This window comes from Leucopleurus acutus, assembly GCF_964270905.1.
Source record: "Leucopleurus acutus genome assembly, chromosome: 7".
NCBI classification, from domain to species: domain Eukaryota; kingdom Metazoa; phylum Chordata; class Mammalia; order Artiodactyla; family Delphinidae; genus Leucopleurus; species Leucopleurus acutus.
The window spans coordinates 69,420,087-69,969,570 of record NC_139150.1 but is presented as its reverse complement, the minus strand read 5'-3'; the positions used below and the strand labels follow the sequence as shown (position 1 = coordinate 69,969,570).

At 38.6% G+C, this 549,484-nt stretch overlaps 12 protein-coding genes and 1 long non-coding RNA gene across 18 annotated transcripts; 10 read left to right on the top strand and 3 right to left on the bottom strand.

The window, feature by feature from the left end:
* Positions 1-3,110: 3,110 nt before the first annotated feature.
* On the top strand, positions 3,111-3,656 carry LOC309963936 (interferon alpha-4-like; the record flags this gene model as incomplete). Its single annotated transcript, XM_082842478.1, has 1 exon — positions 3,111-3,656. The coding sequence occupies one exon, from the start codon at positions 3,111-3,113 to the stop codon at positions 3,654-3,656; it is 546 nt and encodes a 181-aa protein (XP_082698604.1).
* A 15,149-nt stretch (positions 3,657-18,805) lies between these two features.
* On the top strand, positions 18,806-19,318 carry LOC309964549 (interferon alpha-13-like; the record flags this gene model as incomplete). The annotated part of the gene is made up of 1 exon (XM_082843680.1): positions 18,806-19,318. One exon carries the CDS (start codon positions 18,806-18,808, stop codon positions 19,316-19,318), a length of 513 nt encoding a protein of 170 aa, XP_082699806.1.
* A 4,903-nt stretch (positions 19,319-24,221) lies between these two features.
* Positions 24,222-24,821, top strand: LOC309963935 (interferon alpha-1-like; the record flags this gene model as incomplete). The annotated part of the gene is made up of 1 exon (XM_082842477.1): positions 24,222-24,821. The coding sequence occupies one exon, from the start codon at positions 24,222-24,224 to the stop codon at positions 24,765-24,767; it is 546 nt and encodes a 181-aa protein (XP_082698603.1). The 3' UTR covers positions 24,768-24,821.
* Positions 24,822-34,756: 9,935 nt separating this feature from the next.
* LOC309964548 (interferon omega-1-like) lies at positions 34,757-35,547 on the top strand (the record flags this gene model as incomplete). The annotated part of the gene is made up of 1 exon (XM_082843679.1): positions 34,757-35,547. The coding sequence occupies one exon, from the start codon at positions 34,757-34,759 to the stop codon at positions 35,342-35,344; it is 588 nt and encodes a 195-aa protein (XP_082699805.1). The 3' UTR covers positions 35,345-35,547.
* Positions 35,548-42,205: 6,658 nt separating this feature from the next.
* Positions 42,206-43,871, bottom strand: LOC309963878. The gene is made up of 3 exons (XR_014326314.1): positions 43,611-43,871; positions 42,701-42,768; positions 42,206-42,257 (listed from the first exon to the last, which is right to left on the bottom strand). It is a non-coding gene; the product is annotated as an uncharacterized lncRNA (long non-coding RNA).
* A 325-nt stretch (positions 43,872-44,196) lies between these two features.
* LOC309963755 (interferon alpha-13-like) lies at positions 44,197-44,709 on the top strand (the record flags this gene model as incomplete). The annotated part of the gene is made up of 1 exon (XM_082842296.1): positions 44,197-44,709. One exon carries the CDS (start codon positions 44,197-44,199, stop codon positions 44,707-44,709), a length of 513 nt encoding a protein of 170 aa, XP_082698422.1.
* Positions 44,710-48,398: 3,689 nt separating this feature from the next.
* On the top strand, positions 48,399-48,944 carry LOC309963682 (interferon alpha-1-like; the record flags this gene model as incomplete). The annotated part of the gene is made up of 1 exon (XM_082842198.1): positions 48,399-48,944. The coding sequence occupies one exon, from the start codon at positions 48,399-48,401 to the stop codon at positions 48,942-48,944; it is 546 nt and encodes a 181-aa protein (XP_082698324.1).
* Positions 48,945-64,103: 15,159 nt separating this feature from the next.
* On the top strand, positions 64,104-64,616 carry LOC309963917 (interferon alpha-13-like; the record flags this gene model as incomplete). The annotated part of the gene is made up of 1 exon (XM_082842456.1): positions 64,104-64,616. One exon carries the CDS (start codon positions 64,104-64,106, stop codon positions 64,614-64,616), a length of 513 nt encoding a protein of 170 aa, XP_082698582.1.
* A 4,900-nt stretch (positions 64,617-69,516) lies between these two features.
* Positions 69,517-70,086, top strand: LOC309963623 (interferon alpha-1-like; the record flags this gene model as incomplete). Its single annotated transcript, XM_082842090.1, has 1 exon — positions 69,517-70,086. The coding sequence occupies one exon, from the start codon at positions 69,517-69,519 to the stop codon at positions 70,084-70,086; it is 570 nt and encodes a 189-aa protein (XP_082698216.1).
* A 14,053-nt stretch (positions 70,087-84,139) lies between these two features.
* Positions 84,140-84,697, top strand: IFNB1 (interferon beta 1; the record flags this gene model as incomplete). Its single annotated transcript, XM_082842709.1, has 1 exon — positions 84,140-84,697. The coding sequence occupies one exon, from the start codon at positions 84,140-84,142 to the stop codon at positions 84,695-84,697; it is 558 nt and encodes a 185-aa protein (XP_082698835.1).
* A 28,852-nt stretch (positions 84,698-113,549) lies between these two features.
* Positions 113,550-115,196, bottom strand: LOC309963811 (heterogeneous nuclear ribonucleoprotein U-like protein 2; the record flags this gene model as incomplete). Its single annotated transcript, XM_082842347.1, is given in 3 exon segments — positions 113,550-113,677; positions 113,951-114,047; positions 114,051-115,196. Coding segments are annotated over 3 exon segments (1,371 nt in total).
* A 12,573-nt stretch (positions 115,197-127,769) lies between these two features.
* HACD4 (3-hydroxyacyl-CoA dehydratase 4) lies at positions 127,770-150,497 on the top strand. 3 transcript variants are annotated; one of them, XM_082843140.1, is made up of 7 exons: positions 127,770-128,115; positions 129,494-129,597; positions 131,874-132,001; positions 141,071-141,183; positions 145,387-145,493; positions 148,244-148,369; positions 149,309-150,497. In XM_082843140.1, the coding sequence occupies exons 1-7, from the start codon at positions 128,078-128,080 to the stop codon at positions 149,356-149,358; spliced, it is 666 nt and encodes a 221-aa protein (XP_082699266.1). In that variant the 5' UTR covers positions 127,770-128,077; the 3' UTR covers positions 149,359-150,497. The 3 variants fall into 3 exon arrangements, with proteins under 3 accessions (XP_082699266.1, XP_082699265.1, XP_082699267.1); XM_082843139.1 differs by having other exon boundaries at positions 149,276-150,497; XM_082843141.1 differs by lacking the exon at positions 129,494-129,597 and having other exon boundaries at positions 149,276-150,497.
* Positions 150,498-187,646: 37,149 nt separating this feature from the next.
* FOCAD (focadhesin) lies at positions 187,647-497,878 on the bottom strand. 4 transcript variants are annotated; one of them, XM_082843138.1, is made up of 43 exons: positions 470,267-470,355; positions 467,509-467,583; positions 464,630-464,784; positions 440,031-440,135; positions 420,770-420,871; positions 414,589-414,793; positions 411,197-411,403; positions 403,243-403,330; positions 399,730-399,932; positions 389,244-389,501; positions 352,379-352,483; positions 351,880-351,981; positions 351,224-351,354; positions 349,228-349,354; positions 305,914-306,048; positions 302,369-302,419; positions 301,274-301,357; positions 293,467-293,599; positions 290,066-290,251; positions 285,884-286,005; positions 271,860-271,952; positions 265,626-265,714; positions 262,421-262,465; positions 257,516-257,624; positions 254,487-254,603; positions 251,747-251,985; positions 248,352-248,441; positions 242,200-242,347; positions 240,203-240,322; positions 238,553-238,675; positions 232,270-232,347; positions 231,519-231,590; positions 230,115-230,217; positions 228,163-228,243; positions 205,982-206,110; positions 203,692-203,807; positions 200,890-201,150; positions 199,605-199,694; positions 196,115-196,292; positions 194,470-194,567; positions 192,730-192,981; positions 190,618-190,693; positions 187,647-188,195 (listed from the first exon to the last, which is right to left on the bottom strand). In XM_082843138.1, the coding sequence occupies exons 1-43, from the start codon at positions 470,321-470,323 to the stop codon at positions 188,122-188,124; spliced, it is 5,412 nt and encodes a 1,803-aa protein (XP_082699264.1). In that variant the 5' UTR covers positions 470,324-470,355; the 3' UTR covers positions 187,647-188,121. The 4 variants fall into 4 exon arrangements, with proteins under 4 accessions (XP_082699264.1, XP_082699261.1, XP_082699262.1 ...); XM_082843135.1 differs by lacking the exons at positions 187,647-188,195; positions 190,618-190,693; positions 192,730-192,981; ... (8 more) ...; positions 231,519-231,590; positions 232,270-232,347 and adding an exon at positions 497,851-497,878 and having other exon boundaries at positions 238,203-238,675; XM_082843136.1 differs by lacking the exons at positions 187,647-188,195; positions 190,618-190,693; positions 192,730-192,981; ... (18 more) ...; positions 265,626-265,714; positions 271,860-271,952 and adding exons at positions 284,254-284,344; positions 497,851-497,878.
* Positions 497,879-549,484: the final 51,606 nt, after the last annotated feature.

Sequence of the window (549,484 nt, the reverse complement as noted above, 5' to 3'; positions counted from 1 at the left end):
TTTCAAGGGCCAGGACTATACAGGGCAAGAGCACTTCTGCTCACATTACATGGCCTGGATTTATCCTTGTGGAAATCTCACTGCAAAGAAGTTGGGAAATTATTGGATGATTAATAGACGAGGAGACAAGTTCAGTGCATAAGACCACTTTTCATCTTTACACTATTTGTCCTAATGAAGTTCTGGGTGGGGTGGAGGGGAAAAACTAATGTTCTTGCTTGCACACACTTCATTAAAAAACAATCTGACCCACAGAGAAAGAGAAATATCATTTATATGTGGAATCTAAAAAAAATGATACAAATGAACTTATTTACAATACAGAAACGGTCCACTTCTGGTGAAAGCCTGCTTCAGGTCTCACACTGCAGAGTTCTCCTTGTATCATCATACAGCAGGTGAGGGAGGCATTTATCTCTGACCTCGTTGATAAGGGCACTGATTCCATCGTGAGGCCTCCATCTTCACACCCTAATCAAGTCCCAAAGGGCCCGCCACCTGATACCATCACTTTGGGGGTTAGGACTTCCAAATATGAATTTTGCGGGGACGGAAACATTCAGACCAGAAAGGGCATTGAAGGCTACATGTCTTGGCATCCAGAAGAGAGAATATATTCATGTAAATAAAGAAGAATGAGCCATTTACCAGGCCAAAAGAGCAGACCAAGGACTCAGAATCCAAACTCTTGATTTCCAACCTGCAGTAATGCTTTAATTATTATGTGTCAAAATTTGGAAATCAAACTGAAATGGACCCCATCGTCCCTTGAAAGGGAAAGAAGACACAGGAGGAAAAGGATCATTCATGAGTCTTTGTGAGGAGTCTCCAAGGAATCTCAGGATATAGGTAGTCATTGCCACATCCGTAAAGATCCACCGAAGAGTAACATGGTTAATTGTCTGGTTGCTGTGACCTGTGTGAATCAGGGAGACTTTGAGTTCAGATACATGGCTCTGTATGTGACATCAAGCTGGTTATTTTCTGTCATGACCTAGTAGAGGACAAATTAGCGACGAGGCCATCTTCCTGAGTTTAATAGAGTGCCGGGCAACGGCTGAAAATTGTGCTGCTCTTACAACTTGAATCCCCAGAGCCATAGGCTCCTTAAAGGAAAGAGAATCCTAGTGGTTTTAGCAACAAACTCAGTAGGCATGACTGATACCAGTAGGAGTAGAGTGGGAATACCAGCCACTGTCTATTATAATCCCAGCAAATACGACGGTGACAAAGGAAAATAGCTTGGTCATTCGTAACTGCCTTCCAGTGGGAGGAGACCATCTGAGAAACTGCTTTCGTTAAAAGTACCTGTTCGGGCTTCCCTGGTGGCGCAGTGGTTGAGAGTCCGCCTGCCGATGCAGGGGACACGGGTTCGTGCCCCGGTCTGGGAAGATCCCTCATGCCGCAGAGCGGCTGGGCCCGTGAGCCATGGCCGCTGAGCCTGCGTGTCCGGAGCCTGTGCTCCGCAATATGAGAGGCCAAAACAGTGAGAAGCCCACGTGCCGCAAAAAAAAAAAAAAAAAAAAAAAAATTACCTGTTGCGTGATTACACTGGGCCTGGTGCCGAGGATACCACAGAGAATACGACAGAGTCCAGTTGCTACAGAGCTGATTTGCCACAGATAGTCACATACCTATTATTTATTGAAAGATCGGTATTAGAGGGGGCAGAGGCCACAGAACATCCACTGCAAAATAAAAGAATTCATGATCAGAGTTGAAAGTGAATTCTTTCCATGATACCAATCAACATTTATCCAGTTCTCAATTAATTACAAAGATGGTTTTCTTTTGTTTGAAAAGAATAGGCTTGGATTGGAACCTCTGACAGTCCTTTGGGGAATCTGAAATTCAATGCAAAAATACAGAGAAAGATTCAAATCGATGATGATTCCTAAATCATCTGGGAGCAGATCGCTCCCACGGGTGCAAACAGTAGTTGTTAGGGGTGCGAACAAATCTTAGCTACTACAATGGTGGGTGGCACTCCAAAGCTCAACCCTATCCAGCAAAATCTCATTCCTTTGTATTCATTTTTCTCTTTGGGTTTTCTTGTGTATGAGACGAGAGGCATTGACATTGAGTGCATGGAAGATACACAATATGCAGGATCAGTGCTACAAGCTATGGTGGCTTGATGTTTCATTACATTCATTCTCTCCATCATATGACTGGATTCAAAGTCATGATGTGAGAGGTGCCCTCTGCTTACTTATGAGCTGTCCTTGTCTGTCTTGCGGATTTTGCTTATGTTTGAGCCTCAGTGTGATGTGGGCATCGGGAATTAAGCACAAATAGGTTGTATTTTATTATTTAATTCTAAAAAAGTTATCTAGGAGATCAATAATTATGTCTAGTCCTAAAGAGAAAAAGTTGTTGACAATATCTAGAGGAATATCTAGCAGCTAGTGAAGTTAGAAATCATTTTATGATATGAATCAAAACTAAGATTAGTTAAAAATAAAAGTTAAGAAAATCATTTAAATTTTCAATGGTTTTAGCAGTTTTGATAGATTTTTAAATATATCTATACATTGGTATTCTTATGAAGTATTTGTATAAATTTTTATTGAATATGTATTTTGATACATTCCTATTTATTAAGTAAATGTATTACATTAAAAGTCATTCTGCACACCTAACCAAAATGTTAAATTAATTGCAGTAGCTTTTACAGCTAATTTTTAGACTAAATATTTTTGTCATACTCACCACTGCTTTGAATAAAAAGAAAAAACTTTTCACTTTCTTTTTCTATTTATAAAGTAGAGATATGCATGGAGTACATACCGATGTACACAGTATATCTGTGTATCAAAATTTCATAGGGGGGCCATATGGAAAAAAAATATCTAGAAAGGTTCTGTGGGCAGGAGAAGGGGAGGCAAGGATGAAAAACAGTGGTTGAGAAACGCTGCCCTAACCTATCTGGAGAGTGCAAAATGAAAAGCAAAAACAGAAGTAGAAAGTAAGAGGGAACATTCAGAAAATGGAAACCAATTCACTCCCATTTAAGACCCAGGCCTGAAGGAAGGTCTTCAGAGAACCTAGAGAGCAGGGTTCACAGAGTCCCCACCTCAGCCAGGCCGGCAGCATCTACAGGGTCCCCGATGGCCCCAACCTTGTCCTTACTCCTGGCCCTGGTGCTGCTCAGCTGCCACTCCAACTGCTCTCTGGGCTGCAACCTGCCTCAGACCCACAGCCTGGCTAACACGAGGGCCCTCATGCTCCTGCGACAGATGAGGAGAATCTCCCCCTTCTCCTGCCTGAAGGACAGAAATGACTTTGGATTCCCCCAGGAGGCGTTTGGAGGCAACCAGTTCCAGAAGGCTCAAGCCATCGCTGTCGTCCATGAGATGATCCAGCAGACCTTCCAGCTCTTCAGCACAGAGGGCTCGGCTGCCGCTTGGGATGAGACCCTCCTGGACAAGTTCTGCACTGCACTTTATCAGCAGCTCACTGACCTGCAAGCCTGTCTGATGCAGGAGGCGGGGCTGGAAGGGACTCCCCTGCTGAAGGAGGACTCCATCCTGGCTGTGAGGAAATACTTCCACAGAATCACTGTCTATCTGCAAGACAAGAAGTACAGCCCTTGTGCCTGGGAGATTGTCAGAGCAGAAGTCATGAGATCCTTCTCTTCATCAACGAACTTGTAAGAAAGACTCAGGAGGAAGGAATGACACACACCTGGTTCAACACCGAAATGATTCTCAGTGACTAACAAGACCATACTTCCACCTGTGCTGCCATGTCAAAGACTCTCATTTCTGCTCTCATCATGCCCTGAATTGAATTAATTTGTCAAGTGTTTTCAGGAATATTAAGCAACATGATGTTCTACTCTACAGGCACTCGTCCCTCATAGATGCCCATGCTGATCTATCTACTTACTTATCTACTTAAATATTTATTTATCTATTTTAATATTTATTTCACTATTTATAAAGATTTAAATTACTTTTATTTACATAATATTATGTGCATGTATACAATGTGGTTAAGAGAATAAATACATACTTTGTATTAACTAAGTTTATGAGTTTTCCTTGTGCATTAAATTCTTACTAGAGAAAACTTCCTGTTTTGCTTTTTTTCTTTAAAAAAGAAACACCAAGGGGCATCCCTGGTGGCGCAGTGGTTGAGAGTCCGCCTGCCAATGCAGGGGACACAGGTTCGTGCCCCGGTCCGGGAAGATCCCACATGCTACGGAGCGGCTGGGCCCGTGAGCCATGGCCGCTGAGCCTGCGCGTCCGGAGCCTGCGCTCCGCAATGGGAGAGGCCAAAACAGTGAGAGGCCCGCGTACCACTAAAATAAAAAAAAGAGAAAGAAACACCAAGCCTGAATGGGCAACCTGATGAAAGAATGTATGTTACAATTCCTTGACCCATCATTACGATTTTCACGTTAGAAATAAAAATAGACTTCTTCTAGCCAGGTCGTGGGTTGCCCTCAGGACCTAGAGGTGAACATAGCTAATCCAATTCTGCTTTGGGTAACTCTGATTTTTTTTTTTAAAGGAAAGTAACCTAAAAACAATAATCAGTTAATACAGGGACTTCCTTGGTGGTACAGTGTTTAAGACTCTGCTCTCCCAGTACAGGTGGCCCGGATTCCATCCCTGGTCAGGGAACTAGATCCTGCATGCCACAAGTAAGAGCCCACATGCCGCAAACAACTAAAAGATCCCGAATGCTGCAACCAAAGATCCCGAATGCCGCGATGAAGATCATGCACGCAGCAATGAAGATGCCGTGTGCCACAACTAACACCTGGCACAGCCAAATAAATAGATAAATAATTTTAAAAAATCAGTTAACTCACAATTAAATTTAATTATTTTTAAAATAGTACTAATTTGTAGTAGAAATTAATATCGGTTAAATTTAGTGCTACAGTGAGAAGGTGGGAAAATGGAATTCCCCCAGCAGAAGGTGGATCATGTCATGCGAGGATATAGAAATTAAAGCAGTAGATATTACCTATAGTTAACTAGTAGACATTTCAGTGCAAATGTCCATTCGATAGTGGAGATAGCAATTTATAAGCAATTCCATGAAGTGTAAAGCATGGAACAGAAGAAGTGATCAAACAGGAGGAGAGTATCACATGAGAAAAGGACTGAAAATTGAATCCTATGACGTTAACGTTAAAAGCGAGGGAACGCTACAAAGGAAAGCAAGGGGAATGGCCATATGTTAACAGGACAAGAGAGAAAAATGAGAAGACCATGTCTGAATGACTGAAACTGCTTAGAAGATTCAATGCATTCGTGCAAACGTAGATGGAAAGTGCTCCTACATTGGGAAAAGAGATGGCATTGGCCACTTAGTGACAGCTTGTTTGGTAGAATTAATCAGCAGAAACCATAGTGGAGAAGGTGGAAGGATGAATAAGAGAAGGGAATGACAATATATACAGAAAATAGGTTTGAGATATTTGCCATCTGAATTGGAGGAGAGACATAGGGTGGAACCTAGAATGGATGTGGATTATTTTTTTCTCTGCATTGTTTTCCTTTTTTGAACTATTTTTTGCTTCTGAAGAGATTTCATGGATTTGATGTACTGAAAACTCATATCAATGTTCAAGATTTGATTTACTTTAAATCCTGACATTTAATCACTTACAGTGATAATGTATCATTATTTTGATGAATATGATGTTGAATGTCAGTAAGCTGCTCTGTGCTTGAAACCATCCACTACAAGGGAAACAGATAGAACTGACCTTAGTGAGAGCTGATTTGCTGAAATTAATCAGCAGAACCCATTCTGGAGCAAGTGGAAGGGTAACAAGAGAAGAACTCCCATTGTCATTATTTCACCTGGGGAGTCACTTTACTTCTTTCACTCTCATCATAGTCAGATTTGCATTTGTTTTCCTTTTACCTCAGTACATCAAATGCGAGGACAGCTTTCCAAGAAAGTTGAATGGAGAAGCAAATCAATGATGTATTGCACATTATGGAAAATCATGGTATGGGCCCTTTATGTTTCCATTTTTGCTTCCCTCTTAAGATACTCAACTCAAGATGATAAAGGAAGTAATTCAGTAGTAGCAAGACAACCCCTGCCCAGAAAAATACTAAATGAAAAAGAACGTATAACATTACAAAGACTCTGACACCAGGAAAGCAGAGAAGGCTAATTTTATCTAGCATCCTATGCCCTACATTTTCACCACCCTACGTCTTCACTGTGAGATGGAGAATGATGAACCAAGAGCTCAGGAGAAATGTACTGAATCATCTAATGATGCTTAATAATTACTTCAATATAAGGCTCTGACGCGAGGTCAGTAGAAGCTTCTGATGGGAGGTCTAATGGAAAATCTAAGAATACTCTTTGTTAATAATTATTTGGAATAATTATTATGAACTCTGTATTAATGATAAAATGGTGAACAAGATATAGACCTGTCACCTATGGTGGTTACTTGTCAAACAGGTCTAATAAATCTACTTTCAAGAAGACCAATCCCAAAGGATAAGCCAGCTTGGCTGATATGGAAAATAAAGAGGGCAGAAACACAGCCCAGGACTAGAAGTAAACACAGCCAACCTCGTAGCAAGAGAAATGTAACTCCTCACCCTAAAGGCCAATTTACCTCAGTTCCTTTTACCCCATACATCATGTTCAACTTTCAACAGAAACTTACCATACTAAAAGGTGAAAAACACAGTTTGAAGAGACAGAGCAAGTATCAGAACTAGACTCATATACAGTAGAGATTTAGAAATGATCAGACCAGGAGTCAAAATGATAGTGATTAAAGTGCAAAGGGCTCTAATGTAGTCATCTATTTATTCTTCTACTTTATCTCAGTCATACTATGTATGGTATTTAAAATAGTTTTGTTCATATAATATGTTCACCTTTATAGTGTATTCAGTATAATAAAATATGCTTACCTCTATATTGTTTCAAATTATTTTCTTGTTTAATTTATGAAACTCTCCCCCTGATGACATTTGGATTTTCTTTTCCTTACAAGAAGAAGTAGCTTTAATTTGCAAGGCATACTGAAACATGGATGATAAATTCTACTCATCATTCTCATCATTCATTTATTTCAGTGGTTTATATTTTATTTTATTTTTTAAATTTTATTTATTGTTCACCGTGCTGGGTCTTTGTTGCTGTGCGCAGGCTTTCTCTAGTTGTGGCGAGCAGGGGCTACTCTTCGTTGTGATGCGCGGGCTTCTCATTGCGATGGCTTCTCTTGTGGAGCACGGGCTCTACGCGTGCGGGTTTCAGTAGTTGCTGCACGTGGGCTCAGTAGTTGTGGCTCACGGGCTGTAGAGCACAGGCTCAGTAGTTGTGGCCCACAAGCTTAGTGGCTCCACGGCATGTGCCATCTTCCCGGACCAGGGATCGAACCCGTTTCCCCTGCAATGGCAGGCGGATTCTTAACCACTGCACCAGCAGGGAAGTTCCAGGTTATATTTTAAAACTTCATATTTCTATATTGGATATATGATAGTTCTGAGAATACAGAGGTGAAAAAAGAGAATGCCAAACCTATTCTTCTGGAGAGTTCAGTTTGGAAGAGATAAAAGATATAAAAACAGTAATCATGCTAAATTATTTCAATTAAGTTTCCTATTACAATCAGAGACAGGGAAAAGGGGATTCTCTCACCAGAATCTGGAATGAGGCATCTCAAGAAGGGGAGAAAGCACATGGACTCCATAAAGTGGCCAAGAAACATCTAAAGACAGACTTCCCATTGGAAGCAGCATATGTGGATATCGTTCCTTAGGAGTGGAGTGTAGAACGAGATGACGACCGAAAGCTCATGAGGACCTTCAACTTTTAAGAGTGAGAAAGAGAAGGAGAGTCTGAAGAGGGCACAAAGGTGGAGTAGCTAGTGCACTTAGGAGTCAACCAGGGAAAAATGATCTTCAGAAAGCACCAAAGAAGAAAACAAAGAGCTTGAGAATTACAGAGGATGGAAGTTAAATAATTATTTATATGTGATATGGGTTTCTGCATTGAGTCTAGATTCTGCCAGGACACACGTGTGATGCTGGGGAATCACTTAACTTCCCTGAGCCTCAGTTTCCTCAAATATAAAGTCGGGAAAATATTCCTAGAGTTGTATTGAATATTAGACCAACCAGAATATTTAAGAACACTTAGCAGAGTATCATCCACAGAGTGAGGGCTAAACAGGTAGTGTGTTGTTTCCTATATTTTTCATATAGCTCTAAATGGGAATAATGAATTCTCCTCCCCCTCTCTCTGTCACTGACTCCAGAACAATGACAGCCTAAAAAACAGAACTGGGAGAAAGTGTGTCATCAATTGGTCCAGACTGTCCAGACTCCCAGAGAAACACAGTAGATGGCACCTTGCCCAACACTGAACAGTGGTGGAGAATCCACGAGCTCACCTGTGCCTCTATTTGCACACTTCCACATGCTGACTGCACTAGGAGGAACTCACCTGGTTCAGGACTCTTATTTGCTCAAAAAGCCCAAAGCGCAGGAAACATGGAGTTGAAAGGCAGCAGCAGCTTGAGAACTTGGAAGGAGAACAGAGATGTTTAAAGCGTTCACTGGAACAGCGGCAGGTCCTCAGGACATGGAAGAACACAGATGAGATGCACTGAGGCAAGTGCTTCTCCAGAACATTCCTTTTCAGAGAAGAAAAGATTGAGGTGCATGCGATAGCACAGAGTTCTCCCATAAGGATGTGGCCACTAGCAGTGTCCCCAGCACTGATACCACAGCAGCCTGCGGAGTCTTGGAAGGGATGAGGGTTACCTCAGTGCCAGCTGCAAACTTGTTTTGTCCTTAGGACCCAGCAAGTAATCACAGAGCAGGGAAGGACATTCCTGGGGACAATGCAATCCAAGGAATTTCTTACATTCCATGATGATGTCTTTGTCCCTTTGAAAGACAAACAAAATAAAACATGCTTGAATAGAAGGGACACAGGCAGGGATTTTAATATATTTAGCAACAACTGGGGTAGAGCCTTTCCAGCAGGGCAGGTATCAGTAACATGCACACTGGAAGGTCACAATTTCTAAAAGCAACAAAGAGCTAAGTGGAAATTCATTTATTTAATTTAGGCACTTTGGAAAGAGGACACTGATGGATCAATCATCTTTCTATTCTTTCCAGTTGGTGCATATAGCACTGAGTAGGTACTTTTAAAGTCAGAAGGACATTTAAAGTACATTTAGAGGTTTGGAAACCTTCCTAAGGATTAGGGTCCTAAAACAAGCAGAAACCATTCCTATATTGCTGCTAAAAATATCATTTTATTAACAGATGATTTTTTAAATAATATTTTGATTTCAATTCTTCAGTATTATGATGTTTTAATGGGCTGAGGCTAGAAATTTAAATAAAGACAACTATACAAGGCCATGAGGGTGACTCTGGAGTTCAAGCCAGACTCTCCCTGCTAAGGAGCCCATTAAAAACCTTCACTGCTTCTGTCTAAGAAGCGCGTATGCTCTTCCGTCTTGGTCATACATAAGGCCTCTTCGGTACCCACATCTTAACCAACAGTTGGAACAATAAAGAGTAAAGATTCTTATTTGGACTCTATCAGTAAACAAATGGATGTCCAGCCTGGACTGTAGGTGAGAAATGGAGGTGTCTTCATTGAGATTGAGAACAGCAGGCTGACCTGAGGAGGTCTCCTGGGAAATCAGTGAGGTCCTTGTTGACTGGAAACAAACGACAACACAGGAGCTGGGAGTTCAGTTTTATGGGAGGACTTACTGAGGACTATAGCCTGGAGGACAGCCTCTCAGTCAGCTCTGACGAACTGCTCCAAGGACATAATGGGGACGTCAGTATATATGTGATTGTGGTGAAGAGGATACGTGCAATCTAGGACACATCTTGGGAGAAGGTTGCTGCTAGTCATGAGGAGCATTTGTCACTAGTAATGCTTTTAGTGCTTTTCTAAGTATGAGAAGTTGCAAAAAATTGAATTGATAGAATTTTCTCAGGAAATTATCTAACTACCTGCAGGCCTATTCTGTCAGTTTTCCCAGAGCAGAGAGTGCCCCATTCCTGATCTTGTTGCGGCAAGTGGGGGCTACTCTTCCTTGCGGTGCGCAGGCTTCTCATTGTGGTGGCTTCTCTTGTCACGAAGCATGGACTCTAGGCACGCGGGCTTCAGTAGTTGTGGCACACAGGCTTAGTTGCTCCGCGGGATGTGGGATCTTCCCGGACCACGGCTTGAACTCGTGTTCCCTGCATGGCAGGCGGATTCTTAACCACTCTGCCACCAGGGAAGTCCTTGTGTATTATACTTCTGAAAGATATTCTGGGAATTAGTAAAAATTCTTTGAGAAAGAAGGATCAGTAGAAAATACTTGGATCTACTTTAAAAATGAATAATATGGAAATAACAGAGACCTCAAATAATGCAAAAAGTCACAAACATTTTTCATTGATAACGTTTGTTGCTTCTTTAGTATGAGAAAGGCACAAAATAGCTTGTGAACTCTTTCATTTTTGCGGCTTTCAGCAGCAACGCAGAAGCAGGAAGAAAAAAGCAGGAGCTATGAAAGGTAAGGTTCTGCTCTCTAATCCTTGGCTCTCCCGGGTTTGATCTTAGTTCTCTTCTCCATACAGTCCCAGGTCTATAATTGCTGGCAATGTCACCTCCTAGAGCCTGTACTCTCAGAAATGGCCCCCCAGAGGAGACACTCAGAGCTAGAAAGCAAAGAAGTCAGGACCTGGGACACTTCTAACCCAGGCTCTGCTCGTCCATGTGAAAGCTGGGCCATGGCGCTTACCCATCAAGTGACAGTGTGAGACGTGGTGGAACAATGACTGTTTTGGGGGCAAAATTTTGGATAATGACTCGGACAACTTAACCTCCCTAAGTTTCATAGTCTGTGTCTGGGAGAGTCCCAGGATTGTTGTGATGATTGCCTGGGGCAATGTGTGTGAAAGAGCTTTGAAATGACACCGCTCTACACATATGGACCTTACTATTAGTGTCATTGAACCTCTGACCTCGAATTCTAGTTCCTGGGCATTAATCTTGAAAGAATCTCTTCCCAGTAGAACAGTCTGCTCAGCATGTTCCACTCTCTCTTTGCTTCCACTCTCCCTAGACACACCCAGGCTCCTATTTTGGGTTTGCAGAGCTCACCTGAAAGGCACTCATGTGACATCAGCCCCACCCTCTCTTCAGAAAGGTGATTCATATCTTCTGTCATCTCAGGCATCCCTCTTGCTAGCTGGCCCTGTGGAATTCCAGGGTCCTAGTCCAGCAAGAGGTTGACACGAGGGAGTCCCACTGGGAACAGATTATGGAAGGAAGCCTTGGGGTAAGGCATCTTCTGAAAGCAAAATGGTCTCTCTCAAAAACAGCAAAGTTCATTCTTCACAAGTAAATCGTTTCTTCTAAAAGAGAATGTTTTCTTTTGTCTCTGCTGCATTTGGGGGAAGGATGCAGTAGTCCAGGAACTGGGTTTAGGGAAAGGAAGAGGTTCTCCAGTTCTGACTGAGAGCTGACTTTGAGTGTTTGAGGCAGAGGAAGGTTAGGGAGACAGTCTGACAGTGGCCTTGCACACCCTCTACCATCTCAGCCACCTTCATTTGTGTCATGATGAATACAGCCCTTCACAAAGCAAATACAAAAGCATAGGAATTTGACAAATGCTGAGGGGCTTTACAAATTGAGAAAATCCATTAAAGAACGAGTCTCAGGAACTGGACTTCCCAGTCCTTCCCCTTCTCCATCATGATACTGATCTGTAAACAGCCGTGGGTTGGAATGTTTCGGGTTACACAGGCACATAGATTCCCAATGTCCCAATCAGCCTCTAGGAACAGAGACAAGAAACTTCACATATTCCCCAAAACAGCACTGGAATTTGGCATTCCTGAGGTCTCAAGTTCAGAAGGAAATGGAACAAACCAGAGGACCCCAAATATTTTGATGGAGAATAACTTTCATCTAACTCCAAGGCCTTCTTGCGTCCTGATGAAGGCTGGGCAAAGCAGCTCAGCTCCCCAGTTCTCAATTTAGCCTTAATGAAAGTGTACAGCTGAGGACTTTTCGCCTTTCCTTTCTCATGGGACAGGCTCTGCAGCAGCAGGGATGCAGAACTCCTGGCCATGTTTGTGGCTGAGCAACCAGGGACAAGAGGAGGTCAAAGGGGAGGCAGAGCAGTATAGGGTCGTAGCAAACTTGGGAGTGGAACTGCATAGTCTTATCAGGCTTAGGAAAGAGATCTCCATCTACATCAGGTACCGTAGCACTCAGCTCACTCTCCAGCTACACTTCTTATTCCCAACCAGTAACCTGCACACTGTTAGGGACATCATTGGTCCTCAGAGTTGTTAATAAAAGCAATAAGTGTAATAAGCTTAACATAGTTGTGTCAGTAAAAGTGTTTGAAAATGACAGTCTTGCTGCATCTTCTCTTGTGGGTACTCTTGTCTTCTCAGGTGACCAGTAAATTCGTTAGCTCGGCATCTCCTTAGTCTTCCTTCGGCTTCATGCATGATTTAGGGCAATTGTTTTCTTTTTCCTACAGTACAGTTTTCTCAGCTTTAGAATAGGGATAATGAGACTACTATATTCCATTCAACATACCATCGCATGTTATATGCTCTATATCATGAGAATATAACAAGTCATAAACTTATCTTAAGTGAGCAGATTATTTTAAGCACCAGGGACATATTAAACATAGCAATGATAGTTGTTATAGTGACAGGTATGCACAAAGGAGTAAAAGCCATTATTTCATGTCCACTCAAAAGATACATAGTTTTTTAAGATTTTTTTTGATGTGGACCATTTTTAAAGTCTTTCTTGAATTTGCTACAATATTGCTTGTTTTTTTTTTATGTTTGGGTTTTGTGGCCCTGAGGCATGTGGGATCTTAGCTCCCCAACGAGGGATCGAACTCACGCCCCCTGCATTGGAAGGAGAAGTCTTAACCACTGGACCGCCAGGGAGGTCCCCAGAAGATATTGATATAATGCCATATTTGTGCCTTACTGAGCTCATAATTTTGTTATGCAAAAATTCTACCTCTGTGAATTAAAATAGGATCATCTTTTTAAGTACTGTGCAAAGCATACAAACACATTTTTAAATTCTACGAGCAAATGCAATATTCTCACAGATGTACCAAACACTAGATTGCAAATACCCATGGATCTCTAGTGGGCATCAAAACAAAATGCAGTCAGTGCATTGGCACTGAAGATATTTATCAATATTAAGTAGAAAGTAATATATTAAATTTACATCATGCTGAAATTAAAAGCATTTTGATGCAGATTACAAATTTTTATGCAATTTATCCATAAAAAATGACATTTTGAAGTAGTGAATAAAACTCTCCAATGAAAAATCCTGATTATATATATAAAGCTGAATGCTTTATCAATGAAGCCTTAAGGGTCTTCTAAGATCCTTGCTTAAAACAAATGAGAGGAAAAAAATATCTTGAAAATTGAGATTAATTTCTTAAGATACTTATTAGGTAATAAGATATTGCCAATAAGCTACATCTTACTGAGGTTAGAGATCAACGTGAAGCAGCCTTGGCTGACATGTGCGAAGCATCAGATACTTGTTATTATACCCGCCATTTTAAAGTCTGACGCTCATCTGGTCTCCCTGTCACCACCATCCTCTGCTTTTCTGCCCCTCCTTCTCTCCTTCCTTTGTTGACTCCACACTCTCATCTTAGGGAATTGGTGTTCCTCAAAGATCTATGCTAGTCCCACACTTCATCCTCTCTGCACATATAGTCTCAACCTCCCAAATAGTTCCAAACGTCCTCTCTATGACTGTTGACTTCCATATGCATGTCTTTACCCAGGGTCACATCTCCAAACAAATGTCATTAGCTCCAAACCCTCATATTTACCTGCTACCCTAGATGATCTCCACACATGGCCAAACTTGAGCAGCATGTAATTCCCTGGCAAACTCCTGCAGACCCCTGGGATGCCAGCTTACCAACTGCTCTTGCAGAAGCTTTCCCTGATCCATGCAAGCCCACATACTCCCAAGAACCTGTACTTGCCCTGTCACAGCATTAGCATTCCTTTCATTGAACACCTAGTTACCCATATACCCACCAGACTGCAAGCTCTGTGACAGCGGGCAATGTGTCTACTATTTTCATTGCACCTGGCACCCACCACAGTGCCAACAATACACGGGATAGTCACACTTCTTTGTTGAAGTTTAAATTCCATGATTCTATAATGTATTTCACAGTTTATTGATCATGCAACTGCTGAAACTGAATCAGCAACCATTAGACATGCTTTCTCCAAGAAAGAACAAGTAAAAGAGAATAGCTCCAGCTGCTATAACCTGTCATAATGCCTTGTGCTTCTCCCTCATAACCTAGAAAGGGTTTCAAGCAAATTTTTTGCTCTTTAATGCCTGTCTTCTCTGACAGAGCGCTCCACTAAGAAAGTAATATCTTTGTTTTATCTACCAATATATTAAAAAACACAAGTAAAATCCTGAAAGCAGAGATACTTCAAAATATTTTAAGAACCAATGAAATGAATAAAACTATTTATGTTCCTGTTGGATTTTAAGGCAGATTAAAGGTTTAAGGACACTCTGATTTTCTTTAAGAGTATGAGTTAAACCTAACACTTAAAATATACCTTTTGCACCCCCAAAGCAAAGGAAAACAAGACACAAAGCTGACCATATCATAATATGAAGAATAAATTTGGCAAATATAACAATCATCATAGAGAAATAAATTCTAATTATTACAAATTAAAAATAAATTTTCTCCCCATTCAAAAGTATTGTTCCACTTACTGTTGAAAAACAATGTGCTGAGGTGACTCGATATATTTACAACTGAATCAGAAGAAAAGTCATTGAAGGGAGTGAATATGGACGCGCTAGAGGCCACCTCTAAGCAGAGAAGACTCCATTGTACAAGATTGGGTCCAGGTCTCCTTTTCCCACTCCTGCGTTCTCTGAGGTTGAACATACAGGGAAAGCACACTCTGATTTTCACGCCTTAACTTCCACTCTCATATTGTCCTGGGCACAGCAGCTGTGGACTTTCTTTTCAGATCGAGCCTGGTCCTTTGGAAGTTCTTCAAAGTCAGGCTGGAGTCCTCACTGCCCAGCAGGGTCTTCTCCTCTCCATCTCCTGCACCAAACTAGTCTCCAGATCTGCCCACTGTTGATCAAGCCCACTGAGGAATTTCAGCTGTTTGTGCTGAAGACGATGGAGAAGTGCTGTATCATTTCATGGAGAATGAGGCGGCCTGAGCGTTTTGGAACTGGCTGTCAGCCAACTGGTGCTGATGGAACCTGAAAACCTTCTTGTCCTTCAGGCAGGAAAACAAAGAAGATTCTCCCTGTTAGGGGCAGGACTGTGAGGGTCTCCTGCTTTGGCAGCCTGTGGTTCTGGGCCAGGTGACAGCTAAGGGTGCAGACAGGGCTGGAGAACATCATCCTGGGTGTCCTCAGTGAGGAGGGTGGCAGGCCCCGGTGAGCCTGGTGATGCAGGTGTCTGGCTGTGGGAGCCTGTATCCAGCTGCTCTGAGTACCTGCCTGCAAATGAGATTCTTAAATAGGCCATTTATGGGCAACATAGAATGTCACAACATCAAGTCTTTTATTACACTGGAAATTAAACACACTCCTGGAACATGAAAGAGTATCAGTCCAATAGGATGTATTCATCTAAATGAGACCCAAGGTTGAAATAAAAACCTGAGTCTCAATATATCTCTTTTTCAGTTCTAATACGAATACTTAGAGGTTTGACCCTGTACTCTGTTTAGCCACTTCTTAAATTGCACCAAAATACAACTAGCCTCACCTCTCTGCATTCTCCTCTAAAGGGACTCATACATCAGATTTAAATTCTTCCACATTTCTTTACAGGACCATAGCTCACATTTTCTGAAAGTTTACAGATAATGGTGACATAAAAATGAACAGCAAGGGTGAATTCATGCAGTTCTCTTCATTCCGTCACCAGAAATGTTCTGACTGCGTATATATGTGACAATGCGCTTGGCAATGTGGATTCCAGGAAAGTGAGGCAGGGATGGTGACTGCCCTCCAGGGAGCAGGGAGGACAGACTTTAGAGGCAGGATTAGGATGAAGGAAGCACCACGTGCTCAGTGCAGCTGAGGGCCAGTGCTCAGAGCTGATGAAGACGAGGGCCTGGGAGCAGCAGAAGGCTCCACTCTGACAAAAATCTGGGGCTCCTGAATTTAAATGACATCAGATTTTCATTTCCTCTTTTAAAAAATGGAGACAACTTTAGTTGTGGTCACACAAGACATTGCCTAGATCAAATAAAATAAAGTTTGCAAAGTACAGGCTGAGAATTTGAACAGAGTGAATGATAGCAGCCTTTTGTATTAATATAACAAATGGTAACCTGTATAGTCCACCCTCAGCCCAGCCAAGAGAAGCTCTGACTACAGGTTCCTTAACACTCAGGGGTCTGCATGTTGAGGCCCCCAAATGCAAACTCTAGGAGAAGGATTGCCTGTAGGCCTGCGAAGGAGTAGAGACCTAGTCTCCACCCTTAGAGCAGTGCCCCGTACATTAAGGAGAGAAATCCTACGGCACCTGAGGCTCTTTGCAGCATCTAAGAAAGTGTTTTGACCTCCTCCCCACAAGAAAAAAAAAAAAAAAGCCTGCTCTGTGACTAGTATAAACGAGATAAATAGTCCTTTTCCTCACCTTATTTTGTTTCAGACCACCTCTGGTGTTAATTTTTAAGACACAGATTAAATTATACCTTAAAAACAAACATAACCTCAGAGAAAATGATCAGATTTGTGGTTACCATAGCCAAGGGGGTGTGAGTTGAGAAAATCAGAAGGCAGTCAAAAGGGTTTTTCCTTCCTTTAAAAAAAGACATTAAAATAATGTTGTAGAGACCAGGAAAATGGTAAGAAATATATATATGGGGGAGAGATGATGAGAATTAAAGCATTCCTAGATTTTCAGCCATGGAACAGCACAATACTCTAATTCAAAAGCTATTTCCTGGGTTAGCATTAGGGCAACGTTAAGCTAGTACTTCTCTTAAGCACGAATGGTAAGAAGGCACCAAATCTAAGTCATCAAGATAAAGGATGTTTTAATGCAACATTTTAAAATGAAAATTAATCCCAAAATATGCACGAGGAACAAAATATAAAAATTTTAAGTAAAGAAATGAAGCTAACCTCCATTTGCATGGCCCTGACAGTCTTACAAAGTAAGCCTTCATGATGTAAATGAAATCTGGGCAAATTCCACTTAGTGTATAAAATTCTTACTAAAGAAAAATGAAAAAGTCTGACCTGCTAAATGTCCTCAATTGCTCGTACACACCAACTCTTCTTTCTAACCTTATAGTCAAGGTGAGGTCCTGGGAAAGACATTTCAGGAACGTGAGTTAAAAATCAGTTAAGACTATCACGGGGTCATTAGAAATTGTCAAACATGGTAATTCCCTCAATTAAAAACAAGCATAAAAGTAATCTTGACAATATTAATGAGTTGGCTTCCATTAAAGATAGAAAAGTAAAACTATATTAAATACTTGGGGCTTCCCTGGTGGTGCAGTGGTTAAGAATCCGCCTGCCAACTCAGGGGACACGGGTTCGAGCCCTGGTCTAGGAAGATCCCACATGCCGTGGAGCAACTAAGTCCATGTGCTGCTACTACTGAGCCTGTGCTCTGGAACCCGCGAGCCACGACTACTGAAGCCTGCGCACCTAGAGCCTGTGCTCCTCAACAAGACAAGCCACCACAATGAGAAGCCTGCACACCGCAATGAAGACTGAACCCAGCCTAAAATAAATAAACCCAGCCTAAAATAAATAAACAAATAATTAATTATATGAAATACTTACTTTAGTATAAAGACAATATAGTTTAAATAATGTTTAATAAAATGCTATATTTTAATATGAAAATATATTTTAATATTCTATGCTTAATATTGAAAATATTTTAACATAAATTTATAAAAATATCAAACATTTAAAATATTTAATTTAAATATATGAATTAAGTTAAATATAAAATTAATTTTAAAATGTAAAAAAAGGCTGTGAATTTTTTTAATATTCCTACTTGTCAGATATTCAATACTTTCTCCCTCACTTTAACGCTGTATCCTTGAAAGACTCCATGAAGTCCCAGAGAATCTACAGGGGCGCTCAGCTCCCGCGTCCTCGGCCCCGGTGGTGGCCGCGCCCCGACTCACCCCTCAGGGCGTCCCCAACACCGTCCTGTCGTCCCATCGCCGCCGCCGCCTTCCCCTTTCTCTGGGCCTTCGCTGTCTCGCGCCAGAAACGAGCCCGAATCGGAAAAATCGGCTCCCCTGTCTCTGCGGCTGGGGATCGCTCAGATTCCCCACCTCAGACCGCTCAGAAAAAGGCTTCTTTCCCAAAAATTGCCTCGCTCAAGTTTCTGTGAGAAAATAAAGCGCAAAACTCAGGGGAAGCCTGAAGATGCAAAGTTCTTGTTCCCAGCCAGACAAAAATTCTCTGGCGAGGCCGCCACAAGGCTTCCTCTTCAACACTCAGCACCGAGAAAACCAAGGTGTTTCGCGCACTATGCTGATTATTAAAGCAGCCGCAGGGACTACTTTTCGCCCTGTCTCTCGAGCTGCAGGAGACAGCTGCAGAAGGCAAACTTAATCGTCGGCGTTTCCCAAACAAACCTTGCGCCCTCTACCGGCCGCCTAGGGAAGGACGCTGTCCACAGTTCCAGGGAAGGAAGCTTCCCTCCAATTAATTGTTTGGCGGTGCCCACGCCTCTCCTGGCGGCCGTCTAGTGAATCACCCTTTCTTAATGGCCCAGATCTATTTGCTAGTGGCAGGAGTGCTGCTCTGCTCTATCCCTGCTTACTCTCTTGGCTGGAACTTGCCTAGAAGCCATAGCCAGGAAAACAAGGACGTCTTCCAACATTTGGAACAGATGCAAAGGATCCCCTCTCAGTGGTGCCTAAAGGACAGAACCGACTTCAAATTTCCTTGGAAAAGAGAGAATATCACCCCAATCCAGGTGACTCAAGGCACCTGTCACCACCATCTGATGCTCCAGCAGATCTTCAACCTCTTCACCACGGAGGACAGCCGTGCTGCCTGGAACAACACCCTCCTCGATAAACTTCTCTCTAGCCTTCATCTGAGGCTGCACCGACTGGAGCAGATGAAAAAAGACAATCTGGATTGTCGAGATTTGGGACGTGCTGCCCGGGAGTATTTCCATGGAATCCATGTCTATCTGAAGGCAAAGGAATACAGCCCCTGTGCCTGGGAGGTTGTCAGAGTGGAAATTAAAAGGTGCCTTTCCCTTATGTAAGAATCCTCAAAGAAATGTCAACAAATACAGAATATTTTTTATACTCGTGACACTTCTCATTCAATTACATTAGTGTTCAAGTCCAAAGCAATCTCGACTTGTGTTTCCTCACAGGCTGAAAAATGTCTGAAAAGAAAATCATGATTTTAAAAAAGGTTTTGACAGAACACAATCTCTTTTCTTGTATAAATAATTTTATAACGTAATTTAAAAGATCACTTTAAGTTTTGGGAGAGGTATTTCCTATTTTCAACACATGAAGTATAGAAAGGTTTTTTGGATAGTGTGGTGTTAAAGATATTTGTCAGTTAACTTAATGCTGACTGCTGTAACGGGTAAAGAGAATGCTGTCAGGAATTTGATCATAATAGAATCTTATCTTTCCCTGGTATAAGAACACAAGGCAGGCATTCCTGATCAGATGGATGTTCTAAGTTGCTCTCCAAAGAGTGATTCGGGGACATGGGTACCCCCTGTTTTGTGGATTTTTCCATCATCAACAGGTGACTGCAAATTTTTCTGCAGTATTTGAGTCTATTCCACTCAGTGGTAAAGGGAAGAAGTCTGGTGCATCACATGGGACGTTTTCAAGGGCCAGGACTATACAGGGCAAGAGCACTTCTGCTCACAATACGTGGCCTGGATTTATCCTCGTGGAAATCTCACTGCAAGGATGTTGGGAAATTATTGGATGATTAATAGACGAGGAGACAAGTTCAGTGCATAAGACCACTTTTCATCTTTACACTATTTGTCCTAATGAAGTTCTGGGTGGGGTGGAGGGGAACAACTAATGTTCTTGCTTGCACACACTTCATTAAAAAACAATCTGACCCACAGAGAAAGAGAAATATCATTTATATGTGGAATCTAAAAAAAATGATACAAATGAACTTAGTTACAATACAGAAACGGACCCACAGACTAACAGAAGAAACTTATGGTTACCAGGGGGGAAGGGTGGGGGAGGGATAGTTGGGGAGTTTGGGATTGACATGTACACACTGCTATATTTGGGATGGATGGCCAACAGGGACCTACTGTGTAGCACAGGGAACTCTGCTCAATATTATGTGGCAACCTAGATGGGAGGGGAGTTTGAGAAAGAATGGTTGCATGAATGTGTGTGGCTGAATCACTTTGCTGTACACTTGAGGCTAGCACAGCATTGTTAATCAAATATACTCCCGTATAAAATAAAAAGTTAAAAAATATCTCATCCTCTAGTTCTGCCTTAAAAGAAAGAAAAGAGTCAAGTTTGAATATTTATTCTCAGACTCAGTGGTATTATGATTTCAGGTATATTTATTGTTCATTTGCTGAAATAAAGAAAATTTTAAAAAAGAAACAAACCCACAATCAGACCCAAATTCTTATTTCACAAGTTCAGCTTGGGGAAGATCACACGGATGTCACTCAGAGTTCACAGCATCATAGACTGTTGGAAAGAAGCATTCAAATTGATGCCCAAAGGCATAGCCTACGAGGAAAATATCCACAAATGTAGACACAAGTTGTTTCCTTATTGCCTGAGGGAGACGAGAAAAGTATGATCAGGCAGCTCCTTGTAAGTACTTGAGGATGACTGAGGAAAAAATGGAGAGCGACTCTTCCATTTGCGTCCAGGCCCATGATTCTCATCCTGATCTTCTAAATATTGAAAATATAAACTTGAAGAAGAAAATATTCCTGCTAATGATCTTTACAAAAGTATCTCACACAATATTCCATTATCATTTCCCTTGTAGAACCATGAAGAATTTCCAAAGTCTCTGTAGATTATCGTCCTCTCATATCATATCTATCTAATATATGTTGGTATTGTTCCTTCTCCTATTACTATCATCACTGGTCCCTTCATGAGTATGGATTGAGCTCCTGAAATGACAGGGACTGGACTAGCTGTCTAGGAAATGGGGTTGGGTAAGATGGTGCCTCTTGCTTTAGGTATTTTACAGACTTCTGGGAGGTATTCTGAGGACACAATAGGTCAGGTCATGTCTTACTATTTGGGCTTCTTCAACAAAAGAGCATAGACTGGGTAGTTTGTAAAGAGCAGAAATGTATTGCTCACAGTTCTAGAGTCTGGAAGTCCAAGATCTGGGTGTCCGCGTGGTCCAGTTCTGGTGAGAGCCTGCTTCAGGTCTCACACTGCAGAGTTCTCCTTGTATCATCATACAGCAGGAGAGGGAGGCATTTATCTCTGACCTCGTTGATAAGGGCACTGATTCCATCGTGAGGCCTCCATCTTCACACCCTAATCAAGTCCCAAAGGGCCCGCCACCTGATACCATCACTTTGGGGGTTAGGACTTCCAAATATGAATTTTGTGGGGACGGAAACATTCAGACCAGAAAGGGCATTGAAGGCTACATGTCTTGGCATCCAGAAGAGAGAATATATTCATGTAAATAAAGAAGAATGAGCCATTTACCAGGCCAAAAGAGCAGACCGAGGACTCAGAATCCAAACTCTTGATTTCAAACCGGCAGTAATGCTTTAATTATTATGTGTCAAAATTTGGAAATCAAACTGAAATGGACCCCATCGTCCCTTGAAAGGGAATGAAGACACAGGAGGAAAAGGATCATTCATCAGTCTTTGTGAGGAGTCTCCAAAGAATCTCAGGATATAGGTAGTCATTGCCACATCCGTAAAGACCCACCGAAGAGTAACGTGGTTAATTGTCTGGTTGCTGTGACCTGTGTGAATCAGGGAGACTTTGAGTTCAGATACATTGCTCTGTATGTGACATCAAGCTGGTTATTTTCTGTCATGACCTAGTAGAGGACAAATTAGCGACGAGGCCATCCTCCTGAGTTTAATAGAGTGCCGGGCAACGGCTGAAAATTGTGCTGCTCTTACAACTTGAATCCCCAGAGCCATAGGCACCTTAAAGGAAAGAGAATCCTAGTGGTTTTAGCAACAAACTCAGTAGGCATGACTGATACCAGTAGGAGTAGAGTGGGAATACCAACCACTGTCTATTATAATCCCAGCAAATACGACCGTGATAAAGGAAAATAGCTTGGTCATTCGTAACTGCCTTCCAGGGGGAGGAGACCATCTGAGAAACTGCTTTCGTTAAAAGTACCTGTTCGGGCTTCCCTGGTGGCGCAGTGGTTGAGAGTCCGCCTGCCGATGCAGGGGACACGGGTTCGTGCCCCGGTCTGGGAAGATCCCTCATGCCGCAGAGCGGCTGGGCCCGTGAGCCATGGCCGCTGAGCCTGCGTGTCCGGAGCCTGTGCTCCGCAATGGGAGAGGCCACAACAGTGAGAGGCCCACGTACCGCAAAAAAAAAAAAAAAAAAAAAAAAAAAAAATTACCTGTTGCGTGATTACACTGGGCCTGGTGCCGAGGATACCACAGAGAATACGACAGAGTCCAGTTGCTACAGAGCTGATTTGCCACAGATAGTCACATACCTATTATTTATTGAAAGATCGGTATTAGAGGGGGCAGAGGCCACAGAACATCCACTGCAAAATAAAAGAATTCATGATCAGAGTTGAAAGTGAATTCTTTCCATGATACCAATCAACATTTATCCAGTTCTCAATTAATTACAAAGATGGTTTTCTTTTGTTTGAAAAGAATAGGCTTGGATTGGAACCTCTGACAGTCCTTTGGGGAATCTGAAATTCAATGCAAAAATACAGAGAAAGATTCAAATCGATGATGATTCCTAAATCATCTGGGAGCAGATCGCTCCCACGGGTGCAAACAGTAGTTGTTAGGGGTGCGAACAAATCTTAGCTACTACAATGGTGGGTGGCACTCCAAAGCTCAACCCTATCCAGCAAAATCTCATTCCTTTGTATTCATTTTTCTCTTTGGGTTTTCTTGTGTATGAGACGAGAGGCATTGACATTGAGTGCATGGAAGATACACAATATGCAGGATCAGTGCTACAAGCTATGGTGGCTTGATGTTTCATTAGAGGACTTTCTCTCCATCATATGATTGGACTCAAAGTCATGATGTGAGAGGTGGCCTCTGCTTACTTATGAGCTGTCCTTGTCTGTCTTGCGGATTTTGCTTATGTTTGAGCCTCAGTGTGATGTGGGCATCGGGAATTAAGCACAAATAGGTTGTATTTTATTATTTAATTCTAAAAAAGTTATCTAGGAGATCAATAATTACATCTAGTCCTAAAGAGAAAAAGTTGTTGACAATATCTAGAGGAATATCTAGCAGCTAGTGAAGTTAGAAATCATTTTATGGTATGAATCAAAACTAAGAATTACTTAAAAATAAATGCTAAGAAAATCATTTAAATTTTCAATGGTTTTAGCAGTTTTGATAGATTTTTAAATATATCTATACATTGGTATTCTTATGAAGTATTTGTATAAATTTTTATTGAATATGTATTTTGATACATTCCTATTTATTAAGTAAATGTATTACATTAAAAGTCATTCTGCACACCTAACCAAAATGTTAAATTAATTGCAGTAGCTTTTACAGCTAATTTTTAGCCTAAATATTTTTGTCATACTCACCACTGCTTTGAATAAAAAGAAAAAACTTTTCACTTTCTTTTTCTATTTATAAAGTAGAGATATGCATGGAGTACATACCGATGTACACAGTATATCTGTGTATCAAAATTTCATAGGGGGGCCGTATGGAAAAAAAATATCTAGAAAGCTTCTGTGGGCAGGAGAAGGGGAGGCAAGGATGAAAAACAGTGGTTGAGAAACGCTGCCCTAACCTATCTGGAGAGTGCAAAATGAAAAGCAAAAACAGAAGTAGAAAGTAAGAGGGAACATTCAGAAAATGGAAACCAATTCACTCCCATTTAAGACCCAGGCCTGAAGGGAGGTCTTCAGAGAACCTAGAGAGCAGGGTTCACAGAGTCCCCACCTCAGCCAGGCCAGCAGCATCTGCAGGGTCCCCAATGTCCCCAACCTTGTCCTTACTCCTGGCCCTGGTGCTGCTCAGCTGCAACTCTAACTGCTCTCTGGGCTGCGACCTGCCTCAGACCCACAGCCTGGCTAACACGAGGGCCCTCATGCTCCTGCGACAGATGAGGAGAATCTCCCCCTTCTCTTGCCTGAAGGACAGAAATGACTTTGGATTCCCCCAGGAGGCGTTTGGAGGCAACCAGTTCCAGAAGGCTCAAGCCATCGCTGTCGTCCATGAGATGATCCAGCAGACCTTCCAGCTCTTCAGCACAGAGGGCTCGGCTGCCGCTTGGGATGAGAGCCTCCTGGACAAGTTCTGCACTGCACTTTATCAGCAGCTCACTGACCTGCAAGCCTGTCTGATGCAGGAGGCGGGGCTGGAAGGGACTCCCCTGCTGAAGGAGGACTCCATCCTGGCTGTGAGGAAATACTTCCACAGAATCACTGTCTATCTGCAAGAGAAGAAGTACAGCCCTTGTGCCTGGGAGATTGTCAGAGCAGAAGTCATGAGATCCTTCTCTTCATCAACGAACTTGTAAGAAAGACTCAGGAGGAAGGAATGACACACACCTGGTTCAACACCGAAATGATTCTCAGTGACTAACAAGACCATACTTCCACCTGTGCTGCCATGTCAAAGACTCTCATTTCTGCTCTCATCATGCCCTGAATTGAATTAATTTGTCAAGTGTTTTCAGGAATATTAAGCAACATGATGTTCTACTCTACAGGCACTCGTCCCTCATAGATGCCCATGCTGATCTATCTACTTACTTATCTACTTAAATATTTATTTATCTATTTTAATATTTATTTCACTATTTATAAAGATTTAAATTATTTTTATTTACATAATATTATGTGCATGTATACAATGTGGTTAATAGAATAAATATATACTTTGTATTAACTCAGTTTATGAGTTTTCCTTGTGCATTAAATTCTTACTAGAGAAAACTTCCTGTTTTGCTTTTTTTTCTTTAAAAAAGAAACAGCAAGGGGCATCCCTGGTGGCGCAGTGGTTGAGAGTCCGCCTGCCAATGCAGGGGACACAGGTTCGTGCCCCGGTCCGGGAAGATCCCACATGCCGCGGAGCGGCTGGGCCCGTGAGCCATGGCCGCTGAGCCTGCGCGTCCGGAGCCTGTGCTCTGCAATGGGAGAGGCCAAAACAGTGAGAGGCCCGCGTACCACTAAAAAAAAAAAAAGAGGAAGAAACACCAAGCCTGAATGTGCAACCTGATTAAAGAATGTATGTTACAATTCCTTGACCCATCATTACGATTTTCACGTTAGAAATAAAAATAGACTTCTTCTAGCCAGGTCGTGTGTTGCCCTCAGGACCTAGAGGTGAACATAACTAATCCAATTCTGCTTTGGGTAACTTTGATTTTTTTTTTAAAGGAAAGTAACCTAAAAACAATAATCAGGTAATACAGGGACTTCCTTGGTGGTACAGTGTTTAAGACTCTGCTCTCCCAATACAGGGGGCCCGGATTCCATCCCTGGTCAGGGAACTAGATCCTGCATGCCACAAGTAAGAGCCCACATGCCGCAAACAACTAAAAGATCCTGAATGCTGCAACCAAAGATCCCGAGTGCCGCGATGAAGATCCTGCACACAGCAATGAAGATGCCGTGTGCCACAACTAACACCTGGCACAGCCAAATAAATAGATAAATAATTTTAAAAAATCAGTTAACTCACAATTAAATTTAATTATTTTTAAAATAGTACTAATTTGTAGTAGAAATTAATATTGGTTAAATTTAGTGCTACAGTGAGAAGGTGGGAAAATGGAATTCCCCCAGCAGAAGGTGGATCATGTCATGTGAGGATATAGAAATTAAAGCAGTAGATATTACCTATAGTTAACTAGTAGACATTTCAGTGCAAATGTCCATTGGATAGTGGAGATAGCAATTTATAAGCAATTCCATGAAGTGTAAAGCATGGAACAGAAGAAGTGATCAAACAGGAGGAGAGTATCACATGAGAAAAGGACTGAAAATTGAATCCTATGACCTTAACGTTAAAAGCGAGGGAACGCTACAAAGGAAAGCAAGGGGAATGGCCATATGTTAACAGGACAAGAGAGAAAGGTGAGAAGACCATGTTTGAAAGACTGAAACTGCTTAGAAGGTTCAATGCATTCATGAAAACGTAGATGGAAAGTGCTCCTACATTGGGAAAAGAGATGGCATTGGCCACTTAGTGACAGCTTGTTTGGTAGAATTAATCAGCAGAAACCATAGTGGAGAAGGTGGAAGGATGAATAAGAGAAGGGAATGACAATATACACAGAAAATAGGTTTGAGATATTTGCCGTCTGAATTGGAGGAGAGACATAGGGTGGAACCTAGAATGGATGTGGATTATTTTTTTCTCTGCATTGTTTTCCTTTTTTGAACTATTTTTTGCTTCTGAAGAGATTTCATGGATTTGATGTACTGAAAACTCGTATCAATGTTCAAGATTTGATTTACTTTAAATCCTGACCTTTAATCACTTACAGTGATAATGTATCATTATTTTGATGAATATGATGTTGAATGTCAGTAAGCTGCTCTGCGCTTGAAACCATCCACTACAAGGGAAACAGATAGAACTGACCTTAGTGAGAGCTGATTTGCTGAAATTAATCAGCAGAACCCATTCTGGAGCAAGTGGAAGGGTAACAAGAGAAGAACTCCCATTGTCATTATTTCACCTGGGGAGTCACTTTACTTCTTTCACTCTCATCATAGTCAGATTTGCATTTGTTTTCCTTTTACCTAAGTACATCAAATGTGAGGACAGCTTTCCAAGAAAGTTGAATGGAGAAGCAAATCAATGATGTATTGCACATTATGGAAAATCATGGTATGGGCCCTTTATGTTTCCATTTTTGCTTCCCTCTTAAGATACTCAACTCAAGATGAAAAAGGAAGTAAATCAGTAGGAGCAAGACAAACCTTGTCCAGAAAAATACTAAATGAAAAAGAACGTATAACATTACAAAGACTCTGACACCAGGAAAGCAGAGAAGGCTAATTTTATCTAGCATCCCATGCCCTACATTTTCACCACCCTACGTCTTCACTGTGAGATGGAGAATGATGAACCAAGAGGCTCAGTAGAAATGTACTGAATCATCTAATGATGCTTAATAATTACTTCAATATAAGGCTCTGATGCGAGGTCAGTAGAAGCTTCTGATGGGAGGTCTAATGGAAAATCTAAGAATACTCTTTGTTAATAATTATTTGGAGTAATTATTATGAACTCTGTACTAATGATAAAATGGTGAACAAGATATAGACCTGTCACCTATGGTGGTTACTTGTCAAACAGGTCTAATAAATCTATTTTCAAGAAGACCAATCCCAAAGGATAAGCCAGCTTGGCTGATATGGAAAATAAAGAGGGCAGAAACAGAGCCCAGGACTTGAAGTAAACACAGCCAACCTCTAAGCAAGAGAATTGTAAATCCTCACCCTAAAGGCCAATTTACCTCAGTTCCTTTTACCCCATACATCATGTTCAACTTTCAACAGAAACTTACCATACTAAAAGGTGAAAACACAGTTTGAAGAGACAGAGCAAGTATCAGAACTACACTCATATACAGTAGAGATTTAGAAATGATCAGACCAGGAGTCAAAATGATAGTGATTAAAGTGCAAAGGGCTCTAATGTAGTCATCTATTTATTCTTCTACTTTATCTCAGTCATACTACGTATGGTATTTAAAATAGTTTTGTTCATATAATATCATGTTCACCTTTATAGTGTTTTCAATATAATAAAATATGCTTACCTCTATATTGTTTCAAATTATTTTCTTGTTTAATTTATGAAACTCTCCCCCAGATGACATCTTGGGTTTTTTTATTCTTACAAAAAGATGTAGCTTTAATTTGCAAGGCATACTGAAACATGGATGATAAATTCTACTCATCATTCATTTATTTCAGAGGTTTTTATTTTATTTTTTAAAATTTTATTTATTTTTCGCCGTGCTGGGTCTTTGTTGCTGTGCGCAGGCTTTCTCTAGTTGTGGCGAGCAGGGGCTACTCTTCGTTGTGATGCGCGGGCTTCTCATTGCGATGGCTTCTCTTGTTGTGGAGCACGGGCTCTAGGCATGCGGGTTTCAGTAGTTGCGGCACGTGGGCTCAGTAGTTGTGGTGCACAGGCTCAGTAGTTGTGGCTCGTAGGCTCTAGAGCGCAGGCTCAGTAGTTGTGGCCCACGGGCTTAGTTGCTCCGCGGCATGTGGGATCTTCCCGAACCAGGGATCGAACCCGTGTTCCCTGCAATGGCAGGCGGATTCTTAACCACTGCACCAGCAGGGAAGTCCCAGGTTATATTTTAAAACTTCACATTTCTATATCAGATATATGATAGTTCTGAGAATACAGAGGTGAAAAGAGAAAATGTCAAACCTACTCTTCTGGAGAGTTCAGTTTGGAAGAGATAAAAGATATAAACACAGTAATCATGCTAAATTATTTCAATTAAGTTTCCTATTACAATGAGAGATAGGGAAAAGGGGATTCTCTCACCAGAATCTGGAATGAGGCATCTCAAGAAGGGGAGAAAGCACATGGACTCCATAAAGTGGCCAAGAAACATCTAAAGACAGACTTCCCATTGGAAGCAGCATATGTGGATGTCGTTCCTTAGGAGTGGAGTGTAGAACGAGATGATGACCGAAAGCTCATGAGGTCCTTCAACTTTTAAGAGTGAGAAAAAGAAGGAGAGTCTGAAGAGGGCACAAAGCTGGAGTAGCCAGTGCACTTAGGAGTCAAGCAGGGAAAAATGATCTTCAGAAAGCACCAAAGAAGAAAACAAAGAGCTTGAGAATTACAGAAGATGGAAGTTAAATAATTATTTATATGTGATATGGGTTTCTGCATTGAGTCTAGATTCTGCCAGGACACACGTGTGATGCTGGGGAATCACTTAACTTCCCTGAGCCTCAGTTTCCTCAAATATAAAGTCGGGAAAATATTCCTAGAGTTGTATTGAATATTAGACCAACCAGAATATTTAAGAACACTTAGCAGAGTATCATCCACAGAGTGAGGGCTAAACAGGTAGTGTGTTGTTTCCTATATTTTTCATATAGCTCTAAATGGGAATAATGAATTCTCCTCCCCCTCTCTCTGTCACTGACTGCAGAACAATGACAGCCTAAAAAACAGAACTGGGAGAAAGCGTGTCATCAATTGTATGTAATTTTACATACAATAATATACATATATGGTACATATATATGAATACATAGTATAAAATATACCATATATCTATCTGCTGATTCTGATACATGGCACAATTACCCTTCCCCTCTGTTTTCCTGGATCCCATTCTTTCACTAAAATATCACAATCATTCAGTTCCACCCAGTGTAGAAATCCATAGTGTACTTTCCCCATTCACTCTGCATTAAGCTGTACTGCCCATTCATACCGCTGTTTCCTTCTCCATTAGGGTTTCTGGCTGTCAATTTCCCCCTAAGACTACAAAGCCACCAATGGAAAGCAGAAGCTGAGTGAAAGTTCTAGGATTGTCAGAAACTCTCATATGACTCCACGCTCTCCGCCTGCCAAGCACTGCAGGTCCAGACTGTCCAGACTCCCAGAGAAACACAGTAAATAGATGGCACCCTGCCCAACACTGAACAGTGGTGGAGAATCCAGGAGCTCACCTGTGCCTCTATTTGCACACTTCCACGTGCTGACTGCACTAGGAGGAACTCACCTGGTTCAGGACTCTTATTTGCTCAAAAAGCCCAAAGCGCAGGAAACATGGAGTTGAAAGGCAGCAGCAGCTTGAGAACTTGGAAGGAGAACAGAGATGTTTAAAGCATTCACTGGAACAGCGGCAGGTCCTCAGGACATGGAAGAACACAGATCAGCTTCACAGAGGCAAGTGTTTCTCCAGAACATTCCTTTTCAGAGAAGAAAAGAATGAGGTGCATGCGATAGCACAGAGTTCTCCCATAAGGATGTGGCCACTAGCAGTGTCCCCAGCTTTGATACCACAGCAGCCTGCGGAGTCTTGGAAGGGATGAGGGTTACCTCAGTGCCAGCTGCAAACTTGTTTTGTCCTTAGGACCCAGCAAGTAATCACAGAGCAGGGAAGGATATTCCTGGGGACAATACAATCAAGGAATTTCTTACATTCCATTATGATGTCTTTGCCCCTTCGAAAGACAAACAAAATAAAACATGCTTGAATAGAAGGGACACAGGCAGGGATTTTAATATATTTAGCAACAACTGGGGTAGAGCCTTTCCAGCAGGGCAGGTATCAGTAACAGGCACACTGGAAGGTCACAATTTCTAAAAGCAACAAAGAGCTAAGTGGAAATTCATTTATTTAATTTAGGCACTTTGGAAAGAGGACACTGATGGATCAATCATCTTTCTATCCTTTCAAATTGGTGCATACAGCACTGAGTAGGTACTTTTAAAGTCAGAAGGACATTTAAAGTACATTTAGAGGTTTGGGAAACTTCCTAAGGATTAGGGTCCTAAAACAAGCAGAAACCATTTCTATATTACTGCTAAAAATATCATTTTATTAACAAATGATTTTTTAAATAATATTTTTATTTCAATTCTTCAGTATTATGATGTTTTAATGGGCTGAGGCTAGAAATTTAAATAAAGACAACTATACAAGGCCATGAGGGTGACTCTGGAGTTCAAGCCAAACTCTCCCTGCTAAGGAGCCCATTAAAAACCTTCACTGCTTCTGTCTAAGAAGCGCGTATGCTCTTCCGTCTTGGTCATACCCATATCTTAACCAATAGTTGGAACAATAGAGTAGAGATCCTTCCCTGGACTCTATCAGTAGACAAACGATGTCCAGCCTAGACTGTAGGTGAGAAATGGAGGTGTCTTCATTGAGAATGAGAACAGGCTGACCTGAGGAGGTGTCCTGGGAAATCAGTGAGGTCCTTGTTGACTGGAAACAAACGACAACATAAGAGCTGGGAGTTCAGTTTTTTGGGGGGAATTACTGAGGTAGCCTGGAGGACAGCCTCTCAGTCAGCTCTGACGAACTGCTCCAAGGACATAATGGGGACGTCAGTATACACGTGATTGTGGCGAATGGGATACGTGCAATCAAGGACACATCTTGGGAGAAGGTTGCTGCTAGTCATGAGGAGCATTTGTCACTAGTAATGCTTTTAGTGCTTTTCTAAGTATGAGAAGTTGTGAAAAATTGAATTCATAGAATTTTCTCAGGAAATTATCTAACTACCTGCAGGCCTATTCTGTCAGTTTTCCCAGAGCAGAGAGTGCCCCATTCCTGATCTCCACCCTGAACTCCTGTCAGGGCGTGTTGGGGTAAGGGACTGCTGTGGCTAATGACTTTATTCTTGTAGAACCAGATGGTGAGTGACTTTTTAGTTGTCATCCTGAAGGAGAAACATCAGAGCTCACATGGCTAGAAATTGTTAGGTGCTTTTTTTTTTCTTAAACTCACAAGAAAACTCAAGCGTTAAAAATACGTAGATTCCAGGGGTCAGCTCTTCTAGGGTTAATAAAGTTATTTTACTATATTTCATTGAAGAAATCACTCACGAAATCTTACACTTGGCATTGCGTGGCTTGTGTGATCTCAGTTCCCTCACCGGGGATTGAATCGGGGCCATGGCAGTGAGAGTGCCGGATCGTAACCCCTAGGCCACTAGGAAACTTCCTTTTTTTTCAATAGGCAGAAAAATCTATTCCCTTCTAACTACTTAATAGTGATTTTGTCTATTTTGATTAGAGCTTAAAGTCAGTTCAGTTGACGCAGACCACACCCTATGTAGCCCTACAAAACCACAGACAGTAACCCTTTGGCATCTTAAGTGGAATAAGGGTCCTTTGTCATCTCACTCTCCTCTGTCTGCTTATTTCGTTGGTTCGTAAATATCATGTTCATGTGCAGTCTTCACTTTCTTTAATGGATGATTTCAGACAAATCATTGTAAGTACCCTAAGGTTTGCCCTTGTATCTTTGGTACATTTGGAACAGTTCATTCGTCCAGATTTATATTTCTCTCCAGTTGTATAAGTGAGTTGGATCCAATAGGGTTATTGAGAGTGTTGAGTTAATTTTTTTTTCTATCTTTTGGCTGCGCCACGGGGCATGCGAGATCTTAGTTCCCCGACCAGGGATCGAACCTGTGCCCCCAGAAGTGGAAGCTCGGTGTCTTAACTACTGGACTGCCAGGGAAGTCGCTAAATTTTAAAGAACTTAGAAAGTGGCTAGTCCATTAGTAGCAAGCAATAAAATTCAGTTCTTACTTTTTAATATCACGATTCCTATTAACCAGATAAGATCAGGATCTTTTGGAATCATCTAATTCCCTTCCTTTAATTCTAGTTTTCTTAAAGTACCCTTCTCATTGCCTGAATGCATTTATCACCTAGACGGATGCTCAGCAAGACGGATCTTGCTGATCCTCCCAGACAGGGTTAGTGTTCTAGCAACTGGGGTTCTGGTTGCCAGTCACTTGTGAGCTGGTGGGTGTGACTTCTTCCTTCTCTCCTCAAAACTGATCATTCATGGATTAAATGAAAGAAAAACGAGGGAGCTGGTCTTGCGAAGCTGAAGGCCGTCAACTGACCCAGGACTTGGTCTTTTCTGAGCTTCTGGCAGAAGCAACCATGTTCCTGTCTTTCTGTTTTTCACATTGGCCTCATCCTTCTCCTCTGACGTAGCCTCCTCTCCAACTGTGCTGCACTCAAGTTAGCTAAATTAGAATCCGGCATTGTGTCGGGGGAAATCACTTCCCTTCTTTCACATTCATGACATTCAGACTCACATTTGTTTTCTTTATGCCCACAAGACAGCTGTCGACTTTTACTTTCTAGGACAGTTGCAGTGATAAACAAAAAATCTAAAGTTTGAAAATGATAGAGACTGGAGCCCCTTTGCCTTTCTTTACCTCCCTTTATTGTTCTTACCTCATCATGAATTAGAACTAATGCAGGAGCAGCGAGACAAATCTTGTCCAATAAGTCACTAAGTGAATATAAGTGACAAAAACTTTAAATGAAAAATTACACACAAGTAAAGGAAAGAAGGCGATTTCTCTCTGACCTAATCCTGGGCCTCGCTGCCCTGCATTCTCAGAGGGAGACAGAGACAGAGGAAGGGAGAAGCCCACTGGCATCAACTGACTGAATGAACAACTGAACCTCACTGGTTTCTGTGACATAAGCTTTAACGAGAGACAACACCGTCCCTGAATTCTCTGCCCCCAGCTCAGAAACTTTGAGCATAACAAGTGTTGACTAGTTTTAGTAAAAGAGTTGAATAATAAAATTTGTATTTGGCAAAATAAAAATTATGTGTCTACTCAGGGTAAAATGATTAGAATTGGGTAACTCCTCCACCACCTTAGAGAAAACACACTTTTGCTCTCAGCGTCTGAGGGCTGCTGACACTTCTGATACCTGAGGACATGGGTCAGGAGGGGAGGAGGTCACCACTGAGGACTAGGGTCCTTCACACAAACACTCCGGGGGCAAGGGTGAGGGTCCTGGAAGATGAATTATTTTCCCAACAAATAAACAAGCCCCTCCCCAGATAGGAGATTGTAAAGTCCTCGGGATGTGGTGAGCCTGCCCTCAGGGTGGGAGTCCAGGTTAGGAAGGGGACTCTGTCACTCTAGAGGAGAGGGTGTAACTAGATGTGATCTCTCCCTTGTGACTGAGGTGCTGCTGGGGAAATACAATTGTCTTGGAATTAGGATCTCCACACCCATATTCTCCTGAAAAGAACCAGGATTCCTGGTGGGGGTACTGGCCCAGCCTGTGGAGGACTATAGGTCTCCAGTAAGAAAATGGTGGAAAGAAAGGACAATATCTATAATAGTCCTCACCTCGTGGTCCCCTGAAGCATGACCACATGGACATGAAGGAACATGTTCTAGAAGGAAAGGAAACATGGGAGAAGCTCATGGACTCATAATAATCAGCCTCTTCTCTAAATCAAACACTAAACAAAACCCATCTTTTGTTTCAAACAGCTTATGCCAGAGTGATCTGGTAAATCCCTAAGCAAATACAGAAGGCATATGGCTGAGAGAGCCTGCCTTCCTAGGTAAACTAAGAGGTAAAAATGGAACCTAAGATCAGGGCTAAAAATTTGTTCCTGGAACAGAGAAGACCAACATTTATGCATGAAAGAGATATAGAATGTGCGTATTTACAAACCTACATCACTTCTGACTTTAAGACGAAAACTTTTCTCATTTCATTAATAAATATCCATTTGGATGGGCACATCTGAAATTACTGGGAAAATTAAACTTCTTGCAAAATTAATAGTTTAGAATGATGACATCTTCATAGACCATACTGAGAAGATATAAGTGAAAATCAAAAAACGGAAGTAAAAGTGTATAGAAATGTTTAGAAAATGAAAATTACTGTGTTCCCTATTTAATGGCCTAGCTTAGAAAGAATGTCATCACACAACCTACCCCCAAGGTTCCCCCGGACGCCCGTCTCAGCCAGGCCAGCAGCAGCCTCATTTGCCCCATGGCCTTCGTGCTCTCTCTACTGACCGCCCTGGTGGTGGTCAGCTACGGCCCTGGTGGATCTCTGGGCTGCGACCTGTCTCAGAACCACGTGCGGATTAGCAGGAAGAACTTCATGCTTCTGGGCCAGATGCGGAGAATCTCCCCTCATTTCTGTCTGAAGGACAGAAAAGACTTCGGTTTCCCCCAGGACCTGGTGGATGGCAGCCAGCTCCCGAAGGCCCAGGCCACCTCTGTCCTCCACAAGATGCTCCAGCAGGTCTTCCGCCTCTTCCACACAGAGCGCTCCCCTGCCGCCTGGGACACCTCCCTCCTGGACAAACTCCGCACTGGACTCCATCAGCAGCTGGAGGACCTGGACGCCTGCTTGGTGCAGGCGATGGGAGATGAAGAAACTGCCCTGGGAGTGACGGGCCCTACACTGGCCGTGAAGAGGTACTTCCAGGGAATCCACCTCTACCTGAAAGAGAAGAAATACAGTGACTGTGCCTGGGAAATTGTCAGAGTGGAAATCATGAGATCCTTGTCTTCATCAACCAACTTGCAAGAAAGGATAAGAATTATGCATGGAGACCTGGGGTCACCTTGAAATGATTCTCATTGACTAAGATGCCCTATCACCCTTGCACACATGTCTTTAGTCATTTCAGAAGGCTCTTATTTCAACTTTAATCACAGAATTTATTGTATTAATTCAGCGAATACTTTGTCAGTAGAGATAAGCAAGTATATGTTAAAATTATTCAGCTTCAGGGGATCAGTCCCTAAGCAATGACTACCCTGTTATTTATTTATTCTGTTTATTTGTTTATTTATATATTTATGTATCTTATTTTTATATTTTCATATCAATATATTTATACTTACATTGTATTAAAATTTAGAAAATATTCACCTTTCCATTTCATTAAATTTGCATTTTGTTTTATTTATTAAATTCTTATGAGAGAAAACTTCTTGAGTTTTTTAAGTTCTGAAACCTACATTCTTATCTTTTTCTGTGTAAATTTATTTCAGACTAGTATTGGTCCATTTTGTCCTTTGGAACAGTCCTACCACTTTCATTTCAGGAAATGCTTGTCAAAAGGTGGAATTCCATGGAATTGAGGGTAGTCCTGAAAATTATGGAGAATGGTTAGTCCTGATGTCATAGGTGTAACTGATTTATACCAAAAGGAAAGAGTGGTCGGTGCAAATACCTGTGGGAAGGAGTCATCTCCTCGAGGGAAGCTGGTGACATATGGTGTTGACTGGCCAATCCTGGCACCTTCCTCTCACCTTCTCCCCGGTCCTGCTTTACTGAACCATTCATCCCTTACACATAACTTCAGACCCTCCACCTCACTGACCAGCTACACAGCTGCTCTGGTTCTGTGCAGGTTTCCAGCTTCAAGGTTTCTGTTAGAGTGAAAGCCACAGGAAGAGAGCACAAGTGAAAGGAGAGTTCTAGGATTTTCAAAACCTCTATGAGAAGGAGCCAGGGTTCATGGCACTGGATCCCAGCTCTGCTATTAATAGCAGTGTGACCTTGACAAATAACACAATCACTAAGCTCCCTAGTTTCCTCACCTTTAATATGGGGACAGTAGTAGTATTTTTTCATAGGATTATTCTCAGGATACAGTGAGTAAATATACACAAGAGGCATAAAAGTGTGTCTGTCAGAAATAATCAGGACTGTTAGAGTCACAGAGTGGCTACCATCGGGGAGGAGAAGGAGAGCTGCTCTGAGGTAGCAACTGGAAAGCAACATAAGAAACATGCTAGGTCCTGGGCAAAATCTATTACGTTTAACTTGGGTGCTAGTTTCACAATGTATTCAGTGTGTGAAATTTCCCTGTGCTGTATGTTGAAGATACTTGCAATTTCTGTGTATTATACTTCTTTTTTTTCAAAACAATAAATTTATTTATTTATTTACATTTTATTTTTGGCTGCATTGGGTCTTCGTTGCAGCGAGTGGGGGCTATTCTTACTTGCGGTGCGCAGGCTTCTCATTGCGGTGGCTTCTCTTGTCACGAAGCATGGACTCTAGGCACGCGGGCTTCAGTAGTTGTGGCACACAAGTTTAGTTGCTCCGCGGCTTGTGGGATCTTCCCGGACCACGGCTTGAACTCGTGTCCCCTGCATTGGCAGGCGGATTCTTAACCACTCTGCCACCAGGGAAGTCCTTGTGTATTCTACTTCTGAAAGATATTCTGGGAATTAGTAAAAATTCTTTGAGAAAGAAGGATCAGTAGAAAATACTTGGATCCACTTTAAAAATGAATAATATGGAAATAACAGAGACCTCAAATAATGTAAAAAGTCACATTTTTCATTAATAATGTTTGTTGCTTCTTTAGTATGAGAAAGGCACAAAATAGCTTGTGAACTCTTTCATTTTGGGGGCTTTCAGCAGCAACGCAGAGCAGGAAGAAAAAAGCAGGAGCTATGAAAGGTAAGGTTCTGCTCTCTAATCCTGGGCTCTCCCGGGTTTGATCTTAGTTCTCTTCTCCATACAGTCCCAGGTCTATAATTGCTGGCAATGTCACCTCCTAGAGCCTGTACTCTCAGAAAATAATGGCCCCCCAGAGGAGACACTCAGAGCTAGAAAGCAAAGAAGTCAGGACCTGGGACACTTCTAACCCAGGCTCTGCTCGTCCATGTGAAAGCTGGGCCATGGCACTTACCCATCAAGTGACAGTGTGAGACGTGGTGGAACAATGACTGTTTTGGGGGCAAAATTTTGGATAATGACTCAGACAACTTAACCTCCCTAAGTTTCATAGTCTGTGTCTGGGAGAGTCCCAGGATTGTTGTGATGATTGCCTGGGGCAATGTGTGTGAAAGAGCTTTGAAATGACACCGCTCTACACATATGGACCTTACTATTAGTGTCATTGAACCTCTGACCTCGAATTCTAGTTCCTGGGCATTAATCTTGAAAGAATCTCTTCCCAGTAGAACAGTCTGCTCAGCATGTTCCACTCTCTCTTTGCTTCCACTCTCCCTAGACACACCCAGGCTCCTATTTTGGGTTTGCAGAGCTCACCTGAAAGGCACTCATGTGACACCAGCCCCACCCTCTCTTCAGAAAGGTGATTCATATCTTCTGTCATCTCAGGCATCCCTCTTGCTAGCTGGCCCTGTGGAATTCCAGGGTCCTAGTCCAGCAAGAGGTTGACACGAGGGAGTCCCACTGGGAACAGATTATGGAAGGAAGCCTTGGGGTAAGGCATCTTCTGAAAACAAAATGGTCTCTCTCAAAAACAGCAAAGTTCATTCTTCACAAGTAAATCGTTTCTTCTAAAAGAGTGTTTTCTTTTGTCTCTGCTGCATTTGGGGGAAGGATGCAGTAGTCCAGAAACTGGGTTTAAGGAAAGGAAGAGGTTCTCCAGTTCTGATTGAGAGCTGACTTTGAGTGTTTGAGGCAGAGGAAGGTTAGGGAGAGAGTCTGACAGTGGCCTTGCACGCCCTCTACCATCTCAGCCACCTTCATTTGTGTCATGATGAATACAGCCCTTCACAAAGCAAATACAAAAGCATAGGAATTTGACAAATGCTGAGGGGCTTTACAAATTGAGAAAATCCATTAAAGAACGAGTCTCAGGAACTGGACTTCCCAGTCCTTCCCCTTCTCCATCATGATACTGATCTGTAAACAGCCGTGGGTTGGAATGTTTCGGGTTACACAGGCACATAGATTCCCAAATGTCCCAATCAGCCTCTAGGAACAGAGACAAGAAACTTCACATATTCCCCAAAACAGCACTGGAATTTGGCATTCCTGAGGTCTCAAGTTCAGAAGGAAATGGAACAAACCAGAGGACCCCAAATATTTTGATGGAGAATAACTTTCATCTAACTCCAAGGCCTTCTTGCGTCCTGATGAAGGCTGGGCAAAGCAGCTCAGCTCCCCAGTTCTCAATTTAGCCTTAATGAAAGTGTACAGCTGAGGACTTTTCGCCTTTCCTTTCTCATGGGACAGGCTCTGCAGCAGCAGGGATGCAGAACTCCTGGCCATGTTTGTGGTTGAGCAACCAGGGACAAGAGGAGGCCAAAGGGGAGGCAGAGCAGTATAGGGTCGTAGCAAACCTGGGAGTGGAACTGCATAGTCTTATCAGGCTTAGGAAAGAGATCTCCATCTACATCAGGTACCGTAGCACTCAGCTCACTCTCCAGCTACACTTCTTATTCCCACCCAGTAACCTGCACACTGTTAGGGACATCATTGGTCCTCAGAGTTGTTAATAAAAGTGATAAGTGTAATAAGCTTAACATAGTTGTGTCAGTAAAAGTGTTTGAAAATGACAGTCTTGCTGCATCTTCTCTTGTGGGTTACTCTCGTCTTCTCAGGTGACCAGTAAATTTGTTAGCTCGGCATCTCCTTAGTCTTCCTTCGGCTTCATGCATGATTTAGGGCAATTGTTTTCTTTTTCCTACAGTACAGTTTTCTCAGCATTAGAATAGGGATAATGAGACTACTATATTCCATTCAACATACCATCGCATGTTATATGCTCTATATCATGAGAATATAACAAGTCATAAACTTATCTTAAGTGAGCAGATTATTTTAAGCACCAGGGACATATTAAACATAGCAATGATAGTTGTTATTGTGACAGGTATGCACAAAGGAGTAAAAGCAATTATTTCATGTCCACTCAAAAGATACATAGTTTTTTAAGATTTTTTTTGATGTGGACAATTTTTAAAGTCTTTGTTGAATTTGTTACAATATTGCTTGTTTTTTTTTTATGTTTGGGTTTTGTGGTCCTGAGGCATGTGGGATCTTACCTTCCCAACGAGGGATCGAACTCACGCCCCCTGCATTGGAAGGAGAAGTCTTAACCACTGGACCGCCAGGGAGGTCCCCAGAAGATATTGATATAATGCCATATTTGTGCCTTACTGAGCTCATAATTTTGTTATGCAAAAATTCTACCTCTGTGAATTAAAATAGGATCATCTTTTTAAGTATTGTGCAAAGCATACAAACACATTTTTAAATTCTACGAGCAAATGCAATATTCTCACAGATGTACCAAACACTAGATTGCAAATACCCATGGATCTCTAGTGGGCATCAAAACAAAATGCAGCCAGTGCATTGGCACAGAAGATATTTATCAATATTAAGTAGAAAGTAATATATTAAATTTAAATTTACATCATGCTGAAATTAAAAGCATTTTGATGCAGATTACAAATTTTTATGCAATTTATCCATATAAGATGACATTTTGAAGTAGTGAATAAAACTCTCCAATGAAAAACCCTGATTATATATATAAAGCTGAATGCTTTATCTATGAAGCCTTAAGGGTCTTCTAAGACCCTTGCTTAAAACAAATGAGAGGAAAAAAATATCTTGAAAATTGAGATTAATTTCTTAACATACTTACTAGGTCATAAGATATTGCCAATAAGCTACATCTTACTGAGGTTAGAGATCAACGTGAAGCAGCCTTGGCTGACATGTCCGAAGCATCAGATACTTGTTATTATACCCGCCATTTTAAAGTCTGACGCTCATCTGGTCTCCCTGTCACCACCGTCCTCTGCTTTTCTGCCCCTCCTTCTCTCCTTCCTTTGTTGACTCCACACTCTCATCTTAGGGAATTGGTGTTCCTCAAAGATCTATGCTAGTCCCACACTTCATCCTCTCTGCACATATAGTCTCAACCTCCCAAATAGTTCCAAACGTCCTCTCTATGACTGTTGACTTCCATATGCATGTCTTTACCCAGGGTCACATCTCCAAACAAATGTCATTAGCTCCAAACCCTCATATTTACCTGCTACCCTAGATGATCTCCACACATGGCCAAACTTGACCAGCATGTAATTACTTGGCAAACTCCTGCAGACCCCTGGGATGCCAGCTTACCAACTGCTCTTGCAGATGCTTTCCCTGATCCAGTTGGCTGTCAGCAAACTGGTGCTGATGGGACCTGAAAACCTCCTTGTCCTTCAGGCAGGAAAACAAAGAAGATTCTCCCTGTTAGGGGCAGGACTGTGAGGGTCTCCTGCTTTGGCAGCCTGTGGTTCTGGGCCAGGTGACAGCTAAGGGTGCAGACAGGGCTGGAGAACATCATCCTGGGTGTCCTCAGTGAGGAGGGTGGCAGGCCCCGATGAGCCTGGTGATGCAGGTGTCTGGCTGTGGGAGCCTGTATCCAGCTGCTCTGAGTACCTGCCTGCAAATGAGATTCTTAAATAAGCCATTTATGGGCAACATAGAATGTCACAACTTCAATTCTTTTATTACACTGGAAATTAAACACACTCCTGGACCATGAAAGAGTATCAATCCAATAGGATGTATTCATCTAAATGAGACCCAAGGTTGAAATAAAAACCTGAGTCTCAATATATCTCTTTTTCAGTTCTAATACGAATACTTAGAGGTTTGACCCTGTACTCTATTTTGCCACTTCTTAAATTGCACCAAAATACAACTAGCCTCACCTCTCTGCATTCTCCTCTAAAGGGACTCATACATCAGATTTAAATTCTTCCACATTTCTTTACAGGACCATAGCTCACATTTTCTGAAAGTTTACAGATAATGGTGACATAAAAATGAACAGCAAGGGTGAATTCATGCAGTTCTCTTCATTCTATCACCAGAAATGTTCTGACTGCGTATATATGTGACAATGCGCTTGGCAATGTGGATTCCAGGAAAGTGAGGCAGGGATGGTGACTGCCCTCCAGGGAGCAGGGAGGACAGACTTTAGAGGCAGGATTAGGATGAAGGAAGCACCACGTGCTCAGTGCAGCTGAGGGCCAGTGCTCAGAGCTGATGAAGACGAGGGCCTGGGAGCAGCAGAAGGCTCCACTCTGACAAAAATCTGGGGCTCCTGAATTTAAATGACATCAGATTTTCATTTCCTCTTTTAAAAAATGGAGACAACTTTAGTTGTGGTCACACAAGACATTGCCTAGATCAAATAAAATAAAGTTTGCAAAGTACAGGCTGAGAATTTGAACAGAGTGAATGATAGCAGCCTTTTGTATTAATATAACAAATGGTAACCTGTATAGTCCACCCTCAGCCCAGCCAAGAGAAGCTCTGACTACAGGTTCCTTAATACTCAGGGGTCTGCATGTTGAGGCCCCCAAATGCAAACTCTAGGAGAAGGATTGCCTGTAGGCCTCCGAAGGAGTAGAGACCTAGTCTCCACCCTTAGAGCAGTGCCCCGTACATTAAGGAGAGAAATCCTACGGCACCTGAAGCTCTTTGCAGCATCTAAGAAAGTGTTTTGACCTCCTCCCACAAAAAAAAAAGAAAAAAAAAAAAAGGCTGCTCTGTGACTAGTATAAACGAGATAAATAGTCCTTTTCCTCACCTTATTTTGTTTCAGACCACCTCTGGTGTTAATTTTTAAGACACAGATTAAATTATACCTTAAAAACAAACATAACCTCAGAGAAAATGATCAGATTTGTGGTTACCATAGCCAAGGGGGTGTGAGTTGAGAAAATCAGAAGGCAGTCAAAAGGGTTTTTCCTTCCTTTAAAAAAAGACATTAAAATAATGTTGTAGAGACCAGGAAAATGGTAAGAAATATATATATGGGGGAGAGATGATGAGAATTAAAGCATTCCTAGATTTTCAGCCATGGAACAGCACAATACTCTAATTCAAAAGCTATTTCCTGGGTTAGCATTAGGGCAACGTTAAGCTAGTACTTCTCTTAAGCACGAATGGTAAGAAGGCACCAAATCTAAGTCATCAAGATAAAGGATGTTTTAATGCAATAGTTTAAAATGAAACTTAATCCCAAAATATGCACGAGGAACAAAATATAAAACTTTTAAGTAAAGAAATGAAGCTGACCTCCATTTGCATGGCCCTGACAGTCTTACAAAGTAAGCCTTCATGATGTAAATGAAATCTGGGCAAATTCCACTTAGTGTATAAAATTCTTACTAAAGAAAAATGAAAAAGTCTGACCTGCTAAACGTCCTCAATTGCTTGTACACACCAACTCTTCTTTCTAACCTTATAGTCAAGGTGAGGTCCTGGAAAGACATTTCAGGAACATGAGTTAAAAATCAGTTAAGACTATCACGGGGTCATTAGAAATTGTCAAACATGGTAATTCCCTCAATTAAAAACAAGCAAAAAAGTAATCTTGACAATATTAATGAGTTGGCTTCCATTAAAGATAGAAAAGTAAAACTATATTAAATACTCGGGGCTTTGCCGGTGGCGCAGTGGTTAAGAATCCGCCTGCCAACTCAGGGGACACGAGTTCGAGCCCTGGTCTAGGAAGATCCCACATGCCAAGGAGCAACTAAGTCCATGTGCTGCTACTACTGAGCCTGTGCTCTGGAACCCGCGAGCCACGACTACTGAAGCCTGCGCACCTAGAGCCTGTGCTCCTCAGCAAGAGAAGCCACCACAATGAGAAGCCTGCACACCGCAATGAAGACTGAACCCAGCCTAAAATAAATAAACCCAGCCTAAAATAAATAAACAAATAATTAATTATATGAAATACTTACTTTAGTATAAAGACAATATAGTTTAAATAAAGTTTAATAAAATGCTATATTTTAATATGAAAATATATTTTAATATTCTATGCTTAATATTGAAAATATTTTAACATAAATTTATAAAAATATCAAACATTTAAAATATTTAATTTAAATATATGAATTAGGTTAAATATAAAATTAATTTTAAAATGTAAAAAAAGGCTGTGAATTTTTTTAATATTCCTACTTGTCAGATATTCAATACTTTCTCCCTCACTTTAACGCTGTATCCTTGAAAGACTCCATGAAGTCCCAGAGAATCTACAGGGGCGCTCAGCTCCCGCGTCCTCGGCCCCGGTGGTGGCCGCGCCCCGACTCACCCCTCAGGGCGTCCCCAACACCGTCCTGTCGTCCCATCGCCGCCGCCGCCTTCCCCTTTCTCTGGGCCTTCGCTGTCTCGCGCCAGAAACGAGCCCGAATCGGAAAAATCGGCTCCCCTTTCTCTGCGGCTGGGGATCGCTCTGATTCCCCACCTCAGACCGCTCAGAAAAAGGCTTCTTTCCCAAAAATTGCCTCGCTCAAGTTTCTGTGAGAAAATAAAGCGCAAAACTCAGGGGAAGCCTGAAAATGCAAAGTTCTTGTTGCCAGCCAGACAAAAATTCTCTGGCGAGGCCGCCACAAGGCTTCCTCTTCAACACACAGCACCGAGAAAACCAAGGTGTTTCGCGCACTATGCTGATTATTAAAGCAGCCGCAGGGACTACTTTTCGCCCTGTCTCTCGAGCTGCAGGAGACAGCTGCAGAAGGCAAACTTAATCGTCGGCGTTTCCCAAACAAACCCTGCGCCCTCTACCGGCCGCCTAGGGAAGGACGCTGTCCACAGTTCCAGGGAAGGAAGCTTCCCTCCAATTGTTTGGCGGTGCCCACGCCTCTCCTGGCGGCCATCTAGTGAATCACTCATTCTTAATGGCCCAGATCTATTTGCTAGTGGCAGGAGTGCTGCTCTGCTCTATCCCTGCTTACTCTCTTGGCTGGAACTTGCCTAGAAGCCATAGCCAGGAAAACAAGGACGTCTTCCAACATTTGGAACAGATGCAAAGGATCCCCTCTCAGTGGTGCCTAAAGGACAGAACCGACTTCAAATTTCCTTGGAAAAGAGAGAATATCACCCCAATCCAGGTGACTCAAGGCACCTGTCACCACCATCTGATGCTCCAGCAGATCTTCAACCTCTTCACCACGGAGGACAGCCGTGCTGCCTGGAACAACACCCTCCTCGATAAACTTCTCTCTAGCCTTCATCTGAGGCTGCACCGACTGGAGCAGATGAAAAAAGACAATCTGGATTGTCGAGATTTGGGACGTGCTGCCCGGGAGTATTTCCATGGAATCCATGTCTATCTGAAGGCAAAGGAATACAGCCCCTGTGCCTGGGAGGTTGTCAGAGTGGAAATTAAAAGGTGCCTTTCCCTTATGTAAGAATCCTCAAAGAAATGTCAACAAATACAGAATATTTTTTATACTCGTGACACTTCTCATTCAATTACATTAGTGTTCAAGTCCAAAGCAATCTCGACTTGTGTTTCCTCACAGGCTGAAAAATGTCTGAAAAGAAAATCATGATTTTAAAAAAGGTTTTGACAGAACACAATCTCTTTTCTTGTATAAATAATTTTATAACGTAATTTAAAAGATTACTTAAGTTTTGGGAGAGGTATTTCCTATTTTCAACACATGAAGTATAGAAAGGTTTTTTGGATAGTGTGGTGTTAAAGATATTTGTCAGTTAACTTAATGCTGACTGCTGTAACGGGTAAAGAGAATGCTGTCAGGAATTTGATCATAATAGAATCTTATCTTTCCCTGGTATAAGAACACAAGGCAGGCATTCCTGATCAGATGGATGTTCTAAGTTGCTCTCCAAAGAGTGATTCGGGGACATGGGTACCCCCTGTTTTGTGGATTTTTCCATCATCAACAGGTGACTGCAAATTTTTCTGCAGTATTTGAGTCTATTCCATTCAGTGGTAAAGGGAAAAAGTCTGGTGCATCACATGGGACGTTTTCAAGGGCCAGGACTATACAGGGCAAGAGCACTTCTGCTCACATTACATGGCCTGGATTTATCCTTGTGGAAATCTCACTGCAAAGAAGTTGGGAAATTATTGGATGATTAATAGACGAGGAGACAAGTTCAGTGCATAAGACCACTTTTCATCTTTACACTATTTGTCCTAATGAAGTTCTGGGTGGGGTGGAGGGGAAAAACTAATGTTCTTGCTTGCACACACTTCATTAAAAAACAATCTGACCCACAGAGAAAGAGAAATATCATTTATATGTGGAATCTAAAAAAAATGATACAAATGAACTTATTTACAATACAGAAACGCTCCACTTCTGGTGAAAGCCTGCTTCAGGTCTCACACTGCAGAGTTCTCCTTGTATCATCATACAGCAGGTGAGGGAGGCATTTATCTCTGACCTCGTTGATAAGGGCACTGATTCCATCGTGAGGCCTCCATCTTCACACCCTAATCAAGTCCCAAAGGGCCCGCCACCTGATACCATCACTTTGGGGGTTAGGACTTCCAAATATGAATTTTGTGGGGACGGAAACATTCAGACCAGAAAGGGCATTGAAGGCTACATGTCTTGGCATCCAGAAGAGAGAATATATTCATGTAAATAAAGAAGAATGAGCCATTTACCAGGCCAAAAGAGCAGACCGAGGACTCAGAATCCAAACTCTTGATTTCCAACCTGCAGTAATGCTTTAATTATTATGTGTCAAAATTTGGAAATCAAACTGAAATGGACCCCATCGTCCCTTGAAAGGGATAGAAGACACAGGAGGAAAAGGATCATTCATGAGTCTTTGTGAGGAGTCTCCAAGGAATCTCAGGATATAGGTAGTCATTGCCACATCCGTAAAGATCCACCGAAGAGTAACATGGTTAATTGTCTGGTTGCTGTGACCTGTGTGAATCAGGGAGACTTTGAGTTCAGATACATGGCTCTGTATGTGACATCAAGCTGGTTATTTTCTGTCATGACCTAGTAGAGGACAAATTAGCGACGAGGCCATCTTCCTGAGTTTAATAGAGTGCCGGGCAACGGCTGAAAATTGTGCTGCTCTTACAACTTGAATCCCCAGAGCCATAGGCTCCTTAAAGGAAAGAGAATCCTAGTGGTTTTAGCAACAAACTCAGTAGGCATGACTGATACCAGTAGGAGTAGAGTGGGAATACCAGCCACTGTCTATTATAATCCCAGCAAATACGACGGTGACAAAGGAAAATAGCTTGGTCATTCGTAACTGCCTTCCAGTGGGAGGAGACCATCTGAGAAACTGCTTTCGTTAAAAGTACCTGTTCGGGCTTCCCTGGTGGCGCAGTGGTTGAGAGTCCGCCTGCCGATGCAGGGGACACGGGTTCGTGCCCCAGTCTGGGAAGATCCCTCATGCCGCAGAGCGGCTGGGCCCGTGAGCCATGGCCGCTGAGCCTGCGTGTCCGGAGCCTGTGCTCCGCAATGTGAGAGGCCAAAACAGTGAGAGGCCCACGTACCGCAAAAAAAAAAACAAAAAAATTACCTGTTGCGTGATTACACTGGGCCTGGTTCCGAGGATACCACAGAGAATACGACAGAGTCCAGTTGCTACAGAGCTGATTTGCCACAGATAGTCACATACCTATTATTTATTGAAAGATCGGTATTAGAGGGGGCAGAGGCCACAGAACATCCACTGCAAAATAAAAGAATTCATGATCAGAGTTGAAAGTGAATTCTTTCCATGATACCAATCAACATTTATCCAGTTCTCAATTAATTACAAAGATGGTTTTCTTTTGTTTGAAAAGAATAGGCTTGGATTGGAACCTCTGACAGTCCTTTGGGGAATCTGAAATTCAATGCAAAAATACAGAGAAAGATTCAAATCGATGATGATTCCTAAATCATCTGGGAGCAGATCGCTCCCACGGGTGCAAACAGTAGTTGTTAGGGGTGCGAACAAATCTTAGCTACTACAATGGTGGGTGGCACTCCAAAGCTCAACCCTATCCAGCAAAATCTCATTCCTTTGTATTCATTTTTCTCTTTGGGTTTTCTTGTGTATGAGACGAGAGGCATTGACATTGAGTGCATGGAAGATACACAATATGCAGGATCAGTGCTACAAGCTATGGTGGCTTGATGTTTCATTACAGGACTTTCTCTCCATCATATGACTGGACTCAAAGTCATGATGTGAGAGGTGCCCTCTGCTTACTTATGAGCTGTCCTTGTCTGTCTTGCGGATTTTGCTTATGTTTGAGCCTCAGTGTGATGTGGGCATCGGGAATTAAGCACAAATAGGTTGTATTTTATTATTTAATTCTAAAAAAGTTATCTAGGAGATCAATAATTATGTCTAGTCCTAAAGAGAAAAAGTTGTTGACAATATCTAGAGGAATATCTAGCAGCTAGTGAAGTTAGAAATCATTTTATGATATGAATCAAAACTAAGATTAGTTAAAAATAAAAGTTAAGAAAATCATTTAAATTTTCAATGGTTTTAGCAGTTTTGATAGATTTTTAAATATATCTATACATTGGTATTCTTATGAAGTATTTGTATAAATTTTTATTGAATATGTATTTTGATACATTCCTATTTATTAAGTAAATGTATTACATTAAAAGTCATTCTGCACACCTAACCAAAATGTTAAATTAATTGCAGTAGCTTTTACAGCTAATTTTTAGCCTAAATATTTTTGTCATACTCACCACTGCTTTGAATAAAAAGAAAAAACTTTTCACTTTCTTTTTCTATTTATAAAGTAGAGATATGCATGGAGTACATACCGATGTACACAGTATATCTGTGTATCAAAATTTCATAGGGGGGCCATATGGAAAAAAAATATCTAGAAAGCTTCTGTGGGCAGGAGAAGGGGAGGCAAGGATGAAAAACAGTGGTTGAGAAACGCTGCCCTAACCTATCTGGAGAGTGCAAAATGAAAAGCAAAAACAGAAGTAGAAAGTAAGAGGGAACATTCAGAAAATGGAAACCAATTCACTCCCATTTAAGACCCAGGCCTGAAGGAAGGTCTTCAGAGAACCTAGAGAGCAGGGTTCACAGAGTCCCCACCTCAGCCAGGCCGGCAGCATCTGCAGGGTCCCCAATGTCCCCAACCTTGTCCTTACTCCTGGCCCTGGTGCTGCTCAGCTGCAACTCTAACTGCTCTCTGGGCTGCGACCTGCCTCAGACCCACAGCCTGGCTAACCCGAGGGCCCTCATGCTCCTGCGACAGATGAGGAGAATCTCCCCCTTCTCCTGCCTGAAGGACAGAAATGACTTTGGATTCCCCCAGGAGGCGTTTGGAGGCAACCAGTTCCAGAAGGCTCAAGCCATCGCCGTCGTCCATGAGATGATCCAGCAGACCTTCCAGCTCTTCAGCACAGAGGGCTCGGCTGCCGCTTGGGATGAGACCCTCCTGGACAAGTTCTGCACTGCACTTTATCAGCAGCTCACTGACCTGCAAGCCTGTCTGATGCAGGAGGCGGGGCTGGAAGGGACTCCCCTGCTGAAGGAGGACTCCATCCTGGCTGTGAGGAAATACTTCCACAGAATCACTGTCTATCTGCAAGACAAGAAGTACAGCCCTTGTGCCTGGGAGATTGTCAGAGCAGAAGTCATGAGATCCTTCTCTTCATCAACGAACTTGTAAGAAAGACTCAGGAGGAAGGAATGACACACACCTGGTTCAACACCGAAATGATTCTCAGTGACTAACAAGACCATACTTCCACCTGTGCTGCCATGTCAAAGACTCTCATTTCTGCTCTCATCATGCCCTGAATTGAATTAATTTGTCAAGTGTTTTCAGGAATATTAAGCAACATGATGTTCTACTCTACAGGCACTCGTCCCTCATAGATGCCCATGCTGATCTATCTACTTACTTATCTACTTAAATATTTATTTATCTATTTTAATATTTATTTCACTATTTATAAAGATTTAAATTATTTTTATTTACATAATATTATGTGCATGTATACAATGTGGTTAATAGAATAAATATATACTTTGTATTAACTCAGTTTATGAGTTTTCCTTGTGCATTAAATTCTTACTAGAGAAAACTTCCTGTTTTGCTTTTTTTCTTTAAAAAAGAAACAGCAAGGGGCATCCCTGGTGGCGCAGTGGTTGAGAGTCCGCCTGCCAATGCAGGGGACACAGGTTCGTGCCCCGGTCCGGGAAGATCCCACATGCTACGGAGCGGCTGGGCCCGTGAGCCATGGCCGCTGAGCCTGCGCGTCCGGAGCCTGTGCTCCGCAATGGGAGAGGCCAAAACAGTGAGAGGCCCGCGTACCACTAAAAAAAAAAAAAGAGGAAGAAACACCAAGCCTGAATGTGCAACCTGATTAAAGAATGTATGTTACAATTCCTTGACCCATCATTACGATTTTCACGTTAGAAATAAAAATAGACTTCTTCTAGCCAGGTCGTGTGTTGCCCTCAGGACCTAGAGGTGAACATAACTAATCCAATTCTGCTTTGGGTAACTTTGATTTTTTTTTTAAAGGAAAGTAACCTAAAAACAATAATCAGGTAATACAGGGACTTCCTTGGTGGTACAGTGTTTAAGACTCTGCTCTCCCAATACAGGCGGCCCGGATTCCATCCCTGGTCAGGGAACTAGATCCTGCATGCCACAAGTAAGAGCCCACATGCCGCAAACGACTAAAAGATCCCGAATGCTGCAACCAAAGATCCCGAATGCCGCGATGAAGATCCTGCACGCAGCAATGAAGATGCCGTGTGCCACAACTAACACCTGGCACAGCCAAATAAATAGATAAATAATTTTAAAAAATCAGTTAACTCACAATTAAATTTAATTATTTTTAAAATAGTACTAATTTGTAGTAGAAATTAATATCGGTTAAATTTAGTGCTACAGTGAGAAGGTGGGAAAATGGAATTTCCCCAGCAGAAGGTGGATCATGTCATGTGAGGATATAGAAATTAAAGCAGTAGATATTACCTATAGTTAACTAGTAGACATTTCAGTGCAAATGTCCATTGGATAGTGGAGATAGCAATTTATAAGCAATTCCATGAAGTGTAAAGCATGGAACAGAAGAAGTGATCAAACAGGAGGAGAGTATCACATGAGAAAAGGACTGAAAATTGAATCCTATGACCTTAACGTTAAAAGCGAGGGAACGCTACAAAGGAAAGCAAGGGGAATGGCCATATGTTAACAGGACAAGAGAGAAAAATGAGAAGACCATGTCTGAAAGACTGAAACTGCTTAGAAGATTCAATGCATTCGTGCAAACGTAGATGGAAAGTGCTCCTACATTGGGAAAAGAGATGGCATTGGCCACTTAGTGACAGCTTGTTTGGTAGAATTAATCAGCAGAAACCATAGTGGAGAAGGTGGAAGGATGAATAAGAGAAGGGAATGACAATATATACAGAAAATAGGTTTGAGATATTTGCCGTCTGAATTGGAGGAGAGACATAGGGTGGAACCTAGAATGGATGTGGATTATTTTTTTCTCTGCATTGTTTTCCTTTTTTGAACTATTTTTTGCTTCTGAAGAGATTTCATGGATTTGATGTACTGAAAACTCATATCAATGTTCAAGATTTGATTTACTTTAAATCCTGACATTTAATCACTTACAGTGATAATGTATCATTATTTTGATGAATATGATGTTGAATGTCAGTAAGCTGCTCTGTGCTTGAAACCAAACCATCCACTACAAGGGAAACAGATAGAACTGACCTTAGTGAGAGCTGATTTGCTGAAATTAATCAGCAGAACCCATTCTGGAGCAAGTGGAAGGGTAACAAGAGTAGAACTCCCATTGTCATTATTTCACCTGGGGAGTCACTTTACTTCTTTCACTCTCATCATAGTCAGATTTGCATTTGTTTTCCTTTTACCTCAGTACATCAAATGCGAGGACAGCTTTCCAAGAAAGTTGAATGGAGAAGCAAATCAATGATGTATTGCACATTATGGAAAATCATGGTATGGGCCCTTTATGTTTCCATTTTTGCTTCCCTCTTAAGATACTCAACTCAAGATGATAAAGGAAGTAATTCAGTAGTAGCAAGACAACCCCTGCCCAGAAAAATACTAAATGAAAAAGAACGTATAACATTACAAAGACTCTGACACCAGGAAAGCAGAGAAGGCTAATTTTATCTAGCATCCTATGCCCTACATTTTCACCACCCTACGTCTTCACTGTGAGATGGAGAATGATGAACCAAGAGCTCAGGAGAAATGTACTGAATCATCTAATGATGCTTAATAATTACTTCAATGTAAGGCTCTGACGCGAGGTCAGTAGAAGCTTCTGATGGGAGGTCTAATGGAAAATCTAAGAATACTCTTTGTTAATAATTATCTGGAATAATTATTATGAACTCTGTACTAATGATAAAATGGTGAACAAGATATAGACCTGTCACCTATGGTGGTTACTTGTCAAACAGGTCTAATAAATCTATTTTCAAGAAGACCAATCCCAAAGGCTAAGCCAGCTTCGCTGATATGGAAAATAAAGAGGGCAGAAACACAGCCCAGGACTAGAAGTAAACACAGCCAACCTCGTAGCAAGAGAAATGTAACTCCTCACCCTAAAGGCCAATTTACCTCAGTTCCTTTTACCCCATACATCATGTTCAACTTTCAACAGAAACTTACCATACTAAAAGGTGAAAACACAGTTTGAAGAGACAGAGCAAGTATCAGAACTAGACTCATATACAGTAGAGATTTAGAAATGATCAGACCAGGAGTCAAAATGATAGTGATTAAAGTGCAAAGGGCTCTAATGTAGTCATCTATTTATTCTTCTACTTTATCTCAGTCATACTATGTATGGTATTTAAAATAGTTTTGTTCATATAATATCATGTTCACCTTTATAGTGTATTCAGTATAATAAAATATGCTTACCTCTATATTGTTTCAAATTATTTTCTTGTTTAATTTATGAAACTCTCCCCCTGATGACATTTGGATTTTTTTTTCCTTACAAGAAGAAGTAGCTTTAATTTGCAAGGCATACTGAAACATGGATGATAAATTCTACTCATCATTCTCATCATTCATTTATTTCAGTGGTTTATATTTTATTTTATTTTTTAAATTTTATTTATTGTTCACCGTGCTGGGTCTTTGTTGCTGTGCGCAGGCTTTCTCTAGTTGTGGCGAGCAGGGGCTACTCTTCGTTGTGATGCGCGGGCTTCTCATTGCGATGGCTTCTCTTGTGGAGCACGGGCTCTAGGCGTGCGGGTTTCAGTAGTTGCTGCACGTGGGCTCAGTAGTTGTGGCTCACGGGCTGTAGAGCACAGGCTCAGTAGTTGTGGCCCACAAGCTTAGTGGCTCCACGGCATGTGCCATCTTCCCGGACCAGGGATCGAACCCGTTTCCCCTGCAATGGCAGGCGGATTCTTAACCACTGCACCAGCAGGGAAGTTCCAGGTTATATTTTAAAACTTCACATTTCTATATCAGATATATGATAGTTCTGAGAATACAGAGGTGAAAAGAGAAAATGTCAAACCTATTCTTCTGGAGAGTTCAGTTTGGAAGAGATAAAAGATATAAAAACAGTAATCATGCTAAATTATTTCAATTAAGTTTCCTATTACAATGAGAGATAGGGAAAAGGGGATTCTCTCACCAGAATCTGGAATGAGGCATCTCAAGAAGGGGAGAAAGCACATGGACTCCATAAAGTGGCCAAGAAACATCTAAAGACAGACTTCCCATTGGAAGCAGCATATGTGGATGTCGTTCCTTAGGAGTGGAGTGTAGAACGAGATGACGACCGAAAGCTCATGAGGACCTTCAACTTTTAAGAGTGAGAAAGAGAAGGAGAGTCTGAAGAGGGCACAAAGGTGGAGTAGCTAGTGCACTTAGGAGTCAACCAGGGAAAAATGATCTTCAGAAAGCACCAAAGAAGAAAACAAAGAGCTTGAGAATTACAGAGGATGGAAGTTAAATAATTATTTATATGTGATATGGGTTTCTGCATTGAGTCTAGATTCTGCCAGGACACACGTGTGATGCTGGGGAATCACTTAACTTCCCTGAGCCTCAGTTTCCTCAAATATAAAGTCGGGAAAATATTCCTAGAGTTGTATTGAATATTAGACCAACCAGAATATTTAAGAACACTTAGCAGAGTATCATCCACAGAGTGAGGGCTAAACAGGTAGTGTGTTGTTTCCTATATTTTTCATATAGCTCTAAATGGGAATAATGAATTCTCCTCCCCCTCTCTCTGTCACTGACTCCAGAACAATGACAGCCTAAAAAACAGAACTGGGAGAAAGTGTGTCATCAATTGGTCCAGACTGTCCAGACTCCCAGAGAAACACAGTAAATAGATGGCACCTTGCCCAACACTGAACAGTGGTGGAGAATCCACGAGCTCACCTGTGCCTCTATTTGCACACTTCCACATGCTGACTGCACTAGGAGGAACTCACCTGGTTCAGGACTCTTATTTGCTCAAAAAGCCCAAAGCGCAGGAAACATGGAGTTGAAAGGCAGCAGCAGCTTGAGAACTTGGAAGGAGAACAGAGATGTTTAAAGCGTTCACTGGAACAGCGGCAGGTCCTCAGGACATGGAAGAACACAGATGAGATGCACTGAGGCAAGTGCTTCTCCAGAACATTCCTTTTCAGAGAAGAAAAGATTGAGGTGCATGCGATAGCACAGAGTTCTCCCATAAGGATGTGGCCACTAGCAGTGTCCCCAGCACTGATACCACAGCAGCCTGCGGAGTCTTGGAAGGGATGAGGGTTACCTCAGTGCCAGCTGCAAACTTGTTTTGTCCTTAGGACCCAGCAAGTAATCACAGAGCAGGGAAGGACATTCCTGGGGACAATGCAATCCAAGGAATTTCTTACATTCCATGATGATGTCTTTGTCCCTTTGAAAGACAAACAAAATAAAACATGCTTGAATAGAAGGGACACAGGCAGGGATTTTAATATATTTAGCAACAACTGGGGTAGAGCCTTTCCAGCAGGGCAGGTATCAGTAACATGCACACTGGAAGGTCACAATTTCTAAAAGCAACAAAGAGCTAAGTGGAAATTCATTTATTTAATTTAGGCACTTTGGAAAGAGGACACTGATGGATCAATCATCTTTCTATTCTTTCCAGTTGGTGCATATAGCACTGAGTAGGTACTTTTAAAGTCAGAAGGACATTTAAAGTACATTTAGAGGTTTGGAAACCTTCCTAAGGATTAGGGTCCTAAAACAAGCAGAAACCATTCCTATATTGCTGCTAAAAATATCATTTTATTAACAGATGATTTTTTAAATAATATTTTGATTTCAATTCTTCAGTATTATGATGTTTTAATGGGCTGAGGCTAGAAATTTAAATAAAGACAACTATACAAGGCCATGAGGGTGACTCTGGAGTTCAAGCCAGACTCTCCCTGCTAAGGAGCCCATTAAAAACCTTCACTGCTTCTGTCTAAGAAGCGCGTATGCTCTTCCGTCTTGGTCATACATAAGGCCTCTTCGGTACCCACATCTTAACCAACAGTTGGAACGATAAAGAGTAAAGATTCTTATTTGGACTCTATCAGTAAACAAATGGATGTCCAGCCTGGACTGTAGGTGAGAAATGGAGGTGTCTTCATTGAGATTGAGAACAGCAGGCTGACCTGAGGAGGTCTCCTGGGAAATCGGTGAGGTCCTTGTTGACTGGAAACAAACGACAACACAGGAGCTGGGAGTTCAGTTTTATGGGAGGACTTACTGAGGACTATAGCCTGGAGGACAGCCTCTCAGTCAGCTCTGACGAACTGCTCCAAGGACATAATGGGGACGTCAGTATATATGTGATTGTGGTGAAGAGGATACGTGCAATCTAGGACACATCTTGGGAGAAGGTTGCTGCTAGTCATGAGGAGCATTTGTCACTAGTAATGCTTTTAGTGCTTTTCTAAGTATGAGAAGTTGCAAAAAATTGAATTGATAGAATTTTCTCAGGAAATTATCTAACTACCTGCAGGCCTATTCTGTCAGTTTTCCCAGAGCAGAGAGTGCCCCATTCCTGATCTTGTTGCGGCAAGTGGGGGCTACTCTTCCTTGCGGTGCGCAGGCTTCTCATTGTGGTGGCTTCTCTTGTCACGAAGCATGGACTCTAGGCACGCGGGCTTCAGTAGTTGTGGCACACAGGCTTAGTTGCTCCGCGGGATGTGGGATCTTCCCGGACCACGGCTTGAACTCGTGTTCCCTGCATGGCAGGCGGATTCTTAACCACTCTGCCACCAGGGAAGTCCTTGTGTATTATACTTCTGAAAGATATTCTGGGAATTAGTAAAAATTCTTTGAGAAAGAAGGATCAGTAGAAAATACTTGGATCTACTTTAAAAATGAATAATATGGAAATAACAGAGACCTCAAATAATGCAAAAAGTCACAAACATTTTTCATTGATAACGTTTGTTGCTTCTTTAGTATGAGAAAGGCACAAAATAGCTTGTGAACTCTTTCATTTTTGCGGCTTTCAGCAGCAACGCAGAAGCAGGAAGAAAAAAGCAGGAGCTATGAAAGGTAAGGTTCTGCTCTCTAATCCTTGGCTCTCCCGGGTTTGATCTTAGTTCTCTTCTCCATACAGTCCCAGGTCTATAATTGCTGGCAATGTCACCTCCTAGAGCCTGTACTCTCAGAAATGGCCCCCCAGAGGAGACACTCAGAGCTAGAAAGCAAAGAAGTCAGGACCTGGGACACTTCTAACCCAGGCTCTGCTCGTCCATGTGAAAGCTGGGCCATGGCGCTTACCCATCAAGTGACAGTGTGAGACGTGGTGGAACAATGACTGTTTTGGGGGCAAAATTTTGGATAATGACTCGGACAACTTAACCTCCCTAAGTTTCATAGTCTGTGTCTGGGAGAGTCCCAGGATTGTTGTGATGATTGCCTGGGGCAATGTGTGTGAAAGAGCTTTGAAATGACACCGCTCTACACATATGGACCTTACTATTAGTGTCATTGAACCTCTGACCTCGAATTCTAGTTCCTGGGCATTAATCTTGAAAGAATCTCTTCCCAGTAGAACAGTCTGCTCAGCATGTTCCACTCTCTCTTTGCTTCCACTCTCCCTAGACACACCCAGGCTCCTATTTTGGGTTTGCAGAGCTCACCTGAAAGGCACTCATGTGACATCAGCCCCACCCTCTCTTCAGAAAGGTGATTCATATCTTCTGTCATCTCAGGCATCCCTCTTGCTAGCTGGCCCTGTGGAATTCCAGGGTCCTAGTCCAGCAAGAGGTTGACACGAGGGAGTCCCACTGGGAACAGATTATGGAAGGAAGCCTTGGGGTAAGGCATCTTCTGAAAGCAAAATGGTCTCTCTCAAAAACAGCAAAGTTCATTCTTCACAAGTAAATCGTTTCTTCTAAAAGAGAATGTTTTCTTTTGTCTCTGCTGCATTTGGGGGAAGGATGCAGTAGTCCAGGAACTGGGTTTAGGGAAAGGAAGAGGTTCTCCAGTTCTGACTGAGAGCTGACTTTGAGTGTTTGAGGCAGAGGAAGGTTAGGGAGAGAGTCTGACAGTGGCCTTGCACACCCTCTACCATCTCAGCCACCTTCATTTGTGTCATGATGAATACAGCCCTTCACAAAGCAAATACAAAAGCATAGGAATTTGACAAATGCTGAGGGGCTTTACAAATTGAGAAAATCCATTAAAGAACGAGTCTCAGGAACTGGACTTCCCAGTCCTTCCCCTTCTCCATCATGATACTGATCTGTAAACAGCCGTGGGTTGGAATGTTTCGGGTTACACAGGCACATAGATTCCCAATGTCCCAATCAGCCTCTAGGAACAGAGACAAGAAACTTCACATATTCCCCAAAACAGCACTGGAATTTGGCATTCCTGAGGTCTCAAGTTCAGAAGGAAATGGAACAAACCAGAGGACCCCAAATATTTTGATGGAGAATAACTTTCATCTAACTCCAAGGCCTTCTTGCGTCCTGATGAAGGCTGGGCAAAGCAGCTCAGCTCCCCAGTTCTCAATTTAGCCTTAATGAAAGTGTACAGCTGAGGACTTTTCGCCTTTCCTTTCTCATGGGACAGGCTCTGCAGCAGCAGGGATGCAGAACTCCTGGCCATGTTTGTGGCTGAGCAACCAGGGACAAGAGGAGGTCAAAGGGGAGGCAGAGCAGTATAGGGTCGTAGCAAACTTGGGAGTGGAACAGCATAGTCTTATCAGGCTTAGGAAAGAGATCTCCATCTACATCAGGTACCGTAGCACTCAGCTCACTCTCCAGCTACACTTCTTATTCCCAACCAGTAACCTGCACACTGTTAGGGACATCATTGGTCCTCAGAGTTGTTAATAAAAGCGATAAGTGTAATAAGCTTAACATAGTTGTGACAGTAAAAGTGTTTGAAAATGACAGTCTTGCTGCATCTTCTCTTGTGGGTACTCTTGTCTTCTCAGGTGACCAGTAAATTCGTTAGCTCGGCATCTCCTTAGTCTTCCTTCGGCTTCATGCATGATTTAGGGCAATTGTTTTCTTTTTCCTACAGTACAGTTTTCTCAGCTTTAGAATAGGGATAATGAGACTACTATATTCCATTCAACATACCATCGCATGTTATATGCTCTATATCATGAGAATATAACAAGTCATAAACTTATCTTAAGTGAGCAGATTATTTTAAGCACCAGGGACATATTAAACATAGCAATGATAGTTGTTATAGTGACAGGTATGCACAAAGAAGTAAAAGCCATTATTTCATGTCCACTCAAAAGATACATAGTTTTTTAAGATTTTTTTTGATGTGGACCATTTTTAAAGTCTTTCTTGAATTTGCTACAATATTGCTTGTTTTTTTTTTATGTTTGGGTTTTGTGGCCCTGAGGCATGTGGGATCTTAGCTCCCCAACGAGGGATCGAACTCACGCCCCCTGCATTGGAAGGAGAAGTCTTAACCACTGGACCGCCAGGGAGGTCCCCAGAAGATATTGATATAATGCCATATTTGTGCCTTACTGAGCTCATAATTTTGTTATGCAAAAATTCTACCTCTGTGAATTAAAATAGGATCATCTTTTTAAGTACTGTGCAAAGCATACAAACACATTTTTAAATTCTACGAGCAAATGCAATATTCTCACAGATGTACCAAACACTAGATTGCAAATACCCATGGATCTCTAGTGGGCATCAAAACAAAATGCAGTCAGTGCATTGGCACTGAAGATATTTATCAATATTAAGTAGAAAGTAATATATTAAATTTACATCATGCTGAAATTAAAAGCATTTTGATGCAGATTACAAATTTTTATGCAATTTATCCATAAAAAATGACATTTTGAAGTAGTGAATAAAACTCTCCAATGAAAAATCCTGATTATATATATAAAGCTGAATGCTTTATCAATGAAGCCTTAAGGGTCTTCTAAGATCCTTGCTTAAAACAAATGAGAGGAAAAAAATATCTTGAAAATTGAGATTAATTTCTTAAGATACTTATTAGGTAATAAGATATTGCCAATAAGCTACATCTTACTGAGGTTAGAGATCAACGTGAAGCAGCCTTGGCTGACATGTGCGAAGCATCAGATACTTGTTATTATACCCGCCATTTTAAAGTCTGACGCTCATCTGGTCTCCCTGTCACCACCATCCTCTGCTTTTCTGCCCCTCCTTCTCTCCTTCCTTTGTTGACTCCACACTCTCATCTTAGGGAATTGGTGTTCCTCAAAGATCTATGCTAGTCCCACACTTCATCCTCTCTGCACATATAGTCTCAACCTCCCAAATAGTTCCAAACGTCCTCTCTATGACTGTTGACTTCCATATGCATGTCTTTACCCAGGGTCACATCTCCAAACAAATGTCATTAGCTCCAAACCCTCATATTTACCTGCTACCCTAGATGATCTCCACACATGGCCAAACTTGAGCAGCATGTAATTCCCTGGCAAACTCCTGCAGACCCCTGGGATGCCAGCTTACCAACTGCTCTTGCAGAAGCTTTCCCTGATCCATGCAAGCCCACATACTCCCAAGAACCTGTACTTGCCCTGTCACAGCATTAGCATTCCTTTCATTGAACACCTAGTTACCCATATACCCACCAGACTGCAAGCTCTGTGACAGCGGGCAATGTGTCTACTATTTTCATTGCACCTGGCACCCACCACAGTGCCAACAATACACGGGATAGTCACACTTCTTTGTTGAAGTTTAAATTCCATGATTCTATAATGTATTTCACAGTTTATTGATCATGCAACTGCTGAAACTGAATCAGCAACCATTAGACATGCTTTCTCCAAGAAAGAACAAGTAAAAGAGAATAGCTCCAGCTGCTATAACCTGTCATAATGCCTTGTGCTTCTCCCTCATAACCTAGAAAGGGTTTCAAGCAAATTTTTTGCTCTTTAATGCCTGTCTTCTCTGACAGAGCGCTCCACTAAGAAAGTAATATCTTTGTTTTATCTACCAATATATTAAAAAACACAAGTAAAATCCTGAAAGCAGAGATACTTCAAAATATTTTAAGAACCAATGAAATGAATAAAACTATTTATGTTCCTGTTGGATTTTAAGGCAGATTAAAGGTTTAAGGACACTCTGATTTTCTTTAAGAGTATGAGTTAAACCTAACACTTAAAATATACCTTTTGCACCCCCAAAGCAAAGGAAAACAAGACACAAAGCTGACCATATCATAATATGAAGAATAAATTTGGCAAATATAACAATCATCATAGAGAAATAAATTCTAATTATTACAAATTAAAAATAAATTTTCTCCCCATTCAAAAGTATTGTTCCACTTACTGTTGAAAAACAATGTGCTGAGGTGACTCGATATATTTACAACTGAATCAGAAGAAAAGTCATTGAAGGGAGTGAATATGGACGCGCTAGAGGCCACCTCTAAGCAGAGAAGACTCCATTGTACAAGATTGGGTCCAGGTCTCCTTTTCCCACTCCTGCGTTCTCTGAGGTTGAACATACAGGGAAAGCACACTCTGATTTTCACGCCTTAACTTCCACTCTCATATTGTCCTGGGCACAGCAGCTGTGGACTTTCTTTTCAGATCGAGCCTGGTCCTTTGGAAGTTCTTCAAAGTCAGGCTGGAGTCCTCACTGCCCAGCAGGGTCTTCTCCTCTCCATCTCCTGCACCAAACTAGTCTCCAGATCTGCCCACTGTTGATCAAGCCCACTGAGGAATTTCAGCTGTTTGTGCTGAAGACGATGGAGAAGTGCTGTATCATTTCATGGAGAATGAGGCGGCCTGAGCGTTTTGGAACTGGCTGTCAGCCAACTGGTGCTGATGGAACCTGAAAACCTTCTTGTCCTTCAGGCAGGAAAACAAAGAAGATTCTCCCTGTTAGGGGCAGGACTGTGAGGGTCTCCTGCTTTGGCAGCCTGTGGTTCTGGGCCAGGTGACAGCTAAGGGTGCAGACAGGGCTGGAGAACATCATCCTGGGTGTCCTCAGTGAGGAGGGTGGCAGGCCCCGGTGAGCCTGGTGATGCAGGTGTCTGGCTGTGGGAGCCTGTATCCAGCTGCTCTGAGTACCTGCCTGCAAATGAGATTCTTAAATAGGCCATTTATGGGCAACATAGAATGTCACAACATCAAGTCTTTTATTACACTGGAAATTAAACACACTCCTGGAACATGAAAGAGTATCAGTCCAATAGGATGTATTCATCTAAATGAGACCCAAGGTTGAAATAAAAACCTGAGTCTCAATATATCTCTTTTTCAGTTCTAATACGAATACTTAGAGGTTTGACCCTGTACTCTGTTTTGCCACTTCTTAAATTGCACCAAAATACAACTAGCCTCACCTCTCTGCATTCTCCTCTAAAGGGACTCATACATCAGATTTAAATTCTTCCACATTTCTTTACAGGACCATAGCTCACATTTTCTGAAAGTTTACAGATAATGGTGACATAAAAATGAACAGCAAGGGTGAATTCATGCAGTTCTCTTCATTCCGTCACCAGAAATGTTCTGACTGCGTATATATGTGACAATGCGCTTGGCAATGTGGATTCCAGGAAAGTGAGGCAGGGATGGTGACTGCCCTCCAGGGAGCAGGGAGGACAGACTTTAGAGGCAGGATTAGGATGAAGGAAGCACCACGTGCTCAGTGCAGCTGAGGGCCAGTGCTCAGAGCTGATGAAGACGAGGGCCTGGGAGCAGCAGAAGGCTCCACTCTGACAAAAATCTGGGGCTCCTGAATTTAAATGACATCAGATTTTCATTTCCTCTTTTAAAAAATGGAGACAACTTTAGTTGTGGTCACACAAGACATTGCCTAGATCAAATAAAATAAAGTTTGCAAAGTACAGGCTGAGAATTTGAACAGAGTGAATGATAGCAGCCTTTTGTATTAATATAACAAATGGTAACCTGTATAGTCCACCCTCAGCCCAGCCAAGAGAAGCTCTGACTACAGGTTCCTTAACACTCAGGGGTCTGCATGTTGAGGCCCCCAAATGCAAACTCTAGGAGAAGGATTGCCTGTAGGCCTGCGAAGGAGTAGAGACCTAGTCTCCACCCTTAGAGCAGTGCCCCGTACATTAAGGAGAGAAATCCTACGGCACCTGAGGCTCTTTGCAGCATCTAAGAAAGTGTTTTGACCTCCTCCCCACAAGAAAAAAAAAAAAAAAGCCTGCTCTGTGACTAGTATAAACGAGATAAATAGTCCTTTTCCTCACCTTATTTTGTTTCAGACCACCTCTGGTGTTAATTTTTAAGACACAGATTAAATTATACCTTAAAAACAAACATAACCTCAGAGAAAATGATCAGATTTGTGGTTACCATAGCCAAGGGGGTGTGAGTTGAGAAAATCAGAAGGCAGTCAAAAGGGTTTTTCCTTCCTTTAAAAAAAGACATTAAAATAATGTTGTAGAGACCAGGAAAATGGTAAGAAATATATATATGGGGGAGAGATGATGAGAATTAAAGCATTCCTAGATTTTCAGCCATGGAACAGCACAATACTCTAATTCAAAAGCTATTTCCTGGGTTAGCATTAGGGCAACGTTAAGCTAGTACTTCTCTTAAGCACGAATGGTAAGAAGGCACCAAATCTAAGTCATCAAGATAAAGGATGTTTTAATGCAACATTTTAAAATGAAAATTAATCCCAAAATATGCACGAGGAACAAAATATAAAAATTTTAAGTAAAGAAATGAAGCTAACCTCCATTTGCATGGCCCTGACAGTCTTACAAAGTAAGCCTTCATGATGTAAATGAAATCTGGGCAAATTCCACTTAGTGTATAAAATTCTTACTAAAGAAAAATGAAAAAGTCTGACCTGCTAAATGTCCTCAATTGCTCGTACACACCAACTCTTCTTTCTAACCTTATAGTCAAGGTGAGGTCCTGGGAAAGACATTTCAGGAACGTGAGTTAAAAATCAGTTAAGACTATCACGGGGTCATTAGAAATTGTCAAACATGGTAATTCCCTCAATTAAAAACAAGCATAAAAGTAATCTTGACAATATTAATGAGTTGGCTTCCATTAAAGATAGAAAAGTAAAACTATATTAAATACTTGGGGCTTCCCTGGTGGTGCAGTGGTTAAGAATCCGCCTGCCAACTCAGGGGACACGGGTTCGAGCCCTGGTCTAGGAAGATCCCACATGCCGTGGAGCAACTAAGTCCATGTGCTGCTACTACTGAGCCTGTGCTCTGGAACCCGCGAGCCACGACTACTGAAGCCTGCGCACCTAGAGCCTGTGCTCCTCAACAAGACAAGCCACCACAATGAGAAGCCTGCACACCGCAATGAAGACTGAACCCAGCCTAAAATAAATAAACCCAGCCTAAAATAAATAAACAAATAATTAATTATATGAAATACTTACTTTAGTATAAAGACAATATAGTTTAAATAATGTTTAATAAAATGCTATATTTTAATATGAAAATATATTTTAATATTCTATGCTTAATATTGAAAATATTTTAACATAAATTTATAAAAATATCAAACATTTAAAATATTTAATTTAAATATATGAATTAAGTTAAATATAAAATTAATTTTAAAATGTAAAAAAAGGCTGTGAATTTTTTTAATATTCCTACTTGTCAGATATTCAATACTTTCTCCCTCACTTTAACGCTGTATCCTTGAAAGACTCCATGAAGTCCCAGAGAATCTACAGGGGCGCTCAGCTCCCGCGTCCTCGGCCCCGGTGGTGGCCGCGCCCCGACTCACCCCTCAGGGCGTCCCCAACACCGTCCTGTCGTCCCATCGCCGCCGCCGCCTTCCCCTTTCTCTGGGCCTTCGCTGTCTCGCGCCAGAAACGAGCCCGAATCGGAAAAATCGGCTCCCCTGTCTCTGCGGCTGGGGATCGCTCAGATTCCCCACCTCAGACCGCTCAGAAAAAGGCTTCTTTCCCAAAAATTGCCTCGCTCAAGTTTCTGTGAGAAAATAAAGCGCAAAACTCAGGGGAAGCCTGAAGATGCAAAGTTCTTGTTCCCAGCCAGACAAAAATTCTCTGGCGAGGCCGCCACAAGGCTTCCTCTTCAACACTCAGCACCGAGAAAACCAAGGTGTTTCGCGCACTATGCTGATTATTAAAGCAGCCGCAGGGACTACTTTTCGCCCTGTCTCTCGAGCTGCAGGAGACAGCTGCAGAAGGCAAACTTAATCGTCGGCGTTTCCCAAACAAACCTTGCGCCCTCTACCGGCCGCCTAGGGAAGGACGCTGTCCACAGTTCCAGGGAAGGAAGCTTCCCTCCAATTAATTGTTTGGCGGTGCCCACGCCTCTCCTGGCAGCCGTCTAGTGAATCACCCTTTCTTAATGGCCCAGATCTATTTGCTAGTGGCAGGAGTGCTGCTCTGCTCTATCCCTGCTTACTCTCTTGGCTGGAACTTGCCTAGAAGCCATAGCCAGGAAAACAAGGACGTCTTCCAACATTTGGAACAGATGCAAAGGATCCCCTCTCAGTGGTGCCTAAAGGACAGAACCGACTTCAAATTTCCTTGGAAAAGAGAGAATATCACCCCAATCCAGGTGACTCAAGGCACCTGTCACCACCATCTGATGCTCCAGCAGATCTTCAACCTCTTCACCACGGAGGACAGCCGTGCTGCCTGGAACAACACCCTCCTCGATAAACTTCTCTCTAGCCTTCATCTGAGGCTGCACCGACTGGAGCAGATGAAAAAAGACAATCTGGATTGTCGAGATTTGGGACGTGCTGCCCGGGAGTATTTCCATGGAATCCATGTCTATCTGAAGGCAAAGGAATACAGCCCCTGTGCCTGGGAGGTTGTCAGAGTGGAAATTAAAAGGTGCCTTTCCCTTATGTAAGAATCCTCAAAGAAATGTCAACAAATACAGAATATTTTTTATACTCGTGACACTTCTCATTCAATTACATTAGTGTTCAAGTCCAAAGCAATCTCGACTTGTGTTTCCTCACAGGCTGAAAAATGTCTGAAAAGAAAATCATGATTTTAAAAAAGGTTTTGACAGAACACAATCTCTTTTCTTGTATAAATAATTTTATAACGTAATTTAAAAGATCACTTTAAGTTTTGGGAGAGGTATTTCCTATTTTCAACACATGAAGTATAGAAAGGTTTTTTGGATAGTGTGGTGTTAAAGATATTTGTCAGTTAACTTAATGCTGACTGCTGTAACGGGTAAAGAGAATGCTGTCAGGAATTTGATCATAATAGAATCTTATCTTTCCCTGGTATAAGAACACAAGGCAGGCATTCCTGATCAGATGGATGTTCTAAGTTGCTCTCCAAAGAGTGATTCGGGGACATGGGTACCCCCTGTTTTGTGGATTTTTCCATCATCAACAGGTGACTGCAAATTTTTCTGCAGTATTTGAGTCTATTCCACTCAGTGGTAAAGGGAAGAAGTCTGGTGCATCACATGGGACGTTTTCAAGGGCCAGGACTATACAGGGCAAGAGCACTTCTGCTCACAATACGTGGCCTGGATTTATCCTCGTGGAAATCTCACTGCAAGGATGTTGGGAAATTATTGGATGATTAATAGACGAGGAGACAAGTTCAGTGCATAAGACCACTTTTCATCTTTACACTATTTGTCCTAATGAAGTTCTGGGTGGGGTGGAGGGGAACAACTAATGTTCTTGCTTGCACACACTTCATTAAAAAACAATCTGACCCACAGAGAAAGAGAAATATCATTTATATGTGGAATCTAAAAAAAATGATACAAATGAACTTAGTTACAATACAGAAACGGACCCACAGACTAACAGAAGAAACTTATGGTTACCAGGGGGGAAGGGTGGGGGAGGGATAGTTGGGGAGTTTGGGATTGACATGTACACACTGCTATATTTGGGATGGATGGCCAACAGGGACCTACTGTGTAGCACAGGGAACTCTGCTCAATATTATGTGGCAACCTAGATGGGAGGGGAGTTTGAGAAAGAATGGTTGCATGAATGTGTGTGGCTGAATCACTTTGCTGTACACTTGAGGCTAGCACAGCATTGTTAATCAAATATACTCCCGTATAAAATAAAAAGTTAAAAAATATCTCATCCTCTAGTTCTGCCTTAAAAGAAAGAAAAGAGTCAAGTTTGAATATTTATTCTCAGACTCAGTGGTATTATGATTTCAGGTATATTTATTGTTCATTTGCTGAAATAAAGAAAATTTTAAAAAAGAAACAAACCCACAATCAGACCCAAATTCTTATTTCACAAGTTCAGCTTGGGGAAGATCACACGGATGTCACTCAGAGTTCACAGCATCATAGACTGTTGGAAAGAAGCATTCAAATTGATGCCCAAAGGCATAGCCTACGAGGAAAATATCCACAAATGTAGACACAAGTTGTTTCCTTATTGCCTGAGGGAGACGAGAAAAGTATGATCAGGCAGCTCCTTGTAAGTACTTGAGGATGACTGAGGAAAAAATGGAGAGCGACTCTTCCATTTGCGTCCAGGCCCATGATTCTCATCCTGATCTTCTAAATATTGAAAATATAAACTTGAAGAAGAAAATATTCCTGCTAATGATCTTTACAAAAGTATCTCACACAATATTCCATTATCATTTCCCTTGTAGAACCATGAAGAATTTCCAAAGTCTCTGTAGATTATCGTCCTCTCATATCATATCTATCTAATATATGTTGGTATTGTTCCTTCTCCTATTACTATCATCACTGGTCCCTTCATGAGTATGGATTGAGCTCCTGAAATGACAGGGACTGGACTAGCTGTCTAGGAAATGGGGTTGGGTAAGATGGTGCCTCTTGCTTTAGGTATTTTACAGACTTCTGGGAGGTATTCTGAGGACACAATAGGTCAGGTCATGTCTTACTATTTGGGCTTCTTCAACAAAAGAGCATAGACTGGGTAGTTTGTAAAGAGCAGAAATGTATTGCTCACAGTTCTAGAGTCTGGAAGTCCAAGATCTGGGTGTCCGCGTGGTCCAGTTCTGGTGAGAGCCTGCTTCAGGTCTCACACTGCAGAGTTCTCCTTGTATCATCATACAGCAGGAGAGGGAGGCATTTATCTCTGACCTCGTTGATAAGGGCACTGATTCCATCGTGAGGCCTCCATCTTCACACCCTAATCAAGTCCCAAAGGGCCCGCCACCTGATACCATCACTTTGGGGGTTAGGACTTCCAAATATGAATTTTGTGGGGACGGAAACATTCAGACCAGAAAGGGCATTGAAGGCTACATGTCTTGGCATCCAGAAGAGAGAATATATTCATGTAAATAAAGAAGAATGAGCCATTTACCAGGCCAAAAGAGCAGACCGAGGACTCAGAATCCAAACTCTTGATTTCAAACCGGCAGTAATGCTTTAATTATTATGTGTCAAAATTTGGAAATCAAACTGAAATGGACCCCATCGTCCCTTGAAAGGGAATGAAGACACAGGAGGAAAAGGATCATTCATCAGTCTTTGTGAGGAGTCTCCAAAGAATCTCAGGATATAGGTAGTCATTGCCACATCCGTAAAGACCCACCGAAGAGTAACGTGGTTAATTGTCTGGTTGCTGTGACCTGTGTGAATCAGGGAGACTTTGAGTTCAGATACATTGCTCTGTATGTGACATCAAGCTGGTTATTTTCTGTCATGACCTAGTAGAGGACAAATTAGCGACGAGGCCATCCTCCTGAGTTTAATAGAGTGCCGGGCAATGGCTGAAAATTGTGCTGCTCTTACAACTTGAATCCCCAGAGCCATAGGCACCTTAAAGGAAAGAGAATCCTAGTGGTTTTAGCAACAAACTCAGTAGGCATGACTGATACCAGTAGGAGTAGAGTGGGAATACCAACCACTGTCTATTATAATCCCAGCAAATACGACCGTGATAAAGGAAAATAGCTTGGTCATTCGTAACTGCCTTCCAGGGGGAGGAGACCATCTGAGAAACTGCTTTCGTTAAAAGTACCTGTTCGGGCTTCCCTGGTGGCGCAGTGGTTGAGAGTCCGCCTGCCGATGCAGGGGACACGGGTTCGTGCCCCGGTCTGGGAAGATCCCTCATGCCGCAGAGCGGCTGGGCCCGTGAGCCATGGCCGCTGAGCCTGCGTGTCCGGAGCCTGTGCTCCGCAATGGGAGAGGCCACAACAGTGAGAGGCCCACGTACCGCAAAAAAAAAAAAAAAAAAAAAAAAAAAAATTACCTGTTGCGTGATTACACTGGGCCTGGTGCCGAGGATACCACAGAGAATACGACAGAGTCCAGTTGCTACAGAGCTGATTTGCCACAGATAGTCACATACCTATTATTTATTGAAAGATCGGTATTAGAGGGGGCAGAGGCCACAGAACATCCACTGCAAAATAAAAGAATTCATGATCAGAGTTGAAAGTGAATTCTTTCCATGATACCAATCAACATTTATCCAGTTCTCAATTAATTACAAAGATGGTTTTCTTTTGTTTGAAAAGAATAGGCTTGGATTGGAACCTCTGACAGTCCTTTGGGGAATCTGAAATTCAATGCAAAAATACAGAGAAAGATTCAAATCGATGATGATTCCTAAATCATCTGGGAGCAGATCGCTCCCACGGGTGCAAACAGTAGTTGTTAGGGGTGCGAACAAATCTTAGCTACTACAATGGTGGGTGGCACTCCAAAGCTCAACCCTATCCAGCAAAATCTCATTCCTTTGTATTCATTTTTCTCTTTGGGTTTTCTTGTGTATGAGACGAGAGGCATTGACATTGAGTGCATGGAAGATACACAATATGCAGGATCAGTGCTACAAGCTATGGTGGCTTGATGTTTCATTACATTCATTCTCTCCATCATATGACTGGATTCAAAGTCATGATGTGAGAGGTGCCCTCTGCTTACTTATGAGCTGTCCTTGTCTGTCTTGCGGATTTTGCTTATGTTTGAGCCTCAGTGTGATGTGGGCATCGGGAATTAAGCACAAATAGGTTGTATTTTATTATTTAATTCTAAAAAAGTTATCTAGGAGATCAATAATTATGTCTAGTCCTAAAGAGAAAAAGTTGTTGACAATATCTAGAGGAATATCTAGCAGCTAGTGAAGTTAGAAATCATTTTATGATATGAATCAAAACTAAGATTAGTTAAAAATAAAAGTTAAGAAAATCATTTAAATTTTCAATGGTTTTAGCAGTTTTGATAGATTTTTAAATATATCTATACATTGGTATTCTTATGAAGTATTTGTATAAATTTTTATTGAATATGTAATTTGATACATTCCTATTTATTAAGTAAATGTATTACATTAAAAGTCATTCTGCACACCTAACCAAAATGTTAAATTAATTGCAGTAGCTTTTACAGCTAATTTTTAGCCTAAATATTTTTGTCATACTCACCACTGCTTTGAATAAAAAGAAAAAACTTTTCACTTTCTTTTTCTATTTATAAAGTAGAGATATGCATGGAGTACATACCGATGTACCCAGTATATCTGTGTATCAAAATTTCATAGGGGGGCCGTATGGAAAAAGAATATCTAGAAAGGTTCTGTGGGCAGGAGAAGGGGAGGCAAGGATGAAAAACAGTGGTTGAGAAACGCTGCCCTAACCTATCTGGAGAGTGCAAAATGAAAAGCAAAAACAGAAGTAGAAAGTAAGAGGGAACATTCAGAAAATGGAAACCAATTCACTCCCATTTAAGACCCAGGCCTGAAGGAAGGTCTTCAGAGAACCTAGAGAGCAGGGTTCACAGAGTCCCCACCTCAGCCAGGCCGGCAGCATCTGCAGGGTCCCCTATGGCCCCAACCGTGTCCTTACTCCTGGCCCTGGTGCTGCTCAGCTGCAACTCCAACTGCTCTCTGGGCTGCGACCTGCCTCAGACCCACAGCCTGGCTAACACGAGGGCCCTCATGCTCCTGCGACAGATGAGGAGAATCTCCCCCTTCTCCTGCCTGAAGGACAGAAATGACTTTGGATTCCCCCAGGAGGCGTTTGGAGGCAACCAGTTCCAGAAGGCTCAAGCCATCGCTGTCGTCCATGAGATGATCCAGCAGACCTTCCAGCTCTTCAGCACAGAGGGCTCGGCTGCCGCTTGGGATGAGACCCTCCTGGACAAGTTCTGCACTGCACTTTATCAGCAGCTCACTGACCTGCAAGCCTGTCTGATGCAGGAGGTGGGGCTGGAAGGGACTCCCCTGCTGAAGGAGGACTCCATCCTGGCTGTGAGGAAATACTTCCACAGAATCACTGTCTATCTGCAAGACAAGAAGTACAGCCCTTGTGCCTGGGAGATTGTCAGAGCAGAAGTCATGAGATCCTTCTCTTCATCAACAAGCTTGCAAGAAAGACTCAGGAGGAAGGAATGACACACACCTGGTTCAACACCGAAATGATTCTCAGTGACTAACAGGACCACACTTCCACCTGTGCTGCCATGTCAAAGACTCTCATTTCTGCTCTCATCATGCCCTGAATTGAATCAATCTGTCACATGTTTTCAGGAATATTAAGCAACATCATGTTCAAATCTGCAGGCACTAGTTCCTTACAGATGATTTATTTATCTATTTAAAAATTTATTTATTTAACTATTTATAAAGTTTTAACTTATTTTTTGTTTGTATAATATTATGTGCCCCTTTTAATTGTCGTTAAGAGAAAAAACACGTTCTTTGTATTTAGTCTATTTATTTTTTGCTTTGTGCATTAAGTAAATTTTCACCATAGAAAAATTTTTATATTTGTTTATTCTTAAAAAAGAAACACCAAAGCTGAATGTGCAATCTGATTAAAGAATGCTGCAATTCATTTACATCATTATGTAAATGATATGATACACTAGTTAGAGTCATTATGATACTCTAGTTAGAAGTAAATATAAACATCGTCTAAGCCAGGTTGTATGTTGCCCTCAGGATATAGTGGTGACCATAATGAATGTCCTATGATTTTCTCCTCTGATTTTGTTAACCAGGTTATAATAGCCTTGTAAAGTGAATTGATTAAATTTCCATCTTTTCCATGTCCTATTAAAATAGGAACTAAACATGTTTTACTGAATAGTTTTATGACATAATTTCCCATTTTGCTCTCTCTTCAAGACACTTCAGTGAGGACCTATATTGTTCTTTAAAGACTTTTGATAATGAATTTCTATTTCTTTTGGACAGCACACCATGCTGAAAAGAGTCTAAGAAGATCCTCATGCACTGGAGCTAAACTTGTCTAAAACAGTATCTAAGTTTTATCAAAATAAATTGTATTCTATTTCTTTTTTGAATTTTATTTTATTTATTTTTTATACAGCAGGTTCTTATTAGTTATCTATTTTATACGTATTAGTGTATATATGTCAATCCCAATCTGTATTCTATTTTGATTTTTATTTTTCTCCCTTTGTTTACATTGCCTAGGAATGTGCTCAGGAATATATCAGGTGCTTGAATTCTTGTCAGGAGAACTTATGAAATGAACCCTCAGCAAACAGTGCCGAGACAACCCCTTGCAATTTGATAGTCAGAAGCTCATCAAACCACATATTCCTAGCATAGCATTTATTCAGTCAACAATACTTAAATTCCTACCATGGGCTGGACGCTGTGCTAATGACTGGGCATACGAAATTCAGACTTAAAAGTTTAATCTGCTGGAGGAGACAAAAATTAGCTATCAGTTACACAACAGAATGATAAGTGTTCTAATGGAAGCACTGTATTTGCAAGGCAAACGCATAGGCCTGGAGCCACATTGTAAAATGGAGAGACATTATCAAAGAATGGGTACTCTAGGACTGATAGATGGATATAGAAAGACACTTAAAGAACTGGACAATGAGAAAAGGGCCAGAGACACTGTGCAGGCCATTTGGAAGCAAGAGCTAAATCAAAGGGTTGACAAAATTGGACATTTTTAGAAAATAAGAAATAAAAAAGAAATAAGGGCTAGGAGCAAGACCAGGTTTTCCTCCCTACCAGGGATCTTGAAATGAGAGATGGGAAAGTTACACCAGGCCTTGAATGCTCCTGCTGAAACTTGGAGACCAGGATGCTATTGTTAAATTTCGTACCAGAGGGAGGGAGAACTGGATCCAGTTTCCTTAACTGTTAAACTGAGATCATCATAAAACCACTTCATAAAACTGTGGTGAGGATTAATTGCTTTAATTTATGTAAGGTGCTCAGAATGGTACCAGGCAGTTACTAAGTGCTCCTTACTTATTAGCTCTTCTATTTGAACCTGGTTAGAAGATTAGTTCCTGATGTTCTGGGTCTGTGGTCAGGAAGATGAGGCAGTTCCAAGAGAGCTGTTCAGGAGGCATTTTAGTGCCAGGTCAACCACTGGACAAGGGAGAGGAGAAATAGCCATTCACTGGGATGACTGGGCCAAGTGCGTTGCAACAAATATCCCAGAGTTCCAGACAGAAGCATTCATACTTGGCTCACACGCCAGCTGTCTACAAGGACGCCCCTTCCTCCACTGGTTTCTTGCTTATCCCTTGAGTTTAGGAGCTAAAAGTTTCCACCAGAATGACGCAGGCATCTTGCAGGCAGTCGGAGGAATCCTCTGCTCTGTGCACTCAAGTCAGCCAAGAAACTAGGTCAGAGGGGAATCCCAACCTCAATTCTCCAAATCCAGTTTGGCAACTTGCATTCAGTTTCCTTCACTTGTTGCGTCAAGTTCGTTGCTATTTTTGCATTCCCCGGTTCATTACGCAATCTCTGAAGATGAAAGAAAGCTAAAGTTACTTGTAAGTTTGGACTATGTAGACGGTTTTGCTTTCGCTCTTTCACTTTAAAGAAGATTCAGAAACTGCTTCAGAGACAGGAAACTCACACACAACACATACAGTAAGACGTGCCCACGTGTTAGCAGAGGGAAGGCAGCTGATGCTTGTTCAGCAGCTGCTGGAAATGTGTTGCCCATTTAATTCTCTTCTCAACCTTAGGCTGGCCTGGCTCAATCCACCCCTGAGAGTGATTGTAAGAATTAAGTAAGTCCAGCTCAGAGAATGGCCTGGTATTTGAAGGGAAAAGTAAATCCAGGCTTGATGCAGATGGGGGCATGTTCAGAGAGGGCCAATCTGGAGTGTCCAGCAGCAGCGGGGTCCTGGCAGCAAACAGTGAGAGACACGGGATGGGCAGCTCCTGCGTGTTCCTGGGCCATGAACCTTTTGATGGGAGCATTCTGAGGGTGACGGGGGGTGCAGAGTGTAGGATCCTCTGGTTGTGCACGTGCTGGGGGAGTTCGCTAGAACTAGGCAGGGCCCCGAGCCAAGTGGCCTAGTCCCAGCTGCATGCTGAAGTGACCAGGACAAAAACTGTGGAATGAGTCTAGTCAAAGGCCTGTGACAAGACATCCAGGGTGTGAGAAAGGGGAAGAGAGAAGAGGCTGAAACCAGTGGCACTTAGATCTTATCTGCATATTCAACTTCTTCACACCAGGTTGGAGGCCTGAAGGTGGAGGTCTGTGTGTCACCAGCTGTTGGCTGTGGATACAGGGAAGCCCCAGCCTGGGCAGAATCAGCCTTGGGTGCTGAGTGAGGGTGAGAGTGAGGCCGCAGGTGGAAGACTGGGAAGACAGACTCTTCCCTCAGGCTGGATACGGACTTCTCCATCGTGGTCCCTAAGTTTCACGGGAACTCTCTAGGCCGCGGAGCAAAATTTCTCCGGTGAAATTAGGACTCTTGGTGAGATTACCACTGATGAGTGTGGAGAGTATTGTTTTGGAACCAAGCTCTTCCTCCTCTCCTGTGTCCTCGTTACCTCCCAGCCTCAGCCTTTTTTAATGGACTTTACTACTCCAAATGTAATTTCACACCACGGTTGCTACCCAAGGTCAGGAAAAAGTGTCACATTTGTTATCCTGTGATTTGAATACAACAACCAATAAAGAAAAAGATGAATGTTATTGTAAACCCATAATACTCATCTTTAGTTAACCACCCAAATAGGTACTTGTAAACATTATCAACGTCAGCAGTTTGCAAATGTTTTGGTCTCAAGACCCACTGATACTCTGAAAATTATTGAGACCTCAAAGAGATTGTATTTATGCAGGTTATATTCATTGGTATTTACCATGTTAGAAATTAAAACTGAGAATGCTTTAAATATTTATTCTTTTAAAAATAACAAAAACCCATTATATCTTAACATAAAAACATACTTTTATGAAAAATAACTACAGTTTCCAAAATAAAAAAAAATTAACAAAAAAGTCTTAAAGTTTTGCAAATCTCTTGAATGCCTGGCTTAATAGAAGGCAGCTGGGTTCTCATATCTGCACTGCATTCAATCTGTGGTGATGCATCGTTCTGATTCAAGTCTTTGAAGGAAATCCAGACTCACACAGACATGCAGTTGGAAAGTGGATGATCTTGAAGACCCCAGAAAGAGTATCTGGGAACCCCTGGGGTCCTCAGACCACACTTTGAGAGCCACTCATATACATTTATCATACCAGATTGAAAGGATACTTACTGCCCAGAGTGAGTTTGAATTTCTGTTCATCTTCTTATTGTCCATTTCTGCTTTTCATTATAATTTAGACAAGTAAGAAGTATGGGAAAACATTATACTCTTGTGGTTGCTATTGTTCAGGATTATCAGCTAAATGATTTAGATAAGAGTAAGTATACGTGCACAGTTTTGATTGTTGTTTACTAACCTCTCTTATTATTAAGTATAACAATCATGCACAAAAGTGCACAGAAAAGTAGCACAAATTTTAGAATAATTAAAGCAAATACTCATGTAACTACCAACCAATAAAAACAGTCAGATTTTGCAACATTCTGGAAGCCTCACCACCGATCACAGTCCTGTGCACCCCTTCATGAACGTAACTCCTACCCTGCTCATTGCAGGTGACCACTATCCTGAATTTTATGGTAATCACTTCTTCACTTTTCTTTATAATTTTACCCTAAAATACAGTCTACTTTTGCCTATTTTAAAATTTTATATAAATGGAATATGTATGCTTTGGAGTTGAGTTTCTTTCACTCACCACTGTGTTTGTGAGATTTATCCCTGTTTGTGCATACAGTTGTGGTTCTTACTTTTCATTGTTATTAACACCCCTATTATAAGCACAGATAACAACATATTTATCCATACAATTTTAAGGGATATTTGGGCTGTTTCTAGTTTGGGACTATTATGAATAATGCTGCTATGAATATTCTTTACTTATATCCTGATGCATATTTACATGATTTTTTTCCAGGGTAAGTGCTAAGAGTCGACTTACTGGGTCATAGACCATGCATATTTTCAGCTTTGCTGATAATGTTTTTTAAGTAGTTGTACAAATTTACACACCAAACAGCAGCTGCTCCATATGGTCATCACACTTGAGATTTTCAGTCCTTTAATTTTTTTACTTGCAGGCAATGTATTTGTTTATCTAAAAATTTGAAAAAGCAACCAAAAACATTTAGACATAGTGTTTGCAAAGTTGGCTGGATAGAAAACCAAAATTAGTTATTTTCGTGTGTGTGTGTGTGTGTGTGTGTATGAAAATGTAACGAAACATTAGTCCATTAAAAATTAGAAAATGTAATGCAAAAATCATTTCATTCATACTTGCAACAATAATAAAGCATAAATATGTTGAAATAAACCTCAGAAATATTGTGCAAGATATATAATCAAGCCAGAAGCAAAACTTTACTGAGAGACATTTTTAAAATAGTCCAATGAAATGGTAATATTTGCTTTTTTATTCTTTATGAAGTGGTTAAGAAATGTTTGCTAAATAAATATTTGTTCACTAAATGAATGTGTGTCTTTCAGGAGGAGGCTGGCCTTGGCAGTCTCCTATTGCAGACTCTGATTTCCCGTCTCACTGATGCTCACCGCCTCATCACGTGCTTACATGTCCGTTGCTCACTTACAAAAAGAATAAGTTGGAGAAGTTGGTTAATCCTCATTTATGGTCAAGGTGAAAAAAAAAAAACACAACCTCAGTGTAAGAGAAAAAAAAGTTATATTTTTCATTGGTTTCTGGCCATCTCATTTGAATCAAAAATTCATCTATAAACTTGTACTTAGAGGCCCAAGGTGAAGATAACTTGCCCTGTCAATGCTAGTTTTTTAAATAATTAAAGGCCACACTTTATTCAGATCTCCTTAGTGTTTACCTAATGTTCTTTTTCTGTTCTGGGATGTCATTTAGAATATACCACATTACCTTTAATTACTATGTCTCCTTAGGCTCCTCCTGACTATGACAGTTTCTCAGTAGTAGACGTTTTATGTTATTGTCAATGGTATCATTTTTATTTTATTTTTTAATATTTATTTATGGCTGCATTGGGTCTTCCTTGCTGTATGCGGGCTTTCTCTAGTTGTGGCGAGCAGGGCTACTCTTCGTTGCAGTGCGTGGACTTCTCATTGCGGTGGCTTCTATTGCTGTGGAGCATGGGTTCTAGGTGCACAGGCTTCAGTAGTTGTGGCAGGTGGGCTCAGTAGTTGTGGCTTGTGGGCTCTAGAAAAAAATCTCAGTAGTTGTGGTGCATGGGCTTAGTTGCTCCATGGCATGTGGGATCTTCCCAGACCAGGGCTCGAACCCGTGTCCCCTGCATTGGCAGGCGGATTCTTAACCACTGTGCCACCAGTAAAGCCCCATCAACGGTATCGGTATCATTTTTAAATGTCATTTTCCAATTTTTTATTGCTAGTATAAAAAGAGGTGATTGATTTTTAATATTGATCTTATTTTCAATGACATTGCTAAATCCTTTTTTAATTCTAATAGTTTATGTATTCTTTTGTAGTTTGTATGTACACAATTACATCATCTGTAGATAATGAAAAAAATATCTGAGACAGTCAGCAAGAGATTTGACTAGGCCCCTCATGAAGAAAATAGCCAAATGATCAATAAGCATACGAAAATGTGCTGAACCTTGTTAATAATCAGGGAATATGAATTAAAACTGTAATGCGATATCACTATGCATAACTAGAAAGGCCAAAATTAAGCAGACTGGCAATACCAAGTGTTGGCAAGAGTGTAATGCAACTGACATCCCATACATTGATAGTGAGAATATACATTGGTACAAACATTTGGAAAATATGTTTGTTATTAACTGCTAAATCTGAACATATGCATATTCTATGACCCATTTACTTCATCCTAGGCATATAGCCAACAGAAGGCTGTATAAATGTGCACCGAAAGATACAAACAAGGTTTTTCATAGCAAAATCAATTGTAATGACAAAATCAGGAGGAAAAGATTCCAAATGTTTATCAGTAGTGGAAAAGATAAAACACTGTGGCATTTCTACATGGATATGACACATTCCTGCAAATTAATGGACTATAACTGCACACAAAAACATAGATGAATCTCGCAGACATACTATTGAGTGAAAGAAGTCATTCATACAAAGTTCAAAAACAGGCAGAATCTAGGCTGTTAAAAGGCAGTAGTGATGCTGGGGGAGGAACTTAGTGATGGGGGAGGAGAGAGGGGCACTGGAATGTGATGGGGGAGGGGAAAAGGGCCAGGTAGGGTTTATGTCTGTTGGTAGTGTTTATGTCTTCACTTAGTTTGTGGTTTCAAAGGTGTGCAGAAGTTTATATTTTATGATTTGTTGATTGTATACTTGACATTTGTGCATTACTTTCTATGTATATTATGTAAACTTTTTTTTTTCAGAAGGAGGAATGGAGAATTCTCCCCTTATGTATTAAAACACTCTCTTAATATACACGTTGTTGCCCCTTCCAAGATATCCCTGAAAGATTGTTTTTTGCCTTAATATCTGTTTTGCCACTGCTCACAAACTTCTTGCTAACTCTTCATCTTGTCTAATTTATCATCTTTTATAGGGCTGTTTTTGTTGAAAAAGTATTTGAAGAGATGAGGAAGAGAGAAGACAACTGTAATTTTGATTTCTAGAGACATAGTTTTCCTCCATAGATAATCGTATCAAAAAAGAGAAGGAAACTCTGTCTCTGAGGTTTTTCTGTCTCTGAGGTTTATAGCAAAGCAGTTCCAAATTCAAAAGATTTCAAATGGCTAGAAACATCATTCAAGTTTTACTTTCTAAATGTCACTCTGCCTCTCTGAAAAACCTCATTAACCGGAAGAAACTGATACAGGGACTGGAAGTAGTTCTCTGGACCGCAGAAAGCTGGTAGGAGAGAATGCACAAAGAAAAGTCTCCACAGAGGGAGGAAGTGAAAAATGGCTTCTAACAACAGAGGACAAGATGAAAGAAAAGGGCCAGCGCATTCATTCTTGCAATGCAGGTATACAAAAATAGATCTCCCTGACAGAGATAAGGCTATATGAATTTTCCTGATTATTTTGATAAAACTCAAATAAATTAGGGGAAATGAAACAAACACAAACAGAAAGATGGTGTCTTCCAAAGGAACAGATTTTAACCCATTCATAAGTGGACTTCTGCAGTGAGTATCACCCGATCCTCAGGAGAAGCTTCATAAAGGCAATTGGAAGAGAAATATTAGGAAGCACCTCATGAACACAACAGCAGAAATTGGAAAGACGACAAAGGGAAGAAACCAGAAAAAAGAATTCTTTTTTTATAATTCTGTATCCACCCCCTTCTTCCAGTTCCTTAGCTATCATTTTTATTTTCAGCCTCTACAGCCATGAGAGCCCCTGGGTGGGACTTTTCCCTGCTTCAGTTCACCTCCAACATTTCTGCCTATTCTTCTGCCCAGAGCAAAACATAGTGCCCTCTACGCCCGAAGACCTCTTGAATTAAGTACAAACGCCGCATTCTGGTATTCAAGAGCCTCCACAATACATCTCGAGCTGACTTTTCCACCCTCAATCCCCTTGACTCTTAGCACAGAGCTTGTCCACAATTTGTAGCTCCTTCTATGTGCTCCCTGCAAACTCGTCCATTCTCCTGGCTCTGTTCGTGCTGCTCCCTCTGTCTTCAGCTGTGTTGTCCACCATGGTAGCCATCAACCACATGTGGCCAACTGAGCACTTGACTAGTCCCAACTGAGCTGTACTATGACTGTAAAAGTATTTTGAAGGCAGTGTGAAAAAGAAGAATGTAACTATCTCATTAATAATTTTATATTGGTACATGTTGAAATGAAAATATTTGGATATATGGTGATAAATAAAATATACAGTTAAAATTAACTTCACTTGTTTCTTTTTACTCTTTTGATGTGGATACTAGAAAATTTTAAATTGCATGTATGGGGGCTTCCCTGGTGGCACAGTGGTGAAGAATCGCCTGCCAATGTAGGAGACATGGGTTTGAGCCCTGGTCCAGGAAGATCCCACATGCCGCGGAGCAACTAAGCCCATGCACCACAACTACGGAGCCTGAGCTCTAGAGCCCATGTGCCACAACTACTGAACCCACATGCCACAACTACTGAAGCCCGTGTGCCTAGAGCCCATGCTCTGCAACAAGAGAAGCCACCGCAATGAGAAGCCCGCGCACCACAATGAAGAGTAGCCCCTGCTCGCCACAACTAGAGAAAACCCGCACGCAGCAAAGAAGACCCAACGCAGCCAAAAATAAATAAATAAATAAATTGCATATATGGCTCGCATTATATTTCTTCTGGGCAGCGCTGATCTAGAGTGACCTCCACCATATTGCCTGCACCATGGCCACCATTTCTTAAGTTGCACTGCTTGCCTCCTTATCCTCTCCATCAGCTATAATTCCTTTTTCCTTTGAGAGTTAGCGTTGCCACCACGGTTTGTACCATGTATCTATATGAAGGCACTGGCCGTGGTCTGCTTCATATTCTAACTGTGGCATAAGGAAAGAGCACAGCTTTGACTGCAATCCGCCCATCTTATTAGCTGTGTGTATCTTGGGCACGTTACTTAGCCTCTCTGAGCCTCAGTCTTGCCCTTTTAAAATGGGGATGACAATAACCCATCTCAAAGGTTTACTATGAGGATTATTCAGAGAATGGCACATAGTAAGTGTTCAGTATATGGTAACTAATACTACTGCTACTAATGCCACTGCTATTATTTTTATTCCATTAGGGTATGAACTCTCTTAGCAGGGAGGATCAGAAGCTGTTGGATGTGGGCAGGATGAGCAGGCCCTTTGTCACACCTGGGGAGGTCAGCTCTACATGAATTTGCAAGTCAACCTGGAGGGGCAGGCCCCAGTGACCAGACTCCTCGGACAACCTCCCTTCCCTGAGTGCAGTGGACCACTTCTAGGTTGACTGACCTCTGTGACTCCTTGCATTGGCCTTTGTGTGTGAGCCATGGATGATTCCAGGCTAATCCAAGTATCCTTTTAAAAAAGAAGAAACCTTGAGGAATTATTCAATGACTGACACAACTGGGCATTTTAAAGTGGAACAGCTGAGGGGCTTCCCTGGTGGTACAATGGTTAAGAATCCGCCTGCCAATGCAGGGGACACGGGTTTGAGCCCTGGCCTGGGAATATCCCACATGCCACGGAGCAACTAAGCCGGTGCGCCACAACTACTGAGCTTGAGCTCTACAGCCCGCAAGCCACAACTACTGAGCCCACATACCACAACTACTGAAGCCTGCACACCTAGAGCCCGTGCTCCGCAACAAGAGAAGCCACGACAATGAGAAGCCTGTGCACCACAATGAAGAGTAGCCCCCGTTCACTGCAACTAGAGAAAGCCCGCTCACAGCAACGAAGACCCAACACAGCCAAAAATAAATAAATAAATTAAAAAAAAAAAGTGGAACAGCTGAGAGATGATTTTGCTTTCTCCAAAATCCATTGTGCAGAACTCATGAGATGGCTGACGTTCTGTTCAGAGATGGCATGCAAAGATTAAAAGGCCAGAGAGAATGAAACCCACATAAGATGCAGAGTAACCAGAAATTCTGGGTTTATTGTTTCTTTACTGTAGATTAATCAATAATGAAAGAATACATTCACTGTGGAAAATTGAAAAACCATGCAAAAAAAAATCATCCTTTAGTTTCATAAATCAAACATAATCACTATTAAAATGTTGGTATATTTCCTTTTATTTTTTTTCTCTACATACTTCTACATAGTTACATAGTATGTACAGTTTTGTGTCCTGCTTTTCAATATAACTAGGTGCTTTTTGTTATCTAATGGCACAAGTAACATATGGTCATTATAGAAAAAAATTTAGACGTGAATAAAACAAAAGAAAGGCTAAAAATTAAGTAACCTTAATTAAATTCTTTCAAACAAAGTGCACAAAATTTTGAAAATGCTTAATAATCCTGTCTCCCAGCTATCTTTTGTTTTTTAAACATCTTTATTGGAGTATAATTGCTTTACAATGTGTGTTAGTTTCTGCTTTATAACAAAGTGAATCAGCTCTACGTACACATATATCCCCATATCTCCTCCCTCTTGCGTCTCCCTCCCACCCTCCCTCTCCCACCTAACTAGGTGGTCACAAAGCACTGAGCTGATCTCCCTGTGCTATGCGGCTGCTTCCCACTAGCAATCTATTTAACATTTAGTAGTATATATAAGTCCGTGTCACCCTCTCACTTCGTCCCAGCTTACCCTTCCCCCTCTCAGTGTCCTCAAGTCCATTCTCTACATCTGCGTCTTTATTCCTGTCCTGCCCCTAGATTCTTCAGAACCATTTTTTTTTTTTAGATTCCATATATATGTATATATGTGTTAGTATACGGTATTTGTTTTTCTCTTTCTGACTTACTTCACTCTGTATGACAGACTCTAGGTTCATCCACCTCACTACAAATAACTCAATTTTGTTTATTTTTATGGCTAATATTCCATTGTATATATGTGCCACATCTTCTTTATCCATCCATCTGTCGATGGACACTAAGGTTGCTTCCATGTCCTGGCTATTGTAAACAGTGCTGCAGTGAACATTGTGGTACATGACTCTTTTTGAATTATGGTGTTCTCAGGGTATATGCCCAGTAGTGGGATTGCTGGGTGGTATGATAGTTCTATTTTTAGTGTTTTAAGGAACCTCCATACTATTCTCCATAGTGGCTGTATCAATTTACATTCCCACCAACAGTGCAAGAGGGTTCCCTTTTCTCCACACCCTCTCCAGCATTTATTGTTTGTAGATTTTTTGATGATGGCCATTCTGACTGGTGTGAGGTGATACCTCATTGTGTTGGTTTTTTTTTTTTTTTTTTTTTTTTTTTTTTTTTTGCAGCACGCGGGCTTCTCACTGTTGTGGCCTCTCCCATTGTGGAGCACAGGCTCCGGACGCGCAGGCTCAGCGGCCATGGCTCACGGGCCCAGCCGCTCCGCGGCATGTGGGATCTTCCCGGACCGGGGCACGAACCCGTGTCCCCTGCATCGGCAGGCGGACTCTCAACCACTGCGCCACCAGGGAAGCCCCTCATTGTGGTTTTGATTTGCATTTCTCTAATGATTAGTGATGTTGAATATTCTTTCATGTGTTTGTTGACAATCTGTATATCTTCTTTGGAGAAATGTTTATTTAGGTCTTCTGCCCATTTTTGGATTGGGTTGTTTGGGTTTTTTTGATATTGAGCTGCATGAGCTGCTTGTAAATTTTGGAGATTAATCCTTTGTCCGTCGCTTCATTTGCAAATATTTTCTCCCATTCTGAGGGTTGTCTTTTGGTCTTGTTTATGGTTTCCTTGGCTGTGCAAAAGCTTTGAAGTTTCATTAGGTCCCATTTGTTTATTTTTGTTTTTATTTCCATTTCTCTAGGAGGTGGGTCAAAAAGGATCTTGCTGTGATTTATGTCATAGAGTGTTCTGCCTATGTTTTCCTCTAAGAGTTTTATAGTGTCTGGCCTTACATTTAGGTCTTTAATCCATTTTGAGTTTATTTTTTTGTTCTAATAGCTATCTTATTATCATGGGGAAAGATCCAGGTACAAACATTCTCTGACCATCTCTGACTTGAAAATCACAGTGGTCTTCAGTCTAGTCCTTTACCTTACCATGCATCCTCCCACCACAGGGCCTTTGCATATGCAGTCCCATCTGATCTTCCTTCTGATTTTAGCTCCAGTGTCATTACCTCAGGGCAGTCTTCTCTGATTTCTTCTACTACATTATGTCCTTATATCATTGGTCCCCTTATATCATAGGTACACACAATATCACTTACCCCTCCTCTGTAACATTTGTTACCATTGCATTTTTAGTTTTGTGTATTTCTTTGATAAATGTTCTTGTCCCCTGCTTAACTGTATGATCCATGAGAGTGAGGATTACAATCTGCAGCAGCTCATGCTACAGCTGCCCACAGTGTGGATTTAGTAAATTCAGGCTGAAAGATAATGCAAGGTTTCCTGAAAACTGAAAGTTATTACTTTAAATATCATAATTATTAGAACTTATTTTTGTCTTGAAATCTTTAAAAATGTACTCTACATCTACCTGTCTATATAAGCAGGACAAAAAAATCATAATTTGATTCTTTTTTCTGAGTCCTCTCTTATCAAAATCAGTTACTAAACTCGAATTCAAAAACGGTCTCAGAAATATTGAGCTAGAACCACTTGTCTCAATAGTAAAATCCCCTGATTACTTGATTGTTTTCCTCCATTTTCCTTCTGGACCTCCTTTTAATATGAGGTAAAGATTTGCATGCAAATGGAAAATCAGACACTGAGATTGTTAGAAGTATGTACAAAAAATACATTGGCCCTCAATAATGGTCACAAAGGCCCCCTAAAGAGGAACCATGGACTTTTATGCATGACCCATGTAACATTCATTTTGACTGCTTAGAGATATTACTTAATTTCTAGTTTTCAGTTATATTCTGGATAGCTGAGCTTACCAGATAAAGCAATAATTAAGGATGAAAAAGTTATGTGTTGTCTCGTTGCTTATGGTTAAGGCCCTACAAAAAAAATTCAGATCAGCTTAATTTGACATCATTCTATTTTAGTTAGAAGAAAAATAGGTGTCTTTTTAAAAATAATAAACTGCATGTATTTATTGATTTGTAATAGTGTATTGGGAATTAAATCTAGTTGTTAGGAAAAAGAAAACTCTCTTACAAACAAAGACTACCTCCCAAATCTCAAAATATGCAAAAAGAATAAGAAAACTATCCTTTCCAAATTAAAGAACCTTGTAATAGTCAAGTTCAAAATGATTTGGCTTATTTTTTTCTTTAGCATTTCACTGAAACTTTACAAAACATTAGAAATCCTCACTGTTTGTATATCTTTTCCCCCCTAATATAGATAAAAGAAAATAACAAGGAGCTTAAAGAAAAAGAATTTTAGAGACAACTAATAAGTTAAATGACATAGGAAAACTGAAAGGGAGAACTGAAAGTGGGAAATTCCTCTCCAACAGAAAGAGTGGAGGGCCATCCTGTATAAGTAGACCACACTCATGGAGAAAGGACATTCACACTGCAAACTCCTGAAGACTTGGCTTCAGCATCTAGTAGTAGACCAGATAACGCTGTTCCTGTTTTCATCATGACCCACAGGTGCATCCTCCAAACTGCTCTCCTGTTGTGCTTCTCCACCACAGCTCTTTCCATGAGCTACAGATTGCTTCAATTCCAACAAAGGAGCAGCAATTTGGCATGTCAGAAACTCCTGCGGCGGTTACCTGGAATGCCTCAACATTGCCTCGAGGACAGGATGGACTTCAAGGTCCCTGAGGAGATTAAGCAACCACAGCAGTTCCGGAAGGAAGACGCCGTATTGGTCACCTATGAGATGCTCCAGCAGATCTTTGGTATTCTCAGAAGAAATTTCTCTAGCACCGGCTGGACTGAGACCATCACTGAGAACCTCCTTGTGGAAGTCTATGGGCAGATGGATCGTCTGGAGACAATCCTGGAGGAAATAATGGAGAAGGAAAACTTCACCAGTGTAGTGACCATTCTTCACCTGAAGAAATACTACTTGCAGATCATGCAGTACCTGAAGTCCAAGGAGTACAGCAACTGTGCCTGGACAGTAGTGCGAGTGGAAATCCTCAGGAACTTTTCCTTCCTTAACCGCCTTACAGATTACCTCCATAATTGAAGAACTCCCCCCTGTGGCTATGGGAACGGACAATGCTGCCAATGATGTCAGGCTCTTCAGCCAGCGGAGGTTCTTTAAGGAACTGACAGGCAATGCACTGGATTTGAAAGGACAGTTAAAGACTTTAAGCTTTTTTAAAATTAATTTATATATTATTTATTTATTTAAATTTTACCATGGGAAATAAACTTTTTATGAAACAAAAGTCAACATGGCAGTTTTCATTTCAATTTGATTTATGTAACCATCATATTAAAAATTGCAGATCACCTAGGAGACGTTCTTTTTAAAATAAGCCTGCAGAATAGTAGAATTTCCGGGCCCTACCTTCAAGGAATTTGAAATACAAGGAAGCTGTGTGGAATATACAAGGTAAAAGATGATAAGGGGATGGGATTTTAGGAGAAGAAATGTGGCCTGAGCCTCTACAGAATTAAAATGGGAGAGCCAGGTAAGTGACTGTGGAACTAGAAGCAGGGGTGCCTACTGCTTCTACACTGTGCCCCAGGCTCTTTGGCCCTAAAGTTAGAATTTGACTGGCTGTCAGGGTAACCAGGGGAATATTTCAGCTCTTGTGTTTGTCCTAAACTCATCCCTATTATCTGTGGGGTGCTCTGCTTCCCTCCCCATGCCCCACAGGATTTTAAAATATTTATGTACCCATCCCCCTCCTCTGGCCAAGCCTAAGAGTGAGAAGTCTCAGGCACTTCTGTGACACTGTTAAGTAGCAGTCCCTTTATTTTACTCTTCATGGTACAGCCAAGATGTATGGGTATCTTAGGAGAGCTGGGGTCTCTGTCGACTTCCAGGGTACAGACACCAGAGGGAGAAAGAACTCTGCCTGATACCCCTGCTGTCTGGCTAGGTTTTCTCCCCATTTTTTTTTTCAGAAAAGCGAGTCTGCTCCTGGTTCCCCCTTCCCTGTTCATACAGAATTTCAGGACTATCCTATCTGTTTTTTCTGCTGCTCTGCATCTCTGAAGCTACATACTCTCTAAAGTCAAATCCAAGACAGGTGCAGCAGATTAAGTTGTTTTAGGCCAAGTGAAAAACCAGTGAGCATGGGAGAAAGGGAAATTCGGGTGGGAGACAGGGGGCACTCACTTATTCCAGGGCTTACCCTGAGGAAATAAAGTTTCCCTAGGAGCTCTTTGGAACCTGGCCAGCATGGCTGGGTTTCTGTCTTTGTAGTGAACCCTTTGGGAATCTGAATTTTTGATTGTTCCTGTCATTAGCAGCTACCATCCAGGCACTGAGCTGAGCTCCTACCTATGTAACTGGATTTAGTCCTCCTCGAAAGTACCCCCCCTGGTGGCGCAGTGGTTGGGAGTCTACCTGTCAATACAGGGGACATGGGTTCGTGCCCCGGAGCGGCTGGGTAAGCGTCCGGAGTCTGCGCTCTGCAGCGGGAGAGGCCTCAATGGTTAATAGGCCCGCGAACCGAAAAGAAAAAAAAACATCCCTCAGATAGGCATAATACTGTTATTGCTTTTTACAGAAAACCAAGTCTCCAAGGGGTTTAGTAACTGCCCCCGCTCATATAGCTAGTGAGTGGAGGTTAAAAAAGAATTACAGGGCTTCCCTGGTGGCGCAGTGGTTGAGAGTCCGCCTGCCGATGCAGGGGACGTGGGTTTGTGCCCCGGTCCGGGAAGATCCCACATGCCGCGGAGCGGCTGGGCCCGTGAGCCATGGCCGCTGAGCCTGCGCGTCCGGAGCCTGTGCTCCACAACGGGAAAGGCCACAACAGTGAGAGGCCCGTGTACCTCAAAAAAAAAAAGAATTACAAAGGTAAGAATCATATACAACATTATTTGTATCTACGAGCTTTCTCCTAGAGCAGCACAGAAGTCTGTGTTCCCTTTAAGGGATTCAGCTTTGAGAAGAAATGTTAGTCAAAAGTTTCAGAGCAGACACTGTCGTGCAGACAATGAGCTCGGGGCTCCCCCTTGTGACTCAAGTTGGGTAAAACACCAGCTGTGGGACAGAGAAGTGCCATCCTGGTGGGTCTGCGGCTGTTGCTGTCCTCCCAAGCCAGGCAAGGTCCCGTAAAATGATAACTTTCCCTCTCCCCACAACTCCCCACAGTCTGAGACTCCACACCCCAGTTCTGCCAAAAGCCCTTCCACAGCCGTGCTTCCTTTTGCCTAGGAGTCGAAAACAAGATCCGTACATCAAAATGCACAGTGAAAGGCATGCCTAGAGCAGCCAAGAGGATGCTGAAGAAGTTTGCCCGGTCTCCATTGTGAAAATGACTATACTACTCAAAGCAATTTACAGATTCAGTGCAATCCCTATCAAACTACCAATGGCGTTTTTCACAGAACTAGAACAAAAAATTTCACAATTTGTATGGAAACACAAAAGACCCCAAATAACCAAAGCAATCTTGAGAAAGAAAAATGGAGCTGGAGGAATCAGGCTCCCTGACTTCAGACTATACTACAAAGTTACAGTAATCAAGACAGTACAGTACTACACAAAAACAGAAATATAGATCAATGGATATATTTGGGTTTTCTATCTTATCAATAGGATAGAAAACTCATAGATAAACCCACCTTATCTTTGATAAAGGAGGCAAGAATATACAATGGAGAAAAGATACCCTCTTCAATAAGTGGTGCTGGGAAAACTAGACAGCTACATGTAAAAGAATGAAATTAGAACACCTCCTAACACCATACACAAAAATAAACTCAAAGTGAAGTAAAGACCTAAGTGTGAGGCCAGACACTACAAAACTCTTAGAGGAAAAAACATAGGCAGAACACTCTATGACATAAATCACAGCAAGATCCTTTTGACCCACCTCCTAGAGAAAGGGAAATAAAAACAAAAATAAACAAATGGGACCTAATGAAACTTCAAAGCTTTTGCATAGCAAAGGAAACCATAAACAAGACCAAAAGACAACCCTCAGAATGGGAGAAAATATTTGCAAATGAAGCAATTGACAAAGGATTAACCTCCAAAATATACAAGCAGCTCATGCAGCTCAATATCAAAAAAACAAACAACCCAATCCAAAAATGGGAGAAGACCTAAATAGACATTTCTCCAAAGATATACAGATTGCCAACAAACACATGAAAGGATGCTCAACACCACTAATCATTAGAGAAATGCAAATCAAAACCACAATGAGGTATTACTTCACACCAGTCAGAATGGCCATCATCAAAAAATCTACAAACAATAAATGCTGGAGAGGGTGTGGAGAAAAGGGAACCCTCTTGCACTGTTGGTGGGAATGTAAATTGATACAGCCACTATGGAAAACAGTATGGAGGTTACTTTAAAAAGCTAAAAATAGAACTACCATACGACCCAGCAATCCCCCTACTGGGCATATACCCTGAGAACACCATAATTCAAAAAGAGTCATGTACCACAATGTTCTTGGCAGCTCTATTTACAATAGCCAGGACATGGAAGCAACCTAAGTGTCCATCAACAGATGAATGGATAAAGAAGATGTGGCACATATATACAATGGAATATTACTCAGCCATAAAAAGAAATGAAATTGAGTTAATTGTAGTGAGGTGAATGGACCTAGAGTCTGTCATACTGAGTGAAGTAAGTCAGAAGGAGACAAACAAATACTGTAAGCTAACACATATATATGGAATCTAAAAAAAAAATATTCTAATGAACCTAGGGGCAGGACAGGAATAAAGACACAGACATAGAGAATGGACTTGAGGACACTGGGAGGGGGAAGGGTAAGCTGGGACGAAGTGAGAGAGTAGCATTGACATATATACACTACCAAATGTAAAATAGCTAGTGGGAAGCAGCTGCATTGCACAGGGAGATCAGCTCAGTGCTTTGTGACCACGTAGAGGGGTGGGATAGGGAGGGTGGGAGGGAGACGCAAGAGGGAAGGGATATGGGGATATATGTATATGTATAGCTGATTCACTTTGTTATACAGCAGACACTAACACACCATTGTAAAGCAATTATACTCCAATAAAGATTTTTTAAAAAGTAAAAAAATTTAAAAATTAAAAAAGAAGTTCACCCGGACCGAAGAGCTAAATTGGCCGAGAAAGTGAGAGGCTGGGGCAGCCCTAGAAAGGCCTTCTCTGTGTGTGTCCAGGGGACTAGAGGACAGAGGAGAGGCTTCTTCTGCAGAATTGTGAATAACTGTGCCACTGCTGAGCATTCTGGTCCATCCAGAATATCAAAAGTATGTTCATCATAGTAGAGGATAAATGACAATTAATATTAACTCTAATAAGAATGACGGAGGTTAACCTAAAACCTCATGTTTGAGTATTTGCATATGTTAAACAACTATGCCACATGTAAGGCAGCATATCTTCATAGACAGCTACATATGAGGCGTGAAGTGATTATTTTAGCTGGCACCAGAATACCTCCCTAGGAAAGCACTTGTTTAGGAAAATATCGAATGGGCCCCTTGAGATACAAGGTGAGATCTTGAGGTTGTGGACATGGCAACACAAAAGACAGCACAACATCAATAGCATGTTTTTGTGTGTCTGTTTTTAAGGAGGAAAGAGAGAGAAACACAGCCGATGGTCTTGGAGCTCTGATGCTCCCTGGAATAAGACAGCAGTGAAAAATTTCTGATGAGGGCAGACAAAGGACTTTTAAGAACAAGGATGTCTCACAGGCAACTTGAAATTATGTGCACTGATGTGATGAAATCCTGTCCTCCATCTTCTTCAAACCTTCAGTAGAGGTGGCTACCCACACAAAGTCCCCGTGTTTGTAGAAATCATAGAGTGTCCAGGGTTGAAATGGTATGGGGAAACAAGCAGACGGTGGCTAGATGTCCATACGTGAACCAAATCAGTGGGGACAGCAGGCAGAGCCATGACAACAGAGCCACTTCCCACCTCCACCCATCTACCTCCCAAGAAATTGTGGAAAGGACATGGATTAGGGGGTGGAGTTTTATCTACTCTTAAGCCGTTCGAAGGGCCTGGTGAACATCTTGGTTAACATAAATATTACGTAAATATTGCCTAACCATATGGACATGTAGATACAGGGTAATATCAGTGTACATTTGTATGGTATTTTTCGCACTTAACAAAGCTGGTATTTAGGAATTTTGGGTGTCATTAGGCACTTTTAGGCCCTGAGATATATCTGATGCAGGACCTTGTTTATAAAATGCTCTGAAGAAAATGAAAAGAACATGCCACAGTCTGGGAGAAACTATTTACAAATCACATATCTGATAAAGGACTTGTGTCTAGAATATATTAAAAAATACTCTCAAAACTCAACAATAAGAAAATAACCCAATAAAAGTGGGTGATATATTTGAATGAATACTGTACCAAAGAGATAGATGAATAGTAAATCAGTACATGGAAACATGCAAGCCTTCTTCATAGGTTTTTTTGTGTGTGCTTGTGTGTATGTGTGTGGTTTAGATCAGATAATGAATGTGAAATGGTTTTTAATTACACAGGAGCCCATTTGATTACGTGAGGACCTACCATAGCCACTACCCTTCCTGAGGAATGTCCAGCAGCCATCCTGGTCCATTTCTGTATGTGACACACTTGAGGTCTGTCCGGCAGAGAAGGCAAGGCCCTCACTGATACGGACTTCTGTGTCGACTAGTCTAGTTATGAGACAGAGAGTCAACAGCTGGTAGTAGAGTCGGAAGGTGAAGGGCACCCAGAACCAGGTCTTGCTAATTGCAAACATTTTCTCTAAATCTGTCGTACCGGTGCTTACTGAGCCTGAAAAAGAAATTGTTTTATGAATGTATCCTTTTTTTTTCTCAATGTTAATTGTTGCTTTATAAATATCAGTTTAATTGTCTAAAATCTCTTAGAATAGTTAGTTTAAAACAATCAAACTCTGAGATAGGACTAGAATTGCCAGCACAGAAGTGTACTCTTAATTTAGCAGGACCACGTTAATCACTTAATTTGTTAATTGACTTGATGGATAGTACTCCAAACACTTGTTCCCATCAAACAATTATCACCAAATCAGTAAATTTGGCCTCAGTTGGCATTCTGTTTCAAAATTTTTGCTTTACTTTATAATTCTCTGTGTAGGGTGTTCTTAGGAAACTCAAAATGCATTATTTAAATTATATCCCCCAACAATTAGCCTAGGAATAAGAAAAAAAATGGAGTTCCCTTCAAAAGACCTTCTTAAGAAAATTAAAGACCTGTTACAGACTGGGAGAATATATTTGTAGTTCACATATATGATAAAGGACTTAACATCTGTGCATAAAGAACTCTCAAAACTCAAAAATGGTAAAACAACCCAGTAAAAGACTTGACTACATTTCACCAAAGAAGATACACAGATGACTAATAGGACAGGAAAAGATGATCAACATCATTAGGAATTAAGGAAATGCAAATTAAAGCCACAATGAGACACCACTGCATACTTACCAGAATGGCTAAAGACTGACCCTATCAATAATTGGTAAAGATGTAGAGCAACTGGAACTCTCATACACTGCTGGTGGAAATAAAACACTGTACAGTCTCTTTGGAAAATCATTCTGCAGTTTCTAAAAAAGGTAAACATACACCTACCATACGACCCAGCCATTCCACTTGGTTATTTACCAAAGAGAAAGGAAAGCATGTTTCTATGCATAGACTTGTATATGAATGTTTGTAGGAGCTTTACTTGTAATATCCCCAAATTAGAAGCAACTCAAATGCCCATCACAAATGAATGATTATAAAATGATTGTAGTATATCCAGATAATGAATACTATTTAGCAATTAAAAAGGATGAATCCTTGATAAACACAATGGCATGGATAAATCTCGAAATTATGCTGAGTATAATAAGACAGACCAAAAAAAGGAGTACATTCTGTATTGTCCCATTCATACAAAATTCTAGAAGGGAAAACTAGTTTATAATGACAGAAAGCAGATCAATGGTTACCTGAGGATGGGGGTGGTGGGAGTGAGGAACGAGATGGAGGGAGAAACTACAAAGGGACATGAGGAAACTTTTGGGGGGACATGGATACGTTCTCTGTGTTGTTGTCGATGGTTTCAGGAGTGTACATATATGTCAAAACCAATCAAAGTGTTCACTTTAAATATGCAGTTTATTGGATGTCAGTTACGCTTCATTAAAGTTCTTAAAAATATATAAGAAAACAAATACAAAGTAGAATGGAGCCAACGCATCGTGTGTCCCTTTGTCAGAATCAGCATACTTTGTTTGATGGCTTAAGATCTCTTAATAAGAGTCCAAGATAAGATTAAATTAATAGGCCCTCAGAAAGGAAAAATTATCTTATAGTCTAAGTTCAACGTTGTCAGCAGTTAGATTGTAAGAGGCTTTTATGTCACACTGCAATAGTCTTTCATATTTTAAAAGGTTGCCCAAGAAGTTGGTCAATATCCTCTCATGCTAAAACTCTGAAAAAAAGCCTAGAGCACTTTATAAATAGTATAAAATTTACCATTTTAACCATTTCTAACTGTACATTTTTGTAGCAGTAAGTACATTCACATAGTTGTGCGACCATCACCACCATTCAACTCCAGAGCTTTGTTATATTCTCCAACTGAAACTCTGTACCCATTAAACACTAGTTCCCCATTTCCCCCTACCCCTACCCCTGGTAATCACCATTCTACTTTCTTTTTTTTTCACCATTCTATTTTCTGTCTCTATGAATTTGACTACTCTAGGTACCTCATATAAGTGGACTCATACAGTATTTATTCATTTGTGACTGACTTATTTCACTTAGTATACTGTCTTCAAGTTTCAGCCATGTTGTAGCATGTGTCAAAATTTCCTTCCTTTTTATGGATGAACAATATTCCATTGTATGTATATACCACATTTTGTTTATCTATTCCTCCATTGATGGACATCTGAGTTGCTTCCACCTTTTGGTTATTTTGATTAGTACTGCTTTGAACTTGGGTGTACAAATACCCGTTTGACTCCCAGGTATTTGTATTTTTTTCTAAATCTCTAATTGAGCATGGTAACCTGAATTTGTTGCATTAGTTACCTTTTAGACCTCAAGAGCAAAGTGGCATGGGGGTAATTTACATAAAGACATGAGTTTAACCAGAAGTGGAATTGCTGTGTCAATGGTAATTCCATATTTAATTTTTGAGGAATCATCAAGGTAACTATATTTAAGTTGTCTCTTTAAGATGCAAACATCTGCTATAATAGCATAATGCAAACACAACAATAATAGCTACATTTCTTAAGGATATACATTCTGCAAGGGACTCTGCTAAATGTGTTATAAATATATACCATCTTATTTAATCCTTCTGAGAGGATTCCTCCCTAGGAGGAAAGTATTACTGTATTCTTTCTACACATAAGAAAACCAAGGCTCAGTAAGCTTAAGTAACTTGCCCAAGTCCACAGTTGGTAAGTACAGAGACATATTTGGAACCCGACACCATACTCTCAACTACCTGTAATCATCTACTACCTGCCAAACTGTTATTTTTATCCAAAAACATAGCACTGATCTTGTGGTTTAAAGAGAGCACGAGGAGCTCTATGGCCAAGTGGCTCTAGCTCCTGGCTTTGCTCCAAATGCCTATGAGGACCTTCTGCAGAAGGGGCTGCTCTCTTCCCTCAAGAAGTTTGTCTCCCTTCCATCCCCACCCTTTCATAAAAGGACTTTCTCTCCTTTGCTCTCTGGAGATTAGTAGGAAATTCCCATCTGCTCCCTCGCCAGACTCTACAGAGACTATTTTCTCTTCAAGTTTTAGGAGGCAATTGTCTGAACCATGAGTCATAGTTTTCCCTGGAAGGCTGCATTTCCTTCTCTCGACCACTATGTTTTTATCCTTGTACCAGCAAGAAAGCTCTGTATGCAGTTTCCGTTTCAAGTCTTACACCAGCTGCTTTCGTTATCTCACAGGAATGTTTAAGAACAAAAAATGGCCTGTGTTTTTTTTGTTTGTTTGTTTGTTTTAACATCTTTATTGGAGTATAATTGCTTTACAATGGTGTGTTAGTTTCTGCTTTATAACAAAGTGAATCAGTTATACATATACATATGTTCCCATATCCCTTCCCTCTTTGGCCTGTGTTGTTTAATGGAAATACCCAACAAATTTCTCTTTCCTTTCACTTTTTAATTTCTTGGCTCCTTTTATTTTTTATGAAAACCCAGAGGTAAAACAAATAGTTTTCAAAGCAGAAAATGACTTACTAATCCAGAAATGCAAGAAATGGAAATCTGTGAATTTGAAAGTCCAAATATTAAAAAAAAAAAAAAAAAAAAGTTTTCTGTAGTGGAAAAAGCACAGGACATGGAGTTTTATAAACCTGAGAGCTAATGAGGGTTCTGACACGTTCTAGCTGTATGATCTTGGGCAAGTTATGCAAACTGGAGATAATCATACCTCAAACTCTTGAGAAATTAATGTCCAGAATGTATGACTTGGTTTAGCACAGGGCCTTGCCTGTGGAAGATGCCCAATGTTTAACTTAATTAAACGTGAGTAAAAATTGTAGAAATTCCTTACATAAAATTAAGCGAGCTTAAGGAGCGCCCTTCCCAAAATCTCATACAAAAAGCAAGTCCTTTGGGATAAAAATGAATGTCATTTTTACCAATGTCATATTGACAGATATTGGAAAAGGATATTCAGCATCTCTGATTACAAAGTGTAAATAAGACACTTCTAAAATTCCAACTTCAACATTCTATAAGTGGCCTCTGCAAGGCTATTTAAGAAACAAGACCAATTGTTTTGCAAATCTTTGAAATGTCAAGAAAAAAGATGGGTAAAACAGATTGTAGGAAAAGGTGAATAGGAAGAAGAGTCAGCTTTGTTCATCTCCTGTGATGGGCCTGAACTGTGCTCAGCTGTTTATATGTTACACTGGACATCTGTTGTGGTCTGCTTAGCATCTAGGACCACCACTGACAGCTGTGGGATTGGGGCCATGCCCAACTCTGCGAATGGGCCTCTGACCCAAGCTGAGGCACTGAGAGCACTGGTATCTCCATGGCCACAGTGACTGGTCAGGAGGAGCTGAGTGACACAAGCAGAGGCCATGAGAGTGACAAGAAGAACTCTGGCTGGAACGCTGAGGAAAAAGGAGTCTCTGTCTGTGGTAGCAGGTGCCTGGTTCAGTGTAAGCTTGGAACCAGGACTGCCACGTCCGGCTGCACAGCTTAGATGGTGCTCTTCTCTGGGGAGCCTGACATGTCCCACACTGGAAGAAATGCTGAGGAATAAAGCCAGAAAGGACAGCAGAAGGGAAAGATAGATGAAGACACATTCCTGAATATATTGCTTCAGCCATGCCTGAAGCCAGGTAAACTTCTAAAGTGTTTGTTATATGAGCCTTGAAATAGGGTCATAGGGAACTGGAAAATAAACTAGAAACCCACCCACTCCCTCACTGACCTCTCCTGCCTTTGAAAGTAACCCATGTACACATTCCTTCACGCTAACTTTCGTGAAGGTCTGCAGGTAGATCTGCCCATTCTTAGACGTGAGGAGAGGTACTTATCTGACTGGTTTTTTCCTTGTTCTTCCTGTGTGAGCTGCTGTTTACACACTAACCAAGGTCAGTGATTTATGAACTCTCCTACAACCTCACCACACCAGACACTGCTAAGCACTGGGCTTACATAGACAAACATGGTACAAATGTTATCCTCAAGAAGCTCATTTTCAAGGGAAGAAACAGATAAGTCTATGATTAAAAATGATAGCATGATGATAAATGTCATTTTAACATAATGAACAGTTTCCTATAGAAGCCCAGATTTGTCTGTCTGATGGTTTGAGCAGCCTTCACATAGAAAGTATTTGAACTTGGATTTGAAGAGATTGTAGCATTTAAAAATGAAAAGAATGGGAGAGAGAACATTTCAGAAAAGAGCCATCTGAACAAAAGAAGAGTCATGAAAACACGTGGCCTGTTCAGGGGATGTCATGAAGGACAGTGTAACAGGTATTGGGTAAGAGTGAGAAGGAAATGAAGCTGGAATTTAAGTTGGGATAGATGCTGAGGGCCTGGGGAGTCGGGTGTTTAAGGAGAGGAGTGGCCTGGTCAGATCTCTTTAAGACAGGAGACTCTGTCACAGCTGGAAGGGGTGGATTAGAGCAGGTTGGGGATGGAGGTCAAGAGGCTACTGAGGGTCTGAGCACGAGGGGATGTTGGCCTGAACTAAGACTGAGAAGGGGTCAGTTTATAGACACATATGATGGGAATTCAGTTCTGCATAATCCTCTCAGCCTTAATATGCTCTTTTCTCTTCATATTCACAACTTCAACATCCCAGGGATTAATTTTTGAAATGAATGAAATTATAATTCTTAATCAGACTGAGAAACAACAGTTGGTGTTATTAATAAAACACCCCTATAACCCTAGAACCTCTTTTCAGCTCACCATAAAACTAATGAGGGGTCTCTAAAGCAGGGAATATGGATGACAGATTGGGCACAAGATGTCATCTGAAGAGATTAACATCCTCTATATACATGCAAGGTATAAATCTATTTCTATACAAGACAGAGTATTGTTCCCGTCTGATTACATTTCAACTGCTTTTTCTAGGAGCACCGAGAAGCCTTTCCCATTCAGTGGCAGGTATTGTCAAGCTTTCAACTAATGGGGTAGAGCATGTACCCTGCTCTCTGGCTCATCCAGCGAGGCTGTGACAGTTCTATTCAATGTCCCCTCTCTCACCTGCAGATGACTATCTCTTAACCCTGGAGAAATTCAGACTTTGGTGGCAGGTTGTATTCGTTTGCTAAAGCTGCTGTACAAAGCCACAAATCGGGTGGCTTAGAACAACAGAAATTTACTTTCTCAGTCTGGAGGCTAGAGGTTGGAAATCAAGGTGTTGGCAGGGTCTGTTCCTTCTGAGGGCTGTGAAAGAGAATCTGCCCTGTGACTCTCTCCTAACTTCTCGTGGTTTGTAGGAATCTTTGGCATTCCTGGGCTTCTGCTGCATCACCCTGATCTCGGTCTTCATCTCTACATGCTGAGAGATCTGTGTGCATGTCTGTATCCAAATTTTCACTTTTTATAAGGACAATTAATCTTGTTGGATTAGGGGCCCCACCCTATTCCAGTAAATGACTTCATTCCAACTTAGTTAATTATATCTGCAACAACCCTATTTCCAAATAAGTTCACATTCTCAGGTATTAGGGGTTCAGACTTCAGCTGGGGAGGGACATATTTTATAACATCATACAGGGGAAGATGAAATATCTCCTTGTCTTCTCCCCTAGGTACTTCTTTGTGTGGGGTGGAAGTTTATCAACTTTTCTGTCAGGTTCAGCCATGAAAGAGGGTCCCCTCTCCCACCTCAGCTTCCCCCAGCTGCAGTAGACAGGGGCACAGACAGCTTCAACTTTCCTTGAAATACTGCTATGAAGCCAAGATGAAAACCAGTCAACTAAAAATGCCATAAAGATCTTCATAGTCTGTTAAAATCATCCCTTCCATCATATTTGCTGTAAACTTTATAGTTTAAAAGACAAGAATATATTTGGGGAATGGGCCTCACACCAATTGGCCTCTGTGTGGATCTCAGCATCTGTTGAGGAAGGGGGGCCACGCTCGGGGAGGGAGATAATATTCAATATTAGCTTCTTCCCCTGGGCTGCAACTTGAGCTCTCCTAAAATCCAACATAGTTGAATCCCATGGATGAATTTTCTACTGTACACCCTACCCCTGAAATGATAAATGTGGTCTGCATGAGAGATTCATGTTCTTTCTATTTTCTTAACTTTGTTCTTACTTCTTAGGGCCTAATAACATTGGACTTATTAAGCCAAGCGTGCTCAGCCTCTCTGGGCTTCATTATAATGCTTTCTATGATGATCAACAAAGAAGGTTCCATTTTTAAATTGCTTCACCCTAAACCCTTGGTTTCACCCCAGGGTCAGTTGTCTTGGGGAGGCATGTGTGAAGGGGTGGTTGTGGACAATTTCATTCTGCGTTGCTATCTGTGTAGGACTTTTTGGGCACAAGTAAGAGCTTAAGTATGGAAGGTGTTTTTTTTCTCTTTACAGACAATTACCATCTGTCTTCCCTTGCTAAAATATGGGAGTCTTTATTACAAAGCACTGCAATCTTTATGCCAAAGTAGAATTTCATAAAATTTGCACAAAATCCCGGATAGCTCAGTTACTCTCTTCTATGTCAGTAAAAACAAGAGCATGGCTGGTTGGCCAAAAAGACAGAACTTAGCATGAAGCCATGGCTATCTCAAATGTATTTTTAGAAAGAAAAAAATGGACTGAACATGTCATATTCTGACTCCATGTGCAATAAAGTTTCTGTCTTTCATGATACAGTTTCACAGACATTGCTGCCTGAACCCAGCCTCCCACCGGAAATCACTTTAGGTTTGGTGCCCCACACTGGACATTTAGGCTGACTCTCACTTCCCATTCCCTGGTAGCTCAAGCAAATAAACACTACAATGAAAAAGATGACAGGGACAGCATTCTATTTTTAGATGTCTTGTCAAAGAGCTGTTACCAGTTCCTAACGAACCTGTCTTCCCTCTTCTATCTTCCTTCCCTCTCTGATCATCACTTGAGAATAGAAAAACACAGTCAGCCCACAGGTGAGTGATTGAGAGACACTGAGACAGTACCAAAAAGACTTTTGAAGGTTCTGAGCAAGTGTGATGGACTATTAAGCTGTGATAACTTCCAAGGAGACATCATCTCACTCATCGGTAACACATTTTTCATCAACAAGTCTAAAAACTCTCCTGATTTTTTCTTCTTCCTTTTTTTTCCTTTTGATTTGCTGAAAGTGATAAATGGTAATAACTCAGAGAAAATAGTAGTGGAGGGAAGCAGTGGGAGAACAATTTGCAACTCTGATTTGTTGATCTTAATAAACTGCTGTCATTGATCAACTTGGAGAACATTGTCCCAGTGGAACCCATTGTCCAAAGGCACCTGGCTGTGATACTAAGTGGTAAACTACCTGGTTGTGTGTGAAACACATTTTGCCTCCAATAGAGGATGGCCTATCAGTGACCTTGCCCACAATTAACTGACCAAAATAGGAGAAAATATATTTTCGTAGATTTTTCCCCAGGTCTGATCATGCAGTAACAAGGTTTGCAGGTGCTCCAAAACAATGATCCTTAACTAGTTGTAATATTATTTCCCTCCTGGCCAAAATAACTAACTGTCTAGTTTTAATACCCTCTGCATATATCACATCTTTCTCAATACAGCATTTTAATTCCAAAAAATAGGCTTGCCATAGAGCAGATTAGAGATCTGAGTACTAAAAACTTAAATAGTTTACTCTAAGTCAAGTGGTTAATAAGTAGCAGAGGCAAGGTTCAAAGATACGCAAAACTTTAATAGGCTCAGACAATGGTATTATTTAGTAATTCTTCATTTCTTAACAGGGAGATGGGGACTGTATTTAGTACACATTCCTATGAGGGACAATGAGCATCCTCAACTCCCTGCACATTTCTTTATTCACTATTCATTCTATACATGTGAATTGGACAGCTTGTCATATGCAAGACATTCAAGACACTGTGCCTGCCCTTGGGGAGCTCAGTCTCATTGGAGAAGACAGTTAGAAGGCAAGATAATAACCGTAGTCACAGAGCTACGAGAGAGTGGCTGAAGTGCAGAGAATGGAGATGAGTCCTTCTTGACAGCCATGACTAGGTTCCCTATCTGGTGAAGCAAACAGAAGCGGCTTGAGCCTATGAATTTTAGTTCTATCACTCAAAGATTTCCCATTTTATCTGGTTTCCACCTCTCTTTAAAATTATAATTGAATGTAAAGGACTTTTCGTGCTGTTTTTTAATAGGTTTAAAGCAAAAGGTCTGGATTAAAATAAATATAAGGATATCTATATAAGAATCCTTATATTTATGTCAGCACATAAATTATGTGACTTTGGACAAATTTCTTAATCTCTCTGAGGTTCAGCTTCATCAATTTAAAAATGGGCTAATGATATATCACTTATATGTGGAGTCTAAAATATGAGACAAATGAACTTCTTTATGAAACAGAAACAGACTCACAGACATAGAAAACAAACTTGTGGTTACCAAAGGGGAAAGCAGAGAGAGGGATAAATTAGGAGTTTGGGATTAGCAGATACAAGCTACTATATATAAGACAGATAAACAACAAGGTCCTACTGAACAGCACAGGGAACTATATTCAATATCCTGTAATAAACCATAATGGAAAAGAATATGAAAAGGAATATGTATATAAATGCGTATAGCTGCATCACTTTGCTGTACACCAGAAATTAATACATTGTCAATCAACTATGCTTCAATTAAAAAAATAAACTAAAAATGGGCTAATGAAATGATTTATCTCTAAGATTTAAGGTATTAGATATTATATGTAAATCACTAGCACAATTCCTCATACATAGGGAGTGCCAGACAAATGTTAGCTATTGTTGCCATTGGCTACATTGGCTACTCACCTCTACTCAAACACAGATTAAGTCTTAGTAAAAAGAAAATACATAAGACTGAAAAGAGGAAAGCTAAAGTTTTCATTAGCACACATGTCTCCATTATGTTAAATACAAGCCGACTTTCATGTTGGTGATAAGCAGGAATGAAGGAATTGATGGAAAAAAGAAGTTATTCTAAGATTAGAATTTCCTGGTACCATCAAAGGAATTCTTAACACGTAAGAACTTGAGAGTCATCTTTCCTTATCATTAGTAAAAAGAATTTGTTTTAAAATGTGTACTAGCAACCACAACTTAGAATGCTCTAAAGAAATCAGCTCATTTCATAATAGTAGTTTAATGATGATTTAATTACAGTGTTTATTTCAGTACAATCTTTAATGGAGAAAGAAATGGTTCCACTCAAAAGTCTTCCTCAATAAATTACATTTAATCAGTCTTAATACTCACACTCATACAAAGATTGCCTGTGATTTTACATAGACAGTTTTTTTAAAAAGCAGTACTTGAAAGTGCTCTTGTAATTTAACCCCCAAACTCTGATTTTCAAATGGAGAGCAGGGGATTTACCAAATATGTGATGAAGACTCATGTTTTCATGTTCTTTCGTTTTGGCAGGAACTCTTGTTTCAATTGAAAACATTCCCTTACCATCACGGAAACCCAGAAGGCAATCATGAGTTAAGACCTGAAAAATAAAACTGAGAGAAAAGACTGGAACAACATGTGGTCGTCATTTTCAAGGCCACAGAGAGGGGAAGTGGTTTTCCACTGCTAGCTAAGCAAAGGCAGGCACACGTATCACATTAATGTGGAGGGTAGACAGTAAAAATACAAAGAGATGGAAGTTCCCCTTTCATTCATGGTGAAGCAGGTGCTGACTTGCCCTGCAGTTAGGACTGCTTAGTTTAGGATCCTGATGTCATTTTATATTTGAGGTAAAGGTTTTCTGTTTACATTTGTGGTCTCTCACAACCACTTGAAAGATATGGCCATCTCACTCACTTGGGCTCCTCTTCCCTAAAGATGAACTTTCGTATGTCCCCAAGACCACAATTAGAAGTTTGATTGCAAATCACTACCCCTGAATTTTCAGCCTTACAAATTATTTTATCTGTCCATGTCTAGAAAGGAAGGAAGGAAGGAAGGAAGGAAGGAAGGAAGGAAGGAAGGAAGGAAGGAAGGAAGGAAGGAAGGAAGGAAGGAAGAAAGGAAGAAAGGAAGGAAGAAAGAAAGAAAGAAAGAAAGAAAGAAAGAAAGAAAGAAAGAAAGAAAGAAAGAAAGGAGAGAGAGAGGAAGGAAGGAAGGAAGGAAGGAAGGAAGAAGAAAAAAGTGGTGTTTTTGTTTCAAATATATATTTACAATGTCAGGTTATAAAAATAGTATTAACTTAGAGAAATCACTATATCATTTTTCCAGCCTCCTTTATAGCTTGTGGTCACCTTTCTTGTTTAATCTCCCTTCAACCACCCCAGACTTAAATCCTGCTTCACTCATGCTCAAGCAAATAAGACACATACCTAAGGTATCATAAAATTTACAAGGGATGGCAACTCACCTTCCCCCCATCTCATGGCAGCCATTGCTAGCTGATTACAGTACCCTCACCATTCAGCCCAAACGAAGCCTCAGGATCCTTCTAACTCCAGAAGACTAAGACCAGTCGATTTGGCATGAAATTTTTTTGTCATCTCCAGTTTAGAGCACAGTCCCCCTAATCTTGCATCTCCGTCACCCAATAACATTGCCTCCACTAGTTAGTGATCCTTGGTACATTTAATCTTTCTGAGATTTGCTTTTCTTACCCATAAAATGACGATCATATAATTACCCCACATTGAGTCTGTAATAAGATTATGTATATGAAAATACTAAGCAAACATATACAATAGTTTGTTTTACTCTACTCCCTTTTTTTTTTTTTTTCCCGCTACGCGGGCCTCTCATTGTCGTGGCCTCTCCCGTTGTGGAGCACAGGCTCCGGACGCGCAGGCTCAGCGGCCATGGCTCACGGGCCCAGCCGCTCCGCGGCATGTGGGATCTTCCCGGACCGGGGCACGAACCTGTGTCCCCTGCATTGGCAGGCGGACTCTCAACCACTGTGCCACCAGGGAAGCCCTATTCTATTCCCTTTAATTGTTCCCATCATAATTGGCTTTCTCCTTCAAAACATTCTGCTCTGCCTTACACACAGTAGTGCACCATTTAGCACAGGACCTGCACATAATTGGTTCTCCATAAACATTAGCCCTGCCCCACCCCACTGTCCCTTTATGACTCACTCCTAGTAATGTTACTCATTCATCAATTGTTGGTGTTCACAGTGTTTTCACACTATAATCTGTCCCAGTTAAATAAATTCAAAGCATAATGTCTCAAAGAAGAATTTCAAAACTGTATCTTGACTGGTTTCACTAGTCATTCACCAGAAGGGTTTTCCACCTTTAAGTAATTATTTCTGCTCTTATATCCAGTCACTGAGCACAGTTCACCCTCACTTTAACCTGTGGACTTCTTCATGCCTTTCCAATGTGGACCATTCCATGTCTTTGACAAGAATGTTCTCTCCACCTGGACAGCGTTCTCCAACTCACCTCCTGCAAGACCAACTACTCTCTGAGGATGTCCCTGGCTCTTCACTACCTTCCCCATTCCCAGAGGGATGACTCAGTCCTTCTAGATAACTCTTCACACTATATTATATTTAATGGCTCTTATCAGGTTACTAGAGGTCCTTGCCCACTTCTTGGTCAAGATGTGAGCATCTTGAAGGCAGGGGTCCTAGCTCCTTTTCTTTGTTGTGTCTGTATCCCTAGTATTTAACACAGAGCCCTACATACGGTTAATCTTCAATAAAATTAAAAGGAAGAGTGGGGACTGTTAGCATCTTGAGTCTTCATTAGTTCACAGCACAGAAGGAATCATGGCAGCCAGTGGAGAGCAGGCCGGTATGATAGAGCTTAATAATCACAAGCAGCTAAGTTTTACTGAATACCGACAGTTGCTGGCCGTTGTCCTAAGCCCTGTGTGTGAGTAAGCAAAGACCTGAGGCCCAGGCAGTTAATTAGCTGCTTAAGTTGTAGGGGGCACATCTGATCCAAACCAAGGCAGCCTGGCTTCAGCACTGGCACTCTCCATCATTCTGCTTTACTGCTGAGGGAGGAAAAGAGGAATACTGTGAGTAGAAATGACGTGAGCACAGCTAAACGGGGAGATAGGAGAACAAAGACAAATTTCACACATTCCACAATTCTGATTTTGCTGGGAAAAAACTAAACAAAATCTCAATGTACATAATTACCTTAGAAGAACTTCAAAGTGCAAGTTTGTGATAAAGCACAATTAGCTAAAACGAAGTCTTGAAAACCATACCAGATACTGTATCTAAACAAGCATTTCACCCAGAGACAGTCATCTTGATTGGAACGAGCACAAGCAGCGTTAACTCGAGGAAGGAAAGCCACAATAGGCTATGCACAGAATAATTAAACTAAGGCAAAGACATTGTTTTGTTTTCACTTAACTGATTGTTGGTCTTTCATAGCAGATAGTTTATATTTATCATGATTCTAAAATAGAGCATGTGTATCACTGTCCAACGATGCTACAGAGTTTTGTATATTATTGAAAAATAGTAAACAAAAATCGGAAAAGACCACGAGAAAGTACGGGGACCCTGAAATGTCACGCAAAACAAAAGTTCCCACAGATATACAAATTCAGAGATGTTGAATCTATGCAATCAAAAGTGGTCCACAGCCAAGCTCTCTCCGAGGAAGGAGTACATAGTAAAGGGGCCCACGATGACCAGGTGGAGCTTGCCCTATTTGTCCTTGGTGCTACTTCTACCCCCTACTGACTGCTCTCTGGACTGTCACTTTTGAAGGAGGAGCAACTGGAAGATTTTACAACATTTAGAAAACCTAGGAGGAAAATTTCCTCTGAGATGTCTATAGGACAGGAGCAACTTTGGATTCTTCCAGGTTTCAAAAATTGACCATTTTCCAAAGGAAAGTGCTTTCACTACCATCAAAGAAATGCTGTAGCAGATCTTCAACACTTTCAACTTGAATGTCTTCCAATCTTGAAATGAAAGCAGTTTAGAGAGACTCCGAAGTGGACTTTATCAGCAAATGGAGAAGGCAGGAGTGTGTCTGGAGCAGAAAATCAGGCAGGAGGGCCAATCATTCTCACAAAGGGAGGATATCAGACTTGGAATAAAGAATTACTTCTGATGAATCCACAACTACTTGCAAGCCCAAAAGTATAACAACAGTGCCTGGCAGGTTATTCATGTAGAAATCCAAAGGCATTCTCTGTTCATTGAGCAGCTTACAAGAAAATTTCAGGACCAAGAAATACGTCACTTACATTACTAATTTGGAGTTGATTACCAGTATCATTTTAGATGTCTCCTCAAATCAGTGTAATATTTCTGAGCAACTTTTATTTATTTTTTTATGAATTAGGGTAATATTTTCAGTCAGTTTTCTGGATGAAGATTATTTTGATCATTTGCAAATATTAGTTTATTAATGAATTTTTACTAAAATAAATTATTTACTTATCCTTGAAATATAAATATTATACTTGATTTATGTATAAAATTTTACTTTAAAATTAAATGCCTACTATCTTTTAGTTCACTTTTATAATCAATATCTCCCAAATTTAGTATTCTTTTATTTTTAACATCTTTATTGGAGTATAATTGCTTTACAATGGTGTGTTGGTTTCTGCTTTATAACAAAGTGAATCAGTTATACATATACATATGTTCCCATATCTCTTCCCTCTTGCGTCTCCCTCCCTCCCACCCTCCCTATCCCACCCCTCTAGGTGGTCACAAAGCACCGAGCTGATCTCCCTGTGCTATGTGGCTGCTTCCCACTAGCTATCTACCTTACGTTTGGTAGTGTATATATGTCCATGCCTCTCTCTCGCTTTGTCACAGCTCACCCTTCCCCCTCCCCATATCCTCAAGTCCGTTCTCTAGTAGGTCTGTGTCTTTATTCCTGTCTTACCCCTAGGTTCTTCATGACATTTTTTTTCTTAAATTCCATATATATGTGTTAGTACACGGTATCTGCTTTTCTCTTTCTGACTTCACTCTGTATGACAGACTCTAGGTCCATTCACCTCACTACAAATAACTCAATTTCGTTTCTTTTTATGGCTGAGTAATATTCCATTGTATAAATGTGTCACATTTTCTTAATCCGTTCATCTGTTGATGGACACCTAGGTTGCTTCCATCTCCTGCCTATTGTAAATAGAGCTGCAATGAACATTGTGGTACATGACTCTTTTTGAATTGTGGTTTTCTCAGGGAATATGCCCAGTAGGGGGATTGCTGGGATGTATGGTAGTTCTATTTTTAGTTTTTTAAGGAACCTCTATACTGTTCTCCATAGTGGCTGTATCAATTTACATTCCCACCAACAGTGCAAGAGGGTTCCCTTTTCTCCACACCCTCTCCAGCATTTACTGTTTCTAGATTTTTTGATGATGGCCATTCTGACTGGTGAGAGGTGATACCTCATTGTGGTTTTGATTTGCATTTCTCTAATGATTAGTGATGCTGAACATGCTTTCATGTGTTTGTTGACAATCTGTATATCTCCTCTGGAGAAATGTCTATTTAGGTCTTCTGCCCATTTTTTTGATTGGGTTGTTTGTTTTTTTGATATTGAGCTGCATGAGCTCTTGTAAATTTTGGAGATTAATCCTTTGTCAGTTGCTTCATTTGCAAATATTTTCTCCCATTCTAAGGGTTGTCTTTTCATCTTGTTTATGGTTTCCTTTGCTGTGCAAAAGCTTTTAAGTTTCATTAGGTCCCGTTTGTTTATTTCTGTTTTTATTTCCATTTCTCTAGGAGGTGGGTCAAAAAGGATCTTGCTGTGATTTATGTCATAGAGTGTTCTGCCTATGTTTTCCTCTAAGAGTTTGACAGTGTCTGGCCTTACATTTATGTCTTTAATCCATTTTGAGTTTATCTTTGTGTACGGTGTTAGGGAGGTTCTAATTTCATTCTTTTACATGTACCTGTCCAGTTTTCCCAGCAGCACTTACTGAAGAGGCTGTCTTTTCTCCATTGTATATTCTTGCCTCCTTTATCAAAAATAAGGTGACCATATGTGCATGGGTTTATATCTGGACTTTCTATACTGTTCCATTGATCTATATTTCTGTTTTTGTGCCAGTACCATAGTGCCTTGATTACTGTAGCTTTGTAGTATAGTCTGAAGTCAAGGAGCCTGATTCATCCAGCTCCGTTTTTCTTTCTCATGATTGCTTTGGCTATTCAGGGTCTTTTGTGTATCCATACATATTGTGAAGTTTTTTGTTCTAGTTCTGTGAAAAATGCCATTGGTAGTTTGATAGGGATTGCACTGAATCTGTAGATTGCTTTGGGTAGTATAGTCATTTTCACAATGTTGATTCTTCCAATCCAACAATATGGTATATCTCTCCAACTGTTTGTATCATCCTTAATTTCTTTCATCAGTTTCTTATAGTTTTCTGCATACAGGTCTTTTGTTGCCTTAGGTAGGCTTATTCCTAGGTATTTTCTTTTTGTTGCAGTGGTAAATGGGAGTGTTTCCTTAATTTCTCTTTCAGATTTTTCATCATTAGTGTATAGGAATGCAAGAGATTTCTGTGCATTAATTTTGTATCCTGCTACTTTACCAAATTCATTGATTAGCTCTAGTAGTTTTCTGGTGGCATCTTTAGGATTCTCTATGTATAGTATCATGTCATCTGCAAACAGTAACTGTTTTACCTCTTCTTTTCCTATTTCGATTCCTTTTATTTCTTTTTCTTCTCTGTTTCGCACGGTTAGGGTTCCAAAACTGTGCTGAATAATAGTGGTGAGAGTGGACATGCTTGTCTTGTTCCTGATCTTAGAGGAAATGGTTTTGGGTTTTCACCATTGAGAATGATGTTGGCTGTGGGTTTGTCATCTATGGCCTTTATTATGTTGAGGTAAGTTCCCTCTATGCCTACTTTCTGGAGGGTTTTTATCATAAATGGGTGTTGAATTTTGTTGAAAGCTTTTTCTGCTTCTACTGAGATGATCATATGCTTTTTATTCTTCAATTTGTTAATATGGTGTATCACATTGATTGATTTGCATATATTGAAGAATCCTTGCATTTCTGGGATAAACCCCACTTGATCATGGTGTATGCTCCTTTTAATTTGCTGCTGGATTCTGTTTGCTAGTATTTTGTGGAGGATTTTTGCATCTATGTTCCTCAGTGATATTGGCCTGTAGTTTTCTTTCTTTGTGACATCTTTGTTTGGTATCAGGGTGAAGGTGACCTCATAGAATGAGTTTGGGAGTGTTCCTCCCTCTGCTATATTTTGGAAGAGTTTGAGAAGGATAGGTGTTAACTCTTCTCTGAATCTTTGATAGAATTCGCCTGTGAAGCCATCTGGTCTTGAGCTTTTGCTTGTTGGAAGATTTTTAATCACAGTTTCAATTTCAGTGCTTGTGATTGGTCTGTTCATATTTTCTATTTCTTCCTGGTTCAGTCTCAGAAGTTTGTGCTTTTCTAAGAATTTGTCCATTTCTTCCCGGTTGTCCATTTTATTGACGTAGAGTTGCTTGTAGTAATCTCTCATGATCCTTTCTATTTCTGCAGTGTCAGTTGTTACTTCTCCTTTTTCATTTCTAATTCTATTGATTTGAATCTTCTCCCTTTTTTTCTTGATGAGTCTGGCTAATGTTTTATCAATTTTTTTTACCTTCTCAAAGAACCAGCTTTTAGTTTTATTGATCTTTGCTATTGTTTCCTTCATTTCTTTTTCATTTATTTCTGATCTGATCTTTATGATTTCTTTCCTTCTACTAACTTTGGGTTTTGTTTGTTCTTCTTTCTCTAATTGTTTTAGGTGTAAGGTTAGGTTGTTTATTTGAGCTGTTTCTTGTTTCCTGAGGTGGGCTTGTATTGCTATAAACTTCCCTTTAGAACTGCTTTTGCTGCATCCCATATGTTTTGGGTCGTCGTGTTTTCATTGTCATCTGTTTCTATGTATTTTTTGATTTCCCCTTTGATTTCTTCAGTGATCTCTTGGTTGTTTAGTAGTGTATTGTTTAGTCTCCATGTGTTTGTAGTTTCTACAGATTTTTTTCCTGTAATTGATATCTAGTCTCATAGTGTTGTGGTCGGAAATGATACTTAATACAATTTCAATTTTCTTCAATTTACCAAGGCTTGATTTGTGACCCAAGATATGATCTATTCTGGAGAATGTTCCATGAGCACTTGAGAAAAATGTGTATTCTGTTGTTTTGGGATGGAATGTCCTATAAATATCAATTAAGTCATCTTGTTTAATGTATCATTTAAAGCTTGTGTTTCCCTATTTATTTTCATTTTGGATGATCTGTCCATTGGTGAAAGTGAGGTGTAAAAGTCCCCTACTATGATTGTGTTACTGTCGATTTCCCCTTTTCTGGCTGTTAGCATTTGCCTTATGTATTGAGGTGCTCCTATGTTGGGTGCATAAATATTTCCAATTGTTATATCTTCTTCTTGAATTGATTCCTTGATCTTATGTAGTGCCCTTCTTTGTCTCTTGTAATAATCTTTATTTTAAAGTCTATTTTGTCTGATATGAGAATTGCTACTCCAGCTTTCTTTTGATTTCCATTTGCATGGTATATCTTTTTCCATCCCCTCACTTTCAGTCTGTATGTATCCTTAGGTCTGAAGTGGGTCTCTTGTAGACAGCATATATATGGGTCTTGTTTTTGTATCCATTCAGCCACTCTATGTATTTTGGTTGGAGCATTTAATCCATTTACATTTAGGTAGTTATCAATATGTGTGTTACTATTACCATTTTCTTAATCATTTTGGGTTTGTTATTGTAGGTCTTTTCCTTCTCTTGTGTTTCCGGCTTAGAGAAGTTCCTTTAGCATTTGTTGTAAAGCTGGTTTGGTGGTGCTAAATTCTCTTAGCTTTTGCTTGTCTGTAAAGGTTTTAATTTCTCCATCAAATCTGAATGAGATCCCTGATGGATAGAGTAATCTTTGTTGTAGGTTTTTCCCTTTCACCACTTTAAATATGTCCTGCCACTCCCTTCTGGCTTGCCAATTTTCTGCTGAAAGATAGGCTGTTAACCATATGGGGATTCCCTTGTATGTTATTTGTTGTTTTTCCCTTGCTGTTTTTAATATATTTTCTTTGTTTTTAATTTTTGATGGTTTGATTAATATGTGTCGTGGTGTGTTTCTCCTTGCATTTATCCTGTATGGGACTCTGTGGTTCCTGGACTTGACTGAGTGTTTTCTTTCCCATATTAGGGAAGTTTTCAACTATAATCTCTTCAAATATTTTCTCAGTCCCTTTCTGTTTCTCTTCTTCTTCTGGGACCCATGTAATTCGAATGTTGGTGTGCTTAATGTTGTCCCAGAGGTCTCTGAGACTGTCCTCAATTCTTTTCATTCTTTTTTCTTTATTCAGCTCTATGTTAGTTATTTCCACTATTTTATCTTCCAGGTCACTTATCTGTTCTTCTGCCTCAGTTATTCTGCTATTTATTCTTTCTAGAGAATTTTAAATTTCATTTATTGTGTTGTTCATCATTGTTTGTTTGCTCTTTTGTTCTTCTAGGTCCTTGTTAAACGTTTCTTGTATTTTCTCCATTCTATTTCCAAGATTTTGTATTATCTTTACTATCATTACTCTGAATTCTTTTTCAGGTAGACTGCATATTTCCCTCATTTGTTTAGTCTGGTGGGTTTTTACCTTGCTCCTTCATCTGCTGTGTGTTTCTCTGTCTTCTCATTTTGCTTATCTTACTGTGTTTGGGGTCTCCTTTTCACAGGCTGCATGTTCATAGTTCCCATTGTTTTTGGTGTCTGCCCCCAGTGGCTAAGGTTGGTTCAGTGGGTTGTGTAGGCTTCCTGGTGGAGGGGACTGGTGCTCGTTTTATGGTGGATGAGACTGATCTTGTCTTTCTGGTGGGCAGGACCACATCTGGCAGTGTGTTTTTGGTGTCTGTGACCTTATTATGATTTTAGGCAGCCTCTCTGCTGATTGGTGGGGTTGTGTTCCTGTCTTGCTAGTTGTTTGGCATAGGGTGTACAGCACTGTGGCTTGCTGGTTGTTGAGAGAAGCTGGGTCTTATCATTGAGATGGAGATCTCTGGGAGAGCTTTCACTGTTTGATATTATGTGGAGCTGGGAGGTCTCTGGTGGACCAATGTCCTGAACTCGGCTCTCCCACCTCAGAGGCACAGGCCTGACACCCGGCCAGAGCACCAAGACCCTGTCAGCTACACAGCTCAGAAGAAAAGAGAGAAAAAAAGAAAGAAAGAAAGAAAGAAAGAGAGAAAGAGAGAAAGAGAGAAAGAAAGAAAAAAGAAAAGAAAGTTATTAAAAAATTTTCAAAAGTATTAAAAATAAAAAGTAAAAAGAAAAGAAAAGAAAGAAGAGAGCAACCGAGCAACCAAAGCAAAAAACAAATCCACCAATAATAAGAAGTGCTAAAAACTATACTAAGAAAAAAAAAAAAGGACAGACAGAACCCTAGGACAAATGGTAAAGGAAAAGCTATATAGACAAAATCACACAAAGTCCACTACCCCGATTTTGGAATGATTTATTGTCTATTCAGGTATTCCACAGATGCAGGGTACATCAAGTTGATTGTGGGGACTTAATCCGCTGCTCCTGAGGCTGCTGGGAGAAATTTCCCTTTCTCTTCTTTGTTCACACAGCTCCTGGGGTTCAGCTTTGTATTTGGCCCCGCCTCTACGTGTAGGTCACCTGAGGGAGTCTGTTCTTTACCCAGACAGGACGGGGTTAAAGGAGCAGCTGATTCGGGGGCTCTGGCTCACTCAGGCCATGGGGAGGGAGGGGTATGGAATGCGGGGTGAGCCTGTGGCAGCAGAGGCCGGTATGATGTTGCACCAGCCTGAGGCGCGCCATGCGTTCCCCCCCGGGGAAGTTGTCCCTGGATCACGGGACCCTGGCAGTGGCGGGCTGCACAGGCTCCCGGGAGGGGAGGTGTGGATAGTGACCTGTGCTTGTACACAGGCTTCTTGGTGGCTGCAGCAGCAGCCTTAGCGTCTCATGCCCGTCTCTGGGGTCTGTGCTGATAGCCGTGGCTTGCGCCCATCTCTGGAGCTCATTTAGGTGGTGCTCTGAATCCCCTTTCCTCGGGCACCCCAAAACAATGGTCTCTTGCCTCTTCGGCAGGTCCATACTTTTTCCCGGACTCCCTCCCGGCTAGCTGTGGCGCACTAGGCCCTTCAGGCTGTGTTCACGTAGCCAACCCCAGTCCTCTCCCTGGGATCCAACCGAAGCCCAAGCCTCAGCTCCCAGCCCCCACCCACCCTGCCGGGTGAGCAGACAAGCCTCTCGGGCTGGTCAGTGCTGGTCGGCACGGCTCCTCTGTGCGGGAATCTCTCCACTTTGCCCTCTGCACCCCTGTTGCTGTGCTCTCCTCTGTGGCTCCGAAGCTTCCCCCCTCCGCCAACCCCTGTGTCCGCCAGTGAAGGGGCTTCCTAGTGTGTGGAAACTTTTCCTCCTTCACAGCTCCCTCCCAGAGGTGCAGGTCCCGTCCCTATTCTTTTGTCTCTGCTTTTTCTTTTTTCTTTTGCCCTACCCAGGTATGTCGGGAGTTTCTTGCCTTTTGGGAAGTCTGAGGTCTTCTGCCAGAGTTCTGTAGGAATAGGTGTTCTGTAGGAGTTGTTCCATATGTAGATGTATTTCTGATGTATTTGTGGGGAGGAAGGTGATCTCCACGTCTTACTCCTCCACCATCTTGAAGGTCTCCCCAAATTTAGTATTTTTATAACTTTCTTCAAAGGGTAATCTTCCAACTGCTTCATTTGACAGAGAAAATAGTTATCTTAAACGATCTTTATGATAACCTCACAATGCAGAAGGAAGCTGATAGTAGGGCTATCAGCTGATAAAAGAAGATTGTGACCATGATGACAAAACTGGCAATTTCTGTTCTCAATAAGTCCTAAACTTAAGCTGGGACAGGAACACACCTTTCACCCTAACCATCATCCCAATCCTGAGCATGCCTTCCGTCTATTCTGGACATTACACGTGATTTCACAGGAGAAGGAGAACCAAGGAAAGCATTGGGATAAAGATGATGGCAGATAAGGAGAAGTGAGGGAAAGGGAGAAAGGTGGGGCAGGAATTCCTGAGATGCACTCCTACCAGACCTGACACACTGACAGGTACAGAAAGTCCTCCCCCTTCTTAGACTTCCTGCTCTCCACCTAAGCCCAGCAATGATAAATAATGCATCACTGATGTGTATTCATTCAGTGTTGTCTTCAAGTCTATGTGAGGCTTGGGGCCACATTATCAATATCACAGTTTATTCAGGGATTTGTACACAGACACACAGAGAAGCAGGCCATGTGAAGGTGGACGCAGAGAGTGGAGCGATGTACCTACAAGGCAAGGATTGCCAGGAGCCACCAGAAGTTAGAAAGGGGCGAGGAAGGAGACTTCTCTACAGTCTTCAGATAGAACATGGTCCTGCCAACACTTCGATTCTGGATTTCTAGCCCCCAGAACTGTGAGACAAAACATTTCTGTTGTTTTAAGTCACCTAGTCTGTGGTACTTTGTTACGGCCCTTGGAAAGGAATACAGTCACCTTCGTTCTCACGGCTCAGTGACCACACACTGACTCAGATCATCTCATGGCCAGTGGTGGCCTCCCTTCAATTGTGAACTTCTCCCACAGTCTGTAGTCTCCCCTATTCCCACAATCAGTTTTCTCTTTGTTCATCTCTCTCACTACGCTAAGAGAGCCAATGCATCTTACTGACCCTGTTGAGTGAAGAGAAAAAGAGCTTCTCAGAAAAGTTCACTCCTCAGAAATGGTACCCCTGGGAGTAGCCATTTTGTTTTTGTGATCTCTTAGCGCTTCCACCTTTCAAAAGTTCTGTTGCTAAATTAAGAGTTCACATCTCTCCTGTGTATACATCAAAAGCTGTATGTGTGGGCTTCCCTGGTGGCACAGTTGTTGAGAGTCCGCCTGCCGATGCAGGGGACACGGGTTCGTGCCCCGGTCCGGGAAGATCCCACATGCCGCGGAGCGGCTGGGCCCGTGAGCCATGGCCGCTGAGCCTGCACGTCCGGAGCCTGTGCTCCGCAACAGGAGAGGCCATGACAGTGAGAGGCCCGCGTACCGCAAAAAAAAAAAAAAAAAAAAAAAAAAAAAAAAAAAAAGCTGTATGTGTCCTCAGAAACATCTCTTGGCACTTTTTTTTTTAACCATTCACTCTGCTCATTCATTAATCTTCAAGTGATCACACCCATTAATTTATTCCACAGATTTACACTTTACATGTGGAAAATCCTCCAGGTGCTAAGAGGCTCTAGTGAGGTGTGCATGGACCAAGGACAGGACCCCTAACTTGTAGAGTTTAGCCCACCTTTCATCTCCAGCATTATAGACTCAGGCACATCATCTCCCTCCACTTCCTTCCTCAGCTCCAGCCTCTTCTTCCAGTCCTCCTCATTAGGGACGACCACCGCCACTTTCCAAGAGAAAGTCTTGAACAGCAATAGCTTCTGCCATTGGCCAGAGTTGTACACGTTACACTGATCAAGAACGAAGTTCCGGGCTTCCCTGGTGGCGCAGTGGTTGAGAGTCCGCCTGGCGATGCAGGGGACACAGGTTCGTGCCCCGGCCCGGGAGGATCCCACATGCCGCGGAGCAGCCGGGCCCGTGAGCCATGGCTGCTGAGCCTGCGCATCCGGAGCCTGTGCTCCGCAACGGGAGAGGCCACAACAGTGAGAGGCCCGCGTACCGGAAAAAAAAAAAAAAAGAATGAAGTTCCTCTTTATCCGGGAAGCAATCTGTACCAGCTTACTAGGGCACTGGGAGGCTTGCTGAACTAAAAGGTCTCAGCTTTTGGGGTCCATCTGTGGCTCCTCGAGCCCCTTCATCCATATTTGATTGAGCACAGTCTCAGCTCCCAGGACATTGTATCTTTTCTCAGGGTTTTCTTTTGCATATTTCAGTGCCCACTGGGTCTTTCCAGATCCAGGCAGTCCCACCATCAGAATCACCTCACACTCCTCTATGGTCTTGGGAGGGACTGCAGTGAGCACGCGCTCCTCCACAGGCATGGCATGGATGAACACAAACTCCTCTGGCGGTGGGAAGAAAGGTTCCTCCTTCTGACCAAAATATAATTCTACAACACAATTTTTGCAGAGGACATGGGGTAGGAGGGCCCGGTCAGCCACGGATTCCTTGTTGATACGGAATGCCACACCAAGGTCTTCTCCATTCTTGGAAAAGGAAAGTTCTTCTTCTTCAACCTCAAAATTGGCAAAGCAGCCAATGACATCATTCTCCCCAAGAGTCTGGCCAAATTCCTCAAACTGCCCATTCTCTGCCTCAAGTCCTCGTCCACTCAAACCATAAGAGAATCCATCCTCACCAAGCTGTGGATGGGAAAAATCAACAAACCATCCAACTCGAAGGAGAGAAACCTCTGTGCAGGCTTCTTTCATTGGGAGATCCTGGGTTACCTTGGCCTCAAAGCAGACTTTCCCCTTTGTCACTCCATAAGTACTTCTTGCCCCAGACCAAAGGGTGTGGAACTTCTCTGAGAAAAGTGGTTGCCCTCCATAGCGGTCTTTGCTCACCCGAAAATGGAGATCCGAGGTACATGTGTCCAGGTTCACAAGAGTCTGATCCTCTTCCTCATCTTTTGCCTCTTCTTCCGGGGGTGGTTGGAGACTTTGAACCTGTTCCTCTGCGGCCTTGTCACCCGGCGCTTCGGATCCCGGCGTCTCGTCTCCACTCTGATCCTCCAGCTCATCTTCCTCCCCTTTGCCAGTGCCCTGCTCTTCGCCACCGGTCACCCGACCTGACTCGGCTGTGGCCTCTTCCGCCAGTTTCTCGGAAGCATAGGGCTCGGCCGCGGCCTCCATGGCTGCCGCCTCCGGGGGCTCCAGCGGCGGCTGTGCGGCCTCTCTTGGCACTTTTTTTTTTCCTCTCCCGTTGCGGAGCACAGGCTCCAGACGAGCAGGCTCAGTGGCCATGGCTCACGGGCCCAGCCGCTCCGCGGCATGTGGGATCTTCCCGGACCGGGGCACGAACCCGTGACCCCTGCATCGGCAAGCGGACTCTCAACCACTGCGCCATCAGGGGAGCCCTCTCTTGGCACTTTTTAAAGGCTCTGAAAGCTTTTGTTTATTTGCCAGTGAATTTAGTAGAGAATATATTCCACATATGGATTTATATACAGTATATAAAAATGCTTGGTGAAAAATTAAATACAATGTGAACCTGAAATATCCTATTAAAAATTACATTTCAAGCCAATTTAAGAAACTATTTTTGCATTATTTGCCACTTAGATTTTTAAAAGCATAACAAAACCTAATCAACTAAAACATTTAAAAAACAAGTGACCAGTTTATTTTAAGAAGGATTATGTTTATCTCACCATAACTTCTGTCAGGATAAGATAATACCTGTTAGATGAGGAAAGAGTTAACATGTCAATTCTTATTGATTAGCCGCAGAAATATTTTGTCACCAAAGTGGGTGTATCATACTTGTAAAGTATATATTTTAATAAATAATTTGTTGAAGTTCATCTATAATATTGGGCCAGGCACTGGGCTAAGTGTTTATGTTTATATGCACAAATACACACCAAACAAAATCTAATTTATTCCCATCTCAGTGCTGTGAAGTTAGAACTTTACAGATCAGGAAACTAGAGCTTCAAGGGATGAGTTCCTTACCAAAAAGTTCTCTTGAGTACTAACTGCAACTTGACCATTGTATTTCTATGAGTTTTTGTTTGTTTTTTTGTTTTGTTTTGTATTTGTTGAAGTATAGTTGATTTACAATATTGTGTTAATTTCAGGTGTACAGCAAAGTGATTCAGTTATACATGTATATATCTATTCTTTTCAGATTCTTTTCCCTTACAGATTATTATAAGAAATTGAGTAATCTTATCAATATCTAGTTCCCTGTGCTATATAGGAGGTCCTTGTTGGTTATCCATTTTATATTCCTATGATTTTAAAAAAGATATTTAACAAATTTTGACAATACATCATTATAGTTTAGTTATCATTTTAAAGATTTTTCTGTTCAGTTCATTACCCATCAACATTATCTTCTTTTAAAATATACTCTCCCTGGTCTGGGAAGACCCCACATGCTGTGGAGCAACTAAGTCCGTGTGCCACAACTACTGAGCCTGTGCTCTAGAGCCCGTGAGCTACAACTACTGAGCCTGTGTGCTGCAACTACTGAAGCCCATGCTCCTAGAGGCCGTGCTCTACAACAAGAGAAGCCACCACAATGAGAAGCCCACACACCTCAACAAAGAGTAGCCCCTGCTCACTGCAACTAGAGAAAGCCCACACGCAGCAACGAAGACCCAACACAGCCAAAAATAAATAAATAAAATAAATAAATTTTAAAAAATAAAATAAAATATACTGTGATATTTGTGAGGACTGTATCCTTAAGACCTTCAGCAAAACTCAAACACCAGTATCGTATATCTGTTCCCAGCTACACACAAATGGCAGGTCCATACAATACGGTAAGCCCCCTTTGAGGCTGATGCACCTTGGGAGCTAAACTCACACAGCTCTGTCTGCACTCTAGCCTCCCAGCAGGTGGGTCCAATTCAGGTTTGCACCTTACTGAGGTCACACACATCTTGAAGGTGAAATAATCCCATTTTGATGTAGCTCTCAAATCTCCAAAGCCAAAAATGTTAAAGCCTAATCACCAAAGATCTTCAACACAGTATGTTTTTTAAAGAGCTAATAATTTTCCTATTAAAATGTTTCTGACGTTCAAGGAAATTTTTTATCACATTTGTTCTCTGAGATAGAGGGAACTTTAGTTCAGGAAGAGTAGAGCTGAGAATGTGAGGTCACTTCCCTCTCCTGTGCATTCCCTGGAGTCCTTCCTACAATGCTGCTCCAGGGAGTTTCCTGTCTCCATTTCTTAAATAAGTTTAATCACTTGTGCTCCATAGCATTCTTCCCCTGGGTCTTTAAACATGCACAATCTCCCAGACGTCGAGAAAAACTTCCCTTGATTTTCCTGGAATAGGATTCTTTACCATCCCCAAGGAGTCGTTATGAGATTACCTGCCAACATTCTCAATGGTAGCTGTTTCAAATAACATTAAACACCATTTCCTGAGTAGCTACTCCTCACTTGATGTCCTGCCAGGTTGAGATGGTGGGGTGGGGGTGGAGGGCAGCGAAGGCACGGATTCCCATGTTCAGAAAGCTCAAAGTGTGATGGGGAGGCAGACATACAAACAATCACTATAGGTTATCGTAGATGTAAAGCGTGAAACAAAGATCCAAAGAGGGAGAAAGAGACAGGACAGAGGTAGAGGACAGCAGTGGCCACAGACGGTTTAAAGAAGCAGGAAGTGGTTAACGTCAAGTGAAGGAGAAAACCCAGGCAGAGAGGGTCTGAAAAGCATGCCAGCTTGGCTGCAAAGAGAAGGAGGCAGATAAGGCAACAGCCGGAGCAAAAGGCACAGTCAAGGGAGAGGGAGGGTCTGTTAGTTGCCGTGAGTTGAGGGTGATAGATTCAACTGCTTTAATGTGACAGCTGTCTGGATAAATATGATGGTGATGGATAAATGTCGAAATAGCTTCAGATGTAATTAAATTAAGTTGGAGGGGAAAACATCTCCTCTGGAACCCAGGACAGATTTTAGATTTGTGTAAAGACCAGCCAATGTACTGTTTGTTTAGTAAATTCTGCCTCCCAAGATTTTGAAGCAAAATTTTAAATTCAGCATTTGAAAACCAATTATGTGTGTAAAGGTAGTTTTCAATCACCTGAGTTCAAATCTTAGCTTCACTGCTTACTGGCAGTGTTAAAATCCTGGATAATTTACTAAAATTATCTGTATTCTAGTTTTCTCATCTGTAAAATGGAAATAATTAATATTACATAATCGTAGCTTTGCTGGAGGAGCAAATCAGTTAAATCACATAAGGTGTTTAGAATAGAGACTAGCAATAGTCAGCCCTCGATGTATTTAGCTATCATTGTAATTATTATAATTACGAATATCATTATCTGGTCTTATTTTGGTCACAGTTCTTATAAACATAAGTCAGTTTATTTACTTCATTTTACAAATGAAGCAAAATGGCTTCACGTGAGTAAATAATTTGCTTTGAGCTCTACACCTCATCAGAATGAGAATAAAACTCCCAAACCTTTCTTCATACACACCTTAGTGTCTGTTAAATATGAACAGATCTTTACATCAAGGGCACCACAATGGCAAGACAGTCTGAAATTATTTTATACCTAAGAAATGAAGTAATAAAAATATATATACATGTTTAGGCTCAAGTTCTTCTTATATCACACCTGCCCTGGGTCACAAGGTCCACAAGAATTAGATGCAATCTAATTGTATTAGAGCAAAAAATACTAACAGTAAAAGAAATTAAAAGGAGGAAATGTGGAAACATAGAATTTTATATAGAGTAAAAGTATCGTTCAAAATAAGTTGAAATAGAGACAGAAACAGATAATTCATTGCTGTAAGCCCTGTATTAGAAGAAATACTAAAAGAAGTTCTTAAGCATAAAGAGAAATGATAGATAGAATATAGGAATCTATGTGAGGGAATGAAGAATTGCAAAAAATGGTAAATATGTAGTAAAGGTAAAGGTCTTTCCTCCTTATTTAAAATTTATTTAAAAGACAATTAACTTTCTAAAAAATGAAAATTTATTGTGGGATTTATAGTATACGTAGTAGTGAAATATATGACAGAATACAGAAATAGCAGAACTAATGGAAAGGAAAAATGGAAGAATTCTGCTTTAATTTTTTTTATAATATATGTGATGTGGTATAATATTAACTCAATGTATATTATAATAAGTTAAGGATGTATATGATAATTCCTAGAGCAACCACTAAAATATAAAACAAAACTATAGCTGAAAAGCCAATATAGGAGATGAAATGAAATTCCCCAAAGTACTTGATAATTCCAAAAATGTCAGACAAGGAGGAAAAAAGATTGAAAAAGCAATTAGAAAACAAATAGCAAGATGGGAGATATTAACCCAACCACAGCAATAACTGCATTAAGTGTAAACTAAATACTTTCATTAAAAGGCAGAGATTATAGACTGGATATAAAAGTAAGACCCAATGATATACTGTCTACAAAAGATATACTTTATTTTTTTTAATTTTTAAATTTTTTATTTTTTACACTTCAAATATAAAGAAAAAGATAGGCTAAAAGTAAAAGGATGGAAAAAGATGCACCATGCAGACACATATCATAAGAAATCTGGAGTAACTATATTAATATCAAAGCAGACTTCAAGCTTAACAAAATATTAGCAGACAAATCCACTAGCATATAAAAAGGATGATATATCATGACTAAGTGTTAGGTTCATCCCAGTAATACAAATATAATTTTAATCTTTTGGCACTGTTTTGATACCTTTTGCCATACAAAAACATTTTTCTATAATCCTGTTTTGGTGAACAGCTCTTCCTAACACCCAGGGTGTCCAAAGAATCATCTAAATTTTATAAGCTGTTTTTACTGACTTTTTCTATACACTTAATTCTTTAATCCACTGGGAATTTACTTTTGTATGTGGTGTGTGATAGCATTCCAACATTATTTTCCTCCAGATGGATTAAACAGGTGTACCAACCATTTATTAACTAAGTGAGCCTTTTCTCACGGAATTGAAATTTTAGTTTGTCAAACATTAAATTCCTCTATATGTTGAAATCCATTCCTGGGATCTTGATTGTCTTCTATTGTTCAGTTTGTTTGTTCCTATATCAATACAATGTCTGGTACTTTATTGCCTAGTAATGCATATACTCCTCACTATTCCTCTTTTAATTAATTTTTTGGCTAGTCTTAGAAATTTCTTTCTCTGTATGGACTTTAAGATTACTTTATTCAGTAAAAAATTTTTCTTATGATTCTAATTGTAATTTCCTTCCATTCATAGATTAATTGGAGAAAATTTAAATTTGGAGGACATTAAAGACTCCATTCAAGAACATGTTTCCATTTGTTTCATTTTTTAATATTTGACAATAAGATTTTATAACTTCCTTCTTAAAGAATCTGTATGTTTCTTCTTTATTTCTAGGTATCTTTAGTTTTGTTACTATTGTGAATGAAATTATAATTCTATTTTGTTTTAAACTGATTATTGCTTTTATAGAGAAAGGATTTATAATTTTTTAAAAATTAAGGCTCATATCTGGACTTTTGGAAATGTGGGAAGAGATCACCCAGCCCTGTAAAGGCAAGCCTGAGCTAACAAAATCATCAGTTAGGATTAATCAAGATCAGTCCAAATTTTGTTCTAAATTTCTGTCTCCTGGTGGCTCCCTTACCTGGCTATTTTCTGATTTGGGCACCAGTAAAGCAGTTTTTTCTGTTCTTGCTTGACTGAATTCTACTTGTCGTATATTCAGTGCCACTCTTGCCCCTCAGACTAGTCTGAGAGGATGCTCCTTCTTGGGGGCTGGGATCCAGCACAAGACCAGATTCACCCTATCTCACAGGCAATCTGATAGATATCACTCATGCGATGTCCAACCATATGGAATAAGACTTTTATACCAGCAATATAAAACAATTAACCATCTCTACAATGGTCTTAAAAGTTATCTATACGGTAAAGATTATTTCTAATAGCAGATAAGAAATCATTACAAACTCTAAGGATGGCCATTTAAATGTGGTTATATCAGGCTCATAAACCTTATAAATTAAAAGACTAAATCTCAATGCAGGGTTAGCCTTCAAAAACAATATTAAGTAGGGTAACTTTCCTTTATCTTCCCTTGACATCGGTATCTAGTGTACTAATGGTGCAATTTAGCCATCTTGGCTTCTCCCTACTTCTACACCCTACGAAGGCCAAATCTCCACCTACTCCCAATACCCTCAACCAGACCCAGGGAAATCAGACTTCTGTCTGAACAACAGGCAAACGCAAGTACATCTGACCTACAACAGCACCCTGCTTCTGTCTAGACGGTCCTCATTTAGAGAACCAAGCCTTCATATCTGGGTTTAGCTCGGCTTTTTGACCTGGCTCACAACAGAACTCTCTACTTCTGAGTTGACCTCTGCTCCTCCCCTCAATCCTCCCCCCCCGACCCCACCGATCCACTTATTATCTCCTCTTCTATAACTCCTTCCCATTCCAAAACATATGCTGAACATTTTCTTGCTGGAGATCTAACTCTTGAATTTCATTTAGGATGATAATTCCTTTTAGTTCCTTTGTCTCCCGTAGCTTGACCCCTCTCCAACCACCACAACCCTCCCTCCTCTGTCCCCTTCTTCCTTCTTCCCCAGGCTTCTGCCCTATTTGACAGGCAACATCCAGGGCTCCACCTCTAACTGCTGGAGCAGGTTGTCACTGGGCTTTGGGGACATTAACCTCGTCTGCGTTTGAATTTGAAGCTTGACAGTTATCACATTTGAGCCTCATAGGGGAAGCAGGCTAGGGTCTGTAATTGTATTATCTTCATTTTAAAAAATAAAGGAGGGGCACAGTGGTTGGGAGTCCGCCTGCCAATGCAGGGGACATGGGTTTGAGCCTGGTCCAGGAAGATACCACATGCCGCAGAGCAACTAAGCCCGTGTGCCACAACTACTGAGCCTGCGCTCTAGAGCCGGCAAGCCACAACTACTGAGCCCACGTGCCACAACTACTGAAGTCCGTGCACCTAGAGCCCGTGCTCCGCAACAACAGAAGCCACCGCAGTGAGAGGCTTGCGCACGGCAACGAAGAGTAGCCCCCGCTCGCCGCAACTAGAGAAAGCCCGCGTGCACCAACAAAGACCCAATGCAGCCAAAGATAAATAATTTATTAAAAATAAATAAAGAAATGAACTGAGACTCAGAAAGGCATTATTACTTGTCCAACATCACACAGAAGTGAAATCTAGACTTGAACCCGGGTCTTCTGACTGAAAATTCCTTGCTCCCTGAAACTGTTTCTTTCTGTTTCTGAGCATAGTTAAAAAAAAGAAACAACAACAACAAAAAATCCAGACATTTAAAAACACCTTGAGGGAGTTTGGCATTAGCAGATGCAAACTATTACATGTAACATGGATAAACAACAAGGTCCTATTGTATAGCACGGGGAACTATATTCAATATATTGGGATAAACCATAATGGAAAAGAATATAAAAAAGAATGTGTATATCTGAGTCACTTTGCTGTACAGCAGAAGTTAACACAACATTGTAAATCAACTATATTTCAATTTAAAAAAGCTTTTTTAAATACCTTGAGGTTTAGAAACACCTTGAGGATGGAGAATGTGTCTTTTTGTCTTTAAATTCATCCAGTCTCCCAAACAGCCAATAAGAGCTCACATAGCACAAGGTCAAGCACAATATATTTTGATAAACAAACACTAATTCTGTGGAAAGTATACACAAACAGCAAAATGAAAGTATCAAACCAATGCATGAATAAAGAAGTACGAACATTGACATCACTTATAGCTGATGGCTTTTCTAAGGAGAGCATTTATAGAAAATATGTATTTGAGATACAGAATAAATTGTGAGTTTATAGAATATCAGAACCAGATCATGGAGATCTCTATGATCTTCTTATCTAATCCCACTCAACTAACAGAGTAGCCAACATTGAGAAGGCAATATGGATTAAAATAATCTGAGAAGCAAGACCTTTGTTTTTCTGAAACTCATTTTTCAAGGAAGGAATCTTTCTGGTCAGTTTTCTTTTGGGATCAGCATTTCCTACCATTATTAAGCTACATAAATGCACACTATGAGCTATGTTTATCTATTTAAACATCCAGTAAAATTCAATAATTTTAGATGAATTAATAAGTGTTTAGATTGTTTATTTTGACTATCTCTTTTGTTTTGTAATTTCTTTATCCAAAAAATGATTACAAAAGATGTTGCCATTTTGTTTCTTGACTCTGTGTACATATCGTACAGTCAAAAAGTCTTAAATTTTTAAAGCCTAATTCATTTTTAAAATCCCTTACCTTAGACTATCAAAAAGCAACCCTGCCTTTAAAGTGATTTGGATATAATGGAAACAAAAATAATTTTATCTAAAGAGATCAATATAAAAATGATCTTGAAAATATATATATTTGTGACCCAAATAATGTTTCCATCATTATAAAACTAAATCTGATCTCAAAAATTACCATATTAAGTTGTTTTTCTGTGGGTGACTCCTCTAAGTAGTTTGTAAAGTGAATTATTCTAAGAAAAGCAGTTTTCAGTAATCATAGACAATGGCATGGAACAAGAATAAATAGAAATGAAAATTGTATGTGAATTTAAATAAAACCTTAACTGTATATAACAAGAATAACAGTTTGGAATTATACTAATGTGACTTTCTCTTTTGCATTTCTTTGTATGTTACTTTCCTCCAAGCCTGCTAGAGGCATCCTTTTGCCTTAGGAGATTTGGACTGGTTGTAGGAAGGCTGCAAAGGGATGGATTGAGTTCCCTCTCAGCCTTGATATTGTGGGTCTTTTTAATTTTGGCCATTCTCATACGTGTGTAATGATATCTCTTTGTGGTTTTAATCTGCATTAAATGTATACATATATCCCCTATCTCCTTCTTTTAAAAAAAAAAGAACAGTTCCCACCCACCTCATATGGTTGCTCTGAAGATTAAGTGAGATAACTCATAGAAAGCACTGTAAAACACATATAGCTTATAATCAATAATATAATCACGTGAACTAAGAGATTTTATAATGGTGCCTGCATGGCTGAATGAACCAATTACACACTTGAACACATTTGTCTTGGAATAAGACAGAGGATAGATTGGGGGATAATGATGACCAAGAAGTCCAGGGTTTGGTCTTCTAAATGGAGTCGCAAAGGGCGAAGACATTTAAAGGATGAATAGTTAAAGTTCTAGCAGAGAAGTAAAAGCAATGCTTCGGATCAGCTGAAAAAGAGTGGTAATAGAGGCTGAGAGCGTGTCCAGGCAAAGATTACAATAGATGACTATTTATGATTAATGCCCAAGTAAGATAAGATAACTGGGCAAATACAGCTGAAATTTTGCACAATGCTGTGGAAAGAGATCTCAGCCTAGCTTTAACTAGAGTTTTGGTGCCTTTGAAACAAGAAGATTGGACAACATAATCTCTAGGGTTATGTATGGATCTAGCAGCTTGTGAAATTTCCAAACTGTGCTATGGGATTGGGAGTGGGAAGAGAGAGAGGTTGTGATCCCTGAAAATTCCAGGTGATTGAAATAAAAAGGAAATCTAGAATTGGAAGTTATCAGAGTATAACTGTATCCTTATAGTGCCCTTTGTAGGTAATGGAAGAAGAAGGGGGCAATGGGGCACTTTTCCAGCATCTCTGCTCTCAGTGAATATCACATGAAGTATTGACATTCAAAAATGGGATTGCCAAGGAATGGGAGGGAAAAAAATGCAGGAACAGGGTGATGGATAGATGGATGGTTAAATGTCCAAACTCAGGATATTCAACCACTGGATTTAATTTCTCTGAAGATCATTATGAAATAGTGTAGCTTATTACATTTTATATATGGTTTAAAAAATTCTTGAGCTAATCTGCTACTGCCATGAAATGTATTTCAAGGTTTTAGTTTCCCAAATGGTGCTCATAGGGATGAAAACAAATTTAAACATTTTCCCAAGGAAAACAACACTGACATATTCAAATAGTGTTAAAGTTCCTTCTAAAGGCAAGAACATGTTAATTTTGAGTTACTTGAACTATCCCGACCTCTGACTTCTCCTGTACAAGTAGATAATTGACATTTTTGGATACCTATCATGCCAAGCACTGTACTAGGTACTTTTACACGTTTTCATCTATACATTTTCCTATTCAATCCTCCCAAGAATCATGTAGTTTTGGCAAAAGAGACTTTGTTCATAGAAGTTAAAGTATGTCAAATTCTTACTGTAAGTAAGAGGTAGAGCCCTCTGGGAATTCACAATTTAGTTGAGTAGGCAGGAACCCCAGTAAAAATATCTTAAGGTAAGTGCTATCATAGACATCCATTAGACCAGTGCAGCTCCCAGAAGAAGCTCTGGGAAGGGCTTTAAAGAATGAGTAGAACTTTGACAGGTAAATATTGGGATGAAGGGGAAGAAGTAGAAGAGAAATTCAAAGGAGGAGAAAAGTTTCACATAGGTACACATGATGATCAGAAAATGCCTGGTGTGGTCATGGAATGGTGAGTTGCTATAATTGGTGGGGGATAGGGTGGTATGAGATGTCAGTGTATGACTGGCTTAGAGGCAAGATGAGATATGACTGTAACAGGCAACAGAGAACCACAAAGAATTTTACCAGAAAAAAATGGCTGGATCAGGACTGTGGTTTAAGAAAATACTTCCAGCAGGCTTCAACTAATGTATGGTAGTCTGGGTAGAAGGAGGAGAGACAGGAGGCAGGGAGGCTGGTGAAGTCTGCCTTCGTAATGCTGGCAGGACCTGAAGAGGACCTGCCCTCAGGCCCTGCCAAGGAAGAGGGAGAAATGCACTTCCTACTCAAAATGTTCTCTCATAAGCTCCCTCTGCACTGATTCCTTGGAAAACAAGGTAGAATTCCCTAACTTCTTGATTTGAAAGGTTTTTTGTTTGTTTGTAGTTTGTTCTTTGGCAAGTAAAAAGGAGCTCTTTTTGGGTCTCCTTTACCCGGGTTCTGGGTATAAGGAACAGAAGTAGAATGCTAGTGATGTCAACAGAATAATTCTATCAATAGAATTAGATTGGATGGGGAGACTTAATGATGACTCCTAAATTTTAAACCCGAATGACTAGGAAAACCATGGCCTCCCTGTAGGAAATTAGATAATGATATGGGAAGAAAGACAGTATGCTTATTTTAAATAGATTCAATTGGAAGTTACAATGGGAATTTCATGCAGAAGTATCCAGAAGCTGCTGAAAGGTCAGAACTAGTGTTCATTAAAAAAAAACAACAGAGGCTGAAGATAATAGAGTTAGCTATTATCTGCGTGGAGATAAAGCCGTGTGGGTAGATGTCTGTGCTGAGGAATAACATGGTAGCGAAGGGAAAAGATGGCCCAGGGCAGACTTGAGAGGAAATAGAGCTGGAGAAGAGGAGGCGTCTAGAGAGAGAGAAAGGACAGAAGGCGAGAAAAGTCTAACATTCAGAGTTGCAGAGGCACAGGGAAGAGAGGTGAAAGTGGTAAATGCAGTAGACTTGTGGAAGGGGAGGAGGGGGGAGGATGTAGATGCAGGGTCCGTGTTTTATGATAAAGGGTCGCTTTCTGCCTTCTCCTCTCGCCCCATTCCAGTCCATCCAGGACTTTATTCCTCTCTCGCTGCCTGGCCTGGGCACTGATGACATTGATGACTGCTTAGCCACCAGTGTTTGCTTGTAAATCAGTTTCCTCTTTACATCAAATTCTCCCCAAGAGCAAGAACTGTGTGGGGTCATCTACACAGTGGGTGCAGAATGGGGACTCAGGGAAGAAATCAAGGCAGCCTCCCTGAGAGAACAGTTTCTGGAGAGTGTTGGGAAGGGAAGTTAAATAGTAAGGTGTTATGGACCAGGAAGATGGTAAGAAATAAAGAAGTGTCTGATTATGAGAGTGGGCAGGGAGTTATGAGAAAAAGGAGAGAGAAAACTATGTCCAGAGAGAAGCAGAAAGAATAAAATGTGTAATTCTAGAGTGGGAGAGATTTGAAGATGTTCCTAAACTGTGGTGAAAGCCAGTGGAAAGGACAGGATGGAGATGCAAGAAGAAGGTGTGGGTAATAACTGATGGAATGACTTTGAGAAGGGACTGGTGAATGCAGGAGAGGGATGAACTTCCGACCCAGGGCAGGGGGTGAGGGAAGGTGCAGAGAAATGGAGAGATGAGGTACCAGGTCAGAATGGACTAGGAGGAAGGAAACTATAGCTAGCCTAATGGAAAAACAAACACAAAAAACCTTGAGGTTCTAATACTGCCATTTATCAGTCATGTGACCTGTGGCAAGCGCCTTAACATATTTTTTAAAGGTTCAACTCCCTTTAGATAAAATGGGGATACTACCTTCCAACTCCCCAAATCGGGCATATGGTCTTGCTTACTTGCAAGTGCTTTCTCGGCTTTTTGTTTGTTTTGTTTTAAATTTATTTGGGGATATTTCCCTTAGAAGGCAGAGAAGCTGGAAGATGGTCTGGATCTTATCAGCAAAGTAGCAAGTGGGTCACCAGAGCATGAAGGAGAGAGTGATGCCATAGGCCTGAGTGATCAGGAGGTTTCTGAGGGCTGGGCAAAGGATAGGGAGATGAACAACACAACGTGAATAAAAGGATTTGCAAGCATCAGTGAGGACCCAGGAGAAATGAGAGGGCAAGGATGTCTGATACTGAGGAATCAGGCCTCTTGGCTGAAAAAGTGTTAGCGAAGGCCTGCTCACAATCGTCCTAGCCTAACCGCTCTCACAGGTGAGGGTAATGAGGGGCGGCACCTGGGGCTCACGCATCCCAGCAGGCTTTGGGATGGCTTGACTGCGCGCTTCCGGGGTCAGAGGTTAGGGTCCGTTAGTTTCTACGAGGCTGCAACGGAGTCTCAGCACAAAGATTAGGAAGCCGGGTAAGGAGCCTGGTGCACCTTACTTGGGACTGGGGTGTGTTAGGGCCCCCGCCAGGCCGGCCCAGCCCGGGCACCTGCCGCGCCTCGGCGTGCCAGTGGTGGTGCAGCTGGCTCCCGCCGCCGCAGGAACTTCAGGAACTTTTTTTTCTTTTGGTAAATTGCTGCGTGAGGAGAGGCCCCGCCCTTCCGCGCCCGGCCGCCCGGCCTCCCCTCCGGCGCTCCTGGCGGGTGTTCGTTCCCGGTCGGCGTGGAGGGCCTGGAGACGGCGGCCCATGGGACCCGTGGAGCTGCCCGCCTGGCTGCAGCCCAGGTAGGACGCTCGGCAGAGCAGGGAGAGGAGGGGGTACGGGAGGAGGGGCCGCCGGGGGTGAGGGTGGGGAACGGGGCGGTGGGTGGTGCCGATACTGATGAGCTGGGGGAGCACCGGCCAGCGCCCGAGCAAACTTAGGCCCCACACTCCGTGGGGCTCTGGACAGGTATTAGCTAATTCGACAACCCTAAGAGTAACTGTTATTTCCCCCATTTTATAGCTATGGAAATGGGAAGGACGGGCTGCGTGTCCACCCTTCCTTTTGTGCTCTCTCTTGCCGTCTTTTTCTTTCTTCCCCCTCCGCCGACCTGGAGCCCTTCCCTTGACTTTCTCTACTTGCTGCAGAAACACCAATCACACGTGTAGATTTCAGGGCCCAGTTGCAGAAAAACTGATCCAGTGGTACGAGGGTAGAGCCTGGGATGTGTAAGTTTAACCCACGCAGCATGTGATTCTGCTGTAGGTTTGAGGGAGGAATTCCTCTTCCCCACTCATTTAGTAGTACTTGAGTCATCTGTAGGGGTGCCCAGGTAAAATCATCAAGCTACACTGTATCTGCTTACCAACGTATTTGCCTGATTTCCCAGAGGTTTCACGTCTCCAACTAGGAGAAAAATCTTGTCTACCCTGGGCAGGGCCACTCCCACCGCTTTTCCGAACCAGAGGCAACGCTTCAAACGGTGCTTTCTCTAACTCCCTCAAACATGTATCTGTCAGTCTTCTCTTAGTCATCTCCCCAGCAACCCATTTTAAAAGCCAGCTTGACTTCCCATATCTGGCCCAAGTGACTAAACTGCTTTCTCTGTGTGTCTGGTGAAGGAAGCTATCTGCTCTTGCAAAATATAATAGGCAGTGGTGAGACACTGTCCCCAGTCACATAATGCATTCAGAAGTCAGGTGTGTCCCATGATTGAATTATCCACCACCTGGGAATGCCACCATTGCTACTCTCCTCTTGTAACTATAACCTAGTTATCAAGTTCAAGTTCTGCACTTAGCAGGGACACATATCGACCACATCAGCCCCTCTCCATCCATATTTTCTTTTCAAAAATATTCAAAGCCTACTTTGCAATGCTTTTATTCCTTGGGGAGCAGCAAGGTTAGAGGTTTATCAAAGATGAAAGTGGATTTTGAAATAGAACCATATTTGTCTTTAAACAAACTCAGGATGGTTACTTTAACAGATAGTGTGCTTTCAAAATCTGATGGGGTTTAGAGGGGTAACCAAATAAAAGACTCTGATATGGAATAGTTGTCTCTTGCTTGCTCAGATTGGCCAGTAAGTTAGTGAAAAGATGAGTATAATGCTGAAAGGGTGATTATAAAGGAAGTGTTTAATATGTTTAAATGAAGTATTTTCCTGTATTTATTGTAGGTATAGGAAGAATGCCTATCTTTTCATCTACTACTTAATCCAGTTCTGTGGCCACTCATGGATATTCACAAATATGACAGTCAGATTCTTTTCATTTGGAAAAGGTAAAAGCCCAAAACAGTTTTGGATTTTTAACTTTCAATCCTCGTTTTCACCTAGTCCTGGTTATAATAATTTTTTAACTTCTATGAACTGCACCTAATAGCCTTCACTTCTCTAAAATGTAGTGACCATATTTTTCAGTAAGCATACTTTGTTCTTACTGCAAAAACCAAAACCTTTTTGGAGGAGGGGGGGAGGTAAGATGAGGGAAAGGTATGTGGCTTCCCCCTGAGTAGGCGTTTGCCCTGAAAACATAGACATGGCGTTGGGGTGGTGCCATTTCACTCTTCCTTTTTTGTTCTGCACCAAACCTTAGCAGATTTGGTGTGTGTTGTGGAAATCTGTAAATTCCAGTAAAACATTTTTTGCAGAGAAATCAGGAATTAACCAATTCTTCTCCTGTTTTTTATTCCCCAGGTTTCAGATAACTGGAAACTACTAACAAATGAAAGACAAACTTTATATTCCCCAGGCTTCTATTTGATCCCTTTAAAGGGCAGTGTGTCCATAAGAAAATGACACACTTTGTAGATGACTCATCACCTATATGGGAGTTAGCATTAATGGTTTAAGTCATAAGTTTCCTCCACTTTCCTAAAAAGTAAAGATTTTAAATGCATTTCAGTTTTCCAAGAAATGAATCACTGTCATTTAACATTCTGACTGTCAAAATAACATTCTTTTCACGTTCCATCCCCACATGGGTAAGTGTCATCACAGTTTACAACTGTTGCATGACTTGACAATTTGAGCAACTGCTGGTTTCAGCTAAAAACAAACATCTAGGATATATCTGGGAAAAGTCATGCTGTGCTCATCAATTCAGACTTCTGTATCCTCAGAAAATTAATCTACTTCTGTGGCACCATAAATGTTGCTTTTTCATTACTGCAATCTACAGATAAATTCTTGCCTTTGTTAAGAACCTCCAAAGATACAGCCTGAGGCTTGAATTTCAACTATGAGTGTTGGGAGTCCTCAAGCAGAGGAAAACACAGGGCTTAGGAAAACTTCCCTTATATTTTTAGGAAAAAACATAACTTCTAGACCTTGGAAGTTAGCTGTGGCTTTGAGGGCATATTATAGGTCATTCACAACATGAGTAACAAGGCATGAACTCTTTCTTATGCTGCCTGGCCTTTCCAGTAGGAAAAGTGCCTTAGTCAGCAGTGTACTTATTTCTTAATTGTTATCCTGCCGTTATAATTATAAAAGCTACGTATTATTAAAGAAACACAACCCATTCATATGGAAGGCAGGCTGAAAAGAACTATGTGGGGTTCAGTACAGTTCCTGAATCAATGTATAAATTAAGTAGCTCAACAGCACTCAAGCACCTGGACTAGTAACGTCTGCTACTTTCTTCCTTCAAGGAGCCGTGTGACTGATAATTCTGTTACAGCAAGTGCAGGGCCATGGATAAGAGCATGGACTGTCTATGCCTCAGGAATCATCTGTGAAATGGGGATGATAATTATGTCTATCTCATAGAGCTGCTGGGAAGAGACACCCTTTGTGGTTGATAAATTATTATCATGTGAATGATCACTAGGGAGTGAAAACAACAAAGACTTCCCTAGAAGATTCTTAACATGGCAGGATTTCAATTTAAAATTTAAACCAACACATTTATCCTATTTAGATGAACATTTGTTTGCCTCCCATTTCAGCTCTCTCCAAATGCAGTATTTGTTTTGGGCCCTCTGCAGTGGGCCCAAGTTCCAGTGTTTAAAACTCACAGAAATCCAGAAAGCACTAACTACATATATATGAGCCATAAATGCTAGATACACATAAGATGTTATTTGATATCATGGCATCATTAATCTCATTTCCATAAATCTTCTCTGAAATAGTATTTTCTCATCTCTGTCATTTTCCTGTCAATGGACAAGGTGTGGGCACCACAGCTTCTTTAATAAACTGACTTCCAGCCTGTTTTCACTGGTGTAGTCTAGAGTCTAGCTGTTTACTTTTATGCTGGGATTCCTTTAGAATCTCATAAATGGGGAATAAATGCTTTAGCTTTGGCCATGGAGCCTTCTTTTTCAAGTTTTAAATCCTTTCTGGAAGAGGAGCAATTAAAATGTACAATGATATAAAGTGTTTTCTTTGGTTACATAGTCTTTGTAATTTAGTAATCTATTTAGGAAATTTCTCACATGTACTGAGAAAAAGGAAATAAGGAGTCTCAACTGTATTTCAAAGTGCTTTATAGATTTGGGTTGTGATCTATGTTTTACTTACCATGTCTGTCTTTTTAATTCACTGGACACAGATTCAATGGTTGACACTTTTTATTCAATTGGACTTGTCATGCGACTTTGCCAATCTATTTCCCTCTTGGAGTTGCTGCACATATATGTTGGCATTGAATCAGACCATCTTCTGCCTAGGTTTCTGCAGGTAGGTTTTAATCGCATTATTTGTATTATAGAATTTGTCGCATACTTAACTTTGTTCTATTTATAGCCTCTGTTGACTTTATGGCAGTGAAGAAGCCAACCTTTGCTAATTTGCAACCCACATCACTAACAAGGAGAATTCCATGAAAAACTTACCTCATCCTAAAACACTGCACACTTAAAAAACAGAAATATAGATCAATGGAACAGGATAGAAAGCCCAGAGATAAACCCATGCACATATGGTCACCTTATCTTTGATAAAGGAGGCAAAAATATACAGTGGAGAAAAGACAGCCTCTTCAATAAGTGGTGCTGGGAAAACTGGACAGCTACGTGTAAAAGAATGAAATTAGAACACTCCCTAACACCATACACAAAGATAAACTCAAAATGGATTAAAGACATAAATGTAAGGCCAGACACTGTCAAACTCTTAGAGGAAAACATAGGCAGAACACTCTATGACGTAGATCACAGCAAGATCCTTTTTGACCCACCTCTTAGAGAAATGGAAATAAAAATAAACACATGGGACCTAATGAAACTTGAAAGCTTTTGCACAGCAAAGGAAACCATAAACAAGATGAAAAGACAGCCCTTAGAATGGGAGAAAATAGTTGCAAATGAAGCAACTGACAAAGGATTAATCTCCAAAATTTACAAGAAGCTCATGCAGCTCAATATCAAAATAACAAGCCAATCCAAAAATGGGTAGAAAACCTAAATAGACATTTCTCCAAAGGAGATATACAGATTGCCAACAAACACATGAGAGAATGCTCAACATCATTAATCATTAGAGAAATGCAAATCAAAACTACAATGAGGTATCACTTCACGCCAGTCAGAATGGCCATCATCAAAAAATCTACAAACAAACAAATAAAAAAAATCTACAAACAATAAATGCTGGAAAGGGTGTGGAGAAAAGGGAACCCTCTTGCACTGTTGGTGGGAATGTAAATTGATACAGCCACCATGGAGAACAGTATAGAGGTTCCTTAAAAAACTAAAAATAGAGCTACCGTATGACCCAGCAATCCCCCTACTGGGCATATACCCTGAGAATACCATAATTCAAAAAGAGTCATGTACCAAAATGTTCATCGCAGCTCTATTTACAATAGCCAGGACATGGAAGCAACCTAAGTGTCCATCAACAGATGAATGGATAAAGAAGATGTGGCACATATATACAATGGAATATTACTCAGCCACAAAAAGAAATGAAATTGAGTTGTTTGTAGTGAGGTGGATAGACCTAGAGTCTGTCGTACAGTGTGAAGTAAGAGAGAGAAAAACAAATACTGTATGCTAACACATATATATGGAATCTAAAAAAAAAAAAAAAGGTGATGAAGAACCTAGGGGCAAGATGGGAATAAAGACATAGACTTTATGGACTTGAGGTTATGGGGAGGGGGAAGGGTAAGCTGGGACAAAGTGAGAGAGTGGCATGGACATATATACAGTACCAAACGTAAAATCGATAGCTAGTGGGAAGCAGCCACATAGCACAGGGAGATCAGCTGGTGCTTTGTGACCACCTAGAGGGGTGGGATAGGGAGGGTGGGAGAGAAGGAGACACAAGAGGGAAGAGATATGGGGACATAAGTATATGTATAACTGATTTACTTTGTTATAAAGCAGAAACTAACACACCATTGTAAAGCAATTATACTCCAATAAAGATGTTAAAAAAGAAAAAAAAAAGAATACAATACCTGGTTGCTATTGCTGTTATTTTAGGTATCATTTGTATCTAGCCCTAGATGACCATTGTTCCTTTTAAAGGCAGGTTGAAGGAAGGTGGGAAAGTCACTGGTAGATATTTAGTGTACTAAATCATTGCTGAATTAAGGCAAGAAAAACAAAAAAGTGGTATTTTCCATAAGGAGAGATAAAGGTTAAGTGACTATATGAGCATATGTTTAAAATTTACATGAGTATAATATTAACTGTTTGCAAAATAAATTGGAAAAATGGATAACAAAATATGACCAATTTGCATTGTAAAAATATTTGAAATACCAGAATCTGATTGTATTGCCAGCACCTAGCAAAGTGCTTATAACAGAAACATACACCTTCAATTTTGTTGATTGAAGGAGTGGCATAGATCCTTGTATTCAAATTTGCTTAAAATACCATGAAAGTTTAAAAGATGGAAATCAGAGTATAAACTTGAGGAGCCTATCAACTCAGCATTGCAAGTTCATGGGAGATTTTTGTTTATTCAGTAAAAGTAGAGAAATAGTATTCATTAGGATGAAGACATTTTCAGTGTTGACATATCAAATGTAAAATAAAAATTGGGGCAATATTTAGAGTACAAACTAGTAACAGAGTAGTCAGCTAGCCAAAACCTAGATGGAAATGCCTTAAATGTATTTCCTTACAAAATAAAAAGGGGTACACATATGTCCCAGAAGAAGCATATTATTTAGGAAAAGATTTATTGGTATTTATTATTTGTTAACAACTAAGATGCATATAGCATCATCTAATGCTAATTTTAGAGAACAGAAGTAACAACCCACGTTAAATGAAAGTTGTATTCTGTCATATGGAATTATTTTGCTTGGAGTATGATCAAATTTATCTGAATCTAAGTCATGTTTTCTTTTGGCATACTTTTTTGGATTTTGTACTTTATTAGGCTAAATTGGATAATATTAATTTTATGGTAAAACAGCAGTTTCAAAGTTAAGAGCAGTGTTATTTTAGTTATTTCCAAAGAAGGAAATGCAAGTGAGAAGCAGGACAGTTAAATTTGTAAGAAAGAAGAGCATCTTGAATATGTCTAGAAAATATGCATATATTTTATGCTTTCCAAAAGTATGTAGACTTATCCAAAAATAGAAAGTATTATACAACTTAGAAATCTGATTTCTTGCAGTCCTAGAAATTCCAGAATATTTAAGTGTGATTTTAATCACTATTAATTGAAACTGTAGTGGCTTATGGAAGTATGATCACTGTAATCAGAATATATCCTGGTTTGGTAATTAAAAAATAATGGCAAGTATACACTGACACTTTTTATTTAAAGGTGAGGTGGCAAAGTCTACTGTTGTTGGAGCTCAAATGATTTTTAAGTTTCTGTTGTCAGGAGCAATCAGGGACCATCATAGTAGTGAAGACCGTTACCATTCTCATTCTGGGCTGATTATTGTTCATTTTTCTTGTGATGTTTAGCTTCCTCTTTTTATCTCTTTGAGATTCTACCTGTCCTCTGTTTCTTTTATTCATTTACTATCTTTTCTATGGTTTTCAGAATGGACATAGTATTGTAAAAAAGCTTCAAGAACACAGCATCGGGTCCAAAGTTTCATTTTCTGCCCCCTTCTTTTATTAGAGTTCTGCAGATAATTAGAAGAATTCCCTCATTATGAGATGACTCTGAGGCCCCTAACTTTAAAATAACCAAACGAAAGTCTAAAGTTGTGTAATTATTCTTGGTTTTCCTGTTTCCCCACTTTTAAGTGAAGAAACTAGTTAAGAATGTGGCTAAGCTACTCATACAGTAATCATAGCTGATTGCATATAGTATCTGGAAAAATGCATGGTGTCTAGCTGCTTTCAAGTAGGTTGAAAAACATGTCTACTCATTTGTGATGTTATTTTGACATTACCTTTGTGAGATTGCTAAGTCACAACGGAATTCTCTTTTTGGGAACTGGTCTTCCAAAATATCAAGATAAGTAATTCCCAAAATAGGTAGGAACTCTTAGCTAGTTGAGCAATTAGAATCACATGTATCAAATGACGGTGGTGTGTGTTTAGGAGGGTATGTTTGTTTTCTGTGTTTTCTTCTGTACGTTTTTAAATGTTTTATACACATCTTTATTTTGACAGTTAGGGAAGAGCCACTTGATTTTCTAATATTACAATTGGTAAAAGAAAGTGGGGGGAGCCCATTGACGATAAGACTATAATAAGTTAACACAGAGATGTATAGTTTATGTATTTTTTAAAGGTACAATTTAGAGGAAAAGGGCAAAATGATAACATAAATAGTTGTTTATATACATCCATTTTTGGAAACAATTACATGCCAGTTAAAATTATATCAGGAAATAAAGTAAACTTTTGGTATTTTTAATTTTATAAAATGGGAAAGTAAAAAAGGTCCAAAAGTAGAATATAACTATAATTAAAAGTGATAAGTGAAAACTTGGCATCTCTCCTCTCTAACGCCTTGCTCCCAAATGAGCTTGCGTATTTTATTAGCTTGATTTTTTAAAAAAAGTTGTATTGGGAAACTATTTTAGTATATTTAATCAAAACAACTTGCTTTTATGGAGCGGAAGTACCACCAACCCTGAAATATTGATTTTGAAGGGCTTTCTTCTGACTTCGCTTGTGCAGAAGCCTGAGAAAGAGGTTTTTATTGATATAGCTTTAGGATGTTTCAACTCAGGGAGAGGGAAAATATCCACAAAACTAACCTTTGTATTATGACATTAGGCTGATGTGCCTTTAGGAAACCCTCAGAGTTATCCACTTTACTCCTTTACCTTTTGAGAAATGCAAAGACTTCATACATAACTGAATTATAACGGCTAAATTCTGCCTACTTACCTTTGCATCCCAATAAACATAGCTGCACATGTCTTCATTTTACACAATTTTTTAAATCTATAAATCAAAACACTGGGAGTTATTACCCCCAAATTATCGTGCCTACAGACTTCCATTTGTGAGCCCAAATTGCCAGAACAATTTTTATTTTTACCGACATCACATCCTATTTCTGATAAGGACAAGCAGGGGTCTGCTCGTCAAAAATCATTCCAAAGATTTCACAGTCACAGATTCATAAGAACAAATATGAAGCATATACCCAAGGAGAGTGTCTTAAAATAAACCCTTTTAGGAAAACAGCAAAGTTTCACCCTAATTTCTTTTAATCTGTGACGCAGGTGCTTCTTTGCATTGCTAGATTTAATTATTTTTTTTCCATAAAGTCATATAGATTTTCTCTCCAGTTTTAAGTTGGGAACAGGTTTATATTGTTAGAGATAAAACTGTATTGCAGATAGTGTTGTGCTATGAGATTCCCAAAACTTTGATGCTTCCTGAGAATGAATTATTCACTCTGTACATATGAATTATTACGTACAATTCACTCTGTACGTAAGATTTTCGATTTTTCTGGTATTTTTTGCATTTGATCAGTGGAGTTCTTTAGTGTGATAGTTATAAATCTATATTCACAGTATAATTTTAAAGATGCTGAGATTAACTTTTTTATTCACTGATAGTCTTGATTGTATAGAAAAATGTATTTTCCTGTAAATATACTAATCACTACATTAAATTATGCTTATTTTTATCTCCAGTATAATTACTTTACACAAAAGTTAAATAACTTATCCACGTTCACATAAATTGTAAATGGTGGAGCAAAAATATGGATTTGGGCTAGTTTTCCTGAACGCTCAACTATTATGCTACATTTGTTTACAGTGTCTATCTCACAAACTAGGACATAAACACCATGAGGGTTGGGACTTGGTCTTGTTCATGGTGTTATACCCCTCGGGATTCAGAATAGTGCACTCAATAAATATCTATTGATTGATGAATAAGTAAAAATATATAAATAGTATTTAGATGCTTTTGTCTTACAGAAGAATGTGGTGATTTGAACATTTAAGGGTATGTTTCTGAACTTCTCAACAAAAGTTTACAGGATTTAAAATAGTTTGGGATATCCTTTTAGTAATATAATAGTCTTTGAGGCTAAAACTAATTTATTTTTAAGATTGTAGAAATTCTCTCTATAGTTGAAGTATGATTTTTTACTCCTTCAGTAGTTTATAACTAATTTGCTAGATGCCATTTATAAAGTAACAGTTTTAGTCATTGCTTAATCTGAAGTTCAGGATTCCCAAATAGAACATAAAAATGCAAAATATTTTTATTTTGTAGTTACCAAATTTTTGAGTTAACCACATTACCAATATGTTTAATTTGGCCTAAGTTACAGTGTTTTTACTGTGCTTTTATTCTGCCTGTTTGAGTTGCACTAAACATTACAAAACCATTCATTAGTAATTGTCATGTTCTCATAGGATTTGTTTAAAATTACAAAGTGCTAAGTTTTCCCAAGTGTAAAGCTCTAAATAACTGGTCAAACTATTATATGTAAAGAAAAGTAATAAATTTTAAAAGTCTATTCTTCAAAATTATTTCGGTGTTGATTTAGAAAATCAAGTAAGTTCTTGTTTTAAGGTTTAACTTTTCAGGAGAGGCTTTTTTTTTCTTTTTTTGAGAATGGACTATAACATAGACATTATGCGAGGGTGTAGCCTATAAAATAACAAAGGTGAAAATGTCTTAGTGTTTCAGAACAAGGAATTTAGAATGACATTGTCTAGACTTTGATTTCATATCTATAGGCAAGTCACTTTCACTTTGTAAAATGCAGTGTCCTTTGTAAAAGGCAGATAATAACAATAGCACTTCTTAGGGTCGTTATGGAGATTAAATGAGATGGCGTGTGTTTGGAACGTGGCACAAAGTAACTAATAAATATTGGCTTTTTACCAATTTAAGAATATCGCCCCCTAAATTCTCCCATTGTATTACCATTGAATGGTCAAGTTAGATTTAAATAACCATCAGATAATTTATTAATTAGACTGACATCGTATGGGAGGAGGACCTTCACATACCTTCCTGTATATATGTGGTTGTGTTTTGGGGGGCATGCTGATTGCTGATTTCTCTGCAGTCAGGTTACCATCACTAACATGCCACAGTCCCTCATGTGATGATTTTAAACAGCGTGAGTTTCTTTGTGCAGCTCCAGTCTCTCTCTTTTAGGAGAGTTTTCCCTCCCTACTCATTAGTTGAGGGGCAGCCTGAAATCAGGGATTGCCTGCAGCTCTGGAAACCAGGAGACTTGGGATATATATGTTTCCAGGTCTGCCACTAGTATGGGCAAGTCACTTAATTTCTCTGGTTCCCAGTTTCCTTATTTGTAAAAAGGTGGGGTTGGACAAGTATCTAGCAGGGCCCTTAGAGAGCCATCTTATCAAAAGGTAGCTTATGTTCTCTCTTTCAGTAGTCAGCCATGTAATTAGAAATATGTGTATATGCATTCATGTGTGTATCTCCTGAGATTTTTGTCAAAAATTAGATAATTTTCCTAATTAGCAGGCACTGATCAAATGTAGGATTAGGCAGTGCCTAAATACTTGTTTGCTGCTAAGATCTTGTATCCGAAGGCTGCCGGGTGTCATAGCAGCAAGCTTGGATCATTCGGTAATTATCATTGCAGTTAAGTCTAATTTGTTATATAAATATGGTTAAATCAAGAAACTAGGGCATTGTAAAGAAAGACTGACTAAAGAAAAACAGCCATGTAGGTAGCTTCCATTGATTGACTAAGGTTTGAATCATATCTAATTTCCTTAGCCAAGCAAGGGCCCTCTTGACTCACCAATGTGGTTATAAACACGCTGATACAGCTTCTACATGTGGATTTCTGATCATGTGGCGCAATGTTGGCAAATCCTGGATTTCTCTGCACTAGGTGATTTTCCAGGACTAACAACCTATGATTCTAAGTCATAGATTATCCCAGTCTTTAGTCCTTGATCCGCTTTAAAAATAGACAGCTATTGAAAAATACAAAGCAGCCCTCATCTTCCTTTATCACTAACATGCTCCCTCAATCTCATGGATATTTTCCTTCGACCATTGTGAGGAAAGTAAAATGTTCTATTAAAAACAAACAAAAAACGCAGAGTGTACAAAGTATATTAATATGGCATAAGAAGGCACATTAGATTGGAAAGAGGAATGTATATTTTGAGATCAGTAATGAGCTGAGCCATAAATGTGTGCATTCTTAATGATTTATAGATGCTTACTGACTTGGAAAAATATGAATTTGTTGAATTCTTTTCATTTTCCACTAGCTTATGTGGGTTAGGATTATATTATTTCGCATCCCCTTTCTCCCTTTCTCCCACCTCCCACCCACCCCCACCAAAAAAACCTAAAAACAAAGCAAACCCCCCCAAACCCCCAAAACTACAGGGGCTTCCCTGTTGGATGAAATGGAAATTTCTCAGCCTGTCATTCAAAACTCTTCACATCCCAGCCCCCAACACATTTTCAATTTTATCTCCTAGGATTCCCTTCTGTGCACCTCCTCTCTAGCCCCCAGGGTTTCTCCTTACTCCCCAGCACACTGTGTGTTTTCACACCTCTGCCTCTTTGCTCAGGCTGCTCCCTTGGCCTAGGATGCCCATTCTCCTATCCAGTCTACCTGACAAACCCCTGTCCATTCCTCAAGATCCAACTGAAATGTTGCCTGCCTCCATAAATCTTTTCCGCATCTTTTTCTCAGACAGGTATCTCCCTCCCCTGTGCTCCCATATATAGCCCTTTAAATGACAGCATTATTCACACTGTGTTACAGTTACTGCCCCACATTCTCCTACCATTGCTACCCTGTGTAGCAAGGACCATGCTTTCATTATATATGTAGTCTTAGCATCTGATACATAGTGGACACTCAATAAAAGCTTGTCAAAGTGAGTAAAAACCATGTGTGCATGTATCACAAGAAGGGACATGCCCTGATTCAGATGAAATATGTTATCTTTTTATTCATTACATATAATTTGGAGAATGCAGAAAAACAAAAAGGAAGAAATGAAATTCATCTGTAACCCTGCTCCCTCAGAGATCATGTTAACTGTGTAGTATATATATTTATAGTTAAAGCATACTTTTTTTTTTTCTTTTTTTGGTGGTACACGGGCCTCTCACTGTTGTGGCCTCTCCTGTTGTGGAGCACAGGCTCCGGGCATGCAGGCTCAGCGGCCACGGCTCACGAGCCTAGCCGCTCCGCGGCATGTGGGATCTTCCCGGACCGGGGCACGAACCCATGTCCCCTGCATCAGCAGGCAGATGCTCAACCACTGTGCCCCCAGGGAAGCCCTTAAAGCATACTTTTAAGAGGAACTCTGGTTTTTAAAATTAGAAAATTACCTACCCGCTTAACAGATGATCCTAATTCTTGACTTTTCTCTTTCTTTGTTAGCTCACTGAGAGAATAATCATCCTCTTTGTGGTGATCACCAGTCAAGAGGAAGTCCAAGAGAAATATGTGGTGTGTGTTTTATTCATCTTTTGGAATCTATTGGATATGGTTAGGTAAGGAGGCAAAATAATCTCTTAAAACAAAGCCAAATTGCTTTCTACAGTGAAGCCAGTAATAGCTGCTTACATTTGGTTACTCTGAATGAGAGAAAAATACATAACCCCTTTTCATATTATTTTATCTTGATATGGAAATGTATTTTTAGTGCTTTCCATAATGGGCATATCAAAGATAATGGAAACCTACCATGGTATCAAGAGCAAATCATTGCATCAGGTTCCCAGCAGAAGACTTGGCGTACACCAATTTGGAATAAACCTCGCAGCTGTTGCTAATGAAAGGCGTTCTTTGCAATTGCTCTGGTATGTGTTACTTTAATAAGCAAAGCAAGATTTTTATTCTATCATAGTCACAATTTACAAAGTTGGTTTCTTGGAATTCAAGAATATTATAAATATAGGGCCTTATCTCTCTGGGGAAAAAACACACCTCCACAAACATATTTGTATACAATTCCAGCGGGTTCAAATAACTGAAGTTCTTTCATGGACTCACTGGGAATCCTTGGACCTCAGGTTAAGAACCCTTGCTCCCGATGGTGTTATGTTTCCTTCTAATTCTAAAACTTTGTGTGTTATCTCTACCAGCAATGGTGTAAAATTGCTGAGCCCTTTGCTCAGTGGCTCACTTTGGAGAGGCTCCTAACTGCTACATCAAGCTCTCACAAATGAGAACCGTCCCTCCTGCTTGAAAGGTCTGGATGTGGATGGGTAACAAAAGAACCCTAGCATTTTAGCTGAGGTTATATAAATTCTTTATTATATTGTCAATAACTTGGCTGAGTTAAGATATTCTAAGTAGAATGAATTTAATGAAATATTTTGTTGAATTAAAGTGACTGTAATTCTTTGTTATATATAACTTAGTTATTTCTCACTTTTAACTGAAAGATTTGTGGACTTGGGGCAAACTTCAGGGAGTTTTGTAGCCCATGACTTTCTGTTTATGAGACATGGAGCCTCATTTGGGACTGTGGCTTTCTGATGTTTCATTCTCTGGTATGCCCAACTCTTTCAGTGTCGATTCAGTCTCAGATAAGCTCAGTAGACCCATTAGAGAACAAAGTGGTTTTGGCATTGAGAGTGGTATCGTGATGTGATGGAAAGAATTTTGGACATAGAAGTGGAAGATCTCAGTATGAACCTCACCTCCACTGCTATGTGATCTTGGGCAAATCACACAACCTTAAAAATAACAGCAGTGCGATAATTCATGAACCTTAATATTCACCCTTTTAAAGTATAAAATTTGTCGATTTTAGTGTATTCAAAGACATGTGTAAAGACATCACCACTATCTAATTTGAGAACATTTTCATCACCCCCAAAAGAAGCCCCAAATCCATTAGCAGTCGCACCCAATTCCCTTTTCCTTCCAGCCCTGGCAGCCACTACCATACTGTCTGTATGGATTTGCCTATTCTGGACATTCCATATAAATGGAATCATATAATATGCACCTTTTGTGACTGGGTTCTTTCACTTAGCATAACGTTTTCAAGGTTCGTCCATGTTTTAACAGGTATCAGTATTTTATTTCTTTTTATGGCTGAATAATATTCCATTATATTGATATACCAATTTTTATTTATTCATTTATCAGTTGATGGACATTTGGGTTGTTTCTACTTTTTGGTCAGGAGGAATGCTGCTGTGAACATCCATGTACAAGCTTTTGTGTGCACATATGTTTTCATTTCTCTTAGGAGTGAAATTCCTAAGTACTGAACCTTTTTAAAACTCATTTTTTTCTCTGTAAAATGGGGGCAGAATTATCTTCCCAATTTACGATAGAATGACTTTTTGAAAAGCAACTTCCTCAACCTGATAAAAGCATCTGTGAAAACTCCACAGCTAACATAATGGTTAATATGAAAGACTGATCTTTCTTCCAAAGATAGGAATAAGACAACAATGTCTACTCTTGCCTCTTCTATTCAACATTGTACTGGAAGTTCTAGGCACGGCAGTTAGGCAAGAAAATGATGTAAAAGCATCCACATTGGAAAGGAAGGAGTAAAATTATCTCTACTGGCAGATGACATGATCTTGTATATAAAAAATCATAAGGAATTGACTAAAAAATATTAGAATAAGCTAGTTCAGCAAAGTTGTAGAATACAAAATTAATACACAGTTGACCCTTGAACAACATAAGGGTTGGGGTGCTGACCCTCCGCACAGTTGAAAATCCACATATAACTTATAGTTGGCCCCTTGTATACAGGGTTCCTCTGTATCTTAGGTTCTGCCTCTGGATTCAGCCAACCCCAGATAGTGTAGTACTGTAGTATTTACTATTGAAAAAAATCTGCGTATAAGTGGACCCACTTAGTTCAAACCTGTGTTGTTCAAGGGTCAGCTGTACAAAAATTAATTGTATTCTACACATTTGCAATGGCCTATCCTAAAATAAAATTAAGAAAACAAAACATCAAAAAATAAAGTACTTAGACATAAATTTAACAAAAGATGGGCAGAACTTGTACACTAAAAACTATAAAATACTGTGCAGAGAAATTAAAGAAGATCTAAATAAGTGGAAAGATATTCCGTGTTTATGGGTTGAAGACAATGTTTTTAAGATGGAACACTCCTCAAGTTGATCTACAGATTCAATGCAATACCTATCAGAATCCCAGCTGGCTTCTTTGCAGGAGTTGAGAAGCCGATCCTAAAACTCATATGGAAACCCAAGGAACCCAGAGTAGCCAAAACAATCTCAAAAAAGAACATAGTTGGAAGATTCACACTTCCCAATTTCAGAACTTACTACAAAGCAACCAGAGTTGCACACATCAAGAGTGTGATAATGGACATAAGGATATATTGTGGAATAGAATTGACAGTCCGGAGATGAACTCTCAAATTTATGGTCAATTGATTTTCGACAGGATGCCAAGGTCGTTCAATGGGGAAAAATAGTCTTTTGGTCAAACGGTGCTGGGACAGCTGGATATCCACATGCAAAGGAATGAATTTGGTCCTTTACTTTGCACCATACAAAAGTTAACTCAATGGTTCGAAAATCTAAATGGAAGAGATAGAACTATAAAACTCTTAGAAGAAAACATAGGGGTAAATGTTTTTGATCTTGGGTTTGACAATGGATTTTTAGATTTAATACCAAAAACACAAGCAACAACAAAAAGAGATACATTGGACTTCATCAGAAGTCATTTTTAAACATATGAAAAGATTCTTACCTACTCTTGTAATAGAAATAAATCAAAGCAGTGAGATACCATTTTTCCCTTATATTGGTAAAGAACAAAAAGTTTGATAACATGCTATGTTTGGTGAGTGCTTGCACTGCTGATGTATATTATATATAGTATATATACACATAGGTAAGTATATGCAAAAATATTTTGGAAAGAATATATGAGAAATTGGCATTGGTCATTGCCTCTGAGGAGTGGAATTAGGGTCCTGGAATGAGAGAAAGATTTACTTTTCTGCATTCATGTTTTCAAGGTTTTGAATTTTGTTTTGCCATATGTATGCACTGCCTATTCCAGTAGTTCTAAGTATGGTCCCTGGACCAGTGGCATCAGCGTCACCTGGAACTTGTTTGTAATACAGATTCTCAGGTCCACTGAATCAGACACTCTGGAGATAGGGCCTAACAATTTGTGCTTTAGCAAGCCCTCTGAGTGATGCTGATGTATGCTTAAGCTTGAGAAATGAAAAGATTTTGATTACTTCATCTATTACATCATAAAGGCAGGTTTAAAACCAACTCCTGTACCCAAAACAAGCTCCTAAGGCCAGTTCTTTAATTATTCACACAAGATGGCACATATTTTTTTTATTTTTAAAATTCATTACCTAGATATTTACAAGTCTGTCTGTCTTAAAAACTTAGCCTGTGCATAAAATGGGCTTGGCTTCTGAGTGAAATTGAAGTCACTATTTGAGGAAACTTGTAACTGTAATTTGCTGGGGGATAAGATTTACATTTTACTCTCTTCCCTCTATAATTATCCGTGATCCACCCCATAAGACAAGCCAGACTGACACGGTTCCTCTCTCTCCATTATTTACCTCTTCTCCTGCTTACATTACAGGAAATAAAGTAAGGAATTTGCATACTCTCCAGTTTTATCTGTGTATTCAATTACACAGTAAGGTATTCTCCTATTTCCCAGACATCAGCAGCAAATGATGTTTATGAGCAAACTTGTCTCCTTTCAGGTACACTTACAGCATGTTATCAGTCATTGGAATATCCTATGCTGTCTTGACATGGCTCAGTCAAACACTATGGATGCCAATTTATCCTTTGTGTGTTATTGCTGAAGGTAAGAAAAGAGTGAGTTTTCTGTATTGCTTACTGGCAAAAGCAATCCTATTATGATGATTCACAAAACTTTTTGATGATTAAGTTACTATTTTTGCTACTGTTCAGCTGACTAGGTGTTATCTTTCCTGGCATACTTCCCTTGATGCAAAGAAGCAAAACATTAAAATGTCAAGTTAAGGGGGAAGCAGCTCTGCACAGTAGACAAAATATTGGATGAGGAATGAGGACATCTGAGGGCCTTTAACTTCATTAACTTGCTGAGTTTGGGTAAATCATTTAACCTCTCTAAGTCTGTTTACTCATCCAAAGGGGATTTAACATTTAGTGACTCAGTGATTATTTGTAATGCATAGAAATTCAGTTCCCCCTTGGCTGGACTAGCCTTCCCACTTACCGTCTACCATGCTGCCTACTCTCTGCCAGTAACAGTTAACTCTACCTTTAGATGAGTCATTGGTTTCTCAGGGAAGCGTTCCTCAATTTCCTCATCAACATTAATTCCCCCAATGAATCTCTTTTGTAAGACCTATCTTAGTTGTAATTAGACATTTGTGTGATTCTTTGATTAATGTCTATTTCCTTGTCTAGCCTCTAAGCTCCATGGGGATCTGGGGTTGTCTTTGTTTCTTTCTTCCTTTGTCTTATGCACCCAATATACATGCTCAATAAACAATGAATTATTAAATACAATGTGAAGTAGGCTAATTACTTAGCCTAAATGTAAACCTAAAGCTTAAACTCAAATAATTAAAAGCATCAGTTTGCAAAGAGCTTGAGGATATTTGGGGAGTATATGCTTCCCTCTGTAATGGATTTAGCAGACTGGTAGGGAACTCTGAAACAGACATGATAAAAGTTTTTGAAAACCAAAGGCATAAAGAAATTAAGAGGGCACATGTTAAGTAACTAAGGGAAAACATACAGAAATATTTAACATAAAATGATGGTGATGTTGGCAGTAATTATAAAGTATATATGATATAACCACACGTTGTCTATCTACCAGTGAGCAGAGAAAAGGAGGTTATATTATAGTAAATCACGTTAGACATAATTTTAAAATCTGTTTTGTTTCCAAATAGACTATGCCAAAAGAATCTAGGGAGTAATCTTCTTGAAAACCATAAAAAATGGATTGGCCATTTATTTGAGAACAAAATCCATCTCTCATTGAAACATTTATTTATTAAGTACATTCATTTGTTAGATAATATGAAAACTACTATAAAGAATATATAAAGGAATAAAGTAGCAATATGACTAATATTTTCCTAAAAATAGGGATGAATAAATATATAGGAAACTTTTCTTTTTATTCCATAATTGTAAACATTCTCCTTTCTTAGGAAAGCCATGTTTATATATAGTTGCCATAAAATGCATATTCTTTTATTAAAATTAGTTTCATAAACTTATTCTTGCAATTAAAAAACAAAGTCTATCCAGAAAAATTTTGAAAGCACATATAACAAAATATCAATAATGATTAATTCTGGGTGGTAGAGCGTAGTAATTTTATCTTTATATATTTCTATATATTTCAAATGTCCCAAAGTATAAAAACATGTAGTTAAGAAAACCTGCTTGACTTTTGATAATTCTAATATCTTTTAATAACTATAGTTTCCCATCTGATAATATAAGACAAAAACCAAGTTCATATTCATAATCAAATCAACTATACTAATAAAATGCCAGAGACTTAGGTGCTGCCCATGGAAATCTTAGATGGCATGCTTTAGTGTCAGTTGCAGACTCTGTGCCGATTCCACTGTCTGGTTCTAACAGCTGTGGGTGCCTGAGTTTTCCTCTGTCTTTTTAAAAAAAGAAATTAAAAAATAATAATTTTAGACTCACAATAAGTTGCAAAAACAGTGCATTGTTTCCATGTACCTTCGCTCAGTTACCCTGATGAGAACATCTTATATAACCATAGTACATTATCATTTTATTCCATGAAATGTTATACAAAGTCTATACATGGGACACAATTTCATAGAATGTCCATCTCTTTTTATTTGACATGAGCCTCCTCCCTCAAAATAATTTAGGCCAGCATTTCTCACATGATTCCTCAGAATTTTTATTAAGTACTGCTGGGATGGGGAGGAAGAAAGAGCTATTCCAAGACCAGTTAAGCTGAGGAAATGGGTGAAACCAGTTTCTTTATTGCAGAACTTGACAGAATCTCTGCTATACCAATGCGTGTTATGAAACTCCAAGAGGAGAATAGATGAAGCATTTTCCATGTTCATTCGTCTGTAACCCCTACTTGTGGCTAAGAGGACAGGTATTTTGAGATACAATTTTTGGTACGAACTACTATGTATAAAATAAATAAGCTGCAAGGATATATTATACAGCACAGGGAATATAGCCGATATTTTATATTAACTATAAATGGAGTATAGCCTTTAAAAATTGTGAATCACTCTGTTGTACACTGGAAGCTTATATTGTACATCAACTATACCTCAGTAAAAAAAAGAAACACTGTAAACTATTTTTGTGTAGGCATAATAAAGTAAAAAATGGACAAAATTCAACAAATCACACTGCTATAATGGCCTTGCCAATCTGATCAGCGGATTTCTATATCAAACTATAGCTTTGGCAAAAGGATTCAGCAATTATCACAAAATGGTCGTTATCAAATTCAGAATATCCTTCAACTATGCATACATATATACACATCTCTGTAGCAAGTTAAGGAGGGAAACCTTCATGATTCCTTTTTTCTTTAAACAGCATTTGCCATCTATCAGTCACTGCCTTATTTTGAATCATTTGGCACTTACTCCACAAAGCTGCCCTTTGACTTATCCATCTATTTCCCATATGTGCTGAAAATATATCTCATGATGCTCTTTATAGGTAAGTGGCTTTTCTGTTTTGTTTTGTTTTTGCATTCTTTCTGTGCTTTTTGGTTTGTGCTGCCATCTACCTTAGTAGAAAGGTCTGTAAACATGGGAGAGATGGAAAAAGAAGGCTGACATGACGAACTAGACCTTGTTAGTAAAATATTTAGAAGTTATAATGCTTTTTGCAGGTCATCATGAGATCAAATATATCACTGTTTGCAGTGTATGAACAAAAACAGTTTTACTAGCAGAAAATGTAACTGCTTTGTCTATGAAATATAAAAGTTTTCACCACAAACACAAGCATCTACAAAGAAAATCTAGATGTCAAACTAAGTGAACTTGGCTATTTCTGGATTTCCCATTTATATCTGTTTTGTTTCCTGTTTGCTTGCCCTTATGTGCTAGCATTTTCTAGCAGGCAAGTGGGAGTAGGTGCTAAAGGCTCAAGAAAAATACATAGGACAAAAACTTACAGTTGAGAAAATCTAATCAATTAATTAATTTGTCCAGAAAATTGGGAAACAGACTTCTGTTGTTAAATTTTAGTTTCTCCAGCTCTAACCTTCACAAGTCCTTCACAAGTCCTTAAGGTAATTATTACCTCTAGAAGATAACAACTATCAGGTATGTAAGAACAACACATAAAAGAGAAGACAAATGTAAAACTTTAGGGGAAGTGGAGAGAGCTAAAGAAAAGTTCCTTCCTTGCAATAAACAGAACAGTAAGGTGGAGGAGTTTTCTTTACTTCTCCTTCTGCAGAAAATCTGGACACTCTTTAAGTATTCCTTCTTTGAGTTTCCTTTGCAAGTGCCTTCTCCCTGGACTCCAGGCAGCACTCTGTATTTCAAAACCATGGTTCTTTCCACAGAGATGGTTAATCAGTCTTAATTTTTGCCATTTCTTTCTCCACATCAGGTATGTATTTTACCTATAGTCATCTTTACTCAGAAAGAAGAGACGTCGTCAGAGTCTTTCCCATTAAAAAGAAGAAAATGTGAAGCATGGCACTCTGATGTGACATCATAAAGGAGAGGCTGTGGATTCAGCTGCAGTAAACACAACACAGGTGGAAAAATACCTAGTATTTCATAAAAATCCATGACATGCAATAATTGCTCTCCTCCCCAAAACTCTTGACATATACAGCAGTCTGTGTTTCTTACATGTTGTTTTTAGTATGAATACTCTTCATGACCTGTTTCACCAAAGCTGTGAATTTTACACAAGTTAAGTTTATATTGTGTGAAACCTGATTATTTTCCTGTAAGGTTAATGAGAAATAGGATTTTAACTGGAGTAGATTCTGTTAAACCAAGAAACCAAAGTTGTTAACCTAAATTACATCTATTTACGTATATTTCTTTTTACTTCTGAGTTCCCAAGCAGCAGCTGATCTGTGGGAGGGGAGTGATGTGTAATATGTTCTGTATTTTTCTAGAATAACTTATTTTATAGACAGATGTCCCTGTCCCCAGACCCACCTTAAACATTAGACACACTTAGAAATTTAAACATTTTTCCAAACCCTGAAAGAGTATTTGTTAATACTACACAAGTTATTTGGACTTTGATGGTTTAAAAGAGAGCCCTGAGGAAAACAGAATAGACCTTCGTTTTCACAAATAATGCCCCATATTCCTTTTTAAAAAAATCTAATCAAGCCATATACATACCTTAAAGGAGATAAAAGGTACAAAAATATAGTAAATCATTTAAATAAGGCAAGAAAATTGAGAACCAGTGATGCTTCAGATTATTTATTACTGAATTATTATTGCTAATTGCTATAAATCATATATAAGTCATCACTTCTACTTTTGAAAAATGCTCCTTCCTTTGAAGTTCTAAAATATATGTGAATAATTGACTAATAGAATAATTTCTGTACCTTCAGTATATCATTCACTTTTCTTGAGAGAATTATAGAATCTCATTATCCAGTAAGTATATAAAAAGGGTACTAAATATTTTGTGACAATAAGAACCAGGTAATGGAAATGTAATTATAAAAGATGGGTAATCTTATTTCCACTAAATAAAACATATGAAAAGAAACAATTGAGTATTAATAAAGATAGCTGATATCTTTATAAAGTTAATATATTTGGAACTTTAAAATAAGTATTAAAATTATCCTTTTAAGCTGTACATTTTATTTTGCTTTTGTTTTTATTGAAGTATAGTTGACTTACAATATTATGTTAGTTCAAGTGTACAGCATAGTGATTCAGTATTTTTGAAGATTATATGCCATTATAGGTTGTTATAAGATAATGGGTATAATTCCCTGTGCTATAGAGTATATCCTTTTTGCTTAACTATTTTATATATAGTAGTTTGTATCTGTTAATCCCATACCCTTAATTTGTCCCTTCTTCCATGCCTCTCCTCTTTGGTAACCACAAGTTTGTTTCCTATGCCTGTGAGTCTATTTCTGTTTTGCATATACATTCATTTGTATTATTTGTTAGATTCCACATACAAGTGATATCATAGTGTTTGTCTTTCTCTGTCTGACTTACTTCAGTAAGTATAATATTCTCCAGGTCCATACACGTTGCTTCAAGTGGTAGAATTTCATTCTTTTATGGTTAAGTAATAGTCCATTTTATATGTATAGTGCATCTTCTTAATCATTTGTTGGTGGGCATTTGGGTTGCTTCCATGTCTTGGCTATTGAAAATAGTGCTGCCTGCTATGAACATTGGGGTGCATGTATTTTTTCGATTTAGTGTTTTCGTTTTTTCTGGATATGTACACAAGAGTGGAATTGCTGGGTCATGTGGTAGTTCTATTTTTAATTTTTCTAAGGAACCTCCATACTCTTTTCTATAGTGGCTGCACCAATTTGCATTCCTACCAATGGTGTTCGAGGGGTTCCCTTTTCTCCACATCCTCGCCAACATTTGTTACTTGTAGACTTTTTGATGATGACCATTCTGACTGGTGTGAGGTGATGTCTCATTGTGGTTTTGATTTGCATTTCTCTAATAAGTAGTGATGTTGAGCATCTTTTCATGTGCCTGTTAGTCATCTGTATGTCTTCTTAGAAAAACCTCTATTCAAGTCCTGCCAATTTTTTGATTGGATTGTTTTTTGGGATGTTGAGTTGTATGAGCTGTTTGTATATTTTGGATATTGACCCCTTGTCAGTCACATCATTTGCAAATATTTCCTCCCGTTGAGTAGGTTGTCTTTTCATTTTGTTGATGGTTTCCTTTCCTGTGCAAAAGCCTTTAAGTTTAATTAGGTCCCATTTGTTTATTTTTGCTTTTGTTTTCTTTGCTTTAGGAGAAAGCAAAAAATATTGCTATGATTTATGTCAAAGAGTGTTCCGCCTATGTTTTCTTCTAGGAGTTTTATGGTTTCCAGTCTTACGTTTAGGTCTTTAATCCATTTTGAGCTTATTTTTGTAATGGTGTGAGGAAATGTTCTAATCTCATTGTTTTACATGTAGCTGTCCATTTTCTCCAGCACCACTTATTAAAGAGAGTGTCTTTTCTCCACTGTATATTCTTGCCTCCTTTGTCATAGATTAATTGACCATAACTGCATGGGTTTATGTCTGGGCTCTCTGTTCTGTCCATTGATCTGTGTGTCTTTTTTGTGCCAGTACCATGAGTTTTTTTTTTTTACATCTTTATTGGAGTATAATTGCTTTACAATGGTGTGTTAGTTTCTGCTTTATAACAAAGTGAATCAGTTATACATATACATATGTTCCCATATCTCTTCCCTCTTGCATCTCCCTCCCTCCCACCCTCCCTATCCCACCCCTCTAGGTGGTCACAAAGCACCGAGCTGATCTCCCTGTGCTATGGGGCTGCTTTCCACTAGCTATCTATTTTATGTTTGGTAGTGTATGTATGTCCATGCCTCTCTCCTGCTTTGTCACAGGTTACCCTTCCGCCTCCCCATATCCTTAAGTTCATTCTCTAGTAGGTCTCTGTCTTTATTCCTGTCTTACCCCTGTGTTCTTCATGACATTATTTTTCTCTTCTTAATTCCATATATATGTGTTAGCATACGGTATTTGTCTTTCTCTTTCTGACTTAATTCACTCTGTATGACAGACTCTAGGTCCAACCACCTCATTACAAATAGCTCAATTTCGTTTCCTTTTATGGTTGAGTAATATTCCATTGTATATATGTGCCACATCTTCTTTATCCATTCATCCCATGATGGACACTTAGGTTGTTTCCATCTCTGGGCTGTTGTAAATAGAGCTGCAATGAACATTTTGGTACATGACTCTTTTTGAATTATGGTTTTCTCAGGGGATATGCCCAGTAGTGGGATTGCTGGGTCATATGGTAGTTCTATTTGTAGTTTTTTAAGGAACCTCCATACTGTTCTCTATAGTGGCTGTACCAATTCACATTCCCACCAGCAGTGCAGGAGTGTTCCCTTTTCTCCACACCCTCTCCAGCATTTATTGTTTCTAGAGTTTTTGATGATGGCCATTCTGACTGGTGTAAGATGATATCTCATTGTAGTTTTGATTTGCATTTCTCTAATGATTAATGATGTTGAGCATTAATGATTAATGATGTTGAGCATACTTATACATTTTGGAGATTAATCCTTTGTCAGTTGCCTTTATTTGCAAAGATTTTCTCCCATTCTGAGGGTTGTCTTTTGGTCTTGTTTATGGTTTCCGTTTCTGTGCAAAAGCTTTTAAGTTTCATTAGGTCCCACTTGTTTATTTTTGTTTTTATTTCCCTTTCTCTAGGAGGTGGGTCAAAAAGGATCTTGCTGTGATTTATGTCATAGAGTGTTCTGCCTATGTTTTCCTCTAAGAGTTTGATAGTTTCTGGCCTTACATTTAGGTCTTTAATCCATTTTGAGCTTATTTTTGTGTATGGTGTTAGGGAGTGATCTAATCTCATACTTTTACATGTACCTGTCCAGTTATCCCAGCACCACTTATTGAAGAGGCTGTCCTTTCTCCATTGTACATTCCTACCTCCTTTATCAAAGATAAGGTGACCATATATGCATGGGTTTATCTCTGGGCTTTCTATCCTGTTCCATTGATCTATCTTTCTGTTTTTGTGCCAGTACCATACTGTCTTGATTACTGTAGCTTTGTAGTATAGTCTGAAGTCAGGGAGCCTGATTCCTCCAGCTCCGTTTTTCGTTCTCAGGATTGCTTTGGCTATTCTTGGTCTTTTGTGTTTCCATACAAATTGTGAAATTTTTTGTTCTAGTTCTGTGAAAAATGCCAGTGGTAGTTTGATAGGGATTGCATTGAATCTGTAGATTGCTTTGGGTAGTAGGGTCATTTTCACAATGTTGAATCTTCCAAGAACATGGTATATCTCTCCATCTATTTGTATCATATTTAATTTCTTTCATCAGTGTCTTATAATTTTCTGCATAGAGGTCTTTTGTCTCCTTAGGTAGGTTTATTCCTAGATATTTTATTCATTTTGTTGCAGTGGTAAATGGGAGTGTTTTCTTGATTTCACTTTCAGAGTTTTCATCATTAGTGTATAGGAATGCCAGAGATTTCTGTGCATTAATTTTGTATCCTGCTACTTTACCAAATTCATTGATTAGCTCTAGTAGTTTTCTGGTGGCATCTTTAGGATTCTCTATGTATAGTATCATGTCATCTGCAAAGAGTGACAGCTTTACTTCTTCTCTTCCGATTTGGATTCCTTTTATTTCCTTTTCTTCTCTGATTACTGTGGCTAAAACTTCCAAAACTATGTTGAATAAGAGTGGTGAGAGTGGACAACCTTGTCTTGTTCCTGATCTTAGTGGAAATGCTTTCAGTTTTTCACCATTGAGGACGATGTTGGCTGTGGGTTTGTCATATATGGCCTTTATTATGTTGAGGAAAGTTCCCTCTATGCCTACTTTCTGCAGGGTTTTTATCATAAATGGGTGTTGAATTTTGTTGAAAGCTTTCTCTGCATCTATTGAGATGATCATATGGTTTTGCTCCTTCAATTTGTGAATATGGTGTATTAGGTCGATTGATTTGCGTATATTGCAGAATCCTTGCATTCCTGGAGTAAACCCCATTGGATCATGGTGTATGATCCTTTTAATGTGCTGTTGGATTCTGTTTGCTAGTATTTTGTTAAGGATTTTTGCATCTATGTTCATCAGTGATATTGGCCTGTAGTTTTCTTTCTTTGTGACGTCCTTGTCTGGTTTTGGTATCAGGGTGATGATGGCCTCATAGAAAGCGTTTGGGAGTGTTCCTCCCTCTGCTATATTTTGGAAGAGTTTGAGAAGGATAGGTGTTAGCTCTTCTCTAAATGTTTGATAGAATTGGCCTGTGAAGCCATCTGGTCCTGGGCTTTTGTTTGTTGGAAGATTTTTAATCACAGTCTTAATTTCAGTGCTTGTGATTGATCTGTTCATATTTTCTATTTCTTCCTGATTCAGTCTTGGCAGGTTGTGCATTTTTAAGAATTTGTCCATTTCTTCCAGGTTGTCCATTTTATTGTCATAGAGTTGCTTGTAGTAATCTCTCATGATTTTTTGTATTTCTGCAGTGTCGGTTGTTACTTCTCCTTTTTCATTTCTAATTGTATTGATTTGAGTCTTCTCCCTTTTTTTCTTGATGAGTCTGGCTAATGGTTTATCAATTTTGTTTATCTTCTCAAAGAACCAGCTTTTAGTCTTATTGATCTTTGCTATCGTTTCCTTCATTTCTTTTTCATTTATTTCTGATCTGATCTTTATGATTTCTTTCCTTCTGCTAACTTTGGGGGTTTTTTGTTCTTCTTTCTCTAATTGCTTTAGGTGAAAGGTTAAGTTGTTTGTTCGAGATGTTTCCTGTTTCTTAAGGTAGGATTGTATTGCTATAAACTTCCCTCTTAGAACTGCTTTTGCTGCATCCCATAGGTTTTGGGTCGTCGTGTCTCCATTGTGATTTGTTTCTAGGTATGTTTTTTAATTTCCTCATTGATTTATTCAGTGATCACTTCGTTATTAAGTAGTGTATTGTTTATCCTCCATGTGTGTGTTTGTGTTTTTTACAGATCTTTTCCTGTAATTGATATCTAGTCTCCTAGCGTTGTGGTTGGAAAAGATACTTTATACAATTTCAATTTTCTTAAATTTACCAAGGCTTGACTTGTGACCCAAGATATGATCTATCCTGGAGAATGTTCCATGAGCACTTGAGAAAAATGTGTATTCTGTTGTTTTTGGATGGAATGTCCTATAACTATATATCAATTAAGTCCGTCTTGTTTAATGTATCATTTAAAGCTTGTGTTTCCTTATTTATTTTCATTTTGGATGATCTGTCCATTGGTGAAAGTGGGGTGTTAAAGTCCCCTATTATGAATGTGTTACTGTCGATTTCCCCTTTTCTGGCTGTTAGTATTTGCCTTATGTATTGAGGTGCCCCTATATTGGGTGCATAAATATTTACAATTGTTATATCTTCTTCTTGGATCGATCCCTTGATCATTATGTAGTGTCTTTCTTTGTCTCTTATAATAGTCTTTATTTTAAAGTCTATTTTGTCTGATATGAGAATTGCTACTCCAGCTTTCTTTTGGTTTCCAATTGCATGGATTATCTTTTTCCATCCCCTCACTTTCAGTCTGTTTGTGTTTCTAGGTCTGAAGTGGGTCTCTTGTAGACAGCATATATATGGGTCTTGTTTTTGTATGCATTCAGCCAATCTGTGTCTTTTGGTGGGAGCATTTAGTCCATTTACATTTAAGGTAATTATCGATATGTATGTTCCTATTCCAATTTTCTTAATTGTTTTGGGTTCGTTATTGTAGGTCTTTTCTTTCTCTTGTGTTGTTTGCCTTGAGAAGTTCCTTTAGCATTTGTTGTAAAGCTGGTTTGGTGGTGCTGAACTCTCTCAGCTTTTGCTTGTCTGTAAAGGTTTTAATTTCTCCATCAAATCTGAATGAGATCCTTGCTGGGTAGAGTAATCTTGGTTGCAGGTTTTTCTCCTTCATCACTTTAAATATGTCCTGCCAGTCCCTTCTGGCTTGCAGAGTTTCTGCTGAAAGATCAGCTGTTAACCTTATGGGGATTCCCTTGTATGTTATTTGTTGTTTTTCCCTTGCTGCTTTTAATATGTTTTCTTTGTATTTAATTTTTGACAGTTTGATTAGTATGTGTCTTGGTGTATTTCTCCTTGGATTTATCCTGTATGGGACTCTCTGTGCTTCCTGGACTTGATTAACTATTTCCTTTCCCATATTAGGGAAGTTTTCAACTATAATCTCTTCAAATATTTTCTCAGTCCCTTTCTGTTTCTCTTCTTCTTCTGGAACCCTTATAATTCGAATGTTGGTGCGTTTAATGTTGTCCCAGAGGTCTCTGAGACTGTCCTCAGTTCTTTTCATTCTGTTTTCTTTATTCTGCTCTGCAGTAGTTATTTCCACTATTTTATGTTCCAGGTCACTTATCTGTTCTTCCGCCTCAGTTATTCTGCTATTGATCCCATCTAGAGTATTTTTCATTTCATTTATTGTGGTGTTCATCATTGCTTGTTTCATCTTTAGTTCTTGTATGTCCTTGTTAAATGTTTCTTGCATTTTCTCTATTCTATTTCCAAGATTTTGGATCATCTTTATTATCATTATTCTGAATTCTTTTTCAAGTAGACTGTCTATTTGCTCTTCATTTGTTAGGTCTGGTGGGGTTTTATCTTGCTCCTTCATCTGCTGTGTGTTTTTCTGTCTTCTCATTTTGCTTATCTTACTGTGTTTGGGGTCTCCTTTTTTCAGGCTGCAGGTTCATAGTTCCTGTTGTTTGTGGTGTCTGTCCCCAGTGGCTAAGGTTGGTTCAGTGGGTTGTGTAGGCTTCCTGGTGGAGGGGACTAGTGCCTGTGTTCTGGTGGATGAGGCTGGATCTTGTGTTTCTGGTGGGCAGGTCCACGTCTGGTGGTGTGTTTTAGGGTGTCTGTGAACTTATTATGATTTTAGGCAGCCTCTCTGCTAATTGGTGGGGTTGTGTTCCTGTATTGCTAATTGTTTGGCATAGGGTGTCCAGCACTGTAGCTTGCTGGTCGTTGAGTGAAGCTGGGTACTGGTGTTGAGATGGAGATCTCTGGGAGATTTTCGCTGTTTGATATTATGTGGAGCTGGGAGGTCTCTTGTTGACCAGTGTCCTGAAGTTGGCTCTCCCACGTCAGAGGCACAGCACTGACTCCTGGCTGCAGCACCAAGAGTCTTTCATCCACATGGCTCAGAATGAGAGAGAGAGAGAAAGAAAGAGGGAGGGAGGGAGGAAGGAAGGAGGGAAGGAAAGAAAGAAAGAAAGAAAGAAAAAGTAACAAGATAAAATGAAGATAAAATAAAATAAAGTTATTAAAATAAAAAAAAGAATTAAGAAAAACAATTTTTTTAAAGAAAAAACAAACAAAAAAAACCCCAAAAAAACAAAAACAAAAAAACGGATGGATAGAATCCTAGGACAAATGGTGGAAGCAAAGCTATACAGACAAACTCTCACACAGAAGCATACACATACACACTCACAAAAAGAGAAAAAGGGGAAAAAATAATAAATCTTGCTCTCAAAGTCCACCTCCTCAATTTTGGATGATTCGTTGTCTATTCATGTATTCCACAGATGCAGGGTACATCAAGTTGATTGTGGAGCTTTAATCCGCTGCTTCTGAGGCTGCTGGGAGAGATTTCCCTTTCTCTTCTTTGTTCTCACAGCTCCTGGGGCTCAGCTTTGGATTTGGCCCCGCCTGTGTGCATGTAGGTCGCTGGAGGGTGTCTGTTCTTCGCTCAGACAGGATGGGGTTAAAGGAGCAGCTTCTTCGGGGACTCTGGCTCACTCAGGCCAGGGGGAGGGAGGGGTACGGAGTGTGGGGTGAGCCTGCGGCGGCAGAGGCCAACATGACGTTGCACCAGCCTGAGGCGCGCTGTGCTTCCCCTTCTCCCGGGGAAGTTGTCCCTGGATCCCGGGACCCTGGCAGTGGCAGGATGCACAGGCTCCCCGGAAGGGAGGTGTGGAGAGTGACCTGTGCTCACACACAGGCTTCTTGGTGGAGGCAGCAGCAGCCTTAGCGTCCTGTGCCCATCTCTGAGGTCCGCACTTTTAGCCGCGGCTTGCGCCCGTCTCTGGAGCTCCTTTAAGCAGCACTCTTAATCCCCTCTCCTTGCACACCAGGAAACAAGGAGGGAAGAAAAAGTCTCTTGCCTCTTTGGCAGGTCCAGACTTTTCCCCAGACTCCCTTCTGGCTAGCCGTGGTTTACTAACCCTCTGCAGGCTGTGTTCACACCACCAACCCCAGTCCTCTCCCTGCGCTCTGACTGAAGCCCGAGCCTCAGCTCCCAGACCCACCCACCCCAGAGGGTGAGCAGAGAAGCCTCTCGGGCTGGTGAGTGCCGGTCAGCACTGATCCTCTGTGCGGGAATCTCTCCGCTTTGCCCTCCGCACCCCTGTTGCTGTGCTCTCCTCCACGGCTCCGAAGCTTTCCCTCTCCGCCACCTGCAGTCTCTGCCTGCAAAGGGGCTTCCTAGTGTGTGGAAACCTTTCCTTCTTCACAGCTCCCTCCCACTGGTGCAGGTCCCACCCCTACCCTTTTGTCTCTGTTTATTCTTTTTCCTTTTGCCCTACCCAGGTACGTGGGGACTTTCTTGCCTTTTGGGAGGTCTGAGGTCTTCTGCCAGCGTTCAGTAGGTGTTCTGTAGGAGTTCCAAGTGTAGATGTATTTCCGGTGTATCTGTGGAGGGGAAAGTGATCTCTGCGTCTTACTCTTCCACCATCTTCCCCTCGTCCCCCATGATGTTTTGATTATTGGAGCTTTGTAGTATAGTCCGAAGTCCTGTGGGGTGATACCTCCGGCTTTGTTTTTTTCCTCAATATTGCTTTGGCAATTTGGGGTCTTTTGTCGTTCCATATTAATTTTAGGATTATTTGTTCTAGTTGCGTGAAAAATGTTATGGGTATTTTGATAGGGATTACATTAAATCTGTAGATTGCTTTGGGTAGTATGGCTATTTTAACAATATTAATTCTTCTAATGTGAGAGTACAGGATATCTTTGTATTTCTTTGTATCATCTTCATTTTCCTTCATCAGTATTTTATAGTTTTCAGAGTATAGGTCTTTCACCTCCTTGGTTAAATTTATTCCTAGGTGTTTTTCCTTTTGATGCGATTTTAAACAGGATTATTCTTTTTGCTCTCTTTCTCTTGGTTCATTATTGGTGTATAGAAAAGCAACAGATTTTTGTATATTAATCTTGTATCCCGCAACTTTACTGAATTCATTTATTCTAACAGTTTTTTGGTGGAGACTTAAGGGTTTTCTATGTATATAGTATCATGTCATCTATAAATAGTGACAGTTTTACTTCTTTCTTTACAATTTGGTTGCTTTTTATTTCTTGTCTGATTGCTGTGGCTAGGAATTCCAATACTATGTTAAATAGAAGCAATGAGAGTGGGCATCCTTTTCTTCTTCCTGAGTTTAAAAGGAATACTTGCAGCTTTTCACCATTGAGTATTACAATGGCTGTGGGTTTCTTGTAAATGACCTTTACTATGCTGAGATATGTTTCCTCTGTACCCACTTTGGTGAGAGTGTGTATTGAGAATGGTTGTTGAATTTTGTCAAATGCTTTTTCTGTGTCTATTGAGATGATCATGTGATTTTTATCTTTCCTTTTTTTTAATATGGTGTGTCACATTGATTTGCGTATGTTGAAACATCCTTGTGACCCTGGAAAAATCCACCTTGATCATGGTATATGATTCTTTCTAGGTATTGTTGGGTTTGGTTTGCTAATGCTGCTTTGTTGAGGATTTTTGCATCTATATTCATCAAATATATTGGCCTGTAATTTTCTGTTTCTTTTTGTAGTGTCCTTGGTTTTGATATCAAGGTAATGATGGACTCATAGAATGAATTTGAGAGTGTTCCCTCCTCTTCAGTTTTTTGGAATAGTTTGAGAAAGAGCAGTATTAGTTCTTCTTTATGTGTTTGGTAAAATTCCCCTGGGAAATGGTCTGGTCCTGTACTTTCGTTTGCTGGGAGGTTTTTTTAATTACATATGCAATTTCACTTCTAGTGATAGATCTGTCAGATTGTCTGTTTATCCTTGCCTCAGTCTTGGCAAGCTGTATGTTTTTAGAAATTTGTCCATTTCTCCTAGGTTGTCCAATTTGTTGGCATATAACTGTTCATAGTATTCTCTTATGATTTTTTTTGTATGTCTGTGATATGGGCTGTTATTTCTCCTCTTTCATTTTTTATTTTGTTTATTAGGTCCTCTGTCTTTTCTTCTTGGTGAACCTGGCTTAAAGGTTTATTAATTTTGTTTATCTTTTCACAAAACCAGCTCTTGGTTTAATTGATCTTTTCTATTTTTTTTTAACTTCTATTTTATTTATTTCCTCTCTGATCTTTATTATTTCCTTTCTTCTGTTGACTTTAGGCTTTGTTCCTCTTTTTCTAATTCTTTTAGGTGGCAGGTTAGGTTGTTTATTTGAGATTTTCCTTAGTTCTGGAGGAAGGCCTGTATTGTTATGAACTTCCCTCTGAGATCTGCTTTTGCTGCATCCCATAGATTTTGTAAAGTTGTGTTTTCATTTATGTTTGTCTCAAAGTATTTTCTGATTTCCTCTTTGATTTCATTGTTGACCCATTGGTTTTTTAGTAACATGTTGTTTAGTCTCCACATCTTTGTTCTTTTCTCATTTTTCTTTCTGTAGTTAATTTTTAGTTTCATACTGTTGTGGTCAGAAAAAATGCTTGATATAATTTTTATTCTCTTAAATTTGTTAAAGCTTGTTTTGTGATGTAGTATGTGATCCATCCTGGGGACTGTTCCTTGTGCACTTGAAAAGAATATGTGTTCTACTTTCTTCAGATGTAATGTCCTATAGATATCAGTTAAGTGCAACAGTTTATTGTATCATTTAAGACCTCTGTTGCCTTATTGATTTTCTGTCTGGATGATCTGTTTATTGATGTCAGTGAGGTATTAAAATCTCCTACTATTATTGCGTTACTGTTAATTTCTCCCTTTATGTCTGTTAGTATTTACTTTATATATTTAGGTGCTCTTGTATTGGGTACGTATATGTCAGTGAATGTAATATCCTCTTTCTGTATTGATCCCTTTATCATTATATAATGCCCTTCTTGATCTTTTGTTATAGCTTTGTTTTAAAGTCTATTTTGTCTGGTATGAGTATTGTTCCCCCTGCTTTCTTGTCATTTCTGTTTGCATGAAATACCTTTTTTCATTCCCTCACTTTGAGTTTGCGTGTGTCTTTCACCCTGAAGTGAGTCTCTTGTAGGCAGCATATAGAAAGGTCTTATTTTTTATTCATTCAGCCACCCTGTGTATTTTGATCAGAGCATTTAGTCCATTGACATTTAAAGTAATTATTGATAGGTATGTACTTATGGACATTTTATTACTTTTTTCCAGTTGTTTTTGTAGTTCTTCTCTGTTCATTTCCTTTTGTTTCTCCCATTGTGATTGGATAATTTTCTTTTGTAGTGTGCTTAAGTTCCTTTCTGTTTGGTTTTTGTGTATCTTTGGTAGGTTTTTGATTTGTGGGTACTATGGGTTCATTTATGTTGACTCATAATTATATCTACTTACTTTAAACTGATAGTCATTTAAGTTCAAACACATTCTAAAAGATCTACATATTATACTCCCCTCTCCCACATTTTGTGTTTTTGAAGCCATATTTTACGTCTTCATGCTTATCCCTTTACTGTTTATTGTAGTTATAATTGCCTTTACAAATTTTTAGTTTTTAATCTACATACTGACTTATTTAAGTGATTTTCAGTCCTTATTATATATTTGCCTTCCTTATTGGGATTTTCCTTTTCCTATATATTCTTACTTCTTTTCCATTTAGAGTAGACCCTTCACATTTCATTTAAGGTGGGTTTAGTATTGCTGAATTCCTTTAATTTCTGCTTGTCTGGGAAGTCTTCATCTCTCCTATTCTAAATGATAATCTTTCTGAGTAGAGAATCCTAGGTTGCAGGTTTTTCCCCTTTCAGGGCTTTGAATGTATCATGCCACTCCCTTCTGGCCTACAGAGTTTCTGCAGAGAAATCAGCTGATAGCCTTACTGGGGTTCCCTTGTATATGACTCTGTTTTTCTCTTGCTGCCTTTAGAATTCTCCCTTTAACTTTTGCCATTTTAATTATGTCTTGGTGTGAGTCTGTTGGGGTTCTTCTTGTTTGGGACCCTTTGTGATTCCTGTACAAGGATATCTGTTTCCTTCTTTAGGTTTGGGAAGTTTTCAGCAGTAATTTCTTTAAATATGTTTTTGATCCCCTTCTCTCTCTCTTCTCTTTCTGGAACCTCTGTAATGTTAATGTTGGCACTTTTTATGTTATCCCATAGATCTTGTGTGTTGCTTTGGTTTTTTTTCATTTGTCTTTCTGTCTGCTGTTCTGACTGGGTGATTTCCATTACTCTATCTTCCAGGTCACATATGCGTTCTTGTGTCATTTAGTCTGAGATTCAGTGCTTCTAGAGTGCTTTATCAAAAATAGGTAATTGAATTATTTATTTTTGATTGGATTTTTGATTGGGTCTTCTGTATAGTTTCTAGTTCCTTGTTAAAATGATCTGTGCTTAGATCAATTCTCTTTCCTAATTCAGTTATCATTTTTATTACCAATGTTTTCAACTCATTGTGGTAGACTGATTATCTCTGTTTCATTATTCTTTCAGGGCTTTTTCAATTGAGTGTAGTTCCTCTTCCATTTCACTTATCTGTCTCTATGAATTTTGGTGGAACATTTACATATTATGGTCTTGAAGGGGCGTTTTTATGTGGGAGTGTCCCTAAATAGACTGTGTGTGCCCAGTGTCTTTGGTGTGGACACCAGTCACATCTTTCCTCAGGGTGTGCTTGTCACTATCAGCTTGGTAGGGTGTGTGGCTGGTGTTGAAGGAACTAGAGTCTGTGCAGGGTGTAAGACAGGACTTCCTCTCTGCTCATTGGCCTATCACGGGCAGGGTCTGCTCCCAAGTTGCTACAGCAGAAGCCCTAAGGGTTGGGCCTGAGCTGGTTCTGTTCTCTTTAAATGTTGTGTTTTTCCTTCTCCCTCCACTGGGGCCTTTGCCCCAAAGGAGGGGAGTGCTGAAATAAGTTGGGCTTATGTGCATACAGAGGTACAATGCACTACCTGTGTATGTGTCTCTGGCTCTGCTCAGACACAGCCCAAGGTTGCATCTTTTCCCCTCTTGTGGTAGTCCCAGATCTAGTGCTATGTTGTGGCATGGTGTGGGCAGTGTCAGAGCATTTGTTCAGCTGGACTGGGAATCATGGTGTCTTGGTCACAGGAATTCTAGCAGCTGCACTGCTGTCAGAAGCCTGGGCTTCTGGGGTGCTGTTTGAGTCAGCACCAACAATGGCTGCTGCTGTACCACCTGGACCTCATCCCATGCCCCCCAGTTCACTTCTGCATCCCTAGGTTGAGTCTTTTCCCAGGAACTGGCTGCCCTAGATCCAGTGCCAAGTTGTGTTGTGGAGTGGGTGCTACCTCACCACACTCCCCCCTCAGCTTGGACTGGGGAGTGTGGTGAGATCGCAACTACTAAGGCAGACCTCTCTTAGCTCTGTCTGTTGGCAAGCCAGCCCCTGTGTACTCCTCACGAGTGGAGTCTAGGCCTCTCCAGCTTTTCTATCTGTCCTAGCATTTCTCCAAGCAGCCAAGTGGGCTTGTATCCTCCATGTAGGACCTCAGGATTGGGACGCCCAGTTGTGGCTCTTCCATCTTACTCCCAAAGGTGAGCGTCTGCCTGTGTAATCTCCATTTTCCTCTTAGTCCCCTCCCAGGGGCACAGGTCTCAACCCAAGGTTTTTTTCCCATTCTACCCAATTATGTAAGTATCTTTCTTGCAGCCTTGATTGTATAGGAGTTTTTCTGCCAGTTTCCAGTTAGTTTTGCATGAGAATTGTTCTACATATAGAGGTATTTTTGATGTGTTTTAGTGGAGGGAGGTGAGCTCCACATCCTCTTACTCCACCATCTTGGTCCCCGTTCTCTATTTCACTTTTAATGTTGCTTATTTCATGCCTAAATTTAAAAAAAACGAAAGCTTTAGTGGGTAAAGAGAACAGAACCCCTTTGCAAACTTTAGATGACTTAGTCTAGCTTCCTTCCAATAAAGATGGCTACCTACATTGCTGAAATATATGATTATACATGAAATATATCTCACTAAAATGAAGAGAAAGAAGCAGAAAAACTAAACTTTATGGGGTCATTATAAGAAATTAAAATTTCATTACTAAGTAATAACTTTACTTTTTAAACCAGGTTACCTTAAGAATCTTCCTGCTTCTTGAGGTAGAAAACCAAAATAAACAGTAAATTTATAATTTTGGTAATTTTGGAGTAGAGATGATTCACAATAATTTGACATATGTGCAACAATTGTAACATTAAAAATTCTGTGATTTCGTTTGGTGGCAGAGTCCCAATTGTTATTATTACTGTGGTTGGTTGACTATATTCATTATTGAAAGAAATACATTCTGATAGAGATTGGTGAAAATAAGAATGCAATTCCTTTTCTCCCTCAAGTTCATGTTCTCCAGATTAAGAAGCTGAGACAGTAAACATCTAGTTAATCGGGTGTTACCCAGATTGCAAAGCTGATGTCTTTGGCTATCTTTTTTAACCATGTCCACCAATTCTTCATTTCATTTTGTTCAGTGTCATCAAAGGCTTACTTTCTGAAATCTAATTAATATAGATGAAATATGAACCATTAGATATTTGGAAAGCATGAGACATAACTTTTTAAATTATCTGTCTCTGGAGTTTCAAATGCCAAGTTGCATTGCCTGAAGTTCCAAGTTACACTAGCTAAGGAATACTGATTACATCAGCAGTGCTTCTGGTGCTGAGAAAAAAGAAAGAGTAAAACTGAACTGAATCAAAACTGCTTTGGAGAATTTATTTCATCACTCAGCAGAAGTCTAGCTAAGAATACAAGTAGAACACACAAGTAATATCATCAGAGTCAATGAGATTTTCCTTTAAGAAGGTACTTGAATGAAAACCAATAACTAGCACTTCAAAACACATCTGTTCGGTATAGATGTGTTTTATTTTACTCCAGTATGCTTTTCGGGAAACATTCTTATCTTCGTCTTAGATTTTCATTCAATTAAAAGGTTAACCTTAGTAGAATGAGTTGGTTCCTAGTCGGCTGTATACACATCCCTATGAAGAAACTTATTTTGTGCCTGCAGTATGTCAGGCACAGAGCAACATTATAGAACCTTTACCAGGCTTCGTGTATACAAGTTTGTTGTCAAAAAATGTACCATGTCTCACTGAGCTCCCTAAGATAAGTTAACTTTTTTCATTTGTTTTTCAACTACATCTGCCTATCTTGAGCAGATTATCACTTACAAGAATCTGCATTTCTTTCAAAAGTTGAAGGAGATAATATCAACATCTGTTTCTCCAGAGAAAGAATCTTACATTTATTTAAATTTATGTACAGAGAAAACACAGTCACATTTTATTTTATTGTGCTGACGTATTAAAGTGACTTAAAATTAAAAGCTATCTCCCCTTTCCCTAACAACTTCCTCTCATTGGTTTATTTTTTGCTTTGAAAACATCATGTGGTCCTTTGTTCAGATAATTTTTACTTTCTTCTTCTGGGTCTAAGTGATAAGCTGATTTTGATATGGCACTTTTCTCCAGGGCAGTTTTTCTAAGTAATTCCAGGGAGCAACAGTTACAGAATTAACAAGAGTGCCTATTTAGAATCCAGATTCCTGGGCTCCACTAAAGAGCTATTGAATCAGAAGCTTTGGTAATTAGCTCAGGAGCCTGCATTTTGACAGGCTCCTCAAATGAGCCTCATTTTCACTACAGTTTGACAACCACTGCTTTTGAGTATAAAGTATTTCAGCTTTGGACAGAAAACTGCTAATAAGAACTATTTATATAAAAGCCACCATACAATATAGTTCTCTGTAGAACTGAGATAATGGCATTCATTTTTTCTTATATTTATATAGTTTTAAACCTACTAAATAGGAATTATTAACAAATTAGTCTATCTTTGCTAAGTGTAGCTGGAATTTTAAATCTCATCTTAAAAAAGGTTCCAGTCAATTCTATATGAAAATCAGCTAGTAAAAATATGCTTTAATTCATCAGATAGATGTAGGCATCCATTGTGTACTTACTTTGTGGTATTCAGCTGAACCATGGAGTCCTGTGATACATAATGTGTTTTGGAGGTAAGAGCACTCTTGTTATTGTCGTTATTGAAGTACAGTTAATGTACACTCTCAGGTAAACAATATAGTGATTTACAGTTTTTAAAGGTTGTATTCCACTTACAGTTATAAAACACTGACTATATTGCCTGTGTTGTACAATATATCCTTATAGCTTACTTATTTTATACATAGTAATTTGTACCTCTTAATTCCCTACCCCTATCTTGCCCCTCCCCCTTCCCCTCTCCCCACTGGTAACCACTAGTTTGTTTATCTGTGAGTCTGTTTCTTTTTTGTTATATTCACTATTTTATTTTTTAGATTGTATATATAAGTGATATTATACAGTATTTCTTTCTCTGACTTATTTTTAAAAAATATTTATTTAATTTATTTTGGCTGTGTTGGTCTTCATTGTGGTGTGCGGGCTTCTCTTTAGTTGTGGTGCACATGCTCCAGGGCACGTGGGCTCTGTAGTTTTTGTGGCACATGGGCTCTCTCATTGAAGCACGCAAGCTCAGTAGTTGTGGCGCATGGGCTTAGTTGCCCCGTGGCATGTGGGATCTTAGTTCCCCAACCGGGGATCAAACCTGGGTCCCCTGCATTGGAAGGCAGATTCTTTACCACTGGACCACCAAGGAAGTCCCGCTGACTTATTTCACTTAGCCTAAAACCCTCCAGGTCCATCCATGTTGTTGCAAATGGCAAAATTTCATTGTTTCTTTCAATGTTTCTTCATTGTTTCTTATCTCTGTATAGAATTCCATTGTGTGTGTGTGTGTGTATGTATATATATGTAGATGTATATATATGTATATATACTGCATCTTCTTTATCCATTCATCTGTTGTTGGATACTTAGGTTGCTTCCATATTTTGGCAATAATAAATAATGCTGCTTTGAACATTGGGATGCATGAATCTTTTTGAATTAGTGTTTTTGTCTTTTGGGGGATAAATACCCTAGAGTGGAATTGCTGGGTCATATGACAGTTCTATTTTTAGATACACTGTTTTCTACAGTGATGCACCAATTTACATTCTCACAAAGAGTGCATGAGGGTGTCCCTTTTCTCCACATCCTTGCCAATATTCGTTTGTATTCTTTTTGATGATAGCCATTCTGACAGATGTGAAGTGATATCTCATTGTGGTTTTAATTTGCATTTCCCTGATGATTAATGATATCGAGCATCTTTTCATGTACCTGTTGCCCCTGTGTATGTCTTCTTTGGAAAAATGTCTATTTAAGTTTTCTGCCCATTTTTTTTTTTTTTAAATCTTTTTTTTTTTTTTTTTTTCCGGTACGCGGGCCTCTCACTGCTGTGGCCTCTCCCGCTGCGGAGCACAGGCTCCGCGGCCATGGCTCACAGGCCTAGCCGCTCCGCCTCTGCCCATTTTTAATCGTATTTTTTTTTATGTTGAGTTGTATAAGCTGTTTATATATTTTGGATATTAACCCCTTATCGGTCATATAATTTTCGAATATTTTCTCTCATTCCGTCAGTTGTCTTTTCGTTTTATCAATGGTTTCCTTTGCTGTGCGGAAGCTTTTAAGTTTAATTAGGTCCCATTTACTTATTTTTGCTTTTGTTTTCTTTGCTTTAGGAGACAGATCCAAAAAAATATTGCTACAATTTATCTCAAAGAGTGTTCTGTCTATGTTTTCTTCTAGGAGTTTATGGTTTCCAATCTTACGTTTAGGTCTTTAATCAATTTTGAGCTCATTTTTGTAATAGTGTGAGGAAATGTTCTAATCTCATTGTTTTACATGTTGCTGTCCAGTTTTCCCAGCACCACTTATTGAGCAGACTGTCTTTTCTTCATTGTGTATGCTTGCCTTCCTTGTCATAGATTAATTGACCGTAAGTACATTAATTTTTTTCTGGGCTCTGTATTCTGTTCCATTGATCTGTGTGTCTGTTTTTGTGCCAGTGCCATACTGTTTTGATGTCTGTAGCTTTGTACTATAGTCTGAAGTTAGGGTGTGAGATTCCTGCAGTTCTGTTCTTCTTTATCAAGACTGTTTTGACAATTTGGGGCCTTTTGTGTTTCTGTACAAATTTTAAAATTATTTGTTCTATTTCTGTGAAAAATGTCATGGATATTTTGATAGGGATTGCACTGAACTGTAGATTTCCTTGGGTGGGTAGTATGGTCATTTTAACAATATTAATTTTTCCAAAACATGAACACAATATATCTTTCCATCTGTTTGTGTCATCTTCAATCTCTTCATCAGTGTCTTATAGTTTTCCAAGGTCTTTTATGATACTTCCTTAGGGAGATTTATTCCTAGGTATTTTATTCCTTTTGATATGATTATAAATGGGATTGTTTCCTTAATTACTCTTTCTGATAGTTCATTGTTAGTGTAGAGAAAAGCAACCAATTTCTGTATATTAATTTTGTATCCTATAACTTTACCATATTCATTGATGAGCTCTAGTAGTTTTTTGATGGTGTCTTTAGGATTTTCTGTGTATAGCATCATGTCACCTGCAAATAGTGAGTTTTGCTTCTTTTCCAAGTTGGATTCCTTTTATTTCTTTTTCTTGTATGATTGCTGTGGCTAAATTGCCAAAACTATGTTGAATAAAAGTGGTGAGAGTGGGCATCCTTGACTTCTTCCTGATCTTAGAGGAAATGCTTTCTGCTTTTCACTGTTGAGTATGATGTTAGCTGTGGGTTTGTTGTATATGGCCTTTATTATGTTGACATATGTTCTCCTTGTGCCACCTTTCTGGAGAGTTTTTATCATAAATAGATGCTGGATTTTTAAAATGCGTTTTCTTCATCTACTGAGATGATCATGTGGCTTTTATTGTTCAATTTGTTAACGTTGTGTGTCACATTGATTGATTTGCAGATATTGAAAAATCCTTGCATCAAGTGGGTTAAATCCCACTTGGTCATGGTGTATGATCCTTTTGCTGTTTTGCTGGATTGGGTTTGCTAATATTTTGTTGAGGATTTTTGCATCTGTGTTCATCAGTGATATTGACCTTGTAATTTCCTTTTTTATGATGTGTTTATCTGGTTTTGGTGTCAGGATGTTGCTGGCCTCATAGAATAAGTTCAAAAGCATTCCTTCCTCTATTTTTTGGAATAGTTTGAGGAGGATGGTTGTTAACTCTTCTCTAAATGTTTGGTAGAATTTACCTGTGAAGCTCCCTGGCCCTGGACATTTCGTTTGCTGGGAGGTTTTTAAATTACTGATTCAGTTCCATTACTGGTAATTGGTCTGTTCCTGTTTTCTATTTCTTTTTAGTGCAGGAGATTGTATGTTTCTAGGATTTTTTTCATTTCTTCTAGATTGTCCAGTTTACTGGCATGTAGTTGTTCATAGTACTTTTTTATGATTTTTTGTATTTCTGTGGTGTTGGTTGTAACTTCTTTTTCATTTCTGATTTTATTGATTTGCACCCTCTTTTTTTCTTGATGAGTCTGGCTAAAGGTTTATCAATTTTGTTTATCTTTTCAAAGAACCGGCTCTTAGTTTCATTGATCTTTTCAATTGTTTTTTTAGTCTCTATTTCTGCTCTGATCTTTATGATTTCTTTCCTTCTACTACCTTTGAGTTTTGTTTGTCCTTCTTTGTCTAGCTCTTTTAGATGTAAGGTTATGTTGTTAATTTGAGATTTTTCTTGTTTCCTGAGGTAAGCTTGTATTGCTATAAACTTCCCTCTTAGAATTGCTTTTGCCGTGTCCCATAGATTTTGGATTGTTGTGTTTTTGTTTTCATTTGTGTCCTGATATTTTTTTATTTCCTCTTTGATTTCTTCTGTGATCCATTAGTTGTTTAGTAGCATATTGTTTAGCTTCCACGTGTTTGTGTTTTTTGCAGTTTTTTTTCCTTGTAATTTCTAGTCACATTGTGTGTGGGTGTTGTGGTCAGAAAAGAAGCTTGATATGATTTCAGTTTTCTTAAGTTTACTGAGACTTGTGGCCTAGCATGTGATCTATCCTGGAAAATGTTCCATGTGCACTTGAAAAGAATATGTATTCTACTGCTTTTGGATGGAATGCTCTCTCTCTATATTGATTAAGTCTATCTGATCTAATGTGTTATTTGAGGCCAGTGTTTACTTATTGATTTTCTACCTGGATAATCTGTCCATTGATGTCAGTAGCGTTTTTTTCTTAATTAATTAATTAATTTTTGGCTGTGTTGGGTCTGTGTGAGGGCTTTCTCTACTTGCGGCAAGCGGGGGCCACTCTTAATCGCGGTGTGCAGGCCTCTCACTATCGCAGCCTCTCTTGTTGCGGAGCACAGGCTCCAGATGCACAGGCTCAGTAGTTGTGGCTCATGGGCCTAGTTGCTCTGAGGCATGTGGGATCTTCCCAGACCAGGGCTCGAACCTGTGTCCCCTGCATTGGCAGGCAGATTCTCAACCACTGCACCACCAGGGAAGCCCTAAGGAGCGTTTTAAAGTCCCCAACTATTACTGTGTTACTGGCGATTTTTCCCATTATATCTGTTAATACTTTTTTTATGTTTAGGTGCTCCTATGTTGGGTGCATATGTATTTACAGTTGTTATATCTTTTTCTTGGATTCAGCCCTTCATCGTTGTGTAATGTGTTTCTTTCTCTCTTTTAACAGTCCTTATTTTAAAGTCTATTTTTTTTCTGGTATAAATATTGCTACCCCAGCTTTCTTTTGATTACCACTTGCATGGAATGCCTTTTTTCCATCCCCTCACTTTCAGATCTGAAGTGAGTCTCTTGTAGATAGCATATATACGGGTTTTGTTTTGGTATCCATTCATCTACTTCATGTCCTTTGATTGGAACATTTAGTCCATTTACATTTAAAATAATTATTGATATGAATGTTCTCATTGCCAATTTTTTAATTGTTTTGGGGTTGTTTTGTAGGTCTTTTTTTATTCCTTTCTTCTTTTGTTCTCTTGTGATTGGATGACTATCTTCAGTGTTATGTATAGATTCCTTTTTTGTATGTGTATCTATTATCAATTTTTGGTTTATGGCTAACGTGAGATTTATATATAGCAAACTATATATACATGTGATTGTTGTAAGTTGCTGATCTCTTAATTTCAAATGCATTTTAACAATCCTGGATTTGTACTCTCCTCCCCTCAAAATTACTCTTTTTGATATCATATTTTACATATAATTGTTTTGTATATCTCTTACCTGCTTATTGTAGATATAGATGATTTTACTACTTTTGTCTTTTAACTTTCCTACTAGCTTTTTGCATGGATGATTTCCTACCTTTACTATATGTTTGCCTTTACCAGTGAGCTTTTTCCTTTCGTGGTTTTCATGTTTCTTGTTGTGTCCTTTTCTTTTTTACTTAGAGAAGTTCCTTTAACATTTCTTGTAAAGGTGGTTTGGTGGTGCTGAACTCTTTTAGCTTTTGCCTGTCTGTGAAACTGTTGCTCTCTCCATCAAATATGAATGAAAGCTTTGCTTGGTAGAGTATTCTTGGTTTTTCCTTTCATCACTTTAAAATATATTGTGCCAATCCCTTCTGGCCTACAGAGTTTATGTGGAAAAATCAGCTGATAGTGTTATGGGGGTTCCCTTGTATGTAATGTGTTCCTTTTCCCTTGCTTCTTTTAATATTCTCTTTTTACCTTTAATTTTTGCCATTTTAGTACAGTGTGTCTTTTTAAAAAAGTTTATTGGATTATAGTTTGTTTACAATGTTGGGTTAGTTTCAGGAGAACAGTAGAGTGATTAAGTTATATGTATACATATATTCATTACTTTTCAGATTCTTTAGGTTATCACAGAATATTGAGTAGAGTTTCCTGTGCTAGACAGTGGGTCCTTGTTGGTTATCTATCTTATATATAGTAGCGTGTGTGCACGTTAATCCCAAGCTCCTGATTTATCCCTCCCCCTTCACGTTTCTGCTTTGGTAACCGTAAGGTTTTTTTTATATCTGAAAGTCTGTTTTTGTTTTGTAAATAAGTTCATTTGAATCATTTTTTAAAATTACATTCCACATATAAATGATATCATATATTTGTCTTTCTCGGGTTTTTTATTTTACATCTTTACTGGGGTATAATTGCTTTACAATGGTGTGTTAGTTTCTGCTTTATAACAAAGTGAATCAGCTATGCATATACATATGTTCCCATATCTCTTCCCTATTGCATCTCCCTCCCTCCCACCCTCCCTATCCCACCCCTCCAGGTGGTCACAAAGCACCGAGCTGATCTCCCTGTGCTATGCGGCTGCTTCCCACTAGCTATCTACCTTACGTTTGGCAGTGTATATATGGCCATGCCTCTCTCCCGCTTTGTCACAGCTTACCCTTCCCCCTTCCCACATCCTCAAGTCCATTCTCTAGTAGGTCTGTGTCTTTATTCCTGTCTTACTCCTAGGTTCTTCATGACATTTTTTTCCTTAAATTCCATATATATGTGTTAGCATACGGTATTTCTCTTTCTTTTTCAGAATTACTTCATCTGTATGACAGACTCTAGGTCTATCCACCTCATTACAAATAGCTCAATTTCGTTTCTTTTTATGGCTGAGTAATATTCCATTGTATATATGTGCCACATCTTCTTTATCCATTCATCCAATGATGGACACTTAGGTTGTTTCCATCTCCTGGCTATTGTAAATAGAGCTGCGATGAACATTTTGGTACATGAGTCTTTTTGAATTATGGTTTTTCTCAGGGGATATGCCCAGTAGTGGGATTGCTGGGTCATATGGTAGTTCTATTTGTAGTTTTTTAAGTAACCTCCATACTGTTCTCCATTGTGGTTGTACCAATTCACATTTCCACCAGCAGTGCAAGAGTGTTCCCTTTTCTCCACACCCACTCTAGCATTGATTGTTCATAGATTTTTTGATGATGGCCATTGTGACTGGTGTGAGGTGATATCTCATTGTAGTTTTGATTTTCATTTCCCTAATGATTAATGATGTTGAGCATTCTTTCATGTGTTTGTTGGCAGTCTGTATAACTTCTTGGAGAAATGTCTATTTAGGTCTTCTGCCCATTTTTGGATTGGGTTGTTTCTTTGTTATTTAGCTGCATGAGCTACTTATAAATTTTGGAAATTAATCCTTTGTCAGTTGCTTCATTTGCAAATGTTTTCTCCCATTCTGAGGGTTGTCCTTTGGTCTTGTTTATGGTTTTCCTTTACTGTGCAAAAGCTTTGAAGTTTCATTAGGTCCCATTTTTTTATTTTTGTTTTTATTTCCATTTTTCTAGGAGGTGGGTCAAAAAGAATCTTGCTGTGATTTATGTCATAGAGTGTTCTGCCTACGTTTTCCTCTAAGAGTTTGATAGTTTCTGGCCTTACATTTAGGTCTTTAATCCGTTTTGAGCTTATTTTTGTGTATGGTGTTAGGGAGTGATCTAATCTCATACTTTTACACCTACCTGTCCAGTTTTCCCAGCACCACTTATTGAAGAGGCTGTCCTTTCTCCATTGTACATTCAAGCCTCCTTTATCAAAGATAAGGTGACCATATGTGCGTGGGTTTATCTTTGGGCTTTCTATTCCTGTTCCATTGATATATCTTTCTGTTTTTGTGCCAGTACCATACTATCTTAATTACTGTAGCTTTGTAGTATAGTCTGAAGTCAGGGAGCCCGATTCCTCCAGCTCCGTTTTTCATTCTAAAGATTGCTTTGGCTATTCGGGGTCTTTTGTGTTTCCATACAAATTGTGAAATTTTTTGTTCTAGTTCTGTGAAAAATACCAGTGGTAATTTTCTGTGAAAAATGCCAGTGGTAGTTTCTTCCCAAAAGAGGGAAGAAAACGTCTCTTGCCTCTTCGGCAGATCCAGACTTTTCCCCGGACTCCCTCCTGGCTATGCATGGTGCACTAACCCCTTCAGGCTGTGTTCATGCCGCCAGTCCTCTCCCTGTGCTCCGGCTGTGTTCATGCTGCCACTCCTCTCCCTGCACTCTGACTGAAGCCCGAGCCTCAGCTCCCAGCCCCACCCGCCCCAGAAGGTGATCGGACAAGCCTCTCGGGCTAGTGAGTGCCGGTCAGCTCTGATCCTCTGTGCGGGCATCTCTCCGCTTTGCCCTCCGCACCCCTGTTGCTGTGTTCTCCTCTGCGGCTCCAAAGCTTCCCTCCTCCGCCACCCGCAGTCTCTGCCCGTGAAGGGGCTCCTAGTGTGTGGAAACCTTTCCTCCTTCACAGCTCCCTCCCACTGGTGCAGGTCCTGTCCCTATTTTATTCTCTGTTTATTCTTTTCTCTTTTGCCCTACTCAGGTACGTGGGGAGATTCTTGCCTTTTGGGAGGTCTGAGGTCTTCTGCCAGCGTTCAGTAGCTGCTCCGTAGGAGTTGTTCCACGTGTAGATGTATTTCTGATGTATCTGTGGGGAGGGAGGTGATCTCTGCGTGTTACTCTTCCTCCATCTTCCTGGGCTTTCTATCTTGTTCCATTGATCTATATTTCTATTTTTGTGCCAGTACCATACTCTCTTGATTACTGTAGATTTGTAGTATAGTCGGAAGTCAGGGAGCCTGATTCCTCCAGCTCTGTTTTTCGTTCTCAAGATTGTTTGGGGGCTTCCCTGGTGGCGCAGTGGTTGAGAGTCCGCCTGCCGATGCAGGGGACGCGGGATGGTGCCCCGGTCCGGGAAGGTCCCACGTGCCGCTGAGCAGCTGGGCCCATGAGCCATGGCCGCTGAGCCTGCAGGTCCGGAGCCTGTGCTCCGCAATGGGAGAGGCCACAATGGTGAGAAGCCCGCGTACTGAAAAAAAAAAAAAAGATTTTTTGGCTATTTGGGGTCTTTTGTGTTTTCATACAAATTAAAAAATTTTTTGTTCCAGTTCTGTGAAATATGCCATTGGTAATTTGATAGGGATTGCATTGAATCTGTAGATTGTTTTGGTAGTATAGTCATTTTCACGATGTTGATTCTTCCAATCCAAGAACATGGTATATCTCTTCATCTGTTTGTGTCGTCTTTGATTTCTTTCATTGGTATCTTAAGGTTTTTTGCATACAGGTCTTTTGCCTCCTTAGGTAGGTTTATTGCTAGGTATTTTATTCTTTTTGTTGCAGCAGTTAAATGGGAGTGTTTTCTTGATTTCACTTTCAGAGTTTTCATCATTAGTGTATAGGAATGCCAGAGATTTCTGTGCATTAATTCTGTATCCCGCTACTTTACCAAATTCATTGATTAGCTCTAGTAGTTTTCTGGTAGCATCTTTAGGATTCTCTATGTATAGTATCATGTCATCTGCAAACAGTGACAGCTTTACTTCTTCTCTTCCGATTTGGATTCCTTTTATTTCCTTTTCTTCTCTGATTGCTGTGACTAAAACTTCCAAAACTATGTTGAATAACAGTGGTGAGAGTGGACAACCTTGTCTTGTTCCTGATCTTAGTGGAAATGTTTTCAGTTTTTCACCATTGAGGAGGATGTTGGCTGTAGGTTTGTCATATATGGCCTTTATTATGTTGAGGAAAGTTCCCTCTATGCCTACTTTCTGCAGGGTTTTTATCATAAATGGTGTTGAATTTTGTCGAAAGCTTTCTCTGCATCTATTGAGATGATCATATGGTTTTTCTCCTTCAGTTTGTTAATATGGTGTATCAGGTCGATTGATTTGCGTATATTGAAGAATCCTTGCATTCCTGGAATAAACCCCACTGGATCATGGTGTATGATCCTTTTAATGTGCTGTTGGATTCTGTTTGCTAGTTGTTTTTTGTTTTTTTTTTTAACATCTTTATTGGGGTATAATTGCTTTACAATGGTGAGTTAGTTTCTGCTTTATAACAAAGTGAATCAGTTATACATATACATATGTTCCCATATCTCTTCCCTCTTGTGTCTCCCTCCTTCCCACCCTCGCTATCCCACCCCTCCATGAGGTCACAAAGCACGGAGCTGATATCTCTGTGCAATGCGGCTGCTTCCCACTAGCTATCTACCTTACGTTTGGTAGTGTATATATGGCCATGCCTCTCTCTCGCTTTGTCACAGCTCACCCTTCCTCCTTCCCATGTCCTCAAGTCCGTGCTCCAGTAGGTCTGTGTCTTTATTCCTGTCTTACCACTAGGTTCTTCATGACATTTTTTTTTCTTAAATTCCATATATATGTGTTAGCATACGGTATTTGTCTTTCTCTTTCTGACTTACTTCATTTTGTATGACAGAATCTGGGTCTATCCACCTCATTACAAATAGCTCAGTTTAGTTTCCTTTTATGGCTGAGTAATATTCCATTGTGTATATGTGCCACATCTTCTTTATCCATTCATCTGATGATGGGCACTTAGGTTGTTTCCATCTCCAGGCTATTGTAAATAGAACTGCAATGAACATTTTGGTACATGACTCTTTTTGAATTATGGTTTTATCAGGGTATATGCCCAGTAGTGGGATTGCTGGGTCATATGGTAGTTCTATTTGTAGTTTTTTAAGGAACCTCCATACTGTTCTCCATAGTGGCTGTACCAATTCACATTCCCACCAGCAGTGCAGGAGTGTTCCCTTTTCTCCACACCCTCTCCAGCATTTATTGTTTCTAGAGTTTTTGATGATGGCCATTGTGACTGGTGTGAGGTGATATCTCATTGTAGTTTTGATTTTCATTTCCCTAATGATTAATGATGTTGAGCATTCTTTCATGTGTTTGTTGGCAGTCTGTATAACTTCTTGGAGAAATGTCTATTTAGGTCTTCTGCCCATTTTTGGATTGGGTTGTTTCTTTTTTTGTTATTGAGCTGCATGAGCTGCTTATAAATTTTGGAAATTAATCCTTTGTGAGTTGCTTCATTTACAAATATTTTCTCCCATTCTGAGGGATGCCTTTTGGTCCTGTTTATGGTTTCCTTTGCTGTGCAAAAGCTTTGAAGTTTCATTAGGTCCCATTTGTTTATTTTTGTTTTTATTTCCATTTCTCTAGGAGGTGGGTCAAAAAGGATCTTGCTGTGATGTATGTCATAGAGTGTTCTGCCTGTGTTTTCCTCTAAGAGTTTGATAGTTTCTGGCCTTACATTTAGGTCTTTAATTCATTTTGAGCTTATTTTTGTGTATGGTGTTAGGGAGTGATCTAATCTCATAGTTTTACATGTACCTGTCCAGTTTTCCCAGCTCCACTTGTTGAAGAGGCTGTCCTTTGTCCACTGTACATTCCTGCCTCCTTTATCAAAGATAAGGTGACCATATGTGCGTGGTTTTACATGTGGGCTTTCTATCCTGTTCCATTGATCCAGCTCTCTGTTTTTGTGCCAGTACCATACTGTCTTGATTACTGTAGCTTTGTAGTATAGTCTGAAGTCATGGAGCCTGATTCCTCCAGCTCCGTTTTTCGTTCTCAAGATAGCTTTGGCTATTCTGGGTCTTTTGTGTTTCCATACAAATTGTGAAATTTTTTGTTCTAGTTCTGTGAAAAATGCCAGTGGGAGTTTGATAGGGATTGCATTGAATCTGCAAGATTGCTTTGGGTAGTAGAGTCATTTTCACAATGTTGCTTCTTTTAATCCAAGAACATGGTATATCTCTCCATCTATTTGTATCATATTTAATTTCTTTCATCAGTGTCTTATAATTTTCTCCATAGAGGTCTTTTGTCTCCTTAGGTAGGTTTGTTCCTAGATATTTTATTCTTTTTGTTGCAATGGTAAATGGGAGTGTTTTCTTGATTTCACTTTCAGAGTTTTCATCATTAGTGTATAGGAATGCAAGATATTACTGTGCATTAATTTTGTATCGTGTAACTTTACCAAATTCATTGATTAGCTCTAGTAGTTCTCTGGTAGCATCTTTAGGATTCTCTGTGTATAGTATCATGTCATCTGCAAACAGTGACAGCTTTACATCTTCTTTTCTGATTTGGATTCCTTTTATTTCCTTTTCTTCTCTGATTGCTGTGGCTAAAACTTCCAAAACTATGTTGAATAAGAGTGGTGAGAGTGGACAACCTTGTCTTGTTCCTGATCTTAGTGGAAATGCTTTCAGTTTTTCACCATTGAGGATGATGTTGGCTGTGGGTTTGTCATATATGGCCTTTATTATGTTGAGGAAAGTTCCCTCGAGGCCTACTTTTTGCAGGGTTTTTATCATAAATGGGTGTTGAATTTTGTCAAAAGCTTTCTCTGCTTCTATTGAGATGATCATATGGTTTTTCTCCTTCAATTTGTTAATATGGTGTATCACATTGATTGATTTGCGTATATTGAAGAATCCTTGCATTCCTGGAATAAACCCCACTTGATCATGGTGTATGATCCTTTTAATGTGCTGTTGGATTCTGTTTGCTAGTATTTTGTTGAGGATTTTTGCATCTATGTTCATCAGGGATGTTGGCCTGTAGTTTTCTTTCTTTGTGACATCCTTGTCTGGTTTTGGTATCAGGGTGGTGGTGGCCTCGTAGAATGAATTTGGGAGTGTTCCTCCCTCTGCTATATTTTGGAAGAGTTTGAGAAGGATAGGTGTTAGCTCTTCTCTAAATGTTTGATAGAAGTCGCCTGTGAAGCCATCTGGTCCTGGGCTTTTGCTGGAAGATTGTTTTCACAGTTTCAGTTTTAGTGCATGTGATTGGTCTGTTCATATTTTCTGTTTCGTCCTGATTCAGCCTTGGCAGGTTGTGCATTTCTTAGAACTTGTCCATTTCTTCCAGGTTGTCCATTTTATTGTCATAGAGTTGCTTGTAGTAATCTCTCATGATCTTTTGTATTTCTGCAGTGTCGGTTGTTACTTCTCCTTTTTCATTTCTAATTGTATTGATTTGAGTCTTCTCCCTTTTTTTCTTGATGAGTGTGGCTAATGGTTTATCAATTTTGTTTATCTTCTCAAAGAACCAGCTTTTAGTCTTATTGATCTTTTCTATCATTTCCTTCATTTGTTTTTCATTTATTTCTGATCTTTATGGTTTCTTTCCTTCTGCTAACTTTGGGGTTTTTTTGTTCTTCTCTAATTGCTTTAGGTGCAAGGTTAGGTTGTTTATTCGAGATGTTTCCTGTTTCTTAAGGTAGGATTGTATTGCTATAAACTTCCCTTTAGAACTGCTTTTGCGGCATCCCATAGGTTTTGGGTCGTCGTGTCTCCATTGTCATTTGTTTCTAGGTATTTTTTGATTTCCTCTTTGATTTCTTCAGTGATCACTTCGTTATTAAGTAGTGTATTGTTTAGCCTCCATGTGTTTGTGTTTTTTACAGATCTTTTCCTGTAATTGATATCTAGTCTCATAGCGTTGTGGTCGGAAAAGATACTTGATACAATTTCAATTTTCTTAAATTTACCAAGGCTTTGTCACCCAAGATATGATCTATCCTGGAGAATGTTCCATGAGTACTGGAGAAAAATGTGTATTCTGTTGTTTTTGGATGGAATGTCCTATAATTATATATCAATTAAGTCCATTTTGTTTAATGTATCATTTAAAACTTGTGTTTCCTTATTTATTTTCATTTTGGATATCTCTCCATTGGTGAAAGTGGGGTGTTAAAGTCCCCTACTATGAATGTGTTACTGTTGATTTCCCCTTTTCTGGCTTTTAGTATTTGCCTTATGTATTGAGGTGCTCCTATATTGGGTGCATAAATATTTACAATTGTTATATCTTCTTCTTGGATTGATCCCTTGATCATTATGTGGTGTCCTTCTTTGTCTCTTTTAATAATCTTTATTATAAAGTCTATTTTGTCTGATATGAGAATTGCTACTCCAGCTTTCTTTTGGTTTCCATTTGCATGGAATGTCTTTTTCCATCCCCTCACTTTCAGTCTGTACGTGTCTCTAGGTCTGAAGTGGGTCCACGCTGTTAGCCGCGGCTCGCGCCCATCTCTGGAGCTCCTTTAAGCAGTGCTTTTAATCCCCTCTCCTCGCACACCAGGCAACAAAAGAGGGAAGAAAAAGTCTCTTGTCTCTTCTGCAGGTCCAGACTTTCCCGGACTCCCTCCCTCCCGGCTTGGCGTGGTGCACTAACCCCTTCAGGCTGTGTTCATGCCACCAGTCCTCTCCCTGCGCTCCAACCGAAGCTCGAGCCTCAACTCCCAGCCCTGCCTGCCCTAGCGGGTGAGCGGACAAGCCTCTCAGCTAGTGAGTGCTGGTCAGCTCCGATCCTCTGTGCAGGAATCTCTCCGCTTTGCCCTCTGCACCCCTGTTGCTGTGCTCTCCTCTGCGGCTCCAAAGCTTCCCCCCTCCGCCACCCGCAGTCTCTGCCTGCGAAGGGGCTCCTAGTGTGTGGAAACCTTTCCTCCTTCACAGCTCCCTCCCACTGGTGCAGGTCCCATCCCTTTTCTTTTGTCTGTTTCTTTTTTTTTTTTTTTGCCCTATCCAGGTACGTGGGGAGTTTCTTGACTTTTGGGAGGTCTGCGGTCTTCTGCCAACGTTCAGTAGGTGTTCCGTAGGAGTTGTTCCACGTGTAGATGTATTTCTGATGTATCTGTGTGAAGGAAGGTGATCTCCGCGTGTTACTCTTCTGCCATCTTCCTGGGCTTTCTATCTTGTTCCATTGATCTATATTTCTATTTTTGTGCCAGTACCATACTCTCTTGATTACTGTAGATTTGTAGTATAGTCGGAAGTCAGGGAGCCTGATTCCTCCAGCTCTGTTTTTCGTTCTCAAGATTGTTTGGGGGCTTACCTGCTGGCGCAGTGGTTGAGTCCGCTTGCTGATGCAGGGGACACGGGTTCGTGCCCCAGTCCGGGAAGGTCCGACATGCTGCTGAGCGCCTGGGCCCGTGAGCCATGGCTGTTGAGCCTGCGCATCCGGAGCCTGTGGTCTGCAATGTGAGAGGCCACAACAGTGAGAGGCCCACATACCGCAAAAAAAAAAAAAACAAAAAAACATTGGCTATTCGGGATCTTTTGTGTTTCCATACAAATTAAAACATTTTTTGTTCCAGTTCTGTGAAATATGCCATTGGTAATTTGATAGGGATTGCATTGAGTCTGTAGATTGCTTTGGTAGTATAGTGATTTTCACAATGTTGATTCTTCCAATCCAAGAACATGGTATATCTCTCCATCTGTTTGTGTTGTCTTTGATTTCTTTCATCAGTATCTTAAAGTTTTCTGCATACAGGTCTTTTGCCTCCTTAGGTAGGTTTATTGCTAGGTATTTTATTGTTTTTGTTGCAATGGGAAATAGAATTGTTTCCTTGATTTCTCTTTTTGATCTTTCATTGTTAGTGTATAGGAATGCAAGAGATTTCTGTACATTAATTTTGTATCCAGCAACTTTACCAAATTCACTGATTAGCTGTAGTAGTTTTCTGCTGGCATCTGTAGGATTTTCTGTGTTTAGTATTATGTCATCTGCAAACAGTGAGAGATTTACTTCTTCTTTTCCAATTTGTATTCCTTTTATTTCTTTTTCTTCTCTGACTACCATGGCTAGGATGTCCAATACTATGTTGAATAATAGTGGCAAGAGTGGACACCCTTGTCTTGTTCCTGATCTTAGAGGAAATGCTTTTTGTTTTTCACCATTGAGAATGATGTTTGCTTTGAGTTTGTCATATATGGCCTTTATTATGTTGAGGTAGGTTCCCTCTATCCCCAGTTCTGGAGAGTTTTTATTATAAATGGGTGTTGAATTTTGTCAGAAGTTTTCCTGCATCTATTGAGATGATCATATGGGTTTTATTCTTCAGTTTGTTAATGTGGTGTATCCCAATGATTGATTTGTATATATTGAAGAATCCTTGCATTCCTGGAATAAACCCCACTTGATCATGGTGTATGATCCTTTTAATGTGCTGTTGGATTCTGTTTGCTAGTATTTTGTTGAGGATTTTTGCATCTATGTTCATCAGTGATATTGGCCTGTAGTTTTCTTTCTTTGTGACATCCTTGTCTGGTTTTGGTATCAGGGTGATGGTGGCTTCGCAGAATGAGTTTGGGAGTGCTCCTCCCTCTGCTATATTTTGGAAGAGTTTGGGAAGGATAGGTGTTAGCTCTTCTCTAAATGTTTGATAGAATTGGCCTGTGAAGCCATCTGGTCCTGGGCTTTTGTTTTTTGGAAGATTTTCAATCAGAGTTTCAATTTCAGTGCTTGTGATTGGTCTGTTCATATTTCCTATTTCTTCCTGGTTCAGTCTTGGAATGTTGTATCTTTCTAAGAATTTGTCCATTTCTTCTAGGTTGTCCGTTTTTTTTTTTTTTGCGATATGCTGGCCTCTCACTGTTGTGGCCTCTCCTGTTGTGGAGCACAGGCTCCGGACGTGCAGGCTCAGCGGCCATGGCTCACGGGCCTAGCTGCTCCGTCGCATGTGCAATCTTCCCAGACCGGGGCACGAACCTGTGTACCCTGCATCGGCAGGCGGACTCTCAACCATTGCGCCACCAGGGAAGCCCAAGGTTGTCCATTTTATTGGCATATAGTTGTTTGTAGTAGTATCTTATGATCCTTTGTATTTCTGTGGTGTCAGTTTTTACTTCTTTTTCTTTCTAATTTTATTGATTTGTGTCCTCTCCCTTTTTTTCTTGATGAGTCTGGCTAAAGGTTTTTCAATTTTGTTTATCATCTCAAAGAACCAGCTTTTAGTTTCATTGATCTTTTCCATTGTTTTCTTCATCTCTAATTCATTTATTTCTACTCTGATCTCTATGATTTCTTTCCTTCTACTAGGTTTGGGTTTTGTTTGTCCTTTCTCTGGTTGCTTTAGGTGTAAGGTAAGATTGTTTGAGATTTTTCTTGTTTCCTGAGGTAAGATTGTATTTTTATAGACTTCCCTGTTAGAACTACTTTTGATGCATCCAGCAGGTTTTGGACCATCGTGTTTTCGTTAGTTACTTGGCCTGAGGTGTCTCAGCACTGGTGTGTACAGACTATTGGGCAAGGGTGGGGTGGGTCCTGGGGCTAATAAGCTGGAGGGAGGATTCCACAGTGGTGCCTGCCAGCACCAGTGTCCACATGGTAGAAGGAGTTCCCACAAATGGCTTCCTACAGTGTCTATGTCCCCAGGGTGAGCTGCAGTTGCCTACTGCCTTTCTGCAAGGCTCTCCAAGATTAGTAGGTAGGTCTGACCCAGGCTTCTCTCAAATTACTGCCTCTGCCCTGGGTCGAGGAGGGTGTCAGATTTTGTGTGAGCCCCTAAAGGGTGAAGTCTTTATTTCCCTCAGCCCTCTGGGACTCCTGAAAGTAAGCCCTGCTGACCTTCAAAGCCAAATGCTCTGGGGGCTTGTCTTCCCGGTGCAGGACTCCTGGGCTAGGGAGCTCACTCCTTTGGGAGAAACTCTGCAATTGTTATTATTCTCCTGTTTGTGGATCATTCACCTGGGGTTATGAGATTTGACTATATCACAATTCTGATACCCCTACTCATCTCATTATGGTTCCTTCTTGATATATTTAGTTGTAAAAGATCTTTTTTGGTAGGTTCTGGTCTTTTTCATCAATGGGTGTTCTGCACATAGTTGTAATTTTGGTGTGCATGTGAGAGGAGGAGAGCTCAGGGCCTTTCTACTCCCCCATCCTGTGCAGTCCTCTCAAGAATGCTGGCTTTGATTTCAACTCCAGCCCCAGTATTTCCTAACTGAATGACTCTCTGAGTCCCAGTTTACTTAACTGCCCAAGGCTGTTGTGAAGAGCAAATGAAATATGGTAAAGTAAACCTCTGTAAATTATAAAGGGCCATACAGAAGTAGGAATGCTTTTCTTTATTACATGATGGTTTACTGATTTATATTTTCTGAATGTAAGCTCCACAAGGGCAAGAATGTCATGTCTTGTTTACTTTGTACCCCAGAACCTTGTATGGTGGTACATAGTAGACACTCAGAGTTGTTGTGCAACTCTGACTTTATGGATTACTACTACTACATCCAGAAAAAAAAAAACTATACTTTAAGAAATATATCAGATTAACTAGGTGATGTTTCAGTTATTTTGGATTTATCTCAAAGGGTGCTTCATGTTCAGAAGACACATATATATAGGTTTTTAAAAAAAAAACTTACATAAATATCTTTCCTTAGTGTGCTACTTGCTTCTCGAATGTAGATAATAATTTTTTACTTAAGAAATTTCCATTATCTTCCCAAGTCCTGACATACATGTTGTCAGGCCTGTTTCAAGCACTATAGCTACTATTTATTGTTAGTGAAACATACAAAAGTGAAAGCATTTCTTTTACATTTTAGAATTTATACAGCATATTTCTTTATTCTTTAAACTCTCACAACTACTTTGTTAGGTAGGTTATTTCTTTCATACAAAAAATAAAACCAAAGTCAGGGAGTCATCAATGTCATTTTTATTCAGTTCCATTTCTAATAGTTTGGCTGGACATTATTTCACAACTTCATAAATATTTTATGTGTCATACATTAAAAAGATGAGACTTTAAAGTTACTAGGAGTAGAATAAAGTGTTTCCTTCCAGAAAATATAAAAGCATATATCCAGCACCAGAGCAGTGATGATATACATTTATACATGACGATGATGCTGTGAGGTATCTTTCCATAAGAGTGGTGAAGGATGTGAACTGTCCCAGCCACATTCTGTCCTCTGGTTCCATTTGAAATGCCTGCAGCTATGAATAGGCTGGTTGAGGTCAGAGACCTAAAGACCCAGCTTACAACTCTGGCCTTAATGAAGGCCCCATCCTCTTAACCACATGGTCAGATTTCTCTTCTAAAACAGCAATTTGCTAAAATGTTTACCAAAAATCTAAAACTACTGCTTACTTTCAAAGTGACTAAGATGTTTCAAGACAGTAGTTAAGTCAAGTCCTTAAAGTTTTACTCCTTATATTATTATAATATCATCTTTGGTTGAAATCATTTTGGAGAAGTTAACTTGTGGCAATTAACTTCAAAAAAAAAAAAAGGTGATTAACCGCCTCTTGGTTACCATGGAGCCATTACATTACAAATAAAGCACAAAGATTTTAGGCACTTGCATGGATCTCAACATCTGTTCCAAATGTACACTCTTCAAGTGAAGAGTCACGGTGTTTGGACACATCTGAGACACACAACATAGCCTTAATCCCACACATTGATTTGTTAGTATACCCTAGCATGCTATTTGTCTTGGCAACTTGTGATTTCGAAAACTAACAGAAGATGACTTATAAGGAAACTTTTCCTTTTGTATATAGTTTGGAACGTCTGGTCTCAAAAAAGCAGAGACTTCTGGTTTCTGGAGAAAAAACTGAAATATCCCAAGGGAATATCTTAATACTTACTGGAGCTCAGGTAATCAGGAGAAAGGGTCTTATTATGCCAGTAACCTACATCTTAGAATAATTAGAGTTTAGAACCTTTACAGCTTCAAATTTAGATTTTGACATTTTGGACTCTTTATGGAGTCCAAATGAATAGGAATGAATAGGAAAATCCTATGAATAGGAAAATCCTATGACGCTTAAACACAAGACTGCTGAAAACAAAAAGAGTGAGCTAGGGAAGAGAGGATACAGGTAGATCTTATTTCCTCCCTTTTGTACTATTCTGTTTTCTTGTCAAGGCAGGAGCAATGACAAAGTCTGACTGAGAAGAAACTGGGCCAAACTGAAAAAGGCAGTCTGGGTCTGGAAGGCTGGGCTGATTCTTTATCCCTCTCCTTGAGCATCAGCAAGTCTGCCCACTGATTTGGGGGGAAATGTGAGAGTAGTTCTTCAGTGCCCATTTCCTCTTCCCTATTCTTTACTGCCATCCACATCTGCTAGTTGGCCCGGGAATGTAATGTCCTTCAACCCATGAAGCCCGCTCCTTTACACTGTAACTCCCAACTTCCCAGTTCCAGAGGCTTATTAATATGAGGCAGGGGTGTTTCTTTTATCTGATTCCAGCAATCTATATTAAGCATGAATGAGGCTTAATACTTGGTAGGAGTTTCCATCTGAAAGTGGGTGCTGATGAGCCTGATGCAGTAGAAAGAGCATTGGACCTGGGGTTCTAGGACCTTGGTTCCAGGTGTAGTAGCTCTGCCACTTATTAGATGTGTTTTCTTCATTTAAAAATAGAAAATAATGCCTCTTCACGGTATTGTTGTAAGGGTTAAATAAGATAATACAAGTGAAACTCTAGTCACTTACATAGTCTGACAACTAGTGTAATAAATGTTAGAAGAATGTCAACATCTCATTGGTAGGTAGTATGAGAAAGCCACGGTGGGTGGGAAGGAGACAGAAGCTGGCTTCTCACATAAATTTTCTACACTTCTGCTTCCTCCAAACTCATTTCCCTCCAGCTCAGCCTCTAAAGAAGTAATAGAGATGAAATACTTGGTGATGTAGTTAAGTACTACCTGAGAGCTCTCGCCTTCCTTTCCTCCTTTTCTGTAAGTATCTCAGCACCCTACGGAGTTCAGCAAAAGAAAGAGCTGTGACCTGGAAACAGTGTGAATTACACAGTGAACCACAAATATTTGGAACCTGGAATCATAAATCCATATATTTGGAAAATAAAATAGAGCTATTTTTAACTTAAGTGGTAGGTATGCTTGGTGACAACATGAAGGTATTGTACATGCCACACAGGAATACTAAAAGTTCCATGACACTGCTGTGGCATGATAAGCACGAAGGTATATTATTCCAGTGGCACACATTTTCTCCCCAGTAATCCCATATACGTATACATCAGTATATTTGTATGATTGGCTAAGGACAGCCCTGATTAATGGCTGCATGAAGGAACAATAATTAGCAATCAGAGCAAATTAAATTCCTGGCTGATTCTAAACCCCTGAGTAAAATGCAACCCTTGAGGATGCTGTCACATTCCTTCATTTACTTGGCATTAGGCCACCAGTCACCCTGATTAAGACAGAGGTTTGTACTTATAAAAAAAAGATCGATGTTTGGAAGAGATATTTGCCATTTTTTGCTTGCCTAGCATCCTAATCACCTTTCTTCTGGGGGAACCCAGTTCAGGTGGACAGACATGTGACCCCGGCCTGGTCACGTAGAACCCTCCCCACCCCACCCAAGGACTCAACATGACTCAAGCTGAATCAGAGTCCACCCCATGTTGCTTCCACCATACCTATGAGCAAAGACACCTTCCCTTCCTTATTTTGAATTGGGTAACTTTCACTTGCATTCAAGAGACTCAAGCATAAAAAAATTATAGCCACCACTTACAAGTCTGATTTAGCGATGTTTAACACTATGCTTATTATTTAAATGCGTATAGCAGTTCCAAGAGAGTGTTTTAGCAATAAGAATAAGAAAACATGTCTAACTTACTGATTCAATGAATATCCTCTGGAGACTTCATGGGAAACAGATCAGATTCCACTGTCACCGCTACAGTTTGGTTTTGCTAGCAAAACCTTCCCCATGCCTTAAAACAAAAGTCACATGCACAAAATTCACAGGATTATTTTACTAGAATTTAGTGGGGAGGAGATGATATAATTAGATTTTCACAAAAAATCTTTACGTTGAACTCTAGCCAAATAAAAGAAAATCCAAGTTCTTGTTTCGGTCTCAAATGGCCTGGGTACTGAAGCAGTGGCCCCTGTCCTGGCGTGCACGGTTCAAGCTGTCGGTTGTGTGGCCACCCTTTCATGACCTTCAGCTCTCTGCATCGTCTCAGTAAGCCCAGACACGAATTCTGAAAAATTCCTTCTGTCTGTATGGTTTTCCTCATCCAGCTGAGAATGCTGCTGGCTACTGCAAAACTGTTTACCAACCATACGCTCTGGTCCATACAGCTTTCTTCGTAAACTCTGGGAGAACTCTCAAGGACAGCAGGGTGGCTAAGGGGACAAAAAATAAAGTGCACTGTTGCATTTGGTGGAGTTGCATTTGAAAAAGTCATTTAGATCAAAAAGATGTCAATAGAACTTGGCTTGTTCTCACTCAGCTAATCTTTAAGAATTCCTATCAAGCCTTAGAATTTTAATGGAAGAAAATGATTAATAAAGGTTGAGGAAAGGTTTTTTTTTTTTTTTTAAGTTACTTTGAAACCAGTTAGTGGGAAATTCTGCATAATTAAAACAAAAACTGACTTCTGGGATGCTGACAATGCTCTTTTTCTTCATCTGGGTGCTGATTACATAGGTGTGTTCCCTTTGTAAAAATCTACTTGTGCACTTTTCTACATGAATATCACTTTTCCACTAAAAAAAGTTTAATTGAAAGGTAAACAGGGCTTCCCTGGTGGCGAAGTGGTTAAGAATCCCCCTGCCAACGCAGGGGACACGGCTTCAAGCCCTGGTCCGGGAAGATCCCACATGCCGCGGAGCAACTAAGCCCGTACGCCACAACTCCTGAGCCCGCGCACCTAGAGCCCCCGTGCTTCCGCAACAAGAAAAGCCACCGCAGTGAGAAGCCCGCACAGCTCAACGAAGAGTAGCCCCCGCTCGCCGCAAGTAGAGAAAACCCGCGCACAGCAACGAAGACCCAGTGCAGCCAAAAATAAATTATTTTTTTAAAAAACAGGTAAACGAAGACAAAAAACCTGATTCTGTAATGAAGTTAGGTTCATGGGCTCAATGGAGCAAGTATGACTGTACTAAACTATATTTGAACACACACCTTAGCTGTCATGGGTCCCTCAGAGATCGATTTAAAGTAGGGAAGTTACATGTAACCCCTCTAGGTAAATTATTACATATCTTATTTTAGAATACTAATGTAAATATATTGAGATTTAAAAACTATATAATAGTGTGAGGGAATGAGGGTAAGCCAGAGCTACATAATAATTGTGTGTGACTCTAGTAAGCCCTTGAATACACGATCAAGTGAACATGTACTTCTTTGACCCAAATAACTATTTTCCTCATCGGTATCAATTAGTATCTTCATGACCTAAGACAGTATATGTTGGGAACAACAAATGGAATTATAGACCCATGGCCATTAAAAATTAGTCCAAACTCCTCAAGGAAAATAAATGGAGGAAATCCTAGCAGCAAGTCTCTAGGGAATGGTCAAGTGAAAATATGTCAGACCACTGCCCTGATCCTCAGTGAAGTTCTGTGGTTGATCAGAATCACCGTCCTACACAGGCCCTCCCACCTACTTTGGAGGTAGGGAGAAGGACAAGAACCAACACATTAGATAATTCTCGCTTGTTAGACAATCAATAGATTATACCATACTTAAAGCAAACTATGGTCAATTATCACAAGAGTAGGCCAGCAGGCAACTTTCCCAAGGTGAGGCTTTTCAGTGCAGTAGCTTACAGCATGTCAGGGGCATCAACAGCAGCCACTGGTAGGATCCAGACCCCAAGTCTCAGGATGTGGATGACAGTACAAGCTGTCTTGGACCACAGAGCCAATGCCCAGAAGACTTTTCAGATCTGAGTAAAAACATCTACATAATTTTCACAGAAAGATCATCTATATTTGTGGATCCCATAGTCATAGTTTAACAGTCAATAGAGATGTGTAAAAAACATGAAAATCATCTAAATGCCTGGAAGCATGGGAAATGTCCAATTCCCTTGGCAAAATACTATGCAGCCATTAAAAATACTTATGAAGCCAGTGTAAGAATGGGTTAAAATGCTTTTAAGGGCTTCCCTGGTGGCGCAGTAGTTGAGAGTCTGCCTGCCGATGCAGGGACGGGTTCGTGCCCCGGTCCAGGAAGATCCCACATGCCGCGGAGCGGCTGGGCCCATGAGCCATGGCCGCTGAGCCTGCGTGTCCGGAGCCTGTGCTCCGCAACGGGAGAGGCCACAACAGTGAGAGGCCCGCGTACAGCAAAAAAAAAAAAAAAGAAAAAAAGAAAAAAAATGCTTTTAAAATAATTTTAGAGTACAAAAGCCAGTATTCAAAGTGTGTATGTACATTTTTCAATTGGCTATGATTATAAAAATGTTAATACTCATACACAGAGGGAGCAAAAACTTAGGAAAAACAATCAAAATTGTCATTGGGCAGTGGGATTCTGGATTCTTCTTTGCTTATTTTTACTTTTCTGAATTTTCTAAATTTTAAGTCATATTTTATGATTATAATAAAACATTTAAAAACCATTTAAATAACAAATCGAAAGGCAATGCAACTTTTTTAACCACTTTCTAATTCAAGAATGCCACACTGGTGACAGCTTCATATTACTTCTCTAAACTGAACCAAGACAAGCCCTTTCAGGAGCCAACATACGCTAGGATGCTGTTCTGCAGCACAGACAACACTGGATGGGCATAAAGCATGGAAGTGATACCTTTTAAAAGATCCCTGGACTTTGCTGAGAGGCCTTCTTTAGGGCTTTCCATGATGCTGAATAGCCAGTCAATGAACTAGAGTGAAAATGAAGAATGGTATCAGTGAAAACAATCTATCAGTAAGACATCATTCAAACCCTTGGGCCTGCACATATGAGTATCAGGGCAGTAGTCCCTGGACAATACCTGCCTGGGCTGGGAGAGTGGAGTGGAGACAGGACCAGGCACAAGAGATGGGAAAGTTGGAAATGGCTCTCATTTAGTTAAATGACCCAGCAAAGTCAAACCTCCTTCCTTTGCTGATTACCCTGGGACTTGCTGTAGCTTTTAAGAGTGGGGTAGGCATGGGCCCAGAGGGCCTCCTGTGTGCCATGAACATTCCGTCTCATCACTCTGAGAGGCCCCAGAGAGGCTAAGAACCTTGCCCAAGTCCACTCCCAATGAATGGCACAGTCAAGATCTGAACCCATGTGCACCTGGCTTCAAAGCCTCACACTCCTCCTTCACATCATGCTGCCTGCCACCTGGTTCCGTGTGTATCAGGCCTAGGCTCCTAGGTGGGGTGGTAAATGGGGAAACACATCAGATGTAAAATATGTTTCTGTGGCTAAGAACAATTTGTGCCCAAATGGATATGAAGCAAAGTTGAAATGCAAGAGAAAAGGCATAAAACAATTTACTAGGTAGACCCAAGCGTATTAGCTGCAAATAAATCCTGCAGATGAGGTAGAAACTCATAGTACTCATGAGTTTGACTGATCTCCCAGGTGCAGCCAAAATTGTTTTTGAATTAGATAGCGGATAATTTCGTTGACTGAATGTTGGCAATCTCGACTCATTGAAAAACACATACACTAGTTGTAGGTACTAGGATTTTTAACTTTGGACTAAAAAAAGAAAATATTCCTAATTCCCTACTTTAATTAAAACTTTTTTCTTTATTTTCTTTTCCTCAATTTTGTTTTATCATATCCTACTGGTAAGTAAATAAATCAGGTACTACAAATACATAATAGATGCAGGATGTCTGCATCTATATAGATGCAGTCCAAAATGAACAGGGTGTCCCAGGCCAGAAATAAGGGGATAGGACACCACATTTAAATTTATTTTCATTTAAAATGAAAAAGAAAACACAAAATTTGGGATAATAATACTAATGCTTATCAGGTTTAAGAAAACAAAGGCATTTTAATTGGGATGCTCAGTGAAGTTCATGGCTAAACTGTGGGTCCACAGCTCAGAAATATTTTTAAAGATTAATGTTCAGATTTTAAGATTAAGCCACACAAAGTTGGCTTTAAGCTTTCAACCTCGTAAAAATCCAGTTTTGATTAAATGGGATTCAAAAATATCTTTCAGTCAACAATTCAAGACAGGTCAGAGCCACATAATGAGAAAGGATGTACCGTATTTTCATATCCTCTTCACGACAGCTAGTAGCCTGGGGAAATTCAGTATTAAAAACCAAAAGGTACTTCCTATAGTTTGGGTTTTCCTGAGGGCAAAGGTGATGACATTAGGCCTTTACAAATCTCCCCACGGTATCGCACAGGCCAGAAGCACCTGGAACACACCTATCGCATGGAATGAGCTGTGGGGAACCTTAAATATGGTAAAAGATGGATACTCCAGATTCGCATCTCCCTGGAGGATTTCCTGGACCCCTCCCCAGACATTGTTGATCACCCCCCTCCCTTGCTCATCACCACTGTATCCTTATCATACCATCTTGCAACCTTGAACTTGCTTTCCTGTCTGTCCTCACTCTGAAATTCTGAGCTCTCAGAGACTTATTCATCCTTTTATCCCCAGGATCAAGAACACATGTGTCTTCAATAAATGAAGGCAAGTATAAGCTTTTCTTTCCACTTCATCCCTAACTGTAAGCAAGTTGTTGCTGTTGTCCCTGTTGTTTTTAGTCAGCGGTTACCCTGAGCCTGGGCTAGCCTCAATCGCTGAGGCTTTGCATCTGGCTGAGATTCGAGGCTGACTAGGAAAGCCTGTAGTGTGACTCAGGTTTCACTTAACTCCCACCTCAATTCTACAGCAGAAACTGCTGAAGAGAAAATGGCCGCCTGCCCTGACAAGCAGGTAGCTGCCAACCTCACCTTCTGGGTCTGTTCCTTCCATGGCTCTTTCTGCAGCAGAAGAGGCATGCTACTGGGAAGGAGAGTGACAGCCTCCTGCACAGTGACCCTGTGCAAGGGACTCCTGCCAAGGAATCTTGATGCTGGCCCAGCTGGACCATTTTCTTGATGCCATGGCAACCAACTGGCACTGAGGCCAAGGAGCAGAGGGGCAGCGTGGTCTGCCCATGCAACCACTGCTGCTGCAAATATCAGCAACAAGAAATCCAAAGCCTACAGTAGAAATAGGAACAAGGTCAGGTCACATGCTTTAACAATGCAAAGTAACACATGTTCACATACACAGCCCCCATCATGAGGCGATGTTATCTTCCCCTTCACTCAAACCTTCTGCCTGCCCCACCCCTACCCCAGAAGAGGGACTGGACCGAATAGCAAACTGTTTCCATGCTTAATGAAGAGACATTTTGGGGTTTCAGAAGGTTTGAAGGATCCTCTTTTGTGAGGACAGAAGGCCCAATAGTTTCATTATTAGCGTTCTAACATTTCAAGAGAAACATAATTTATTTAACACCTAATCATACTGAGATCCAAACATTCCTCTGTTTTGGTGTTTTCAAAGAGATTTAAAAATTAAGAGATACAGACAGGGGTATTTAGGTTTATTATTATGTGGCCAAAACTGATTTTCAAAAATATGTATAGTGTATTCTGTATTTAAACAGAAACAAAAAATGACTCTCCACATGCATTAAAAAAAATCTGTTTAGAATCCATGCATTTAGATTTTATAGTCTAATCTAGACACTTGTAGAAATGGTGGTAACAAGGGCTACCTCTGAGTTACTGTACTACTGTGATTTAAATTATTCTTCTTTCTGTTTATCTGTATTTTCTAAGTTTCAAAAGACTTTGTAAGAAAGCAGAGAAGGTTAATACAAACTGGAAATCAGAATAAAAAGAGGAAAGATTATGCTAACTCAAAAAAAATTTTTTTAAAGTACCCCTCAATCTCTTAAAATGCCTAATCTCACTAATGAAAATTTCAAAAAGACACACAACTCTGCAGAAGAGCTGGGCAGAATATCAAACAACATCCCAGGTTATGCATATTTTGCTCACACAGCAAACAGGAGACCCATGAAACATGGCTATGGAAAAAATACTAAAAAAAAAATGCACATTGGGCAGCTGAGTCAAGAAAATGAGGAGAGTAGGAAAGTGCTGTCCTTCATTTTTTAATCTTTTTTTGTTTTACTCACCCAGTACTAGTGGTGGTTAACCTTTTTTGGGTCATAGGTCATTTTGCAGGTGGGGTGAAAATTTCCCTCCAATATATGCATGTTAAGTATTGGCACAAACAGAGATTACTTGGATACACTTCAGGAACCCCTCCAAACCAGGTGTTTGAAGCCGTGCTCTGCGCCAGTGCGGAGGCCAGAGCCCTGTACCCCAGTCTTTGTGGGGTCCAGCCCAAGTACACAGGATCCCAGTTTCCCCCTCCAGCTAGAATCCTTTGTGTACTGCCTGTCAAGGAACGTGGTTCTGTTGAAAATATTTTTCAAAGAGCAGCCATGGGCATCTCCTAAAGCCTGGTAAGAACATCCGTTTCCTTGTGACGTCAGATAATTGTCATCCTTGTTTCCCAAAAATAAAAGGAAGGAAGGAAAGAAAGCTTCAAGCAGCAACATGTTCCTCTTTTGGGAGAGTAAATATCCTCTATATTTTAAGGAAGCCACAAATGGCTCCTCTACATTTTACCTCATTAAGAGCCACGTTCTGAACAGATGCTGACTGGTAAGCAACATTTCTGATATAACCCATCAGTTCCAAGAGCCACTCCATTCTCTTCAACACGCCTGAAACAAAAGGATATTTCTTACCAGACCATGGTTTTCCTTTGCAATGTACAACAGATCAGCGATTACCGTCATAACTAAAGCAGAACACCCGCCGAGGACTCTGTGCGACAGTTTCAAGTCCTTTTATGGTACCTGAGACTTGTGCTCACCCGTGAGAGAGTTTTTGATACTATTCACATCAGATGACCATATTTTGGTCTTTATTTTTAAAAGCTAATTTATTCTTCAAATCTGTGATAAAATGGTGAAATGCATTTGTTGGAGTTGCTCACCATGAAACACACTAGGAGAAACTGGGCACGCCAACTAGTTAGTAATGTTAAATCCTTGATAAGTAGTTGTTTTTATAGTCTTCCCTTCCTTAAATATTCCCAATTTATGCAAAAATCATAGAGAATACCTATCCTAAAGACATTAAAAACAAACAAAGAACAAAACACAGCTACTAAAGGCTAACTGGAGAACAAACATCAACATAAATATTAATTTTTCCTTTAAAAAAATGAGGATTTTCAGCACAGCAGAGACTACTTGGAAACATCTTAAAATTTAGTGCATGAGAGGAAAATGGTAACTAAATTTGAACGCCAGCTAGTTAGGACCAAAGGCAATATCACATTTGTTTCCTTCATGTACCTTCATGCTTAATAGGGAGTACCTGCTAGTTTTCTGCCTGATAAATACACTTTCGAGTTAGAGTAAAAAATCTCATTTCTCATCACAGGTTCACTTTTCACTGGGCTGGCGCTACTGTGGACATGAGACAACTCTCTCAGTTGCCAAAGAGGAGGATGAATCAAAATTTCCTACACAGTCTTGCAAGGAGTATTACAATTGTATTTGTCAGTTTTCTCTCAAAGCCTTCAAGATACAAGACATGGGGATGATGGGTCACAAGGGCTTCCCAGCCACGTTTGATCTGCTGAAGCCAGATGCCTTCAGGACCTGAATGTAGACTTGAGAAATTATAAGCATATGACCAAAGGCATGGAGGAGAAATGAGGGAGCTCCCTCTTTAGATGATTATTAAAGTATAAAGTCTAAAAGTTGCATCATTCATCAGCAGAGCTTCATGCCTGCAGCTTCTGCTTGAGGATGTAGTAAGGGTGTCCAGATTTTATTCTTCTCACTCCTGAGAAGTTCTTCTATAGAATAACTAATTTGTCGTTGCTGCTTTCTTTTTCTCTTTGTAAAATGACCACCCAAAAGCCGTTTTCATGAAAACATCAGGGAGAATCAATCAGCATCCATCTGCTTGAGAAAGGAAGCAGGCAGAATCAACCTGATAAACTTGTTTATGTCTCTGAGGGCCTGGAGGGCCAAAAACAAGATAAAAGTCACCAGTAGAATTCACTCCCACCTCCAAAGAGTTGGTGTTGTGAGCTGTAATTGCTGGTTTCTATCCAAGGTGCTACTCATTTGGGGTAACAAGGCCTCGCCTGTGTCAAGAAGCACTAAACTAGTTAAGTTGAGGAAACAATTACAACCTACAAGATGGTAGGTACATCTTTCTGTTCCTGATGTTCGCCTCCAGCTGGCCTTACCGGTGTTGGCGTGGCTCACAATCCGTGCCTGGTATAAGCTGTGCAGTATCATCCAGGCCAGTGTGTCTTTTTCATGGTGCCGAATAGCAACACTGAGCACATCAGTCAAGCCCATCAAGGGGAATCGTCCTTGAGAGACCAAGTATAGTCTGACAAAGGCAGCCTTTTCTAGGCTGTTCTGCAAAAAAGCAAATTGTTCAGTTACTATTAAATTAACTGAAATTGTTATAGGACCTCGGGGCAAGGGCAAAAGAGAAAGGGTGAGTTTGAAGTTGATTACCATTCCAAATGCTAAAACTGTTCGTTTCCTGCACTGTGTGACCTACCTGCCTGCGTGCTATATTAAAATGTACCTACAGACAGATGGTTGTAATGTCACCTCCTGTTTTCTCATAAAAACCATAAATGATTTCAGGGGTTAATTGTTGAGGATATTTAGTAAAGATACACAAATAATAATAATGATAACTAACAAATACAGTACTTATTATGTGCCAGGCACCATTCTAAGCACTTAACCTGTGTTAATTTGGCGCTTCACAAAGGGTGGTACACAGACCTATGGGGCACCCCAAGACCCTTTTAGAGGGTCTGTGAGGTCAAACTATATTCATAAGACCCCAAACTGTAGTAATGTTCATTGTATTTTTCACTGACACTTGCAATTTTTTAAAAAGCTAGTTTCATTTAAAATATCCTTTAAACAATAAAAATTACTAGTTTTGTTAAACCTCTGCCCTTGAGTACATCTTTGTAATATTCTGTATGACCAAATGGGAAGTATGCATAAAAAACTTGTGCTGCATCCCCAAGTGTGATGGTCATCTCAAGGAGAAAGTTGTGAGAGTGAGTTGTGAGCTGAAATAGCCACTCTACTCATGGAACGCCATTTAGTTGAAAAGAATAATTGATGGACAAACTACGGTTATGAAAACTATTTGATTATTTTTTAAAAGTGAAGGAAGTAAGGCTGTCACTTCAAGGAAAATACTTGACAGTATTTATTGCCAATGATAAAATGTGAGCTTTTAAGTGAAAATTCGATTTTTGGAAAATCTGTATCTGCTACTATGACTTTAGTAGCAGATACGTAAAAGACTTTTCTGATGAAGTTACTGGTGATACTGGCAAATGTGATGTTTTGATATTTTATAATGAAATGTACCAACATTTGGAAGATTTTCAAAATTTAGTGACTCAGTATTTTCCAAATGACCAATATATCTTACAAATCTTGCAATAATATCTTACAAAATCATGCATTGGTAAAAGACCCAGAGTGCAATGGACCAATGGATTTTAATGTAACAGAGTATGTGAAGTTCACTGATACGGTTTCAGATTCCACATTTCAACTAACCTATAAGAAACCAACACTTGCTGAGCTTTGGTACAGTATCAAAGAAAGACATCCCCAATTATCAGAAAAGACTGTTAACACACTCTTCCCCATTCCACCTACGTATCTGTGTGAGGCTGGATTTTCTTCACATACTTCACCCAAACAACATCACAACAGATTGAATGAAGCAGCAGCTGTGAGAATCCAGCTGTCTTCTATTAAGCCAGACAATAAAGAGACTTACAAAAATGTAAAACAATGCCACTTTCTCACTAATTTGTTTTTTGGAAAATAGTTTTTTCTTACATATGTTAAGATGCAATGGGTTTATTATTATTACTTTTAAGTAAATATTTTAAAATTTTTCTAGTTTTAATTTCTAACATGGTAAATATTGACAGATATAATCCACATAAATAAAAGCTCTTCGGAGTCCTCAATAGTTTTTAAGACACTAACGTAGTCACAAGACCAAAAAGTTTGAGGACCACTGAATTACGCATTTAATTCTAACACTGAGCAATAGATTAGTATTATCATCCCTCCTTTACAGATGAGGAGACTGAAGCAGAGAAGTTAGGCAACTTGCTTACTGCCACAGAGAGTAAGAGCTGAAACCCAAGGAGTCTGAGCTCTTTACCTGTACCTTCTTCTTACCTGTGTTCTTTCTAGAAATGAATAGAAAACAAGGGCTCAGCGGAACACATTAACTCTTTTGGGGACACCAGAACAGGATTTAGAATGTTCTAGTGACAATCTTCTGAATGGCACTTTAGAAACCCAAGTGAATAACAGCAACTTTTAGCTCTAGGTACCCCAAAGTACATTATATTAATTACTTCGAACAATGTAACATGAATATAACAAGTTGTAATAAATTACATGAACGTAATAATTATGATAATAAGTTATTACTGAGTACTTGCCTTGGGTCAGGCACTTGCCCAACAACTTAACATGGATTAAGCCATTTAACTCTCAAAACAACCCTAATAGGTAGGCGCTATTATCTCCCTTTTATAGATCAGGAAACCGAGGCAGAGAGAGGTTATGACACTTCACCAATGTCACGTTGCTAGTAAATGAGAGACTGGCTTTCATACCAGGGCGGTGAGGCTCCAGAGTCCACTCTCTCAAGCATTTCCTTATACCGCTTATCCTTGCCTAAAACAAACATCTCCAAAAGGCCGATATTCCAAATATTCTAACAGTGCTTCTCAAACCTTAGGATGAACCACAATCACCGGGAGGGACTGTTAAAACACACACCACTAGGCCTCCCTCCAGGGTTTCTGATCGAGTAAGTCTGGAGTGAGACTCCAGAATTTTCATTTCTCATCACTTGCCAGGCCGATGTTGTGGGTCCGTCGGCCACAGTTTGAGCATCACAGCTATACAATGCAGAGGATTCAAGGATTCAACTTAACAGGCCAATCTGCCATATAGTGAAATAAATGATAAGATGACCACCCATGATGTGAGGGCTCCCAGTCCTCTAGACCTTTGGTATTACCTGGTATGCAGGGATGCCATTTGAATAAGTAGGTCCCATTGGGATGTACTTACTCTGAAAAATTATTCATTTTTTATCTGCAATTCAAATTTAACAAGGTATCTTGTATTATATTCTAAATCTGGCAACTTTACTCTTATGCTGCTTTTCGCTTATTCATCCTTTGATTCGGTATGGGTCTGAGAGGTACTTGTTATCTTGTGTCAGTGATAATAGTGTTTGTTTTTCAATCAGCCACCTTTCTTCATTTCAAAAGGATAAGTATCAGGTGAAGAAAAATAAATGTGCCCACCATGCACCAGAAAGTTCTTTGGTCAGAATATTTCCATTCTTGTGGATTTTGTATTGAAGATGTCCTGTACTTATTTTTGCTCATCAGTAACACTAAAATGTTCTTGACAAAGTGGGATTAATTAGGTTAAAAAGTTATTCATTCATCTATCCATTTATATACTACTACATATCCAACCATACTAGGCTGGACATGAGACCCCACAGTGAAAAAGATGGTTTCCTGAAATTATCCAGTAACAAACAAATATGAAGCAAAGCTAGCTTCAGCCAAAAGGATACTATAATCATCTCAATTGTAATTTCCACCTCAATAATAAAAAGACACATAGATATGTTATTACCTCAGTAATCTGGGCAACCCGATTGGCTTCATCATCTGTCATTTCCGAGAGGCATTTTGCTACACTGATATACAGCTCTAGATCATTTCTCTGGTAAAGAAAAATCCAAAGCATGTCAAAATACAGTGTAAAATAACACGTATATTCTCAATGTTCTGACAAAATCATTAGATTTGCTTATCTCCACGAACAGCAGCTGATGAGATTTTAATTTTAACCAAGCCAAAACTTGTGACCAATTTTTATCATTTAAAAAACACCTTTCGGGCTTCCCTCGTGGTGCAGTGGTTGAGAGTTCGCCTGCCGAGGCAGGGGACACGGGTTCATGCCCCGGTCCGGGAAGAGGGCCCGTGAGCCATGGCTGCTGAGCCTGCGCGTCTGGAGCCTGTGCTCCGCAACAGGAGAGGCCACAACAGTGAGAGGCTCACGTACCACAAAAATAAAATAAAATAAATAAATAAATTAAAAAATCTGTCCTGTTGTTGCGTGTATTTTGTTTGACTGTACTATTTTCTTTTTATCAGAACCCATCATTCCGAATGGATTTTTAACTTCTTTGCACAACTACATTTCAGAAGTCTGTTGGGGGAGAGGCAAGGCTAGTATTAAGTCACTTGATGTAAATAGTGGGTCAGACAATACGCCCAAGGACTCCCCAGGTGTAAAGTATAAGGGTTTCTTTTTTTTTATTTTAAAAATTTATTTATTTATGCCTCCGTTGGGTCTTTCTTGCTGTGCCAGGGCTTTCTCTAGTTGCAGCGAGCAGGGGCTACTCTTCGTTGCAGTGGCTTCTCTTGTTGCGGAGCACGGGCTCTAGGCGTGTGGGCTTCAGTAGTTGTGGCTCATGGGCTCCAGAGTGCAGGCTCAGTGGTTGTGGCATAAGGGCTTAGTTGCTCCATGGCATGTGGGATCTTCCTGGACCAGGGTTCGAACCCATGTCCCCTACATTGGTAGGCGGATTCTTAACCACTGTGCCACCAGGGAAGTCCAAGTGTAAGGATTTCTGAACGTGCTCATCTTCTACGGGCATTTGGTAAAAGGCCTAAGAGCAAACTTCCTGGTGCCGCACTGGTTAACCTGCTTCTGAGCGTGCTCAAAACGTTGGTTCTAAATATTCAACCTCAATTTAGATCTTGGAAGCAAACATTCTTAGTGAAGAATGTGGTTATTTCTTGCTAGCCTTCCCACCACATTCTTAAAACATATACCTCCCTGCTTTGCCAAAAGGCTTTAAAAAAAATCCCAAACATAAATTGTCAGGAATGTAAATATTTTTGTTCCTCACCCGAATCTTATTTGGCAGAAGGTCAAAAATTTTCCCAGTAGCTTTGCTGAGCAGACTCCAGAGGTGGTAGGCAGGGCTGGGCTGTTTCATGGCCTGGCTCAGACCCTGTAAGGCACTCGGGCATAACTCAGGTTTGGAGAGTGGGGAAGCTGCTTTAAAAACTGTCACCATCAAGCTTTCAACAAAACCCACGATCTGTTCATCAGAGACGTGTTTTATCCACGAAGGCACAGATAGCAGGAGGTACTTCTTGATATTCAGCTGAAAGCAAAACAGAAGAGGTCAGATGTAAACAGGCAAGTCTGGGTTTGTAATGCTCAAAACCTCTAGGTCATCACTGTGTTTGAAAGATAAAAGGTTCAGGTGAAACATAAAAACTTCAGGTTGTTTCCTAGACCCTCATTTCCCCACAGCTTCATGGTCTAATGGACCACCGATGCATGTAATTTTAGCGGCTGCGGTGACTTCTGATCCAGGGTGACTCGTGTGGATATATGGTATCTGCCAATCCATCTGTGAACTACTCAGCTTAAACCTTGGATCTCTTCAGCGAGGGGAATAAAATGCTACTTCTAAAAGAACATGACAGTTGCTATTCAGTCTTAAAAGGTCACATTCTCTGGCAAGAAAAGCTCCTGAAGATGAAGGCTCAACTGCTGGAAATCGACTAAACAGAATATCTATTATTATTCATTTCTTCTTCTGAGGAAGAATAAAGAAATAACGAGGGGAACTGGCATTCTGGGGCCATTTCTGAGCAAAGAAGAACCAGCCAAGCGTGTGGAACTGACCATAGCATCTTAAGAGTTCAGGAGCGCTACGAAGGGGCATAGTTAATGATAGCTGTGAGCCACAGACTTTGAGAAAGCAGGCTTCAAAAATCTTAGAAACATTAAGTATGATACTAAAGGAGCAGCAAATCTAAAAGAAGTGCTTTAAAAAATAAAATCTGACAAAAACCAGTATATTTCAAAAAAAGATCAATATAGCTTCATGAGTTACAGAAGATTTCATGTTAAAAAACATGCCATTTCAGATCATTTTTCAAATGAGCAGGTACATAATTTAAAAAATGAATTTACAAAATTTGTTAATTAACAAATAAGAAAGGTTCCTAATCAAGGACAAATGCAAAAAATAAAAAAGAAATAGGACAGATCTAAAAGAGAAATGGAAGGATAACTAAAACCTGGAAAAATGTCTGAGATCAAAAAAACAGGCTGTTAGAATTATAGATGATTCAAAAGGAAGGAAGCATTAACAGAACAGTGTTCAAGACACAGGCTTTTGAGTCAGCCGGACTCTTCCATTTATTTGCTATGTAAACTTTGCTTAACCTCCATTTGCTTCAGTTCATCAACCTATTAAATGGGAATAAAATCTACTTCTCAAAAGTGAAATAAACCAGACACAAAAGATATAATACTGTACAATTCCATTCTAAAGAATTTCTAAAGTTTATATGAAATTTAAATTTATATGAAAGTTCTTTAAAGAAGGCAAAATTATAGAGACAAAAAGAACAGTAGTAGCCTGAGTCTGAGATTGGGAGTGGGGATTAACTATAAGTAGGCACGACGGAACTTTTTGGAGTGATGGAAATATTATTGGTGATGGATGAAAATATATAAATGTACTAAGTAAGACCCATCAAATTATACACTTAAAATAGCCATATTTTATGGAATATAAATTACAACTCAATAGAGCTGTAAAAAAAAAAATTGGCCTGTCAGGGTTGAAGAGAGATTAAATCTGATGTCTGAAAGTACTCATTGAGTGCTTACCAGCAGCAGGTACATAACCAGTGCTCATTAAGTGGTAGCTAAATGGGAGCTGTTTGGAGCAGACTGGTAATAACAGCTGATGGAAAGGACGCAAACCTCAGTAACACTGACCTTCAATTAAAAAGAATCAGGAGATGTAGGAAAGCTTAAAAAAAAAAAAGAAGTACAGAGTACAGACTAAAGCCAAAAAGACTGAGGAAATAATAAGAGGGTTTTGCACTATCCTCAAAGAATTAAAAGCCTCCTAGAATAGAAGAATAACGAAGAGGAGATCATTTAGCTTATAATTAATTGGTAAACCTCTAAGGAATCATGGAATGTGGTTTTTTGGGGGGTCCTACCTTGAAATGTACCCAAAATTATACATCTTTAAATAATCTCACCCTATTCTTCCTACCTACCCTTAGAAGGTAGGAAGGTGCCCTGGAAGGTGCTGGCCCCCTCTATCATAAATACCAGGCTAGATCACTTCTCCCTCAGCACTTTACTCAAACTGAACACCATTGGCAAAGATGTTCTACTCTCCCCACATACACCTTCCCACTTACATTCCCTTGTGTCTCTAACTTGATGCCTAATGAAATCCTACCAAGCCTTCAAGGCTCGCCTTAATTGCTGCCTTTCTGTGAAAGGGAGGGATCATTAATCCAGTGTGTGTGGATTTGCCTTTCTTTTAATACCTGCTGAAATGACTGCATATCATATAAACAAACCCAGGTTCCAATAACTGTACAACTTTCTACCTGTATGGTCTTGAGAAAGGAATTTTAATATCTCTGATCATCACTGTCCCTTTTTCTTGTAATAAATGGCAGCTGAAAGCATGAATGGTGATGGCTATGGCAGAGTTCTGTGTCCCACAATTTTCCAATTTGCTGTCCAGCTATTGTCAAGTCCTCACTGTGAAATCCCATTTGTCCACTCTTGACTTTGAGAGCTCACACACAAATGAATGTTGATCTCCCCCAAAAGAACCATATCCTCCTGTTGCTCAACATCCTTAATTACTACATACACTCAGACCATGGATCAGTGGTGGCATCACCCATATTCCCAACAGTGCAGCGACATTCTGGGATGACTGAGCCTGGGTCACCATGATTTCAAGACACAGTTGCTGAATCTCTTCACCTGAAAGAGAAGAAAGGAAAAAACTATCTGTAATATAGCTGCTTCTCTTAACTCATATTCAGTCTTCAATGTCTCAAATCAGACATCTAAAGGTAAAAGAACTTGTGTGTGATGTCTAAAGGTAATGGAACTTCAGCAAACCATAAGGTATTTCAAGAGACGTTTTTAGATACGAAGCAAAAGAACGTACCCGCTGTATCAGAGGCTTGAGTTTTGGAACTGGCAGGGATCTTGAAATAGCTCAGGAAAGTTCTCTTGTGATGTCTAGACAAACCTAAACACTCAAATACTATTAAAAATTTGAGAAAATTCTAGCTAAAAATCTCGTTTCTGTTTTTCTCTCCTCTCCATCTTACATTCAGCACATAGACAAATCTGGAAGGCCTTAGAGATGTATCCATGTTCTCTAGTGACCCAGTCTTTTTAAGCCTGATCCCAGTCGGCAGATGCATCTTCCCAACCAGACCTTTTTTCTTCTTTTTACTAAGGATTTTTACTAAAACACCAACATCTTCCATATAGCACACAAAAGCAGGGGAGGGGCAGGGGAACATATTTTTCTGGAAACATAGTATGGTGAGATCTGGAAGCATAGTATGGTGAGATCATATCTTATATAGGATTAGGTTCAAATGAAAGCATTCAAATAAAAATTGTGTTCAGTCAAAATAATCTTTGATTATCCCTTAAACTGTACATAAAGTATACAAATCTTTTTGTATATCATATGTAAGTAAGCACCTACTGTAAAAGAGCACTCATGGCAAATACACACACATATACAATTTCTAGCACTGTTAAAGTTGTTCTCCCTCTTTTTTTTTTTTTTTTTTTGGAGGTGGGGGGCAAATACATGCATCTAAATTTGCCTATGCTAATACTCTAACTCCATACTAGAGGTTGCTGTGGACAAACTGAGATGTGCATTCCCTTTGCCTCTCACCACAAAGTACCTGTGGTAAACAGAATAATGGCCCCCAAAGATGCCTATATCTAATCCCCGGAACTTGTGAATATGTTCTCTTGTATGGCAGAGGAACTTTGCAGATGTGATTAAGGTTAAAGACCTTGAGATAAGGAGATTATCCTCGATTACTGAAATAGACCCATTAATCACATGAATCCTTAAATATGGAAAACCTTTCCTGTCTTCAGAGAACCAGACAGATGACAGCATGAGAGGTCTTCAGCCCTCTGTTGTTTGCTTTGAAGATGGAGAAAGGGGGCCACAAGCCAAGGAGTACGGGCATCCTCTAGAAGCTGGAAAAGGAAGGGGAATGGATTCTCCCTGTCTTAGTCTGTTTGGACTGTTATAACAAAACACTACAGACTGGGTAGTTTATAAACAACAGGAATTTATTTCTCACAGTTCCGATGGCTGGAAGTCCAAGACCAGGGTGCCAACATGGTTGGGTTCCGGTGAAAGCCCTTTTCTAGGTTGCAGACTGCTGATTTCTTGCTGTGTCCTCACATTGTGGAAGGGACTGGGGAGCTCTGTGGGGCCTCTTTTATAAGGGCACTAATCCCATTCATGAGGGCTCCACCCTCATTACCTAATCACCCTCAAAGGCCCCACCCTCTAATACCATCACATTGAGGTTTAGGTTCTCAACATATGAATTTTCAGGGAACACAAACATTCAGGCCACATCACTCCCCTCGGCAACTAGGAAGGAATGCTGTTCTGCTGATATCTTGATCTTAGCCCAGTGAGAACCATGTTGGACTTCTGACCTACAGGACTATAAGATAATAAATTTGTGTTGTTTCAAGCCACTAAGTCAAGCCACTAAGTGGTAATTTGTTACAGCAGTAATAGCAAACTAATACAGCATCCCATAGGGCATTTCCTTGAAACCTGGAGTTCTGAAAATGCAGCTTGATAACCATCAAACCAGGCTTTCTGGGACCTGCACCACACGCCCAGCGACATGCACCATCTCAGTCGAGTATTGTTTTGATGAGTGCATCTGGTCTGTGTCTTCAAACCTCCTTCCCCTCCCCCTCAGCTATTTAGAAAGTGACTCAGTGAAAGTAACCCAGCTGTCCCATCCAAGAAGACAAACCTCAAGTACCCAGACATCCATCCAGTCACTACCAATTGTGACACACAATTTTCTATTCAGGTCACATCCTAAAAGCAGAGTCTGAAGACCTAAAAACATGATATTTACCAAAGTTTAGCCTCATAAGTGGAGAGAGGAGTGCAGCCCAGTTCACGGGAGGATACTGGTAGCTTTCTCCAACAGTTGCTATGGGTTTCATCACAACTTTGAGAAGGGAAGGAGGCACAGATTCAGGACCTGCAACAGAAAGGAAAAAAATAATAAAATACTTCAACAGCATCATGAAACTGGAACATGCCAACTTTCCCTCCTTTCTACTAGTTTCAAAGGATTTGGTGTCACAGCTTCAATTGTGTTCAACCTTTCAATTCTCACTTGCTGGAAACTTTGCTCCCTCTGTTCTTCTCTCTCTTATTTGTCTCCAGTCTTTCCCTCTTGCCTGGATAGGAATATTCCACATTGCTACTTAACTCTCTTCCATGTTCTCTCATGTCTTTTCATCGAGCTTCCTACAAAGAGTAACTTACTCTACATTATTGCCTTATTGCTCACTCACTCCTTAATCCACTTCTAGAAAAGGAGACAATCACTACCACTCAGGTCCATCTCCTTCTCAGGAGAATTGTTTACCTTCAGTCCCTGTGGCTCTAAATGGTACATTCTGTCCCATGTGATCCCTGCTTCTTCTTCTCCTCAGCCTGTGCCATGGCTGACTGCTCCACAGGTGAGCACCGGATATAACAGCTAATCCATAGGTTCACCAGCTATCTGTGACATAGCACCATGTTCTTTTCTTTTTCTTTTTTATTTTTCAGGTGGGAGGTAATTTGAAATTGAAAAAAATGAGACACTCTAGCAGTTCTAAGTGCAGCCATAAGGTGAAGCCAGGATTGGAGTAGCCATTGAGGGCCATATAGAAGTGAAGTTACAAGGAGGTCAGAAATGATGTATGAAAAAGTAGCAGACCAAGAAGGAGAAGTAACTGCAGCAGCAGGATCAACATAAGCAGCAGAAGGGAAATCAGCATTAGCAGAAAGAGAAGCAGAATCAGCAAAAGGAAAAGCATCAGCAGGAAAAGGAAAAGCAGGGGTGGAATCAGCAGATAAAGCAGCAGCAGCAGACACCGAAACAGGGGAAAGCAGAGATGGGGGCAGAGTCAGCAAAAGGAAAAACAGCTGCAGAAAGGAAAAGCACGGGAGAAGGAGAAGCACAGGAAAAAGGAGAAGCACAGGAAAAAAGGAGAAGCAGAAGCAGAAAAAGCAGCTGACCTGGAGACCCTGAAAAGTGCAGAAGCAGAAGTAGGGGCAGAGTCAGCAAAAGAAAAAAGAGCTGCAGAAATAAGAAGCATGGAAAAAGGAGAAGCACAGGAGAAAGGAGAAGCAGAGTCAGAAAAAGCAGTAGAAAAGTAGAAGTATCAGCAGATGCTGAAAACAGGGAGGAGAAATAAGTGGAGAGTCAGCAAAAGGAAAAACAGCTGTAGAAAGGAGCAGCACAGGAAAAGGAGAAGCAGAGGCAGAAAAAGCAGCAGAATCTGCAGACCCTGAAAAGTGGGGAAGCAGGAGCAGGGGCAGGGTCTGCAAAAGGAAAAACAGCCACAAAAAGGAGAAGCAGAGGCAGAAAAAGTAACAGAATCAGCAGACTCTGAAAAAGGGAGAAGCAGAGGGAGGTCAGAGTCAGCAAAAGGAAAAACAGCTACAAAAAGGAGGAGCATAGGAAAAAGGAGAAGCACATGCAGAGTCAGCAAGAAAAGTAGAACAATTAGTAGAAGTTGAAAAACAGGGAGAAGCAGAGTCAATAAAAGGTCAAACAGTCAAGAAAGGAGAAGCATAGGGAAAGGGAAAAGGAGAAACATATAAAAATGGGCAAAGAGTTTGAAGACATTTTCCCAAAGATGGTACACAAATGGCAACAAAGATATGAAAAGATGTTCAACATTACTAATCATCAGAGAAATGCAAATCAAAACCACAGTAAGATATCACCTCACGGCCATTAGGATGGCTACTATTTTTTAAAAAAATAGAAAAAAACTGTGTTGGTGAGGATGTAGAGAAATTGGAACCCTTGTGAACTTCTGGTGGGATTATAAAATAGAACTGTTATGGAAAACAGTATGATGGCTCCTCAAAAAATTAAAAATACACCTACCTTATGACCTAGCAATCCCACTTCCAAAAGAACTGAAAGTAGAGTTTCGATGAGATATTTGCATGCCCAAGTCTGTAGCAGTACTATTTTTTTTTTTGACAGTAAAACAGTTACTTTATTTTTTTGGTTTCGTTTTCAAAATTATATAATAATTTATTCACATAGTTCAAAAAGCAGAAAAATCATTCTTATTTTTTAGGCAAATAAAGCATATTATAACTCTCCGTTCTACTATACCTTATTTTTCTCACTTATTGATGTGTCTTAGAGTCCTTCCCTATTAGTACCTTTTTTTTTTTATACAGCAGGTTATTATTAGTCATCAATTTAATACACATCAGTGTATACATGTCAATCCCAATCGCCCAATTCATCCCCCCACCCCCCAACCACTTTCCCCCCTTGGTGTCCATACATTTGTTCTCTACATCTGTGTTTCAATTTCTGCCCTGCAAACTGGTTCATCTGTACCATTTTTCTAGGTTCCACATACATGCGTTAATATATGATATTTGTTTTTCTCTTTCTGACTTACTTCACTCCGTATGACAGTCTCTAGATTCATCCATGTCTCAACAAATGACCCAATTTTGTTCCTTTTTATGGCTGAGTAATATTCCATTGTATATATGTACCACAACTTCTTTATCCATTCATCTGTCGATCGGCATTTAGGTTGCTTCCATGACCTGGCTATTGTAAATAGTGCTGCAGTGAACATTGGGGTACATATGTCTTTTTGAATTGTGGTTTTCTCTGGGTATATGCCCAGTAGTGGGACTCCTGGGCCATATGGTAATTCTATTTTTAATTTTTTAAGGAACCTCCATACTGTTCTCCATAGTGGCTGTTATCAGTTTCCATTCCCACCAATGGTGTAAGAGGGTTCCCTTCTCTCCACACCCTCTCCAGCATTTGTTGTTTGTAGATTTTCTGATGAAGCCCATTCTGGTGTGAGGTGATACCTCATTGTAGTTTTGACTTGCATTTCTCTAATAATGAGAGATGTTGAGCAGCTGTTCATGTGCCTCTTGGCCATCTGTATGTCTTCTTTGGAGAAATGGCTATTTAGGTCTTCTGCCCATTTTTGGACTGGGTTGTTTGTTCTTTTAATATTGAGCAGCATGAGCTGTTTATATATTTTGGAGATTAATCCTTTGTCCGTTGATTTGTTTGCAAATATTTTCTCCCATTCTGAGGGTTGTCTTTTGGTCTTGTTTATGGTTTCCTTTGCTGTACAAAAGCTTTTAAGTTCCATTAGGTCCCATTTGTTTATTTTTGTTTTTATTTCCATTACTCTAGGAGGTGAAACAAAAAAGATCTTGCTGTGATTTATGTCAAAGAGTGTTCTTCCTATGTTTTCCTCTAAGAGTTTTATAGTGTCCGGTCTTACATTTAGGTCTCGAATCCATTTTGAGTTTATTTTGTGTATGGTGTTAGGGAGTGTTCTAATTTCATTCTTTTATATGTAGCTGTCCAGTTTTCCCAGCACCACTTATTGAAGAGACTGTCTTTTCTCCATTGTATATCCTTGCCTCCTTTATCATAGATTAGTTGACCATAGGTCCGTGGGTTTACCTCTGGGCTTTCTATCCTGTTCCATTAATCTATGTTTCTGTTTCTGTGCCAGTACCATATTGTCTTGATTACTGTAGCTTTGTAGTATAGTCTGAAGTCAGGGAGTCTGATTCCTCCAGCTCCGTTTTTTTCCCTCAAGACTGCTTTGACTATTCGGGGTTCTTTTGTGCCTCCGTAAAACTTTTAAGATTTTTTGTTATAGTTCCGTTAAAAATGCCATTGGTAATTTGATAGGGATTGCATTGAATCTGTAGATTGCTTTGGGTAGTATAGTTGTTTTCACAATATTGACTCTTCCCGTCCAAGAACATGGTATATCTCTCCATCTGTTAGTACCATCTTTAATTTCTTTCATCAGTGTCATAGTTTTCTGCATACAGGTCTTTTGTCTCCCTAGGTAGGATTATTCCTAGGTATTTTATTCTTTTTGTTGCAGTGGTAAATGGGAGTGTTTCCTTAATTTCTCTTTCAGATTTTTCATCATTAGTGTATAGGAATTCCAGAGATTTCTGTGCATTAATTTTGTATCCAGCAACTTTACCAAATTCACTGATTAGCTCTAGTAGTTTTCTGGTGGCATCTTTAGGATTCTCTATGTATAGTATCATGTCATCTGCAAACAGCGACAGTTTTACTTCTTCTTTTCCAATCTGTGTTCCTTTTATTTCTTTTTCTTCTCTGATTGCCAAGGCTAGGACTTCCAAAACTATGTTGAATAATAGCATTGAGAGTGGACATCTTTGTCTTGTTCCTGATCTTAGAGGAAATGCTTTCAGTTTTTCACCATTGAGAATGATGTTTGCTGTGGGTTTGTCATATATGGCCTTTATTATGTTGAGGTAGGTTCCCTCTATGCCCACTTTCTGGAGAGTTTTTATCATAAATGGGTTTTGAATTTTGTCAAAAGCTTTTTCTGCATCTATTGAGATGATCATATGGTTTTTATTCTTCCATTTGTTAACATGGTGTATCACATTGATTGATTTGCGTATATTGAAGAATCCTTGCATCCCTGGGATAAATCCCACTTGATCATTGTGTATGATCCTTTTAATGTGCTGCTGGATTGTGTTTCCTAGTATTTTGCCGAGTGTTTTTGCATCTATATTCATCAGTGACATTGGTCTGTAATTTTCTTTTTTTGTAGTATCTTTGTCTGGTTTTGGTATCAGGGTGATGGTGGCCTCACAGAATGAGTTTGGGAGTGTTCCTTCCTCTGCAATTTTTTGGAAGAGTTTGAGAAGGAAAGGTGTTAGCTCTTCTCTAAATGTTTGATAGAATTCACCTGTGAAGCCATCTGGTCCTGGGCTTTTGTTTGTTGGAAGATTTTTAATCACAGTTTCAATTTCATTACCTGTAATTGGTCAGTTCATATTTTCTATTTCTTCCTGGTTCAGTCTTGGAAGGTTATACCTTTCTAACAATTTGTCCATTTCTTCAAGGTTGTCCATTTTATTGGCATAGAGTTGCTTGTAGTAGTCTCTTAGGATGCTTTGTATTTCTGCGGTGTCTGTTGTAACTTCTCCTTTTTCAGTTCTAATTTTATTTGAGTCCTCTCCCTCTTTTTCTTGATGGGTCTGGCTAATGTTTTATCAATTTTGTTTATCTTCTCAAAGAACCAGCTTTTAGTTTTATTGTTCTTTGCTATTGTTTTCTTTATTTCTATTTCATTTATTTCTGCTCTGATCTTTATGACTTCTTTCCTTCTGCTAACTTTGGGTTTTGTTTGTTCTTCTTTCTCTAGTTCCTTTAGTTGTAAGGTTAGATTATTTATTTGAGATTTTTCTTGTTTCTTGAGGTAGGCTTCTATTGCTATAAACTTCCCTCTTAGAACTGCTTTTGCTGCATCCCACAGGTTTTGGATTGTCGTGTGTTCACTGTCATTTGTCTCTAGGTATTTTTTTATTTCCTCTTTGATTTCTTCAGTGATCTCTTGGTTATTTAGTAAGGAAGTGTTTAGCGTCCACGTGTTTGTGTTTTTTACTTTTCCCCTGTAATTCATTTCTAATCTCATAGCATTGTGGTCAGAAAAGATGCTTGATATGATTTCTATTTTCTTAAATTTACTGAGACTTGATTTGTGACCCAAGATGTGATCTATCCTGGAGAATGTTCCGTGCAAACTTGAGAAGAAAATGTAATCTGCTGTTTTGAATGGAATGTCCTATAAATATCAATTAAATCTATCTGCTCTATTGTGTCATTTAAAGCTTCTGTTTCCTTATTCATTTTCATTTTGGATAATGTGTCCATTGGTGTAAGTGAGGTGTTAAAGTACCCCACTATTATTGTGTTACTGTCGATTTTCTCTTTTACAGCTGTTAGCAGTTGCATTATGTATTGAGGTGGTCCTATGTTGGGTGCATATATATTTATAATTGTTATATCTTCTTCTTGGATTGATCCCTTGATCATTATGTAGTGTCCTTCCTTGTCTCTTGTAACATTCTTTATTTTAAAGTCTATTTTATCTGAAATGAGTATTGCTACTCCAGCTTTCTTTTGATTTCCATTTGCATGGAATATCTTTTTCCATCCCCTCAATTTCAGTCTGTATGTGTCCCTAGGTCTGAAGTGGGTCTCTTGTAGACAGCATATATATGGGTCTTGTTTTTGTATGCATTCAGCAAGCCTGTGTCTTTTGGTTGGAGCATTTAATCCATTCACCTTTAAGGTAATTATCGATATGCATGTTCCTATGACCATTTTCTTAATTGTTTTGGGTTTGTTTTTGTAGATCCTTCTCTTCTGTTTCCCACTTAGAGAAGTTCCTTTAGCATTTGTTGTAGAGCTGGTTTGGTGGTGCTGAATTCTCTTAGCTTTTGCTTGTCTGTAAAACTTTTGATTTCTCCATTGAATCTGAATGAGATCTTTGCAGGGTAGAGTAATCTTGGTTGTAGGTTCTTCCCTTTCATCACTTTAAGTATATCACGCCACTCCCTTGTGGCTTGTAGAGTTTCTGCTGAGAAATCAGCTGTTAATCTTATGGGAGTTCCCTTGTATGTTATTTGTTGTTTTTCCCTTGCTGCTTTCAATAATTTTTCTTTGTCTTTAATTTTTGCCAATTTGATTACTATGTATCTCGGCATGTTTCTCCTTGGGTTTATCCTGTATGGGACTCTCTGGGCTTCCTGGACTTCGGTGGCTATTTCCTTTCCCATGTTAGGGAAGTTTTCGACTATAATTTCTTCAAATATTTTCTCGGGTCCTTTCTCTCTCTCTCTTCTCCTTCTGGGACCCCTATAATGTGAATGTTGTTGCATTTAATGTTCTCCCTGACGTCTCTTAGGCTGACTTCATTTCTTGTCATTCTTTTTTCTTTATTCTGTTCCACAGCAGTGAATTCCACCATTCTGCCTTCCAGGTCACTTATCCATTCTTCTGCCTCAATTACTCTGCTATTGATTCCTTCTAGTGTAGTTTTCATTTCAGTTATTGTATTGTTCATCTCTGCTTGTTTGTTCTTTAATTTTTCTAGATCTTTGCTAAACATTTCTTGCATCTTCTCGATCTTTGCCTCCATCGTTTTTCCGGGTTCCTGGATCATCTTCACTATCATTATTCTGAATTCTTTTTCTGGAAGGTTGCCTATCCCCACTTCATTTAGTTGTTTTTCTGGGGTTTTATCTTGTTCCTTCATCTGGTACATAGTCCTCTGCCTTTTTATTTTGTCTATCATTCTGTGAATGTTTTTTGTTCCACAGGCTGCAGGATTGTAGTTCTTCTTGCTTCTGCTGTCTGCCCTCTGGTGGATGAGGCTATCTAAGAGGCTTGTGTAGGTTTCCTGATGGGAGAGACTGGTGGTGGGTAGAGCTGGGTGTTGCTCTGGTGGGCACAGCTCGGTAAAACTTTAATCCACTTGACTGCTGATGGGCGGGGCTGGGTTCCCTCCCTGTTGGTTGTTTGGCCTGAGGCAACCCAACACTGGAGCCTACCTGGGCTCTTTGGTGGAACTAATGGCAGACTCTGGGAGGGTTCACGCCAAGGAGTGACAAACTGGATAATCTAGATGAAATGGACTTCCGAGAACTTCTGCTGCCACTGTCCTTGTCCCTGCAGTGAGCCACAGCCCCCACCTCCACCCCGCCTCTGCAGGAGACCCTCCAACACTAGCAGGTGGTTCTGGTTCAGTCTCCCCTGGGTTCACTGCTCCTTCGCCTGGGTCCCGATGCGCACACTAGTTTGTGTGTGCCCTCCAAGAGTGGAGTCTCTGTTTCCCCCAGTCCTGTTGAAGTCCTGCAAACAAATCCCACAAGACTTCAAAGTCTGATTCTCTAGGAATTCCTCCTCCCGTTGCTGGACACCCATGTTGGGAAGCCTGACGTGGGGCTCATAACCTTCACTCCAGTGGGTGGATTTCTGTGGTATAAGTGTTCACCAGTCTGTAAGTCACCCACCCAGCAGTTATGGGATTTGATTTTGCTGTGATTGTGCCCCTCCTACTGTCTCATTGTGGCTTCTCCTTTGTCTTTGGATGTGGGGTATCTTTTCTGGTGAGTTCCAGTGTCTTCCTGTCAATGATTGTCCAGCAGCTAGTTGTGATTCTGGTGTTCTTACAAGAGGGAGTGAGAGCACGTCCTTCTACTCTGCCATCTTGGTTCAGCTCCTCCGTAGCAGTACTATTCACAATAGTCAAGAGCAACCCAAATGTCCATTGATGGAAAAATGGATAAACAAAATGTGATATATACACAGAATGGAACAGTATTCAACTTTAAAAAGAAAAGAAATCCTGTTATATGCTACATGTCCTCAACCTTGAGGACACTATGCTAAGTGAGATATATCAGTCAAAAGACAAATACTATATGATTCCACTTATACCTGGCATCTAAAATAGTCAAATTAATAGATATGGAAAGTAGAATCGTGGTTACCACGGGTCGGGGAAGGGAAAAAGGGTAGGTATTATTGCTTAGTGGGTACAAAGTTTCAGTTTTGCAAGATGAAAAAGTTCTGGAGATTAGTTTAACAATGATGTGAATATACTTAACACTATATAAATGTATACTTAAAAATGGTTATGATGGTAAATTTTAAATGTTTTTTATAATTTAAAAAAAGTTTTAATAAAAGGAGAGACTTTTGGTTTCCGGTTCTGCATGTAAGGAGCTTGGAAGTTACCACTCTGGTATAAAAGTAAAAAGCTGAACAGACTGAAGAATCAACAACTCTTCTTGGATCGTTAAGAAAGGGAAGAACACAGGGCAAACTGCTGCCTCCAAGACTAGAGAGACAGACAGATGAATACAGGGAGTCATGGCTTATCAGAGCAGAGACTCATGAGTGGATGCTGCAGGAACAGTGCTGGGGTAAGAAAATCTGAACTACAATTGATGCAATGCTGGAGGGCCCACAAATTTGATAACCTAGATGAAATGAACCAATTCTTTGAAAGACACAATCTGCCAAAATTCATACAAGAAGATACAGACAATCTGAATAGAACTACAACTATTTAAAAACTGAATCAATAATTAATAACCTTCCAAAAGAGAAAGCAACAGGCCCAGATGGGTTCACTGCTGAACTCTACCAAACATTTAAAGAAGAAATTATACCAATTCTCTTTAATCTCTTTCAGAAGATAAAAGCAGAGGGAATATTACCTAACTCATTCCATGAGGATGGCATTACCCTAATAGCAAAAACAGACTAAGACATAAGAAAACTACAGATATTTCTTATGAACATAGATGCAAAAATCTTTAAGAAAATTTTAGCAAATTAAATCCAACAATGTATAAAAAGAATTATACACCACAACCAAGTAGAACTTATCCCAGGTATGCAAGGCTGGTTCAACATTTGAAAATCAATTAATGTAATCTATCACATCAGTAGGCTAAAGAAGAAAAATCATATGAATATATATCAATAAATGCAGAAAAAGCATTTGACAAAATCCAGCACCCATTCATGATAAAAACTCTCAGTAAACTAGGAATACAGCGGAATGTCATCAACTGGATAAAGCATATCTATAAAAAAATAACCTTCATCAACTAGATAAAGCATATCTATTAAAAAAACAGCTAACATCATACTTATTGATGAAAAACTAGGATTAGGAACAAGGCAAGGATGTTTCTTCTCACCATGGCATTTCAATATTATATTGGAAGACCTAGCTTACTCAATAAGATAAGAAAATTAAATAACAGGTATACTGATTGGGAAGGAAGATGCAAGTAACTAAGATTAGAAATGAAAGTGATGACATTGCCATCAACCTTACAGAAATAAAAAGGATTATAAGGGAAAACTATGAAAAAGTTGTATGTAACAAATTGGATAATCTAGATGAAATGGACAAATTCCTAAAAATACACAAATTACCAAAACCGACTCAAGAACAAATAGAAAATATGAACAGACCTATAACAAGTAAAGAGACAGAATCAGTAATCAAAGACCTCCCAACAAAGAAAAGTTCAGAACCAGATGGTTTTCCTGGTGAATTCTACCAAACACTTAAAGAAGAATTCACACCAATCCTTCTCAGTTTCTTCCAAAAAACAGAAGAGGAGGGAATACTTCCTAGCTCATTCTATGGGACCAGCATTAGTCTGATACCAAAGCTAGATAAAGACTACACAATAAAAGAAAACTACAAACCACTCCTTGTTACGTATATAGATGTGTAAATTCTCAACGAAACACTAATAAACTGAATCCAAGGGCATATTAAAAGGACTATACATGATGACCACACAGGATTTATCCCAGAAATAAAAGTGCTATACAGTATAAGAAAATCAATCAATGTAATATATACCACATTAACAGAATGAAGGGAGGAAAAACATATGATCATCTCAACTGACACAGAGAGCTTTTGATAAAATCCAACATTCTTTCATGACAAAAAAATACTCAGAAAATTAGGAATAGAATGGAATTATCTTAATATGATAAAGCGCATTTGTGAAAAAACCCACAGTGAAAATCATATTCAATGGTGCAAGACTGTAATCTTTTCCTCTACAATCAGGAACAAGACAAGGATGCTCACTGTCACCACTTTGTAATGGATGTTCTAGCCAGAGCCATTAGGCAAGAAAAAGAAACAAAAGGCATCCAGATTGGAAAGGAAAAAGTAAAGCTATCTCTATTTGCAGATGACATGATCCTATACACAGAAAAAGAGAAGTTAGTAAAGTTACAGGGTATAAGATCAACAAGCAAAAATTATTTGTGTTTCTATATCCCAGCAATGAATAATCTGAAAAGGAAATTAAGAAACAATTCCACATGCAATAGTACCCAAAAGAATAAAATATCGGGAAATAAATTTAACCAAGGTAAAAGACACACACACTGGAAGTACAAAACATTGCTGAAGGAAGTAAAAGAAAATCTAAATAAATGGAAAGACATCTTGAGTTCATGGATTGGAATATTTAGTATTGTTAAGATGATACTACTCAAAGCTATCTACAGATTCAACACAATACCTATCAAAATTTGAACAACCTTTTTTGCAGAAATGGAAAAGTTGATTCTCAAATTTATATGAAATTGCAAGGCGGCCCAAATAGTCAAAACAATCTTGAAAAAGGAAAATTTAAAGGACTCACACATACCAATTTCAAAACTTACTACAGAGCTACAATAATCAAAACAGTGTGGTACTGGCAAATATAAGGATAGACGTATAACAAATGGAATAGAATTGGGAGGCCAGAAATAAACCCAAACATTTATGGCCAATTGATTTTTGACAAGGGTCCTAAGACCACTCAATAGGAGAAAGAAGCGTCTCTTCAACAAATGGTGCTGGGACAACTAGGTATTCAGGTGTAAATAATGAAGCTGGATCCCTACCTAACCCCACATACAAAACTTAACTTAAAATGGGTCAATGACAATATAAGAATTAAACTGTAAAACTCTTAGAAGAAAACATAGAGGTAAGTCTTCATGACCTTTGATTTGGCAATGAATTCTTAGGTATGACCAAAAATATGGGCAACAAAAGGAAACAAGATGAATTGGACTTTGTCAGTGTTAAAAACTTGTGTGTCCAAGGATATTATCAACAAATTGATAAGACAACCTAGAGAATGCAATAAAACATTGGCAAATTGTATATATGATAAGGGTCCAGCATCCAGAATACACAAATAATTCTTACAATTCGACAACAAAAAGACAATCTAATTTTTAAAATGATCAAAGGACTTGAACAGATAATTCTCCGAAGAAGATATACCAACAAGTAGTTGAAGTTGCTTAACCTCATTAGTCATTAGGGAAACACAAATCAAAACTAAGTGATCACTTCACATTCAATAGGATGATAATAATAATGATAATAATAATAATGGAGAAAGAACAAATGTTGGCAAGGATGTGGAGGAATTGGAACCCTCATACATTGCTAGTAGGAATATAAAATGGTGCAGCCACTGTGGAAAAACAGTTTGGCAGTTCCTCAAAAAATTATATGGAATTACTATATGACCGAGCAATTCCACCCCTAGATACATACCCAAAAGAATTGAAAACTGGTATCCAAACAAAAACTTGTACACAAATCTCCACAGCAGCACCACTCATAATGGCCAAAAGGTAGAAACAACCCAAATGCCCATGAACAGATGAATGGATAAATAAAATGCATATCCACGCACTGGAATATTATTCAGTCATAAAAAAGGAACTAAATATTGATACTTGCCACAACATGGATGAACGTTGACATTATGCTAAGCGAAAGAAGCCCATCACAAAAGGCCATATGGCATATGATGCCATTTAAATGAAATATGCAGAATAGGCAAATCCACAGAGACAGAAAGCAGACTTGGGCTGTTAGGGGCTGGGGGAAATGGGGGAATGATAGCAATTGCTCAGGGAGTACAAGGTTTCCTTTTGGGGTGATGAAAATGTTCTGGAACTAGACAGTGGCCTAATATTGTGAATGTACTATAAACGCCACTGAATTGTACACTTTAAAATGGTTAAAATGATAAATTTTATGTTATGTGTATTTTACCACACACACACAGACACGTACACACTCACACACACGAGCACAAGAAGGAGAGAAAGGGATGAAGCAGTCTTTGATGAGAAAAGCAGAATCCACGGAAGAGATCGATACAGTGCAGCCCTGGGCAGGCAGACAGAAAGCAAGATAAAGTCTTGATGCCTGGTATCTTTCTGCTCCTGATACTCTGAGGGTTGAGAATAGTTTCTGTCCTTAGATTTCCGGGAAACCTATGAATCCTTGCAGTAAATACTAAGTCACTTGAAGCAAGTCATTGTTTTCTGTAATAAAAATTACCCTAACATAATTGCTATCACTGCCTAAGCTCATTTACTCATAATTTCACAGACTACTTATGCGTTGATGACTAGTAAACCCATACTTCTAATGCAGGCCTTTCTCTGATGTTTCTACAGCTATCTCAAGAATCAGCATATTTTCTTAGGTAGCCACCAACAAACCTACTTCTGTACCTTTGCCTCTGCCAACTTGGGAAAGTATAATAAAACTAGTTGTGTGCCTTCCAGTGCTGTTTCTCTCCCCTCCAACCAACACTTTTTTGCTTTTTGAAAATGTTAAAAGCTCAACACACCTGCCACTCTTCTATGCTGTGTTACCAGTAACTGAAGCTTTATTTCAATTCCACCTTGTGATGTAGTACTAGGATTATAGGAAATATTATCAGAGAGTTAACCATTGCTATTACAAGTAGAAGAATTTCTGACCAAAAAAGTAAATATATTCTTAAACACATTCATTTATTCAACTGAGTATCTATTAGCTACCAGACAGTGCTGAACAGGCAGAAGAGGTCACCATGCTCACGGAGCTTATACTCTAGTGACAGGACAAACAGACAAGGAAAAATCAGGTGTGATAAAAATAAAAATGCTATGATAGGAATTAACTGGTTGGGTATTCACATAACTCTATACTGATTATCCACATGTGGCAGCTGTCCACACACAAAGTTGGCTGCAAATTGGAGTCTTTGATTTCACAAAACAACGACAACAAAATTTAAGCTGCTCTTGGGGGGCCTTTTGGCTCACGATTCATAGAAATAGCCTAATGAACTGGCAGATAGTATAGTAAATATCTGGACATAGAATTACTCTTCACTGGGCTTCCCTGGTGGTGCGGTGGTTAAGAATCCGCCTGCCAATGCAGGGGACACGGGTTCGAACCCTGGTCCGGGAAGATCCCACATGCAACGGAGCAACTAAGCCTGTGCACCACAACTACTGAGCCTGCTCTCTAGAGCTCATGAGCCACAACTACTGAAGCCTGTGTGCCTAGAGCTCGGGCTCCGCAACAAGAGAAGCCACTGCAATAAGAAGCCCTCACACTGCAATGAAGACCCAACACAGCCAAAAATAAATAAATTTATAAAAATAATGTTCTATATTCTAGAAATGCCATTACCAGGTAGGAAAAGCTTATTATTCTAAAAAAAAAAAAAAAGAATTACTCTTCACTCCTATTAAGGACATAAATCCAATTCTATATTGTAAATCTTTAATTCATAAGCAGATTTCTGTTAAATTTTTTTCTCAGATCAAGTGTTTTTAAAACTATATAAAATTATATTCCAGGTCCTTCTATAGAATTCACTACAGAAAACTTGCAGTTTCCAGAGAATCTAGAGAATCAGGAAAGACATTCAACCTGTCCTCTAATACCAGGACCCAATGTAAAATATGGCCATTTTCTATATCCTTTATTGCTTAGACAACAAACTCTCTCTTGACAGGACAACAGAACTTTCACCAGTAACTGCACTTTACTATCTAAACACTTTACATGTTGCTTCCATACTCTTTAGAACTGACCTAATTAATATACAAGCAAGTGTCAGAAACAAGGAGAACTTGTAAAATGGAGCACAGGGGTGAAAATCAAGTAAGTACTATAAGGCAATACATTTCCCACTTTTTAAAAAAGCAGAGAATCAGTATGGACTAGCATAGCTAGAATCACACAAAATTTTCCACTATATTTGCAGGGAACTAATTCTGAAACCAACTGGAATGAAAGAAATTATAGCAGCTGTTAGGAATGGAGAAAATACCTGGTAGTTCTAAGCATTTGCGGGGAGGTATGGAGAGAGAGCAAGCCCCAAGATGGGAGAACAGAGTCACATGATCCCCTCCCCAGAGATCTTTAGCGTTGGACACAAGAATCCAAATCTAAGCTATGGGAAGGATCAGTTCCCTTATTACAGCACTCTGTCTTTCACCCAAGTGCCTTAGACAAAAAGAAATACTGGAATGCTTTATAGACAATGGATTTGGAACTGAGAAGACCTAACAGTACTTGTTAAAAGGATCCAGATGTCTTAAAATCCGGTACAAAGTTGCTTTAAATCCCTCATCCAGTTGACAGCCTCAAAGAACCCTGATATAAATGGCATATCCGAACATAATGCATTACAACGGGACCCATTATCACACATACTCTGGCTACAAAAAGGATCAGATCTCAATGCCACAATGCACATGTGTAACTCCTATAGGAAAAGTCTGGTAACAAGTAGGCTAACAGCCACTGGTGTGTCTGTTCCCCATCACCAGCATGTCGCTTGTATGGTGTGGATATGTCTTTACCTTCTCCATCATTAGTGTTGTTTAGAAGCAATATATATAATATATGTATTACACATATATAATATATATATTATATGATTATACACACACACATATATATATATGTTTAAAGTGGTAGATCAACAAATACTTGAAAACTATTACATGCCAAGTACTCTGTACTAAGCATTTAGGATAAAACCCACATGTTCTTCCTGCCCTTGAGGAAATCACAGTCTACTGGGAAAGACAGACTTTAAACAAAGAATCACAAATAATTAAGCAAATAATTTCACATATGTAAAGTACTATGAAAAACAAAGTATCACATAAGAAATCTATACTAATCTGGGAACATCAGGGAATCCTGTCTTATCCTCCACTGAGGAAAGAATGTTTAAAACAAGATGGAAAGGATGAGTCGAATTTTTCTAGACGAAGTCCTTAGAAAACACAGGTAGACATAATGACAGCATGACATATTTTGAGAGATTAACAGATGCTTAGCCCCTTGCCAGAAACCACTCTATAATCAAGACAGCTGTTGAAAACAGTTGATGATTCCAATATGTCAGTCAGATACTAAGAGTTGGTAGGATGTTCTTTCTTAGGACCAAGTACTTCAATATCATCCAGTGTTATCAGAAACAAAAACATCCCTGAGCCCCTTAGCACCAGGAAGGCTGCCAAGCAGGGTGGCTGCTCAGTGGAAATCAGGACCTGGGAGAGAGGAAGGCAGCTTTAGCAGGACTGTGGCAAATACATTGAGAATAATGGGAGTCAGGTTTCTTAAAGTCAGAGAAGAAAGTTACAAATGAGAAGGAGGAAATGCAGAAGGAAGCCTGTGATGTTGAATTGGAGATATTGGTGTGAACTCAAGTTTTTCAATATATATAGCTAGATATAATAATAAATATAGACAATATGTGAGAGAGAAAGAGAGAGAGGGAGGGAGGGAGGGAGGGTAAGAAGGAGAGAAAGAGAGAATTTCCTAACTGTCCACTGAAAGGGCCTAGGAGCAGTGATTATCGCAGTAGCAATGCAGTAATGTGTACCCAAGATCTTGGCTTCTAAATATCTTTCTCCACGAGAAGAAAGTTGAGTTACCTGGCTATTACAAGGCTGAGGATAATACAAGATGAACCTAGAACATCTTTGTGTGCCACAAAGAAAAGGAGGTACTCAAAGAATGATAAGGTAATCTCAAAAGGACACAAGAGTCAACTTAAAGAGGCTCTTTCTGATCTAGTCTGGAACAATTTGAGGATCAAAATCATGAATAACTGAATAATAAATAATTGAATAATAGGAGTTCAGCAGTCCATATTGAAAGAAAGAAAGAAAGGAAGAAAGAAAAAGAAAGGAAGCAAGGAAAGAAGGAAGGATGGAAGAGGGAGGGAGGGAAGGAGGCAGCTTTTCCTTTCAGAAGAAAGCCTACCAAAAAGTGTAAATGGGATAATGGAATTTTAAGAATCACCTATTGGCAATCAGCAGAGTAATAACTCTGTCAAGAAAACATTAATGGATACCCAAACTAATGGGTGAAAGTAGGATGAAAATGGGATATTCATAAAGTCTCAAAATATCTCCACATAAAATATTTCTTGATGATAAAAGGAAAGGAGGAACTTTAATGAGGAGACACCTGGAAGAGATCACCTTATCCAGGTGATCAAAGTTAGCATCACTTTGGTGGAGGAAGACAGACACCGTGTACCACCCGAAGGGATGAAGTGAGCAGAGCAGGCCTCCATGGCTGTAACATTCTTGCCAAAGGTGACTGACCTCTCATGTGAGGAACACCAGGCAAACCCAAACAGAAAAGTGCCCTGTAAAACAACTGGCTTCTAATCCTAAAACATGTTAAAGTCATGAAAGACAGAACAACCGAGGCAATGTTCCAGACTGAAGGGGACCAAAGAGATGACAAGTGTGACATGCTGGATTAAATTCTTGTTCTGCTAAAGCCATCATTTGGGCTGTCAGGGAAACTTGAATAGGGTCTCTGGGTGAAAGGAATATTAGAAGTGATCTGGCTGTTTTCACTTTTTGGTAAGTTTTAAATTATTTTAAAATAAAAAGTAAAATAAATTTTAAAGCACATCTAACATTTAATAAAAAAAAAACGACATCTCAAATAGTAAATACATACAAAAATGTTCATTCCTTCTGACAATGAATGCAAATTAGTCTTAAAGTATCATTTTATACCTGCTTGGCTTTTATTGTAGTCATTTGTTTTATCTATCTGACGGTTTGCTTTGTAATATGATAACTAGAAAGGGTTTATTCTTTATTTGTTTCCTAAGCACTGTTACATAAAGTGAAGCTGTGAGAAAAGCGTGGAAAAGATTCTCGTTCAGAGCCCCCAGAAAGAACCCACCCTACCAACGCCTTGACTTCTGAATTCTTGCCTCCTGAACTGAAGGTTTCCCCTGCCTGTGGCAGACACCAGAGAGGCACCACCAGGGATGCAGGGATGCAAAAAAGGACACAGGCAGAAAGACACAGAGAACTCCCAACCTGAGCTTCCTCAAGTGCCTTCACTTCCATTGCTGTTCTTGCCTGATCGGAAGTTGTGCCAGTGTGCCTTCCTTTCCTCTCCTTGCCAACACCTTTGACTATCCCGGCACCCAGAGCTGCATTCACTGTGACTGAAGGTCCATGTTTTATATTCTGTCTTCACAACGAGCTCGTCAGCCTGAGGATGGCTCATAAACTCATAATCCTTACAAAAAACTCTAGAAAGAGGATTCAATTATTTTCTCCACTTTACAGAAGCAATTGAGGATTACAGACTTAGGTAGCTTGCCTGAAGTGACATAGCCAGCAGGCAGTATAAGTGGGGTATGAACCCAGGCAGTCTGGCTCCCACGCTTTTAACCTCTATGATATGCTGCTGTACTATGATACTCAGACAGGGCCGAGGTACTGAAATCTGCTACAGTCCTTTTGAAGAGCAATGAGGCCATGCCATCTCTGTAGTCATCAAATCCTCAGACTCTTGGCCACTAATAAATTGCTGACAGTTTATCCTAAGGAAAGCTATATGCACAAGGATGTTCTCTATAATGGAAACATTTTAAATGATCTATAGGGAAATGGGTTAGTTATGATTCATCGACTTGACAGAACATTCTACAGTCAGTCATTATCATTATTAATGATAATGGTAATCATTTTTAATGATAATTATGGAGATATATGGAAAATAGGGAAATGTTTACAATATAATATTAAGTTAAAAAATACAAAGTTTATGTATACTGGTAAATATGTAAACATTGTGTGTGCATAACAGGAACAAATTAAAAAGTAAAATTTTTAAATGATAATAGCTGTTAGAAAGTCATGGGATAATTGGTGACTTTTTTCCTTTCAAATATTTTTATGATGTTTACAACAAAAAAATAGAAATTAAATACCCCCCCAAACATATCATATTAAAACCTGTCTAGAAAGTGATGCAAGGATTCTTTTCATGCTTCCTCAACCCTTCTTTTCAGGGGATGAGTGGTGATTATGTCCATTTACATGGAAACTTGTTAAATTTTTTAAAAAGACAATAATATACATTTTATGATTCAATATAACATAACACACACACATCTGGAGGACATACACTGGAATATCTACTGAGGCTATCTCTAGGTGGTGAGATTAAGAGGATTCTTTCTTTTTCTTCATACCATTTTTGAACTTAGTGTTATACACATGTATTCATTTCTAATAACTTTTTAAAAAGAATTGTATAGGTAAACTATTACCAAACTAAAATACTTAAAAATAACATACTTTTGGTAACCAACTCCATAATTTCATCAGAAAAATAGAAATAGCTTTCTCATATCATTTATTCTATATTCTGCTCTCTTGGCTAGACTCATCAACAATTATATCTCATGCTAGTAATCCAAAAATGATCAACTGAGAATCTACCTATCGATAGTATATGTACAAGCCCAACACTTATACACTCAAATCGCTGACCAATGAATCCATATCGAGAAGGAAATGCCATTCATACTGACTTTCTTACAAGGATTTAATATACTTTCTGTGAATTAATACTTCTTATTGTAAACTTTAAAGCCTAATAGAAAAATTAAAGCTTAGAAAGTCACATTCCCCAGCAAGAGAATGATAAGAAAAATAATCCTAAATGATTAGGTAGAAATACCTAAATGTTATCACCAAAAAAAATGATTATTTTTATTAAGTACTTTTAATACATTTTAAGTGTTTTGTTTAAAAAGTAGGTAAAATCTTGATGAAATCTGAATATGCCATGAGGTTGAGAAAAAACAAAGATCAGAAATCAGGAAAAAGAATAAATGTACAGAAAAGAAGCAAAAATAAGAGTCAAAATTTAGAGGCCCTTAAGATAAAAAATAATTCCATGATAGGCAGAATTAGATTATAAGCAAATTTTAAGCATAGCACAGCCAAGAAATGTCCATAGAATAGATTATGATGATGACAAGGGTTAAGGAATATTATATCTGCTAGAAGGTGGGGCTATTAGGGAAGAAGAGAAAATGTTATAGGGTATAGCAAAAAAACAGTTATATTCAAAACTATTAACTGCAGTCTTAAAATTGGAAGGAATTTTATCTGTTTGGCATGGTTTTAAAATGTAGGCCTGTATGAAGGAATAGATGCTATGAACGTATGGTATGTTCTGTTGCATGAGTACTAAGGTGAGTATCTAGAATGAGAAAAGCCCTAAACATTTGAAGCAGATTAATATATTCACTATCTCAAATCTCATTGGCTAAAACTGAGATCATGACATCCAATCTCAACCTGGCATATGTGTGCATCAGGGATAACTCATCACATTTTTCTTCCTCTTGTGAGTTACTAAATGGCATACAGAGGCAATGAAGCCATGCTATCCCTAAAGTTTTCTCTCTTCTGCCTATGCCAAGCATGATTTTTATCCTCTCAAGCCATTTCTTCCTCTAAAGAGCTCACCAAAGTTGTCATCCTTCCTATCAGCAGCGCCACTGGGCTCTGATGAGTGACACCCAGACATTTAAACTCAAAAGCTGCTTCAGAAGGGAGTTATTAAAATTCAAATGAGCTGGGCATATTGAAGAAGAAAACACTTGTTTGCATGCACACCTCCACATTTGGCCATCCCATTTAGACCCATAGAGCAGGGTCTGGTTTTGTTTTTGTAAATGGGCTTCCGAGGCGGAGGTCAGCCTCCCACGGCCTCCACTCCTCTGGGGTCATCATTAGTAATGGGCAAGGCTGAATGGATTTTCCTCTGAATCTAGTCAGTAAACCTGACAAGAAGGCAGCCCTCTCCCACAACCTGAGAATGCCAAAAATGTGACTGGTAATATGGCATTTTTTAAATATTTCATTTATTTGTCTTAAAATAGCTTTAATAGTAAGATTTTACATAATGTTTCTGATGTCAATTTCACCTGATTTTTCAGTTTTAGAACAGAATACTTCCTGTTGTACCATGACTGCATAATCATAAAAATATTACATTTAACAAAATTTTCCACAAGATTCAGAGAAAATTCATTTCTGTTAAGAAATATGAATCTAGGGAGCCAAATGACATTTTAGTCACTAGAAAAGAAAAAGAGTATGTCTTTCATTTGGTCTTAAGAGTTTTATATTTCATGGAAATATCTCACGCTATCATCATTTAAAAATTTTATAAGATATCAGTGAGCAAACTAACAAAAAATAGAGCAAAAATATATGTTCCTAGAATTATTCTAGCCATGGAAATTTTAGATGTTCCTTTAGTAAGAATTCAATTTCCTCCTAATGGAGACATCTCTGTACTTTAAAAACACTTAATTTATGGCAATATAAACAATTAACTCCACATCATATATATGACATGTTCATATATAAACATATCTTGTAAAACCATGACATAACCTTATACCAATTTTTACTGAGGATATGTAAAAGCAAATTATGCTAAGTCGCGACCTGAGGATAATATGCACAATTTCTAGAACTGCAGAAACTAAGGGAATTCATGTCCAACCTATGAAAGTAGTTTACAATCTGGAAGCTCCAGGGATTTCTGTACCCAGTGGAAACTTAGACAACGGACATGACTTTTAATGTCCCTTCCAATGGTGAGATTTTATCCTTCCATGACCTTCATTAATCAATGACTTCAGATGTCTCCAGATGTCTTCATTTTAATTGGTTTAAAAACTTTTTTTCCCCTAAAACTGGGATGGTCTTGTTGTAATACAGGCACTGATTTTGCCCAGACTGACACAGCCAACCCAACGAAGAATGAAACTAGCACACATCAGTGAAAGAATATTACATAAAACTGGTTCCTGAGCCATGACATGCTCATTTCAGATCCATTTTTTCCTCATAGCATGAAATGGCAGGTGTGTATCATTAAAGAGCATTTATTTGATAGTTTATGTGGCATTATTTTGACTCCAGTTATAAACAAAAGGCACTCAATCTCTGTCTTTAGGTTGTGTGTGGCAGCAAAAAAGAATCACAAAGGGACAACTGGTGCAGAGAAAAAGAACAGAAACTAAAATTAAGAACTAGAGCCAGTGATTCCAACAACACAAAGTGATCACACAAGGTTCAGGGAGAAGACTTACCTCCAAGTCTGGTCCTGGAATACAAACAGCACCCATGTGTGTTTTCTCTTTTTAGGTCACACTCACTTGAAATTGACAAGAAAAGTAATGTGCGCTTATACTTTCGAAATGGCCAAAAGGAAGATTAAGATATTCACATGTCCCCCAAGATCACATATGGTAGTTCCAACAGTACACACAGTGTGTATGTTTATGTACCACTTAGTGTAGTTGGTCTCCTAGTCATCTCTACTGCAAAGATGATCTGGCAGGAGAAATTATTCACCCCTTCAGATTTGTATTGTTTAATTCTACAGAAGCAAGCTGAGGGCACACAAACTTGACATGTAGACAGTATGATAGAGTTCAAGAAATGTGCTCACTTGCCTTTTTTTCCTCCTGTAATGAAGAAGCCAATGGATGCTCTAATAAAACTGCTTTCAGGCAAATAGCTATAGTCCGTAGGAACTGTGGAGACAGAAAATGATCAAATTAACCAATGAACCTGGTGGGACTAATGAAGGAAAGATAATGATCTCATGCTGCCATATCAACCTAGAGACAAAGCAGAAGTGTTTATGCCATTAATCTCAGAACAATACTCTGTGGTTGCAACTAATTCTATTAGGTTAAGTGACTGGCCTTGAAGTCATCACTTAGGCTATGCACGCAAATCTATAACGGTGGTAAATCTAGAGGAGGCTGAAAAACCACAGAGGACAAAAATTGTACTGAAGTGGTTTAAAAAAACCCTTTTCCACTTTGGCACATCAATGAGCTGCAATCCAGTGACTTCCTCTGTGTCAGCAAGGAGTCTACTGGGCTTCTAGGATGAGACCACCATTCTCTGGGCTATTTCAGGGCACCCTAAGTCAGATACATGAACTATGCAAATACATCAATCAGCATTAATATCAGCTAGTCTCTTACTTCATAAGGCAGGGACCTCTATGTGACCAACACGTGCAAATAACCAGATGTGCCTGCTGACCTGGAACAATGAAGGAGTGACATTTATACTTGTTGAGTCCTGGGAGTTTCCCAGATTCTTTTCCTCCCAGTTCCACATAATTGTTTCATGAAATGTTTTTTACTGGGATAGATGGCTCAACTTTTCCAGACACACAATCATGTTGCTCCAAAGAACCTGGGTGTAAGATGATTCACTACGACCTGCCTTCAGTATATGTGGGCCAGACCGTGTACTCCACAGTGTAACAATTAAAAGCCTATGTGGAAAAGCAAAAGCCTGACATACACATGCTATTTTACCAGGACCTTGTGAGAGCACTGCACTTCAAAACTAGCAATACCAAGGGTTTCTAATATGACTACTTTTTTTTTCCTTTTCCAGTTTTAATATGACAGCTTCTAGTTGTCTGAAGTTCATTATGTTGGGAATGCTGTGAAACCATGTCCTATTTCTATAGCTGAGGAGTGATTGAAAATGAGGGAGACAGTAATTATAGTAGCCCATGGTAATGCTGTCTGTAGACTACCTGTCAGGGGATATGTGAAACTAGGTTTTAATGAGGAATCTTTGGTACCTAAACCTCCCTGGCATGAGTCCAAGAGAGCCAGTGGTCAAAATTCTATAAAGAGCAAGGAGTAGCCATAGGTCCCAGTGCATTACAGTGATGCCTTCCCCGGAAGATCTCCAAGTACACACATAAGTTAAGCATGTGGGAACTGCAAATATTTTTATTGCTTTTATTAAAAAGCTGGAAATAGAAAAAGCCTTGTTACATTAAGACCTAGGATTTTAATTCCAAGGCCAAGGAGATATACATCTTTAAAAGTACTTACCCAATTATTTTCTCAAAACCAGGAGCCAGAAGAATTCCAGCCATATATGAAGAGTTTTTTAATGAAATACGAATATTATACAAACTATGATTACATCTAGTAAAATAAAAAGAACTCTGTTCCAAGCTTCAAGGGTCTGATTCCTAGTTTCTGAATTTCTCATTAAGCTTGTACCTAAGTCATGTAATCTTTCTGAGCCTCGGGTTCTCCATTTGTAAAATATGGGGTTAGACTCAATGTCTAAACCGATCTCCAAGGAAGGCAGAGAGAAAGAGTGAAAAGAGCATGGGCTTTGGCGGCCGACAGATCTTAGTTCAAACCGCATGTTTACCATTTACTGCTATGTGACCCTGGGCAAGTCAGGAGACCTCTCCACAGTCCATTTTCCTCTGATGTAAAAGAGGGACAGTAATATCCACCACCGATATTACTGTGCTTGGGTAGCTGTGAAAATTAACTCTCTTAACAAAGCACATTGCCCCACGTCAGCAATCCCTCCTTCCAGCTCCAGTGTTCTATGACTCCAGTCTTACCCGAGGTTCTACTTTGATTTGAGGACAGAGTAGACAGATGAAGATGTCCTAGAAGCCAGATTGCATTTGACTGAAGACCAATCACCCCAGACACACTGATGACCTATAAATGAAATGTAACAGTTCAATGATGGGGCAAGATCCAAATTCTATTCAATACAAGGCCACTCACAGGAGGTCACTAATCTTTTATGAGGTGGTGGCTTGGCTGGTAATGAGATATACAAGATGTACTATCAACTGTCTAGTATACTAAACGTGGGACATAGAGGTGATCAACAAGTGTTGCTGAATGAATGAATGAATCTATCAGTCATGATGGAACGTACCAGTGGTTGTCTCAGTTTTCACTGAGACAGACTGGTCTAAGGGAATTTTCAAAAAATGAGAAAAGAAAATCCAAAAAGTAAAAAGAGGTGATAGTTGCTTAAAACTGAAGTACCTTTAAAAGTAGAAGGAGATACTATTTTGCTCTCTTCTTTGAATAATGCTCTATTACTGTTTTATCATTCATAATAAGATTTTTAAAATAATAGTTTTCATTTATAGATTTTCCCCCCAGTTACAGCAACTTATGTTTCAGTAGAATTTTTTTTGGAGAATATTCATATTCATACATGCAAAACAGAGTTTCTTCTGTTCAGAAATTTGTTTGCTTTTAAAACCATGAATTCCTAAAACTTCTTTATGTGGTGAGTATTATAACCAGCTATATTTTGCAAGAATGAAAACAAGTATGCTAAGTGAAAAGCCTAGGATACAAAGTTCTACATATGATAAGAATACAACTATGCAGAGAAAATAAGAATGCTTAAAAAGAAATATGACCAAATATTAGTAGCAGCTGCTTCAGGTTGGGAGGAACATCATTGATATTTTTTCAGCTTCTTTCATCCTGTAATTTTAAGTTTATTCAATGAACATCGTGATTTTTTAAAAATAAAAATCTGAAAATATAAAATCATTTCTCAGCAGATGGACATGTTTATTCTTTAGACAAGGAGAATGCTGACCATAATTTACCCAAATACTTTTACCAGTGACATCTGAACTAGTGCCTCTTGACCATTCTGCTTAGATATATGCCCTGCCCTTTGACTGTCTTCCACTTTTCCTTGTCTGGAGGGCCTGACATTCTTTGCAAGGTCAGGTTTTAATTTTTAAGAGAAACCAGTGCCAACTTAACTCAAAAATGCCAGCTTTCTTTTTTTCCAGAGGTGGTGTGTGTTGATCAGCAAATTATGCAGGGCCGTAAGCCATGCTCCAATGACCCTTGAACTCACCATGAATAACCAGAGATTTTCCCATTGTCTAAGTAAAACAGTTTATATCATGAAAAAGAAAAAAGACCACAAAGGGGAATATCTGTTTTCCCACTCAACGGTCTGAAATTCCCCTTCTCACCTGAGTTAAAGTTCTAATGACTTCATTAAGTCTGCCTTGAAAATGAGAGGACTGGATGGCTTCTGACTTCAGCTGAAAGAAAAAGGAGAAATACCCATCCCGCATCCCCCCAGAAGTAAATAATGATATTCCCAGTGTATGAGTTACCATCATCTAAGCTGTGAAATAATTTATCATTATATTCTTATATTTCAAAAACAAAAGCTGTGAGCTCCTTGAAGGCAGTGCCCATGCTTTATGAAATCACTGATTTCCTAGCACCAGTTCAGTGTGGCATGTAGCAGTCACGTAATAAACCTTTACTGTATGAGCAAAGGAACACCTTAGAATTACTTGTAAATTTACATATACATATGTCCACTACACAAAACATTTTAAAGTGAAAGCATAATTACATAGATATAAACTTAAACATCGCAGATGCAAAATGGAGTCTCTTATGAATGGCTTTTTAAATTTCTTAGGATCCAATCACTTTTCTCATTCAGAGAATTTTGCAGAAAGTAGATAAGTTGACTAGGTTTAATTCCTACAAACCAAATAAAATAAGGAACATATCTCTATAGAGAGAATTCCTGACCAAGAGCAATTTTCCATATATAAAGGCATTAGAAAGCCCAGTGTAAACAATACCATGATCATATATTGTTCTTTCCTTAGCATACTGAGATATTGGGTATTCTTTTCTTGCTGTGACTATGTACACATTTAGGTTTCTTCCCCCACCCGCCCCCCCCTTTTTTTTTTTTACCTGCATTACATCCCCTTCAGAGCCTACCAAGGCCACCATGCCATGAAGAGCTGCCAAACACAGCATTGTGGAGGTGCCCTGAAAACAAAGCATCAGAATATGTCAAGAGGGAAACAGTCCTTGGGTTGGAAGTGGATAAAAATTATATCAAAGAAAAACAACTGGCCAAAATGGTACTAAATTTGTAGGGTCAACACAACCTGTGTCACTGAACTGAGAACGGCAGCTGACTTGAATAAAGTAACAGGTTAAAGTTGTTAGATTCTAGGTGGTTTCTTGTCGTTTTTTTATTTTTCAAAACCACAGTGTTGTTTTAAAATTAACACACTGACAAAATAGCCAGTTAAAAAACAAAACTATAATGGTTAACAGGATGTATCATTTATAAGGCATTAAAAATACATGTGTCTTGGGGGAGATTGGTTTAAGATGGCGGAGTAGAAGGAAGTGCGCTCACTCCCTCTTGTGAGAACACCAAAATAATAACTAACTGCTGAACAATCATTGACAGGAAGATATTGGAACTCACCAAAAAAAGATACCCCACATCCAAAGACAAAGGAGAAGCTGCAATGAGATGGTAGGAGGGGTGCAATCACAATAAAATCAGATCCTGTAACTGCTGGGTGGGTGACTCACAAACTGGAGAACAATTATAACAGAGCAGTCCACCCACTGGAGTGAAGTTTCTGAGCCCCACGTCAGGCTTCCCAACCTGGTCTGGCAACGGGAGGAGGAATTCCCAGAGAATCAGACTTTGAAGGCTAGTGGGATTTCATTGCAGGACTTCGACAGGACTGGGGGAAACAGAGACTCCACTCTTGGAGGCCACACACAAAGTAGTGTGCGCATCAGGACCCAGGGGAAGGAGCAGTGACCCCACAGGAGACTGAACCAGACCTAACAGCTAGTGTTGGAGAGTCTCCTGCAGAGGCGGGGGGTGGCTGTGGCTCACCATGGGGACAAGGACACTGGCAGCAGAAGTTCTGGGAAGTACTCCTTGGCGTGAGCCCTTTCAGAGTCCACCATTAGCCCCACCAAAGAGCCTGTAGCCTCCAGCGCTGGGTAACCTCAGGCCAAACAACCAACAGGGAGGGAACTCAGCCCCACCCAACAGCAGACAACCGGATTAAAGTTTTACTGAGCTCTGCCACCAGAGCAACACCCAGCTCTACCCACCACCAGTCCCTCCCATCAGGAAGCTTGCACAAGCCTCTTAGAAAGCCTCATCCACCAGAGGGCAGACAGTAGAAGCAAGAAGAACTACAATCCTGCAACCTGTGGAACGAAAACCACATTCACAGAATGATAGACAAAATAAAAAGGCAGAGGACTATGTACCAGATGAAGGAACAAGATAAAACCCCAGAAAAACAACTAAATGAAGGGGAGAACGGTAACCTTCCAGAAAAAGAATTCAGAATAATGATAGTGAAGATGATCCAGGACCTTGGAAAAAGAATGGAGGCAAAAATCGAGAACATGCAAGAAATGTTTAACAAAGACCTAGGAGAATTAAAGAACAAACACCTAGAAGAATTAAAGAATAAGCAAACAGAGATGAACAATACAATAACTGAAATTAAAACTACACTAGAAGGAATCAATAGCAGAATAACTGAGGCAGAAGAACGGATAAGTGACCTGGAAGATAGATTGCTGGAATTCACTGCTGCAGAACAGAAGAAAGAAGAAAGAATGAAAAAATGAAGAAAACCTAAGAGACGTCTGGGCCAACATTAAATGCACCAACATTCGCATTACAGGGGTCCCAGAAGGAGAAGAGAGAGAGAAAGAACCCGAGAAAATATCTGAAGAGATTATAGTCAAAAACTTCCCTAACATGGGAAAGGAAATAGATACCCAAGTCCAGAAAGCACAGAGAATCCCAGGCAGGATAAACCCAAGGAGAAACATGCCGAGACACATAGTAATCAAATGGACAAAAATTAAAGAAAAAGAAAAATTATTAAAAGTGACAAGGGAAAAACGACAAATAACGTACAAGGGAACCCCCATGAGGTAAACAGCTGATTTCTCAGCAGAAACTCTACAAGCCAGAAGGGAGTGGCATGATATATTTAAAGTGATGAAAGGGAAGAAACTACAACCAAGATTACTATACCCAGCAAGGATCTCATTCAGATTCGACAGAGAAATCAAAAGCTTTACAGACAAACAAAAGCTAAGAGAATTCAGCACCACCAAACCAGCTCTACAACAAATGCTAAAGGAACTTCTCTAACTTCTCTAAGCAGTGTTTCTTGGGAAACACAAGAGAAAAAAGGACCTACAAAGACAGACCCTAAACAATTAAGAAAATGGTAATAGGAACATACATATCGACAATTACCTTAAATGTGAATGGATTAAATGCTCCAACCAAAAGACACAGCCTTGCTGAATGGACACAAAAGCACAACCCGTACATATACTGTCTACAAGAGACCCACTTCAGACCTAGGGACACATAGAGACTGAAAGTGAGGGGATGGAAAAAGAGATTCCATGCAAATGGAAATCAAAAGAGAGCTGGAGTGGCAATACTTATAACAGATAAAACAGACTTTAAAATAAAGACTGTTGCAAGAGACAAGGAAGGACACTACATACTGATCAAGGGATCGATCCAAGAAAAAGATATAACAATTATAAATATATATACACCCAATACAGGACCACCTCAAAAGATAAGGCAAATGCTAACAGCCATAAAAGGAGAAATTGACAGTAACAGAATAATAGAGGGGGACTTTAACACCTCACTTACACCAATGGACAGATCACCCAGACAGAAAATTAATAAGGAAACACAAGCTTTAAATGTCACAATAGACCAGATAGATTTAAGCGATATTTATAGGACATTCCATCTACATGGAATGGAATGTAATCTGTACATTCCAGATTACACTTTCTTCTCAAGTGCACACAGAACATTCTCCAGGGGAGATCACATCTTGGGTCACAAATCAAGCCTCAGTAAATTTAAGAAAACAGAAATCATATCAAGCATCTTTTCCAACCAAAACACTGAGATTAGAAACAAATTACAGGGAAAAAAACATAAAACACACAAACACATGGAGGCTAAACAATACGTTACAAAATAACCAAGAGATCATTGAAGAAATCAAAGAGGAAATCAAAAATACCTAGAGACAAATAACAACAAAAACACGACAATCCAAAACCTATGGGATGCAGCAAAAGCAGTTCTAAGAGGGAAGTTTATAGCTATACAATCCTACCTCAAGAGACAAGAAACATCTCAAACAAACAGTCTAAACTTACACTTAAAGGAACTAGAGAAAGAGGAACAAACAAAACCCAGAGTTAGTAGAGGAAAGAAATCATGAAGATTAGATCAGAAATAACTGAAAAACAAATGAAGGAAAGAATAGCAAAGATCAATAAAACTAAAAGCTGGTTATTTGAGAAGATAAACAAAACTGATAAACCTTTAGCCAGACCCATCAAGAAAAAGAGGGAGAGGACTCAAATCAATAAAATCAGAAATGAAAAAGGAGAAGTTACAATGGACACTGCAGAAATACCAAGCACCATAAGAGACTACTACAAGCAACTCTATGCCAATAAAATGGACAACCTGGAAGAAATGGACAAATTCTAAGAAAGGTATAATCTTCCAAGACTGAACCAGGAAGAAATAGAAAATATGAACAGACCAATCACAAGGAATGAAATTGAAACTGTGATTAAAAATCTTCCAACAAACAAAAGTCCAGGACCAGATGACTTCACAGGTGAATTCTATCAAATATTTAGAGAAGAGCTAACACCCATCCTTCTTAAACGCTTCCAAATAATTGCAGAAGAAGGAACACTACTAAACTCATTCTACGAGGCCACCATCACCCTGTTACCAAAACCAGGCAAAGATACTACAAAAAAAGAAAATTACAGACCAATATCAGTGATGAATATAGATGCAAAAATCCTCAACAAAGTATTAGCAAACAGAATCCAGCAGCACATGAAAAGGATCATACATCATGATCAAGTGGGATTTATCCCAAGGATGAAAGGATTCTTCAATATAGGCAAATCAATGTGATACACCATATTAACAAATGGAAGAATAAAAACCATGTATTTTTATGTTTTTCAAGTCCTAGCCACAGCAATCAGAGAAGAAAAAGAAATAAAAGGAATACAAATTGGAAAAGAAGAAGTAAAACTGTCACTCTTTTCAGATGTCACAATACTATACACAGATAATCCTAAAGATGCCACCAAAAAACTAGAGCTAATCAATGAATTTGGTAAAGTTGCAGGATACAAAATTAATACACAGAAATCTCTTGCATTCCTATACACTAACAATGAAAGATCAGAAAGAGAAATTAAGGAAACAATCCCATTCACCACTGCAACAAAAGGAATAAAATACCTAGGAATAAACCTACCTAAGGAGGTAAAACACCTGTACTCAGAAAACTATAAGACACTGATGAAAGAAATCAAAGATGACACAAACAGATGGAGAGCTATACCATGTTCTTGGATTGGAAGAATCAATATTGCGAAAATGACTATATTACCCAAAGCAATCTACAGATTCAGTGCAATCCCTATCAAATTACCAACGGCATTTTTTACAGAACTAGAACAAAAAATCTTACAATTTGTATGGAGACACAAAAGACCCCGAATAGCCAACGCAATCTTGAGGGGAAAAAACGGAGCTGGAGGAATCAAACTCCGTGTCTTCAGACTATACTACAAAGCTACAGTAATCAAGACAATATGGCACTGGCACAAAAACAGAAATATAGATCAATGGAACAGGATAGAAAGACCAGATATAAACTCACACACCTATGGTCAACTAATCTATGACAAAGGAGGCAAGGATATACAATGAAGAAAAGACAGTCTCTTCAGTAAGTGGTGCTGGCAAAACTGGACAGGTACATGTAAAAGGATGAAATTAGAACATTCCCTAACACCATACATAGAAATAAACTCAAAATGGATTAAGGACCTAAATGTAAGACCGGACACTATAAACCTCTCAGAGGAAAACATAGGAAGAACACTCTTTGACATAAATCACAGCAAGATCTTTTTTGACCCACCTCCTAGAGTAATGGAAATAAAAACAAAAATAAGCAAATGGGACCTAATGAAACTTAAAAGCTTCTGTCCAGCAAAGGAATCTATAAATAAGACGAAAAGACAACCCTCAGAATGGGAGAAAATATTTGCAAACGAATCAACATACAAAATATTAATATCCTAAATACATAAACAGCTCATGCTGCTCAATATTAAAAAAACAAACAACCCAATCAAAAAATGGGCAGAAGACCTAAATGGACATTTCTCCGAAGAAGACATACAGATGGCCAACAAGCACATGAAAAGCTGCTCAACATCTCTCATTATTAGAGAAATGCAAATCAAAACTACAATGAGGTATCACCTCACACCAGTTAGAATGGGCATCATCAGAAAATCTATAAACAACAAATGCTGGAAACAGTGTGGAGAAAAGGGAACCCTCTTGCACTGTTGGTGGGAATGTAAATTGATACGGCCACTATGGAGAACAATATGGAGGTTCCTTAAAAAACTAAAAGAATTACCATATGACCCAGCAATTCCACTGCCAGGCATATACCCAGGGAAAACCATAATTCAAAAAGACACATGCACCCCAATGTTCACTGCAGCACTATTTACAATAGCCAGGTCATGGAAGCAACCTAAATGCCCATCGACAGACGAATAGATAAAGAAGATGTGGTACAGATATACAATGGAATATTACTGAACCATGAAATGGAACAAAATTGGGTTATTTGTAGTGACGTGGATGGACCTAGAGACTGTCAAACAGAGTGAAATAAGTCAGAAAGAGAAAAACAAATATTGTATATTAATGCATATATGCAGAATATAGAAAAATGGTACAGATGAACTAGTTTGCAGGGCAGAAATAGAGACACACATGTAGAGGACAAATGTATGGGGGGAAGCAGGTGGTAGTGGTGGAGGTGGGATGAATTGGGAGATTGTGATGGACATGTATACACTAATATGTATAAAATAGATAACTAATAAGAACCTGCTGTATAAAAAAATAATAATAAAATTAAATTAAAAAGGAAAAAAATGTACATGTGTCTCTTTCATTTGAAATTGCCTATTCTTTTATGGTTAAGCTATATATCTTGGCAGCACCTATAAATGGTCCAATAAAGTAGCTCTTTTTCCTTTATAAAACTATAAAATAACATGCAGGAGGTCCTTCTACCTCTGTTAGAACAATTCTGATCCAGGCAGGGAGCAGTTTGTTGCCCAAGTCTTCAGCTTTTCCATGTCCACACACAGACAAACCATGAACTATGTTTCCTAACGCCAGGGCAAAACCTGAAGTCTGTTAAAAATAAATTAAAAGAAGAGGTAAGAAAAAAAGAATGGCACAGATCAGGAACGTTCATATACAGCAAAACAAGCACATTTAAGGGCTCCCTTTCCTATAGACACATTCTGTTTCCATCTGAAAATCAGAGATTTGCAGATTTTTAAAATCTACACCAGTCTGCAACAGAAACTGCAGTCTAATTGTATGGAATTTGGCTTCAGTTAGTCGTTTATTTTAGGAAAAGAATACTGCACTACTGATTGACTTGGATCAAACAATCCAAATTCTAAGAAGGAGGTTAGGGTGAAAACACCAAGGTAAATCACCCAAGCCCAGTCAACCCCCAAACAAGAGGAGAAAATATTCTATAATGAGCACAGCATATGCAAACTTCTATATTTTGGTGTTTGCAAAATCTATTCTTTTTTTTTAATTTTACATTAATTTAATTTTTTATTGAAGTATAGTTGATTCACAATGCAAAATCTATTCTGACTGTAAGTGAACAGGCATACAACCATAAAATAATAACAATACAAGACAGCACAGGCTTAAAACCTGGACTGAATCCTGCAGTAACCCACTATGGCCAATATTAAGACTTTGGAGAAATCTAAAAAACAAAGAACTGAGCAAACAAAATACAAACAGGGAAATTCTAGAGCCTGTGTGATCAGAGGGAACATTTTTGTTTCAATTTTTTAAAATTATGGTAAAATACACATAACATAAAATTTACCATCTTAACCATTTTTAAGTGTACAGTTCAGTGGTATGAAGTACATTCATAATGCTGTGCAACCATCACTCCCATCCATCTTTAGAACTCTTTTCATCTTGCAAAACTGAAATTCTGTACCCATTAAACAATAATTCCCCATTCCCCCTCCCTCAGCCCCTGGCAACCACCATTCCACTTTCTGTCTCTATGCTTTTGACTGCTCTAAATACCTCATATAAACAGAATCATACAGTGTTTGTCTTTTTGTGACGGGCCTATTTCACTTAGCATAACGTCCTTGAGGTTATCCATGTCATAGTGTATGTCAGAATTTTCTTCCTTTTGAAGGCTGACTAATATTTCAGAGGGAATATTTTAAGGGTATTTCATTTAAATTGCAGGAATCTAAATTTTCTTATATATTTAGTCAGGAGCAGAGTTTCTCTGCCTTGAACTTGCTGAGGCTTTACTTTATCAGATTACTCTATGTATTCCTATCGTTACGAATTTTTGTTTCCAGCCTTACATAACTCTTATATTCCCTAGCCACGTGTTTTAAGATTTTATAAATACAGAGCAATAGCTGGAGAGCCAGTAAAGACTTTTGTACTCAGACCAAAAAAGAAAAAATGTCTATAGGGGATAAAGAGAGAAAAAGATGTCTGTGGATACTGGCTATAGCTGTGGACAAGACAAGAGTTAGAAGTTCCTCAGTTCCGGGCACAAACCATACCACATTATAGTCTAATTCAGAGTAAATTAGAATTAAGACTTAGCAGCAGCCTGAGACCCACTGAGAAATAACCAGAAATTCCAACCTGCTGGTTGTTCTCCACCAACAGTTGAAGCTTATTCATAATATCTTCAGCCTCTACAGCCTCAATAATTCCGGCACTGAATGCGGATGTACATACACAGCTGAGGGTATAGGCAAGGACCTGAGAAGAAAAGACAAGAGAAACACGTGTTTTCATGAGGGGAAATAAAAGAACACGGTTTAGTTGACACGAATATTTTGTCAAACTTATCCCTGGCATAAGGTTTGGATTCGAGTATACCCACCATAGACGGGGCATTGTTTTGCTGCCTAGCTTATATTTCATAACAATATTATGAGATGGGGGTCATTATGGCTACTTTCTGGAAAAAATCTTCGAGGCTCAATTACACATAGCTAGCAAGTGACAGAGGCGAGATTCAAACCTGGGTCTTTAGACGCTAAATCAAAAAGTTCCCTCAACAGTAGAAGTAGATTTTCATCACCAGTGGATACAACTAATGGCCATGTGCTCTGATCCAAGGCCAAACTGGAGAGGAAATTCAAAGCAGTGAAACGCTGCTACACGAAGATTCCCTAGTAGAAGTAGTGGAACATGACGGACGAGAAAGGTGGGTTTTAGAGTCGGATAAATTGTGTAAAATAGGGATAATACTACTCACTTCAGAGCACGGGTGTGATTTTAATAAGCAAATGAATAAATAAATAGATGAATAAATGAACAAATTATAATTTTTTTTTAAATGTTGGGAGTAGAAACAATACTTGAGTGTATATCCCAAATTGACCACTGACTGGCTAAGTAACTTTAAGCAAGTCACTCCAACTATTTGAGCTTCCGTTTGCCCAAATCAAGGTTATTCATCCCTCCCTGCTACCTTGCATTTTCATGATGAATCCCTTCCTCACAAAGATGCTGTTAAGACAAAGTAGAAATGTTCAACTCCTCACACTGATTGATAACAGCATGAAAAAAAGAGGCAGTTTCTAAGGTAGAAATTGGATAATAAAAATCAGAGGGGAGGAACAACCGAAATTGCTTGCTCGAGGATTTCTAAATCAAACCATCAAGGCAGACAGATGCATCAAATATAAAAACCTTGCTTTCATTTATTAATCAAATTGCTCCGTGGTTGTAACATTTTCTCCTTCGGCTTAAAAAAAAAAAGTACTTTCCAACTGTGCTCTGCACTGCTTTAAAAATGGAAATGTGATGCATGTCTTAGAACAAAACTGCAACCCTCTGTGCCCCAAAGAAATTCACTGATTCAACAAGTCCTATTGCTGAAAGCAGAGGAGCTGAGCAGGGAAACACAGCAGCCATTATGTGCTCATCAATAGCTCGTGGGCAGGCCGGGGGAAAATAGGATCTGCTCTAATGAGACGGAGAATCTAGTGAGGCCAAGAGGTCGGCCCAGGCTCCTCCCAGAGAGAAGAGCCCTGCAGCGGCGCGGCTTCACCTGGGCTCACAGACACACAGGCCTCAGATGTCCTGCTCAACCCAGTCAACACACAGACCAGAGCCCAGGATCCCAATTCTGCATATTTTTACACCATCACAGAAAAATCTTTTCATTAAGTGTGGTGAAGGGAATTTCCTCAATAATTTTTCATGCTTAACTGACATTAAAAAAAATCAAATGCCTTTTCGATCCGCAGTTTCTTAAGCTTATTCCTGGCCATTTCTTAAAGTTATACTTGGATGGAGGCTAATTCTAAAAATTCTCCATTTAACCTTCCTCCAGAAATTGCAGCTCTTCTTAGAAACTGCCTTCTAGTGATACTGAGTTAGGTTTTTGTATTCACTAAAGGCTCTTATATGCCACATGTAAGTCTAACTTGATTTAAATAGCTGCACTATTTGAAAACCTTATGATCTAATGTAGGTTGTTTGCCACTCAGATTTTCTCCTTAGCCCAGCTGAAATTGAGGAAGGATTTAATTTCAGAGTTACCAAAACAGGAGAAGTAGAAAATAAGCAGCAAGAGGAAAACAAAAGCCAGCAGAGGGAAGGAAACTGGAACGTTGGTCTCCTACCTCCTGAAAGGTTCTGCTCTGGCCCCCGCTGTCATCTAGGTACACGGAGAGCTTCCGAAGCGAGGCTGCCACGTGAACTCGCGACTCTGTTCGGCTACTGTGGCTCATGAGGGACAGGACAAGTCCAACTCCCAGTACACAGCCCGTGCTTGGATGCCAAAAAGAGATGAGGAGTGAAAATCGTAAGAAATCCACGCCATTGCTCTTCACTTATCATGGGAGTTACCAGTGCTCTACAACCCGAGGTAAGATGGCTGGATTCTAATTCTGCTGCCTGGTGTACAGGTGTATTCCATGACCAACGCCCCCCCCCCCCCCCCATCAAAATGTGTCCGTGGCCCATGCCAGTGCTATGTACCCAATGGAGAAAACAAATAAATACATGAAATAGTTTGACAAACTCTGTAAGAGAAGGAGGCATAAAAATTAATCAAACCAGTTCTATCTCTGCACTTAGAGAAATGCCGTGGTCCTCTCTCCACTGACTGCCCCCCCCCCCAATCATGCTGAGTGCACTATGATTAACTGCATAAAGAGAGAAGAGCCTAAATTTCAGGATATGAGCTGAGGCCATCTGATTAATAACGGGGGGAGGAGGGGCAGATAAATGCAAGGCATAATTACGAGGTACTGCTAAGTGCTTCATGTTTCCTAGTCAACTTCAACAAGTGGAATTTCTGTCTCAAAGAAACTGTGTATTTGTCTGTGCACAATGACATTAATCCTCTTCTCCCCTCTGATCCCTCCGAGTACCACTGGGTCAGAAGAGAAAATGGACAAATGACAGGCTTGTCAAAAGTTACCCCATGTGACAATTCAATTGGAATCTTGGGCTTTGTGCCCCAGTTCTCCTGAAAGAATCCATATCCATTTAAAGAAAAGAATTGTTCTCCCAGAAAACTTCTAGTTCGTGTGATAAGATAAATGTGGCTTGGGGGTAATTTTTTACTCTTTTGAAAAAGTTTTTATCATCATTGTTGTTTTTCAAGTTGAGGAAATGCTGACTTTTTCAGAAATCATCCTCACTCTGGTTTGGCTTGCCTCTCTTCCTGATATCTACTGCTTAAGAAGACATTCCAGGGCATTTCTCCAATAACATATTTCAATGCCCGTATGTTATGTCATTTTGCTCTTATATAGCATCTATCGCTTTGGCTGGCGTCAAGACCTTCAGATAGTTTCCTGAACATGTTAGTTACTTCCCCTGACACCTCTGTGCCAACGGAGCTTCCACATCCGATGAGAGATGCCCAAGAGGATGGAGAGGCTACAGGATTCGCTCAAGGTCACGCAGAGAGTTTCCAGCAGAGCATGGACAGAAGACAGGGTTTTTTGATTTCCAACCTTCTGTTCCAACTGCCAAACCCAGGCCCCTCCCGGCACCCTGTGTGATGCCACGATGGAATGATTATGAGAAGGCAACATGCCTCAGGTGTGTTTTCCTAGGTTCTATTGCACAACGACCTGGCATTAGAAAATCCTTTGTCAGGAAGCTACTGCAGCAATAATCCAAGTCAGGCAGAACTGCTGTTCCTGCTTACATGAACTTAACAACCAGCTCAACTAGCATAATGCATATTTCAATGAGTTAAATCAGCATCTAACATCTGAACACTGTGTGCTTTTGAGACAAATCACATTTCTGAAAGAGGAAAGGCTGCTGCTGATTAGAATGGATTTAAAGTCTTTGTTTTCATTTAGACTCTACAGGAAAGGTTTTTTTTGGCCATCTTTCTATATTGATGCATATGAAAACCTGAAATCAGCCCAAAGATATAGTTAGACAAATATCATTTAATACTTTAAAATTTAACTTTTGCTCCCTCTTTAATTATGTAACTGCTATTTATGCTTAGGATTTCAAATGTTACTTCCTCAGGGATACCTGCCCTGGCCCAGCAGGGAATCTCCTTAATATTTTCCCATAGTACCTTGTACTAATTTACTTCAGACAATTTTAATGATACACTCCGATGAAGATTATCTGGGAGCTGATTTGATTACTGACCACATCCTTCACTAGCTTGCAAGCTCCATGAGGGTAGGTACCTTTTCTGTTTTTTCCTCACTACAGTATTTGTGGCACCTAGTAACACTGCTTGACAGGGAGAGGCATTCAACCAACATTTACTGAATGCTGAAGAACTGACCAAATTCTCTTTAGTTTCAAGAGAATCTAAAGTGGAGAGAAAAATCTATAGGGGGGAACCCCCCCCCCAAAAAAAAACCCAAGGCTTGATTTTCATGTTCAGTTGGAGGCAAAATTTATGAGTGGTAAAATTCACTGAATATATCATCCAAGATTCAATCAAGAAAACTCGATTTCTATTTTTTGCCTGACTAATTTAAGAAAGAGGTGTCAGGTTTATGAGGCAAAAAGATTCTTCTCAAAGCTCACTTAACTACTGGGGTTCATCTTCTTCGAATAATAGACAGGTCTTGCTTTTCTGGCTATCTGGGCACACAAAAATCTCTACCCCTGGACTGAAGCTCCTCTCTCACCATCTCAAGGCACATGGGCACAAAGGTCTAGAAAAAGACATCCCGGTTTCTAGTTTACATTTACCTAAAATATATCACAGCAGAATTATTCTTGGGCAAGGTTAACAGTCACTAACGATTCTATTCATTTGGTTATTAGCTGACTGTTATGATATACGAATATATAGTCTAACTAAGTACATATGGGTGCCAACAAAAATACGTTAGATTGTGTGCCTCTGTTGACCATCTGAACTGTTTCCTTCTACTTTGTCTCATTTGTTCCAGCATGTACAAGAAGGTAGTCCTAAAGCTTCATTCCTGATGTTCCCTGCTGACTTCCAAATCTTCTACATTTTAATGTGTGTATCTTTTGTCCTAAGTCTTAAAGATTCTTCTAGGTGCTTAGTTCAGCATATCTGCACATTTCCCTCATTCTAGCTTCACTGCTCTACCAGCTCTAAACCAAGAATAACTTGGGCAGAGATAGCTTTCACATCTTTCTGTCCACTGAAAACAAAAAGGACTTAAGTGTTGGTGTCCTGAACAGATGAAATAAATTGTGTTAGATATAAAATTGAGGTTTGGGAATTGCTAACATAAATCTCCTATAAGAATACTAATAAATGATAAAGAGGATGATATGCCCCATTATGTCATTACTTATTTGAATCTCTTATCCAAGTGTATTAAAATATCACTGGCAAAGGAAATTCTGAGTCTTAAAAGCTATGCTCATAATTCCGATATGTGTGTTGCTATATCAACTGGGACATGATATATTTTTCTAAAATTAACAAGAGATGAATCTTCAATTCCCTAGTTTATTGTAGGCTATTCTGCAGATTAAGTACTAGGCCATCTAATAATTAGTTCTAATAACAGTTAACATTTGTATAGTGCTTTGCCCTTTACAAAGTGCTATACAAATGTTATCATATTTGTAAAAGCTCAACAGTAATTAACCAATGCTCAGGTCATTGATGGATAACATCACTAGTTATGGCTGTGAAGATTGAAATGGTGTAATACGTACCACTAGATGGCAGCAAAATGTAAGTGATAGGACCCCAAACACCACACCAGGTGCTCGGTTCTCTCAGCAGGGACACATCCATTAAACCAAGGAAGCGTGGTAAATTTGCTCTGGGTGAATTCTATCACTCGAGATAGCACGCTCCCAGATCTATTAACTACCTTTGGGTAACGCCTCCGATATTTCAGGTGAGAGAGGTCTGCCCCGGACTCCTGCAAGCTCATTGGATGGGGGAATACTTTATGCTATGAACCAGGTCTGGGCCTAGTTAGAATCTCTCTTCTGCTTTCAATGATAGACAACATCCACATGTCAGAAAAAATAATCAACACCACACTGTCAAGTGTCAAACTGCTTTCTTTCTACTGAAATGTGTTCTCCATGCTGTGCTAAGCAAGAGAAAGCAAGCTGGTTTTGAAGTCAGACTACCTAGGTTTCTCTCCTGGCTCTGCCACTTAGTGCGTGACCTTGAACCAGTCTCCTATTTTAGACTCACGTTCTTCATCTGTAAACTGAAGTGATGGTGACTCCTGCTTTAGTATCAATATTTAGGTTGTAATCAGGGCTTAATTACATGAGAAGCGGATGTGAAAAGGCCTAGCAAAATATGGCGCTGCTCAGTAAGTATTAGTGGAACCCAAAACCAACGAGAGACCTACCTAAGCGTGGACACCCACAAAGCATTAGAAATGACAAAATACTAAACTTCATTAACTAGGAAAAACACAGTTTGGAGAGAATAGAGGGAGGGTTTCTTGAAGGACCTGGGCTTCTAATTGGCACTGAAAGGCAAGCAAGATTTTACTAAATGGACAGGAAATTTCTGACGACCCTATTCTACTTGAATCTGCAGGCTCAATACCCTATGGAGGCCCACCTTTCCTTCTCCCAAACACATGTTTATTAAGAAGGTAAGAATCAAGAAAGAAGGTAAGAATGAAGAAACAAGAACCTTCTTAATATAAAAAGTTAATTTTAAAGTTACATATGCTTAGACATATGAAGGTTGTAAATGCATAAATGCCCATACTTTGGATAATTCAGTTATCCGCGTGGCCCTCCCTTCACTCAAACAACCTTCCTGCAAACTCATGGAGCTGATACGTGAGAGTCACTCCTGATTGTTCCAGCTGGCTGAAAGTGTGCAGCATGTTAATCACCATTTTCTCCCCAGCTTTATAATACCCTGAGCTACAGATATGTTGGACACCTTTGTGGGAAGGCAGGAGAAAGAAGGAAGAGGGGGAGAGGGGACAGGAAAGGACAGAAACTTACCTTACTCCTTGGCTGTAAAAGGCAGCACCACCAACACATGAATTAGGCTCAAAAAACTCAACTCTTCACCGGCCCCCTGAACAGTTAAATGACCCTATCCCTTCCATTAATCATTTTCTAAATTTAAGAGACTTGAATCATGCCACCGAACTCTCTTTGCCCATACTCAAAACCACACTCTTAACACATCATTTCATCTCTGACGTGTTCAACTTTAAAGTGTGATAAAGTGAGTGTGTTTCAAGCATTCTTATCCAACCTTAGCCTGCATGTGAAAGATCTCATAACTACCACCTACTAAGTGAAGATCTGACTTTATTTACACATGATGAAATACGTGATACTTTGCAGTACTTCTACCATTTATGCTTTTGTTAGTCTGAACTTAACAGGCTACATCCATGAATGTAACTTTAGATCATAAGTTCCTAAAGGCCAGAAATTTAAACACTGATTTTTTTGGTAAACACTGATTTAACTCATATTTGAACAGTGCCCATAATAGCATGAAGTAAATGAGTTAATAAATTGGAGGTTAGTGCTTATACTCTGTTGAGTTTCCTAGTAACTTCAACCCCAGAAGATCCAAACCTCAAGTTCCAAAACATAGGGAAATCCAAAAAGGTACAATCCAGGTTCTCAATGGTGTCAATATTTCAGAAGGCCTAATAAAACAATATGTATCCCACACAAGCCACATGGATGAGTTAAAACATTCAATGCCTCACTAAATGAGTACGTTTAACACCATTTTGTTTTGTATTTTCTGATTATTCCTTTTTGTTTTTGTTGTTTTTCATGACTGGAATGAGAAAATAAATTAACTCTTAAGATATTTAGTTTAACAGACAAAATATTTTAAAAGCATGAAGTTTGCGGGGAGAAGGGATCTACTAATATTGAGGAGGTTGGGAACCTCTGGTGTAACCTCTGCTTGTTTCTATTTTGATTCCTCTGACATTGGATTTCATAGGGAAATCCAAATCATGAGTCAAAGACTCTCTTAGTCAAATCAAATTGAAAGAATATTTTCAGCAGATTTTAAAAAGGTTGTCATACATACAAGTCCCCAGATAGATGCCTCATATGGTAAAGTACAAGACAGAATCTAAGGTATGGGTAACTTAATGACAGCCACAAAATGACATTTGTTGCTTTGTATGGAAACAAACCGCCTATTTCTGAAACATGGGTTTCAGAACAAGTAAGCTTTAATTACAGATTTTTTTTATTACTACTGAAATCTCTACACAAAGGAATTCAAGACCGGGTCCTACAAATATTTCACCATAGAATGTAAAATTTATGGCAAAGAAAGAACCAATCTCTGAGTATCAGAGAAGGAACGGAATCAACATACTTGTATTCAAGACTAGTGTCAAAGCAGCAATTTTCCAGGGCATCCAAAGACTTCATCAGAAGAAGGTTCATCTGTTGGCCAGATATATCACTGGGTAAAGACCAACAGGGAAAAATGAATTATTTAAAATCATTCAACTGTCCAAAATATTTACTATGTAATATTTTGCTCTCAATATTTTATTGAAAATGCATTTCTTTAAAAAACATATAAAAGTAGCAAATAACAATATTGATGATTCACATATATTTTGTAGACAGAGAAACTGAGTCAGAGAATTTATTCAATAATTGGGTTTCTGTACATTATAATCACTTGCAAACCAATAAACCCTAAAACTGCTACTTTTGCATTTTCTCAGTTCATTCAAATTTTAAAATCACTGAAAAATAAGAACAAAGCTCAGAATTCCAAAAAATTATTTCTAGGAATGCTAAGGTGATTTTCTTCAGAATATTTACTAATCCATTAAGCTGATATTATCAATAATCATTCCAAATCTTTCTTGCAAAGGCTATAACTTCTGATTTCATGTCTCAAATATGGAAGTTTTCAGTTCTATTCTTTTTTTTTTTTAAAGGGGGGTAAAACCCAGCCCTATATTTTTCTGCCTTTATACAGTAATTGATGTGGTTTTTGTAATTGTCTTGGTGAGAACTATGACTTTTAGAGTAAAAAACTTAAAAGGTAGGTCTACGTCTGTTTTTTCAGGCAGAGTTGTGGGCTTCATCACCGACACTTTATTATCAAGGGGTCCCTACATGTCAGCTCTCCTGCTGCTGCCTCAGACCATGCTGAGTGGAATGCAGCCCCAGGAATGCCAGCCAGCCAGAGCGCACTTTAAATAATATCTTCTCCAACCAAGACTATAGTGGTTTTGCCTGAGGTGAAGGAGTACATTTTGCAATGAGAAAACATGCACACAGGTACACACAATTTTAATAGCTTTAACTAAATAAGTCCTATTATAGTTGTTCTCTGGAGTAAAATGTACTTAAATATCCTAAACAAATGCTAAAGAGATCCTACTAGTATCCTCTGGGAGTTATGACAGAAGCAAGCTTTGGAATAATATACTTTTCTGAATAAATTCTAGACTGGAATTTAATTTCAGGAGATTTTTCATAAGCCTCAGCAAAATAAAATAAAATAAAATAAAATAAAAAGAAAGATGGATTGAATGTCAAAATTCTTTGCTACAAAGTGATTTTTCATTCTTGATACCAAGATATTGTCCTGATCCTATTCTCCTAAGGGGCCACTTTGGGCTACTTATTTGATGTCATTGATTATTCAGAGTTAGTAGCCCTCAAAACACTTACTTTAATCTTAGAAAAATAGAAATTTTCTCCAAAAATGTCATTATCTGGTGAGACTGTCATTATCTAGTAAAATATTTATTAGTACTAAAAGGCAAATATTTCAGATTCCTCTGCTCTATGAAATTAGGAAGGTGGGAACCATGAATAATTATATTAATGGCTGCAGTACTAACACACCAGGCAGAAGGAGAATGCTATCAAATACAGGATCATTATGGCAAAGTTAAAATCTGCAGTTATTCTGTGGGCAGGCCGCCTCAGGAGGAGCTTCCTGGTGTCCTTCCCCAGGGTTTCCTGCAGGTGCAAAGTCAAGTAGGGTAGATAGGGGTGGAAGGCAATCTAGGAACCAGAAAGGATGCTTTAGGGGAATCACCATAGGTTTCTCCAGGTAGCATAATTAAATTAACCACAAATGTAAGCTTGTCAAGCCCTAAAACCAGCAGCATCTCCTCCTAAACTAAGGAAGAAGGGAGCCAGAGCCAGGATAGGATGAAATGAGTTGCCTGGAATTAAACTGCCATGGCTCATTTTTAGTTGTAAAACAAGTAGCTTGAAAAGATGCTGAAGAAAGAACATGAACACAGATGGTGAAGAGACCGCCATTTGTAGCATAGAAGCAAAGGGGAAAAAAAAAATCACTTTCACGTTTTAAGTCTATAAAAATACTTTGTGTTCTGTCCCACACACAAGACATGTAACAGTCAATTCACATGCAAAGGGCAGCTTTTTGTTCACGTCCAGAACCAGGCCTGTGTATACTAATACTGGTGAATAGAACAAAATGAATATTCTGGAAATGTTTCATTTATGATCACAAAGACGAAGCCAATCTTCCCAAATCATCCAACAGATGTTTCCAAGGGCTGAAAATGATCATCTGAAATACAGTATTTCCCTAGATCAATAGCAGTTCTCATAAAGGTTTCACATATGGATGTTTGCACAAAACTATGTAAATTACAAATGTAAACTTAACCACTGGTTTCAAACAGAAATCTAAATATAGCATAATATCACCCAATTTACCCACATCAACACCATTTCTTGCTTTTGGACAGACAATTTCTGCCAACTAGGGAAGCTTAAGGACGGCTAACATCAGAACAGAATGCCTCTCCCCACAATCCCTACTATTTCCAATGCAGGAAAATGGGGCTGAAATTCCAAATCAGTGACATCTAACTATTCATGATCCCCAAATACTCATGTTGTACCACAGTACAATCAATCTGGATATATAAAATTCTAAGATCGGTAATAAAATAAAGAATAAATATAACGAGCAACAAAACTAAAGTAGATGCGTGCACCAGAAAACTTTCCCACTTAGTGGAATTTTCCACCTGGGTCTTTGATATTCTATTAGCTCCATTCAAGAGTAAAGCTAGCAGTCTAAAAATGAGCAATCAAACTGAATAAAGCACACAGTACAATATGCAGAGATTAAGACTCTTTAAGGATTACGAAAATGTAGCCAGGGCGCAGGATAAAAGCAATATTTAAAACTGGGTACATGCAGTTCTCAGGTGATTCAGTGATTCCCGCACCCTCAGGCACAGGGGTACCCCGATCTTTTCCTCCCATTTTATTGTGATATCAACAAAGAATAAGTAATTACTTTCACCCTTATAAAACAGAGGGGAAAAAAAGAAGCTTTTTAAAATTTATAGCACCATATGATTAGACTTTCCTCATGTCTATTACACATGGCTTTCATCTAAGCATGAAATGATTTTCAAGTAATCAATCACTTTAAAAAGAGGAACCCTTAAAACACATTAATGTCTATGTGATGGTATTTTAGAGAGACAAATTCATTCATAAAGGAGAATAAAGGATCAAGCTGCACATCTCAAAAAGTGGAGCACCACAAATTGCTCAGATATAATGTGTGTGTGTGTGTGTGTGTGTGTGTGTGTGTGTGTGTGTGTGTGAGAGAGACAGAGAGAGAGAGAGAGAGAGAGAGAGAGAGAGAGAGAGAGAGAGTGTGTCGGGGGATGGGGGGAGAGAGAGGGACAAATCCTCCACGTAAGTCACAAAGAGGAAAAACAGGAATATTTTAATAAACTGTACCTGAGTTTCTCCTCACACAAGCGAGAGAGAAACATCCCCAAAGCAAGGCCCATGTGGATTTGCACGGCTTGAGACTCATCAGCACTTGGTTTCCCAGGTAACCTGGCAGTCAGCATGTTCAGGATTTCCTCAACCTTCTCTTTGCAAGAGATAATGAAAACTGGCACAAGGAGAGACAAAGCCGTGGCGGCCGCAGAACGTGCAATGGCACTAGCTGTGTTTTCACCAGAATAGGATTTCTAGGACATGCCAAAGAAAGAAAACAGGGGGTTGGCCTTTTGTTTAAAACATGAAGGACGCACACCTATCACAAAAGCGCTATACAACAGTGCAAGCTTCTCCTAAACCCACCCTTGCCACCCAAAAAAAAAATTTTTTTTAATAAATCTATTTCTGTGTTTACCTACGGGTTACCTTCTTACTCTTAGTAAAACAATTGGCTACTAAGCAATCGGTTGACTAATAATACCCTTTTAAATTTGAAAAACCAAGTTACAAGTGTCTCCTTTTAAAGGGTGTGAATTCCCTCACTATAAAGCCTGAAACAATATCAGTGTTTTCAAAGCCTACATGTGTATATAATGAGAAACCCCAAGTGAAGCTATCCAAGCTTGCAGAAACCACCAAGCCACATCATAAATGTCCAGAAAGCCAGGAGTTTTCTCGGAGAGAAAAGAAAAGGGGTTAGGGTGAGGGCAGCTCAAGTTTAGTTACAGAGGGATAAGTGTAAGTTTGGCACAGGGATCTATTGGCAGGTCTCCCAAAATTTTTGGTGGGAACGCTTCCCAGTAGATGGATTATTTCCTACAGGGGGTTAATTCCTTTTAATTAAAAAGGAAGTTGAAATCCTAAAAGCCTCTGGTTACAAAGCAATAACCAGCTATTCAAAATGAAACGGAGAGCTCTATATGCTCCTTTCCTATATGTAATTACGGGAAAAGAAATGAATAACAACCCTAATAAAATGACAGGGCAGCTGAATGTGAACAGTTTCTACGAGAGTCCTGTGTTAGAGAGCTCCACCAGACATTATATAATTTATAAATATGTCTCAAGTGGGGAAGAAAGACCGTTTATCATTCCTCAGTATTACCCACTTCAAATTTTCAGACACACCATAAAGGCCGTGTTGTCCCTTGCAGTCAAAACACATTAAAAAGTGTTTTTAATTCTATACTCGTTTGCTCTCTAAGCTTTAGTACTTTAAGGATAAAAAGCAACATGAACTAAGGGATTCTTTAAGTTAATATAGCACTATTACAATGACGATACTACTCAAAATGACCCAGCTGCTAAGACAAGGGAAATAAAGAAAGTAGCTTTTGAAACAGGGCTTTGAAAAAGTATAATAATGCAAGAATCACAAAGGTAAGAGGCAACCCCGAGCTGGCTAGTAAAGACATTATTCTTATTGGATTGCAAGAACTAAGCAGCGCTATTAGAAGTCTAATACAATATCCTGTCCTGCTGAATATCTGAACCAGACAGCTACTGCAAAGACCTCCATATAAGTTAACAAGGTTTTCATCCATCATTAAAGAAATAAGAAAACTTCTGACAGAAAACAAATCATCGTAAACAAAGTATTTGAGCAAAATCTACCTTCCAATTTAATTCTACGTTATCCAGTAAGTCATTTTTTGTCCTCAAGTATAGTAAAAAAATCTAGTTCCAGACCCTAAGCCCCAGATGGATACATACCAGGTCCTCCTAAGGGCAGGAGGACAGAGGCACACAAAATGTTGTACAAAGAAGACCTAAGGCAATGAAGTTTCAGGCTAAAATCGTGATCTTAGCAACAGTTCAGGACTTGTGCTATATTTTAATTCAAATCAACTGTAATCCTCTGCCACTCAGCTGATTGTCCCATGATCCCTATAATTCCCTAAGCAATGGATAGTGATAAGGCAGAACCAAAATAATTCCATGCAGATACAGAAATAAAGCATGCACTACAGCCAATAAAGGGAAAATGAAACCTAAACCAACAAAGTGTGTTTTCAATTTGCTTCAGATCTTAGCATATAAGCATGAAGAAAGAGAATGACTAAGTAACAGGTGCTTTTTTAGGATCAACAATATTACTTTGTATTTATAGAGCATTTCACATTTTCAAAACATTTTCCTGTAGATTATATAATTTGATCCTCACAATCTTCTACAAAGTTGGCAAAGCATTCATTTTTACCTTCATTTTACAGGAAGGGAAAATAAGATAGGTTAAGTGTCAGGTCAACAGTCACAAAACTAATAAGAGGTGAAGCTGGGGCTACAATCACTGTAGTTAATATTGCTCAATCACCTCATTTTATAAACAAGGACACAGTGGTCCAGACAGATTAACTGAACTTCCTCTGGTCACATACTCTGCAATGAAAAGCACTAAGACCAGAAACTCACGGTCCTCCGTCTTCAGCCAACGTTTATTTTACTACAACTGTAGCGCTTGACTCTGATTACACATCAGAATAACTTAGAAAGCTTCCAAAATGCTGATACCCGGGACCCATTCCCAAGCAATTACATCAGAGGTGAGGCCTATACATCAGTATTTCTTTTTTCAATATGTATATGTATATTTAAAGTTCCCCAGGTGACTCTAATGTACAGCCAAGGCAGAGACTTATATCTAATGTATAGCTAAGGCTAAGACTTACACTATATTATGGATTTCACATGAACAATTGATATAAGAATCAATGCTTGAGTTTTCTAACCATTTTTTATTTCTCGAACTTACATAATAAAAGCAGGAGAAAAGTTGTCCTCTGGACTGGTAATGGCTATCGACAATGACCAGAAGAGTATCAAACACCATGGAAACCCACACTTCCATTGAAAGGAAATTAGGTTGAACCTGCAGATGAAGGGAAACATGAAATGATAATGGGAAAAAAGAAAAAATCTAAACTTTATTTCTAGAACCAGGGTACAACCTCCTTCTGTATGAAAGAATGAAGTGCTGTTATTAAAAACTAAGCTTCACCTGCCAGGACTGCATGAAGTAGATAGGTATTTGACAAATACACATCCTCACCTGTGCCCCAATGTGAATAAGACTTACCTTTCATACAAGACTTAGCAGATGTGAGAGGATGAGGGCTGCAAAACAGAACAGATCTGGGAGCTCCTTAGAGCTCTCCCGTGTTCAGTGAGGGTAACATGGTGGTTAAAGGGAGAGACGTGCAGAGAAACCAACTCAAACTTTCTCATTTCTGACTTGTCATTTCAATAAAGCAGCTGACAAAATGTTTTTTACCATCTCTAGCATTTCTGCTTACTATCACTATACTTATCACTCAAGAATCATCACATTTGCCTAGCCAAGTAAGTAAGAAAACATAAATGATCTTCAGTTTGGAAAAGAAGAGGAAAGAGAATGCAAAAAACACAACAATGACAACAACAAAACCCAGCTCAGTAAAAAGAGAACTTGGTTTAAAAAAAAAAAATCATTCTTGAGGGACTTCCCCAGTGGTCCAACGGTAAAGAATCCACCTTCCAACGCAGGGGACACGGGTTCGATCCCTGGTCAGGGAACTAAGATCCCACATGCAGCGGGGCAACTAAGTCTGCGTGCGTGACAACTACTCAGCTCGCGTGCCTCAACGAGAGGGTCCACGTGCCGCAAACTACAGAGCCTACATGCTCTGGAGCCCACGTGACACAACTAGAGAGAGAAAAAACCCGCACGCCACAACGAAGAGCCCATGCCCCACAACTAAGACCTGACACAGCCAAAAAAATAAAGAAAAAAAAATCATTCATGACCATGGATGTCAAAAAACATTCATTAACTCACATGGTGCAAACTATAAAGGTCGATGCGGTGTTAAGAAACCTTGGAATTAATTCCTTGAATCAGACAAGACCTTTTTCTTAAGATCTTTAGTTGTTGGTCAAATGCAGATTTGAATGAAGTTTGAAAACTTCAACTTTAATCAAATAATGACATCTTGAGTTTATATTGAGTAATAGCCAAAGGTAAGGTTATCAAGAATAAAAGCAAAGCCCCATCTTTGGCTTGTGAGGCTTCTCAATGTTTTGTGTACTATGTGCCACATCACAGGACAAAGGTTGTGGGAATAAAGAATAGAAGGGCCTGGAGCTCAAACTCTGAGCTAGACCTCCAGTTATTACTGGGCCAAATGACCTGTACAACTGGTAGTCTGACATAAATAACACCAAAACGAAGGGATCCTAGGAAGGCATGTGTACTTTTTAGGGTGTAGGTCTACCTAGCATGTTGCCTCTGCTAAAGTATTCCACGGCTCTTTCAAAGATATGAAACATTTACACTCTAAAAAATTTTCATCTCTCTCATTATTAAAATAAGATTCTGGACTTAAAGGTAAATTTTCATATGGTAACTAACTACATTTTTATCCTTCATGCGATAACTCCTTGGCCTCCTTCCCTTCCCCACATGTAATACACATTTGTAGCTTTTGCCACACAGCATTATTCTCTTGTTTATTGGTAAGAGCACCCTTTGGGGAATTCCCTCCTCCACAATTTAAAGCTTGGTTAAATGCTCAATCAAGCGACTCATCCTACCCTGCTGAAGGTGTAGGCATGAGACCCACGGGATTCCGAATCTTAAGTGAGTGACGCAAAGACAGTAAATGACTATAGCCGATCCATCCCAGTAGGGGTGGTCTGCTGAAATGGTTCATCAGTACCTGTGTGTGGACTCCCCAACTTGCCTCCTGTTCTTCTCCCAATTCAGTTTTTAAGCTTTGCCTTCAATTCCATGGGATTCCAGATTCCTTATTCTTCTAGTTCCTTTTTAATTTAAATTAGAGTTGGCTTCTTGCCCAAAAAGAACCCACCAAAAAACCCTACCATGAAAAGAGAATACAAATGGTCCATCGGGCACTCTGTGGGGACAGAGATAGGCTGAATAGCATTGAATAAAGCCCAGTTTTTTGCAGCAAGAAGTGATGATGCTGATGATAATAGTTACTATTACTGACTATTTACCAGCCAATGTGCCTTTCATATATTACTTCATTTAATCCTAACAATAATCCTATCTGGTAAGTATTGTTATCCCCATTTTACAGATGGGGAAATAGGCTCTGAAAGGTGAGGTTACCAACAGTAAGCCAGAGAGCTAGTAAATGCAAGTATTAGGATTTAAATCTAGGACTCTCCTACTCCAAAGCCTGTGTTTTTTAACCACTTGCCTATACTGTCTCCAGATAATGATAGCTACCAGAAAACGGGGCTTAAAAGAAGAATAAATCCATGCCTTTTTATTTTGACAGATATGAATTATCTGAAAAAGTACATTGGAAATGAACATTGGCCAGCTTGCTACATGTTTAATTAAGAAATAAATGCCTTGCACAAAATGAATAGGCACTTTGTCACTGACATCTACAATTAAAATGCAAAGTGCAATTTTTTTCAGTCAGTAAACACTGCTTATTTATCATTTTTTTGACATCATAGTTCACTTTCAGTAAGCCTAGTTAACCTCCTAAGATTGGTTACCATGATGTAATCACAAAAAGACAAGCCCTGTTGCATAAAATTGGTACCTTCAAATGGAAATGACCACTTAACTGTGATGGAGAAAGCAAAACAGAAAAGCAGCAAAGAAAAGTGTTTTAGAGGACACTTAAGCTTACGGTATAAAGATGCATGGGGTAGCACAGCCAATGACTGTAACCTCCTAAATTCAGGGCCAGGCTTCAGGAGAAGTCTCACTTTTCACACGTTACACAACCAAAGGTCAACTGGTTCTAATCACCCTTAACTCACCTCCAGGACACCCTCAGAGTCTGAGGAGAGGCTGGCTTCATGTTTGGAAACGACGACAGCAAGGCTGCTTAAGGCTAACAGCGCGTTGCCTTTGACCACTGGGCTGTCTCTGTTTAAAAAGAAAAAAATTCCAAGAGAGGATTTGGGGGCATTAACTGGGAGAAGAGAAGGTGATATTATAGGGAGGGCAGATGAGGTCAAAAGCACTTCCATCCCTTCACAGAGCCTTGTAAACACAGGTCTGTTGGTTCCCTGATGCCAGCAGCTTCTTTCCTCCTTCTGACACTAGTGCTGATTTTAAACTCTTCTTATAAATGTATGGTCATTATGCTTTGGGTAACCTAAAAAATCTAATAAGCTCATACATCTAAGCTTCTTCTTCCTGAAATTTTTATTTCATCATTAGACCTTACATTTCCCAAGCCATCTTCTTCAGTGTCATCTTTGGCCAATATAAAAATGTACTGATTTGTTTTGGAAACACGGCGAAGGACAGTTGTGTGAATAAGCCCAGCAGAATGCAACTGGCCCCTGGCTTTTCTAAAGCACTGGTGTGTGGAATCAGCTTCTAGTGAACCACTTCAGATGGCATACTTTAACAGCAACTCGACACGCTGGCGGCTTTCCTCCGTCATTATCATTTTCCCCTTCTTTCTCTTAATATGCCAAAGCCAGCAACCTTAAAGTCAGTCTGTAACATAATTCAGAAACCCTAGATAAGATGCAAAAAAAGCTTGTTTTTAGACTATTTGCATAGAGAGTTATCTTTTTATATCACTCAAATGGTAGTTTTCTAATATTGGCAATAAAATATTAAGTTTGACTTATGAATTTGGTATCAAGAAAACTGAATCTTTTAAATACACTTACCACTGGAAAATGTACATTTAGTATTATTCCATAATTCCAAAGTAAGCCTATAGAATAAAATCCCCAGTGGGACACTGATGAGATGCTCTTGGCTTGCGGACTTCATCGTAACAGAACTCAGACAACACAGCACCCTTACCATCGGATAGTTCAGTTCTCAGGGAGTTCTACAATTGTGGGTTCCCAGAAATGCAGAGAATCCTTCCCCAAACCTGGACTTGAGACCTGAACTTTAATGAGTGTGTACATCCAAGAACTACTCCCTTGCTTACCCCGGTGCAGGAATAGAGCAGATGGGCGGGATGAGGAAGATTTCCAGCCCTGCTCGCCATGCAAGCCTAGTGTCTCCAGCCCTAGGCCACAGTCATGACTGAACATGTGAGTTAGTGAGTATCAAAAGGTTAGTATACACCTGTGTTCTTGCATTTTTGTGTCCATTTGGTAAGAATGGAACTCAGGACTTGCCATTATCAAGTTCTATCAATCCATCCATTCCTTCCTTCCTTCTCTCTCCTACTCTCGGGTGATTAAGCTCAGTGAAGGCTTGCTCTGCACTCTTGATCATTTTGTTCATCTCTTCTTAGATCATTCCTCCGTGAGGCCTATCATACATTGATAAGACAACAACATTTACACTGAGGGATGGGGCAGGGGGAGAAAACAGAAAGGAAGCCTTGAGGTTGAAGCAGTTTTGCAGTGAGGATTACTGGGAACTCCTATAGCTAACATTAAAATCCCAGGAAGCAAGGCAAGATGTGGGCATGCCCGGGTGCCCTAGCCAGAAAATCATTTAACAAAATCAAAATTAAACCCTTTATTTATTTATCTATTTTTTGGTGGCACAGTGGTTGAGGGTCCGCCTGCCGATGCAGGGGACACGGGTTCATGCCCCGGTCCGGGAGGATCCCACATGCCGCGGAGCGGCTGGGCCCGTGAGCCATGGCCGCTGAGCCTGCGCGTCCGGAGCCTGTGCTCCGCAACGGGAGAGGCCACAACAGTGAGAGGTCCGCGTACCGCAAAAAGAAAAAGAAAATCCTTTATTTTAATATTCTCCCTTTCATTTAACTGAGAATACCTTGAAGCCTGTTCTGCTACAAAATGGTCACGAATCCCTGAAGTAAGATTTTTAAAAGTTTTAAATTCTCAGTGAATTTATCACCCTGGAGAAATTCTTAGATGGTCACTAGAAATTGGGTATCAAAATCTTTTAAAACAAGAATATTAGTCAAGATGACATAAAAAGTGTCTTTTTAACCCTGAAATTCTGAAAGAAAATTTAGCCTCAGTTTTAAAACAGTACCCCAAATCACTGTATTTCAAAAGTTTCTCTGGTCTTGACATTCCTGAGCATGTATTGTTCTTGTAAAATGGGGTAAAATGTATTTAAAGTCACTGGTAATTAGATCTTTGAATGCAGACTAAATGCATATTTGGACATTAATCTTTGAATAGGAAAAACTAGCCCACAGTCACAATGTATGCTTAGGCCAAGTTACGCATTTCATAAAGGTATGGTGACTAGCTCTCTTTTTTTTTTTTAACATCTATATTGGAATATAATTGCTTTACAATGGTGTGCTAGTTTCTGCTTTATAACAAAGTGAATCAGCTATACATATACATGTATCCCCATAGCTCCTCCCTCCTGCGTCTCCCTCCTACCGGTGACTAGCTCTTGAACATCTCTTCATTCCCCACTTGCCTTGCAGTGAGTTATGGAGAGAAGACACTCCATACATACACAGTGAGACAAATTCAAGGAGGAACTGGCCAGGTGAAACTCTAGAATAGGTTCAGCAAAAACTCTTCACCTTGTTGATCACATAACTATCCCCTACCAGTCAAGCAGCAGTGATTAATTTGCATAATAACATGTCAGCATCAGTGCAGTATTTATCTAGGCAACACCACTGACATTTTAATTAAATTGTCCTTTGAAACAAACAGATGCCATTAACCTAATTAAAAAGCTCAAGGAAGGATGAGCTACCATGATGCTTTCTTAGGGACAAAGTATTACATTACATATTAGTAAAGTGACCCAAGCCTTTGGGGATTTTTATCTTCAGGTTCAAATCTATTTAATTATTAACAATGAAAATAAATTTACATCAATCATCAGGTTTTATCTGTGTTCTGATTCTCCCTTAGTCCTATCCCTGATGCTTTTAAAAATGCTCTCAAATGAGCAAATCAGTCTAATGCTGTGACTAGTGTTTTACTTCCTACATTTAATTTATGCCTCAGAACAAAATAAGCCCTACATTGGCCCAAAGTAGCCTGTGGCAGCCATGGTCCAAGGAACAGAAGGCTAAGCTGGCAGGAGATGGCGATGCGGTCCTCTCATGATTGGAGCAAGTCAGTGGGAAAAAGTAAAGAGAAGGCAGCAGACTGATTTTTTTCTTCCACTCTATCATTAATCTCTCAGCCTCTGGACCTTAACTATCTCCTGCTCACTTGCTGTCATGCCTAGTATTGTCAGGATTGCTTTAATAAGATAAGGCCTATAAAATACTGGGAAATTTTTGATGAAAAGGTAACACCATGAGAACATAAATTATTTTTACTCCATACTACTGAGAATGTGAACACACTCTTTTTAGGTATTAGTCATGAAATGATGCTTTGCAAATCTAAGATTAAAGTCTTGGTGAACTAAAATTTTAGAATGGAATCTGCCAAAACTACTGGAGAGGCAAAAGTACAGTTTGTTTTAATAGAAAGCTGCTAGTTTCTTCAGCATTTGAGCTTTTGTTGCAAGTGTCAGAGCACTGTTTTTAACAGGAACTAAGTAGACTACATAATAAAACAAACTATGAAAGGTAAAGGCCAAAGGCAGCCCCCCATCCCAGCACCTCCTCCCCTCCAATAAGCAGCTGAGTGCTCTCCCACTGTGTCTGCAATTCACCAAACTAGGTAAACAAGACACAAACGAGTCCCTATCAAAGCCTCTCTGTACTTTAGTTTTCATTTTGTCAACAGATATTTCCCACTGCCTCCCACGGAATTGAGTGTAGGGGAGGATTACCACTATATTCAGAAGACATGAGGCTGAGTAGTGATCAGGTATTGAGATCAGGTTTTAGAGCGAAGTACCTGCTTAAGAAATTGCTGGTGGAAAGCGAATTCTAAGGTAGATGGTGTTTTTTGGGTTTTGTTTTTTAGGCAAAATCTATGTAGCTACAGAAGGTTCTAGGACATGAGAAAAATAAACTGTAGTTAAATATTTCTAGATAATATAGACTTTCAATACGTATGAAATTCTCTGGGTCAAAGGTATATCTATATTATTTGGTGAATAAGAAGAAAGGAAATCAAACAGCAGCAAGCTAAGGCTAATAGTGAAAAGGGGAAGCGTGTGTAACTTACTACCAGGAACAATTAGGCAGCTTGCTAACAAAGGGGCCTGAAGAGACTGATCAAGCAAGTTCACTAAGGTATAATTTTCTTAGTAAGAGTTGGCTTAAGATAAATAAAAAGCCTCAAGATAGTAACACTCAAGTTATTTTTGTTAAAACCACCATAAGGATATGATGGAAACTGCTTTTTTACTGGGTCTTCACATTAGTTTTTAGTATTAAAAATTTCAATATTTAGCTACCCTGGGCCCAATAACACCAGGAGAAAAAAAGGAGGTACTACCTTAAATTATTTACTGGTTCACAGTTGAGATTTAATCATCTGTTTGTAAAATAGACATAATTCACATTAGCAAAGATTTTTTCTCCCCTGTACTAAATCACAATCCTTTAAATCTAAGCCAAAGCACAGGGCATTTTGTTAGGTGTACAGCATGGGCACTACTCTGATGTAAAGTTATGTGCCTGTACTGGTTCCTCCGTATTTTCACAGAAAGACATGTAGTAAGAATTAACTGAATATGAGAAAGGATAACAACTGATTTTTAAAAAAATAACTGAAAAGTCCTTTAAATCCTTAAAGTAATGAAATGCCAGAAAAGGAGAAACTGTTCGTAACTGTGAGGAAGAAAACTATTTATAGAAAATTCCTGGTAAGAGAATAAATGGATCTTACTTTGCAGCTGCTTTGGTGACCTCATCAGTCAACATGTCTCGAACCCTGTGATACAGATGGAAAATAGGTATGAGAGTTTATAGTAGAGCAAGAAACCAATCTTTTTGCTTATTCATCAATTAATAAGAACCTCTGGCAATGACTCCAGATCTTAAAACTTCCATGTAGAATTTTAGTGTAAGGTGAAAGAACTGTAATAAGGGCTTCATTTCCAAGACAGTTTCATCTTCCTAGTCCTTAGGTTACTTAGTAGAGGCAGGGAAGGAGGTGAATGCAACTAATGTATAGGCAGTGTTTTCATGGCGTCATCTCTTAAACTGAGTGCTGGGTATACAAGTGTCCTTTATATTATTCTCTGTGATGGACTGAATGTTTGTGTCCTGCTGCCCCAAATTCACACGTTGAAATCTTAACTCTGAATGTATGGTATTTGGAGGTGGGGCCTTTGGGAGGTCATGAGGGTGGGGCCCTCATGAATGCGATTAGTGTCCTTAAAAGAAGAGAGAAGAGAGACCAGAGAGCTTGCTTTCTCTCTGCTCTCTGCCATGCGAAGCTACAAGGAGAAGGCAGCCATCTGCAAACTTAGGAAGCAGGCCCGCACCAGCACCAGGTCTGCTGTCACCTTGATCAAGGGTTTCCCAGCCTCCATAACTGTAGGAAATAAATTCTGTTGTTTAAGCCATCTGGTCTATGGTATTTTTGTTATAGCAGCCTGAACTGACTAAAACATTCTCTCTTTTCTGCACAAGAGCTCACCAAAACAGCAATTTACTGCTTTCAAATTGTAGATAATAGAATTTTCACTATGTATGTATGCAAAATAAAATTTAAAATGTTTGCTATGGTATACGTGAAACTGATATAATGTTATATGTCAATCATACCTCAATAAAAAAACAAATGTTGGTTATAAAATTGAACTGAAAGAAAATACTTACATTTGAGGATTTAAAGGAAGGTATGTTCAATTAAAATATTCACAGTTTTTTTCATATAAGAGTCTTGAGATGAAGTGAAAAACAATCATTGACTGCCAAATTTATATTCCAAAGATGATATCATAACATGTTCACTGTACATTTTGAGTTTCATAAATTCAAAGTTTTTATAACTATCATAAAAGTTTTGCAAATATAACTGTATTTGCATTTGAAATATAATAAAATCTTAGCTATTCAGCACTCTTTGAGAATGAGTCATTCTTAAGAACCAAGTTTTTCAGATAGTTGCAAACTGCTCCTTAAACTTGTACTTTATAAAACCATTTGACAGTAAATTTCTCTAAAACGTATTGTCCAATCTTGGTCTTCCTAAATGGAATATAGTGCATTCAGTGTATTCTTTTACTGGTCAACGTGAAATATTGACAGATGATGACTTGCCTGTACTTCTAGGTAGAGCCACACCCTCCGTTAGTTCCTTCCTCTTACCTACTCTCCCTTCTCTCTGCTGCAACACCAATTTTTCCTTCTCCACTTGTATTACTCCCCTTAGCTTCTGAACACACTATAATATCTACCATCTTAAAAAAAGAAGCCGCTACTGCCCCCATTCCACTGCTTCTCACACATCAGAACTCATTTAGAAGAGTTGCTTATACTTATGACTCCAGTTTATCTCTTTCCACTCTCTAGACCCTTCTATAATTTGGCTTTTGTTCCTACAAAACAGCTCCTTCATGGTCACCAGTGACTTTCAAGAGGCCAAATCTAATGCTCAGCTCTCAGTCTCCATCTTTTGTAGTCTCAGAGCAGCATCTGACACAATCGGTTGCTCCTTTCTTGAAACACTTTCTTCCTTCAGCTTTTAAGGTGGCTTTTACGATTCCATTCTCTCTTGGTTTTCTTCCTACAACACTAATCTTCCATCTGCTTTACTGGCTCCCTCATCATGTCCCCCATTTCTAAATGTTGAAGTGCTCCAGGGCTCACTCCTCTGACCTTTTCTCTATCTTTACTCATTCCCCAGATGATCTCATCCAGCATTGTGATTTTAAATGCAGTCGATATGATGATGATTCCCAAATTTATATAACCAGCCCTGACCTTACCCCTGACCTCTAGACTCATAGTCAACAACCCACTTGATATCTCCAAAGTGCAGATCTAATTAGGTATCTCAGGCTTAGCAAGTCTCAAACCTGATTTCTACCCTAGACAGACCTGCTTTTCTATAGTTTTCCCCATCTTAGTAAATGGGAACTCCATACTTCTAGTTATTCACAGTCAAAATCTTAGAGTCATCCTTGACTTCCATCTCTCTCTCACATCCTCCATTCCATATGTCACCATGTATATTTGGAAGAGTATTGCTAACAGACCACTCCCCAAATTATCATTTTCAGAAGATGAAATTAAAACTATGTGTAAAGGAAAATAGGAAGCGAAATCCAAACTCTTAATCTCTAATCTTAAATCCAATGTCATAACGTTTTAAACTCCATTGCTATTTTTCAAATGAATCTAGGAAATGTAACTTAGAATAGAATTAGTTAACTGTACATGTGTACATGTGCGCATGCGCACACACACACACAGCTTCTGCTTTTCTACATATGCCAATTGTTAGTAAATAAAAAACTGAAACCAAGTAACCTTTGAACAGATTTTTATATTAAAGAAACCTGTGGCTACAGGAAAAGCTATTTAGATTCTGGGCACTTTACTTAGATTTAGGCTGCTGCAACATTAATCTGACAAGGTATTCATCACAACCCATGTAACAATTTAAATTGCTTTTAATGTGCCAGCACTTACACATTTCTAGATAATATAGTGGGAATTCACTGGGGGACATCTGCCAAAGAAATTAAAGCCTTGACATGGTAAAATTGCTCCTAATAATGAAGATGTCTTGGGGAGGGAGGAGCAGGGGAGTGGAAGGGTATTCCTTGACTAAATGAGTGGGAAAAACGCAATTTTCATTCAAAAGCATATAAAATAATCAATTATAGGGAAAAAGGGAAAAACAAACCATTTCCACACTGCTTTAGAAAACAATAAAAATATTTAAAAACCATGAATAAAGTGCTCCTTCTTTGATCTGGGGAGGAAATAGAAAATACACCTATCACATCTTCAGCCCTTTGCCCTTCAGGCTCATACAGAGGTTAAAATTCCAACATTAAAGGCTTTAAAGTGGTCACCTTCTCCCTCACAGTTCATTTCCCATAACAAATAATGAGCACAGAAAGCCATCCCCTTACCAGAGCCAGGCTGTGCTTTTTTTGTATTGCACCTCCTCAGGTCCTTCTTTTCCATGTTTTAACTGCAACTCCAGCTCTCCTATCCTCCCCTGCAAAAAGCAGAGCATCAATCAGCATGCAAACTCTATGGCCAAAATTATCTTAAAATTTCTTTGGAAAACACTTAGGTAACAATCCTTTCCCAATTGGCCTTAGGTGTTCCTGATAAGATCAGATTTTGACAGAGGATGTGTGAGGAGAGAGAATTATATCACTGCTCAGGGATTTCCACATTCACCAAATAAGTATATCCTGGAGAAGTTGTATGTTTGGCAAATTTAGTGCAGAGCACTTCATTTGGGGATATCTATTAAAAGCAGATTTGAAGTCCATAGGTCCTAATCAACAAATCCCCTATATTGTAAAAATCTGCCTGTGTCAGCAGCTGACAATTTCAACTGACATGATACCAAGATTGGGGTCTGGGTACCAGTACTCTAACAGAATGGTAGAAATGAGTAGGAAGTATATAACACTTAAGATTTAGGTAATGTATAACAAAAGTTATTCTCAAACAGATGCAAATTACATTTCTATTTCTTGACTAAACTTATAGATATAATTCTCAACCTGTACCATGCAATAAAAATATAGCTAATATCATCATCCCTTTAAGGGCAACACCTTCAAATATTTATTATCTGTTCTATTTTTTTATACTCAGGATTATTTTGACCAGATGCTTTCCCCTCTACTCCATCACCAATTACATTATTTAAATGTAATTGAAATTCTGGTTTATTGATATACCCTGAACTGAACAAGAACTCAGATTGCATATTGCATTACTGAGTAATACCAAACCATTTTCAGAAGTGGTCGTGCGGCTCACATTCTCACTAGCGGTAAATAAGAGTTCTGGCTGCTTCACATCCTCACCAGCATTTGAAATTACCAGGCTTTTAAATTTTTACCATTTTGGGAGGTGTAAAATGGGGCCCATTATGGTTTTAATTTTCATTTTACTGTTTACTGAGATTGAGCATCTTTCCAGATGTTTAATGACTATTTGGGTTTCCTATTCTGTCCATTTTTCTATTGGTTGCCTTTTTCTTATTGATTTTAGAGTTCTAAGGTGTGCTCTACATAAGAAAAATTAAACTCTCTATATATTCTAGAGAGGGAAGCAATATAGCTTTAGGTTAAGGATGTGGACTCTGGAATCAGGATGTCCTGACCTAATGTCATTTCCACTTATTTGCTGTGTAAGTTTGGGCAAGTAACTTCACCTCTCTAAGCTTCAATTTCCATTTGTAAAATATAGCAAACACCTAACTCACGGTATTAGAGCATCACATAAAAAAATGTGGAAAAGTGTCTATTTAGTGCAGTGACTGGTACCAAATAACTGCTACCACTACCAGGTTTGCTGTCAAAAACAAACTCTCCTTATTATCTTCTTATAATCTATTCTCTCACGAATATATCTAAATCCTTCTTGAAATAATTCATATTTTTAATCTATACACTCTCAAAGAGTAAAAGGTTCCCCAAAACGTAATATCCAGACTATAAAGTTGCATGCCCTTGTATTCCTCTCATATACTCTCAGTTGCTAGCTTGTAAGCTCATTGAAGAGTACAAGGATGGTTTTATCCATCTAAGGAGTCCCTGTATTTTGCACAACCTCCAGCACACAGTGCCCTGGGGTTCACCAGTTCAGGCACTCTGAGATCTGATGGGCATTCTGTTCACATCCTTCATAGTTTCTATTTACTTCAATCATATTCATCCCCATCTCTGTGTTTTCAATGATAGAATCCTGACCCTTTCATTCTCCCTCTGTCTCTTGGAGCAAGGTATCAGAGGTGATCAAACTGGCAAGATACTGATATTAATATTTAATATTGATAGCAGCCTCCCAAGAGGGTAGGCAAAATAGAAAATCATGTTTATTGCCTTCTCTGTTTGTTATGCTTCTTAAATCATACCCCTTTCCTCCTAAAACATTTACTTCATAATGCTTTCCAAAAAAAAGACAAATAAGAAATTAAAAGGTTAAAAATCTGTTCAGAAATAAGCAAAACACAGAAAGGCCAGTATATGTGCAGCCTCTTGAGAAGGCCTACTTTTCTGATCTCTCCTGTAGCCATAAACCAGTACAACTATTCTACAGTGACTACGTAAATTTCTCATTTTCTCTTTCTCAGAGTCTCGGTTCTTCTCAATCTCCTCTTCTGAAAGGTCTCTAATTCCTTCTACCCAGCCCCTGTTAGGCTATTTATTCAGATCTACTTTGCATCCAATTCTTCACCTACCGACAACAGAGATCCAATGGCATTTAACTCAGTTACCTCTGCTTCTGGTTAACAGCTGTGGTTAAGGAAGTGGGTAGGGTGGGGACACTCACTGGGAGAGAAAAGGCTGAAATGATCACTTGAAATGAGATTTTTTTTTAAATAAAGTTATTTATTTATTTATCTCTGGCTGTGTTGGATCTTCGTTGCTGCACACGGGCTTTCTCTAGTTGTGGCGTGCAGGGGCTACTCTTTGTTGCAGTGCGTGGGCTTCCCATTGCAGTGGCTTCTCTTGCTGCAGAGCAAGGGCTCTAGGCGTGCAGGCTTCAGTAATTGTGTGCACAGGCTCTAGAGAGCAGGCTCAGTAGTTGTGGCACACGGGCTTAGTTGTTCCGCAGCATGCGGGATCTTCCTGGGCCAGGGCTTAAACCATGTCCCCTGCATTGGCGGGAGGAGTCTTAACCACTGTGCCACCAGGGAAGTCCTGAACTGAGTTTTTTGGATTGCCTGTAGATTCCAATTATTAATTTATCTATTCCTCTTCCTTTGTAAAAAAAATCTTCAGCCTAGGTAACCACAAGCTTGCTGGTTACAGTGAGCAAATTTTACCTAACTCTAAACCTGCACATTAAAGACAAACAAACAAACAACCTTTACAAATGGTCAAAGACTAATCTACTAGGGATCACAATTCCTGACTGGTTTTGATTTCAGATTATTGTGCAGCCAGCTGACCAACTCAGGAAACAAGTATCTGCAGTCAACCTGTTTTAACCCCTCTGTCCTGTCTGAGGTCATATTCAGAGTCCCTAAGGGCCCTTTAACCAAAGGCTGGAGACCTTAACCTCCTCAGTATCCCACAAGGGCAGCAAGGTAAAGCCGACCTGTAGAGGGCACTTTACCAAAATGGACTTGGAACTGTCTATCAACTCGTATCTGCATTTTTCAACGTAATGGGAAGAAATCCAAATACCTCCCCATGTCAACCACTTTGATATGCTTATAATTCAAACTCCGACGTTCTTGTGGAAAAATTAGATAAGGCTGGAAGCTGACGCCTAAGCAAAAGCCACTAGAAGCGTTCAAATTGCAAACATTCACATTATAGTCAACCTCTGGGAAATAATGTAGAATGCACCTTTTAGCGTATCTCCTAGGCTTATTGAATAAATCATGGCTCCTCTAAATGATTCTCTAGTCTAATGCTACGAAATATGTCTAACACCAGATGGAAGTAACTATACCTCCCGTACTGAACGAAGAGCTATCCTCCAGGATGGAAATTCTTGATATAGATGAGGAGTTTGGCAGTTCCTCTAATTCTTCTAAGATCCCACAAATTCTGTTTAAGTGTGTGGGCTCATTTAAAAAGACTTGCTGAACAGTTAAAATGCATCAGCATACTTTCAAGTAATAGTGATAGCCTAAAAAGCACTGTTTTTAGTACTTTTCAAATAATACTGAAAATTTTATTATAGTCCCTACTTTGAGTTTCACCTCTTAATCCCCAATTCTCAATGGAACTAGACTTAATAGAAACCCAAAGGAAAGAGATTTTAAGTGATAAATAAATAAAGATACACACTATCACCTACAACAGTAGAAAAGCAGAATAATTGACCTGTGTTACTAAAAATACTCAGCTGGCTTTTCATAAATTGATCTGTCCTCTAAAATATTAAACCAATTTGCATTATTTATAACAACTAATGACGGTGTTAGGGAAAATGCATGATGCAGTGGCCAAGGCTGAGGCTCTGGAATCAGACAAATCCAGGTTAAGTTCCAGTTCTCTCATTTACTGACTGTTAGATTTTGTGCAGTTTGCTTTGCTTTCCTAGCTAACCCTGCTTCCCCATCTATAATCCCATTCTACATGAGGCTACCAACATCCACTTCAAAGAGCTTCTGTAAAGATGAATTGAAATACTATACATTAAATGTTGGACAGACACTAGTTATTTAATAAATGGTAACTCTTGTTATAAAAAAGAAACCACCGAGGGTTTTTTTTTTAATCAGTTGCTTGTCATCTGCATGTTATACCATAATCCTACTCAATTTCACCTTCTTTATGCTAAGAGCTAAATAAAATTCTCAGTACATGCTGCAGGAGGAGTTGTTCTTGCCGGCTCCAGGTGCCTATACTGGAGTACATCCTCTATTAAAGCATCAAAGATTTGTACTGGCATTGCTAGTGGACACGTTAGTCTCCTGCACTGGACTGGGAGCTCACTGAGAGGAAGGAGTGCTTTATTCCTCTTTCTATCCCACACACCCGGCACAGGACCTGGCCAGTAAAGTACGTTCCATAAATGTTTGGTGAAGGAAAACACTGCAAAATTACAAAGGGAAAAATGAGTGTGCGAAAAAGTGCATACTCTGATGAGCAATCTCACTCTTCTTGAATAAAAACTATAATTGGTTAAGGGTGTGTAGGGGTAATTCATTCATTCACTTATGCATCCACTCAAAACAAAGTGGCCAGATGCTGCTGAGGATAAAAAAGTGTGTAGGCCAAGCAAAAGGGTACACTGGTTCCAAGGGAATGTCTTTAAAATGCAGATTCCAGTTTAGTTTGGGGAACCATCTAAAACACTGTTGTTCAGAGTAGGGTTGATAGACTGAATCAAAATCACCTGGCAGCTTGGTAAACATGGAGATTCCTGATCTCCTATTCAGTTCCAGTGAACCAGAATCTCTGAAGATGCATTAGTACTTTATAAATTCTAGAATGAATATGTTGTAGCAAGGTTTTAATTTGAGAACATCAATGCTGAGATGCTTAGTCATTCCTCCGGCCCCACCTCTATCCTTTAGGACAGCTGTTACCTTTAACCATAACACCTCATTTCCTAAGCCTTCATGAAAATCTTATTTTGGGCCATAAATTACTTAAGTAATTTAGATTTTTTCTATCATCCTTAACAGAGAATTTTAAGCTAGGAAAAAGGATTGAGTTAGTAGTTTTTTCCTTATGCAATTAAATGTTCATATATTCCCAAACTGATTAAAAATTATTTCTAACTTTAAAAACTCACAAGCTATAACTTATAATATTACTGGAATAAAAGAAGTCAAATTGAGCGTACTTCATTTATTTAGTGAGCACTAACTATGTTTTAGACACCATGTCAGGTTCTAGAGACGCAACAGAGAGGAAAACACAGCTTCTGGCTTTAAGGAAGAGAGTCAACTGGAGGGAGGCCCCAGACATATAACTAGGGTGATAAGGGCTTTGAAAAGGGAAGCATGGGTTCTAAGGAGGCACACAGAGAGGGAAGGCACACAGATAAAACCATGTAAAAAAAACAAGTAGAAATTTGCCATTCCAACATGTGCCCCTTTCACGACTATGACAACTATAAATACAAAGTGAAACTTATTCCTGGAATTGAGAAAAAGGGGAAAGCTGCAAAACCAGCCTTGAATAGGCAGAGAGGGAACGGCAGTGCCTGCAACAGAAGGAACAGTGTAGGTAAAAGCCAAGAGGTAGGGAAGACATGCTGAGTTTGGGAAAACAAAGAAATTGAGTAAGCCCGAAAATTCAGGGGAAGGGTTAAGAGACAAAGCTGGAGATGTAAAAGCAAGCCCAGCTCGAGAGGGCGCAGGTACAGGATGAAATGATGAGCTCAGTTTGGGACACGCTCAAATTGAGGTGCTGTGGGACAGCCACTGCGGATATCTGGGACAATGAGAGGCATTCACAGAGCAGCAGGACATCGGAGAGGAGCGCTCAAGAGGCAGCTCTGGATGGAACACACATCTGGCGGGGGGCGGGCATCACATTTAAAATTTAAGTGCAGTTATATATGCATGCCTCACATTCTTTTATGAGCAAAAATAACCGTTGCCTTTTTGATAGTGCTATTTTTCTAAGTGCTCTTACACTAAATATGTATTTGTAGTAAACCTTAAGAGACACGCCCTAGAGCAAGCCACCCCATGGTTTCATTACCTGTAAAATGGCATGATAAGCACGAGTCATATATGCGAGCCAGGCCTGTGGGAGAAAAATTGCACGGTGCCACTCGGAAAGCTGGATGTGAACCTGTGGGAAAAATGTACCATGACATAAGTTAGGCTGCACAGTATTAAAACAGAATAAAATGAAAAATGTATCATCAATTCTCTCTTTCCCTTCATTTTCTATGGTCTGGATTCTAAAACAAACCAAAACAGTCTAGGATCAGAACCACAAATAAGATCTTTTGGATATTTTCAAAGGAGAGGAGCTTAGAGTCCTGTAAAGACAAAATACAGTAAGCCTGGAATTTTCTAAATTAAAGCAAATAAAATCCTACAATAATAACAAGTTAAGATGTATGTGTAATACAAATATGCCCTCGAAAATCAGGGGGAAACTCTGTAAAGCCTCTTGCCAATGTCAGGAAACTAGGTATTGTCTAACAAATCCCCCTAGTAATTTTAAATAAAAATAAATATCGCTCACATCTTGGACTTCCAATATGACAATTTCTGAAGTAATAAACTTAAATTGCCAACAGAAATATCATGTTGTGTAGAAACCAGGATGTTAAGAGCATGCAAATGAGTCCCGCACACAGCAATTGAGCACACCACTAGATAAATGCCCTTTAATCAGTGTGGGTAAACAAGAGAAAAATGATATATGCCAACACTGAAATCCTGTTTCTGAAGACAGGCCCAGACAAAACATCTGGTTTTCATAGTCATTTCTGTTTCTACCTATTAGTATACTGCTATCTTGTGACAAATCTTCCCAGGTCTGCTTCTGTTAAAGAAAGATCACTCAAGAAAAAATAGTCACAGTGCATCACATTTCATGTTTCCTGTAACTCATCTCATCTAAACTCAAACAACGGAAACTTTAGTCTGTGTCTTACAGACAAAAAACAACAACAAACACACAAAAAGGACAAATGTCTACATAATTACCCCAGAATCATGATAACTACAGTGTTTAAAGAGATTTTACTGTATTATAGGAATTAATTTTCTCAAGTGCTTTGTGATGGGGAAGAGAACAGCCTCTCTAAATACAGTTGGTTCCCATGGCTTCTGGTATTTTCTTTAATCCCAATCTTAGTGTGGGCCTACTATACGCAAGGGACTCTGGAAGGATGTGAGGATTATAAATCGATCAGTAACTGCACAGAGTTCAGAAATGCGCAGGGAGAGTCAGAAACGTACACAAATAGATTATAAGGCAAAATTATGAAGCATCTATGGGAACAAAGAGATCAGTCTGTCTGCAATCTAGCACTCCTCATCCCACTGCTTCTTTTTAAAAAATTAGATACTCAAACTGTATGAAAAAGATACTCAGATCACGAAATGAACCTAAAAAAAAATTATAAAGTCAGATTTCTTGCTTTTCTGATCAAGTACTCACTCTATTGAGTAGGGTAGGGGAAGCCTTGTCAACATGTTAACAAAACTCCTTGAAGGAAGGGGCCTACCAATTCCTGCTTCTTCCCTTGTTATCCAGGAAGCTGTGGCGGCATTAATTAGTCCTTGACCTTGCTCTTTGTTTCCAAAATGTGGGGACTTCCCTTTAGCTTTTTCCTACCCTTTTCAAAAAATACATTAATTATCTTTAAGTTCCATTTTGAGACCTGGATTTCACAGAAAGGATACAAACACCACAACTGAAACTTTTATCTCTTACTTCAGAACCTCAAAATATTTTAAAATTTTGCTGCTACATAATCCATGGACATCATTGCACAACTGAGAATATCCACAGTCTCAGCAAACTGGCAAAAAGAGCACTGGATGTTCTTGGAAAGACAGCGATCTCAATTGGCTTCTTAAACTTGAGTTAAAAAAAGAAAGTAATATGAAAAAATGTAAAGGAACATGAGCAAATCAAATGCTGAGCTTCTAAGAACAAAGACTGTCATGCCAGGAAACCTAGTTACAAGGAGGCTATAAACCGAAGGTTAAAGCTAACCCTCTTGCTGCTGTTCAGACCACATCTGAAGGTGGGTGCAGGGAAGCAGTCATGCTTGAGCCTAGACACCTGCCTGAACTCCCCAGGTTTTATGAGATTACACCTAGTCTTAGTGTTCTGTGGAGTTAGCTGTGACTAAATCTCTTTAAAAATGCACTTTCTCGCTCTTTCCCTTACAGAAGAGAGACTTAGAGAAACAGCTTAAACATAGTCATGCCCTTACTCTCCAGTTGTGTTACAGGCAGAAAAGACTTCCTTGACCATGTTTCACAAAAACACATTTTAGGATGTGTTCAGTCACCCCATAGAGGTTAATGTTGCTAGGCTGAAAAATATAATTTGCATTACTGAAGTATGAAAATCATGTATAATTTGCTATACTGGTGCGATGGCTTTGAAGGAAGCCCAAGGAACAAACTAATTCCAATCATGAAGTTTCAACCCTGTTATTCAACAGATGATAAAGCAGGGTTCTCAACCACTGTGCACCGAGTTTTAATTAACACATGAAATACAGTTTTTCTAAGGCTAACTATGTATACCCTTGCAGTGAATAACAGGTGTCTAATGGACTGCTAAGGTGAGCAGCTTCTATGACTTAGGAAAGAGTAAGAGTTTCTATGTCTAAGAGGTAGTACTAAGTATAACGAAACATTACTGCACATGCCTAAAAAAGAGACTACGTTAGGGAAATACGCAAGTAGGGTAAAGGGGGAAAAGAAGGATAATAAGGCAAGAGTGGGGACAGGAGCAGGTCACAGGACTAAATAGGGTGGTCAGGGTATCTCGTTGAGAAGATGAAGCCTGAGTGAAAACTTGAAGGAAATGAAGAACTGGTGGGAACGTAAAATGGTTCAGCTGCTGTGGAAAACAGTTTGGTGGTTCCTCAAAAAGTTAAACATAGAATGACCAAATGACCTAGCAATTCCACTCCTAGGTATATACCAAACAGAACTGAAATGACATATTTAAACAAATACTGTACGTGAATGCTCAAGCAGCACTTTCACAGTAGTCGCCAGGCAGAAATAACCCAAATGTTCATGAATGAATAAATGGATAAACAAGATATGATAAATCCACAATGGAATATTATTTGCCCATAAAAAGGAATGAAGTACTAACGCATGCTACGATGTGGATGCACCTTGAAAACATTATGTGAAAGTCAAAGAAGCCAGACACGAAAGGTCACATGTTATATGATTCCATTTATATTAAATGTCCAGAATAGGTAAATCCATAGAGAGAGAAAGCAAATTAGTGGTTTCCAGGGGTGGGGAGGAGGTAGGGAGAGGAAGAAGTGGGAGGGAATGTTTAATGCATACATGGTCTCATCTAAGGGTGATGAAAATGTTTCAGAACTAGACAGAGGGGAAGGTTGCACACTGTGAATGTACTAAATACCACTGGATTGTAGACTGTACACTTTAAGCTTTAAAATGGTTAGTTTGATGTTATGTGAATTTTACCTCAATTAAAAAAAAACCCACAAGGTAAGGCAAAGATCCCTAAAGTGAGCACATGGCTGACCTGTTTTAGGAACAGAAGGGAGGCCAGGGTAACTAGCACAGATGGAGCAGGCAAAGAGGAGAGTGTAAAAAGAGAAGGCTGGAGAATTAACAGGAGAAAGCAGGGCCTCCTAGGTCACTTCTCAGGACTTGCCTTTACTTTTACTAAAGGGGGAGCCATTATAAGGTTTTGAGAAAAAGGACACAATCTAATCTACATCGTAAAAGGATCATGCTGACTGCTCTGTTGAGAACAGACTGTAGCGGGTAAAGGTCAAAGCAGAGAAATCTACTCAGAGGCTCCTGCAAAAATCCAGGTAAGAGACAATGGTGGCTCGAGTGGTAGCAGTAACACTGTAGAATAAAAGTTGTCGAGTATTTAGCTGTGTAATCTTTCCAGCCCACCCCAAATATTAAGTAAAATGCCAATATATAAAACAGAGAAGCAAAATCTGTGTAAATGAAGTAAGGGTGAAGGCTGAGGGCTTGGCATTCAGCCCTCTTGATCATCTGAGTCTACTTTGTGGTGGTCTCTAGCACTTTTTAAAACACAGTTTTAACTAGAGGGACATAAAAGAGATCAGTGGTTGTCAGGAGATGGGGGAGCGGGGGAGGAGCTGACTACAAAGGAGCATGGGGGGATTTTCGGGTGATAGAACTGTTCTCATCGTGACTGTGGTACTGATTAGACAAATGTGTTCATGTCTCAAAATTCATAGAACTATATACTAAAAGGGGAGAAACCTACTGTATGCATATAACTCAATAAAATAAAATTTAAAATACATAGTTTGAAAATGGCTACTTTTAGAACATACACTTCTCAAACATTCACCTCCCACCATCTAATACCCTCTGTATACTTCTTTGTCATCATCATTCAAAATCCACTCTTTCTCTTATCTTTCCTTTTCCTATCAATATTACCCCATCAATATTACAATCACCAGGTTTGAAATTTCTGATTTATCCTGGACTTCTCCCTTGCCCCCAACTCAACTGTCATCTCTACCTCTAAAATGTTTACTATGTTTGTCCCTACTTCCTCACTGGGTGAGTCCTAATTCCTGCCTTGATTACTGAGGCCACCTAACTGATCTCTTAACAGCCTAAAATCTTTCCTCCTTCTAATACATCCTGAATGGTGTTGCTACTATTACATTAACTCAGAACTTCTTTTCAAAAACCTTTGATGGTTCATTAAAGAATAAAGTCCAAATTCTTCTGTGCTGTATCCAAAGTATCTTAGAATCAAATTAAGAAATAATTTATTGTAGGAGCCTCCCTGGCAGGTTCGATCCCTGGTCAGAGAACTAAGATCCCACATGCCACTCATAGTGGCAAAAAAAAGAAAAAAAAAAAGAAAGAATTTGTTGTTATGTGAGAACTCTGCTGCCCTGCTGGTTAAGATCCTCATCCAATTTCCCCACTTGATTTTCTGCTCCTCTCTTTCATTTAACCTGTATTCTGGTTGATTTGGGTTATAAACCAATTCCCAAGCCTGTCCTATATTCTACAAGACCTTTGCATTCACTGACTGCTTCTGCTGCTTTTAATGCCCAGTCTTCCTCTCACCTCTACTTTCTGAAATAATTTCTCCCATCCCTATGCTTGGAAATACACTATATGCCTCTCCCGTTATACTCAACAGATTCCATCTTAGACTATTTGTTCATGGACCTTAATCTCATACAATCCCAAGGGCAGAGATCATATCCTATTCATCCCGGAATCCCTCCCATGAAACCCACAACAGTATCTCGCACTTAAGTGTTCACTTAAATACCTGCTGAGTTTAACCAATTAAACATACAGTGTTAGCTTTAAGGCAAAATCTTGTCATGTGAAAGCCACACTGTCATAAACAAGTAATCACAGAAAGTTATGATGTGTAAAAACACAATGTTAGAAAACTTTTTTTAGTAGGCACGGCTAAACACAAACACAAGTTGTTGAGAATACAGTTATTTGAAATTTTACAGAACATGTCCAAAATGTTCTGGCTGGGAAATGTTTCATTCCAGATTAAAAACACAGTGACTGACAAGGCGAAATTTTAAAGCGGGTATTATAAACTTTGTATTTTGAAATTTCCTAACGAAACTTTTTAATTTGTATCATACAAGTTCTAATGACATATACGTGAAATACTCGGTCAACAGAAATATCCTGCTTAGAAACACAATTCATAAATGTAGCGGGAATGTCAAAAGACAGAATGAAAAAGGAGATGTTGTTTCCTCACTGATGCATGTTTTTCTTGAAGGAACTACATGGCTACCTAATTAGATAATTTATGTTCAGAATATATTGCCCAGAAATTTGGTAATGTTTTCTACCTCTTGAGTGATCTTAACAAATACAATTATTCATTTATAAGAAAATACCCATTTTAACAGCACTTCAATAAATAATTTAAATCAAGTAAGACAAGCTTTGGTGAGGCTGTTTGACTGTAAAACTAGAATGGGATAAGGTAGAGCAGCACATAAAAATCAACAGGTAAAGTGTTTGTTATTGATTTTAAAACGGCAATCTCACAAAGTAAGGCATATTCATGTTAACCAGATGTATATATTATTATCAAAAGAATAAAAGTATTTAACTTCAGTTGCTACGCGGACACACCAATACTGAGCCACTACATTTGGTCTGTGACATACACACACTCGTCCCACATTCCCAGAAGAAAAACCATTTGTACTTAGTGTTAGAGACCCCCAAAGCCACTCAATGTCCCACTGTTTATAAATAAGAAATCATAGGCTTCAGTTGTCTGTCAATAGTAATCTTGTTTGCACAGTATAAATTTTCTATTATTCCTGTCCCCTGACAAATAGTGACTGGAAGACAAGAAGGGAGGGCTTATAGAGGACACATTTTTAAAGTAAAATGACACTCATCACTTTGTAGGTGCTTTCTGGACATTTAAAACTCTCTCTCTCCTTCCACCCTCTCTCCGTCCCCCCCTCATTCTGTCTCCAGCTTAGTCTATCTCTCTCTTCCCCTCTCCCCCCACTCCCCCTTCCCATGAGGATAACATTAGCTTGAAAGCTGACAATTCAATCACATCTCAAGCAACCATTTACTCTGTTATTTAATAGGAAGGGGGAAAACGCTGTTACCATAACAACTCACATCACATGGTAATTATGGAGTTTCTAAAATACAGCAAACAATACTTTTCACAGTGTTTTCTAAGGGGAATGTGTAATAAGCACAGATACCACTTCTCACAATTATTATTCAAATTTTCATCTAATTGTTTTATATTGCATGAATGCTAACATACTCCATGTTTTTCATAAGAAATATGTTTTTAAATAAAGAAGGAACTGAAAGAAAAGGGCAAATGATGGGTTATATTACATGTACTTTTGGGTATCTAGGGAAAAAATGTAAAGAAGGCAGAAGAAAAAAATTAATTTATAAGGCAAAACAAAACAAATGATGATCAATTTCAAAAGAAAGAAAGAAGAAAAAAGATTTCATTCAGAGTAGTGCTGCCAATAAGGCTGATAAAGGCTTCTCTGACATAAAAATGAAAAAGAGCTCATTACCTAATGCTGAGGCATAAATATGGTTGGGTAGCAGCAGGATCAGGAAAATTTGCATGTGCCCAAAGATGGAGGAAATAATGAAGCAAGGCTGCCATTCTCATCCAGGGACAAATAAGTATCATCCAATTTAGGTGAGAGTATCATGTCAGAGTTAGAAGTGCCAAAGGATGACAAGACAGTCAGCAACTTTCAGGGAAAGAAACTGTCATTCACCTTCAGCTTCCTCATCAACAGGAGCCAAGTTAGTCTCAGGATGAGAAGTAGTTATAAATCAGGACAGAAGGGCTTCCCTGGTGGCGCAGTGGTTGAGAGTCAGCCTGCCGATGCAGGGGACACGGGTTCGTGCCCCCGTCAGGGAAGATCCCACATGCCGCGGAGCGGCTGAGCCCGTGAGCCATGGCCGCTGAGCCTGCGCGTCCGGAGCCCGTGCTCCGCAACGGGAGAGGCCACAACAGTGAGAGGCCCGCGTACCGCAAAAAAAAAAAAAAAAAAAAGTCAGGGCAGAAGAGGACAGTCACTTGAGCTTGGAGAAGACCTAGTAGAGCTGAAATGACCCCTGGTTGTCCCCTGTTCAAAGGAGCAAAGAGAGAACTGGCACTTCAGTTTTAGAGAAATCTAAACAGGACAGTGATTATACAGAACTGCTCCTGGTAGGTCAGGTCAAACCCAAATCAGACTTAGATCTGTGATCCTTCCGAAAGTATAACGTGGGAGAGTTTCACTTTAAGAAAAGTCAATGAAAAACAAAAACAGTTTTTAGGAAGAAGGGGATATAATGCTTTCCAAAAGAATTCATCACAGATTAAATAGCTAGTTCTCCATGACACTGAAAATACCTGATTTAACTAACACAGTTGTTGAGAAATATTGACAATTACATAAAGCAAAATACACTTCAAAATATGAAGAGCAGAGCACTGGGACATTCAAAACCAAGTTCTTTTATCCATCCATTCACGCACTCACCCATCTATAGTTGTATGCATTAGGGCCATAGAATATCCTATAGGTATATGTAACCTTTGGCAGAGAGGGGAGGCTAAACCATATAAATGAATAACAACACCCACAGTATATAATAGCTTGTTCAAATGACAATAACGTCACTTCTTAGTAAGACCTCAACAACTATTAGATTGACCATCAATTTAATAGCAACATTTCTGGAAAAAGGAAATGATCCCACTAAATGCACGTATAAAGTATAGGACACATCCAAGTTTCAAAAGGATTAAAATCATTTACAAAGTGTCTACTATGTGCCAGGAATACTAAGCACTGGAACGACACATGACCAAAACAAACTCCCTGATTTTATAAAATTTACACTTTAAAATAGGAGAGAGACACGCTAATTGTCATGTATGCTGTGCCACCCAAATCCCCACTTCAGGATTAGTAGGGATAGATGGATAGATAAATAGCTTCATGTATTAAATAAACTGAATTCATAGTTACAAACATTCCTAAAGAAAACTCCAAGCCCAGAGTTTTCACTAGAAAATTCTACTGCCCATTTTAGGAAAAATTATTTATTAGGATAGCATTATCCTGATAACACATCAGGAAAAGGTATTACAAGGAAACTACAGAACCATACCCTTCATAGGTGCAAAGATGCAAAAATCCTTAACAAAATATTATTAGCAAATCAAATTCAGCAATAAATAAATAGAATACTTCATTATAATCAAGTGGAGTTTATCCTAGGAATGCAGATTTGGTTCATATTAGAAAATCAATCAAAATAATTCATCATATGGGGCTTCCCTGGTGGCTCAGTGGTTGAGAGTCCGCCTGCCGATGCAGGGGACACGGGTTTATGCCCCAGTCCAGGAAGATCCCACATGCCGCGGAACGGCTGGGCCCGTGAGCCATGGCCACTGAACCTGCGCGTCTGGAGCCTGTGCTCCGCAACGGGAGGGGCCACAACAGTGAGAGGCCTGCATACCGCAAAAATAATAATAATAATAATAAAATAACTCATCATATCAACAAACCAAAAAAGTATACAATCATTTCAATAAATGTAGGGAAAAAATATTTGACAAAATTAAACATCTATTTGTAATAAACACCCTTAGCAATTTAGGAATAAAAGGAAACTTCATCAACCTAATACAGGATATCTACAAAATCTCTACACTAAAATAAACTAAATATAACATCATATTTAATATTAAGACACTGAATGCTTTCCCCCAAGACTGTTAACAAGATAAGAATTTCTGCTCTCACCACTGCTATTCAACCACACCAAAGGGTCCTACACAGTGCAATCAGGCAAGAAAAAGAAATCAAAGGCATACAGATCCAAGAGAAAAACAGTATGACAATCTATATTCATAGGCAACATTACAATAAAAAACAAAAAGAATCTACAAAAAAGCTACAAGAAAATATAAGTGGGTTTAGTAAGGCCATAAAAAAGTATCAATAACATGTTTATATTCTAGCAATGAGCAGTTGGAAATTAAGACAAACCAAAAAACAGTCTAATCGCACTAGCATAAAAATACTTAGGGATATGCAATACTTATTAAATTTAACAAAATATGTGCAAGATTTGTAGTAAGAAAACAATAAAACATGATCTAAGATAATAGAGAAATATACCTTGTGTATGGGTTGAAAACTTAATATTATTAAGATGTCAATTCTCTCCCAAATTGATCTACAAATTCAATTTGCATTTCTACCAAAATTACAGCAGGCTTTTTTTGTAGCTTCTCAAAGCTGATTTAAAATTTATGTGGAGGGCTTCCCTGGTGGCACATTGGTTAAGAATCCGCCTGCCAATGCAGGGGACACGTGTTCAAGCCCTGGTCCGGGAAGATCCCACATGCCATGGAACAACTAAGCCCATGCACCACAACTACTGAGCCTGAGCTCTAGAGCCCGCACACCACAACTACTGAAGCCCGCGCACCACAACTACTGAGCCTGTGCTCCACAACTACTGAAGCCCATGTGCCTAGAGCCCATGCTCTGTAACAAGAGAAGCCACTGCAATGAGAAGCCCACACACCGCAACAAAGAGTAGACCCCAATCGCCGCAACTAAGGAAAGCCCGTGCGCAGCAATGAAGACCCAACACAGCCATAAATAAATAAATAAATAAATAAAATTTATGTGGAAAAGCAAAGGGCTTAAGACAGCCAAATTTAAACCATAATTGGAAGATTCATATTACTTGATTTCAAGACTTATTATAAAGCAACAGTAGTGAAACTGTGTGGTTTTGATGAAAGTCTACACACTTAGAACAATGAAACAAAATTAAGTACAGAAATAGACCCATACATATATGGACAAATGATTTTTTTTTTTTTTTTTTTTTTTTTGTGGTACACGGGCCTCTCACTATTGTGGCCTCTCCCATTGCGGAGCACAGGCTCCGGATGCGCAGGCTCAGCAGCCATGGCTCATGGGCCTAGCCGCTCCGCGGCATGTGGGATCTTCCTGGACCCGGGCACGAACCCGTGTCCCCTGCATCGGCAGGTGGGCTCTCAACCCCTGTGCCACCAGGGAAGCCCGACAAATGATTTTTTGACAAAGGTGCCTAGGTGAAGAAAGGATGGTATACTCAACAAGTATAACTCATACCTTATGAAAAATTAACTCAAATAATCATAGGCTAAAATGTAAATCTTAAACCATAAAGCTTCTTCTACAAGAAAACTCAGGCGATCCATCAAGTGATTAATGGATAAACTATATATGATATATTCATACAATGGAATATTATTCAGCTGTAAAAAGGAATGAACTACTGATACATACTATAGTACATATAAATCTTGAAAACATTATACGAAGTTAAAAAACCCATACCAAAAAACCCACATATTGCATGATCCCATTTATATAAAACGTCTAAAACTGGCAAAACTACACAGAAAGAAAGTGGATTCGTGGTTGCTGAAGGCTGGGATGTGAGGAAAATGGAGAGTGACTGCTAATAGGTACAGAGTTTCTTTTCATTATGATGAAAATATTCTAAAATTGACTGTGGTGATGGCTATGCAACTCTGTGCATATACTAAAACCACTGACTTGCACACATTAAATGAGTGAATTTTACGGTACATAAATTATACCTCATTTTTTTTTAATTAAAAAAAAAGAGAACATGGGGGAAAAAAAGCAGAAAAACTTTGAGACTTGGGGTAGGACAAAAAGCAAGAACCATAAAAAAACTTGAGAAATTCTTCAAAACTAAAGATCTTCTCTTCAAAAGACAAATGAAAAGTTACAGAATAGGTAAAAACATGTGCAAAACACATTTCTAATTTTAAAAACATCCAGAATATATAAAGAACTCTCATTTGAAAACAAAAAACCTGGATTAAAAATGGGCAAAAGAACAGAACACTCTATGGAAGAAAAAATATGAATGGTGAATAAATACATGAAAAGATGTTCAACATCAGCAGTCATTAAAAAAAAACACGAATTAAAAACCACAAAAGGGAAACCACTAACCACTATGAGAACTGCTAAATTTAAAAAGCTGACCATATTGAGCACTGGCAAGGAAGGCAGAGCAACCAGAACTCCCTTACATTGCCGGTGGGCACTCAAAATGGGACAGTCACTAGAAAAACAGTCGGGTAGTTTCTTATATTCACTCACCAGAAGACCTAGCAATCCCATTCTTAGGTAGTTATTTACTCAAAAGAAATGAAAACAGATGTCCACACATACACCTGTATGATAATGTTTATAGCCGCTTTAGTCATAATCTGGAAAAAGTAGAAACAACCCAAAGGTCCATCAATGGGTAAATTAATACACAGATTGAAATAATGACGACAGGCTTTTTAAAAACAAAAAGACTCAGAACAGAGCAGTGATGGGAACCAAAGCAAAGTCTGAAGAAACTTCAGCTGGAAAAATACCAAAGGGACTGCTACAAAAGAAACACTAGAAGAAAGGAGGAGAGTTTGGAAATACTAGAGTCATCCTGGAAAAAACCAAAGGTATTTTAAAATTGTTCTCTGATTGCCCTGGGATGGTACAAGGTAGTTCAAGAACTGGGTAATCATACTTCCTGGGTTCAATTTCCAGGTTCCTCTACTTACCTGTGTCATGCACATTAACAGTACCAAGCCAACCTCACAGTGTGAATATAGAGATTAAATGAATTAATATATGCATGGCAAATTTTGAAGCATCTGAGCTGGTTATTAGCTATTATTATTGCAATTGTTATACCTATTAACTAGCTCTTAAAATTCTTATTATTTGTTGTCAGATAGTCTGAGAAACTGCATGGCTCATTCTCTCTTTTTATAAAAAATGGATTATAGTAAGCAGAAAATGAATCCAAACAAAATCCTACCATAGATTTGGCAGAATTCTGTCTAATGTGTCTTCCAATTGACTCCTGAAATTATGATCTTTTCTCATCTCTTGAAATTTTCTAGGCATTCTAAAATACAAGCAACAAGTATCATAACCCAAATATTTTCTCTGTTCACATCTAAGGTACACCTCGTAAGTTCTGATTCCATTTTCTGAATTTATTAGGTGTCTTCTGCTACCTCCACATTAACACCTTTTTTGTTTCTTTTCTGATGGTACTTTTAAAGTTAGGCTTCCATTAATACTTAACAATTTGGTTACCCACGTTAAGTCCACAGCTTGAAAACCCAAAAAGGTACCAAATCTCTCTCTTCTCCATACCAACAAATAATATGCTAGGGAGAACAAATCTAGAAATTACCTATGCTTTTTCCTCTTTTATGAAATTAAACCTCTCTTCTTCCCAGAGAAACACTGCTCTCCCCAGATCTTTCTTCCCTCCTTAGTTAAATAAAGACACTGTGTTAGACAAAAAAGGTTCTGAACCAAATATTTACATAATTTCAATTCTAACTAAATATATAAAACTAATATGGGTGGCTAGGATAGAGGTGGGTCTATAAAATCTGGCTATGCTGGGACTTCCCTGGCAGTCCAGTGGTTAAGACTCTGCACTTCCACTGTAGCGGGCACGGCTTCAATCCCTGGTCAGGGAACTAAGATCCCTCATGCCATGCATGTGCACGGCCAAAAAACAAATAAACAAAAAACCTGGCTATGCTAATTGGTGGCAATTGGTATGACACAGAATATAATCAAATCAAATTAGTGATGCCAAGATTTATAAATTATGTCTCAAAATAAGATTTAATACAAACATACTGTAGCAGCACTATTTTTACCTCATATCCTTTAAAATTTTTACAATTTATATATTTTCATTTATAATTTGTATATAACTTATGTTTAAATTATGTAAAATAAACCTCTTTGCTGTGATATTTTGTTTTGTTATTCATTCATACATTTTAATTTATATATAACTGAATGAGTAACCTGTCATAAAATTTTAAAAAACAACAAAAAAACAAATTTCCCAAGTGCTTTACAACTTCCCTCTTCCCTCTCGTATTGCTACCATCTGCAACGATCAGATTTCAAGCAAAAAATAACGTAACTTTATTTTAAAAGGGTGGTCTAAAAGAAAAATTAAATAAACACTAAAACCATAGGTTGTTTTTTTTTTTCCCTAAACGCTATTATTTACTGTTAATTCCCAAAATATAAACACTGGTGCTCTACATACTTTCAACGGATCACAATTAAGAAACAGGCAAAATTATTTCTTTAAATAATAAATTGGCATTTATTCTGAAATACGGAAGTTAAATACTGATGAAATAAACCAGATTCCAAGATACTACTCCTTAATAGGCTGAACAGTGGGGAAGCATGCCAGTTCCTTTGAGAAATACCTCAAAATATTTTAGTATTCAGTTGGCTCAACTATTCTGGTTGTCTTTAAAAGCCACTTAAATTAATTATGATAAAGAGAAAAATAATTCCCAAACACACACTAAATCTCATGGGCATAAAGTGAAGGAGGGAAACCCCAAAACATATATTAGCACGAAGAACCTGTTACAGAGCATGGGAAGGCACCTACCTCATGCACTAGAGCGAGTGAAGTCTGCTTGAAACTTCGCCCTCTATTGGCCATCAGTCTATTCAATGGTTTGCCATCTTTACTCTGATACATTGAAATATCATAACAAAATAGCATACCACCTTAAAAAAAAATAAAAACATTGCTTATGACAAAACTCATTAATTAGGGCCTCAGTAATCCATATTCAATCAATCTGTATAGAGAGATTTAGAAATTAAAAGAATATGCTAAACAAATTATGATTTTTAACTGTGAATAAAAAATAGAGCTATAAGAAGTTACCACATTGAAACGATCACTTACTGACAAGCCTTATTCATTTGTAAATAAATGAGAAAATTTCAAATCATTTCTTATTTTAAATTTTGTGAACTGTTACTTCTAGAAATTCTATTAAGCTTTTCTTTAAAAACAAATTTCAATGAAAGAGAAATGCTTGTGCATGTCAGCCTTTGTGAACTCCTGAATAATATGGGTTCCTTTAGTTTCTACCCATAAGTGGACTAGTTTTCCTTCATACCTGCACTCACATACATTCACTCTCCCTTTTTTCCTCCCTTTTCTAACATACTTTGGGGGAATTTTTGCAACTATGTTCATGGAAGAGACTGGCCTTTACTATTCTCTTCTTCTACTTGGTGTCAAGATTATGCTGATCTCAATCAAGAGTGTTCTCTTCTTTTTTTTTTCCTCGGTTGAAGTTTATAAAGACCACTGTTATTTCTCCCTTAAGTTTTTTGAGGACTTCACCAAGGAAGCCATCTGCACCTAGGTTTTCTTTGTGGGAAGGTTGCTACAGATTCAATTTCTTTAATACATATCAAACTATTCATATAGTCTATTTCTCCTTCTGTCAGTTTTACAAAGTTTTATATTTTGACAAATTTCTACATTTCATCTAAACTGTGAAATTCATTGGCTAAAAGTTCTTCAAAATATTCTTTAATGTTTTGAATGCTGTAGGGCCTGAAGTGATGTCTCCTTTGTTGTTCCTGATACAGGTGATCTATATTTCTCTATTTTTTTGTCCAGCATTACAACAGCTTTATCAATTTTCTTAAACTTTTTTTTTAAACTAGCAGCGTTTATTTATTTATTTTTAATTTTTATTTATTTTTGGCTGCGTTGGGTCTTTGTTGCTGTGCGTGGGCTTTCTCTTGTTGTGGTGAGCGGGGGCTACTCTTCGTCGTGGTGCACGGGCTTCTCATTTCAGTGGCTTCTCTTATTGTGGAGCAAGGACTCTAGGAGCAAAGGCTTCAGTACTTGCAGCATGCGGGCTCAGTAGTTGTGGCATGTGGGCTCTAGGGTCCGTGGGCTTCAGTACTTGTGGCACACAGGCTCAGTAGTCATGGCTCGCAGGCTCTAGAGCGCAGGCTCAGTAGTTGTGGTGCACGGGCTTAGTTGCTCCGTGGCGTGTGGGGTCTTCCCAGACCAGGGATGGAACCTGTGTCCCCTACACTGACAGGCAGATTCTTAACCACTTCACCACCAGGGAAGTCCTCATTAAACTTTTCAAAGAATCACCTTTGGCTTTGCTTATTTTCTTTATTTCCTGTGTTTCCTATTGCACTGATTTTTAATCCTATCTTTATTACTCCTTCCTTTATCATTTCTTTAAGTTTAATTTTCTGTTCTTCTCCAAGTTTCTTGAAATAGAAGCTTAAACTATAATTGTTTTCCTTTCTTCTTTTTTCAGTATATGCATTAAGGGTACAAATTTCCTACTAACACTGTTGTTGTTGGTTTTTTTTTTACAGGTAAAGCAGATAATTTTTAATGAAATGGAAATTATAAGACTTCAAAAGATTTTTTTTTTCCCACTACCACCACCCCCGACCCTCGCTTTCCCTCCTTGGTGTCCATATGTTTGTTCTCTACTTCTGTCTCTATTTCTGCCTTGCAAACTGGTTCATCTGTGCCATTTTTCTAGATTCCACATATATGCGTTAATATACGATATTTGTTTTTCTCTTTCTTACTTCACTCTGTATGACAGTCTCTAGGTCCATCCATGTCTATACAAATGACCCAATTTCGTTCCTTTTTATGGCTGAGTAATATTCCATTGTATATATGTACCACATCTTCTTTATCCATTTGTCTGTCGATGGACATTTAGGTTGCTTCCATGACCTGGCTATTGTAAACAGTGCTGCAATGAACATTGGGGTGTATGTATCTTTTTGAATTATGGTTTTCTCTGGGTGTATGCCCAGTAGTGGGATTGCTGGGTCATACGGTAATTCTATTTTTAAGGGGTTTTTTTTTTTTTTTTTTTTTGCAGTACGCGGGCCTCTCACTGTTGTGGCCTCTCCCATCGTGGAGCACAGGCTCTGGACGCGCAGGCTCAGTGGGATCTTCCCGGACCGGGGCACGAACCCGTGTCCCCTGCATCAGCAGGCGGACTCTCAAACACTGCGCCTCCAGGGAAGCCCAGTTCTGCTAATTTTTGTCATATAGTTGGAAACTCTGTTATTTTGGCACATTGATTAGAATTGTGATACTTTTCTAATGGACTGACTTCTTTATCTCCATGAAATATTCCCTTCATTTCCAGCTTCTTCCTTTTTCATATGTCTAGCACTTTTTCACTGGACAGTATATGAAAGAACCACAGAAAGTCTAAATGATATTATTATTTTTTTAATCAGAGGATTTTCTCCTCTGTTAGGCAGACAGAGTGAAGAACAGATCATCTCAGGTGAATGAGGGATTTAACTGAATTAGGCTTGACTATAGCTTTGGTAAATCTCAGTCTACCTCTGTTTCAACACTGTTCCTAAGGCATGCCTCCTCAAGATTTTCAACTGACAGTCTAATCGGTCTTTGACTCTTCAATACAGAAAGATTATGGGAGATTCAGAGATTTGTATCTGTCCTCAGAAGTTTTCAGCTTAGCTTTTAACTTCCCACAAAGCTGCAAAATTTGACAAATATCTTAAGGGAGAAACAGACTGTGTGTTTGAAGGGTCTCAAGTCCCCAGTCTTGTCACTCAGGTTACCACATAAATGTCATGATCTCTGTTGGCTTCTCTGCCTCCTGCACCAGCCTCTTGTTAAGGTCAAGCCTGAATTTCAGCCTCTATCTGAGGCCAACATTAGTAAGTGCATCCAGGTGAAAAGAGCTGTAGATCCCAGTATCAATTCACTACTTGTGTGCTTTGTTTTCAGGCCCATTCTCCTAGCCAGTCTTTCTTTCCTAAGCAACACAAGACTGGAGATTTCACTGCCTCTCAGAAGCATCAGCCTAGTTCTTTAACTTTCAGTGCAAACTCAAAAGTCACCAAATTGCTTATGAGGAAGATCTCCAGTTTGTCACCTGTATTAGAATCTTCAGAGAAACATAACCAACAGGCTATATGTAGGTACAGATATGTAGATAAGCAAGAGGAGATTTATTATGGGAATTGACTCCCAAGATTTTTGAGGCTGAGAAGTCCCACGATCTGCTGTCTGCAAACTAGAGAACCAGGAAAGCCTCTGGTGCAATTCAGTCTGAGTCAGAAAGCCCAAGAACCAGGAGCACCAATGTCCAAAGGCAGGAGAAGATGGATCTCCCAGCTCAAGCAAAGAGAGCAAATTCACCCTTCCTCTACCTTTTTGTTCTATTCAGGTCTTCAATGGATTGGATGTTGCCCACCCACACTGCTCAGGGTGATCTTCTTTACTCAGTCTACTGATCCAAACGCTAACCTCTTCTGGAAACACACTCAGAAATAATACTTACCAGTTATCTGAGCATCACTTAGCCCAATGAAGATGACACATAAAACTAATCATCACGTCAGCCTAGTCCTATGAAACCACTAAAAGCTTTACTGGTTTCTCTACCCTCCAACAGGCCTCTTCCTGGGCCAATAGCCAATCCCAGCCCACAACCAGAATCAGTGAATATCTCCCATGGGGTAGGGGCTGGGGAGTGGGACAGGTCCATAGGGAACAATCTAAAATGTTCTCTCCATTCCATAACTTCAGTCTATTCTTTGTTTTATCTATGTCTTTGTTTCTACAGTTCTCTGATGGCTTTAAAATGTGATTCATTTTTGTAATTTATCCAGCTGTGTCTAGACGTTAGCAGCAGCAGCAATGCCTTTCCATGCCCTATTACACCCTACTTGGAAGAGAAACTTAAATCATCACTTTAAAATCCTGTACCGTGATACTATGTATTGTGCTTACCCGCAAGGCCAGGTTTCAAACCCGGCTGCTTGTTTGTTCCATACATTTTCAACATGAAATTGGGGATTCCTGCTACAGTCTTTCCTTGATCTAAGCGGGCACCTCCTTTTAATGCAGAGTGATACACCCCACGGGGCATATTCACCATTTCTTGCTTCACAAGTGATGTAAAAAATTCCTCCAAAGCTGAAAGAAATAAAAGGAGACCAAAAGTAGAGTGAATATAGTATGCTAGAAGAGAAACATTCATTCTTAACTCATACACACACACACACCAACAACAACAACTTAGCTATACTTCATGTCAAATTTCACAAAGTAAAAAAACAATTCTTGATTCCCAGCCCTTTTGTAGTCTTCCCCAAACCAGAATATGGCACCCAGTAACTCAAGCTTAAAAACTTAGTCATTCTTAACTCCTCTCTTTCTCACACTCCTTATACGCAGCAAGTCGTTTCAGATCTACCTTTAAAAATATATCTCAAATCCATCAGTTTCTCTCCATTTTCACTGCTACTTGCCCAGTCATTATCTTCTCTCTTCCTCATCTGGATAAATTTAAAAACTAGTTCTTGGTTTCTTCTCCTCATGACCACTCCTCTGAACCATCCTCTACCCAGAAAGAAGCTAGAGTTTTATGTCATTTCCTTCCCTAACATCTTTCAATGCTTTTTCACTGTACATAGAATAACGTCAAGATGTCTGACAATGATCAAGGCCTTCTATGACCTAGCCCCTGACTCTCCCCGTGACCTCATCTCTACCACCCACCTTCCTTCCTGGCTGTGTTAAAGACACACTTCCACAAGGCCTTTTTTTCCATTCCTCAATAACACAAAGTTCATATCTAAGTCAAGGCCACTGCACTTGCCATTTCTTCCACCTGGAACACACTAATCCCCAATGTCCACATGACTGGTGCCCTCCTGTCATTTAGGTATTTTCAGAGAGGCCCTTTATGACTATCCACCATTCTGCAGTAATATCAGTACACGTATTTTAAAAAATTAATTCATTATTTCTTTGTTTGTGTTCCTTCTAATTAAGCCCAAGCTCTTTATTGCTTGACATCTTCACTTATTATAAGGTAATGCAGTAATGTGGGATCAGAAGACAATAGGGTATCCAAACAAAATACCTGATTAGCACTATAGGTTTATATTCAAGTGTTATTTTCCTAAGGACCACTAGAGGTTGCCCAATGCAGAAACAAAAACAACAAAAATTAAAGCTAAACAAATCATATGGAAAACAAAAAAGGAAACCACCACAGGTGCCTCTTATTATAGGAACAAAAAGCAAGAGTCTGTCTACCTAAACTAGAATTTCATTCTGAATAGGTCTAAAAGTCTCCTTTAAATGACCACGATTAAATTAAAGGCAGAAGTACTCACTGGAACATGTGTTATGTACCCAGTTCTGTCATTCCTATATAGAACTTTCCTAGGTGCAACAAAGCTTCTCCATTCAAAGCCCAGAGAACACCTGTGTAGTATGTTTTCTATTTACCCCTCCAGATCCACGCTCTCAACCCTACTCTGTGCCCCGGAAGAATAACCTTTCACAACTGCATCATCAGACTCCCTTGTCCTCTGGCTTTTAGTTGGCTTCATCCAATGGGAGACACTGGCAGGAGATCACAGGGTGCAAACAGAGGTGAGAGCATGTAATCCCCAGACACCCTCCTGCAGGACTGCCCCAGGTAGTCTGCATCCCTCTTTTGAAGGGCCTTGCTCCCCTTAGGAGCTTCTTATGACACAGAAGCTCTCTCTTATTCTCCTAACTGCTCCCTTCCCTTACCTCTTCAGGCTGAGGGACATTAACCATTCTTAGGTGATTCACCATTGCTTGTGAATTTCCTTTAACCTTGACAACACACCTTTAAGCAGTCCCTTTATTAAACTCTCAATTACTTTCTCTGAATTTCCTGCGAAGACCCTGATCAACACATCATCTAAATGAAAAGTGTGAGTAATATCCAACTGCAGGTCATACATTACAATTCCTGTATGTACATGCACATGTACGACTGCTTCAAGCTTGGGAGGAGTATAGACTTTTCAGAATGGACCTAAGAATCATGCATTTGTGAGGAAAGAATTTCATGCTTTCTCAGAAGACACCCTATTCTTGTAAAAGCTGATACACGTCAAGAGATAAGTACACGTCTACACGAAGACTAACCCAGGAATGAAAATTTGTCTACTTGTCAAGCTCTTCAGAGAATTAAGGATTATCAAATAATTCCAGTCCTGAGAGTAGTTTAAATGAAAGTAAAATACCATGAATGCAAAAACCCAAGAGGACTTTGAACTCTAAGGTTATTCTGGGTTACAGGAGGAACTTTGGATAACTGATGGCTTTTTTCTTCCTTGGGCTTACTATTAACCGCAGGGGAGGTCCTAGACTCTGAAGAGCCTTCAGGTAGAAGTGGGGACGATCAGGAGAAAGAAAAAGGGAACAAGTCCTTAAGGCTTATTCTGGACATCAGGAGAAAAGAAAAGGTGGACTCTGCCTAAGTTGTACCGTTCAGTTTTCTCTAATGAAAGGAGGCAGGAATTTGGGACAGGAGCTTTGTCTAGCAAGAAATACTACTATATACTTGGCTGAATTCCTCAGGAATCTCCATGTGGGATGAAACCAAGGATAAAAACTTCTAACATTACAGGCTACTGAGATTATGACTGAGAAGATAAAGATGACATTTCTTGTGTTTATTGAACTTAATTTTGAGAAATTAAATTTTTACATCCATGAACATTCAGGGTAGATTTGGGACAGAATAAGGTAATAGATGCATGCTTGGGAAAATGTTGGCTATTATTGAATTAGAACAACTAGGTATAATTAGAATAATTTTTTAAAATGTCAAGGTCCTGTACGCTTTATATCAAAGCTGGAAAAAAAAAATTGCTGAACGACCATACAAGTTAATCTATTTTTTAAAAGCATTAATGTATAGCTCTCAAATACTGGTACCACCATTTCTTTAGGAAGAATATATTTCTAATGATGAAACTACCCAGGAAATTTCTGAAGATTCTAATGATCTTTTCAGTTATCTTATATAAATAAGCTAAAGAACCATTTGAATCAGTGACTTAAAGTCTCACTGAAAATGTGTCTTGTAGAATAAATTTAACTTTTGAGATGAATTTAAATTTTTCAGTGAAAATGCTTGTTTAAACTAGTTCTCCAGTTTATTTTTACTTGCGTCTAACATTTTTCAGTGTGTTTTTGAACACCATACTACCTCAAGCAGTCCCTATAAGACACATAGAAAATAAGTATTTAAGATTAAAGTAAGCTATAATAGGTGTTCATCACAAAAGAGCACAATTAATCAGACAGTTAAAATCACTAAAAAAGTGCTAGCTTCCCTGACACAAAATAGGAGTCACCTGGTAAAACGGAAGGAGCAGTGAGTGACAACAGTTTGAGATAGCAAGAACCAGGAATGGAAAGATCCACGTCCTTTTCATCGCCCTCCTCATCTTCATCTAGGTCATCAGGAATTTGGATTTCTGGTCTTACCTGAAATGATAGAGAAGGCGATACTAAAATATTATGTAAAATCTTTTCCTTTAAAAAATTAAGTTAGACTCATTGCTCTACAATGCCAAAAGACCATTAAAATTAATTTTAAAAATCTATTCATTTTCGGATTAACTAAATGGTAAACTCTATAATCATCTTATTAGATACACTCCCAGATCCATGTAAAGAACTAATAGGTAATATAGTAAGAAAATCACCATAAACCAGCCTAAGCAATGATTACTATAGAAAGCGAATAAAATTTTATACCATCTGACAATAAAATGCAAACACACATTCAATATATTGAACTTCTGTAGTTTATAATTAAATATTTGCCTTGTCTGAATACATGTTTTAAAAATTTGTGATTTCAGCCATATTTCTATGACAAAGCTTAAAATCTTCTAGTAGAATATACATAGTAGAGATCAGGAAGACACAGAATGCTGTAGCTGACTTTTTTTTTTTAGACTTAGCAGTTTGTTTCTATGGAATATAAAAACACTAAAATCTGCAGTTGGTAGCTATACTTTATAGTGTCTAATTTGCCATTTGAAGATTTTGTGGTTACTCTGTGATTAGTTAGGTTTATTTGAACCAAAAATTAAAAATGTAAAAAGATTACCACTATTGTAGTTTCCACAAGCTATAACTGTCAAGCAATTAATTAAATTTTTAATACTTTCAATGACACACCATGATAATGCCCACATGGAGATAATTAAGCATTAGGGGAGGAAATCAAAATATATAAATGTGGTTGCTATAACCATAAAGTGCCAGAACCCAGTCATTACCATTAGCCTGTCTCCCGGAGTTATTTTTAGAAATAATTAACAATTCCTGCAGACTGCCTTTTTCATAGGTCCCCAAAGCACTGTTCCGTTTAGGAACTGCACTGAGTTAGGATTCTTGCAGGGGGATAAAAGCAAACAGAGATAAAATGCTTCTCACGTATAATAACCTCAACTCCGATGAAGCCTTTCAATCATAACTAGCGTTCTTTTCAGTAGTGAAGGAGTGAAAGCAACCTGACCACCAAGCACTTTCCAAGACAAGATTTAATTCTGATTCAGTCTTGAGGATCTGATTCTCAGAGGACTGAGCCAGCCATAATTACAGAGACAACAATGACGCATGCTCCGCAGAGGGCATGCCTGCATTTGTTGATATCAGCGCACACCAGAGGAACCCTGGCACCTTTGCAAACCTTTTGGTTCTGACAAGCAGGGTTTTCTGAGTGCTTCTGGTCTGTGTATATACTTGGAATTTGCCACATTTGGTATCATCAAGAGGTATCTTAGAGATTTTAACTAGTCCTAGTTGCCTAAAAAGTTTCCAAAAAAGGAGTTGGTTCTGGGTCTGTTTACCTTGCTTCCTGACTTTTTACACATCATAGTACAAATTGAAAATAATATTTGAACAGCATAGGGAGGGAAACAGACAACAATGCTTACAGCTGGAGGCTACATGAATAACACCAGATACTGCACCAGAGCATCAGAGCACTGGGAAGCTCTGCTACATGTCACATTCACAAGTGATAGGAGACTCGGGGAGGTGGAAGCCAGCGGTAAACACTTAAGCTAATATGAAAACTCATAGGGATGGTGAGGATGTGGAGAAATCAGAACGCTCACACACTGTTCGTGGGAAGGTAAAACGGTGCAGCCCCTTTGGAAAACGGTTTGGCAGTTTCTCAAAAAGCGAAATGCAGAGTTACTGTATGGCCCGGCAATTCCACTCCCAGGTATATGACCAAGAGAAGTGAAAACAAATGATCACACAAAACTTGCAGACAAATGTGAATACATTAGTTGTAACAGCAAAAATGGAAGCAACTCAAATATCCATGAGCATATAAACAAAATACGGCACACCTACACGATGGAATATTATTCAATCATAAAAAGGTATGAAGTGCAGATATGTGTTCCACATGAATGAACTTTGGAAACATTATGCTAAGTGAAGGAAGCCAGTCACGAAAGATCACATGCTATATGATTTCATTATAGGAAAGGTTCAGGACAGGTAAATTTACAGAGACAGAAAGTAGATTAAAGGTTGCTTAGCGCTGGGGGGAAAGAAAGGGGTAATGGGGATTGATTGCTAATAAGACGATCTAAAATTAGATTGTGGCAGCTCTGTGATTAGTTGCACAGTTCTCTGAATACACTAAAACCACTTGAATTGCATGCTCTAAATGGGTGAATTGTATGGAATGCGGATTATATCTCAGTAAAGTTATTTAAAAAGAAAGGAAGGAGGAAGGGAGGAAGGGAGGCGATAGGAAAGAAAGGAAAGGGGAGGGGAGAGTGTGGGTTGGAGGAGGGGCAGCAGAAGAGGCAGCAGCACAAGCGGAAGCATAGGAAATAGAGGCGGAAGCTGCCACCAACTTCAGAGGGACCTCAGCTCGTGGATGAACTAGGCCAAGTGACCAATGCTCCCAATTCCAGAATTATGTAGTATAAAAGGAATCTGATATTTTTTGCACACATTTTAACCTATCCAGTTTAACTGCTCAATGAGTCACAGCACACAGGCCATCAATATTTCCGACAGCCACTAAAGAAGACCTACTAGGTTGGGGATTTTAAAAAAAAAAGATCCGTTCATCCATCTTAAGTTGTCTAATTTTGCGTTCACATAACTGCACCCCTATATTAATTTATCTGCTGTGCGATAAACAACATATGTCTGCATCTTACATACACATATATGTTAACAAAGACACTAGAGATGTACTGTAATTTATTTTATTTTATTTTATTTATTTATTTTTGGCTGCATTGGGTCTTCGTTGCTCCTCATGGGCTTTCTCTAGTTGCAGTGAGCGGGGGCTGCTCTTCGTTGTAGTGCGCGGACTTCTCATTGCCATGGTTTCTCTTGCTGCAGAGCACGGGCTCTAGGCACGTGGGCTTCAGTAGTTGTGGCTCACGGGCTCTAGAGCGCAGGCTCAGTAGTTGTGGCGCAGGGGCTTAAGTTGCTCCACGGCATGTGGGATCTTCTAGGACCAGGGCTAGAACCCATGTCCCTGCGTTGGCAGGCAGATTCTTAACCACTGCGCTGCCAGGGAAGCCCCAATGTACTGTAATTTAAGTATAGATGATATACTCTGCCTACTTATAATGGTAGGATTACACCTTCAATTTTGTTTCTTCAAAGGTGAGCTGATTCTCCTGAACTAAGTAGCACTTATTGTTAGACTTTGGTTTCATGGCATTTCCCTACTCCTCTGTTCATCTCTTAAAGAAGTATTTGTTCCAGCTTCCCTATGCTAGTCCCAGTCTTTTCCCTTTGTTTGTATGCAACAAGTGAATAAGATCAACATAAGTACAACTAAGGAAAATCAAGGGAAGTCATATGAAAAAATACTTGTTAAAATTATAAAATGTTGCTAACTATATTACATTAGCTACTCAAACATCCAGGAAAAAACTGTCTATTTAGAACACACACACACACACACACACACACACACACACACACACACACACGCACATACGCACACCAACTACACGCTTCCAATTATAGCTAAGCTTTGTTGAAGAAACTTAAAGGGAGAGCCAAATATAAAATGATAAATTACTTTTAAAATCTGCTTTAAGTTGAATATTGGAAAGCTTATCCTACAAAATGCCTTACTTACTACATTTTCTGAGCCAGATAACCTTTCAACCACGTTTCTGTGTGTGCAACCTAAGAAAATCCAGGAGTTTGTGCATAAACAGAGGATTTATTTGGAACTCGTTAAGTATCTGCATAAATTCATTTAAGAAGAGAAACAGCTTCTGATGAAATCAATAACATTCACTTAAATCAAAGCGGAACAGGTTACACCACATTAATACCAACCCAGGGTGCATAATAAGTTCTTTTATATTACTCGCTTCTCAAATTAACTCCAGAAATCAACAACACTATCTTAAGAGCTCTATAATAAAAAGTTTAATTCTTAAGCAGCCAAGCATTTTTTAAAGAACCCAAGTCAGAGAGAAGAGTCAACCTAAATGTTTATCAATTACTGACTGTTTTACCAGAAAAACCATTCTTTATAGTTTTTTTGGTTTGTTTTTCTGTTTTGTTTCATTTTGGGGGTGTCAGGGGGCACTAAAGAAGGCAAAGGAGAAGGATAAATAGCTAAAAAGACAAAGAAATACAAACTAAAAGGGAAAAATCATTCATGTCTATTTTTTAACACTGAAATCAACAGGTCCTCAAAGAAGCCCCCCCGAAATTTTTTGACCAACTTTAGACTTGCATGTTTCAAGTGATTAACAATAATATTTTTACAAACCAACAAACACATGGATTCATTCACCGGCCTTATTTCCGTAGTGTAGTGGTTATCACGTTCACCTCACACATGGTTTCATTCAACATTCCCAGCTCATAAGACAGCCTAGCACTTAGTATACGTCCAATAAATAATCACTAAACCAATGCAAGTGTTAAGTGTCTATCATCAACGATCCCACAAAACTTCCTAATAACAAACCAGTGACAAGAAAGATGAGTTAATGAATCTGCTATTCAAATCCCTGGCTCACATGATATCTCATTCAGCTCTACTCTCCATTGATATTTTCCATCTTACCTTAGGCGGTACTGCTTCGTTTAACCCTAAATATTCCTTCTGATGTCTGTCACTCCTTTAATGCCTTCTGTTTTACCAGCCTGTTAGCTTTCTTTCAACAAGTTTCACAGTTTAAGTTGATGCAGCAATGAACAAGAAATCTTTCTTTGATACATTTAAAGGTGTACTTACAAAAGTAGTTGAATTATAATCCACAAAAGTAACCATGTGGATAGTATCTTTTAAAAAAATTCTCTTTTTAAAAAAAAATTTCTACTTGAAATTCACTGTATGTTCTGTTAAAAGATTATTTCACAAGTTTCCACAAATAGAAAAAGAGAACCTGTACACCTTTCACTGGAAAGGTATACAAGTAGCCTTCGGTTTTGTGAGTAAACCAAACCGCCCTTGGTGCAGAGTGAGTAAACTCTGACAACAAGGAGGAATCTTAGATTTTACACTAGAGAAGTCCCTACCTGGCAGAGACTTTTGAAACAGTTGAAAGTATGCTTTTGTAGAAAGTGAGCCACAGTTTCACATCACTGCCACTATCTACAAAACAGAGGTGGGATCTGGGGTTGCACCCTTAGCCTTCAGGGACTTGTCTGGAATATGAACATACTGACCATTTTCTGGACTTTTAGTTCTTAGATATTCAAACAGCCAAACTGAAAATCAGTAATTAATAAAAAGAAGAAGAACAATGCATGGTGTGGTCTTGGAAGTAATGATTCTCCATGCAGAGGAAGGTCCTCTATATCAGAAACTGGGGGTTGAAATGGGGTGGACTCTTTTAAACCATATGTCCTGTCATCTTAATCTCAGTTAAGAATATCCACGGTAGTGAACCTCTGTTACATATGAGAGGGAATCACATCCTAGAAGCGGGTTAGGGCAGAAAAAAGGTTGAAAAGCATGGCTAAAATCAGTCTTAGAGACTTCCTTTACAGCTCTCCACGCTCTGCTAGTGAAAACCCAAGCATATATAGTACATCACTACCCTTTACGTTGGAAGGTATAAAGAGCTATTTATGGTTATTCAGGGATCAGAGGATATAGAAGCGTTAGATTAAGAAAGTATCTAATATTTGACTGCGTACAGCACTCAGCTGAGTAATAACTCTAACAAAGACAACCAGAAACTAAACATAACCCTCAAGTAGGATAAAATAGAAACATAACATTATTTAAAGAGGTAGAGACTAAACAGTCAAGAGTTATTTAATAAAAGCTATCATTCCAGCTGGAATGTTTCAGTAATAATAGCTAAAAATAAAGGTAATCATTATGTTGTGATCTAAATTACCAATTGCTTATTTAAAATAATATAGGGACTTCCCTGGTGGTCCAGTGGTTAAGACTCTGCACTCCCAGTGCAGGGGGTCAGGGTTCGATCCCTGGTCAGGGAACTAGATCCTGCATGCATGTCACAACTAAGAACCCACGTGCTGCTACAAAGATCCCGCACGTGGCAATGAAGATCCCACGTGCCTCAACTAACACCCAGTGCAGCCAAAAAATATATATGTATGTATATATATAAAATAAGAAAAAGTGTCTTTCCAGATAGTGTAGGTAATCTATTGGTAGGAGTTTACATACCAAATTTACATGTAATTTTTTCCTTTTTCTTTACCTTTCTCTCTCTTTTTTTCAAAAGCTATGGGTATTGCTAGTCACCATGGTGTAGTCTGAAATCCCATCTTTTTAATTTTACGAGTCATAGGACATCTTTTGTTAAGGCTTCCTGTTTGTGATAACTGCACAACAAGCTGGCCGATCTGTCTTCGAGTTCTCAGTGACACGGGAAATCCTGCCTCACTTAGGATTTGGTTTTACAAGAGCCTATCTTCAGTCCCTCCAATTCAATTCAATGAACAGAAGTTTGCCTGGTTACTACTGGCATCTAGTCTCTGCATAAGCTCAACCCAGAAGAAAAAGTCAACTCATTTTAATGCCTGAGGATCCCAAGAAATTCACAATAAAACTTGCCACTTCACCTCAAGGACAGATTCTGGGTAATGTTACGCATAACTTCTTCTAAAACAATGTCTTCCTTACACTCTAAAGGCATTAAATAACCATTTGTATGCCTTTGAATTACAGTAACACTAAATGTGAAATCATACACTTAGGGACTTCCCGGGTGGTGCAGTGGTTAAGCATCTGCCTGCCAATGCAGAGGACACGGGTTCAAGCCCTGGTGCAGGAAGATCCCACATGCTGTGGAGCAACTAAGGCCATGCGCCACAACTACTGAGCCTGCACTCTATAGCCCGTGAGCCACAACTACTGAGCCCTCGTGCCTAGAGCCTGTGCTCCGCCACAAGAGAAACCACCACGATGAGAAGCCCCGTGCACTGTAACGAAGAGTAGCCCGCACTCGCCACAACTAGAGAAAGCCTGCGCACAGCAATAAAGACTCAATGCAGCCATTAAATAAATAAATAAATAAATATTTTTTAAAAAGAAAGAAATCATACACTTAACTCCTTAATATAACCTGATAATTTAAAGCTGGTTATACTAGGTAGGTAGTAGAAAAGGTTGTATGTTTTTAGTCTAGTCTAAAAACTAAGATAATATCTCACAGTGTGTTAACCCTTAAAAGAGAGTGATACTTTCTTCATCCAGTTCTCTGGGACTAACCTATATATCATTTCAAAGTAAACAAATAAATAGCAGATTTTTTTCCGACGGCACAAATAAAGATCTCTGGCTGCTCAGGTGGTAGAAAACCTTACTCTGAGCAGGCCGTGCTTGGATGTGAAGTTCAAGATGGCGCACTAACTGGGTAAGGTGGTTCCTATAGTGACACAGACCTTGCCCTGGGCACAGGGCAATGCAGTCATACACCAAGTCACCTTATAGAGATTTCATTTTCACCTTCCATCTGCTTCAGTTCATTATCTGTGAAGTCTAAGACCTCTACAGTCTACTACAGATTAAACAAATTATAAATATAAATTCTTATCTTTCATGGACAACATATCTAGAGTTACAGGTAAGAATTCCCTAAGCAGGGGATATAAGTAAAGTTATAAAACGTAGCAGTAAAGAGATACCGGTAAGAAAGCAGAAAAACCTACCTGTTCAGGCAGATGAAGAATGGTGTGCTCCCTGGCACCGAAGTGTGACAGAGATTTATATGCAGCATTTGCCACAACTGGGTCCTAGATAGAGTAAAAGTAAGATAAACAAAAGAAACAACATATATTAAACATCAACTCTGGAGGCAGAAAGAAAATCTTCCCTGACCAACCTCAAAGTTCTATAGTCAGTGCTTTGGAAATGGTATTCAAGCCTTGCTTAGTACGTCCCAATTAAAAATAGAGAGAAAACAGCACTGGACAGAGGCATCAGAAGAACCACATTTCTATCCTAGCTGGGACATTAATCATAAAATAACTCCTAATTGCTCAAGTCCCCATGAGGTGGTATGGTTTAGCGGAAGGAGTACGAGGGTATAGAGTTTGATAGGCCTGGAAGTGGACTCTGAGTCTCCGGCTACTCCCTGGGAGAGCTGGTCTTCTGGAATCTAAGCTTTTTCACTCATGAGCCAGGTGGAACATCACCAACACCCTCTGCTTTATACTCCTTGATTGGAAATGACATTCGAAAAATGGAGAGTATACACGCTACTATATATAAAATAGATAACTAATAAGGACCTACTGTACAGCACAGGGAACTCTACTCAGTACTCCGTAAGGGCCTATATGGGAAAAGAATCTAAAAAAGAGTGGATATATGTATATGTATAACTGATTCACTTTGCTGTACACCTGAAACTAACACAACATTGTAAATCAGCTATACTCCAATAAAAATTTTTAAAAAACCAAAAACAAACAAAACATGGAGCGGACTTTTTGTTTGATGTGCTTATCAGTGGGGGAGGGGCAAAGCAGGAAAGAGGAAGGACCTTTAAAAGGAGAGACAATGGCAACAGTCCCTCTTCATATCTGTCAGTGTCACAAAGTAACAAGTGCATTTTATGGTGAAAATGTATTAACTGGCATAAATTAAGAATAACTTTTAAAACCTAAATTTATTAATAGTCACAATTCTTTTAAAACCAAGAAGGCATCATTTCAAGTGAGTTATATTTTTATCCTAAGAGTCTTATTTCACAGTTCTTTCCCCAGTTTGGTTCTGTTTCACTGACGCCCTTGTGACAGTACCTTGTTTTGAGTGTGGTTCCAGAGGAAGCTGAGGACTTGAACTTTAAAATTCTGAAAAATCAACAAACAACAGAATAAAATTTTAAGACAAAGATAAAATTGAGAGCAAACAATCTAAAGTAGCAAATGTGGAAATTAAATCACTTTAAAAATTATACCACTAGTAACTGACTTAATCTGTACTTATCCATCATTCATAAAATGAAAATACTCAGAAACAGACTCATCATCTAAACATATGGATATGTTAAACAAGGTGAAATTTTAAGATTACTGAATTTAGAAACCTAACCATTTCTTACTGATCTCTCAAGTCTTAGTACAAATGTCACTCTCCTTTTTCATGCCTCTATTCCTAACCCCCTACCCAGAAGAGAGCTCTCCCTTCTCTTGGCGGCCATACGGCACATGGCACAATTTAGCATCTAACGTGATTATCTGTGTATGTGGTCAACTCCCTACTAGCTTGTACACTCCTTAAAGCAGTGGCTGTCTTTCTCATTTCAAAGGCCAGTACATAAAGAATATAAAGCCCAGTTCCTCAAATGACAAATATTTAATAAATCATTGAGCATAAAAAGCCATTTATCTTCCAACACTCAATGTCTTCTTAATTTCAGCCACATCTAACTTCTTGCCCTGCTAATCGTATGAGGTTCTTCTATACCTCCTTGTGTTTGCATATTCTCTTAAAATCGTCAATGAAAAGCAACATTTTATTAATTCTTCACGATCCTAGTCTAATAGCACCGACTAAATAAGGTTTCCTTAGATTTCTCCTAAGAATGCTTGTCACTTCCACCACCACACTCCCGTAGCCCTTTGAGTAACTATGCTCATCAAATGTTATTATAATTATTATTGCTTATGTCTATATCTTTTACCAACTTTTGAGCTTTCAGAAGGCAGGGACTGACAACATGGTATAATGGAAAAATATGGCCTGGGAGCTAGAAAGTCCTGGGTTTAGAAAACAGCTTTCACTTAGAAACTACAGTGTTGGTTCAGTTACTTGTCTTGCATGTAGCAGATACTCAATAAATATTTGTTTAATGAATGGATAGATCTCTTAAAACCTCAGATTCTTTTGCTATAAAATGAAAAATAATAACTTCCTATCAGATATTAGAACTAATTGATATAAAGTAACTGGAAGAGCACTGGGGAATATAATAACTACTTAAAATAGTGTCTATTATTGTTTATTAGTATCTCTAAGGCCTAGCACAGTTCTAATAAATATATTCTGAGCCAATGAATGAATGATCAAGCACTTTGCAAAGCAATTCAGAAAATATACAAATTGAAACATGGACTCTATTTTCAACAAGCTTATATGTTAATGGAGAAAATATATGTATACATATACCTGTAGTATAAAATAGAAATAAATGTTCTTAAGACAGTATAGCTAAAGAACTTTGGGAGCAACAGACTCCTGTTGAAGAAAAATTCTCAAAGGATGAGATAACTTAAACCAATTCTTTATTTCCTAAAATAGACTTTAAAATTAGAGGTGAAAAAGAAGGTAATACTAGACAGAGAGAACAACATGAACAAAGGAAAAGCAATGGAAAAATTTGGAAGCGGAGAAGAAATCTACAATGGTTAGGTTTTCCTGGAGTGCAGGAGGCGGAAAAGCAGAATGAGGCCAATTCTAAGAGACCTTATTAGCTCCATATAAAGAAACTGGACTTCACTTTTGGTAAACACAAGGCATTTGAGGTGACTAGGGATAGCAACGACCTAAGAAATGTTTTGGGAAAACTATATTCAACTCGGGCTTACATACAAAAAAACTCTAAGCACTTAATAGAAAACAAATTATTTAAACACACACAGGAAGAGACAGGCGGAGGGAGGGAGAAAGGAAGGGAGGGAGGGAGAAAGTGGGGGAGGCGGGGAGGGAGAGACAGAGCGACAGATGGGAGAGGGGTTTTCCCTACGTTTCTTTACTTCTGCTGCCAGGTGGGCTCTGATCACTGAAGTAATCTCCCTACTAGGAGGAAACTGATGGATGAAATGGTCCCCAAGCCATCTATCTGAATAACAGAGGAATCCTAATGTTATTATAAGCATGAAGATAAACCAAAATAAAATGTCACTGAAAAGGAATGTAAAATTTGAAGGAAAAAAAAATCGTCCAAAAGACAACTTACAGCTTACCAATGTAAGCAAACATAAAAAACACACAAGCCACTTCATAAATTCAATGTAAGAAAAACTGAAAGTACAAGCAATACAAAGGTATATGAGTTCAGCCCTTGAAGACAGAAAATAAATATACGTATCACTGCATACAAAGTCCTTATTTTGTGTTTTAGTATGGGCTCCTTATCAGTAGCCTGGCAGATTTTCTGACAACATGGGGTATGTACCCACGAACAGTGGCCATAAAAAAGACTGTTGGTGAACTATATACTCTAGGAGTCTCGAATTGATTCTTTTTTTAATACCCCAAAACAAAAGCCCAAATGTGAGAATAAACTCACAATATCCTGTATTGGTTCATTCATTCACTCAACAACTAGTTTCTGAATATACATTATGTACCATGCTAGGTATTGTGTCCTTGGTAAGGACAAATTTGATTTTATTCACTGTGTAGCATTTAGAATGATTAGAAGTATTATCCTACAATCCTGTCTTCTCATGTGATCTAAAACAAGTAATAGACTATTCTTGGAATCTTACAGAGGGCCAGTTTATCAAAGTCTGTGAAGCACTAAATCAAACTAAAGGTTCACCAAGACTTCAAGTGGAAATCAATTGAGGCTCTTTGAAGGAAAAGTCAATAAAAAGGTGAGCTTGAAAGCGGATATGGCTACAAAAGTGGAGACATAAATGAATCTGCCACCCTCTCATTTCATTCAAAGAAGAGATAACAGAGAAAATGTTAAACAGAAGTACGTGAATCTTACAGCAAAACATCTTCCACCAAGTGTTTCAATTCATTACAATGACAAACATTGCCTAGTTCATAAAATTATTTTCCTCTCCTAGGACAGGTTGATTTTACAATCGTCTTCATTGAAGAGTATACATGAAAAGCAAAGCTATATATAGAAAATGTAAACTAATAAACTAACACGTAAAAAATCAAATCTCTATGCCTAAGCTAGAAAAAACCCACAAATGACACTATGTCTATACTACTCAGAAGTCTGCCCTGCCTTACTAAAGCCTTTGTAACACTTTTTAGAATTTAAAACACCAACAAAATGCACTTAAACTGTTGGCCTCGTGAATTCTATTATTTTAAGAAACACTATTTTAACATATGGGCTTTAAAAAATCTTGACTATACTTTCATAATAAAAACTTGGCATCCTTCACGTAAATAAATCTCAAAGACAGAGGACTGATAAGGGTGGATATCCTCCTACTCCTAGGAGTCCATAAAGATATCAACATGTTCACAGAACAAAAAGTGCTAAATGATTTTTGGCAAACAAAAGATACAAATATTTTTTCCCAAAAGTTATGATAAAGCACATGTCTTCCCAATGTAGAAACAGACAATTTATTGAGCTCTGAATGCATACCTCATATTCAGCTGTATTGACTGTTAAGGAAGGAACCAGAGAAAACAGTTCACTGAGGGTCTTCAAAATGAGAGGTCTCATGTCACAACTCAGCTTTGGGGAGAGAGCATTCCAAGTGGAGCGAATACAAACCACCTGTGAAGCAAATACAAAAGTCAATGCCTAACAAAATCCCAGCTCATATGATGCCGTTAGTAAAGAGTACTGTCTTTCATTATAAGGAAACTTAAGAACAAGAACACTCCTAGCAGTTAAGATCTGATAAATCATCACCCCTCAAAAGAAATTATTTAAACTAATATAAACTGTTGTTGAAGAAGATCCAGCCTGCCTCACACTACTGCTTTTTTACTTTATTTTGGTTAACCAAAGAAGCAAAGCTTTGTCGCTCTCCCTCACGCACAAATACACACAAAATTCACTCCAGGTTAGCTACAAACATTGTTGAATAGCCATTCTCTGAAACCAAGAAGGGTGAGATAATGCTAGAACATTTCTAAATCCAGGTATTCACAGTTCTCATAGTTTTCTAGTCTTGCTGAAACTGTATCACCACTCAGAAAATTGGGATGTTAGCATACATAAATCAAACACTCTCAAATCATCTTACAAACTTCTAAATGAGGTAGGTGAATAATTTTATTATTTAAAATAATAACTTAAAACTTTGTTTAAAAAGTCATTTCAGATTTTTAAGAGGCTGTTACATGCTAAAATAAAACTAACAAAAATGTTATTGTTAGCTTGACCCAATTCCCTTAAACCAAGTATTCTTAAGCCATTTCAAGATCTGTTTTTAAGGATATTCAAATATCTTCTTAAGTTCAATTCCAACTACAATGGATGATTTCTTCCCTTACAGATATTTGATTAAAATTTTAAAACTCAGGCAGGAAGAGTGGCAGCACAGATCAATCAGATAGAGTTTAACAAGGATTAATCTTTCTAAACCACTACAATCTCTTCTCTTAAGCTTCAATTAACACACACAATTTATCTTCATCTACAAACATAAATTATTTAGGAAACACTACATGAGTTGACAAGTGAAAAGATGTCAAAGATAAATGAATAATATATACTTAAAGACACAGATTAAGGAGAGACTCAAAGAAGACAGAAGAAAAAGTATCTCAGAAAACTTGGATTCAGTGCTTTTGCTCTTATTTTCCACCTTCCATGAAACAGCAGAAAAATGTTCTTTGACTTGAGATCCACTACAAATTTGGATTCCACTAGCATTCACTAAGGGCAGTACTGTCAGGCATGACAGTAGGTACATTTATACAAAGTAGCTCTAATATTACAAATCATCAGTATTTGAAATAAAAAAGAAACCAATTCTTTAAAAGCTATCAATTCAACATCGAGTATATACCCAGAGTAGTATACAGCACTAAGAGGAACAATAAAATACAAAACATAATCTAACCCTTCAAAGAATTTACCACCATATCAAAAAGGAAGAGAAATGTCTGTAATTCTAAATCATTGGGAAACAAAAGGTGCATGATTAGATTTTGAACTATTTTCAACAGAAAACAGTTTCAGGAGGAACCCAGGGAGGAAAGCTATTTCAGTGGGTGGGAGTCATTACAGTATCAGGAGGCAAAAAGTCTAGAGATGGGACTTGGAGAAGGAATGGAAAGAAATCAGGCAGATATCCCACAAGGAAATGGAAAGCATAAGTCAAACACAAATAAAGCAAGCTGTAGACATAAAAAGCACGAGTCCTGGTGAAGCAAGGCTGATGGATCAAAGAGTACCTAGAATACCAAAGCAGTTTGGATCAGAATCAAAAGGAAAAGGAAGCCTCCAGAGATTTCTGAGTTGGGGAATAAACTAAATTCAAATACTGTTTTTGAAAGATTCTTCCGGTAGTCTTATAGCCAAACTCAAAGCAGTCATGAACCTCTCTAATTCCTATTTGTCAGTAGTCCCTAACATAAAGAACCTCAAAAGTTTTCCAAAAATTGTATTATCCATGCTTTCTCCTCACTTTAAATTCCTATCTAATTCCAACCTACGTTGTTTCAAGACAGTTCAAGTCTCAATTCTAAAATTAACTTTTCTCTTACAATTCAGGGCCTCATTTTATCCCTTCCTTTCCTCTAACTTCTAGCACTTAAAACTCTGTACTACCCAACTTAACATTTAATTCCATACTGCCTGGTATTGTTCACTATTTTTGTAAATATAAATTGTCTTCTCAACTAGATATTAAGTTCTGTAAAGACAATGACCACATCTTACAGTTCTCACCCCCCCCCACCCCGCTCACCTAGCACAGTAATAACTATATCAGATTATCAGTAGTTATCAACTACTGATGGTACTGGAGCCTGAGGAATGGTAAATCTGAGATAGAGAATAAAAGAATTAAAAGGACTTGGAGAATGAAGTGAGATGATTTGGGCCTAGAGACTTGGGTGAATAAAAAGCAACACAATTAAATGGAGGGGAAACCTGAAGAAGGAGCACCTTTGCAGGAGATGGGGGATGGATATGTTTAATTGGAGCAGATGGAAAGACATCTAGAAAGAAATATCCTGCAGGCACGAGGGAAAAAGGACTGTAACTCAGATGAAAGGTCTGCTAACAACAGCTTTGTCATTCAAACATTTCCGTAAATCAAAATACCAGGAGGAAGTACGGTCTCATACATGTTCTGATGCACTTTGCAGATCAACAAAAAAGATCTCTGGCCACCAATTATGGGAGTACAAAAAGGGCTTGCCCTGTCCATGGATGGTGGGTGGGGAGTGAGGCTATCTCCTCTAAGTATTTTCAAAGGTTTACTAATTTTTTTAAAAGTCTTCCTCCTAGAAAGTTTGCAAACTAGTGCCTGAAATGGTACTCTACATGTGGAATATGAGAAGATATTCCAGAATCCCAGCCATGAACTGTGCCTTAAATGTAAGCAAGGTATACCTGCAGGGAATATACGTTAAATCCAGGCTTGCCTATACATAATCAGGAGCAGGGAAGCCTCTAATGAAGAAGCCTGCTTCCTTTGACCTTCCCAACCCTGGCTGTTCTTGACTAGATCTTAGAGATCTTCCAGCCCTGAGGGCTTTGGATTCAACCGATTACTATCTTGCTGTGTCCATCTACTAGAACCCTGTGGATCTGATCCACCAGCCTGCTGACCTGTGCAATCTGTCATATTATATCAGATTAGTCAAGCTCCTGTTCCTGGTCTTTACTGGCTTGTTTCGGCCTACTGTTTATTACCCAATGACTTGTCTGTTTTCCAAAAATAGACTGACTTCTGGCTCCAACAACGTGATGGGCCATACTTGAAATGACTGATAAAGAAGAAAATTCTTTTATATATAGCTGAGCCGAAAAGGAAAAATGGGGGTGGGGTTAATTACCCAGTGCCGGAAACAAAGAGGGAAATACCTGCATTGTGGTATTGAAAGGAAGTTGTCAGTTTCCATAACCTAATAGCTTGAGTTTAAATGTCCACATGGTAAGAGGAGATACTGCCTTTATTCTATAGATGGAAGAGAGTCAGAACTGAGACCCCCACATAAAACCAGCACCCTTGAAGGGCTGCACCCTAGTGTAATGGTTGGACTAGAAACCAATGAGCTGAGAAATTAACAAAAAATGGCAGTGAGCTGGGGGTACCTGGACCACTTTCAAAAAGCACTCCCATAATACATAACCCAAATGATTTGCACAGAAAAATAAAATCAAATAAGCCACACTAAAAATAAGTTTATATGTCTATACATTATAATATGACTGTTTAAAACCAAAGGCAAAGAGACAATCTTCAGAGATAAATGGGAGAAAATACAGGCTATCTACAAAGGAGCAATTTAGAGTAACAACAAACTTTTCAAAATTGACAAGACCAAAAGACAGTGCAATAAGATCTTAAAAGTGCTAACAGCCTACAATACTAAATCCACAGGAAACTATCACCCTACAATACTAAATCCACAATTCAACAGTATCAGCCTACAATACTAAATCCTATGATACTAAATCCACAGAAACTATCAGCCTACAACACTATCAGCCTACAATACTAAATCCACAATTCAACAGTAGGGGCAAAACAAGCAAAAACAAATAAAATACAAGGAAAACTATCAGCCTACAATACTAAGCCCACAATTCAACAGTAAGGGCAAAACAAGCAAAAACAAACAAAATAGAGGGAACAATGCCTAGGTATTATGCATACATAGCATATGAATATTTACCAACTAATGACTCAGAACATCTTGCTTAGTTTGTCTATGAGATTTTGGAGAATTCATTCCATTCTGAACGCTTACGTTATGTATATTTTGTTGCCATTTTTGTTTCTTGGGGAGAATGATACTTTTTCCATGTTATTCTTCCACAAGAACCTTAGCGACACTAAACAGCACAGATTACGAAGATCTGATGCAACATGATATACTGTAAAGAGCACATGACTAGAGTCAGAAACCCCAGGTTCTCCCATTTGGTAGCTGTGGGACTATGGCAAAGTCATTAATGTCCTTCAATTTGTGTCCGCAGCTGCAAAACGGAAATAATATTACTAACACCTGCTCTACGTATAGCACAAGGTTAACAGTAAAGACAATACTGAGGCAATTGTATGCAAATGTGCTTTATACAGTGTAAAAGAAGCTTGCCAATGGAAAAGATAATGAATCGCAAAAGAATCAGAGTCTTTGCTTCAGTTCTTGAGCTGTAAGAATGAATTTGTTTCTTCGCAGAGGAACAGATAGCTATCTTCTAATTTTACCTCCAAAAGGTATTTCTAGAAATTCCCAAGAAGAGCCTACTCCTTTTGTCCTGATGCTTTACTCCAACAGAGGGAAAGCTTTTTAAAAACGTTTAGGCTATGAAAACCGCCTTATTTGCCCTTTTCATAATGAAGGTAAAAGAAACTGCCTTCACAATTAGAGGACTCAAGTCATCACCATGCAGTGAAGCCCTCTTAAGCTAATTCAGCACACACAATTCATAAAACAGGATGCTTCTGTTACCAAAATACAATAACATGGGATAAGAGGGAGTTTAAGGCGCTATAATCAATGGAGCAGAAACAATGGGAAAAATAACATTCTTTCTTAACCTAATAATATGGGGTTAAAGGTTATAGGTATAAAAAAATTACTAGCACAGGTTTAAGCAATTTCAGTCTTTTAATGTCTGAGACTAGTGTATTATCAAAGCAGTGTTGTAAAAAAAAATAAGAATAAATATTGAGTTGCCTTTTTTCAAGTCCCTTATAATCTAAAGGACAGTAATTCTGATGATTAGAGTTGCTCAACTTCTGTACTGTTGATGGCAAATAATGTAAAGGCACATATCTAAATCCCAAATTGTGGCTTAATGAATCAAAAATATGTGTACTTGATGTGGTAAAGCTACTCTCATACTAACAATCCCTAATATCACAATGCCATTTCTAAAGGAGGCATGACAGAAAAACTGTTTGGCAGTTTGTAGTACAGACTTATAACTCTAACATCTGAATAGAAGAGGCTTGGAACTGTGTAAGTGCTACAAGTAAAAACAGAAAGGCATTGACTAAACAGACTGATCTAGATTATCAAGCCACCCAAGGGAATCACTACTCAGCGGCCTGGGATTTTAGGTTTCTCTTTTATTCCGCCATGTCAGAAGTTGCAGCTTCCCTGAGACACCTCCCCCTAAAGGGAACAATATCTTCCAATGTAAACTCCATTGATTTCTCTGCAGGAACAGAAAGAATGACAAAAGAGCTCCCTGCAGGGACGTTCAGTTTTCATTTTTGCTAGATTCTGTCTGAATTAATTATCTATTTCATGTTGGACACTCTCCTGGCATGAACTAGCAAACTCACAGTAAGAATGTGTCAGAAATATCCTTTGACAAGAAAATTAGTGCTTTATTCCCCCAAATAACCAGAGGGATTTTTTTTAAAAAAAGGCCAGTTCCTTCCCCTGTTCAGATAAATGGAATTTAGACTCCAAGGTAAAAAAAGAAAAATAACAGAAATTCAATCAAAATAGATTAACCCCCCCCCACCAAAAAAAACTGCTGAAAAGTTGTTCAGCAGATACAAAATTAAAAGCAAAGCTTCTGCATAGCAAAGGAAACCATCGCTATAACAAAAAGACAACCTATGGACTGGGAGAAAATACTTGCTAATCATGCAACCAACAAGGGCTTAATTTCCAAAATATACAAACAGCTCATACAACTAAATAACAAAAAAACAAACAACATAAAAAATGGGCGGAAGACTTAAATAGACTTTTATCCAAAGAAGACATACAGATGGCTAATAGGCACACGAAAATGTGCTCAACATCAGTAATTATTAGAGAAATGCAAATCAAAACCACAATGAGGTATCATCTCACACCGGTCAGAATGGCCATCATCAAAAAGTCTACAAATAACAAATGTTGGAGAGGATGTGGGGAAAAGGGAGCCCTGGTACGGTGCTGGTGGGAATGCAAATTGGTGCAGCCACTACGGAAAACAGTATGGAGGTTCCTTAAAAAACTAAAAATAGAACTACGATACGACCTAGGAATTCTACTCCTAGGTATATATCCAAAAAAAATGAAAACACTATTTCAAAAAGATGCATGCACCACAATGTTGATAGCAGCACTATTTACAATAGCCAACACATGGAAGCAACCCAAGTGCCCATCAAAAGATGACTGGATTAAGAAGATGTGGTATATTTATACAATGGAATACTACTCAGCCATAAAAAAGAATGAAATACTGCCATTTGCAGCAATGTGGATGAACCTAGAGAATATTATGCTAAGTGAAGTAAGTCAAGCAGAGAAAGACAAATACTGTATGATTTCACTTACATTTGGCATCTAACAACCAAAAAACAAACAAAACAAGATGAAAACAGACTCACAGATAGAACAAATGGGTGGTTCGGGGGGTGGGCGAAACAGGTGAAGAAAATTAAGAGATACAAATTTTCAGTGAGAAAATAAATAAGTCAGAGGGACATATTACACACCGAGAAATATCGTCAATGTTGTAACAACTCTGCACGGGGACAGATGGTTACTAGACTTATGGTCTTGATCATTTCATGATGTAGTTAAATGTTGAATCACTATATTGTACACCTGAAACAAACATAATTTTGTATGTCAACTATATTTCAATAAAAAAAAATTTATCACAGTATGGTGCATCATATGAAAAGTCAAAATCAAAACAGAAAACAATTTAAGTATCCCACAATAGGAAATTCATTAAATACAGGACAGCCACATGCTCATTCAATTAGCTGTCAGAAGTAGATTATTACATGACTTGGTGTCCATGATAAACTGCTAGCTGAATAAAAACATGTTACAAAACAATATCTATAGTATGATCTCTTTCTTTGTTATACTCTGGTTTAGAGCTGATTCTTAATCTTTTTTTCCTCATTCAAAACTGCTGACTTTTCTACTATGTACATACAATATTTGAGTCATATGTTAAGGGAAATATATATGCATTTTATGAATTTAAGCCTTAATCATTTTTCTATAATTAAAATGAATTGATTCTTCCACTTCCCTATATTACATAAAGATTTACTTTCATATGGCAACTAAAATTACTGTATCTTTAAAATGACATTAGGCAAGGTGCTCAAACTTTGGTAAAAATTGGCATTAATGTTTCTTCTGCCCACCCACCTAAATTAATATTGTTTTATATGAAAACTTGGAAGTTTACCATAGCTGTTCCTATTTTACAAAATGGAGCCCAAAATCTTCAACCATACATGGCAAACCTAATATAATTCCACAGAATTTTTTACACAACCTTATTGCTCAAAATGGCTATTGCTCCTACTTGAACAGAGCATAAGCCAGGAATTAACAACTACTCCTGCCAAATCAACTAAATATATGGCTGGTGATGACTACACGACCCATAAACCCAGGCCAGGAGGAATGGAGGCAAAGATTGAGAAGATGCAAGAAATGTTTAACAAAGACCTAGAAGAATTAAAGAAAAAACACCTAGAAGAACTAAAGAACAAACAAACAGAGATGAATACAATAACTGAAATGAAAAATACACTAGAAGGAATCAATAGCAGAATAACTGAGGCAGAAGAAAGGATAAGTGACCCGGAAGACAGAATGGTGGAATTCACTGTCACAGAACAGAATATAGAAAACAGAATGAAAGAAATGAAGACAGCCTAGGAAACCTCTGGGAAAACATTAAATGCACCAACAATTCACATTGCAGGGGTCCCAGAAGGAGAAGAGAGAGAGAAAGGACCCAAGAAAATACTTGAAGAGATTATAGTTGAAAACTTCGCTAACATGGGAAAGGAAATACCCACCCAAGTCCAGGAAGTGCAGAGAGTCCCATACAGGATAACCCAAAGAGAAACATGCCAAGACACACAGTAATCAAACTGGCAAAAATTAAAGACAAAGAAAAATTATTGAAAGCAACAAGGGAAAAATGACAAATAACATACAAGGGAACTCCCATAAGCTTAACAGCTGATTTCTCAGCAGAAACTCTACAAGCCAGAAGGGAGTGGCATGATATATTTAAAGTGATGAAAAGGAAGAAACTACAACTAAGATTACTCTACCTGGCAAGGATATCATTCAGATATGATGGAGAAATCAAAAGTTTTACAGACAAGCAAAAGCTAAGAGAAGGCAGCACCACCAAACCAGCTCTACAAAAAATACTAAAGAAACTTCTCTAAGCGGGAAACACAAGAGAAGAAAAGGACCTACAAAAACAAACACATAGCAGTTAAGAAAATGGTCACAGGAACATACATATCGATAATTATCTTAAATGCGAATGGATTAAATGTTACAACCAAAAGACAAAGACTCCCTGAATGGATACAAAAACAAGACCCATATACATGCTATCTACTGGAGACCCACTTCAGACCTACGGACACATACAGACTGAAGGTGAAGGGATGGAAAAAGATATTCCATGCAAATGGAAATCAAAAGAAAGCTGGAGTAGCAATACTCATATCAGATAAAATAGACTTTAAAATAAAGAATGTTACAAGAGACAAGGAGGACACTACATAATGATCAAGGGATCAATCCAAGAAGAAGATATAACAATTATAAATACACATATGCACCCAACATAGGAGCACCTCAATACATAAGGCAACTGCTAACAGCTATAAAAGAGGAAATCAGCAGTAACACAATAATAGTGGTGTACTTTAACACCTCACTTACACCAATGGACAGATCATCCAAACAGAAAATTAATAAGGAAACACAAGCTTTAAATGACACAAAAGACCAGATGGATTTAATTGATATTTATAGGACATTCCATCCAAAACAGCAGATTACACTTTCTTCTCAAGTGCACATGGAACATTCTCCAGGATAGACCACATCTTAGGTGACAAATCAAGCCTCAGTAAATTTAAGAAAATTAAAATCATAACAAGCATCTTTCCTGACCACACACTATGAGATTAGAAATCAATTACAGGGAAAAAAACGTAAAAAACACAAACACATAGAGGCTAAACAATACATTACTTAATAATCAAGAGATCACTGAAGAAATCAAAGAGGAAATCAAAAAATACCTAGAGACAAATGACAGCGAAAACATGACGATGTGTTTCATTTTGACAACAAAAATCCAAAACCTATATGATGCAGCAAAAGCAGTTCTAGGAGGGAAGTTTATAGCAATACAAGGCTACGTCAAGAAACAGGAAAAATCTCAAACAATCTAACCTTACACCTAAAGGAACTAGAGAAAGAAGAACAAACAAAACCCAGAGTTACTAGAAGGAAAGAAATCATAAAGATCAGAGCAGAAATAAATGAACTAGAAACAAAGAAAACAATAGCAAAGAACAATAAAACTAAAAGCTGGTTCTTTGAGAAGATAAACAAAATTGATAAACCATTAGCCAGACTCATCAAGAAAAAGAGGGAGAGGACTGAAATCAATAAAATTAGAAATGAAAAAGGAGAAGTTACAACGGAATCTTCAGAAATACCAAGTATCATAAGAGACTACTATAAGCAACTCTATGCCAATAGAATGGACAACATGGAAGAAATGGACAAATTCTAAGAAAGGTATAACCTTCCAAAACTGAACCAGGAAGAAATAGAAAATATGAACAGACCAATCACAAGCACTGAAATTGAAACTGTGATTAAAAATCTTCCAACAAACAAAAGCCCAGGACCAGATGCCTTCACAGGCGAATTCTATCAAACATTTAGAGAAGAGTTAACACCTATCCTTCTCAAACTCTTCCAAAATATAGCAGAGGGAGGAACACTCCCAAACTCATTCTACAAGGCCACTATCACTCTGATACCAAAACCAGACAAAGATGTCACAAAGAAAGAAAACTACAGGCCAATATCACTGATGAACTTAGATGCAAAAATTCTCAACAAAATACTAGCAAACAGAATCCAACAACACATTAAAAGGATCATACAGAATGAGCAAGTGGGATTTAACCCAGGGATGGAAGGATTCTTCAATATATGCAAATCAATCAACGTGATACACCATACTAACGAATTGAAGGAGAAAAACCATATGATCATCTCAATAGATGCAGAGAAAGCTTTTGACAAAATTCAACACCATTTATGATAAAAACCCTCCAGAAAGTAGGCATAGAGGGAACTTTCCTCAACATAATAAAGGCCATATATGAGAACCCCACAGTCAACATTGTCCTCAATGGTGAAAAACTGAAACCATTTCCACTAAGATCAGGAACAAGACAAGGTTGTCCACTCTCACCACTATTATTTAACATAGTTTTAGAAGTTTTAGCCACAGCAATCAGAGAAGAATAAGTAATAAAAGACATCCAAATTGGAAAAGAAGAAGTAAAGCTGTCACTGTTTGCAGATGACATGATACTATAAACAGAGAATCCTAAAAATGCTACCAGAATACTACTAGAGCTAATCAGTGAATTTGGTAAAGTAGCAGGATACAAAATTAATGCACAGAAATCTCTTGCATTTCTATACACTAATGATGAAAAATCTGAAAGTGAAATCAAGAAAACACTCCCACTTACCACTGCAAAAAAAGAATAAAATATCTAGGAATAAACCTACATTAGGAGACAAAAGACCTCTATGCAGAAAATTATAAGACACTGATGAAAGAAATTAAAGATGATACAAATAGATGGAGAGATATACCATGCTCTTGGATTGGAAGAATCAACACTGTGAAAATGATTATACTTCCCAAAGCAATGTACAGATTCAATGCAATCCCTATCAAACTACCACTGGCATTTTTCACAGAACTAGAACAAAAGATTTCACAATTTGTGTGGAAACACAAAAGACCCCAAATAGCCGAAGCAATCTTGAGAATGAAAAACGGAGCTGAAGGAATCAGAATCCCTGACTTCAGACTATTACTACAAAGCTACAGTAATCAAGACAGTATGGTACTGGCACAAAAACAGAAATATGGATCAATGAAACAGGATAGAAAGCCCAGAGATAAACCCATGCACATATGGTCACCTTATCTTTGATAAAGGAGGCAGGAATGTACAGTGGAGAAAGGACAGCCTCTTCAATAAGTGGTGCTGGGAAAACTGGACAGCTACATGTAAAAGAATGAAATTAGAACACTCCCTAACACCATACACAAAAATAAACTCAAAATGGATTAAAGACCTAAATGTAAGGCCAGACACCATCAGACTCTTAGAGGAAAACATTGGCAGAACACTCTATAACATAAATCACAGCAAGATCCTTTTGACCCACCTCCTAGAGAAAGGGAAATAAAAACAAAAATAAACAAATGGGACCTAATGAAACTTAAAAGGTTTTGCACAGCAAAGGAAACCATAAACAAAACGAAAAGACAACTCTCAGAATGGGAGAAAATTTTTGCAAATGAAGGAACTGACCAAGGATTAATCTCCAAAATTTCAAGCAATTCATGCAGCTCAATACTAAAAACACAAACAACCCAAACCAAAAATGCACAGAAGACCTAAATAGACATTTCTCCAAAGAAGATATACAGATTGCCAACAAACACATGAAAGAATGCTCAACATCATTAATCATTAGAGAAATGCAAATCAAAACTACAATGAGATATCATCTCACGCCGGTCAGAATGGCCATCATCAAAAAATCTAGAAACAATAAATGCTGGAGAGGGTGTGGAGAAAAGGGAAACCTCTTGCATTGTTAGTGGGAATGTAAACTGATACAGCCACTATGGAGAACAGTATGGAGGTTCCTTAAAAAACTAAAAACAGAAGTACCATACGACCCAGCAATCCCACTACTGGGCATATACCCTGAGAAAACTGTAATTCAAAAAGAGTCATGTACCAAAATGTTCATTGCAGCTCTATTTACAACAGCCAGGACATGGAAGCAACCTAAGTGTACCTCAACAGATGAATGGATAAAGAAGATGTGGCACATATATACAATGGAATATTACTCAGCCATAAAAAGGAACGAAACTGAGTTATTTGTAGTGAGGTGGATGGACCTAGAGACTGTCATACAGAGTAAAGTAAGTCAGAAAGAGAAAAACAAATACCATAGGCTAACACATATATATGGAATCTAAAAAAAGAAAAAAAATGGGTAAGCTGTGACAAAAAGAAAAAAAAGGGTAAGCTGTGACAAAGTGAGAGAGTGGCATGGACATATATACACTACTAAACATAAAATAGATAGCAAGTGGGAAGCAACCGCATAGCACAGGGAGATCAGCTCGGTGCTTTGTGACCACCTGTAGGGGTGGGATAGGGAGGGTGGGAGGGATGTAGATGCAAGAGGGAAGAGATATGGGGACATATGTATATGTATAACTGATTCACTTTGTTATAAAGCAGAAACTAACCCACCACTGTAAAGCAATTATACTCTAATAAAGATGTTAAAAAAAAAAGAATTATTAAAAAAAAAAATCTTCCAACAAATAGAAGTCCAGCACCAGATGGCTTCACAGGTGAATTCTATCAAACATTTAGAGAAGAGCTAACACCTATCCTTCTCAAACTCTTCCAAAAAATTGCAGAGGAAGGAACACTGCCAAACTCATTCTACGAGGCCACCATCACCCTGTTACCAAAACCAGACAACGACACTACAAAAAAAGAGAATTACAGACCAATATCACTGATGAATATAGATGCAAAAATCCTCAACAAAATACTAGCAAACAGAATCCAACAGCACATTAAAAGGATCATACACAATGAGCAAGTGGGGTTTATCCCAGGGATGCAAGGATTCTTCAATATACGCAAATCAATCAATGTGATAAACCATATTAACAAATTGAAAGAGAAAAACCATATGATCATCTCAACAGATGCAGAAAAAGCTTTCAACAAAATTCAACACCCATTTATGATAAAAACCCTGCAGAAAGTGGGCATAGAGGGAACCTACCTCAACATAGTAAAGGCTATATATGACAAACCCACAGCCAGGGCTCACATTTAGTACATAAGTGAAAGAATGAAAAATTAAGTTATAACAATTAACCATGTTTTTTAAAACAAATATCAAGACATATGAATAATTCATATCCTATGTAGAAAAAAGTATAGGTAAAGCAGCACTACCATATAATGCAGGGAGAAGTCCAACAGGAAGAAATCTTTACAGATGGTAATTATATACCCTTGGGCTAGCAATTTCATTTCTAAAAATTTAGTCTAAGAAATAACTAGAGGTGAGTGCTAAGGACAGCTCTCAGGATGATCATCACAGCACTGAAGATGATAAAAAAAATTGAAAACAAAATATCCATCCACAGAAGATTGGTAAAAGTATGAAGAATGCAATGTACAATGAAATACTATGTAGGCATAAAAAATACGTGTGTACATATGCCAGGAAAAGATGTACACAATATATTAAGATGAAAAAATCAGGTTATACTAAACAGTATGCTCAATACAGTCTCATTTTTTAAAAATCCATAGATATACATGTACATATAGAAAAAGGTATGAAATTATATATAGCAAATTGTTTAGAGTCATGTCTGGATAGTGATATTATGTGCAATTTTTTTGTTTCAAATTTTGCTTATCCTTCTCTTCTAATTTTGAATAACAAACGAGCGGTGCAAGAAAAAATACTGTAAAAACTCAATATGCATATTCTAAAAGTAAAAATTCATTGAGACACTGGGATAGAAAATATGAAATTATAACTTTCCTGGGCAATGCAAGAGGTCTCATAAACAAGCTGTTAAGAACTAGGACTAGAGATGAATAAAAAGAGCTTATTACACCCCAAAGTAGCTCACAGAAACATAAACAAGGAAACAAACATTTATAGTAAGTTATGCTTAAATACAGAGGGATGCCGTGGGGCAAAGAGGGAAGGACACAAACCTAATGGGTAAGAAAATTTCACAAAAGAGAAACAAATCACTCAATAAACTTCATTATTAACTAGGAAATGTCCCCCTAATAATAAGAATTTTACTAGCATTCTTAGATTACCTTAAATTCACTAAACTTTTCTAACAGAACTTATACTCCTGCTTTGTAGGATTTATCACAACTGCAAATAAGTAGCTGTACCACAAATGGTAAAGTATCATCTGCTCTGGGCCCCCAACTTAGAATGAAAGTTTCCTGGGGGTAAAAACTATGTCTCTCCTTTACATCATTGTATCTCTAGCATCTAATGGTGCCTTGTGCACAGTAGACATACAACTTTAGTTGAATAAATAAATATAAATAAAAACTGTCAGTTTATCCTTTCCTCCATAGGTTTGGCTCAGAAAGCAGGTTGTGTTGCCTGGCGCAAGGACATCTTCCACATGTAACTTAGAATCAGGCCCCTCTTTAATACTGTTCTGCAACTGCTGACTCTAAACCCTAGCCAATCCTAAGCAGTTCTTTAGTTTTCTGTGGTTAAATGCAAACTCTCTTGCTCTCTATATCTCTAAGCTGTTCTTCTTCAGCTCCTTTTATTTATCAAGTGGCATTAGGCTACCGCTTTTCCCTCCCTTTCGGGGTAGAAATGGGCAAGGGAGTGGGGGATGGGAAAAGCAGTGACAAATTAATTACATCATATGATACAGAATAAAAGGCAAGGGATTAGCCTTGTTTTTAAATCCCAGCTCTGCCTCTTCTTAGCTCCATGCCCTTGGGAAAATTACTTGTACTTTGTGGGTCTTAGCTTATTCACGTATAAAATAAGGACAAGACCACCAAACTCATAGAGATGTTGTAATAATTAAATAATGTATGTCATACACTTAGTGTAGGTGTCTTGACAGCAAGAGGCACTCAATAAATGGAATAGCTGTTCTCCCTGTTTTTGTGGTTGTTACATAATGATATTTGTTCCTAAACTACTCATTAAAGGCAATTCCTCTCAGTGAATGATATATCCTAGTTTCTTTTAGAGTCAGGTCCCTACTCCTTCAAAGCATTTTCATATCATATAACAAAACAAAATCTGAGAAAAAGAGTTGTCTTTAGTAGATCTCTTCATAATGATGGCTTGTTGCAGCACCTTTCTAAGACATCTTAACATAAGTTCCACTGGAACATCCTCTAGACCAGTGACCTATAAGCATGATCATTTGTACATCTCTACTGGTAAAAAAAAAAAAATTCAGCACACCAGCATATATATATATTTATTTTATATACATGAACTACAGGAATGAAAATATTATGCAAAGTAGGAAAATCTAAAACAACTGTTCTTACTAAAAAAAATAAAACATGTTTAAGTTCAAAACTGTTGAAACCTCTATGTAATACAAATATCTTTTAGGGACACACTCAACCTCAGTATAAAATACTGTAAATGATATAACCTGCCAATAACCACGTGAAAAGATGCTCAACACTATAAGTCATTAGGAAACTGCAAATCAAAACCACAATGAGATACCACTTCATACCCAACAGGATGGCTATAATAAGACAGACAATAACAAATGTTGGTAATGATGTGGCAAATGTGAATGCTAGCATATTGCTGGCAAGAATGTAAAATGGTGCAACCACTTGGAAAAACAGTTTGGCAGTTCCTTGAAAAGTTAAAAATAGTTATCATAAAACCCAGAAATTCTATTCCTAGATACATATCAAGAGAACTGAAAGCATAAGTCCACGTAAAAACTTGTACACAAATGTTCATGGCAGCATTATTCATAATACCTAAAAAGTAGAAACAACCCAAATGTCCATCAACTGACAAATGGATTAACAAAATTTGCTACAGCCATTCAATGTAATATTATAGAGCTATAAAAAGGAATGAAGTTCTAATGAAACTCGAAAATATGCTAGGTAAAAGAAGCCAGACACAAAACGGCATATACTATATGATTCCATTGACACGAATTGTCCAGAATAGGCAAAGCCATAGAGACAGAAAACAGTTGCCAAGGACTGTAGGAAGATGGAAATTGAAAGTGACTACTAATGGGCTTGGGGTTTCTTTGAGGGTTGTATTCGTTTCCTATGGCTGCTGTAACAAATTACCACAAAGTTAGTGGCTTATCACAACAAAAACTCATTCTCTTACAGTTCTGGAGGCCAGAGTCCAGGTGAGTCTTATGAGGGTAAAATTCAAGGTTACCTCTAGAGGCGCTGGAGAAGAATCTGTTTCCTCGCCTTTTCTAGTTTCTAGAAGCTGCCTGCATTCCTTGGTTCATGATTCCTCCCTCACATCATCACATCACCTTTTCTTCTGTTTCAGCTGTCACATCACACTTTCTCTTCTCTGTAGTCAAATCTCTCTGTCTCCTTCTTACAGGGACACTTGTGATTACATTTAGGATACCACTCAGATAATCCAGGATAATCTACCCATCTCAAGGTCCTTAACTTAATCACATATGCAAAGTCCCGTTTATGATATAGGATGACATTCATAGGTCCCAGAGATTAGGACCTGGATATCTTTGGGGGGCATTATTCATCTTAACACAGGAATGATTTAAAAATGCTTTGATAGGGGCTTCCCTGGTGGCGCAGTGGTTGAGAATCCGCCTGCCAATGCAGGGGACACAGGTTCAAGCCCTGGGAAGATCCCACATGCTGCAGAACAACTAAGCCCGTGTGCCACAACTACTGAGCCTGTGCTAGAGCCTGTGAGCCACAACTACTGAGCCTGCACACCTAGAGTCCATGCTTTGCAACAAGAGAAGCCACTTCAGTGAGAAGTCCATGCACCGCAATGAAGAGTGGCCCCCACTCACCGCAACTAGAGAAAGCCCGTGCACAGCAACAAAGACACAACGCAGCCAAAAATAAAATTAATTAATTAATTAAAATGCTTTGATAGTGGTGGTTGATGAACAGCTTTGTGAATATACTAAAAATCACTGAACTGTACACTTTAAAAGAGTGAACTTTATGTTATGTGAATTATATCTCAATAATGCTGTAACTTTCTTAAAAAGACACTGTTGTCAGAAAAATATAGCTATTACATGGCTCAAAAAATAAAAGGCAAATAATTTGTGTATAGCTGTCCTCAGGCATACGTAAAGGAATGAAGAAATTCCATAAAGTCAAGGTTAACAGTGCTTCAGATAAACTTCTCAACAATCCGTATCTGGAATCAGCGTGTCTAATAAAATGACACAACCCCATATACATATATATATGTATATATATACACACATACATATACATACACATATGTATGTAAATACCTATAAAATGACACAACTATATATATATATGTATGTATGTATATATCCTATAAATTCATTTAACTCATATGCATAAACTGTAATGGATTGCCATATTCTAACAAAGGAGAGATGATGGTACAGCCAGTCTTCACTGTGGAACTCCCACTCTTCCTTTAGGATACCTGGCTACTCTAGGTGATACATGACCATCTGATGGAAGTGCAAGTAAAGAAACCATCAATCCATATATTAAATATTATTTGAGCCTAATTTTACTTTTTTTTGAGATAAAAGATAAATAAGAAATATTCTAATATCTTCTTCCCATACCTCATGGCTGGGTTTATACACAAAACACCTTAGAGACTGCTGCTCTTGACAATGCTCCCAAACTTCACTGGATATCAAAGTCACTGGGGAACTCATTAAAAACTAGAGAGCCTAGGCTTCATCTCTAGAGATTCTGATTTCATAGCTCAAGTTATCCACAAACTTTTGAAGACCTTACTCTATACACTAGAAATCACTGCCATTCATTTTTCTATGAAGTCCATAACTTAGCCAGAGTAGCTGAGGCAAACAAGTGAAAGAGAAGGAAATACACTCTAACTGAAGCTGTAAGTGTAACATGATGAAACAAAGTCAATGACATTCTTTTGTTTGACCTGTTTTCGACAATTTCAGATCAAAGTCATATGACCTTGTCAATTGCTTAAGCAAGTTAATTGTTCAAATGACCACTTACATAAGTAGAGGCAGTGTGCCATGGCTCTGAAGCCAAAAGAATGGTACCTCTGAGAACATCTTACTCATTACTGTTGAATTAGAACTTAGAGCAACAGGTTCCATCATACTACTATGAGAAGATCTAAGCCCAGCTTTTAATAAAGCTCAAAAACCATACAACAGGTCCTATATTGTATGAAGTCATCTAAATCACAAAAGATAAGTGATATATACTGAAAACATAAAAAAAGCCATTAGAAAGACAGCCAATTAATAGTACAGTCCACAGACTTGAACAAATCCTTTTCTGTCAACTCTGAAAAGTCTCTCCAACTTAAAACTAAAGAACCTTAAAACAAAATGTATACCTTATCTCCTTTAAATACTACTTCTAGATTTTTATGCATGTTAAAGAGGCATTCCGAGTAATTCTGTACCTATGCAAAGATTTACCAAAAGCTTACTGTCTTAATTCCCAATACTTCCTACACCTTTCACTAACACATGATTTTAGTCATCTAATCAAAGTGAAGACTAATCTGGCAACATTAGTATTTCTGGAAATGAGTCTCTCAGCGATATTTTATCTTGGGCAATGAGAGGGTAAGATCAACACATTTATACAGCATGGAGATGAGTTTAAGCACCACAGATAACAATGTCATTTTTAATAAAAGTTTAATTCTAGGTTCATTTATGGGTATATGATGAATAAGTTTTTCAAAAATTCTAGGTCACTTAAGGGTATATGCAAATTTCTTGGAAGGTACCGAAATAATGCTTTCAATCACTTCTCAAAATCCATAGAGCCTTTCAAACATGTAATGTCATTTAATCTACAACCCTCCTTCAACGATTCCCTCTCTACACCCCATGTCCCCATTTACCCCCCAAAGAAAAACCCACCCCTTGTATAAGCTTAAACCAATATTTGATTCACTGGAATGGCAGAATGGCACACAATTAGCATGATTTTAGTCACGTCATTATTTCTAGCTCAGTGGCATTTATTCAGATGAGCACAATCTGCAACCACTGAGCCCAGCTCTTCTGATGTTAACTGGCATCATTAAAACCCTCCTAGTGTCCAACTTGTTTGATCTTTTAAAGAATGCCCTGCGTTTGTGACTGAGAGCCGGAAACTCACGGCTGGATACCCTGAACAGCGTTCCTGTTTGGTCACAGACTACTCACATCAGTTAATAATCCTCAGAGACCAGGATTCCAATTCAAGAGGGAAAACTTTTCATACAAAAATTCTTTAAACACAAAATAAACAGGAAATGGGATTAAAATAATGAACAGGCGGGGAGAAGGAGCTCTTAAATGTCATAACTTCGAAAGTTGAGAATGTAAAATGTTCAGAGTGAAGTATCTAAAAGATCATAGCAAATCTGGGTATGGCAAAGGGCAGACAGCAGAGGAGAGAGGACTGAATCATAAAAGCAAAAACAGAAAATGATAAAATTTCGAGACCTCAAATTTAAAATTTTCTCTTCTGATTAGTGCTCAACTTTTCATACTCTACAAATACTGTCTGTAAAAAGAAGTTAAAACAACCAATTAAATAATACTTGACTTAAATCTTTTCTACTTAAAGAGAAAAAGCCAATATTTTTATTTTCCCACACATTTCACACGTGTGCTGAATAGCATTCCATTATACAAACCTACCACAGTCAGTTAAAATTTTATTTTGAAAATGAAAAACCATATTTAAAAATCTACTCACAGCGTGACAAAGTAAATGTTATAATGTCCACAAATGTTTAATAAAAGGCAAGTTCCTGCTGTCCTTTTAAAGTTAAAAATAAAGCCAAACTACAACTTTCAACTGCAAAGAGTCATTGTGTAGTACATAAAAAGCTCAGCATGGAAATAGATTCAACAAATGTACAAAAAGCGTTTTCATGCCCAGGAAGAACTGAAGGCATCAAAAAACATGCCCCAACTACAAATAATGTAGAGCTCAGTTCAAAAAGACCAGCAAATTCCTTCTCTAATGCATAGCAAACGAAACTTAATCAACTCCTCTGCAAGGTCGAACAGGCAACCCACCTTCAAATGTCCCCACAAACGAAAACATAAAAACAACAATAGAGGTTCCAGAAAGTAATAAATACTGAATCCACAGTAGGCTACAGAACCCTTACTGTACATAGCTGAGAAAACCTACTGTGGAACAATGGATCACATTTCCATATTAAATTATATTTATCACACTGAAAAATCCTTAAACAAAATACAGGATTTATACTGGCCATTTTTATATGACACTAACTCCCTAAACCTTCCAAACACAATCCCACTGAAAACGTGAGTCCCACTGAAAATCATTCCCACCCCATGACGCACTGAAGGAGCAGCTAGACAAAGAGTTGGGATGATGGGAGAGGGCAGGGAGAACTACCTTCCCCCATGATTTCAGAAAATAAATCAATAAAAGAGGATAGAATAGCCAAAACATAACCTTGGCACAGGGTATTTCCGGAAAAATAACTGCTGTGACAAATGGCCTGAAGTGAACTCTTCCAGCGGTCAAGAATCCCCAGGAAAGGCCCCTCCCCTCCTTATCTATTGCTCAATTGTGCAATACTCCGCTTTGAAAATATAACACCCTCTTGGAGCTGGGCAAGATGAAAGAACTTTTCTTCATGATCCCGCAACGCCTATTAATTTTTGCTACAACAGACTCACAGCTGATTAAGAAAACAGAGGGCTAGCACTGCCTCACATTCCCATCTCAGGATTTAGGAGAGAAAAATCTTAAAAGTGAATGAGCCTTCTTTTTCAGTACAATGTATTGATTTTCATTTCTGCACACACCAAAAGCTGTTTCTCTTCCAACTGTGGGCAATTTGTTTAGCCTGGAGGTCACTTTCCTCCTTGAAACATCAGAAGCAATGTTATTAGATTCCTATGCAGTTAAAGAATTACCTTTCTGAAATATTATGACTCATTCACCACCACCCAGAGCACAGGTTGAGAAATCAATGGCTGAAGGAGCAAAATTTAAACTGTCCCCAAAGTACACTCACACTTTTATCACAAGTGGAAAAGCAACATGATAGAGTGGAAAAGCACAAGAAGTATAGTTAAGCCAAAGAGTATTCGAATCTCCATGTTATCACATATTTATGTTAATTTGGATGTTACTTTGACTTCCCAGACTCATGAGCAATAGCACCTATATTACAAGATTATTATGAAGTGCAATATAGAATATAATGGATACCAAATGCCAAACATATTCACTAGCATGAAAAATGCAGCTTTTATAGTTTTGTTTTATTAAAATATAACAGTTCAATGAATCCTGATAATGTATACACTATTGTAACCACCATGCCCATCAAGATGCAGACCATGGAAATATAATGTGAGCCACAGGGACTTCCCTGGTGGTGTAGTGGTTAAGAATCCACTTGCCAGTGCAGGGGACACAGGTTCGATCCCTGGTCCAGGAAGATCCCACATGCCGCGGAGCAACTAAGCCCATGAGCCACAACTACTGAGCCCACGTGCCACAACTACTGAAGCCCGAGCGCCTAGAGCCCGTGCTCCGCAACAAGAGAAGCTGCCGCAATGAGAAGCCCGCACACTGCAACGAAAAGTAGACCCCTCTCACCGCAACTAGAGAAAGCCCACACACAGCAACAAAAACCCAACACAGCCAAAAATGAAATAAATAAATTTTTAAAAAAAGAAAAATATAATGTGAGCCACATACACAACTGAAAATTTTCTAGTAACCACACTAAGAAAAGTAAAGGGAGACAGACGAAATTAATTTGAATATATTTTATTTAACCCAATCTATCCAAAATATTATCATTTTATGTAACTGATTCAAAACTATTATCAATGAGATATTTTATATATTATTTCATACTAAGGCTTCGACCTGTTGTATATTTTACACTGGCAGCACATCATAATTTGAATTGGCCACAGTTCAAGTGCTTACTAGTCTCTGTGGCTAACAGCTCTTATATTAGACAGTGCAGATACAGACCACAATCCAGAAAATTTCCTCATGTCCCTTTCTAGTCTACCCTTCTCCCCACCCCAAGTCAACTGCTATGCTGATTTCTACCCTCACAGATGAATTCTGCCTAATCTTGAATTTCATAAAAATTAGATGTATAGACTTCTTCTTGTGACTGGCTTCTTTCACCAAGCATGCTTTTGGGATCAGCCATCTTGCTGCAAGTGGCAGTGGTCCGTTCCTTTTTATCGCTGAATAGCATTCCGCTGTACAAATACAATACCCATTTGGGTTGTTTCCAAATATGCTATAATCAATAAAGCTGAAATGAACACTCTTGTACAAGTCTTTTTGTGGACATGTTTTCATTTAACTCAGGTAAGTATCTAGAAGTGGAAATGTTGGATCATAAGGTAGGTTTATGTTCATCTTTTTAAGAAACTGCCAAATACCCTCCCATAGTGGTTGTATCCTTTTATATCCCTGACAGTAATGTATGAGATATCAAATTACTTCATACTTTCTGCAGTGGTTGGTATTGTCACTCTTTTTAAGATTAGTGATTTCATTGGTATATATGTTTCCCAACAACCAACAATGTTGACATTTTTCCATGTTTACTAGCCAATCATATGACGTCCTTTTTGAAGAGTGGTTTGGAAAGAAGAAGGGAGAGTTGTTGCACAGACAAACTGAGATTACTTATATAAAGTTATTTGTGGGTTTCCCTGGTGGCGCAGTGGTTGAGAGTCCGCCTGCCGATGCAGGGGACACGGGTTCGTGCCCCGGTCCGGGAAGATCCCACATGCCGCGGAGCGGCTGGGCCCGTGAGCCATGGCTGCTGAGCCTGTGCTCCGCAACGGGAGAGGCCACAACAGTGAGAGGCCCATGTACCGCCAAAAAAAAAAAAAAAAAAAGTTATTTGTAACATTAAAATAAGGGATGCACTTGCAAGGACTACCTGGGTCAGGCAGATAGCGTAAATCTAAAAGCCAAGGAAAGTGCTGCAAATTAGAGTACACACTCCTCTGAAGGAGGCTGTTAAATGTTACTTAGTACCAAGGCCTCCATCCCACGTGGAAAAGCAGCCCAGGTTCTGTAAGATCTTCCTCTCTTATCAAGAGAGGGTAGATACCTGTATTTTTATTTTTAATTAATATTGGAATTAATATAAAGTATTAATCCTATGATAATCAAAGAATATAGGCCATAAGTTTTCAAACTCTGATTTATATAAATGTTAGTGGTTTATATAAAGACAAACATCCCTACTATGGTAAACATTAAACCATTCAGAATTGTTACTGATTACTGGTCAAAGATGATAACTATTAAGACAAGGACAGGCAATCTACCAATGACAGATGACAAAATCATTTCAAGTGGCAAGGCAACAATGGCCCAGAGACAGAAAGAAAAAGTTGGTTAAGGCAGCTCCTGTTTCCTCTTTCCCAGCTAGCTTCCTAAATGACAGAACACATTCTATGGTATTCTTATTCTTCAGTGACTATCCACATATGTAATTCTAGTAAGAATGAAGGTAACAGCTAATCATACTGCAGTGGCAGTGCCTACCTAGGAGTATATGCATTATTTGGGGAGAGCAGAAGAAAAGATATATGCTGATGGGACATAAAACAGTACAGCTGCTTTGGAAAATAGGTTGGCAGCTACTAAAATGTTTAAACATAAGAGTGATACGATCCAGCAATTTCACTCTTAGATATATACCCAAGAAAAATGAAATATATGTTCACATAAGAACTCGAACATGAATGTTCATAGCAGCATTATTCATAATAGCCAAAAAGTGGAAACAACCCAAATGTCCATCAACTGATGAATGGATAAATAAAATGTGGTGTAGCCATACAGTGCATTACTTACCTATAAAAAGGAATGAAATATTGATACATGCTATAACATGGATGAATCTTGAAAACATTATGCTAAGCAGAAAGCCAGTCACAGAGACTTCCCTCATGGTCCAGTGGTAAAGAATCCACTTTCCAATGCAGGGGACATGGGTTCGACCCCTGGTCAGGGAACTAAGGTCCCACATGCCACAGGGCAACTAAGCCAGAGCGCCACAACTAAGAAGCTCGCACACCTCAACTAGAGAGCCCGCATGCCACAAACTACAGAGCCTGTGTGCCCTGGAGCCCGCGCGCCACAACTAAAGAGAGAAAACCCACCACCACAACTAGAGGGAAGCCCGCACGCTGCAATGAAGAGACCGCGCGCCACAACAAAAGATCCCACGTGCCGCAACTAAGACCCGACACAGCCAAAAAAATTAATTAAATATTTTTTAAAAAGCCAGTCACAAAAGGCCACATATTGCATGACTTCGTTTACATGAAATGTCCAGAATAGACAAATCTATACAGACAGAAAATAGATTAGTGGCTCCCTATGGCTGGAGGTGGGGGGGCATGGGGGTATGGAAAGTGTGAAGTTTCTTTTTGGGGCAATAAAAATGTTCTAAAAGTGATTGTGATGATGGATGCACAACTCAGAATATTCAAAAAGTGACTGAATTTTACGCTATAAATGGGTGAGTTGGATAGCATGTGAATTATATCTCAATACAACTGTTTTCATAAAAAGAAAGAAAAACCAAAGATACTAGTGATCCGTAGAGCCTCTTTCTTCTAGTCCTAAACATTCTTTCCCTCTGCCACCTGATGTTGCTGCTTAAAATTTAGAGAAGTATTCCTTTGATGTTGTATCTCTCCTCTGCACTATTTCTGAATTTCAAATATCAATACATTTAGTGTACTTAACACAATGCTCTCCCCTACTTAGGCTGTGAGCTCCTAGAAGGCTGAAAATGTCTCATAAATCTTTATATCCAGAGAGCCTTGCACAACCTGGCTTCAGTTTTCAGTATTTTTATTTCAAAGGTGATGCTTTTGGTGTCCTGCCTAGGGAATTCTTGCCCAACATGTGCGCTGCAGTGGACACAGGTTTGGGGGGAAGCTGCGCCATCTCCTTTTCCCTTGCTCTCCTCGCCACGTCTACTCATCAGAGAATGAATAAACGACAACTTGGCAGAACACTGCTGAAAGGCTGCCAACCCCTCTATTTGAACATCTTCTGGAACAGGCAACAAACTTTATGAAATTATGAGATAAACAAGATCCCTTTTACACTTACAACCCATAAACCCACAAAGCAAAACAATGACAACATTTTCTTAGAAGTGTAAAATAAAAAGTATGGATTTAAATATGATCTCTAGTCAACAAGATGAATTTCAAAAACGTCTTTTAAAAGCACTCATAATAACAATACATCAATGATTTAAGAATAAAATTAGTAAAAATATATATTTAACTTTTTACAACTTATACCTGAAAGTCTATAATGGATTAAACCACTTCCACCCCTCTTTAATTAATAGTTCTCCAAAGCCCCAAAGTGAAGCCTACATGGGACAAATTCACTGTGAGGAAAGAATATTCATTTTAGACCTTTTCTTTCCTTGTAATCTTTGGGTAAAAGGGACCCTGGGCTCCTGGTAACAAGCAGAATGATCATAACAAGAATAAAGGCTGCCCTAGACTCAGTGAAGTGATGATATAACTGAATTGTTCTCTCTAGTAACAAATAATACTGCCAGAAACTTGGGTACAAATTGCTACATTACACCTTTCTCTTGCATGCTCGAGTAAACATGGAAAGTTACTTAAAAAGTAGGCTAACTATTTAATAAGATCATAAAAAATACATAAAGCTCTAAAATGTTTAGGGCAAGAAAATAATCCAAAAGAAAGGAAAAACTTTACATATGTAATTAGTTCTTAGACTAATTATAAAGAGAGAAAAAATGGGAAGCAAGTTTAAAATCCAATCTAAAATGAATTATTTGATTACATATGATACTTTCACTCAGTGGAAAATAACTAAGCCATTAAAACCTGCAGCCACATCAAAAATCTTTCTAGTAAAATGTAAAGTGAATTGAGAAGATGGAAAGTGTAAAATATATATGTGTAAAGAAAATACAATGGGAAGGAAAATGGAAAAATCAAAATGGTTTTGTGAGACGTTGATATGGGATACTTTTTTTTCATTATCCGAAGTAAATGTGATGCTATAAAAACCTAATGTCTTTAAAAGTAGGACAGAAGCATTTCAATACAGCTATAAAATATAAAATTTAACAATAACCCATAAAACACTAAAATTTAAACTATTTTGGCTCAAATATCTTTTTCATTAGGATCTCTATGCAAAGCCTAAATAATTTAAAATCTTATGCATTAACATGTTGCAAAGGAAACAGACAAGTACGAGGGAAAGAGCATAAATTTAATGCTCACAAAAAGATTTATCCATTTAATATCACAGCATGACAAGGTCAACTGAACACAAACATGACTAGCAAAAACATAGAGTGATAGTATATGAATTATATCTCAATAAAGCTGTGTTTAAAAAAAATAGTAATTAACACATAGTCTTTGAATTCAGGCACACCTGTGTTTGAATCCTGGCCCTACCACATTTTAGCTGGATGACTTTGGGCAATTCATTTAACCTCTGTCAGCCTCCCAGAAGAAAACAATACCTTATCACATAGTGAGCTTTTTTTCAGTAAGATTAAATCATATAATAAATATAACAATTGTAGTATATAGTGCTTACTATATAGAAAGCACTCAATGAATCAATAGATGCTTACTACTACTATTATTAAAATATCTCTAATAGTTTTCCAGCTGAAAGCACTCTGCTAATTTCACATAAAAACAAAGAAAATGTCATATGTGGACAAAATAGCTAAGTAAAACGTGTCTTTCTCTGATATTTCATATGGCTTGATAAGCTCTCTTTGTAGTAAAAGGCCCATAAAAGAGTTCACGATTTCCCAAGTATCCTTTACTTAGAAGCAAGAAGACAAAACTGTTTTACTAATCATTCCTATAGGAATGAAATGTAACTTGGCTGACCAGAGAAGTTAAAAGCAATGGAGAAGAGAATATGCAAAGGATCTGAATAGACATTGCTCCAAAAAGATACACAAGTGGCCAATAAACACAGGAAAAGATGCTCAATATCCCTAGTCATCAGGGAAATGCAAATCAAAGCCACATGAGATACCACTTCATACTCACTAGGAAGGCTACAGTTAGAAAAAGAAGCAGATAACAAGTGTTGCTGAGGATGGGGAGAAATTAGAACCTTCACTCGCTGCTGGTGTGAATCTAAAATGGCACAGCCACTTTGGAAAACAGTTCTGGAAGTTCCTTAAACAGTTAAACACAGACTAACCATATAATCCAGCAATTTTATTCCTGGTGTATATCCCTCAAAAATGAAAACATATGTCCGTGCAATAGCCCGTACAAAAATATTCATAGCAGGATTATTCATAATAACCAGAAAGCAGCAAAAATCCAAATGTCCATCAACGGATGAATGGATAAATAAAATGTAAGATAGTCATATTAAATATTATTCAACCATAAAAAGAAATGAAGTATTGATACATGCTATAACACCAATGAACCTTATAAATATGTTAAGTGAAAGAAGCCAGATACAAAAGACAATATATTGTCTTCATTCAGATGGAATCCATCCTTTCAATCTCTCACTGGAGACCATGATTAATGATTAAGCAGTAGTAATTGTAGGTTTAATCTGACCCTACCAAGGACAAATGAATTTCATGATGATGACTTTCAAAACTGAAGAGTCCATTGTCAACCTTAGGAAAAAGAGCTCAACTCATTATACAAAGGCAAGGATGGGAAAGCCCAGTAAAAGCTAATTTTGGATGGTTTTCCAACTAAGGTAAATATTTTCTTAAACATAGGGTTATTCAATTTACTCTTATTCTTTTTCGTTTTTAAAATTTCACTGTTTTAGGCTGTCTTTCTATATTCTTAATTATATTTGATAGTCAAGGATCTACAGAGAAATAGAGAAATCTCTTCCAAATGTTTCTGGGAAGAAGACTTATAACTATGCTGAATATTTTCATTCTTGAAACTCTTGGCAGCCATCAGTGCTTCACACATGATACCAATTAGAAGACAGAATAAATAGCTTCATAGAAGGCAGGCTGGCTTCCGTAGATAGCATGCTGGCAAAAAACCAAAAGATTAGCCCAAAATTACTAAATGTGGACTGGCAAGGGCCACCAAATTGAGTATATTTTACAACTTAAACACACATCACAGGACACAACAGCAGCAGCTCCACAAATAATGAATACACACACAAAAAGCTTGGAAAGGCTTAAGCAAGGTCCATCAAGGGGGACTAGATTATTTATACTTATTTAGATGAACATAAAGTTATTCATTACCAAACATAAAAAGGAATATTTTTATAACCAAAATTAACCGTGATGCAGTCAGTTTCAACAAATTCCACAACTCCAGACATTTGTAATATCTATAATGAAAACATGGTAAATAACACTTATTCACGACTAGTAAGCAACAATAAAATAGTGGGTCCATCCCCTATACAAGAAAGAGAGATGAAAAAGAAGGGATAAAGAAATAAGTATTCTTTGTAATAAAAGGAAGTTAACTGATTACTGGTATTGGTTTTTGACTTATGAATGCCCATCTGATTACAAAAAGGATTTAAAGAGGCTAGTATCTATTGTTAGAAGGACAATGTATTTATCTCATTTGCAATATTTCAGTTAAGTTTCTTAAAAGTGAATTTTGATAAAAATATTATAAGGGATTTGGATTTTATAACATTAAAAGAGAGAGGGGGTGGGAAGAGAGAAACACAATAAGAAAGAGAAATGCCTTTAACCAAGCAAAGGAAAGGAGTATTGGGGTACCAATCAAGACACAGGCTTTATTAAATAAAATACTTAGACATGATGCCTCAATTCCTCTAGAGGACAATGGAACATAAGAAGATAGTTGCTATAGAATGAATGTTTGTACCCACCCCCCTAAATTCATATGTTGAAATCCTAATCCCCAAGGTGGTGGTATTAGGAGATAGGGTCTTTGGAAGGAGATTAGGTCATGAGGGTAGAGCCTTCATGCCAGGGATTATAAGCAGACTACAGAGAGCTACCTTGGCCCTCTGGCTATGTGAAATTACAGTGAGAAGACAGTTGTCTATAAGGAAGACAGCTGGCTATGAACCAGGAAGTAGGCCCTCACCAGACAGTGAAAGGGCCAGCGCCTTGATCATGGACTTCCCAGCCTCCAGAACTGTGAGAAATAAATAATTGATGTTAATAAGACACTCAGATTATGTTATTGTTATAGCCTCCTGAATGGATTCAGACTATAAGATAGTCTGATAGTGGGTTCAGAATTATCTTTATGAGTAGTGGTTTGGATCGAGGGAATGGATTTGGGGCAACATATGCAACAATCCCAAGTGGTCTCCTTTAAATATAGAAAAAAGTACCAAAGCTTCAGCAGTGAAGGGTTAGGATACCATCTGGAAAAAGAAACTAAGTAACTAAGTCACTATCATATATTATGTGAGTTTTAGAGGAGAGATTAAAAAGACTACTTAGACCCTCCTTGAGGGCATTGACTATAACCAATCTTTCAGGAACAAGTCTGATATTTAAAGAACCCTACATGGGTAGACATTATGCTAGGTCTCTTTTGTTTGTAATCCCATTTTATCCTCATTTGAGGAAATAAGGCTCAAAGAGGTTAAGTAAATTAGTCAGAGGACACACAGCTAATAACTGGTATATAGGAGGTACATGGTATGTCTGCCTAAAAACGAAGATGCTTTCTACCACATCAGGCAACAATTTTTTATATCTCCAGTACTAACTACAGTTAATGACGATATCTTACAGAAATGAAATGAGAAAAATCACTCCTTATGAGTTAATAAGCATCTATAGATAGCAGAGCCTTAGAATAGCAAAGGATGGGTGGAGAACATAATGGAATCACAGACAAAACGACCACTTCTTAGTGGTAATTAGGAAGAAAAACTTAATTTCTTAGGAAGAAAAACTTAATTTCAGAAACAAGTAGATTTCTGTTTGAAAAAAATAATAAAAAGGAAATACTCCCAAATGGTAGAATTATTTATTATGAAAGTAATATAATTATTAAAGTGATACTTTCCATTTCCAGATGACTGACTGTAGCAGTAAAAAACAAAAGTCCTTGATTACGTGAACTATTTCCCTGCTGTAATAGGACCCTACCATGAAACCCTAATAGCTTTGCCAACTACAGGGTACACAGTCTGAAAGACTATCCTTAGTACACATCACTTCCTAAACAGTAATGATGTTTACTGCCTGCTAAATAAATGTTTAGCCAAAAGAACATTATTCTCAAACCAAGACACTGAGCAGTTATCTAACCTCCTTCTGAGGTCTATTTTCCTCATCTATAAATGTTATAATCCCTATACTGAAGAGTTGTTGAGGAACAGAAATAAAAAGTGCTTACTTAGCACAAGGACATGATCATATATACACTAAATAGAGTCATTGCTTGTATGATTATATTATATTCATTATCATCATATCAACCATAATTGCCAAAAGCTAAGAGAATTCTACTTAATCTCATTCACTAAAGAACAACAATTGTATAGGTACGTTTACTGCGTCAAAAAAAAATTGGTTAGAAAGAATCAATCAAGATGGCAGAGTAGAAGGACATGGAACTCACCTCCCCCCATGAACACATAAAAAATACATCAACACGTGAAATAATTCTCACTGAAAACTAACTGGAAACTGGCAGAAAGATTCCTATACAACCAAGGATATAAGAAAGATCCACACAGAATCTGGAAGGGAAGAGAAGGGACCTGTGCCCCCTGGGAGGGGACTCAGAGGAAAAGGGAGATTACATAGGAGGAGACCCCTGCTGGGGAGCAGGCAGTGCAAGCCATAGATTGGGCGCCCCAGTCCTGGTGTCGGACACAGGGAAGACAAGCCCCCTTGGCTGGTTGTAGAGCTGTTGGAACTAACAGGAGGGCTGTGAAGAACATGCAAGGACTGGCTTGCTCCTGAGGCAGGGTGGAGAGGACAGATTGAGGATGGTTCCAGTGGCTGCCCAGTTTTCTGCAATTAGCCTAGCATACGCCTCAGCCTGAGCCAAGCAAATGTTCCAGTCCCGCTTACTCTACCACACTAGAGAAAGGGCTGCCATCACCAGGGAGAGAGCTCATATCTTAGTACTGAGAATGCAGAGGAAACTTGGAACTAGGGCAACATCTGAGCACAGTGTGGGCAGCCATTGCTGGCATTTACACAGGCACTGTATCAGGGGTAGTCTTGATCTCTGACGGAAGCCAGACTGCTGCACCCACACCCTGACACATGCCCAGTGCTAAAGGGAGCCCTGCTTACCCTGCAGCACAGCTTCTCAACAGGGCTGGGGTGGCAGAGGCTGGGGATAGTAACTGGCTGTGAGGGACAGCAGAGACTCAGACACAGCTGGGGCTGTCATTATTGGTGCCTGCACAGGGGGCACATTAGAGGCAGCCTGGACCTCTGTGGCCAGCCCATCACATGCTGGCATGGGCCCCTCTTCCTCCAGCACTCCTCCTTTCTGGGGCAAGGGTACAGTGTTGGGAGTGGGAGACAAACACATTTAAGGGAACAGAGACAGCTTGGACCCGAACCTCAGGGCTTCCACTCCATCAACTTTGGACCTGACCCTGCCCCCGATAAGGTGCTAATGGCCAATGAGCAGAGGGGAAGCCACACCTCACACTTGGCTCTGGCCCTGGTTCCTCCATCTCCAACCCTACTTCCTGCAAGATGGTAACTGTCAGTATACCCTGAGGAAACGCATGGCTTTTGTTCACATCAAATCCAGCTCTCCCACCAAAGGCACTGGGCACACACAGGCTGTAGACAGACACTCCCACATAAGGACACCTCTTCAAGACTGCAATAGGTAACTGTTTCATCTAATTTCACAGAGACAGGGAAAGTTAAGCAAAGTAAGAAGACAGAGGAACTAGTCTTGATTGAAAGAGCAAGACAAAACCCCTGGGAAAATAAATAATGAAATAGAAATAAACACTTTACAAGATGAAGAATTCAAAGTATTAGTAATAAGAATGCTAACTAAATTAGGGAAAAGAATAGATGAACACAGTGAGAATTTTAACAAGGAACTAGAAAATATACAAAAAGAACCAATCAGAACTGAAGAATACAGTAACTGAAATGAAGAACTCACTGAATAGCAGACTATGTGATACAGAAGAACATAAATGATCTGGAAGATAGAATAATGGATATTACCCAATCAGAACAGCAAAAAGAAAAATAAATGTTAAAAAATGAGAACAGTTTAAGAGATTTCTGGAAAAACATGAAGCATACCAACATTGGCATTATAGTGGTTTCAGAAGGACAGGGGAGAGAAAGGGGGTTGAAAATGTTTTTGATGAAATTATGGCTGAAAAAGTCCCAAACCTGAACAAGGAAACAGATATCCAGATACAGGAAGCACAGAGGGAATCCAAACAACATGAACCCAAAGAGACACACACCAAGATATATCTTAACTAAAATGGCAAAAGTAGAAAATAAAGAGAATTTTTTTTTTGGCCATGCCAAGTGTTAAGCGGGATCTTAGTTCCCAGACCAGGGATCAAACCCATGTCCCCGCAGTGGAAGCTCAGAGTCTTAACCACTGGACTGCTAGGGAAGTCTGCAAAAAGAGAATTTTAAAGCAGCAAGAGAAAAACAAAGAGTCATATACAAGGGAACCCCCATAAGGCTATCAGCTGATTACTCTGCAGAAACTTTGCAGGCCAGAGGGAGCAGCATGATATATTCAAAGTGCTTAAAGGGAAAAACCTGCAACCTAGGATACTCTACCCAGCAAGATTATCATTCAGAATTAAAGCTGAAATAAAAACAAACTTCTCAGACAAGCAAAAACTAAAAAAATTCATCAATACTAAAGCTACCCTAAAGAAATGTTAAAAGGTCTTTTCTAAGTGTTAAAGAAAAAGCTATAATAAGAAGTAAAAATTTATAAGAAAGGAAAAATCCCACTATGAAAGGCAAATATATAGTAAGGACTGAGGATCAACCACTTAAATAAACTAGCATGAAGATTAAAAGACAAAAAATTGTAAAAGCAGAGGCTTCCCTGGTGGCGCAGTGGTTGAGAGTCTGCCTGCCGATGCGGGGAACGCGGGTTCGTGCCCCGGTCTGGGAGGATCCCACAAGCCGCGGAGCGGCTGGGCCCGTGAGCCATGGCCGCTGAGCCTGCGCGTCCAGAGCCTGTTCTCTGCAGCAGGAGAGGCCACAACAGTGAGAGGCCCACGTACCGCAAAAAAAAAAAATTAAAAAACAAACAAACAAACAAAAATTGTAAAAGCAATTATAACTACAATTAAAAAAATGAAGATGTAAAATAGGACATCAAAAACACAAAATGTAGGGGACGGGAGTAAAAACAGGTGTATCTTTTAGAATATGTTTAAAATTAAATGACTACCAGTTAAAAATAAGTAGATATGGTTATAGGTCAACATGAACCACAAATCAAAAGCCTACAATAGATACCAAAAACCTAGAAAGAAACACAAGCATACTACTAAGGAAAATCATCAAACCATAAGGGAAGAAACAAAAAGAGAAGAACTACAAAAACAACTGGAAAACAAGTAGTAAAATGGCAATAAGTATATACCTGTCAGTAATTACTTTAAATGTCAGTGGACTAAATGCTCCAATCAAAAGACATAGTGGCTGTTTGAATAAAAAATCAAAACCTGTCTATACACGGCTTACAACAGACTCACTTCAGAGCGACACACACAGAGTGAAAGTAAGGGGATAGAAAAAGATATTTCATGTAATCAGAAATGACAAGAAAGTGGGGGTAGCAATACTCATTTCAGACAAAATAGACTTTTAAAACAAAGTCTATAACAAAAGACAAAGAAGAGCATTATATAATGATAAAGGGATCAATACAAGAAGAGGATATTACGCTCGTTAACATATATGCACTCATACAGTAGGACCTAAATATACAAAGCAAATATTAACAGACATAAAGGGAGAAACTGACAAAAAACAATAATACTAGGGAACTTTCACATTCCACTTACATCAATGGACACATCACCTAGACAGAAAATCAATAAGGCAACCATAGTCTTAAATGACACAATAAACCAGATGGTTTAATAGATATCTACAGGACATTCCATCCCAAAACAGCAGAATAAGCATTCTTTTCAAGTGCACATGGAACATTTTCCAGAAGAGATCAAATGCTGGCCACAAAACAAGTCACAACCAATTCAAGAGGATATAAATTATATCAAGCATTTTTTCCAATCACAGGGGTATGAAACTAGAAATTACAGAAAGAAAACTGGGAAAATAACAAACACCTGGAGACTAAACAACATGCTACTAAAAACCAACAGTCAATGAAGAAATCAAAGAGGAAATCAGAAAATACCTTGAGACAACTGAATATGGAAACACAATTTTCCAAAATCTATGGGATGCAGCAAAAGCACTTCTAAGAGGGAAGTTTATAGTGACACAGGCCCTCCTCAAAAAACCAAGAAAAATCTCAAATAAACAACTTAACATACCACCTAAAGGAATTAGAAAAAGAAGAACTAACAAAGCCCAAAGTCACCAGAAGGAAGGAAATAATAAAGATCAAAGAGGAAATAAATAAAATAGAGACCTAAAAACAAAAAAAAAAGATCAATGAAACCAAGGGCTGGTTTTTTGAGAAGATGAGCAAAACTGATAAACTTTAGCCAGGCACATCAAGAAGAAATGAGAGAGGAAAAAAAATAAACAAAATAAGAATTGAAGAGGAGAAATAACAGCCGATACCACAGAGGTACAAAAAATCGTAAGAGAATACTACAAATAGTTATATGTCAACAAATTGAACAACCTAGAAGAAATGAACAAATTTCTAGAAACATGCGAGCTGCTAAGGCTGAATCAGAAAGAAACAGACAATCTGAACAGACTGATCACTAGTAGTGAAATTGAATTTATAATTAAAAAAAAAAAATTCCCAGCGAAGTCCAGCATCAGACAGCTTCACAAGGGAATTCTACCAAACATATAAAGAAGAGTTAATACCTATCCTTCTCAAACTATTCCAAAAAACTGAAGAGGATGGAACACTCACAAATTCATTCTATGAGGCCACCATTACACTAATACCAAAACCAGAAAAAGACATCTCCCCCAAAAAAATTTCAGGCCAATACCTTTGATGAATATAGATACAAAAATCCTCAAAAAAATATTAGCAAACTGAATCCACTGATACATAAAAAGGATCATACACCATGATCAAGTGGGATTTATTTCAGGGATGCAAGAATAATTCAATATTCGCAAATCAATGTGGAACACAACATTAACAAAGAGAAGGATAAAAATCATGTGACCGGGGGCAGAGTCAAAATGATGGGGTAGGAGGATGCGGAGTTCGCGTATCCTCAAAACTAGGGCATCTACCAGGTGCTGGTGGGGGACCTCAGACACCTAAGGGGATGGGAGGAATGCCTGTGCAACCAGGTAGGATGTGGGAGGGAAGAAGGCGGGGGAGGAAAAGTGGAGGTGGGATGGGACCAGCACGCCTGAGGGGTGGCTCGGGAGGAGAGGGGTTCCCACAGTCAGAGGGGCCCACTCAGGGCGATGGGATCAGCAGGGATGGAGAGAGACCTTTGGGGAATTGGGGGATCAGAGGGGAATGCACGCAGCAACTCCCCAACTTGCTCAGGCCCCAGCAAGCCTGCTGGGGTCCCAGGCTTGAACCTCTGCCCTCCAGGGCCCCCCAGGCTGGGCGGGTCCTGAGGACATGGGAGGGAAAGTGGGGAGGAAAAGTGGAGGTGGGACGGGGCCAGCCTCTGAGGGGCAGCTGTGGGATAGGAGGGATTCCCATGCTTGAGGGGCCCACTCCCAGTGAGGGGATCAGTGGGGATCAGGAGAGACCTTCGGGGGATAGGAGGGGAACACGGCCAGCATGTCTCCTGCCCGCTCGGGCCCCAGCAAGAATGCTGGAATCCTGGGCCTGAACCTCCACCCTCTGGGGCTTCCTCTGGCTGCATGAGTCCTGAGCCTAAGCCCTGCCTCCCAAAGGCCTCTTCCAGCCAGGCAGGTCCTGACATTAAGCCCCAACTGCCCAAGGCTTCTACCAGCCTTTTTTTTTTCTGCTGAGGTTCTGTTTTGCATTGTTGTTGTTTCATCTTTATTTTTATTTTTCTAATATATTTTTATTTTTCTAACTTTATTTTATTTTTTATTCTTTCTTATTGTTCTGCTCCTTTTGGTTTGTTACATTTCTTTTCTTCTGTTTTTTGCTGCACCACACGGCTTGCAGGGTCTTGGTTCTCAGGCCAGACAGACGTCGGGCCGGAGCTCCAGTCGTGGGAGCACCGAGTCCGAGCCACTGGAATGACGGAGACCTACAGGCCCAAGGGAATATTAATCGGTGTGAGCTTTCTCAGAGGTCCTCATCTTGACACCAAGACCTGGCTCCACCCAACTGCCTGCAAACTCCAGTGCTGGAAGCCTAACAGCAAACAACCAGCCAGACAGGAACACAGCCGCACCCATCAAAAAACATGGGATGACAAAAAAATATAGTACAGACAAAGGAGCAAGATAAATCCCACAAGACCAAATAAATGAAGAGGAAATAGGGAACCTACCTGAAAAAGAATTCAGAGTAACCATAGTAGATGATGATACAGAATCTTGGAAATAGAATGGAGGCACGGATTGAGAAAATACAAAAAATGTTTAACAAGGACCTAGAAGAACTAACGAACAAGCAAACTGTGATGAACAACACAATAACTGAAATGAAAAATACACTAGAAGGAATCAATAACAGAAAAACTGAGGCAGAAGAACGAATAAGTGAGCTGGAAGATATGGTGCGAATAACTGCCAAAGAGAAGAATAAAGAAAAAAGAATGAAAAGAAATGAGGACAGCCTCAGAGACCTCTGGGACAACACTGAATGCACCAACATTCGAATTATAGGGGTCCCAGAACAAGAAGAGAAAGAGAAAGAGTCTGAGAAAACATCTGAAGATACTACATTCGAAAACTTCCCTAACACGGGAAAGGGAAAAGCCACACAAGTCCAGGAAGCACAGACAGTCTCATACAAGATAAACCCAAGAAGAAACACACCAGGACACATAATAATCAAACTACCAAAATTTAACTGAAAGAAACAATATTAAAAGCAGCAAGGGAAAAGCAACAAATAACACACAAGGAATCCCCATAAGGTCATCAGCCGAGTTTTCAGCAGAAACTCTGCAGGCCAAAAGGGAGTGGCAAGATATATTTGAAGTGATGAAAGGGAAAAAACTACAACCAAGATTACTCTACCCGGCAAGGATCTCATTCAGATTCGACAGAGAAAACAAAAGCTTTACAGACAAGCAAAAGCTAAGAAAATTCAGCACCACCAAACCAGCTTTACAACAATTGCTAAAGGAAATTCTCTACACAGGAAACACAAAAGGAGAAAAAGACCCACAAAAACAAACCTAAATCAATTAAGAAAATGGTAATAGGAACATACATATTGATAATAACCTTAAATGTAAATGGATGAAATGCTCCAACCAAAAGACACAGACTGGCTGAATGGATACAAAAACAAGACCCGTATATATGTTGCCTACAAGAGACCAACTTCAGAACCAGGGACACATACAGACTGAAAGTGAGGGAATGGAAAAAGATATTCCATGCAAACAGAAATCAAAAGAAAGCTGGAGTAGCAATACTCGTATCAGATAAAATAGACTTTAAAATAAAGAATGTTGCAAGAGACAAGCAAGGACACTACATAATGATCAAGGGATCAATCCAAGAAAAAGATATAACAATTATAAATATTTATGCACCCAACATAGGACCGCCTCAATAGATAAGGCAAATGCTAACAGCCATAAAAGGAGAAATTGACATGAACACAATAATAGTGGAGGACTTTAACACCCCACTACCACCAATGGACAGATCATCCAGACAGAAAATTAATAAGGAAACACAAGCTATAAATGACACAACAGACCAAATAGACTTAATTGATACTTACAGGACATTCCACCGGAAAGTGGCGCAATACACTTCGTACTTAAGTGCACACGGAACATTCTCCAGGACAGATCACATCCTGGGTCACAAATCAAGCCGTAGTAAATTTAAGAAAACTGAAATCGTTTCAAGTATCTTTTCCGACCAACACTATGAGATTAAAAATCAATTCCAGGAAAAAAAAACTGCAAAAAAATACAGACACACTGAGGCTAAACAATACACTACTAAATAACCAAGAGATCACTGAAGAAATCAAAGAGGAAATAAAAAAATCCATAGAAACAAAGGACAATGAAAACATGACGACCCAAAACCTACGGGATGCAACAAAAGCAGTACTAAGAGAGAAGTTTATAGCAATACAATCCTACCTCAAGAAACAAGAAAAATCTAAAATAAACAATCTAACCTTACACCTAAATCAAGGAGACAAAGAAGAACAAACAAAACCCAAAATTGGTAGGAGGAAAGAAATCATAAAAATCAAAGCAGAAATAAATGAAATAGAAACAAAGAAAACAATAGCAAAAATCAATGAAACTAAAAGCTGGTTCTTTGAGAAGATAAACAAAATTGATAAACCTTTAACCAGACCAATCAAGAAAAAAAAAGGGAGAGGACACAAATCAATAAAATTAGACATGAAAAAGGAGAAATTACAACTGACACCACGGAAATACAAAGGATCATAACAGACAACTACAAGCAACTATATGCCAATAAAATGGACAACCTGGAAGAAATGGGCAAATTTCTGGAAAGATACAATCTTCCAAGACTGAACCAGGAAGAAACAGAAACCATAAACAGACCAGTCACAAGTAATAAAATTGAAATCGTGATTAAAAATCTTCCAACAAACAAAAGTCCAGGACCAGATGGCTTCACACGCGAATCTATCAAACATTTAGAGAAGAGCTAACACCTATTCTTCTCAAACTCTTCCAAAAAATTGCAGAAGAAAGAACACTCCCAAACTCATTCTACGAGGCAACTATAACTCTGATACCAAAACCAGACAAAGACATCACAAAAATAGAAAATTACAGAACAATATCACTGATGAACATAGACACAAAAATCCTCAACAAAATACTAGCAAACAGAATCCAACAATACATTTAAAGGATAGTACACCATGATCGAGTGGGATTTATCCCAGGGATGCAAGGATTCTTCAATATATGCAAATCAATCAATGTGATACACCATATTAACAAATTAAAGAATAAAAACCATATGATCATCTCAGTAGATTCAGAAAAAGCTTTTGACAAAATTCAGCACCCATTTATGATACACACTCTCCAGAAAGCGGGCATAGAGGGAAACTACCTGAACATAATAAAGGCCATACACAACAAAACCACAGCAAACATCATTCTGAATGGTGAAAAAATGAAAGAATTTCCTCTAAGATCAGGAACAAGACAAGGATGTCTACTCTCGCCACTATTATTCAACATAGTTTTGGCAGTCCTGGCCACAGCAATCAGAGAAGAAATTTTAAAAATCCAAATTTATAGGGCTTCCCTGGTGGCGCAGTGGTTGGGAGTCCGCCTGCCGATGCAGGGGACACAGGTTAATGCCCCAGTCTGGGAAGATCCCACATGCTGCAGAGTGGCTGAGCCCGTGAGCCATGGCCACTGAGCCTGCGCATCCGGAGCCTGTGCTCCGCAACGGGAGAGGCCACAACAGTGAGAGGCCCGCCTACCGCAAAATAAAACAAAAAGCAAAAAAAACAAAAATCCAAATTTATATATAAAACACTGATGAAAGAAATCAAAGATGACACAAACAGATGGAGAGATATACCATGTTTTTGGACTGGAAGAATCAATATTGTGAAAATGACTGTACTATCAAAAGTAATCTGCAGATTCAATGCAATCCCTATCAAATTACCAATGGCATTTTTCATAGAATTAGAACAAAAAATTTTACAATTTGTATGGAAACACAAAAGACCCCGAATAGCCAAAGCAATCTTGAGAAACAAAAACGGAGCTGGAGGAATCAAGCTCCCTGACTTCAGACTACACTACAAAGCTACAGTAATCAAAATAGTATGGTACTGGCACAAAAACAGAAGTATAGATCAATGGTGCAGGATAGAAAGCCTAGATATAAACCCACGCACCTATGGTCACCTAATCTGTGACAAAGGAGGCAAGAATATACAATGAAGAAAAGACAGTATTTTCAATAAGTGGTGCTGGAAAAACTGGACAGCTACATGTAAAAGAATAAAATTAGAACACTCCCTAACACCATACACAAAAATAAAATCAAATGGATTAAAGACCTAAATGTAAGAGCAGACACTATAAAACTCTTAGAGGAAAACATAGGAAAAACACTCTGACATAAATCGCAACAAGATCTTCTTTGACCCACCTCCTAGAGTAATGAAAAGAAAAACAAAAATAAACAGGACCTAATGGAACTTAAAAGCTTTTGCACAGCAAAGAAAACCATAAATGAGATGAAAAGACAACCCTCAGAATGGGAGAAAATATTTGCAAACAAAGCAACTGACGAGGGATTAATCTCCAAAATACACAAACAGCTCATGCACCTCAACATCAAAAAAACAAACAACCCAATCGAAAAAATGGGTGAAAGACCTAAATAGACATTTCTCCAAAGAAGACATACAGATGGCCAAGAGGCAAATGAAAAGATGCTCAATATCACTAATTATTAGAGAAATGGAAACTGAAATTACAATGAGGTATCACCTCACACTGTTCAGAATGGCCATCATCAAAAATCTACAAACAATGAGGGTGTGGACAAAAGGGAACCCCTCTTGCACTGTTGGTGGGAATGTAAATTGATACAGCCACTATGTAGAGCAGTACGGAGGTTCCTTAAAAAACAAAAAATAGAACTACCATATGACCCAGCAATCCCACTACTGGGCATATACCCTGAGAAAACCATAATTCAAAAAGTCATGTACCACAATGTTCATTGCAGCCCTATTTACAATAGCCAGGACATGGAAGCAACATAAATGTCCATCAACAGATGAATGGACAAAGAAGATATGGTACATATATACAATGGAATATTACTCAGATATAAAAAGGAACGAAAATGGGTCATTTGTAGAGATGTGGATGGACCTAGAGTCTGTCATACAGAGTGATGTAAATCAGAAAGAGAAAAACAAATATCGTATATTAATGCATATATGTGGAACCTAGAAAAATGATACAGATTAACCATTTTGTAGGGCAGGAATAGAGATGCAGCAGTAGAGATCAGACATGTGGACACAGGTATGGATGGTGGGATGAACTGGGAGATTAGGACTGACATATATACACTACCATGTGTAAAACAGACAGCTAGTGGGAACCTGCTGTATAGCACTGGGAGCTCAGTTCGGTTCTCTGTGGTGACCTAGATGGGTGGGATGGGGTTGGGGGAGGCCCAAGAGGGAGAGATTATATGTATACATATAGTTGATTCACTTTATTGTACAGCAGAAACTAACACAACATTTTAAAGCAACTATACCCCAATTTTTTTTAAAAAAATCACATGATCATCTCTATAGACACAGAAAAAGCATGTGACAAAATTCAATATCCATTCATGATAGAAAATTTCATCAAAGTTTGTGTAAAAGGAACATATCTGCTCATAATAAAGACCAGTTATTATAAACCCACAGTTAACATCACACTCGATGGTGAAATGATGAAAAGCTGAAAGAATTTCCTCTAAATTAACAGATGAATAGATAAAGAAGATGTGTGTGTGTGTGTGTGTACTCCAAATATACATAATGGAATATTACTCAGCCATAAAAAGGAATGAAATTCTGCAATTTGCAACAATGTGTATGAACCTAGAGACTATTATGCCTAGTAAAATAAGTCAGATACAGAAAGATAAATACTCTGTTATCACTTATAAGTGGAATCTAGAAGATAAAACAAATGACTGTATATAACGAAACAGAAACAGACTCACAGATACAGAGAACAAAGTAGTGGTTACCAGTGGGGAGAAGGAAGGGAGGAGGGGGGAGGTAGGGCTATGGTATTAAGAGACACAAAATACTATGCATAAAATACATAAGCAACAAGGATATATTATACAGCACAGGGAAATATAGCCATTATTTTTTAATAACTTAAAGGGAGTATAATCTATAAAAGTATTGAATTAATATGTTGTACACCTGAAACTCATATGATATTATAAATCAAATATATTTCCATTAAAAAACAATAATAAAGCAGCTTACAAGGCTGCATAAAAAAATTTTTTTTACATAAAAAACTTTTGTTAGGTCGATGAATGATCTTTGATGTAATTACCACATTTCTCCAAAAGATTAAAGATTTCTTCTGCTGTGCTACAGTTTTGGGAGCAGTCTGAAGTTCAGAAGATGATTTAGAGACTCAGTTCTAATATCAGTCCATCCTACCCACTCTGATCATTAGGAAAGAAAGGATCCTTTGCCAATCTTCAAGCCAACAAAAGTTTTTTGCTGGCTATAAAACTGCCACTGGCCCATGCCGATTTCCTTACTTCTTCTGCTTCTAAGGTTCTCAAATCACGAAACCGAGAAGCAAATATACTCAAGAGTTCTCCTATAAGCATACTTCTCCTTCTATATTAACAAAAATAAATAACAACGAGGAAGAATCTAAAGTCTGGTTCTCTTTAGCCTCTAGAAATGTCTACATGTTTCAAGACTTCCCTCTACAAAGAATTTATAATGTAGACTGTCTTATTTCACTCTTCTGAACAAAAGTCTCCTACATCGTTGTAACTACAATGCCTTGTAAATTATTTTCTTCCAAATTATACAAAACAACTCAAAAAAGCCCACCTCAGCCTGGCAGAGTGCATGAAGACCTTGTAACACCAAGGCTGCTGGAGTAGCCTGGTCAGGCTTGGTGCATTCATTCAACATCTGGGAAATAGCTGCCAACATATCTGCACCGTGCTGATATGGCCTACAGAAAATGACAGTTTAGACACAAGATTAAAGCCAAAGAACTATATTACTACTCCAAGGTCTTTTGCCTGAACAAAAACATTAATGCTTTTCTTTACTCTTGTGCCTATCAAACGTTGACCCTCAACTAAGAAATACCATATGCTTTTGTTCAAAGATTTGCATCTTCATCATTTCTGCTGTAACTTCAGGCTCATTTTTGGTATTATTACCCAAAAAAGAAGACACTCCTTAACAAATTTTATTCTCCCTGAATCACAAAACCTATGGTCTGAATCAACAAAAACTCAAGTCTATAATAATAGTGAAAAGAACTGACTTACCTTATTGAGATCATCAGTAAACCCAGGGATTTGAGATCAGAAGATGATTGGTCAGAGCAGTATTACAAACTAAGGTGGGTATGCCTATCACAATAACGACGATAATGATGATAAAATCATAATAATATGAATTATAACTGACTGAGCACTTACTTCATGCCAAGTACTGTGCTGGATTCACTCACTCATCCTCCTCTCCTTCCTCTATCCCACATATATTGTGCTACCCCCAGAATGCTTTTAACTTCATAAAGAAATGCTCAGGTCTGCATTCGTTGTAACCCCTCAGCGATATAATACTTCTCTCTATTTAACAAAATATCAATTGAAAAAATTGCCTGACTGAATTCTATTGCTTCACTGTCCGCCAAATGGAAATCATTTAACAAAACTGGAAAAATTTGACGGATCTCGAGATGGTAACTGAAAGGTTCACTGAATAAGTTTTCAGCAGACTCTGATCTGATCTGATGTTTAACGTCTCCTGAGCCTCATCTTTAAGTATGTAAAATTAAAATGTCGGCTATCATCTCTAAATTTTTTCCATGCCAATACCTCAAGAGAATCTAAACTCTTAAGTCTTGGGTTAACACGTGTGTAACTTTTAGACTAAGATGTTTTTTGTGTTGCCAAAAGGCTGAAGCTTAGAAAAGAGGCAGAACTGCTGAGGCTTAAACACAGTCTGATCCAAGATTTTACTTGAAACGGAAATCATCCACATTATCAGCATCTGGGCCAACGCATTCATTGCACAGCTTCAGGAAGTACCATTCACAGTGTCATCATTGACAAAAGTAGAACGATGCTCCAAGAATTCTACAGTGCAGTGGCTCAATCAATATATGAAACTGCAGGATTATAACTCATTTCAAATGTATCAAATCTATTTCCTCTCTAAGATTTTGGCCTTACCCTAATTCAAGAAAATAGAAATCTGGCAAGGTGGAGCTTTGCTTAGTGTTATTTCAGTCTTGTCACCTCCTGCCTAGTTATTAACCCATAACCTAGAATAGCAGAGTCATCTCCCTAACATCTTCATGTCTTCCTAAACCCTAAAGCATACACAGGAATTCAAGGTCATTTCCCTCCTTGTAATAATTCCTAATAATTAATTCCATTCAATGAGTTACAAATAAGGCCTTCTCTACTAAAACATCTTATAAAAATCAGCATAACATAGGGAGAATATAAGAAAGAACAGTTTGACTGATAATCCATTGCTTAGGTTTCAGGAATTTATATATAGAAAAATAGAAAATGTAACATCATATGTTTTATTACAACATTAAATTATTACACAGAAAAGGATATATAAATAGCCTCTAAACCTAGATATAAGTCTAGACCTGAAAAGACATGCCTGCTACTCAAAGCTATTGTCTGATGTTACTAAATTTTACAATCAGACAATTTGACTTTAATATTCATTTATTCTTATTCAAACATCCTCTGCCTATCTTTCCTTGCTTCTTGCTTGCAATAAAAAAATTAAATGCAAAATAATATATCATGATATACATTCCCAAAGGTCAAGCATGTCTTACCTTTGCTTACATATATCTCTGATCGATGCTGCTTTAGCTATCAGTTTCTCCCATTGGACCTCCTTGCCCACAGACAGAGAGGGCACATCGGACATGGCCATGAAACGCTGCAGTTCAGGATAGACACGATCCTAAAAAGGAAATTTCACAAAAAAGGTAATTTCACAACTTGAGTTGAATAATAATTGTCTCCTTTTATGCAGCATTTTCACGTCTAAATCTTACATCTGCTTTGCAAATTATAATGTGTTTCATCTAATCAGAAAAAAAAGAATACTGTTATGATTGCTGGGGATTTTCTTACAGATCCATGTACTGTTCATTTCATAAAACAAGAAAAAAGTGGCAAAATCTCACTCTAATTACAAAGGCTCTAATCACTTATATTTCTATCACTTTTTCCACACAAATGGAAAAATAAATTTCAGAATTAAGGAAATAAGATTATTTTCTATTCTCAATTTCTCTCTGAGAGTCAATCACAACTGACCACATTGTAGATCAAAAGTACACTAAATCAAAATTTCTCAATGCAATCATTGATGTCACTCACTAATATTACTATATCAAAGAAGTGTCATGCATAATGACAAAATTACCTTTCTTCAGTGAAAGGGACATGCTTACTACTCATACAAGTGTATATCTGAGCTTACCTGTTTTTCCCACAAAGAAGTCAACAAGCGCAAAGTGACAGCTTTTAGTTGCGGAGTGGTTCCAAGAAGTTGAATTACTCGTAGAATTTGTCCTATGCACACCTAGCAAACATTGAAGAAACTTTGGTTTCATAAATGCAAATGTGGATAACCCCAAGGTTACCAAAAGAACTTAAAAACCTCTTATTATAAAATAAAGACTGAAACGGAAGCTTACTACAGTATTACCCATCTCCTCAGAGGTTGGAGATAGCTTTGGGAGGAGCTAGTTAGCAATTCTGGGGGCATAAAGACCCAATCTCAGACAACAGCCAATGGGAAAACTTGATGAAAAAATGATTTTTAAAAATTAATTCTTAAATATTGTAACAAAAATGTTTGGCCCAACAAGGGAAGCAGTGATCAAGGCAAAATTAAAGGGTCAAAATTTCACATGACAACAAACAAAATTCATGTCTCACTTCTTTTTGCCCCAAAGTAAGTCGCTTAATATACAAACCTTGTGAACACCAAGTGTAGGCAAAGTATACAAGATATCATTGTATAACACAGGTTCCAGTGGTCTTCCTAATTTGAACATCAAAACTGGAATCAGATTTGGTACCTAAAATGAATTTAAAGAACGTATAAATTATGCCTTTTAAAAGAAATCAATCGATAAAGCAATATTTCATTTTTCTCCAAATGAATACTATGAATATATATGAATTAAAAGCCTAAAAAAATGTCAGTTAGCCATTTGTTATTAATGGTAATTTCAAAGTACTGCTAATATTCTATCTCTTTTATAATTACCTGTGAGCCCTTGTTCTATCCCTTTATACACATATACATATTACAGGGATTTTTTTGGTGTTAAAAAAATGCTTTTCTTAAACAACTATGACATAAACTCTCAGCAATACAAAAATAATTAATACATATCCTGCCCTAAAGAAGCTTACAGTTCTAATGAGTAGCATAGTGAAATATTCAATGGTTATTCCAATGTAAAATAATTAAAACCAATTGTAATATAGGGGGGGTTAATGGACAAAAATTTCCCTCCACATTCATACTTCAATCCCTATGCATGACACAATAAAATAAGAAGAGCAAAATCATTTGTGGATCAAAAGACTTAATATTGTTAAAATGGTACTATTTCCCAAATACATCTACATATTCAATGCAATCCCTATCAAAATCCCAGGTAGCCTCTTTGTCAAAATTCAGAAATTGATCCTAAAATTCATTTGAAAACAAGTGATCCTGAAGAGCCAAAACAATCTTCAAAAGGAGCAAAATTTGAAGATTCAACCTTCCCGAATTCAAAATTTATTACAAAGTTACAGCAGTCAAAATAGTGTGGTACTGACGTGAGGATATAAATATAGATCAATGAAATAGAACTCACAGTCTAGAAATAAATCGTTACATTTAAGTCAATTGATTTTAGACAGAAAGGCCAAGAAAATACAATGCAGAAAGAAGTCTCTTCGAAAAATGGTGTTTGATTTTTGACAACTGTATTTCCATATGCAAAAGAATTAATTTGGACCCCTTCCTCACACCACATGTAAAAATTAACTCAAAATAGATTTCAGACCTGAATGTAGGAGCAAAAACTGTAAAGCTCTTAAAAAATATATAGGAGTAAATCTTTGTGACCTTGAGTTAGGCAAAGCCTTCTTAGATATGACACCAAAAGTATGAGCAACAAAAGAAAACAAAACATTTCATCAAATTAAAAATATTTGTCCTTCAAAAGACGCTATAAAGAAAATGAAAAGAACAACCCACAGAATGGAAGAAAATATTTGCAAATCATATATCTAATGAGGAACTTACATCCAGAATATATGAAGAATTTGTACAACTCCATAATAAAGGACAAATGACTCAATTTTAAAAGAGCAAAGGATCTAAAGAGATACTTCTCCAAAGAAGATTAAAAAATGGCCAAAAAAAACCATGAAAAGATACTCAATCAGCATTAGCCATGACATAAATGCAAATCAAAATCAAATGATGCATGACTTCATACCCAATAGGATGGCTTGAAACCACATTAAGTGTTAGCAAGGATGTGGAGAAATTGGGACCTTCATACACTGCCAGTGGGAAAGTGAAATGGTGCAGCCCCTTTGGAAAACAGTCTGACAGTTTCTCAACTGGTTAAACAGAATTACCATATGATCTAGTAACTGTACTCCTAAGTACCTACCCAAGAGAAATTAAAACATACATCCACACGAAAACTTACATGGGAATGTTCACAGAGGTATAATTAATAATAGCCAAACAGTGGAAACAACCCAAATAAAAGCATAACAGTGGAAACAACCCAAATACAAGCATAACAACCCAATACAGCATATCCATATGATAGAATATTATTCTGCCATGAAAAAGTAATCAACATGGATGAACCATGAAAACATCGAGTGAAGTAAAAGAAGCCAGTCACAAAAGACCACATATTATATGATCCATTTATATGAAATGTCCAGAATAGGCAAATCTACAGAGACAGAAAGTAATTGCTTAGGATCGGGAAGGTATAGGAGAAAATGGGGAGTGACTGCTAATGGGTACAATGTTTCTTTTGGTGGTGATGAAAATGTTCTTAAATTATCTGTCATTACGGTTGCACAATTCTGTGAATATACTAAAAGTCACTTTGTACACTTTGAATGAATAAATTAAATGGCATGTGAGTGATATATTATAAATATATATATAATATATTTATATGTATATTTTATTATTTTTAATAAATATATAAAACTACATTTTAAAATCATTAAGTGAACACCTATTATGAGCAAGGATCTCTACTTGATGGCACAAAATGCAATGCCAAAAAAATTTTATTTTCCTTATAGTGCATTTGACAAGTTTGTTACCCAGAAATTGATAAATTTCCTCTATCTGCTGTAGTCTTAGAAAACTTGTTCCTTCTAAGCTTAGAAGACATCTATTTTAATTCAATCTCAAGAAGGAAAAAAAAAATCCTCCTAACCCTACCAACAAAAAAGTGACAGTTAAACACTGACTCATTAACGGGCCTGACCATCACATACCACAGCGGCATTTGGAGCTACACATGTAATGGCTACAGACACACAACACACAGGCAGAAGTTATGATGTTTTTAACAACTGCTGGGGCTCTATTGGAACAGAAGTTCCAGCACCCTCACCTTGAGCAAACGAAAGGAAACAAATTTTTGAATTGGCTTTTTAACTCCCCATTTTAATTAAAAAAGGTTATCTTAGATTGCACTGCACAGGCCTCAATGAATTACTCCTTCTGGGAAGATATCTACCAAGACAGTTTGACAGATTCTTAGTTCTGAGAAGGGCAATCAGTACATATAGTGGCATTTTACAAAACAGTGTATTTAATTATATGGCTTTTAACAAATGTTTAAATTATATTGTCAGGAAAGAAATAAAGTATTCTACTTATGCTAAAGAGTACACCTCCTTCATGATCCTCAGACCTAAAGAAGTATGTAAGGGTGTTTAGTTTTCTCTGGTAAGTTCAGAAATTAAAAAACAAAGTGGGAAATTTTTACAGCAAATAATCTTAGATCTTGAGGCTATTCTAGTTTATATTAAATTCTCAAATCAATGGAAAAAGAAAATAGGTGTTATTTCATTAGGAAAACATAGATATAGATATATATGTGTGGAAAACATTTTTTGCATAAAGTCTGAGCTGTTGTTTTCCAAATGAAAAGACATATGTGTATTTATTGATTTACTTGAGATGTCATTATGGGCTCTTGATTGCTCTGCTCTTGAGTCTTCTATTCTCTGGAAGCAAAAAAAGCAGAGAATGAATACTCTGCCTTTACCTTAAATTTAAAATAAGCTGGCAAGTGCCCTATAATTCACTGTCTCAAGACCTCCTGGTTTCATAAAACTCAATGTTTTCTCTCCCTCCTTCAGAATTCAAGTCCTTGATTTAAAAAATTTGATTTCAAATGATGGAATCATTAAGGAAACCCCTCCCATAAGACTATCAGCAGGTTTCTCAGCAGAAATCTTGTAGGCCAGATGGGCATGCAGAATGATACATTCAAAGTGCAAACAATCAAACAAAAAACCCAGCCAACTAAGAATACTATATCTAGCAAAACTTTCTTTCAAAAATGTAGGAGAAATACTTTTCTAGATAAACAAAAGCGAGGGAGTTCATTCACTAGGCCTCCCTTACAAGAAATGCTAAAGGAAGTCCTTCAAGTTGAAAGGAAAGAACATTAGATTGCAACATAAAAATATATAAAAGTATAAAGCTCAGTGATAAAGGTAAATGTATAGAAAAATATAGAATACTGTAATATGTCACTTTTAATACTAGAATAGGAGATAAAGACATAAATATAAATAGCTAACTATAAAGATATGTTAATGAATACACAACATAAAAAGATGTAAGTTGTGACATCAATACCATAAAGTATGGGGGGGGGGTTGAAAAAGTAGAACTTTTACATGCAATTAAAGTTAAGTTATTACGAGCTTAAAATAGGCTATTATACATGTAAGGTCTTTTCAGTTAAGTGCCATGGTAACCACAAAGAAAATACCTATAGAAGATACATAAAAGATAATGAGTAAGGAATCAAAGTATTTCACTACAAAAACATCAACAAAACACAAAGACTGAAAGAGAGGAAAGGAGGGACACAACAGCTATAATTCAGACAAAAACCAGTTAACAAAACGGCAATATTACGTCCTTCCTGATCTAGAATTACTTTAAATGTAAATGGATTAAACTCCCCAATCAAAAGACAGAGTGGCTAAAAGTTAAAAGACAAGATACAACTAAATGCTGTCTACAAGAGATTTACTTTATATTTCAGGACACACATAGGCTAAAAATAAAATGACAAAAAAAGATACTCTATGCAAATAGTAACCTCTAAAAGAAAGCAAGGATAGCATAACTTATACCATGCAAAATAGACTAAGTCAAAAACTGTCACAAGAAACAAAGACGAACATTATATAATGATAAAAGAGTCAATTCACCAGGAAGTTAAACAATTATAAATATATATGCACCCAACATCAGAGCAATATAAGTATGCTCAAATATACAAAGCAAATATTGACAGAACTGAATGGAGAAATAGATACCAACACATATAATAGATTTCATTACTCCACTTTCAATAATAAATAGAACATCCAGACAGAAGATCAATAAGAAAACAGAGGACATGAACAACACTATGGACCGAATGAAACTAACAGACATATACAGAGCATTCCATCCAACAGTAAGAAAATACAAATTCTTCTCTGCATACACAACATTCTCCAGGAAAGATCCACATGTTAGGTCACAAAATAACAAATTTAAGAAGACTGAAATCATACTAAGTATCTTTTCTTACCACAGTGGAGTGAATCTAGAAATAAATATTAGTAAGAACACAGGAAAATTCACAAATACATGGAAACTAAATAACACACTGTTCATCAACAGATGAATGGATAAAAAACATGTGACATAGACACACACACATATATACATACACACAATGGAATACTACTCAGCCATAAATAAAGAATAAAATTTTTCCATTTGCAACAAAATGGATGGACCTGGATGGTCTATGCTTAATGAAATAAGTCAGACAGAGAAAGACAAATACTGTATGCTATCACTTACATGTAGAATCTAAAAAATAAAACAAACTAGTAAATATAACAAAAAGGAAACAGATTAACAGATATAGAGAACAAACTAGTCATTACTGGTGGGAAGAGGGAAGAGGGGAGGGGCAATATAAGGATAGGGGATTAAGTTTATACAAACTACTATGTATAAAATAAATAAACTAGGGCTTCCCTGGTGGCGCAGTGGTTGAGAGTCCACCTGCACATGCAGGGGACATGGGTTCGTGCCCCGGTCCCGGAAGATCCCACATGCCACAGAGCGTCTGGGCCTGCGAGCCATGGCCGCTGAGCCTGCACATCCGGAGCCTGTGCTCCGCAACGGGAGAGGCCACAACAGTGAGAGGCCCGCGTACCACAAATAAATAAATAAATAAATAAATAAACTACAAGGATATATTGTACAGCACAGGGAATCCAGCCAATATTTTATAATTACTATAAATGGAGTATAATCTATAAAAATTTCGAATCACTATGTTACACACCTGAGATTAGTGTAATAGTGTAAGTCAACTATATTTCAATTTTAAAAAAGAAAAAGTATCTCAAATAAATACTCTAATCTTATACCTCAAGGAACTAGAAAAAGAAGAATAAACTAAGTTCCAAGTTAGCAGAGGGAAGGAAATAATGGAAATTAAAGTAGAAATAAATGAAGTAAATAACAGAAAAAAATCAACAAAATTAAAAGTTAGTATTTTAGAACATCAACAAAATTGACAACCCTTTAGCTAGACTAAGAAAAAAAGAGAGAAGACTCAAATAAAATCAGAAATGAAAGAAGAGACATAACTGATACCAAAACAATACGATGGATTTTGAGACAACCATATACAATTATACTACAATAAATGGGATAACCTAGAAGAAAAGGCTAAATTCCTAGAAATATACTTCTCACGAAAACTGAATCATGAAGAAATAGAAAATCTGAACAGACCAATTATAAAGAAGGAGATTGAGTCAGTAATCAAAAACCTCCCAACATAGAAAAGCCCAGGACCAGATAACTTCACATGTGAATTCCACCAAACATTTAAAGAAGAATTAACACCAATCCTTCTTAAACTCGTCCCTAAAAATTGAAGAGGTGGGAACACTTCTGGACTCATTATATGAGACCAGCATTATTCTCATACTAAAACCAGACAAAGACATTACAAGAAAAGAAAACTACAGGCAAACATCCCTAATGAACACAGATGCAAAAAGACTCAGCAAAATACTAGTAAACAGAATTCAACAACACATTGAAAGGATCATAAATCATGACTAAATGGGATTTATCCCTGGAGTGCAAGGATGGTTCAACATGAAAATCAATCAATGTTATAAACTACATTAATAGAATGAAAGATAAAATCTCATGATCATCTCAATATTCACAGAAAAAGTGTTTGACAAAACTCAGCACACTTTCATGACAAAAACATTTACTAAACTAGGAACGGAAGAAACTTACCTCAAAATAATAAAGGCTCTATGACTATGAAAAGCCCACAGCTAATATCATACTGAAAAATAAAAACGAAAAACATTTCCTCTAAGATCAGGAATAAGGCAAGGGTGCCCACTCTTGCCATTTCTATTCAACATAGTACCAGAAATTCTAGGCAGAACAACTAGGTGAGAAAAAAAAATGAAAGTCATCCAAATCAGAAAGGAAAAAGTAGGGACTTCCCTGGTGGTCCAGTGGTAAAGAATACACCTTCCAACACTGGGGACACGGGTTTGATCCCTGGTTGCAGAACTAAGATCCCACATGTCACAGGGCAACTAAGCCCGTGTGCCACAACTACTGAGCCCACGTACTTCAACTAGAGAGCCCACATGCTGCAACTACAGAGCCCGTGTGCTCTGGAGCCCACACGCCACAACTGGAGAGAGAAAACCTGCACACCACAACTAGAGAGAAGCCTGTGTGCAACAATAAAGAGCTTGCACACCACAATGGAGGATACTGCATGCTGCAACAAAGATCCTGTGTGCTGCAACTGAGACCCAACGCAGCCAAAAAAGAAAAAAAAAAGGAGGAAGTAAAATTATCTCTGTGATAACATGATCTTGTATGTAGAAAACTCTAGTGATTCCACATACCAAAAAGTTAATTAAAACTAGTAAATGAATTCAGGAGAGTTGCAGGATACAAAACAAACATTAAAAATCAGTTGTGGGGCTTCCTGGTGGCACAGTGGTTGGGAGTCCGCCTGCCGATGCAGGGGACGCGGGTTCGTGCCCCAGTCCAGGAGGATCCCACATGTTGCGGAGTGGCTGGGCCCAAGAGCCATGGCCGCTGGGCCTGCGTGTCCAGAGCCTGTGCTCCGCAACGGGAGAGGCCACAACAGTGAGAGGCCCACTTACCGCAAAAAAAAAAAAAAATCAGTTGTGTTTCTATACACTAACAATGAACAATCCAAAAAGAAAATTAAGGAAACAATCGCATTTACAATAGCTCAAAAAGAATAAAATACTTAGGAATAAACTTAACTACAAGGTTAAAGACTTGAATATTGAAAACTACAAAACATTGCTTAAAGAAATTAAAGACAACACAAATAAATGGAAAGACATCTTGCGTTCATAGATCTGAAGACCTAATATTGTTAAAATGTCCATGCTACCCATAAAAGTCTACAAATTCAATGTAATCCCTGTCAAAATCCCAATGGAATTTTATTTTTGCACAATAGAAAAACAATCATAAAATTCATATGGAACCACAAAGGACTCTGAATAACCTCAAAACATATTACAAAGTTACAGTAATCAAAACAGTATGATACTGGCACAAGGACAAACATATAAACCAATGGAATAGAATAGAGGGCCCAGAAATAAACCTATGTATATACGATCAATTAATTTATGACAAGGAGCCAAGGATATACAATGAGGAGAGGATAGTCTCTGCAACAAATCCAGGGAAAACTGGATATCTGCATGCAAAAGAAGGATATTGGACCCTTATCTTACACCATACACAAAAATCAACTCAAAATGAATTAAAGACTTAAACATAAGACCTGAAACTATAAATCTCCTAGAAGAAAACATAGGGTAAAAACTTCCTAACTTTGCTCCTGGCAATGATTTCTTGTATATGACACCAAATGCACAAGGAACAAAAGCAAAAACAGACAAGTAGCCTACTTCAAACTGAAAAGCTTCTGTACAGCCAAGAAAACATAGTAAAAAAAGGCAACATATGGAATAATAAAAAAAATTGCAAACCATATATTTGATAAGGGGTTAATACCCAAGACATACCAGGAAACCCTACAATTCAACAACAAAAATATAAACAAACAAATAACCTGATTAAAAAAATGAGCAAAGGACTTGGATAGACATTTTCCAAAGAAGAAATACAAATGGCCACAGGTATATGAAAAGATGCTTAATATCACTAATCATCAGGGAAATGCAAATCAAAACCACAGTGAGATATCACCTCATACCTGGTAGAATGGCCATTACCAGTAAACTAGAAAATAACAGGTGTTGGCAAGGATGTAGAAAAACTGGAATCCTTGTACACTGTTGGCAGAATGTAAAATGGTGCAGTCACTATGAAAAACCATACGGAGGTTCCTCAAAAAATTAAAAATAAAACTAACGTATGATCCAGCAATCCCACTTCTGGAAATTCAGGACAGGCAGTAGTCTCTTTTAAAATTTATTCACAAAAAAACATTAAATGCTCAGTTGCTATTAGCTGCCTGTTCTGAAATGAGTCTTCTTTATTGAAACACAATTTTCTATAATATTTTATGGAATATAAACAAACTTGAATTGTTTGACTTGTTTAACTTGGCACTGTTAGTTTTTATAATAAAATACACATGAGTATTTTAAAATGTTTCAAATAACTGAAATATTTCAAAGGAATTGAAATCAGGATCTCAAAGAGATATTTGCACCCCCATGTTCACTGCAGCATTATTCACAATAGCTAAGAGATGGAAATAACCTAAATATCCATCAGTGGATGGAAGGATAAATAAAATGTGGTATACACACACAATGGAATATTACTCAGCCTTAAAAAAGGAAATCCTGTCATATACTACAGTATGGATAAATCTTGAGGACATTATGCTATGTGAAACAAGCCAGTCACAGAAGGACAAATATCACATGGTTCTACTTGTATAACTATCTAAAGTAGTCAGTCTTAAAAAAAGAAAGTAGAATGGTGGTTGTCAGGGGCTGGGGGAAGGGGGAAATGGGGACTTGCTGTTCAATGGGTACAGATATTCAGTCTTGCAAGATGAAAAATTGTATACAGTATACCTAACATTTTGATAAGAAGGTATAGTTCATGTTACGTGTTTTACACCACAATTTTAAAAAGAACCATGAGATGTTTAAGAGTCAGAAGAGTCTTGTCGAGTTCATTTAGGTAAATGACTTTATATTACAGATGATGGAAGTGAGGCACAGAGGGATCACACAGTTGGTGGCAGAATGAGGATGGAAGTCGACGTCTCAGTTCACCCCTCTATTCTATCCTGGCGGAAGTGAAAATGATAGATTTCAGGCTGTACATAATAGGATAAAGAGCTATTATGTAAGTCTTCTCCCTATAATCAGACAAAACATCCAGAAAAAGTAAGCAGGAGAGACAAAACCCAGTACCTACCTGGAGTCAATCATATAAAGAACAGAGTAGAAAAATTTAACTCTGGGTTCCACGAAAAATATCCATGTTGGCAACACTGTATGAGGCTACACAGAAAGTAGCATAATCTTTCAGAGAGTTCTATAATGAAAATCATGAGTAGGCTATCCACTTATAAATTGAGAAATACAAAGGGCTTTGTTATTATTCATTTTAGTTTTCAGATGAGAGATATAATAAATGTTTATAACTCCCCTCTTTTTTAAAAGCATGAGAGACTCATACTTTAATACTATATAAGAGATATAGCTATAAATTAGTATTAAAAATTAAGATACCAGTGAAGAAAATAATTCAAGGCATGATCATCTTTGGAAGTAAGAGGCAAAAATCCAAAGCAATATCTGGTTTTCTTTAACTTTTTAGACTTATGTTTTACAAAACTAGACCTGAACTACAAAAGCACATTCTTAGATCATATTTTATACATATCCTTGGATAAGTGCTGAACCATCTTCGCACAAGACTCTCTCCTGTGAAAAAATGGAAGTAATCTATGTACACAAGTGTATTTGCCATTTATAAAACAGTGGTAAGATAACAGTATGTGTTAAGTTAGAAATGAAAAGATAAAACATGAATTTTAAAAAAAAATTTTTTATTGAAGTATATTTGATTTATAATACTGTGTTAGTTTCAGGTGTACTACACCATGATTCAGAAAAACATGAAATTTTATAAAACAAAGAGTGAATATGCTAGGATGGTACATATAAAAAAAGCATAAATACATTCTTTAATAATTTTAACATTGACAGAAATTTTTAAAAATTATTTATTCTACAAAAAAGGGGCATAATGTACTATGATTTTTTTTAACATTAGTTAATTCGACCTTCCTCAATTATTTGACATGTCTACTTTGGTATCTACTTATTATTTAAGTAATACAGTGAAAAGCGGTCCATTGAGGGATGTGCTGAAAAACTAATTGTTGCCTTTACTTGTAAGGAATCTGCAGAAATACAGCAACATTACAGTAATGTAAACACAGTATAATTTTTTCCTTCTGTGATTCATATTATATTTATATCACAGCATATAATTAAATAAGTGGTCTAGGGTCTTGAAGTTTAACCTTTGAGAGTCAGATAAGGTCAAGGGAAGATAGGTATCTAGAAGATTGCTCCCACTGGGCAATCTTCTATCTGATATTCACTCTAGCCTTATTCCAGTTCAGCCTGAGCATCTGATCCATAATGACTCCTCCAACAGTAACAGCTAACATCTATTGAACAGCGACTGTAAATGCTCTCCTTAGCACTTTATAGAAATCATGATTATCATGTATGAAATGACAAAACTGAAGCTTGTAAAGGCCAAATAATGTGCTCAAGGTAACAGAGCTAGTATGTACTGGAGGTAGCACTAGAGCAAAGCAATTTAACTCTGAAGAGCCCAGGTACTTGCCACTTTGCCTTACCAAAAGTAGGGATGGCATCTTCCTCACCTTTGAATCTCCGGTTCCAGCATTCCGTAAGTGCTTTTAGAATGCATAAACTACTCCTAATTCCTTTATCTGCTCAAATTCTATTTGCAAGATGGATCTTATAATAGTGTTGCAGCTATTTCATTCAGTATCCAATTATTAAAAGCCTACCACTTGCAAAGAAAAGTACTTAAAGATAGTACTCTGACCAAATTAACTTTGAATCAGAAAAATTTACCTGTTAGGTAAGTGTTACCAGGATATCAAATGTTACCAGGACATCTTCAGAATCTGAGGTAAGAATTTCCCAGTACGTAGAAAAATAAGTTCAGCAACACAGGAGCTCAAAGTATGGGAAAAAAGAGGATATACGACAAACTAGAATGGATAAAGTCAAGTATCATATCACTTGAGGAGTCTGAAATACCTGGAAGAAAATAATCATGACCTTTCTCAACCTAAACTTAATTTCTAGGTTAGCCTCCTTAGTCTTCTGAATTTAATTATCTCTCAGAGTCTGGCAATTTATGTATTTAGAACATGGTATAAGAAAACTTAAATTATAAAGTAATAGTCACACTATTAGTATGTAATCACCAGTGGGAAAAAGGAGTATAACCACAACTTCTTTCAATTGCTAACATTTTAACAACTTGCTATAAATGATAACTATAATGACTGAATTCCTGAAAGTATAAAATTTCCTTCCTAAAAAAAGGCGGTTTTACATTTCTATCATGGTAAGATCTAAATCTTTGGTAGTCTGACTGGTAGAACAAAAGTGAAAAGCCAATATCCTGTTAAGTAAAGTATAATGTGTGTATTTTTCCTTTCAATTCGGTACAGTCGATTTCTACTACTGCATATGTCACTGACAGTAAGTCTTAAGTCGGAGAGTTGAAAGGAGGAGTCTGAATGCCCTCCAACAATGAGATATAATTATATACAGCTCAGTGAGATAAGCAACTATGTAATAAAACTAGAGAGAGTCAATGCTTTGAATGTATTAAAACAGTACATTGCTCAAGGATCCCAAAGCTATGACAGTCAGATCAGTTTACTGGAATATGAAAAACTATGCAAGACTGACAATGGTAAACATGAGCCAATTCATACTACATTTGAGGGAAAAAAAGATTAAATGGTCAATACAAATTGGCTGAACATAAAGTATGACTCCAAATCCTCACCTGCCTTCTTCAGTGACAAAAAACCTTTGAAGTATAAATAAGTGGTAGATATTTTATACCATGAATTGTATTTATAAGGTCCCAATTCAGTCTCAAATGAAAGCCTTAACATTAAATAGGGTTTACATGAATAATGGTAAACAAATGACCTGACTAGAAAGCTATATTAACCAAAAAGATTCACACCCAGAATGAAGTAAAATTAATGAAAAAAGCCAGAAACATAAAAAAGGATTGATATAAATGTCTTGCAACAATGAATAAGAAGACATTCAATTGCTTGGAGTAGACAGTGTATTGTTAAGGAATGACAAAAAACAGATTTAGTAAACTCCTATCCTGCATAATCTTCTGCATCAAGGAATAATATTAGACTAGAGAGATGAATGTTAGTAAGAAAACACTGACAGTGACACCCATGATAGAAGCAGACAGTACAAACTGAAAGAAAAGAAAAAAGATGATGATGATTAATCCATGAATGGTTTTTAGAAAAACTGATTATTTACGGGGAGGAGAAATCCTAACACGTTACCACGTAAGAAAAAAATTCCAAATGGATTCAGGAATTAAATATCAAAGAGAAATAATGATTAAAGAATCTAGAAGAAATGTTAAGTGAATATTTACATGCCCTCTAGAAAGAAAATAGCTCACTATGCATTAAAACAATGAAAGTAAAGATGGCTACAATTCAAGAACATTTAGAAAACAAAAAGAGCTACTGAATTTAAACACATATTAGCACAACAAAAAAATTCAACAACAGTTGAAAGATAAAGTTAAGGAAATTCTCCTCAAAAGTGGAGTAAAAATGTAGAGAGAAGAAAATAGGAGAACAAAAGATAAGAAAAATATAAGACCAGTAAAGAATTCAAGGTCCAAGCAAGAGAAGTTATAGAAAGAAAGATCAAGGTCAGTAGAGGGAAAGAAATTAATGACAAAATAACAAAGAAAATTCCCCAGAATTCAAGGACCTGGATTTCCAGATTAAAAGAGCCACCAGTTATCCAGCACAACAGAGGAAAAAAGATTCACACTAATACACATCGGCATTGAAATTACAGAGTATGGGGCAAAGAGAAGATTCTGAAAGCTTCCAGAGAGGAAAAATAAAAACAAAAATTAGGTTCACATAAACATATACTCAGGATTTCAGGCTTTGGATTTCTCCACAGCAACACTGCAACCTATAGAAGCAGTGGAAGAAAACAAAAAAGATTTTGAATAAAAATGGGTCCCAATGCAGAATTCTACACCCAAACTAACCCAATCTCTGCCACACAGTAAAGCACTCACTAACAGTCAGCTATGAAAAAGAAAACACACACACACACACACACACACACAGGCGCGCGCGAGATTTTTCAACCAGTGATTTGATACTTGAAATAAAGAATGCAAAAATTCTTAAGATACATAAAGATTTCCCCCTCCAAAACGGACACAGCATATATATCTAAAACTCAAAGAGAAAAAGAAAAGGAGCGGATAAAAACTTTAAATCTCACTACTAATTTTTAAAACTGAAAATTATAACAAGATAATTTTCTCACATACTAAAGTTTAAAATATTTTTAAATTCTAAAACAATGTAAACATACAGTGAAACAGATATTCTCACACAATTATGGGGGAGTAAAAGGTGATACAATGTTTCTAAACAGAAAAATTTCAAACTTCATTTAAGAAGTTTAGCTCTAATCTGGGATTTGCTTCAAAATAACAGTTCTGAGTTGGGGACTGGAGAGTGGAGAGTACAAGAGATACAGGCCAGCTATGGAATGATAACTGTTGAGGCTAAGGGATGGATTCATCAGGTTTATTATACTATCTATCCACTTTTGAATATGTTTGAAATTTTTCATAATAAAACATTAAAAATCTTCTAATCTAGGAGTCTCATTACATAAATGTATTTTTTTTAAAAATCAGAAATTCAATAAAATTTAGGAGACAAGATTCCCCCCAATATACATACAATATCATGTCAGAGTAAATCAGCTAAAAAAAAGCAAAACACAATAAAAACCTCCATATTATAAAACACCAATACAATGTGCAAAACACATGCCAGGAAAAAAAAACATACTGTAAATAGAATTTGTTGTTATAACCACAAAGAAAAAAGGGCAAAGAGAAACAGAAAACTCTGTGTTCCTGTATTACAGAAGAATTGAAGACAGACAAGTTATCTGTGAATATTTAAAGGGTAACACATAAAGGACAAACTAGGTTTGTTTCATGTAATCCCAAGGCCCAAACTGAAGGGCATATTTGGGTTTAATATGGAAAAGAAGTTTTAAGAGAAAGTTTTAGAGAATTGAATGGGATGCCTCAGGGGGCACTAAGTTTTCTGTAACCAGAGGTGCTCAATAAGAGAATGATAACCACCTACTGAGTAGATGTTTAAGGTATATATATATTTGATATACTCAAATATCAAAAAGGAGAATATGAGAGGAAATTGTCAGGACCTACTACTTAAAAATATAAAACACAGCCCAAATTAATCAAGATTTAAGTAAATATTTGTGCAGAAACGAGTTAACATAGCAGGCTTGAGAATGGCATCCTTAAAAAGCCTGCTTGCAAAGTTAGCCTTTGAGTAGAGTCTCAGAAAATGGATTTTGGTAGGGTTCCTACCATTCTTTACTAATAGGAATGTGCCTAAACTCTTTGTACAAACACAGTATACAACACTGTGCCTAAACTGACCAGCCCCCAATAAAACCCTTGGGCACAGATCTCTAATGTGCTTCCATACGAGACAACACTCCACATGTGCTGTCACGATTCCATGCTGGCGGAATTAAATGCATTTTGTGTGACTCCACTGGGAGAGGACTTTTGGAAACTTGTGCCCAGTTTCTTCTGGACTTCACCCAATGAACCTCTGCCCTTGCTGATTTTGCTTTTACCCTTTAGCTGTAATAAATCATAGTTGTGGTTGCAACTAAATACTGGGTCCTGTGAGTCCTTAAAGCAAATCAACAAACCTGGGCATAGTCTTGGAGACCCCTGACCCAGTATTTCATACTCTGCTTTAAAAGTAACTAGCAAGTAAGAAAACAAAATCTTACGTAGGATTTTTTTAAAGAACAACTTCTAGAATATTTCTCAATCAATAGTAACAGTAAACTCTCCTATGAGTTATACACCTAACAATCAAAAATATTTGAGGGACAATTGCACACTGGGTGCTGTGTTAGGCTTTACGACACAACTGAGAAGACAGTCCCTGTTCTCAAGTAGTTTACAGTCTAGTCAAGGAACTCACAATTAAAATCTCCACCATTATTGACTGAAAAAGCCAAACTCAACTTTTTTTTTTTTTTCTTCCTCTGTGGTACGCGGTCCCCTCACCGCCGCGGCCCCTGCTGCCACGGAGCACAGGCTCCGGACGCACAGGCCAGGCGGCCACGGCCCACCGGCCCCGCCGCCCCACGGCACGTGGGATCCTCCCGGACCGGGGCACGAACCCGCGCCCCCTGCTTCGGCAGGCGGACCCCCAACCACTACGCCACCAGGGAAGCCCCCCAAACTCAACTTTGAAGGTTAAAATCATAGAAAATAATTTCTATAGATAGAAATTAAGATATAAGAACAAGAAAACAATTCAATCTTTGATAACTGCAAATACTAAATAGTATAATAATGACTGCTTTTCATTTTTCAGAGGAAGGGAGTGATTCTAGAGCTGGGCTGCCCAACACAGTAGCCACCACCCTCATATGGCTATTTACATTTGAAATTAAATTAATGAAAATTAAATAAAATTAAAACTCCAGTTCTTCAGTCACATTAGCCAAATTTCAAGTGCTCAAAAGTCACACGTGGCTAGCAGCTACCATTTTGGAAAACAGATTACAGAACATTTCCATCATTGCAGAAAGTTCTATTGAACAATGCTATCATAAAAGGCTGAGGTGCCCAAGAATTCCTCAGTTGTCTGCTACCACATTATCTGTAACAGCAACAACAGTAACAAAAAGAAACACAAACACCTTAAATATCTATCAATACGGAAAGAGTTACGTACATTAAACTGCTGATACACCATAGTACACCAGCATCCTTCAAAAACCATAAATTACACCTATAAGATGGAAAGATGGCTATAACGTATTAATGAGAGAAAAACACAAACTGCAAAGGAGCATATATTTAGTATAACATAATGGCTTTGTGTGCATATGTGTGTATATATATTCGGGGTTCAGAGGGGAGAAGGTGCATTAAGACAAATATATTTGTTTACGAGTACTTGTAAATACTACTATATTGTTTGGATACATACTACAATCACATATTACAAGAATATTACTTTAGTAAAATAAAATATTATTTTATTTATATTAATAAATGTAATTAATATAGTAATGTTGTTTTACTAAAGTTATTTTCAGCAGTATTTCAGTATGTGATGGGACTGAACTGGCTATTAAATGACGAGAAGCTATAAGACTAGTAGGCAGGAGAGTAGGAAGTAAACAAGGCAGCATTAGGACTCAGCAAAGGCTCACTGGAGGAATGAGACAGACTGCAGGTATCCTGCCCAAAGAAGACGGTTCATGTCAGGGAACAAAGTCTGATCATGCTTCTCCCCTGCCTTCTTGCTCAGCTTAGTTTTCAAGGCAAATCTAGCCCTTCTGGCCTGCTGAACCTTGTGTGTGTCTCTCCTTTTTCAAACTGATGGTTCAACTATTCATGCACTAACCACGAAAAATAATGTTTTACAACCATGAAAACTGTTTAAGGATAAAAGAGTAACTGTTTGCCACTTTCTGGGCAAAGAATACCCTAAGTATTGTTTGTCGCTCTAGCTTTGTAAACACCTTTATTTCCGTATACTTTGGGTAACAGTTATTCATTCTCAAGATTGCTGCCCACACTAGTCTGTGAACACCTCACAGGTAGCAACCCTGCTCCTATTCTTCTTTGAATTTGCCCAAGACCACACGTATAGCAAATACTCATGAACATGAGCTGAATTCAACTCGAGACTGACTAAAGGAGGAAGAAAAAGTTAACAAACTGTGAAGTATTGAGACTGACTACTTCCACCCAAAAAACATCTGCCTGACAGTCCATCGCCCTCTTAGTACCACCCTGAAAACCCCATTTTAAGAATTTGTTCTAATTATACCATAACTTTATAATGAATATGATGAAATATCCTTTCAACTGCTTTCTTTAATACTCTCCACCTGTTCTTTCCTTTTATCAATGCACCATCTAATTATGATCTTTGTAAACCTAGTAAATAAAGACTTTTTACGGTCAATTAAAAAAAAATTATTGTTCTTAACCATTTTACGTTTCTATTTCACTGCAGAGACTGTGAGGCTATTTTAGCCAAGTAAAGCCAATGAGAAGAGTATTTCTAAATACTTGGTACATTTATATCAAATAAATGAGAATTGGGATTTTTTTTTTTTTTTTTTTTTTTACTGTACCTACCTGTGTGCTATTCAACACAGTAGCCACTATCCACATGTGGCTAATCAGCCCTTAAAGGTGGTGAGTCTGAACTGAGATGTGCTGTAGGGTAAAATACACACCAGATATGGAAAGTTTTGTACCAAAAATATATATGTATGAAGTATTTCATTAATAATTTTATGTTGATTACATATTGAAATTATTATCTATTATGACATATTGAAATAATGTAGTTTCGGATATATTGAGGTAAACAAACATATTTTTAAATTAATTTCACCTATTTATTTTCACTGTTTAAAAAATATGGCTACGAGAAAATTTTAACCTATATATGTGGCTCATATTATATTCCTATTGAACAGCACTATTCTCTATCCCCTTTATGCATCTAAATGTAGTTTAAAACACATACACACATGGGCTTCCCTGGTGGCGCAGTGGCTGAGAGTCCACCTTCCGATACAGGGGACACGGGTTCGTGCCCCGGTCCGGGAAGATCCCACATGCCGCAGAGCGGCTGGGCCCGTGAGCCATGGCCGCTGAGCCTGCGCATCTGGAACCTGTGCTCCGCAACGGGAGAGGCCACAACAGTGAGAGGCCTGCGTACCGCAAAAAAAAAAAAAAAAAAACACATACACACGTGCACACACAGGCACACTGAAAACAGTTAATGTCTCTCTTTTCAGGTACTGGGGATAAAGGATGACAATAAGCCTCAGGTGGGCAAGGAGCATGTCTATCTTGCAAAATAGCATAGCACTGCTCCTAGAACATGAGGTAGCAGATAAATAATTGTGAAATAAATAAAAGAAGCTATAAAAATAAACTACAATTTTAGTAATAGATAACTTTTATTGAGCACTGATTATAAGCCAGGTATTATACTTTGGATTATCTCATTTAATCCACTTGATGAATTTAATGAGGTGGATTCTTCTATTATTCTCATTTTAAAGCTGAGAGAACACAGGTATAGGCAGAATTATAACAAATCTCCAGTATATTTTACAATATTACAAAAAACAATTCAATTTAGATATTCTATACAGGAGGTTCATAAAACCTTAAGTTATAAATATTTATTGAGTGCCTTCTATCACATGGTATTATACTAGGTGCTATGACATTAAGCGAAATCACAGGTTAATGCAATCAAAATATAAAGTTATGGGCTAGAAATCTCACAATTATCCCATACCCTACACCAAAATATTAATAAGCCTGAATAATAGTTAATTATCTAGTAAAATAAAATTCTTGTGAATTCAGACAATTCCTTGAAATTCACTTTAAAAAAAAACAACAGCATTTATATGGCACTTTACGAAGTCTTTTCATGCACAGGACCTTGTAATTCTTACAACACCTCTGAGAGGTAGGTATTATTAGAGATTGGATGGGATCTTACAAATATTGATAAAATATTGATAAAATATCGATAAAAATTCCAGATTCTTATCATCTTCAGAAATAATGGCCTTGGGCTGAGCAAGGCATGAAGACAGTGTAATTAAAAACTTTCTATGAGGCTTACAAAAGGCCAATTCCAACAACTTATCACTTTTGGGGGGAAAAAAGCATTCATATTTAAAATAAGCCTTCATATAGAATAATTTAATTAACATCGATCAAAATTAATTCATCCTTACTGAGCTCCTTTTTGAAAACGTATTTATTAGGGCTTAAATCTTGATCTACCTTGAAAAAATAAGCAATATTCAACACACACTAAATCATCAACTTAGTTTTTAATGGTTAAATGGCATGGCAAGAATGGTTCAGGTACTTGTAAATGCTAAATGTCTGGGTATGTCTTCATGGGCTTTTGAACAGTTTCAAAGAGCAGACATGAGGATTCATTAGCTCTTAGCACATATGAACCTGCTCCAAAGGCAGCCAAGAGAGTTGCCTAGCAACAGTGCATTTTGCATCTCTCATCATCCCCAAAGATGCTGCAGCAGCAGCAGCTAGGTCAAGCCTCTCATTAGCAACCTGACAAAGCGTTTCTATCTACAATTTTACAAAATTATTTTTATTTTCAAGTGAAGCTCATATATCTATGTATTATTCTTACTGACAATGTAGTCTCTTCCTTCTATTCCTTCTTACCAACCCCCATTTCAACAGATATGTTTTAATGAACCCATCAAAATATCTGTAACAAAAGCAGGCACTGAGAAATCCAACAGAATTTATATGCCTATTCACATCACTCTAACAGTTCCATATCTTTGGGGCAATAAAGTAAGGAAGCTTCAGAAGAAGAAAAACAGATGCTGGAATCCGATAACGGGAAGAGAAAAAGTCAGTTATTTGACTTCAGAATTAACAAAAAATCTATCCAAATTATTTTCAAAGCTATTGATAGCTAGTCTTATTTCTTTCTAGTCCCCACAAAAACTAATCTCAACCATATAGCAAAAAAGCAGAAGGCTCCAGAGTGGTAATAAATAATAACAAATGGATTGACAGTTTATAATGAATGTAATCTATTGGAAAGGTACTCTGGTTCCCAAATTAATAACTATGTTATAAAGCTTCACCTCAGATCAATAGCTATTCATTCACTTCTTAAAGTGTTTCCTAAAATTACCGCTCAGCATGGTTGCCACGGAGAGCTACAATATATACTCACATAATCTGTCTTATATACATTCAAAGACCCTTAAAAGAAGATAAACATAATAAGCAGATAGACTTTTCACTTCATGTACTTTAAAGTGCTTAATCCAGATTCTGACATGAACCACATACATCCTGGTCTCTGAGCTTGCATGCTATCATGAATTTCCCTATGGAAAAGATTACAGAATGTGCATGACATGTTACAAAAGATAAAGTGTAGGACTAATAGACTTAGATTAAGAACGGTGTAATGAGGAACATTTAAAAGCAACTGTCATCACACCAAATCAAAATAAGTAAACTTTGAAAGTGATCTGAAAGGAACAATGTGATTTTTTTCCCTGAGACCCCTCCCCCTTTTTTAAAACATACAAAAAGCAAAAAAAAAAAAAAAAGAATCTTTAGGAGGATTTCCCAGAAGGGTGTCGTTTACCACTAAAATATTTCATTCCAGCAGTTGAAAGACCATAAAAGGGTGAATGTCCTCCAGAGTCTCTAATAACGGTAATAGATCTTGTGTTACTATTCACAAGTGACCTCTGAGTCAGGCGATTTAATTTTTTCCCCTGCAGCATGGTTGGTTTCACACACAGTGTAATAACAGTTTTTGCACAACAAGACAATTCATCCAATTAGAAAGACTGTATTAAGTCTTTCATGAACAGCATGTATCATTACAGCTTCAGCTAGGATTTGATTCAAGATGACCTAATATATGCATGCGTGAGTCTTCATTTTTCTGTTGTTTTTTAAAAAAGATTCCTGACTTCCTTCAGCAATTTTGCAGACCATTGCCTGAACCCACCCTGGTTTCAAAAAATAACTAAGAACTCATCAAATGCTCCCTGAGCACTTTAAGTCAGGTACCAAGAATTCACCAGGCAACAGAAATGTGTATAAGGCTCCTCGTTTCTAGTTTCTACGTGGGTTAAATGAAATTCCACTAATGTCTCAAAGGACAAAAAACATAAAAAGGGACAGAACGGGCATAACCGGTTATTGCAATTACTTTTATGCTTTGCAACATTTCAACAACGCACCATTAATTATAAAGACAATATGATATTACCGAGAAAATCTTTAGATAAAGTGAATTTTGAGACTTCCATTGTAAACCTCAGCAAAGCACAAAAGATTTAAAAACAGAAACCAAAGGAAAAGGTGTTAAATGAAAACCAACCATCTGGCAATCTCTGCTATCATGAGTGGTTCAGCATCGTTCAATGCCCACAGAAGCCTAAACCTAAGAATGTCTACACATTTCTTACTGCCTTGCTGATGAGATTAGGAAAGTTAAGCCCAGAATCTCTGCAGCAAAGGGCTGTAGTGACAGCTGCAGGAATTCTCAGGGGTTCCCTTCACCTTACTACCTTTAATTGATGCTGATAGGCTTCGCTTCCCCCTTCCATCTCTGAATCTGGGCAGGCCCCTCTGAGGAAGAGTATCGGCACTCCTTTGCTACAGGGCTAGGAGTGTCTTTACAGCTCTCCTGCCCCAAAGGGATTCTCCTACTCCTCCATGGCAAGCAGCCCAAACCTGTCAGATTAAGTTCTGTTTAGACTTTTGATGCAGGCGAGATGCTCTCTTCTGGTTTGATTGGTCAACACCCTCTAGGAATCCTGCTTCTTTCAGCAGAGGCCTGTATACTCCTTAAGCAAACCTCTAAAATGAGCTGAGACAATTCCACTCTAGTTCTCTTGCTCCTGCTGCCCACATTTTAACCAGAGGAAACACTAATATATCTTTTGCTTTGACAAATTCTAGACATGCAAGTCAATCCCTACGTGGCTCTCTCTTTGTTTCCACTATCACAATAGCTAGCCAGTGCATCACTCTCCGTTAGATTTTTGGGGAAGTCATCAACCCATGGCACATGCCTGCCCACCCCAACTGCAAGGGATTCACTTCAAGCTGGATGAGGGGATGCAGGGTTCTCTTGCGATCTCTGTCACTAGGCTTGAGATAAGGGGCTGGCGCTTGTAGGACTCAGCACTGCAGCAACTTTCTCCAAGAATCCTCCCTCTTTTCTTCACCTAACTTTTCATTTCCTAACTTCTAGACCTTTGGATGTGAGTAACGGGTTAAAAACTGCAATAGTACTCAGACATCGAGGTTTAATCCTACTACTCTACAAGTTTTACTGGGTGTTCTGTCTCAAAACTCATTTTGGTATCTTAAGGTCCCCATCAAAACTTCTAACATCCTGTTATATAACTTTATCTCCTCTATGTCTCATTACCCCAATACTTTAGATAAATTCCTATCTCCTGACTGACTGCAAAACTCTTTAGGATCTTCCTTTCAAATAATTGCTCAGTATCCACTCCAGGATCAATTCCCCTCACCCTACATATCCCGGTTTAATACAGTACTACTTGCTGTCTCGTTACCCCACTGTGACCTGCCACAGATCTGTGTCTTTGCATATGCTCCCTATCCTGCTAGAACGCCTTTCCTTTACCCTGCATCAGGGAAACTTGTGGGCCTCTTCCTGTATGTTCCAGAGACACTTACATACCTCCACAATGGCAATTACCACCTTGTACTGAAAAGTAATTTTTAATGCCTCTGGCTAAAGACTAGGATCTATGATTCCTGGAAACAAAGACCATGTCCTTTCCTCTTAGTGTACCAGAACTTGCCATATAGAAGGTATATAATATATATATATATATGCTGAATGACTAAATCAATGGCTTGAAAATGCTTGATAAATAAAATGGGACCTAAAAAAAACAAGGTATCTACAATATTTCAAGCTAAATGGTAATTCCATGATAAATCCACCTAATGCAGATCAAATTGCATCATTAAAACTTGAATACAATTTGACAACTAAATACACATAAGTACCGTAAAATGCCACCAGTATAATTATCACTAATAACTCAGACTACTAGAAACAATGAAGGTAGACAAGACTGGATTAGAGAAAAATGTTAAAGAAATAAAATTCGATTACTGTCACATATATACTGTAACAAATTAATTAGCCAAGTGTTGCCAAGTACCAGTCCCTGCTGATATGTCTTAATGAATAGATAATTTGATCATTTTTAAATTGGCACATTCATTGTACTAATGCAAATGAACAAACTCAAACTGCCTAAAAACAACAGCATCAACATCAGCTTATGTTTGAACTCAGCTTATATAAAATTACCCTGAACCCTAAATTAATAGGATTTCATTTAATAAGATTTTAATATAATCTAATCCAACCTTAACCCTGTCCCTGGAATCCACACTGTTCCATCAATTAGTTTGGATAACACATGACAACATTGGAAAAATAGTTTATTGGTTCTAGGATAGTGGGCACATACATCTAATATATTTATGTAGTAATTCAATCAGGCAACAAAACAAGTATCAAAGCCCAGCAAGTGGGCAAGGTTACTAGGAGGCAAAAACAAGTGAGACACAGTTTACCTTGAGGATTTCCTTTTATAAATTCCAAATCTAATTGTAATCCAACGAAAATTTTCTTTGAAGATAACTATAGGACACTTCAGAATGCTAATTTGTCCTTATTTGTCTTTAATGCTATTTGTGATATGATAAATTCAGGTTACACGTATTTATATGCTTGTTTTCTTTATAGAAAAGAAATATACAAATTGTCTTAAATACAGATGAGATCCACTACCACAAGAATGTTAATAAGCAAGCATGACAAGACACAAGGTCTCCAAAAGTCCAATCAATTCACCAGAAACCTACATATAGAAATCATCCCACTTCTTAACTACTTGTCTGGCTCCACTGAATTTGTAACCATGTCTAACCCATTTGAAGTAAACTGACTTCAGAATGCCGTATTTCATTATATCAACTATTCTAAAAACTTGCCAAAGTGTCCATTGTATTATCTATCATGAAAAGCTCAAAACTGTCACTGGTAGGGTAGAACTCCAATGGGCTGAAAAGACAAAGGAAGAGCATAAGTCTCAAGACTTCTGGTGAGGGAGCTCACATAGTTGTCCAACTTTAAGAATTCTGGAGTAAACCTTTCCCACTAAATCCACCAAATCATGGCCTGTCATCTCGATTACAGCCATCAGAGAGTAGCTATAATTGTGACAAAATGTCAGTGGCTTTCTTTTACTTCCCAACAAGAAAATGAAATCTAAAATATAAAAGTACTGCTAATGAACCTATGGTACACCAAGTAAAAAACTACTCTAGTACCTCCAAAAATGTATTTACTCCACTGTTTGCCCAACAGTGGCACTCAAAAAGGATCATATGTCATATATAAAAAGTAGTGCTTCATATGTAATAGAAACAGGCAATAAGACTCTTCCAGTTAATTTCAAAGATGTTTGTTTAACTTGTATTTGTCCAGCAATAGCTGATGAATCACCTACTCCAGGCAGACCTATTATGACTTAGCCACCGCTTTCTGGGCTCAGAAACCGTATGCTTCCCTGCATCATACCACTTATCACAGGGCATTCTAATTGTATATTGCCCATCTTCCCTATGCACTGTGAATTCGCCAATAACTATCTTTGAATCCCAAGTTCTAATTAAAATGTGTGCCCCAAAGATGTTCTCCATGACTGTTTACTAAATAACTGATTCTTCAATGCCCTTTCAAGCTCTTAAATGAACAGTATATCTTGTCAAACCTTTTAAATATTTCAAACCTAACAACCAACGTGTGATTTTCTCAACATTTTGTAAATGTTATTTTTCAAAATAAAGGGAATACAACAACCTACTTTTTTGTTCACTAAAAAAAATTCTTGTCTTTAATTAGGTTTCAGAATTTCTCAGTTATGATCACTACAAACAAAAAAGTATAAAAGAATAACTTTTGACCATTAAGCAATAATCCCAACTGCAAGCATTTTTGTTGATGTTGATTCACTTAGAACATCTCAATCTCTTTTTGACATGTGCTTACATGAGTCATGACTCTGTATGTGTTCTATTTAGGTAGAAATATCTGGCTAAATGTGATTTGCCTATGTATAGAAGAGCCAATGGAAGCTAGCATAGAAGAGGAAAAAATAATCACACAAGACTGAAGATCTGGCCAGATTTCAAACACATGTTGAGGTTTCTTTCTTAACATCTAATTATCTCTACAACTGACTAGGCTAATCTAACAAATGTAAAGCTAGTGAACCTTGTTTACTCTTTCAAAAATTTTTTAAGAAATGGTTTAACTAAAAGTTGTAGAGAGATAGTATAGCGTATTGGGTAAGAGCACAGAGTCTGGATATGTGCTGGGTTCAAATTCTGACTTTGCCAATTACTGAATGGCTGTGTGAATCTGGAGAAGTTAATCAATCTCTGTGCCTCTATTCCTAAATAATAATGGTACCCAACCTCAAAGAGCTATGAGTATTCAATGAGTTAGCTCATATATGCAAATAAAGTGATTAGAATAGTGACTAGTATATAATAAGCATATGTAAATGTTGGCTATTTTTATTAACTGTTACTTTGTTCAAGAAGATGGTTCAGCTTCTAAATGAGTAGACTATATTTAAACATATTTAGCCCTAGAAATTAAGGATAATAAAAGAAACAATTCATTCCAAAGCATCAGGTTATCAAAAGGCCTGTAACTGACTTACTCAACAGAGTTCAGAATGTGATCAAGCTGGCAAACATGATAAACACTCCACTTTTGGACTTGGCGGCACTATACGTGCAACTGGTTAAGTGAATATCTTTCTGCAGTGAAGTTAAGGTAATGAATCAGAATCCGTGTAACAAAGGTGATTAATGCAAAAAAAACAAAACTAAATGTCTTATAATCATAAGATCATTGAACCTCAAATCAATCAATAGTAAATATTTATAACATGAATTCTACATTTAAAGTATTGTACTAGAAGTCATTATATGTTTTAGTAAAATTTTATAAATTACATCAAACCGTTTTATAACATTTCTAGTATTTCAAGGTACAGTTCTTATGCTATTTACAAATTATCTCTCTCCCATATACTGCCAATATGTTCTTATTTATTGTTTTTGTAAAGAAAATCAATCGGTTTTGTACACTGATCTGATATCTGACCACCATATTGAACTCTCTTGTCTAATCTAAAAGCAAAAGTTTTCAGTAAATTCTCTAGTATTTTCTAATTGTCTGTAAGTATTAGGAGCTCTGGGTTTTTATTTTATTACACATATATAACTTTTATTTCTTTTTCATGAATTAACAATGGCCAGAACCTCCAGAAAAATAGTAAAATTGACATCAGACATACTTTTCCTAATTTCAATGGAACTGCTTCTAAATAAAATTTGACTTGAGATTCTACCATTTGTCAGTATAAAATACTCCTCTTCATCTTGTGTAAGGCTTTTTACCTTGGATTCTATATCATCTATCTTGGATGATAATATTACCACATCTTATGCTTTCTTAATGATCTACCTAGCTTTTCATTTTCACTCTTTCATTTTCAACTGTCACTTGTTTCAAGGTTTGTCTCTTAGAAAAAGTACAGAATTGTGTTTTTTTTTTTTTTTTTTTTTTTTTTTTTGGGCGGTACGCGGGCCTCTCACTGTTGTGGCCTCTCCCGTTGCAGAGCACAGGCTCCGGACACGCAGGCTCAGCGGCCATGGCTCACAGGCCCAGCCGCTGCACGGCATGTGGGATCTTCCCGGACCGGGGCACGAACCCGTGTCCCCTGCATCGGCAGGCGGACTCTCAACCACTGCGCCACCTGGGAAGCCCCAGAATTGTGTTTTTTAATAATATGAGCCTTTATTTTTTTAACTGAAGTATAGCTGATTTACAATATTGTGTTAGTTTCAGGTGTAGAGCAGAGTAATTCAGTTATACATACGTATTTTTCAGATTATTTTCCAGTATAGGTTATTACAAGATATAGAGTACAGTTCCCTGTGCTATACAGTAAATCCTTGTTACTTACCTATTTTATGTATAGTAGTTTGTTAATCCCATACTCCTAATTTATCCCTCCCCCTGCTCTCCCATTTGGTAACCATAAGTTTATTTTCTATATCTGTGAATCTGTTTCTGTCTTGTATATAGATTCCATTTGTTTTTTTTCTTTAGATTCCAAATATAAGTGATATGATACAGTATTTGTTTTCCTCTGACTTACTTCACTAAGTATAATATTCTCTAGGCCCATCCGTGTTGCTGTGAATGGCAATATTTCATTCTTTATTATGGCTTGGTAATAGTCCATTCTGTATATATACCTCATCTTCTTAAGCAAATCATCTGTTGATAAGCACATGGGTTGCTTCCATGTCTTGGCCATCATAAATAGTGCTGCTATGAACATTGGGGTGCACATACATTTTCAAATTAGTTTTCATCTTTTACAAATATATAACCAGGAGTGGGATTGCTGGATCATATGGTAGCTCTATTTTTATTTTCTTAAGGAACCTCCATACTGTTTTCCATAGTGGCTTCATCAATTTACATTTCCACCAACAGTGCAAGAGGGTTCCCTTTTCTCCACACCCTCTCCAGCATTTGTTATTTGTAGACTTTTTAATAATAACAATTCTGACAGGTATGAGGTGATACCTCCTTGAGGTTTTGATTTTCATTTCTCTAATAATTACCTGATGCTGAGCATCTTTTCATGTGCCTGTTGGCCATCTGTATGTCTTCTTTGGAGAAATGTTTATTTAGGTCGTCTGCCCATTTCCTGACTGGGTTGTTCAGTTTTTTTCAATATTGAGTTGTCTGTGCTGCTTATATATTTTGGATATTAACTCCTTATTGGTCACATCATTTGCAAATTTTTTCTCCCATTCTGTAGGCTTTTTCATTTTGTTGATGGTTTCATTTGCTGTTCAAAAGCTTTTAAATTTGATTAGGCCCCACTCATTTATTTTTGCTTTTATTTCTTTTGCCTTAGGAGACTGATCTAAGAAAATGATCTAAGAAAATATTGCTATTATTTATGTCAGAAGATGTTTTGCCTATGTTTTCTCCTAGGAGTTTTATGGTGTCGCGTCTTATACTTAGGTCTTTAAACTATTTTGAATGTATTTTTGTATCTTGTGTGAGGGAGTGTTCTAATTTCATGGACTTACAAGTAGCTGTCCAGCTTCCCCAACACCACTTTTTGAAGAGACTGTCTTTTCTCCATTGTATATTCCTGCCTTCTTTGTTGTCGATTAATTGACCATAGGTGTGTGGGTCTACTTCTGGACTTTCTATTCTGTTCCATTGATCTATATTTCTGCTTTGTTTGTTTTCTATGGATGTTTTTGTGCCAGTATCATGTTGTTTTGATTACTGCAGCTTTATAGTATAGTCTGAAATCTGGAAGGGTTATGCCTCCAGCTTTGTTCTTTTTCTTCAGGATTGCTTTGGCAATTCTGGGTCTTTTGTGGTTCCATATAAATTTTAGGGTTATTTGGTCAAGTTCTGTAAAAAATGTCATGGGTATTTTTTGGTTTTATGTTTTTTGGGTTTTTTTTTTTTTGTGATACGCGGGCCTCTCACTGTTGTGGCCTCTCCCGTTGCGGAGCGCAGGCTCCAGATGCGCAGGCTCAGTGGTCATGGCTCACGGGCCCAGCCGCTCCGCGGCATGTGGGATCTTCCTGGACTGGGGCACGAACCCGTGTCCCCTGCGTCGGCAGGCAGACTCAACCACTGCGCCACCAGGGAAGCCCTGTCATGGGTATTCTGATAGAAATTGCATTACATCTGTAGATTGCTTTGGGTAGTATTATGAGCCTTTTTTTTTTTTGATAAGGGAATTTAATTCATTCACAGTAATTGTGGTAACTGGAATATTTGGAATTATTCCTACCATCTTATTTTATGTTAATATTTGCCATCTTTTTTAGGTTTTTTAAAAAATTGTTTTCCTTTTGTTATATTATTTGGAAGTTATAAATCACCTTTAGTTACTAATAAAGGTTTAAATACATATTTAAACTTATTTTTCTACTAACATCAAAAAATACTCAGTTTAAAAACAAAATTCCACTCTTACTTAGCATGTTCTCACTCTTCGCACCACCACATTCCCACTACCTACTCCGACCACTTCCCATGCTTTAAAGCTTGGACTTTGTTCCAGGTAGTTATTTTTCATAGTTTATACAAACAATTATGGTTAATTTAAAGTAATATTTACTGGATATTTTGATCACCTTTTAACATCTCTTCTCTATACTTTCTTGGATTCGTTTTCAGTTTTGCTAGAACACATTCTTGAGGGGCTTTTCCCCCCATAAAATCAGTAACCAAGAAATGTTCTTGAATTATTGCCCATCAGAAAAAGCCTTTATTACCATCACTTGTAAAAAGTAGAATGATGGAAAGGAATATTCTGGGTTCAAAGTGACTTTCCTCAAGAAATTGGAAGACAATATACCAATGTATTCCAGTACCCAGTGGGCTGCTATAAAAAATCTAAGGTCAATCCAATTTTAAATGACTTCATCTTTTCCAATTCTTCTCTAAAATCTCTTTTGATGTTTTCTTTATTCTTGAAGTTCTGGGCATGGATATAGGTATTGATCTATTCTCACTTGTGCTATGTGGCTTTCAGAGGGTCCTAACAATCTATATCTTTGTGTCTTTTTTGAGCTTAGGAAATAGTTTTCTGTCATATTTTAAGTTTTTCTCCTTCATTTTCTCTTCAGTTTTCTCCAATTGAAATTCCTATAGAAAGATGTTAGAACTCCAAGATTGACCTTCAATGTCTTAACTTGTTCAGTTTTCATATTTTTTCTATATTCTGAAATATTTAGTTGGCTATTCTATAAATCACTAATCCAGCCTCTATTTACGTACGTAAGTTTTTAATTTCTAAAGTCTCTTGCTCTTGAATTTCTTCATCACAGCAGTATCTTATATACAATACAAAAACATACACTATCTTGCCAACATCTCATAGGTACTGGATTGTTTTTATATTATTCTCTGCGCCCCAAGTTCTTCTTCTGGAAAGAGATGCTCTGGTTAGTCATGCTGTTAAATTTTCTTAAAAGTCTGATGAGCCCTGATTATCCATTTTTATTGATGAATCAAGGCAAAACTCATTGGAGAGAGCTGACATGGGTTGCTTCTGTAGATATAAAGAAATGTTTCCTTGATTAAGACTCTCCTCTGAATTGAAGGATTGACTATGGAAGGGCTGAAGAATAAATGGTAAGGGATGTCCACTGACAGCTCCACTTTGGGGTGTCTGGCCATGATACAAGTAGGCAGGGGACCAACACCCCTTTTTCCTTCCCTGCCCTCTGACCAAATAAAAATTTTATTCTGGCAATGGTGGACTTTGTGTTTTTCCCCTTGAGAAGAATTCCTCATGCCTTTTACAAAATTCAAAGTTACCACAAAATTTGTTCCCCTCTGAGTCCTTCAGCAACACCAGAAGCCCATTCCAAGCACGTTTTAATCTGAAGACAAAGCTACTGCTAACTGATATTCAACTGGGAGCAAAGAGACTCTGCTGTTCTAAATGCACTTCTAGGCCCCATTCTCACCAAACCCACCCCCATCCTTTCTGTTACTCAGTGTTCAGTGACACAAGACAAATGGCTTCTGTTTCATTATATGAGTAAGCTAGTGAGTATCACAGTGATCTAGGGTTGAACTTTTAAGCAATTTATACTCTGTTGACTTCTCAGAATAAACTCAGCCCAATATTAGCCCTCAGGAACTCAAGAAAGGTAAAAAATTGACATAGGACTGCTTCCCTGAGTATAAACTCAAGGCTTCATGCAAAAAACTGAAAAAAATATAAAAAGGTTCAAATGCCAGTTAAAAACATTTTATTCTATAGATATCTATGTTGGGTTTATAAAGAAGAAATAAACATATTGCCACAGGATGGAATAGATACTTGACCCTGTATTTTCGTCTGTGCTTCTCTTTGCCTAATTGTTTCATGCTGACAGGCTCGTCCCAATTTTGCTCTAGGCATAATCAATGCTATGGCTGCAAGGGAATAGTAGTACAGCATTTCTTATCTGTAAAGCTCTTTATTAAAAGTACTGTACATTCTGGCTTCTTTTTGCTGGTATGAAGAACACAGGAAGCCGACTGACTTCAGGGGGTAGCAATTCATAGAACTCGGTGACAATAGAACAGAGTGCAAAGTGTCCAAGGACTCTTTGTGCAAGTTCCTTTATAGAATATATTTTCTCCTTTTCTCACAGCAGTAACTTGCAGACCATTAAATTTCACACATTTCCTATTCATTTTCCATGTTAAAATATGGCTTATGACCCAGAGTAGAACTATCACAGGATTCTGCCCTGAAAGTCAACTTTTTACTATTTGATAATATATGACTTTTAAAAGACCAGCAAGTCATGGGCCATGAACCTATCCCCATAAGTGATTTAAATGGCTCAAACATGTGTACACCTTCACAAATGGACAAAAAAAAAAAAAAGCCCTGAAAACATTACAAAGGATAAGATAAAATTATCAAAGACTGCAATTGTTCCCATTAAGTAAGACCTTTAGTGAGACTTAACAACCAAAAGGTAAAAGGGAAGTAAAAGTCCTCCGAGTTGTAAATGCAAGCAAAAACAAAATAAGACAAACAAAAAGACACAGCTCTATCCCCAATTCCAAACAAGAGAAAAGCAAGCAAGTACCAAGGATTTAAAAGAGGCATTGGGTTTCACAAAACTTAATTTGATAAGCTCCTCGGTGAGAGTAGATTTTAAGGAAGGAACTTGTGGTTCTCTAAAGTCAAAGTTTATAAACTTTTCCTCTTTGGCATATTCCATTTTATAAACTAGTCAAAAAGAAACTGTTATGCCTTACATGTAGCAGTTAGAGTTCTTCCACTGAAGTTGAAATACTAAGCTATTGTAAGATTTTACTTTAAACCATCTCAGCCTATCTAAAAATTACTCATCTTCGTGGTTAATGTTCAATTCAGATGCCTAAGTATTTAATCTTGCCGTAAACTCTTAACAATATAGGTAGAAACAGAAAGAAAACATATTTTCTTAGGTTTTAAAACCACTAACAAGCAGCCTGGATTTCCAAAAGAGAATATAATCTGTTGTCAGGTGTTCTCTCTACATCTATTTATATGACATACTATTAAGCATTTAATAACCTATAGTCTTTTGCCGAATCACTTATCTATGTGAAAAGTAGCCTCCTCCTCCAACACCTCTATTATTCTCTAGGATATAATGCTTCAGATGGAGAAATGTCAATTCCGATAGCTAGAGGGAAGCTATAGTTAATAATATAGCTAATATAATAAGTGGTTATTATAACAATTATATATTTAATATATTAAATATTATGTAATAATTAGCCAATGATATAGCTAATATAATATAGCTAAGCCAATAGATATTAGAGAAGGTTTTAAGAGGTGAATAGTATCCCTTTCTTCTCAAGGGGCCAGGGGCCAGAGTAATAATGTGGGGAACTGGGGGGAAGGCAGGGGAGTCCCACGAAGACACAGAGAAAAGTTTACCTGAGGCTGCCAGAAGGAATATGGGTGGGATATTACTGGAAACCAAGGTCAGAGGTGGCAAAGAACTAAACATAAACTCCAAAAGGGAAATGAGGGTTAGGAAGAGAGGAAGAAAAAGTAAGTTTTCTCGCTGAGAGTATTAGAAGCAAGATACAATCAGGTATATGGAATGGGTTGAGGAAAGTGGTACAGAACTGGTGCTATCACCAGTTAAGTTTCTATAGAGGCACACAGTGCAGGTCACAGAGCCAGACGTGGTTCTTAATTAGTGAGCTGTCGCTGTGCTGGGCTCACCTGAAAGGGGAGATGGGAAATCAATCAACATGTGTTGATTAAGGGTTATTAACCTCTTCTTAAGGAGGCTGTTATCAGTCTCAGACATTTCCAAACTGTCCACAATCATGTTTCATAGATTAGTCAATCATTTAATAAGGGTTCAAAATATGATTTGATATTGCCCTTTAAAAAACCATTCAATTAAAATTTAGAAAATGTCCTTATTTAAGCCTGGGGTTCACATTATCCCTTATTAGAGCCTATGTTTATATTCACTACCACTGATTTCAAACTAGATGTGACCAGATCTGGACAAATCACAGAGTTAGGAAATAGCTCTCTGAAGAAGAAACAATAAGCCCAACAGGACGTTACTGTTTATGAGCCATGAAGCCATGTGCTTCAACCGTCATTCAGGCATCTCTGAAGGCAGCATGAATGATTTACATCAAACTGTGGGGAAAAAACCATTACTCACAGTATCAGAAAGGCAGGAACCGTTATATAAACATAACCAAAAAGCACATGAATCCATCATCTGCAATTTCCAGAAAAAAACACTAATTTAGGAATTAGATGGCGTTCCCATATATTATAAGCACAGACTATGATACGAAAATCTCTCTCTAAACTAAATCAATGTGTTTAAAAACTTTCACAACTTCCATGGGAATTCACACAGGATGCTCATTCTTGGATCTCTCCCCAGAACACTCTAAGACATTCCTTCCAAGAAAGAAAAGGCACTTAATTTTTACTAAGAGCTGCCTGACCTGAGCTTGTATCTTCTGCAAATTAAGTCTCATGATGTCTGGATAAGAAGACTATATGGATTATCAGTAACTGCTGACAGCATTTCTAGATATGGAAAAAAAAAGTTCCTTACTATTTTTTTCAAGTATCAATTTATTGCTGTGGCCTTGAGTAACTATCTAGTTATTTTAACACCATCATCTGTATCCAGTTAACTCTAAAATGGTACTCACAAGGCCAAGTTCCCTTCAGACTATCTAGCTCCATTAGACTTCCATGGCCCATGTATTAAACCCAACAAAAACTCATGCCACAGGGGAATATGGTGAGGGACTAAGGATGAAAACTCACTGGGGAAGGGGATCCATCAAAGTACCTGATAAGTAAGAAGAATAATTATATTTTTAAAGAAGTATATTTTCTTATCATTATTAACACTAAAAGTGTTAGTTGATATTGATAACTTGCATTACTATGAATAAGTACTATCAAAAATAATTTCTATTAGTATCTTAGAATGAATAATAATATAATCACACTAAACACACTTCAAATATGGCACATCTCTTTCAAACTTTTCAAATATTTTCTCTCACAAGGTCTTAAGAGTAGAATTCTTACAATAAATTATGGTGTCACACAAACACAATACTGCAGGCCAGTGAACTCTATATAAGAGGTTAAGTGACCACCAAAACAGAGTTAGAAGACAGCTTCTAAATTCCTATTCTTACATACCAATTTACTTAGTATCTGCTTATTAGTAGTCTAAGACTTTTCTTTAGTATTGACTCCTCCATGAATTTGAGCCAATGATTGCTTAAACATAATATACCTTTTTATAAGGTAAGAAAGGACAAACGCACATGAAACAATACATTTCATGCAGTCATGTCAACTTAATGAAAGAAACAGAAAACACTCCTCCAATAATAGATCTCAACCCTAACTCATCTAATTGAATCTACACCAAGCAGTTACAATTAGAGAATTGCTTTTTCACAATATTCAATCCTCTTCTTCAGGCTGCTTTACCTTGTAGCTAAAAGCCAGAGAAATGATATGATATGGTCACTTCATAAGGAAAAGTGAAGAACACTACCTCCTACTTCTAGTCTTCCTTTATCCTTTTCAAAAGACTTAAACAACTCCACCTGTAAGTTCTTATTAATTATATTGCCTTTGCTTCTGCATGAGTTTGGGTAACTACATTTCAACATTTTACCCTACCATTCACCTTAACAAGCAAAATTACACGGGGTGTTTTTACTCACTTCTTTAAAAACTTCCTAGAAATTATCAACAGATGTGTAACATTGACTTTAATTTATAGCACTGCTTCTTAATAAACATTTATTGAATAAATAAATGAACCGGGATGGTCACCCCAGTGCTTCCCAACTTTTTCCATTTCATGGCACACATGAAAAGTGTTTACAAGGATCCTGGATCACCCTAGAATTTCAAAGACTAAATGCATTTCCTAAGTATCAATACATACATTGCTATAACACATGTTCTACACCAGTGGCAAACATAGGTCAGGTAACCTACGGTATGACTTCCTCAGATAATCTCCAGGCATTACCTGTGCATTAACTATTCTAAAGAGATAATCCTACAAGGTGTCAACAGTGATAAAAAGCATTTGGTAGAATTAGGATTGTTACAGAAGCTGAAGGGAGAAATAAAGTAGGAAGCAAGCTGAAGTGTTTCACGTTATGTGAGACAAAGGTACTCTGACTACATTACGGATCCACTTGCAGAATCAGACAGAGAAATCTAGTCAGAGGGAAAACTTTTGTGAGATAGCAGTTGTTTACCTGACAAAACGGAATGAGCGTGACAAGTTGGGGACAAAAAGGAATTGCAAATACATTAACTTCATTATCTAGGAAAACATATTTATCCCACCTTCACCAAATTTTTTTCCTATAGGAACACTCCATAAAGAGATGGACTTTTTCTTCACCATGCTTGATAAAGAACACAAGCACAGACACTAAGATAGAGAAGATAATAAAAATGCCATACTACTTGGTTAGGAAATCCTTCTACTTGGTTAGGAAATCCTTCCCTTAACAGGAAATGCATTCTAGAGATTCTATCCAATAGAAAAAGAATTACAGATATCTATGCTAAATATATGGTTAGTTTAAAAGGCGGGGGGGGGGGGGAGTTTTATTAATAATGTCTGATGGTTATCTTATTATTATACTCCAAGAATTGTGCAGATAGGAAAAATGATTATTTATCTTTAGTAAGTTTAATATGTTTATTAAACAACATATCTGTAACATGTTGTTTTATACGGTACTGATCAGTATGTTTTATATGGTACATGATTAGCATGTTAATCAGTACCATATAAAACAACGATCCACTATTTTTTTTTGTTTATTAAATGACTGAATAAAAATACGATCAAATTGCAAGAAGTTAAAAAGAGATTAATTCCTATTATACAGGCCCATTTATTCTGAATTAATTAATTTTTCCACCTTAAAAGACTGATATGAGAACTAAGGGATATGCATCTTGGAATAGGGTGCAAGAGTTAATGAAAGCATTACAAATTAGCAAATCCATCAATAACAAAAATAACAGATTAGCATCAGGTGTAGATTCTCTTTCGAAGTGTCTTTCATTAAAGAAACATGTGCATTATGAAGTAGACATCAACTCAGAGTAAAGAGAAAAAAGAAAAAAATGGGAAAATAAAGATAGCAAAAAAAAAAAAGCAACCTGTACTCTAAAACTCTGATAAAAATTATCCACAATGAAAGAATAATCTACAATTCCAATATTAAGCTTTACCCCCATTACTGCTCCATTATTTTCATGCTTTACCTGAGAGGAATCAGCTTGGGCAAATTCTGTAGTGACCTTCAGTATCTGACGAAGATTTCGTCCTTTATCTTCAACAAGGAGGTAAGCCAGCAGAAGAAAAACATGCACAGGGATCGCTGTGGTAATAGGGAGCAATGACTCTACGGAAGCTAACCAGTCACTTATCGCAGACTCTTCTCTCATTACTTCAAGGATCCTCCAGGCTGTAAATATTGAACCATACATGCTGGTTATAGGGAACACAAGCTTGTAGGAGAGCTGAAAAGTAAACACAAAAAAAGGCATGAATAAATGAGATAATCTATCCGTCAGGAATACATTTCTGACATTCATTTATTTTTTATATTTCATTGTAAGAAATCAATCCTTCCAACAAAATGAATACAAAATTTTCCATTCCTGCCCAAAACCTCTCTGCACATATTTAAGCTACTGGGATTACACAAAAAGAAAATAGCTGTCAGGTGGATCTCTAGAATAGTTTACCAATTTTCCTCATGTTTACCATTTGCTCCAAGTTAAGGCAGAAAAAAAAAAAGAGTCAATATAAAAACCCAGAAGCAACAGAGTTTGGGAAAAGCCATTACCACTTACGAAGTATTCACCAGTGAGAGGGAAGATAGAAAAAAAACACTGTATTTGCCCAGCTCCAGGGCCCAGTAAGAGGCAACTCGGGGCAGATGGCAGATTTGGACCGAGGACAATTCATTTTTGTAACAGACAGTCTGTTGATAGGAACAGAGTTGGTTCAGCTGGAGCCTGGAAATTCATTAATAATTGTGAATAACTCCTGCAAGAAGAAATAGCCTGACAGCTCTAAATTGAAATGAAACCCGAAGAAGATGTTATACTTAAGTCAATCTGAGGAATGACTCCTCATGGAAGTCAAGTGGTGCAGTCAGAGTCAGAGACTGGATAGAACTCTGCCAATGTGAGCTGTGTGTCCGAATGGCCCAGGAGAAGCCACAGACATTAATGAGGAATTAGATATTGCCTGCTCAAAAAATAATTCAATTCATTTAGAGTACAATGAGACAAATTAGAAATTTCTAGATTATAACTATCCTGTTATTGGAGACTGACTTACATGGATAAGAATAACAGTTGAAAGGATGAGAAGTAAAAGTTAAGCCTTATAAAACTTTTTAATAACAACTTTATTGAGATATAATTCACGTCATAAAATCCAGACTTTTAAAGTTTATAACTCAGTGAATTTTAGTAATTCATAGAATTGTGTAACCATCATCACCAGCTAACTTTAGAACATTTTTCATTACCTCAAAAGGAAACCCTGTGCCCATTAACGTCCCTCTTTATTCCTTCTGACCCACAGGCCCAGGCAACCATTAATCTACTTTCTGTTTCTATTCTGACCATTTCATATAGTAGGAGCCACACAATATGTGGTTTTTTGTGACTGGCTTCTTTTACTTAGCATATTCTCAAGGTTCATACATGTTGTGTCTGATAACAATACTTCATTTCTTTTCATTATCAAATAATATTCCACTGTATGGATATACCATATTTTGTTTATCCACTCATCAGTTAATTGACACTGGGGTTGTTTCCACTTTTTGGCTATTATAAATAATGTTGCTAGGAATATTGCTGTAAAAGTTTTTCTGAGAACATAGGTGTTTAGTTATTTCAAGTATATGCTTAAGAATGAAGATAACCTTTATTTGAAAGTAACTGCCAGGATAAAAACATACAGGGAAGCTCTATCTTTACTGATAGGAAAAGATCTCACACAGAAAAACAAAAGATACATATAGTGTGCCTGAAATGCTACTAATTAATTTTTTAAAGGAAAGCACAGAGACCGTATATTTGTATTTGCATATATATGTGTGTGTATACATACACACACACACACACAAAGAAAAGTATTTAGACAAATATAGAAGAAATTAATAGCTACTAATCTTCATTTTCTATCTTAAGAGTGTGGAAACTGGACAAACAGAATCACAGGTGAGAAAGAGACTTCTCATTGTATACCATTTATAATTCTTACCATTTTAATGTATTACTATTTTAAAAATCATAAATTTTTAAAATTAAATGATACCTAATTTATTATAACCCTGTCTAAGAATTTTTTTCCCAAGAAGATGGAATTCATTAAAGACGAGAGTCAATTTCTTTAGCCTAATGACAAATAGCATTGGACTTGAGATTTAAAAGACCAGGACTTTAGCGCAGCCATGCCAGCTATCAGCTGTTACGCAAACTCTCTGAGCCTTACTTTCCTCATTTGTAATATGGAACTAATGCCTACCTTCCTGCCAAAATTATTGAAGTTGATAATGAGATAGTATCCACAAAGCACTAGCACAGTGCCTAAAGTTGCAGAGGAAAGAAAAATATTATCCTTGTCATCTTTAGGAGAGAAAAATAAAATTGCTGGATATGAGTATAAGAGAAAATAATTGGAAATCACCATGAACCATAACTCGAGTCAAAAGCAGCAACATCACAGAGTAAACATAGTGAAACAGAAAAGTAATCCTACTTTGCTTAAAGTATTAGTCCAGGTTTAGGCTCTGTTTTTTGTTTGCTTGTTTTCCTAAGGTAGAACAATGAGGAGAGGAGAAAGGCACAATGTTAAATAAGAGATCACAGAACGGCCTCTCTGTCCCATTGAGTGACAGCTGCCACTGGCACAGTCCCAGGGCAAAGGTGCCACCAAAGGTTTTCTCTCAGCACCAGCTACCAAATCCTAGCCCCACCGCCTGGGGGAGGACCTGTGAAAGTGCTGGTAGGCCCTGTGTTTTAGAGGAGAAAGTAGGTGTTTAAAAATAAAAGAGAGGTTCATGTCAGGTGAACTATATCTCAATAAAAAAAATAAGAGAGAAGAAAACACAGAAAAATAACATTTAACTGAATATTAACTGGTTGCAAATCATCTTCAGACGTGAAATACTTGCGAACCTTTACTTTTTAAAAACCTAATATGAAAAGACAACCCTCAGGGGGCTTCCCTGGTGGCGCAGTGGTTGAGAGTCTGCCTGCCGATGGAGGGGACACGGGTTCGTGCCCTGGTCCGGGAAGATCCCACATGCCGCAGAACGGCTAGTCCCGTGAGCCATGGCCGCTGAGCCTGCGCGTCTGGAGCCTGTGCTCCACAACGGGAGAGGCCACAACAGTGAGAGGCCCGTGTACCGAAAAAAAAAAAAAAGACAACCCTCAGAATGGGAGAAAATATTTGCAAATGAAGCAACTGACAAAGGATTAATCTCCAAAATTTACAAGCAGCTCATGCAGCTTAATATCCAAAAACAAACAACCCAATCCAAAATTGGGCAGAAGACCTAAATAGACATTTCTCCAAAGAAGATATACAGATTGCCAACAGACACATGAAAGAATGCTCAACATCATTAATCATTAGAGAAATGCAAGTCAAAACTACAATGAGGTATCACCTCACACCAGTCAGAATGGCCATCATCAAAAAATCTACAAACAATAAATGCTGGAGAGGGTGTGGAGAACAGGGAACCCTCTTGCACTGTTGGTGGGAATGTAAATTGATACAGCCACTATGGAACAGTATGGATATTCCCTAAAAAAATAGAAATAGAACTACCATAGGACTCAGCAACCCCACTACTGGGCATACACCCTGAGAAAACCATAATTCAAAAAGAGTCGTGTACCAAAATGTTCATTGCAGCTCTATTTACAATAGCCAGGATATGGAAGCAAGCTAAGTGTCCATCAACAGATGAATGGATAAAGAAGATGTGACACATATATACAATGGAATAATACTCAGCCATAAAAAGGAACAAAACAGGTATTTGTAGTGAGGTGGATGGACCTAGAGTCTTTCATACAGAGTGAAGTAAGTCAGAAAGAGAAAAACAAATACCATATGCTAACACATATATATGGAATCTACAAAAAAAGGTCATGAAGAACCTAAGGGCAAGATGGGAATACAGATGCAGACCTACTAGAGAATGGACTTGAGGATACGGGGTGCGGAAGGGTAAGCTGGGACAAAGTGAGAGAGTTGCATGGACATATATACACTACTAAACGTAAAATAGCTAGTAGCAAGCAGCAGCATAGCACAGGGAGATCAGCTCGGTGCTTTGTGACCACCTAGAGGGGTGGGATAGGGAGGGTGGGAGGGAGGGAGATGCAAGAGGGAAGAGATATGGGGACATATGTATAACTGATTCACTTTATTATAAAGCAGAAACTAACACATCATTGTAAAGCAATTATACTCCAATAAATGTTTAAAAAAAACTAATAAAAATTTTCAGGTACACTAAATATTAACAATAAGACATCTGCTAGTACTTCTTTGTCTAAAGAGGACTGACAAAGAAATCGTGAATGCAGGTGAACAATATAGATTTTCATTAACTTAAAAGAACAACAGTTATCTATAATGTTGGCTAAAACAGGCTTAACAAAAATGGGGCCAGGATTTGATCTGGAGAGGGAGTGTGGAAACAAACCTAGAGACACTTAAAAGTAGGACCAGTTTTTGCTAGAAGGAATTTATCACTTACCAGACCAGAAGCAGAAGACTGGAAAAGATAAAGCCTTAAAGAGAGTCCTTCAACTCTACACCTCTATGAAGAATCTAGTCAAGAGTTGAGAGGCTTGGTAGTGGTTAATTATCACCAAAAGACAATGAACACCATCCCCGGTATCCATGTTATTAAGAAGACAGTGATAACCATTTTGACTGGTGTGAGGTGGTATTTCATTGGAGAGGCTGTGGAGAGAAGGCGACCCTCCCCTACACTGTTGGTGGGAAGGTAAATTGGTGCAGCCACTATGGAGAGCAGTATGGAGGTTCCTTAAAAAACTAAAAATAGGGCTTCCCTGGTGGCACAGTGGTTGAGAGTCCACCTGCCGATGCAGGGGACACGGGTTCGTGCCCCGGTCCGGGAAGATCCCACGTGCTGCGGAGCGGCTGGGCCCGTGAGCCATGGCCACTGAGCCTGTGCGTCCGGAGTCTGTGCTCTGCAAAGGGAGAGGCCACAACAGTGAGAGGCCTGCGTACCACAAAAAAAAAAAAAAAAAAAAAAACTAAAAATAGCGCTATCATATGACACTTCAATTCAATCCCACTCCTGGGCACATATCCAGAGAAAAACATGGTCCGAAGGGATACATGCAACCCAATGTTCATTGCACCACTGCTTACAGTAGCCAATACATGGATGCAACCTAAATGTCCATCAACAGAGAAATGGATTAAGATGTGACACATATATACAGTGGAATATTACTCAGCCATTATAAAGAATGAAATAATGCCATTTGCAGCAACATGGACAGACCTAGAGACTGTCAAACTGAGTGAAGTAATTCAGGCAGAGAAAGAGAAATATCGTATGATATTGCTTACGTGTGGAATCTAAAAAGAAATGATACAAATGAGCTTATACAAAACAGAAACAGACTCACAGACTTAGAGAATGAATTTATGGTTACTAGCAGGGAAAGGTGAAGGGAAGGGATAGTTAGGAAGTTTGGGATTGACATGTACACCTGCTATATTTAAAATGGATAACCAACAAGGACCTACTGTATAGCACAAGAAACTCTGCTCAATATTATGTAATAACCTAAATGGGAAAAGAATTTGAAAAAGAATAGATATATGTATATGTATAACTGAATCACTTTGCTGTACACCTGAAACTATCACAACATTGTTAATTGACTATACTCCAATATAAAATAAAAAGTTAAAAAAAAGACAATGATAGAAGCCCAAGATCTAATTCCTTTTAACGTCCAACCAAAAGCTTTTACGAAACCAGTTTACTTCAACTTACTATTGATTTACTGTTTCCCTGTAAATCTGAAATGCTGTTATTAACTCCAAGTTCAGCACAAAGATGATAAATCACTGTTCAGCTAAAAAAAACTCAAAAGAACGAAGTGGAGGCAATAGAGTATAGGCAAATCTAAACTCTATTTGTCAAACAGACAAAATCTGAATCTCAATCCTACCATCCACTACCTGTTCAATGAGGGGAAGTTAATTAACCTCCCTAATTTCAATTTCTTCACTTGTAAAATGAGTATTATAAGATTATCATCAAGGAAATGCAAATCAAAACCACAACAAAATAGCACTTCACACCCACTAGCATGGTTATAATAAAAAAGACAGGCAATAACAAGTGTTGGCAAGGATGTAGAGAAACTGGCACCTTCATACACTGCTAGTGGTAATGTAAAATGGTGCAGTTGCTTTGGAAAAGTCTGGCAGCTCCTCAAATGATCAAACATGGAGTTACCATATGGCCTAGCAATTCCACTCCTAGGTATCTACCCAAGAAAAATGAAAACCTATGTCCATACAAAAACTTGTATAGGAGTGTTCATAACAGCATTATTCACAATAGCCAAAAAATTAAAATAACCCAAATGTTCAACGGATGAATGAAAAAATAAAACGTGGTATCTCCATACAATGGAATATTATTTGGGAGTAGTTTCTTTTTGGAGTAATAAAAGGGTTCTAAAATTGATTGTGTTGTTGTGTACACAACTCTGCAAATATACTAAAAGCCATTGAGTTGTGTACTTTAAATGAGTAAAGCATATGTACGAGAATTTTATCTCAATAAATCTATTTTTAAAAATAACCAGGGCTTCCCTGGCGGCGCAGTAGTTGAGAGTCCGCCTGCCGATGCGAGGTACGCAGATTCGTGCCAAGGTCTGGGAAGATCCCAAGTGCCGCGGAGCGGCTGGGCCTGTGAGCCATGGCCACTGGGCCTGCGCGTCCGGAGCCTGTGCTCCACAACGGGAGATACCACAGCAGTGAGAGGCCCGCGTACAGAAAAAAAATAAAAAATAAAAAAAATAACCAGCCTCCCACTGCATGACCCTTGGCAAGTTACCTAACTTCTCTACGCCTCAGTTAACTCTTGGATAAAATTAGACCAATAATATTAGCTACCTCAAAGAGTTTGAGATAAAATCAAATGACTTAATATATGGCAAAGCACTTAAAATGGAGCCTGAACGTAAGACATGCTTAATAAACAGCACCATGAAGCAGGGGCTTTGTTGCCCATCTGGCCAAGGGCCGGAGAGCTTCAACCATTAGTCCAAGGCCACACAGCTGGAAATGGCAAAACAAAACTATTTCAAAGTTACTGTGAGAAATGAGTTGACCCATATAACTTCTTACACAGAGCATGTGCTCAATAAATGTTAACTTTAGCTATAAATAGGACAACAATCTATTACAAATTTTGATTTTTTTAAGAGACAAATATTCAAAATGCTTTCTGCTTATTATATACTACTTCAAAGCAACTGTGAATGAAACCTACTAGGCACTGCTTTATTCCAAGGTAATAAAGTTCACAGTACTTTATTTAAGTTTGAATAAAGTACATTATCAAAAAGTACCAGTGAATAAATGTATGACAAATCCTAGCTCAGTCACACTGTCTCTAAATCTTTCTGTTGACTAAAACATTTCTCCAGAGCTGAATCTTGCCCTACTATATAATTGCAGGAATTTAGCTTTTAAGTCTCTTTCCCACTTTATTTCACCCAACCATGGCTCCCAAGAGCATGCAAGAGACCCCAGCGGTTGGCTTCCTGTGTCCCAGCTCTGGCCTATGGCACTCCCAGCACACTTCACCAGCTAGCAGGCCATAACTGCAATCTTTCCAACAAGCTGTGATATCAGCCTTGAGCGGGGAGATCCATTTAGTTCCATCCTTGCGTACTCTCCCTCAGCCCTAGAAGTAGTAACTGCTCCCTACACTGGTTATTGAGATATTCCTTAGAGCCTCATTTACAGCTTTCAATAATTAAACACCTTTTACTAGTTAACCATTTTTCGTATTAAGTTTTTCTTTGTTCAAATTATCAGTGTGGTTTCTCTCTCCTAACTAGACCCTGACTCATACACTGGCGCTTTCTCCACCCTCCCCCCAACATTCTTTGGGGTAGGGGGCAGCAAGATTTTAAGGACTTTAGAGTTTACAACCAGTGTTTGATATTTTCACCTAGGAGAACACAAATAGGTGGTTTTAAATATCACATTTAACAGCTACAAAGGGATCCTGTTTTTCATACACCATAAATAAATAAAAGCTTATTAGATTATGTTAATCTTTTATTTGAAAGAGATGAATGGCTGGCTTGATATCTTTTTTAATTCTTAGAAATTGGGACAAGTTAAAATATGTTTTATTTCTTGGTTATCAACATTTCAGAAATGGATAGGTAATAGAGAACTACATGGTACAGTATATTTACCCTTGGTTTCATTTATCAGAAGAATTGTACTTCTGAAGAAACGCTTTATTTCTAAACCAAACACTCTTAAGTCGGAGTCACCAATTCAAAAATAAATAATAAAAATATAAACAACAAAACTCTGTGATTTTAAATGTCTTTCTGTAATAAATCAAGACAGTAAAATGATCTTTTGTATTCATATCAGAAGCACACATTCCTCATTGAACAGAAATTTCTTGAATGTCTACTATGCGGCCAACAATAGGTCAAGTGTGGAGGATGCAAAGACAAATAAGCTAGGGTGTTACCTATTTCTTTAAGTATGTGGAAAATAGAGTATTCAGTTTAACAACTGCTATTTTTAATTTTCCCATCTATAATCAGCTGAAAAAAATAATGCAGAAACACCTAGGGTGGAAAAAATACCAAAAGTTCAACAATTGTTGCAATTTAAATATTAACATGCTTAGAGAATAAAGGCAAAGTGTGAAAAGGGCCAAGATTCCTTCCCTCAGTGAGCTCACAGCATAGTCGAATGTACAAATATGTACCCCCTAAATTAAGACACAACACAACTGAGTAATGCTAAAAGTACTTGGATGCAAAGGAAAGAGAGTAATGAATTCTAACTCAGGGAGGCTGAGAACACTTGGCTGGGTCTTGAAGAATGAGTAGATCAGGCAAAAGAGATAAAAGATCATCCTGTGCAAAAGCAAAGATTCAGGAAGAGACTCAGAGGGTTTGGGGCAAGTTAAATTTACAGGTATGTTTGGAATCTAGAGTCTGGACGGGTGCAGAAGAAAAGCCAACAGTAAACTGTGGCTTAAATTATTTTAAAGGGTGATCATATATCCACTCAAAGGCTCAAGAAAGCAGCACACTAGCATCAGGAGGCATTTACCCCCTAATAGCATTCCTTCCTCCTCCCTCTTCACCAGCTGCTGAAGAGAAAAATCCAGCTATTAGTGCTGATGAATAAGATTCACTCACACCTGAACAAATAGTAAGCTGAGTACCTACACATTCGATTTAGGGTGATCCTCAGTACATATCACTCATGATTTAAAGGAACAGAACTCTCAGACATAGTGCCCTGTCCCTACCCCCATTCAGAATCCAAGTATTGTTCTCTATGGGCAAACCAAGAGGGAAGGTAAAAAGCTATTAGAAATTTTTGGCCACAGTGCGTAGTCCTGTCAGAGCAGATGCAAGAACTTCCTTCTCTTAATGCAAATCAATTACCTATTTCAAGTTTTAAAGTTTTAGTCAAACAATTAGGATTGAGGAAACTGTAGCATACATTCAATTTGCCTGTAGGCTACTTTCTGCTGTATGATCAAACAAGGAACAGGACCAGCAATCCCTAACAATGGCTGGATTTTTGCTGCCAGAACATTTAATCATACATTATTAGAGGAATCTCTGCTTTTGCAGACAGAACAACTGAGGCACTAGCTTGCATTTATGTAATGCCTCTCTCTCTGGCGACTTAAGATGCTTCACCAGTTTTATCTTCTTTAGTCCTCATTCAATCCCCATAAAAGTCATAGCTGGGAATAATACTACATTTTACCAAAGGCAAAACTCAAGTACCAGAAAAGAAAAAGTCTGACGAATATAGGCCTAGAACCCAGCCACTAACCAGACACTGACAATACTTCTACATTATTCTAACAGGAACCGTGAGACTGACAAAGCAGAGTGGGGTAAGAGGCCCTCAGGCAGGGATAGGAATGGAGTGTGACAGCAGAGTAGGGCCACATACAGGAGGCATCAAAAGCCTCTTAGTTCTTACAGATCCCAGAACTTCCAGGCAATTGAGATTCCCCACCAGGGATTGTGGCAGGTCTAGCAATAAGCCGCACTAACTGACAGTGATGACAAAAAAGGGCTCCATGCTCAGAAATGTTGGAGAAGCACTAGGTTAAATAGAACTAGCTCCTTTTCTGCAGGATTCCTCAGGACCTTTAACTACTAATGTACACTGGCAACTCAACAAGCAACAAAGATTACACAGCATTTCCAAAACTTATTTCACAGCCGGACTACCGCCCCCTCACAGTCCAGAAGAATATACTAACATCTACACCAGTGCCTGACAGAACGGTAAAGTTCAATGACAGAATTTAAACCCAGACAGATACATCATTAGGAGGTGAGATTATCGGCAGTGACTTAAACCCCACATTACCAATTAACCTTTATGTAAGAGAAACAAGGACGAACTCATTACCTTTTGGTGGTCGTCTCTGTAGCACTCCTGCTGTACCATTTCTAAAAGGTTTAGAGCCAACTGCTGCCTAGAGGGTCCTTCTTCGTCTGGGGATATACAGTCTTTCAAGGCAGTAGAAGATAATATCTGCAGAACTGGCATCACTAGCAGCAAGGAGGACTTTGGGATTTTCTGACCCTCAGCAGAAGAGAGAAGCTTCAGAGCTAGTTATCAAAACAACAATTTACAGTTTTAAAATTAATACTACTGTCAGGGCTTCCCTGGTGGTGCAGTGGTTGAGAGTCCGCCTGCCAATGCAGGGGACACCGGTTCGTGCTCCGGTCCAGGAGGATCCCACATGCCGCGGAGCGTTTGGGCCCATGAGCCATGGCGGCTGAGCCTGCGCATCAGGAGCCTGTGCTCCGCAACGGGAGAGGCCACAACAGTGAGAGGCCCGCGTACCGCAAAAAAAAAAAAAAAAAAATTAATACTACAGTCAAATAAAATGCTATTTTGTTTAAGAGTAATATGCAAAAAGTTTTCTTGCCCCTTTACAACTGGGTCAGACACATAACTAAGATGATAAACCTTATCCTTTTAGAAATAAAAAGAATGAAACAATTAACTCTTAGCTAAAATAAGCTGTTAATGTATATAATTGAAAACTTGATGATACTTTTAGAGATAATGCATATCATATGTCAAAAAGTCAAATCAGCTCTTTTTTAGGTCAATGTGAATTCCTTTAAAATTCAACTTTTGCCTTTATGTCCTGTCAGATCCTCTGCCCTCCACAGAACCAAGAGACCGCAGAGCTCCTGATCTATGGATAACAAGATCAACATGTGTGCTTCTCTTACAAACCCAGCTGAGAATTGTATCAAGAGATGCAGAAGTAAACAAGGTGAAGCAGGGCTGTCCTTCAGCTGTAACTGCTAAGAAGCAAATCAGCAAAGTCTCAAAGTCCATAACCAGCTTAACAATCCAACGCATTTTTATAGTATTGTTTTTAACATGGAAACACAACTTACACATCAGAAACATACACACATGTACAATCACTTACTTACATGTATAGTCTCCCCTAGACTACAAGCAGAATGAATTAAAGAATAAATATACTTTCTTTTCAGTTACTGAATGAACGCTGATTTACTGAAAGATGTTATTTGTAGGCTGCAGAGCAAGATTATTAAAGTAATCAACTAACTTCCCCACTACACTAAAAAAATTCAAATTCAAAAAATTTTTTAAAAAATTAAAATTTTTTTGATTTTTATTTTTTGCCGGTGCCATGCAGCATACGGGATCTTAGTTCCCTGACCAGGGGTGGAAACCGCACTCCCTGCAGTAGAAGCATGAAGTCTTAACCACTGGACCACCAGGGAAGTCCAATATTATATTTTAAATCACTTGGAAGTCAAACCTGAACATGGCATGAAATACAAACCCCTGCTGCTCTGACACAACTAATTTACATTTTTTGCCTAAATGTTAGTCTTAATCCATAATTGTCAGTTATTATGAAAATCCATTATCTTTAACAAAACATGAAATTCATATAATACAAACATTTCTATATTCTTTACTATGGATCTTCCAGGCATTTTTATAAATTGCTATTTACAATCAAGGCCAGTGTTAATAATTAAGAAGCATAACATTGTATCAGTGCTGTGCATTTTTAAAATTTGAAATAACAAATATTCTCTTGGCTATTGTATTTCTTTGAACACTCTTTCCCAATCTACTAAACAATAGTTTTTCATTACTTTTCAACATGACATACTGGCTCAATAGTTTTCAATATGGTTTATTCAATCTATCTAAAGTAACTTCAAATCAGAGACACTGGTTTACAAAAGAAAAAGTCTTCTATCCAACAAATAATAAAAGTATTGGAGTGTTTGAACCTGTATCAGCCTATCATACATGAGCCACAATAAAGGACTATAGCTTCAGAATTAGGAATGTGGTTTCTCTGTGGCTTTGAATTTTTTTTTTTTTTTTTTTTTGGTCAAAAAACAAAATCCATTTAAATGAAATATCCAGAAGAGACATATTTAGAGACAGAAAGCACATTAGTGTTTTGGGGGGCTGAGGGTGGGAATGAGGATTAACTGTAAATGGGCACAAGAAATTTGGAGGGGGGGTTGATGCAAATGTTCTAAAACTAGACTGTGGTGCTGGTTGCACAACTCTAAATTTACTTTAAAAAGCACGTTATTGTACACTTAAAAATGGTGAACTATGGGCTTCCCTGGTGGCGCAGTGGTTGCGAGTCCGTCTGCCGATGCAGGGGACACGGGTTCGTGCCCCGGTCCGGGAGGATCCCACATGCCGCGGAGCGGCTGGGCCCGTGAGCCATGGTCGCTGAGCCTGCGCGTCCGGAGCCTGTGCTCCGCAATGGGAGAAGCCACCACGGTGGGGCCCACGTACCGCAAAAATAATAATAACAAAACTAAGGCTGTCAGAAGTAACTGGACTGGAAAATTATACCTATAGGAGAATGTCATGCGTACTGCTGTAAGGGAAAAAAAGGCAAAAGCAGTTCAGAAAGGGCCTAGGGAGGAGAGTACAAAGAGCATAGGGCCAATAAGCAAAAGCAGGGTAGGAATCAAAGCCCTTAAAACAGCCAAGGGTCCCCTCCATGTGCTAAAGCCATTTCCAAGACAGACTGTACATGAAAGAGCAATTCACCCTCAAAATCATGATGAATTAAAATGCCCAGAAGAATGAGCTACACAATCGGTATCTACCTCAAGCACCTTTTAAAAATGAAAGTGGCAGTGTTTCAATATATCATGGCATCATAACATATACATCATAATTTAGACAAGATCCTACATTACTACATGGATTATGGTGGCCCAACTAAAGCAAGGCAACATTAATGTAAAAGCCGCATTTGAAAAGTGTGACTTGTTTGCCAATCTGCCAGACCTGGCACCTTGATTCTTTACCACATTATTCGTAAACAGAACATCTTTTGCCTCCCTTCAGCCCCATTCCTCTCTTTTCTTTAAGTCAATACTGGAGAGTCAGAAGAATGTTATCTTTCATTTGTTCTAGGCAGGTTAAGAGAATAATCATACATTAAGTCTCGTTCAATGTGGCACCAGTTTTGAATAGTACATGTATATAGAGTTTTAAAAACAAACGCAAATGCTAAACACTTATTTTCCTTCAAGGGTTTTATGCTATTGATTCTGTTCGCTATACAAGTGTGAATAAGCTGGCATGCCCTTCAAAATATTTACCAATGTCACTGTTATATGATTTAGATCATAATCTCCTAACGAACAGCTGAGATACTTGGTAAATTATGGTATATGGAACCTTGCACAAAACACCTTTTTGGATAAGAAAAAGAAAGTTCTATTTGATAATGACTAAACAGAAAAATTCCAGAATGGACACTCAAAGTATACAGGACTTTTTTTCTACAGCACAGCAAGAAATGTAGTTCAAGTGACTCCTGCCAATACTTGTGTTATACTTACGTTTTACTCTTGTGAGTGTATTTTTATTTACCTAGACTTAAGATTGGCTTCTGCTGACTTGCCGGAGACTGTAGTAGTAGTAAAGCTATTCCAATTATGACTGGTTCAACAGGAAAATCCTAAAAAAAAGTAAAGAGTTGAAGAAGTTTCCAGAGCCAAGGCTTTATAACATGTATCCAGGAAGAGTAAATTTAACATGAAATATTATAAACCTATCGTACAAAATTATTTACAGTAAGCCTGCTGTGTTAAAGGAAGAACTGTTGAAGGCCACAGCAGTCACATATAAATTCAAAATGTTATATCTGGCCAAAAAGCAATAAACTATAAACCAAATTAATTCAGAGGAAAAACTTGTAGTCTTCAAAACAGTCAATCTTTGCAAACCACTGAACACTACCTGAAATACTTAAGAGTATTTCATTTCTGGAAAGTAGCTCAATTGTCCGCTTACCTAATACAGACATGATTCATCTATACAACTTACATAATAAATTATACTTAACAAATTTTAATAAATCTTGTTATTATAATAAAAGAAACAGTACCAGAGAAGCAGAGATTATTTTTAAATTACAGTAATTTATTAAGTATATTTAAATATAGCAAAGCAATAACGATAGAAACTTAAAGTCATTAATTTTACCAAGTAAAATGAAATGAAAAAGAAAAAAGGGATATGTACATTAAGTTCTTATAAATAAAATGCAAGTGGCATAAGATAGTACTTGAAGTTTCTAAATAAAGAAAATTATAATATATTACGGAACTAAAGAAGAAAGGCCCAGCACACTTTGCTAAAATTATTTCATTCTGAAATTTACAGAAGTGCCTGCAGAGCAGAAATACCTATGAATCATGAGGACAGGCAAAAAATTAAAATTAAAAAAAACACAAAAATTAAAAAAAGAAAATGTGAGGTAGACTCGTGTTAAACACTAGAGAGAAAACAACTTAGTCTGACACACAGAAGTTACAATTTTGGAAATGCTATCAACTCTGGGACAAATTAATAAATGCATATCTACATCTTAGTTATACCGTCTGAAAGTGAAATTAAACTGCAAAATCTTCTAACGTGCTCGTTTATGGACTTTTAACAACTAGCAAAAGAAGAAAATGTATGGATTTTTTTAATGGAATATATTCCAATTTGTGTCTTGGGGCCTATATGTGTTCACTGTTTTGAAATATAGTTGAGAATAATGAAGCAATAGTTATCTATTTGAGGACAACAAATGCATTTTGAAACCAATATATTTCCAGTATACACCATCACACCATTCTTTCCCATTTTGCTCAATTGCATTTAAATTCTGCATGTTCATTTAAAAAAAAAAAACCAACCAAATAAGCAAAACTCAGCAAGGTCATTTACATTTCAAATTTACTAGCTACCAAGAGGATCAGAGACAAATCAAAGTATTACTTGTACTAACGCTATCACTGGAAAGCCTTTTTCACACAGGCTATCACTGGAAGGGCCACAAAGTAGCTTCTCAGGGTTCTGAAATGCACTAGAAGCATTTTAAAGGAATGCAACTTAAAGGTATGAAGGCATAAATGAAAATGACATCCTCCAGGAAGAGTGAGACTGGCCTGTTCAGAACAGAGGGTGAAAGGAAAAGAACTAAGGATCAAGACACCAAAAATAAGGAAAAGTAATGGTAAATGATTAAACTAGATGATCTTAAATTGCTTACAATTCTGAGAGGTTACAAGTTTTTTGTGTGATTGACTGATTTTTAATGAACACCTGAGAATGGTATCATTTAATGAGCTCTTTTAATAAAAGCCTGTGTTGGACATCTCGTGTGCTACTTCAAATACTACAGCTATTGCCGTAGTGACTCTTGCTTCCTGTCCCAGGCCACTGAGAGATCCAGAAGTACAAGGAAGTTAAAGCCCGATAGGCTTGACAAATTGGCAATAGAAGCCCAGGGACAAATGCTTCCCCCTTTATTCTGGATCCTTCTGGCAGGTTCTGAGACATATTCCATAATACTTCTCAGCATATTCTGTGATATAGAGCAACTGATTGCTTATAGCAGTGGCCAACTTGATAATACTTGCATTGTCTCTCTCATATTTCACTCTTCGTGTCTCTCTCCCACCTGCTTCCTGAGACCACCCCTGCAAATGAACTCCTATTGCATAAGCCTTTGCATTTGTGGAAACCCAGGTTCTGCTTTTGCCTTTAGGGAAACTTAGGGTCTGCTTCTGGGGGAACCAAGGCTAACTTAGAGCCTATCTGAAGAAGTAAAGAAATGCCTTTATACTGGACCACAGATGTCACAGGAGTCTAAATGACAGCAAGCCCTTGGAGTCCACACTACATCAGAGGTGCATCAGAGGTATGTGAAGCAGACACAACAAAGATGGCAGCCCAGCTCACACAATCGCATGTCATGGCTTTTCTACCTACACTGTCCTCTGCTCAGAGTTGACCGATCCAAGCTGGGCCAATCAGATCATTTTTCCTAGGAATCTGACAACATAAACTGAGATACACAGTGAAGGAAGGTGGGTGGGATTGAATCATCTGATAGCAATGTGTTAGGGAACAGGGGTCCCCAGCCTTACTAAAGCTGGGATGTATAGCACTCTTCACTTTGAGAGCTACCTAGTCTCCTTACAATCAGTATCATTTTCTGTTAAGAGTACATATTTTTCGGGACTTCCCTGGTGGCACAGTGGTTAAGAATCCACCTGCCAGTGCAAGGGACACGGGTTCCATCCCTGGTCCAGGAAGATCCCACATGCTGTGGAGCAACTAAGCCTGTGCGCCACAACTACTGAGCCCGCGTGCCACGACTACTGAAGCCCGCACGCCTAGAGCCCATGCTCTGCAACAAGAGAAGCCACTGCAATGAGAAGCCCGTGCACTGCAACGAAGTGTAGCCCCTGCTCACTGCAACTAGAGAAAACCCACATGCAGCAACAAAGACCTAATGTAGCCAAAAAATAAAAAGTAAATAAATTTATAGAAAAAAATAGTACATATATTTTGCTTGAAATGGAAAGCACCTTAAGTTATCCTTTAAATAAGCTAAAAATAGTTCAACTAAGACCAAATACACTGAAACTAAAGTAGCCTAAGAAATACATCCATTTTCAGTGTACAATGAAATAAATCCAATATAAAAGTAGAAAAAGAACAAAGGGGAAAAGAAAAGTTAATGTAATATTTGAATTGAATATCTAGCTGATAAACTCAGTGATATAGGAATACAGGTATAGCCTCTAAATAAGATTGATTTATTCTACTTCATTTTGTTTCAAATTAAAGGGTATATAGACCGAAAGGATATATGTTTGCAAATTAATTTTCCTAGGCTTTCTTTTACACCTCAGAAACACTGGGACAGAGTTAGGCGACAGGAAATTTCATAACACAAGTATTTTAACAGTTCTACATATTTTTTACTTACTTCTAAAATTGTTAAAATATTGGGCAGAAGGAAGACACAATATAAATACGAACTTCTCCCACAGATACCATTTCATTGCTCAAAATAAAAGTATTCTGTAATTCTACATTAAAATCAATAATATTTTTGAGACTTCCCTGGTGGTGCAGTGGTTAAGAATCCGCCTGCCAATGCAGGGGGCATGGGTTCAATCCCTGGTCCAGGAAGATCTCACATGCTGCAGAGGAACTAAGCTCATGCGCCACAACTACTGAGCCTGAGCTCTAGAGCCGGCGCACCGCAACTATTGAAGTCCACGCGCCTAGAGCCTGTGCTCCCCAGCAAGAGAAGCCACCGCAATGAGAAGGCCTCACACCGCAACGAAGAGCAGCCCCTGCTCACCGCAACTAGAGAAAGCCTTCACACAGCGACAAAGACCCAACACAGCCAAAAATAAAAATAAATAATATTTTTAAAGTTGGACTCAAGAGCCAACTTAAAAAGATTCCTACTGGCCAAAAACAGGACAATTTGAATTTTAATGCGGACATTATCTGTAAGAAATTGAATTGCATCAAATATGTTTAAATCTATAAGTTCACAATACTTTTAGAAATTAGTAAGTAAAGGGAAAGAGTCAAGCATTTATCCTAACTTTTCTATATAAACTCTACCACTGGATAACCAAATAGTAGATAGAAACAAATACTTTTTTAATAGAAGTATTCCAGCTAATAAATGAAGAAGAATAGATAGAATTAGAACATCATTTCTTTAACGCCTAATGAATTAATGGAGCTACGCACTGAGCATCAACAGCAACCAACATCATAAAAAGAAGAGCAACATATATTATGTGCTTCTTGATGAAAGAACACACCATTCCCTGTGGTCTTAGAAATGAAAAACAAAACAGAACAAAAACCTGAATCTGATCAAGCCTCTATAGCCAACTACCTATTAACTGGGAAACATGTCCAAGTGAGCCACAAGGTTCAATCAGCAGATTTCAAGATGTACAAAACTCCATAGCTCACATAAGCCAGGTTTTTCCATATGTAAACAAACTGCCAGTAAGAAAAGAGGTAGGGAAAGGAATGGAAGGAGACCATCTTTAGTGTAAAAGATACCTAAAAGATAGATCACACATGCACACACCAAAACTGTATTATGATATGAACAGATACACACATAGGCAGTAAAACTATAGAGAAACGTAAAGAAGCCACTACTATAGAAGTCAGGATAGTCAGGGGAGAAAGGAGGTTGTGATTAGGACCGGGCTCCTGGAAAACTTCTGGGGTGGCCAGAAAAGTTCTGTTTCTTGCTCTGTTTGATGCTTACAAGGATGTTTGCCGTACGTGCGAAAAAAAAAAAAAAAATTATGAAAATTATTTGAGGGTACTAGTTTAAAATGCAGATGCTTGGGCCCCACACAGCCCTGCTAATTCAATACTTCTAGGGGTAGGCCCTAGGCATTTGCTTTTTTTTTTTAGAATCAATTTTATTTATTTATTTAGGTTTTGTTGGGTCTTCATTGCTGCGTACAGACTTTCTAGTTGCAGCAAGCAGGGCCTACTCTTCGTTGCAGTGAGCAGACTTCTCATTGCAGTGGTTTCTCTTGTTGCAGAGCACGGGCTCTAGCCGCGCGGGCCTCAGTAGTTATGGTGCACGGGCTTAATTACTCCGCGGCATGTGGGATCTTCCCGGACCAGGACTCAAACCAGTGTTCCCTGCATTGGCAGGAGGATTCTAAACCACTGCGCCACCAGGGAAGTCCTGCATTTTTAATGAAATCTGCCTAGTGATTTTTATGCACTCTAGTCTGAACAATTTGACTGGAATATAAACGTCACAGATCTCGTCTGTTTCACCTAACTGCTATAGCAAAGTGTTTGCCGTAAAAAACTGTCTACTACTCACATAAATCCACACAAACACAAAGGAACATTATGGGATTTACCTGTTAAGTACATTACATTTACAGTTAAGACAGGCAATTCCAAGTAATTTAACTAATATTTTCTATATATTATTTATCTATAAATATTATATATCCATATTTTCTATATATTTTTGTATTATTAGTATAATAATATATATCAATATATTATCTATTAGAGCTATATCTAATAGGTATAACTATATATAATTGATATAAATAAACATCTGAATAGGAATGACATTATTATTTTATTATATTAATTATATAATTTATAACATATGTATTACCATATATTACATGTTACTATATATTACTATTATATCTAATAGATAATATGTATATTATATTTTTAATATTACTATATATATTACTATTATACTAGATAATATATATAATATTAATATAACACAAATATATCATTATATAATATTATATATAAAGTCCCAACATCCATGAAACCATGCTAGTCACAAAACTGACAAAAGATTACTTGAGCCTTCCTCGGCTCCCACCTCCTACCAAAATCTACACTCACTTTCTCTGTTTCCTCGGTTACCATTCACTCCCTTATTCCAATTTGGTTCCTATCACCATCACTCTGCTGAAACTGCTTCCTTTAACATGAACAATAAATTTCTACTTGCTGGATCCTAAGGGGACTTTCTATCCCATACTTAAATCCTCTCCCCAGGACACTGTTGACCATTCCCCTTTTTGAGATATTCCTTCCCTTGATTTTCATGTCTGAGACAGATGACATGGGACGGAGTATCTCAAAAGGGGGAATGGTCATCTGTCTCTTCTGCTTGTTATACAATCCTTCTAGCTGTACTTTCTCAGACTTCTCTTTATCAGTACACTCCAAATATTTACAGCCCCTGGAATTCTATCCCAAGCCCTGTCATGAAGTCCATGGTTAAAATTTCCACCCCAAAGTAGAAATCTATTTACAAGTCTATACCTTTAGCCTAGGCTTCTATCCTGAATTCTAAAACCATATATCCATCTATGACCCATGCATACCTCAAACCAAGCATATCTAAAACTAAATTTATCATCTTCCCTTCAGCATCGGCTACCATTTCTCAAGTGAACGGCACCATCCAGTTGCCCAAAATAGAAAGCTGAGACTCTACCGAGGACCTTCTCCTTGACCATGTTATCAACCACAAAGCCCTAATGATTTAATGTCCTATATTTCTCTTTTCCTGCTCTAATTTCCCTAATTAGCCCCTGCCATGGACTGAGATCTCCCCCTTACCAAAATACATACGTTGAAGCCCTAAGTGCCAACTGACTATATTTGGGGTAAGGAAGTAATTAGTTAAATGAGATCATAAGGGTGGGGCCTTAAAACAAAAGGATTAGTGTTCTTATAAGAAGAAACAATAGAGACCTCATCCTTGCTCTCTCTCTGCTTTGTGACGACACAGTGAGAGAGCAGCCTTCTTCAAGCCAGGAAGAGCGAGAGCCCTTACTAGGAATCAAATTGGCCAGCACCCTCATCTTGGACTTCCTAGTCTTCAGAACTGTGAGAAATAAATTTCTGTTGTTTAAGCCACTCAGTCTGTGATATTTTGTTAAGGCAGCCCTAGCAATCTAAGACATCCCTCCTCACTTCCTGCCCTATTAGTGTCGCTCTGCTCTAAACCCTCCTCCACACTCCCGCCAGAATGATCTTCCACACACAAAAATATGAGGGCACCTCTTTGCTGAAAGGTCTTCCATAGCATGCCACTGCCTAGAAGATAAGATGTAAGCTCATTTGTGTGGTATGGAAGACCCTTCACGGTAGGCCCAGCCTTATCTCTTACACCTTAATCCTTTGGCAACACTCAACACTTTTTTTCTGAACAAGCCATGCCTGCCTGCTCGCTCATGTTTCTGTGCTGGGGCACATGCTGTTCCAGCAGCTGGAATGCCTTCTCAGCCTCTGGTTTGTACCAAGCAAACTCCTACTCAGACTTCCTCAAATCTGAACTCATGCCCTACCTCCCTTAAATTGTGCTCCCATGGTACTTTAAATATACCCCCATACAAGCAATTTACCTTATTGTACTACTATTATTTATTTGCATGTTTGTAAGCCCCTTGAGGTCACAGAATGGCCTCTTCATCTAAGTACAAGTGGCCCTTGAATAACACATGGGTTTGAACTGCACAGGTCCACTCGTACATGGATTTTTGTCGATAGATATGTACTACAGTACTACACAATCAGCGGTTGGTTGAATCAACGGATGCAGAACTCCAGATAGGGAGAGCCGACTGTAAAGTTATATGTGTATTTTCCACTGAGTGGAGGATTGGCGCCCCTAACTCCTAAGTTGTTCAAGGGTCAACTGAATTCTTCTATAGGGTGTGGCATATAAGTGTTCAATACTTGTGTTCTACATGAATAAATGAAAAAAATACCACAGTGGTAGACCCTTAACTGATGCTCCAAAGAGTATTTAATGACTCATTTTTATAATAAATGATAGTAGTACTATTGATGCATTACTAGTATGATCTAATAGTATTAGATCAAAACACCTTTGATATGCAAGAAAGTAAGAGAGCACACCCACCCTGCTACTAAAAGACCTACTTAAGTGATAACTGACATTAAAACTTCTTATAATCCTTACCTCCTTCAGAAGTTCAACACTGTGCTCTAAAAGGTGAATTAAAGATGAGCATTCCCCAGTTATGTTTAAGCTGACTTCACAGACACACAGCAGCTGAAGGGTCATCTGGATAAGCTGAATTTTCCAGAAAACAGGATGACGCAAAAGGCTTAAATATACTTCTTCGATAAACAGCATCACTTCTGTTGTCTGTATCAAATCTCTCATCTGTTTGAGAAACAATCTTGTGATATTAAAATAATACACAAACAAAAGGATAATTTTAGCTTATATAAGAAGCTTTACCAATAAAATTTTTTTCCTCTAAACCTATAAAGACTTAAAAGGGATGAAGAAATTTATGTAACTCAGAGAGAGTTAAACCGTACAACTCTGCTTTCTCCTTTTGTCACTAACCAAAACACAATTTGCTACTGTTTTTGTTACTGCTGGCTGGCACAAATTCTTTTCATTTATTTTTCTAACTACTCTGAGTGCAGATTTTTAAAGACAAATTACATGACAGTACCAACATGTTGAAGGAAATTAATTAAAGTTGGTTCTGAGTTCTCCAAATGGACTCTCCTTTCTATAATTTCAACATAGCTGCCTGGAAGGAAAGGGTTGGCGTGTTATTCTAATGCACTGCTAAGCCCTTCATCTGAACGAAATTTGCTCAGACAACCTTAACTGAGAGCATCATTTCCACACTTGGCAGATGCAGTGAAAGACGACATTCAAATGGTAGTGTCTTCTCAGCTGGCTAATGTATTAGATAGGAAGGACTTGGGTGCTCTTGAAAATCCCAATTCAATTCAAACCCAGCTGTTCTGATCAAAATTCTGGAGTTAGTATTAAGGATATGGTCCTGCTCACAGACACACTGGCATTTCCCAGAGATTACAAACAATGAACCATCTGCTTCAATCAGGAGCCTTGTGTCTGTTAAATTCATCAAGAGGAAAGCCTACAGTTAACCAGCTGTACCTTTCACCAGTCGTTACCACCATAATAACCCAAAATGACTATAAGTTATACACAGAGAGAGAAGTTAATTCCGAACAAACAAGAAGAAAAAAAACTATTAAAAGATCAAGGGGAGGAGACAGCAGAGAATACTTAAGTTATAAGAAATAACTTAGTTCAGTAGCTAAATTATTTCATTCTTTTGCAAATATACAATGGCAAAGGCAAAAGGCCACCAAGAAAGGAATTTAAAACAAAGTAAAGCCCCATGTTTATTTGACAATATATTTCCTTGAGTGCATTTTTTTGTACATACTTGAAATTTTCCGTAATAAAAAAAATTTTTGCAAGACAACCTCAGCAACTTAGCATTAAAGGCTCTCTAATCTTTAACATTACCAAAATTCTTAACAAGAATACTTTGTAAGTAATGGTTTCTCTTTATGTAGAAATAGAACATGTGCAATGAATAATATGTGAGATGACAAAAGTCACAATTAAAAAGAACTACTGGGACCAAAGTCAACAGTGAAGTTCAAGGCAGGTTAAGTCCAAAAAAAGACAATTCCATAAATACAAAATGGAAGAACAATTGGAGTGAGAAGAAAAAGAAACAGGAGTTTCACTGACCATCATCTCATTGACCTATGGGTCAACAGGGTTGACAGCTACTTCTCAGGAAAAAAATTTTTAATTAACATGATGGTATTGAAATGCTCAGTATGGATCAGACCACATCTATACTACTGTATTCAGCTCTAAGAAGAACATTTCATAGTGACACATTCTCAACACCAATAAACTAGAGAATTCCTTGCAAGTAACAGTGAAAAGTCAAAACCATTTCATGTGGAGAAGTAAAGAAACTGATGAAGAAAAGAAAGGAGGGAGGGAGTAAAGGATGAAAGGGAAGAAAAGGAAGGAAGAGAGAAACAACACAAGATAGGATGCAGATGGGCTTTTTAAAAAGCTTATTTTGTTTTGTTCTGAGAAGAAGGGGGACTAATGGGTAATCTTAGGAAAATGCAGGTCAATTAGAAGTACTTGCTAAAAAAATAATAATAAATGGTTGCCCTGCAAAATAGCATGCTTCCTATCACTAAAATATTTAATTAGTTGTGGGATGGTTGTCTCTCAGAGAGGATAAGAAATGCCTATAACCCGTGGGAAAATGGATGACATTGCCACTAAGACCCCTCCCAACTCTCAAATTCTTCATTCCAATAAAGCTGATTTGTTAAGTTATTAAATGTATTTATGTCACTAGTCCCAATTAGTTCCAAATGACAGATCTCTTTTTTCCTCACCTATCTTGACTATATTAACAAGCCACAGATTTCCAGAAATACTGCACAGAGCACACTTACAGAAGTATTTAGGCTTGTCAATATAGGTTGATGACGATGAAGGCAAACACCTACCAAAGAGCACAGAACAGGGTAATGCAAGCATCGTATGGAAAAACTGTACGCTAGTTCAAGACATCCGCCTATACATTGCTTTGTTGCCCACACAAAACAAAAGCTTTGGAAAAGCCACAGGAGAATTCACTTGAATTAACTTTTCTCTCCTTGATTATAGGAAAGCCTATTTATGAGCCGTGAAAGAGTCACTCTAGTGACTCCTTGCTAACACAAACTTAAAACAGGTCATCTGTGACCTCAAGTGATCACCTTGAAAAATAATCACAGATTCCCTCCATCAGCTAAGCAGCATGGTGTTCAGATTCTAGGCAAACAACAAACCTAGATGGTGGGATGGGATAAATGAATCACTACACCCAAATCACAACAAGCTGGCAACTGGAATTTTTTTTTAATCTGTAGTTATAGAGACAGCTCAAATTTACCTCTCCCCTGAATTCCCTAAGCATTTTATCCATACCTCTGTATGGATAAAATACTTCATCCATCTACTTTGAATTATACAAATATATATACTTGTTTTAGCTCTCTTACTAGACTGTGGTCTTCCCAAGAGCAGGATCCATCAGGGTCACCACATACACTGTAAGGGGACTTGTGAAAACTGGAATCTAGCCAGCACTCAGCTGGTCAAGCCCTGTGTCCCTAGGGCTGCATCTGCCCAGAGAGATGCCTTTTTTCCAAACTTCCACAAAAAGGACTTTTTTTTTCCTTATAACCCTCTCAGTCTCCAGCACAAGGAAAAACTCAATGCAAAATTATTTTCCCTGAGAAGTCTTTCTTATAGATTTCATTCCTAGTAATCCTAACATGGACTATGTTGGTTTATATTTCTGTGAATTTAGTTAACATTGTATATATTAAAGTGAAATCTAGATTTGTTTCCTTCATCACCTCCGAAACCCTGCAAGCATTTCTAGAGCTGTTTGCCAGATCACATGGGCTCTATTTTATGTACAAAAATAACAATCACCACTTACTAATGCTGGTGCTATATTAGTGAAGGAGGAGGAAAGGCCTTACCTGCAAACATGGAACCATGTCGCAACACAGTTGTAGCATCTGTTGTTCCAATATTGATGGTTCTTCTTTGTCACAAAGAACCCGGGGGTGAACTAAGACTTTGAGCAGAGCTAGCCGGAGTTTAGCATATTCTTGTAACTGGGATGGTTCACAATACAGATACCATAGAAACGGTGCCATTATTTGGATACATGAAACTTCTGACCTGCAAGTAAGCCATGGAATGCATAAGCCAGTAACTGAGTTAAACAGGGTACCAAGCAAGTAAGTGTCAAACATCAACTTAGAGTTCATGACATATCATAAACTATGATACCATTGAGTGTATCTTTTTTTCATGACTCTTCTATTCCACCATGACCCACCTAAACCCATGCCAAACAGTTCTTTGTACACTGGGGAGAATGACTCAACACCTGGAGCCCACAAGCCTGATGCCCAGGACTAAGACGGCTTCTACTTGCACATTAGAATAGCATCTACATCTCCAGGACCAGTCTTTGGTGAACATCAGAATCATCTGAGAACCTTTTTAGAATTATAGACGTTAGGATCCATTTTTCCAGGAGTATGCATGCATTTTTGGAAAAACTCGACAGGTAAGGTCCTATGTAAAACAAAGACATACAGACATCCCAAGAAGATGATGATAACAGTTAACATTTACTTGTCAACTTGTTAGCACTCAGAGTGTGCAAGTTACTGCACTTTATGCCTTTAAACTCAATCAATCCTCACCACAACCCTATGAAATAAAAATATTATTATCCCATTATGCAGATACAGAAACTGAGGCAGAGAGGGGTAAAGTAATTTGTCAAGTCCCTCCTCTTAAGTTCTTCCCACTCAGAGGAGGAAGACTTTACATATGTTTCGGATCTATTTAGATTACAATACATCCCAATAACTCCAAGTCCAAAGACACTAAAGTGCCAGAATGACCTTTCAGATATAAAAATTCGATCATGTCATTAATCAGCTTGAAAAAACTTATGCTTAAGATAAAGTACTTAGCCCAATTCACAAACCCTTCATAATTTGGCCTCTTTCCAGTCTCATTTCTTGCTTTTCTCCACTCTCCACTGAACTACACTAAACTTCTTTCAGATCTCTAATCAAGCCATCTGGGCTTTCTTCTCACCTGCTGTTCCATCTACCTATAATACTCTCCCCTTTCTCCCTAATTTCTATCATCTTTCAGTTCTCCCTTTAAAATGACTTCCTGAGGGCCTTCCCTGATACCTAGCCTTGGTCAGATCCCCATTATGTGCTTGCACAGGATAATGACTTTATTGTCATTATTTATTTAATATCTCCATCCCCTGACAGACTATAAGCCAATAAGGGCATGAACCACGGATTTCTGTTTAATGCTGTATCCCAAATAACTGTACACACTAGACCCTCAAAGAGATGCTCAATCATTAAATTAATTGATTCATTTACACTAAGTTATAGAGTGGATTTACCATTAGCATGCATCGATTAAGTATCACAATTTTAATATTTTTCATATTGATTATACACAAGTTATTACTAGATAAGATATAAAGATGAACCAGGCATTATCTATCCTTAAGAAGCATATAGTCTAACAGGGACAATCAGCTCTGTTTCTGGACTAGAGAATAGAAAGTGAAAACTGCTAAAAGAAAGGTATAAAGTGCAATACTTATTGGAGGAAATGGCATTTGAGTTATGCCTGACAACATAATTTTATAATACTATACATCCCACAGCAATGTGATTTCAAAACACCATTAACATTAATAAAAATTAAAAAGTTACCAAATTGATAAGATTTAATCTATTCATTTATTTGCTTGACAAAATTTCTGAGTTCCTACAGTATACCATTCACTCTTCTATGTGCTAGAAACCAAGCAAGAAACAAAAACAGATGAAATCCATGCTCTGATGAAATCCATGCTCACAATCTGGAGGGATTTTTTTTTTCATGAGCACAAACACACAATCCATAAAAAACAAAAAGAATTATGAGTTCATAATTATGAAACATATGGCTTTATCACACTACCCGCTTTAGGAAACTAAAAGAAGTTTCATAGATTAAGCAAGTAGACAATGTATGTATGGGTTAGAATATGGAGCCGAAAAGAGATTTAAGAAACATTGTTCCTCCATCTCTCGCTAATAATGTACTCCCCAAAGAATAAATACTAGCCAGGTGTCAAAAACATCCATGAATAGCTTATCAGTTTTCTCCTACTTTGAAATGCTGAAGGTGAAATGCAAGGTTCATACAAAGAAATATATTTCCAAGTTGCTGTTAATATTTGACATCAGGAGCATAATGTTGAGCTTTCCTAGAACAATATACTTTTTAAAAATCTCTGTGGCTTAATCTGTCCTGATTTTAGATTTTGCATTTCCTATGTGGTATCTGATGATCTACTATCACTGCAGTGGGGTATGCAATTAACAGGGCTTAAGGAGAAAAGGGAAATAATAAAACAACCTGAAATCCCAAAGTGATTAAGAATGTTTAAAAATGCAACCAATTGTGCATGTATCTACACACAAGGCTTTCATATATGTTCACCAAGGATGGAGAAGCAGTGGGAAAAGACTTGTAATGAAAATCAAAACACTGAGCCTTTGGGCCCAACTCTGCCACTAGCCATGGGACCTTGAGCAAGTCATTTAATGTTGCTCTCCTTAGTTCCCTCATCTGAAAAACTATGTGTTAGACTAGATAATCTTGAAGTATCCAGCCCTAAAGACCTTGACATCATTGTCAATTCACCCAATTCTCAGTTCTATAATGGTGAAGTCTTAACACCACAGGCCTTCTACAAATCAGTGCAGAATTTAACTGGAGAATCATGCCCCCAAAAATGTAGCACGACGATACACTGCTATTTCAAGACATCTGTTGATACATTCCATTAAAAGTGAACCCATATATTTAGGCTAGCACCTTTCTACTCTACCACCTCCAGCGAGGTTTCTTCCCACATTTGTAATACAGTTTGTAATACAGCTATATTCTTTGTGTGACTTGATAGCTCATTCCTTTTTTCATTCCTGGGATCTTTCATTCCATTTCTGGGATATATATATATATACATACACACACACACACACACACACACACACACACACACACAGACATATATTTGCATACATTAAAGTTCACTTTTTGTGCTGTAAAATTCTATGGGTATTGATAAATGCATAGTGTCATGTGTATCCACCATTACAATGTCATATGAAATACTTTTACTGCCTTAAAAATCCTCTATACTTCACCTTTTTAACCCTACCTCCCTCCCCTCAACAAACCCCTGGAAAGTACTAATCTGTTTGCCACTCTATAGTTTTACATTTTCCAGAATGTTATATAAATGGAATTATACAGCATGTAGACTTTTCAAAAAAAAAAAAAAGTGAACCCAGCTACTCTAGTCAACAATTCCTAACACAGAAAGAGCTAGAATACAAGCTATTGTCACATTTTGCCTCCTTCCTATAGTTGTGAATCACTATTTATATTCTTATTAAATTACCAAACTTCCTTCATTACCTTCTAAATGACAAAGTAAAAACTACTAAGTTAACTTACTCTAAAATTAAATCTCAAGAAACTAACAGTCTGCGGAAAATGCAAGCAGGGTGATCAATTTCATCCTGCAAAGAACAGTCTCATAGTGCAAAAGTAGAAATGAGACGACTGTAATTATTCTTTGCAAATAAATATAAAATAATTTGAAACTTCTATAAAGCTCTAGATAGTATACTCTAACACTCCAGAATTCAAATGAAAGGAATAAGTCAATGAAAGCTTATCCATAAGTAAACCAAACTCAATTAATAATCTCTTCTCCTTATGACTATCTGGACATATATCATTAGAAGAACTACTTTCAAATTCCAATATAATAATCCTTTGAAATGAAACAACCAAAAAGTAAGTTAATTATTTGCTAACTAACTAAACCATTGGAAAAGAGAGATATTTGTACAGATTACCCTAAAAACAAGCTAACAACAAATATGGCACATCAGCAGCAACATGTTTTTTTGCTGCGGAGCACAGGCTCCGGACGCGCAGGCTCAGCGGCCATGGCGCACGGGCCCAGCTGCTCCGCAGCACGTGGGATCCTCCCAGACCGGGGCACGAACGGGTGTCCCCTGCATCGGCAGGCGGACTCCCAACCACTGTGCCACCAGGGAAGCCCAGCAACATCTTTTATAAAGTATCCCAATCTATTTAACAAGAGAAACTTCATTAAACAAATGTTTATAAATTTGTTATTTTTGCTTTCTGACATGGATGAACAAAGACTTTTTTAGTAAATATTAATATCTTACCTTCGAAAATGCAGTCCTAGGTGAGGGAAGAGAGGATGATAATAATGTTTATTTTAAGGTATTCATTCAATTGTTACATGGACTTTTATCACTGGCAGATGATTACAAGTTTCCCTATATCTCTTTAAAACTTCCTGTAGCAGTATATCCTGCCTGGAAATTCCATCTAAAATTGAAGTTATAGACTCAGAAATAATGTTCTAATACATTGTATGTATAGGACACTCTAAGACCTTCAAGAGCAAGAACACATGAACGTGGCTAGTGTGGTAAATGTAACTCAGGCACTGGATTACATGGGACAATGGTACCATCCCATCATGACCTTGTGTGACATACTAAGTATGCAGTGATATAATATTTTAGGAGGCACTCTACAACCCACTGCCTGGGCCCCACCAATCTGTGGGCCTCATGTGTATACATATATAAATTCAACATTTATAAAGCACCCAAAAATGTGCCAGGCATTATTAATATGAAGAATATTGAGACACAGTCCCTGCCCTCAAGAAAGTAAGAAAGTTTCACAGTTAATGGAGGAGAATAATTATAAGACCATACAGTAAGTATAATGATGTCAGAAATCACAACTGAAGTTACTAAGGGAGCATGTAAAAGAGACACCTAATTCAGCCTGTGGTAAGTACACACTTCCTAGGAGAGACAATACCTAAGCAGAGATTTTTTTGATTTTTTTTTTAGTTTTTTGGCCACACCACACAGCATGTGGGATCTTAATTCCCCGACCAGGAATCAAACCCGTGCCCCTTGCAGTGGAAGCGTGGAGTCTTAACCTCTGGACCACCAGGCAGAGGTTTAAAATACAGAAATTAATCAAGAAAGGGCTAGGGTATTAGTCAGAAAAAGCACAGAGGCGAGGAAACAGCACTGTTTCCTGTGTGGAACCAAAGCAAGTCGGTGTATTGCTGAAATACATAATTCATAAATTATGAGATAAAGACAGGAGAAAATAAAATTGGTGAAACAGATCATACACAGAGCCTAGCATGACATAATAGATTTCGTCCTGTAGCCCAGGGATTTTCCAACTATTTCAGAGACCAAACTATTGTTTTCCAATAGAAAGCTTCCATAAGATATCAACACATAAAAAAACAGTCTATAAGAAAAAGAGCTGAAGGGGTGTGAGGGTGTTTCCATGCTTAGCCTATACATTGCAAGTGCAGTTTGAAAATCACAGCTGCAGCGACTTAAGAAAGGGAGTGATGCAATAAGATCTGCTCTCTTGATGCATCACCCTGATGGATGCTTAGAGAATGGCCTTGAACAGGACGAGATCGGAGGCAGAGATGCCAGTTAGGAATAGGTGGCAATAGCCACAGTAAGAGATGACCGCCTGGGCCAGTGCCATAGTAACAAGGATGTGAGAAAGCTTTGAGGAGCATCAAAAGGCAGAAGGCCTTGGTGAAGCTAAACTAACTGCACATATGGCAGCTATCTGGTCCCATTTGGCAGGACTGCTTAATCCCAACTGGCACTGGTTTCTAATGGAGAGATTAACTCACTAATCAATTTCCAGAGGGAAGAACCTATCTTCCATATGTACCATGCAGTAGTTTACCAAATATTTCCAATCAACTTTCCCAACTAACCAATGCTTAGTTTATTTAATAATAGCTTTTCTCATAGTCAATATTTCAACAATCAGTAAATCTGGTAGGATTTTTTTCTCTTACTCTTAAAAAGAAAATAGAAAACTATATCCTGCTCTAAGACATTTCCTTACTTCAGGAGAAAACATTACAATCAAAGTAGCTTAAAAGAAAAACTCTAAAATTAGCATATACTATACATCTCCCTCATTTATTTTATTTTACATTACCTTTCAGGGCATTGCTGGAAAAAAGTTGTCAGCTGTTGCAAAAGTACTGGCCAGCAATCAGGTCTGTGTTCAAGCACAGTGATCAAAGGCTGAGGATGATTTCTGAAAAACAGAAAGTCACATTGGAAGCTGTCATTTCAGGACTACACCTTCTTAATATCCAAATATAGCTACAAAAAAGCCACTACCATCTAGATTCAAAATTGTCACAAAAATATCATTTGCTGCATTTGTTGCAGAGTTGGCTCATTAGAACTATGTTTTTCCTATATCTAATTCTTTTCCAGAAAAGAGAATAAACCCGGGTCTTAGAGACCCAAATTTGACAGCAGACTCTGCCATTTAATAGCTCTATGACTTTGACCAAGCTTCTCAATCCAGTAGCTCTTTCATATCCATCCCCTTGATTCCTGCATTCTTGGAAATCACTGGCCACCTCCTCCTCTTGCTGATCTCTTTCCAAACCTGGAAGGTTCCATTTCCTCTAACACTGCCCCAACCTATAAGCACTATCTCTCCGTCTCTGTTCCCACTTACCCCCATTTTTCTCAGTATATGGTTCTGTGTTTCCCCAGTATACTTAAGGTGAGAAAAAAGAAAATATTTCTTCCATATCAAATAAACTGCAAATTATAAATTCTTGAAATTTCTGTTGAACAAGGACAAATCTTTTATCTGGGCTACATCGATTAAGGTACCTAAAAGACTATATAAAATAAAAGATCTGAAATGTGAAGGATCCTCATATAATGGGGTTTTTAAAAAAAAGGAAAAAAGCACAAACAAATTATTTTAAATAGTTCAAAAAGTCTACTAGAAATTGTAAATTCATTAGCTTTTTAAACTATGAAGTACTAAACAAAGTTTTGATGTGGCTTTTATTATTGCTAGTTTCAGGTGTACAGCAAACTGATTCGGTTATACATATATACATATGTATATATTCTTTTTTTCGATTTTTTTCCATTTTAGGTTATTACAAGATATTGAATATAGCTTCCTGTGCTATACAGTAAATCCTTGTTATTTACCTATTTTATATATAGTAGTGTGCATCTATTAATCCCATACTCCCAATTTATCTCTTCCCTCTCCCTTCCCCTTTGATAACCATAAGTTTGTTTTCTATGTCTGTGAGTCTGTTTCTGTTTTGTAAATAAGTTCATTTGTACTACTTTTTTTAAGTTTTTTTTTTTTTTTTTTTTTTGCGGTACGCGGGCCTCTCACTGTTGTGGCCTCTCCCGTTGCGGAGCACAGGCTCCGGACACGCAGGCTCAGCAGCCATAGCTCACGGGCCCAGCCACTCTGCGGCATGTGGGATCTTCCCGGACCGGGGCACGAACCCGTGTCCCCTGCATCGGCAGGGGGACTCTCAACCACTGCGCCACCAGGGAAGCCCTAAGATGTTTTTTGATGTGGACCATTTTTAAAGTCTTTATTGAATTTTTTACAGTTTTGCTTCTGCTTTATGATTTGGATTTTTGTCTGTGAGGCATGTGGGATCCTAGCTCCCCAACCAGGGATCAAACCCACACCTCTTGCTTTGGAAGGCGAAGTCTTAACCACTGGACCGATGGGAAGTCCCTGTACTGTTTTTTTAGATTCCACATGTAAGTGATGTCATAGAGTATTTGTCTTTCTCTGTCTGACTTACTTCACTTGTATGATCATCTCTAGGTCCATCCATGTTGCTGCAAATGGCATTATTTCATTCTTCTTTTATTTTTTTAACTTTTAATTTTATTTTGTAGTTGATTATCAATGTTGTGTTAGTTCAGGTGTACAGCAAAGTGATTCAGTTATACATATACGTGTATCTATTATTTTTCAAACTTTTTTAAAAATTAAAAATGCTATTTGAAAAAAAAATTCAAAGCATATAGATGTATCTATCTTTTTTACATAAAAAGAATCATATGCATAGTACTTTTCTTTAATCTTAATTTTTTTTTTTTTTTTTGCGGTACGCGGGCCTCTCACTGTTGTGGCCTCTCCCGTTGCAGAGCACAGGGTCCAGACGTGCAGGCTCAGCGGCCATGGCTCACGGGCCCAGCCGCTCCGCAGCACGTGGGATCTTCCCGGACCGGGGCACGAACCCGTGTCCCCTGCATCGGCAGGCGGACTCTCAACCACTGCACCACCAGGGAAGCCCTCTTTAATCTTAATTTTTAACCCAATAATATAGCACTAGCAATGTTTATAAAAAGAAAAAGATCAGTTACACCCAAATGATTTTTTACAACAGCCTTCTTGGTGGTTCTCAAAATGGGATCGCCTTACCAGCAATATCAGCATCACCTGGGAACTTGTTAGAAATGAAAATAAATTCTCAGGCCTCAGCCAGACCTAAAAATAGCTCTGCAGACAATTCTGATGCACTGCTATAAAGCAGTGGTGCTCAACCCTGGCTGCATGTCTGATTCATCTGTGGAGCTCTTTTCAAAATGCAATGCCCAGGCTTCAATTATACTGGGGTTGCTAGAAGTGGAGCCCATGCATTAGTAATTTTTAAAAACTCTTCCAGCAATTCCAATGTGTTGCCAGGTTGAAAACCGGTACAAGTGAAAAACCACAGAAGAGGGAGGTGAGGAGTTGGGAAGTTTTCTGATTTTTCTCTCTCTTAAACAGAAAAGTATGGCAGATCCATCACACTGAAACCCTCATGTTAAACACCTCTCTGACACTACTACAAAGTTTCTGGTTATTATAACACCATCTCTCTATTTTCTCCTCAACCTCACCTAATCTATTAGACACTAACTTCACATGCTGGCAGCCTCCTGTTTGTTAAAGCACAGGCTATTTCTGACTGATCAGATTACTGCCATTGCTAAGGGATCACTCCAAGCAACTTTTTATGCCAAAATTCAAAGATCCTATCAAAATCACATTTCCAAATTCCAAACTCTTTGGCAGTTAAACCTATCTAGAATTTGCTTCTGCTCTAGTTGCTACAGATATGAAGACACAAATGTTACAAATCCTTAAAGCCTCTCAGGTATGTCACATCAGCCAAACTTCTTAGATTACGAATTCAGTAGGTCATGTTCAAGTAAACATGAATAAAAAGGAAAGAACAGCAACTGCAATTATTTTAGCTATGGGTTTTCCTTCTGACAAGCACCATATTGAAATGAGGAGCATCAGATATGACCATCTATTAATCCTCCAGCTAATGGTGGCATTCATGACTATTTAAGAGGAAAATCCAACAAGTTGCCACATAGTTTTTGTGTGATCATAAAGCACTTTAGTGCTTTGCAATACTCTTCCCTTATAAGTCACCCTCTAACTCTTCCCACCCCTCAATTCCAACCCCAAAAACTGTCAAGAATCTATCTCCTGTTTAAACACTGTTAAGAATCTATCTCCTTTAAAAAACAGTCTTGTCCAGATTAAATCAGATCAACAGAGGTAAGAGATAGTAATTTTAAAGTAGGATTGGGAATGATGCATATATAGCAAACAACTCTGTTATAATTTAGCTTCTACCTTACTGGAATTGTGGGACCCACTCTGCTTTGTTGCATGAAGTTGAAGGCCTGCTTTGCTAGCATTGGGGTTCAGCAAATTCTTTTTAGTATCTCAGACTTAAAACTCTAAAGATGAGATTAAGAAGAATATAAAATAGGGATTTATCCAGATTAATTACTGACTTAGACATCTGGATAATTAACTTTTCCAGAGAATTGATTATGTCAGATCCGAGTGGAAATACTGTAGGAATAATATACAATATTGATTCCAAGAAGTTAAAAACCTCGAGGGAGAAAGGAAGTCTAAATTAAAAACGTTGAATATTACTACTGATTAACATTGATTACCAATATTATACTATTTCAACTGAGTACGACTAACTTAAAATCAATTATAATTGCCAAATTTTTGTTTTAATACTTTGAGCAAAGAATGAATTTGAAGCAAAGAGCTAAATTCTCCCTTGTGAATCATCAAACTGGTATGTGAATACACATATAAAATAATATGTAAAGCCTTATGCTTTATAGAATGGACACAGTTTTTAATTCAATATACTTTACTGTGCAACTGCCATACATGAGGGGTTCTCAATCTTGGCACTATTGACATTTGGAATCAGATAATTCTTTGTTGTTGGCATTGTTCAATGCACTATAGGATGTTTAAGAGCATTCCTGACCTCTACCCACTAGACGCTAATAGCATTCAACCTAGGCACATGACAATCGAAAATGTCTCCAGACATTACCAAGTGTCCCCTGGGGCCACAGTTGTCCCCGGTTAAGAACCACCTCACTAGGTAAAATGGCAAGCACTATGAGGCACAAAACTCACAAAAACACGGTACTAGCCCTGAGTTATTCAAAAAGACTATTATCCCACCTTCATCCTTCTTTATACTGAACCAAAAGCAATCAATCCATCATGCTCAAAATTTGAAGATTCTTATGGAAATATAATCATCAAATATTAACATTAGATGCACAAGAGTAACGGTAGAGTAGAAACTAGAAGACTTAAAATGGAAAACAAATGTAAAATTATTCCTTTGCAAAACATAGAAGCATGTTCCAAAATAAACAAATGGCATTAAATATTATGCATGCTAATTTGGTATGATAGAAAATAGAGTTATTTTCCATTTAAAATATTATAACTAGAGCATTTAAAATGTCATAAGGAAAGCAATTACACTCCAATAAAGATGTTAAAAAAAAGTCATAAGGCTAAGTATAGTTCACTCCTGAAATATTCAAGGATTGATTCTTAAATTAATGGATTATTCAAGATTTTTCTTTTCTTTCTTCTCACTCAATGCTTGTTAGCCACTTCTTTCAAGTACCTCACTTCTTTCAAGTACCTCCAACTGAGAAAGGTCAAGGTAAATGGAAGAATCCACAATTTAAAGTAAATTTTGCTCTTCATTAGAAGGACTGTTGATCAAAAAAAGAAATAACGTGGTACAAAAGAACACCAAAACAAAACCTGGGTTATGCCTTAAAATGTCAATTATACCCAAACCTGGTATTCAAGGCATAAAGAGTGAGTTGCCTAAAACACTTTATTCAAAGTGATAGATGGGTTGAACATACAATCAACCTGATCACTTGTAAAGCAAACAGTGACAGACAATAAGCTCTACAATTATGAAAAACAAACACAAATGTGGGACACTGAAATCATTATTATTATTTATATAAGCAGGGCCTACACAGCATCATCCAAATCATTTACTGTTATGCTGCCACAACCATGTCTCAGAAGAAAGACTAGAAGTGGAGAGGCGACATGAAATAGTGGAGGAAAAACACTGAATTAAAAGAGTCAAGAGTTCCAAATTCACATTCTGTCTCTGCAACAAACTGTGTAATCTCAAGCAAGAGAATAACCTCTCTTGGGCAAAGTTTCTTCATCTGTAAAATGAAGAAATCAGACTAAGTACCTTCCAGTGCTAAAGTTATAGAACCCAGGTCACCCATTAAAGCCCTAATCTTGGTACTGCTCGGGACCAGAGGTGGAACCAAATCCTGTAAAGGCAGAAACCAATAAAGATGGCTCTCAACTATTAGTAATTCTATGCCAAGCTTAAACGGCTTTAAGGCCAACGTCTAATAAAATCTAGGGCCTCAAAACAGAGGTCTCCTATTTTTATCTCAGAGAAATAAAGCATCTTATATTTTTTACTTCAGAGAGAAATGCAGTGCTATATCCAGAATAAGCCCACAGAAAATTTTAAATCAAGATTTCCTAACTCTTGAGACATCCAGTAGATTCTGTTTTCTTCTTAAAAGAGAATAACATTGTTTCTAAAATTGAAATCAATACAAACCAGGCAATCAGGTCACCCTTCATTGGCCTCTAGTGCCTGTAATTTCTCCTTCAGAGAGAAATGTGGTTATCATTATTGTTGCTGTTGTTGTTATTGTTGTTATTTTTCTGCCATAGATGAGCCAATTTGTTGTATGTTCTTTGGCACTTTCCCATTTCATGATTTGTAAATGTTTTAACTGCCATTTTAAGTAAAGCATTTAATACAGTAACTAGCACACAGAATATTCCATAAATGGGGTACTATTATGATTATCATGCAGGTAAATTTTTATCTTAAACTAGAGCATAAGCAGCTTGAAAGCTGGGTGTCTATCTTCTTACTCTTATGTTTCCCTTTCAGCGCCAAATGCACATCTAAAATAAATGTAACAAACACACACTTTCCCCAAAGCACCTTTTTAAACTCTTTGAATGGATCATGAAAAACCAACATCGCAACCCCTCTAAGTACATTGTTTCAAAGTCCACATTGTTTGGAGAAAAAAAGCACAGAGGAAGCATGCAGAGTTGGTACCTAATATTTCAGGGCTCCCTGCCCTTTAATAACACTGTCAACAACACAGAGCAGTAAATGCATCTTAGCAGAATGGAGCGGGGGAGGAGGGAGTAAATGATAAATTCGTGGTTCCACTAGACTAGCGCAGAGACAACAATAAAATAATGTATGTAACTAGATTCACCTTTCCAAGTATAAATACATCAATCTTAATAGAAAAGAGGGAGCAAAAAAAAAAATTAGTCTTGTAGTAGGCAAAAAGCAAAAGTTACTTGTAACCTTTGGGTCACCTCAACCTTTCTGCTACATCTCTGAATGTAGGAAAGCTATGATTTGATTTACATCTTAAATTCAGCAATAGACACAGATTGCCTTTTCTGTGTGAGGAAACAATGCCTGCAGTCACCATGCATTTTCATGTATGCAGCTGTGACCCTGGCGCTTTCAGAAGCATAGCATAGCACTTACTACATCAAATATGCATTTTAAAAGCATTTCTCTACCTGCTCTGAATTTTGATTTGAAAGAGCTGGTTAGAAGCCAAAGTGGGATTTAAAAAAAAAAAAAAAAAAAAAGCTCTGCAGACTTTAAGATTAAAAATGCGTAATAGGGACTTCCCTGGTGGCTCAGTGGTTAAGAATCCACCTGCCAATGCAGGGGACAAGGGTTCAATCCCTGGTCCGGGAAGATCCCACATGCCTCGGAGCAACTAAGCCCATGCGCCACAACTACTGAGCCTGCGCTCTAGAGCCCATGAGCCACAACTACTGGGCCTGTGCACCGCAGCTGCTGAAGCCCACACCCCTAGAGCCTGTGCTCCGCAACAGGAGAGGCCACCGCAGTGAGAGGCCCGCTCACTGCAGTGAGGAGTGGCCCTCGCTCACCACAATTGGAGAAAGCCTGTGCGCAGCAACGAAGACCCAACTCAGCCAAAAAAAAAAAAAAAAAGCATAATAAAAATTGTTAAGATTCCACAATAAAAAAAAAAAGATTCCACAATGAATATTACTATAAAAAAGAAAAATTAAACAATAATTGTGAATCATTATCTATCCTATTGAGTCTTAAGACAATGCATTTCATCCTTTCCAGAAAGAGACGACTTGGAGCAAAAATTATTTCAATTTTGACTAATTTTCTTCTTTCTTTAGGTCTATAACGCAGATAGGGAAAAGATAAGATGACTTTGAAAAGAGACTTCATATCACAATGGTTCTGCCCTCACAATGAACCTTTCCCAGGATCCCTATTTTGAGAGGCAGGGTTTTAATGCAAAGGTGTCTGCCAATGTCAGAAGTCTGGAACTATTTTAGGTACAAGGTGATGGCTGGGGGGAAACACACAGATATGGAGGGGTCCAAAACGTCTATTACTAAGTTACATCCTTGATTGGGGGGGCGGGGGCGGCAGGAAACTAGAGATAAGATAAATAGGCTAAGGCAAAAATTACAACACTTTATGCTCTTCAAGACATTTATCAGCAAATTACCATATCAATTTTCAAATTAAGCATGCACACTTAGAAGAACTTATAAAATATTTTCTAGTGGCAATTGCTAACTGGAAGATTGTATAATATGTATAGATTATTATTTAGGTCTGATTTTAAATCCCAAGTGTAAACTCCAGGTGATTGGAGCCATAAACTGTGAACAAAGACTTCCCTGGGTGGGAAAGAGGAGAGAAGAGAGGAAATGAAAACAGAAGCAAAACATGCAGTGCCACAGAAGGAATCAAACTGCAAAAAGATAGATGGGGGACTTCCCTGGCAGTCCAGTGGTTAAGACTCTGCACTTCTACTTCTGGGAGCTAGGGTTCAATCCCTGGTTGGGGAACTAAGGTCCCACATGCCGAAAAATAAAAAAGACAGATGGCCCTTGGAACGTATTATTGGCTATGCTTTCCCGATTACTGCCCTAGCTTCTTTCTTATCCTCAACTCTACTGAGCTTTCTCAGGGACAGATCTGACACTGATACCCCCTTCTTTCCCACCTTCTTTTTCCTAATTTCTGTAAAAAATTTCATTTATCCATTAATGCAAGAATTCACAAGCCCTCTGAAATTATACGCAAAATTTTGAGTACATGTACATGTGTACATTTTCTAGGGGAAGGTACAAAACTTTTATGAGATTCTCAAAGAAGGTCCTGACCTCCCCTCCAAAAAAGGGTAAGTGCTAGTAAATTAAAGCTAAGTATACCTAAGGTAATTACTGCAATTCAGCCTTGTTAAACTCCTGCTTCCAAAAAAAACTATAAAGTACGCTTCTGTTTCCCAAAAAAAGTTATATATTATGTGCCTAGAAATGGTGGCTCCCCAACTACTGAAGTTTTTGTAACTTCAGCAAAATAAAACATATTAATGCATTCTAATGGTTCCAAACCCTATGGCAGCTTGACTGTAAAGTACAGACAATTTAATAATGGTGTCATGCTTCCTTTATGCTAAATAAAACCAAACATCTACACCTCAGGAGATCCCTTTAGATCATATATTCAACTGTTGAAATAATCAGCTCCCCAAAAAGCAAAATGCTTATTTTGACAACAGAAACATACGACAATAGCTGATGGTCAAAAAAATCAAAAAAACACTTGATTTTTTTTTCAAGTGTTACGGGATTCTAAGCAACCTCGTTAAGAAACAATAAATGCGATAAGGAAATTTGCACAGAAATGAGAAACAATAACAACTACTCTTAATTACAGAATAGGAGGTTTATTTTCAGGAACTTAGGAAAAGTAGCTTACCTCCAGAAATAAATGTAAAAGGGAATAACACTGAAAATTCATTGGACTTGGTAAGTATACAAAAATATTACAGAATAAATAAAATGTGATATATCCATGCAGTGAAATATTATTCAGCCATAAAAGGAATGAAGTACTAAATCATGCTACAGTGTAGATGAACCTTAAAAACATTATGCTATGTGGAAGACGCCAGACATAAAAGGCCACATATTGTATGATTTTATTTATATGAAATGTCCAGAAGAGGCAAATCCAGAGATAGAAAAGTAAGCAGTGTTTTATATCTATAGTAGGAGGTATTAGAGAAAGACTGCTAATAGGTATGGGGCTTCTTTTGGGGGTGATAAAAATGTTCTGGAATTAGATAGTGGTATAGTTGAACAACTTTGTGAGTATAATAAAAACCACTGACTTGTACACTTTAAAAGGGTGAATTTTATGGTATACAAATTATATCTCAATCAAAAAGGCATTAAAAAATATTCCAAACTTAACTCAGTCATATACTATTTTAAAGTTAATTAACCTCTTTCGATTTTAGAAAAATTCATATGTATCATGTGAAGCATACTGCCAATATAAATAATCATAATAACTTGGATTTCCCTTACAAAGAAAGTAAGTTCAAATCAGAATCTCATTTATTACCTCAATATCCACGGTTGATATCTTAATTGTGCCCATTTTAAAGATGCAGATGTAGGAGGAAAGAAAGTTAACTGTCTTTGTCTAATGTCACTATGAAATAATATAACATTGTTGAGTGTTTTAACCATTTGTCCAGTGATTTCCAAACCTATTTCCACATCAGAATCTCTTGAGACTTTTTAAAAATACATGGATTCTACGTACCCACACTGACTCCCACCCAAGCTTTCTAAATCAGAATCTATAGAGGTGGGGCTTCAGAATCTATAGATTAAGTGAATTCCCAGGGATTCCTACTATGTCCACATCTAAAGCATATCTATATCTCGACTGCCACTAGTAAATCTGAAGGGAGTGGTAGAGTTGGGAAATCACCATTTTGAAATTATCACAGTGAAAATTAATGGGGGTGGGGCAGCTGTGAGTTTAACAAGGAACAGGATATTTGCATGGTCTCGTAGCATCTTCCCCATAGACTGCTTATTAGTTACAAGAAGAAGATGATAACTATACAGTAGAGAAACCAGACATCACCTTGATGGAGTAATCAAAATTAAAATCACCAGTGAGGGGCAAGATGGACATCAGTCTCCAGATACGATATCCTGAGAAAGACATAGCATCACTTTTATAGTATTCAAAAATGTCAATGTTATAGAAGATAAAGGATGAGAAATTTTCCAAATAGTTCCAAATTTTAAAAGACTAAACAGATATGACAATTAAATGTAATATATGATCCTAAACTAGAGCCCATACACTAAAAATAAAAAGGAAAAAGGTATGAAAGGACATTATTAAAACAAATGGCAAAACTGGAATATGGACCATAGATAAAAGTATGATATCAATGTTAAATTTTCTTGATTTGATAACTATACTCTGGTTATATATGAGAATATCCTTGTTCTTAGAAAGCATACCCTACTGAATATATGTAATCTACTCTCAATTTTTTTTTAATTATATAGAGAGATGGATAGGATAACACAAATGTGGCAAAGGGTAAAAAAATTGATGAATCTGGGTAAATGGCATATGGAAAATTTTTGTACTATTCTTGCACCTTTTCTGGAACTTTAAAATTCTTTCAAAATAAGTTTAAAAATAAAACCTTCAATGACTCCCCACTACTCTTTTTTTTTTAATAAATTTATTTATTTATTTTTGGCTGCATGGGGTCTTCGTTGCTGCGCGCAGGTTTTCCCTAGTTGCGTCGAGTGGGGACTACTCTTCGTTGCAGTGCACAGGCTTCTCATTGCGGTGGCTTCTCTTGTTGCAGAGCATGGGCTATAGGCACGTGGGCTTCAGTAGTTGCGGCGCACAGGCTCAGTAGTTGTGGCGCACAGGTTCAGTAGCTGTGGCGCACGGGCTTAGTGGCTCCAAGGCATGTGGAATCTTCCCAGACCAGGGATCGAACCTGTGTCCCCTGCATTGGCAGGCAGGTTCTAAACCACTGCACCACCAGGGAAGTCTCCCCACTACTCTTTAAAGAAAGCCCAAAGCCTTTGCCATGGTCTTGCATCTTCTAAGCCATGCCCACCTCCCCTGGGCCTCTGTCTTGGCCTCTCCCTTCCTTGAACACTAAGCTCCAGGCCCCCGGCCTCCTGTTAGTTCTCCTGGGGCACCAGGCTCTCTCACACAGCAGCAGCTAGGCACATGCTTTTCCCTAGATCTAGAAATGTTCTTCCTGCACTCTTCGCATGGTTGACTCCATCTCACACACCAAAATGGGTATAAGAGAAAATGCAAAAAGGGCTTAATGCTGAGAAGAAGCTAGCTATCAAAATTAAAACTGGAGCTACATTTTGACATCCACAACTACAAACTGGTCTTAGTGCACTTTGTGTCAGTATTTACCTTGGGACTTTCTCTTGTTTCTGTTTGATGGCCCTAAGGAATGAATGTATTTGCCTTAAGAGATAAGTGAAAAAAACAAAACAAAAAAGGTATGAATCACAAAGTACCTCAGTCTTTTGGACACACATCTTTAAGTTCTTAAAACTAACTCTCCATCTAAATAAACTCATAACACTGCACAAAGAGATGCACAAATACACATAGAGTACATAACTTTCATCTACTCAGGGTATCACCATCCATCACTATTGGCCTTATCACCCATTTCAGAGCACACCATCTGCCAAAAACATTTAATATTCCCTTATTTCAGAAAGTACAGCTTGATGTTGATCAGACCAACCCTTTCCACAAATAAGATTCTCAACATTTGATATTTGTACATGTCAGCCACTGTCTGGCACATCAGAATGATGCACAAATTCTGGAACAAGCAGTTACTGCTCATGAATTCACAGCTATTTCCTCACTTCAGCTGAGGCAAGAGAGATCTTAAAAAGATTGCCATTATATGAATACGCACAGGAAAAATTAAAAGCAAAAGTACATGATAAAATTTTAAGGGAAAAAATGGCGTATTACAGAGAAAATGAGCCTCTAATAATTTATGAATCATAAAAATTTAGTTTCGTCATTCTTGCTTGCAACCAAAATACCAGGCAAATGTTGGTTCTCTGCTGCACTTCCTATATGGTCAATGTTAGAGAATGTTGAAATAACTTAAAACATAGTGTGTTATTAAAAAGTGGAGTTCAGGGGCTTCCCTGGTGGTGCAGTGGTTGACAGTCCGCCTGCTGATGCAGGGGACACGGGTTCGTGCCCCGATCCGGGAGGATCCCACATGCCGCAGAGCGGCTGGGCCCGTGAGCCGTGGCCGCTGAGCCTGTGCGTCCGGAGCCTGTGCGTCCAGAGCCTGTGCTCCGCAACTGGAGAGGCCACAACAGTGAGAAGCCCGCATACCACAAAAAAAAAAAAAAAAAAAAAAAAAGAGGTTCATGAACAAGGAGCTCCCCTTCAAACTAACCAAAAGAAAATTCAGACCAAACAAAAAGGGCAGGGGAAAAATAAGCCTGAAGTAAAGGATATCTTACTAGTCGCTTTTTTTTTTTTTAACTGATTAGTATAAAAATTGTTCACAGGGTGGGAATGTAAATTGATACAGCCACTATGGAGCAGTATGGAGGTTCCTTAAAAAATGAAAACTAGAACTACCATACGACCCAGCAATCCCACTACTGGACATATACCCTGAGAAAACCATAATTCAAAGAGTCATGTACCACAGTGTTCATTGCAGCTCTATCTACAATAGCCAGGACATGGAAGCAACCTAAGTGTCCATTGACAGATGAATGGATAAAGATGTGGCACGTATATACAATGGAATATTACTCAGCCATAAAAAGAAACAAAATTGAGTTATTTGTAGTGAGGTGAATGGACCTAGAGACTGTCATACAGAGTGAAGTCAGAAAGAAAAACAAATACCGTATGCTAACACATATATATGGAATCTAAAAAAAAACGTTCTGAGGAACCTAGGGGCAGGACAGGAATAAAGACGCAGACATAGAGAATGGACTTGAGGACATGGGTAGGGGAAAGGGTAAGCTGGGACGAAGTGAGAGACTGGCATGGACTTATATACACTACCAAATGTAAAATAAATAGCTAGTGCGAAGCAGTCTCATAGCACAGGGAGATCAGCTCCGTGCTTTGTGACCACCTAGAGGGGTGGGATAGGGAGGGTGGGAGGGAGGGAGATGCAAGAGGGAGAGATATGGGGACACATGTATATGTATAACTGATTCACTTTGTTATAAAGCAGAAACTAACACACCATTGTAAAGCAATTATACTCCAATAAAAATGTTAAAAAAAATTGTTCACAGGTAAAAAGGGGCTTTTAAAGTTTTTGAAAACAGTTAAATGCCTAAACCAGAGGTCACAAACTGTTGCCCTTGGATTGCATCCTGTGAGCAAACGTGTTTGGTCTGCCTACCCTGTATTTTCAAAACTTGGAATTGCTTTCCAACATTTATTAGTGAGGATATTTCATATAAAATGTTATTAATATTGAAAGATCTGGAGGTCTGGCAACAATGAAGCCCCACTGCCTCACTGCAACAATTGGCCAGTGGTTCTCAGTTGAACCAGCACACTGGAAACCATCTAGGAAGCTTTGAAAAATTACCAATGCTTGAGGCTGACCCCTACTCATTCTAGGGAGAGCCCAGGGAACTAATACATTTAAAAGTTCCTCAGTGGGCTCTAATGGTGCAACCAGAATTGAGACTCCTGGGCCTAGAGTTTTACACTTGACATACGCTCTTCATTTAATCACAGCAGTCAAATGTGCTTCACTGTTCTTCCAGTTTACCCCCATCCTAAAAGGCACTGGGAATTGAAACTCCATTTAAATAACCCCATTTAATCTTGTTTAAGCCACTGAACTATAGAAGAGTCCAGTGACACAAAATGAACTTTATTGGCTACACACACTCTAATCTGATGTATCTCAAAGCACGATGGGTAGATCACTTCTGTATCCAAATCTCTTGTTAAAGTGCATGTTCCAGACACATATATGAAAAACTCTGAGCAAGAGCTCCTTATGCACTGTAAACACTAAATACCATCCTTGGTTTGTAGAAAGGTGCTGAGGGCTCTCTTCCCCTCCTGTTCCTACCAGCGTCTACTGTCTGACCATACAGAACACTAACTTGTTGGGGTCATGGAATTACTCATTGAACAGAGAGCAGTGAGGTTTAAATCTCACTTGCATCCACACTTGGCTTGCTCTCATTGGATTGCTTTTCCATTAGAATTGCTGTTTTGTTCTGCTCTTGGACTCTCTAATGTCCATGGTAGACGCAGTAAGATGAACTTGGTGCCTCAGTGCCTAAGTTAGGAGCAAACAAACCTTTTGCCTTCCTAATACGGAACAGAGGCCAGGAGACATGATTAACCACCCAAGACCCCTCCCAGTCTACCCCAAGGGGCTCCCTGCAGCTAAGTACTACTAAGTTCATATATGGTACCACGAAGTTCCCAGGGGCTCAAGCAATATTGCTCAAGCATGATCCACAAATGACCTATATCCATCACCCAGCCGCTGTATTCCTGAGTCTCATTGCAAAACCTACTGAATGAATGAGAATCTCTGGCAAGTGGGCTTGAGAAGCTGTACTCATAACAAGCTCCCCAGGCGGTTCTTAGGCACAGGAAGTTTGAGAGCCACTGAGCTCTGGGTTCAACAAAGAGAAGACCCACTCTAAAGCTCCTTCAGGAAAGTCACAGGAACCAAGGGAAGCCCCTGGCTAACATTCTGGGTCCTCACATCTCCCTCTCTCTTCGCTCCCTAACTGGAACGACTTAAGCAATTCAGGGCAGACCCATTTAAAATGACAACATAAATACCCAGAAAAGAAACAGCTGGATCATGTGGCAGTTCTATTCTTAATTTTTTGAGGAATCTCCAAACTGTTTTCCATAGTGGCTGCACCAATTTACCTTCCCACCAACAATATATAAAGGTTCCCTTTTCTCCATATCCTCTCCAACACTTATTTCTTGCCTTTTTGATAATAGCCATTCAAACGGGCATGATGTGATATCTCACTGTGGTTTTGATTTGCATTTCCCTAATAAATACAGTGATGTTGAACATCATTTCCTGTGCCTATTGGCCATCTGTAGGTCTCCTCTGGAAAAATGTCTACCCAGATCCTCTGCCCATTTTTTAATCAGGTTATTTCGTTTTTTGCTGTTGAGTTGTACAAGTTCTTTACATATTTTAGATATTAACCCCTTATTGGATATATGATTTGCAAATGTCTTCTTCTGGGTATTTATCAGAAGAATATGAAAACACTAATTCAAAAAGATATATGCACCCCAATGTTCATCACAGCATTATTTACAACAGCCAAGATATGGAAACAACCTAAGTTACCCATTGATGGATGTATGGATAAAGAAGATGTGGTACATATGTACAATTAAATACTACTCAGCCATAAAAAAAGATGAAATCTTGCCATTTGCAACCCCTGGATGGACATTGAGGGTAGTATGCTAAGTGAAATGAGTCCAACGGAGAAAGACGAATACCGTATGATTTCACTCACATGTGGAATATTAAAAATAAATAAACAAACAAAATAAACCACACAAAAGCAAACAAATAGATACCGAGAACAGATTAGTGATTACCAGAGAGGAAAGGAAGTAGGAGGAGGGAGAAACAGATAAATGGGATCAACTATACGGTGACAGATGGAAACTAAACTTTTCGTGGTGAGCATACTGTAGTGTATATAGGTCAAAATATAATGTTGTACACATGAAACAGTAATATAAACCGCTGTTACCTCAATTTTTAAAAAAATTCTAATAAAAAATAAGATGACCACATATTCTGTTTTACTATAATTCAAATTAATCAGCTATTAGGACAAAAAGAAGTGAGAAACACTTAAAATCCAACTGTATAGTAGCAGAGTCCTTAATACCATAAAAACACAGATGAGTTTCATGCCCAGAAAGCTTATAATTATTTGTCATACTACTTCCATTTTAAATCAATCCTACGGCATAACCAGGGAACACCTTTCAGCGGAGTTCTAAGCTTCTCATATCCTTTTTATGCTTTCATACAGAGCTCATCAGCCTTCCTCTCCAAGGCTGGATGATATTGCTAACCAACATGTGGCAAAGAAGATTCTAAAACAGCATGACAATTTTATGCTTGACTCAGGCAATCATAGCTCTCTTGAGGGAAATCTGCTCTCCAGGCTCACCTCTCCTGTGTTTCTGCCCACAATCCCCCCTGGAGGAACTTAAGACTCTTATACACTTGATTACACTCTACTGATTTATAGTGCCAAACAGCCATCCACATAAGGGCCCTCCATAAACATTACTGGATTATGCCAACTCAGGTGATTGATTCTGGTCCTCTTAATGTGCCACCACTCTGCAGACAAACCTTATATATCCAGTATGATTTCAGCTCCTCAAACTAGGCTCCCTATCCACACCTTGCATCTATTGTCTTCTGAAAACAAGACTGCAGTTAAAAGAACCAACTACTGGAGAAAACTAATTCTAAATAGGAAAACAGGTGAAACATTATAGGTAACTGAAAGTTTAGCACTTGCACACAGTGAGGACAATCAGTATGAAAATGACACTAACTCCGATTCTTCTGTGTGATGGAAAATTTCCTTCTATCATCATCAAAACTAGTGCTTCTTAAACTTAAAGGTGCCTGTGAACTACCTGGAAAATCTTACTAAAATGTGGACTCTAATTCAGATAATCTGAGATGGAGTCCGAGATTCTGCATTCCTAACAAGCTCCCAGGAACTGCTAATGCTGCTCATAGCTCTGCTACTTATAGCAGGTGGGGAAACAGCAGCATCAGCGTCAGTGTCAGTGTCAGCATCAGCATCACCTGGGAGCTTGTTAGACAAGAATCCTGAGTCCACCTTAGACCTAAGGAAAGAGAATCTGCCATTCAACAAGGTCTCAGGTGATCAGAATGCATAGTAGACAGCCGCTAACACACCATCTTATACTCACTGTCAATCAGAATTGCCTGGGACCTTTTTGAAACTACAAAAGCTTAGGCCTCATGGCAGAGAATCTAATTCAGTTGGTCTAGGGTATTTCATTGTTCCTATTTTTGTTTGTTTTTAGGCATACCCAGGTGGTTCTGAGCAGCCAGTGTTGAGAACCATTGAATTAAAAACACCCAACTGGGTGGAGGAAAAAATAGAGCTACTGCTAATCGGTGAGGAATTTGAGGGAATGATGAAAATGTCCTAAAATTGGTTATTGCAATGGTTACATGACTCTGTGAATATACTAAAAATCATTGAATTGTACCTTAAATGAGTCAATTGTATGGTATATGAATTATTCTCAATAAAACTGTTATATAAAAATGTAAAAGTTCAATAGCTTTCCTATTTTAAAATAGGTAAATAACTCCAACTGAACAACAATGAAGTGGAATTATTTTCCATTCTGGAACTCTGGCCCAAGAGGTTGAACTTCTTTCAAAAAAAGAGAACACACGTGCTTATACGACTCATCTAGAAACATTAAGTTCTGCTCATCTACTCCTTAGGTTCATTTCTGGTTCAGGTAATGCATATTTTAAAAAGAAAAGCAAATTTATCAATTTTGAAAACTTTCTCCTGCACACCCAAAGTTTCCATAGTATTTTCAAATAAATAATTTTCCTTTTGCTTCCCCAATTTAAAATAAACCAAGTTAACTAATAAGTTAACAATGAATTAACGAATCCATTGTACTACATTCTTCCATCTTTTCTGTGTTTTTGAAAACATTCAAAAAACATGTTAACAGGGACTTCCCTGGTGATCCAGTGGTTAAGACTCCATGCTCCCAATGCAGGGGGCCTGGGTTCGATCCTATTCAGGGAACTAGATCCCGTGTGCCACAACTAAGACCCGGCACAGCCAAATAAATAAATAAATAATTTTTTAATTAAGAAAAAATATATAAAATGCAAATCTGACCTTGTTTTTAAAAAGTGACTTAAGAAACTCTCGATAATGTGCTCATAAAAATAAAGATGATAAATAGCATTAAAATATCAGGAAAATTATACTCCAATAAAGACATTAAAAAAAAATCAGGAAAGAGCACTGTAATATATGAGACACTGTTTACTTATTATCAAAAGGAAAGTACTATAAATATACGTAAGTAACAGGTACCACGTATTATTATACTTTGGAGAGGCACGCACAGCTTCTGATAGCTGTGGTGTCAAATGCTCAAAACTGCACGTCTTGTATGCTCAAGCCAATGACAGTTCACAGGTATGATTTACTTTCCCTGTTGGATCGTCATAGCCTATGTAGGTCATTTTCCCCCAGAACCAGTGCCCTTGTTTCTGGTCTCATGGTCTCATTCTTTTGAAACGCATATTCTAGATGCATCACTGAACAGAGTTTTCAGGACAACATACACTGGTTACATGGCACCTTCTGGGATCCCCTGCTCACTAAGGAGCCCCTCTCTTAAAAAATGACTTTCTAGGACCTTCAAGGCAATGGTTAAGGTCACCTTCAAAAGTAAGCATGACGCCTTCCCTTATCCAAACTCTGCCATAAAATCCAATATATTTCAACATAACTGTTGCTGTGTATAGTTTCTTTTAAAATAATTCTACCATGTTACATTCTGTAGATGACCAAAAAAAAAAGGCAAATCAATGCTCCTAAGTACTGACCTTGCCCTGGGTAATAACCCTTGAATAGTCCTCCTATTACTTTTTATAGTGAGGAAGTTTACCCTCCTGCCTAAACTAAGTCCCTCCTGCTCTTAGTACATCTGTCCAATGAACTCTTCAGTTTTCATAGTATTGGGAAGATGGTTCTATAACCCAGAGCAAAACAAATGACCTGAATTTTGGATAAAAGATTCCAATTTCAAGGAAACAACCCTGAAAGCCACGTTGGTGATACTCAGCATATAGTAGTCAACTCTATCTCAATCCTGTCTCTTTGAAATACTAACTTCCGAGAGGGCAAGACTCATAGTCCTTGCTGAGTTAAACATACTAATTCTTAATGGATTAGCATGTCTCAATTTATAACTTATTTAACAATTCACCAAAAAAAAAAGTTTCAAAAGAAAGGAGAAAAGGCATACCTAATATTATATATATCCTGAATATTCTTCTCTCCTCCATGTCCTTCTTTAACAGCTTGCATTTGTAATAATTTCATAATGGCTTTTATCAAGCCATGTGTATCCCTGTAAAGAAATACAACAACATGTCAAATGTTATAAAGTGAATATTCCAATCAGGTACGTAATCCTACCACTTTTAAATAGTTGAACACTTGCCACCCACACTGAACAGAAGCCATCCACACGCACCCAGCTTACTGCATAGCACAGCCAAGAATAGGCCTACAAGCTCCCATTCAACACATTGAAAGGAGGAGCAGTGGAGCCAAAGAATCAAACCACTAACCTATCAATCACCTCCATACATGCACTTGGGGGAAAATCAATCAGGAAAAAGGAAACACTAACCCACATAACTGCAGGCAGTGACCACATCAGTTACCCGCACTGAGTAATCAAGTCCTTCATTTATAAATATTAGCAGACCATGAATAATAACCAGACATATGAAATGGAACAGCCACTCAAAAAAGTGGGCCAGGGGACCAATCAGAGAAAATAACCCCCATTAAAACAAAGTTAATGCAAGTGGGGAACAGAAATTTAAGTTTTCTCATCCTCTGTAACAGGCAGCAGGATAATAAATCAAAAAGAAGGCCTGCCCTTTTTTATTTTTTTGCCTGTTATTAATTATTTTAAATTGTGAAACAGGATTTTACTCCAGCATTACTGAGGTAAAACTGACAGATACAATTGTAGTATAATGTGTACAACATGGTTTACATGTACATTGTAAAATGGCTGCCATAATCAAGTGAATTCACACATCACTTCACATAGTTACTTTTTTTTTTTTTTGGTAAAAACACTAAATACTCTCTTAGCAAATTTCAAGTACACAATACAGTATTGTTGACTACAGTTACCACGTTGTACATTAGATCCTCAGAACTTATTCATCTTATAACTGGACGTTTGTATCTTTTGACCAACCTCTCCCCATTTCTCCCACCCAGCCCCCGGCAACAATATCTGTTCAACTTCTTTTTTTAGGTTCCACATATAAGTGGTACCATCCAGTATTTATCTTTCTCTGTCTGGGTTATTTCACTTAGCACGATACCCTTCAGGTTCATCCACGTTGTCACAAATTACCCTGCCCTTTTTAAATAAGATGCTCCTTGGGAACAAAAAAGAAATCTTAGAAATAAAGATTACCTGTTAAATTTTTAAAAGGTAATATTTTTAAAATCATGGTTGTTCATATTTACAGATCATCTATTGTAAGCTAAGTACTCTCCTAAGAGCTTAACGTGTATTGTGTCATTGCTATCTAGAAATCACTTTCAACAATCATCGACAGGAAGGCACTGGAACTCACCAAAAAAGATACCCCACATCCAAAGACAAAGGACAGGACAAAATGAGACGGTAGGAGGGGTGCAATCACAATAAAATCGAATCCCATAACTGCTGAGTGGGTGACTCACAAACCTGACAACACTAATACCACAGAAGTCCACCCACTGGAGTGAACGTTCTGAGCCCAACGTCAGGCTTCCCAACCTGAGGGTCTGGCAACGGGAGAAGGAATTCCTAGAGAATCAGACTTTGAAGCCTAGCGGGACTTGATTGCAGGACTTCAACAGGACTGGGGGAAACAGAGACTACACTCTTGGAGGGCACACACAAATTAGTGTGTGCATCGGGACCCAGGGGAAGGAGCAGTGACCCCAGGGGAGACTGAACCAGACCTACCTGCTAGTGTTGGAGGCAGGGGCCTTCTGCAGAGGCAGGGGTTGGCTCTGTGTCACCATGAGGACAAGGACACTGGCAGCAGAAGTTCTGGGAAGTACTCCTTGGCTTAAGCCCTCCCAGAGTCTGCCATTAAACCCACCAAAGAGCCCAGGTAGGCTCCAGTGTTGGGTCGCCTCAGGTCAAACAATCAATAGGGAGGGAACCCAGTCCCACCCATCAGCAGACAAGGAGATTAAAGTTTCACTGAGCTCTGCCCACCAGAGCAACAGCCAGCTCTACCCACTACCAGTTCCTCCAACTAGGAAACTTGCACAAGCCTCTTACATAGCCTCATCCACCAGAGGGCAGACAGCAAAAGCAAGAAGAATTACAACCCTGCAGCCTGTGGAACAAAAACCACATTCACAGAAAGACAGACAAGATGAAAAGGCAGAGGGCTATGTACCAGAAGAAGGAACAAGATAAAACCCCAGAAAAACAACTAAATGAACTGGATATAGGCAATCTTCCAGAAGAAGAATTCAGAATAATGATAGTAAAGATGATCCTGGACCTCAGAAAAAGAATGGAGGCAAAGGTCGAGAAGATGCAAGAAATGTTTAACGAAGACCTAGAAGAATTAAACAACAAACAAACAGAGATGAACAGTACAATAACTGAAATGAAAAATACACTAGAAGGAATCAGTAGCAGAATAACTGAGGCAGAAGAACAGATAAGGGACCCGGAAGACAGAATGGTGGAATTCACTGCTGTGGAACAGAATAAAGAAAAAAGAATGAAAAGAAATGAAGAAAGTCTAAGAGACCTCTGGGACAACATTAAATGCAACAACATTTGCATTATAGGGGTCCCAGAAGGAGAAGAGAGAGAGAAAGGACCAGAGAAAATATCTGAAGAGATTATAGTCAAAAACTCCCCTAACATGGGAAAGGAAATAGCCACCCAAGTGCAGGAAGTGCAGAGAGTCCCATACAGGATAAACCCAAGGAGAAACATGAAGAGACACACAGTAATCAAACTGGCAAAAATTAAAGACAAAAAAAAATTATTGAAAGCAGAAAGGGAAAAATGACAAATAACATACAAGGGAACTCCCGTAAGGTTAACAGCTGATTTCTCAGCAGAAAATCTACAGGCCAGAAGGGAGTGGCATGACATATTTAAAGTGATGAAAGTGAAGAACCTACAACCAAGATTACTCTACCCAGCAAGGATCTCATTCAGTTTCTACTGAGAAATCAAAAGCTTTACAGACAAGCAAAAGCTAAGAGAATTCAGCACTACCAAACCAGCTCTACAACAAATGCTAAAGGAACTTCTCTAAGTGGGAAACACAAGACAAGAAAAGGACCTACAAAAACAAACCCAAAACAATTAAGAAAATGGTAATAGGAACATACGTATTGATAATTACCTTAAACGTGAATGGATTAAATGCTCCAACCAAAAGACACAGGCTCGTTGAACAGATACAAAAAACAGACCCATATATATGCTGTCTACAACAGACCCACTTCAGACCTAGGGACACATGCAGACTGAAAGTGAGGGGATGGACAAAGATATTCCATGTAAATGGAAATCAAAAGAAAGCTGAAGTAGCAATACTCATATCAGATAAAATAGACTTTAAAATAAAGAATGTTACAAGAGACAAGGAAGGACACTACATAATGATCAGGGATCAATCCAAGAAGAAGATATAATAATTATAAATATATATGCACCCAACATAGGAGCACCTCAATACATAAGGCAACTACTAACAGCTATAAAAGAGGAAATCAACAGTAACACAATAATAGTGGGGGATTTTAATACCTCACTTACACCAATGGACAGATCATCCACACAGAAAATTAACAAGGAAACACAAGCTTTAAATGACACAAAAGACCAGATGGATTTAACTGATATTTACAGGACATTCCATCCAAAACAGCAGATTACACTTTCTTCTCAAGTGCACACGGAATATTCTCCAAGATAGATCACATCTTGGGTCACAAATCAAGCCTCAGTACATTTAAGAAAATTGAAATCATATCAAGCATCTTTTCTGACCACAACGCTATGAGATTAGAAATCAATTACAGGGAAAAAAACGTAAAAAAACACAAACACATGGAGGCTAAACAATACATTACTAAACAACCAAGGGATCATTGAAGAAATCAAAGAGGAAATCAAAAAATACCTAGAGACAGATGACAATGATAACACGACAATCCAAAACCTATGGGATGCAGCAAAAGCAGTTTTGAGAAGGAAGTTTATAGCAATACAATCCTACCTCAAGAAACAAAAAACATCTCAAATAAACAACCTACCTTACACCTAAAGGAACTAGAGAAAGAAGAACAAACAAAACCCAAAGTTAGTAGAAAGAAAGAAATCATAAAGAACTGAGTGGAAATAAATGAAGTAGAAACAAAGAAGACAATAGCAAAAATCACTAAAACTAAAAGCTGGTTCTTTGAGAAGATAAACAAAATTGATAAACCATTAGCCAGACTCATCAAGAAAAAGAGGATGAGGACTCAAATCAATAAAATTACAAATGAAAAAGAAGAAGTTACAACAGACACCGCAGAAATACAAAGCATCCTAAGAGACTACTACAAGCAACTCTATGCCAATAAAATGGACAATCTGAAGAAATGGACAAACTCTTAGAAAGGTATAACCTTCCAAGACTGAACCAGGAAGAAATAGAAAATATGAACAGACCACTCACAAGGAATGAAATTGAAACTACTATTAAAACTCTTCCAACGAACAAAAGTCCAGGATCAGATGGCTTCACAGGCTAAATCTATCAAACATTTAGAGAAGAGCTAACACCCATCCTTCGCAAACTCTTCTGAAAAATTGCAGAGGAAGGAACACTCCCAAACTCATTCTATGAGGCCACCATCACCCTGATACCAAAACCAGACAAAGATACTACAAAAAAAGAAAATTACAGACCAATAACACTGATGAATATAGATGCAAAAATCCTCAACAAAATACTAGCAAACAGAATCCAACAACACATTAAAAGGATCATACACCATGATCAAGTGGGATTTATCCCAGGGATGCAAGGATTCTTCAATATAAGTAAATCAATCAATGTGATACACTATATTAACAAACTGAAGAATAAAAACCATATGACCATCTCAATAGATGCAGAAAAAGCTTTTGACAAAATTCAACACCGAATTATGATAAAAACTCTCCAGAAAGTGGGCATAGAGGGAACCCACCTCAACATAATAAAGGCCATATATGACAAACCCACAGCAAACATCATTCTCAATGGTGAAAAACTGAAAGCATGTCCACAAGATCAGGAACAAGACAAGGATGTCCACTCTCACCACTATTATTCAACATTGTTTTGGAAGTCCTGGCCATGGCAATCAGAGAAGAAAAAGAAATAAAAGGAATCCAAAAATGGAAAAGAAGAAGTAAAACTGTCACTGTTTGCAGATGACATGATACTATACATAGAGAATTTTAAAGATGCCACCAGAAAACTACTAGAGCTAATCAATGAATTTGGTAAGTTGCAGGATACAAAATTAATGCATAGAAATCTCTGGCATTCCTATCACTGATGATGAAAAATATGAAAGAGAAATTAAAGAAACACTCCCATTTACCCTTGCAACACAAAGAATAAAATACCTAGGAATAAACCTACCTAGGGAGACAAAAGACCTGTATGCAGAAAACTATAAGACACGGCTGAAAGAAATTAAATATGATACAAACAGATGGAGAGATATACCATGTTCTTGGATTGGAAGAATTAATATTGTGAAAATGACTATACTACCCAAAGCAATCTACAGATTCAATGCAATCCCTATCAAATTACCAATGGCATTTTTTACGGAACTAGAACAAAAAAATCTTAAAATTTGTATGGAGACACAAAAGACCCCGAATAGCCAAAGCAGTCTTGAGGGAAAAAAATGGAGCTGGAGGAATCAGACTCCCTGACTTCAGACTATCCTACAAAGCTACAGTCATCAAGACAATGTGGTACTGGCACAAAAAGCCCAGAGATAAACCCACACACCTATGATCAGCTAATCTATGACAAAGGAGGCGAGGATATACAATGGAGGAAAGACAGTCTCTTCAATAAGTGGTGCTGGGAAAACTGGACAGCTACATGTAAAAGAATGAAATTAGAACACTCCCTAACACCATACACAAAAATAAACTCAAAATGGATTAGAGACCTAAATGTAAGACCGGACACTATAAACCTCTTAGAGGAAAACATAGGAAGAAAACTCCTTAACATAAATCACAGCAAGATCTTTTTTTATCCACCTCCTAGAACAATGGAAATAAAAACAAAAATAAACAAATGGAACCTAATGAAATTTAAAAGCTTTTGCAAAGCAAAGGAAACTACAATCAAGACGAAATGACAACGCTCAAAATGGAAGAAAATATTTGCAAACGAATCAACAGACAAGGGATTAATCTCCAAAAACAGCTCATGCAGCTCAATATTAAAAAAACAAACAACCCAATCCAAAAATGGGCAGAAGACCTAAATAGACATTTCTCCAAAGAAGACATACAGATGGCCAAGAAGCACATGAAAAGCTCTTCAACACCACTAATTATCAGAGAAATGCAAATCAAAACTACAATGAGGTATCACCTAACACCAGTTAGAATGGGCATCATTGGAAAATCTACATACAACAAATGCTGGAGAGGGTGTGGAGAAAAGGGAACCCTCTTGCACTGTTGGTGGGAATGTAAATTGATACAGCCACTATGGAGAACAATATGAAGGTTCCTTAAAAAACTAAAAACAGAATTACCATATGACCCAGCAATTCCACTACTGGGCATATACCCTGAGAAAACCATAATTCAAAAAGAGTCATGTACCACCATGTTCATTGCAGCTCTATTTACAATAGCCAGCTCATGGAAGCAACCTAAATGCCCATCGACAGACGAATGGATAAAGAAGATGTGGTACATATATATAAAATGGAATATTACTCAGCCATAAAAAGGAATGAAATTGAGTCATTTGTAGAGACATGGATGGATCTAGAGACTGTCATACGGAGTGAAGTAAGTCAGAAAGAGAAAAACGAATATCGTATATTAACGCATATATGTGGAACCTAGAAAAATGGTACAGATGAACTGGTTTGTAGGGCAGAAATTGAGACACAGATGCAGAGAACAAACATATGGACACCAAGGGGGTAAAGTGGCAGGGTGGTGGTGGTGGTGATGAATTGGGAGATTGGGATTGACATGTATACACTGATATGTATAAAATGGATAACTAATAAGAACCTGCTGTTTAAAAAAATAAATAAAATAAAATGCAAAAAAAAAACAAACAGAAATCACTTTTAACTTTATCTCCAGCCAAGACAAGACTTGGACTTAATTAATTGGTATCTTTTGGGGCAATTACCTAAGATGTTATTTAGTGTACTCTTTTATGGCATTTAAAATTTTACAACTTATAAAAGGTTTGGTCGCACTGTCCCATACAGTAGCCAATGGCCACATGTGGCTACTGAGCACTTGTAACGTGGCTAATCCACATTGGGATGTGCTGTTGTGTAAAATACAGGCTGAATTTAAAAGACTTAGAAGACAAAAAAGACTGTAAAATATCGTGTAATTTTTTATACTGATTATATATTGAAATAATATATTTGAAATGTGGGGTTACATAAAATATATTATTAAAGTTAATATCAACCATTTCTTTTTACTTTTTAATACAGCTACTAGAAAATTTTGAATTATAAATGTGGCTCACAGTTGTGGCTCATAGTACAATATATTTCTATTTCACAGCACTGCTGGAGACACTCACATGGTTTTTTTCCTAAGTGGATTCTTTGGTGAGCAGTGAGGTTTCTCTTGCAGTTGAAGCATTTCCCACAATCTATATAACAGTATGTTTTCTTTTTCACATGGATCCTCTTATGACCATGCAGTGCAGATTAATGAATGAGTGTTTTGTGACGGATATCACATGTGTATGGTTTCTCTCCTGTATGGATCCTCTGGTGAAGACAGAGGCCTCAACACTGCATGAAGCCTGTTCCCTAAGATTCTCTTTCCTGTGTGTGTTCTCTGCTGGACATCAAACTGAGGTTCAGCTTTTCTCACATACTCTACATTGGTATTGTGTCAATTCTACTTTGCCTTCATCAAAAATATGGCTAGTTGGGCCTCCCTGGTGGCGCAGTGGTTGACAGTCCGCCTGCCGACGCAGGGGACACGGGTTCGTGCCCCGGTCCGGGAAGATCCCACAGGCCGCGGAGCAGCTAGGCCCGTGAGCCATGGCCGCTGAGCCTGCGCGTCCAGAGCCTGTGCTCCGCAACAGGAGAGGCCACAACAGTGAGACGCCCGTGTACCGCAAAAAAAAAAAAAAAAAAAAAAAAAAAAATATATATATATATATATATATATGGCTAGTTAATTCCACTGTGACTCAATAGAAATTAAAAAGTAAATTTTTTAAAAAATTGGGGTGACGTGCTGTTGTCTTAGGAATGTCTGATGGCATGATATCTCCTTGGGAACCAAGGTACTGTCTTATTTTCTTCCTTCGAGACTGCTCAGATTCTTCTGAGAACCTTCTCTGTTGACACCCTGAGCTTCTAGAATCCTCCTCCTCTAAAGCTTAGGAAGAAGATACCTCAGCATCCAATCTTTTAGAATAAATTCCTTCATTGCAATTCTTCACACCATTCACTTTTACAGAATGAGAACCTTTCTGTAGCTAATGATCCCAGACTTTAAGGAATGCTACCTTCCAGTATATGCCCCAGCTCTTCACAACCCTGTACACTTTCCTTTACAGAGATCTGGAGAGCCTTCAGCATGGAAACTGTAACTGCTCTATCACCAGTTTATCAAGAACCTATTCCTGGGTGTGAATGTCCGAGCTCAGTCACAGGCCTCAGTGCTGCTGTCTTGCTTTTTGAAAGTTAGTCTTCAGGATGACACAAAACCCTATGGCTCTGACCCAGGTCTGTGCCTAGATTTTTATACAAGACCATGAAATCTGAGGTCTGTAGCTATATTTAGTAGATAAATTCTAATCATCACTGAATCAGTGAGCAGTTCCATATTCCAGTATCCGACTGAGACCTATCAGAGGAGTCTGCCCTGGTTTACCTTGGTGAGAGGGTCACTACGTGTTCAGAAGTCTCCTTGTCTTCTTGTCTGCAATGTTTACACAACTGGTAATCAGCTTTAAAGTCTGATTTAAGCTAAAATGACTCCATTTATGTATGGTTGAAATGGAAAAAGTCCAAGCCTCACCTAGTAACCTCATAAGGCCACTCTCTGGACCTAATGATTAGTTTAAAGAGTACTCATTTTAGATGATCAATTTTGACGGAATTTCTGACTGAATTTCTTCCAAGAAATATGATTTCATTAAATAATCCCTTTTTGCATGTAAAACTATATTGGTTTTCCTTATCTAATGATTTATTTGTCATATGACTAGAGTTTTACAGAAGACAGATAACAGACTTATGACTTTTAACCAATTTGGGTCACCTACCCCTTTATGAAAGCACTAGAACCCCAGAGAAAAGCACATACATCCTATGTGCATTTAATTCCAGGGAGTTCCCAGAACCACTGAGGCTGGTAAATTAACTCCAGTTTTTTAACCTTTAAGTTACATCTTGTTTTATTGGTGGATCCAGACCTTACTGTGTGGATAATTGAGTCCATACTATATTTTAAGCAAGAGTGTAACATGAATAGATTATAATTTTTGAAAGATGATGGCGTTAATCAAATCACGTGTAGATCCATTCAAATAGTAACACATTGCCTAAATTCAATTATTTTAGAATAATTTCTTAAATTATTTAAATATTTCAAGTGGGCTGAGAGGGATGGTTTCAGATTTGTATTTAAATCCCTGCTTTAATTCTAATTAGCTAGGGAATGTTGGGCAAGCCACTTAATGTCCAGAAGCCTCAACATCCTCACCTGTACAAGAGAATCATAATAATAAACCCACCTCTGTGTTGTTTTAAAGAATAAATAATACTATGTCAGTAAAGTACCTGGTTATTTTTTCAATATATTGTGATAATCTAATATGGTAACTGTACCATAAAGATTATGATGCTTTTCCCTTTGTAAGGTTATGCAAACAGAAGTTTCAGAGTTCATGAATGCTAAAACCTAGAATGTTCCTAAAACTAACTACAGTTAAGTCCTAAATGCCTAAATCCTAGTATTTTCCATCTTTCTTCACAAACCCTCTATTTATTGTTTTCAAGCCATTGTTACTCTGAATCTGAGATCTGCCCTTACAAAATTAAAAATTTTTATATGAAATCTGTATAATTGCAGAAAGAGGTTACAAGAGTTTGAATAGTGCTAAAAATCAAAATAATAAAATAGAAGAAAACATAACCTTTAGAGAAGCAAAAACCAAAGAAAGGATAGAAGAAAAATTCACTAGATCTAAGTCTTCAAACTGAAAGGGCTACCAAGTGCTAGGCAAGATGACTGAAAAAATTTCTGACATTTCCCAAATCCATAGGTAAAGAGAAAATCCTATGAACTTTAAGTTATAAAATAAAATCTATAAAATAAAGAATATTAGACTGACATCATTTCTAATTTGGCATCAGAATTCTCATCTGCAACACTAAATGAAGCAATGTATATGGAATTATGAGAGAAAGGTTTATATAACTTAATAAATCTAACCCCCCTCCCCAAAAAGACTAAGAATAATGTAAGAAGACAAAAGAAATATTTTTCAGACACAGTATTCTGAAAAATTTTCTTCAAGAGGTTCTCCAGTTAAAAGATAATGCGGGATGATTGCACAACTTGGTAAATATACCAACAACCACTGAATTGCACACTTTAAAAGAATAGTTTAAATATGTGAATTATATCTCAATAAAGTTATTATTTTTTTAAGATAAAGCATAAGAAAGAAATGAAGTGGTAGAAAGGTATAGCCTACAAAGAACTTGTTCAGAATGAATACCAGAAGAATTTACAATCAAGTCTTTAACATTTTTCAAATGTCGCTATAAAGTTTAAAGCAATTGTTAAGAGAGGTTTTGGAGGGGAAAAGTACAAAAAAGAGAGAAAAAAAAGACAATCTGTCATAAAAATTCCAGATCACTTTAGCAAATTTAGTGGGGAGGGTTTTCAGGGGAAAGCAAACATAAAATTAAGATAAGAGATAACCTGAGATGAAATATTTATAACACATATGACAAAGGGTTAATATATATAAAACAAAAAACAGCAACAAAATAAGGCAGATCATATGATAGGAAAATGAGCAGAGAATATAGATATGCAGATCACAGAAGAGGATGATTCATAATATCCAGTGTTAATGAGTGAATGGGGAATAAGCATTTTCAGGTTGAGCATACATTCATTCAGACTTTATGGAGGGCAATTTAGCAGTGTCCATAAAAATTTTAAATGAACAGTCTTTTTCCCATAAATTGCATTTGTAAGAACCTATCAAATAGAAATACCCTTACATATGCCCAAAAGAAGATCTTACAAGGCATTTGTTATCTTAAAGAAATGGAAGAAGAAAACTACGTTTGCCAATAGAGAAATATTTAAAATATGACACAATCATATTATAGAATAGTCTGCAGCTATTAATAAAGATGCAAACAGATCTATGAAAAGAGGTCCAACACATATTAAGTGGAAAAAAAGCAAGTTTTAGAACAATATACATATGAATAAGATATCCAATTTTAAAACACATGGAATGTATAGGCTTATAAATACCTTTTTATACATCTAGATATGGGGCTCCAATTTCACTGGAATTAGCTGGTCCCTGATTCCACGTGCCTGGATCTGATTTCAGATCACCCTAGCTTTGCCTATACTCCAGAGGAAACCAAGGCCAATATTTGGAGAAATCTCTGAGCCACTCTACTCTCCCTGAGCCTTTCCAGACTGTCACTTCCTAGTTTCCACCAGGGCCCAACAGGAAAGTGAATTTTTTAAAAAGAAGAAAAGAAAGAGAAAATGGTAAAAAGGAGAAAGTTTACCACTTACTACTTTCACAAGTGCCATTGTTCGAGTTTTCAAAAATGTATGCACTACTTTTATTTTTTTATTAGTGAAAAAAAGGAGGAAAAAAGATTTATAATCTCAAGGTGAGGAAGGACCACTGAACACAAAAAGAAGATTAAACCTGATCTCCTAGATATACAGTATGAGCAGAAATTTAAGTAAATAATGAAATAACCACCGTGTCTTTTATTTAGAACCTGCCTTCAGTCACAGTTTAGCACAGACACAAAAACATGTTAACTCGAGGAAGTAGACTTCTGAGAACATTTTCAGGATCTGGAATTAGCCCTTAGACAAGCAGGCTGGTTGTGTTTGAGGTACACAGGTACCCAGAAAGTTATTTAACAAATCAAAGTGAAGACTTTTAACCAAGGCGGAGGAGATCTGATTAGATATTATGACTAACTTGTTCATAGTGTAATACGTTCGAGAGATGTCATTACCAAAAAAAGGCATATCCAACTGTTTACTGGATAGTCCCTTTTCAGTATCTCAATTGTGCCTCAAATTCAACATGTCCAAAACCAAACTCATGTTCTTCCCACATACCTGGTCTTCTAATGTTTCCTATCTACCTGGTAGAGAAGCCAGAAATCAAGGAGTCACCTTTGATATATCCCTTTCAGTGATCCTCATATTCAATCCACCTCAAATGCTTCACTCCCTAAATATCTCACAAATCCATCTATTTCCCTTCATCTCTAGGAAGCAACTATCATCCCTCACCTGAACTACAGTAACAGCCACCTAAAATCATCTCCCTGTACCACACTATTTGCCTATCCCAAACCCAGCACTTTTAATGTTATGCGCACACTGAAGCCAGAGTGGTCTTTTTGAAACCACTGATACTCACCATATAAAAACACTTCAGTAGATTTCCTCTGCACTCAGGATAAAGACCCAAATCCTGCAGATCAGCCATCATGAATGTCTGATGGCTGAACTGTCTGAGCCCTACTTCTCTTCCCAGCTTCATCTCAAACCACCCTCCTCTTGCTCTTGAAATTTTTCAGGCCTTCCTAACTAATCATCTTCCCTCCCACCACAGGGACCTGGCACATGCTACTTCCTGTAACTGGAAAATTCTACCCTCTCCTATTTGCCTATAAAACTTTTATTCATTCCTCAGTCTAATGTCAAGTGTCACTTCATCAGCGAAGCCTTCCCTGTCCTCCATGACAAGGTCAAACTCCCACATTAAAGACACTCTCAGCACAGTGTTCTTGTTTGAATGTAGTTTAATATATAATTGTGTGACTATGTGATTATGGCAATCTCTCTCTTTAAGTGAAAAGCATCATGAGTGCAATGACTATGTCTGCTTTCCTCTCCATGATCTCACAGCACCTAGTAGAGGTATACAGGAGATATTCAATAAGTGTTTAATTAGTAGATGGATAGATGGATGGATGGAAGACAGCTAAGGTATTGTCTTGCTTAGATACAGAGGTGACCTTTGAAGGTAATTTCTAGTTCTATAATTATGTGATTTTACATATGCACACTGAAATTACAGTATCATATATTTATTATTATAAAGTTTGTTATTTAGTTTATTACTAAATAAGCTAATATGAATGATATTACTAGTTGTGCTCATAGTCCTCTCTGAGATTGTACATTTAGCAAATGAGGGAATTGTAAAGACTGGGAAGATAAAGTTAACATAATACCCTTTACATTATCAAGCAATGAAATAATCCTGTTGGGGGAAGGGAGGCAAGTGTTTTCTGTTGGGTGGTGTTGTTTTTTTTAAATACATCTTAAGCCACGTAGAAACAACATTAAAACCAACTTAAGACTCCTTACAGAATAAGTAAAATAAAAGAAATATTCAGTATGGTAAAAAGAGATTTAACTACTATGTTGAATATTGCCCACCATGCAGCTAAGTTCACCACACTACCAATTAACACCTAAGAGAATCTTATGAATATTAGATGGTTCCTGTGACTTAAGATCAGAGCAGCTGCAAGAAGACCCCTTTGGAAGATGCTATTTTTTTTCACTCCCTTCCCTCTTAATTCATTTGTTATATATGAACATCATTAAATAACAATAGGACTTTTGAAGCTACTAAAATTTCTTCCCCTCGCTCTCTCTCTCTCTCTCTCTCTCTCTCTCTCTCTCTCTCAAGCTGCTTCTAAAAGAGTGGGTCTAAAATAAACTCAAAATAGTGAAAAGATAATAAAGTCTCAAAATATGATTTTTTAAAAAGAAGGAAGAAGATAGAAATACATCAATTATGTTTAAATCCATGAGCTCATTATAATTCTTTATAAAATAAAATCTAATTGTTCAATACTGAAGAAGGCGTAAAAAAAAAAACTGATTGTTTTGAAGTTTAGTAAATAAAGAAAAAAATCAAATATATATCCTGCCCTTCCTATACAAACTGTACTACTGGATAACCAAACAGTAGATATGGGGATGGTTCTCTTTATAGCAATATTTCAAGTAATAAGTGAAGAAAAAAAATTGTAGAATTAAAATGTCACTATTTTGAATCTCCTAATGAATTAATGGATCTAGCCATTAAGCATCAACTGCTAACACCATTATGTCCCTCCCCATGGAAGAACACATTGCTCCCTATGAAGAAGTCTTCCCTCCATGACACGCCCCTGCAAGAACGACAAAAACTGAACTTAAATCTCACCAGATTTCTAGAGCAAAATTTACAGGAAATGCAGAGAAATAAGTTAAAGCACACCATGGAGAAGCAGCCAGCAAAATCCATACTGTGGGAATCACTGCAAACAACCAAGTTTCTTCAATAAATTGTAAGAAAGAGAGAGGCAGCCAGAGAAATATGGATATATGTGAAGGGGAGATCCTATAGGTTAAAAGAGATGTTAAAGAATTAACAACTAATTCTTATTTGGATGGTTATTCAAACAAATTGTTTAAAGAATATTATTAGCGGGCTTCCCTGGTGGCGCAGTGGTTGAGAGTCCGCCTGCCGATGCAGGGGACACGGGTTCGTGCCCCGGTCCGGGAAGATCCCACGTGCCGCGGAGCGGCTGGGCCCGTGAGCCATGGCCGCTGAGCCTGCGCGTCCGGAGCCTGTGCTCCGCAACGGGAGAGGCCACAACAGTGAGAGGCCCGCGTACCGCAAAGAAACAAAAATATATTATTAGCAATTAGAAATCTAAATACTGACTGGACATTTAAAAACTACACACACACACAAAACGCACACACATATATCCAGGTGTAATAATCACATTACTGTTATGTTTTTTAAAAAGAGATATATACTTAATATCTACAGAAGAAATTATACAATGTCCGGGATTTGCTCCAAAAGAATATGGTAGAATGGAAGCGGATGAGATTATGGATGAACAGGACTGGCCATGAGCTAAAGGTTGTTAGGCTGAGTGATAGGAACATGAGGGTTCATAACACTATTCTACTTACTTCTGAAATTTTCTTTTAAATTTTTAAAAATCAAAGAGTCCTCTTTGTAACACCTATTTTTTTCCAAAATTTTCTTGGCTATTTTTTTGTATCACACTCCAAGCTAGTTTCCTTCCTTTACCTCCCTTCCCTTGGCAACCAAGGCAGTGGTTGCTGCTATCATTATTGTTGTTTGGAGAGATAATATATGCTTTCAAAAACATATTCCAGAGGATGGTGATGATGATGATGATGATGATGGAAAACATGGTGGCATCTTGCCGTCACAATAAAACAATCATGTTATCTTTGACAGTGACTCTCCATCCACTCAATCTCTCCTCCCTCTATCCCATTTTAATCTTTTTTTTTTTTTTTTGGCTGTGCGGCATGACATTCGGGATCTTAGTTCCCCTACCAGGGACCAAATCTGTGCCCCCTGCAGTAGAAGCGCAGATCTTAACTACTGGACCTCTAGGGAAGTGCCCACTCCTCCCTCGATCCCAGTCAGAGTAACACAGATAGAATATCATCACCTGTACTTAAGTACAATTATGTTTCAAAGCTAGAGCTGAGCTGAGAGGCTGAGAGATACCTATTTCTAGAGTCATGGCTTTACCCCAAGTTCAATCTTCAGTAATAATGTCCCAGTCTCCTCTCTGTTTTGAGAATTACCACTCCTTGTCCATTCATATGGTTACTATAGAAAGGATCCCAGCATACGAATATTCACACAATGAAGACCCAGCCTGTAGAGGGTTAAATTGTCGTTCCCCCCACCACCCACCACCACCACCACCACCCCCCACCCCGCAAAAAAAAAGTACATCTAAGTCCTAATCCCTGGTTCCTGTGCATGTGACTTTATTTGGAAATAAGGTCTTTAAAGATATAACTAAGGATCTTAAGATGAGATCATCCTGGGTGGGCCTTAAATCCAATGACTGGTATCCTTATCACACAAAGGAGAGAAAAGATTTGAAACACAGAGAAGAAGGTCATGGAAAGACAGAGGCGGAGATTTCAATTACGCAGACACAAGCCAAAGAACATCAAGGGTTGCCAGCAGCCACCAGAAGCTAGGAAAGAGGCATGGAACTGACTCTCCCAGCCTCCAGAAGGAACCAATCCTGCTGACACCGTGGTTTTGGGCTTCTGGCCTTCAGAATTGTGGAATAATTAACTTCTGTTGCTTTAAGTTTGTAGTCATTTGTTACAGCAGCCCTAGAAAACTAATACACAGCCCCTAGCAGAACTGACTGGTCCAGGAGTGAACATCTCACACATGCTGGTCCTTGGAAATCTGTAATTGTGGCCAAGAAATTCAAACCTCAGTCTGGCTATCTCTTACAGATAAGAGATGTTAACCCAGGAGCAGGTGGTGTCCTGTAGACTAGGAAGCAGAGAAGTCAGTTTGCTGCAAGAGAGAAGAGACACACAGCCTGTATCCAGTTTGTTTCTGAGGCCCAGGTACATCCCTGTTCTTAAGTCCTGTGGGACACCCCTTTAGCAGAAAAATTAAAATCACCCTTCTATGCTCAAACGAGTTCAAGTGGGTTTCTGTAACTCGTAGCCCACAGAGTCCTGTCACACTCAAGAACCTTCTGCCCAAAGTCCTTTAGTAAAGGTCGGCCGGAACAAGTCCTTTCTTGGTTAGCTGCCAAAACAAACTGAACTGACTCAAGAACCCTCTAAGAGGGAGCAAAGGAAACTTCAGGCCTGAGGTACAAGTGCAGTGACAAGAAACAATGCAAAAAAAAAGGTGGGAATGTAAATTGATACAGCCACTATGGAGAACAGTATGGAGGTTGCTTAAAAAACCAAAAATAGAGCTACCATATGATCCTGAAATCCCGCTCCTGGGCATTTATCTGGAGAAAAACTTAATTCGAAAAGACACATGCACACCAACGTTCATATCAGCACTATTTACAATAGCCAAGACATGGAAGCAACGTAAGTGTCTATCGACAGATGAATGGATAAAGAAGATGTCGTACATATATACAATGGAATATTACTCAGCCATTAAAAAAGAATGAAATAATGCCACTTGCAGCAACATGGATGGACCTGGAGATTATCATACTAAGTGAAGTAATCCAGACAGAGAAAGACAAATACCATATGATATTGCTTATATGTGGAATCTAAAGAAAAGATATAAATGAACTTATTTACAAAACAGAAATTGACTCACAGACATAGAAAACAAACTTATGGTTACCAAAGGAGGGGGGAGGGATAAATGAGGAGTTTGGGATTAACATATATACACTACTATATATAAAACAGCTAACCCATAAGGGCCTACTGTATAACACAGGGAACGATACTCAATATCTTGTAATAATCTATAATGGAAGAGAATATTAAAAAAGAATATATATATATGTGTATATATATAAACTGAATCACTTTGCTGTACACCTGAAACTAACACAACATTGTAAATCAACTGTATTTCAATAAAAATTTTTTAAAAAGGGCTTCCCTGGTGGCGCAGTGGTTGAGAGTCCGCCTGCCAATGCAGGGGACACGGGTTCGTGCCCCAGTCCGGGAAGATCCCACATGCCTCAGAGCGGCTGGGCCTGTGAGCCATGGCCGCTGAGCCTGCGCGTCCGGAGCCTGTGCTCCGCAACGGGGAGGCCACAACAGTGAGAGGCCCGCGTATCACAAAAAAATAAACTAATTAATTTTAAAAAATGGAAGCTCAATTTTCACTGGCATAAGAGCCAAACCCAGATCTCATCATAAGGAGTGTGGGTCAATAATGATGCTGAACACTCCAGAGAAAAAGAAAAGAAAAAAATGTTTGGTCAAGCTGTACAAACTATACTAATTAAAACCACCCAGAAAAATTGCTCTTCACTAGGTAAATACAGCACAATTACTACTGTGCATATGAATACCATATCTCAGGTTTCCTTTGGGGTTTATTTGATTACAGCATTAAATACTGCTCATGTATGCTCGGTCTCCTTTTGAAAAGACTACAATTAATGCTTGGTTCTTTAGCTTCGAAATATTCTAAATATGAGATGCAAGGAAGTACCCATACTAATTTTTCTTTTTTTTTTTTTTGGTACGCGGGCCTCTCACTGTTGTGGCCTCTCCCGTTGCGGAGCACAGGCTCCGGACGCGCAGGCGCAGCGGCCATGGCTCACGGGCCCAGCCGCTCCGCGGCATGTGGGATCTTCCCGGACCGGGGCACGAACCCGTGTCCCCTGCATCGGCAGGCGGACTCTCAACCACTGTGCCACCAGGGAAGCCCCCCATACTAATTTTTTGACCAGGGATGAGAATAACAAAAATTTGCATTGAAGAGAATTATACAAACATCCCAAAAGAGGGCATCCTGGGTATCATGGGAGCAAATGGTACAAATGTAGCCAAGTCTCTTTTTAACTAGAAAGGGTAAGTGGTCAGTTTTAAGTACAGGAAGTCACCAGCAAATAAGAGAATGTTAAACACTAGATTAATGATCAAGTCATTTCCTAAATTTATAATAAAATTATATGAGAAAAGGAGCCAGGAAGAAAGGGAGGAAATAAAAAAACAGTTCTGTGGAACCCATGGTTAACCCATAAATGACAAAAAATAATGTTTCTTTCAAAAAAATCTAAAAGATATAATGCTATTGAGTTTTTGCTTGGGAAAGTTCTAAGTACCAGAAAACAGCCTGATTTCTTCTGAAGCACTTTTCCATTATAAAAGTAACATGTATTTCAGTAGTCACTTTTCTTAAATCACCTAAAAACACCTTAGCATAAATACATGACTCTTACAATGGAATATTTTGTGACAAACAAAGCCTTCAACCAGATCAGTTAACTTAAAAAGAAATAGGGCAGAATGGCCTAGATGAGAAAAGTGGCTAGAATTACTTTTCTGGTGATGAGCTACAAGTTGAGAGAGATTCTGTAATTTTAGAGAAAGAAAAAGAATTCGAAAAAAGGAAAAGAGAACATCTGAAAAAAGCTAAAAGGCTTACGGAATACTTAAAAGGCAAGATGAGGAGAAGACGTGGTCCAAGAATTCTGTCATTGTCAGATAAGAGTTAAAATTAAATGAGCAATGATACCAATGTAGATATAAACCCTGAAACCATCTCAAATTCATGAAAAATTCTCTGACTCCCTGGCTGCAAATGAAAGCATGCTAACTAAGACTGTCTTCCTCAAATCTTGGAAAAACCTCATAAAGGCATCCTTCTTTGGTTCTTCTTCTCCTGCCAAATAAAATAAAGAGAAAGAAGCTAAATAGTACAGAAAAGCCTCAATAATACAAGGTATGAATACAGCGTCTCCTTGTTGCTAACCGTTTCCTACATGATAACAAAGCAATTAAGTGTTCCAAGGAACAGGGTCATCGACAAAAGAAAAGACCCTGAGAGATAAGAATTTTCTCATGAAATTACCCTAAATCTTAACTGCAAATAGTTCTCAAAGTCATTTTAAATCTAACTGGACCCTCATCAATCCATGATCAAAGACTCACTGGATCCAGCAGCTTTAGCCGGGACCCATTATGGGCATTTATTAATATCCTATTTGAGATTTATTAAAAAGTAGCCTTTAGGAATCTCAGAAAATAGACTTTAATCTCTCACACCCTAATACATTTTTTCCCCCCAAATACATAAATTGCAGGTCCATTCCCTGTTTGAAAGCACAAAAGGAACACAAATGAAGCGCTAGTTTATCTAGAGCATAACCGTCCTACCAAACACATTTTTTGAAAGAAGGGGTGGCGGGTCGGGGAAGCAGCTGAACTGAAATTACAGGCTGTCATGACATCTCAGTATCGAAAACTAAATACCTGGTTCCACAGGAGAGTACTGTTTTTATTCACAATCCCGTTACTAAGCAACTATAACAATGGCTGCATGAGCTTTCTAGAAGCTAGTGCAGTTAAGGGAGGGGGCGGGGATCTAAGGAAAGAAAAATGAGGAAACTCCTTGCTTTGGGAATCTTTATCATAGGATAAACTCAATGTAAAAACAAAAACAATCTAAACTGAAAACCAGCAGTTCCTTAAAGGATAAGAAAAGGACATGCTACTATGTATATCATTCACCCTAATTTTATTTAATTTCAAAATTTACATTTAACTGGTGATAATAATTTCCTAACTGTGTTTTCTCTGTAGCCCCCTTCTTGCCTTCACCCTCCCTAGGGAATCATTTTTTTTTCAAATTTCCTTACTGATTAAAAGAACATTTTCAACCTCTTAAATCCACTTCTTTGTTTACAGAAGCTATAAAAACTAGTTTACAATTGTTTCATGTTGCCTCAGCTTTGAACCGAGAACACTCTGGACATCCAACTATTCCTTTGAAGGGAACAGTCTCTCAAACAGAGCCAGATACTTTCCCAGCCACTCCCTGAAGTTTAGACAACCAGAGCTTTACCAATGTCAAGTCTTACTCAAAGTTAGACTATACAATGTAGCAGGCTCTAGACCAATGTTTCTCAAATTGTGGGTTGGATTTGGGGGTGGGGGGTGGTTAAGAGGAGGCAGCTTTTCATACATGTTCCAAGGGAATTTACATCCTAGACCTGCAAAGATCCAAGGAGCAGGTTATAAGGCTAGGAGAGAGAACCTCACTGACTTTTCCTCCATCTTTCCTTGCAGCTTTCAACATATACTGCAATGCTGAGAAAGCTCTGGAAGCTACATCTTCTAAATATCTATTCCACAGAAGGATGCCGTTTCTCTCTCCTCTTTCCCTCTTTCTCTCTTCCTCTCTCCCTCCCTCTCTCTCCATCTCCCTCTCTCCCTCCCTTCCTCTCCCTCTCCTTCTTTCTCTCTCCCTCTGAAGAATGTTAGGATACTAGGTAGGCAAAATGAAAAAATACAGTTTTAGGCTCATTCTTCTGCATCAAAGCTGAGCAATCGTTGTGTGGCTCTGTTCCCAAGGTGCCTCTAGACTGCCATAAATCTCTATTTTAAGAAGAGAAAGCCACAGACAAGAAGAAATTTAAACACTGGAAACTGAAGATCCAAAATGTCTCAGCCAAGAACCACAGGGAAATGACAAACTCATTTTTGTTTTTAGATCCCAAAGATAAAAGATGGTTTTCTGTCTCAGAAGATTCCCTGAGGAGTATTTGGAGGAGGAGGCTGTTTGGATCCCTGTTTTTAATTAAATTAAATTTAATTTATTAAATTTGATTCTCATTTTGCTTTTGTTAAGGCATAAACAATGCAAAGTATAGTCTTTGTAATCACTACAAACCACAAAGCTCTACTACTTGAAATAAAACAAAGGACATTCTTCAGAAATTATCCTTACCTCTACTGACAACAATAAAGAAAACCTAGCACTTATATAACACATTTCACGATCAAACTGATGCAAAAGTTAAATTGGTTAGCTTCAGAACCTACTCTGTCTACATCTCCTGTGGCTAACAATTTAGACAACATGAACACTCTAAGAAACTTTAAAAAAAGTTTTTTCAGGATCCTTCAATTGTTAAAATTCCTATATTTGCTTACCATAAAATTCAAGGCTTTCTTCTATATCTTGGCCATATTTCCAAAGACCCTTGAAAACTAATGGTAACCTATATGTGTAAGATTACTCATTGAAGCACTGCCTATAATTGCAAATAATTGAAAACAATAGGGAATTGGTAAATTACGGCATATTCATACAATGGAATATTATACAGCCAGAAAAAATAGAAAGCACTTTATGTATGGTAAGGAATGATGTCCAAGATATATTTGTTTCATTGAAAAATGCAAAATAAGGAATACTATGTATAGTAGGCTACTAATTTTTTTAAGAAAAAACATGTACATATAAATTTTCAGTTATATGTACATACAGCATCTTTAGAAGGACAACAAGACCTGTTAAGAGTTTTACCTGAGGAGAAAAACTGAGATACAGAGGAAAGACAGAGAATTTGCCTCCTACACCCTTTTGAATTTTTTACCACGTGAACATGTTGCTAATTCAAAAAATGTATTTTTTAATTTTAAAAAATCTAATATTACTGACAAATTTTCACATATACAGATGACATGCTGATCCACTCTCAGCAAAGCTTATGCTTTTTGGTTTACAATAGTGATGACGGACTTATACTGATGTGTGAAGGATATCCCACACCAGCATAATTTTCTAATAGGACATTCTGGAATTAACGGTATAACCTAACGTGCTCTAATTATCCCTTAGTCAGAGACATTAGCTGGCCCCTGGCCCCTTTAGCTGCTGATACTCTTACTTTTGGATATAAACAGTACAACTAGACAATGCAAGGAGGTTCTGTGTTTGTGAATTTTAAGGCATTTGAAAATATTTAGGGAGGAACTAATACTACACCTGCATTTAAAAAAAAGGGTGAGGCAAAATCTAGGTGGCTTGCTTAAGGGCAACCGATAAGTTACAAAAAGAGAGACACATTAAAACTTAACCTTTTAGGACTTCCCTGGTGGTACAATGGTTAAGAATCCACCTGCCAATGCAGGGGACACGGGTTTGAGCCCTGGTCTGGGAAGATCCCACATGCCATGGAGCAAGTAAGCCCGTGCGCCACAACTACTGAGACTGTGCTCTAGAGCCTGCGAGCCACAGCTATTGAGCCCACATGCCACAACTACTGAAGCCCACACGTCTATAGCCCGTGCTCTGCAAGGAGAAGCCACTGCAATAAGAAGCCCGCACAGTGCAATGAGAAGCCCGCGCAGTGCAACAAAGATGCAACGCGGCCAATAAATAAAAAAATAAAAACATTTAAAAAAAAAAAAACTTAACCTTTTAAAAGCCGCCTCAAAACTAATCTTTTAACACTAATCTCTCTAAAAACATTTGTTTGAGTCTGTGCGCGTGCGTGCATGCGCACGTGGGCATGCACACAAAGAAAAAGACAGAAAATGAGTTAAGTTTTTAGCCATGATCGAACCTTACTTATTCAGAAAGATTTGGTCATCTGCTAACTGCTGAAGAGTGTGCTAGAGACAAAAATACAGGTTAAAAATAGAAATATATTGTGAAAGAGCAAGTAGCCCAGCTGAGAAGAGGGAAGTGTCTAGGCAGGAGAGGTGACAGCTGAGCTGAGCCTTGAAGGATGAAGAAGATGATATCAGAAAGGGAAGGGGAAGGAACATTCCATGCAGAGGTACAGCATGCACAGGCTCGGGAACAGGTATGTACGGCTTAGAGGAGGGTTCACGGCAGAAAACGCAGGTTGAACAGAAGGTGGGAACTAGTTTGGGAAGGGCACGTATACCACGCTAAAGGGCTTGGACTTATAAATGTAGATAGCAGAATATAAAGAAAAAAATCAAGGCTCCAAAAAGATTCAAAGAGTTGATGTAAGGGAACAAAATAAGATTTGTGAAGAAAGGTTAAAAGGCCAGAGGTTACTTAACCTAATAGACCTCAAGTCTAGGAAGGCACTGTCCATACATTGATGGTTACAGTTGTACTCCGTCTCCACAGAAGGCAGAAAAAAAGATTAAGTATTCAGCTCTGATGATACTACAGTAAAGGTGAGTAAGAAACATCAGGAGAACAAGTAACCCCACTGAGAAGGAGGCGGGGGCCTGGGTTAAGAGTTGGGAGAAGGGGACAGAAGCTCAAATGATTTAAAGCAGGCAAAACTGAGGGCATATAGATCAAGACCATTTCTTTTTTTTTTTTTTTTTTTTTTTAAGACCATTTCTTGAAGCAAAGAGTGGCACCTCCTTTTCAGGGAGTATTTTACAAGAGATGCTCACTTCCATGGGATGGTTCAAATACAGTCTTGTTTGAGCACCTCAGAATGCCCATTTTATCCCCTGGGATTCCATTAACCTCAGTCTGTGAATGGAATAAATATGGTCATTCCAAACAAATTCAAAGAACATTATTTACTTGGAATAATCAGGGGAAGACATGTCTAAACCACAAAATGCTTTTAAAGAAATTAGTGCTGTTATTTTCTAACGCATGCACTGATGCTAAAGGCTGACCAAGTATTGCCAATAGTGTATAAACTTTACCACTGTGGAATGATGCTTATGGGCAACCTTCTTTCTTAAAATAAGTCAGGAATTTGTACTGCAAACTGTGAGTTATAAACTACTTAGCTATTCCTTAAAAAGAGCAATGACAAAATAAGCAGAACCCCAAAACTTAAGTACAGCAAATGACCACAAATCCCCAAACTTTTAGAGCTTAAATTAGCATGTTCTCACCACATATGAAATTTCAACTGCATGACATTTTTAGGGAAATAAAAACAACTGGCAAGTAGGATGAATGGTGACCCTTAATGGCAAATGAATGAATTTTTTTCTAAAACTTTAAATCATTAACTGATCAAACATGAAGGAAAGAGCACCTGGTCGATGGAATCAGGTTGAGAATCCCATTGAGAACATAGCTGAACTCCGCAAGATCCTGAGCGACAAGGGCTACCAGACCCTCACAGCAGGCTGTTCGAACCACGACATTATCACTGCAACACTTCTCCCACAGCAAGTTCAAAGCAGGAGTCTGAAATCAAACAAGTGATTAAAACACACGTCTGATGAGCAGCAAATGCATATACACCCCCAGCCATTCATCAAAGTGTAATTCAGGGCTTCCCTGGTGGTGCAGTGGTTGAGAGTCCGCCTGCCGATGCAGGGGACACAGGTTCGTGCCCCGGTCCGGGAAGATCCCACATGCCGCGGAGCGGCTGGGCCCGTGAGCCATGGCCGCTGAGCCTGCGTGTCTGGAACCTGTGCTCCGCAACGGGAGAGGCCACAGCAGTGAGAGGCCCGCGTACCGCAAAAAAAAAAAAAAAAAGTGTAATTCGTTCACAGTGGGCTAACTTTCCTCTACAAAAACCATGTCACACCATTTGTAGAATACACTAATGTCGGTTTTCCAAGAGAGGTAATGGCTATGTTCTGATATAGCAACTCTCTCTCATCTGGTGCCTTTGCTGCAAAATGAGGCTGGCTTCAGAAGTATGACCTGAGTCCGAGCAACACAAATACTAGGAGATCGAAACTATGACTTGGCTCCAGCACTGTGCTCTAACTAAGCCATTGAACCAGACATGAACAATACCAGCATATCAGTTAGTCTAAGTTGGACTCCAAATCATACCTATGCTTCAAGCCCTAAATGGCAATAACATTTTCAGAAAATGTTCCTGCTCTCCTCCCACCAACCTCTATCACCCACATGCCACCCCACTGTCCCCCACAATGTCCCTGCCCCAAGTGATTGAAGCTGAATGTGGACCCAGAGGAAGGAGACAGAAGTAGGACAGGCTACGAGCAAGCTGCTGGTTCCATGACTACAAACAAAAGCCTAGAAAAAGTGTTTTGTCCAAGGAAGACTGTGACTTCTCCCCCTCACACTGTGAACCTGTCACTTTTGACAGGAAAGCACCGGAAGGACACACAGATAAATATAAGTTCTTTATTTTGAAAAATCCTATAAAAAGAGAAGTTCTAGCTTTCATAACTTTCTCAGGAACTCATGAGCTTCCCCTCAAAAATAAAGGTTCACTACTAATGATAAACCCCTATTTGAATGCATTGTGGGTTAAGTCCATTTAGATTTTACATGTTGTTTTGGGGATTTTTTTTTGCTTTTTTTTTTTAAAGAACACACAATGAAGCTATTTTTCCTTCCTCCTGACATAATTTATTAGGGAAACATACAATCTGGAGAAAAAAAAATTAAGAGTCCCCAGCTCCCATAGAATAACTAAAAGAATGAAAATCAACATTAAATTGTGCTAACTTTCCCACAGTAGCTGGCTCTGAGAGCCTCTTCAGTCTTAGAATCCCACTAACATAACAATACAATTAACAGTCACTGACGGGAAGAAATATTTATATTCCATTTCTTTTATTCAGAAGGAAATTTTATTCACCTGTATGGACAATACCAAAGCGTTCTAAATGTCATCACTCCACTACTAAGCCAGAATAACAAAATAAATGAATAAAAAAAACTGTTGCCTCAGGTAATACTGTGCCCTCATGGAAGTAAGCATTCGTTTATTAGAAGAGGAAACATTTAGTTACAGGGATTTGACATTCAGTAAATCCTGGCAGTTTAAGTAAAAACACTAGATCTTCTCAGAGTACATAATGTGATTATCAGCAGGATTAAGATCAGAATTCTCAGAAAACCTAATTTATATGACTACATACAAACACCAGATAAATGCCAATTAGTGAAGTATGCCCCTACATTGACTTCAACATGTCAGCAGAAGCTGTGAAGAGATGTAACTTGGAGCAGCTAATAAAAAGGGATGTGAGAGAAAGGAAATCAATTTATTTCTGTTATGAAAAAAACAATCTTATTTCCATCACCTATATTCTCCATAAAGTGACCTTAGAGGACCTACTTAAGCAGAGCTTCCAATCAGCATGTCAAAATACACAACACTGGTCAACCAAAACCCAAGTGGTAAATATGTCAGTAAGCTGGCATTGCTTCAACTCTTAGCATTCAACTGCTCTATGAATGGCACAGAATTTTTCCTCCAGCTCTTCCTGTCAGGGGATGACCTTTCCGACTTAGAACGCATATTTGGGGCTATACCTAAAGCATGAGAAATCTCCTACACCCAAACAGAGCCACTATGTTCACTTTCTCCATGAAACAAAAAGATTCCCTCAGCAGTAACTCTATCAGCCTTCTCTAAAGCATGCCTACCTTCCTTCCACCCATGTTATTTTTCATTAATAGTCATAAGAATACTCCCCTTCACCCCTTCCATATCTCATTCCTGGAGTGTTGTTACAAATTTTAAAGTTTAAAAGAAAATCATGGCGGGCTTCCCTGGTGGCGCAGTGGTTGAGAATCTGCCTGCCAGTGCAGGGGACATGGGTTCGAGCCCTGGTCTGGGAGGATCCCACATGCCGCGGAGCAACTGGGACCGTGAGTCACAATTACTGAGCCTGCGCGACTGGAGCCTGTGCTCCGCAACGAGAGGCCGCGATAGTGAGAGGCCCGCGCACCTTGATGAAGAGTGGCCCCCGCTTGCCACAACTAGAGAAAGCCCTCGCACAGAAACGAAGACCCAACACAGCTATAAATAAATAAATTAATTAATTTTTTAAAAAAAAGAAAATCATGGCAAACGAACAAAAAAGGCAAAATCATTTCTATAGTGACCTGAACTGTGAGGAAAACAAAAGAAGTGCTTATGCAGTCCAGCTAGCAGCAATATCTGAATAGAACTAAAGCACAAAGTTAAAGACAGACCTGGTTTGTGGACTGGTGGATCTTTTCTGAAAAAACATTTTCCTTTAGAACTGCAGCAATAAGATGACCTGCAGCCTAAAAAAACAAACAAAATTAATGAATACATTCCCTTGGAAGTTCTCGCTCAATAGTGAATTTGAAGGTAACTAATAGCAGTACTAGTTGATATGGTATGCCAATCACTCTCATTCATAGAGTGTATGATTTGTAGAAGGCACTGTATTGGCACTCCACATACATAATCTCTTACCTTCATTAACAACCCTCAAGGTAAGCATTTTATCCTACATTTTATCCCAATAAGCAAACTATTGTTCATAGATGTTGAGAAAATTGCTGGAATTTCAGTTTAAATTGCTGTCACTTAGTATTAGAAGATAATTTGAGATTGCTTAATCCATTAAAGCATGAGAAAAGTGAGAAACTCCACAATTCTTAAAATCATCTTCGCAGCTAAATGAAACGCATCATTTTTCATCATGCCCTTAATGAAGATCGTCATCCCTATCTTCATGATTATGGCCCACACAGATTTGAACCAACAGGTCCTCCCCTCACCATGACCATTCTCCTTCCTCTATGCTCTATGATTTAATTTTTTTGTAGGTTTCAGCCCCTTAATAAGCTTTCAGCCTCATAAAGCTCTAAAATTTTTCCATATCTTCTTTGGTCAAAAAGCCAGTAATTAAAACTAAGATTCTTATAGGAGAGCTGATTCCATAAATATGTAAATGTCATTATTTCCCATCACCTCACTCCACTCTCCTAGTTTTTCAGCACCACACAGCACTGCTGTCTTAGAGCCACAGGCTAGCAACAATGACAGCCATGCTATGTATGGGTTCGGAGAAACTTTGCTTTGGCAACAACTGTTCAGCCTGCCCTTGAGACCAATGTCTGAAAAGACTATGAATACCTGTCAGTGTTGCAAAGTCTCCCGAAAAGCTCAAATAAAAACAAAGCACCTACTCCTTCATTTCTTTTTGTATTTCACACATTGGAATTGAATTCAGACCTCAATGCTTGACGGTCTAAGTTTTACAATACAAGTCACACATTCACATGAATTTTAAGTTTAGATCAATGAACTGTCTCTTACCTCTTTGTTAAAGGGATAGTAACAAAGAATTGAGGACCAGTGAATAGTTTCAGTTCCTGTTTACAAAATATACCATATTTCATTGAATGTAACTGGCCATCAACTGCAAGATGCACCATTATTTTATGTACCATCAAGAAAGAAAAAAAGTCTGCCAACTAATCTGTGTTATACAATGCTTCTTATAATTTAAATTTCTTATTTTATATTAATGAAAGAGCTCTTTCAGACTCTTTTAGAAAATCATGGCCAACTTCATAAATGTGCAGGCAATACCAACTGTATAATGACCGCTGCCATCAATTACCAGGTACAACCCAATTTCACAGATGTTAAAATGTGAAAAAATGTGTATGAATCAATGAAATATGGTGCTAACACTGAGCAGTGGTTACAAAAGAACAATAAGAAGTATTCAGAGGACAGGGCACAGTGGCAAGAACCTAATGAAACCAATATGAAACACAACAAGGACAAAAAGAAGCTACTGTTCATATTTAGAAAAAGGACTAAAAGAAAAAAGCTTAATGATAAAACATCCCCCCATTGCCCACCAAATTCAATTTCTCTAATTTACCTTCCAATTTATCTCTCTAACAAATCAGAGAATATAGCCTAAATTGATTTTAAAATACAAAATCCAAGTATAAATCAGCCTATACTGCTACTTAAGTTTTCCGTAACAGAATAGTTTAGATATCGTACACTAGACAATACACTTTTCACTTAATTGTAACAGCAACACAAATAGGCATTTCTTGATTTATCTATGCTAATAAAGGGACTCCAGGTACAGAAAGATAAAAACTGTGGACAGCATCCTCCAAGCATTCATCTTCTTCTTCATGGTAAGCACCTGTGCTGCACAGGATATGACTCCAACCCAGTCAGGTAGAAGGGAATCTTGCATAAGGAGTGTTCTACTCCTCATGGAAGGGTTCCCCACTTCCCAGCTAAGTCAATTCCCACAGCAGGCATCTCCGAAGGTAACTGTTGAAAGTATCCAAGACGCTGTACGTTGGTAAGTCTTCAGGCAGGCTTCTGCTGGCCCCTTAGCTTTACTCTCACAAGAAAAAATGGTAGCTATTATGGTACCTTGATTAACAGGGATGCTTCTAGTTAGCTGAAGGCTAACCAGAAAATCAGTTCTGTTTTAACCCTAATAACTGAAAAGCTCCTCTAAAATAAATTAACACAATCTTCTACCTGAGTTAGCATGTAGATCCAATTTTTTAATCCAAGGTATTTTACCTATTGAATATCATTATTATAAATATCTTTATTCTTAATGTTGTACTGAGGTAGAATATACCTTTTTCAATATTAATCTCTCATACTTTGTAGACGTATAACCACTTAATTCTGTTCCCAATAATTAATTACAGACTAAAAAATATATATTCAAGGGTTAATCAAGGTTTTTATCTCTAAGAAGAAAAGTATGACATAAATGAAAGCAGAGATTGGTCAATTTCAATATTTACTTTCCTATGTCATACATAAATTTTCAAATTAACTGATATAAAAGTTGTTTATTAATATATATTTCAGTACACAGAAGAATAAAAATATTTAATGTTAAAAATATAAAATTCAATTAACAATCCACCAAAAATGTTTGTTTGTTACCATGAAGCATAAACAAGCAAATAAAATTACCTGTGATTGGATAAGAGAATTTGGAAATTCAAACCTTTTCCTGATATCATCTGACATTTTTACTTCTCTCACATGTACGTAAGCAGATTCTGTAACCAAAACAAAAGAATATTTGTTAGTCCGGAAACAGAGTTCAAACCAACTATTTGTCAAATAACATGAAAGTAATTCATTCCAAAGACAACAATGGACATAAAGCACAGGGCTCTGCAGAGCAATCCCTTGGCATACCCTTCCCTGTTAACCACTTCAGCCCTCAAATGCCATGACTGATAAATAAACTAAAAATGCCCAACAGCTCTTAGTTTTTCCCATTAGAGCAAATCCTGAAACAGATGAATCACTCCACAGAAACAAACAAAAAAATCCAAAAGTTCAAGCCTAAATAACAGGATTTTGAAAGTTCAACCACACGTTTGAAATAGAAATTAATTCTTCTGTGGATCAAAACTTCTGAGGAAGAAAGAATCAAACTTTCACAAAATTGTTTAAATTATGCCTCACTCTGGCACAAGCTTCCGTTTAATCATGAATCCAACTGTTAGTGACAAGTGTGAAGCATTGGTGAGCTTTTTCAGGAAGTATAGAAATGACCTAGAAACTCACACATCAAAACAGATCCTGTGTCTTCTAAAAGAGGAACAAGCAAGCAATTAGCACCAACTTTTAATATTTACATCACACCTCTCTGACTCCTACTGGGCTCTCAAATACAACAACAAAAACAAAATCATGGAGAAGGGCAGGTGGCAAAGTGGAGGCACAGAACTAATAAGATTTCCCAAGGATCCCAATTTATCCAATTCCCATGCAGCACTGAACCCAGCAAATTACACCACTCTAAAAAATAGGATGCTTTAGGCCACCTATTTACTACAGTATAACTTAAAAAAAAAGCTTGTCAGTACTGTTCTCTAAGTCACCTTATAAAAATAACAGGCAACAAAACCAAGCTTTCCTGATCTCAAAAATGGAAGCTTCTTGGGTTGAACCTGCAGCTCTTTCTCACTATTGTCCTCCCTTTCTTCCAAAGGCCAACTCCCTGAATAAATAATTTATACTACCTTTCTTCCTCAACATCTAAACTTTGCTACGGTAAAGTCCCTTGAATTGGACATGTCACAGCACTGAAACAACATGTTCTAAGACTGTCAACCATGTCCCCTGTCTAATTTACTCCTTAGCTTTTAAGCAGGTCAATATTTCTTCAACTTCCCCGTTGTATTAATCTCACCTTTCTTGAAATGTTCTTCTCTTTTGTTCCATAAGTCATCACAACAGGATTTCCCAAAGTGTGTGCCTGGGAAACCCAAGAAAGAGATCTCCTCGAGAGGAAAAAAGAATTTTGTAGGGACATATATTGCCATCTTGAAGATTCAAAGAGTAAACAAAAAACTAAATAATACATGAAATATGTTACAAGGTGATACAATGGAAAAAAATAAATCTGATCTCTTTTTCTATGAGTTGGTTTTTGGTTTTTTTTGTGGTACGCGGGCCCTCTCATTGATGTGGCCTCTCCCGTTGCGGAGCACAGGCTCCGGATGCGCAGGCTCAGCGGCCATGGCTCACGGGCCCAGCCGCTCCGCGGCATGTGGGATCCTCCCGGACCGGGGCACGAAACCGTGTCCCCTGCATCGGCAGGCGGACTCTCAACCACTGTACCACCAGGGAAGCCCTATGAGTTTGTTTTTGAAGTACAATTGACCTACAATGCTACGTTAGTTCCTGTTATACAACATAAAGATTTGATATTTCTAAACATTTCAAAATGATCATCACGATAAATCTAGTTACCTTCACCATACAAATGTATTACATAATTATTGACATATTCCCCACACTATACATTTCATACCTGTGACTCATTTATTTTGCAACTGGAACCAGAGGCGGGGGGAGGCGACTGGATGAAGGCAGTCAAAACGTACAAACTTCCAGTTATAAGATAAATAAGTACCGGGATCATAGTGTACAACATGATAAAGGTAATGAACACTGCTGGATGTTATGTATGAATGTTAAGGGAGTAAATCCTAAGACTTCTCATCACAAGGAAAACATATATCCTCTTCCACTTCTTTAATTTTGTATCCATATGAAACAATGGGTGTTCACTAAACTTATTGTGGTCATCATTTGATTATGTATATAAGTCAAATCACTATGCCTTAAACTTATACAGTGCTAAATGTCAACTGTACCTCAATAAAACTGGAAGAAAAAAATGTTTTTAAAAAGGAAAGCCAACAGAGTAAAGGGGGGTGGATGAGAAGTGAGGGATGGACACACTTCCTATTTAAATATGGTGGTCACCTTAGAGGGTGACATTTGGATGTTAGCCACACAAATCTGGGAAAAGAGTGTCACAGGCACAGGAAACAGTGAGTGCCAAAGCCCTAAGCTAATAACCTACTTAAGACCCATCCCAGAAAGAGGAAAAAGATGAGTCAGGGACAGAGTGAAGGAGGAAGAGAATGGTAAATCAGAGTCAGTGAGAAGCCAGACCACAGAGGGCCTTGTAGGCCACTGGACGGACAGATGTATTTATCCTGAGTGAAACTGTTAACTACTGCAGGAAAAAAAAAAGTGGTAAGATTTTAATAGAATCACTGAGGTGAGGAGAGGTCAGATTCTGGATATCTTCAAAGGCAGAGCCAATGTGGCTGCTAATGGATTAGATGAGAGTACAGGAGAAAGAAAGGGTCAACGATGACGTCAAGGTTTTTGATCTGAGCAACTTTATTCTTAATTTTAATTCCTTTGGGCATTTTACACATTAAACAAAACCATGTCTATATTACTTACCATGGCATTTTTTTACTAAAAGGAAAAGATGGAGTTGCCATCAACTGAGACAGGGAAATAAGTTTTGTGAGGGAAGACCAGGAATTCCACTGGATAGGTAAGTTTTAGATGCTTAATGAATATCCAAGTGGAAATGTCAGGGAGAAAGTTGGATAAATGAATTTATAATTGAGAGACAGATCTTAGTTGGTGATACAAACAATGGTGTGTATTATTAAAGAATCTGAGAGGTTCTAAAGCAAGAAGTTTGATTAACTTTGCTTAACCCAGAGTTTGCCAAACTTATCTGGTCATGGCCTACCTGTTTCTAAAAATACCTGTTAACAGTCTACATAACCAGGCTTCCCTGGGATACACCTTGGCAAACACTGATCTACTGGCTCCTCCAATTCCTCTGTCCACTCTGCTTCTCAAGCACCATCTTCCTGAAGGTGCTCCCGAGCCTTTTGCCTTGTGCTTCTTTCATGAAAACTCTCCTGGAGCCTTCATCTCATCCCTATCTCCAAACACTTCCCTACTCTCTCTCATGAGGCTCTAAAACACCAGAAATTGGAGAGGTTAAAAACAAAACACATATTTTCTCTCATAAAAACTGTTTCCATTTCAGCGCATCTTCTCTCAATTCTCCTCTCACAATTTTCTTCACCAACATTCTCTAAATCCAGTCAGTCACAAAGTCAGCTTTGTTCTTTCCAGCATCTCAGAGTCTACCTTTCCTCTCCATTTCTCCATTCATCATCTTCATTCCTCATGCTAGGGCTTCCTTCAGTAACTGCTTAATCTTGGGGTTCTCCATGCTTGAGTTCATCCCATACGCTGCTGTCAGATTAACTGTCCTAAAATGCTATTTCCATCATATCATTTCCCTGTAAAGAATTCATAGTGGGTTTTCAATAGCCTGTCAGATTAAATGCAAATTCTGATTCCCAGGTTTTAAGTTTCCAACAGCAGTCTCACACATGCGACTTCATTTTCACTGTTGTCTAATTCCAATCTGGTTAAAACCATTTTCAGAATAGTCCCATGTGCTCAAAAATCTGCTCATTCCTAAGGGATTTTATTTATGCTGTTGTCTCCTATATAAAATGTCCTCCTCTGTCTGTTCCTACTATTTAAAGATAAAATTCACTTCATAGCGTATCTTCTCTGTTAAGCCTTTCCCAAGCAGCCACATCTTAGAGCAATCGCCTTGCTTTATATTTCTTCAGTGCTATTGCATTTGGTCTGACCCATACTACCATGTGATTATTTACATTAGGATTGTTCATATTTTTCTGTAAAGGGTCAGATAGCAACTACTCAGATTTGCCACTGTAGCAGGAAAGCAGCCACAGACAATACATAAACAAATGACCAGGGCTGTGCTCCAATAAAACATTATTTACAAAAACAGGAGGCAGGTGGGCTGTAGTTTACTGACTCCTGGTTTACATAATGACTATTTAATTAATTTCTAAAATTTGTTGACAAAAATTGCTACAGTTGACATTCAAATCTGCCCGTGCATCCAAGCACAGGTAAATACATAAATAAGATAAATTATACATGCCTTATTATCTAAAAGATGAAAAAGTTCTCTTTATCATAGAAAACAAACTTTTTCATGCCCCTAAACTCTGAGGGAAATTTCTCACATTAGGCTTTCTATATGGGATACAGAGTGATATAATAAACAATAATCTCAATAACAAGCAAAACGGAATTTTATGTTACTTCTTTTTTCAACAAACCCTGGAGAAAGCCATGGTTATAACATAACATGTAATTCAGAAAAAAAAACTCTCAGCTAATGGGGTCCAAGTACAGAGTTTTCTGATGATCTAACCTAACTCAATAGAAAGTCAACTTTAGAGTATCCAGAGAAGCAGAGGGTTATCAACTTACCACAGAATATACTTACGCAAATGTCAAGAGTGGGAGAGTTAAATAGAAGAAATGTAGGGTTATACTCTGATTCAGGCCTGAACGATGGAATTCCAAAATGCTCTGGGGACCAGAAAAACAGCTGGTTAGGCTAATAGCTTATTATGGCAGTGAAGAAGCTGAGCCCTCCAGAAAGAGGACTTTGTCTCCAGGAGGTGGGCCAATGGAGTAAAAGAGCACTGTTTTTACCAAAATTTTCTAAGTATAGATGACAAATACCTAAGCTTACAAAAGACAGTCCTAATTTCGGTACAACACTTTAGAGAATAAGTAAGTTTTTAAAATTTATAGTAACTATCTTTCCTTTGGCATTCTCAAAACCACTACCACAGCTGCAATATGATTTGATATCATCCTTGATTTGCTATCCTTGCGCTACCAACTGCAGGTGTCTTTCACCTGCTGGAGACATATTTCAAGATTAATCACAACCACTTCGCCTTTCAAGGTATCAAAACATCATATTCTCTTAGGGAATTTCAAAAAGAGTACATATTTTGCTTTGGCAGTGTAGCATGTGTCCTACTCTATTTTTAATATCAACGTCCCTTGGGCATTTTATACATTTAAGAAAACAATTTATATATTACTTCTTACCCTGACATTCTTAGTCACAATATGCTCCATAAACCACGTTACAAAAAAAGAGTATTTGATTTTAAAAGATTTATCTCCAACCTGTCACAGTGCCTTTTTTGTCTGTCTGAATCTAAATCAGAAAGAGAATTTTCAATGAGGTCTTTAAGTTCCAAGTGAATCAAATTATTTGTTTAACTTAAGCAATTATCATCTTATCTGCCAAGGTGTTTCAGCCGCACAAGAACACTTCCCCAAAAATAAATCAATTGCACTCTAGAAGCAATAAAGGAGCAGCAGATAGATAAAGCACCTTAGATTTTCAATTTTCTCAACAGTTTCCCTAGGATACAAAAATATACAGCCATAGATCACACAAAAGTATTTAGTGTCAAACTTCAAATGAAGGATACAATCTGAAAAACAAGAGAAGAATCTCTCTATAGTAGACCCTCAAACAACACAGGGGTTAAAAATCTATCTAACGCCGACCCCCACACAATTAAAAATCTGCACACAACGTTATGATCAGCCTTCCACTGCCATGGTTTCTCATCCACTGATTCAACCTACCACTGATCGTGTAGTATTGTAATAAAGTATTTACTGAAAAAAATCCATGTATAAGTGGACCCGTGCAGTTCAAGCCTATGTTGTTCTAGGGTCAACTGTAATTATATTCACAAGTGCTATGGAAATCTAGCAGAGGAATTATGCAGGGTAGTTTGCGGGGGCCGGTGTCCAATGGTCACAGAGAAAGACTTGACTCTGAGCACTCATGACTACCAAATTTCTATATAGGAAGGATTCAGGGCAGCAATGTAGGTGGAAGTCAGGGCTACAGAGAGTACATTCTGGAAGCTAGTCTACAAAAGCAAAGTCATCATCAGACTGATAAAAAGTAAACTTCCCTCACATTAAAAGGACCCTGTTTCAGAGACACAACTAGGACTTTTTTTCTTTCTAACACTTTATTAACTCTTCCAATTATCAGTTATGCATTTACTTAGCTTCTTCCACCCACAAGTTAAGCTATGGAACCATCAGACTGAGGATTTTTAACACATATTTTGACAATTTATTACTTTTTTTAATGGCTTATAGAAAAGCTGATATGCACCATCAATAAATTTGACCTGATCTTATAAGTCTATCAAGACTGTGGCTCAGGGGTATATTCCAGACTCTTCTAGTTGCTTCACTCTGCCCCTTAAAGAAAAAAAGAAAAAGACTTTTCAATCACCCAATATTTATATCTTCCTTGTTCTCCTACCTACTTAGCTTCTCAGCTACCTCTTCTCAGTCCCTAAGAGTCCCACAGCCTCTCTAGTACTTGGCAGCTGGAATCTGTTTCATCACCCTTTATTTTTTTATTATTTTTTTTTTTTTTATTTTTTTGCGGTACGCAGGCCTCTCACTGTTGTGGCCTCTCCCGTTGCGGAGCACAGGCTCCGGACGCGCAGGCTCAGCGGCCATGGCTCACGGGCCCAGCTGCTCTGCGGCATGTGGGATCTTCCCGGACCGGGGCACGAACCCGTGTCCCCTGCATCGGCAGGCGGACTGTCAACCACTGCGCCACCAGGGAAGCCCCATCACCCTTTATTATATCCCGAAACCTGCTAGAAACTCAAGTTTAACCTCAGCTCTTGCTTCAAAAGCTTCAAAATCCAACTGGCTCCTGCACTCTCAAATTAACAGGACAATTGGAGTCCTCCTAACGACATGATTCATAAAAATGGAAATGTCATGGGAAAATTGCAATGGAAAGTTTTTAATACTAAAGAGTGAGTGTAAGAAAATAGTGATTTTTAATCATTATATTCACTAAGTCATCATTAAATTAAGCTGAGGGTAGGAAATACTTGTATTTTCGCCACTAATTTCAAAATCAAGACGAGGTAGAGGTCAACCTACTGGTATGACAGAACCACTTGGTCAATCAGAGAAAGCAGGAACGGCATAGACGTGGTAGAGACTGCTACCTATCCTTCACTATCTGTGCTTTTCTTCTATATTAATAAAACTGTAGCCTGACCAGCTGTATTACATTTAGTAGCCTCAAGTATGGCCACAGAGACTGTGTATGTGATCAAGTTCTCCCCAGTGGAATCTGAGCAGACACGATGTGCCAATTCCAGGCTACAACCTGCTTCCTCCACTCTATTCCCAACAGAAACCAGGTCTTGGCAACAACTCAGATTCAATCATGTGCATGAAGACAATGCCTCTAGGACACGGCTGGAGAAACAAGATGGAAGGAGCCCTAAATGATAGCTTAGAGCAGAATTGCAAACCTGAAACTCCAAAAAAAAAACCTACTTTGTTTGAACCATTGCATTTTGAGGTCTGTTTGTTGCAGCAGCTAGTACTTCCTTAATAATATATTGGACCTGAGAGCATCTCCCTTCTGTACTTTTGTCACTGGAGAAACAATGTCAGAGGGGTTAAGCAACTCAACAAAAAGGTACTCACCCTAGCAATTCACATGACAAGGGAGGTTTCTTGACTCCCAATCCAGTGTTTCCCTGGACTATCAGTAACATGAGGCATAACCAGCACACTCCACATTCCTGCATCATGTCCCAGGAATTTTAAGATCTGTAATTCAAGTGCTGAGCAAATTTAGGTGACTGTAAGTTCTGATTATCTCACTGGTTGCAATTTACTAAAATACATCAAATTGCTATCATATTCTTGCCTTTACAATTTAGTTTCTTCTCAGTTACATCACATGTTAGTTACTCATAGATTTTGAAATGGGAGTCTAAAATAAGATCAAAGGCAGGAAATACCAAGTTCGAGCTTATTACTGTCCAGGAGAACCAAGCATGAAAGTAAGAAACAAAACCACCAACTTCAATAATGTCTGATTTGTTACAATATTTTCTTCAATTATTCTCGGATTATCTTTTCTAAAGTGTCTTTTATGTGTATGTATTTATATGTTAAATATACAAGGGAATGCAGATGAAAAATAGTGATTTTTAAAATCTAAAGACTGATTTATCTCTAGAATTTTTACAGTATCCAATCTAAGTCTTCAAAGAAGTCCTCTAATTAGCTCCTTTATGAGATTATTTTTTCTAATGTTATAATTTTTAAATATTTTTGCTCCACCAAAAGAATAATTTCTCAAATTGCTCAGTACATTTTTAAATAAGTATTTTATGTTGATACAAAATAATCTTTACTGTATATTTATAATAAAACTGATGCCCAATCATTTTGAAGACCTTACTGACCAATAAATGTCTAATCTGAATAGCTAAAATCTCCGTATTCATATTACTTTTAATGCCATTCAGTTAACTAAAATTTAGTAAAACACCACAGAATGTGTTTTATAGGTATTTGATTTGTATTTCTTCCCCTAAAAAATGACTCAAATTTTGCGCACTCGTTCTCTAAAATAATTTACTTCTTAGCAAATATTAATATGGCACAAACTGAAGTATACCAGTGTCCCTCCAGGGGAAAAAAAAAAAAAGAGGAAATGATAAGTAAAGCAAGAACGTCTAAATGTTGATAATAGATGGGTACATTGGAGTTCATAATACTATTCTATGTTTATATATGTTTGAAATTTTCCATTATAAAGTTAAAAAAAAACCCACATGTGTGATTCTCACCTAGGGGCCAGGCAATAGTCTCAGCACTTCACATTTATTAACATTTAATCCTCACAATACCCTATGAAATAGGCACTCATTTTACAGAAGAAGAAACTGAGGCACAGAAAAGACAGATAACTTTCCCAAGGTCATACAATAAACTGAAATTCAAATCCAGGTAGTCTGGGTACATATGTACATAGAAAAGCCTGGAAAACATAAATTATGGGTGAATTTTAATTTTGCTTGTTCCTAGTTTATAATTTTTTCACAAGAATATGTGTTTTTGTAATTTGAATAAAGTTACCAAAATTATGAAAATCTTTATTCGAATACACATTCTTTAGAAATAGAGGATATGACTTTCTAAAACCCAAATCACTATAAGCATAGAAATCCGCCATTAACAGATGTCATTAAGTGAGCAACAAACCAGAAAAATTTTAGAAATGTTAAGACTACTTTGTTAGCCATTTACCAATGCTTCATGGAAAGAGTAATACTGAAAAGGGGTCAATGTAATTTAACTAGATAGATTCAATTAACTTTAGACCATTTAAAAATCTTCCTTCATTTTCAAGGAGAAATATAACCATTATTATTTTCCTACTTTAGACTCCTGGGAAATTTTATACCAAAATAAAAACTCTCACTCTCGAAAAGAATTATGTAGACTGATGACAAGTTAAATGGCACCATTTTTTTTGATTGCTGCAAACTGGCCGAACTCATTTCTTATTTTTCATGAAAACTAAATTATTAAAATCATATCGAATGGAATAGAATTATTTTAACTTACACTCTTAGTACTAATGAAAGCTGAAGATCAGATGGGCCAAGGAATTTTATAGGAAGATAGTAAATTTCCCTGCTGTTAACTAACTCAGTGTGGCCCAAGCTGGAGAATATCTCTAGATTCCAGGCCTGAATGGACACAATCACAAAAATAACATCATCACCACACTGTTAGAAGAAGCACTCTAAAAATGATCAAATGAATAAGATGAAAAGGGCACTGTGAAGCAATGTCATATATTCTTTTGCAAACCCTACAACTATCCATAGTGAAGATGAGAAAACGTCTTTAATTTGATTATGCTTAGTCTTACATACCCCTATCACCATGATGACACAGCAACCTGACACAGAGAGAAAAATGCATGGGGCTGGAGGGTCAGGGAGTAGGAAAAACAGACTGGTTGCAAAACCTGACTCCACCACTAGGCGTTAAAATTTAGGTTAATCACTTACCATCTCGAGCCTGTTTCCTCACTGGTTAAATCTGGGGCCACTTGCCTCACAAGGTGGCGTAAATAACAATATGAAGTAAGCCTGAAAGCCAAGAGGATCTTGACACAGTAGGTATGTACTCTAAAAATGTGTTTCCTCCCTCCCTTGATACCATGTAGGACAGTCAAGGGAAGCGAATGATGGAAAAGAATTTAAGTTTTAGGGATAAGTAGATCATCTCTAATCAAAGACTAGGATGGGATCCTGTATGTAAGTCACCAGCTAGAGAAATAAGACACCAGCGCCCACGGTTAGGAAATGCATTAAATTCCCATTCAAAATATATAGTTGACTTCGAACTCACCTGCTGAAAACCTTTCAACAGCATCCCACTGCACTTTGTAATAAAATTCAAACTCCAAACCAAGGCCAAAAGGTCTTACATGATTTGGTCTCACACCTGTCCCTCAGTCAAGGAGCTTTAGCCACAATGACCTCCAGTTTGCTCCGTGAGCCTCCCAAGTTCTTTCGATGTGCAGGTCTGGAACTCTTAGGCCCCTCAGCCTCAAGTGTTTGTGCCCTTGCTGTTTAAACAGCTGACTCGTCTCACTGTTCACATCTTCCCTTGAGCCTCCCCTACCCCCCAGCCCCAAGTGCTTCCCCACTCCCTACCCCCAGTGACCCACTATTGTATCCTTCTTATAGCTTTGGTCGCAATCTCAAACGATCATCATATAGTATTTCTGCTGTCTCTCTCTCCACCTCCCAGTGAAATGCAAACTCCTGAGGGCAAGGGCCTGGACTCTCTTTTTGACCACTATACCCCAGCATATAACAAGTACCTGCTCAGTAAAGATTCACTGAATGAACACAAAGCACAACATGAGATTCAGAACACCATGTTGTATGAAACAGCTCCTATGTGCCACACATCCACGAAACACTATAACTAATCCCATTGGATCTTCACAATAACTCTGAGGTAGGTATTATTAACGCCATTTCCAGTATGAGAAAATAAGAGCTCAGAGAGGAAGTAACTTGCCTGAGGTTATACAGTGGTATTAACAGCCAGGATTTATTGAGAATTTTACCATGTGCCAGGCAGGCATAGTTGAAGCTCTTTACATGTGTTCTCTTACCCAATATTCAAAACCCCATGACATGAGAATTATTATTATCCTCATTTTCATATGAAAAACCATGTGAGGCAAAGAGAGGTCAAAATTAACTGCCTAATTATGTAAGAAGCAGAGCATGGATATGAACTGTGCACCCTATGAATGTGAGTCAAAGTTCACATGCTTGGGCTTCCCTGGTGGCGCAGTGGTTGAGAGTCCGCCTGGCGATGCAGGGGACGTGGGTTCGTGCCCTGGTCCGGGAAGATCCCACGTGCCGCGGAGAGGCTGGGCCCGTGAGCCATGGCCGCTGAGCCTGCGCGTCCGGAGCCTGTGCTCCGCAACGGGAGAGGCCACAACAGTGAGAGGCCCGCGTACCACAAAAAAAAAAAAAAAAAAAGTTCACATGCTTAACCACTCCTCTATAAAGTATAGTTGACACAGAGTTCCTGAAAAATTAAAATAATCCATTAAAGCAATTCACTCAGAACCAGGCACATAAACACTTTTTAGATGTTAGCTATTATGATTCTTGGTCTAAATCCAACACATTGTTTTTTTCTATTATATCTTGCTGCATCCCAGGGAATCAAGCAAATCTTTAAAAACCAAAACAAAAACCTAGGTTTGGATATACAGTGTTAGATCAAGTTCCCAAAGCAGCTCATCAGCATCCACAAACAGCTCTGCACCTTTGCATATATTGCAATCCTAAAAACATGTAATCAAGTCTGATGCATGAAAGTTACATATTAAAGGGCTGCTCCATGCCGAGCACAAAACACAAAAATTATCAATCCAAACTTAACCCTCATCCTGTGGCACCATCACCAGCAACACTTCTCCCACATCTGTATGTTTGGGGTTTTTTGTTTATTTTTTTACATCTTTATTGAAGTATAATTGATTTACAATGGTGTGTTAGTTTCTGCTTTATAACAAAGTGAATCAGCTATACATAGACATATATCCCCATATATCCTCCCTCTTGCATCTCTCTCCCACCCTCCCTATCCCACCCCTCTAGGTGGTCACAAAGCACCGAGCTGATCTCCCTGTGCTATGCGGCTGCTTCCCACTAGCTATCTATTTTACGTTTGGTAGTGTATACATGTCCATGCCACTCTCTCACCCCGTCACAGCTCACCCCTCCCCCTCCCCTATACATGTTTTGAGATTTTATACTTGTATTTTGTTGTTGATCATTCACTTTAAGTCCAATGAGTACCTAACAAAGGATAAAGATTGGCCACTTTCATCATGGCGACTGGTATCAATCTGTAGTAAGTCCATGCTCCTTGCCATTGATATCAAGGCTTTCGTATTTAATTTTCCATTTTTTTAAATCAGTAAATATTCATTGAAATAGATGAAAGCAATCATTGCCCAAATAATTGCTCAAACACTACCGCACAGGCACAGATGGCTACACGGCTGCCAAATGAACGCTTGGCTGGCGTGTAGCCCCAACCATGTGACAGCTCAAGACACATCTCAATGAGACAGGGGATGCTTTTACTTCTAAAAACATGCAGGAGTTTGAAATAACAATGGAATGTTCGGGAAGAAATGTTCAGAACCAGGAAGATCAAGAGGAAGCCACTGAACGTTCTCAGTTCCTGCAGCTGCCTCAGAATACAGAGCTTGAACTACGACTTGGTATCACACTCCATGCAATGAGAATATGAGGATATGGTGTACAGGGGCCATACTGCAGAGTTAGGCTCAATTTCTAATGCCCCTTCCAGCTCTGAGAGGACTGTCACCAATCCTCAAGATGTAGATCTTCTCATCTCATTCTGAACGGGCTACCTCTATCTGTGTAGCAACAGCGCACTACTGAAGGAGTATCTCAAGCAAGAAGGATTCCTCACTGACCAAGCCTGCTGCATTATTCTCCTGCACTTTCGAGTTTCTTGGGGGAAACAGCTGAGCCTTGTTCACCTCCTGCCAGGCCTGGCATGTAATAAGCAGTTAATTAATGTTTTTTGAGTTACTGTGTTTAGCACAGTACCTAATACACAATAGACTCAAAAAAAATGTTAGAATCATAATTCTACTGTTTATTTTGTTTTCAGATCAACTTTCCAAAACAGAAAGTGAGAAATAGAGAAGAATCTATATCCAAATCTCTCTCACTAATTAAGATTTGTGAAACAGACCAAAATAAATTAATAAGAACCAGACGTCAAAAATAAATAAATATATTTGTAAATGACTCTATTTTCAAATAAAAACAGTAACCAGATTCAGTTATCAACACATTTAGGGTTTGAAAATAATTAGCTCTTTTTAGACCGACTCCTTTTTCCCGGCTTTTTTAAAACTAAGCAAATAACTTCTGTATAGGTAGCATAGAGATGAACTTCAGCCAAGCCCAAATCCCAAATCAGCAGAATCCAAAGTGGTGCGATTTTATCACACTGTTACTCATTTTGGTACATTTTCTTACAAAAATAAAATAAAAGGTCAAAGAACCCATGTAAACACAAGACTGGTTCGTCACTGTTTCCAGCTGAATCTAATAGAGATGGAAAATGGGTCTTTGTTACTTGAATACATCATAAGTTTTACATGAATGCTTCAGTTGACAGTTATTATTTATCATAGCTATACCCTTAATCTGCTATGTATTACAACCCTTTAAAAGCCCACAGTATTACCTCTGTGTATTTCCCACTAGGGTAAAGGCATTTTAAACACATAATTACCCAATGAAGTAACATTTACTAATTTTCCGTTACACAACTAGCAGTATTCACGCCTGTTTTTACTTGTAGGGTTCTTAATAATCAGATATTAGTTAACCTTCACAACTATACTGGGCAGACGATCATTAGTAAATCCTTTCACAATAGTACAGAGACACCAAGCTGTATGTTCAAGAAAAGGATCCTGCAATGAAATGCTAATATCCAGTTGGCAGAAGAAGAAGAGGAGGAATGGGAAGGGGAGGAGGAGGAACACCTAGCTGTTCATGACAATTATTTTTAATTGCACAAATTTTAAAACCAATACATACAATTTTCACATGTACAGGGTTCAATGGAACTTTTCAACACTATGCTGGAAGTAAATGACTGACTAGATGAACAGCAGTGAGCCAGCAACTCACAATGAAGCCAGTGCTCAGAGCTTCATTTCAGTCTCAAAAACTACTTCTGCCTCTCAGTCCAAATTCAAACTCTCTTTATGAAATTGCTCCCAATCTGTCTTACCTCCAAACTGATACAAAGGTCCTCAAAGGCCAGATCAGCTCTGGAGCAAAGCCTCAGATGTAAGGCAGAATCAGCATGGTTCCCAGGACCACAAGCATCTCCCCAAGCCCCAACCCACCATACTCAATTCCATAGAGAACTTAGCACAATAAAGCTGAAAGTCTGGGGTAGGTCCAAAACTAACCCACTCTGTGGGAGTGGGCAGTCAGGGTACTTACTGATTATTTGACCTTAGTGTTGGGCACTTCTTGGCTATATCCCAAAGTGTGGCATACATGCTTCAAGTTCTATTCACCTCCCATTTCAAAAGTGTAAGAATACAAAAGGCTTAAAAGCAAGCTTCTTTTGTGCAAAGTTATTCACTGACTGATCTAAAAGGTAAGCTAAGTAATATGCAGGTAAAATTTTGATTAGTAATGTGAAAAACATTTACAAAGAGTTTTAATAATATAAAGAAATGCTCATGACAGAGTAAAAAAATGGTAAGAAATTTTTATACACAATGGTGAACACAACCAAGTTTAAATTATAGATATAAAGACACAAGATTAAGGAAAAAAGTGAATATGCAAAAATGTTAAGTTATTTCTGGTTAATAAGTTGATGACTGATTACATACTATTCCTCTCCTCCTTATATTTGCTACACTTAATTTGCCCCCCTACAATGGGCATACATTACTTTTTTACATTAAACAGAAATTATTAATTCTCTTCAAATAAAAATGTAAGTTCAATTTTTTAGTCTCAATAAAAAAAAATTGTGATCTTATTTATTCACTTGAAACCATGGTCTTTTATCACTGTCTAAAGAGGCAGTTTCACCACAGCACACACCAAGATAAAAAGCCTCACTTGATCCAATTACACTGCTTATTAAGAGCTATTTAATGAGAAAGTCACACCTTCGAGTTATTAGATGCTATAATGGTCCTGCAGAGTTCCAAACAACTAAGCTAACAGAATTACCTTTGATTCTAAATTGTTTGCCAGAAGATTAGTCCATCTGTCCCTGAAAAAAATTAAGTGTTCCTCCAGTGTGTTCAACTTCCTCCAATCGCATTTTTATCAAGGATGTTGGCCTCAGTCGACAGAGGTATTTTTTAACAGATTTATTGAAGTATAATTGATGTACAAAGAAATGCACTTATTTAATGTGTGCAATTTGATGAGTTTAGACATGTGCAAACACCCGTGATACCATCACCACAATCAACATAACAGACATATGCAACACCTTCCAAAGTTCCCTTGCGTCCTTTTGTTTTCGTTTTTTGGCGTGCACAATACCGTACTGTTAACAATTGGCACTACGTTGTAGAGCAGATCTGGAAAACTTATTCATCTAGCATGACTGAACTTTATAAATGATAGTTATTTTTAATTGCTTAAATTACAATACAAAGAGTTTAATTTATCCTTTAACTTTCCAAAAATGCATATACAACATATATGCAACATAAACATATACGCATTCCAAAAATGCATATACAACAAAACTGTTGTCATCGATAGATAAATTTTCAGGCGGTCTTTACATGTTTCAGCATCTGTCAAAGAATAAAGAAAAGTCTTTCTGATATAGTGACATTTGGACACAGACTGGGAGGAAATACTGAGCATTCCAGACAGAAGGAACACTAAGGGCAACAACCCTGAAGTAAAAGCACATGTGGCAAATTCAGGGAAGACCAAGGACACCAGTATGGTTGGTGCAAGTGCGCAAGCTGGGCAGTAAGAGATGACAGAGTGAAGCAGGGGCCCAGATGACAGAAGCCCCTGTAGACGCTGTGGGCTCTGGATGTTCCTGAGTGGCACAGGTAGTCCTAGATGCTTTGGGACAAGGGCATGGCATACTTGACAGTCATTTTAAAAAGTTCATTCTAGCTTCTCTGGAGAACAGGCCATAAGTGGGCAAGGATGGGAAGAAGGAGACCAGTTAGGGGATTATGGCAATAATCCAGGAAAGAAACCATATTGCCTTGGACAGAGAAGAGCAGTAGAGATGGGAAGAGGTCAGAGTTTACACATACTTTGACAGAATTTGCTAATGGACTGGATGTGGAATGTAAGAAGAGTGAAGGATGACCCCAAGGTTTTCAGTTCAGACAAGTGGAAGAAAGATGCAGTCACATACTGACATGCAGAAGACTAAAGGAGTCTTGTTTTTGAAACAGTGCAACAATGTGCAAGTCTCCTAAATCCATGAGGTGCAATTTACTTTTGTCTATGTCAGGAAGGAAAGGCTACATGACAAAAGGGCGCTAAGTGCAGAGAGTACAAGCTTCATCTTCTTCTCAATTTTATTTGAAGCCAATCTTCACTATAACAAAACAAATGTTAAATTTTGTATGCTTAGCTCTAGCCTGGATTTGCATTCAATTCACACCCAATACCAATGCTGCTGCCAGCACATGCCCCACTTCCTAATCCCCATAAGGCCTCGGTGGCCTGCTAAACCCTAACTATCCTACGGAGCGGAAAATCTCACGAAGTAAAAAGAGGGAGATATAAAGGAGGGAGGGGAGACAGGCAAATCAGTATGTAGGTGGGTAGATAATCCTTACTTCCCTATTCACTCAGCCTTCATTGTCCATTCCATTTCATAACTCCTTCCAAGCTTTATGTTATATGTTCAATACATTCTGAAGGCACTGTGACTGTGAGCAAATTTAGGATTCAGGGAGGGGGGATGGGAAAAATTGGTTGTGAATTGATACTGTAAAGAGAAATGTGAAGAAAATGAAAATATATTCATTTCTTAAAAAAAAAACCTTTAAAAATATGAGGTCACTTTGTTAATATCTAACTGATTTGTGAGTGACTCAATTGTTGCTAAAACAATTAAGTTAAAGGATGATGGGAACTTTATATTAGAGGGCTCTGAGTGATACCACCTGAACCCATTGATTCATCTTAGCATCATTAAAAGTGAGAAACCAGACACTGTGTCCTTATGATGTGAAGGAATGAGAAAACATACACAGAACCCTCCAAGAATATTCTTGCCTAAAAAAATTCAAACTGGGGACTTCCCTGGCAGTCCAGTGGTTAAGACTCTGTGCTTCCACTGCAGGGGGCACAGGTGTGATCCCTCGTTGGGGAACTAGATCTCACATGCATGCTGCAACTAAGAGTCCACATCCGCAACTAAGAGCCTCCATGCCACAGCTAAAGAGCCCATGTGCTGCAACGAAGATCCCATGTGCTACAATTAAGACCCAGTGCAGCCAAAATAAAAAATTAAATAAATAAATAATTTTTTTTAAAGACCCTGAATAGCCAAAGCAATCCTGAGAAAGAAGAACGGAGCTGGAGGAATCAGGCTCCCTGACTTCAAACTATACTACAAAGCTACAGTAATCAACACAGTACGGCACTGGCACAAAAACAGAAATATAGATCAATGGTACAGGATAGAAAGCCCAGAGATAAACCCACACACCTATGGTCACCTAATTTATGACAAAGGAGGCAAGAACATACAGTGGAGAAAAGACAGCCTCTTCAATAAGTGGTGCCAGAAAACTGGACAGCTACATGTAAAAGGATGAAATTAGAACACTCCCTAACACCATACACAAAAATAAACTCCAAATGGATTAAACATATAAATGTAAGACCAGACACTATAAAACTCTTAGAGGAAAACATAGGAAAAACACTCTTTGACATAAACCACAGCAAGATCTTTTTTGATCCACCTCCTAGAGTAATAAAAATAAAATCAAAAATAAACAAATGGGACCTAATTAAAATTAAAGCTTTTGGACATCAAAGGAAACCATAAACAAGACGAAAAGACAACCCTCAGAATGGGAGAAAATATTTGCAAATGAAACAACGGACAAACGATTAATCTCCAAAATATACACACAGCTCATGGAGCTCAATATCAAAAAAAGAAACAACCCAATTAAAAAATTGGTGGAAGACCTAAATAGACATTTCACCAAAGAAGACATACAGATGGCCAAGAGGCACATGAAAAGATGTTCAACATCACTAATTTTTAGAGAAATGCAAATCAAAACTACAATGAGGTATCACCTCACACCGGTCAGAATGGCCATCATCAAAAAATCTACAAAAAATAAATGCTGGAAAGCGTGTGGTGAAAAGGGAACCCTCCTGCACTGTTGGTGGGAATGTAAATTGATACAGCCACTATGGAGAACAGTATGGAGGTTCCTTAAAAAACTAAAAACAGAAGTACCATACGACCCAGCAATCCCACTACTGGGCATATATCCTGAGAAAAACATAATTCAAAAGGAGTCATGTACCGCAATGTTCACTGCAGCACTATTTACAATAGCCAGGGGCTTCCCTGGTGGCGCAGTGGTTGAGAGTCCGCCTGCCGATGCAGGCGACACGGGTTCGCGCCCCGGGTCTGGGAAGATCCCACATGCCGCGGAGCGGCTGGGCCCGTGAGCCATGGCCGCTGAGCCTGCACGTCCGGAGCCTGTGCTCCGCAACGGGAGAGGCCACAACAGTGAGAGGCCCACGTATCGCAAAAAACAAACAAACAAAACAAAAAAAATACAATAGCCAGGACATGGAAGCAACCTACGTGTCCATCGACAGATGAATGGATGAAGAAGATGTGGCATATATATATATACAATGGAATATTACTCAGCCATAAAACGAAACGAAATTGAGTTTTTTGTAGTGGGGTGGATGGACCTAGAGTCTGTCATACAGAGTGAACTAAGTCAGAAAGAGAAAAACAAATACCGTATGCTAACACATACATATGGAATCTTAAAAAAAAAAAAATGGTACTGATGAACCTAGTGGCAGGACAGGAATAAAGATGCAAACGTAGAGAATGGACCTGAGGACACGTGGTGGGGGGTAGGGGAAAGCTGGGATGAAGTGTGAGAGTGGCATGGACATATATACACTACCAAATGTAAAATAGATAGCTAGTGGGAAGCTGCTGCATAGCACAGGGAGATCAACTCAATGCTCTGTGATGACCTAGGGGGTGGGATAGGGAGGGTGGGAGGGAGATGCAAGAGGGAGGAGATATGGGGATATATGTATACGTATAGCTGATTCACGTTGTTGTGCAACAGAAACTAACACACTATTGTGAAGCAATTATACTCCAATAAAGATCTATTTAAAAAAAAAAAGCCATGGTGAGAGCATGAGTCAGATGTTTGAGGAAGAGCAAAGAGGCTAACTGAGCAGAGTTAGTGAGTGAGTGGAGAGTAGTTGGAAATGAACCTGGAGAAGCAACAAAGGGGTCAGATGGTAGCAAGCCTCACAGGCCACAGTAAAGACTTTGCTTTTTACTTTGGGTGGCAATGGGAAGCCATCAGAGGGTTTTGGAAGAGAGAAGAAATCTTATGTTTTAAAAATAATCACTTTGGCTACTCTGCTGACAATATGGTAGGAGACAAAGAGAGAACAGATCAGTTAGGAGACTACGGCAGATTGCAAAAAAATGGCCCCAAATTCCTCCCTGTTCCTGTATGCACATTTCCTTACAAAGTACCTCTGCTGCTCCTCTCATAAGTAGTCTATTTCAACATCCCCTTGGATTTGGGCTGTCTTTGTAACTATGAACAACAGTGGGAGAAGTGAAGTTGTGGGAATTCTTAGTCTACATCTCAAAAGGCCATACAGCTCCCTCTCGTTCTCTTGGCTCTATTAGAGCACCGTGTTAAGAAGCATGGGACAGCTTACTGGTCCTGGTGCAGCGGAGATAAGCCATCCCAGCTGAAGCCTCCAAACCCACCAGTCCCCATTTGCTACATGAGTGAGCCCACCAGCAAAAGAACTCCCCCCACCCCGACCTCCCCAAGCCTGATCCAAATTGCCAGCCCCAGAACCATAAACTAATAAATGATTGTTGCTTTAAGCCACTAAATTCCGACGTTGAGTGGTAACAGATAACTGATACAGAGGCTATCACAACATCAAGGACATAGACAATGGAGGCTTAGACTAGAGTGAGAGCAGTGGGTAGTGAGAAGTACTCAGATTCTAGACATATTTTGAAGGGACAGCCAATAGGCTTTCCTAATAGTTTACAGGTGGCTTGTGAGAGATGAGTCAGGGATGACACCCAAGATTTTCGCCCAAGTCATGGAAAAGGTCAAGTTTCCATGAATTGAGATGGGAAAGACCACAGATGAAGCAGGTATAGGAAGAAAATCAGGAGCTGAATTTGAGATTTCTATTAGTCATCCAAAAAGAAGTGCTGAGTAGGCATCTGGATATACAGAGTCTAGAGTTCAAAGGAAGAGGTCCAGGCAAATGTATATATATAAATATATATATTAAAAAATATATATATATATTTGGGGGCTAATAGGGTATTATTAGTATTTAAAGCTAGTATTTAGGACCATGAGGACTGAGCCCAGGAGCTCTTCAATGTTGAGAGGTCAGAGAGATAAGAAAGAACCAGTAAAGGAATTGAAAAGGAGCAGAGGGGTAGGAGGAAAAACTGCTGATAGGAAATGGTAACTATGTGACAGGATACAGGTGGTGGCTCATACTATGGTGGAAATCATTTTGCAACTTCTAAATGTATCAAATCAACATGCTGTACCTTAAACTTACACAAAGTTATGTGTCAATCATATGTAAATAAAGTTGGGAAAATGATCTGTCAAGTAAAAGATGAGAATTAAAAACAGATCTTTGGACTTAGCAAAATGAAAGTCATTAGTGACTTTGAGGAAAGCAATTTTTTTTTAGAGTAGGAAGGGAGAAAGTCTGATGAAAGTGAGTTTAATAACAAATGGGAGGAAGTAATTGGACACATAAGTTTTGCCATAAAGGGAAGTTGTGTGGTGGCATGAGGAGGAACTGGAGTCAAGGAAGAGTAATTATTTTAAGGTAGGAGAAATAACAGCATGTTTAGATACTGAAGGGAATAATCCAGTAATGAGGGAAAATGTGATCTTGCAGGAGAGACAATGGAGCCAAATCCTGGAGTAGGTGAAAGGAATCTTCGTGCATGAGCGAGGAAGAGAGACTTAGAAACACAGAGACTATTCCACAAGAATCTCAGTCCTAAAATAATGGAGAGAAATCAGAGGGAAATCAGGTACACCCACCTCCCACATCCATGGCAACTGTCATCAGTTATCAAAGCATTTTTCACACCTCCGAGACCAGAACCAACCTAAAAATGCTCAACATAACCTTCCAGGCATCCTAATAGATGGGAGTTGTCACATGTGATGAGAAGTACAGCAGACTCTTGAACAATGTGGCGCTGAGGGGCGCTGACCCTCCCTGGAGTGGAAAACTCACATATGGCTTTACGGTCGGCCCTCCCTACCCACGGTTCCACATGCATGGATCCAACCAACCATGGATCATGTAGTACTGTAGCACATATTTATTGAAAAAAATCCAAGTATAAGTGGATCCTCTCAGTTCAAACCCATGTTGTTCAAGGGTCAACTGTATTTGCCAAAATATTTTAGAAGTCCAAAGGTCAAAAAGAGGTGCAAAAAGCAAAAACCCTCTCCTTTCTCATAACATAAATATTCATTGGAGATATATGTTATTTTTAAATGGAACTAGTCCTATATCTGCTATCCTACTACCGAAACTGTAATTATTTGATGGATAAAGTTGATAACGGGAGGCTTCACCAAAACTTGAAATCCAAACTACTATTTTTAACTTCAAAGCCAGCCATGCGCTTCAGAAAAACTGTCACTCTCACACCCAAATCTAACTTTTTTCTAACCTGCCTTCCTTCTCACTAAACACTAAACAGTCCCAACCTTTTGGACTCGGATACCATGGTCAATGAGTTTTGTTATTAGATGCTCAGCCTCTTCATCAGATGCTTCCCCTACCTCTTAGGCCTACAAAAACTAGACTTTTCTTCTTTGCTGGCCACTTCAGTGAAGGCTAATCATCCTTCCAAGCTCCAAGGCTCAGAAGAATATTTCCATACCATCTACCCCACACCTCTGAGGGTGCATATCCAGGTATCTTCATCTCTCATGTATACTGATCACTACCACTGGCAGTCTAAAACCTAAGAAACCATGGTCTATCTCATAGTATCTCTCTCCACCCTGGGTACACAATCATCTGGGGTCAACGTCTAGGTGAGTGATTCATCCAACACACCAGTCTCATTGTTCTTGAACACCTTCATGTAACCTCCATTTCATCCATCTACGTCCATGGCCAAACCCTACACTCCATCAGCACTCTAAAAATCTAAAACTCCAATATTCTACTCAGACTACAGAGTACTTCCATCCTATCAGCTATCTCCCTTATACCTACCTACACGTGTATATTTACTTCATTCTGATTTCTAATCCCTTGAACCAATTATTTTCTCTCAATCTTGCAGCCTGCTCCTGGCCTGGTCATCACCTCTATCCAGTCTAAACCTCACATTCCATCACTTCAACCACCATCTTGTCAAGACCTTGAATTCCCTTGCATTCCTACCATAGGTACATTATAAAATCCAAATACTGGATCATTCCAACTATTCATAATCTCTAGTTCTACTGAATTTTGCTATAGAAAGTCACACAATTATATGAACTAGTGTCACTACAAATGAATGCTCCTTGCCTAACTGGTAAACTTTCCCAAAATCTCTAGTCAGCTCTTTCTTCCATTCCTGATGGTATTTGACAGCTGACCATTCTCGCCTTCTCAAATTCTCTCCCTCCTTGTCTTCTAGAGCTCCACTGTCTTTCTCAGTCTTTTTCATTGGATCATCTTCCTTATATGGTGGTGCTTCCCAGAGTTCCTCTTCTGTTTTATTCTTTCTTATTCCACAAACTCCGTCTTAGGTATCACACCCACTCTCAACACTTTTTTCACTACCACTTATATGTCAATAACATTTTAATCTCTACATTACCTAGAATCCCCTTCCTCATCCCCAGACGAATGTGGCCAACTGCCCACTGAATAGCACCAATTGTGTGACCTAAAGGCATGTTCAAGACCGATCTTATTCTCCCATACATGTGATAATCCTCATGTGATTCCTATCTTAGGAAGTCATAAACCTAGGAGGCATCCTTGACGCTGCCTTCTCCTCATCCCACATATCCAAGTGGGCACCAACTTCACCATCTTAATATACCTTGCATCCATCCTATCCTCGAGCCCTACTGCATAATTTGGAGTTCTATCATATCTTGCCTTCACAATTGGGCCTTGCTCCACTACAATTCATTCTGCACACTGCCACATAAAACTGATCTTAACTTTCCTCCACTTAACATCTCTTCCCCATGGACCACCACAGCCTGAAGGATAATGTTCAAAACCTTTAACATGGTGGGGAAGAGGGCCTTTTATTATTTGGTGTTTGTTTACTTATTAAACCTCATCTCTCTATTCTCTCCTTAACACATTAAAGTCTGTGTTTTGTCTGTAACTTGTCCATTTGGCCTTAGTTCTTTCTTGTGCCTACAATGCCTTTTCCACCATCCTCACCAAACAATCGCTACTTGCTCTCAAAATTCAGTTCAGATGAAAATGCCTCCAGAAAGCCTCTTCTGAATGTCTTAAAATCTCACACTCACACAGTTTTCCTCTATTCCCCACTATACTCGATGCATACATCTAATTATAATATTTATCTCATTGTATTTTGGCCTTGTCTGTGGCTTCCAAGCAATACTATAAACTCCTGAAGAAAAGTTAGGGACTTGGGACCAGAGCAGATGCTCTGTCTTTACTGAGTGAAAAAATAAATAATGAATACAATATCTTTAACACGTATGAACCTGTAAAAATTCCATTTATTTACATGTTTCAGCAATTCAAAACAACTTTAATAAAAAGTTTCCTCCACTCCCTCCATGTTTTGTCCTAACAGCATATGCTAAAACCTGAAGGTCTGATCGCATAAATCAACCAGTTCAAGACTGTTAAACAGAGTAAAATTCAAAGTAAATTCTGAGAGCAGCAAGCCCAAAGAAAAAGGTTGTCAAAAGAGGAGGGAAAGATACACCCTGGCAGCCAGAAAACCTCATAACAAAACTACAGTTCAACATTCACAATTATAACATTTGTTCAACACGCTTATCAGCCAAATGAGCAGTCACTGTATCTGACCAAAAAGAGATTAGAGGATATATTCTAAAACAACGGAAAGAACGGAAGTCTTCAGGTTAGAAGCTTGAATGGAATGTGTCATTGGTCCCAAGTGAAATCATGAATCTTTAAATAAATAATAACAAACTTATCTATGCAGGTCGAATTCTCAACTTCCTTGGGCCTAAAGAAATGAACAATGGAAAATTTTACAGTATTTAATGTCATAGCTTTTGAAATGTCTTCAAAATACATAAAACTAAAGTAACTCAGGCTAACTGAATGAAAGCCAATATAAATTAACAAAATTTTTAAATCATAAATGCAATTATATTACTTCCAATGTGGCTTGGAACAGGTTAAAAAATTATGAGGCCAGAAGTACTTGGTGGACCCAATTTATAAAAACAAAAATGTTCAATCTATTGTTTGAAAAGAGATGGGATCTTCCACATTGCTTGAAAAATTTGTTTCAAATAATTGAAATGGGAGAAAAATGACAAACATCCCTTGTCCTATTAGCTTAGCAAATTTGTTTCCTATCGTGTGGAAATAGTACACACAACCTCCAAACAATTTATCACTAATTGTGAATCAAAGATTTATATTATACTTATATAACTATATCATATTGTATTATATTGCTCATCTCTAGATCTGTAGTACTTTTAAAAAAATATAATACTTATAGATTTCACATCTCCTAAAGAAACATCTATTGCCCACCTGATCAAAGTTTAAATTATCACCCAGGTTTCTTTTTTGAGATAAACTGAGCTCATTGTCATCAATCAAGAAATATTAAGATCAGGTTTTGCTATAGACCCATAAATAACCCTGAAACTACTATTTCCTTACATTTCTTCCAAATATAGTTATACTTTCACTTTTCATTGTGCTTTTCTCCCAAAATTTTAATTTTTTTCCTTCACACAGATACTTTCATATACACCTGAATCCTATGAGTCTCCCCAAATTTTAAACCAGAAGACTCCACTTAGATTTTTGCCCTCAGCTCTAGCATTTCTCCTCATCTTCCCATCTTAATCTGCTCCATTTCTAGAACAAGAAAGATCTAGCAAAAGCAAAATTTTTTAAAGTTCAACTTTCTTAAATTTTCCAAACCCCTAATAGTGATAAAGGGGTTTAATTTAATTCACCTAATGGTTTGTGAACAATAGTCAAAAAGTATCACAAGGCTATGAATATTATGTCTCAGAAAAACTATTCTAGAAATTTAACACCTGCAGGAAGGCTAAACGAATTGCTTAATAAGTACCATCAATCAATCAACAAGTGAAAAACTATTGTTACATCTCTATAGGCATTTTTATTCTCAAACTAATGATTTATTTACCTTTTGGTTATCAATTCTCAACTGGAGACACCAATCAATTAAAATCCAGTAAATTTTAGGTTGATAAAATAAATGTTAACAAAGACATGATACTGAAAGACATTAGCCAGGTGATGACAACTACCTAATATTAACCAAGTAAGCAAATAACCAAGGCAGAGGTTTTAGTTACCACTAATCTACTAAAGCAAGTAAAAATGCTTCAAAAATTGCATTCTTATCCAATGTTTTTATATCATATCTTTAAATGTAACATTAAAAAGCTCCTGATTATTACATTTCAAAATTTAGATGAGTCATAGTGCTTTGAGTGCAGGAATTGGATGTGAATCAAAATTGTAAACATGCACTTGCTTGCTAGTCAAAACGTCAATATGGACAGATTCAGGAAGAGTAAAACATATTATCTTAAAATATATCCAGGGTTTTTTAAATGGTCACTTCTCAACTGTTAACACAGTTCAGTAAACATGCAATCTGCCCATCCTGTCCTTGAATATCTCAATATTACTAAATATTTCTAACCCCATCACCTCACTTTATGGATAGGTGCCTGAGACCTAGGGTCTTTAGCGATACTTAGCAGGATTATGCCTCAAGGCCATCATGGTCTGAGGCTTAGCAGAGGTGAAAGTAAGGAAAACTGAATGAGGTCCCAGTAGAGCTGTAGCCTATGATACAGGATCATAAGCTTCTGTGTCTAAATCTAGAACCTGAAATTGAATCATCAAATCGAGACAATAAAACTGGCAGATAAACTGGAAGAAAAAGACAGGGAATGCCCATTTTAGTTTATGGCATAAGACCTTGACCATGAAGGAACACATCAAAAAAGTGTTGAACAGATGAATGATTGCATGATACTTGATAGCATGATTTCATTGATTTTAGAAGCTCCAAATTCAGAAACTAAACTGAGGGATCAGGATGCCATGGCTGAAATTAAAATTCATGGAGAGTAGGGGCAACACAGCGGCAAGTTTCTGCAAATCTTTGTATAGCTGTTGCAGACATTTCAAAACATACATTCATACACATATGTGATATATAGAGAGGGATACAGATATATACTGTTTCTTCAGGGAATTCCTGCAAATGAGTACAGAGCCAGAGAACCAGGAGGTCTGAAAACAGGCCCTGCTCACCCATAAGCCTTTGCATTAAAGTGGACAGGGTCTAAGTGAGTCACTGGAAATCAGGAGGAGACAGTCACCCCAGGACGAGCAGGACAGGGCTGGAATCCCCTGTGCTGCCTTCGAGTAGGGAATCGGTCGGGGGAGAGTGGGACGACTGCAACCTGCTGCAGGAAGGTATGCAAAGATCGCGCCGACCTGTTTCCGAGTCGGGATCCCGCTGAGCCCCACCGTAGGCACCAGAGCCGGCCCCACCCAGGCATCCGAGAGCTCTCTAACGTAGAAGGCCTAGTTCTTCAGGAGTTCAGAACCCAGACAGGACAGGACGAGGGCAAACGGCAAGACCTGTCCCCTTCCTGGCCGCCCACACCGCGACGCGGCCCTGCCACCACATGCTCCACTGCCCCATCTCCCATCAGAGCTCCAGGCCCACAGGGCCTCAGCCTCCCTCCCAGCAAGCTGAGTCAGGCCACCGGCGGGTGCGACCCGGCGGCCTCTGTGCTGGAGGCAGCTGCCCGCAGCCTGCCGCCTGCCACCCGCATAGCTTACCTGCTTTCTGCCACAAGCTCAACCCCACGCCGGCTGCCTGACGTGGCCCGCCCCGCCGTCTCGAACGCCTGGGGGCGGGGACTACGGGGAGACAGCCAATGGACTGCAGACGGCAAGGGCCTGCCCCCGCCTCCTCCAACTTCGGCCCGCCCACCCTCGCTCGCGCGCACGCGTGTTCAAGGCCAAGGCCGCGCACTGCGGCTGGAAGGCAGCGTGGGCGGAGAAGCGCAGCTCCGCAGCCGCCTGGGGGAAGGTAGGGCGGCGCGTGCAAGTGCTGGCTGTGGGGCTGCGCCGCAGTGGGGAGTTGGCCCAAGGGAAGGCAGTTTAAAGTAACCCGCCTGGAGATGCCACTGCAGCGTGTCCGGATGGTCCTGTTGGCAGCCTGCCCCTATGCAGCTTTTGGCGGTGCAAAGCAGCTTCTTGGTATTTGGAGATTTTGTTTCCCGGGAAAAAAGTAATACCGATAACATTAGGATTCAGAAATTTTAATACAGACGGCAGACTTGCGGTTTCGTTCTTCTCCTTGTAGCTGCTGCTTGGTATCTTTACTTCAGTTGGCCAGCACAGAACATTGCAGTTCTTGATGCTACAGTGACATTATCCACCTGTTGGGTAGTCCTGCAGGTCGTCCTGGCCCAGGCATTTCTGTTGATTTAATCTGGGGAGAAGTGGCGCCCATAATTGTTACTTTTATTGTTGTTATTATTTTTGTCTAATACTTATTGAGTGTCCACCCATGCATGAACACGCATTTTCATAAGAAGGCTCTAAGACACCTGGCACCATGGAACAGAAGCTAAAAGAGGCAGCAGGAAAAAAAGATGAGGTTATGACAAAATGGAATTCTGATTGTGGATGGCAAAAGTGAAAATTATATACAAGATGAAATAGTTAAGACAAGTTGCTCTAGAGAACCTGACTTACCCAGCAGTTTCTAAACCCTAGTGCACCTTTACAAGCATTTGAGGAGGTTTTTTTAAAATACCAGTAGCTGAGCCCCATTTCTAGAGATTCTGTTTTAATAGCTCTGCTGTGGGGCCTTGGCATTGGTCTTTTTCTAAGTTTCCAAAGTGTTTTTAATGTGCTGACAAGTTCTACTTCTCATTTGTAAGAAAGATTTGGTTTCCTATACTCCACTTCAAAAAAGTAATAATATACCACAGACCATCTTCAGTTCTCTCAATAATCTATTATGCATTTATTATGTAAGAATTTATCTAAATTAATTTTGAACCTACTTATATATTCAATCTGTTACCCTCTGAGAGAAAGGAGTGTTATAAGGTTTATAATTGCCTTCTTGATTTTATGGACTTTGATGATATTCCCCTTCAGTCTTTTTTTTTTGGCTGCGTCACGTCTTGGCTGCACGTGGACTTTCTCTAGTTGCAGCGAGCGGGGGCTACTCTTCATTGCGGTGCGTGGGCTTCTCATTGCAGTGGCTTCTCTTGTTGCGGAGCACGGGCTCTAGGCGTGTGGGTGTCAGTACTTGCAGCACGTGGGCTCAGTAGTTGCAACATGCAGCCCCTAGAGCGCGGGCTTTAGTAGTTGTGGCTCGTGGGCTCTAGAGCGCAGGCTCCGTGGTTGTGGCGCACAGGCTTAGTTGCTCCGCGGCATGTGGGAGCTTCCCAGACCAGGGATAGAAACCGTGTCCCCTGCATTGGCAGGCAGATTCTTAACCACTTCACCATCAGAGAAGTCCCCCCTGTTCAGCCTTAATAATTCCAAATACAACAGCACTTCTTTTAGGACTATTTTAATTCTTTTTAAAAATTCTTTTTCTTTTAAGAAGGTGTTGGGGTAGGAGTTTATTAATTTATTTTATTTATTTTTGCTGTGTTGGGTCTTCATTTCTGTGCGAGGGCTTTCTCTAGTTGTGGCAAGCGGGGGCCACTCTTCATCGCGGTGCTCTGGCCTCTCACTATCGTGGCCTCTCTTGTTGCGGAACACAGGCTCCAGACGTGCAGGCTCAGTAGTTGTGGCTCACGGGCCCAGTTGCTCCGCGGCATGTGGGATCCTCCCAGACCAGGGCTCGAACCCGTGTCCCCTGCATTAGCGGGCAGATTCTCAACCACTGCGCCACCAGGGAAGCCCCTAAAAATTCTTTCTCTATTTCCTTATTTTTTGAGATACATTAGTCAAAGTTACAAATGAACATTTAACTATGTGAACAGCACCTTTCAATGTATGTCAACTCATTTAATCCAACTTTATGAAGCAGGCATAGTTATTACACACATTTTATAAATAATGACAATTAGGCACAAGGAGTAAAGCATCTTGATCAAGAGGCACTCTGGCTCTCAATAAATAAATGTACTGCATCTGTTATAGAAAGTCTGGTTTTAGGAGTGTTTGGGGAAACGCCCATTTAAAGAAAGATGGTGAGTCTGTGATTTTTCACTTTTGACACTTCCCCTAGATTCTGATTTTGGGCAGGATTGAGGGATTTAGGCTGTTAAACCAACAACCTAAAACTGACAACAACTTGCTGCAGATCTTGGGCTAGGCTGGAAGCACAAGGGCTCACTCTCTTCTGGGATATACTCACCCTACTTCTGGGATATACTCCTTCCATACATGACTGTAGTTCAGCAAGGATTTTTCTACCTTTTAATTTATTTAATCTATTGCTATACCTGGCACTGTGCTAGATATGAGAGATAGCAAGATGAAATACACAATCCAGAGCCTCAGGGAGCCAGCTCATCCTGGAGATTTATTTGTACAAGACTAGAGGTATAGACTTTTAGAACCAGAAAGGATGTCAGAAGCTGCCAGTCTATGACAAAGTTTTAACTAAGTGCTGAAATGAAAAATAAAGACAATGTATTAAGTTTTCATAAAAATAAATTTATTCAGTGTAAAGGACTGTTCTTTGTGAGGTTATGCTTTGATTTTTTTCTGTTAAAAATGTTCTCTCTTTGGGAATATACTGTATAGCACAGGGAACTCTACCTAATGCACTGTGGTGACCTAAATGGAAGGGAAGTCCAAAAGGGAGGGGATATCTGTATGTGTATGGCTGATTGATTCATTTTGTTGTGCAGTGGAGGCTAACACAACATTGTAAAGCAACCATACTCCAATAAAAATTAATTTAAAAAAAAAGAAAAAGTAAATAAAAAGAGAGCTAAATGCTAAAAAGAATTTTAAATGTAAAAAAAAAATGTTCTCTCCTAATAATTAGTAGGTTAAGTTGTTGGGAGTTTTGTTTGCTTTAACGACCTTAAAGTCCTGTGTTGATTCTCAAAATTTTTTGATGTTTTTTTGATTTAGTTTAACTGTCCATTGCTGGCGAGGGAAATTAAGATTGCAGAGGGACAAAGTCCAGTTCTCTTTCTACTGCATACCGATTGGAACAGCCCATTTCATGAGCAGGGCTAGAAATGTTTGAAAATAATAATAACAAATTTAAAAAGAAATCAGGGTCAAAGTTAGACAACAAAGATTAGAACTGGTTCTGATAGGCCAGCTGTGTTGTTAGCCAGGAAGAGAAGTCTCCTGCCTGCTTAATTAATCAGATTAGCTAAGTAGCTTGGTTTCCTTCTGAGCTGAAAGCAAAGAATGGGGCCTGAGGGAATACAGCTACTGTATGGACTGACATTTTGTTGTTGTTGTTGTTGTTGGTACGCGGGCCTTTCACTGTTGTGGCATCTCCGGTTGCGGAGCACAGGCTCCGGACGCGCAGGCTCAGCGGTCATGGCTCACGGGCCTAGCCGCTCCGCGGCATGTGGGTCCTCCTGGACCGGGGCACGAACCCGTGTCCCCTGCATCGTCAGGCAGACTCTCAACCACTGCGCCACCAGGGAAGCCCTGGAGTGACATTTTGATTGGGGTAAGACTAGGAAAAATCAGCTGGACTGAGTAAGGCACACCCATATCTGATATAGATATGTGGAGTCTATATTCCCTGAGAGTCAGCCTGGGGAGAATTTTTGAGAAACAGCAGGGAGAGACTGGACCCGGATGGGGGCCATGGGAGAAGAATCAACTTCATTCATGTAACCTGCAGAGGGTGGTCTAGACATAATACCAGAAGCCCCAGCTCAGATGGAAATTTCAATTGAAGGATCAAAACAGACTTCAAATCTGTATATTATTTTCTGGATAGGCTTAGATCCTACATGCAATACATGCAAATGAACTCTTTGCCTTTTAAATATTCAGGACAAACCACCTTCTTGCAGAGATAAGCAAGCAGACAGCATTTCTCTGTTAAACTCCTTGTATTATTACCCCTGAAGTTGTTAAGCAGTTAGTTCTCTATTGTACCAGACCCTTTAGATAAGTACACTTTTTGAAGTCAGTAGAGAAGGGCCTATTGACTTTAACAACAACAAAAAAAGAAAGAGAGTAAGAAAAATGTGTCCACTCCCAAATCATTAACTGAACTGAAAAGAATATGCTAACAAAAAAAGACACTGTAGTGTGAATCCTGTACTGTAAGAGAAGGTCATGTCCCCCACAGCATCAGGAGAGGCACAAAGCCTTGAACTCAGGCCCAAGCATGCTGGGCTAGCTCAACACGCACACACATTCATCAGCAGGAACGAAACTGGGAGGAGAAATTCAGAACTGAGTCACAGGGCTCCACTGTCGACACATAACAGAAAGTAGTCTTATTAGACTTAATTAGATGTGAGTAGATGGCTCCAATGGCTCCCCATTTCTTTTAGAGGAGAAGCCAAAGCCCTTACAAAGGTCAACAAACTATACATGATCAGTCCCCCTGTACCATGCACCTCCATCCCCAACACACACACACACTGCCTGTTAATCTTTGACCTTGCCTTCTACACTCACCCCAGCCAACTCCACTCCAATAACCCTGCCTACTCTCTGCTGCAGGATCTTGGCACTTCCCCCCACATATTCTCATGACTCATTCCATTGAATCATTCAAGCCTTTGCTGAGATATTACCTCCTGGATAAGGCCTACTCTCTCAGTCAGGGTCCCAGCAGGAAACAGATGGCACAATCAAATTAGGAAAATGGAGAAGCATTTAATAAGGGACTATAAACAAAGGTGTGGGCATGGAATAAAGAGATCACAAGGGAAACTCAGGAACATTGAGGCCCCCAAAATCGCCTCTGAGCCTAAAGGGGCAAGAATAAGGAGTAGTTACCAAACATGGAGAAGGCTGTGTACATAGGGGCTACCTGACAGGAATTGGGAGCTTTGGTCAAGGAACACAGCCAGTCCACAGTGACCCAACAGGGAGAGGAGAGCCCAGGAGTTAATACTTTGACCTCCCTCATTCTCCTCTCTCTTTCTGATCTTCTGACACAAGGGAACCCAATGATGCTGTTCATATAGGTCCATCTCCTGGGGTACAGTGAAGGGGCAAAAAGAAGATATCTCTCAATCAATCTTACCTTGATTACCTACAACAGTTAGCTTTTGCTGTGTAACAAACTTAGAGGCTTAAAATCACAAATGTTTATATTGCAAAAGCAACCATGTCTAGTCATGGTAAGGGTGGAAAAGGCCCAGGGAAGGGAGGGGCCAAGCACCATGGAAAAATGCTGTGCAAAAACCTGGGGATCAGGAAGCCTGCCATCCAGTGTCTGGCCCAGCATGGAGGCATTAAGCCCATCTCTAGCCTCTTCCAAGGGGAGACCGGCAGGGTGCTCCAAGTCCTTCTGATGAACATGATCCAGGATACAGTCACCTACACAGAGTACGCCAAGCCCAAAGCAGTCACAGCCATGGTAGTCTACAAGCTCAAACCCCAAGGATGTACTCTAGGGCTTTGGTGGCTGAGAGTACAGGATCTGCCATACCTCAACATTGAAAATTAGAGCCCTTTTCAGGGCATCCCATGAAGTCACATGAAGGGTTGTTGTGCATTGCAGAATTGTTAAATCTGAGTAGGTAAAATTAAATAGCGGTTTGCATAAGGCTGCTGAAAGGTAGATGCATTATTATTTTGCAATGCAATTACATAACTTAATCCTGGAACATTTTGTCACACTAAGGTGTTGAGAAATCGGGGTTTGTTTTTTTTTAACAAAGCAAAAGAAATAGGTCTTCTAAAAAGGGGTACAATAGATGAACACAAGCAAATGGTGCTGATAAAAAGACTGGCTACCTAAAAAAACAAAAACAAACAAACAAAAAAAGAAACATTTATTCATTTTCAGGATCCTGTGGGTTGCTTAGGCAATTCTTCTGATATAGGCTGGCTTTTGCTGGTTCCTCCTGAGTCTACTTATGTGTCTGCAGTCAGCTGGCAGCTTGGCTGTTCTAGAATAGCCTCAGCCACCTCATATGTGGTGGCTTGCTCAGTGTCAGCTAGAGCAATAGGGATGATGTAGCCATGTATCCATATTAACTGTAACCAATCACTTTTCTTACTCATATGACACCATCAGATCTTGCTAATATCAAGATACATTATTTTGATGGAATTCCCATGTTAAAACAATACCGATTTTTATTTGACCCAGCAGTGTTTCCAGCCCCAGGGGATAGAACAGGATTGATCAAAACCAGAGGTCAGCAAATTTTTTCTGTAATGAGCCAGAAAGTAAATATTTTAGGTTTGTGAACCAAGAGGCAAAATTGAGGATATTATATAGAAACTTAAATAAAAAGAGAGAAAACAAATTTCCACAAAACTTTTATTGATGAAATCCAAAGTGTAATGATAATTGAGCACAATCATTTGTAATTCAGGTCTACTAATGAGAAGAATGGAATTCTTTGTTGGAAGATAATAGTTCATTTAATTGGGATTCAAAGTTTGAATTCCCTGTCATCAAAATCAGTTCCACATATTCATCTGTTAATGCTGATCTGTAATGTGATTTTATGCATTTCATCTTTGAAAACACCTTTTACACAGATAGATATGGCCAAATACTGATATCAGTCTATGAGAGCATGATTTTAATTGAGCATATTTATCACTTGGAAGTAATTTACAGAATTCTATTAGGTTCTTCTCTTGATATTTGCCAATTACCATGTCATTATATTGCAGATTAATCACTTCCAATTGAAGGTTAGGTGGAAGATACTCAGCTGCAAAGTTACATGGATTTTGAAATATGGAAATTTCCTTTCCACATGCATTAAGATCCAAAAATGCTTTTGGAACTGTAGTTTGAGCATAGAGAATATATCTCCTGCAAATTTTTGTGGGAATGAAGATCTTGCTTCTTTTTAAAACTTTGACAGCACAGGAAGTATATTAAACAGCTTGACATTACTTGTGATTCAAGCAGCATCAGTTGTTCTTAAAATGACTTTCCCACAGCATTACATTTGCATATGGGCACTGTCTGCCTTGTAATTTTATATTGAGAAATTGACCAAGTCTGCAGCAAAAGCGAATTTTCAAAACCAGTCAGTGTTCAATAAAAGTGATCGAGGGAAGTTCTCATTTCAAAAAAATTCAGTCTCAGGCCTGAGTTCAAAAATTGCATTAAAACTACCACTGCTAAGCCATCAAACTGCTGTATAGCAGGGCAAGGCAAAATATTCAGCTTCTATTTTTGACAAAAGTTCACAGAACTGATGATTGTTAAGTCCACCAGAGTAAATGAAGTTTAACATGGAGGCTACTGGTTCAAAAGCACAAGAAATTGAAAAACTTTCTGCAAATGACCCACTGATGAATAACAAGATTAACCACAGGCTTTAAATACCTATCATTTCACAAGCCTTATAAATTTGTTCAGGTAAGCCTTCTCTGCTCCACACATATTTATCACCATCAGATGGAACTCATCTTAGCAGATTCCACTTCAGATTGTACTGAATTAAAGCTTTCTCAGCTTCTTTGAAAATATTCTCATCTATAGTTGTTCCATGCTGACAGTTTATAGAGGCTAATTCTTCAGTCAAACTCAGCATTGACTCCTTGAATAAACAATGTACTGAACGGTATTAGTAACATCTGTCAACTCATCAAGAGACAAGGAAAACCTGTGGAAATCGTTTAATACTTTGTTTTTTAATTAACTATTGATGTTGCTCCCAGTGTCCCCAACTCTTCAAGGAACTGTTCTCAGTGAAAGGCTACTGGTCTTAAACAAGTTTATTTTCTCCAGAAATATGTCTTTAGCTGCTGCAATCAAACATGACTTAATTAACTCACCATCAGTAAACGGCTTTCCTTGCTCGACTAACATGAGTCACTCAGAAATTTACTATGGTTGCAATTTTTTCATTTTTATTTTTGTGGAGAAATTCTGCTGTGATATGTTGCATTTTAAATATGCATATTTTTCTGATCATTGATTTCCTGTGAGTTTGGAACATTGTGATGAATCTGGGAATGTCAATATATAATGTAATCTTTTCACACAGGTATAGTGACTGTACAATAAACACATACTTTGTCAACTATTTTGAAAGCAAAATAATCCATATCCATTGTGCCTTTAAAAGCATGACATAAAAGGTGAGTGATGTCAAAAAAATGGTGCGATAGGAGACCTCAGCGTCCCTTCTCCCGCAAAGATCAACAGTTAGACAGTTATCCACAAACAAAAACAGTTCTGGGAGAGCTCTGGGGTCCACTTAAGAAACTTCAGCAACAGGGAACTCTCTGGCGGTCCAGTGGTTAGGACTCTGTGCTTTCATTGCTGAGGGCCTGGGTTCAATTTCTCGTGGGGGAACTAAGATCCCACAAACTGCACAGCACGACCAAAAAAGAAAAAAACAAAACAAAAAAACTTCAGCAACACAGTGGAACAAAAACCTGAAAACAACTGCAAGAGAAGAGGGAAGACAGCTTAACTCTGCCTGCTTCACCCCATCCCCCAAGCCAGCATGGCTCAATGCCAAGGGGAAACTTCCCAACTAGAAAGAGTTTCCTTCAGCAGGAAAGGAAGAGTAAGGTGAGTAACTAGCTTCCCCAGCCTTTTGGGACACTGCACAAACATCCCACTTTAGATTCACCCAACCCAGACCTGAAAAGATGAGCCATATAGAGATGGCTAGAAACAAGGAAGAAAAGCAAGGGCTACCAGTAGCAGCCATACAGCTAGAGCAATTACAGTTCAAAGTGACCAGCTTTGCAGATAAACCTGACAGATTTGGCCACAGAAGAAACCAATGGCCCAAACAGCCACTGAGGAGCCCTGAAGATGTCATCAGCTTTCACCCCACAGATACTCATCTTCACTGACAACAGCCGCCTGAGTCCCTCCCTGCTCCCTTCCCCACCTCTCATCCTACCAGAGCCGGGGGATTGCACTAACTCAGCCCAGGCCTCTGCAGCTCTGTGAATGCAGTCTAGACCTCTGAGTTGAACCCACCACTGTACGTACATTCAGGGTTAGCCCTTCCAGCTGTGCACTTGCATGCCACTGGCCTGATGCCTGTCACTGGGCTCCACTGCAATACATATACCCAGGAGGAGACTGTGCAGCCACAGGAGAGCACATCAATGACCAGAGCCCATGCAGGTGCTTGTGGGACCAGATTAGACCCTGTCTTCTGTCACTGGCCTGTACTACTGCTCTCACCTGCAGCTAAGCCCCTCCAGCTAGACATCTGCATGCCCCTGGCCCAGCCCCCATCACTGGCCTTCACTGCCATGCACCCATGGCAAGACCCAGCAGCCATGGTAGTACACAACAACAGTTGGCGTCCCACAGCTGTCAGTGAGTCCATAGTTGGCCCCAGCCCTTGCTGCCTGCCCTGGCCCCCATCACTACATATGTATCTGCAACTGGTCCTTACCACTACATAGATACCTGCAGCTGGCCCTCTGTAATCAGCACTGACTCTGGTCACCACCACTGCCTGCCCTGATCCCTAGAAATAAACATACTAAAACTAACAGGATGTTACAAAAGCATTTCTAAGGGGGCTGTTTATAGCAATAAATGTCTATGTTAAGAAAAAAGAAAGATATCAAAGAACCTAACTTTACACTTTTAAGGAACTAGAAAAAGAAGAACAAACTAAACCCAATGTTAGCAGAAGGAAATAAATGAGAGACCAGAAAAACAATAGAAAAAGTTAATAAAATGAAGAACTGTTTTTTTAAAGATAAACAAAATTGAAAAACCTTTAGCTAGACAAAGAAAAATTAAGAAAAGAATTTAAATAAAATCAGAAATGAAAGAGGATATATTGCAACTGATACCACAGAAATACAAAAGATCATAAGAGACTGCTATGAACAATTATACACCAACAAACTGGAAAAATTCCTAGAAACCCACTACCTACCAAGACTGAATCATGAAGAAATAGAAAATCTGAATAGACCAAAGAGTAAGGAGATTGAATCAGTAAGCAAAAAACTCGCAAGAAACAAAAAAGCCCAGGACCAGGTGGTTTTACTAGTAAATTCTCCCAAACATTTAAAGAAAAATTAATGACAATTTTTCTCAAACTCTTCCCAAAAATTTAAAAAGAGGGAACACTAAAAAAATAAAATAAAAGGAGGGAACACTAATAAACACATTTTATGAGGCCAACATTACCCTGATACCAAAACCAGATAAGTAAGGACACTACAAGAAAACTACAGACCAATATCCATAATGAATATAGATACAAAAATTCTCAACAAAATGTTAGCAAACCAAATTCAACAGCACATAAAAAGATTTTATACCATGATCAATCAGGATTTATCCTTGAGATGCAAGGATAGTTCAATATATATAAATCAATAAATGTGATACACCACATTAATAGAATGAAAGATAAAAATCATATGATCATCTCAATAGATGCAGAAAAAAGTGACAAAATACAACAACATTTCATGATAAAAAATGCTCAACAAATCGGGTATACAAGAAACATACCTCAACATAATAAAGGCCATGTATGGGAAACCCACAGCTAACATTATACTCAATGGCAAAAAATTAAAAGCTTTTCCTCTATAATCAGGAACAAGCCAGGGATTCTCACTCTCACTCTTATTCAACATAGTACTGGAAGTCCTAGCCAGAGCAATCAGGCAAGAAAAAGAAATAAAAGGCATTCAACTCCAAAAAGAAGCAGCAAAATTATCTTTTTCTGCAGATGATATGATCTGATATGTAGTAAATCCTAATGACACCACCAAAAAAATTGTTAGAACTGATCAATGAATTCAGTAAAGTTGCACAATACAAAATCAACATACAGAATCAGTTGGGCATCTATACACTAACAACAAAACATCCAAAAAAGAAATAAAGAAAATAATCCCATTCACAATAATATCAAAAACAATAAAGTATTTAGGAATAAATTTAACCAAAAAGGTGAAAGATCTGTACTGAAAACTACAAAACTCTGACGAAAGAATATGAAAAAGACACAAACAAATGGAAAATTATGCCATGCTCGTGGATTAGAAGAATTAATATTGTTAAAATGTCCATACTGCCCAAAGTCATCTTTATTCAATGAAATCCCTATCAAAATTTCAACTGCTTTTTTCACAGAAATAAAAAAAATCCTAATATTTGTATGAAACCACAAAAGATCCCAAATAGCCAAAGCAATCCGGAGAAAGAAGAACAAAGCTAGAGGCATCAGTTTCTGATTTCAAACTACATGGCAAAGCTATAGTAATCAAAAGAGTATGGTACTGGCAGAAAAAAAAGGACACATAGACCAATGCAACAAAATCAAGTGCGTAGAAATAAACCCTTGAATATATGGTCAACTGATATGTGACAAGGGAACCAAGAAAACTTAATGGGTAAAGATATTCTCTTCAATAAATGAAGCTGGGGAACCTGGGTAACTACATGCATAAGAATAAAATTGGACCCCTATCTTATACCACTTAAAAGAATAACTCAAAATGGATTAAAGACAAATATAAGAACAGAAACTGTAAAACTCCAAGAAGAAAATGGGAAAATCTCTTCAACAGTGGTCTTGGCAATGATTTTTTGGATATGACACCAGAAACACAGCAACAAAAGCAAAAATTAACAAGTGGGATTACATCAAACTGAAAAGCTTCTGCAGAGCAAAAGAAACACTCAACAAAATGAAAAGGCAACCTATGGAATGGGAGAATGTATTTGCAAATCAGGTATCTGATAAGGGGTTAATATTCAAACTATGTAAAGAACTCATATAACTTAACAGCAAAACAAATGGCTATTATCAAAAAGACAAGAGATAACAAGTGTTGGTGAGGGTGTGGAAAAAAGGGGAACATTTGTGCACTGTTGGTGGGAATGCAAATTAGTACAGCCACTACGGAAAATAGTATGGATGTTGCTCAAAAAATTAAAAATAGAACTACCACATGATCCCGCAATCCCACTTCTGGGTATATATACACAGGAAATGAAAACAGGATCTTGAAGAGTTATCTGCATTCCCAAGTTCATTGAAGCATTATTAACCATAGCCAAGATATGGAAACAACATAAGTTTCTGTCAAAGGATGAATGGATAAAGAAGTTGTGGTATATGTAAACACAATGGAATATTATTTAGCCGTGAGAAAGAAGGAAATTCTGAGAACATGGATGAATCTTGAGGGAATTATGCTAAATGAAAGAAATCAGACAGAGAAAGACAAATACTATATGATCTCACTTATATGTGGAATCTAAAAGAGCCAAACTCATAGAAGCAGAGAGTAAAATGGTGGTTATCAGGGACTGCGAGTGTGGGGGAAATGGGAGATATTGGTCACAGGGTACAAATTTCCAGTTATAAGATGAATTAGTTCTAGGGATCTAAAGTACAGCATGGTAATTATAGTTAATAATATTATATAATTGGAAGTTGCTAAGACAGTAGATCTTAAATAGTCTCACCACAAAAAAGAAATAGTAATTATTTAATGTGATAGAGGTATTAGCTATCTGTGGTGTAATCATTTTGCAATATATAAATGTATCAAATAAATGTATTGCAAACCTTAAACTTACACAATTATGTCTCAATATATTTGAGATATATTTGTGTATGTATTATGTGTCAATGTATTTGTGTCAATATATCTCAGTAAAGCTAGGGAAAAAAGCATGACATATAAAGCTTACTTTTCTTATTTTGACATGATGGATCTGTACTTTTTTTTTTAAACACATTGTAGAGTAGTAGTTTCTTTATTTTTAGTTTATTTATTTTATTTATTTATTTTGGGCTGTGTTGGGTCTTCGTTGCTGTGCTCAGGTTTTCTCTAGTTGCGACGACCAGGGTCTACTCTTCGTTGTGGTGCACATGCTTCATTGCAGTGGCTTCTCTTGTTGTGGAGCACAGGCTCTAGGTGCACAGGCTTCAGTAGTTGTGGAACGTGGGCTCAGTAGTTGTGGCGCACAGACTTACTCCACAGCATGTGGGATCTTCCCGGACCAAGGCTCGAACCCATGTCCCCTGCATTGGCAGGTGGATTCTTAACCACTGCGCCACCAGGGAAGTCCCTGTACTGATATTTTTAATGTAAAAATTATTCTTAGCTTGCAGGCTCTACAAAAACAGGTGAAGGTCTAGACTTGACCCACACACTGTATTTTACTTACCCTAACCCAAGCCCATTATGGCTATTTTATTCCCCTTTGCCAGATACTTTCCCAGACTCCATTATAGCAAGGTGTGGCCATGTGATTCGGTTCTGTCCTATGAGACTTACAGAACTATAAGATTTCTAAAGAATTTTCTTTAACCAGAAAAAGAGGGCATTACAAGGAAGAAGTCATTTGCCCTTGCTCCTGGCTTTTGTATTTGTGGAGAATGTATGCAAAAGTAGCAATTGGTTGGGAGACTGGGATTGACATATATACACTAATATGTATAAAATGGATAACTAATAAAAACCTGCTGTATAAAAAAAGTAGCAATTGGTTCTGTTGCTGCTTCCTTAGCTATGGTCCTGTCCCCATCCCACCTCACCCCAGATTTAGACATAACCCCTCGCCTAGGCACTTACTTAACTCCAGAGAACTCCCCAGCCCCCTTCTGCCATCTGAGGATAGGACGATAAGTCTGCAACCTGGAGATGGCCCTTACCCTAACCCGATGATGCTGATCTCTGACTTTCAGCTTCCAGAACTGTGAAAAATCAAAATTCTGTTGTTTAAAAGCCACCTAGTCTATGATATTTTGTTATAGCAGCCCAAACAGACTAAAACACTAAGGAAAAAATTGTAGTGCTTGTTGATTTCTTCGGTGTAAATACTCTGTGGCTGATTTCAAATGACGAAAGTGATGTCAGTGAACATGGAGTTAGGAAGAAATGTGCACTACCAGTGCACAGGAGCCAGTAGAAGCTGGGTGCAGCACTCGTAGTGACAACTATGGTGCAGATGTCTGTGTATGTGAGGTGAGTTTTGAGGGGAAGGGAGGACAATTGAGGCACATCACACCTTGAAGAGTTACTGTACTGGGGAGCAGGGCAGGCAGTTCTTGCCCCCTTTTACCCTTGTAGGGAACACAGCTGTTTTCTCCAGCATCTGTCTGATACTATATTTTCTCTCTCCTCTCTGCTTTCTTTCTTTTAATCTCTCCTCCTTTTTATTTTTATTATGTGCTGCTGCACTAACCTACTTTTGTGAGAGAAAGGTGCCTCCTTTGCAAGAATGGCCAATAGGTGGTGAACCGAGCAGTCACCATACACTCAGGTTCAGAGGTTTGCTCTCCTGCTGTGCACACTGAGGTACTTAGAGATTGCTGCATCCACCTGAGAGAAAGCTTGTCCTGGGCTGCTCCCAGATTTGGAGACACTCCTACAGCCTGGGGATTTCACAGGACTGGTACTGGATACAGGACCTTGCATAAAATGATGGGAGAAGTGTAGATCTGCTTTCACCAGTATTAACGTATACATTCCATTCTTAAGGGATTTTTCTTCTTTAAGACTTCTACTCCTTGAAATTTGTCACTAAGGGTTCAGATGTGTAGCTTTTTCTTATCTACGTAATTTTATCTACATGCGATTTCATGACTATCGAGTTCTAATTAGCAATGACACATTTGTAAGATTGTAGGTATCCATGACACAGTATATCATATATTATATCCAGGATATAATAATTTCCCCTTGCCCTATGACAGAAGAGGAGAAAGGTAATTTTAAAATGAGGGATTTCCCTGGTGGCGCAGTGGTTAAGAATCCACCTGCCAATGCAGGAGACACGGGTTCAAGCCCTGGTCCAGGAAGATCCCACATGCTGTGGAGCAAGTAAGCCCGTGCACCACAACTACTGAAGCCCACACACTTAGAACCCATGCTCCGCAACAAGAGAAGCCACCGCAATGAGAAGCACGCACACTGCAAGGAAGAGTAGCCCCTGCTTTCCGCAACTAGAGACAAGCCTGCACGCAGCAACAAAGACCCAATATAGCCATAAATAAATAAATAAATAAATTTAAATAAATAAATAAATGTCAGATTGAGATTGACATATATACACTAATATGTAGAAAACAGATAACTAATTAAAAAAAATAAAACAAAGGGAACTGCTTTGAAAAAAAATGTCTGAGAATATATCTGCCTAAGGAGAGAATGTCCTGTATATGATCAGAGTCTCTTGTACAGTTAGTATTTACTAGTTGGAATTTCTAAGATTTTGAATAATAATTATTATTTGCTAGTGTCAGGTTAGTAAAGTTGTTAGACATATGACCCAGTTAATAGCAAAAGATAATCCAAAAACCAATCAATTATTCCCAAGTGCCTACTATGGGCAGAGTGGTTAAGGGTTTAGACTTTGAAATCAGAGGAATACAGGTGCTAATCCCAGAGGTTAATTAACCGTGTGACCTTGGGCAAATTGCTTTAACTCCCCAGGTGTCATTTTCCTTATCTATAAAGTGGGGATAATAATAATATTTACTTATGAGGTTGCTTAAGGATTAAATGAGATCATTCATATAAAACCCTTAGCCAGTTTCTGAATTTCCCCTATCCATCCATTCCTTCAACAAAGAGGAATACTTACCATGTAGCAGGCTATGGGCCCATAATAAGAGCTCGGTGAATATTAGTTATTATTGTTGCTGCTAAGTTCTCACCATGGGTTTAATAAACACCCTGGGCCAAAACGATGCATAAGAAACCCATGCTGCTGTCACAGGGATTTCAAGATTTTGAAATGACTTTTAACTTAATTTTCTCATGCTTCTCCAATTCTCCACAATTCGTCAAAGATCAGCAATTTCACTTGCAAATATCCCAGAAGAGCTGGCTTCCTGGCTGTGTGACCCGTGTAGTCACACAGGGGCTCACACTCAGAAAGTCCCCATGTTTGGTTTAGTGCTCTACTATTGCTTTCTGGAAGTTCTCAAGAGTTTTTCAACAAGGGCCCTACATTTCCGTTTTTTTCACTTCTTTTTTTTCACTAGATCTTACAAGTTATGGAGCCTGTCCTGCCTGGGATGTAATGTTTCTAGGTCCTATAATCCAGAATTCATTTAGAACAACCAGGTATTCTCCAGCTACTTCTCAGACTTCTGTTGCCTTACTATTTTGGTCTGTACTGCTTTGATTATAAGGAACAGAATCCTCTTGATTAAAGGAAGAATAAATGTAAGGAATTAGTCGTCAGATTTAAGGAGGCCCTTACTCTCAGGAGCTGACCCTGCCCTTGCACAGCCCTGAGAGTGAGTGTCCCCTTAAATTTTGCACCCAAGACCTCACTTGCCTCACCCTCACCTGGCCCTGCTGTGGTCCTTGGTGGAGCACAAGGCTCAAGAAATAAGACACCATGGAATTCAATATCTGAGAGCAGAGAAATAAAAATTCCCTCTCCTCCATCCTTCAGTCCCCACTAGGACTTCCTATGGGCTGAGTCCAGATGGAAGTCAGAGGTCCTGACCATAGAGGTCAGCCCAGAGCCTGGTGGAGAAGCTGAGTGGCTCTAAAGAGGCAAACGGAGACTACCCAGCACAGGTTGGGAACAGGACAGCAGACAATAAAGCTTTTCTAGTGTTATCACCACTATGTATGCTATGTGTTTTAGTTCAGTTTAGAAACACTAAACTGCTTTTAAGCTTTGCTATTTCATTTTTATTAAGTAAAAAAAAAAAAATGTTTTTAAGGTTTGTCCAGATGAGTCAGGATTCAGCCTCCTGACAAGTCTAATACTCAGTGTAGGGCAGCTCATATGTGGAAGGTGACCTCCTCAGAGACAGCCATTTAACTGGCTCCTGACAGCAACAATTATGACTAATGGATCTATTCAGTGGCCATCATGCCTGTAACCGCACCAGTTAGGAGTTTTACAACCTTTACAGCCTACCCTAATTGCTCTCCTTTTCCTCCCCCTATCCATTTTTTTAATATAGATGTTGCTTTATATCAAAACATAAAAAATAGAAATATGAAAACAATAGTTAGCCATTGCTTCTTAGCACTGGAAGTATTTTCTTGCACAGCATAACAATGCTGGCAGATGATGCAACTTTCCTTGTATCAATACACATTTATAGAATGTTCCTCTTGATTGACATTTCCATCTGAATAGGTTAAGAGGATGTCCTTCATCTTGCTTCTCTTTTTGTATCATTTGTTAAAATGAAGTCATTAAAGATCAGATAATTCTTGGGTTATTTTCCCCTTTATGATGAAATGTTGTAAGTATTCAGTAACGAACTCTCAAAGAAAGGAAAACAAAGAGAACTTTGTTATTACCATTTAATACCTCATTCTAAAAAATACTAAAAAGAGATGAAGATAAAAATGGATTTCTTGGGACTTCCCTGGTGGCACAGTGGTTAAGAATCTGCCTGCCAATGCAGGGGACATGGGTTCAAGCCCTGGGCCAGGAAGATCCCACATGCTGCTGAGCAACTAAGCCCGTGCGCCACAACTATTGAGCCTGTGCTCTAGAGCCCGTGAGCCAAACTACTGAGCCTGCGTGCCACAACAACTGAAGCCCACGTGCCTAGAGCCCGTGCTCCGCAACAAGAGAAGCCACCACGGTGAGAAGCCCACACACCGCAATGAAGAGTCGCCCCCACTCGCCACAACTAGAGAAAGCCCACACACAGCAACAAAGACCCAACACAGCCATAAATAAATTTATTTTTAAAAAATGGATTTCTTCACTACCATATTAAATAAGAAAATGCATTTATTTATAGGGAGCTATGCAATTAAATATTTCCCTTAGAAATTATTAGAGAGACTTGGCTCTTCCAGGAAGAGTAACAGGTGAAAAAGGTGCACGCTCTCTTCCCTGTCTAAACGCACTGAAACCTTTTCTAGTGGCATCTATAAACAACTGAAAAAAAATGAACAATTTGGCTCCACTGCTGTTAGCTACATCAGAATGATCTCTTTGATAAATACAGTGAAGGAAATATCCCTTCTCTATTAGGAAGATGCGTAGTCTGGTTTTTATTTTGGTTTGATGTTTTGTTTTTGTTTTGGAGGGGTTTTTGATTTCTTTATTCTTTGGAAGTCCAAGGTTTTCCACACACAATCTTGCCACAGATGAACCCTGAAGCATCCCTATCACAAGAGTGACCATGTGCAAAAGGTATTCAGCTATCAGTTGTAAAGCACCTAAAAGATAATTGGAATTTCTATAGTGGTTTCCTTGGTGATTCCTCCTTTTTGTCTTCTCAGGGATGTTCCTAGACCCCAGGCTAACATCACAGAATTAGAATGAAAGACTCCATTGTCAGGGATGTGGCCAAAAGCGTGGGATTAATTTTGGATAGGGTTAAAACACAAGAGATGAGACATTTATTGGATAGTTTTTCTTTTACAGTTTAAATTCTCAATTATAAAATTATATAGCATACATTTCGTCCATTCCTTCTGGGTTAATAAATCTGTAGACTTTCCTTTAACTTTAAGAGCCTGTCAATGAAAATTATATCAGATAATTTCAATCTCGAATGAGTGAATGATTTTTAGCTTTTCCTAAAGTGTATAGACTAAGATTACTTACCAGAATATTTTGAGTGGTATGGAAGATTTTTAATTAATTAAGATGACAGTATGAGACATAACACAACACACATATTTCACACAATCATGTTTTCAGTGACTATATAGGATGGACAAAGAAAGAAAAACTAGTTAGTGATAGATTCTTAAGTTGATTCACATGTAATTACTAGTAGCTTCAGAGAACAATGCAGGAAGTAACTACCAAATTTTCCTAAATATAAAGGGACCTCGAAATTAAATCAATCCCTTATTTTCCTAATGAGAAGATATAAAAATAGTGAGGTGTTAGGTTTTTTTGCCCTACTAGAATATATAATATTTTAGAAACTTTGAAGACATAGTAAAAATCATTTAATAATTTATTTACACATACATGTATACATATTTATAATAACCTGTTATCTAATATTATTTTAGGATGTTTTCCTACTCATATATATTCATTGAACAATTTGATTCAAATTCTTCACAGGCATCTCCATCATCAGTATTTTTGTCACCAAGAGAGCCACATTTAAAATCATCATAATTTTCTAGCACACCATTTTCACTTCCATTTAAGTTGCTTAAGACTAAGTATTGAATCTGTATGTGAGCTATAATTGGACATTTTATTCTAAGTCATAAATATCTATGTAAGGAAGGTTAAGACAGTTACTTTTATTCATACCATATGTAATATTCATGATATTCACCAAATAACTACTTAATAGAATGCTTAATAGTACGGGTAACTAATTTAAACAATCGGAGAATATTACAGGATTTTTAACAACAAGAACAAAAACCAGCAGTTTTCTGATCTATACTCTTCATCCCTGATTCCAAATTTCTAATGGCCACTGCTTTCAAGTCTGTTAGGGGTTTTTTTTGTTTTTCTTTTTTCTCTTAGTATTTACCTTCCTATTTCTAAGTGGGTTATTCTAGAATTTCTTGATTTTTCCAAAAAAGTTTTAGATAATATCTACTGACTTCCTACTTTGAAAGATGAGGGTTTAATCTCTCTTATATAGGTCTCCCTCTGCCAGCTTCTCTCTCTCTCTGTCCCTCTCTTTCTCCGTCTTTATAATGTAGTATCACAATTTGGAGTTAAATCAATATTCAGTGTTTATTATGCTTATATTACAATTCACAAATGAGCCACCTTGTTTGCTATAATAACATTTTCATTATTGTACGGTATTTTTGTTTTTCTTTCCTGGCATTAATCATTGCCTCATTTGTTTTCATTTGCTTTGTCTTCTATGTACCTGTTACTAATTCACCCTCAAACTTTCAAGGAAAACTGTAAATCTTTGTTCAATATGTCTAAACACTTTAGTTAATCTGTTGCAATATATGTTTCATTTCCTATGGGGAAAAATCTCTCCTGAATCTCTTTGTCTTTTTGTGTCATCTTGGGACGTCCTGTCATCATCATCATCATCATCATCATCCTCCTCACCATCATCAAAACACTCTTCACTTCTTTCCTCTGGTAGATCTCCTTTTCTCCTGCCCCCCACATCTTCTTTCTCAGTGTACATTCTCACTAGCTTTCTAAGAAAGGAAAGGAGATAAAGGTTTTGAAATCTTGAATTTTGAAATGTCACATTTTCCCCGATGTTGATTGATAATTTAGCTAGGTATAGAATTCTAGGTGGAAATAATTTTACCTAGTTTTAAATGCATTGCTCCATTATCTTCCAGGGTGCTATTGCAAAATCTGAAGTTATTGTGATACCCAGTTATTTTCATGTAACTTGTGTTTTGTCTTTGAAAGTTTTAGGATTTTTCTCTTTATCCCTGATATTCTAATATTTTATTTGGATGTATCTTAGTGTTAGTCTTTTCTCACACTTCATTGGGCATAGCATGAAAAAGGCACAGTGTGTCCTTTCAATCAGGAAATGCAAATCCATCAGCTCTGGAAATTTGTCTTGAATTATTTCTTTGATAATTCTTTCCCACCATTTTCTCTGTTTTCTTTTTCTGTTAGTCAGATGTCGGACCTTCTAGCTAGTTTCGTTCATTTAAAATGTATTTTACAGTGTGTTCTTCTGGGGTGATGAAAAAGTTTGGAAACTAGAGGGAAAGGATTGTACAACATCATGAGTTCACTAAAACCACTGAATCGTACACTTGAAAATTGTAAGTGTATGTTATGTGAATTTCCCTTTAATTAAATATTTTTTTGTCTCCTATTTTCCATCCCTTTGTTCAACCTCTTTATTTGTTCAGCCTTCCTGGCAACATACAGACATACTGCTTTTGTATTTTCACTTTTTAAGAGTCTATTTATTCTCTAAATATTTTTATAATACCCTGTTAGTGCTTTATGAATGCAATACTTTATCTCTCTGAAAGGTTTCTTTTTCCATAATTGTTTTTGTTTTATCATTCTCCCTGAATTGTGTCTGCTTTCTCAGAGTTATTTTTGTTTGTTTTTATTTGTTTCTTCCAATGTACCACTGCCTCCTAAATAATGTTGGAGTTTTCTATCTTTGGAATGGTTTACTTCCTTTTTTCTTTTTGGCTTTCCCACTTAAGTGTCAGCTTTCTCAGTTCTGTTAAGTCAAATACTATTCACCAATTTTCCAGTTTTCAAAATGTTATTGATATTTACAATCTGTTGTCATCGCCTCTCCTGTCTTTGTCCTTGTGTGGTCTTATACCATTTAACCACTGACTGCCATTTTCATTACTGTTTTCTGGAAGCAGCAGAGAGAAATTCATGTCTTTGCTCCAGCAAATTTAATTGGAAACCTGTATTTCTTTTTAAGGGGATCTCACCAAAAAGTCTGTTTTAAATGACAAAAAATGCTTTCAGGTTGAAGCCATTCTCTCCCAAACCAGGAAAAATGACTATGGTAAATCTGGTTATGTTTTTGGTCTGCTTTCTTTCTTTCTTTCTTTTTTTTTTAAGCTTATTCCATTACTTGACTTATTTAGGCATCCAAAACTGACATTTTTTGAGGTCACTTCAAGCCAATTGTTCTTCAAAGAACATAACTTTGTAATTCAAATAACATGATTGAGAAATTATTTATGTAATATGAGAACCTTTATAAAAATTTAAATATAGGGAAATTCTTTATAACCAAGTGAGAATTTAGGTGAAAGTATTTCATCTTATTGGGAAATATATTCTATTTTTAAATATTATTTTTCAATTATATTCTAGATAATGAGAGACTAAAACCTGGGAAAAGCAAACATACAAAGAGATTTCTTTCCTTCAAGAACAACTTTGTATTCCTTTCTCCTGGTTAGGCTTCTGTTTTCACAATTTTTGCCAACATACTTACTCATTTTCTTCCTTTCACTTGCATATTTATAGAATAGAATAAATTAATTGTATATACGTAGCATAAACACATACACACTTAATCTTCTCCTGACATAACACAGACCACAATTACGAGGAAGTGACTGGACTGTACAACAACCCTTAATTCTCTAATTAGATAAAGAGATGACTTAGACTTGATTCTGTATAGAAAAAGATACAGAATTGGGCTTTACTGACTTGAGCCATTGTAAGTCAATCCAATATTAATCATAACCTCACAGATAAAAATGTGGAAGTTAGGAGGTGCTTATATTTTTCACTGTCATACTCTATCATCATTATCATAGTCTTCTATAAGACTGGGAGGTAAACTATGCAATTATCCCAGGCCCTTGGACCTCTTGGGAATCATTCTTAGTCTTAATAAAACTTCAAGCAAAGTTTTCTTTAACAGTACTTTAAGCCAGTAACTTTAGGTCTATTAAACATTTCACCATCAAAATACTTACCTAATCTAGCAGAATACTTATACCGAGGTACTTTTGGGGCTTTATCACTTTTCCTTTTTAATTCGGTCAACTAACTGTCACCAGTTTATTCTTCATAAAGCAGAATGCCAATTTTATCATTTCTCTGCTTTAAAAACTAGTTTTTATTATGCATAATATTTAAAATCTTCTTACCTTGGTATTTTTAAAAATAGCTTTATTGGGGACTTCCCTGGTGGTGCAGTGGTTAAGAATCTGCCTGCCAATGCAGGGTACATGGGTTCGATCCCTGGTCCGGGAAGATCCCACATGCCGCGGAGCAAGGAAGCCTGTGCGCCACGACTACTGAGCCTGCGCTCTAGAGCCTGTGAGCCACAGCTACTGAGCCTGCATGCTGCAACCACTGAAGCCGGTGCACCTAGAGCCTGTGCTCTACAACAAGAGAAGCCACTGCAATGAGAAGCCCGTGCACTGCAACAAAGAGTAGCCCTGCTCTTCACAACTAGAGAAAGCCCATGCACAGCAACGAAGACCCAACACAGCCAAAAATAAATTAAAAAAAAAAAAAGCTTTATTGAGGTAGATTTGACATACAACAAACTGTGTATATCTAAAGTATACCATTTAATAAGCTTTGGCATATGTATATACTCTTGAATCCATCACCAGAATTAAGGTGTCACCCTGGCATTTGAAGTTTTGTACAAGACAATCTCTTATTTGTCTCTTACTGCTTGCTTATTGCTCTTATTATTCTTGAATATATTATAAACTCTTCAGAAAGACAGAGGAAGTCTTACCTGTCTTTGGAACACTCAAATGTTTAATACATAACATGCACTCAAAAAGAATAGCTGTTTTTATTAATTGAGGCCTGATCTTCTGTATCTTGAAAGAGAATTAGTTCTAATTGAAATATATTCCCCTTAACCTCCTTTAATAAATGATATATCTCTATGGTCATACTAGATGTTAAATCACTCTGTCAATATCATACAACAAATAGATATGAATTTAATATTATAAATTCTTTTTATTTAAAGTCAAAAAAACTTTTACAAAAAAATATACTTATGCAGTATTTAAATTCCAATTTCTGCAGAATCTTGAAGGGAAAAACAAGGTTTAATGTCTTATTTCATTATTAATTAATAATAATAGAAACAGCAATAATAATATTTTTACTTCACTGTTTCAAAAGTACTTTGAAATTTACTGTCTCACCTGATCTCATTAAGACAAAATAACAACACAAAATAGGTAACTAGGAAATTTTTAATTTTGTTTATTATTTATTTTTTTTAATATTTATTTATTTATTAGTTTTGGCTGCATTGGGTCTTAGTTGCAGCACGCGGGATCTTTCATTGCAGTGCGCAGACTTCTCTCTAGTTGTGGTGCACATGGGCTCCAGAGTGCACGGGCTCCAGAACGCACAGGCTCAGTAGTTGCGGTGTGTGGACTCTCTAGTTGTGACACGTGGGCTCCAGAGCACATGGGCTCTATAGTTATGGTGCATGGGTTTAGTTGCCCCTTGGCATGTGAGATCTTATTTCCCCAATCAGGGATTGAACCTGCATCCCCTGAATTGGAAGGCAGACTCTTAAGCAGTGGACCACCAGGGAAGTCCCCAGACTAGAAAATTTTTTTTAAAAAAACATCACCCATTACTGATTTACTTTATGACATTAATGAAAATTAGAAAGATATATAATCCCTATATGTTTATTTTCTAGTATGAAAGTTAGGGGAAAATTCCATACAAAGTATATTTTGCAAGGATATTTGAGATAATTTTTAGCATAAAATGTGTTTTAGGAAAATGGAAAATACAGAAACTTGAAAGGGAAAGTTTTTCAGAAAATGCTGATACCTAAAGCAGCCTCAAGTTTGAGATTACATATTGGTCTTCTCAAACCACAATTTTAAAAGCGTTCTGATAACATTATTCAAGCACCAAATAAATTGTGAGTCCTTTGGAAACAGAAACTTTCTTAGAATAGTTTCTGATACATGGCATTTAATAAATGTTTATTAAATGATTAAGGGCAGATGATGGATGAGATATTTCAAACCTAGGGGTCAATTTAGTGTGTGTGTGGTGTGTCTGTGTGTCTCTGTATGTGTATGTGCACATGCCCACATGTGCATGTGATAGGTAAGGTAGACTGTTGGTAGAATATTTCATTAAGTAAAAGAATTCCTTTTAATTTACTTTCATGCGTAATCTGCCATTGTTCCTTCCTTGATTTTGTCAGAATTTAAAAAGAAAAAGCACATAAAAAACCAAACAAGAAACACCCCATTTCTGTTACATAGTTATTCTGTTTGCTAAGAACAGATACATGATAAGTGCTGCTATTAGCATTGTTACTTTTAAAAGGTTATTGGGAGACATAAGAGGGAGGGGATATGAGGATATATGTAAACATACAGCCAATTCACTTTGTTATACAGCAGAAACTAACACAACATTGTAAAGCAATTATATTCCAATAAAGATGTTAAAAAAAATGACTGACAAAAAAATAAAGAGACAAGAAAAGCAGGTAATACAAAAATATATAGGGTTGTTTTATCTACTTACAATCTAATTACAATGGGTGGTTATTATAGACTGACTGACTGTGTCCCTCCTAGGTCCATGTGTTGAGGTCCTGGCCTTCAGTATGATGGTATTAGGACGTGTGGCCTTTGGGGGTGACTAGGTCATGGGGATGGAGCCCTCATCAGCGGGATTAGTGCCCTTACAAGAAGAGACACTAGAAAGCTTTCTTCCTCTGTATCTTCTGACCTGTGAGGACACAGCAAAAACATGGCCATCTGTAAACCAGGCAGAGGATTCTTGGTGGAACCCAGCTGTGCTGGTGCCCTGGTTTTGGACTTCTAGCCTCCAGAACTGTGAGAGGTCAATGTGTGTTGTTTAAGCCACCTAGTCCACATTTTTGTGTTGTAGCAGCCTGAGCAGACTAACAACCAAGATACTAGTTATCTGATGCTATTCACATAGTTTCATAGGGAAAACTTATTTTCTTTGAAGTCATTGAATTGATTTAAATAAAGGTTTATCCTTTAGTTTTCTACGTTAAAAAAAACGTTTATGTTGACAGCATGGTGACTAGAGGTACTAATACTGTATTGCATATTTGAAAGTTGTTAAGAAAGTAGACCTTAAAAGTCCTCATTACAAGAAAAAAATTTGTAACTGTATGAAGACATAGGTTAACTGGCTTACTGTGGTGATCCTTATACTATCCAAAACTAACGTACAGTTGACTCTTGAACAATGCAGAGGTTAGGAGCACCAACCCTCTGCTCAGTTGAAAAATCCGTGTATAACTTTACAGTCAGCCCTCTGTATCCACAGTTTCACATCCTTCAATTCAACCAACCATGGACTGTGTAGTACTCTAGTACAAATTTGTTGGAAAAAATCCTCATATAAGTAGATCCATGCAGTCCAAACCTGTGTTGTTCAAGGGTCAACTGTAAAGTAAAACTAGAAAAAAAAATGCTATCAAGTATAATGTCCATTGAAAATCAGATCTTTAGAGTGTTTCCAAGTACATGTGCTTCTGTCATTAAGATCTCCAGGAGCTGACTCTGAGAAGAAGTTCAGGTGGCAAGATATTTATAAGGGATAAACATCTGTCAAAGGTCCAGGGAGGAAGCCAAATTGAGCAGAAGGAAAAGTTGAACACTAATGCTGGCCTGACAAAGCCCCCAGTCCACCTGGCCAGGAGCTCAGGAGCTAAAACTACCCTTCAGAATGTTCTTTATAGGGCTTTGGTTGCCTCTCACCCCCTTCTCCTCTGCATTACAGTTATTGGATAGCTTTGCTTCCCTACTTCTCAGAGAAGACCAAGAACATCAAGCCTAACTTTGTCAACTTCCAGTTGCCATCATCTGGCTCCCCAGTTGCACTCTTAATACCACTTGTCTAAGACATGCCAACACTCCCAAACTCATTCCACGAGGTCACCATCACCCTGATACCAAAACCAGACAAGGATGTCACAAAAAAAGAAAACTATAGGCCAATATCACTGATGAACATAGATGCAAAAATCCTCAACCAAATACTAGCAAACAGAATCCAACAGCACATTAAAAGGATCATACACCATGATCAACTGGGGTTTATCCCAGGAATGCAAGGATTCTTCAATATACGCAAATCAATAAATGTGATACACCATATTAAGAAATTGAAGGATAAAAACCATATGATAATCTCAACAGATGCAGAAGAAACTTTTGACAAAATTCAACACCCATTTATGATAAAAACTCTCCAGAGAGTAGGTATAGAGGGAACCTTCCTCAACATAATAAAGGCCATATATGATAAACCCACAGCCAACATCGTTCTCAATGGTGAAAAACCGAAACCATTTCCTCTAAGATCAGAAACAAGACAACGTTGTCCACTCTTGCCACTATTATTCAACATAGTTTTGGAAGTTTTAGCCACAGCAATCAGAGAAGAAAAAGAAATAAAAGGAATCCAGATAGGAAAAGAAGAAGTAAAACTGTCATTGTTTGCAGATGACATGATACTATACATAGAGAATCGTAAAGATGCCACCAGAAAACTACTAGAGCTAATCAATGAATTTGGTAAAGTTGCAGGATACAAAATTAATGCACAGAAATCTCTTGCATTCCTATACACTAATGATGAAAAATCTGAAAGAGAAATTAAGGAAACACTCCCATTAACCATTGCAACAAAAAGAACAAAATACCTAGGAATAAACCTACCTAAGGAGACAAAAGACCCATAGGCAGAAAAATATTAGAAACTGATGAAACAAATTAAAGATGATACAAACAGATGGAGAGATATACCATGTTCTTGGATTGGAAGAATCAACATTGTGAAAATGACTATACTACCCAAGCAATCTACAGATTCCATGCAATCCCTATCAAACCACCAATGGCATTTTTCGCAGAACTAGAACCAAAAAATTCACAATTTATATGGAAATACAAAAGACCCTGAATAGTCAAAGCAATCTTGAGAAAGAAAAACAGAGCTGGAGAAATCAGACTCTCTGATTTCAGACTATACTACAAAGCTACAGTAATCAAGGCAGTATGGTACTGGCACAAAAACAGAAATATAGAACAATGGAACAGGATAGAAAGCCCAGAGATAAACCAACACACATATGGTCAACTTATCTTTGATAAAGGAGGAAAAAATATAGAACGGAGAAAAGACAGCCTCTTCAATAAGTGGTGCTGGAAAAAATGGACAGCTGAATGTAAAAGAATGAAGTTAGAACACTCCCTAACACCATATACAAAAATAAACTCAAAATGGATTAAAGACCTAAAGGTAAAGCCAGACACTATAAAACTCTTAGAGGAAAACATAGGCAGAACACTCTATGACATAAATCACAGCAAGATCCTTTTTGACCCACCTCCTAGAGAAATGGAAATAAAAACAAAAATAAATAAATGGGACCTAATGAAACTTAAAAGCTTTTGCACAGCAAAGGAAATCATAAACAAGATGAAAAGACAACCCTCAGAATGGGAGAAAATATTTGCAAATGAAGCAACTAACAAAGGATTAATCTCCAAAATATACAAGCAGCTCACGGAGCTCAATATCAGAAAAACAAACAACCCAATTGAAAAGTGAGCAGAAGACTGAAATAGACATTTCTCCAAAGGAGATATATGGATTGCCAAGAAACACATGAAAGGATGCTCAACATCACTAATCATTAGAGAAATGCAAATCAAAACTACAATGAGGGGCTTCCCTGGTGGCGCAGTGGTTGAGAGTCCACCTGCTGATGCAGGGGACACGGGTTCGTGCCCAGGTCCGAGAGGATCCCACATGCCACGGAGCGGCTAGGCCCGTGAGCCATGGCCACTGAGCCTGCACGTCCAGAGCCTGTGCTCCGCAACGGGAGAGGCCACAACAGTAGGAAAAAAAAAAAAAAAAAACAAACTACAATGAGGTAATACCTCACACCAGTCAGAACGGCCATCATCAAAAAATCTACAAACAATAAATGCTGGAAAGGGTGTGGTTAAAAAGGGAACCCTCCTGCACTGTTGGTGGGAATGTAAATTGATACAGCCACTATGGAGAGCAATATGGAGGTTCCTTAAAAAACTAAAAATAGAACTGCCATATGTCCCAGTAATCCCACTATTGGGCATATACCCTGAGAAAACCATAATTCAAAAAGAGACATAAGGTCATGAAGAACCTGGGGGCAAGACAGGAATAAAGACACAGACCTACTAGAGAATGGACTTGAGGATATGGGGAGAGGGAAGGGTAAGCTGGGACGAAGTGAGAGAGTGGCATGGAGTTATATATACTACCAAAATAGATAGCTAGTGGGAAGCAGCCGCATAGCACAGGGAGATCAGCTCGGTGCTTTGTGACCACCTAGAGGGGTGGGATACAGAGGGTGGGAGCGAGACGTAAGAGGGAGGAGATATGGGGATATATGTATATGTATAGCTGATTCACTTTGTTACACAGTAGAAACTAACACACCATTATAAAGCAATTATACTCCAATAAAAATGTTAAAAAAGTAAAATAACAAAACAAAAAAAACCCTAATTTTCTTCCTATATCCCTTAACTTTATTTGATGGCATATTATTCAACACACCATTCAAACAAAAGACTTCTTGTCAACATCTTAGTTCCATCTCCATTTATTTTTACCTCTGGAATAGCTCTCAAATCTTATTTCACCATTCCCATTGTCACTTCCTTGGTCAAATCCTTACCAACCCTTGCCTAGACAGATGCAGTAGCCTAAGTGACCTCCCCAACTCCATCTCACTGCTTTCTAATTCTTTTTCCACACTGCCATCAAAATGACTGCTTCCTTGCATAAAATCCTTCAATGGCTCTTCGTCACTGTATTAGTTTGCTAAGGCTGCCGTAACAAAATACTGTAGATTGGGTGTCTTAAACAACACAAATTTATTTTCTCATGGTTCTCGAGGCTAGAAGTCTAGGATCCAGGTGTTGGCAGGTCTGGTTTCTTCTGAGGCCTCTCTCTTGACTTGAAGACAGCTGCCTTCTCCCTGTGTCCTAACATGGTCTTTCCCCCACGCACATCCCTGCTATCTTTTTGTGTGTCTAAAGTTCCTCTCCCTGTAACTTAATCACCTCTTTAAAGGCCCTAACTTCAAATACAGTCACATTCTGAGGTACTGGGGGTAAGGCCTTCAATATATTAATTTTGAGGGACACAGTGTAGCCCCTACAACAATCAAATACAATTAACAGTGTATTTAGTCATAACATGCTAATGCACTTATAATCTGGCCCTTTCAGCTCTCCAATTTCATCCCTTGCTACTTCTCTGTCACTTTATAGTCCAGGAATTCCAACTTGTGCATAGTTCCCCAAGCATCCAATCTGTTTGCTGCCTCTGTGTCACTTATTCCTTTTGACTAGACCGTCATCCTACTCCCATCTTTGTCACTGGTAAACTTCTGTTTATCCTTCAAACCTTATGCTGAGAATTTTCTGAAATTTCCAAATCCATATATTAGCAAGTGATTTATTATGTTATTGTGTTGGTCTGATGGAATTTCATTACATTTTTAGTGTAAAGATAGAACTAGGAGCATATCCTTTTTGCTCCATATAAGTGGGCCTATAGACAAAGGAAGTGGGCACAAAACATAAACTCTTGCCCAGGACCTGGGAAAAGAGAAGAAGACATTCAGCACAGGAAGAGTGAAGGACTTCACTTTTCAGCACTCCAGGCAGGGTGAAGGTGAAGGAGTAAGTAGGCCTGGTCTTAGCACACCTTGCCTCCTGGGAGAAACTGGGTCTTGCCTTGTCCATTCAATAGAAGACATTTCTTAGGTACAGGAGAATTTCTTTATTTTTCTAAATTGACATAAATCAGAGATGATCACAGTCATCTTTGGAGGCACCTCCCTTCCCTCATCTCTCAGGCTAGTGGCACTGAGTGATGACTTCCTCCTCTGCCATGTGATGCTGTCCAAAGTCCTGGTCCCTCCCTCTAGGAGAAGGCGGTCAGGTGGTGCTTGCTCCAGGGATGTGTGCCAGGGACTGCAGACCCAGTAGGAGACCTTCATGGAGCAGCCCCCCAGTAACTCGATTTCCACATGCATACAGGCACCCCATGCTTCTCTACCTCTGTACTCTAGCTATGCTGTTTCCTTTTGTAGAGGCATGTAATACAAAGAGCTTTTGTGTATTTTTCTGGAGATAATTCATACATGTAAAGCTAATTTACATTTATTTTTTCTCCCATTTTTACACATAAGAGAGCATACTATATACTCTATAGCTTGCTTTTTTTGAACAATATTAGATTGTGGAGCTCATTCATATCACGTAAAGAGCATCTTCACAGCTGCTATATTCCAATATAGGGATGATCATCATGTAACCCTCTCTTGATGAAATCTTTTGATATTACAAATAATGCTGTAATGAGTAATCGATTTCATATATCACTTCATACACGAGAGAATAAAGTCTGGGATAAATTCCAGAAGAAGACCTGTTGCGTTGCATTGTTAATTCTGTGAGATAGTGCCAAATTGCCAATTTATATTCAGCCAGCAGCGTATGAGAGCAAAAAATCCAATCTAGGGCTTCCCTGGTGGCGCAGTGGTTGAGAGCCCGCCTGCCGATGCAGGGGACACGGGTTCGTGCCCCGGTCCGGGAAGATCCCACATGCCACGGAGCAGCTGGGCCCGTGAGCCATGGCCGTTGAGCCTGCACGTCCGGAGCCTGTGCTCCGCAACGGGAGAGGCCACAACAGTGAGAGGCCCGCGTGCCGCAAAAAAAAAAATCCAATCTAACCATTAGATCTTTGCTAATATGATAATTTAGAAGTGATATTCCAGTTTGTTTTAATTTGCATTTCTGTTTCTGTAAATAAGATTAAGCATCTTTTTATATGTTAATGGGTCACTTGTATTTTATAAGAACAGTCTATTGGTCTTTTTATTGATTCATAAAAGCTCTCTCTATATTAGAAAAATTAACACCTACCTGTGGTATGAGTAGCAAATACTTTTCCCAGTTTGTCATTTGTCTTTTAATTTTTTTGTTTATTGTCTTGTAGAACTTCATTTTTATTTTTATGTAGTTGTTTATTAATCTTCTCTTTTATGGCTTCTGAGTTTTGTGATGTATATAGAAATAGCTTTCCCACCCCCCAAATTTTTTAAAAAAATAAATCTTCAATGATTTCTTCTAGTTCCCTTACAGTTTCATTTTTTACATGTAAATATTTGATTCAACTGGGATTTGTTTTAATGTAAGTTATGAGGTACAGATCCAAATTTATTTTTCCTTATTTTTTTCTAGATGTCTATTAGTAGACTGCACACCGTTCATTACATAAATTATCGTTCCCATTGATTGGAAATGCTGCTTTTATAATTTACTAAATTCTATTTCTGAATGTTCTCATTTGATCCATTATTTCCTTTAAATATATAAAAGAGTGAGGTTATCCCACATTCTATACTTCTCCTACATTTTCTTAGATATTGTTGCTTGTTTCTTTTAAAAATAAACTTTAGAATCAGATTGGCTAACATAAAATCCTCTTTGTCGTTTTATTGAATTGACCTCTGCCTGACAGAGAGTCTTCCTATTAAAGAACATGGTAAGTCTTTGCATATGTACAAGGTTTTAGGGGGGCTTCAGTTGCAGTTTAAAGTTTTTTTCAAATAGATTTTGCACATTTCTTGTTAAGTTTTTTCTAAGATTGTTTATATTTTTTGTGGTTTTTGTAAATAGAGTCTTTTTGTCCATTATATCTTTTAAATAGCTAGCTGATATGTTAATAAACTTGTTCATTTCTGCATGTTAATTTCATGCTCAGCCAACTTAGTGAATTGCCTTATCATCTAGAGTAGTTTTTCAATTGCCTCAAATATTTCAGGAATGCAACAGCAACACTGATGAGTAATTATCATTTTGCCTCCTCCCTTTCCATTTTTTATACTTCTCAATTCTATCTCCTTTCTAGCTGTAATGGCTACCATCTCCAGAAATGTTGAATATCAGTGACAGTAGATATTTTCATCTAGCTCCCGATTTTAATGGGACATCTTCAGATGATTCCCATTAATATGATTCCAGCTTTTGGGTTGAAATAGGTAAATTTTATCAAGTTAAGGGATTGTCCATCTATTACCATCTTAATGGGAGTTTTTTTAAAGAAAGAATTTATGTTACATTTTATAAATACCTCTGTATAGAGATAGAGATGCTATGATTTTTATGTTTTGATCTATTAATATAATCAGTATAGTAACAATTTTCCAATTGTTAATTGCATTCTTGCATTCCTGGAATTAACTCCTCTTCATAATGATGTAGTATTCTTCTAATGAGCTGCTGGAATATATATATATATATATATTTACACATATATATATATACATATATATGTATATATATTTAGAGAGAGAGAGGGAGAGATTAAATATGGTCGGTATGTAATTTTTTTCTACCTTTGTTATACTGTGGTATTGCTATAATCCTCTCTTCATAAAAATTTTGTTTTTCTATGTTCTGCAACGTTTTGTATAACAATAGAGATGTCTTTTCCTCAAGAATTTGGTAGAATTCCCTTGTAAAACCATCTCAGCCTTGTGATTTGCAAGGGGCTCGAATAACTGATAATTTTCTCAAATTTTTTTTCATGGTAATTTGTCTGTATGGATTTTTTGAATCTTTTCTGGGCTTATATTTGTAAATTATAGTTTCCTATGAAGTTATTCATTGCATTCAGATTATTAAATATATTTCCTTACTGTGGTAGATTGTTACACTAATGGCCCCAACTAATCTGCCTCATGGCATCCATGCCCTTGTTTACTCCCTCCCATACTGACTGGGCTTGGTTAGCTGGCCGATCTGGTGAATGTGATGGGACACCAGCAAATGTGACGCAAACAGAGATTTGTCAGACACGTCACACTGGGGCTCGCCTGGAACACTGCCTCTAGCAGATGAGGAAGCATGGTTGAGTCTCCTTGAGGAGCAAAGACCTCGTGGAAAGAGAGGTCCAGTTATCCCAGCTGACTCTCTGAATGCTGCTGCATGAGTGAGCCCAGTCATGACCAGAAAACAAAAATCCTCTAGCAAACCCACAGTTATTATTTTAAACCACTAAATTTTTAAAAAATTATTTATTTAATTAGTTTATTTTTGGCTGCATTGGGTCTTCGTTGCTGCGCACGGGCTTTCTCTAGTTGCAGCAAGTGGGGGCTACTCTTTGTTGTGGTGTGTGGGTTTCTCACTGCGGTGGCTTCTCTGTGGAGCATGGGTTCTAGGCATGCGGGCTTCCGTAGTTGTGGCACATAGGCTCAGTAGTTGTGGCACACGGGCTTAGTTGCTCCACGGCATGTGGGATCTTCCCAGACCAGGACTTGAACCCGTGTCCCCTGCATTGTCAGGCATTCTTAACCACTGCGCCACCAGGGAAGCCCTAAACCACTAAATTTTAAAGAGTGTGTTGCACTTCCCTTAATGAAATCATTAAGGACCTCTTAGAGAGAGATGATACCCTGTTTTGTCCAAATTGATAATGAACAAAATTCATTTTCATATTAAGGCTATGACATAGCTAGGGCAAGGCAAGACAGTAATAACACGTTTCAGGTATATAGTTGTTTTGTGGATTATAAAATGTTTTCATATGCATTATTTATCTCACCAGTTCCCCGCCATAATCCTGAATTACGACTCTTAGGAACATAGAGACTCAGTTGCAAAGCAAGATTTAGAACACAAGTCTACAGACATCCATTCCAGCACTTTTTCTAATTATTATGCCAGGTTCTGTCCTCTATTTTATTCTTATAAATGAAGTATAAAGAGCAGGAAAATGTTTTACTTTGGAAACACAATAAATAGGTCAAGGATGAAAGAGATTAAAAATTAAATTCTCTTATGGGACACAGTTGATATTTTCTAGAGTATTCACACTTTATGTTCACTGTCTCATGTAGCCAACAGTTTAACCTACCATTCTTCCTTATAATTACCGCATTGAGTTTCTTATCTCTAGAGCTGAGTCTGGAGATGTAAAGTGAGTTCTGGCCTGGAGGAACGGATTTGGAAATCAACAGGTGATAATAAAAAACATAGGATTAGATGAGATAATCCAGAAAAAACGTGCTCTAGAAAGAGAATAGAAATAAACCAAAGATGAAAGCCTGGGTGAAAGCAATTAGAAGGGTAGTTGGAAAAAGAAAAGTCTAAAGAAGAGAATGAAAAGGAAGAGCAAGAGTGAAAAGAGAAAACCATAAGAAAAATGTGTTATTGAAACGCAGGGAGTCGAGAACCTCAAGAGGCTGTCAACATCAAAGTCTTCAGAGAGAAAAGTAATTATAAAGACTGGAAAGTATCCATTGGAATTAGCAACAAGACCATCACAGGCAAATTTGGCAGGACCGATGTCACTGGATGTAGTGTCTGTTGTGTGCCCAGCAAGCCTTTTCCGCCCTCATCTGGCAACAGATCTGCTTGCCTATCCCCAGGGACAGGCACATGACCTGGACTGTGCCGATCACAGCATCTCCCCTCCCTGGCTGTAAGAGGTAGGCATAGGTTCAATAGTAAGCATCTGACCTACTGGGCCAATCTGAACCTTTGCCTGGGATCTTACTATCTGGAACTAGTGAGGAAAACACCCTTTTTTCTTTTGGATAATAAAAATATTAGAATGAAGTCAAAATACAGAGATATGTAGAGCCGAGAGGTGAGCAACGTGAAAGATTCTGTGAAAGACTCATCTGTGTTTCAGCCAATGGCTCCAGTCATCCCTGATGTCAGCCCTGTCTCCTTCTCCTGAAACTTAATTCTCTTGTCTTAATTCTATGAGCTTCCTCAATGTCCTTCCAATAATTTCCACTGCTTCCCTCTTTTATTTTTTTAGTAACAAAAGAATTAAGATTAATAGGTAGAAGTCAGATTGTAATTGGTTTAAAAATGAAAGATATAAAATACCTCAGAATAACCATAATAAGAAATGGACAGGAACGATATAAATAAAACTGCAAAATTTTACTGAAGAACATAAAAGAAGACTTCAATAAATGGGAAGTCCTACCACGTTCCTGGATAACAATGACTATTATAAAGATGTCAGTTCTTCTCAAATTAATTTATAGGTTTAATGCAACTCCAATCAAAATCCAAATAGGATATCTTTTGGAGCTTGAAATGGTGATTTTAAAGTTGATTAGCTAGAAAAAATAGAGAAGAGCCAAGAAAGTTTGAAAAAAGACAATTGATGAAGGGAACAGTGAACACCTACTGGGTGCCCTCCCTGACTTAAAGAATTCAATAGGGATGCCTCTGTAATTGTCTCTCCTGTTCAAAGTGATCTTTGCCTCTGGGCACAGTTGATTGGTCCATGGATATTCTCTCTTTTGCTTAAAGCAACTTTAATAAATTTTTGTTAGTTGTAGCTAAAAAAACGTATTATATGGATTTTCCCCACAATGTATTAAAGTATATTAAAACAGTACATAAAACAGGGTACTACTAGCATAAATGTGCATAGCATACCTTTGAACAGAATAAATAGCCGTAAATAGATACCATTACTTATAAAAATGATGTGAATAACAAAGTTGTTATCACATTGTAATGTGCAAAAGAAAAATTATTCAATAAATTGACAAGCTGTAGTAAGTTAAATATGTCAATTTATTTACAACATATGTTAAAATAAATTCCAGGTGTTAAATGTGAAAAGTGTTCAATGTAAGGTAAACAGAGAAATAGTAAAACATGTACCTGAAACATAATCAATATTTGCCAAAGTCTGATTTAAAAGCTAAAAGAATATTTAGGGAACTATTTAAACTATTTACTTGTTTTTGAGCTGAACAAAGAATTATCTAAGCATAAAATCAATGGGCTAAATCACAAAGGAATCAAAATCAAAGATTTGACTACATGAAAAATTTAAAAGAAACCATCAAAAACTGAGAAGTAGATTACAAAGTAAAAAATATCTGAAAAACAGTGATTAGCAGTTTAAATCAGGAAAACACTGAAACTTCAATGGAAAAAGGTGCAACAACAATGTATAGACAAATCTCAGATGCAGAAGTATAAATGATCAATATATATGTGAAATGATTCACTGTTAGTAGTTACAAAATAAAACATCAATGACATATCACTTTATTCTACCAAAAAAACAAAGACTCTAAAATATATTAAATTTAAGGCTGATGAGGTTGTTTCAAAATAAGCACAGTCATACCCTCCTATTGAGAGTCGAAATTGGTTTGGGGTTTGTTTTTTGGGGGGGGGGAATAATTGGCAACATATATCAAGAACTTTATAAAAGGTCCATAGTCCTTTTCCTGAATTCTCCTTCTAGGAACCTAACCTACTATAATTATTAAAAGCACAAATAGTAGCTCCTGCCGTCAAAAGCATAAATATGTGTGAAAACATAAAGCTGACAGCCAGAGGGAAAGGGGAGGGAGGAAGGTGGGAGTGGCATTAAGCCCCTGGTTCTAGTCCTTGAGGTTCCTATAACACTCCTGGTTCATCAGGACCAGCCTGTGTCCTGATCGAGTGTATTGCAGTAAACTGATCGTTTTTTGGTTTCTCTCTTTGTTTCTCTGTCTCTGTCTGTCTCTGTTTCTCTCTCTCTCTCTCTCCCTCCCTCCCTCCCTCCCTCTCTCTCTCTCTCCCTCTCTCCCTCTCTCCCTCTCTCCCTCTCTCCCTCTCTCCCTCTCTCCCTCTCTCTCTCTCTCTCTATATATATATATATATACACACACATATATTTCCCGCCCCCTCCCTTTTGCCTGCTTTTTGCCTAATCCTGCTGCGATTCAGATCTCTGTTTAGACATCACTTTTTAATCAAGAAGCCCTGTTAGTTGCTGGTATGGGGCTTTGGCTAAAAAATTTTGTTATGGTTATCTTAGCTTGGGAAAATGGAGAAAGAAAATCCATGTTGAACATGTTTTGATTTGGAATATACTGTTTTGGGTAAGTGAATTAGAGATAATATTTTACTGGTCAGCAAGACCTGGTCACAAAATGTTTTCATTCCTAACATTAAATATTGTTACCGTTAAGTTAGCTGTAACAGCAAATCAGTAACATTTAAGCTCTAGCTCCTCTAAGTGGTTCTCAGGATTAAATATAAATAAGCTCATATTTATTTTTAGTTAACTAATTTTTAAATAAATTACATGCAGTAAAGTACACACATCTTAGTGTAGTGTACAGTTTATGAGTTTGACAATTGTATATACCTGGGAAACTAACACCCCAATTGGGATGTAGAATTTTTCCATTACCCCAGATAGTTCCTCTGTGCCTTTTTAGTTAATCCCTCCATAAGGCAGCTGCTGTTCTGATTTCTATCACAATCCATTAGTTTTACATGTTCTTGAATGTCAAGGAAGTAGAATCATATAGCACACACTCTTATATGTTTGACTTCTTGTTTTGAGATTCATCCATGTTGTTGTATATGTGAGTAGTTCATCCTTTTTTCTTACCAGTTTTCCAGTGTAGCATATATACAACTTGTTTATCCATTTTATCAACTCTTATGTTGGTAGATCTATAGATTTCCTGTTTATGGCCATTATAAACATTCCCTGAGATTTCTTTTTGTAAACATATGTTTCCATGTTTCAAATTTAATTAAAAACCTAGAAGTTGAATAGCTGGATCATAGAATAGGTGTATTTTTGTCTCTGTTGGAAACTGCTAAACAGTTTTCCAAAGTGTTAGTAAGATTTTACATTCTAACTAGAAATGTATGCAAGTTCTAGTTACTCCACATCCACACCAAAATCTGATGTTGTCGGTCCTTTTAATGTTTGCCATTTTGGAAGTATGAAATGGTATCTCATTGTAGTTTTAATCTGTGTCGTCCTGAAGACTAAGGATGTTGAGCACCTTTTCTAGGTTTCTATTCTGGAGTCCTTAGGGTGTGGTCTTCATTCTCATTCTTACAAAATGGCTGCAGGGGCTCTAACTGTCACTCTGAATTGTAGGCTGAAGAAAGAACAAAGGATCCAGGTCCTGAAGTCATGCCTCTGTTGAGTCTTTCCCAGAAGCCCTGTTTACTGGCTTCTGCTTACATCTCATTGGTCAGAATTATGTCACATGGTCACTCCAATCTGCAAGGAAGGTTGGGAAAGCCTTCCCTTTTAAAAGTGAGTGTTCTGGGTATCTACTGCTGTGCAACAAACCAACTCAAAACTTAGTGGCTTAAAACAACAACGTGTTTCTCTCACAAATATGACAATTGGACAAAGCTCAGCAGAAATGGCCTGTTTCTACTCTCCCTGACATCCATACAACAGCAGTTGTTGCTGGCTTTTGGCCAAGAAGACTCACACAGTTGGAACTGTGGTTAGAACACCTACACATGACCTTTTCATGTGGCTGCTTGGCTTCCCACACCATAATGGCTGAGCCCCAAGGGTGAGGGTCCCAAGAGAGACTTAGGTGGAAACCATATTGCCTTTTATGACTTAGGCCTGGAAGTCACACAGCATCACTTGTGCTGTTCTCTGTTCATTGTGGCAAACACAAAAGACTGCTCAGGTTAAAGGGAAGGGGAAATAGAGTCTACATCGTAATGTAAGGGTGGCAGGTTCTGGAAGAGAATGTAGGATCAAAATATTGGTGTGGCCATTGGGGGAAGTATCTGTTACAGCTGGGCATGTTACTTGCCCCCATCCAAAGTGGGGTTCTCTTAACAGAAAAGATGTGGTAAACAGATATTGGGTAAGCAAAGTGAGTTTCTGTCATGTTCTTTACATATATCACATTATAATTGTTTGCTTTGCCACTAGACTATAATCTTCATGAGGGAGCAGCCAGGTTTGTCTGTCTTGCCAATTATTGATTCCTTGTGGCCTAAAGGAAAAAAGAGGTATTTGGGAAATATTTGTCAATGAATGATTATTAAATAAAAATATGGAGAGATTATCTGTTTTAGAAAATAAACTGTGATGCAAGCATTGGGAAAGAATGAAAAGATGGACATCTTAAAAGTCAATAACCTACAAAAAGTCTAATAAACATATATGCTAAGGATTAAAATAAATTTTCTCATTCCACCTTTTAAAATAGATCACAAAACAAAATACTGCCTTCTCAATTAGAAATCTGTGCATGAATAAATGGCTGTCTGATTACTATGTGGAAAGAAGTATCTCTTAAAAAAGGATAAAGCATGCTTTGGGGAGATGATCAAGGACTTCTAGCTAGTCCGCGTGATTTTTGTTTATATTTTTTCAAATTGATTTAGAATACCCAACCGCTGGCCATGATTTGCTACCGCTGGGGACAGCTTGGAGACTGCAACCTCCCTAACCCTTCCTGGATCGGTACTGAGGTCAAGAACTTGCTCGTTGGGTAAGCTTTCTCTTCTTCATCCTTAAATACATTGTTGGTTCAAGTGGCTTAAAATTTTTTCTGACTTATTTTCTTTGATATGTTTAAATCTTTTTATTGTTTTTATAGTTTTATAATCCCTTTCCAGGAGATCTTCAAAGTTCTTTTTTTATTTTGCTAGTCCATTTAAAAACTAGTTTACCATTAACCATGATCTTGCATGGTACATTCCTTAGGACTCTGTGTGACAAACATTCTCCTGCTGCAATCTTTTTTTTTTTTTTTTGCGGTACGCGGGCCTCTCACCGCTGTGGCCTCTCCCGTTGCGGAGCACAGGCTCCGGACGCGCAGGCTCAGTGGCCATGGCTCACGGGCCCAGCCGCTCCGCAGCATGTGGGATCTTCCCGGACCTGGGCACGAACTCGTGTCCCCTGCATCAGCAGGTGCACTCTCAACCACTGCGCCACCAGGGAAGCCCGCTGCGATCTTTTTTAACATGCAAATCTAATCATGTTAGTCCTTTGCTTGGATTATTTCAGTGGCTTCCCATCAGCACAGAAAAATTTATACTTCTTAGCATGACATACAAGGCCCTTCAGGAGCTGACTCCTCATCTCCCACCCCTGTGCTCCCCTCAGACTGCTGGCCACACCGTGCCCCCTCCTGTCTGTGCCTCCCCACCGCCTCCCCGCTTAGTGTCTTTCCAGGCTGAGGGAAGAATATCTGTTCAGTGTTTCCTCCAGTTTCCCTGCCCCTTGTCCACGGGGAAAAACTCTTACCTTTCAGTCTCATCTGAAGCGTTAACTCCTTGTGGACCCCGTTCCTGAGCTCCCTTCACAGATTGGGTGCATTTTCTTTGTCTTGGTCTCCATATATAATCTGAATTAAACTGAAAACAAAAAAAAATTAAAAATCTTTTCTTCATAGCAAGCAGTTTTACACATAATCTCGGTGGAATAAACCAAGCACCATAGTTTCTTTCAATGGCATTTATTATTCTTTCCTCTTCCCATACCTTTTTTGTATGAGTAGGGAGGTACCGGGGGAGAAAGGCATCCTCCTCCTTTGTCGGCTCCTTTTGTACTTAGTATTGGCCAAAGAAGGAGCAGACAGGTGCAGAATGGGGATGCTCCTCATGGAAAGCCAAAGTGGAAGAGGTCACTCCTTCTTGGAGTGGCTTCTGAAAGATTTATCCACCCAGCTGGGTGCAGGTGTGATTTGGGAGGTGATAGAAGAAGCTTGGACGCAGGCCCTGCTGATACACTTCCTATCTTCTTCCTGGCTTCCCATCTTCTATCTGCCTCCTTCACCAGCTTTTAGGGTATCCTTCCCCACCTGCCCAGGGGACAACCCACCCATCTTCTCTGTCCTCTTGGAACCCTGCCTTGTTAGGGGTTCCTTTTTAGTGTGGTGCTGCCACAACAAAGCTGTTATGATGATTGAAGGGAAAAGGCCAACAGACAGACAACAGAAGGTTTGTTTAACATCCACGGATACAGAAACTTACAGAAACAGTCAGACAAAGCAGGAAACAACATAGGGCGCTTATAGTTGGATTTACAGACTTTTCAGGTTCCCTATTGTGCCCATTGTGAAGAGTGAGACATCTCTTCCATTCTCACAGGGAATTTCCAATCTTCCCTCTGCCTGATTTTCTGGAGACGGCAATTGTCATGTCTGCTCTCCAGCTGCAAGCAATTGATGCAAATTAACCTCAGCACATTCTGGAGTGTTTATTGGGAGACCAAGTGAGCTGATTTTCCCAGTAGACAATCTTACAACAGCCCAGATTTCAGGTTTGCTTTTGTTCGGTCCATTTCTATGCGTGGTGTTTCCAGACTTATTAGGGTTATCCCTGCATCATTGTGAGGGACATAGCATGTTAGTAGCAAGGAGTCTGGAGGTCAGATCGCCAGGGCTTGAATTTTAGGGTGACCATTCATCCTGGTTTTCCCAGGACTGAAGAGTTCCATGGAGATGCAGGACTTATCAGTGGACACTTCTGGGCAAACCAGACAGTGGGTCACCCTAGGCCTTTGCTACTTACTAGCTGTGTGAACTAACTTCCACAAAGTATTTAACCTCTCAGGGCCTCAGATTGCTCAGGCCTAGAATGGAGGTAATAATAATATCCTAACATCATGGAAGTATTATTTGGGTTAAAAAGTTAATATTTGTAAAGTGCTTATAACAGTTTCTGGCATACATAAGTGTTCGTTAGATTAAAAAATTAAGAAAGACATAATTTTCCCCTGGGCAAAATCTCAGTGTCCATGTATTGCTTGTATTTTCTGCCATTATTTTAGGGACTCACAACAGTGAGTTTCTCATTTCTCTATGCATTTGCATATACACGTAGAAACATTCTGACTAATCAATTTTTTACTCTCAGATTTTCACATGTAACAATACATACTCAAAAACAACATTTTCATAGTAATGTTGAATGACAAAATGATATTATGTAAAGTGATGTGAATAATAAAGAAGGACCGCTGATTGTGAAGAATGTCCTCCAAATCCCTGACCCTCTTTCCCTTCTACTCTCTTGCTATTTTGAACAAAGCCCCATTATAGTAATTACTGTATTGTATTAGAATTGTATGTCTATTACCACAGGAGAGAGGATGTGCAAGGGGTAGCGCGAGCACAAAGGGAGTGCCTGCACTGCAGCTGACAGAAGGGAAGGAAAAGACAGCGTGGTCAGGGGGCTGTTAACACCAGAAGTGAGAGACCCAGTGATCAGCAGACCCTAACCCGTCAGTATAGCCACACCTCCTCCAATGGAGGGGAGTGGCTAATCTAATCTAGATTCTAGAGAAGGCAATAGGAAGTGTTCACTCCCAGAGTCCACCAAAATGAAAAAGATGTATGGATTAGGTATTTTTTCTCGCTGCTCACAGCCTTTTGACTAAGAAACCCCGCCTTTAAAATATTTGTTAATGGACTTCCCTGGTGGCGCAGTGGTTAAAAATCCACCTGCCAGTGCAGGGGATACGGGTTCGAGTTCTGGTCCGAGAAAATCCCACATGCTGCAGAGCAACTAAGCCCGTGTGCCACAACTACCGAGCCTGCGCTCTAGAGCCCAGGAGCCACAACTACTGAGCCCGCGTGCCACAGCTACTAAGCCCATGTGTTGGAGCCTGTGCTCCGCAACAAGAGAAGCCACCGCAATGAGAAGCCCACGCACCACAGAGTAGCCCTCACTCGCCGCAACTAGAGAAAGCCCGCACGCAGCAACAAAGACCTGACACAGACATAAATAATAAATTTATAAAAAATAAATAAATAAAAGAAGAGTTTTCATATTTAAAAAAATTTTTTTAAATAAAATAACAAGATCTTTAGGTTTTACTTGAACCCCTTGAAAAGGATCCATAGATACCCAGTACTTCTTAAAATCCTTTCTTCTCTGACTGTTCTACTCAGCGAGGCAGCCCAGCCCTGATCTCCCTAAACCCTGTACCCAGTTCTTCATTCCACTACTTTCACTCACAAATCTAGGGGCATTTGTTCCTACTCCACTTTTCCTTATTATAGAAACCGACTTAGTTGCTTGGCTAAAGTGTTGCCACCTCCTAAAAATATTCTTATGTTCTATATCCGTTCTGTCCTTCCAATTTGCTACCACCATTGTGGTTTCTGAGCACTTGAGACATGGCTAATCCAATTCGAAATATATTGCAAGTACATATACACCGAACTTCAAAGACATAGTATGAAAAAAGGATGTAAAATATCTCATTAATTTTTCTATTGACTACATATTAAAGTGATAATATTTTGAATATTTTGGGTTAAAAAATACATTATTAAAATTAATTTCATGTTTCTTTTTCCTTTTGAAAATGTATCCACTAAAACATTAAAAATTACATATGTGGCTCACATTACATTTCTATTGGACAGTATAGTTTCAGATCAGGGGTCAGCAAACTTTTTCTGTAAAGGGCTTGGTGGAAAATATTTAAGGCTTTGTGGGCCATATGGTCTCTGTCACAACTACTCCATTCTGCCCTTGTAGCATAAAAGCAGCCATAGATAATACATAAACTAAAGAGCTCCACTGTGTTTCAATAAAACTTTATTTATAGACACTGAAATTTGAATTTCAAACAATTTTCACGTGTCATGAAATATTCTTTAACATTTTTATTTATTTAACAATATAAAAGCTTTTTTCTTTTTTAAGCTCAGAAGGTTTGAAACCTGATTGGTCTCCTGTTGGCCATAGCTTGCCCACCATAGATTAACTACATCTGTTCTATGTCAACAATGTGATCCTAGGGATAAGATTATCTTCACTACCCCAGAAAAGGCCTCAAGGACTAGGCTGGTTGAATAAATGGGTGAAATTCAGACGGCAGAACTCTAGGTAACCAGAGGAGGATAACCTAGTCTAATGGGGCAGCCTGGACTCAGTGTCAACTGAGTTGACAGTCAGATATGTGAACCTTGTGTGGACAGATCTTCTGATTTGTTTTTCCCAGGAGAAACAGGCGATTCAGATTTTATGGAAAATTTTCCAATTACTAGTTTTTCCCCCCACTTCTTTTTTTCTTTCTTTTTTTTTTTTTTACATATTGGAGTACAGTTGCTTTACAATGGTGTGTTAGTTTCTGCTTTATAATAAAGTAAATCAGTTATACATTTACATATGTTCCCATATCTCTTCCCTCTTGTGTCTCCCTCCCTCCCACCTTCCCTATCTCATCACTCCAGGCAGTCACAAAGCACCAAGCTGATCTCCCTGTGCTATGCGGCTACTTCCCACTAGCTACCTACCTTATATTTGGTAGTGTATATATGTCCATGCCTCTCTCTCGCTTTGTCACAGCTCACCCTTCCCCCTCCCCATATCCTCAAGTCCATTCTCCAGTAGGTCTGTGTCTTTATTCCTGTCTTACCCCTAGGTTCTTCATGACATTATTTTTTTTTCTTAAATTCCATATATATGTGTTAACATACGGTATTTGTCTTTCTCTTTCTGACTTACTTCACTCTGTATGACAGACTCTAGGTCTATCCACCTCATTAAAAATAGCTCAATTTCGTTTCCTTTTATGGCTGAGTAATATTCCATTGTATATATGGGCCACATCTTCTTTATCCATTCATCCGATGATGGACACTTGGATTGTTTCCACCTCCGGGCTATTGTAAATAGAGCTGCAATGAACTCTTTTTGAATTATGGTTTTATCACGGTATACGCCCAGTACTGGGATTGCTGGGTCATATGGTAGTTCTATTTGTAGTTTTTTAAGGAACCTCCATACTGTTCTCCACAGTGCCTGTATCAATTTACATTCCCACCAACAGTGCAAGAGGGTTCCCTTTTCTCCACACCCTCTCCAGCATTTATTGTTTGTAGATTTTTTGATGATGGCCATTCTGACTGGTGTGAAATGATATCTCATTGTAGTTTTGATTTGCATTTCTCTAATGATTAATGATGTTGAGCATTCTTTCATGTGTTTGTTGGCAGTCTGTATATCTTCTTTGGAGAAATGTCTATTTAGGTCTTCTGCCCATTTTTGGATTGGGTTGTTTGTTTTTTTGTTATTGAGCTGCATGAGCTGCTTATAAATTTTGGAGATTAATCCTTTGTCAGTTGCTTCATTTGCAAATATTTTCTCCCATTCTGAGGCTTGTCTTTTGGTCTTGTTTATGGTTTCCTTTGCTGTGCAAAAGCTTTGAAGTTTCATTAGGTCCCATTTGTTTATTTTTGTTTTTATTTCCATTTCTGTAAGAGGTGGGTCAAAAAGGATCTTGCTGTGATGTATGTCATAGAGTGTTCTGCCTATGTTTTCCTCTAAAAGTTTGATAGTTTCTGGCCTTACATTTAGGTCTTTAATCCATTTTGAGCTTATATTTGTGTATGGTGTTAGGGAGTGATCTAATCTCATACTTTTACATGTACCTGTCCAGTTTTCCCAGCACCACTTATTGAAGAGGCTGTCCTTTCTCTGCTGTACATCCCTGCCTCCTTTATCAAAGAGAAGGTGACCATATGTGCGTGGGTTTAACTCTGGGCTTTCTATCCTGTTCCATTGATCTATGTTTCTGTTTTTGTGCCAGTACCATACTGTCTTGATTACTGTAGCTTTGTAGTATAGTCTGAAGTCACAGAGCCTGGTTCCTCCAGCTCCATTTTTCGTTCTCAAGATTGCTTTCGCTATTCGCAGTCTTTTGTGTTTCCATACAAATTGTGAAATTTTTTGTTCTAGTTCTGTGAAAAATGCCAGTGGTAGTTTGATAGGGATTGCATTGAATCTGCAGATTGCTTTGGGTAGTAGAGTCATTTTCACAATGTTGATTCTTCCAATCCAAGAACATGGTATATCTCTCCATCTACTTGTATCATTTTTAATTTCTTTCATCAGTCTCTTATAATTTTCTGCATATAGGTCTTTTGTCTTCTTAGGTAGGTTCATTCCTAGATATTTTATTCTTTTTGTTGCAATGGTAAATGGGAGTGTTTCCTTGATTTCACTTTCAGATTTTTCATCATTAGTGTATAGGAATCCCAGAGATTTCTGTGCATTAATTTTGTATCCTGCTACTTTACCAAATTCATTGATTAGCTCTAGTAGTTCTCTGGTAGCATCTTTAGGATTCTCTATGTAAAGTATCATGTCATCTGCAAACAGTGACAGCTTTACTTCTTCTTTTCTGATTTGGATTCCTTTTATTTCCTTTTCTTCTCTGATTGCTGTGGCTAAAACTTCCAAAACTATGTTGAATAAGAGTGGTGAGAGTGGGCAACCTTGTCTTGTTCCTGATCTTAGTGGAAATGCTTTCAGTTTTTCACCATTGAGGACAATGTTGGCTGTGGGTTTGTCATATATGGCCTTTATTATGTTGAGGAAAGTTCCCTCTATGCCTACTTTTTGCAGGGTTTTTATCATAAATGGGTGTTGAATTTTGTCGAAAGCTTTCTCTGCATCTATTGAGATGATCATATGGTTTTTCTCCTTCAGTTTGTTAATATGGTGTATCACGTTGATTGATTTGTGTATATTGAAGAATCCTTGCATTCCTGGAATAAACCCCACTTGATCATGGTGTATGATCCTTTTAATGTGCTGTTGGATTCTGTTTGCTAGTATTTTGTTGAGGATTTTTGCATCTATGTTCATCAGGGATATTGGCCTGTAGTTTTCTTTCTTTGTGACATCCTTGTCTGGTTTTGGTATCAGGGTGATGGTGGCCTCGTAGAATGAGTTTGGGAGTGTTCCTCCCTCTGCTATATTTTGGAAGAGTTTGAGAAGGATAGGTGTTAGCTCTTCTCTAAATGTTTGATAGAATTTGCCTGTGAAGCCATCTGGTCCTGGGCTTTTGTTTGTTGGAAGATTTTTAATCACAGTTTCAATTTCAGTGCTTGTGATTGGTCTGTTCATATTTTCTATTTCTTCCTGATTCAGTCTTGGCAGGTTGTGCCTTTCTAAGAATTTGTCCATTTCTTCCAGGTTGTCCATTTTATTGTCATAGAGTTGCCTGTAGTAATCTCTCATGATCTTTTGTATTTCTGCAGTGTCAGTTGTTACTTCTCCTTTTTCATTTCTAATTCTATTGATTTGAGTCTTCTCCCTTTTTTTCTTGATGAGTCTGGCTAATGGTTTATCTATTTTGTTTATCTTCTCAAAGAACCAGCTTTTAGTTTTATTGATCTTTGCTATCATTTCCTTCATTTCTTTTTCATTTATTCCTGATCTGATTTTTATGATTTCTTTCCCTCTGCTAACTTTGGGGTTTTTTTGTTCTTCTTTCTCTAATTACTTTAGGTGCAAGGTTAGGTTGTTTATTCGAGATGTTTCCTGTTTCTTAAGGTAGGGTTGTATTGCTATAAACTTCCCTCTTAGAACTGCTTTTGCTGCATCCCATAGATTTTGAGTCGTCGTGTATCCATTGTCATTTGTTTCTAGGTATTTTTTGCTTTCCTCTTTGATTTCTTCAGTGATCACATCGTTATTAAGTAGTGTATTGTTTAGCTTCCATGTGTTTGTATTTTTTACAGATCTTTTCCTGTAATTGATATCTAGTCTCATAGCGTTGTGGTCGGAAAAGATACTTGATACAATTTCAATTTTCTTAAATTTACCAAGGCTTGATTTGTGACCCAAGATATGATCTATCCTGGAGAATGTTCCATGAGCACTTGAGAAAAATGTGTATTCTGTTGTTTTTGGATGGAATGTCCTATAAATATCCATGAAGTCCATCTTGTTTAATGTATCATTTAAAGCTTGTGTTTCCTTATTTATTTTCATTTTGGATGATCTGTCCATTGGGGAAAGTGGGGTGTTAAAGTCCCCTACTATGAATGTGTTACTGTCAATTTCCCCTTTTATGGCTGTTAGTATTTGCCTTATGTATTGAGGTGCTCCTATGTTGGGTGCATAAATATTTACGATTGTCATATCTTCTTCTTGGATCGATTCCTTGATCATTATGTAGTGTCCTTCTTTGTCTCTTCTAATATTCTTTATTTTAAAGTCTATTTTGTCTGATATGAGAATTGCTACTCCAGCTTTCTTTTGGTTTCCATTTGCATGAAATATCTTTTTCCATCCCCTAACTTTCAGTCTGTATGTGTCTCTAGGTCTGAAGTGGGTCTCTTGTAGACAGCAAATATATGGGTCTTGTTTTTGTATCCATTCAGCCAATCTGTGTCTTTTGGTGGGAGCATTTAGTCCAGTTACATTTAAGGTAATTATAGATATGTATGTTCCTATTCCCACTTTCTTAATTGTTTTGGGTTCGTTATTGTAGGTCTTTTCCTTCTCTTGTGTTTCTTGCCTAGAGAAGTTACTTTAGCAGTTGTTGTAAAGCTGGTTTGGTGGTGCTAAACTCTCTCAGCTTTTGCTTGTCTGTAGAGGTTTTAATTTCTCCATGAAATCTGAATGAGATCCTTGCTGGGTAGAGTAATCTTGGTTGCAGGTTTTTCTCCTTCATCACTTTAAATATGTCCTGCCACTCCCTTCTGGCTTGCAGAGTTTCTGCTGAAAGATCAGCTGTTAACCTTATGGGGATCCCCTTGTGTGTTATTTGTTGTTTTTCCCTTGCTGCTTTTAATATGTTTTCTTTGTATTTAATTTTTGACAGTTTGATTAATATGTGTCTTGGCATGTTTCTCCTTGGGTTTATCCTGTATGGTACTCTCTGTGCTTCCTGGACTTGATTAACTATTTCCTTTCTCATATTAGGGAAGTTTTCAACTATAATCTCTTCAAATATTTTCTCAGTCCCTTTCTTTTTCTATTCTTCTTCTGGAACCCCTATAATTCAAATGTTGGTGCGTTTAATGTTGTCCCAGAGGTCTCTGAGACTCTCCTCAGTTCTTTTCATTCTTTTTTCTTTATTCTGCTCTGCAGTAGTTATTTCCACTATTTTATCTTCCAGCTCACATATCCATTCTTCTGCCTCAGTTATTCTGCTATTGATCCCATCTAGAGTATTTTTAATTTCATTTATCGTGTTGTTCATCGTTGTTTGTTTCATCTTTAGTTCTTCTAGGTCTTTGTTAAATGTTTCTTGCATTTTATCTATCCTATTTCCAAGATTTTGGATAATCTTTACTATCATTATTCTGACTTCTTTTTCAGGTAGACTGCCTATTTCCTATTTGTTATGTCTGGGGTTTTTATCTTGCTCCTTCATCTGCTGTGTGTTTTTCTGTCTTCTCATTTTGCTTATCTTACTGTGTTTGGGGTCTCCTTTTTGCAGGCTGCAGGTTCGTAGTTCCCATTGTTTTTGGGGTCTGTCCCCAGTGGCTAAGGTTGGTTCAGTGGGTTGTGTAGGCTTCCTGGTGGAAGGGACTACTGCCTGTGTTCTGGTGTATGAGGCTGGATCTTGTCTTTCTGGTGGGCAGGTCCACGTCTGGTGGTGTGTTTTGGGGTGTCTGTGAACTTATTATGATTTTAGGCAGCCTCTCTGCTAATGGGTGGGGTTGTGTTTCTGTCTTGCTAGTTGTTTGGCATAGGATGTCCAGCACTGTAGCTTGCTGGTCGTTGAGTGAAGCTGGGTGCTGGCGTTGAGATGGAGATCTCTGGGAGAGTTTCGCCGTTTGATATCATGTGCAGCTGGGAGGCCTCTTGTGGACCAGTGTCCTGAAGTTGGCTCTCCCACCTCAGAGGCACAGCACTGACTCCTGGCTGCAGTACCAAGAGCCTTTCGTCCACACGGCTCCTCAATTTGGGATGATTCGTTGTCTATTCATGTATTCCACAGATGCAGGGTACATCAAGTTGATTGTTGAGCTTTAGTCCTCTGCTTCTGAGTCTGCTGGGAGAGATTTCCCTTTCTCTTTATTCTCACAGCTCCCAGGGGCTCAGCTTTGGATTTGGCCCCACCTCTGCGTGTAGGTCGCCAGAGCGCGTCTGTGCTTCGCTCAGACAGGACGGGGTTAAAGGAGCCGCTGCTACGGTGGCTCTGGCTCACTCAGGCCGGAGGGGAGGGAGGGGCACGGAGTGCGGGGCGGGCCTGCGGCGGCAGAGGCCGGCATGACGTTGCGCCAGCTTAAGGCGGGTTGTGCGTTCTCCCAGCTAAGTTGTCCCTGGATCCCAGGACCCTGGCAGTGGCGGGCTGCACAGGCTCCCCGGACGGGGTGTGTGGATAGTGACCTGTGCTCGCACACAGGCTTCTTGGTGGCGGCAGCAGCAGCCTTAGCGTCTCATGCCCGTCTCTGAGGTCCGCGCTTTTAGCCGCGGCTCGCGCCCGTCTCTGGAGCTCCTTTAAGCAGCGTTCTTAATCCCCTCTCCTCGCGCACCAGGAAACAAAGAGGGAAGAAAAAGTCTCTTGCCTCTTCGGCAGGTCCAGACTTTTCCCCGGACTCCCTCCCGGCTAGCTGTGGCGCACTAACCCCCTGCAGGCTGTGTTCACGCCGCCAACCCCAGTCCTCTCCCTGGGATCCGACGGAAGCCCGAGCCTCAGCTCTCAGCCCCGCCCGCCCCGGAGCAGACAAGACTCTCGGGCTGGTGAGTGCCGGTCGGCCCTGATCCTCTCTGCGGGAATCTCACCGCTTTGCCCTCCGCACCCCTGTGGCTGCGCTCTCCTACGTGGCTCCGAAGCTCCCCCCACCGCCACCCGCAGTCCCCGCCCGTGAAGGGGCTTCCTAGTGTGTGGAAACCGGTCCTTCACAGCTCCCTCCCACCGGTGCAGGTACCGTCCCTATTCTTTTGTCTCTGTTTTTTCTTTTGCCCTACCCAGGTACGTGGGGGGTTTCTTGCCTTTTGAGAGTTCTGAGGTCTTCTGCCAGCGTTCAGTAGGTGTTCTGTAGGAGTTGTTCCACGTGTAGATGTATTTGTGGTGTATCTGTGGGGAGGAAGGTGATCTCCGCGTCTTACTCTTCCGCCATCTTCCCGGAAGCCTCCCCCCAACTTCATATATAATTCCCCCATCACAGGTTTATTGTTTGTGAAAACATATTCTTTCCTGAAAAATGGATTTTAAATGACTAGTAGATGAGAAGTGACATGGCTCAAACAAGGCCCAATTTTTATTTTAGTTTTACCGTGACTGTTTCACAGAGAATGAGTACTTAGAAAACTGTTTGTGTTCACTGAAGGAAAAAAAAAATCCCAACATGAAAACTGACTTGGGAGCTTAAAAAATACTGCTTTCACCTTTGGT

Excerpts from the sequence above, each read along its gene's own strand:
- HACD4 (XM_082843139.1), top strand. The coding sequence starts at position 128,078 with ATGGGACCCGTGGAGCTGCCCGCCTGGCTGCAGCCCAG. Across the intron at positions 132,002-141,070 it reads TTCTGCCTAGGTTTCTGCAG|CTCACTGAGAGAATAATCAT; the intron begins GTAGGTTTTAAT and ends TTTCTTTGTTAG. Across the intron at positions 148,370-149,275 it reads TCTCATGATGCTCTTTATAG|GTATGTATTTTACCTATAGT; the intron begins GTAAGTGGCTTT and ends TCTCCACATCAG.
- FOCAD (XM_082843138.1), bottom strand. The coding sequence starts at position 470,323 with ATGTCAGATGATATCAGGAAAAGGTTTGAATTTCCAAATTCTCTTATC. Across the intron at positions 403,331-411,196 it reads GTGTTGAACTTCTGAAGGAG|GATTTTCCTGTTGAACCAGT; the intron begins GTAAGGATTATA and ends ACTTTTTTTTAG. Across the intron at positions 349,355-351,223 it reads AGAGATATATGTAAGCAAAG|GCCATATCAGCACGGTGCAG; the intron begins GTAAGACATGCT and ends CATTTTCTGTAG.